The sequence below is a fragment of the Vanellus vanellus genome, assembly GCF_965231255.1.
Source record: "Vanellus vanellus genome assembly, chromosome: 6".
In the NCBI taxonomy this organism is placed as follows: Eukaryota; Metazoa; Chordata; class Aves; order Charadriiformes; family Charadriidae; genus Vanellus; species Vanellus vanellus.
The window spans coordinates 16602324-17135615 of record NC_138911.1 but is presented as its reverse complement, the minus strand read 5'-3'; the positions used below and the strand labels follow the sequence as shown (position 1 = coordinate 17135615).

At 42.8% G+C, this 533292-nt stretch overlaps 7 protein-coding genes across 12 annotated transcripts; 1 reads left to right on the top strand and 6 right to left on the bottom strand.

The window, feature by feature from the left end:
• Nucleotides 1-471: 471 nt before the first annotated feature.
• SLC67A1 (solute carrier family 67 member 1) lies at nt 472-66353 on the top strand (the record flags this gene model as incomplete). Its single annotated transcript, XM_082484964.1, has 10 exons — nt 472-654; nt 5443-5540; nt 8192-8337; nt 9105-9237; nt 40455-40570; nt 41705-41815; nt 47201-47301; nt 57052-57153; nt 60903-61023; nt 66166-66353. The coding sequence occupies exons 1-10, from the start codon at nt 481-483 to the stop codon at nt 66351-66353; spliced, it is 1290 nt and encodes a 429-aa protein (XP_082341090.1). The 5' UTR covers nt 472-480.
• A 1594-nt stretch (nt 66354-67947) lies between these two features.
• Nucleotides 67948-69562, bottom strand: PHLDA2 (pleckstrin homology like domain family A member 2). Its single transcript, XM_082485977.1, has 2 exons — nt 69071-69562; nt 67948-68426 (listed from the first exon to the last, which is right to left on the bottom strand). Exon 1 carries the CDS (start codon nt 69504-69506, stop codon nt 69108-69110), a length of 399 nt encoding a protein of 132 aa, XP_082342103.1. The 5' UTR covers nt 69507-69562; the 3' UTR covers nt 67948-68426; nt 69071-69107.
• An 18177-nt stretch (nt 69563-87739) lies between these two features.
• NAP1L4 (nucleosome assembly protein 1 like 4) lies at nt 87740-117824 on the bottom strand. Of its 6 annotated transcripts, XM_082485248.1 has the most exons (17): nt 117749-117824; nt 115908-115948; nt 113088-113119; nt 111672-111733; nt 110004-110103; nt 108948-109089; nt 108756-108842; nt 107063-107188; nt 106456-106527; nt 102554-102693; nt 100372-100517; nt 98698-98720; nt 97923-98042; nt 97604-97633; nt 96228-96284; nt 95033-95070; nt 87740-89022 (listed from the first exon to the last, which is right to left on the bottom strand). In XM_082485248.1, exons 3-16 carry the CDS (start codon nt 113099-113101, stop codon nt 95065-95067), a joined length of 1125 nt encoding a protein of 374 aa, XP_082341374.1. In that variant the 5' UTR covers nt 113102-113119; nt 115908-115948; nt 117749-117824; the 3' UTR covers nt 87740-89022; nt 95033-95064. The 6 variants fall into 6 exon arrangements, with proteins under 6 accessions (XP_082341374.1, XP_082341371.1, XP_082341375.1 ...); XM_082485245.1 differs by lacking the exon at nt 95033-95070; XM_082485249.1 differs by lacking the exon at nt 95033-95070 and having other exon boundaries at nt 87740-88240.
• A 7792-nt stretch (nt 117825-125616) lies between these two features.
• Nucleotides 125617-162095, bottom strand: CARS1 (cysteinyl-tRNA synthetase 1). Its single transcript, XM_082485243.1, has 23 exons — nt 162054-162095; nt 155870-156115; nt 152899-152990; nt 151983-152071; nt 151581-151677; nt 151018-151116; nt 149877-150026; nt 148571-148711; nt 147703-147791; nt 146441-146562; nt 143948-144060; nt 143247-143375; nt 142899-143028; nt 142494-142597; nt 141379-141476; nt 139771-139960; nt 138625-138693; nt 135726-135807; nt 130447-130527; nt 130002-130069; nt 128568-128627; nt 127223-127306; nt 125617-126107 (listed from the first exon to the last, which is right to left on the bottom strand). The coding sequence occupies exons 1-23, from the start codon at nt 162076-162078 to the stop codon at nt 125973-125975; spliced, it is 2493 nt and encodes an 830-aa protein (XP_082341369.1). The 5' UTR covers nt 162079-162095; the 3' UTR covers nt 125617-125972.
• Nucleotides 162096-162396: 301 nt separating this feature from the next.
• LOC309673476 (uncharacterized protein) lies at nt 162397-170549 on the bottom strand. Its single transcript, XM_082485251.1, has 8 exons — nt 170158-170549; nt 169843-169954; nt 169160-169233; nt 168354-168449; nt 167318-167352; nt 164503-164838; nt 163982-164030; nt 162397-163176 (listed from the first exon to the last, which is right to left on the bottom strand). Exons 2-8 carry the CDS (start codon nt 169947-169949, stop codon nt 162881-162883), a joined length of 993 nt encoding a protein of 330 aa, XP_082341377.1. The 5' UTR covers nt 169950-169954; nt 170158-170549; the 3' UTR covers nt 162397-162880.
• A 3801-nt stretch (nt 170550-174350) lies between these two features.
• OSBPL5 (oxysterol binding protein like 5) lies at nt 174351-325567 on the bottom strand. Its single transcript, XM_082485116.1, has 22 exons — nt 325519-325567; nt 240796-240952; nt 234681-234754; nt 223351-223431; nt 222589-222690; nt 220830-221033; nt 214861-214945; nt 202952-203123; nt 197515-197734; nt 193208-193392; nt 191703-191784; nt 190975-191073; nt 189915-190011; nt 188864-188962; nt 187506-187603; nt 185367-185456; nt 182483-182619; nt 179573-179758; nt 178904-179042; nt 177599-177716; nt 176876-176978; nt 174351-175790 (listed from the first exon to the last, which is right to left on the bottom strand). Exons 2-22 carry the CDS (start codon nt 240929-240931, stop codon nt 175655-175657), a joined length of 2643 nt encoding a protein of 880 aa, XP_082341242.1. The 5' UTR covers nt 240932-240952; nt 325519-325567; the 3' UTR covers nt 174351-175654.
• Nucleotides 325568-379768: 54201 nt separating this feature from the next.
• On the bottom strand, nt 379769-461314 carry PTPRJ (protein tyrosine phosphatase receptor type J; the record flags this gene model as incomplete). Its single annotated transcript, XM_082485004.1, has 23 exons — nt 379769-383005; nt 383725-383860; nt 384358-384518; nt 385260-385379; nt 385790-385924; nt 386074-386147; nt 387001-387091; nt 388197-388284; nt 389231-389272; nt 390335-390422; nt 390992-391110; nt 391253-391463; nt 393825-393953; nt 394208-394495; nt 396249-396515; nt 397423-397689; nt 398870-399136; nt 400418-400684; nt 403563-403829; nt 404390-404653; nt 405990-406157; nt 407186-407204; nt 461240-461314. The coding sequence occupies 23 exons, from the start codon at nt 461312-461314 to the stop codon at nt 382847-382849; spliced, it is 3702 nt and encodes a 1233-aa protein (XP_082341130.1). The 3' UTR covers nt 379769-382846.
• Nucleotides 461315-533292: the final 71978 nt, after the last annotated feature.

Here is a 533292-nt window from a genome sequence, read left to right as displayed (position 1 = left end):
GGAACATCCAGAAATAAAATCAAAGTGTCTTTGAAGAAGATTTAAAACAGTTGTCTCTTCTGAGCCACCAGAGGCAATAAAAGTGAAAGAAATGAAATAGTTAAAAAGTTGAAGAGTTTGTCACGTGCTCTTGTTTGAGGGGATGTCCGCTTTCACTTTGCCTGGACTCTCAAGCTGGTCTTTGTTGTGATGGTCCTTGAAGCAACTAGCCCACCTGGGACAAGACTGAAGAATGAGATGTGTGGTTTGCTGCATGGTTACCTTTGATCCTGCCTGGCAAGTAAGCTGAAGGGGAGGAAAAAACAAAGAAAGAGAGAAAAAATAAATTCCTGTCGTGCTGACTCAACACCTTTCACACTGTAAGCTTTGAACTGTACACACAGCTTCTGCACCTTACCTATGCTCTGCATTCCCAGCTAGAAAGCACCTTCGTGTCATTTTTCAGCCCGTCAGCCTGTAGCAAGTCATTCCACGAGCACTATGAATGCAAAAGCAAGCTCTGAAGGTGAGGAAGAAGCCTTGGGAATGAAGACTGAGACCCTGGGGGAGAGCAGATCCTCAGGAGAGGTCAAGAGGGGCCAAGCGATCCTTGTTGCCTACCTGATTGCAACCCTAGAGCTGACCTTCCTCTTCATGCAGATGGGAGTCGTGCCTGTGAGTATGGGTTGTCCTGCTTCATAGCATGCCTTGCCTTCAGTGCCTGGCTATGTAGTTCACCCGCAAAGTCAGAAGAGAGTTTCTAGCAGGAGAGAGAAAAGCATATTCCTACCTAGCAGGCAGGCTGTGACTGTGTTCAGGGTATGCCCAGGCAGTAAAAGCTGCTTTATTATTTGTACTGCAGTAGCACCTAGAGCCTTTTCCTGGCCTGGTGGCCCTGAGTGAAGCTGATGTAGTCTGTGTTGTTCTTGCTTGCGGTGGGAGAGTGACCCAACAAGCAGGCAGCAGCAATCAGAGGTGTCAGATCAGAGGTGGGTTTTTCTGAGAGCTTAATAAACCAGGCTGTGAGTGGGAATCATTGCTTCACAATTACTGGGCTCTTCTGTCTGGTTTCATAGAAACATTTAGGTTGGGAAAGGCCCTTAAGATCATTGAGTCCAATCATAAACCTGACACTGCCAAGTATACCACTAAACCATATCCCTAAGTGACACATCTACACAGCTTTTAAATACCTCCAGGGATGGTGACTCAACCACTCCCCTGGGCAGCCTGTTCCAGTGCTGGATAACCCTTTGTCCTGGTTCCGGCAAGGATGGGGTTAATTTCCCCAAGGAGCCGGCAGGGGAGGCAAGTATTCCATACCACGTGACCCGTGCCCCGCTATAAAAGGAGCTAGCCGGGGAGAGGGGGTCAGTCGCCACTCGGGCGTGCCGCGATGCGGGTCCGGTCGGTGCGCTTCGCGGCGGTACTGTAATCGCGTTCTTGTATTCCTTTACCGGTGTTACTGTTTTTCTTTTTTCTTCCCTTTGTCTGTTCTGTTAAATTATAATATTTCAACCCACGAGTTTTGCCCTTTTCTGCTGATTTTTCCCACGGCTGTGGGAGTCAAGCGAGCGGCTGCGTGGTTCTCTGTTGCTGGCTGAGGCCAAACCACGACAGTCCTTTTTGGCGCCCAGCGTGGGGCACGAAGGGTTGTAATAACGACAGATCTGACCAGAGCTTGTTAAAACGGATTTCTTATATGTATTTCTCCTATTAGTTAAATAGTCGCTGGTTACAATGTTGCTTCGTTTGTTTACATGGCTGTGTTATGTAAATTCTTATATGCTGTATGTGCTCCCTGTGATGCTGTTTGTTATCTCGGGGAGAGGGATCAGGACTATCGTTTTGCTGTCCTGTGCAATATCAGCTTATGATATGGTAACATCACTATTCAAGTGGCTTTGTTGGGGTTTCTATGCAGTATTGCTGTCTTGTCCATACCTTGGTTACCGTCTCTCTGAAGTTATCAATAATCACACCCAATCTATGGGCGAAACAGGGGGAGGTACTTTCCCCACCTTTTTTGCCTCCTTTTTCTCCTTTGGGCCAGGTATAACACCTCTTGAGAATTTTGAATATCCTTGGGACGCTCAAACCAGCATGTTCCTATTGCTATGTCTCCTGAATGTTTTTCAAGTCTTGTTTAGGGTAAAACAGCTGTTTAAGACTACCACTCAGAAATCTGTCCCAAGGCCAGATAGTCAGGGTGGCATGGGATGTGGGAGAACATGGGCAGGTATCTAGAGAACTTCTCACCTCCAATGGCTTGGGACTTCACCCTTGAACAACTACAGGACCCTGATAAAGTAATAGAATATTTGAAAGGAAAATGCTGTGGCTATTCCAGAGAGGCACAACTTATGGCACTGTGTTGGGCCCTGGCCAGTATCTACCAAACACTGCTCAGTACTATGCAGGACCCTCAGGGGAAAGAGGGGAAAGCCAGACCAGCAGGCACTATGGCTACTCTAACCCCGGTGGCAGGCACTATGGCTACTCTAACCCCTGCGGCAGGCACTGCAGCTGAACCGGACAACCAACCTGTGCCAGTATCAGTTTCTCCTATACAGAAGAAGAAATACACCAAGAAATCAGTTCGCATAGTAAAGGATGATGATGAACCAGGGCCATCAAAGGAACAGGAGGAAGAGACAAAACCAGAGATAATCACCCGATCCCTATCCCTGGGTGAGCTTCGAGATATGCGAAAAGATTTCAGTCGACTTCCTGGTGAGCACATTGTCACCTGGCTGCTCCGATGTTGGGATAACGGGGCCAGTAGCTTGGAATTAGAGGGCAGGGAAGCTAAGCAGCTGGGATCCCTGTCTAGGGAGGCAGGCATTGACAAGGCAATTGGGAAAAAGACACAAGCCCTCAGCCTCTGGAGGCGACTCCTGGCAGGTGTAAGGGAAAGGTATCCTTTCAGTGAAGATATTGTATGTCGTCCAAGCAAGTGGACCACCATGGAAAAAGGTATCCAGTACCTAAGGGAATTAGCTGTACGAGAGATGATTTACTTCGACCCAGATAACGCGCAGTTACCCACAGATCCTGATGAAGTCCAGTGCACAAGGCCCATATGGCGGAAGTTTGTACGGAGCGCACCATCATCATATGCCAACTCCTTGGCAGTGATGGAATGGAGAGGTGAAGAGGGACCAACGGTGGATGAGGTGGTTGGACGACTCCGTCAATATGAAGAAAGCCTATCTTCCCCCCTCGTTTCAGCTGTGGAGAAACTGTCCCAGAAGGTCCAGCAACTTGAAGAGAGTATGTCCTACTCCCCACCTGTACAGGCCAGCATCTCAGCTATTAGGAGCAGGCGTTTCCCTACTCAAGAGAGAGAGTATAGGGGATACACACCATGAGGCACCCTGTGGTTTTACCTGCGTGACCGTGGAGAGGACATGAGGAGGTGGGATGGACAACCTACCTCAACCTTACGGACACGGGTACGTGAGCTGCAAGGAAGAACAATCACAAAAGGGGATCCCTCCGGGAAAAGTGCAGCTCCTGTTTCCAGCAGACAGTTCCCCAGACAGAATGGAAGGCCTGATCTTACCTCTGATCCTCTTGAAGGGACTTCCAAATCATTTTTGCAACAAGTGAGTAACATATATTATGATCAGGATTAGAGGGGCCCTGCCTCCAGCCAGGTGGGGGAAGGGGACAGCTGGGTTTATTGGACTGTGTGGATTCGATGGCCTGGCACATCTGAGCCACAAGAGTATAAGGCTCTGGTGGACACTGGTGCACAATGCACCTTAATACCATCAAATTACAGAGGAGCAGAACCCATTTGTATTTCTGGAGTGACAGGGGGATCCCAAGAGTTGACTGTACTGGAAGCTGAAGTAAGCCTAACTGGAAATGAGTGGCAAAAGCATCCCATTGTGACTGGCCCAGAGGCTTCATGCATCCTTGGCATAGACTATCTCAGGAGAGGATACTTCAAGGACCCAAAAGGATACCGGTGGGCTTTTGGCATAGCTGCCTTGGAGCACAACACCCTTTCAGTAGCGAAATTTTTCCTGATATCCGAACTTAAACCTCCTGTGGTGCAACTTGAGGCTGCTTCTTCTTGTCCCATCACGTTTTGCTTGGGAAAAGAGACCAACCTCCACTACAATCTCCTTTCAGGTAGCTGTAGAGAGCAACAAGGTCTCCCCTCAGCCTCCTTTTCTCCAAACTAAACCCCAGTTCCCTCAGCCGTTCCTCATAAGACTTGTTCTCTAGACCCTTCACCAGCCTTGTTGGTCTTTGGACACACTCCAGCACCTCAATGTCTTTCTTGTAATGAGGGGCCCAAAACTGAATGCAATATTTGAGGTGCAGCCTCACCAGTGCTGAGTACAAGGGGACAATCACTTTCCTAGTCCTGCTGGCCATGCTATTTCTGATACAAGCCAGGGTGCTATTGGCCTTCTTGGCCACCTGCACACACTGCCGGCTTATATTCAGCTGGCTGTCAACCAACAGCTTTTCCACCAGGCAGCATTCCTGCTCTTATGAGCCCCTGGATCTATGATACGCCTGTCCACCCTTGTCTCTGGTAAGCCCATGCCTTCTGGGAGATCTCTCCACTGGTTCTGTGCCTCCAGAGGCAAACTGCTCCCCCCTTCTGGGACTAAACCAACCCACGGTGTGCTGAGCCTGTAGGTTGAGAGTTTATTTATGGGAGATCAGTGTAGTCGATCATTGATCAATTACAGGGTGTTTGGGGACCTGGGTGCAGAGCATGTACCAGGGAAGTGGGCAAGATTGGGGCACCTCCACACCTTCTGAAAGCTGAACTTAGCTGAGAGTTTTAAACAACTCTTAGTAGATGGCATAAAACAAAAACATGAATCAGAAATAACTGTCCCTTGGGCATAAAATTTTTAAATAAATAAAAACAAAACCAAAGGATTATGGCTCTTGAAGATGTGAATTTGTGGGTTTTTTGCAAGCTCGGGTTGTGGGTGTAACATCCAGATTATAAGTAAATGTAGTATTTTGCCCCTGTTATGCTTGCATTGATTCTGGCTTGCTCCATTAAACAACAGCTCCATGTCCCTTCCCACAGTCATCTCCTGGGTGGTGCTTGGGCTGCCCTAGGTGCAGGGTCTGGAGGCAGGAAAGCTACTTAAAATTTTGCTCATCCTCCCCTTAGCAGTAGCTGAATATGTTTGGCTGTGTTGGACTGCAAAGGTAAAGGACAATTCAGATTTGTCACCTGGTGCAAAATTGATGGTTTTGATCACATGCCCCTGACCTTCATTAGCAGAGGTTGTGGGACAGAGACTTTTGGTCTTTATTAAGCAGCCTGTGTCTGACAGATTTCATCTATAGGTATGGAGAACTGAAGGAAGTACTGGTTTGGAACTGTAGTCCTCTCCACACAGACATTAAGCTCTTTATTCAGGAATATAGCATACTTCGTTTCCCCTGATGTGTTGGGTTTTCTTTTCCTTTTTTTAGTACTTGGCAAAGAGCCTAGGTTTGGATTCAGTGGGGTTTGGCTACCTCCAGACAACCTTTGGTGTCCTCCAGCTCGTGGGAGGTCCCATTTTCGGCAGGTAAGTGAGAACAATTCTCATAACCCTTTTCATAGCTGAAAAAGGCCAGACATTTTTATACTTTAATAAAAAATAATTTAGTTCTGGTTCATGGTCCTGTTGAAATGTTTGAAGATTTCATAAATGGGCAAGGGGAAAATTAATACTACAATTAGAAGTACCGCAACATAGAAGCAGCCTTTATACTAACTTAGCTAAGTTTTAATGACACACATTTAAACGTAACAATATACTGGGAACAGGCTTAAACCATCAGAGTCCTCAGAGCTCAAGTCCTAACAGCTTAATCCTCCAAACATTTTATAGCTATGTATAACCTTAGAAATGTTTTGTGACTGGGAAACCTAAAAAAAAGGATATTTATTGATGTTAAGTAGAGCTGTCAATGAAAAGAGTTGAGGGTTGTATTATTTCTACAGCTGAACCTCACTGTATCTACCTGTTTAATACAAAGCTAGACTTTCATGAATCTTTAAGAACTGATGCATCTGTAAGTTCATCTATCAAAACAAGGAAAGAGTAGAAAAGACTCAGGTTTTCTGCCTCTCTACCCCATGGGACACACGCTCCTGTTCCTTATGAAAAAAAACCAACCCTGAGTGGTGGGGGAACTCATTCGCAAAAAGCAGAACAAAATCTGAAAGAGAAGCATAATCCAGTAATAGGAAACTAAAACGACTCTGAGAAAATCTAGCTTTTCTTCTCAGTCCCACTGATGAACAAAGTAATAAATGGATACGGAGCTGGTGTGTGCCTCAGTATCCCTGCACAGGATTTACCATTCTGTTTGGTGTAGACCGTGAGCTCTACAAGATCTTCTGGTACATGGCATGTGGCATGTCAAGAATCTGATCTTTAAAAGCTCTTGGACACTACCATAATAAACATTTTAAAATTAATAACAATAAATTCTCCAATGCAGCTTGGAAGAAAAAGCATTGCTAAGAACAGGGGTGCTGCAAAGGGCCCAATTTGAATGCTTTTTTATATTAATATACAAAACTAGAGTTATTTCTGTTCTGGATCTGATGCCACCTGAAATCTGTTTTTCCTTTGTGCGTGTCATTCACTAATATCCAGAAGAGATGCTGAAGGGAAGGAAAATGGCAAACCAGAATCTATCTGGGTCTGTACTCATTGGTGTAGATGGGACTGAAGGTCTATATTGCCAGATTGAAGCCAAAATTTGCAATGTTGGTTTGAGATAAAAAGGGTTTTCTTAGATGTAAGGCTGCTTTGAAAAGAGAAAGTGGAGGAAGGGGATAAGAGAGAGAAAAATGGGTAGCTTAGGTCAGTTTTCCTTGTTCTTGCTTGATGCTCCTAAACAGCCATGAGGAGATAAACTTAATCATAGTAAAAAAATCAAAAAAAGGTCCTGGACTATATAGGGAGTCATGGTCTTTAGGTTACAAACACCTGATATAAACTTTCCTGGTTTTCATGTAAACAGTGAAGATTTGACCTATATGTCTTCCTCAACACAAAGCCCTTTAATTACTTATGCTTAGCTTTGTTTGTAGGCCCGTCTTGGCATTTTTTTTTTGGGGGGGTTATTTCTTTTGGTGTAAGCACAACTAATTGCTATGCAAAGTAACATTCATCTGCTAACTGTAATATGCAACTTCAATAAAATGAAGGAAGGAGGAATTGGAGTGAAAAACACTAAGGCCTGTTTTATGGTCATCTAAGTCCAAATTGCTCAGGACCTTTTCTGTGGTACTCTCGGACTTTGTCCAACTTAGTGTTTTTTAAGTACCTTGGAGTTGAATGAAATCTGAACCAAAACCTAATCTGGCTGGTTTAGTTTGTTTTTTTTTTTTTCCCTCAAATAGAAGCAAATTTGAGTCACTATTGTGAAGTCTTTATTGAACCTAAATAGAAAACTATCTATTTTCTTTAAGTGATACTGAATGAGAAACGTTGCTTTGAACCTCCTCTGGAAAGAAATTGGTGAAACTGCAACTGCCATTGAACCTGAACTAAAAAATTAGCTAGCCTGATTCCCTGGGCTGAACCAACTCTGGATCGCAAAGTGAAATTTGAGGATGCTATGTGCTCTGAAGTGATAATATTGAATGAGTTACTGAGCTCAGCTACTGTAACTGCCTCTGCCCATGGCTGGTCTTTAGCAGCTCTGAAACCACATTTATTCATTGAAATGCCAGGGGAGGAAACTTAAGCAAGCACATATTATCTTGTGCTTGAAGGGTCTGGAAATGGGCTGGCCAGTGGCAGTTGCTGGCCCATTCTTCTGTCACACCAAAGTGTCTGCGCCTGTGTTCCCAGGTGGGCAGCTGGTGCTTCAGCACTGGTCCTTGTACTCCTCCTCCAGGCAAAGCTTCCATTTGGGGGGGGGGGAGGCTTGTTTTGGTGTTTTTTTTTGGTTTTGCTTTTTGCAAGGCAAAGTTTTTGTGGTGGTGTTAGTCAGCAATGAAGAGTGGTTGTCCAGCACTCAGACCCAATGAGCTGAGCTCCTCTGAATATCTAGTCCTCTTTTGGGAACTGAGTGCTTCTGAGAATCTGATCAGTGCTTCCCATGGCAGATAGATGAGAGCGAGATGGCCACGCAACTCCATCCATCTTGGGTGCATTATGCTTGTAATGACCTGCACAGTTCCACTTCCGACAACCTTGTAACATTTCTGTACCAGGTTTGCAGATCAATTTGGCACCCGAGCAGCCCTAATTCTCTCCTGTGCATCTGGAAGTGCCTTCTTCCTGCTCATGTCCATCTCCACCAGCATCCCCCTCCTCTTCCTCTCCAGGCTGCCAGGAGTGTTCATGCATGGGCTACCAGGTAAGCTCAGTCAGAGCTGAGTGGCTTTCCAAATTGCTTTTATTGCCCGATTCCTCTTTTTTCTCACATTGCTGGAAGTCAACAGACTCAACAGCGTGAAGGAGGGCAGGAGGAACGTTTGATGATCATCGAGGATGAAATGGTGAGAATGTGAAGCTGCAGGTGTATTAGTTATGGAAAGGAGCAGGAAAACAGGGCTAGTAGCCTGTAGTCCCAGGTCCATGCTGCTGTATGATCTTGAGCAAATTGCTTGGATTTCACCATCCAGATGCGGGTGATGAATACTCGTGAGCAGCAGTGCTATCCCAAACTTCTCAGCTGCCTTCTTGCAACCAGGATGTTTTGTAGGAGACCTTTTCCCTTTCTCCTGGTAAAATGAGCATAACGGGATTACCAAAATGCCTTTTGTTACCCACCAAGCTGTTCTGCTTTAGTTGGCCTTTCATAGATGTTTATAATGAAAACCATAACCAACTTTTAGCTACTAGAAGTTCACGTAACTTGTGCGAGAGGACTCATGTTGATAGGGTATTAAGCCTCTTCTTGCCACTTGTGAAGTGGTTTGTTTGACTGGTTTGAGTGTTTTTGTTTCCTACAACCGATGGGCTGAACCAATTCCACTCGGCAGTGTGCACAAGTATTTGCCCTGGGGTTGCAAGGACCATTTTGTGGCAGGCACTGTTCCTGTGGCCTAAAAATTTGTATAGCTGCTGCTCAGACCCTGTGGCAAGCTTCTTTCAGGGGATTTTTTTTTTTTTTCCCTGCAGGTGCTCAGAAGGTTATTACAGACCTGACTGCTCCTTCCCAACGTGCTGATGCTTTGGGGAAGCTGGGTCTTTGCTTTGGAGTAGGTATCATCATCGGCTCTGCACTGGGAGGTGTCCTCTCCACCAAATTCGGGTGAGTGACCCATTTGTTTGGTGTTGGCCTTGTGGGAGCCATTGAGGGAGCTGCTAAGGGGTATTTTGCTTTCCCCCCAGCTTTTGATGATATCTTACTGCTGGTGGCAGTAGAGGATCGTACCAGAACTCAAAATTTTGCTTTCCATACTGCTACAAAGAACTACTCCCACTGTGTTTAAGGAGACCTTGTTGAAAATCTCATCTTCTCTCTACTTAAAGTATTTTAAAAATAAGTTGAAATAAGAAATGGAGACTGTCTTGTGGTTGTCTTCTCTGTGGAGCTGTGTGCTGAAAAGCAGTGCGCACTGCATAGCCTGCTTTTAGGAAACGGTGTTGTACAACTGACAAATGGAAATCTGGAGCAGTGGGAAACTCGTGGGGAAAATTGGTGTGCTTGGGGGATGCTCAATATAGAGCAAGACCTTGGGAAAGGGGAAAGCAAGCTTGGGACAGTGGGGGAAAAGAGTGAGAAGGGCTAGCCCTGTCACAGCAAGGTGCAGCCCATGTCTGCCACTTCCCTTTGCTTGCCACAGCCTGGCACATCGTGGCAGGCTGCCACCTTCTCTTATGTGCTGCAATAAGAAAGAAATGCCTGATTTTACTGAATTTACCTGTCTCTGCTAATTACTAGTAAAGGAGGCTCAAAAGGTGTGTTGTGCCGAAGAGCTTTGCAGGCAGGGAAGTACATGTGGCTGTAATCTTCCTGGAAGATTCGAGGGGGTGGAGGGTGGGGGAACCCAACGTTGTGAACTTTTGAGCATTTATTTTGCTCTGCTTCTTTTATTATGGACACTTGCTTCTGCAGATCCAGGTTAGCATGGAAATAACTTTTTTTCAACCTTTATGAGCATTACAGCTCTTCTACGGCCCAGGATAGAGGCTGAAGATCAATAGGGGAAGCTCTGGTTTTCAGGAACTGGGTTTGTCCTGGAAGGGATCGGTGTCACTGGCAGGTGTCAGTGTCAGCTAGGTGTCCCTGTCAGCCTGCGCTGCCTGCCACTGCCTCTCACCCTCACGGCGACCTCAGGCTGCCTTATCAGCATGGGGCCCACTTCCCCTCATCCATACGCAATGCTATCTCATTAAAAAAAAATCAATTTTCATGAACTTCAGGCAGCTAAAGTCAAATGTCATTGATTTTTTTCGTGACCTTTGTCCTAGCACCATAAGCACTATGCTTATGCACATGGTACTCAGGGTATGTGGTGATACGTCACCCGGGCATTTTGCATAGGGCACACTTGTTTATGATGTGAGGCGTTGCGCATTGCTCTCTGAATCATGTTGTATGTCTGCATGCATTCAGGTGCTGCAGTGACGCTACTTTGCGTTTCAAATCTTTGCAAAGTTTGAGTAGAAGACTTTAAACCTTGCTACCTCAGGGAATAGCCTCTGAAAACTGTTTGCTGCTGTACCTGGGCAGTGTTGGGCTAAATTAATTGCTGCATACACTCTTGGGGGTTTTCTTCCTCTCGCTTGAAACCTGAAAAGGTTTTACTTAATTATTTTGTGGTTGGTGCCTGTTCTGTGTTGGCCAATTGACACAAGGCTGGCCAGGAGGATTAATCTCGTAGTTGTTACGTGGTTGCATAAAATGAAAATTGGGGATGTGCATAATATTAACTAATTTGGGATTTTAAAGTCTTTATAGATGTTGGTGGTTGAGTGGGGTTTCAATAAGTATTATTTTTAATCAAATACAGTGATTTTTATCCCTTCAGTGTCTCAACTATCTGAAAGTAAAGGTTATCTCAGTTCTCAGATTAATCTTTGGTTATGTATCCGTATTTACACATCAACATTCAAGTAGCATTGTTATCTAGCAAAAATTTATGGGGGTTTGCTTGCCAGTGTGTGCATCAGTTATTGGTTTATAGAAAAATCAGCAATGGGAAAGAATCTCCTGTTTCAGTTAATTAGTTAGAGACACTTGAACACGGTCTGGCTGTCAGGGCTGGATGTCAGGGCTTGGTGCAGTCAGACAACAGGGAGCTTCCAGACTTCCCAGGCTGCTGCTTATTTTGAAAGCTGCTCGTCCTTACATTTTTGTGCCTGCAACATAACATTGAGAAAAGTGCGTGTTGCTCGTAATTATGGGAAAGCAAGGGACCTGCAGCTGAAAAACCATGTAGCTTTTGCTTTTCCCGTCGCAGGGGGTTGTTTCCCTTCCGTCCGGTGGAGGGCAGCTTCGACTCGCAGTTCATGCCTGGCTGCCGGAGCATCCCATCGCAGTGGTGTCAGGGCTGCTCTTCGGCCCCGTAGCGGGACTGGGGAATGCAGTCTGGCTGCCGGCAGCAGTTGGTTTTCTCCGTGAGGATCTGTGCATCCCCCTGAAAGGATGGTGGGAATTCCCATTAACAAGGGACAAACCCCAAAGCGCTGGCAGGACCCTTCTGATGTGCAGAGAATTGATTTGATTTTATAAATAGTAGCTCCAGGCTGAAGGACAGCACAGGGAGGCCACCCTGGCCATTTGGTAGCCTCCTTTGCTGCAGCCAAATCCCACCTTCGCTCTGACACCATGCTTAGCTCCTCTGGCAGATTTCTGTGCAAAGATTGAAGGAGCAATCTACTGATTTTTTAGCATTTAGGCTGATATTGGTGGTAAGCAGAAATTCAGCCCTTCAAACAGATGAAGACAACTCTGTGCCATGAAACTGCCTGCAGAGCATCCCCAGCACCTCTGGCTGTGTCTGCAGCACTGACCTGGAGGGAAAGGAGTGGGTGTCGCATTATGGATGTACCCGAGGCTCCTTGGTTCTGTTGTCGTATCCCACAGATTGGCTGTTAATTGTCCCTCCCCGTTTCCCACATTTGTACAGGAAGGCTCCAGCTGTACTTGAAGCTGCGTAATCACTTCCATTTTTTTTTTTCACAGAAGAATGACCCAATCTCCTTCCTTTGAAAACAAGCATTTCTGCCGTGTCATGGAAGAGTAAAGCTGGAGATTTCTGTCCACTCTGCATTCTTTGCTCTCCCTTACCACAAAGCTGGCCCGCGTTCCCAGTCTTTTGTTGACAGCATTATTCATATGTTAGCAGTGGTTTGTATACAAGAGAGGGGGTAGAAATCAGTCTCAGTTCCTCAGCTGATGTCATTTTGGTGTTATTCCACTGTATTGTATTTACCATTGATGTACTTGACCTAAAGAGCTGGCCTGTTGTTGTTTTCATTGTTGGAATAATATTTGTCAACTCTTATTTATTAAGGGAGCCCAGGGAAGTTGAATGGCTTGTTTTGATTTGCATAGGATTTTTTGGATATCAGATCATGACCTCCACTTTTAAGTTGTAGCCACCAGCTCCAGCCCTTTCTCTTCCTCTCTCTAAAGTATTACACTTTCCCCCCATGTTTTCCAAAACTTTGAATGAAGCTGTAGCAAAGGAATTGTGACTTTTAGTGAAACCTGGGCACATTTCATCTGTGGAATGTAGTTTTGCCTTTTGCAATTAAAGGAGCTGCTTGCCAGCTGGCTTCGCCCTAATGAATTTAATTGCTGGAGACCTTGCTCTTAAGATATAGCCCTGTCCACTTACCTTTGTACAAACAGTGTGTACAGCTGTGAAGAACATGCTTTCTATGGGCAGGGTGATGATCAGGCAAATTTATACCACCTGAGGATGAGGTATAAGCCAATTTATTAACACAAGTTGTTGTCATCTTAACCACTTGGAAAGTGTTTTCACGTTTGTATGCTTTTTTTTTTTTTTTTAATTGGTGTTTTCTGGTCATTGATCAGTTGGATCAGGATTGTGGATATAAAATACCTAGCTTGAAAACAACTCCTGTAGTTCAGCCAAGGTCTCCAGATCCTTGGAGACTCTGCAAACTCCATGACAGCTCATTCACAAAAGATCACGAAGAAAAAGAGCTCTGTTTGCTCTCTGCAAATGTTTCCCCCTCCCTGTACGCTTACTGCAAAGCTGTTAGGGGACCACAGGCTGCAGGTGAGCGTGTACCCCTGGAGAGAAGTGATTGGGTACTTGTAGTAGACTTTTGTGGCAGCTCTGTGGGTGAAGGGTGAAAGAAGAAGGTTGGATTAGTCTTCAAAAGTAGAAAGATGAGCCTAGGTAGCTAATTACAGAGATTTCATCCTTTCTTCTGGGACTATGATTAATTGCATTTGGCTTCTTTCTTCTTTCTTTCTAACAAGGACATACAGAAGCTTTGCTGCATGACCCAAGATTTGTTTGCTTTCTATGGACAAGGAGAAGTTTCTTCATTTTAGTGACTCAGCTGTAGGCTTAACTCTCTTGGAGCAATTATTCTTTTGAACTTGGGATTTTCCTGGCCAAACCCATTTAGTTTCTTATTTAATATTATTACAGCAGGCTTTGGGGATAGTTTTTTTTCCCTGGCTGTGCTATTATCCTTCTTCCTCAGGGGGAAAAGAAGGAGCTTGTTTGCCCGGAGTAGGGAATTGCATTTCTTTTCAATAACCCATTTGAACAATGTCCTCTGGCAGGGAATTTCTCATCGCTTTGCAGCAGAGTGGAAAAACTGTGGGTGTTGAAAGGGCTGAAGGTTGGGAGCTGGGAAGGCGGGTGGGAACATGGCAAAGGGTGAGAGGGTTGTGCTCCATTTCGGGACAAAGCAGGGCATTCTGCTGCTGGGAACTGCTCCTGCTCCCTTCCAGTAGAAACTGTGGTACTTCTCTGCCTGGGATGATGTCGATCAGCCAAGCAGCATGGATTGGTGATGCTGGTACAGGCGTTGCTTTGTCCTTTGTATCAAGGGGCTTTGGGGAGAGGGAGGCGGTGTCTGCTTGCCAGAAAGTCATCCATGAGCTGCAGTGTGATCTGCCAGCATCCGTTGAGCTCTGTGGTGCCTCAGGAGAGATTGGGGCCAGGGGAGGGGAATAGTGAGTGGGCTGTTTGTTGAGGAGCTGATGGTTTGGGGAAGGCACAGAAGACCTCAGTTGTGGCGTTCTGTGGAAAATAAATCAAAACAGGATCCAGAGATTCTTTTTCTCTGCGTGACACCAATCTTAGTTTTGGAAGCCATGGTCCCAAATATTGTCTGTAAGGTCTATGTTAACTGGGTCTGGATAGAGGAATCATGCACATCATCCCTCCACAACGTGTTGGTTCAGAGTTCAGGTCTAGGGCACTTTTGTCCTCTCTTCTATTCCCAGCACCGGAGCTTTCTAGTTCTGATGACTTGTTTAACCTATTCTTGAACCTGAGAAATGGCTCAGTGCACTTTGGGTGGAGTTCAGCTAATCTTGGACATGTACAGCAGAGCCAGCTACACCTAAATTTGCTGTTCAGACGCTGTGTGGTTGATGGAGAGGCACAGGCACTTCTACAGCACCATTTACCTCCTCGTGCAGCAGGCATGAAACAGCTCAGGGAACAGTCTACTTCACAAGCTTTCTGCTTGCTTAACACCTGAATCCCAAACCACTAGCTCTGGCCATCAACACGTTGTGCCTGTGGTCACAGTCCAAGAGTTTGATGCTGGGTTGCAAACATGCCGGAAGTCACCAGGATGCAAGTCCTGAGCAGTTTCCTCTATCTGTGCCACCTTCATGTGACAGACAGGTCTGCACTAAGCTCATCCCCAGCCTTTCCTTCCTGCAAACCTCTACCCCACCTACCACTTCTAGGCCACCAATTTTAGATTTGGATCCACAGCTTTCTCCTATTTACCCATTGGAAGATCACACTGACACTGGAAAGGTGCCCTCGTTCCCCCTTTCCAGGCCTGCAGTAAACCTGGCTTTTCCATCCTCTCCCTACAGTCTCTGTTCTGAACTTCCATGGAGGGAGTCATGCTGATGGGTCTGAGAGCTCCCTTTTGGTCCTTCACCCATAGGTGGGGCCCTTTCCCAAGGGAGGAAGAGTGGGGTTCAGGGCAGGAGCCAGCAGCTCATGGGAGGGAGAGCCCATGCTTTGTGGCTGCCCTGAAGGGTGGGGGGTATGGCTGAGGAAGGCTGGGCTTGGGTTGAGCTAACGGGGTGCTGGTTGGCAGCTCCTTCTTCAGCCTTGTCAGGAGCTCCCCATCTTCCTTCAAAACCCTCATTCCGACTTGGCTTTCTGTGGGGATTTGATGGGAGGGCTGCGAGCATGGCTGTGCTGGGTCACAGGGGATGTCTACATGCCACTTCTCCCAACAGCACCCTCCTTCCTCCCAGGCATCTCTCCCCTTCTGGGTTAGCTGCTTCATCTTCTCAGGGAAACCATGATGAAAAGGCAATTAAAAAAAAAAAAAAAAAAAAGGAAGGATAAAGTATCCAGAACTTCCTTGTGTGGCTGGTTTGTGCTGCTTAAACAGAGAGGTGAGGTTTGGGGGCTGCTGGGAATTGACTTGCACCAGAGCCATGGGAAAAGGGAATCCTGGCATGGTTTGCCTGGTGTCCCTCTGTGGGTTGACAGTGGTTACCCCAGCAGATGGACCAGACAGTTAGGAAATATAAGTGGCAAAAAAAAAAAAAAATCTATAGGGGAGCTCAGGAAATTACCCCGCTGCCTTCTCCAGCTTCCATCGCGCCTGTGCAGCGGGGGAGGCTGCCCTGCCTCGCCGCCCCATGCCTGGAGTCAGAAAGTGAGGGGGCGGCGGGTGAGCGAAACCCTGTTTTGCGCGTGTGGTGGCTAGATCGCGATCAAAAGTGTGTGTGTGTGTTTGTGAAGTTACCTCTGCTAAACAATTATGGGTGTTTGAACACCACTCCCCTCGACCGATGCTTTGAAAGCGCTGGGTTTCTGTGCGGTGCCCTGCCTGGTTGGCTGTTAGCTGTGTTCCTGCAAGGTTGTGTTGAGGTGGCGGTTGATTTTTCTTGTCGAGCCTGGTTTAACAGCCCCCAAATAATTGTAAAAAATGAAAGAAAAAAAAAGAACAACCCCCAAAACCTGGAATTTTATGGAAAGGCACCAAGGTATTTTGGGTCTGGCCTCTCTAGCAGAGGTAGCGTTGGAGGGAAGAATGTGACTCGCTGTGCAGGTTGCACAATAAGGCAGTGTCTGCTCATGACTCACTGGAGCTTCATCTACTCTTCCCACTCCTGGAATATTTCACGACTGGGCAGCAAATCCAGCAGTATCACTGGGGACCAAAATCCAGGGAAATAACTGTTTTCTTTGTTAACAGAAAATAGAAAGCACAGAATAGGCTGTGGTTAAGTTCCTGAATTGGGATTTGGGACTTGGCTCTACCACAATTTTCCTGTGATGTAAATCGTCCCATCCCTCTGCGCCCTCATGCATAATGTGGGGCAATGAGATGGTTTTTCCTTCCCTCTCCCAATACATTTACAATAGTGCTATTTAGATTATACAGACTTTGGGATGCAGGCTCTCTCTGTCATGAGGTGTGCTCATGCAAATACCTACTACCTTGGGGGAACGCATCCAGTTTTTCCTGGATGTATCCTCTTCTTCATCCCCTGGTGTCCTAGGCAGGCAGAGTCTTTGTAAGCCCAGCTAGCATCCCATTTTGGGGGCTTCTTTCTGTTTTTTCCAAATTATTTATCAAAAGCAAGTGCCAGCTTTTTGCTGTTTCAGAAAAGCAGCAGAAAGAAATGAGCTCAGCCCAGCCATAGAGCTCAGTGGTGGAGGAGTCCCAGAGGTTGGGGGCTGAAGCAAGAGCTAGCAGAGGGACCGGGAGGGCAACGTGGGGTGGTACAACCTCTCTCCGTTCATGCCTGCACATGTGTGTATGGACAGCTCTCTCCTTTACATCTCCTAATCCTTTAGATCCAAAGGGTCATGCTTATGTTTCATTCTGATCTGCTTCGGTGAACGAACCCAGCCTTGTGGTGAGGTTGGGGCAGGAAGGATGTGGTGCTTGTGTGGGAAGGACTATCAGAGAAGGGAGAGAGGGAAGATCGGGATGAATGGAAATATGTGGATTTGGCATGTGAAGGGTGAACTGGGAGGAGTTAGGGCTTGGGGAGCTGAGGAGTGAAGCTTTGCAGGAGAAAGGCTTAGTGCTTTTAGATGTATTGGGTCATCTGGGGTAGTAAGACTGGGGCATCAAGGGGCCTGGGCTGGAAGGAAGTAGTGTTTCCAAAACGGACCATAATTTGCTACAGGGGAAGAAAGGGACAGCACATCCACTGCTGCGGCTCTCCTGTTTTCCTCCTGCCTGAAATATGGCTGCTGTAAAGGATGCATGGAAAAGCAGCCCTTTTGGAGGAGTTTGGGGTTGGGTATTAAACTCTTCCCGGTGCTTCTCTTGGCCATTGCTGGTGGATTGGTGGGACGAGAAGTAGGCTGCCGGATGGATGGGGAGATGGGGAGTTGTCACTGGGTGCTGGTTCACCATGGCCCTGGGTGAAGGCCAGGCTGCTCGGATGGGGTGCTCAGAGGGAAATAAAAGGGTGTGACCTTTCTGTGAACTATACCAGCTCCCGCGGCTCCACCCAGGGCTTTCGTTTCATTGCAGTCTCTTTATGAAACCCTGCTCTCAGCCGCTCCACCAGCCTTCGAGAGCCAAAGGTATGTGAAGCATCCCGGCCATGAACGCAGCCAGAGGGCAAAGGAGTTTCTGAATGGCCATCTCCAGGCTAACCCCAGCGCTTGCTGGGGCTTGTCTCTCTAACCTGACAAATCATGGGTTATCACAACCCAGGGAGAAGGTGTTTCCAGCACCAGAGATGTTCTTTGCAGTGTTCAGATTGCAAGCTCCCAAACTGCTCGGACCGAGTCCTGTGCTGTGCCAAAGTGGTGCAGCAAATGCCCCCTAAGCACCGCTGGCAAGCGGAGATGCTGATCCAAGGGGTGGGCAATGCTAATGGTGTGTGTGACCTGAGAGACCAGACACCCCGGTGAGGGTCTATTAGCGCACTGGACACAGCGCTGGACGTTGAGCCAGCATTAGGTCTGTGCCATAGCACATGCAGAAGCAGTCCCAGCTTGCCCAGCTGGCATTTGCAGGAGGCAGGGCAATGCGCCCTGTAGGGTTGTGTCCCGTTTTGGGGGGATATGGAGCAGCAGCTTTGGAGGGGTAGCATGTCTTCTTGTAATTAACTACTGCTTGGGAAATGGCTTGGGAGAGACACAGACCCTGTATGTTTATCAGAATAATTTGCTTTGCTTTACCAACACGTAAGGGGCTCTGCTCTGTTCTCCAACTGTCCTCTAAAGCAGAAGTGCAGTGATCAGGCTTTCCAGAAATGACTGGGATTTTCTTTCAGTCTCCCACTTGGGGATGTCTAATATGGATTTTCAGAGGATAGGAATTTAGTACTTTTGCAAATCTGGTACATTTAGGGTAGTTCAGGATCTGAAAACTCTGAATGTTTTTGAGCATCTGAGTTTTTCTTGTTTGCTTGTTATTACAGCAATTATTGCTTCGGTTTTAATTTATTTTTCTCGGTGGAGAGGGAATAAACATCTAATCCTTTGTGGTCTGTATGCAGTATTAACTTTCTCAGTCTTGCTAAATGTTTCTTTATTCCCTGATATTCTAGGCTGAAACTTCTGGACTAATTGCTTCTTTACAAAACTTCACTGAATCCTTTTGAAATCAGCACTATCTTTATTTTTATGGGATTTGGTTCATTTCTCTTTTACTCCAGGGTATGTGATCTGAGACGTATTGAAGTCACTGGAAGTGTTTCCTTTGAGTTTGGTTTTAAATCAAGCCCTGGGTAAAGAAATTTGTAGAGGAAGGAAGGAAACCTCCAGAAACATAAAATAGTCCTGCAGGATATTTCTTTTAAAAAGCCAAATAATTAGAAATCCCCTTGGAAAAGCCATCTGGGGAGCATCTGAGCAATGCTTCCAGGAGGCCAGCGTCTTAAATGCTGTTCTCAGACTTTAAAAAGGGGGGATGAAAGACAGTAGTGGTTATTAAAGCTGAGGATGCTCACGCATCAGATGTTTAAGCTTACTTCCTACAGAAGCTTCGAAAGACTCTTTCCTGATACAAAGCTGTATAACAGATCTGTATTGTGTGAGATGGGTTTCTTCCCCTCCCCTTTCTGACTGTCCAGACACAGTTGGATATGAGACAGATGATGGATCAATTCTGCTGGCTGATGTTTTCCAGCGTAGTCCTGGATGTTTCCCAGTCTTTCAGGAATTATTTTTCATGGCAGAAGGACACCTACTTCTGGATGGACTTACTGATGTTTAGAAAATAAATTTTGAAACTATTTGTTGATGAACTCCCTTAGGGTAATCGGAGGAGCCTGTGGTTTGTGACACCAGGCTCACGCCTCGCGCTACACCCACGCGTGTTCTCATTGCATGCGATTACATGGTCTGGGATGTCTAATTGCCCGATTGTAATCTGTTCACCCTACCAAAAGTTGCATCATTTTGATTTTGCCTGGGTGCTGTGTGGCAAGTACTTTTCAGGCGGAGTCTCTTGGCCCTTGAAGGATTCATAAAGTTTTTCCTGTGCTTTTGTATAAAGCCTGATAGCTATTTTTTTTTTTTTAATTATTTTATTTCTTGGGGATGGACTTTCAGATGTGGCAGGGAAGAATTTTCAATAGCTAGAAAAGTACATGCGTGGTGCAAAGCTGCTCTGAATAGCTGTGGAGCTAAATTGTTCAAAAGGTTTCCAAAACACAAACACTGCCCTAACTATTACAGCATCCAGTGCGAGCAAATCCCATTTGTCCTTCTCCAGCTGCGCCAATTCATCCCATCCTCAGCCTAACAGGACTCAAGGTCAGATGATGCAAAAATGACTGCCAAATGCCTACCAAGAATAATCCAGTTAGGAGATAAGGCCTTGCCTACCTGCAGGTCTGCCCTGAGAGGGGGATGTGGCAGCGAGCTTGGCGCCGGGCAGCGGTGACATCCCGTGAGGGAGAAAGCGCAGGAATGCAAATGTCATGCTGTAACAGGGCAATGAAGCCATCTGATGGCACAGCCGGGCACTCTTTTATTGTGGATGAGGATCTATTTCTGGACGTTGGAAATGAGCCATCCAAAAGTAAATGTTTAGTCAGCCGTGGAAGCTGTCTGAAATGCATGACGTGCCTGTGAAAAGGCGGTTTTATGGGGATGGGGCTGACTTTTCTTTGCCGAATGTGATTCTGCTATAAAGAAAATCTACATTCAAAAGAGACAGTAAGCTGTGGGTGAAGTTTGGTTTTCGGTCCTAGAGAACTGAGCTGTAAGGGAGAAAAGGGAGTCTGACATTTCTGCAAGGACTCGTAAAGGGCATGGGGGGCTTTTCCCACCAGGGAGGTTGTGCCCTTCAAAACAAGCCCTGATTCTCCGGCTTTGGCGCAAAGCTGAGGGTCACTGTCAATATTTGGCTTGCAGGCATGAGTGGAGCCACTTGGGTTTGTGTTGGGACAGGCTTCTTGCTTCAGCCAGGAGCTGCAGCTGTAGCCTGCAAGGGCAGGGAGAAGACAGTGCAGTGAAAAGTAGAGCTTGGTGGTTACAGTGCTGGGGATGCCATGACCACTGGAGCAAATGGGAATGTGCTATCAGACACTGAACGGGCGTCTCCACCTTGAGTCAGTGATCCAGGAGCATGCTGCCGAGCAGCAGTAGCTAGCTCTGGAGTGGGCCAGAGTGGGCCTCCAGGGGGGCACTGAGCGGTGTGGGGCAAGAGGGACGGAGGGCACCAGCCACCGAGCACAATGGCTTGGCCATAAACCCGGTTGAGATTATTCTACTCTCCAGGCTTTGGCTGTTGGAGACCCGCAGCTTAGACTGCGTCATGGTTGGGTCTGGGGCTGGGTTTTAGTTCATTCGGGAGAGGAGCGAGTTACAAACTGTAGATCTGGGTTCAGGTTACAGTTCTGCTCCCCAGGGCTATTCCAGGTGTTCAAATACGAACTTTTGGCCCAGGCCCATCTCTAATTAGGCATATTCTTTAAAAGTATTTTCCTTCCTCGGCTCCTGTGCTCTTGGCTTGTCTCCACTAGCCTTATTTGCTGTGCTAGAGCACAGTTTGCTGGGTATATTAATTGAACTGTTTACACACCTGGTTTCCTGCAAGAATAGACACCTAGCTCCTTCTTTTGAAAAATCTAGCCCAGAGGCTGTAAACAGGAATTGTGCTACGTCTGGAAAAGCTGAACTGCTGCTTATCTGCACTCCCTTGGGCTGTGGGAGCAGCAGCAGCTGCAGACATGGGTCAGTTGAGCATGGAAACCAGCTTGCACACTCTTCCCACCGGTCCTGTCCTCCCACTTGACTCAGGTCCTCCAGCAGCTGAGGAGCCACCTTCTCCACAGGGTTATTCCCTTTTACTGTGATGGTGACAGGAGGGGCTCCACCTGACATTTGGGGCAGCTCAGATGCTTATTTTGCCTTGTGTATGAAAGCTGTGGGTGTCACCCTGGCGCTATGTCCTGTGCAGGACTGCTGATGGGACCTTTCCTCTCTTTTCATGGCTTTACTTTCCAAGGTTAGTTTCTGTCCAAGCTCCCCAAAAGCAGTGGTGGGTTCATCACTCCTTATACTCTCTTAACCATGGCTGAGGGGTGTCTTTCATAACCTGTTGTGTGGCTCAAAGAATGATTGTGGAAAGAAAAGGTTGGTAAGGCTTGTGTGGTGCAGATCACATGAAATGGTCCCTCGTGGTGTCTTTGGTCTTAAAACATATAAACATAAATGAGTGCAATTGCACAACTTTGATATCAAGCCGGAGGAGGAGGAGAAAAGTGATACAAAATAATTTGGCTGATTTTGTCAAGGATTTCTTCTTCTAAGCCAGGTAGTATTGGAAAACCCCACAGAGCTTTCTCAGATGCTAAAACAGACCTTCAGACTCCACTGGGGAGTTCCCCTTCACACCAGCGTGCACTCTGTACTGCCTTAAAATATGCTGATTTTGCAGACATGCTATCAGTTTCTGAATCCCAGTTTGCAGCCATTGTTTTACTGGGTGACATTGAGTTCTACTTTACTGCTTCATTTTTTTGCTGAACATTACTTGAATTTCATCTGGAAGATACCAGCTGACCTCTGTGTAAAGCCATGAGTTGGGAGGGTTGGTGTACTGTGCTGTTGGTGGTCCACAGGCTATGGGGTGTGATGCTGATGTGCTGGGCCTTGGCATCTTTAACTTTCTGTACTTCTTGAGGTTTCTGAAGCACTATAGTGAAGGCCCCTGGAGGAGCTCCCCCAAAGGCAGGCCCTTGGGAAGAGGCATGCAGATGCCTGGGCTGGGAATAGGGAACAGGAAATCAGATGTACCTTAGGGCAAAATTTGCTATCCAAATTCCAGTCCAGCTAGGAACGGAAAGTGCTGCTGTTCCCAAAGCTCTGGGCTGGACTGGAATTACTCCAATAAGCCCCCCAAAGGGGACACAAAGACATCCAGTGGGGAATGAAAGAAGGCGTGATATTAGCTTTCGGGTGCTCGTGCTGTGGGGGAACTCCAGCAACCCTGTCCGGGACCAGCACAGCTCCTGATCACCCAGCAAGCAGTGACTTCGTTGTTGAACTTTATGTTGGCGCTGATTCCTGCTTGGCTGCTGAGTGTTGGTTATATGCCATAAGTGTTACGAGCTGTAAGGGCTGGGAAATCTCGGCTCTGGAAAGAGGCCCGGAAGGACGACGGTGGCAGGTGCTTTCGTCCAGGCTTGCGTCAAAACCCTTTGCGGCAGAAGAGGAGAGGGCTTACGCCATCAGCCTGCTTGCCTTTTCCTCCTGCATTATGGTGCCCCTCTGCCAAAAAAAGAAATTGGGGCTTTTGCTCGTAACCAGTGGGTAGCTGGATCCAGCGTGAAGCGGCATGACCGTTCGTGCTGCGCTCTGCTCCTGCTAATGGTATCAAATCAAGCAGGAAATTATTTTTGGAGCAGTGGAGCATGTTGAAACCCAGCAGAAGGCAGCTGTTTGCGTAACCGGAGTTGTGGGAGAGCTGCCTCTCTTGTTGCCAAGTGCTTGACTTCCTATGCTGGTGAGAAACGGTTTCCCTGCTCCCGGCGCTTGAGCAAATCCCCTTAGGCTTGGGAGGCTGGGCTCGGTCCAGCATCCATCATTCCTGTAGCGCCTGCTTCACAGCTCCAGAAGTCCCTGGACACTTTTCTGTGGGGGTCTGAACTACCTGATTCTGACTCACTGCTTCAGCCCTCTCCTTAAAAACAAAAGACCTGTAAAATAAAAGGGTTTGTCCAGACTTTCAAATGTTTTTGTTACCCCTCAGCAGAGGTCCACATCTGGCAAATGGCCCGTGCTGGAAGTGAAACATTAGTTCTGCCTCAATCTGAACATCCGCAGCATGTTTTCACACCCTGGCTGGGTTTCCAGCCCTGGTTTGGTGCACCAGTGGTACCCACAGTGCTTGGGCTGCCTTCACAAGGATGAGTCCTGGCACACAGCTCCTCTGGCTGTGCTTTAGCAACTCCCAAGTGTCTAACAGAAGCTCGAATTTTTTTTTTTTTTTTTTTTTTTTTTTTTCTTTCCAGGAGGGTTGACTTGGCATGATACTGCTTTTTCACTCTCTGGCAATACCATTTGAAACTTTTCTTTCTGCTCCGTCAGTGTACGCTGATGCCTCCAGCCATATGCTGATGGAGCTCCTATGCAAACGGGTTTGTCTCCCTGGGCTCTGCTTGGTTCTTAGCCCTTTCTTCCAGGGCAGAAATAAATCCCTCCAGTAATACAGCAAAACCTCATGCCCAATAAAATAGCATCATTAATGTGGGTCATAGGATTGCGTTAGCCAGAAAGAATGAGATAAAGCCACGGCTGTAAAGACGGAAATTGGACTGGTGCGCATGAAGCTAAAATTCCTGCCCCCAAAATGCAATGCTTCTGCACAGAAGGGAAGGATCAAGCCAGCATGGAGAGGTTTCGAAAGCTGCCGTGAGGGTATAAAGCCTTTTTTGTTTGCGGACTTATTATGTCATCCCTCGGTCATGCAAATGTCACCCCAGAAGAAAGACTTTTTCACATTACTGCCTTGTTCTGGAAAAGTCCCTCCCTGATTATTCATGACCGCTGATTCCTTCGGCCATGTGCCCCTTTCCAAAGGGCTGTAGGGTGGAAAGAAATTCCCTGACGCAGTGAAAGGCAGGAAAAAAGCCAGTGCACCCAAACTGAGTCAGTCTGAAGGATTTATGGCTTTTCCATTGAGTGATTAAGTTCTCACGCAGCCTGGTTATGGTTAGGAAAGGCGTCTATCCTGTGCTGGGTGGAATTTTGTTACCGTTACATGGATATATGTTGGCAATGAGACCCCAGAGCTGAGGTGATGAGCGGGGCGGTTTCCATACTTTTATAAAATCTTGGTGAAGTAGCTTAAAAATTAATTTTAAAAAAAGCTGTTGTTTCACTTTATAGTAACCTCTCAATGTAAGTGCTTGATGGTTTCTGGGCAGTTTGGTAAGAGATGACGGGGCCTTTTATTTCTGCCTGTCCCATCCATGTCTAGGATTGCAGTTGTCGCGTATTTCATTATCTAGGGCTGCTTAGTATCTCGTGTTTTTTAGTTGCAAATCCAATTATTTTCCCCTTGCCATTTAATTGTTCCCTGTGGCATCGTTATGCCCCACGCCTTCGGTTTTGCTTGATTTGGTTTGGAGGGAGACAGGATGGGGGGGGGTGCACCCTCGGAGGCCTCCCAGGTCCATCCGGAGCATGCTCCATGCCCTGCTTTTTAGCTCTATTTTTTCCTCATCGCGCTAAGCTGACCTTCCGTTGGCCTATGTCTTTTGTGCCCAAATGAGGGGGTTAAAGAAAAGTAGTCAAATCCCCATTTTTGTGGCTGCTCTAACTGGTCCCTTACGCTTTGGCTACTCCAAACCCCTCCTGTGGTCTACAGTGCTTCAGCTCAAATTTCTTGGGACCTGCATTGAGGCATTTCTTAACCCCAAAAGAGAGTCACATTTCCTGACAATAAAATCTGTCCCATAATATGAAGTTAGTACAAGCTATAGAAGCTCACGTTCCTGCTACGCAAAGGAAGGAAGCAGCTGCAGACTTTGAGGAACAGTATACTAAATTCATCTCAGTTTGAAACCACTAAGGTAAGTCCCGTTTCCTCAGATGAATGCCGTAGTTACACATCTGAAGCGGTGCCTCTATTTGCTGATATTTTACCGAAGGGTGGCTGTAGGGAAGGGTTTAATTTCTTTTGTTGCCTTATCTCTGGGAACCACTTCAGTTCCGTTTCGGTGACGTTCCTGCACAGTGTAAGATGAAAAAGGGGTTTTATTGTTTCTTTGAACTGCCTTTTTCTCTGAGGAATGAGGATATAATTGTAACGTAGGAAGGACAAACTGAACATGTTCAGGCTTGTCCTGCCCAATCTTTCCATGTCAGGTTTTTTTTCTTACACCCCACCGCCCCCCCCCGTCCCCCCCACCCGCCTCCTTGCAGCTAGCACTCATGATTGGGATTTTCCAACTGATAAAGTCTTGGCTAGCCTAGGGGTTAATACGCTCTTGGCTAAACAAGCTCTGGACGGCTGGATGTGCGGTTTCTTTTGATGCCAGCCAAGACCAGGGTTTGCCACTTTATTTGTGTTTGCCACCAGAGCATCAATCTCCCACTGTTCGTGTCTGTGGGATGAGTGCAGAGGGAGTCTCAGGCAGATGGCTTTCATATTCCCTCTGGGATAATTTTTTCCACATGTTTAGTAATCTTTCAGTACTCTCTTTTCTTTCTTGGTCATGTTTGGATTTTACGAGAAATAGGTCTGTGGAAGAAATGAAAGGCAAATATTAACCAGACTTAAAGCAACCCAAAAAGAACACCCCTAAAGCCTTCAAATGCTGTGGTGTTTTGCTTTTAGAAAATCTCATTATTAATGTAGTTGAAATACAGGGTTTGTTTGCTATATCTGAAAATACAGTAAGTTATGCTTAGTTTGTGTCATTTAGTAAAGAATTGCCTTTGTCTGAGGCTAGTTTAACCACTAGCCTTAGTCTGAAGCGGGGATTAAAGATGTAGTGTTGGTACTGAATCCGTACCATTTTGTTTCCTCAACTGCTGCTACCCGATGACTTAACTAAAGAGAGATGAATTTCAAGTCCTTTCCTGCTGCTAAACCGTACCTCTGTTCTATGCCTGGGCTCTTTGTACTAGATGCTGCCATTTTGATGGGTTTAGGCAGCCATCGTATCTACACTGCTGATGCTGGGCCTGATCCCATAAACCGTTTTCAGCTCTTACTGACTTTGCATCTTTTCCATGATGCCCCTGGTTGATCTTTTCCAACATCTTTTCCATGATGCCCCCTGTGCAGCTGGGATTGCTAATTCCTTGGGATCCGCCTGGCCTATTTTACTTTGACCCTGTGGTTTTTACTCAGTCCTTCCTCTGACAAGTTTCCACTGACTCAAATTTGTGTTTTAATTGAGTCAGGGCTCCTGAATGCATCCTCAGGGCGAAGCCTGTTGCTGGGGCAGCTGGTTCCTGTGGAGCTGGGCCCACCGACACTGGCATGCGATGGCAAGGCTCCTCTGGAGGAATTCTTGAAACAGTAATAGGGATGTCACACACTTCCAAAATCTACATATGTGTGCTGCTCCCGTCAACAGTGCTGTAATACGCAGTGCTGTGTTATGTTGTCAGGGCGCTGCAAGACGCAGCGAGTTGTGGGTTCCCATTGCCTCGGTGTTGTGGCTGGGGCAGCAAGAAAAGCCTTTGGGGGGGGATCCAGGGAAAAGAAAGAGGAGAAGAAAAGTGTGGTCTGCTAGTCTGAGCACTAAACTTGCATGTGAGAGACTTGGTTTTTAAGGCTTTTTTTTCCACCTTGGTCTTTATGGGACCTTACTGGGGCACTTAGGTTTTCTGTGCTTCATTTCCCTGTAGGTACATACGGGGTGTTTGCACCACCATCGCCCATATGGGGATGTTATGAAGACAAGTTGTGAGATTTGAAGTGTGAGTTTTTCAGCTGCTACTGCTATCAGGTCTGTCTCTGTGTGTAAGAAAAGAAAACTTTATGTAAGGACTATTGCGAGGACTGATGCAGATCCATGTCTGGAGATCCTTATACTCTGGACACCCCAGTATTTCCCTGGCGCTGTACAGATGCACATCCAACAGGCTGGACAGCACTTTGAAGTCCAGGTTTTCATGCTTTTTCCCTGCCAAAAATAAAATTGAAGTGAAACAAAAACACACAGTTCTTTTTCATTGTGCACCGGAAAGAAGAAAAAAAACAAACTGCAACCCACTAGTCACCTCAAAAGTTAATTAACTTCCTCATCAACCAGTTTGTCTGTTAATGTAGACACCGTTGATGCAGCGAAAGCAGCCAGCTTCTGCAAGGCTTCAAGATATCACAAGTACCAGTCTAAAATCATTGTCGCCGCCGGCCACTGAAGGACATGTCCCATTGCTGCCTTGAGTTACCTGGCTGTAACATCTACCCTTGTACAATACAGGGTATTGCACCCTAAGGTGTCCTGCAAAAGAAGTGTGTAGCCTTTGGCTCTTGCGACACCAGATGGCTTGAAAAGTAAATCTTCTAGGTACAGCAAACCCCAAGTGTGCAGCGGGCCGGCGCTTCTCTCATTGGAGCTACAGAAAAGTATAATCAGAGGTTTCCAAACTCCTCTGCAGACAGCTGGCCGCTCACACACTGCTCACCCATCCTTGTTTCCAGTTGCTAATTTGCGATTAAACACAACTAAAAATACAGTAAACACTCCACTCGCAATTTTCCGTGCAAGTCCATCAGGTAGCTTGCAGTTGCAATCATTTGGTGGCGAACGGAGCAGACTCCTGCCGTAAGCGTGCGGCTGGGTGGAGAGGCTGCCCATGAGGCTGCCTAAGATGTGGTTCCCACCAAACGCTGCTGTAAATACCAGTTCAGCATAACGCAGCTGATACTAACTGGCATCCCTGTAGGTGGTCTCAGTAGTGGGGCCAAGATGAAACGTGGTGCGGAGAGTGAACAAAGTACTTTTTCTCCCTAAGGGGAGCGCCTCCAATGGAGAGCAAAGGGGTGGTAGGCAGAGCTCAAAATGCAACTGCTGCCCCAGGTCTGCAGGTAAAGGATGTTCTCTCGTTCAGGGCTTTGGCAATGCTGAAATATGCAAGATGCATAGAAGACCATACATTTGACTGGTGTGAAGTGCATTAAATCTGTTTTCAGTTCGTTGCTCCAAAAAGTACAAGCAACTTCAGTTAATATTGAACATGCTTTTTAACCCAAATAAATTATTTTCTACTATGCTAAACAAAGGAGTTGAAAATATGTTAGTCAGTGCAAAGCTTCTTAGCTGTTCCTTGGCTAGTGTTTGTCCTACGGCATGTGTAGGAGAGAAAACTACTACAATTTGCAAATATGAAACACAGAACATCCTCCTTTCTGAATATATTTAACGTGCAGAAGCCGTTGGCATTACGGGGTGAGGGAAACAAAATGCTTAATTGGGGGAGTTCAGTAAATATAGTAACAGTGATACTACTCCTGGTTTGAGCATACAAAGCCTGCCCAAGCAAGCAAACCGTGCACCTTTAATTAATGGTTTCGCCCATTATTGAAATGGCATGACTCACTCTTCTCGTGCAGATGCCCCCTTCTGGGGTCAAACTCTTCATGAAATCAAATCAGCTGCACCACAGCCCTGGGGCTCTGTCTTTGCTGGAGAAAGGGTTGTTTTCAAGGGGCCTGTTGTGCAACCAAAGAGGTTGGAGCGGGATGCTGGAAAGTCTTCCACCTGATGTGTGAAATATTTCGTGACTTTTTTCAGTAGCGTTCCAACGTTGCTTGCTGTACAAAATGAGCCTTAACGTGTCCTATTTCATTAAAAGGTCTTACTAGACAAAAGGCGCTGGAGCCCTTAATGCAGCACAGCAAGATTTTCCACACCTCGAGGTAGGAGGTGTTGGCTGCCACTACTTGTTCCAAGGCAAGATCTGTCTGTGCCGTACTTCTGGTAGGATGCTGCATTTACAGTTACTTACCTCAAGGTAAAGAAGTAACTTGTTTTGCCAGGGATTACATAGCTTAAAAATGTCACTCACGTGAATGCGGTCCTGGTAAGAGATGAACTTTAAGTGTCAGACTTGGCTAGTCAACTCATTAGCCTTTGGGTGTGGAGGGAGCCCTTCCTTTTGTATGACACGAGGATTGCTCTTGTGGCTCATTGCAGTAGCCTTGCTAGTGCCCTGCTCGCAAAAGGGACTGGCAGAGGAAGAAGCTCGAGTCCTTTGGTGGGCTGATGCTGGGACATCTCCAAGCATTGGCAGTACAGGTATTTGCCTGTGGCATCGGACTGTCTTCCCACGGTCCTGTTGTCTACTTGCCTGCGTCAGAATGGCGAGAAGGCATGCTCGTTGAGGAAAGCCAGAGCATATGGCATCTGTGTCTTTCTTTGGAAGGTGGGAGAGGTCTTGGAAGTAGCAGTCATCGCCTATCTCCTTAGTGCCAGCAAAGGCAGTGGTCCTGGCTTGCCAGAGCTCTCTTCGTGCTTTCTTTCCCAGCCAAATCCTACCCCTTCCCCTCGCAGGAACTACCCGGACCCCACCCCTCATCCTTGGGCAGCAAAATTCAGCTCTGCCCACATGTTGCTTTGAGTAAGCGAGTGCATCACAATCGGTGAGAGGTAACAACTCCAGTCGATGCCAAACTTGTGGATCCTCCAAAGCCACTGCCGTGAGCTGAGACCTGACATGCCAGGAGTGCAGCCCAGGTTACTATAGCAAATCCTCAACAGTTTCCTGCCCAGCTGAGTCTTTTGGAGTCTGAAGCGTTGTAACCTCATAAAAGCTTGAACTCATTCAAAGATTATTTCACACCACCTACAGTACTCTATGAAGTCAGACATGCTGTAACATATGATTAACGATGCGTTCAGTGGTGAGTCATCGGGCAGTCTAGCAAGCGCTGCTCACCTTCTAACCAGTCTGTGTGTGGGAGTCCTTACCCAACGACACACCCAAATGGAGCATTTTAATAATTTACTACATTCTGAGCTTGGAAGAGCAGTTTTTGTTGCTTAATTAAAAAAAAAAAAAAACAAACAAACAAACAAAAAAAACACCTTTGCCACCCGTTATGGTACAAACCTCCACCGTGAAGAATAAGGTGGGGGGAGCCCCAAAAAGCTATTATTACTTCATATGGTTTGAGTATCCAAGAAAAAGACTGGAAAAAATCCACGTTTAAGAGATGGGGGATTGCATCTTTGTGTTACATTAAACAGTCACTTGGAAGATGCACGAATATTTCTTGGACTGAAATGTAGTGTTACCCTTTCCCAACTGAGTGTCCCAAGCACAAAGTGAGACTTGTGGTTATTCTTATTTATTATCTGGAATGTTTAAAGATTGTAGGGAAAAAAAAAAAGCAACATTTTCCAGGGAATGAACAAAAATGAGCCTGTCTGGTTTCTGAGATGATGGTGGGAGACACAGTTTTGATTCCTGCTGCAGAGGAGGAAATTGCACTTGCATCTCAACATGATCTGGCATCCTTTCTCCAATAAAAATTCATAGTAAGAAGCCTAGGGAAGAGCAAGAGTGGGACAAACTCGCATAACACTTCACCAATTACTTTTCCAGCCTCCAACTATTTTCAGCTCAGGGGATTTCCTGACCTGAATGAATATGGTTTGTGACTCTTTAGTACCCTTCAATGGATCATTCTTCCGAGTACTTGTCCAGTCTCTCCTTGTACCTTTCTAAACCTTTTGCTTCCACAACACCAGTAGCAACAAACTCCACCAACCTTCTACATGTTGTGGGAAGAATTAGGCCTTTCTCTGTCTTGAACCAGTCTCTGACAGCTTCCTTTGGCGCTTCCCAGTTCTCGTGCTGGAAAAGACCATGTCAGTCACTTCCTAACCCCCTGCTCCAAACCCCTCACAAACTTGTGGACCTTTATTAGATGTCCCTGGGACATCTCCATCCCAAGGTGAAGGCTGTCAGCCTCCTCAGGCATAAAACCAGTTGCCGTGAATTGTCCTTGTGGCCATCTTCCTAGCCTGTCCCGCTTCTTAGATACCTATTTGAGAGGAGGGGACAGGATTGCGTGCACTATTCAAAGCTTGGTGAACCAGTTTATAAAGTGATGTAATGAGATTCTCTTCTCTGTTCTCTTGCTGTTTCTTTCACGGTAATCCCTAGTGTTTGATTAGCTGAGTACTGAGCCGATGGTTTTGTGGTATAGTCTATGATAGTCCAAAGGTCTCGCTCCTGAGTAATAAGAATAAGTTCAGAAATCATCACTTCAGAGGTGAATTTAAGACTTGTTTTGCCTGCATGCATCACTTTAAATTTAATCTGCCCTGACTTTCAGCTGCCATGGTATTGCGCAATCCCTCAGCCCTGTAAGGGCCATATGCATTTCCCCACTGACTGCTCTTTTCCCCAATAGTCTTTTAGTTGCTTATCCTCAGCAAACTTTCTTACCTCACTGCTGCTCCAGATTGTTCACAGATAGATCGAACAGCGCATGTCCCAGCCTCACCGGTGGGGTGCCTCTGTTGTGAGAAGTGACCGCTTACACCTACTTTCTGATGCCTATCTTGACCTGCCCCAGCTCATCCAGTGTTAGCGTTGCTGGGACCAAAGCCAGATGTTGCAAGCCCCCGTTCGGGGAGTGCAGCTCATACCTGGTCCTTGTCTAGACTCTCCTCCATTTCTAGACATACAGGGTGATATTGTGGAGCGTGAGGCAAGTAACGCTTTAGCCAGCCAGCTGGCTAAATTCTTTTGGGGAGTGCAGCTTATTCCCCCATTTGTTATAAATACATGTAAATGCACAGGTGTTCGGTGCACCGAGGTGCCAGTGGGGCTGTCTACGGTGTGCAACAGGGAAAAGCAATAATCACACATACAAGTGCGAGCTTCGAATTAGCGAAGTGCAGTATTTCGAAATAAGATGTTTTACCAGAGAAGAGCACACGAGAATAAATGATACTCGAAATTAGTGGTGGATTATTGGCAAAGCGTGCAAATCCGCCCACGTCTTATTGAAGCGTAACTGATATGCCTCTTCCGGCAATTAGTCAAGTTCCTCAGAAGAGCTCTGCGTTGGATCAGGCAGCAGGACGGGCTGGCGCAGGCAGGCTGCTCCAGCTGCCTGGGGATTAGCATCCTGCCACAACTATCCCCTTCACGCCCCGGCGGCGGGATCTGCCGTGCTTGAGCTGGGGCTGTGGCAGGGCCCAGTCAGTTTGAGCTGCTTTTCGTTGCTGGGATTTTCTCTGCGGCAGGCGCTCGCGGGGGACAGATAGTTTTGTTGCTGCGGAGCCCCTGTTGGACAGACAGCCTTATCTATTCGCACAGAGCACCGCTTACATAGGGAGCTCTGCCAAAGGAGGGTTTTCTCTGCGGAAGAAGTCCAAGTGTATTCATTTAATGCCTTGCACTGACCTAAAGTGGTTTTTTGCAAGTTTGAGGGTCAAGTCCCACCAGCAACCCTCCTTGTGCCGGTCTGGTGACACACAGAGGAGTGAATGTCTCTTAAGAGAAATTAAGCCACACCTAGCTCAGATGACTTTGGGGATGGCTGTGAACTCCTGGCCTCGTCCCATGCCTGGTGTCCCTAGCACACGGTGGCTCTGCCGTTGCTCTTTGCCCTGCTTTGCCCTGCCTCTTTGCCCCCACTGCCCATCAGTGCCAATCTTCAGCATCCCCCCCCCCCCCAGTTCTAATTGAAACAGGTGATGCAGGATGTCCGTACCCCCCTTCATCTTTTTCTCCTTTCCCACCACCCAAATTTTCCAGATGTGGCTGTCACTAGAAATAAGCAGTTGAATGAGCACTTGTCTGCGGGTGACTCATTCTCGCCCTGTGAGGGGCTCTGCAGAGGGTGCAGACGCGAAGACTCACCACTTCCTTGGACAGCCTGCAATGATGTCAAGTTCACCGGAGCGAAAAAGAGCCTCCTGTTCTCCCTGAAGCAGCAGGAGCCAACTTCTGCTGTTCCTCATCTAAAATGTATGTGGCAAAAAGGACACCCTGGTCATGGTTTCCAGTTGCATCAGGGCAGTGAACTCCCTGCTTTTCCTGCTGATGCATGGGTGGGGATGGATATCCGCTCAGGTTTTACATTCTGTCTCTAGAGAAATCCCAGGCTCCCAGTGAAATAATGGAAAAATTATTTTGGAGTCTCACTGAGGGGCTACAGTGAAATACAGGTGATTTATCCCAGGCGATTTGTCCTACCTCCTGTGAAGTACCTTCTACCTGACCATGAGGAAGCAAGTGCAAAAGGGCATCTTTCTCTGGCACGTGTCCCTTGGAGGCTTTGTTTGTTCCCACTTGGGTTTTAACACTCCTCCAGCTGGCATTAATCTGCGCTCTTTGCTTCTCATACTGTTTTCACATGGGCATTTGCTTGGACAGGAGAAAAGACTCGTGCCATGCTTATTCATGCCTTTGTGTGATGTTTTTTTCTATGAGGACAGGGAGTAGGAGCAGCGTAAAGGAAGATTTGGGGTTCTTTTTGTTTTCCTCTCGAAGGCACGGAAAATGCAATAGGTGGTACTGGCTGCCCTTCATTGGCAGGTCTGCCCCGAAGCCTGCTGAGCAGTGGGCTGTCTGGGTTCATTTGTGTTATTGTGCCGTCTCTTGCCCTGGGCTGTGGAAGCCGGACTATCTCTGTACATTTGCATGAACATCCTAGGAAACGTGTGAAATTTTTTGAGGCTCAATAAGTCTATTTTTGATTGAAGCTTTTGTGGTTTTGTTTCTTTAAGAAGCTTTGGTAAAATTTTGTGCTTGCTTTTTTTATCTTTAGGAGGAATCTCAACAGCGTAGACCAGACCACAATGGGTCAAAGATGACATACATTCAGCAAGCACTGATAAGGCAGTAAAACAAAATTCCTTGAACGAAACCATCACTAATTTATAATAAGTTGTGTACTAAGGTTATGTATCACTAAGTTATCATGAACATGGTGGGCACTACTCACTTTCTTATGGACCCAAAGCTGTTTACTGGAGAGTGTGGTTTGGTGTCATGATTTCATCTGAACTTTTTTTTTCGCCTCAGTTTTTTGCTTTTCTTTTCTTTTTAACTCACCAGCTGTTTTCCACCCATAGCTGCCCCTCTAAGGGTGTGAGTGGATGAGTGGAGAGTGTGGCCGGACTGCAATCAAAGAAATATTTTGAGTGTCCTTTCAGAGCTCTTTAAGGAATTTGGACCAGCTATGAATGCCGGCTTTATGCAGCGCTGTTTTGAAGTGGGAGTGAGTCACTGAAAAACAATTTGCACTCCCTCTATGTTCAACTTTGACTTTATTAAGAAAAAGAGAAAGAAAACAAACTCAATCCCATTCAATGCCGAAATACACATTGATCCTTTAATCCTCAGGGAATCGTTGGGAACTGCTTCCTCCTTGAAAGAATCGCTGTATTGACGCAACATTTAATTGCGCAATTACACACGTGTGTTTTTTTCCTGGGCTTTGCAGAGCAGGGCTCTGCGGATGGAATGCTAATCAGAAAGTGATTGATACCATCTCAGGGGGCACACAGCTTGAATGCAGCCTCCTAGCTGGCATCAACCCCCCTAGGTACCTTCATGGGTCTGTCCCAGCCTTTTCAGGCAGGAAATCAAAGATGGGAATTGCAGCCCAGCAAGGTCGGAGCAAGGACTGGATTTGGGTTGGAGTCCAAAACTGTATCCTGTATTGGTCTGCTGTAGCCTTCTTTGGTGGAAAGCGGGAGGCTCCGGCGCCCATCCCTCCTCGGCACTGCCCTGGGGGCTGTGGCTGGCAGGTACCAGCGGGGACTGTTCAAACGCCCTCATTTGCGAGCTGAAAATATTACCCGCTTGCAAATGGCAGTGGTCAGTGGCCTCTCTCCTGCTCCTGTGCCACTGCCGGACCTCCGCATGGTGCATGCGCCTTTGTGGGATTGAATTTTTCATGGAAGTTTTGCTGAAAGCATTGCTTCAAAGCTACTGGGGAATGCTCTGTACATGTGTTTGTACATATATATGTATGTATATACATCCACACATACTTGTTTGGCCAGGCCCCGCTTTCCAAGAGCTGCATTTGCTGTAAACGTCGCCAGATTTTTCTGATGTTTCACGTGTGCCACCTCTGACTTTGGGGGCGTGCCACACTTAAAGCAGAGCCGTAAAAAATCACTTCCAGGGTTTGGGGAGCCTCCGGGAGCCCTTGCCGTCACCTGTGTTACTGTGTCGTGTCTTTATTCAGAAACCGAACCCCGCTTCTGCTCGTTTGCCTCATACTAATTGACCCTGATGGGAGCAGGTTGTGAAGTAACGTAGAGCACGTCCTCACTTTGCCTCACCAGAGAAGCACGGTGCACATTGGGATCTACAGTTACCTGCAAGTAAATACAGAGGCTGGTTAAGCGTTAGATGGGAAGAAATGCAACCCTCCTCCAGCTGGATTTAATGCTAATATTTTCTTTGAGTTTAATCTGTTTAGCATGACATTATCCTTAACGGTTTCATCATTGGTTCTGCTTTCCCACCAGCATTAAGGATGGAGTTTCCAGACGGGCAATCCTAGCTGTCAGCCACTCGTCCCTTATCCACGGCCACAGGCTACCAAGTGAGCCTTGTACCTGGCCACACCATCAGGTCCATGGTGAGTGTGCCCTGGGCCGGCCATCCCGCTTTTTGGAAACTCTTGAAAACTCTTTTAATGGATGCTTTTAATGCATCCACCATACTTGCCTTACGGCCTCAGGAAAATGAAAAGGAGAGGCTTTCATTATGTCATTAAGCAGCATTTGGCTGATGTTAGGGGCTCCTGGCCTCCAGGTCCCTCTGCTCATGTTTTCTTCTTATTTCTCTGAAAGCTTTAAGTTGGGGCAAGCCGTGGCTGCTTCTGTTGGCAAAAACGAGCAAAAACTAGTCCTCCTCTGAGTTCGGCTGTTTGATCCTTGCAGCCGATTGCTCTGTACCCTCCTGGCAGCAGGACCTTGGGGCATGTCAGCCCCGTGCAGGACAGGGTGATGCATTTTGTTCCTTCCTTTCATGGCAAGGCTGAAAAAAGGTGAAGAAGAGCAGGCAGCCGTGGTCTTAGCTGACAAGCTGAGAGGAGCTTTCCTAGTGGAAAAGCTCAGGGGAGAGCAAAGAAGGCTGCCGGCAAAAGTCAGCAGGGGACTCTCTCTCCTGATGCAAGAGAAGCAAAGGAATTACAAGTAACAAGCTGAAGTACACAGATAATATTACCCAAGTTATTTTGACCATAAAGCCCAGGACGGTAAAGGCTCTTAACCTCTCATTAATCAGTGAGAAGCTGGAAGAGCCTCACAATGATCTCAGCTGCTAAATCTGCTGCACCCTTTTGCTCCCTTTAATTTAATTGTATTAGTCCTACCCACATCCTTTGTTCTTCCGCCCCACTCAGGAAATCTGCTTCTGGTTTTGGCATGGCTCGCTCTGGCTCCACGTGGCTGGTTTGTGGACAGCCAGGAGGGACGAGAGGGAGGGCAGGAAGGGGAAGAGGATGGGAAAAGTTCCCGCGGGAGCAACCTGCTTAATGTGCCTCATTTGTCTTAATAGTGCCACCGCGTCCCTTCCTGGTGAGACTTCCTCCTGATAAGCCAAACAGGCAAAATTGAATGCAGAAGGACTCACACTGATCTCAGCAGAGATGAGATTTCATGCTTAAATCTTAAAAATAAAAAAGATGAGTGCCTGTGAGCCAAGTCTTGTGCAGCAGGAGCTGCCAACCCAGCAATCATTCCTACCCCTGGCCTTCAGCTCCGCTGAGAGGTTGGGGTGTCTCACCTTTAGCTTAGCTGTTCAGGTTTGTACCACTTTTTCCTCATCAGACCACTAAGAAATAAGAGCAACTGTTTAGCCCTGGGTCCTCCGCTTGCTTAGCATGCAGAAAAGGGTCCAGCGAGCACAGCAGAGGGATTATCAGTGCTACCCCCTGGCTGTTTTCTCTGCTGGTGGCAATATTATCTCCCTATCCCTTGCCAAAGCACTGTTCCTTAGTGCTATTGTGGGGTGCAGACCCTCCCCTGCCTCCTTGCGCTGCTTGCTGGACTCCTCCAAACCATCACTGCCTCCTTCCCACCCACCTCCGCAGGGCTGCAGCTCCCCTCCCAGCAGCATCCCAGGGTGTGGGTAGTTTTCCCTGTCGGTGGTGACACAGAGGAGCTCCAGCTGAAGATCCAGCAGCATCATTGCAACTTCACCAGTTTCCCCAGCGTATCCATTGGCCTCCAGTCTCCTGTCGGCATCGTTGCAAGAATACTGTCAGCTCAACCCACAAGTGTTTGTCTTCCCCGCTGCCTGAAATAATGATTCATAACATGCACACTGGTTTTAGCACTCATGTCCCTTTACATGACAGTGTAAATATTTGTGCGTCTTTGTATAGCAGGAAAAGACAATGTGTGCAGTCCCTCACCTACCCAAGTCCCAGAGCAGTCCTCACGGGGGGTTCAGAGGTGATGATGTGTCAGGAAAGCCGCCCTGCACTGCTGCTTTGTAAAACAGTTGCCTTTCACTGTAGGAGCGGGAAGATGCGTCCCACTGATGCCGTGCTGGAGGGGTGGCGTAGGAGGTGTCATCATGCGTACTTCATGGGTTGTAATGGAAACATCAGAAAAAAAGAAATGGAGGTACATCAGAAAAAAAATAATGACCTGCTGTGTCAATATGGCATTTTTATGACCCATGGTTTCACTTCATCTTTCTTAAACGAGTAAATAAGCAAATGCAAGAGGTGGTTTCCTGGACACATATGGGTTATCTCCAACTCCAGAGTTTGTCCCTGCTGAAGGAAGAGATAGCAGAGCAGCTAACCCGAGGGTGTACCTTCGGCACCTTTCCATCAAGGAATGGTAACACTTAATACGTGGAAAAAGATGAAGCACTTACAGAAAGCTGTGGTTAAGAAAAGGGATTTTCAGATGATTTTGAACACTTCAGGCTTGTCTGGGAAACATGATTCTGAGTTCCTTATTTTACTGGATTTCTCTGATTTCAAAATCCAGGCGTACAAAATGCCATGAATCTATTACGGCAAGCCTGGGTTTTCCCGAATATGTAAAATGTCAAGGTTCTCCTCTCCCTTTCACAGCAAATCAATTATCGGTCGTATGCTTGCAGTGATAGTGCACCGTTTGCTTACTAGTTTTATAGGGGGATCCTTCCCTCATTGCTTGCTGTAATTCTTCTCGGATCTGAAGAGTAAAACATATTTACATTGGCATGTGGGATTCTGGAAAACCTCAGGGAAAAAATAGGACTGGAAAGGAAGTTTTTCTGTCCAGTGAAAATTTTTGTGATGTGTTTTTTCCATATCAGAATGAAAGCTTGAAATACAGAAACAAACAAAAAAAAAAACATTAAGCCAGCTGCAGCTACTTGTTTTGATTATTTTATCCTTTCTATTTTGTTAGTAAATTTATTTTATGTTGCAATGCAAAGTAGAAATTCCAGATTTCTTGGATAAAAACTTGGGTCCACAAAGTTGATTTCAGTAGTTTGGGAACTGTTTGGCAGATAATTTTAAATCAGAAAGTGGTGATCTGCTTCACTAAAAATAAAAAATAATGATCCAGTAAATGACTAATTTTGTGGTCTGGGGTAATTAGCAGAACAGCTTGGCAGATGGAAGGCAGCAGGTCTAAATTACTGCACTAAGTCCATTTGCAGGAAGATATTATCTGATTTTGTTGTTATTAATAGTAATTAATGAGAATTAAAATATTCAGCTGGGATTTTTGCCATTGCTATTAGCGGGAATACATGTGTGTATATATATGTATTTGCTCTTTGATGCTTTTCTTGGTTGTTTGCCTCTCAATTCTTCACTGTCTTGCTCTGGGACTTTAATAATACTGCAGAAATTATTCAGACCGCACCTTTGTCTAGTACAGAGGAAACTTGAGGCTTTTACAATTAGTGCTGCTAGTTATTCCATGAAAAACCATGGATGATTCCAGGGTCCGACAAGGAAAGCAGCAGTAAAAAGTCAGGCAATAAGCAGTCCTTTATCAGCAGGCTCAGAGGGCGCATCGGTTGGTGGCTCGCAGCTCGCTTTTGCATCCATGTTTTGCATCACAGGTTGCTGGGGATGCGGGGATGGTGCCATTGCCTCTGAGTCTGCACAGAGGCGCACGGCTCCAAAGCCTTCTGTGGTGAAATCCAGGCACCGCTTTGCTGAAGTCCAAAGTGCTTAAATTTTGATGCCCCCAAAACACCACACCATGTTGATCACTTTGTCTTGTGCCCTCCATGACACCAGCCTTTGGTGGTTCTGCTCGGCATTCCCACCCCAAACCTGTGTCCTGCAGTAGGTTTTGAGCACATGGTTTATGAAACCCTGTGACTAACAGGGTTCCCATGATGGGGGAGACTTTAATGAGATGGTTTAGTGGATCATTGCTCTCACTGTTAAAAACAAAACATGCTTCTCCCTTTGTTTTTGGTTCTCCCTTTGTTTTTGGTTCAACTCTCCTGAGTTTCACTCTTCCATTCCTGGACTTTGCTCTGCCTGTGTTTGGCAGAGTTAAAGCCCTTCAGAGTCTGAAATCTTCCCACATGCCCTTAAAGACTAGGAGGAGTCATTTCCTAATCTTCTCTTTCAAGAGGACAGTGATAATTGAGCATTTACTATTGACTCTATTGACTTTTACGTGGTTTGGGTTTGGGCTTTTTAGATAAATTGTAATTGTTCCTTTTTATCATTGTACAACTACTGTTAATTATTGCTGTTACTGTGTCTACATCTAAGGATGTGGCCCCACTTCTGTTAAAGATTCAATGTTTAGGGCTCTGATGGACAGTTGAAGGGGTGTTCATTTGGTTTTGGGCACTTTTGGAGAAAAGTAGGTGCATCAGTCAAAGTGGTGTTTACTCACCTCCTCAGGAGGTAAATTGTGTTTATTATTTTTAATGGCTCCTTTTCAAGTGGCATTGTATCTCCGGTGGTTTCAGTTCTGGTTGTAGGCTGGGTTGTATTCTACCATCCCTAATCATCTCGAGTACTTTCTTCACTTTCCTTAACTTTATTTAATTTCACTAAGAAATTTCAAAGAGTGAGATGATACTGAGATAATGGAATTGGGGATTAGATGGGGGGATTAGTTGGATCCTAACAAGCAGATGCCGTGCTTTCCATGGGAAGTTTTCTAAGCTCCATTAAACCAAGAGGGCCTCTTTTCCCCTGACACTTACAGATTTAAAAGCATTGTATTATACCCTATTATTAATGCAAATTATAAAATATCTTGATGGTAATAGGCATCTTTTGGTGACATTTCAAACCGTGGTCGTATTCAAAGCCCCCGAGAAAGGATGTGAGCTCTTTAATAGCTTTATGCACCGTGACTTCAAGGGGCTTGTTCCTCATCCAAGTCCCCAAGCCATTGCAGGTCGGAGATATATTTGTTTATGCTATTTATCCACTTACCTTTATTTTCTCTGTTTGCAGCATTTTTGTTCCTATATATGTTGGGCTGGTGGGAAGTCTCATAAATACCATGATAGCAATGGTCTGGATCCCTTTGCAGCCTAGACCAAAGTCAGACCATCATGTGACAGAGAACAGTAAGTATATAGTATTTCTGATAAATAGCACATGAATGAGGACAGGGCATTGACGTGCTGTAAGGACTCTGCTAAAGGACTTGGGGTTGTTGTTATGGTTTGAGAGACCCATAACAATTTATTGTCATTTAGACAATCATTCTATCACCCAATGACCCCTCCCCACCTGGGAAAGGGAAATCAGGAAAAACAAGAAAACCTGAGAGCTGAAGTATAAACACATTTAATAGAATAAGATTAGATAATTAACATTAACAGCACTAAAGAACTGATATTGATCCCGACACCAATACAGAATATGCACAGATTATACTCAGCCAATTATATCAGTAGGCAGCTGTGCACTCCCAGCAGTGGACAGCAAATGTCGGACACTGCGAGCGCTACAGCTTCAGGAGGAAGGGAAGGCCTCAGGTCTCCGGCACCAGGGCACAAAGTTCTCAGGATGGCAGCCATCAAGGGAGAGAGCGAACTTCGCAGCAAACTTTCTAATTTATAATGAGTGTGACGTTGATGGTATGAAATAATCCTGTTGGCCAGCTTGGGTCAAGGGCCCGGGTCTCGCTCCTCCTCATCCCTGCACCTGGCTAGCTCAAAAACACTGAGACCTTGAGACCCACACACCATAGCTGGCTGTAAAGTAAATATTTTGACAAATTCGGACACTGCAGTCTTCTAAAAGTGCAGTTTTCCCAAGCATTAGAAGAGAAATTAGTCCTGTGTCTCTCAAACCAGGACAGTTGTATTTAAGGGAAAAAAAGGTGCCAAGCTTGAAATGCTGACACTTTAATGCCTAAGCTGTGCTTGTGGAAGAATGTTGTTCCCTACCTACAGACCACTCTGCCATGTGCAGCCCAGTGCTTGCCGCACATCTCAGAAATGGTGAATGTAGACCGCTCGCTGGGGGTTAGTTTGGCCCAGCATGGGAGGCAGTCCCGCTGTCTCACAGGGGTCCTCTGCATGCAGACCCAGCACCAGATCCCAAGGTCCTGCTGTCGGCAGAAAGCTGGGTGCTGCAGGGATTCACCTTTTCAGAAAGGTGGTGGTGGACCTGAGCAGGCGGTCTCAGAGTCACTTGCTTCCTGCCTCTAACCTGTATAAATAGAGTATTAATCAGTATGTCGTCTTCTGTAGGCACATCACAGTCTGGCAGCGTGTTTAGCATCAGAGAAATCCTACGCCTGATGAAGTTTCCAGGAGTAATGGAAGTTTTCATGGTCAAGGTCTTTGCTGGACTTCCCATAGGTAAATCTCACCCATTACCTATGATTGCTGATGTATTTAAAATAAGATGACATACACTGTGGAGCAGGCCTGTCTCAAATTACTGAACGCATGTTGCATTTGATCACAGAGCAGCGAGGATTCAGGTCCTAACTCGATGCTGGATGCTTTCAAATGGTCTCAGCTACACAGGGTCAAAAACGTGCGACTTAATGTAAAACAGACTACTTGCCACAGGCTGCTTCTGCAACTTTTGGCAAATCACTTAATCTCTCTACCCCACTCCCCTGGCTGTAAAAGTTTTTTTCCTCTGGTCTGTCATTTCTGTTTAGGTTGTAACCTCTTCAGAGCACAGGGAAATCATTTGTACTCTGCCAGACACACTGGGGTCCTTCCTGATTTTACTTAATGATTTTAAGGGGTATGCGTAACCTAAAAACCTATTGCTGGACAACAGGCTGTGGCTGGTCTCACTGCCAGCTGCATGCAGGGAGCCACAGCATGTTTCTTCCTTTGCACGTTGATGGTGGTGCTTGTTTTCTCTACTTTATATATTCTGCTTGGATTTTTGTGTCATGGTAGGAACCTGCTGCTACCTCAAACCCATCCCAAACCTGCCTGTTTCCCTGCTCCTTTACAGTCAGTTGCTGTCCTGGCATTGTCCATGTCTCCCGATTTGCCTGGTTGTACATATCGTTGGTCACAATTCAATCATCTTTAATTTTGCTTACCCTCTGTCTTCTCCCCGCTTCCCCCACCCGATTGTCTAGAGATTAATCCAGCATGTCAGCCTTGTTAGTGGTGGTGTAAGGAAAGGGTGATGTTCTCTGCCCTTCCACACAGAGAGCCTTCTCGGCTCTTTTCCCAGTCAAACCTAAAAATGCAATTTCTCTCAATTAGAGTTTCAAGAATTGAATTCTCTACACATCAAAACACGTGCACATCACGCATCTAAACAAACTAAGGCAATTCCCCTCCAAATAAGGATCTTAAGAGAGGATTTAAGGCACCTTAGCTTTTACACTTTGCATCTTTTTCTAATTCATCTGTGTCTGGAGAAGCCCTTGAAGTTTAAATAACATGAAACGTAATTTACAAATTAAATTCTAATTTGTAAACTGTAAATTCAGTTTACAAATGAAAGTAGATTTGGCTGTAGAGAGTGGCTGAAATCAGAAGAGTGTGGCATTTCTGGGCTTGGCCAGGTTCATCTGTTATTCCTTGCTAAGGGTCTGGGAAACAAGTCCGACTGGAGCTGTAGAATAATGTGCAGGGAAGTGTAAGGGACTTCTGATTTTCTTTTTTTTCCTTTCTGTGCATAGTTGGCATTGGCTGAGATCAATAATGCCTGTTGGTCCTACCCCCACCACTGGAGACAGGATACAGTCTTGATGGACTGCTGTAATAGTCCACTTTTTAGGTTCTTTTGAAACGAAATTTTTAAAACCATATTTTTTAAAGTGTTTATAAAATGACAGCATGTCACAGAACAAGATAGTCAAGTGATATTTTAAGAGGGTTTTCTTTGCTGATTCTGGCTCATTTCTCAGCTTAAAGTAACATTCATTTCTCTGTTTAAAAATGCCATCCCGAGACCACATCCATATGCGATCTGCACGGTAATTTCCTGTGCACTCTCCTTTTTCCAAAGGCCAGGCAAGATGCCCTTTTTTGTAGTCATTGCTGCTGAAATGCAAATTCCTCCCGTTGCAGAAGACGCTCTTCTTTTCCTGTGCACAGCAAAAACGTGCACCCAACCAAAATAAACATCTCCTGCCCAAAACTGCAAGGGAACTTCTAGGCAGAGAGAATGCAAAGCTGAGATTTAAGGCAGGACATGGGCTGATAAGTCTGTCACTGAAACGGCTGGGAGTATTTCAGTGAGAGTAGGAATAGGTTCACCTGAGGCACTCCTGCTACAAGTATAGCGCTTGTGCTACAGTGGGGAGTGATTAAAATCCTGGTGACTTCTCTTTGCAGGTCTCTCTTCAGGTTGCTGACCGTACGACGGCAGCTGAAAGGGGATTTGGCCATCACCTACTTCTCTGCAGCTCACAGCTGGAGGCTGAGCTCCCCATGAGCTCATTTACCTTTCATCTCCCGGCTGCAACTGCATAATTAATTAGATCACCCAAATTACAGACCTTTCTCTATTTACTTTGTAAACAAGTTTGTGATATACAAAGAAGAAAGTCTTCTGTTCCTTACGGATCTCATTGTTGTCTAAAATTAGCTTGTTTGAGACCGAAAGAGCCTCTCCGAGAGGGCTGTAGGGCTGGGAACCACCTCCCTGCGTTGCATAAAAGCAGAGACATGGGCTCCGTGCCTCTCGCAGGAGCGTAGCTGCCAAAGGATGGACGGGCAGTGAACCACTCCAGCACGGCCAAATTGCATCCTTAACTGACCTGGGAAAAGTGAATCTCATTGCAGTGCGGTAGATAAGAGACAGAAAAGAAAACATGAGGTTAAAAGTGTCAAACATACTTTTTCCTGACCAAAAATCACCAGGGCCTTGAAAACACTGATAAATAGCTGCTTGTATGACTCTTTGGCTGCCTAATCCCTTTGGAAAACCTCATTTTAATGCAGACGCTTTAGAACCTTCATCCCATTTTTAAAGGCACTTTCTGTCATACTTGGAGTAGGATTTTGCCGTGCACCCTGGGGCTCTGCATCCCATTGCATTTGCAATCCAGTGTAGGAGGGCTGAGACAGGCTCCCAGAGGCTGTGCTCGCCTTTTCACACCGGTTCTCAGTTAGGTTTGCTAAGCTGGCCCTGCCAAAGCCACGGGCTGCTTTTAGAAATGTCATGTCTTTTTTTTTTTTTTTTTTTTTTTGAAAACACAGCTTGTAGTCCTGTGTCTCCCCGGTGCTTTTCCTCATCTCTATCACATCTCGCATTTACCTGCCTTTTGCTTCGTAACCCTAGTTACTCATCCCTCTGGTGCCAGGTTTTCTAATGAGTTCAGCCCTTTATTTAACCCCCCCCTACCCCCACCCCAAAACAAGGCAAGGTTTCTGAGGATATTTTTTGCTATTTTCCTTTTTTTTCCCATTGAAAACCCGAGCCTTGCAGTGTGGATTGAGGCTTCTCCAGGCGGCTCCTGCATGGGCTTTTGGTGTCCCCAGAAGAGCCTGGGGACCTGCCACCCAGTGAGCCCTCCCCGGAGGGCATACTTTACTCAGATGGCTGCGTTCAGTTGACCTGCAGCCTACCCAGATGGAACCTGATGAGCTCGTTGTAAGAAATGATTGTTCCAATGAGCATAAAATCCTCTGAGTCCTATCTAGGACTCGCTTTGCAGGTGTTACCAAGAAATGCGTTGCCAGTGGGAGAGACACCCTTAGTTGGTGGAAGAGGTGGGAGCAGGGGGGTCTCCCTTGCCCACACAGCTTTAAGTGACCATGCAGGCACGGGGGGTGACACCCATGTAGAGTCCTTTGCATCTCCAGGGGAGCTGTGCAATGTGCAACGCTAATTAAAGAGCCCAGCCTGTCCCCCTGCTCTGAAAGAAATCAGCTCATTTGGAGGAGAAAGACCCAAGTCTGCCTTAACTTGGTGAGGGACTTCAAAGGGGAGAGGAGCTGTAGAAGCTGGCACGTGGCACCGGGAAGAAGTATCAGGTATGTAGGAAGGTTGAGCCCCTCCTAGGTGGTACCTGCAGTGGGGTAGAAGGATGAAGGGCGAGCGCCCGCTTCGATCTAATCTTCCTGCAAGTGAAACGAAGTGTGGTTTTGCTTTCATTTCTTCACGTGTGCCTTTTATAAACATGTACAACTCTGTTGCCTGGTTTGGATGTTGTGAGTAAATACTGTTATTTGCATGTTACCTTAAGCTGGCTTGAGCTAAGAACAATTTCAAAGTAACTGGGTAACGACGAGGTGCTCTCTGCGGAGGGGTGTGGTGAAGCCATAAATCTTCATGAGCCCCAGCTCCCTGGCACCTTCTCCGAGTATCCAGAGAGTAGCAGAGCAGGGCGCCCTTCCTGTCCCCTATCCCTCTCCCCCAGTGCTGCAGGGCCAGCTGGGGTGCAGGTATCTCCCCATTAAGGGGAGAAGAGGTGTCTCCAGTGAGCGGTGGGGTTCAGGAAGGCTTTGTAGCAGGTCCTGGGGTGGGAGGGTGGTGGTACCTCAAGTCATAGTCTTGGGATGCTTGGAGGAGGGTCCTCGCTGCTGCAGATGCTCCACTGGTAGCAGTGCCGCCGGGCTGCTGGATATGGTGGAGTTGCACTGGTTTGTTAGGGTGCGACTCCTCCACAGTGTTTTAGTCAGCAATTTGGGATCGCTTTCCTCACGCTTCCGGGAAATGCCAGCAAGATCCTTCCCATGCTGTGGGATTAGTGACTCACTTTACCAGGCCACAAGCTGTCTTCTCAGTCCTCACACGTTGCCTCCTGGGCTCTGTTTTCTTCAGGAAAGAGAGGAGTGCAGCTCCCTATTTAACCAGTCTTTGTACCTTGAAGGATCCTACGAGGAAAGGCAGAGCCCCTAAAGGTTGTCTGCTCTCTTCTCCTCTCCGCAGCAGGATCAGTGCTCTCCAACGGGCACGTTGTGGGGATTTTCATGCAGAGAGCGCCCTAATTTCCTACTGTCTTGGTCCATCTGAGTGGTGCAAGATACTAAGGGAGGCAGCAGCCTCCTACCCCATAACACTCTTTGAGAGCAGTGTTTTGTTATAATACTTTTAATTTGATGGCTCTTTGTGTACAATGGGAGCATGTGTACGCGTGTGTAGTTTTGTGTATGTTTGGCGGTGGGGGAAATGCGCACTATTGTATTTTCATGTGAGATTAAGTGAGTGGGCATTTTCCGTTATGCTTTCCAGAAATTACCTTAATTGAAAAGCAGACCCAGCCTGTGCTTGTTCTGTATGTACTTTCCCGACTGCTTTGCATCGACACCACTATCGGTCCAGGAGAGCGAGAGATTTCGTGTGCCACTGACATCACTGCCGAGGCTGCAGTGAAACTGCTGTATTTAGGCTGATGTCAACGGGTTGTTTCCCAGGCAGCATTCCCCATGGTGAAAATCTAATGTCAGGCAAAAGGGGCGAGGAATCCAATCAGATTATTTTTATGGTTACAGTCTTGTCTGAACAAATGTTTTCTCGCTGGTTAGTCTGGCTTGGGTGATGAAAATATTTACCAGTTTATAATAAACAGCTGAATCTACAGCCTACATAGTCACATTATTTTAAAGATGAAAGTAAGGGGGATAGAAAAGTTAACATTTAAAGATTAAATTACTACACTGACTTTGAATAGGATTCTGCTCGTGTTTATATCCAGCCCTGGTAACCCCAGGGAGAGCTACTGACTCATACTGGGGGTGACTGGGAGCAGGGTCTGGGCCACTATACGCAGTGCAAGTATATTGATGTATGCTTTCCATTAAACTTCCCTGTAGGTTTGTTCCTGGTTATGTTTTCCATCATCTCTATGGAGTTCTTTGACTTGGAAGCAGTGGAGTCTGGATACCTGATGTCATATTTTGGTGTCCTTCAAATGGTAAGTGAAGTGCAAGTCCCCATCTTGCTGTACCACTATCTAATTTGCTACCTTTTTGACACATGCTCTCCCAAATTCAGGTGTAATACTGACAGGCAAATCCTAACTCTGCCATGTGGCACTTTAGCAAAATATAGAAGTGACTCCAAGTTTATTCTATTCCTTGGAATGGGAAGAAATCAGAGCAAGGAGTGTCCGGATAGCTTTCTCCCCCTCGTCCCCCCTTGCAGATTTTTAAGCTGCTAGAAGGAGCTAAATTTCTTTGGACTGATACGTTGCCCTGGGTTTTGTAACAAAACTGCCATTGAAGCTAAAGTGCCTCGACTAAGGTTTTCCCTGGTGAAGGTTAGCTGATTTACGTTTAGTTAGTAGCGCCCTGTAAATTTATGTAAGTAGGTGGTCTTACTGGTGTTTTCACAGATACCTTCAGTGTTGAGAAAGGACTCGTTTCTGCTGCATGGAAATGAGCACAGCAAGCCTGCACTTTCAAAAAAAAAAAATTAAAAATAGGCAATGCTACATGATCAGGAGACTTGCAAAATGGGTAAAAGGGAAAAGTCAGCTGAATTAGGCAGTAGCAGGGCCACAAAAATAAGATGCTGTATTATATCAGAATTTTCCTTTTGGAGGAAGAGGCTAATAGTTTTGCAGACAGACCAACAGATGGTTATAAGCAAGCCTCAAGGTAGGAATGCAGATTAAGCAATACCCTGAAGGAGGGTGGTCTTGTTATTAAATCCACCTTCATTTCCTGGGCATTGCCACAGAGTTCCTGTGGGATCTGGAGGAGCTTCTCATCTGGGAAATGGCAGCATTAGTTCCTTCCCTGTGATTTGGATTTGGCTTAGTGTTACCAGTCGCTTGAGCTTGGTCCTGCGCTCACCTGCACCTTGGTAGAGCAGCTGACGAGCATGGCCGTGTATCAGCAAGTGGAGTGTGCAGAGTAAAATGGCCGGAGCTGAGGAGCTGGTGCCTTCGCCATGTCCATTCTGGAAGGGTGGCTTTGGACTAGCTGTCGCTTGGTCCTGTGAGCTCAACATCTGCTACCAGCTGCATGGACATGCATCCAGTCTCATCGGAAAGAAAACCAGTTTGCTGCTGTACAGCATGGAAAGAGCGTGACAAGTTGGGTAATCGGCAGCTGCTTTCCAAAGCATGCTTCTCACCCAAATTCCACTGCTAACAGAGGCTTTCCCTACATTAGTCTTTGTATGCTTCCTCCTGGACCAGGCTCTGAAGGAATCACTCAGGGTTTAGAGGGACCGAGTTGCCCTCTGGTACCTTCTTCCCCCTTTGAATGTTGAGGGACTTCCCAGCAGCCATGCTCTTAACTTAGTCTTCTTATCAGTTGAATCCCTGTTATATATGTCTACACTGAAATCAGATTTGGGGTTGCGGCATGGCTATGACATGCTTGTTTCAAAGCAGCTAATGTGGGCAGCCAGGGCAGGAGTGCCTTTGTGTTGCTAGATGGAGCTTGGACACTGCTATTATGTCTGGGATATCTGTCTGCCTTCACTGCTATTGTTTTCCAGGTTAGTTTGGTTGAAACTACTGTAGATAAGGTTACCTGCGCCGCCATGCCGGTGCACCGTACATATAGATACAACCCTGGAAGATATGGGAATTATAGCATTCACTCTGCTTCCTAACAAATAATCAGATGTCAGTACTATCCAGGGACCTGACCTTTCCCATAGTCACAGGGTTTCGTCCCACAGAGGCCAATCATACCTATTACCATGCTCTAACCCAGCAGTGGCCCACAGGCTCAGGTGCAGCATCTACTTTGCTGGGGAGTCTTTGCCTGAGGACATTTGGTGCAGAAACTGGCTTTGTCAGCCAGGCAGTATTCTTTCATCTATCCGTGCAGTTTCAGTCCATGTTGCTACACATATTCTACAGCGCACAACTCTGGACATCAGAAATACAGGAGGAGTGAAGCAGTCATACGGTAAAGAAACTTCTCCTCTTCATGACGCCGCATTGGGGTTGACTGTCAGAATACCAAAAAGGAAAGGTGGAAAAAATGCATGATTTTTTTAGAAGCCAAGGACACCTAATTCCTGGTGACAGCACAGTCATGTCGCCCAAGAGCTTGCAAAGCACTGCTTTCTGCTTTCTCACTTGTTCTTTCCACTTTATCACCGGGAGTTCCAAGCTCTGCTCTGGTTTACGTAGGACCAGATCCTCAACTGATCCAAATGATACTCTGACCATCTGGCTTTTAAACTATTGTAAAACATTAGAATTTGTGTCTTTACTTTCAAATCGGTCTATGGCTAGAACCACCCAAAGATACCTCTTCCAGATAGTGACTGGGTTAATGTCTTACGGCTGCTTTCTGTTGGGGTTCCTCCAGTAGAAGATGTATGCAGGGGATGCAACGTGTGCTGGCTCTGTCCCACCAAGCCCAAGAGTTTCTTGTGTGCCTTCATCTTGCCTCAGCTGGCATTTCAGATGCATTTGTTTCTGTTGTACAGTGAATTGATACTACTGCAGATATAAATGCAGATTAAGGTGCAAGCAAATTCCACCAGTCTGGATGGGTGAACAGTGATTAATATCTGCTGACTGGCTTCTCCACTTCACTGAGTAAATTATGGCTTTATTCATAAGGAATATAATGTCCCTTTCAATGAATTTCATCAGCCAAGTCCTTAGCTTTGATTCCTCATTCCTTAGTGTGCCTTTCCATAAAATATTGTGGGGCTTTTCCCATTCTCCTGGACTTGCTCTGAGCCCTCCTGTTAGAGGAAACATCCCCCTCCTGTTTGCATCCCTCCCTGAACCTGAAAATGGGTCACCTTTAAGGACTTACATGGATGGGAGCAGATGTCACAGAAATAAAGGGAAAAATAAAAAGAGTAATGTCCTGTTCACTTTAAACCTCCCTGCAGACATTGAACACGGTGCCTGGGTGGCTGCACAGCACGGTTGGTTGATACGCCCAGCACCGTGTCCCAGGGTCTCACCTGCTCCCAGCCCACGTTGCTTGCGCTAAGCAGCTTCAGAGCAGCAAGGCTTAGCTGAGCACTTTACTTACCTCTTCCCCAAAAGTCATGCACCAAGAAAAACATTGCCCGGTTTGCCAATTCCTGCCAACTTTTAGTAGTATCATTGCTTTGTGTTATTGTAGTTCCTATTTTTTTAATGATATCTTCAAAAAGCGAGCATCTTCCTCTAGCACAGAAGGTGATGTTGCAGCCTCCTTTCCCAGCCAGACCAGTAATCCCAGGATGACTCAAATAGCGATGGTCTCTTCCCGCTTTCCTCTCCTGCCCCAAGGATATTACGCTCCAATTGCTTAACCTAATTTTTCAACTTCCCAGCCTCATTTAACCTACTTGGTGAGAAGCAGCCAATGTACCGTAAACATCTCTGTTTCTCACTGTTCCTCCCATTCAAGCCAGCTGCAGAGCACCTAGAGAGGAGATTTGAAGTGGCTTTGTGTCAGTCCACTTAACTTTTAGCAGCCAACTCGAGTACTTTGTCATCAGTATCTCAAACACCTCTTTGCATAGGGACATCAACACAGAAACACTGACCCTGCGAGAGGGGAGGCATTTGTCACCTTTGCAGGCAGAGAACGTTAGTTAGGACGTTAGCAGCCTGGCTAATTCATGCAGCCCTCCCGAGGGATCCCATCCAGAGCTCCCCAGCCTCACCTCGTCATGTTTGGTCCTGTTTTGTCACTTTATGACACTGCAAGCCCCCCTAATATTTGGGGGGAGGAGGGGTGCCCTGTGGCCAGCCCAAGAGGATCCCTGCAATTTGGGAAGGCAGATTCAGGGCTGGGTTTTGAAGCCCAGGAGCCTTGTAGGCTTTCGCTGGCTGCTCCCCAGAGCACCTCTCTTGGTTGTGCCCTTGCTGAGCTTCAGCTTTGTCCACGTGGGAACGGTTCATGGCATTTGCCAGCAGCAAAGTGGCTCAGCTGGTGCTAGAGGTGGGTCTTGTCCTCACGAGCACTGTGCATGGAGCACCAATGACCACTACTTATGGCGCAGGGTGTCCTCGGCACCCTCTTCCCTTTGCCGAGCTGACTGTCCATGGCATGGTCACCCTTCACCCCCACACTGGCAGTACATCTTCTCTCTGCCACTTATACCCCTGCACAGAGGGACACAGGTTGCCTTGCTGCTGCTCCCAGCCTGTCTCATGGAGACCCAAGTGGCCCAAAGTAATACATCTGCTGATGTATTGTTATAAAAGTTCTGATGGGACTACCTGTCCGTGGGTAACGGGGCCTTCCCAGCTTTCCGGATGAAGGAGCAGGCACCAATTTACTGATCATGGTTAGGCAAAGAGCAGAGCATCTCATAGCAGAAGATATTGGAAGTGTGGGGCAGGCTTAAGGGTGGGAGGGGGGTTTGCTTCTGGGTTGGGACCAAGCCAAACAAAGTCAGAGAAGGGTGTGCAGCAATGTTGTAGCACTGGGACAAAGAGCTGTTTGATGAGGAAAAGTCATCATTTAAAAAAATGGAATATGACTGAGGCTGGAGTGGGCAGAGGTCTGATGACGAAGTGAAAGTAGCAAGTTGGGGGTAATTCAAGCAATCCAGGGCTCTGCAGTGATACTTGAAGCACCCTGGTAGTGTGTGGTTGTGCCAGCTTAAGTCCAGGAGGAGGAGTCGAGTAGGAGATAATGAAACGAGGAGAAGGCAGACAGCAGGAGAGGTACCTCTGTGCCGGGTGTCTTGCATTGCAGAGTTTCCCTTGCTCATGATATGTTTGAAGCATCTTTATCTGATCGCCGGTGGATCTCCAGGCAAGAGATGTGAGAACCCGTCAGGGATGCAATCCCTCTGTCCTCTGGGGCTGGACTTCCAGAGTCCTCTCATCTCAGAAGCCATGCAAACAGAAGAATTTCCCTCATACTGCATGCCTGGGAGTGCGAGATGCCATTCAATCTCCCTTCAGAGAATAATTAATTTCATAATAATTTAAAATAATTTAACTTTGCATAATGGGCAGAAGCGGGCCTAGGTTCTGGCTTTTTTTGGAGTTGTGAGCACAATAGCGTGGAGAACTTCCAGGCATAGTATCTGACTTGGAAAATGCCGCCGGAGGATTAGGCAAGTGAAATACATGGAGTACCTGGTTGGTATCTGAAGTCTCATCTGATGCTTAGATTTCAAACCGCGGGAGGGGGTGGGGGAAGCTTTCCTGTAAGAACTTTTTCTCCAAAAAAACCCAAAGCAAAATGCACCAAACAAAAACTCTGGGTGGGACAAAGGGGTAGATATTTATTACCCTGAGGATCAAGAAATCATAAGATGTCTGTTCTATTTACTGTGTTTAAATTCATATTGTTATACAAACTCCACCTCTAGCTGTGCAGCTTCTGGAGGGACAAGTTGGTACGGAGTGATCCTGAAAAGATGAGAGAGATTCCTGGAGGAGAGATTTACATTGCGTATCATCTTATCACCAGTCTGTCCCTCTTGCCTTTTTTTTTTTTTCCTCTTGCACAGCAAAAGAGATGATTAAAGAGCCAGGGATTTAATTACAGCCAGGTATGCCTAGGGGGAAAACCCACTCGGTGAAAGGACCTTGCAACAACAAACAGAAAGTTCTCCAGTTTCCTTGCTTTGAAGGATTTAAGTCTGTGGAGGGAGGGGGGTGCGTTGGAGGGGGAAAGAAACTGATTAGGCTGGAGTTTGCAAAACACAGGGTCCTCTTCCCCCTGTTTGGCAAAGTGCTGCCTTCAGCAGTTTGGTCCTTGCTGTCCTCTCTCCTTCTGGTCCCACCGCCCTCCTGCTCCTCTGCAAGACCTGAACTACTTCTCAAGTGCTTTCTGGCATCGCCATGTCACTAAAACAACTCCCTTTTCCCCCACCCAAGGTTTCGCACCACCTTTAGCCCAGGCAGAAAAGCCTCGTGATTTTTGGTGCCCACCCGTACGTCCCACCCCAGCCAGTGCTGCACTCGCCCTGGGAACTGCCAGCCGGGCACGATTTCAAAGGCAGGAGATATGGGTCCGGCGCGTGGGAGGCTGCCTCTGATGTGAATCATGCTATCTGCACTAGGGATGGGGCCCTGCATCTCCTCTGCTGGGCTGTACCAGCTTATCTGGCCCGCTGCGCCTGCTGCTCCAACCTTCTCGTGTCTTTTCATTACCGGGCCGTTGGGTGAAAGGGAATTTATTTTGTTGCTGGGCTCTGTCAGGCTTTTGATCGGTGCTGATGGAAGAATCTGTAGAAACAGTTTTGTGTCCGCTGAGCACGGAGGACCAGTTGTGTCACTCCTCTAACCTCCACCGATGAGGTTAGCTACTGGCAGGTGCCAGTCTTGCTCAGCAGCAGCTCCACACAGCAAGGCTAGCGCTTCGCCATTCAAAAGTCACCCAAAAATTAGCACCTTAAACCTTCAAAGGGCAACAATCTTTTTTATCTTGCAAGGGATTCCTGAAATTTGTTAATGAGGTTAACAATAAAATGGGCAATTGGCTCTTCTGAGCAAGTGAGAGTTGCTGCCTTCCCAGAAATCTAATACAGCGATAAAGAGTATTCTTCTACGTGATCAGCTGAACTTGTGTAACGAATCCTCAGTTTGGCGGATCCAGCATAACGACAAGGAGAGATTTGGCTGTTCTTATGCATTTATTGGGAGACTTATTTGCCTTTAAAGAAGGAAAGGGGGAAGGAAAAAAAAAAAAAAAGATGAGTTGGGTTATCCTGTGACATGTGTACACAGCCACGGGCAGTGCCTGTTATTTCACTTGCAAACAATTTCCTCTCTCTTTTGTTTATTGATGACAGAAGGCATTCCAGCCAGGTACACTGGCTCTTCCCCGACTTCAAAGGAGGTCAGGTTACAAAGGCAAGCACCATCCAGGCAAAATGAGATGCAGGAGGGGAAGGCCCATCGCAGTCAGTCTCAAGGGGAGGTTTCATGCAAGGGAAAAAACGCAGAACACGCCAGCAGGAATAAAAACAAGGATAAATCCCATCGCTGCCTCTTTGGTGCCACCAGAGCTTGTCCGTGGAAGTGGCGATGGCTAAGTCATCCGGGATGCCCCCGCTACCCCCAGACAATGGCAACACATGTCCAAAACCTTACATAGGAGGGTGCACATGAACCACCTTTCACTTCCTCCTTCCCAAATGTGCCTGTGCAGGCAGCTACCGCTCATGCAAACCAGGGGACTGCGCACCCAGGAAAAATCGCAGGCTGGAAGTCACGCGGTTTCAGGTCTCCATTCAGACTGGAAGTGAGGCCGGAGCTGCTGGTGACTGGAAACGTTATCCAGTGCGTAAATCAAGGCGCTGGTGTTTGATAGCATCCAAAATTAAGATGATGGGTCCTGTCCGGCTCATGGCTGGATCGGCAGCGACCATGCTGGGGAGGGAGTCTGGCAGCCCAGGTAACCAGTGGGGAGGCTGCAGTCTGTATATGCCAAGGATGGGTGCTCATCCCTGAAGGGAAAGCAGGTGACTTGGGCTGACAGTTGCCCTTGGAAAAAGTCCCGTGGCTGAGCTGGTTGATTCAGCCGTGGTGTTGTACCTCGTGCTTGTATTGCCACAGTCTGAGTGATGGCGAAGCCCATGCTGAATGCCAGCCTTGGCACAAGGGCCATTCTGCTGCTCCGCTCACTCTGGGGACAGCCCTGGTGGCCTCTGGTCTGCCTGTCTCCAGGTCCTGCCTGCTCGGAGCCTGGCTTTGCTGCAGTGGCACTTGTTGCTCACACTTAGGTGCTTGTACGTAGTGACAGAGATGTTTTTGGGTATGCCACTCCTGTGGCAATCAGATCAGGCTGTTTTGGGATGTTGCTGATGATATACGCCAATGACTCAAGGAAGGGCAGGGACCGGGCTGCGCCTGCACAGTGTATCCCGATTAAATACGCCATTCAAGTCCGGGCAAATTGAGAAACGTTTCCTTTCCTCCGGTGGCTCAGCAGAGCCGAACTGGGGTTCAGGTGATGCCACCGCTGAGTCAAGCCATGCCCTGCGATGGGGCTCAGCCCCCATCCCGCGTGACTCAGCACAGACCCAGCTGGGGCGAGACAGTGGGAGGGACTGGGAAGTTGCAAAAAGTTAATGACGATTCTTCGTTTTAGGAGCGCTCAGCTTAATGAAGTGTTACTCAGCGGCTCCTCCACCCACCCCCCGAGTAGGAGCTGCCGGGACTGATATCGGCCTCCTCCTGTGTCCGCAGCAGAGCTTTCAGCTGGGGTGACTCAGGTCACTTTGTGCATCGTCCAAGCATCACGCCGCAGCAGGTCCACTGGTGTCCCCGCGACTTCTTGGCGAGTGACACAACCCAGGAGAGACACGGGGGGCCTGTGCCGCCATCACATGGTGGCTGGGCACATGTGAGCTGAGCTCTCAAGTCCTGCCCGAGGGTGGGGGTGTGGACAAAAAGGAGGCAGGAAAAGTGTTTACTGGGAACCAAAATGTCTGCTTGGCACAATGTGTCCTCATGTCAAAAATGGCGTGTGCTTTGAAGCAAAGTGAAAAGTTGAATTTTGATGCTTTCCATTAAGTTGTAGCTTTTTGGAAATACATTCAGTTCGTAGCTATTGTTCTTTATGCCAACTTTATTTTATTTTCACTCTATTGCTATTTACTCTTTGCTTTTTTATTTTATTTTAATAATTAAATTGCTTTTTCTGGACTGCTTGTTGTAGATTAACGTTTCTTTTCTTTTTAATAATTTTCTTATTAATTATACACTCATTTCCTTTCAGTTGAGTTTGAATTTCACCCTTAGGACTAACAAAGCAAGGCTGAGCATGGTGTAGCTTCGTTCTGGGTCCAAGCAGAGCACCAAGGTTTTCTGCAGGCTGGACTGCCATTGAAATGAAGCCATCGTGCCAAATAATGCATTTTGAACTAGGGCTCTTCTTTCAAGTCGGAGGGGTTTTCACTTGGATCAAACAAACCCTTTCAAGGCAGGGAAAACTTGGTAGATTCCTATCTGTCCCTCCCCTGAAATGCAGTTGCTCAGGCTTCATTTTCACAGTGATCTTTTCCGGCCTCTGTCCTCTTATGTCTGCTTGGGCCAGTGTCACCTGAAGTATGGGAGATGCTGAACAGAGAAATAAAAGAGGGAATCTTAGCTCTACAAAGCAATGGACAAGCCAAATAATTCCTGGGGTTTAAGTTTTTCCTGCTCCTCCTTCCCTCCCCCTCCCCCCCAGTTTTTATTTAAAATCTGTAAAACCAGTTCCCCATCCCTCACATGTGTGCGTACTGCTGGGGCTGGGTATTAGCATCTCCGTCATACTTGTTTCCTGTCTAAAAATGATGAACCACCCAATTTGTATATTTATAGTTTAAAATAATGGCAAGAAAAGGTACAGGAAAGGAGGCGTTTTCCTCCTCTGCATACAAATGTACAGTTTTTCTTTGGAAGGACTTGCCAAGAATGAAGACCTTAGTATTCATTGTGTTTCACAAAAACATCATGAGTTAGAAAAATTTGTTTGTATCTGCAAGCATTTTTAGAAAGTTTCAGTCACTGCTGGTGAGTAGGCAGTGATGGTAAACTCAGGCGCGCACTCTGAGTAAAGACTTTTAGCTGACGGGATGGATCTATCTCTAGGATGCAAAATGCTTGAAATAATGGATCATGTCTTCTAGCCATTTACTGTGACAGTGAGGTCCCTTTTTCTCCAAAAAAAACCCCAAGGGAATAACCCATTTGCTGCCTTTCATTTGCTTGAAATGGTGTAGCAGTTCTCTTTTGAGCTTGTTTAAACTGTTATAAATCATGCTTAACAGTGCTCATGTGCTTCTTTCCCAGGTTATCCAGGGTCTGGTTGTTGGAAAACTCACTAAACACTGCACGGAGAGGACCCTGCTCAGGCTCAGCGTCTTTGTCTTCGCTGGCGTGGGCCTAGGCATGGTAAGGCTTGGCATCAAGTCATCCATGGTGCCGTTTAATAACATAGTGACCCGAGGTCCATGAGACCTGACTGCAAGCTCTACCCCTTGAAAAGCGACCGCCAGTTTTTCTGGGTGGTCCCCGGGGGGGGGGGAACCACCTCTCCTGGGCCTCTGTGCAAACAGAGCCGCACTCACAGTAAGCGCCACGCCAAATAACGATAAAAAGCCACGTAATAGCTACAGGGATTAAAAAAAGAAATTAATCTTGCACAAAAAGTCGTTAAGTCCCTCCTGAGTCACTGGATTTGCATAGAAATCCTGCCCTTGGTCTTGTCAGTGACTGCATTTCCTGAACTACCCAGAAAGTAAATGAAGATTATGGGGGGTAAAATCATTGCGGTTGTATGCTTCTGCGAGACAGTGGAGGTTGTGTGCTTTTATTCTGGGGCTTTATTTTTGCCTAATTCCCCCAAGCTGAGAGTATTTGGGGAAGGAGGTAGCAAGGCAATAATTTTGTTCCTTCCTTTTGGGATGAGTGATGTTACCCGTTGCCAGTTGTGTCTGCATGGGCGACAGTTGATGCCAATCTCAACGGTAATTGGAAAATCGAGTTGACGTAGGCAGCTCTGCCGGTAATCGTATTTGCTCAGATAAGCCACACTCAGGGAACCGATAGCTCTGCCAAGGTGATGGGGACGGAGGAGGGGTGCACACTGGCCCCCATCAGCAAGATGGGCCCAAAGGACGATTGAGCTGCGTCAGCCTTTCAACATTCCCTGTAGGGTTTGGCCTTGAGCCTTGCTGCTGGGGCACCAGCACTCTCTCCGGCGTGGGTAGGATGGATGCCTTTCCCACAACCACGCTGCAGCCACAGGGAGGTCAGGGCCAAATTCTGGAAGGTATTGAGGCTCATGGTTCCTAGCTACATGGATGAGATGAGGCATTTATGCACCTTTGCTAATCTGAGGCTAAATCGTGTGTCCGAGATAGGGCTGGGAAGGGAGGACGGATGCAGATGAAGGACTGGCTTTGCAGGTGGAGCGTGGTCCCCCTCTCTGGAATTTTGGGGCTCATGGTGGTGCTGCTAGGTGGTGGGATGCTTGAGAAGGGTCCCTCCCATGCGGTGTCACGTGTTTTTGACTGGCATCCACGTGCCACCTTAGCAAGAGACATCTGCGCAGGGGTTGGTGCTCTTGAGCATGGCCTGGGAAGGGCTTTGAAGGTCTCGCCATTGTTTCTTGTTCATGGGTGGGAGCAATTAGGTGGGACCAAGGTGGACCTGGCCCATCTGGAGCACCCCCAACCAGGTGCAGGGCTGCTGGGACTGGCTCCCTGTGCCAAATCCCGGTCCCATGGGAATCAGGCAGAGGAGCAACATGGAGTGAACAGGTTTTGTGCACTGAGGTCTCGCTGAAGGGGAAGGCTGGAGGGGGCTGAAGGTAGGAGAGAAAACCTCGATGGCAGAGAAGGGACACACGGGGTGGCATGGCTTGCAGTCCCTAATGCCCCAGTGTGGGGAGGCTCACATCGGATGGGAAGGGAAATCATTTTAGAGTTGGCAATTACACCAAGCCCAGAGGGCTGTGGGCATCCTGACAGCACGGGTCTGGGGACAAGGGTCAGCAATGACTTCCCACAAGAACTATTCATAGGCAAACGCAGCTGTGATCCTCTTCACTGGGGATGCCTTATTAAAAAACGCTCTGTTTGAGCGGCTGCCGAGAAAACATCCGTTTCTGGGGTGGCTTTCTGTCTCGGCGGGGATGACTGCCGTCACAGTGGCAGGCCCCAAATGCAGAGATTAAGGCGTGAAGCTTTTAATCCCCCACAGCCGCTGGTGAAGGAGCATCCTGCCCACTGGCCCTGCTGCATCTGGCCTCCACACGAAGCACATCCCCTCCCCAAAGGGTGGAAGTGAGGAGAAAAGCTAGCTGCTAATAAGAGACACACTGAAACCCGTCTTCATATTGCCAGGAGGGGGGCTGAAGTGTTTTTGGAAGGCGGGCACCAGCGGCTGCAGACAGACAGACAGACGGTGCAGCTGGGAAGAGGTTGCAGGATGTTCCCAGCAATCGGCAGCTGGAGAAGGGAAGGGGTGGGCTGAGAGCTCAGCAATAACACCTGGAAAAAGAGAGGAGGGGAGAGCCGGTGTCTGATCTGCAGATGCAAGCCGGGAGCGCGTGGGCAGGGGTGTAGGAGGGCTTGGCGGTTGCGACGGGGAAGTTTTTCCCTTTGTCTGAAGGCACGGCTGTGCCTGGTCCTGCCTCGCTGCCTGCATTTCCCAGGAGTTCGCTTTTTGAGCCTGTCTGCTGAAACTCCTGGTTCTGCCTCGCTCACCTGAAGAACGCCATCAGATCTGCTCAGGTCAAAGAGACTGCTACCTACCCAGTGGCTGAGGAGTAGCAGAGACTGGGCTCTGTCATTTCCAGGTCCCAGGGCAGCTAGGAGCCATTTCCCCTGGTTTTACAGGAGGCACAGACATGGCCCAGCTCTTTTCTGCCCACTTGCTTCAGCCCATGAGGGAATTCATACAAGGCAGGGGAGAGTTAAAGCTGTTTTTCCCTATGAGCTCTGCAAAGTTGTCCTGCAATGACATTTGCCCTAGCAGGGAATTATTCTCCCTCCGTCTGAATGTTTATGTACCAAATACCTGTTCCTCTGTCTTTGTTCTCGGGTTCCTTAATCAAAGTGCCTAGATCTTAACCAAAACGTAGGCAAAGAGCCCCTCCGAGGAGAGAAACCTGGCTGCGTGTGAGTCTAGAGGGGAACTAGGAATAAACCTCAGTATTTCCAAGTCATTAGTGAGCGATGTCTCTGGGCTTCTCCATCTTCTGTAGCCGAGAGGCAGGGACCAGATCTTAGGAGAGAGAACTCCAGAGAATGAAACTTCTGGCTAAACCAGCGACAGAAACGTTTTCCAGCCGCAATAACACACCTTGAGACATGGGTGAGGGCAGGAGACTTGCAAGAAAGGGGGAATTTCCTTTCCATGCCCCAGAGAAATCCATTCATTTGACCAGCAGGTCTTGTGAATGAGCCGAGAGCCGCTGTAGCCCCACGGCTTAGGGAGCTTCACCGCTTTTTGTTTCAGTATTAAACAGCTGGAGGGATGTCTCCGCTAAGAATATGTGCAATAACAAAATCATTACTCTCCCTAATTATGCTCGCTAATGTGCGCTTATGGCCAGAAGACCTATTCCAGATTACTGAATTCGGTGAATTTATTAGCAAGGAAGCAGCAGAACAGGATTAGAAATCCCAAAGGTACGGCGTTACACAATGCACCGCGCTCATTTATTTTGACAAGCTCAGTTTAGTTTTAATTATTTATGATAATGAACTGAAATGCCTTCTCTAGGCTGTTTTGTATAAGTAATGGAGGCTTCCTGAAGTACACCACATGCATCTGCTGTTCAACGTTTCCTCAGGAGTTGGACAAGAGACAGAAGACGGGGGGAAGGGTGCGGGAACGTCACTAATTCCCAGACGCTAAAAATACTCACAGCAGTGCCGGAGAAACGTGCCGCCAGATTGTAGGGTATCGTTTGCTACTTACACTGCATGCTTGGAATAATTCACTGCAGACAAATGGTGGGCTATGAAAGACCCTGCAATGGCCAAAGCTGCACCATCATGTAACAGTTGTGGCTCCCGTAATTTACCTAAGTCATGGGTTTGGCTCGTCATGTTTTTCTAGATTGTTTCTTGCCACAGAGTCACCACCTGTGTTCTCTAATGATCCATGGTCCGTTTTGTCCCGTCCCTTAGGCCCTGATGAGGACTGTGTGGCACTACTGCATCATTGCGGTGCCACTGATGTTCGCCTTCAGCACGCTGGGCACCATCACCGACAGCATTCTCACCAAGGCCGTCCCCTCCTCTGACACTGGTAAGACTTGTAAAAAAAGATCGGACTGGTCTTTTCTCATTTTTGAGTCCATCGGGTGCTTCCCAGCTCACACCACCGCTATTGAGCACTGGGGCACATTCACGGCGAATGCCCAATTGCCCATCAAACATGACTTGGCAGTTGCAGACAATGGATGCCAACAGAGCGGATGAATGGGGACCAGCGGGGCTAATACAGGATGAGCTTGAACAACATTGAGCAAACATCCTGCGACCCACTGCTTCTGATCCTGTGCTGACATCCATAGTGCTGGACACAGTAAGGGAAGCCTCTCCCAAACATTCCTTTCCATGCGAGCCCAAGATACGTTCAAGAGAAAAAAAAAAAGCTGCTTTTCCACCGTGAGGGTGACTGAAGGGGCTGTTCATTCACGCCTTTTAACTTAGGGCATCTCAGGAGGGTATTCTGGATCACTCTTTGGAAACATGTTTGGCCTGATGCAGTAATTGGCCCCCTCTCTACATTTTGGCCATGTTTCAGTCAGAGAGTCTTAAAATATAGAGACTATATTTCTCTATACATGAGGGCTGAGGTGCAGCAGTAGACGCACAAATCTTTATACCTGTGTTTTTTCTTCTGTCGACAAAGGAAATATGCCTACATTATTGTCATGGGAGCCTTGCTGGGTTTGTCCCAGAATGGAGCTGGGTTAACCCAGTTTGGTGTCTTTTACTCAAGCTCTTTCATGGTTTACTCCCCGAGCCATGTTCACCGGGTACCCGAGAGTGTCTCTGCTCTAGCTGAGCCTTTCTGGGATGCCGGCCTGCACCCTTCATCTCCCCTAGCAGCCGTCTCAGCAAATACCTCTGCATAGACCCTACCGAGAAATGGGAGTTATAGTTTGTGCAGCCCATTAGTGAAGTTTATAAAGCACTTTTGAGATGCTTCTGGATGAAGAGCTTTTCTAAATGTCACTTCAGTAGTTTATTTGTAGAGCTGAAGACTATATCTCCTACAAATGCTGGGAGACTGCGATTTCCAAGCGTGATACTTCTACCTGGGAGGACCACTTAGGTCCCGGGGAGGCAAGGACTGGGGATGTCCCAGGCCCTCTGCTCAGATGGGAAGAAAAACTGCTGTTTCATGAGTTGGAGCGATGTTCATGTGAGGAGAGAGAGACAGGGGGAAGGGCACCAAGCGGCTTTGGGATGTACAGCCAAGCTGGAATTCATCCAGGCTCTTCTCAAAGGGGCTTTGTGAGGAAAACTGGAGCATTGCTTGGCTTTTAGAGCCTGAAGGCAGGCTTGGGTCAGAGAGGAAAATGGGTTTTAGTTGCCTCACCCTGTTCCCCACTTGCGTATGTTGTTAGGTCAGCCTGCGCCTCGGTGGGACAGACGGTCTCCGCATGGCAGGCAGGATGGCAGGGCAGGACAGAGGCAGCCTGTGGGGTGGCATGGACAGTCAGGAGGGGGTCACAGGATGTCGGGAGAGCCATGAGCTACCTGGGGTTTTCTTCTGCCTGTCCATCCCAGGCTGACGCCATGCCAAGCGCTACTACAAATTGCAGAGTTATGGCTGGCTCAAAACTGGGCATGCCGAGGAGGGATGCTGCTGGCACGCAGGATTACTCGTGGTGCTGGGGGAAAACTTTGTCTCCACCACTCCTCCCCGACCTTCGCCTTTCAAACCCCACTTCCTCCTTGCAACGTTTGTGAGGGAAGAGCCATCTGGTGGGTTTGTGCTTGTTTTGAATGCACCCGGGCTGGGACCGGGGCGAAGGCAGGAATGCCTGATGCAGCAGAGCTACGTCCCGGCGAGCTGTCTCTCCGCAGCAGCTGCGGCAGTGGCGGCGTGGGTGTCTCGCAGAGAAATGCGGCTATTAAAGTGCCTGCCATCCGTCTCTGGCCGTGGGTGGCACCCCGCAACGGCTGCTCCACCCGTACGGCAGCTAAAAGGCCGCTCCTTCCTATGTGAGCCTGAGACCAGCTCTGCAAAGCGAGCGTTTTTGTGACATGTTAAAAATCCCCACTTTTCTAAAAGAGCATGAAAATACGGCTTTATGAAAAAGCCTCGCTGTTGCTGCGTCAAAAACCTGAGCACTGGCTTGCAACAACTTTTAGGTAGCGCAATGAAATCACACGTTGGGAATTTGCCTTTGGAAACATCACTTTTGAGCCTTGCTGCTGTCTTTTCCTGATGTTTTTGTCAGCCTGGGGGCAGCAGAGCCCATGGAGGTTTTTCTTTGGGCCAGGGAGAGGCTTTCCAAAGAGCTGGAGGTTGGGCTGAGCTCAGGTGTCCATCCGGATGGGGCGTTGCAGGAGGGATAATCTGTCTGCCCTTGCTAGACACTGAGTCACTCGTGCTTGCCTTTTAAATAGGTGTCTCGGAAAGAGAACAGCGGGACATAGGATGGCACCATCCCTTGCACCCATCATCCTGCTTTCAGGACCGAGCCAAGGTCACTTCCTACCGAGGCTGATGAGTTTGCCACTTGCTCTTTGCTTATGGCTGGGGCTTTGCACTGAAGGGAAGAGAGCGGAAATGATTTCATTCGTTTCCCTTTGATTTTTTTTTTTTTTTTCTCCTCTCCTCATCTTCAAAGGCAGGAAGGGAAAATTCCGCCCCACATGCACGTGCTGTTGAGCTGGGGGCGCGAGCTGGTGGGAGGGCAGCTCCGAGCCCAGGGGGACTTGCATCCGCACAAGCACTCCTTGTCAACCCCGGTCCCTCCCCGAGAATGGAGGTCTTGTTTCCGCGCAGAGCCCCCCGCCCTCGGGGGAAGGAGGGAGGGAGCCCAGCAGAGCCCTCCCTGCATAACAGGCCCATATTTCATGATTTTATTTGCACGTCAGAGGCAAAACTTTAGGAGGAGAGATTGCAGCCAGGCAGGGCTCGCCACATTGAAAACCCCCAGCCTTTGCTCGGGCTTTGCTGGTTTGAAGGCGGCCGCTGGCGGCGATGACCTAATCGTTAAATTAGGTCCTGCGATTGCCCCCGTGGGCGCAAGGCTGATCTGGGCCAGCACCATCACCTAAGCGCGGCAACAGGATGTGAGCTGGAAAGGAGGGCGAGCCAGGGCGCTCCGGCACAGCGGAGGGTGGGAGGAGGGATGGAGCCGCCTCGCTTGGGGAGCCGCCAGCACCCAACCCTGAAACCTGCGGGAGGAGGGGAGGGCTGGGGCAGGAGGGGAGGATGGGCACCCAGCCGGGATGGGTCATGCCAGGTATGGGAAAAGGTGGAAAAAAGCTGGGGAAGGAGGAAAAAATGGCAGGGAAGGTTCAGAAAGTGGGATAGCCATGATGAAGAAGGTGAGCACGTGCGTTGGCAGAGCTGAGTAAAGCGACGCAGGAATTCGTCTGCTGACGTGGTGACTTGTCCCAGTTAAAGGTCTTGCCTTGAATGAGATCCATCACATGCGCAGCTTTGAAACAGAGCTAGGGCCATGCTGCAGAGCTGAGATTTACAATGTCCCAAAGCTCGAGGGCGTCTGACACGAGGGATCTAATTTAAGCCCATTAAATAGAAATTATCTTTCTCAGCAACATGTTGGAGAAGTGCAGAGGGAGAGCCTTTTAAGAGGATAGATTTCTGCTCCAGAAAAAAAAGAAAAAAAAAGGAAAGGAAAAAAAGTGCCTCCTCAATCATAAGAGCCAGTTTGACGATTGTACGTAGCAATTAGTTTAATTCAAATACCTAGAGGGGAAAAAATAATTGCAAAACCTGCCCAGAAAGTTTGGTGGTTGTGGGATGGTTCCCATTGGCAAAGGGTCAAGGCAAGGTCCCACCCATCGCCTTTGTGTTCCCATGCGTGGGAGGAGCGCTCGGCAGCGCTTCCCGGGAGATTTCCCTCTCCGCGCGGCTACGCCCTCGGCTCAGGCTCATTGCACAAGTATTTTAAGCATGCTGATAAAAGCCCAGCAGTCGCTGGCCGGCACTACGTGAACACCTGGCTGCCTCTTCTCTCCTGGAGCCGGGGATCATTTCTCTGTGGCTACCCACGTTAGATATCACACTCGGCTCCACATCATCTTACATGCGGGACAGCATCCTCCTCATGCTGGCCCTGTGCGGTGACAATGCCCCAACGCGTGTCTTGGTGGAAAATTGATGCCAACAGCCCAAATAATCTTACTGATATTAAAAAAAAAAAAAATAATAATTGCAAACATCATTTCAGAGCAGGGCACGAGTTTCTTGCATCCACTGCCAGCTTGCCCTTCCTCCCAGTTTTGGGGGATAATGATTTTTCTGGCCAACTGGGTATTTTTTGCTCCCCTGAGAGGTTGCCTCCCTGTATGAAGACTGCAGGGCAAAGAGCACACCAGGTGCGTGGGGGCCATCTTTGCGTCCTGTGGGTCGTCCTGGCTGTCCATCTGCGCGCGGAAAAAAAATGTGCCTTTGCCAAACTGGAGGTGTTTCCCCATCCACCAGGTTCCTGTTAACAATGCAAATGGGAGAGCTGCTGGAGGGGAAACCGACCCAGCCAGGTGAAGGGCTTGCATTTCCATCCAAATTGAAATATCCGTTCTTTTTGCAAGGGGGAGTGGGGGAGTATCTCAAGGCGGGGGGGTAGGGGGGGCAGTCTTTATCTGTGGTTTTATTTATTTATTCTTAAAGACCTAGTTAGTCCTAAGCCTCTCGCTCCTGCTAAGCCCTCGAGAGCTGTTCCTCTGTCCCACACTAGAGACTAAATGGCAATTGCTGCTTGGATCGAATAGGGCCCTTTTGGGTAATTATGATATGGGAAGAATCTGTGTAATTTGCTTGGAAGTCTTGAACTTGACCCTAGAAATTACCTCTCCATCCCAAACGCAACGCATTAGTTACCAGCCCTGCTGAGTGTGATGTTCCGAAGCATCTTCTGGGGCCAAAGGCATCCTTGGAAGGCAGTGGTGAGCACCAGCTTGCTTTTTGGGCAGCATTACGGCCATCCGAACCACTCAGTAAAGAGCCGAGCTGGCTCGTGGTGGAAACTAATCCCCATGCCTCCAGGAGTCCTTAGCCTTAACAAACCCTAATTGGACCTCTATAAATAAATGCAAGAGATTATTTGAAGTGATTTGCTACTACTGCAGGGGAATACCACCAGGGACAAAGGGGATCCTGCATGCTCGTCTCCACTTTCTCATCCCAAGACTTGCCCTCACCCTGATGTCTTCTTGTCTCTGCCATCTCTCCTAGGTACAATGCTCGGGATTTGCGCTTCAGTGCAGCCCTTGACCCGCACCGTGGGCCCCACCATCGGTGGAGTATTATACAAACAATTTGGAGTCTCCTCCTTCGGCTATTTACAGCTAATTGTCAATATAGGTTTGTTTATTTACCTCTTGAAGAGTAAAATCCCACTGAGAGAGATGAAAAACCAATAACTCAGCTGCAAGAAAGTAAGCCCCTTAGTTTTTCTATAGAACTATAGATGTTCTTGAGTGTAATTTTTGATTCCATAAACCTGTGATAAAACTGTTTGAACAATACCTCGCCTTTCATCGATGTTTGCATCTAGACTACGGGACAGATTGGTTTGCAAAAGCCTTGGAGCCGTGCTGGAGCAGCTGGCGGCTGCGGGACCCCGGGAGCTATCAGGTTCCCCCCCCACACCCCGCAGCGGTGGCTGTCATTGCGGGCAATAGCTCCAGTTCCTCAGCTGTTGTCGGGCAGCATTCCTGCTTGGATTCACCAAAGCCAAGGGGATTAGGAGCCAGTGCCTCTACTCTGCTTTGGCCTTTTTGTTCACCCACCCCCCCCACCCCCCCACCCCCCCCCCCCCCCACACACACAATGGTACTGAGGAAAATCGGGGTAAAACACATCTGCTTTTGAGTGTCATTTTGCTGCATTAAATGCACCTCTGGAGTTCTTGTGCTAGAGAGGAATTGAGGCCAAAGGCTCTCAAACGCTGTGGCCAAACGTCGGCTACATCCACAGCTCAATCATGTGCAACCCTGCCCCTGCACGAGCCCGGCGGGCGGCAGCGTAGCTGCCAGCAGCGTGCCAGGAGGATGCGAAGCCCCGATGAAGCATGCTGCAGTGCCAGAGCCTCCCTGCTGCTTCCAGAAACGGGGGCCAACCCTCCTTCCAGGAATTTTTTTTTTTTTCCCCCTGTACTGAGTCTCTCTTGCTCTTACTACAGGCTACTTGGAATTACATACTTTGCAACTTCCTCTAGTACAAAGTCTCCCGCAAGAATTGCATGGATATTGGGAGGGGGAAATTACCCGATTGAAATTACCAGATTTGGAGTGTTAGTAGCGCGTACCTTGCCTGCTAGGCTCAGAGTCCTGGCTGCCAGAGCTGAGTCACACGCTACAGCATTGCTCTCGAGGAAGCCCAGTTCAGTTAGTGATAATTGAGCCTCAAAAGATAAAACTTTTTTTTTTTTTTTAAATATGTAGCTTTTTTTTTTTATAAAACTGTTTTTTTCTCCAAGCTTCTTGGTCCAGGAACTGTTGGAAAAAAAAGACCGTCTCCGTTCTTCCGAGTTATCCTGTCGAAATTTAACTCGACCTAGAGACTGCAGAGGTGGAGGAAGGAGGGAGCGAGGCGTTCAGCTTGCTTTGTTGCGAAGCTGAGGAATCCCATGGAGCGTCAGCACTGTGTTATTCTGAAATCAAGAATCCAGTTTTCTGCCTTAGCACAGCACTAAGCTATGGGGGCCGGGGGAAGGACGTGGGGCGTTAGCAGGCAGCAGCATTTTATTGTTGCAGGGACCTCTTGTTCCTTCTGTAGCCGCCATTACTCAATTATATGGGAAATCACTTCAAAAGCGGCACTTATCCAAGTTGTGGTAGGCTTTTCTATTTCCACCACTGACCAGAATTGGACCTCAACACACTTTCCCTCCCTGCTAGGAAGACGAGGTCAAACGCAAATGAATTATCTGGGCTTTCTCCACCTCCCACTGCCGAGTCCGGGGCACCAAAAAGCAGAGCTTACCCACTCTTTTTAAGCCACTACACCACTGCCCATTCCACAAACGTGCATCAACAAAAGTTACTGCAGCCCAGAGTACAGTAATAAAAAGTGAACATTTCAAGTCATTTATTTGGAATGGACATATTAATGCAAAGGCAATATTAAGACCAGTAACTGTTGAAAGACATTCATCAAAATAAATACAAATATAGATACTACAAATAATTTAAATTGTGTTTAACACCATCAGTCATTGTTGAATCTTCCTGGCGTCTCATAAATAGAAGATAATTGTTCGCAAAGCCATGCCACTCAAAACACGTGGACGCTTCGCTACAAGTCCTTTACGAACGTCTTTGGTTTTTCTTTAGACGCATCTCGGGCAAAGCTCGGGGCTTTTTGCTGAGCAGCCTCAACGGGCTTGGAGAAAACCAAGCTGCTTCCAGCTCTCTTCTTCGCTTTCCTTCATTGGTACCCTGTCCCATTTCAGTCCAAGACACTTGATCTGGTTTATCATCCAGTGGTATGCTCTAAAGGTGGCAAAAGAAAGCAGGTTAGTTAAATGAACATGGCAGCGAGGCAGAAAAAAAAAAGCAGGGTTTTAACGGCAGAGTCAGCTTTCCGCATTTATTTCCGCAAATATCGGATTTTTAGCAAATTCTGGAAGGAAAGCACTGCTGAGTGCCACTTCTTACTTCCACACCTCACCGCCGCAATTCTCAGCGCCACGCATAAGCTCGGCTCCCACCCAGCGTCGCACCAGGAAAGGGGGAGCGAGCCCCGAAACTCCTGTGCCGAAGTGGCCCGGCAGCACGCCCCGGTTTCGGGGTGCGGCTGAGGCACACTGGTGGGGTGGTGGTGGGGCCGGAGAGGCGGCGGCGGTGGGGCCGGGGTGGGGGGGTCCCCCTCCATTAAGAACCAAAAAGGGGGTGAGCAGTGCCAGCGGAGCCCCACCGCCCATCCCCGTCTGATTTCCCAGAGCGGGCAGAGAGGGTGGGGGGGTGTCCCTCCATTAAGAACCAAAAAGGGGGTGAGCAGTGCCAGCGGAGCCCCACCGCCCGTCCCCGTCTGATTTCCCAGAGCGGGCAGAGGGGGTTGGGGGGGAAATGATGAAAAATGTTTAAAAAATTAGAAGGCCATGCCGGAGCGCGTTGGGGGCCGTGGAGGGGCTCACCTGGGGCCTGGGCTGGCCGGGGGCGAGCGGCGGCGGCTCAGGGCGCCCGGGCCATCCGCCGCTCCTGGGCGCCCGCCGCCTGCTCCATCTCCTGCCGGCTCTTGAAGTCCTGGATGGCCCGCTTGTTCTGGAAGTCGATGAGGGCCATGGTGATGGAGGCGTTCCAGCAGCTCTGGTCCGGGCACCGAAAGTCAATCTCCTTGCGGTCCTTGGTGACGATGGTGAAGTAGATGTACTTGCCCGTGCGCTCCACGCAGTCCACCTTGAGGATGGAGCCGAAGCCCAGCTCCTTACCCTTGGCCCGCTTGTGCCCGTCGGGGAAGAGGCTGAGGCTGTCCTTGGTCAGCACCACCAGCTTCTTCTTCCACAGCTGGAAAAGGCTGTCGCTCCGCTTCTCCAGCTCGCCCTCGCGGATCACCTCGGCTTCCATCTTCATCCTCCCTTCCTCGGCGGCTCCGCTGCGGCTGCGGCTGCGGCTCCGGCTCCGGCTCCGGCTCGGGCGGCAATGACCCAGCCTCGCCGTGACGGGAACAATTTATTGCAATGAATCAGCGCCGGGCGCCTTCCGGTGCCTCCCCCGGGGAGCCCGGCCCGCCGCCCCCTCGCCGCCCCGCCTCCCGCCCGCCCCCCCGGGCCGCGCTCCCCGCCCGTCGGCGCTGGGATGCGGGGGGGGGGAGGATGGATGGTTGTCTGCGAGGGAGGGGGGGGTCCCCCGGCAGCAAAGGGGAAGGTGCTGGATGGTGCCCCGCCTGCCTGGGGATGGGGAGGTGGGTGCCCCCCCCCCCCCCCGGGGGCCCCCAATCTCAGCTACCCCCGTGGGTGGGGGGAGAGCGGCCACCCTGTGAGGGGACCCCAATTCTGCTCCCCTCTCGTCCCCCTCCCCCCCGTGGGTTTCTTCTGCCCAGCAGAGGTGAGGATGGAGCCACTGTGACCAGATGCACCCCCCCATCTCGCCCCTCTGAGTATTCCCTCCCACATCTCAGGTCCACTCTGGGCTTCACGGTGCTCCCAAAACCACATCCCTGTGGTCCTGGGCCCAGGCACCTCTGCCACATTGGGTCTACCCTGGCACCATCTCCACCTGGCGCAGAAGGGCCTGAAACTCACCTGTCAGGTCACTGCCATCTCCCACGGGCACCCCACCCATGGGCAACTGGCTTGGACCCTAGCTCCTGGTTGCCCTAAGAGGCTCAGCCGGGACCTGGCCAAGCCCATCAGCCTCACTTGAGGCCCCGCATCCAGTCGGCTCTGCGCCATCACCATCAGCCCTTCCTGCATCCTGTCCTCAGGGCACCTCACCTCTCCAGGTTTGCATTAACACTTCTCCCCCTTACCTTTTCTGTTGTCCCCTGCAATCACATTTTCTTCCCGTTTTCTTCCCCCCAGTCCATTCCCCCCTCCCAGGGAAGGCACCACAGTTCATTATAGCCTGGCCAGAACCCAGCACCACGGGGAAATCAGTAAAGGCTGTGGCGGTTGGAAGTGATATTTAAGAAACACGTGCAAGCCTGCAGTCCTTTCCTCTCGCACACCATTCATTTTGTCACCCTTTTACGGCAGTTGACACAAGGCCCATCCAGCTTCCTACCCGCTGCTGCAGCGAGGGCAGGGCAGCGCTTAATGAGCTTATTCACGCTGTTTCCAAAGCTGTGTTTGCACGGCTACGTCCTTTGTGCAGTGTCACCTTTTGGACTTTGGACCATCTTCCCCTCTATCTTTTTTTCTTGAGCGACCGACATCTCTATAGGTGTTCGCAAGCCAAACCCCAGAGGTGAGTTTACAAAGCGGGGCCCGGTCCTTTGAAGAGCTTGGCGGCGTTCCCGGGGACTTCGGCAGGGTCAGAAGCCCATTCCCAGGAACGAATTACACGTACAGCCAAACCCGTTTCCGCTGCAAATCACTCATCAGCTGGAGTTTAAAGCCGCCCTTTGATAATTCGCGGCAGTGTGCACATCTGTGGGGAGGGCCAGAACAAAGGTGGGGAGGGCCAGAACAAAGGTGGGGAGGGGGGGGCCTGCGCGATGCTCTCGGGGCTGGATGAATGAGCCGGGAACGGTTTGGCTGAGCCTCTCAGGGTGGGGACCGCGCTGAGAAGGTCACGCTGGCCGTCACTGCTTGTGGAGCAGGAGAGTGGCTGCAGACCATGCAGGTGGCTGTGACCTAGGGTGAAGAGCTACGGACTTTTCCCTGAAAACCAACGCTGTATGTCATTTTTTAGGGTGATACGATTTGTTTTGATTGACTAACCATCAGGCTGCACAGCTACATTTTCTGGTCTGCTCTGTAAAACAGCAAGTTCCATCCCAAAAGGCCACATAAGAATAAGGGAGTTGGAGCCAGGCAGGAGCAGAGCTGGGTCTTAAGCAGAAATCATTATGATATTTTTAATTGGGCTCCAAAATACAAGAGGGAATGGTTTTTGCGCACAGGAAATGGGACACCACTTCAAAAAGAGCAAAAAACAAAACAAGGCAGCGATTCAGGAGCATACAAGGAACATCTGGAGGAAGGCTCCCGGTGAGGAAAAGCTGCAGGACTTGGCATGTTTGTGCACACCTTGCTTCAAAAGGTCCGGTAAAAAAAAAAAAATAAAAAAATTCACTTTTAAATGAAACTTGCATCTGCGGATGCGGGGTCAGCAGCCCGCTTTGGTCTCTGCCTTTTCACTTTTGCTTTCATCTGAGTGATTTTTCTTACACATTTAAACATCATTTTGAAAAATTCAAAGCCTCCCCCAGCTGTCACTGCAGTCAGCTTGTCTCAGCACTGGCCAAATTGTAAAACTGCTAGAAAAATAAAAGATTATTAGGGAAAAAATGTGAAAAAATTGCTCGCGGTATAGAAAAAGGTGGCTTCTTGCAGAACAGGGACCCTCATTTCCAATGTCCATTGTAGAAAGGCTCTGCTTTTTAAAGCAGCACAGACTTGTTAAGTGGATAACCCCGTAAAAGGAAAGTCCAGTGCATTAAAACACCATAATTTTAAGTCTCTGGCGTTGTGACCATGCAAAAATTCCATAAAGAAGGTTTTAAAGCCTATTTACTTCTACTGAGACAGAAAGCAAAGGTGATTCCAAGCAGCAAAGTTGAATCATGGGCAATCTTCTGTGGAACACATCTCAGGAAGGAACGGAGAGCTTCAAGGAGCTCAGAGCAATCTGACCTGGGAAACATGTGGCAATTGCCTACAAGGAAATAGCACAGCCCTAATACCTAGTGCATGCCGTGGAAGCTGGTCACTATGGTTACAAGCATTAGAGCACCAGCTTTGCTTGGAAAAAGAAAAAAAATGGGTATATGGCCTTATTTTTTAAATAATAAGGTTTAATATTCGTAGGCGAGGAGCTGAGAGCCGAGTGCTAATTTCATCTCCAGTGCTTGGGGAGAGGGGTAAGAGATGCGGTGCAGCCCTGCGCCATAGCCCGGCACCGAAGCTTGGGACAAGCATGGGACGAGTGTCACGGGGGAGGGTTGAGTACGTGTAGGTGGCAGGTGGCTTTGCTAATTAAGGGCCACGATTCAGCTTTAGCTAATAGAAGCTCTGGGTGACTGCAGTTCAGGTGACTGCTGTTGCCCCCCCGTCCACACCGGGGCTGGTGGCAGGGAGAAACCTGTCGCTGCCTTTAGTTTGGGTTTAGTTCAGTTGGGTTTAGTTGTGCTACCAGTGAGAGCAAGAGAAGAGATTTTTTTCTTGCAACCCACCACGTCACACCTGTGCCTCGGCAGTACGTGAGCCCCCAAATACAACTACCATGGCTGCCATTAAAAAAAGTTGTCAGGCACCAGCCCCTTTTTTACCCCCCAAATACAAGAAATCTGCGGGAATTTGAAAATTTGGGAATCTGAAAATTTAGGAATGTGTCTCTCTTCTTAGAAAGGGGGGAGAAATAACACAGTGGGGAGTGTTAACCAGGGGGAGATGGGAAATGCACCGATACTCATTCACTGGAGCCTCATCCCACGTGGCCATATTCCTCTTCCCGCGCTCACCAGAGGATGCTGGTACCACACTCCGCTCCGCCCCAAAGCAATTTCTATTCTAGTAAGGGCATTTTTAAAAGCCTACGTGGTGATTTGGCGTGAAAGTGTGGCTTCAGCCCTCTCCCAGACAGGGGGAATAGCACTGGGTCTCTGGGGGGGGATGTTTGTACATGCGCATGTGTGTGTCGTGTATAGGGATTTTTTTTTTTTATGGGTGTGGGATGGTGGCAGGGAGAAACCTGTCGCTGCCTTTAGTTTGGGTTTAATTCAGTTGGGTTTAGTTGTGTTACCAGTGAGAGCAAGAGACGGATGGGCTGCCGGCGCCAGCTTTTGCAGGCTGGGTCACTGTCTCTGCCACGGCACGTGTCCCTTAAGTGAGTGTCTCTTCTGGAGTAGGGATTTGATCATCGTTTCAGAGTCTGAGGCGTCATGTACCCTGCTGCTGGCGACATCGGGTTGCCTTAGCTACGTGAGTCACGGTAACACAGCACAGCAGCTACGCAGGCGCTGCCAGGAGGAACCCACGGTCTGAGGTCATGGCTGGGGATGGGGTGGGACCTGCTACCTTTTGTGTGGCATTTAGCAACACCTTTAGCCTGCTGAGGTCTCCGGCTGGCCCCGGCATCGCATCTCCTTCCCAAGAGATGCGGGAGCTCACACTGCAGCTATCAGCCATCGCAGGGCACCAGTGTTCCCACTGCCATCATGGTTTTATTCCCGTTGTCGCTCTGTAATCCCAGAGATGTGCGTCTCCCCTCCGAGGGGTCTGTCCCTGGAGAAGGACCCCTAATTCCACTGGCGTTATGCCGACGTCTCAGCAGCAAAGTGGAGACTCAAGGCCATATAACTTCTTTTATTATAATGACTTAAACATGACATCTGTAGGGAAAAAAGCTGGTTTATAGGGTTGACATTGTAATCCTGCCAGCTGAAGTCGATTAGCAACAGAGAAACATATGCTCTTGCATTGTAAATTGTTGCCCTCCAAGTAGCTGTATCCTCAGGCTATATATATAGGATATATATATAGGATATATATATATCCTCAAGCTAGAGCTTGGTATAGTGACCACCAGGTCTCCTAGGAAACCTGTACTCAAAAACCCCCTAAATAGCCATAATCAAAATGTGTGGGTTGCAGTTGCAGAAAGGTAGTGAGGAGCAGTGGTTTTTTCACGCTTTTCACATTCTTTTTTCCATTTTTTCACATTTTCATACTCCTTAAAATGTTTGTTTGTTTGCTTGTTTTTTATAATTATACTATTCCAGAATATCTCTGGGATGTTTTTGGTTATAGTTCCTTGCTATTCTCAGAATATTTTCCTTCAGAAACGTCCAGGGACAAACTGGCAACTGATGCCATTGGATCCCCCTAAATCCCACTGGTCAAGTGGTGGGTGCCGGTCCCTCTGCAGGCAGGACCTCCTGGAGGGACATGGAGCCCATCAGGGGCAGCTGCCCAAGATAAAGACACCCTATGAGGGGGCTCGATCTCACTTTGGGGGTGTTCAGCTCTTTCCACAAGCAAAGAGGGAGCTCGGGTTACTTCAATCCAAGATGGCCAAGTTCGGGTGAAGAAGCTCTTCTCTTAGGGGCAGCTCACTGGGAAAGGTCTCAGCCAGGGAGACGAAGGCCACCAAGGTTGTTTGTTTAATGATTACAGCAAACGAAAATGCAGCAAAGCTGGAGCTTTTGGGTTAATTTAAACAAAGGCAGCAGCGGAAGCATCTTTGCTCAATCGATGAGAATTTTTTTGGTACTGTACGCAAGCCATGCATTAATCAGCAATATCACGTAGCCCCGCCGGCTCAATTTACTAATATTTATCTGACTAAGAGCCTTTTTTTCCTAAGCAGCTTGAAATGTCTCATCCCCACTGACTCAGTGTGTTACCATTACATGTTGTAAACCGCTGCAGACAGTCATGGAGCAGGCGTGAGGGGCTGGGGAATAAAGATGTCATTTCCAGTAAGCCGGTCCTTGGTTGTGCTCTGAAGGAGACCGCCAAATAAGGGTGGGTATGTGCCAACTCAATCCTTCTTAGGAAGACTTCAGGCACTTAAATTCAATACCAGGATTAGAAGTTGGGGGTGGGGGGTGCCGTTTTGCTCTGTTTCTCCCCAGCAGCCTGGGCATGACCACACGTGTAGTAAGTTCCCTGCTCTTGGACACTGTGTAGGTGTTTAGTTTGGTTACCAAAAAAAAAAGGAAAAAAGAGGCTTGTGTTATCTGGTCTCTTGAGCCTGTTGGTCATGCAGTTCCCTGCTCTGGTCCCCCCACCTAATATATGTACCTTTGAGCCTCTCAGACCAATTTCAAGCCCATATGGCAGAATTTCAACAAGTGGAAAGTTGTTGCAAGGTCTGTGCGTAGCTGGGCAGGGCTTGGCTCCCCGCTCGGAGGTGTGCGGATGCATCCTCACACGGGCAAGGAGGGCTTTGACCCGACAGGTTGGATTTGGTCCGGGACTGCTGTCTAAACACTGGCAGACCTGGGTATAGCCCGCTCTCACAATCACCTTCGTGAAGCAGCTTGCTGAGCATCTTGGGGGGGGATCCACGAGTGCTTTGAGATTTAGGTGAGCGGGGAGGAGAGAGCCCCGTCGCGTGGCTGCCAGGGGACACGTGTGACTCAGTACTTCCCCTTCAATAAAGATTTCTGCCGAGAACATGGGAAGAGCAGTGGCTTGCCAAGTGCTGCCCTGAACTGTGCGGTTATTTACTGGCCTCTTTGAACGCCGTCAACATTTTTTCATGTCTAATGAGCTCAGGAGATGGTTTAGGCTACGGCTCGCTATTTCAAATGATGGCACATTCCCCCTCCAAAACATTCGATTTCCCAAACCAAGTCTGTTGGGATAAATATTTTGGCTATCTTTATTTCGCAGCAGCGGTAATAAATGTCGAGACTTCAGCCCTGACGAACGCTGATGTGCTCTTTACATGTGAAGTCTCCAGTGATTACAGCTCGTGTCATTCAACCTGACATTGCCTGTCTGCTACCAGCCAGCTTTTATTACCCTGGTGTGCTGCAGCAATAACATTTACTGGAGATTACGAAGGGCCAGGCTTTGTAGTAACAAGCTGACACCACTGTTCTGGATAACCTCCCCTTCAAAATCTGCAGAGATCAGTTAAGTGGCTTTTAACCGTCTTTTTCCCATATTTATCTCTGTGTGGAGACTCCGGCAGGTCCAGCGCTGACACGCACATACGAGCGGGATGTCCTGCGTCACGTCTGAGGGCATCGCTGGGCTGCGCTGCCTGGCGTCAGCGTGGCATGTGTCCCGGCTTCCCGTCCCAGCTGTCCTGACAGTGGATGACCGAGCTTCCCGCTCGGCACATCCTCCCGGCCCTGCTTCCTGCTTTCCTCCTTCCTTTTTTTTTTTTTTTTGAACCAACAGCATGTAAACTTTGAGAGTAAACGCTGAAAGGCGTCGCAGGACCACCTAACCACAACATCAGCAAACGAGGGAGTTGGGGGGCAAGATGAGGTCATGCTACTGTCCAGATTTGGGATGTTTCCTGTCTCCAGGCAGCCTGGAGAACCATCACAAACAAACCCCTCCAGCACATCATTCCCAGCAGTGGCCAGGGCCGGGCTGCGGGGGAGAGCTGGAGGTGGAAGAGCATCCTTTTCCTCCTGGGCAGCTGGCATGCACAGCAGCACAGGTGGTAGCCCTAATGTCATGTTTCACATCATCCTTTGGCTGCCAAATTTTCTTTCTGAAGCCAGGACACTGCATTGCGGTAGGTGTGAAGGGAAGCGGGTTTTGGCTCTCCGCCTCCTTGCCAATGTTCCTGCTGCCGTGACCTTTACCGGCTACCATTACCCTGCTGCTCCCCGCTAAACCCGCACCCGCGGCCAGCTCTCTGCCCGTGCGGCCAGCAGAGGCTGACATGTCACGTTGCCTCGCTGGCAGTGCCCGGGAAGGCTGGAGGAAATGGGTGTCTGATACAGTAGATAATAAACCCCAAAATACTCTCCCTGCCTCAGCTTCAAGCCCTTCAATGAAATCCAAAAACCACGAGAGAGAAAAAAAATAACCTTAAACTATGGGTTAAAAAGAAGAAGGGGAATCAGCAATGTGCATTTTTCCAGTTTTGATTGACTTCCCCTAATCTAACCTGTCGCTGATTTATTTCCCCACTCCAGCCACCAAATAAAAGGGTGTGGGGTGAGCTCAACAGCCCCGAGCCGTAGAATTTGGTGTGTATAAACTCCAGGTGCCACCCAATTTGTACCTGTGCTTTGCCTTTCGGGTCATACGGCAGGGGATAGTGGCAGCCCGCTTGCTCCCCGGTACCCAAGTTAATATTTGCTGATGGGGCTAAGATGTAAAGCCAGACTTTCTTTTTTTCCTGTCGGTTACTCAGCCTGTCTCATGTTCAAAAACCCGGCCCCACCTTGGCAAATATTTGCAGTAAGTAGCTCAGGGCATGTCCCAGCCCTGGGTGCTGGGGCCAAGCCCAGCTGTCCCGCTGTAACTGGGATGGGCTGGGGCTGGGGCAGGGACAAGCAGCGAGCATCAGTGATGCCGTTATTCTCCTCCTAATGGTCCCCCAGCTGCTTGGCTGAACCAGCAGGTGGGAAAGGGACATCCTAAGCCATAAAAAGCTGATAATTTGATTTTTTTTTTTCCACTCTGTTAAAGAAACCGCGGTTCGGTTGTAAGGAGAAATGGGTTTGCAGAAACCTCTGTGTGTTCTGTGCAGAGAGCAAAAGCCAGCACTTTTGGAGACGGGCAAGATCCTGGTGGCCCGGTGGCCCGGTGGCCCTGTGCCGGTACTGCTGGAGGCACAAGTGACTGCAGCCTTTACGAGTGGAAAAAAAGATGAAGCGAGAAGTTTGTGATAAAGCAGGGAGGCAGTTAAGGGGAGGAAATGAGGGTGCTCGGCACATAACCTTGGCCGGGCTCTCCTCCCCAGGGACGAGCCAAAAATAAATTTCGCTGGTGCCGGGGCAGCCAGCGCCCAGGTTAAAGTTGCTGCGCGATGAGAGGGGGGAAGCAGCCACGGCACGCACAGGGCATTGGAGAGGGCAGAGATGTATTGCCCAGCCAAAGGCATCCCACTGCTTCACAGGGGGTGGCTTTGTCCCCCCTTCCCGGGGTTGTCCTCGGTAGCCTGGCACCCGCATGTTCCCCTTGGCGTGCCCCCCGTCGGCTCAGCGGGGGCTCCAGCCCGATGCCTGGTGCAGCTGTGGGGGGAAAAGTTATTTTCATTGAGCTGAAAACGCAGGAACCCTCCTAATGCTGCGTAATAGCTTAAAGCACAGAACCCTCCTTACTGTGGGTATAATCGCTGGGTGCTCACTGGGCCAAATGTTGTAAAAGCTTAGATTTTAACCCCAAATTACTGGTTTCCTTTAGAAGAGGGGTCCCTTCTGTGAGCAAAGACAGGTAGCACCGACCGTCATTTACCACCCCAGCTTTTCTGGAGGGGTTGCTACAGCTGGGATAAAATTCTTGTCTCCTAAATCTCTTTATTGGCTGTTGGATAAATATTGAGCCCTGCTGGCCGGTCAGCCTTTGGAGCTGAGAAATAACCTCCAAACGGAGCAAAATGAGTTAAATGCCTTGGCAGGCGGCCGGGATGACTAAGTCATTCTTCCAGCCTTACTGGAGCAGGAGTCAAAGTCACGGAGCCGGACACATTTCCCATAATTGGAAACCCTCGGCCAGAACCACGGGACCGGGGCTGCAGCAAAAGCTGCGGTGGGCTGCGAGCGGCCGGTGGGGCCACGGGAACGACAGCTCTAGAGGGGAGATGGACGTCCGTGAGTGTGCGTGGTTTGCAAACAAGAAACCAATGAACAGAAACAGCAAATCACACATTCAGCCAAAATAGTGGCAAATGAAGCTGGAGTTTCCGACATGGACGCTGCCAGCCCGCTTTCATTGCCAAAGTCCTAAAAGCCTCTTTGGGCTCACACAGGCACCTCTCCATCCTTAGCTTTCGTTAAGAGACCCTGAAGTGCGAAGCTATGTGAGAGCAGGAGGACAAATGTTTGATTTCAGTGAGTCCGCCTCCTTTCTTCCTTCTCCTCCTCCGGCCACCGAGGAGGCATGCTGCAGCACCCACAGTTTGTCCGGCCGTTGCCAGGACCACCCATTCCCTTCCCTTCCAGATAGGACTTATCTGCAGCCACTCCAGCAATGCGTGACAACAGCCAAGCACCCCACGGGGAGCTGTGCAGGTGCTTCACCGCCCATGGCTTATTTAACTGCCCTATCGGCGCCGCTCGGCTCACAGCACCACCAAAACCCATCATCATCATCATCATCATCATCATACGCTGCTGGGAAACGGACTATGGAAGACAAAAACCAGGCGGTCGCTCTCAGCATCCCCTGGGCTGGTTCCCTGGGTGGAAGTCTCCCCATCGCTGGGATTTTTGGCTCCGTCTGCCCTCTGAGCACATTTCTTTGCAGCACACCCAGCCCACAGCCCAGCCTCTCCCGTGGCTGATAAGAGAAGGAGCTTGACCCGTATCTTTGGTGACTCATGGCTGCTCCTCCTTCACTTGCGCGTCAAAGGCCCGTTGCCTTCTCCATGGGAAAGCTCCTAAGTGTTGACCAGGGGCAGGAGGAGTACAACCGCACTTGCACCCAGAAATCCCCTTTAGCCACACGGCCATTCAATCGCTGATCGCCCTGCAGTGCCTCACTCGCTGCTTCTGCTGCTCCTCTCACGGCATAAAGCACAGCTATAATGGTAGTGCTGTGGGACAGTTAGCTTTACCCCTGCTCAGAACCGAATGGCGATGATCATCGGCACGATTATTAATTAAAAATAAAAATCCTTTCCTGTATATGCCACAGGCCATCACCAGGTGACCAAGGTCTTGGGTGGCCAAAGTCATCACATCTTTCCCAATCCCCAAAAGGCATCTCCGGGTGTCCCAGTGCTGCGAGGCAGCTCATCCCCACGCTGCCCCCAGTTTGGGAATGGGGACCCCTGGATACTCTGCCCAGCTGTGTGGTGCTGGAGACTTTTTCCCAGCAGAGAGAAGGGACATCGCCAGAGCACCATAGCCCTGCCGGAGGTGTGGGGTGTTGCGCTGCCACAGAGGTGTGGGATGTGCGATGCCACCACCACGGCCAGCCGTGGGAGTTTTTATATTTCCCCCTGGTTTCTTACAGCTGTGTCTTGTCCTGAAGGTTATTTATTTCTGTGCGCACACACATTGCATATGCGCAGAGAGCGGCACTGAGCACACAGGGTACCAAGGCAGGAGCCCAGGGTCCCCTTGTCAACACCAACCACAGATGACGGCCACACAAGGATGAGGATGAGGATGAGGATGAGGATGAGGATGAGGATGAGGATGAGGATGAGGATGAGGATGAGGATGAGGATGAGGAGGGGGCTGCCCGGAGGGAATGGTGGCTGCTCAGTGCCACTGACACACAGCACCCTGCTCCCCCAGCCTGACATGCAGGAGGGTGGCTTTATTTTCATTCCCCACAAGTGGTTGCTGCAAGTCATCTTGAAGAAGGCCTTAACCTCATGAGAAAGCTGGGAACTGGGACGGGGACGCAGCCGACCCCATGGGAGCAGGACTGCATTTCTCTGGGAGATCGACAGTTTGTGGGTCACTGCAAAAAAGTCCCCCTCCTCGAAGCCGCGCTGTGATTGATGATTGCCGCGGGCGTGGAGGCCCGTGAGCATTTGTCGAGCATCTGGGACCCCCAGGGCAAAGGGAGCAGGAAGGCAGGGAGGAGGTTTGCGTTCTTGGGGGGCTGGCGGGGAGCACGGCGTAGGATCCCAGCCCCGAACCATCCAAGGCAGGAGGCTGCTGGCTCGGCGCTGACTGCTGGACCCGGCCCAGCTCTCGCACGGTGCTCCCATCCGGATGTTTTACAAAAAAAGGTTTTCACTTCTCTTTCGGTTAAAGGCAACCTTGTTCTTCCATCTGGCGCAGGGCTGGGGCGGGCGGGTGGCAGCAGTGGGGTGACTCAGCCCGCCCACGCAGCAGCCTGCCGTCCGGCCCCGGCTACATTCGCAGAGCAGGTGAATCGATCCTTGCACAGAAAGACCTTGGACCTTGCCTCCTTGCCCTGTTGTTTTTTTTTTTTTCTCCCTTTTTATTCCCCCCTCCCCCTCTTCCCTTCCCTGAAACCACACTCCCATGAGCGGCACCGGCTGGGCAGCAACCCCGGCTCCCTGCTTGCCCACGGCTGGGCGATGCGTTGGCCACCCAGCCAGGTTGCCCGTGGCCAGTAGCCCGGTGGTCCCAGGGCCACCTGCCCCTGCCAGCCGCTGCCATGGAGGGCAAGGCCAGCAGCGCCGGCCAGGGCAGAGGAAAGACCAAGGGTGTGGTGCAGCCACAAAGCCGCCAGGTTTTATTCTTAACTATTTTTTTTTATCTCTGGCAGGAGGAAGTCGTAAAGCGATTACGTCTCATTGAAACACAGGGAGGAAGGACATCCCAGTGCACGGGACCGAGTCAGGGCCAAAAAAAGGCGGAGGCATCGTGGGACTAAGCCGGCAGTTCGGCCCCTGCAATTGTCACTCTCCCAAGGGAGATTTCTACCACCAGCCTCCGTTTTTCCCTCCCTGGTCACGTGTTAGGATGGACGGACAAAGTGGTGCCTGCAGGAAAAGCGCACGCACGGGCCGGGTGGGTTAGTCCCACCTTGGCGCTAATTGTGCAGGGTCACAGGGATGGTGTCTCTATCAGAGTACAGCTGCCTACTGCTTGGCATAATAAAATAAAATAAAATAATAAAATAATTACTTTTTTAGCTCCTAATTGTGGCTCTGCTTTCGCTTTCAGACGCCCATCCCGACCCAGCAGCTGCTTCCCCTGCCAACAACCACCCAGTATTTTATCCGGGAGGCATTTCTGGCTGGTGCAGTGTGGGGAGGGCTTGGTTTGGCTTCGGAGGGTTTTTTGGGTTTGGGGGTTTTTTTTAGGCTGTTCGCTGTCCCTTTGATGTGCTGGCTCCAACACCAAAAAAGCCAATTGCAGCTTGCCTGGGGGTGCTGGGGCAGGATCCGAAAGTGCCGGCAGCATGGCCGGGAGGCAGCCAGCTTCAATCTACTCCCACCAGTCACCCCAGAGCCCTCCAAGAAGCCCTGCCAGCCCGGGGGTAGGATGGGGGAGCCCCTCCAAACCCTACTGCACACCATGCCCCGAGATCTCCCGTGGTGCCACCGACACGCTCGAAGGGGGCCGGTCCCCCCCTCCCCTGCACCGCCACCCCCTTTAATTAAAAATTGAAATCATGTAATTGCCTCTTCATTAAAGCCAATTAAAGCCCGGCTGACAAGGGAGGAGGCAGCACATTTTGCAACTTGCCACGGAGATGAGAAAGCGCACACCGCAATTACGGTGTCTGTTTGCTTTGCCTTCACCCAACATCTTCATCAGGGCTGGCTTTGAAATCGGACCCTGGGTGAAACGGCGCTGGCTGGTTCCTCGTGCCCAGCAAACCCCGCATACTGGTCGGGCTGGGTGCTGGGAGAGGCCACTGCGTGCTGCGGTGGGAAAGGGAGGCCAGGCTGCCTCCTCTTCCTCCTCCTCCTCCTCCTCCTCCTCCTCCTCCTTGTCCTCCAGCCCTGCACCCGCAGACAGGGCCAAGTGCAGAGGAGGATGGTGCTCAGGGGGACGAAGGATGGAGAACGAGACTTGAGGCCAGCACTCCCCGTGCCTGGCCAAGGAGCCGCCCCATGCTGGGACCTCACTGGGCTGGAGCTGGGATGGCTACTGCAGCTCTGTCTTTTGGTCTCCATCTCTCAGGGATGCTTCAAAGCCGGTGGTGGCTCTTCGCCAGGATCAGGAGCGCCTACAGGGGCAGTCACCACCCGTGCTTGGTTTCAGTCACTTCACCAACCTCACCCTGCGAGGAGGGGGTGCACATTCAGAGGGCTCCTCTTTTGCTGTCCCTTGCCACAAGAGTAATGAGTTCACAGGGGGTTCAGTCCCAAATGAAACAAGGTATTTGCAGCCTCTTCGGCCTCGCTGGGGAAAGGGACTGAAACCCCTGGTCCCCAGAAGGCACAAGGTGAAGCTGGGGGTGGCGGGAGGGAGGGATCCATCCCCTCTTCTCCTTGGCCAGGAGATCCCGACACAAGCCAAGCCGTCTCCGTGACCGCACGAGTTTCCAGCCAAAGAAGACCTACCAAGTGTACAAGCGCAGAGCCGAATACACGTGCAATGCTGCGGCGTGGCCGCTCGAGATGCCGGCTCAGTGATTTACCGTCTTGCTGCCCTGCTTCGAAACGCCTGAGCAAGCAGCCCTTGCGAACGCTTTGTTGCACACACCGCACTTGCCTGCGTTTTGACCTGAACTGTGCTTATAAAACTTTTTTTTTTTTTTTTTTCTGGGGTATAATAACAGTCCAGCGTTCTTTGTAGGCGATCTGGCTTCAAAGATCTCCTTTTTGATCTTTTCATAGGCTAAGCAACAATTCATCCTATATAAATCTCAGATTGAAAGTACATAATTTGTTTTTCCCTGCTTTTTTGAAGCGGTAAGAGATGAAACGGCTTAGGGGAATGTCAGCAGCAGTTATATCTTAATTGGTTTTTCTCTGCATCAGAACGCCTTGAACTATTCACTTGTGTGCAGGAGCTCTACGTGACCTTTACGGCAAGTGCTTTAACTCCCCTAACAAGTTATATCCCATCGTCGACTTCAGGAGTTTGCTTTGGTAGTGGCTCCAATATTAATTTTGTACCCAACCCTCCTTCTTTTGTGCTATTTCTGTCCAGGCAAATCAAAGAGTTTGAAACGTACCTTGTCAGGAGCGTGAAAAGGAAGAAGGAGTGACTACATAATAGGGTGAAATAAAAAATAGTATAAAAAAGGAGGGGTTAGGTGGGTTTTTTTGCTAAGCGTGACCTTACCACTGTTGGTCAAGTAGACGTTAATGCTAAAACACCGAGACAAGTTCCTCCTTTACCCCTAGAAGGTGGATGAGCATGGACTCAACTACCGCTGGAGTGAGTTTGCTTTGCGAACGGATCAGTTTAACAGCTCACAAGGAATATTTGCACGGCACAAAGATTTGCCTCAGTGCTAGACCCATGGTCCTTTTCCAGCATCATCCACTGCTGTTTGGTGCCTGCCCCAAGCAGGGGCCAATTATTATTTTTTTTAATATATATATATTTTTTCCCCCCCTTTGTGTCATGTTGCATAACGAGTAAATTCCTTTCCCTACCATTTCCCTTCTTTTCAGCCCTTTTCTTAAGCTGGGTATGGGTTACGTTGAACTTGTAGATGCTGGGGGCGAGCGGTGAGGCAGAGGCGAGCCAGTGAGAGGCCACTGCATCGCTGACGACGGCTCCTTTGGGAAAGAAAAAATTTGCTAGGGGGGTTTTTTGTTGGTTTTTCTTTTTTTTTTTTTTTTATTATTTTATTTTTTTTTGCAGCGTGGGACTGTTACCAGGAAGGCTGGCACAAGCCGGGAGGCTGCGCGGAGCCGCGCTGGCAATTGGAGCACGCGCTTGCCGGGTTGTACTCACCTGGTTTGGCATCCCCACACGGTGTCCGGATTCCCACGGTAAAAACCGGAGGGGATAGGCGGCTTGTGCAAGAGGCGAGCGCGCTGCTGGGTGGAGCGTGCGTTTTGGCTTGTGTAATGGCGAGGTGAACAAGCAGAGAGGAAAGCCGGTCTGGAAACAAAAGCTGGCACTTGGCAAACAGCTCAGCCTTGTTCACATGATGCTTTATTAACAGCACACGGGCTTGGATATTATTTTTTTTTTATTATTTTATTTTTTTTGGGGGGGGGGGGTTTGGACGCTTGTCAAACCAGAGCGACTTACGGCGTTTATTGTTTGGGCTTCCTGACCCCAGCCTGCAGGAGGCTGGAGGTATTTAGGGCAGCAATATGAGCATGTGGAATAAAATAGCTCTGCCTGCTATTAGTGTAATGACTGTAAACTGCTTGGGAAAGGCGGATGAAGGTTCTTCCATGTGCAGGTCAGGGCTATGGCGACAGAGCTGTTTGCGCAGTGATTATGATGAAAAACATAAGCAATAAGGGGGAAAAATGTGAGGACTTCAGCTTCAGGGGAAGAGTCCTGAACAGATATTATATTGACACAAAATCAGTGCCTCCCAGACTTTACCCGGGAAATAATATAGATATTTACCCGTGGGAAGAGGCAGAGGATAAAGCAGCATGAATGCAGCACTTTATTTTTTTTATACATTGCCATTTACAACAGGCTATCGAGAGGCGATTTACAGGAGTCCAAAGTAAATATCATGTTTTTCCAAAAACCACACGTTGGTAGACATAAAAAGCCACGGGACCAGGTGAAGTTTAGCGATGGCAAGGCCTTGGGGCACATAACACGTGCTCCAGCAGCAGGAGAAGCAAGTTTCCCACCTAGCTGCATGCTCTTATAGGCTCAACTAGAAAGGATTCTTCTTCTGTTTTCTGGCTGAGCTATAATTGTCTCCAAAAGGGCTCGAGCTAAGACGCTTCAGAAGAAGGCGCAAATTTATGTGCTACCTCGGTGTAATGTCAGGCCGCCAGGGCATGTCTCACAGCTGAAACTCGCCTCCTGAATCGCCCAGCTCGCAAGGAGCGAGCAATTTCCTCGTGCCATAATTGGTCTGACCTCTTCTGAGGCGCTCCTCTCCAGCGTGGGCCCCCTGCGGACTGCGCTGTGCTGAGCTGGCTTCCTCGGCGAGACCTCATTTGCTTCAGGAACTGCCGTCAAGGCAGCGTTTAACCGAGGATGAATTTATTACGAGTCTCCTTTATTTTAAAACAGGAAAAGCCTGTTTAATAAGGAGAGTGGAAACGCGCAGAGACCATTTTAATTTTTCCAGCTACCACAAATCCTAACCAGATAGCAAACCCCAGATAACTGAACTTAGGAGCGAAAGCCTACAGCTCTGGGTTATCCCAAATACCAAGCTCCCATGAAAGCACCGTAACGCTGTGCAAAAGGCTCCTGAGAAACCACAACTCGTCCCCGATTTTCAGTTGGAAGCAGAATATTTGCCATTTGTTCCTGTATCAGATAGGGCAGCGGGGTAGTACCTCCAAGGCTTTTCTTCCTAGACAACCGAGGCGCTGAGAAGCTATTAATCACGCTGCAGCCCGAGTAGGTGACACGCCAAATTAATCTCGCTTGAAGCGCTTCCAGCTGCTTCAACCTTCAGACCCAGAAATGGAGCCTTTTTTTTTTTTGTTCTTCAAATGAGAAGCTACCGCCATGAAGACTGCATCCAAAGAGCGTGTTCCCACAGACTGAACTTCAGTTTCTTTTATCAGGTTGCTGTGATAGTAATCAGGCATGTACGCATAGACTCGCTTTTTTGGTATCACTTCACCATTTTTAGAACTTCCCACCCCAATTTATTTGTCTTAAGGCACAGCCTTCAGAAAACACAAATACTGATTTTTGGATTTTTCATTTTTTTTTCCCAACAGTTAATCACTCTTTTCTCCTTTTTGCACACCCACACTCTCCTGTATTTACCGTCCAGCCTGGCTTTGTCCAGCTGTAACATTCTGACAACAAACACATCAGTTCTTCATACTCTTTTCTGCTGAAGGAATGAGCTGAGCTGTTCAAGTACCTGTTAGCTACTTCTCCTGTAGACAGTCAATAAATAACCATCCAAAAACAGAGAAATCTATGAAATGCTCATCTTTGCCATTATCAGCTAGATCTGTAATGGCCAGAGCCCAGCTGGGTTTTGACAAGATCTGTTTTCTATTAGGCTGTGTCGACTGGCATTAACTCTGCTTTAACGAATCCCAGCTCAGCTTTCCCATCACTTTCCTGAGGATGAACATCTCGCTAGGCAGCTGCTAAGCGGCTTCATTACCCACCCATCTCATTTGTGCTCCTTGAATGCTGGCACATTTGCTCTACACGTTCTGGAATTTCCCGTTTTCTCAAAATTAAAGTTAGCCTTTTGGGATTCATGCACATAAATTACTTCAGTGTGCTAATTTGCAGATGTTTATCTCCTGGTAGCAGCACTCCTGTTTAACCATGTAGTGGAAAGTACTTCTTTAGGATGGGGAAGCTATCATTCAATTTTTGATATAAAAAGAAAAAAGGCTGATCAAACACCTCTAGTTGTTGTGCTTAACATCACTGGCACTGTTGTTAGCCAGTTTGCAAACACCATTCATACTCCTCCCCTTGTCAGACATGCCTTTGCACTGTTCTCTCTGCCTGCCATAGTGGACTATAGTCTGATGACCGGTTACAAACTTTTTTTTTTAAGTAAAAGTGCAGAACCTACCCCTATTCCCATCTTCTTCCCTCACTCCTGCCTTAACAGTGGTGCTACGCATTTTCTGACCACAAGGTATTGATGTGGGGATCTCTTAACATGTCATAAACCAGTCTATGTCGCCCAGCACCTCATTTAATCCATGACCGAATTGCATAGATCACGTGGCATGTTTGATAATGATGTTGCCTCCCCCAAACCTCCAATTCCCATAAAACATTCCAGACAGCTAGAAGTTAAGGAAACTATTCAGCTGCAAATTAAGCAAGTTTGTTCTGATTTACATCAAAGAATTCCGTAATGCAATATTTACAAGGGCTCCTTTTCTTTGGCTTTTGACAAGAGGAAACTAGCAGGATGCTCAGACAAGAGCCGCACAGCTGGCATGCCCCTTGTTGAACAACTCAAGTCAAAGGGACATTCATTTAACCCAGGAAGCATTATGGACCAGACAGGCACCGACGATCATGTTTCACAACTTTAATAGAATATTCTATCTATTCTGTACAAATTGAAAACACCGTATTAAGTTACAAATGTGTCAGGTAAGGCTGGAGCACTCTACATGCCTGGTCACAGTGTTGATACAGCTGCTATTCAACTGCTGCCAGAGGTTGGCAATGGATGTTGAAACTAGAAACGTGTACCTGAAGTGCCACACAACAACAAAAGGTAGTTTTGGAGACTTCAGAGCTTTAAATAAAACAAATTGTGGAATGGAATAATTTCAGTGTTGCAAGTAAGACACCAAAACTTCAGATTTATTGAACTGAATTTTGATAAATTTCAGTGTTCATAGTGAAAGGTCCTTCCATGCTGGACACTAAGCAGTAAGACTACTGGAAATTTTCTGGTTCTTTGGCTGCAACCCACTTCCATCAACAGCAACAGTTTGGCCTTTGCATTTTGATCTTCATCCAGAAGAGTTGTCATTTTGATGCAAGTTTGTTTCTTCTGTCTAGACTACTACATTGAGACCAATTCAAATTATTTGTTTTACAAGTACCCATATTGTATGCAAAAGAGGAAGATTTTCAAGTATATTAAAAACTATTAAAAAGCACTAATTCTGTCAAAGTACTTACAAACATGAATAAATAAATAGTAAGATGAACAACTAAGTCTCAAATATGACACCCCCTTCAATGAAGTAAAATTACTTCAATTCAATTGGTTTTACTGAGATAATAAATATGACATTTAAAGCTGCTCAAGCACTAGTTCGATTTGTAGGTTGCAAGAAACATTAAAAAAAGGGGGGAGGGAACTAGCAAAAAAGTCATATTGCTCTATCTGTTTCAGCTACCATACATGTAATCCATTTACTTCAGCTTCTCAGCACATTGCTATTCCACAATTTTTAAATGTTTAACAAGAAAATGGATAATCCTCGCTTGGTAGTCTGGACTATTCCCCTATGCATAGGGCAAAAGGCTCTAAAGGCCTATTGACATACTTAGCTACAGTGTACCAACGGCTGTAGAGTGTGCTTTATTTAAACCTCTTATTTCCCAAATGCATTGAAGTTGCCACTGTACATGTTAAGCAATAAAGAAAAGTTAGTGAAAATCATGCATTTTAAAACAAATTAATTTTAAGCATTGTTAATAAGATTGTGCTGCAGCGATGGAATATCCTGAACTGCAGGCCAGGTATCCAAATATTTGTTACAAGTTGTTCAAGTATCACTTCCAAGTGGTACTTCCTTATTACTGTTGTTTGCATTCAGCAGGTTGGCTGAAATCTTTCTGTATAAAAGGAAAAAAAAAAACAACCACCACAGTTAAAAATCAAAATGGCATATAAGAAAAACAAATAAAAGACATTGGCTATGCAGTTGTGAATTAGCCAGAGATATCATTAGCATGTACATAAAAAAGCTACATGTAAAGTCAAGCTATATCATAAAAGTCTGAACAGCAGTCACCATATTTATTGGGTGTCCCCCCCCCCACGCCCACCCAGCTGCTTGGTACCCCATATTTTTAATCTGTATTTGCATTCTTTACGCCAGTAGGCTGTACATCCAGTAGGCCAAGGCACAAACAAACAAGAAAGTGAACCACCTTCTACTCTCCCCAACCAGAGGCTCAATTTGACTTTCAGTTTCTATTAAAGCAATTTAACAATAAAATGCCACCTCCTCACTAACTCTGAGGAGGGAGGAAGGCAGGGAAGGCAGGCTGCTTATTCTGCAGCACGTTTTGAGTTTTTCCTTAGAAGCATTGCCCTTTCTGCTAAGGTGATAAAAATGTAATTAATGTGTTGATTTCTTCTAGGTTCTGCATCACCAGCAGGTAACTATTCAGCAGTTTAACACTGGGCAAGAAGTCCACATGTTAATCTGAATATGTAAAAGTAGAAACACTTTCATTAGGTAGTAAAACAACTTCCCCTTTGGCAAAAGGAAGTGTATTTGGGAAGGAGAACAAGTACTCAAACAGCTAAGAACTTGAGGTTTTACACTGCACCTCTTGCTTTTTTGTTGTAAAATAGGATTGTTAGAAAGCAGGAGAATTTATTATCCTGTTTGTTTCTCCCTTTACTGTTCCGAATATGGTTTATTATAATAGCAGTCACAGAAACCTGCCAAATTCTAGTAAAGAAAAATACAGGTATAAAACATGACACCTTGAATGTCACTGACTGCAAAATAAAGTGTTTCTTAGTAACTATCCTAAAGAAGATGTTGCAAAAGAAGCAAACATGCAAGAGTTCATTTATTAGCTTGTGGCCACTTGATGTATAAGACAACTTAAACATTTTGCCTGTGGTGAGAAAGAACAGGTGAAGCTAAGATTCCTTATGATAAATTTTGCCCTTCATAATCTGCACTACAGCCAGCCTGCTTTTCTCTTCCTCACCTAAAATGCTTTAGGGTTAGAGCAGTCATTATCATTCCCACTAGAAGTCTGGATTAAAGTCTCTTCTGCACAGATATGCCAAAGACCCTTCAGACTTCTTCCTTGTGGTTTTCCTCCCCCAGCACATCTGCCTGACTTCTGTTTTACTCTCACATCTGCCTAGGGTTCCAGATAACACTGATGTGAACTAAATTTTCACTGATCTGGGACTAAATACAGCACCAATTCTCTCTTAAAGAGAGGGATATGTTTACACAGAAGACAAAATTAGCATTCTCTCTCAAAAAAACCCCAAAAAATCTGACTGCCACTGGTAATACATTGCATGCTATTCCTTTTTATTTAGAGGCAGGCAAAAAAGGGCAATATTTTTAACATAAAGCTTTCCAAAAAGTATCTATTTTTCTTTTAACTGCTTTGTATTTGAACATGGCCAGAGTAGTGCACAGCATCATTTTCCCCTCCCCTCGTGCATTCTGGCTAAGAGCCATAACCAAGTAGCAAACTCATTATTTAGAACGTACTTAAAAATCTTTCCATCTCACTCCTTCCTTTCTATTCACCTGCTATATTTATATCAGGCACACTTAGGCTGACCACTGCAACCATTTCAGCTAAATTTTAATGATCAACCAAAACCCAACTCAAGAAACTTCATTATCTTTTCTTTATACTTGTCTTTATTTCTGTAAACATGTAAGTCATTACTGCATATATATCTTTATTCCGTAAAAAAAAAAAAAAAAATAAAAAGAGTCACAGACATTACAACATTCCTTCTTAAGGACCTTTCAGTGTTTATTACTGCTCTAAGGTACATAAAAAAAAAACCAAACATTTTTAAGGGGTTCTTGGATATAAGTCAGTTGATGGAGAATCTCAAGAGAAATACTGCTAGTTTGTGCTATTTTTAGCTTACAGTTGAGGGCCTATCTGGCCATATACGTAAAATGATTAAACAGGGCATAAGTAACAAGGCAGTATCTCGGATCCAGATGCCAACATAATCAATTTTCTTCCAGCATTTCAATAGCACAGCACTGCTCTTGTTAAGCAAGTCAGCACGTGAGCTCCATATTGCCTTCAGTTACCAGTCAGCCTCATGTACAGCATCTCGCAGTCTAATCCCGAGATGACAACAGCACAAATAGATGACTGCAATTTTCTTCCAGTTACAGCTGCCTCATAAGGCACATGCACATTGAAACTTATCTTTGGCCTCTAATGGCTCCTGTAAGATCAGGGACCAGACCCCAAGCTGCCAAGTGTGACCGAGATACTACATCTGTACTCCCTCAGGCAAGGCTATTAAGTTTGAGCCTGCTCTTCCCGTGGTGCCCCGATTGTTGGTGCCAACTACTACCAATCCATTTATTTGCCTTAGATAGACCCTGCGCTATTTATCTCCCCATTCTAGCAAGATTACCATTCATGCTGTACTTCCCTAAAATAACTTCCCAAGATACCTTAGAAATGGCGGTAACATTCATCAGCCAGGCAATAAAGACCAAACAGAGACTAACTGGCAAAGACAAGGAGGAATTGCCCCTTATTTAAAAATAAGTTCAGCAGCAAACACATGTACTGAAGTTCACTACCAGTACTACAGAGATAAGTAAGAATTCCTGACGTAATGAGATTGTCTTTAGTAGTCGCGAGCAATGACTAAAACTTATGTAAAAATAAAAGTCCCACAACTTTTCATATCTTTGAAGTATTTCATAATAATTACTTATTTTGTGCAAGGAGCTTCAACTACTCTGGGCCTTTGATTTCAGTTTGAGAGACTGTTTCAATGGAGATATACAAGCTAAGTAAGTGAGACTCCCACCTGTTTTTTCTTTTTGCTAACAAGCATCAATATAAGCTTTTTTGCCACTGCCTCTTATTTATTGCATCACTTGCTCAGAATTAAAAACAACCAAAACTCCTGCTACAATGGGCATGAACATTCTTCTTCTGGCATTTGATTACCCAGGAGAACAATACAAGAAACTCAAGCTAATTAGCTTACATACAGACCACTTGCACAGACATCAGCAATTACATCAACTATACTGCATCAGCTGCTTATAGATATAGAGGACATGCATAAAATTTAAAGCAGGAACTTAACCTAAAAATTGCAGGATCATAGGGCTAAAAGGGAGGAGAAAAGCAGGTCTGAAGTAATATTTCTTTCATTACTTTCATACACACAGCCCACTGCTTCTACCCATCCAATTAATCTGGTGTCCTAGAGGATGGGGGCATAAGTCTAAAGTATCCATGCCATTTATCTTAGCAATTTAATCCTTTCAAACCAGATCTTCACAGAATCACAGAATCACAGAATTATCAGAGTTGGAAGGGACCTCTAGAGATCATCTAGTCCAACTCCCCTGCTAAAGCAGGATTGCCTAGAGCACATTACTCAGGACTGCATCCAGGCGGGTCTTGAAAATCTCCAGGGAAGGGGACTCCACAACCTCCCTGGGCAGCCTGTTCCAGTGCTCTGTCACCCGAACCGTAAAGAACTGTTTCCGTGTATTTGAACGGAACTTCCTGTGTTCTAACTTGTGCCCATTGCCCCTCGTCCTGTCACTTGGAACCAATGAAAAGAGCCTGGCTCCATCCTTCTTCAACCCACCCAAACAACTTTTTTTTTCTGTACCAAACAACTTTTTCACATAAAGTTACTGCTGAGAGAGACACTGAGTTTTTAGGCATCTTTAATGTTTAACCAAATTATGCAGGACACATACCTATGTGATTCAAGGAGCAATCGTGCCTTTACCTCCTTACTTTTACAAAACACTTTTTGGGAAGCTACTACTAAAGTAGTTGTGCAGGCACAGGCAGACCATCAAGATCTCACTGACTCCCAAACAGACTTTGCTGCCAACAGTGGGATCAATGCGGGCAGTAGGCACTAAAGCTGATGTCCTTTCCAGTAGAGAAGGAAGAAAGCCTTTCAATATTTCCAATGTCCTACCATGAAATAGTCCAGTTCGGGGTCCTAAAGCTAAACCTTATCTTTGTTCATTTTCTAATCTATGTTACCAAATGAGAAAAAGATAGGATATCAAATATATAGATGGGAAGTAAACTCAGAGCTAATTGGAGCTAAGCAAGTGGTCTGAATTGCCTCCTCCATAACTGGACAGAATGCCTCAAAGGCTCTGAAAATGAATTTGCTGCTAACGGGACCTTCTACCACTGATATTTAAAAAGACTGACTAAGCACCTTGAAGCACCTGCAGTCTCTCCCCACAGCAGCTTTAGCTCACAATTCAAAACAGCATTCTATATTCCCTCATCAGCTACTTCTCTATTCGAGCTTAGCACCAGTGATGCGAAATGAACGCAGCTAAAGAAACAGGGCATGCAAGCACATAGAAAAAAATATACTAGAGGAAAAAATCTACGTTATCTGTTCTTGTAGCATCTTCTGAAGCTACTTCAAATCATCTGCTCAGTCTTCCAAAGCCACAACTTATATAGAGCATAAGTGCTTTGTGTAAACGATGAAAATGACCTGGTTCTAACTGCAACTCAAATGTACTTAAAACTGACAGAAGTAAGAGGAAAGAAGGAGGAAAAGCTAACAAAGAAGGAAGTGTTGACATTTATGTAGCAAATGTAGTACAACGATAAAGGAGGAGGTAATATGGAAATGACTGAAGAGGAGAAATTGGATTTGAAAGGAAAACAGACCAAAAAATTATTTTTCGTGTACATGAAAAGAAAAACTACTCTAGATACAACAAAAGCAGGGGAGGTACTGAAAGGCAAAGAGGGGCAAGGAACAGGGAGAAACTGGAACAGAAAACAGGATGGACAGAGGAAGAATGGAAAAACAGGATCGGGGTATGAGTTAAAAGACAAAAAACAGAAGTCCAAGTTGACTTGAAAAACTGAAGCCAGTGGCTGACAATTTTTGATTGCAAGAAGGGAAGACAGCTGTGTAACAGACTGCAGCAGGACAACATATAAAGTATTGCGACAACTGGATGTTCTACTACTGTAGGTGAACGAACAGTGCAAATATGTTGATGCAGGGTGGCTGGCTTCTCAAAGCATATCAGATTGGAAATAAAATTAAAAAAAAAAAAACACAGGTCGATTTTGGAGTTTAACAAAGGTGAAGAGCAGCATTATCTATGCAGAGAGGGAATGAGTTAGAAAGACTATAGCTTCTCCTAAGTAACCACAGAAAAAAAAAAAGATACAAGGGGGAAAAGTACAGAGCCTGTTGCAGGCATTGTTCTCTATGAGGCATGGGATGAAAGGTGGAAGATGACTATACAATAGAAAGAACTTTTTTCTTTCCTCCTTTTAAGCCTGTTCAGAATCATGAGAGCTCAAGAAAAGGTCTCTAAGAGTGAGTGACTGCCTTTGTCAGGTAGCATAAATAAGAATAATGTTGTGAAAGACATACTAAGTAAGCTGATGACTTACAAGAGTTCTCAAGAAGAGCAGAGGAGATATTTAAGGAATAATTTGCAAGTACACTAGAAACAGTAAAGAGATGCAACATCAAATCAGAAACAAGGGAAAAATAAACTCTGACGAGTCTCAGCATCTTTTATCGTGTATATATAAAATACAGTTTGACTGCTACAAAGGCAAAGCAGATGTTGTGCCAGGAATGCAGAGAGGTCATTCTGACAAATCTAACTTAACGATATGATTTGAAGGCATTCATCTCTATACACATTTCTTTCCATTTTTTACTAATAAAACCTATACTCTGAAGTCACCATTCCCCCATTTCTTTTCCCCATACAAGGAAAAAAAAAAAAAAAAAAACACAAAACAGAAAACCCTACAAAAAAAAAAAAAACAAACAACCACATTGCATGACTACAAATGGGACTCTTGGAAGTTAGGTATGAATGGAATTCCACCTTACCTAGAAATGTATGAATGATAAACAGACTTAAATTATACCTAAATGGGAAAAAATTGAAAGGAACTGTCAGCATGAATGAAAAGCGAAATGTACAAAATAATACAGGAGGCAACAACTATAACCTTCCAAGATACCTTAAGCTTTTATTCTACAGAATACCAAATCCTTTAAAAGGATATTTGATACTTAGCACAAATATACTTCAACTTGGAACTAACATTTTCTCAGCTGTCCTACTTTTTCCCATCACAGGTACACCACTACATTTTGATCCTGCAGAACAGAGTCAGAATACTCATTTCTGCCACTCTAAACCGGTTTGATCAACCTTTCCACAAGACAGATTTTCTTTAGTATACATTATTTCTCATTAAAGAAAAACAAGCTCAATTCTTGATATGGTGACAAAAAGCATTTACTAGTGATATGATGATGTATATAAAATTCTACCTCACAAGAGTGACAAGTTCAGCTGCTATTAAGACTTTCATCCAAAGATCAAGCAGTTTTACATGCCTTTCACTTCTTCATCTGTGCCTTTATAAAAAATTAAAAGCTGATGTTTTAAGAACTAAATGAACACAAGTCTGTCATCACTGTTTCAGCTTCACTAAATGTAAGCATTAACTTTACCTTGACTGAAGCACTGAAAAATACCTATCAGAAGGAGAACTAACCTGCATTTTAAACCAGATCTTGTAGAGTTTAAAATTCAAAGTTGGGGACTAACTTTTTTTTATTTCTAGCTGAGTACAGACACATGGAACCTAACCTGCATCTATCAGGACAGCCAAAAAGAACAATTCTAAGAAAAAGAAAATAATCAAGCTAGTCAAGACTTGTCAGACTAATTCTAAGTTGAAGTCCAGCCACAGAATATTTGAAGTAAGGCCTTTCTAAAGGAAAAATATATATCATTATTACACAGAGATAACATTAAGGAGTAAAGGCACACAGTTCAGAATTTATCTTTTTCTTGGTGTAGGTTGGAAAACAAAACCTATATATTTTCAATTTATGGAAACATTAACTTTTAAGAGCAATTTGAGTGCTGATGATTAAAACATTGCAGTCAGAAGCTAGGGGGGGTGTTATTTTTTAATGTTTTATTAATCTTTTCACAAACTACTATAGCCTTAGTTACATTGCTCATGATTATAGTCTGCGTTATGACTAAGCACACAAAAATCCTTACCTTAGGATCACTCTCTGCATCTTCCTCTTCTTCTCCCTCCTCTTCCCCCTCCAACTCCTATGACAAAATAGAGATAAACTAACAGAAATTAAAACAGGTTAAAAGTGCAACTTTTTGTAATGGAGAAAAAGCAAAATAGCAGATGATACTATTACTGTGTTCCAGAGTGTTTCAGATGTCAACATTAAAACTACTTGGGCTGACTTAAAAGAATTCAGCATCTTCAAAAATCTTAAAGCAAAGTCTTTAAAAGACGACTTAAAACATAGATTTAAAAGATTCAGTCAGCATGGCTTAAGGCAACCTTCCTACATAAGTTGCTGCAGTCTCCCAGCATTTTAACTTCTACCTGACATACTATTTGGAATTTTACAGTTCTGGTAGTAAGTATATAGGTCTAAATTTGTTCTTTTGTTTTGACCTCCTTCCAAAGAGTCTCTGCTTATTTGGATCACTGTGGACAGGCTACATATTCCTGCACAGGATTTTGCAGTATTTTCACACTGTTGTACACACACCTATATCCAAGTAGTAAAATATGGCACAGGAAACATTAAAAATACAAGTACACTTCTATCAAGATCCAGCTTAAAAAAATAAAAATAAAATGTTTAGTCACTCAACAGCCTAAGACCAGAAGCCTGTATTGCAACTTGCAAAGACAGAAAAGAGACTGCATGCTGAAGGCTGCCAGCTCATATCAGACCACCAGCTTGCTAACTTCTGATGTATTCTACTATGGTGAACTTTATGACAATCAGGTATGTATTTTAAACAGTGGGCAAGAACACCACAGTAAAAGTAGTAAAATAAAAATACAATTATCTGTAAACAATATTAGTTCACTTGAGTGTGGCATCATTTAGTGGTTTTGTGTAAAGTCTTTCACAGTGTGTTTGTACTCATACAAAACTACTAGTATACCAAAAGCTCTGGTCTGTTTACAGAAATTCCGGCCTGAATTAAGCCTTTATCCTGAAGGCCCAGTCTTCAAGCTTATGACAACTAAAAGCTGACACCTGAATTTCACTACTGCTTAAGTAACATATTTAAAAATAAGAATGAAGGTTCTTATCATGTAGCACTCAAGAAAAAAGCTCATCTTTAATTTCTGACTCATGTTAGAAAGCAGCTTTCAAAATACTGGGGGCGGGGGGGAGGATAAATGTTCTTGCAGAAAACTTTTGTGAAGAGGAAAAACAGCCTCAGGTTTTCTAAGTCAGGAATGCCAAACTCTTTTGGGAAAAAGCATCATATACAAGAGCATTTATTAATGTTTTATAGCATAACTATTTTCTGCTCCATATAGGACTATTTCTGGATCTGGAATACAGCAAGTAATTAGTTATCTATAAGAGATACAGTATGCATCTCACCTCCTCTTCACCTTCTTCACCTTCTTCAAACTGAAAAACAAACCCAAGGTTTTATTAGGTCTGATAATATTTGCATAAAATTATCTGCAGTAATAAGTCTAGCATATTCAAACACAGCAACTGAAACTAAGCCCCTTCCAGAACCAAAGATTAACAACTCATAGCAAGTTAAACCATTATTTCCTGTTACTTAGGAACAGGAACCTATTCAGGATTTTTGTTATTCTTATGTAGTTAATACTACACAGTAGTCTAATCAGAAGAGAAGAATGTTTCTATCTACATGGTGACTAAAACAAAATGCTGATAGCATACATACGTTATCATCATCCTCTATAGCTTCCCCAGTGAAATAAAGCACAGCACGAGGGACTATCCTTTCACGGAAGAAGTGTCCAATTTCAAAATCTGCTGCTAAAGTAAACTCTGAATCTTCATCCTGTAAAGGAAGTCAGTTTGATTCTTCTACTAAAAATGTGATGTGCTACAGAGGTGCAAACAAAAATATTCTGAAGTTACAGGTTTGAGAAACATCCCACTGTTATCAACATCAACCTTCAGATTACATGTACTTTCAGTATACTTAACTTTGTAACAATAAAAGAAATATTGCAAGTCTAAATCCAGATTTGCAAAACAGATTTATTTTAAAAGTTTCCTACTTTCTACATGCAGGCTACTGGCCTGCTGAAACACCTTCTATTAAAAAGGCTTATATGGAGTTTGCCGTTATCGACACCTGATGCTAAAGAATTGTTCAGAATGCTTCAAACTGATTTAAAAAAAAAAAAAAAAATCAGATACCAGCCATGCAGTAGTAGACAAAATAATGATCTCTTCCAACAGTGAGTGACCATTATAGGTGTATTAGATCACCAAGACATGTAACGGCAAAATGTCAGTGGATTACTTGGAGAAAAGTCAATGGTATATTTCAGTTTATAAAGATGAGGCTCAGCTTTGGCAAAAGCAAAAATAATGGTATAAATACACAGTACATACTTAATAAAAGAACCCAAATAGTCACAAGAGAGATGTTTAGCAAAAAAGATATGGCAAAGAGCAATTATGCCATTTCAGAAACGTAAACTTACCAACGACTCTCCATCACCAGATACTGCAAAAAGAAAAAATAGTAAATTTAAGTACAGTTTGTATAGTCTAGCCCACCTCCCTATTCAAGACAACAAAATACAGCATAAAGACCTTCTCATACCAGAGAACACTGGGGTTATGAAGTCTTCAGAAGCTAACTATTAAGCTTTTAGAACAATTCAGATTCACCCTAAATTAAACCCGCAGAAATCGCACTTACTACATCACATAAAATTCTTGCAAGTGCACCAAAGCTGCCCTTTTGATGTCAATGATTTTTGCACAGGAAATAACGTTTCCTACAAAGATAGGTTCAGAAGGCATGCAGATCACATTTCTCCCCTCAAAGAACAACACATTTTGTTTCTATATTAATGCTGTAATTGCAGTAACTTTATTTCACTAGAGAACTATAAACTCGCTCCTCTCCCCAAACACAGATGCTACCAAGCAGATTAACATTTTGTCATGAATTTGCAATGCATTGTTGAGAAAAGGCCTGGTACTGTAACCAGTAAGGAACAGGGTGGGTTTTTTTTAGTTTGTTAAAAAAAAAAAAAAAAAAAAAAAAGGGAAACAAAACCAAAAACCAAACACCACAACACCAAAAACACCACCACCACGAAAACACCCAAGCAAAACCAGATTTCCCTCCACTACTCAGGTGTCATGGTACTGTGGCATGGTACTATGATCCTACTTTGAAAGTGGTAATTTGGCTCAGTCTGTTCTCAAGTTGAAAACACAAGCATCAACAGTCAACAGATGTCATAGTGTTATCTTTCTTCTACGGCTACATCCAGAGTACGTCCTTTAAGTATTTAAAGAAACCTGATATAGAACCATCACGAGGCAAACAAATTCTCATTCCCTTCTGGAAGTAGCAACTACTTGTAACAAAAAGTAGGTTTTTTAATTTAAAGGACATTTCTGTACCAAACAAGCTCCAACTTCAGAAATACTTATCACTTGTTTCTTATCCCCATGTACACGGGAATTTGCAGTTGTATTTAGCAGGGACAGGTAGTACACTCATGACTCATGACTGAATCAAAAACTAAGGTCCATCTTGTTCAGTGGATCTCTAAAGTCTACGAAGTAAACTGCTTCTTCCATCCATGTTTGGAAAAAAAAAAGTACAACGGTAGATGTATCAAGAAGAAATAGTGTTTCTGGAATCTATGTAATTTTTTTAAAATATGTGAGTACACATATACCATTAGATAAGTAGGAAAATTAGGAAGGTAAATATGTAGCATTAGGAAACACCAATTAATCACTTAACACAAAGGTTTAAATGAAACCAATATGCTATAACTTGACCAGCACTGAAGAGATCTCTTTCGCATGTTAAAAAAAAAATAAATCTCAAAGTGATGCATGGAGCCATCCTGTGGTGAAACAAGTCAACTTCTTTAGGAGGTTCTAAATTAGACTCTTTCCATACTATGCATCCTGTTTACACAGCACACCTAAAGGCCAAATTCTACAGAATAACATCAGAATGAAATGATCCATTTGGACGGGCTGCAGTTTGCTATCTTCTTCAAGTAAGAAGAAAGTATACAATGCAGCAGCATAAGTAGTTTATAGGTTTAAGCTGTATAAATACAACTACATATAAATAAAACATAACACATTAAGAATCCTAAATTCTTGATTTCCAGGCTTACCCTTTATTGGGCTGAAGAAGTTAAAAAAAGAATCATTAGGTACTTGTTTAGTAATTGTCCGAACTGTGCCTCGACCCTTGTGTTTCTGTTTTTTCTTGATTGTTTTAACTGTAACATTTTTTCCTTTCTTCCAGTCAATAGTACACCTAGAGACGACATGTGGGAAACAGCATTTTAACAACATTTATCAGTGAAAATAAGGAACTGAGCATTAGAGCAACAAACATCAGGACAAAGATGGCTTATCATTCTCTGCAGCTAGTTTTATTCACACTAGCAACTTAATCTACTTGACAAGATGTCAGTTAGACTTATCATAGTGCTAGAGACTGTGTATATGTTGGACATATCAAGTATTACCCTACATGAAAAACTTAAATAGTTTGTCTTCTCAAAGTAATCACTGCCTCCACCCATATTTTAATACCTCTTTGCCCCAACTCCTAGAGTTTTGTAACCGAGGGCATGATTAAGCTATTCCAAAAAAAACTCAACAGTTGAGAATTATTCTTCCAACAGTCAGACCACTAGAAAACAATACGTTATGTCCTCTCACTACAGGTCAAGGCGGTATCTGGTTACCCTAAAAATAAACGCACAAGGAGTATCCAGGGAGGGCACATTTTAGCTGTCCAAAGAACAGTGCTAAGACTGACTTGGCAGTCAAGTACAGCAAGCTAGAAAGAGCTTACTTTTCAGTTTCTTTCTGCTGCTTTGCAAACTGACACTTTTATCTCACTTAAGAGTCTCTCTCCATCCACCTATATTTTTACCCAAAAACCACACACGGCAAAGGATGAGTGGTAAACACAGCTAGCTCTCTTATAATGGAAATAATGGTGTCGCAGTAACACTTAAGCGCCTCAAAGCATCCTCTCCTATACATAAACAGTTGAAGTCAACAGTTTTATAGTTAACCTATATGAAGTCACAGAAGAATGTTTTCCTGCTCCACTTACTCCAGTATCTATAACCTTCACAAGGAAACAGGTACTGAAACCAAAGTTTTGACATAACAGCAATTTTAGTAAGAAATTCCTCCTCTGTAAGACTTAAACAGAAAACATTTTGCTGGTATTAACTGGAGTTTTCTTCAAAACGGACTAGCCTTTTACTTAGGCACAACTTTCACTGAATGTGCAACTAGACATTTTGCCCCACTGCAGGTAAATACTCTATTCAAAAGCTAACATGTAGCATTGAAAGCCAAAAGGGTCTGAGGTTGACAGGGTACCTTCAAGAAAGCCAGTATTTGATATTCCTTAAGTGTTAATAAAGAAAAAACAAAACAATACCACCCCCCCCCCCCAAAATAACACAAAACCAAACCACAACAAAAAAAAAAATAAAAACACAACCCTCCCAGCAAAACCCAAAACCCCATCCTTGAAGGGGAAGGAAAAAAAAAACCCAACCACACACCACACCAAGTAAGCGAACTAAAATAAGGTACAGCAAGATGCTCTGGTGTGGCACTGAACATCAGTTATAGAGCAGAGATCACTAATGGGAAAAGAATGGGTTGGGCTAGACTAGACAGAACCATCTTTTACCCAAAGAAAAAGTCTATGATGGTGCCCAACTCACTAGACTTCCAGAACAGAGATGTGAATTCACCATCCCACAGTCTGTCTCTGAACACATTTTGCCAGAAAGATTGGTGCATTCTCAGTTCATTTGGAAGTACGCAGCCACAACTGCCAGAACCAGACTGCACGACCAGTATGTTCCAGCCTCAAAACAGGCTGAAAGAACAGATCATACATATGACCAATTCCTGCCAGATTCACAAGTACTGCTGGAATAAAAATTGCTGATGGGATGAGCAAGAGTCCAAGAGAGCCTAAGGTTACTTAATCAGACTATGAGGGTGCATGAAATGTAATGACTGAAATGAATTTACCCAATTATCTGGAAGTAAAAGGTTTGTTACCCCAGTAACAATCTATTAAATTTGGAAGGTGTAAGATTTAAAATGCGCACTACATTAAAACGTATCTACACAGCTGTTACTTCTGCATGCTTGAGTTTAAGATCATCATCCCTACAAGCATTCACAGTTTTTAAGTCAGCAAAAGCTTTATTTTATCTTTATTAATCATTGTCACAGTAAGAGAAAACAGCATCTGGAAAATAGGGACTATTACTTCAGAAGATTTTATGAATGTCAAGTTTTACTTACCCCTCACAATCAACTATTTCAGGTCCTTCAAATGAAAAGGGATCCGTCTTGTCTGGCTCTGACTTCATCTTGTATGTTTTCGTCAGGACTGAATTAGAAAAGTAGTCATTGGGCCCGAAGTGGAACTCTAATGAGAAAGACTGGAAGAAAGTTCCATTATAGTTTTATGTTACCACTAATTTTTACCTTTGAAATAGTCCATCAGTAGAATTACCTTATATCAAACTCTGAATACAGGAAAAAAAGGTAAGAAGTTGATTGCAAACGTATCTTTCAAACTACAGCAGAAGCAGGAAATGAAGACTGTTCAATTCTGAACACACAAGAAGGTAGAACAACCTTGGCTAATTTTAACATTCAAATTTAAATCAGGTAATCTACTACATTTCATTCACTTTTACATAGAGAACACCTGTCTTAAAAGCAACCATAGAAATAAGTAATTTTCTCAAAGTCTTGGTTTAATTTTCTGTGGAAGCCTAGTCATCATCCCTGTTTTAACAGGATACAGCCCGAAGCAGGTGTTTCTGCTTATGTTTGAGTTCAGCCCTCCTCTGGCACCTGAAAATTGTTTGCAGAAATCCAGTTTCTTACACAGACAACAAAAGACTCCAGCTATAGAAAACCACAGCATACACAATGCATCAATTTTCAAATCTGTAAAGCTTTCAAAAACCGATTGCCATATACGCCCAATTCACACTCAGGATCAACTATGAACTATTTAAAAGCAAAACAAAATTCAAACTGCCTTGCAACAGGGGAAACAGGTTTTCAGCAGCATTGCTCTAGTTACTTGAAGGATGCAACAGTCTGCTTAGGCAGGTCAGCTGAACAACACAGAAGGGTTGAAAGTCAAAATCCCCTACATCACCAGAGCTACTGCACAGCCACAGCATGCATAAGTTACCTTAAATGTTTTCTTTATTACCCCAGCAATATGCTGTAAGAGCTAGACCTAATGCACATATAAACTAGATCAGATCATTGCCAAAAACACTAGCCTTGCAGACCATGTGTGTTGCATAGCTCATGGACATACTTCCCCAGGCACTCTTCAGACTCAGACCAGAAAACAGTCTGTTATCACTCAAGTCTGTCTCAGCCTCCCCTCTTTTTAAACATCCACCATGTGCAGATAAATAACTCTGGGGACAGCAGTCTCTTCAAAGACATTTATCCCTCACTCATCTCCCAAAGGCCCCTTAGTCTTTCCACACTATCTCCTTTCTATGATCACATGAATCTCCTCGTGAGACAGAAATCTGGAAAGCCAGTGGTCAAGAAGTGATGGGGACTAGTGGCAACAACAGCCTTCCCATTCACATGTTCCCAGTTTCAGGAAATAAAGCCAATAGGAACCAGATGTGTACTGGAGTATCTGTATTGGCTTCACATAGCCTATTTCAGCTTTACTTCCTTTCATTTTAAAGCAATTCAAGAAAGCCAGTATGGTTTGGAGGTTGTTTTCAGCTAAGGCAAGCATCTTTGGCAAACACGCTCAGGGGATAAGTTACAAATTTAGCTTATCCACTACCACTGACTAACCTTCATACCCAAATAATCCCACAAACTGTCACTGGGGTTATAAATACATAGCCAGTTGTATTACTTAACTTGCAGGATCCCAAGGACTAGCAAGACAAAAAGTATCTGCAGAGACTGCATTTCAGAATTTCATTCCATACCTGCTAATTAGGAGACAATAATAAGAGGCTTCAAGTTTCACATACTATTTGAAGAGTTGCAATAAGATTTCCAGTAGTCTTTATTTGGATGTCTTTGCTTTTGATACCAGCTTACCTTTGTAGCATGTATTTCTACATTTCTCCTATAGTATGAGGTGTTCTCATGAAGTTCAAAGAAAAAAAAAGAGAACTTCCTTATTTTAAACTACTTGCTTAAGTCATACCCAGACGTGTCATCCAGGTCTGAATATGCTAGCTAAGGATCCTGATGTCCAAATAGATATACATTACATAAGTAGAAATTATATTTGTACAAACATATGTAAGTTTCTTCATATGACTATAAATAAATAAAAGCAAATAGTAAGGGAATCACTTATGCTTCATGCAGACAAAGTTTATATATACAGGCTATAGCAAACAGAACTTTGTAAGCACCATTACTGTAGCCAGGTAAATCTACTTTTGGAGAACAGTAACTACAGTTAATCGTTTTGGGTCAACGATCAATCAGAAAATTACTATCACATATTTCTTTAAGTGACAAAACCTAATCCCCAACAGAATTAGTGTATTAATTACACACCGCTTATGTGAGCTTTTTACAGTGCTAAGCTACCACTGCTGCAGCAGTTTTCCATAGCCACAAAATTTCCGACAAGATAGTCACACACAACTGGACAACAGGTTTCACTCAATTAGTTAGGAATCCATTCTTTTGTCTCCAAATACAGAAGGGACATGGAATTTGTCAACCTTCCATTACTGGATTTCATGTAGCACTGGAATGGAACCTATTCACAGAAATATGCTGTCAAGAGGTTACGAACAGTGCGAGACAAGATAAATCCACTGGTGTTTTAAGAGCAGTTCTTCATCTTAAGGTACTGTAAAACAAAGTTGAATAAGAACACAAAAATGCTGTAGGCAAACACAACTATTCCCAAATCATCCAAATGCCACTAAATAGATAAGCTTCAAGATTAAAAACCACCAACTTCTTAGAATACTTCACTTAGTGCTTAAACAATTCATTTTCTTCATAAAACTCATATCCCCTCCTTCAGCCCTAGCAATATTTAGGAACTTAATTCCCAATTCTTCTCTGTCCATACTACTTCCCTTGCCTATTATCAGCTCAAACTTTTTCATACTGATAGGAGAAAGACAACAAGGACTAAAAACTTTGCTTCAGCTGTTTTAACTTTTAAAAGGTACTTTGAGGGAGTCCTCCCATCTTTCTTATGTGAATTTTTAATGAAACATTTCTTGCATTTATTTTAGATTTTGTCAGAAGACTACAACTCTATAAGACAAAACAAAAAACACCAAACATAGGGAAAAAGGCACAAGGACAAAGCTTAAAGAAAGGATCCTTCTCCCTGCTTCGCCCTCAAAAGGAGTTCAAGGAATAAGCATAGGCTGCATGAATTAAATAAGCAACAGAACAACTTTTGACAAACAGTTATCTGTCTCTGTACATTAGACTTAAATAGGAAAACAATTTCCCAAAAAAAAGGCAAAGTTGTACGTTAAAAATTACTCATTAGGTACACTTTTAAAAGACCATTTAATATGTTTTTCTATCCTTTTCAATCAACACAGTATCAATGACTACGGGGTTTGATTACATGAAATCACAGAATGGTCAGGGTTGGAAGGGCCCTCTGGAGATCATCTAGTCCACCCTCCCTGCCAGAGCAGGGCCACCTACAGCAGGTTACACAGGACGGCATCCAGGCGAGTTTTGAATGTCTCCAGAGTGGAAGATTCCACAACCTCTCTGGGCAACCTGTTCCAGTAGATTAATATTACTAGTGTCATGTATCTTCCTTTGATGTAACATTCAATATAGTAAGTAGCACCCAGAATTTTTTCCACAATTCATTTTCAGGTGAACCAAAACCAGCCATGTAATTTTCTTACTAAGAGTACCAAATCTGAAATTTGAGAGAGAAAAACTGAAACCTAGACAGAATTGAGCCAGAATTGGAATCTAGAAACTACAGTGATGTCAGAGGTATCCACGCTAAGGACAAAAGAGTAAAGGTCAGGAAAGCTGAATATAAATCTTTAAAAGGCAAAGCGTGAAGATATTAGCCTAGAAAGAAACCCCTCACATATACTGCAGCTGAACAGAATGGAACAAGAGTTTTGAAATGCTGTTCACTTCACTACTACAATCTCTATCAGAAACAACCAGAGAAAACTCACCATAGGCTGTCCGGGTTCAGAAAACTTAACTTTAATATCCTGCAGATGTTTCAAGATTGGTTCATCATATTCCTAAAAAGGAAAAGAAAAAAGAAATTCCTATTCAGCAGGCAACATTCAGAAGAATAAAATTTAAACCTAGCTTGCTTGTTCAACCTGTTCTTAAGAGAGAACCAAACCTTGTAATTATTCAACAATTTCAGCTAGAGTTCAGATTTGAATACAAACTTCTTGATCGTAGTTCCAAATACCCCATGCAAAATTCTCAATCGTTAGGCCTTCAGGAAAAATAATCCTTTATGGACTAAATTAACAAAACTATAGGGGAATAGCTATTGTAATCAGTGCATAAACTTGCATTGTTATGTCTACAAAGGCTGTTACAAGACCATTTCTTAAACAATCCATATAGCGTTTAGCAGTTCGAGTCAGCTGTTCTGCTTGTTCACCACTGGCCTTTCAAGAATCTTCGGAAACAATATTAAGGATTCTGAAGACTCAAAGATTTGGTCTCACAAACATTCCACAAGCACTTGGTATTAATTGGAAAATGTAGCAATTTATTTAACACATGACAGAAGTTATTATTTTCAGAGGAAAAACTTACTTGTACTAATTCACTTAGCATATCTACATTCCTAAAGATAGTAAACCAGAAGTCTGGAATTCCTTTGACATTTGTCTCTTCTCCTTCCGCTTTTTCTTCTATTACCACTACATTTTTCAAGTCTCCCTGTGAAACAAATACAGAAATATTTAAGTTAAATCACGACTTCCTAATATATTTAATAAACAAAGGTAGATGTACAAAACATTTGCCACCTCTGAAGCTGTGTTTAAGGAACATTTAACATTTACACTGTGTTTTTTTCACTAAATGAGGTTAAGAGACACAAAAATTAGTTACACAATTAAACATATATACATTTAATTCATTTACTTTCAACTAATTTGGAATTCTTCTGTACAAAGACTAAGTAGACAGTGACAGACTCACTGACTTGACAAATAGAAATAATAAAAACACATTTCTATCTTTCTACAAATAGAAAAAACAAATGTATTTGGTTTTTTATCTCATTCTTGCAGTTTCATGTGCCATTTACAGTGTTTCATTTAAAAACTTCAAATTTAACTTTGCCCTCTGAAATACTGTTTCAGCTTCTCAATTTTGCAGAATACTTGGTAAAGTTGGTTTTCAAGGTTATTTTTCATTATTACATTGTTTTCAATTATTAATCTTTTGTGATACAAGATCACCTACACATATCTGATGTCAAATGTTATAAAAAAAAGGCGAATGACTAAGTCACTTCTGCATCTCAAAAAAACCCAGGAAATTTAAAGTCTGAATTAGGTGTATTGCACCGTTCCTTTTACACCACTAGGTAGCAGCAAATATTAAGATCTTCCCAAAAGCAGCTGCTTGGGTTATGACTAGCCAAGAATATGAAGCAGCAGTTTACTTGCCATCTAGACCTGTTTCTGATCTTACAGTTGCATGGAACACGGCCCTGTCAACGCTGTATTTACACAAAGCTTAACAAAACTTTCTTGCTTATGCGCAGAGCACTGTGTCATGCTAAATCTCATGAGATCAGTAAAACCAAAGAGAACAATTTGCTTTGTATACAGAAGTGTCCAAAGGAAATTGAATGAAGACCAGCCAAGGAAAAAACAAAGAAAACCTGACAGAATGGCAAATGCAGCATTGTAAGTAGGTCGCCTCTCCAAGAAAAAGAATCAAGCCATGAGCATACCCCTCCAAAAATGATGATAGGGGAGTAAAAGGCAGCCTACAGATCTTAATGTCACTCCTAAATCTAGGTAGCTCCTACTCAATAGGCCAGTAGTAATCCACCACCCAGCATAGATTTTATTAGGTAAACTCCATTGTACGACTAGGTGACATTGGTGTATCTACTAATCTGTATTTATGAAAATGAAAGCTAATTATGTCCCCCAAAATAAAGGAGGCAGGCAGACAAACAGCCAGCCTTCTATTATCTTGGGGTATCCTGTAGCACTGGAATGGAACCCATTATCAGAAAAATACTGTTAACAGGTTACGAACAGTGCAAACAAAGGCAACTTTTCAATTCACTCAAGTTACAAAGTTGAAAAAGGCTAATCTAAAAGTTTAAAAGCTCTCACTAGACATAACAATATATTCATCACAATAACACATTACTGATAAAATCTGTATTTCCAGAAGATGAGTCTTTCAATGGAAAACACTGTACAGGAATGAAATCTGAAAATCTGATTTATCTGTAGTTCACTACCCAAGTTGTACTCACAGCTAGTTTTTCTTCTTCCTCATTTTCACTATGCCATTCTGACTCCGCATCTGTGGGTTCAGCTTCTCCATTAATGAACTCTCTTCTCTGTGTTAGAAAAACCAAGAATGTAACTGAAGATGTAAAACCTACCATGCAAACAGAACTAACTCAGCTAGAAGGATACAAAGACTATATAGGCAGTCTTCCCACCTTATCAAAAAGGGGTTGATAGAGTGCTGCATATTTTCTCTCTAAATCGTGCACTTCTTCATAGAATTTAGCTTCTATATGGGCACATTTCACCTGGAGCTGTTTCAAGGCATCGATTCTTCTTTTCACTGCTTTTGGTAAACTAAAAAATGATTAAAAGTTAGTTGCCTCAGCATTATTTAACTTATCACTGTGAAATAGGCTGCTTATAACTAAATGCAATTTTGCAATAAAAAGTTTATATCAAACATACATATTTCTTCAAAACCTATTTCAAAAAGTTGAAGTAATCCTCTCCTATCCAAGCTGTTCTCAAAAGTGTTATCTTCTGTTCCATTCCCTGGGGCCACCGCCCTCTCTGTGGTTCAAAGATCTGAAATTAATACCTTTGTTTACACCTAAACTTTGAGACTAGAGTCGTGTGAATTCATCTACGAAAAAATAAGAACTGTGCACGCTACAGGGGAAAGTTTTGATTCATGGGTGATACTCAGAAAAGTACATGCTGCCCATCTGTACTTTAAATTATTAAGCATTTATACATAGTCAGGTAAAGAGAGCTTTTTATAGCATTTATAATTTTTTTTAAAAGACGCCTACCAGCTATTCCCAGTAAGGAAATAAGCACAAATATCTACAAATGGCAAAATTTTAAAGTTTAAGTCCACTCTACAGTTAATATAAAACTAAGCTTCTAAGGATCTACAAGTCCTGAACTTTCCACTACATCCTGGACAGCAATCTTATAGAAATAATCAGTCAATGCAGCACACACTCTGACAGAATGAGGGTCACAGAAGAAAACAAAGCAGGGCGAAGGGAGTTATTTCTAACCAAAATAACAGCCAAGGAAAATACTGAACTGAATTTTGTTTGTAATTTCGTGTGAACTAAAACTTCACTCTTCCTTCCAGAAGTAGGCCACTATGAATCACAGTTTAAGTCAAACATCTTTCTTAGTGAATCATTTGTTCCAATTTCCTACATTAATCATACAGTAATAACATTTTATTATGCTTTCGGTCTTTCAAGAATTTTATTATGCCCTGTACTTACGTTTCAATGTAACTTGAAGGAGTAAGTGCCGTGTTGTCAAGACGTTCCTGTAGAGCTGCCAGGACCTGTGGATTTTGCATCACTTGGTCTGCTAGCTTTTCTATAAAGACAGAAACACACTTTTAAAACAAATCTGAATATATTTATAGCGCTTTTGTCATACTGCGTGTCTTATAGCAGTCACAGTAAAAATACTCACTATTTTCCAGATCTCAAATAGCACAACTATAGTTAACTAATGACTTAAGCAAAATTACTTCAGGATCAGACTTTAGAAAGATAAAACTGGATAATGACAGGAAATGCACCTTTCTCTTTACAAATATATCAAGTCTTTGCTTTTAGAAGCAAGCGGTACATTGATGACATAAGCAAATTTCCTGTCTTCTCCTTTATGTAAGAAAGTGCAGAACCGGAGTTTCTCTGTCGTCCCTCTATACTAGCTGTAGCTCATAAGCCACATACAAATTTGCAAGAGAACCACTGCATTATACTTCCAAGACATTTATAAAAGTGTATTCCAGTGAGCCTAGCTCCTGAAAAAAACCTCACAAAAACTGTGTATTCTAGTATTCGACAACAAAGCAGCACAGCACTCTGACGATTTCCTTGAACAGTACTAATTTTTTACATCAAGATATTTTTACAATCTGTAAGGCTCCTCAAGTCATCACAATAGTTCACAGTAGACTATTTTTGCGGGATGTCAGAACTAAAATGCTTCTGGTTAAGAGATAAAAATCCTTACTAAAAACTGCACTGGTGGTCATAGTGGAAACACGTTTTCTTTCAAAATCTTTACATTCCTTCTCGCTGCTCTCCCCTCCAGACATTAAAAATAAAATCAATAACTTGCACAGCACAGGCTACCTTGATGAAGCTCTTGTGTAGGTGGGTTGGTGTGTTGTTTTTCACTTGTTTTTGTTGTTTGTTTTGGGGAGGGGGGCCGATTGTTTTTTCATAATCCAACTTGACTACAAGAATTACTTGATGGCGTCTACCACTTTATATGTGACTTCCAATTGCCTGTGAAAGGCTTTCTTAAAAAATAATTTTTAAAAAGTGAGACCTAAAGAACATTCAGTGACCGTATACGTGAAACATATTTCACTGTAACTTACAATTAGAGCATTCAAGTTAATAGCAATGGAACTGCAGCTTTTCTGCATGCAGAAGTATTAATTTGAAAAGCATTATTCAGCAGTTATCTGCAGACGTTCCAAATTAAGAATAAAAGCCTCAAGCAGACACACTATAAAGATGTATTTTCCTACAAACAAGATAGTAATGAACTAGCATACATATAGGACTGCTCATTTTAATAATTACACTGATAAAGATTACACGTTGTTAAAAGCTAGTCTATACAGGCCTTATTGCAAGTGTCTAGTGTGTTATTTCATGCAATAGTGAGGCACCCTAGTCACAAGATATGCAAAAATATTTTCTCTGTTACAAAAATATAGCCTTTATTTTGCTCTTGGCTACAATAAACAGGAAAACACCAAAAACTGAACAGTTAGCCTAGAAACCATTGCTTTGCTTTCAATAGTGAACCCATCTGTAGTTTTGACTATAAAGGTTTTGTAACTGTAGAAAAAGAACCTTCAATACACAAGGCAATAGGCTTATTCCACCTAATGTCACCTACTGTTACTTATTTCTTACCTTTTTTGTCACTTGCATTTTTAGCGGCCTCCACAGAATCTGAAGCAGTATCTTCTGTTTTACTAGAAGAATTTAAAATGTAACATATTAAAAAAGGCATCACTTTAGAAAAATGTTAACACTTAAGAACAAAAGCATTCTGAATTTTCAGTGTTTACTACAGGACAAGTTTTATAAACAAGTATGCCACTAAAAGACATGTATTTTCTCAAAACTTAAGAGTAAAAGTTTGGGTATGAAACTAGCTCTCCTAAGATGAGTAGGATGCAAAGGAAAGGCAAAAAAACCCCAAAGCCCCCAAACCAAAACAGAACCCCCCAAACCAAAAACCACTGACAGATAAATTAGTCTCATTAAGTGAATGGCTGGCCTTTCATATGTCCTGGGTCACTCTGAACAGGAAAATGTTATTACTCACAAGTGACAATACAAGACACCCTTTTCATCATGCATATTCATCATGCATAATCTCTTGCAGTAAAGTGAATGGCTCCCATAATAACCAATCCAAACTGGAACTTGCTCATAGTTTTTAAACAGTCTGCTAGGTGCTTTCATTTTAGTGACGAAGAAAAACACGAGAAAGGATACAGGTAAGAAAGCAAGATAAATGAGATCAAAGCTCCTTGTTTCAAATTTCTATATGAAGTTGTTTTGACTAATAGTAATAACATTTGCTTGTACTCTAAAAAGAGAAGTCCCTGTCCTCTCCATCTCCCTGCTGCAATGTCTTCTCCCATCACACTTCCCGTGCTAGAGGAAAGAGGGCCCAGAATGAGTCAACAGCTAGCAAGCATTCTCTGTGTTCCCTGCCAGTTTATAGGTCGTGAAATACAGATTGGGTATGGCTGAAATTAACCCTAACTCAGATACAAAAGGAGAAAAGATATCACACATGCAAATGGATATTACTAGTTACTGGATAGACTGGCTTATCCAGCTTACCCTAGTGCACTGCAAGGCCTGAAAGACCAGCATCACATAAGTATTTACGCCACTTCAACACTGTTATTTGTTCAAAAATTGCTATAAGAACTAGAAAATAAAACAGTGCCTTCTGCATGCTTTAATTGTACAGATCAGAGAAACATTGAGGATCAGTGTTCTCTTCAAGTTTTTAGAACATTTAAGTATGAACACTGAAAACTGAATCAAGAGAACAAGTCATGTTAACCCAAGAACAGCATAATTCCACATCCAATACACTACAATCTCAGCTTCTCCTGCACCTAATGAGCGTTTTGCCCTTCTGTAAGGAAACACAGTCTAGTTAGACAAATTATTACCATTCTATTCCTATCTAAGTTTGATAATCCATTCTTCATAGGTTAAAAAAAAATACTTTCCCACAGAAGACCAGATATATAGTCAGCTCTAACAACCTTGATTTAATTTTGAGAAAACAGTCCAACATACCTGTTATCTGCCATCTGTGTGCCTGTATCCACCTGCAAGTTGAAATACAGTGTTTAAAAATACTTTAGTGGTAATTTGCTTACCTCAATAGAAGATGAAGACAGAACAGGTCATTGTTTAAAACCTCAGTATAAATTAACAGCTGCTGGTTTTGCTAAGAAATTCATCATGCATAATCTCTTGCAGTAAAGTGAATGGCTCCCATAATAACCAATCCAAACTGGAACTTGCTCATAGTTTTTAAACAGTCTGCTAGGTGCTTTCATTTAAGCCTTTTTCAACTTTTATTTCTGCTAGGTATTCCAGATGTTAATCAATTTCTACCAGACAATAAGTCATTAGTCTGAATACAAGTGTCACAGTTTCCTAGACTAGCTCTGTATTCTATTAAAACAAAAAGTCAGAGGAAGATAGAAATATATTATTTTCTAATTCCTAGACAGTATCACAGTAAATAATGAATTTTTAATCTCTGCATATACTATATTACTATGTCCTATCTGAAAACAATGAAAGTTCAAATTAATTACAGTAACTTCAGAATGACTTTTTTCTTATGTCACCTAAGCAGAAAAATATGCCTCATTTGTCTGTCTAATCAGGGCTATTTTTGTGAATCGCTGCTTCTGCTGCACTACACCGAACGACGACCAAGAACTGCTGCTAGACAAATAGAAGCAAAACGCTGAAGGCAAGAAAATTATTTATCAAGAGCAGGGTTTTTTTTAACAGCAACTATGAAGGCAGAATCCTCTAACTAAGGATTTGCCTTCAATTTGTTTATCAGGAGTGAGAAAAAGAGGAAACACAGAAGTTAAAGTCTTGATCCTAGCAGTGATTGGAACCAGGTTTAGCCCAGCTACCTCAGCCCCCAAGATCTAAATTAGCTCTCCTGACAAACCAGAGGGAACCACATTGCCTAACTTATTTTGCTGTTACTTCCTTACTGGGCTGAAACAGCCAAGCTTGTACAACTATTTTAGTAAGACAGGTGTGGGGGGGTCCCCCTACTCTAAATGGTTCATCCAAGTAACACAAGCTACACACCATAGAGAAGCATAAGTGATATTTTCCACTATCAAGCTTTCAAAAAAGCGGATGTTAGTCTGCAAGTCAAATTTAGAATTAAAAGTACCTTCCATCATTCATGAGAGTGTTATGGTTTGAGAAACCCATAACAATTTATTGTCATTTAGACAATCATTCTATCATCCGATGATCCCTTCTCACTTGAGAAGGGGAATCAGGGGAAAAAAAACAAGGAAACCCGAGGGTTGAAATATAAACAGATTTAACAGAGTAAGATTAGATAATTAACATTAATAGCACTAAGAACCAATATAGATCCCAATACCAATACAGAATATGCAAAGATTATACTCAGCCAATTCTATCAGTAGGAAGCTGTGCACAGGGGACAGCAAATGTTGGACACTGCGAGTGCTACAGCTTTGGGAGAAATGGAAGGCCTCAGGGGTCCAGCACTGTGGAAAGAAGTTCTTTGGACCATCACCATCAAGGGAGAGAGAGAGAGAGAGCATTTAGCAGCAAACTTTCTAATTTATATTGAATGTGATGTTCACGGTATGGCCAGCTTGGGTCAAGTGCTCAGGTCTTGCTCCTCCTCATCCCTGCACCTGGCAGGCTCGAAAACACCAAGACCTTGAAATCCACACACCATAGCTGGCTATAAAGTAAATATTTTCACAAATTCAGACACTAGAATCTTCTAAACATGCAGTCTCCCCAAGTATTAGGAAAGAAATTAGTCCTGTGTCACTCAAACCAGGACACACAGTCACCAGGTCTGATTTCTCAGATTCTATAAAGGCCACGCAGGCTGATCGTTAGCCCAGCTTCCAGTACACAGCTACCAAAGAACTACCTAAGTGCTAATGACATCTTGAATAGCAGCCAGAGCAGAGGGCCCAGAGATTGCATCCACTCTCCCATCTGGAAAATGCTGATTCCTGCTCTATGCTAGAAAAGTAACACTTTCACAGCTACGTAAATAGAGCTGAAAAGCTTAGTTCATTTACAAAAGTACTAACAGTGTACTTTAGATTATTCCACAGGAAGTAAAGCTGCTTAACATCTACTAAAAAAGCACACAAGCCCACCCTATAGATTAAGTTCAGGAACAAACAAAAGGGGCTTCTTATAGACTAGGTGTATTTCAGCAACCCAAGCATATTTATTTGCAAACACTTATTCTTTCCTTAAGCATAACAAGTGGCAATGCCAACAACCATCTGCTAGCGCAAAACAGAAGAATTTTACTATCTTGCAGCTGAAGAAATAAAGGAGCATACACAAACCTTTCCTTCTACAGCAGACAGAAGGTAGTAAAAAAAAACCAAACAATTAAGAAGGTAAGACATAGCAAATTGACCCAATACCAGAGTTCAGCCAACAAATTATATGATCCTAGTCACTATTAAAGGAAGCAATAGTAAGCAACTAAAAATGCAGACTTGCATTACTTAAAAATTAGGCTCAAAGACTTGTCTCTTCCAACCTAGGACCAGTGAAAGAGCTAATGGAAAAAATCCACTCCACATACAAATTCTTCTGCTCAGTTGTTTGTGCTGTATTTTCTGCAGAGAACTACTTCTCAGCCCTGCTGAGGGAAGACAACATTCTCATTTTGGGAATGAGAATAAAGTTCCCATAACTGTAATAATTTTTAAATAGCAGTTGAATAGCAGTTGTTCTCCACTGGAACAGACATGAATTGGGCATGTTCTGACAAAAGCCATTCACCTAAGTAACAAGAAACAACAACAACAAGGCGGCACCTTCCCTGGTGCAAATACATACTTTAAGTCCTGTTTCGCTCCTCAAAGTCGTTCCTTCGGTAACTAAAAAGTAAAAAGAGGTATATAAATAAATAATTAGGAGAAGCTTTCTTACAAAACAGCTTGTGATTCCCAGCTGCATTACAGCTGTCTTCCAATGACTTAACTACTGCAGAGTTACTAAGAAAACTATTTGATAAAAGCTGGTCAGGGCAGGCAAAGTGAGAGCAAAGTGATTTAAGACAAAGTTTAATGCGCACCTAGTTGAAAAAGTACAGTAGCAAAGCACTGAGCCTTCATATTTATTGCCCTAGTTATTTTCCAAGCAAGTGAGCTCAATTTACAGACAATCAAGACAAGAAAAAGCTATCAGAACTCCAAGAAAAAAATAATGTAAGGTATTGTTATTATCGCTACCACCACCAATAAGAAACCAAATTCATATCTTATTTCTTCCGGACAGTACAGTGTTTTCAAATAACTAATGCAGACATGAAGCTTTGGGGAAAGAGGGGACTACATCAACCACTTGTCCTACAAAGTAGGCTGCTGCAATTTGTCCAGCACAAATGTCACACACCTTTAGTCACTTAAAACAGCAATAAACAGCAAAATCGATGCATACTAAGATAGTAAAAGTTAATTACAAGGAAAAGCAATATGCTGAAGGATGCAACTTTAAAGGAAAAATCTGTACATTTAATGGCAAGACGTATTCATAAATACAAATGTACAGATCGTAAATGTCCTCTGCTAAAACACCTGCTTTGTTGTATAAACCTTTGAAACACAACATGAATACAAAGCAGGAAACTTCTACCCACAAACTGTTACTGTTCTTCGTAACTACAACAAATCAAAAGGGAAAGTTATGACTTCCGTTTTAGAGCTGCTGGGATGCAACCCTGTAGGAAGATACAAACATAATAATCTGACACTTTTTGTAAGAAAAATTAGAAGCAATAATGAAAAAACAGTCAAGAGGAAATAACCTGTTCCACAAGCCCTGAACATTAGCAATATTTAAACTCACCTTGGAAGTTTTCTTGAGGGAACGCTATTTTGCTTAGAAATTACTTCATAAAAAATTTGCCTAGTGGCTCTGGTTTCACCTATGATTTATATATTTGTTTCTCTACCTTTTATTTTGAAGCCTCGTAGGCAGATATTACAGGAACGCAGTCAGACAAATCCGACAAACACTGGTATTGTATGCAGTAAACAGTCGTAGCAGCAGCGAAAATTTTTAATGGGCCCTCATTTGGGAGACAGCGACCTCGAAATGAAAAACTGAGCCCCCAAAACCCCACACCGCGCTGAGGGAACACAAGATCGTGGCGGAGGTCAAACGAAAGAATCGCGCCTGACCTAAGCGGCTAAGGGTTTGACTCAACCCGAGCACCGCGGGGTGAGGGAGACGGAGAAACTGTTCACCACAAACAGCCCTCCCACCCTCTTCCTCCCCCACTTCACCCGGGAGGGCGGGGGAAGGGAGGGCTGCCTGCCAGGCTCCCCAGGGCGGGCGAAAGCGGCCATGCATGTGGCCGGAACCGCTCCGTCCCGGCTCCGCCAGGCTAAGAGCAACGCAGACTACCCCCTTCTCTCGGTCCAAACTTCCCCAGCCAGCCTTAAAATGGTGCCTGACCGGGCCGAGCCGGGCCGGGCCGGGCCCGCCCCTCTCCACCAGGCGGCCCCCGCCGCCACCCAGCTCCACCCCGGAGCAGGCCGTAACGGCCGCCGCACGCACGGCCCCATCGCCGCGCTACGGTCGCAGCGGGCCAGCTCGACCCCTCCGCTAACCCCACCGGCCGCGCGCCGCCCAAAGGCCAGGAGCTCCGCGCTGCGGCCCCACCGCGCCCTCACCTGCCTGCGCCCCCCGTCCCCTCACGCCCGCAGAGGCAGCAGCGCCAGCCTCGATGCTCCTTGCAGGCTCACTCGGGCTGCGCCGCCGCCAAGAAAGCCCCTTCCCATTGGCCGAAGCGCCGGCGCCTCCCTCAGCAAAAACGCCACCGATTGGCCCTGGCAGAGGCACAGCCGCCGCGCCGCACGCGGGCCATGTTGACTATCCGACGGCGCGGCGCTCAGCCAATCATTGAGCGAGCGGGGATTGGGGGGGGGGGGAGGAGAAGGCGCGCTGGGGGATGTGCGCGCGGAGCTGGCGGCGCGCGGGGAGAGCGCGTGATGCGGAGCGGGGGGGTGGTGGGGGGAGGGTAGGCGGCTCGTGCCTGCGTCCTTAAAGCGACAGAGGCTGCACCGGGGGGGGGGCAGCAATATGGCGTCGGGCGCCCAGTGGTCGTTCAGGCGTTGTAGGCCGCAGTCTTGAAACGCGCCGGGAAAGGTGCTCCGCGGGGTGGCAGGGGCAGGACCCGGCTCGGGCGGGTGATCTCCCGCTGTTCCTGCTATGGCGCCCGAGAGTCCCTTAACCACCCACCGCGAGCGATTTGCTAGAGGCCAGGCCTCGGGCGGGGAGCGGGCTGCAGCGGGTGCGTTCCCCAGAGCTGCCAGCTCGGTGCGCCTCGCAGTTTGGAGGAGGAGGTGGAGGTGGAGGTGGAGGTGGAGGTGGAGGTGGAGGTGGAGGTGGAGGTGGAGGCGGAGGCGGAGGCGGAGGCGGAGGCGGGCTGAAGGTGCGGTTGGGATGCCGAGGAGCAATGCATCTGACCGGCGTCTGCCTTGACTTCGGTTTGTCGTTAACATAATCTGTGCAGTGGGCTGGGAAATGCAGTTTGCGAGGCGTCTGCTGGCTGCTAAAATGGGATCCTGCTTTCCAGTTTCTTCAGCAGCAAAGGCGGATGTAGCGGTGCCTGTTTGCTGCTCGGTCAGCTGCCTGCACCATAAGGTTACTGTCTGAGGAGATACATAGAGATGTGTTTGAAAGGTTGCATTTTAGAATCAACATAGAATCATAGAATTGTCAGGGTTGGAAGGGACCTTGAAGATCATCAAGTCCAGCCATCAACCTAACACTGCCAACACCACCACTTAACCATGTCCCTAAGCACCATGTATACCCGTCTTTTAAATACCTCCAGGGATGGTAATTCCTCCACTTCCCTGGGCAGCCTGTTCCAGTGCTTAATAACCCTTCCCGTGAACAAATTTTTCCTAATACCCAATCTAAGCCTCCCCTGGTGCAACTTGAGGCCATTTCCTCAAGTTACTTGGGAGAAGAGACTGACCCCCACCTCACTACAACCGCCTTTCAGATTAGTTGTACAGAGTGATAAGTTCTCCCCTCAGCCTCCTTTTCTTCAGGCTGAACAACCCCAGTTCCCTCAACTGCTCCTCATAAGACCTGTTCTCTAGACCCCTCACCAGCTTTGTTGCCCTTCTCTTATACACACTCCAGCACCTCAATGTCTTTCTTCTAGTGAGGGGCCCAAAACCGAACACAGTATTCAAGGTGGGACCTCACCAGTGCCGAGTACAAGGGGACAATCACTTCGCTAGTCCTGCTTACCTAATTTTAACTAGATTAATAATGTGATCATGCTTTGAAGAATCTCTCTGTGTATCATCTGTGTGGATAAGACTAAATGTTCAAAGTTGAAAGGTAAATCAGAGCTGAGTGTTTTTTATTTAAAAAAAGCGCCCTTTTTGATGCTTCAGATCGAGCACCTTTTGAAAAATGCAAATGTTAGCTTTTCCAGCATTGTTTTAGTCTAGGTATGGACATAATTTCCTCTTCTGTAAAAAACAACCAAAGAAACCCTAATGGCCCAGCTTCTGTTTGTATGGTGATTTGTACGCAGCAGATGCTGTGTAGCATGGTGTTAGCAACAGTGCAATTTCAGCATCTGAAGCCACTTAAGAATTTGAGTAATCTTTCCCTCAGCAGGGAAAACCTCAAACCCTTTATTGTGTCAGTGGATTCCCTTGTTCTAAAAAAGGTTTTCTCTAGGTCTGCAACTTGTCTTGGATTCCACTAATGAACAACTAGGGTTTATCATCACAATCCTTTCACAGGCAAAATTAAAATTTGGAAATGATAAGACCAACATTTTATTAATTAACAACTAATCAATACATTAATTTTGGATTAATTCAGTTATTGTAGGAATTTAAGTGACAGGAACAACTAAGGATTCATTAGTTAAATAGGTACCAATATTGTAATTAAAGAATATGATAATTTTGAATTACATTCAAACAGCTAAGAATGTCAGGAATGTTGTGAAGTCAGTTGCACAAACAAGCAGATTTGGTGGACCAGAGGTCATGCTCAGTGGAAGGTTCTTCCATTTATTTTCTTTGCTTCCAGCTCCCTTTCCCTGTTTCTCCAATGAGCTGGTTAATGGCCTCTTCATACTTCCATGAATTCTTATTTTGAGACAACTTTATTCATGATAGTGGCTACACTTAATTCTCATTCTTCCAAAGAAGAGTATAATGAACTCTGAAAGCTGGACTTATCTGAAGGTATTCCTACTTCACACTCTTGTTCTTGCTTCTGGTTTATAGCTGTCAAGTAGTATTTTAAGCTTTTTCTGTCAATGTCCATTTTGTTAAAAGCTATTTCATTTCCACCCAGAAGATGTTTGGAGTACAAACTCCAAACTTTGTCTCCTACAAAGATGTTGGAGGTTTTGCTAGAGTACGTGCTCTAGCTGCACCTTTCTGCTGTTGCAGGAATACGGTGCAGCCGAGTTCAGGTTATTTGTTGCACTGCTGCATCTTCTGTGGCATGTGTAGAGTTCGTCCCTCTGCACTACTTGCTATCTTGTTAATGCAGTTCTCATAAATGATGCAAACCCTGAATTAAATGAAAATTAGGATGGTCTTGCAAAAGTAGATTTGGTTTTTTCTGGAGCAATTATAATAAAGTCTTGAAACAGGCCAGACTGCTGGAAGTATCTAGCTTTCTTCATCCACTGATGTATATCAAAGTAAACATATATTTAAATTACTTTACATCCTTGGATTTTTAGTGTGCCTCTCCAAAGGCATTAATCTCCCATGATCAATGAGGGATTTTTGCTGACTGTTTTCTAACCTTTTGTAGTACAGTGGCAGACTTAAGGCACGATCTGTGGAGTCATCTTGCTGTCAGGTGCTCCTACCCTGCAGACAGCTGCAAAAAGATATTTGCTGAATCACCCTGGCTTGACTTAAACACCCAGCCTAGCATACAAGAGAGCTTGCAGAACCAAAACTGAGAGAAGGCATTATGGCAGAGCTGCTGAACAGATGAACTAGACACTGGAGAGAACGCTTAGGCTGAGATCTCCAACTGGCATTAAAATGTCTGTGTCTTCTGCCCTTGGGTGGGTATTAATGGAAACTGCTCTCACTTAGTGGGATGCCAGACATTCACAGCCTAATTTGAGAGATAAGACTTAGTTGTCAATGACTTTTTCTGCAGGGGGAGGAAGTACTGTGATCATTGCTAAGTGGAGTCTTGGTACTAAATAGCTAATGTGCTTCTTAATTAATTTGTTCTGTCTCAGGAGACACGTTAAGTACTAAGTATGTGGTACGGTGTCCTGTATAGAAATTGCCCTGTGAAATCAGAGAGAAGTAAAAATTTCTTTCTGTATTTCTGTGGTAGAAATTGTGTAATTAAAGAGGGAGCTAAAGTTGGTCCAACAACTACCATCACCCGAAAATATTAGCTTAAAATGTAGAAAAAGAAGCTAAAGGCATGTACTGTATGCAGCAGAGATTTGCTTATTTGCACATTTAATATGCATCAGTGGTTTCCTGGAACAGCAGACAGCAAATACAAACGTTAGAATAAAGAGGTCAAAGAGATTATCATAAATGTCATTAGGCACTCATTAGTTTGAAGTCTTTGAAAAGATTGGTGGTAACACGACCAGATTGAACAATTCAGTTTTTTCTACCAGTATCTGAAAAAACTGAGTGATGGAGGAACTTGTTCTCTTTAGTGGAGCTGTAGTCACATTTGACGTTAATGTGAATATTCACATTAGAAAGGCTGAAAGGCACACTCTGAGCAAAAGACAGAAACAAAACTCACTGCTGCCAAGTTTGGCCTTCAGCCAAGGGTGCAATTAAAAACAGAAACACCACACTTTTACCTTGCCTTGCCATCTCTGAATACATTCTTTAATAGGTGGGAAATAAAAAGCTTCATGTTGTACAATCCAAAATGAGCTCTGTGTTTCAGAAAATTAAAATATTAAAAAATTCCAAGATTTTGCTATGGGGATTTTCATTTTCATAGTACTTAGAAAATCACATTTCAGACTGGCTTCCCTGAGTATGTGTATGCATACATGCACATTTTAAAATAAAAAAAATATTATTATACTGTGGAGTCTGTCTTCTCCCTTTTCCTTGCTGAGAAAGATGGGTGACTAAGACACTGAATGCAGACCATTGCTGTTGCACTCTCTTCTCCTGGTTGCCAAGTCACTCTCACTAAGCAAGTGCAGTGGAATTCACTTAAGTGCCACCTTGATGGATTGCCAGGGAAGAGGCATTGTGCTGTGCTTTCAGTGATTGCACAGATCAATTGGCACACCTTCACTGAAAAAGTCATCTTAAACTGTGCATCCAAGCCTGGCTGCCTCATTCTTTATTTCCTAGCAAGTCTTCCTTCACCAGGACTTTATGCATACTGTTATTTTTTTGCGAAATTGTGGCTGCAGAAAAAAGTAACTGATCTCTAGAAGCTCTGGAGCTGTTTTTTTTTTTTGTTACAAATTCTAGGGGAGTAAGTATTTTTCTGACTCTCTGCCAAGGTCATTGTTTTTCTTATCCTGCTGCTTTTGGAAAAAAAGGAACTCAAAATATGGGCAAAACTGATTTTATTTGGAGAGAACGCATTGACTTCCTGTTTATGTATGTATCAAGGTAAAATGTTTTAGTAGCTTCTTTACAGGAGGAGTTGCCAATTTGTGTGCTTTTTTTTCTTTTTAATATAAAATACTCAGGCTTGTCAACAAACTCACAATGCTTTATGAAAAAGATATTTTCCTTGCTGACAATGCTGACTTCCAAGGACAGCTGAAACAGATAGGAAGAGAAAATTGTAACTGAAAGACCAGTTCAAGTATAGGAAGAAAAGTTCAAGTACGGGAAGGTTTCGAGGGCTTTATTGCTGGAGGAGTCAAGTGACAAGCTTGCTTGAAGAAGGCAACTTTGAAAATGCATGAACTAGATAGCAAAGCACTATAAAAGCAGAGGAGAATAAGTAGCTGTGTGGAAGAACAATGATCACCCAAGACACAAGGTGAGCCTGAAGAGGAGAGGATTTCAAAGGCTCTGATTCTTATAATGTCTTAACAGAATCCCATTGACTTTAGGAGACTTTTTGATTGTGTTCAAAGAGAATTCAAAGACAGGAATGCTGTTGTGCTGTAGCAGAAGAGAAAGATGACTTCAGCTGCACTGATGTTTTGGATAAGGATTCTTTCACAGAATCACAGAACAGTAGGGGTTGGAAGGGACCTCTAGGGATCATCTAGTCCAATCCGCCTGCTAAGCAGGTTCATCTACAGAAGGTTGCACAGAATCACGTCCAGGTGGGTTTTGAACATCTCCAGAGAAGGAGACTCCACAACGACTTTCACATCATCTTATTTTAAAACAATCAAATTGACAATCAGACAAAACACAGAAATGGCAAGCATGAGCTAAATAATATTGGAGGTAGAATAAGACCTTAATGGGGCAGCAAATACAGCAGACATCCTTATCTGAACTGACTAACTATGAATTTAAAAAAATATTGAGGGAGGAAGTAGCATGTGCATGCGGGAAGCATACAGGAAAAAAATGAAGATAACCTTTGGAGAATGTGAGTCTGAAATGCACCTAAGACCTATGCAAGGAGACTTGTCCCAGAAACAAAATGAAGCATTTGAGAAGGGACAAAGGGCATTTTGTTTAAAATTATTCTACATTGATGCAGTAAACAAACGATGGAATTGAATGAAGTTCTACTAAAAAGGTGTCAGGAAGAGAAAAAACTGGGGGGGAAGCCAGGATGTTTTCATGGAGATGTCAAAGAAACTAGAATCCAGGACAGCAATGGATTAACAGCATCTTCTCCATAGTTATATACTAACCAGCTTTAAGCAGCACTAACTCAGATCACCAACAAGTAATTTCTGTAGTAAGCAAATTTCACTATTTAACATTTAGTAGCAACTTCAGAAGCAGTTCGCATTCAGAAAAGTGAAGCCTATGCTGTGGTTAGAAATGGTTCAGATCTAGGATTGCTAGTGAAGTTTGCAGAACTAGCCCTGGAATCTGTCCAGGACTGCAGGGAGTTTGGAATTGGAGAACCTTATCTGGCTGAGAAGCAGCAGCTTATGACTGCACCCTACGCACATCCTATTCCTTCGTGGATATCCTGAGTGCAGATGTGTCTCGGGGAGCACGCTGGGAAGAAAACGATGAGCTGTTGAAGGGGTTTAGAATCTAGAACGGTGTAAAAATGCAACTGATCCTCTTCTGTTCACAGACCAAAGGATGGAGAAGTTGCCCTTGTGGCTGTGGCTGGCTACTTGAAGTACCACTGAGCAGTTTAAACATGCATTTATAGAATTAATTAGAAATTAGCAGAATAATCAAATACTGAATGCAAAATGAGTTAAATTAGTAATAGCAAGCTAAAGGAAAAGCTCTGTAACCCACATTTCAAAAAGATGGTTGTGGAATAAAGATAGGCTCTATATTCTTCCCATTATACAAAGGTCACATACAACTTGTACTTCACAACAGATTTTATTTTCTGCATACAAGATGCATGTGCTTTACTGACCTTAACATTATGTATGTTTTCAAAGGCAAATACAGACAAACTACAAAAAAAACCTAGTAGACCTTTCTGTTACTCCAAATATGTTCATTCCTTAGAGGAATATAAATATAAAAATATAAAGCAAAGATGTTTTAACTCTTAAGTAAGGAAAGGAACATAGCCTAATCGTTGTATCATGAACCCAAGAGTTGAGAGAACAGAGGTGTCACAGTATGACCTTCTGCAAGTCACCATGAGGCTTAAGAATACTGGATTAATATAGTTCTGCATATTGGACACTTAGCTGTTATATGCAGTTGTGAAGTAGGTGAGATATTTTTTAGGATTTCATGAACTTTAGTTCATTTAGTTGCTACTGCCAGTGAAATGCATTGTTAGACAATAGAGAACTGTCCTTGCAGATATAATGTAACCACACTGCATCAGAAAGATTATTAACTCGGGGTTAAACTGTCATGTTAAAAACATTACTCTTGAATAGCAAGCAATGTATAGCTGTGTTGCCTAATTGCAAACCAATCCACAAACTGTATCTCAGTTAGAAACCTTCTGTTAATTCCCCTTGGCTCTGAACAGTTAATTAGGTGCGGAGTACTTTGGGTAATCAGGTACTTTGGCAGTACTCCTGTTTCCTTGGAGCAATAGCTCCAAGAACACACCACCCTCCACCATTAGCCCTTCATGTCTTTCCCACTGTTTGTTCAATGCAGGTGCATTTACCTTTTACTTACCCACTTGATTGCAACTGCATGTTGAGCAAAGATGATGACCTGTTCCCTTTTGCAACAAAGGGAGGGTTAACTTCTACTATGCAAAGTGTTCTGGGTATACTTATGAGAGTTTTTAACAGCAGCAGCTAGAGTAAGTATCATAGTGGAACTACCCAGTTTTTCCTGCTTATGTAAAGATACTAAAGTCATCTGGAAAATACTGTTCTTACTGTGGGACAAATTACTCGGCTCCCATTTAGTAGTAAGTTTTGCTGACTGTGACATATTCCAGAATGCAAGCTACAGTGGGTCTTAGATAGAGATCAGTATGCAGGACAAATTAACCAAAGCCTGGACAGCTATAATAAACAAGAATCCTTATGTGGATTTGCTGACTGAGCAGCACCTTCCCAAACAGAACTGGCAACCGTTCAACCTGCTACTGTTGTTGTGAAGAAACTTCTTACAGGTTGGCTTTTTTTTAAGAATGGATTTTTATTTACTTTCCAGATGACATTATTAATCCACGTAAACAGGATTTTTACTTTGCACATAATAGAAAGTGTAAACAGATTTGAGCATCAGTATATGCTCACTTCTTCAATGCTGACCCAGCACTCGCCTTCTAAAAAAAGTCCTGTTGTTTTCAATTTGCACTTCCATTCTGAACCATTTGTAGATACTCCTTGTATAGTTTCTCTTGGGTTTCATAAAGTTTCTTTAGCTTCTTAATTTGACCTTTGCTGAGTTCTTTGCCTTCTGTATCATGGGTGGGAAATCCCTGAAATATTAAAAAAAAAGAAGAGGAGAATATTTAAGATAAATTCTTGGACTGCTTTTTCTCCTTAGGGAACAGTGTTTTAATAAGATAAGAGGATAATGTCATAATGACAAGCTGTCAGGATGGGGTGCATCTTGGCTAATTTTAGTTACCTAGAAGTTTGACAACTAACTTTGACTATTTGTATGTGTTCCCTTCCTAGTTAATGAATGGGCAAAGGGTGTATTTATTTTTTGTCCTGTACTAAGTAAGAGAAGCTTAGACAACTAATTTCTAGATGGTTATAGTTAAGAAAATAATGACTAATCCCCTAAACAGATGGTTAAGAGACCACTTTTAATCATACTAGCATATTGAATCCAAGGCTTAAAGCAAAAGCATTAAAAGATTTGTGTTATCGATGGAGAAAGTATGATCAGAGTTTTTATGGACATTCTCCTTGGCTTGCAGGGGTATTTTCCAATATTTACACTCTCCCTTCTTACTTGCCCCCAGGGCCTGAATTTTCGTGGGTGAAGAGGACAAGCAGAAGCAGGACCAATGCCCCAGATCAATTGCTGAAGAAACAGTGCTTTATGTTTTCCAGGTAACACCTTTTATCCTCAAGGGGAGCAATCAAGAGCAAAGTTATCTGTACAGCCCCTTCAGAGATCCTTTGCTGGGAGAGAGTGAAGCAATGGGCAAAACCAAAAAGGAAGCATTGGACCTCTCTGAAAAACACATCTGTCTCCCATCACTTCTAGCAGAGTTGGGGAGTTTGTACTTGCAAGAATATCCCTTGCCTTGCAACAGGGTAATAAGTCTGTGAACACACATCATACATGTTCCTACCCACAATATCCACAGGGAATTTTGCTCTGCCATGAAAGGGGCCAAAGGAGGTCAATGCACAATGAAAATACCCTTGAAATGGTGGCTAACAGTATTGGCTCCCCAATGCAAGGTATGTGCAATAAAATTAATATATTGCCTTTTCTTCCTCTCCTTCCCTTCTCCCGCTACATTAACAGCACTGCCCTACAGGTTTTGGAACAAGATTGGCTATGTACACATACAATTGATTATGTACAACTGGAGAAGGAAAACCAATTCCTATCTGAAGAAAAGTTTCTTACATTTTCATCAAACATGGAATATTTGTCATGTTCCGATTTAAACATTTCATGTGGTGGAATCTTCATTTTTGCCAGTTTTGCTGCCTGTAATACAAAACGTGGATTAACTGCATTAGCATCACAGTTAATTACTGACAACCTGTCATATATGCAAAAGAAAAAGTAGACTATAATTTGCAAATCAAAGAACTTTTAATTCACAATTGTTTATCATGTGAAAAGAAACTTTCAGTGAGGAACAACTCAATAAGTCTTAGCTGTGCTTGTCCAGGGGAAAAAAGATATGTTTTAAATCTGTAGAGAAGCACTTAATAAAATAGATGTATTGCAAGAACTCAAAATAACTTGCTGATGTACTCCAAAAACTACATCTGATTTTTGCTAATTTGGTTCCTTAGTGTTTTAGGTGTAAACACGAAGTGAATAGTTGCTATGAGTAAAGAATATTCAGCAATTAACTCACTGCAAAGGGAACCACCTTTATCAACAGTTTCCTGCTGATAAGCCCAGGTTTCTATGCAGGTCACAGCAGGATCAGGATGCAAGTAATTGCACTGAAAATAAACTGAACTTTCACTTATCTGTAAACAAGCATATCTCAGAACCCTTTCCAAGTAATTTATGTCCAATGCAAGGGAATCACCTTTTTGAAAGAATGCAAAAAGCTGCTTGGAATTTTTGGATGATAAATGCTATTTATCTGGTTTTCTCTCTGTACATGGTGATCTCTAAAAGCGTACTTCCTCTTTTAACCCAGGAGTGCATTTCCTGTACTGGTAGAGTCATCAGCATAGTAAACAATCTTTTCTTCTTATGTGATCATCTCCTCTGGCTGCCGACTTGTCCAAACCTTAAAACCTTTGAGCTATCTCAATTCCAACTGTAGAGAAAAAATGTGTTTTTACAAAACACCACATTTCAGGGTTCAATCACAGGGAACAAGTGGATTCTTAAAGAGAAAAAAACACCTACAACACTGGAAAGGGAAGAAAATAAACGACACAAGCAAAATCTTCTCTAACAGGCATGTAAGACACTACTTTGGCAATTAAGGAAGCAGTACTGTCTATAGACTGAAATAAGTGCTACAAGTTCTTCTAAGAAGCTTTTCAAGCCTTTTGTTGTGTTTTCAAAGATGGCTTCTCTGTAATAGGAGCTGAATATTCAAATCTGAACTGCAAGCCAAAGTCATTCTGAGCAGGAAACTGTAGACAAAAAAATAAATAAATGGAGGCCCAGTTAAGGCCGGGCAGAGAGCCTGTGTTCTAATGTAATCTTTCCTGCACGTGACTATGGCTGTTAACACTTTTAGTTAAAACCAGATTAAAAGGATCTGAACACTTACTTCCTGCTCTTGTTTTTTCCTGGCTGCTTCTTCTTTCTTCCTTTTTTTCTCTTCTTCAATCTATGAAAGGCAATGTTAATGAGTAAAAGGTAACTAATTACTTCATTTGGTTGTTTTCTACAAATCTCAGCCAGCTAGCTCCCCTGGATATCTAACTGCAGACAGAATTGGCAGCATGACCTGCAGCAAAAACACCATGCCTTATAATTAGGATTGTCTGATACTTCCCACTGTATTACTTTGATTTCATTTGCTTTTATTCACAGTTAAACCAGTTTTAACTGTTCAGAATGCATTTTGCATGCAAAGTGTATACATATAAAAGAATACCTACAAAGCCTGCAAAAGCGACAGTCCTGCCATTTCACAGGGAAAAATGCTTTGCAAATTACTTTAAAAAAAGACTGTATTTCGCTGATATTTTAAGCTCTTGCCTCAAACTGTGAGGACATTACAGTTTCTCGAGAAGCAGTTGTATCCCTTGATGTTCCTAGGGAAACAACTATCCAAATTTAGCCAACTTATAAAACTTCAATAAAAATAAAAATCTCATCTTGCACTTGCTTAGGAGAGACCTATCCGTTCTCCAAGGGTTCTGACAGTACTGCCCTGTTTCCAGGGAAAATGTACTCTAGCTAGACGTTCCACCCAGCAGCTACATACAAACTGCCTTCAAATGTCTTTTTGTTGAAAACATCTGGAATTGGCTGAAACTATGTTTTATTTCTCCCTTTTCTGAAAAACATCTATGTGGAAGGAGAAACATTGGAAAGTCTTCCAAACATTTCTAGTTTATCATTTGTTAAAACTGAAGACAGACATATGAAGTGTTACTTTGAGATGTAACAAAGTCAACTATTAATGCTAGGAGGTGACACAGGAGGTTTTCTGTACAGACCTTGTGCATGTGAATTAGAATACACAATCTTTATATGGTAACATGTGAATTCTTGCCCCCACACCCTGAATATCTCACTCATCCATACTACACTAATTAAGATTTAGCCAGTGCATTTTGTTCTCACATATCAGATAAATACAGTCTCTATGGAAAATGTGAGATTCATTTGTACAGAAAAAATAAGTCTGAATTAGCTTCTCATTGGAATTGTTCTTCCAGAGGGATAAGACAGTATGCACGCAATACTCATAATCACTTAATTATATGAAGATCTTAAAAAACAAACAAATAAAAAACCTTAGAGGTATTCATTAGGTCCCATACGAAATTTTCAAGAAGCTATTGTTTCAAAAATTCTTTTCCTGCACACACTTAAATTTTGTATCAATTCTGTTATTATGTATTAATTATGTTATTTGCCTTGTTGCCAGTCTGTTAAGATTTTTCTTACAAGTTATCAAAGAAATGTGAAAGTATCCATAGCTCACACATTACTGTAAATTTTAAAAATACTGAATGCTTAAAATAATAACCTTTTTCTTTTCTTCTCTCTCTTTCAGTAACGTGTCTTTATCCACTAATTTAACCACCGTTGGAAGTCCTAAAGAAGCAAAAATGAGTCGATGAGTTTCCAATGCTTGAATAGTCAAAGGTAAATTTATTTACTCTATGATAACTGTTTTCTTTTTGCAAGCTGAATACAAACACAACTGAGTAACTATTCAAAAGTGTCTAAGAAATCAGGTGCTATACAAAAAGACTGCAATGTACATTTTTATATTTTATACATATATTCCGATATACAGTTCTACAATATATATTCATACATCAGAAATACGATTTGCTATAGCTTTGCAGTCCTTGAGTTTGTTGGATTATTCCAGATTAGTCTTGACAGGCTGTTTTCACACTTCTATTGAAAATAATAAGATTAGAAAAACAGCTACCTACAAAGTTGCACGACATATACTTGGGTACCTTCATGGTCTTCAAATCGAACACCAAGTTCAGGAAGGATGTCATCTCGAAGAGCATCACTCAACTGCAGCACTTCAGTTACTACAAAGCATGAAAAGTACTTTTAGTGAGTTAAGATTTGGTGAAATTATACTTCTATCCTGCTACATAGTTATTTAAATTCAATTAAGAAATTGCCACTCTCTCACACAGGCCAGAGAAAGGTCTTTTGTTTTAAAGTGATAAACCTTTTCAGTTAAGTTCTGCTTTCTTTCAGCTACACAGAGAAGCAGCATGTTTCTTTATATTTCTTCCAAGATACCCTCACTGTTCCTGAAGGGGAACAGAAAGAAAATCCAAGGCAACTCAGAAATGATTCAACAATTCTGCCAGGGTATAGTAGAAGGGTGTATGACTCAGGAAGATCCTAATGGTTGCTGTATGATTTCCAATAAGAAGGGTCAAGAACGATATTTTAGCAAAATCACAAATTAACATATCCTGTGCTACATCTAACAGTGCCTTTGAAGGACTATGATTTTGTTGGTTTGATAACTACACATACGTTTCTCAGAGCAACTGTAATTGAAACATCCTCTGTTTCTACAGATAGTTATCTTTACCACCTACTCTCACCAAGCTGTTTTGTTTGTTTTTTTTTTTTTTTTTTTTTTTTCAAGCAAGCTAGTTGCAGCAGAACAAAGAATTGTGATTTGGCTTTCTGGATGGTGATCAGGACATCATGACTAACATTCTTTTTCTTTTTCTTGCAAACTTACCAAAGAGTTTTTGATGACAGTCAATGGTTAAGAACTGAAGATTTAGCTGAAATAGATGCTATCAGGTCTTAAGAGGAAAATAAATCTTTATACAAGGTATTCACTGGGATAAGAAATTGTCTCAGCCAAGAAGCCACAAAACAGTTAAGAGGAACTCAATGCATCAAGAAGACCCAATATGTTGCTGTTGTGAACTTAATTCAGTGCCATTTTTTATAGACATTCTTGTGTTTAGGAGGAAACGCTTACCAAGTCTGACAAGATAGATACTTGGGTTAGATGATACCATGTGCTTATAATAAACAAGTGTTCTCCCTTTCATGAGCCAGCAATGTGTGATCGCAGCCCAGAAAGCCAACCGTATCCTGGGCTGCATCAGAAGTGTGGCCAGCAGGTCAAAGGAGATGATTCTGCCCCTCTACTCCGCTCTCGTGAGACCCCACGTGGAGTACTGCATCCAGCTCTGGAGTCCCCAACATAAGAAGGACACGGACCTGCTGGAGCGCGTCCAGAGGAGGGCCACGAGGATGATCCAAGGGCTGGAGCACCTTTCCTATGAGAAGAGGCTGAAAGAGTTGCAGCTGTTCAGCCTGAAGAAGAGAAGGCTCCAGGGAGATCTTATTGCGGCCTTCCAGTACCTAAAGGGGGCCTCCAGGATAGCTGGGGAAGGACTTTTTACTAGGGCATGTAGTGATGGGACGAGGGGCAATGGTTTTAAACAGGAAGAGGGCAGGTTTAGATTAAACATTAGGAAGAAATTTTTCCCTTTGAGGGTGGTGAGGCACTGGAACAGGTTGCCCAGAGAAGTTGTTGAGGCCCCATCCCTGGAGGTGTTTAAGGCCAGGCTGGACGTGGCCTTGAGCAACCTGGTCTAGTGGGAGGTATCCCTGCCTATGGCAGGGGGGTTGGAACTCGATGATCTTCAAGGTCCCTTCCAACCTAAACCATTCTATGATTCTATGATTCAGCAACTCTCAGCTGGTTAAACCTAAGAAGTAATAGAGGTCTCAAAGGTAATAATTCTGGCAGTAGAAACTACCATTCAGACACTGTATTAAACACTGCACATAGCAGTAGATACAAGTACAATCCCTGAGCCTTCATCTCTTCCATAATTCTTAGAGCCTCAGAGAGCTGAAGAGTAAACAGAGCACCGACTGTCCTAATATAAAAAGGAACAGTCACCCTATTTCATTGCATGGTAGTGTTCTGTGGTTCTCTCTTTGTATAGGAAATCATTGCAGTTTATAGAACCTTTTTTGCCTGCCATGAAATAAGTCGTTATTTTTCTTGACCCAGAGAAGTTATACACAGTGAACCATGTCCATGTTTGATGCAACTCTAAATAAGCCATTAAGATAAATAAGGGATAAGATTACCTCACTGGCTGTTAACGCTAAAAGGTGTTGACTCTAACCTAGGCAAAGGAATTACATGTATCATATCAAGAACGTATCAGATACACCTACTGCTTATTCAATAAAACAGTGTCTGCTCAGTTATAAATATTTACTTATCTGAAATCATGAATAATTGAAAGTTTAAGAAGAAGAAATCCATCAAGGTAGAGAATAAGGAGAAATGTATAACAAAACATGTATTATTTATGAAGGTACACATCCTCTGATCAATCCTCTGTCATCCAGAGGAGCCAGGACTGTGCTTCTAAGGGCTGAAATATGCCTGTTCTTTGCATGTGTGGTACCTCCAGAGCAAAGATGTTTAGGGTTTGGATAGGGTTGTTTATGGGCTGCCCTAAGACATAAGCCATTATCCTCACTGAGGGCAGTGACCAGGAAATCAGTGGGGATAGTGCCTTGTCACCAGTGCCCATAAACAACCTGGCAGCTCGGCACTCCTTGAGCCTGTGAGTATTTCCCAGACCTCTTTTCACATTTTCTGTGAATTTCAAGCCAAAGGATGCGAAACAGATGTTGTGCTGTTGTGAATGGGAAAACTGGGAGGGGAATGCTGGATGTGAAGACTGGCAGCAAAAGACAAGAGCAGGCATGGTTACAATAATCAAGTTTGTCCCAATTCTGATCAACTCATGATGTATTAGGAAGAGGGCAGAGGGTTTCCAACTATGTCCTAGAAGCAGCTTAGAGCAAGATACCACAAGGCACCAGCACCCATGGCAGGAAATGAAGATGCAGGCAGAGTTCAGTCATGGACATCTTTATCACAGGGTAGTCAATTTAAGCAGATGTCCTGAAGTAAGTAACAAACAACTGAAGAGACTTGCTCCTGTTTAAACATCTGAATAACAATTCGTTGCTAATGAGAATTCTTCCCAAACATCAGGGACTGCACTGGAGCACAGATCTGCTCCACTGTGCATCCTTGCAGAGACAACTATATGGGGTCTTTGCAGTTGGTTGAGTGCTCAAGTAAAACATCAGGATGTGCAATATAGAGACGCTCTGACCAACCAATCACTGATGTCTTTTGCAGAGGTTTTCTGCATTTCTTTCCCTTGTACAGCTAGCACAGTGTTTTCCTTTTTCTGTTTACTATCATTGCTAGATACATTCACAAATTAAGTCGACTCAACTGTAAATGACCAGTGCAGGTCTCCAGTTTGAATAGTAATAAGCTTTTAAAATAGAGAATTTATTTTACTAGTATGTTTCGATGTTAGCCATTCTGGACGATGGTAAAATTTTTGTTGAGTATATAATATACATTTTGATTCTTACCAAAACCCATAGTTTTACAAATGGCTATTCTGTGAAATGTTTTGTAAATATAGATATAGTTTTAAAAGTTATGTGTATATGGATGGTACATTTGTATTAGTCTGCAGGTTTTACATAAGCAGCATACTTTTTATTTAACCTCAAAGAATACTTAAAGCAATACAGACCATGTTAATGAGTATTTAACATCATCCTGCCAGCATTCGGTATGATGGGGAAACTCCCTTCACTTACAACCATGTAGAGGCAATATCCCCAGCCATTAATCAGAACAACTTTTACAGTAATTTAACACTTCCTGCAAGCAGAAATTTAATGGGTACAGGGAAACAAATCAGTAGCATGTCAGTGCTGGCCCTGCCAACCACCACTCAGCTTCCATATATCAAATAGATTAATGAAAGGTGCCTCCCTGCTCAAACTACAGAGTGCTATAACCAGTCCATACCCCAACCACATAGCAACTAGATCCAGCTTTATTCTTACTGCCCAATTTATTTCAGGCAAAAAAATCAGTACCTTCCAAGCAAGAAATTCAAGTGCCAGTAAGCAGTCTAGCGCAAAGTATGTTCTAAAAATGACCTACAAGAAGCCCCATGATATTTAAATCTTACCACTCTTAAGAGTGAGGATCAGTTTAGCTCAACAGTTTAGCTCAACCATCAGAAAAATATTTATATTTCATATAAAATGAGTTTTTACGTTAAATACTGAAAGACCAAAGGTCACATTTTTGGCTGAGGATATACACACAGTCTTCTTGAATTAATTCCAGTTACAGAAAATATTTGCTTTTGGAACTAATTAGCCTATTCCTCAGCATCAATTAGGCCTATAGGAATCTGACAGTAATAGCTGAGTAGTCACATTAACAAATACAGTTTTGTGCTTTTAAGGTAAACATATTAGACCTTAGAAGAACTCAAAACAGTAGCAGAATTGGTGTTCAGATTCTTTGCCAGCTGAATAGGTTATCAACCAGACACTACAAGTAATTTTATACTTCTGTATAATATATGGGTTATTTATATGTTTTATATATAAAATATGCCCTATTTTGCCTTCAAGTACAAATCTCAGTGTAAAAAGGTTTTAAGAAAACAAGTTTCAAATACAGATTGAAGACATGTAAAATTCCACAGGGAACAGCAGAAAATAGTAAGAGGTCCATTAGGAACTAATCAACCAGTAAAATCAAAAGGGCTTAATGGAACAGCCTTTTTAAATCTATATAGTTCTGCCGCCAACACACATAGCATGATCAAAGCTTTTCAGAGGGGGGAAAAAAAGTCGACCAAAACAACTTCTAGCAAACTCCCAGATTAATTCTCCAGAGAGCACTCAATTACCATCAGGGGAGCTACAATTCCAACTATGCTAACAAATAAGAAGGAACATCTCAGGCTATTTAAACACAGACAGTATCATTGCGTAGCAATCTACACTTTTGAGAGAACACAAGCTCCCTGGGGGAGGAGACCATGGGTACTTTCATACCTAGAAAGCAGGGAGTGCCCTAATCTAGAGCAACAACATCTAGTCCTCATCCTTCCAGAACTTTTAGATTCTTTAGGAAATAAAAAGAAAAATAGTTTAGCAGCCTGTAAAACATTCCCAAATTAAAGAGACAGGTAGCAGAGATGCAAATAATCAAACCAATTCTGATTTAAAGGTACCTTACTTTTATTCTCTAAGCAAAGAGAGACTGTATCAGCTGCCCCCCCCCTCCGATTTGATTCATATGACCTCTGAATATCATGTGCAACAATACAGGAAAAAGTATTTTTAAAATACAGGAAAAAGTATTTTTAAAAAGTCTCACCTTTCTTCTCTCTGGCAATTTGTCGCACTCCTTCTCTGAACTCAGAAAGAACTTGTAGGTATGGCATCACTGTAGATTCAATCTGCAGGATAATTATTTCTACAGTTAGCTAATCGTCATTTAGATATAAAACATGTCCTTACCCACTTCATATTTACGTGCTGTTGGATGGAACTTGACCCTCAGGGCAGATCTGTATCAATAAAAATTGTCATTGCTCTATTGATGTCAAAGGATAGATGACAATTTGCATTAGCTGTCAATTTTCCTTTTGTGCAGATAAAATCAGCTTTGAAGTTCTGCCTCTCCCCATTCCTTTTTTGTCTCTTTTCAGTTACACATACATCAGTTCCACAGGGTTATGCTACAGTCCAGCTAACTATAATGTAGTACAGGGATAAAAACAGCACCCAGGTGAATTTGCCCCTTCATGTTCTTTGTAGTCTTACTTAGGTCAAACTCTTTGTCAGAAATAATACCAGGTGAAACTGATGTTAGGACTTGTTTTCATTAGAACACAGATCTGTTCCTCAGATGTTAGCTTATGCTAATTGCATTTATTTCCAATACAGTGCAGTTGTCTGTATTCCTCACACAACTCTTTCCCCCACAAAAACTGGGGAGAGATTGCAGTTGAATTATTTCAGGTGTAAGTAAACGCTGGTCATGAAAGCTCAAAGAAAAAGTCCTGAGAATCCTGCTCTCCATGGTAGTGAATAGCAACAGCAAACAGTTAGTGAACAGCAGTGAACAATTACAAAAACAACTACAGATCAGCACTGTCTGCAAACACTTCTCTAGAATCCCAAGAGGAGAAGCTGGGCACCCAGGGGACTGCTTAAATTAAAATTTCATTACTTTGGAGGGTGGGGGAGAGAGAAAAAAAAAGCACACTTGTTTCCTCTACAGTTTCCACCTCTTTCCCATCTGTTAAATCTGTATGACGAATTTCTCTGCAATTAACAGACAAGATAGTCTGCTATGCTCTGAAAGTGTCCATATGAAAAGAGCTGAAGGGCTCCATTAAAACTTTTCATAAATGTGAATACTATGCAATCAGCTTCACAATTGGAACCTGTGCTGACAAGTTTGGCAGAAAGAACAGAATACAGTGAGTCAGATCTCCACTACCCCCTCTACACTGAAACTAGCTCAACGTGCAAATGAATCGGCGTCACGAAAGCATGCACTATCACTACTTTATCAGACATTTAAAGATGAAAGATTTTTATTTCCAGAATAACTAACCTGACAGCAATGCTTAATTAATTTGGAAAATGCAACTATGGAACCTGAAGTTTTCGTACTTCAAATCTCTTCTATCCACTTTGAAGTGAATTACTGAACCACAGTAATTAAGCTAATTTTTCTTTCAGAGCTTTTGGAAAGGACTATGCCTTTTTTGGAGATAATGACTCCATTGGTTCCTCCATCTCCAATTTAGACAACAGGCCTGATCCACAGCCTTCTGTAATTAATGAGAAATCTTGAATGTTCACCTGGTAATTTTTGCTAGGAAAAATAAGTATATGCATGGAAAATTGAAAGGGTATAATATTTAATGGAACAGCCAAAACATTTATGATATTATGCATCTTTACAATGCTTAAAACCAGTAATGTCTTAGGTGATAAAAACAGAAGTTTCTTCCCTCAAAGAAACCTCTGTATAACAGGTGTTAGCATGGGATTCTTTCTGCAAAAGATTCTTCTAACTCTACTACCCTTGGCAACATTACTTTAAAGGAGTGAAAGGGCTGAGCTTCTTGTTCCAAGCTATTGCCAATTGTTTCATAAAGCATATCTGTTGTAAACACTGCCTGAATGAAGTACTAAATAGAGATTTAGTTTTCATTTTCCCTAAAAAGGTAAGTGTTAAGGTGCTGCCTTTCTTCTGAAATTCAAAATAATTCTGAGCTAAGTTAAAATTCACTGTTGATGGGGTTTGGTATGGAATACTGAACATCTTTCTTATTATCCTTGTTATATCATTACTGGAGATTTCCACAGCACGGTAATACAAGTATTGGCACGGGCAATTATCTGATGAGTGTTCATTCACATTCTTCAACCACAAGCAAGCTTTCCTCTTCTTTTGATGAATAAAAAGTTTAGCTTTTTTGTTACACCACAAATGTTTTAAATTATTCCTCCTAAGGAGGAACAGAAAAACATATGGTCACACCTTTGAATGCAGAAAAATACTTGAAAAACAGCACTGATTTGTCCATGTCATATTTTTCACAGGAACAAAGACAGCAAAGTTGATAGCTTTCATATGGAGTTATTTCTCCTGCCTGCACCATGAAACATTACTGTTATTACAGGGCCCACGAGCACTTTCATCAGTAATCCCCCAAGTATTTCCAGAAAAATTCTGCATCACAGTGGAACTGCTGGGTGACCAAAGCAAAACAGCCTTCAAAAGCCAGATAAAACCTGTGGCTACAAATGAGATCAGAAAAAGAGATTGAAGTCCGGATAAAACTCCAGCTGCCTCCAGGCTGGTTTTTGGTGTACCACAAGGAAGTTTAATCAGTATAATTATATTTTTGAAACTACTTAACATACAAATACTTGTAATGAGTCTTTAGACTGTAGGATGTGCTGTCTGTAGTTAATATGTGGTTTCTTAAACAGACTCATCATTCAGAAGACAAGATAATTCTTTTTCTGGTTGCTATACAATTTGTCTGTCATTAAGTGAAACCTATAAAAAAACCCCAACTCTCATAAACGAAAAATCCTGCTTCCTCAGCCGATTAATTACTTCAAATTCAAATGTTAAAAGCAGAAAGAATGTAAGTCAGCTACACATCAGTAATGTAATCACTTTATCTAACCTAAGCTTTCAAAGGACACAGAGTAATTTTGTATAGTGTACTTTGTCCTTCACTTACATTTATGTTTTGACTATTCCCTCCAACAGGAAAACCAATTGCATCATCACTTTCTATGGCACCAAAAATCTGGTCAAGGGAAAGAAAAAAAGAAAAGATTGTATACATCAAGTCACAGGTATGTGAAAACTAAGCAAAATCACATACACTAGGGTTCTGAAGCCACCAAGTTCTTGTTTCACCCAGAATTCACTGCTCTAATAGGAAGATGTTTTGGTTTTTAATTGATAAAGCATACTAAGCATTGGCTTTCAGATTTAGCTTTAAAGCTGTCTGTTCTAGTTTCAGCTGGAATAGAGTTATATTTTTTTCCTAGTAGCTGCTGTGTTTTGGATTTAGTATGAGAATAATTTGATAACACATATTGTTTTAGTTGTTGCTAAGTAATGTTTATAGTAAGTCAAGGACTTTTTCAGCTTCCCATAGAAACTGAGAGGGACCAAAGACAGGACACGCTAGCGAATGGAATATTCCATACCATAGATGTTATGCTCAGTGTGTAAATGGGGGTGGGCCAGGGGGATAGGAATCTGCGATCACTGCTCAGGATGGGCTGGGCAATCGATCATCGGGTGGCGAGAGCCACTTGTGTTGTATCACTTTATTTCGTATACGACAAACCCACTACAATTCTTTTACCATTATTATTATTATTTTACCGTTGTTATTATTATTACTGTTGTTGTTATTTTCCTCTTCCAGTACTGTTCTATTAAATGGTCTTTATCTCAACCCACTTTTTTTTTTTCCTTTTCTCCCTCTTCTCCCTACCCAACGAGGGGAGGGGGAAGAAGTGGGTGAGTTACTGTGTGGTCCTAGTTGCTGGCTGCAGTTAAACCACGACACTGTCAGATTTGACGTTCTGACTTCATGTTTTCTCTACTGTCTAATTTTCCTTGCATGTATTAAGGACTCTCCACTATTGAACAAAACATTAGCTGAAATTATAATGCAACATAAAGGACTCCAAATTGTTCCTGCTGCACCACACACTGCAGTTGGGGGTTGTTTCTGTTAGGGTGTGTGTGGAAGATCTCATTTCCTACAACATTTAAACCAAGACTGTACAGATCCCTACATACTTGAAAAATACAACAGTTATAATTGCACAGTGCAATAGCAACGTTATGACTTGCTATTACATACCTTTAGCATTTGAGTGAGATAGGAACTGATGTTTTCTAAAAGAAGTCTGTTTGGCATTTGTCTGGAAGATTTCTTTGCAGCAATATAGGAGTTACTCTGACTGACTAAGGACCGCATTTCTTCTAAGACAGAGCGAGTGTCAATATTGTCACACAGTGCTTCATGAATTGCTGCCTTCTTGTCGTAAAAACTAAGAAAAAAAACATTTTTTTAACCATTGATGTCAAAAGTATCTGCAACCTACTCTGCAGGACTTCTATTAGAAGAGTAAGGGGACCTAAAAGTGAGATAATCTTTAGTTGGTCTTAGTTTATATTTGAAGGAAAAACAAATGAACAAGAAAAAGGCATTATCATGACGCTGCGGTTTTGCTGCTATGGACAAAGGCAGGCAGGATAATCTAACTGACAACAACTATTCAAACAAATGACATCTAACACTTTTTCAGCAACTGACCTTTTCATACCAGGTTTTAAAAGCGGTATAAATTGCTTATTTAGTACTTTCTTGTGCTTACTATTATTTTTTTTTTTTACAGTATTGCTCTCCTATCCCTATATACCAGCCAAGTACTCTGTTTGGTATCTTTCCAGTGAGGAACACCAGTTTTGGAAGTTAACTTACCACAAAGTGAAGTGTTACGAAGCTGTTGCAAGCAAATACAAGGAATACATTAATGTAAACCTTTGTAATGTTCACGAATACACATAATAAGTAATACAACTTTTTAAGTACCATTTCTTTATGCAAGGCATACTACTGTTTCAAACAACATACTTTTTCCAGAGAAAAGGGAAAGAGAAGTGGTAAAGAAAGGAGACAAAAACAAATACCCATGAAGTGTACCTTCTGTTCCTCTCACTTCTTTGACCCTTCCCTTTGACCTCTCTATTACTTAATATCTTCCCCCTTTTTTTAAAAAAGTGTTGTCTCTACCAACCTCAAGTTGAAAATGAAATTTTCAGAGGACATCACTAAACAGAAGCATCTGCACTTGGTCCTTCAATACTCAACATCTGTGTCCACAACAGTGAACTGAACTAGGAACAATTTTAGTACTGCAACATAAGATGCTTCTATTTTAAATTTCACTAATAATAGAAGTCCTATAGGAAGCTGTTCATATTACAAACAATACTGTCTCACTCAATAACACATTTTCAAACACGGGCACTCTGATCTTTTGTGCTTTCAGTAAGGTCATTCAACTCTGTCTGTCTCAGTTTGCTCAGTGCATTTTGAAATGTGTAAGACTCTCTTTCCAAGTTGTAACCCCTGTGAAATATCAGTCATTTCTCAGATAGGACAGCATTTCAAATAATGACAAAAATGACAGCTATCTAACAAAAAAGTTCGCTTTCCCATCACAAACACGGTGATGAGGCATGCCAGTGTACTTAACATAATCGAAAGTGAAATTAATAATTTCATCTATACTTCATAAAGCTGTTGCAAGATTAAGTTCACGAGCTTAGGGTACTCAGTGGGAATGCTACAGACATATATATCACTATGTACATAGTAAGTCATTTTGCAAGGAAAAAAAAATTAAACATGTAGCTAGCTACACAATGGCTATTCACAGAGAAGTAGGAATGCTCCACTCACTTTTTGTTGAGCTCTGCTTCCTGATTTTCCCATTTCTGAAACTGGCCTGTCACATCAGTGGGAGCTCGAAGAATATCCTTCACATTTAAAAAGAACTCCTATAAAAGAAGAATATAGCTAAAAATCAGTTTAAATTAGATACAGCCAGTATTTACTATGAAAAGGCATTATTCCTTTATTAGCTGCCTAAAGTTTATGGTTTCAACATTGTTTCAGCAGGATCTACAGAATGTCTGTCAAAACAAGTAAACCCACACATTTTGCATAACTCTGTAAATCACAGTTGGACTGTAATTCAGTTCTACCTTTTGGCTCTGCCACTGCATGATACACTATAGTACTCTAACACCAAGCTGCTCAAATACAACACCATTTTAAAAAAAGTTTACGGAGTTCTTAGGGCAGATTTTTCAGTGTGTTGCTAGCAATGGGAGCTGAAGAATAAAACCAGCTTTATAGTGAGGGCCTATTTTATGTTGGCATCCAGCTTGGTGAAAAGTCATTTTCACTTGTTCTGTGGCCCCAACCAAACATTTTACATAAAAAGCAGAATAGCTCAGCTGGAGAGACCGAGATCAATGATCTCAAAATGTTGTACAGCCTCCTTGTGGGAAACATGGGTTTAAATAACAGCTCAAAACTAAGCAGGAAGAAGAACTGTGTCTGATCCCTCACATATGCCCCCAGGGCATAGAGGCAAATGCTCGATGTATGGGGTGAAGAGACAAGGTAGGAATGATACTCCCTCTTCCCTTTAGCTGTATTTGTGTTATTTGTGTAAAGTCTGATCTGGTAGACATGATATGTGACTGTCTGTTGGACTGAGTCCTATAAGCAAGCTGAACTGAGAAACTTAACGTTGCGTATAACTGCCAAGCTGCTCAGAGATGTCAAAACTTGGAGAGAGCACCCAGCTGCAGAGAAACGTAGCTGTCTCTGGAATTTACATGACTTGAATGTTCAATGGTAGCTAAACAAATACTGTGGCATTGATGAATTCAAAAGGCAAACTCAGTCTGTGGATATGGCCTATATATCCTTGGGTTCTACTCCTTGAAACACATATGACAACACAAAGCTTAGAGAGCTGGAGGAGGAACAGAAAGCTTACTCACATTCATAAACTTCTCATACTGAATAGCTGACTCCATGGTATTATTTGAATAATCCAATGTATCCTTCCAAGAGTGCATGAGGAAAGCCAACCGTAACTGTCGTGCTAGTAGCAGTTTCAAAATAAACAAGGAAAATAATCATAATCTAAAGCATTGTATGGCTAAGAACATAGTTTTTAATCAATACTATCAATACATCTAACAAAAAAGCAAGAATGCTATTATGCATACAGATAATACCGACAAGGAACAGAAGAGCAAGGAAGCTATTCTAAAGTTAGTGAAGACGAAAGACACCTGAAGTTAGCCATTTCTGGAAACTCCATTATGTGCCTGAATAACAAAATTACCACAGTAACTATTCAAAGTACATTATAAGCATTCAAATTCCAAAGTCATTTTTACCCGTATGTTTCTTCAGTGCATCTTTAATGGTAATGAAATTCTTCAAAGATTTGGACATTTTACAGCCAGCAATTGTTAAGTGGCCAGTGTGAAGAAAATACCGAACCCAGTGATCATTTTCAAAGTATGCCTGCAGCAAAAACAAAAAAACCCCAAAGATCCAACACTGTTTACATACATACATACAATGAAGTAGGATAATCTAAGAATAAAGTCCTGAGGACAAAAAGTCATGCTTATACAAAACACACACAAAGTTTTAAAAATTAATTGATGGATTGTATAAGTTGCAGTCAAAGCAAAGCATGCTGCTTTTTCACTGCAGAAACCAAAGGCCAGTTTATTGACCTCAGACTGTGCCAGTTCATTGTCATGGTGGGGGAATCGGAGATCAAACCCTCCTCCATGAATATCCATTGACTCTCCTAGAATGGATCCAGCCATCGCAGAACATTCAATGTGCCAACCTGGACGACCCTGTTAAGAAAAAGACATTACGTGGCTACTAGTTAATTGTTTTCCTCTCCTGCCTATATATCATTCCAGCACTGGAATGCCTATATATCATTCCAGCCCCTAAGCAGTTACACACCTGAGAAAATGAGATAGAGTGTTACAAAGAAAACAAGATTCTCAGTCTCAGCTTCATAAAAGTATACTGTTGGATTTAAAGATCAAACGTGGCATACATATCTGGGATGCTTTGATTATTCTGCTTATTATTCTTTTTAAAATTACATTAATATTTCTGATCACAAGGAAGAGAAGAGGATATAGAAATTGCTGCACATAAAGCCTGTAGATTAACAGAGGACAAATGACCAGTAACAGCCATTGTGAGCCTGCACGCAGAATCCTGTTTAAAAAGTATCAAACGGACAGATTGATACATGTTCCAAATTATTAGATGACTATAGCAACAGAATCTAGTATTGAATACAAGATCCCCTTAATCTACACATTACTAATATGAGGTGAGGCAAAGTATTTGCGTAACGTGCTATTTAATAAGGTGTAGAAGATATAAATCCTGGTTATAAAGTCCTTACCTTTCCCCATGGAGAGTCCCATGAGGGCTCTCCTGGCTTGGAGGATTTCCACAAAGCAAAGTCATTTGGAGAATGCTTCTCACTTAAGCGATCAGCTGAGATGCTCAGGTCACCTTTCAAAAGAGAAAATGTAAATATATACATTTGATTTAAACACTAGCATTATTGAGTTTTGGCCTTGCTGCCTCATTGTACCTCACATCAAGCGAATTAAAAAAAATAAATGAAAAGAAAAACAATCAGCCCTCAAAATTCCTCATAATTAACCTTGATAATCCTTTGGGATTTTGATTAATGTTTGGTTGACAGGAAACCTGAAAGCACGTGTCAGCTACACTGCTTTCTACGTTTTGACATGAGATTCATCTACATTCTCTCTGCAGGCACAATTCCAATATTGCAGTTACATAAAAAGAAATACAGAAACAAAAACCCCTATACTCATAGACAAGTAAGACTGCAGAATCAACTAACTTCAAAGTTAGAAGGATTCAAATTAAGATTGTCTTAATCTGCACACACAACATGATCATAGCACACTTCTTTCCCCCCTAATCTCATGCTGGTAGTTGTTCAACAGCTATGTTTACTGTTTTTTTTACCATCACAGATGTGTTATGCATTATTTGCTTTTAGCTTCTTATGATCATTTAGGTGGTACTCTCATTATAACATCTTTAAAACACAGGGAATTCACTATTTCTGCAGCACTGTCCAAGACTGAAAGTGGTTAACAATACTACCTACCATGTAAGAATCAAAGACAGATTAAAGACAAAATTGTCAAGGTTAAACTTGTCAATTAACCTTGGTGTACAGGTTGACATACCTGCAATCTCAATTGTTTAGAATATCTAACATTATGCACTTTAAATATAAAAGTAGTATGTTTTTATTTACATTAATTGCAACTTTCAAAGCTTAGCATTTATGCTGCCTGTAATAGTCAAAATTACATTATCTGTCAGGGTTATGACCGGCAATCAGCACAAATGAGTCAAAACAGCTATGCTGACAAGCAGTAACTTGATGTTTGCATCCTCTTGGTTAGAGTCCTAGACTCAGCTGGGATAGAGTTAATTTTCTTTATAGTGGCTGCTGTGTTTCAGATTTCATATGAAAGGAATGTCGATAATGCATATTGGTTTAGTTGTTGCCAGGAGATGTTTGAATTATTCAAGGACTTTTTTCAGCTTCCCGTAGAAGCTGAGGGGACCATAGATGGGACAAGCTGGCCAAAGGAATATTCCATACCATAGGCGTCATGCTCAGTATACAAATGGGGGTTGGCCAAGGGGCAGAAATCCATGATCACTGCTCAGGATGGGCTGGGCAAACCAATCATCCAGTGGTGTGAATGACTTGGCTTGTATTACTTTATCTTGTATATTATTTTACCATTATTATTACTGTTATTTCCCTTTTCCTTTATTGTTCTATAAACTGTCTTTATCTCAGCCCACAAGGTTTGGGGTTTTTTTCCCTTTCCCCTCTTCTCCCTCTTCTCCCTACCATTCTCGAGGGAGAGGGGGAGAATTGGGAGAGCAGCTGTCTCAGCTGCTAGCTGGGGTTAAACTGCAACAGTTAGTTACATTCACTCAGCATCAGGTCCTATTCGCAAAAGGACACAACAATTCAAGAAAAGTTACTGCTTACATGGTGGAAATGATACATTCATGTTATTACAAAGATGCTGATTTAAGATAGCACCTTTTATTTCACATAGAAGATTTCAGCTATCAGGGTTTGAATTAAGAAAAAAACATAATCATAAAATCATATAAATTTTAAGCTGCATATCTCAGATATTGCTAGTTTCATCTAGTATAAGTACCCTAATTTCACTTAGTATGAGTGTTATATAAAAACCTTTTAATATTTTTCTAATAGACTTTGTGGATGATTTGCTACTAAAACTGCACAATCTTTGGAGCAGATAACTAATGAGTCTGGTCTATTGAGCATTTGAAGCTACTCCTCTGCTATGGCTTGACTCAAAAAGAATCTATATTTGGACTTAGATCAACACAACAAGGTTTACAAAGTAAAAAGAGTTCTCAGTATGAAAGAGGAACCCAAATATTTGTCATGAAATAACCACAGCCTGATGTGGAGAGCTTTCACCTGGCATGTAGAAGACCCAAGTCTTTGCTCCTCCTACTTTGAACCAGATGAACAGCCAAATAACTGGGCTATAGTCAAACAACTGAGCTATTCACAAATCTGACCAAAAAAAGACACAAACAAACAAACAAAAAACCACAACCCAAAAACATCCTAGAATGAATAACATTTCTTGGTATTTTCCAATTAAAAACTTTCAGGAAGGTACTGTCTCAGGCTACCAAACTTTGGAAAAGAAATGTACTGGTAAAGGAGTGCAGCAGGTAAACCATTCGACTCTAACTTTGATCCAAGCATCAGTGACATCAAGAGATCAACACATCACCAGTTTCTTCAGCAACTTAAGCAAACGTTATTTCCCCTTTTTACCTTCACCCTCTTGAAGAGCTTTTTGATCACCTACAGCTTCAGGAACCAACTTAGCATAGGAGTGTTTTTCACTCGAATCAAACTTCATAGTATCAAAGTATACAGATCCATTGGACACATACCTGAAAAGTTAAAGATCATTATTTAGCTAACTTTCTACCAATACTCAACTGAATTTTATCCCCAAAATTACTGTCTTAAACTTAAGTTCTCTAGTGAAACCACACACAGTATGGTACTGCTCAGTATTTAAAGATGACTTAAGTGAGCCTAAGTTTTAAGGCCTTACCATAAAGACTTCAGACGAATAGTTGAATGTCATAATAAAATTGATCAAAGGGAAAACAACTAACATCTTTTGTTAAGCTCTTAAGAAGTGAGATGCCAGATAACAGTCCCAAGAGATGAAATATCTACAATATTTCTGGTCCCTTTTAATATTTTGCAATGATATAATATGAATCATGTTCGTTTCACAGTACATTTTGTCCTCTTTCCCTTTTCTAATTTTGTCCTGTTACAGCCATAATAAAAACTCTGACACAAAGTTAAGTTTCAGGACCACCAGGAATGCTGATAATTCAGCGCAAACAATTTTGAACTGCACCCCCCCTTATTTCTTTTTTAAGAAAATTTTAAAATGTAGGTTTAAAGGAAGAACATACAAGAGAAATTATGGCAGTCTGAACCACAGGTTTGCTTTTTTCACAATAAAAATACATCCATGTCAAAAAATTGAGGCTATTGACAGAAAGAGAACTCAATTTCAGTCGAGAATCTATCGTGATACTTAGGAACTTCTAGAGCATTGATTTTCACAAATACTAGGTAATGGCAGAAAAAAAGTTCACAATTACTTTTTTATTTAACTTACGTTATTTACAACTGATTTCTAGCCATCTACTGAGGCATCCATTTTTGAAACCCCTTGCTGAAGGCCAAGAGTCAAACACAGTTCAAGTGAATGGGACTTTGACTATTTATTGTAATGAACGAGGATTTCACCCTGGAAGTTTTATAATCTAACTTCTCTCTTTGTAAGACATCATAAGAAGTATAGGATAGCACATTTTCATCAGGTGAGAAATAACAGGTTTTTTGCAAAGGAACCTGAAGTTTCTTTATTTGTTGAAACACTACTTGTGGAAAAGACTACAACTGTGTATGAAAACAGAGAAAGCAGCTCAGAGTTAAGGTTGAAAGCAATCATTCTAGCTCTGATACACTGTAAGCTCACAGCAAAAGCATCCAGTAGCACTTACCCGTAACCATTGTCCACAATCTTTTTCACAAAATCCACAATTTCTGGCACATATTCACTAACCCGTGTTAAAACATCTGGAGGTAAAACCTATAGATAAAATGTAGAATTTTATATAGTGTGTACATATATAAAAAATAAAAAAAATATTTATAAACATGCAAATAGGAACTAAATATATGTATTATACATTGGTTAAAAATTGGCTTAAAAGCCAGTGACAGTAGAATCTAAGACAGCTGTTCTGAAACAATGTGCCGTGGCCATTTTTTCCTCAGCCTTTAAGGTGACACTAACAACAAACTACTGCAGGAGATGTCAGCTCTTCCATTTACTGCACTTCTGACAGAACAGGCAATAAGTCCTGCTGATTTGCAGGTAAATAAATAAACCTTCACTGATCGGAATCATTGCATATGACATGGTAGTTCATCTGTAACAGACAAATCTGTCCTTGATTGTTATCACATAATTTCTTAGTGGCTGAAGACTAATAAGTAGTCAGTCTAAATGCTGAGGTTGGCAGGGCTCTCGTGCAGCTAACAGATTCTATCTCAAACTTCTCAATCACTTTATGATTATAAGCCCATGTTACACCAAGGGGAAGGGATGGAGCATACACATCAAACTTGATCACCAGTGAACTGACTCTGGTAACATGCACAATGGATTTAAGATTGTTGGGATGGAAACGGAACAGGTGCTAATTTAACAGCTACCTATTCACATTAAAGGAAATACTTTATCAAGAAGGTTGAAATATGAGGGGTTTTAAAGCTATTAAGGAGCTAAATTGTATTCTGGGTATTATGAGGCATGGCACATATACTTTTAGAACAGAAAACAGTTTGTTTACTTATTTTACTTACATTGAGTGCTTCCATATCTTTATGAAACTCTCCTTCCCAGAATTTGGGGAGCTTTGAGAATATGGAATTGTCAGTCACCTGACTGCCAAATTTTGTGTCCAACCAGTCAGACAGCAAATCTTTGGCTTCTTCCAACAGTGTCTATAAAACAATACATGTAAGCACAACTGATCAAAGACTTGCCCTGTTTAAACTCTGCAGAAAGATCTTATTCTGAACAGAGAGGTTTGCTTAAGGAAAAAGACACTTGGCTATGAATACAGAGTAATCCGTGCTTCTATAAAATTTTTATTGTATTGCTTTTCATAAATTTGGATGAAATAAACAGAGGAAGAAAGATAAACTGATAAGTGATATCTGTTTTGATATCAATGTGGAATTTAGGCTGTAAACACCGGATGGGACCTGCAGTTATATCACATCATCTGTTCCCCCCATACTACCGGATATTCCTAACAGAAGCCTTACTGTGCACATTGCTAAAAAGTGTTTGAAAGACTAAGTTGAACATCAGCAAGGATAGATTTCAGTCTTATATCAAAAGATGTACTTTTTTTTATTTTAGAATAGGATATAGCCCAGAAGGTGTGATTGCCTAGATTTTAGCTGTGTTTAAAATTGTGTTAGGTCAGTATACAGTTTTATAAAGGCGCCTGATATTAGAATAGCTGGACTTTTTTTAAAAAGATAATTAAGAGAGAGAGTCTTCTCAAGAAGGCAGCACATACCCTATGCTTCCTACACTAATTATTACAAAAAATCTGAAAGCAAGAAAAGATGAAAGCGAAAACCAATTACTAGAAGACAGTAGTTATACTGACCGACTTGGTTACTGGGACAGTACCAAAGCCCAATAAAGACAATAGGACTATTGTCACTAAATGTAATGGTCTTTGGATAAAAATTATCCTGAGCATAATTTTTTGGGATGCATTTTCTTCTCCGATCAGAGACAGAAACACTTGTGTGGAAAACTGCCACCAGTATTGGAATGTCATAAATGCACGTTCAGTAATTTATACTGAAACTAATTCACCAAGACAAAAAAGTGGGTAATTATCACACTGGGAGGAAAAAAAAGAAAAGTAATTGATAAAAACAGCATCCAAAACCTATATAGTTGAATTCAAGGACCAAATTTCCTGTATTGAATGTGAAGTATTAAAATTTGCTCAGGCCCACCATTCCTCTTCTTATGAATAAAAAATTCCATAATGTTTCAGCGAATTACTGCAAGCTAAATATTATTTTTAAAACCCCTAAAAATTATAAGCCAACTATAATTTGAAAAGGAGCTCAGACTGACCTCATGACATCTGTTGATCTCTTCTACGGGGAGTTTTGCTTGCACAGCTTCTTGTAGAGGGTTAAAAGCAGATTTCACTGCGTTTTGAATTCTTTCCAACATTTGCTTTTTATCTGGGTCTGTTGTCTCATTTAATTTAACTGAAAAGAGCTACAATTAAAAAAAAAAATTAGAAAGCAACTTGCAGTACAGTACTGCTATGTTCCATATACAATATATTGTCTTAGCCACGTAGGACCTTGCTAGTGATGAATAATACATTATGCCACATAAAAAGCTTTGATATCAAACTACTGAAACATACTCCTCATCAGAAATAAAAGTGAAGTCAAAAGAATTTAGTTCACATCTGAATTCAGTTTTTCAGAAAGACTTTATAAATTATTACATCATCATTACTGTTGTTTAGTAATTTTCATTTTCTACACAGTTGATCACCTTAATTACACAGTTGATTATCTCAAATCTGAGAAGGAGAAGCTTTAATGTGAAAGACAGAGAGATTAAATGCTATGCTTAGAGAGTATTTCAGGCAATGATCGTTGGGCAGAATTTTCAGGCCTCCAATTCCCAGGCCTGTATTCAATTAATTACACTGATAATCTATTTGTGACCTGTAGTTCTAAAACTGATCAGATAATCACCCTCCCGCCCCTTCTGTCCAGCATACACAATTTATTAAACCCCTAAATCTTTGGAGACTTTCTGCTCTTTTGAAGGCCATCAGTGGTACAAAAGAGAAATCTCACAAGCTTTAAAAGATTATGGACATACCACCATTTAAAAACTATTTTAAAGAGTTATTTTTAAAGTTTGAATTCTAACACACAAATATCCAATTGCTTTTTGAGCTTTTTCCCCAATACCCAAACAACAATATACATGCACTCACAAACAAGTTCTATTGACATAAAAATCAGGCATGCTTTTTACACGGATAGTTCTTGTCTAAAACAATGGAAAATCAAAGTGATGTGCAGTTCCAATATCATTTCTAATTTGTGTGGTACTGGTTTAACAGAATAACCGAAACAAGCAGAAAGCTTAAGGAGGTAGCAAAGTCAGAGGCATTTTTTAGATGTTTTGCTACATTACTGAGTAAGAACTTAAGACATTAGCAGTGATTAAATACCATGCCCACCTCTGAGGCAGTTTTAACATCTTCAAGTAGCTGATCTGGTGCTGATTTGTTCTCTCTATACCGTTCAAAAAGGTAATTTTGTCTTGCTCTCTTGATGATCTACAAAGCAGAAACATGAAAATACTTTTGTGAAGCGACACGTAGTTCTACAAAGTGCAAATAAAATCTATTACATACCAAAGGCATTTCAGAATCCCTGTAAATTTAACAAGCTACAAGAACTATATAGAGTAATACAAATTAAACACACCACACATAGTTAATCAGCTACCTCAACAGAGTTAATTAGGTATCTCAACAACAGGCAAATAAAATAAGTTATCTTTGTTAAATGCTTAGTCTTCATTATTTATAACAACATTCATTTATATACAAGAATACAGGTTTTGCTACCATAGGAATGGTACAAAATTGAGAAAAAACAATACATTTGTGTAAAAAAATGTATGTCTAAGTTAATAAGTATAAGATTTATCTTGGCTTATCAAATGGCAATTACACGTGACTCTCCCAGTTCCATGCTCAAAGTACAGTATTTCAGACTGCAATTTAAAAATCCTTACCTTATCATCAATATCTGTAATATTCATACAATAGAAAATGTCATATTTAAAATAATCCCTCAAGATTCTTCTCAGGATATCAAATGAGATGTATGACCTAAAAACATAAAAGACATAGGGATGTTTTTAGTGAACATCTCAAGTCTATTTCTATTCTATGCAAAAACTACTTTAATCTCAGAGTCAATCATTTTACAGCAGTTTTAATTTTCCCATATCTACTACTAAGTTGTCACACAATGACATAATATTATAACATGCTTTTAATCTTAAATCTCAAGCGTTGAGTATAACAAGACTATCTTCTAGTAACACACTCATCTAAATAAAGTACCTCTTTCTATTAATCTTGCTTCCAGTAGGCACTGTTACTACCCACATCAAAATAAAGAACTGCAGTACCTGGCATGTCCCATGTGAGAAGCATCATAAACTGTTGGACCACAGCAATACCACAAGACCTTTCTTCCGTTCTGAGGCTGAAATATTTCCTTAATTGAAAGGGAAGGTATAGTCATCAGAAGAAATTGAAGACATGATCTCAGGCCAATAAATACCACATTTGGAGATTCGAACGTGAAAACATGGATTATAATTAAAATAGGAATAGCTATTCCACTCCCAGTTTTACTGTAAAAAAAGATCACCACTAGCTTCATCATTTAAGAGAGGCAACAGGACGTGGCTGCTCATGTTATCTGCACTTTTATCAATCAAGATATCAGATTACAAAGATTGGGACTAGGCAGGGCATTATTCAAGCTGTGTTTGTAAAAGGGAAGGGAAGATCAGGCTTTCTTTTTCACTGCAAAAAGTTACAGAGTCTAATCATTCCACACATCTTGGAGACTACATCCCATATAACATTAGTATACTTAATATTTCCTCTCTTTCCCAAAGGACCTTCAAACAAGACCACGAGAAGTTTTACCAGTTTATATTACAATAATATAATTGCCGAGACTTTTTTTTACACAGACAACATCTAAAGAAAGAAACTAATTTAATTCTGTTCACATTGCCTATACTTATGTGTATTACAGTTGAACCCCTTGCTATTTTGCATGATGATAACTTGCAGTTGGGAACTATATATTATGCAATATACACATACATACACACACTTGTAGTATATGTATATTTATTGTGTATCTTGTAAGGCTTGCCCAGCAAACACACATGACTGACACAAGCACATGCTTGTTAACATTCTGCAAAATACAACCCAGAAACAGGGTAAACACTTAAAAACAAAACATTTGATGACTTCTCTACTTGTGTTTCTATGGAAATCTCCACTTTTCTTTCATTTAGTCACCTTATTTCGAGTCAGGCTGTTGTAGAGGCAGAGCCTAGAATGTTTTGTCCCTTCAGGGCGAGACCAGGGAGGCTGCACACGCTTGCCTTTACCTAGGGGAAAAAGTAGTTTAGAGAGAACTGAAAAGACACTTTCCACAAACAGATTTGCAATATAACATTTTCTCCTTATCACATCACTAAGTTATTTAAAAAGAAAAAAAAACCACATATAATTAGACAAAGCAGCTCCAATCCTAAGTAATCCAACTACTTTTCTTAGAACTTCCTACAAAGCCACTAAACCCAAAGTAAATTATTTTGATCTAGTTTATTTTCTACTCTCTGACTTGCCATTCCTATTAACTTTTGATCCAAGTAATAGGAAGGAAGAGGGTATAAAAGTAAGGGCATGCAATTCAGTTAAAGCATTAACAAGAGCTTTGAAATTTAATGAATTATTAATAAAGTGTTGTGGCAGTCCTGGGTTTTCTGCAATGCCACTGATTTTACTGTGACAGCGTACCACAGATCTCATACAGAATTTGCAAAAAATCTCCAGAGATCAGAGTTAATCTCTAAAGCCAATATTGACAGAGTATGTGTACTCAGGGTGAGAGGCAGGGAGATGGAAAAATTTAGAAAAAAACTCAGCTTTTTATCATACATTGTTGCTATGTACACAAGGCATTTTTGAACACACTCATTTACCACAAATATGCTCTAATTCAGCAACAGGCTAAATTTTGCTGTTAAAGAGAGTAGATAAAATCCAGGGTAATATTAGTGACAATATTCTTGCATTTGTTTTCTTTTAAACTTTTAAGAAGCAACATAGTTGTTAAACTCATGTTTTTTTCAAACAAAAGTATGTCACCTGTCAAAGAGCTGCAGTTTGCTATGCACAGGGCTGCTTACAGCTGTAATGATGTTAAACTAATTATCGCATTAACTAGGAATGAAAGCAAACCAGGAAATTAAAAAATACAGCAAGCTTGCCAGCTTAATACACACAGCACTCTCTTAAGGAATTCTCATGGTATGCATTTTAACTGCAATTAAAATATTATAGAAACTTTGTTTTGACAACAGAATTGCCTTTCTGATCCTGTGTCTCAGAGTGCTCTTCATTAACTCTGTTTCCCCTGATATATTCATATCAATATTTTGGCTGAAAACCTTCAAGTAATGTAAACATTCATGGTATAAAAAATTGACCTCTTCCTTATCTTCCTTTTTTGAATAACTGCCTAAATAAAAAAAAAATAATATATTAACTGCAGTACTCGGTCTCACAAATGGACTCCATTTAATCTTCATGTTATGGATCCACAGAAATATGTGTTTATTCTAAACATTTCATTGTATGAGGTACTCCTGAACAGAATACCTCAAGTTCAATAGCAGTCTATCCATAACACAGACCATACACCAAGGTATGGATTTGTTTACTCTTTGATTTACAAAGATTACGCTGGCATGCTTAATTGTGGCTAACATTCCCCTCGGGGAAAGAAGCCTATGTGGGTTAGTCTAATAAAAGATAAATCTGTAAAGCTTTCTTTACTTACAACCACACTAAACATAAGAAAAAACCCAGATACTGCACCCTAAATTTCTCAGCTTGCGAGTTAGGCATCACAGTATATCCACTACATGGACACATGCAAAGTAAAAGGCATACTGTTTAGTCTGTTCAAATGTCTCTGCCAGCTATAGTCTTCCCCCTAGTTGAACTGAAGTTCATTTGCTCCAATCCAACCCTAGAGCTCTCTGATACACACAAAAAAACACTGATAAAATTTCCAAGGTCTAAGAAGCGTGGCAGATTCACATGTCATTTTCATAGTGAACACTGCAGAACACCATTTCAGGACTTCTGATACATATGCACAGATCATGAAGATAACAAGATATAACCCTTCATAAGGAGAGACTTAACATTAAAGATTTCATGGACAGGAAAACAGAAACCTTTTTTCTCATTGCTCCACCCTGATCCACGAAAGTCTGTAGACAAATTGTAGTTAGTGGCATTAAATCTGCTATCAGAGCCAGCAGTACAGCTGAGATCCCTTCGCTGCTGAAAGGAAATCAATAACCAGCACAAACGCATGCAGGCACACACACATACAGAGAATCTACTTGCAGCAGCCTGATTCTAACTGCTAGTCTGCTAGGAATTGAGAACACATGATGAGAGGTTGTGAGAAAATGGCATTGGAGTAATATTAGTCAACAACCATCAGGAAAAATGACAGACATTGTGCATTCATTTGTAGGTACTGCAAGCACTATACAACAGCTCTGTGTTATTAATTATTTCATGACTCCCTGAGCAACATAAAGCAACTCCCTCACTATAAAGCAATTAAATTAGACTAGCTCATTAGAAAACAACTCAGGAGTGTGATGCAGCTCCCAAAAATGCCAGCACCCATGCTTACACAATGACCTAGATTAACCGGTTAGCATTTCCTCAAATCATTGTCAATGCCTAAATTACCAGGGTTAAAAAAGAACCCCAAACATTCTTTTTGAAAATCAGTGTTAATAACAACCATAAGAAGCAGTATTTAGTTTACTTTGTTATGAGTTTGTATATTATACAACAACTATTTAGTTGCCCTTGCAGGAAAAAAGAAGTGGACTGAGCAAATCCTGGTATTTTAAGGAACAAGCCAAAACCCACATATTCTTTTACAATCCAGCGGCTAGCTTTTTAAAGGAAATATAATCGAATTCTGTACACTGACAAATTCTAAAATCAAAGCAAAGCGGAAACAGAGCTTTAACATTCAAATAGGTCAGGATCTATCAGTTACGTAGTACCTGTATGCAAGAAGAATTTCAAGACCTTGAACGCAAGTTGATATGGTAAATTTTAAAGTGTGCAAGACAGTATGAAAGGGAACTTCTAGGAATTCTCAGCAATAAAAAACAAAACAATGTCAGCTAGTCTATAACCTGCCCACCAGTTTCGTATTACTCACTTGTTTGAAGTTTACAAGGCTCATTTTTTTCACTGCTGCCATCATAGATTGCTTCTATGTGTCTGTACCACCGGACAACATGGATATACTGGTCCACAGGTGGCCCCGAAAACTTTCTGAATACCTCCACATCTGCATGTGAAAATGTGAACCCCTGGATATAACTACGAGTGCTCAGGTACTCGTTCAAAGCCTTCACCCTGGCTTCCTCTTCACTAATGCTCAGTATAAAACTGTAGCTGGAAGCTGTAAAGAGAGGCACAGGACATTTGGTCAGCATTAAAAGAAGAAGGAGATTCCATGACCAAAATATATCCTTATACTATACATCTCCCCCTCTAAATTAGCTCTGGTGACTGACAAGAAATTTGAGAAAAAATATATTTAATACAAGCTATGGAATAACTATCTATTTCCTATTAATAGGATTATGTTCATGCTGCGATAAGTTTTTTGAAGACATCTTTACAAAGAGTAATAAGGACAAAAGCACAGGTCCTTTTCATGAAGAAATATTATCTACTTGAAATTGGGAGAAAATTCTTCACACACAGCTAACCAAATAAGTCACTCTTTTCCACGCTGCCAAAACACTTATCCTGCAAATATTTAAATGTGATTAATTTTATACACCGTGGACAGGCTATGAATATGTCTACTGAAGTTGAGCATATCCTTAAACCGTTGCAGGACTGATGCCCACATGCAAGCTCCCAACACGATGCTCAGTTACTCCTACTTGCTCTCACAACTCAAAACTTAAGCTGGTGCTGTATATTTCTGTACTTATCCTATACCACATTCTCTCCTCAGACATGTGAATAATATTTAAAATGAGTAAGATCTACACAAACAAACAGAAAGGATGTTAGATCATGCTCCTCCCTCACAATTTTTTAATTCCATGATTTCTTTGGTATACAGGCAAAGCAGGTTCAATTATGTCTCATCTTTACAAACATGGGGACATGGAGGACGCAGAAGAGGGTTCTGTGACTTGGGGATGCTCAGAGTAACGGCAAGACCTGTGTAAGTCAGTGGGTACGAAGCACTGCGGAGGTTACAGCATCTGGACTAGCACCAACATTAAGTAAACCTAGCATTCATATTTTCCTACAATGATTCAATGTTTGTAACTCCGTTCATGTTCAAAGTACTGTATCAACATTAATCCGATATCCTGCTTAGATAGTCAGCCAAGAAGGTAATTTAAGACATAGTCAAGGTCATAGTGCAATAAAGTGGGAGAGGCAGAATGCGAACACCCGTCCCTGCTCCCAAACCCCGACAGAGACCAGTGCCACAAGTGTTGCTTCTTACGCTAGTATGAAATGTATTCTGCACGAGTAGTTCCCAAAGCGTTGGAGGTGCTCACAGACCAATGCTCTTGGGAAGGAAAGGACGAAAGGAAACGGGGAAGCAATGGCTAGGATAGAATGTGAGGAACTGCAGAATGGAAAAGTTTTTCCAAATATCATCAGTTAAGACTTTGTAAGCAGCTCATTTCCTATATGGAAATATTTCCCATATGGAAAACAATTATTAAAATATTCTATAGAATTCAGGATGACAGGGAAACTGCAGCTAGATACCAATTACTTTTGTGTTTGACTCTTTTGAGTATAAGTGAGATACAGTGGCACACCAGCAGAACTAATAAAAAAGATCAGTGATTAAAAAATAAATAAATAAAAAATTAAAGGTCATGAAAGATTTACAATTCATACACAAAAATGAAGTCAGATTCATGTAAAGTCTCAATCCTTCTCAAGGGCTACCTATGTAATTGTTCAGTGTAAATGAGGAATAACAGGTAAATAATGGTTCATAACTAGACCTTATGGGCTTGCCTTATCCAGCTGAATGGAAGCTTTGACTCACATAGTTAATTTTACTATAAACTTTTCATTTACTGATATTTATCATCACAGAACTTTACCTGTTTATACACATGAAATAGTTGGAAATAGTTATGTTCATTAACTATGGAAACCTAAGACATAAGTCTTCCTTGAATGTGAATTTTGTATCCATGAATCATATGAGGGAGAAGACCAAATAAAAAAAAAAAAGTATTACAGGAATGATCTGTGTAGAAATGAAACTATATCTCAAAGAGAAGATCTTTAAAAACCTATTGCAAGGAAAGCAACACTCAATTTGCAAAGTATTATTAGGGTTATTATGACCATTATTCACACACCAGGCTGCTAATGGGAAACAAGTCAGTGTATCTGAAACAATATAAGTGCTTTCCAACCACATCTGTAAACCAATCTAAAAGAGAAGTTGCACAAACTTACACACAAATACAACAAAGATGACAGAACTCATATAAGCTAATTTTGGTGAGGATAGATGGCAAATACTGCCTGTGAATGTCAGTAACAGCTCAACCCTGATAGCAGAGCAGACAAAATTACTTTGAATAATCTTGGCACACACAATCATACTTGAAATTATAAAGTTTGACGTTATGTCTAGTTGCAAGAGCAACAGCAGACTTGAAAGTGTAATACATCAAAGAAACCAGCTAGCCCAGGGGACCTAACAGGAGGATGTCTTTATGTTGAGACTGAGACTGATCACTGACTCAAATTCAGCCCAAACTTATGTCCCTGACTGCGCACCACAGCAAGTGCAGCACAGCATGAACACACCTGAGCAGCTGCTGACAGGGTTTCTCAGGGCACAGCAGCAGCTGGGCCACAGCAGTCTTGAGCTCCCAGCACACTCACTGTACCAATACGAGTTTCCCACATTGGTTTCACAGGCTGTGCTGAGCTCCAAACTTCCTTTTCAAGACTGATGGCTACTTTTCAAACCATGACAGCTAGCTTAAAGCTGGCACAGGTGTGTTCTACCCTCTGCTGCGGTCACATGCAGAGATACAAGCATATTTGCTGTGTTTGAGAGAGTGCCGAGTGATCAGTGAATTTCTGAAATACCTCTGAGCATCCTATTTCAGCACATACAGGACAAAATCATTCTCACTTCTGGCATTCTCATGACTAGCTCCAAACTGGACTGAACTAACAAAACAAAAGCTCTTCTCCTGAAGCACAGGGTGCTCTCCTGGGAAGAAAGAATGAATATGATAACACTGTCCTTTGGCAGGCAGTATACCAGAGGACCATTTCTTTTCAAGCAAAAGAAATCAGTCAAAACTATCTTTACATAAAAGTCTGGTTTGATTTCATTTATATCACTACTAAAAACAATAGTAAATCTTGGTTTTCTGTGATTTGTATTTTGCACCTTCAGTTCCCCTCCCTCAATGTCTCACAATGCCTTTAATTCATAACACATTCCCACTGAAATATTTCCTGGTACCTCCTTAGTTCTCCATCCCCTCTCCCTATACACTTCAGTATCCCCATCCTCTTGTACAGCTCCAACCTATCTTTGCTCAGTCTGCCAACTGTGTGCAAGAGGCAGCCCACCGTCAAATGTTACTAATATGAATCAATGGATTCAAAAACTATTGAGGGAGAAGGGTCAATGGATGTATATAGGTCTGACCTAGTTTACCCCTGTTGCTTTAGGAAACCAGGCTAAGAAATAGCCCTTCTCCCCAACTGCAATTTTTTTCCCCTCCCAAAACAGAAAAATTACAGTTGCTACAACTCAATGGCATTAGGAAGTGCCTTCTTGACAACAGAAACGCAGGACTATTACAGAGCTGTTGCATAACACTGAATGTTAACTCATGTGAATGGAATGATTTGTAGACATCAAATCATATCACTCAAGGGCAACTCTGTTCAGAAAACGAGCACTGAGCATGAGTATTGGAGAGGTAGCAAAATAATCTTGAAAAATCCTAAGAATGAATGTTAATAATGTAACACTCCCACCGCATTAAAAAAATTGTTTTAAAAAAAATCCACTATAGACATTAATTAATACAGTTCTCATACAATAATTGCTGGTGTATGATCTCTTTGGGTGATATAATTATCACACATTCTTCTCTCCATGCATGGAGTACTTCAGAGACTACTAAAGAACACTGGGAATTTGCCTGCAAGACTGTAGCAACACACAGACTCAAAGGTATAAGATCACTTCTGCATTTTATTTGCACATAAAATACCATTTGAAATTTAATCAACACGTGTAACCCACACAATATCAAATTTTATGGAAAATCTTCACTTTTATTAGCTTGAAAACAAAAACATCTGTTCCTTGAAAGTGTTGTCAGCAAAGTAAATACAGAAAAGCCATAAAGTAGGCAGTAAACTAGCTGACACAAAAACAAGGAGTTACTTTGCTTCAGGGAAAAATGAGGTTTCCTGGGCTTCCCTGAACCTGCTAACCTTGTCAGTCATAATTAGATGACAACTGAAATGTTCTGGGATTTCTGCAGAGGTATTCACTGAGAAGAAATCTTAGACGTTTCTGAATATTTAAAAATGTCATTTCTCTTCCAATTTGGCTTTCACAAATTTAAAACAACTCATAAAAGGTAAGTGTAACATGTCTCATTATTAATACAGCTCCAACTTGGCCATTTATCATTCTGGTTGGCCACTCTGGTAGTTTTGGAAGGAAGTCCAACTATCTGCTCAGCCAAGATGAATTATCCTTTTCCATAAAAATTTCAGAAGAACTGAACCAATGTAGCTATCCCACATATGCAAGACACAGCATACACACAGAGAGACAAAGGACTTTTCAAGACTCACACGTGAGAATCAAGAGGCTTTTAGCAGAGCAGGGATTTTTAAGACGGGAGTATCCCACCAAGGAAAAGCTTGTCAATCCTATTCACTTTAGCCCTGTTAGTTCCACTTCCACTTTTCCTGAACTGAAACTAAATGTAACAACTACAATTTAAGGAAAAAGCAAATAATATTTGCCCAATAATAAACTTAACTAAAAAGTTTCTTAAAGTGTACCTGAACTGAGCCTTTGGTAGGGGTTTTTTCCCCTCTACCTTAACTAATATACTGAAAAGACATCCAAAAAAAGCCAGTCCCAAGACAACAATAAATGTTTCTGGACTCCCTTACAAAGGAACATTACTTGTGATGAACAAAGAGCAAAGTAACTTTCAGTAACAAAGAAAAAGGGGGAAGATCTTTGAATCTACAGATCCTTAACTGGAATGACAGAAATTTCCAACCCCTTGCATACCATAATGGTATTTCATACTTGTATGACTGGAATTCCAAGTTTCCATTTGCTACAGTAGTGCCAAAAATTATAGGACTACCCTAGCCCTCCTTCCATATGGAAGAGCTTAGTATAACCCATCATTAAAATAGAACCACAAAAAATAGTCCAGAAAAGTCAAATAGTTCAGACCTGAGTTCAAGGGAAAATGTACATGACTAGGAAAGACAGTAAGGGAGACAGAGGCAGGCAAAAGAGAACAGATGATGTGGTGATAAATGCACAACTGACTAAGCGGTCTGGCAGGCACCTATCATCTCTTCAAACCCCCCAAGCTGGAGAGCAGCTGTTTCCAGACTTCAGTACCGAGAAGCTCCAAGTTTTTTCCACAAATCACCATGTGCCATCATTAACCTTTACATTAGCAGCAAGGCACAATGTGGATCACCTCCCATGGTCTTGCAAGGCACCACAGGTCCTTGTGAGAGGTGCAATTGGCACCTATAGATCCACGTTTCCCACCACCCCATGCACGTACAGACCCAGGCACATGCCGTGCTTCGAACCCCTTGCTCCCAACGCCCTGAAGCGGCACCAGGAGCTGCTTACGTGTCACCCACCACTGAGGGACACAGGTGACCTCCCCAGGGACGCTCACCCAACAGCGGGTGCGGGGGGGGGGGCTGATTTCACACGTCACCTCTGCCCCAAGCACGTCGTGACGGCTGTGCAGACCTCGCACCTCAGGGGCCTGCGGTGGCGGGATCCCCCCCAACGCACCCAGAGGTGCGTTGGGGGGATCCCGCCACCGCAGGCCCCTGAGGGACGCGCTGAGGAGGCCGCCGGGGCGACGCCCCAACGCCCCCAGCCGCCATTTCCCGCCCCGACGCTTCAGCCGCCGTGACAGGGCGGGTGGGTCGGCGCCCCCCCCCCCTCCCGCCTGACGTCACGCCGCCCACCTGACACCGTGACAGCGGCGGAGCCGTGACGCCAAGCCGTGACAACCCCGAAAGACCCTTCGCCTCGTCTCGCCGGGCCTCCCCGGCGCCGGTCGCCGACTTACCCTGCTCGGCGGCAGCCGCTGCCATCCTGCTACCTCCTCCTCCTCGGCTCGCAAGCTGATGCAACAGCGTGCCCGGAAGCGTCGCCCCGCCCCGCCCACCTCTACGCTATTTCCGACGGGCGCCCCGCGTCACCACGGCAACGGGGGAGTACCGCCCCCCCCCCTTCTCCTCACCCCCGGCCTTCCCGCCAAGCGGGCAGCCATTGGGCGGGCGTCGCGCGCCGGGGCTCTCCTCAGGAGCGGCCGTTCTGCGGCGGGGGTTTACCACAGCCGGGTGGCCCCAAAACGCACCGGGAACGGGCTCCCTTCCCTCAGACAAGAAGGCGCAAGAGTCAACTCCAGCTTCTGGCTCAACCAGGCTTTTATTGCTGTGCTTCAAACATAACAGTTCTGAGCGTACCAGTAAAAACAAACAAACAAACAAACAAAAACAAAACAAAAAAAAACCAAAGCACAATCGTTTCAGAAACCGAAGTGTTGCAAGCTTCTCAAAAACAGCAGCAGTTTCTTCATTCCCACCGCCTGGGCCTGTACAGCACAGTCCTGCCTCACAGGAAGGGAATCACAAGCTGGAGCTCCTCGCTCTCAAGCTGGCATCCGGCGCCCAAGTTGAATATTGCACAACTCAAAAGACTTTAGTGAACGTCACAACCGGAGTCCAGGTTAACACCGACGGTGCTAAATCACTTCCAGCTCCCCGCTGAAGGTGAGGAGGATATCAAGTCCATGCCGTCATTATTACAGGCGGTTTGTCGACATCCTCATTTACAGGAAGTTTGTAGACATATGTATGTACACAGGAACATTTTTGAAGTTCATCGTAAACATTAATCTGTAACTTCTACTTTACTAATAATGTTATTACTTTTTAAAGTGTTCAATATGTTATCATAAGCCCTGTTATCTAGATACCTTAACTCATCCAGTAACTTAATAATAGATTGTTTCTCTCCCAGTGAGTTTTTCCAGGTAAGAAGCATCTGATAAGATTGTTCTTCTATATCATTAGGAAATTCACAAATAATTTTAACAATATCGTTTTCCTGCAGATGAGTTCTCATAAGCCGCTTCCATTTTTTCAGGGGCACTTCCCTTATAAAGGCCAAAAAGCTACCTCTCAGTTCTGAAAGAACAAACACACAACACACATCAGCTTAGGTTCTAAAGTACAATTTTTTTTTTTCATAGCTAATGTACATGTTTTCCCATTGATTTTCAGCCAATACATGCACAGACCAAACAGCAGCAGCAAGGTCAGGTTTGGCAACTAAATAGGTTTCCTACTCAGTGATCTTAGAAGAAGCTAAAGATACCAGTCTACATATCTCAAAAGCAGTCTCTTAAGACAGAGACACTATTCAGTAAAGGTGGTTTTGAGGAAAATTTCATTCACCTACATGTCTTCATTTAAGCTTAGTATAGCTACACAACAGTAGACTTTAACCACTTCACTATGCTACTGGTATAGGTTTGCCACACCAAGAACAGCATGAGCAAAACTCATTGCTTGGTCATCCAGCATATCAACTTGCTGGGTAGTGGCAGGAGCACGGAGATTCAGTGTGGTCTTCCCTGTGAGCGGACGTTTGACAGAAAGAGCTCCTGCTCTGACCTGCACCTCACTCATTAAAGCAGAGTGCCCTGCTGCAATGCAGACTTGTTCAAAGCATATGAAAAATTTTGTACCATTCTTATTAAAAGCATGACTGCATTATACCCCTGTGCAGAAAAGCCATGCTTTAAAGTAGAACAATTCACCACATGGATTACAATTTTTCTCAATCCTGTTTCAGCATATTTTACAATAAACTGAAAGCCATATAGCTCTAAGCAATATTCATTAGCTTCCCTGCACTATTCCTTAAAAAGACTAAAGTCAACAGGTAAAAAAACAAATTCCAAGTACTGCCAATTTATGGAATACATACCTTTTTGAGAGAGATCTTTAACAATTATTCGATACTTTGGTTTTCGTACCTGTAATACAAAGTGGGATTGTTACTCCAACAGATTAGAGCACTTCAGTCATGATTATTCCTGAGCTACTTGATAGCTTGTTTCTACAGCACACACACCAACAAGAGGGAGAGATTTCACAGCACAGCTGAAAGTATTAAGTATAGAAAATCACCTGCTGAAACAGTCATGCTATTAGCTCTGAAGTGAAGTAACAAGGCAACACATTTGCTGCTATTGCAAAAGAATAGCTTCTGTGTAAATATTGAACAGGGAGGTGAGAGAGGCAGAGCAGATTAAAGGAGGGACTGAAGTTTGCTTTCCCAAGATATCACTTCCTATACTTTCTATTACATCTCTAAGGCAAGGCCTCCTCTTCCCTATCATTCTGCCTGAAAACAGCATCTATCATTCACGGAATAGTGAAGAACCCCACTGAAATTACACATGTATCAGAGAAAACACAGTAATAGTTTCACACACATAGACTTACCGTACGATTCGTTGGTATCCTACCGCTTGGTACGTTAGAGGGGGTATTCTGATGAAAAGCAAGATTCTGCCCAGTTTTTGCTGCTAGTGAAGACTCAGTGATCCTCCTGCAGTACCTTTCCATGTGGCGCCTCCAGCCCCTAGGCAGGATGGTGCCCCACTCAGAAAGTGCAATATTGTTTTCCTCTGGTGATGGCTTTTTAACTTCCAAGTTAAGGTTGGTTTGCACTTGGCCCTCTGGGCTCTCACCAGAGTTCTCATCCTCTGGGTTGGTTGCGTTATTTGCAGGTGTCTCCACTTCTGGTAAAATGAGGCTTTCAGTACTGCCCTCAGACTCCTGTAAAGAATAAAAACATATTTTAAGAAGATGTTTCACAGGTGGGCCTTCAAGGACAGCCTAGAGGCAGAAAACAGAATACTTGAAGTCACCAGATATCAGAGAAATAACAGGAGAGCTACTAATTTGGCAGTTACAAACATGCAAAAGTTACAGCCTTTATAGACCTTTAAATGGTTTCAGAGCCTAAACTCTCTACTTCGCTGGGTGTTCTGCTCCCACTGGACAGGGTAAGGCTCACGGGCTACCCCCACAACAAATGCAGGAAACTTTTCCTAATGTTTTCACTGGTGAGTATTACTGCTTGCACCTCTCTGGGTATGGAAGGTATGCACCTGTCCTGAGGCAGGAGAAAATTAAATTGCCTTGCTGCACCTGAGTTGACTTAACAGCAACAGGGGCCTCAAACCTAACATTGTATCAAGGCTGGTGCTCAGAGCTTTTGCAGAGATGGTAATTGCTTATTAACTCCATGTAAGTGCACTAGCTTGGGCTTGTTTTGGCTGGATTAGTTTTTCTGGCATATTCACAAACTAGAATCAGTTGAAAGAAGCCAGTAAATGTTGCATAGCTTTTGAGAAGGGACAAAGAGGCAAGCAAGTGAGTAGGGCTGTGTCATTTTTAGCATTGTCAATACATTAAACAAGCATGTGCCAGGGAGTATAGCTCCAACTCATCAAGAGCAGTAAAAGTAGAAAGCAGACCAGCATCTATCTAGCATATCAGCTAGTGCTAAACCTGGAAAACTTTAGTAATTTTTTTTTTTTTTAAGGTGGGAAATGAGGGTGAGGAGTGACTGTTTTTCCAATAAGACTTGTGTACAGCTCCCCCATGAGCATAAGCCAGTGTGATTTCTGTTTGCACAAGGTCAGTGACCCACGTGTGACTCCACCATGTGACCAACATGCGTAAGCAGGGATACAAGGGGAACCACCCCACACATCACACAGGTAGTTGTACATCATCCTCATTGAATCCACTTTAAGGGTGCAAACAGGTTAAACAAGTTGATTCTGTTTATGCAGAACAGTTCTTAAATAGGTAACTGAGCAATGGAAGGTACACATGAACACTCCAAGCTTGCAAACATTGCAACTCAGGTCTGTGACAGCTCTTACATCAGAGCTTGCATTATTCTACTACCATTTTATTCAAAATAAGGAGATGTATTTGCCTCTTCCTATGCTACAGCATTTTGACCAGATTTTGTGTCACATTTCTTCATCAGCTTCTACGAATGCACAAAGCGCTGCGCATCTGGCCAGGGCGTGGGGGGAGACACAACCCAACAAAAACCCATGGATGATTCACATATTTGAGCCACTTATGGACCTTGAAAAAGAGAAGAGTTTAAGGTAATGTTTTTAACAGACCTTTCAATTCTGTTTCTTCAGTCTTCAAGCATTTGTGACATAATTAAGACACATTTAATTACTTGAAATGTCTAACAGTAAGATTAGACAAGAGCTAAAGCACCCAGTGAGTAGTGTGTGCATCGGGTTGAGGTCAAGAAAGGCAGCAGGGAGAAGAAGGTGCTGTACATGTGCTATGAGATCCATCTCGATGCTTTTCTTAGATGCTCAAGACAAACGTTTGTTTTACAGCTTGGCATTACACATCATTAACTGTACTAGTGAAGACTGAGCTCATTTTTGCTTTGCCATGCTGTTAGCTAGAGAAGCTAAAGATACAGTAGCTAAATACAAGCTAGTCTGTTATTTGTCTTGCAGAATGCTAGACTAGCAATAATATTTTTAGACTGAAACAGTAAGGTTCTGAGATAGTGTTTGACTAGAGGAGGCCAGGGTGAACCTAGCTTTACAGTGGAACACATGCCAGCAGCCAGTCTTAGCTCATTAAACCATTTTCAGGGATTTACTTGTGAACTGGTATGCCCTGAGCCCTGAACCCCTTGCCATACAGGACTATCTAGGGCCAGAAGTTAGACTACCAGATCCTGGTCTATAGCTTGTGACAGGAGCACAAAGGCAGGAAGACTCAGTCACTTTGCTGGATCAAGAGGAGCAAGTCTTACTAAGAAGTAGTGTTGTACTCAAAACGCAAGGAAAGCCAGAACACCACGATGCAGGGAAGTGATAGCTGACATTGCCTGAGGAATACACACATGAAGCAGCAAACTAATTGCATCAAGGCATCACTTGGAGACAGTGTGAAGTGAAAGCTTGCACTTAGCCTAATTTTTTCCACTTTCAAAACATTCTAGCCACAGGCTCTGGAATGTTTCCAAGGGAAGTGCTGGAAAGGCCAACTGCAGAGGACACATGCGACTAAAGAATGCATCAGGCCCTTGCTAACATCTGGCCCTGTACAAATCACAACTTGTTGCGTCACAGGAACACAGGCTACCAGAGGTCTACAGTGAGACAAAAATTGAGAGCTGTGTATCAGGTACAATTAGGCAGTGCACAATTAAGCTGCAGAAAACTGAGATGAAACACTTGATCCACCATATACTTACCAGACCTTTCTCTGCATCTTTATCAGTTGAAGCAGCTGGAAAACAAGATAGATGTCTGAGAAACTTTTAGAAATGGCAGCAACTTAAACATTTCACACAAGATTTGTATGCAGTAGACACATTCTTAACACAAACTAAAGCTCTAATACAAGCCATTTAGTTTCCTTGACCTGTCATACATTTCATGAGTACTACCCCTTAGCTTCCACCAACAGCACCAACATTGTGCCTTCATACAGGGGCTGAGGAGTCCCACTTGGACAGACTTGGGGTACAGACCCCAAGATGCAGTTTGGCTTAAGCCACCCTTTCAACTTCCCCGCCACCAGCTTATGGTTCTTAGCTTTTTTGTGGGCTGTTGCAATACAAAAATAGAAGGCAGAAATTGTCTTTACTGTAATATAATCAGTAAGACATGATTTGAACAAAGTTAACATTCAAAATTCAGAATAATTTTCAACATTATTCTAACTAAACTAGTTGCAAAAACACTTTAATATGCAGTAGTGGAAAGAAAAGTTTCTCAGGAAAACATCTCAATTTCGACTAAGAAAAATAAAATGAATTTGCACAGGACTTATCAACCTAACATTAATGTTAAGAGTCTCAAATGATGAAAGGGCAGCAATTTGTAGAAAAATCTCCACAGCCACACACAGTGAATGAAAGTAGTTAATGATCTAATTAGTTGCTACTTCTTGTCTCATATGTCTGAGCTCACACACAGATTTTTCCCCTCACTCTGCAAACATGATGCAAGTAGATAGGAAAAGTCCTTTTCAAGGACCTTACGCTAATCTTGCTTTGAAGCAAAGGCATCTGTCAGCAAAGGAAGAAAGCTCACAGTTAAAATTTATGCATTTTGTTTACTGAACAAAACTAGTCTCCATTATATAGGAGTTACTTAATTGACTCGCATAGTAAATGAGCGAGAGCTTAAACAGGTCCCCTACAAGGTAACACAAAAACCAGGGATAGCCTTAGTGCATGCTTTGCCTAGTTCTGGAAAGTTTACAGATTATAATCAAGCAGTTACCTTTATTACTCTTCAGCTTTCTAATTATAAAGAACAGCAACAAACCACCAACAACCACCAAAATAATCACACTAATCCAAACAAAAGCTGTGCTTCCTGCAGAGGGAAAAGGAATAGAATTAGTACTGATGCAGCCTGCAAACAAGATAGTCTGAAGTACAAGTCTTCCCCACTGTCCTAGAGAACAACCTAAACTCAGTGCTAGTTCAGTGACTCAGCTAGCTTGCCCTGGAAAAAGGCACTGGAACTATCACCTGACCTGAAAGTGCAAGTACTTGTTTGCACTGCACATCCTTATCCCAAAGGCAGTAAGGGATTCTGTACATAGCTGCAATACAACTTCTACAAGTCTTTCTGAAGAGACATTTAAGAAGAGGGGGAAACAAGCATGCAAAGATGACAGCAAGCTTCAGGTGCTGTAGCCTTGGTAGTATCAGTTCCTTCTTTCTCTAGGTCTGGCAGAAGCTATCTACCAGCAGAAGAGAAAGCTGCTCCATATACAGCTTTTCAGACACAGAAAACATGAAAGAAATCTTTGTATTATCTATAACTTTCAACAGTGACACTGTTGCAACTTTGAAAACCCTGGCAACACATGTAAGCTTGTCACCATCTGAAATTTACAATGGTTTGTCACTCCAAACCCTTCGAGAACTTGTCTCTAGCAAGTAATTCCCAGACCAAAATACAGCAGCTCTTGAATGCTTTACAGTAGTTCAAACCACTGTTTTACAGACTGCTCTGATGTTATTAGCCTGTAACCACAGACCCAACAGACTAAGCCAAGTGGTATTTGTGTACCAGACCTTGATCAGGTAAGCCACATCCTAGGTCCATAGTAGCATTGCAATTCTGCACAATTTCTTTCCCTTCCGGACACCTGAAGTGGATGGCAACAACACAGGGTTGTATCAACATTTCCAGAGCAATATGCAGCTTTGCCCAGGCCCAATTTTTTTCAGGCAGAGCTTAGAGACACTAACAGAACATGCATAAACACATAACTTTGTTAAAGTGCACCTTTAAACACCCCAAGATAAGACTACAAGATTAAATAGAAGCAAAGCAGATAAAGCTCATGTATGTTACCCTTTAAGTAGCAGGGGAAAAAAAAAAAAGAAACAAACCACAGAGTAGATGCATTATTCATGTGCAGTTAGTTTCCTTCAACAGGTGGTTCTACCTCCCAAAATTTTGGACTGGCTGCTACAAAGCTCATTCAAGTGTGTACATGGGGAAGTACTAATCTGAAGACATGAAAAGTGTAAGATTACAGCCATAAGCGACAAGCACAACAATACCAAAATCCATATCTTTCTAGGTCTCTGTCTCCTGTATTTTGACACCTAAAATTTAAATGCATGAATAATGCAATTTGGCTTCAGGGCAATTATTACAGCCTGTCGTGTTAGGTATTATCACAGACTGGGCCACAGCTCTAACAGTCCCTCAAAGGAAAACAGTCGCTTATATTCATTATCAAACTTACATTGTACTACATCTCTGACATATTTCACAGCCCTCAGCAGGGCAGAAATACCCTTGTTTGCATTGGCATTCAGTATCATGCGTCAGAGTACAGGGTCTCAAAGTCATCTGATCTAAAAATAAAAAATAAGTTAAAAAGTAAATATAAAAGTTGTGACTCTACAACTGTGCAAAAATTATACTTAGGCCATAAAGGCAATTTATGTGCAAATTTAATATTGTCAATGACTGGAAATGTGAAAAACCACAGGACTAGGCTTTCCACATTAAAGAAGGGGGAGAAGGGTTAAGGTTTCATTGAAACTGTGCTTGGTACCATCTTTGCACTGTCTGCACGACAAGCATTCTTCCAAGCCGTTCTCATGGGCGGTATAACCCTCTCCTTCAGTGCAAGGGACACATCTTCCCCTCAAGTGTGGAGCACTGCAGTGCTGGGCAACATAAGTACCTGTGGAAGAGGAGAAGCAGCAGCAGTCTCAAGGGATCATTTTACAGGCAGAGGACTATAGCAGGATGTTACAGCACAAAGCCATTTTTGTTAAAAGTTCAACTCTCCCTCACAAGAGAGCGGTGCACCACGTGAACTGAGTGACACAGCAGGCACGTTTGCAGCTTGCCACTCAGACAGGGAGTGGTGGCAAACGAGGCACCCAGCCAGGCCTCTGCTAGGACACACTGGGGACAAGGATGACTCAATGTGGCAGCTTGGAGTCACCTATGTGGCCAACGTCACCTCCTTGGAAGGGGCACAGCAGGCACAGGGAGAATTGCTCATAACAACCCCTCTTCTCCTTTGTCCAATTATCTCTAAATACACCAAAGAGCCCTCCGATACTATCTAAGGGCAGGGTGCTTCTTGGCATGAAGCTTGTTAACTCTGCACACATTGAGCAAGGGGGGGGAGAGCAAAGGCAAACCAAAGTTTTACCTACAGATACAGAAATGTCAGAATTCCCCTAGCCTCGTTCTTTGTGCTAAAGTTTGGGGTTTTTTTCCTTAAAAAAAAAAAAAAAAAACACAAAAAAAAAACCAAAACCCCAACTTTGAACACTTCATCCTCAACAGCGGGCAGAGGTTTCCTGGCTTGCTGCCAAAGGCACCTCTCCTAGTCATCACCTATTGCGCAACAGGCTCTCGCTTCAAAATGGAGTGTCTCAGCAGCACCAAAAAGTCACCACAGCTCCAGCTTGGCTTATGCTTTCAACGGATGCAGTGTAAAAACCAGTAGTGACGCAGTCATCTCCACGGGGGAAAAAAAAAATATGGCTGTTATCAGCTACAACTGCCTGAAGTCTTACCTGCTGGACAAGATACACAGCAGCGACCTTCATGTAAGTATTCTCCCTCCCCACAGTCCTGTGCTCCCGTTCTGGGCATTATGAGCAGTGTAACCTACAGCAGAGAAACAGGTGTTTGAGTGATTCAGGACATGATAACCATCTTGGGGAGATGTTCCTGTAAAGACTTGAAAACACATTCAGAAGTTCATGGGAAGCCACAAAGGAAACCCAAACTAATTTCTGTAAGTGTGCTGCTCACAACGGTAATTACAATCACAAAGCTGGGGTTAGAGCAGCACTATGCAGCAGCTGATGGGTTTTAGGCAACTACGGCCCCAGATTCCCACCTCTATTTTAAACTTCTATTTTCTTTTTACTAATTTACTGCAATTGAACTTGAGAGGCCGATGTTTCTGCCTTGTGCAAGGGATTCCTTTCTCCCTCCTCCCATCTTTTTAACTCAGGAGGGTCAGTGTTAGTCTTCCTCCAGCAAAACGGAGGGAACGCCCCAGAAACCTCATCCAACATTTCTCACTGGCTCTGTAATCTTCATCAGAAGGCAAGCAGTTGAGTCATTAACAAAAATAACTTACTGTAGCCACAGAAGCATTAGATTTTTTTTTTTTTTTAAAGAAACCCGCGGGACGCACAACCCTCGACAAGCCTCCAGCGGAGCGGGGATCAGCCTCTCAGCACCGGCAGGCCGGGCGCTTCGCAAGGAGACCAGCGGGAATCCCACACGCCGCGGGTTTCGGGCTACCGAGGTACTTACAACACACGCGCGCGAGAGAAAGTGCTAAAACAGAGGCAGGAGGAGGGGAAGGGACGGCCGCGGAGCTCCCCGTTGCTAGTTGCCAGCAGCGGCCAGTTTCTAAGCCGAAACCGACAGTCTCCCCTCCCCCCCCCGGCTCCCGCAGCTCCGCTCATTCAATTCTCTCCCCGAGGCACCAAAAGTTTTCCCCATAATCGCATAGTTGAGAAAACCACCAATTTCACAATTAGATAACGTGAGCACTATTAAAGAGCTCACACCTGACTTGTAATTTTCTTTTTTCCGAGGAGAGAAGGAAGGGCTGGGTTTACCCTCACGACAGCTGCGCTTCCTTATCCTTTTTAGGAGAGCTGTATTAACTCAAGATTCCCGAAACTTCAGGCAACACGGAAAAAAAAAAAGTTAAGGGAAATTACTAAAGTGTCTTGAGGAAAAGGAGAATAGAAAAACCCGCAAGGTTACTCCACGCGGGACATGGAGGAAGATTTTCTTCCCCCTTCCCGTCAAAAGGAGGGATTTGTGAGCTGGCTGTGGCCAGATGCCACCCTCCGCTCGCCGCGAGCAGGTAGAGGAGGAGCCCCTGCCCGCAAACAGCGGCCCCGGCCAGAGTTCCCCCCACACCTCGGCCCAGGCCCAGGCCCAGGCCCAGCCCCAGCCCCAGCCCCAGCCCCAGCCCCAGCACCCACCAGCAGCAGCCCCGCCACCGCTCCGGCTCCCATAGCAGCGCCCACCGCAGCACCGCTGCACGCTCCGCTCCTCTCAGCACGTCCTGGGGCGGTGCCACCGCTTTATCCGCCCCTCGGGGGCGGGCCACCACCACCCTCCGCCCCCTGCCGCTTCGGGGCTGCAGAGTCCTCGCAGAGAAGCGGGACAACCGCAGAGTGTGCGCTCCGACAGCACATTGCCCACCCACTGAAGTCAGGGGAACCACGTCGTGAGTTAGGACATTCCCTGGTACCATGCTTTGCACCTATTAGGAGCAGGAAGAGACCATATTAGGAAATGGGCCGATTCGTGTGTCTCCACCCAAAGCTCACGTGTTGCTGAAGGGCTACTCGCTGATCACGAAAAGGAGGGGCAAACGATGGAAAGAGAATTTTTCCAAAAACACACAACCGTGGTGCATACCTGGGTTTTCTAAAGCTCTAAAAGGGTTCTCAGTTTTCTCAGCAGCCATTATTCCTCCTAGAGAAATAACATTTCTGGCCATGATTTTCGTCAAAACCACCTTTCGCCCTCTGTGTGCACATAACTGGCATGTAGGAACATTCACCTCCAAATGTGGAAATAGGATTTAAATTAATGGCACAAGGATTTATAGATTGTTCCTTTTCAGATTATTTTTTAATCCCCTGTGGCAGCAGCAGTAAGTGTTGGAAACTCCTCTGCTGATGCATAGTTTATGTAGGTTAATAGTTTCTTTCATTGAACTGCTCCTCTTGTGGTAACAGCGTTTGTTTCATTTAGCTGCAGTAACAAGTCCCAGTGAAATCCCTGTGGGTGTGTAGTTTGGTAAAATGGAAATGATTCAAAGAATTTCAAGCATTTGCTTTACACCTACTGAAGGCTTCCTGTTGAGTGCTGCTTCTCTTTGGCTCAGGTGGGTTTAGGGATTTTTTTATTTTTCACTTTTTTTAGTAACTATTTCTCAAACCCTGAATACATTTGTACCCAAAAGATGTAAATATCCCTACAGAAGAGAAGAGGCTCCTATCAGTAACTCAAATACGTGGTCCCACAGGGGGATGTGTGTGATGAGGACAGCTGTGCTGACAGGCTGGAGATGTGCTGACTTGCTGAAGGATTCAAAGGGAGCTTTAGGCCAGAAATTAGCAGACGTGTTTGCACAGCATTAGGAGCAAATGCTTTCAAGGTGCATACAGGACTTTGCATTGCCAGGCAGGTATTACTGGCAGCTGGACATTCTTTCACAGGCAGAGGCCAGAGGACCCCCTCTCATGAAGGTTTACGCCGCATGTGGCACGGGTGAGACTTCCTCAGAAAGGAGTGACTAGGATGTCCTCCTTCAAAAAGGCACCCGATCTGGATCACTAATGCTGACATTTTCAAGGGTGATTCCTCAAGGATGAAGAATTGTTAGGTTTTCCGGAGACTTTTGCTAATAACAGTCACTCTCACCCTTTATTATTTGTGGTCTATTTCTTGAATGTCAGCTTCTGGATGCCATCTCTTATCCTGTCTGTTCATGTCAGAGAGTTGTGGTTCTCTCTGTGGAACCATCTATTCTCTATCATCAAGTTACCTCCTTAATATAAAGGTTTTTATAAGTCCAAGACAAGTCACAGTGAAAATCAAGACAAACACTTTTCTTTCTATTTTGAGGAAGTTCCTACAACTAGAAGACACAGAGAATTTGAGCCAGAGTGGTATCAAAATGCTATTGCTGTTCTAACTTATGGCCTATGTCTGAGATTCTTGAAGGTCTTCTCCTGTAGCTTTTCCTCTAAAAAGCATGGCCTAAGAATTGTTTACTTGTAAAGTAATGCTATAAAACACAAAACCAAGTTCAAACACAAATAATTTGTCAGATAGACTGCCACTGAAAGTTGTGTGTTGTTTTATTTCAACATACCAAGCACAAACAGGTTTCCCCAAACTGGGGAATATGACGAGGAATGTACTTAAAAATTTGGAAACATTTACATTGAAAGATAGCCCAGACTGGCACCACCACTAAGTATTTTAAGGCTGTATATATAGCAGTACTTACCACTTGGAACTACTTCAGGCCAGAAAAGAAAGGCTTAGTATTGTCCGCAGTCTACAGAAAATATTGCAAATCTTTAAAAAATGGTGTAAAATAGGAAGACTATTAACAGAGTTGAACAATGCAGTGGCAAAACCCTTCCTCCTTCCTGACCTTTGACAATAAATGTGCCTACAACTGAACACAGGTACACCTATATCACTCCTGTCCTTCTCATCTATTCTGGGGCAGTGGATTCCTCTCTACAATGCTAGTGTGTGATATAAAACAGCCATATAGCAAATAATAACAATAATAAGTGACCAGGTTTTACGAACAGGCATGTCTGACATTACACTCAATGCACCCGGTCCAGGACACCGGTCAGCTCTGTAACCAAACGAGGAGCTTTCACTGCATACTTCCCATTTTCTAAAGAAGAAAGCTCTCGGAAATTGTGCATATTTACAGTTCCCGTCAAATGGAAAATAAAACACATCCTGAGGTCCCATTCTGTGTGTGCTGACAAAAGATATCATGACTTAATGTCCTGGGGGTGGATTTTTTGGACCAAGTGTGCTCCCTCCCATAATTAAAGGCAGCTGGACAGGGTCCGTGGACATCAGTTCTTTACAGCCTCCCAGCTGCACTCCCTCATTTGTAGAGCTGTGACCCAGCCTGGCATGACTTTTCCAAAACGCAAGGGTGTCTACCATTTTAGGGTTACCAATACTGCTGGGTAATTATTAATTGCATCAGAAAATGACAAGACATAGAAAACAAATTGCACAATTAAAGCTACATTTGGCTTTAGCATTAAGGCCCATACAGGTTAAGAGGTCCTTGAAGATGTACATGTAAAAGGCAAAAATGACATAATCTGCAGGAACAAAGTTTTGCAGGTTCCTAGGTCCCTTTTTAACCTCGTTTTTCAACTTTCTTCCACACCTCTGCCGCGTTGGTTCTAAAGTGCTTTGGTGCCTGGCTGGGCTCCTTGCATGAGTGGCCCCTCTCCTGCAGCCAGTAATCGTTATTGCTGCCAAACGTAGTGGTTTTATTTGAAGACATAATTAATGAATAGTTGACATGTAAGAAAGATGCAGAGGAGAAACCAACAGCGAGAGTCCAGGAGGAAGCTTTCAGAAGAGACCTTCCTGTGGAAGGACTTTTTGTTCAGAGCGCTGAGGTTTCTGGAAAAGAAAGCAGTATGTTTATTTGTGTGTTGGAGGGAGGTGTGCATTCACACATGTGCACATACCCGGAGCTTCCACACTTGGAGGGATCCTTGTACTTCAGAAACACCCCCACAGATACAGCACTGTGCCTCGCAGACTTTACCTCCCACCTCTTTTTAACTGAAAGATTATTACTTCTGGCTGCTGGATCAGGCAGAACATGCTGGTTGGCATGAGAAAGGTGTAAGATCATAAACACCAAGAAATCTCTTCATCCAGCACCCACTTACAAACCTACATCCTAACCTTCCCAAGTACAAGAACTTGCCCTGGACACCTCCAAGAGCAACAGAGAAAAGCTAAAGCTGTATCACTGATGGTTTCAGCATCCAGAAAAGGTGGGTTTCATGTGAGATCCCACCCCCCTGAAGCCTCAGGACAGCTGGGTAATGCTCCTCATGCAGAGGGGAATCAGCAGGGCTCCCTGGAGCAGGTGTAGCAGTTAATAACTCCCCTGCCCTCCCCACAGAAGTCTGTGGGGCATAGCCCTTTGCCAGCAGTAGGTTAAACAGGTGTGCTCACTGCTTATCTCAGAGAGCAATTAGCATTTTATACAAAAAGTGGGAATTTAGTGCTTTTCACCCATGAATCCCAGTTTTCAGACCACACACCTGCATCTCTAAAGCAAACTGAGCCAATTCATAACATACTTGATGAGAAGAACCCCCCACACACACACCCACACCCACATACACACACACTTCTTGCCTGGCAGGGACTTATTTATAGACAGGACCTGGCCCAGCCCCTCCCAACTTCTGCAGCTGTTTTGCAGTTGGGAGTGCCAAGAGATGCTTAACATGCTGAGGTGATGCTTTTTGCCCCATAAAGAGAGTCTTAAGAGGAAGAGATTTCTTCAGTGTTTCAAGGAGGGGGTGGCCTTGCCTTTCCTATGTGTTAATAGGTTACCTATTGAAACAGTTATTAACTGCACCCCTGCGGCTGAGGAGGATGCTCTGAAGGCTGCAGTGGAGGAGATAAATGGCACAGGTTATTTTTAGCCAATTAAGATCATTGATTTGATGAGAGAAAATGGTTACCTGTGTATGTCCTGTTGGGCTCTCTGTAGGGATAAGACAGCTGAATGAATTTCCTTGAGGTGATTCATTTCTTTCCCGCACTGAACGCACAGGCTTCCAAACCCTGCAGCAAAGTATTGAAGGACATTATGTTTTGCATTGCCATCTCTGGTGGTGGTGATGAATCACAAACCAGGTTCACTCAGCAAGTGGCTGGCTGTGATCGAATTCTCAGAGTCAGGGAGAACGCTCTCAGGAGGAAACATGGGGAGAAGGAGACAGGGGACAGAATCTTCCACCCTGAAGACCCAGGTGAATAGAACTGGCCTGGGGCCCCTTCTCGGCTCTCAGGAAACAATTATTGCAACATGCTCCCCAGCTGAGGGGAGGGGAATGGAGTGCTCACACCTGCCCCCACGTCTGAAACATTCAAAGTCACCTGCAACAAAGGCTGAGAAACGGGAATGAGAATCTAAGCCTGTTCCCTGTTGACTGGAATGTCAGTATATTTTTTCCAATGTGTTTGCGCCAGGAATTGAGAAGCCCTTGTTGGCATGGACAGTGTAAGGCAGAAAGAGAAGTAGTACGGACAGAGAACAGAAGAGCAGAACATTCTCTGTGTTTGTCTGTGGGCTATGGGCCCATGGTATTAACTGGGCCAGGAAATGTCCCAGGGCTGGCTCAAGGAATACCGTACCAAGGGAAGAACATTAAAGCCTGACCCAGTGATACCCAAATACTTGCCATCGTCATCTGAGAGCTCCTGCACTGACTCCGGCGTTGAACAGCTGCTCTCTGTATTCTGGCTGTGGTTGGACGGCTGATCACTGGTTTTGCGGCGCCTGCAGTCTTTGGCAGACCTCTGGATAAAACAGGGATTAAAAGAGACTCGGTCACTGTCAAATTGAAGACTACTGTGTTTGACTTTAAACGAAATAATTTGGGGTGCTGGGGAATATCTGTGAGATTGTGAAGTTTGATTGCTTTCTCAGCAAGTCCTAGTAGTTGAACTCCTGGCAGCTAGTTAAGGATATCACACACATGCCCCATACAGAAGCATTTCCTCAAATGATAACACCCTTAAGACACCCATCCAAATTATTCTTGTTTTAGCTTTAACTGGCACGTACTAGTGTTGAATTTTACAGTTCTTTTGCTAAGTTGGGTACCTACCAATGAGATACGTAAGAGAAAGGATGAAAAGAAGAAAAATTTAGGATAAAATTTCCCAGGGAAGATTTTTCAGAAAGTGCCTGAATGATTTAAACATCACAGAACTTTTATACCTATTTTCTTGATGCACTTTGGAAAAGTTTCTCCCTACCTCCTGACTGGGTAAACCCAAGACATTGATTCAAACGCTTCTCACCAGAGGGTCTGAAAAGCAGCTATGAACCTCAACTTTCCTATTGTTTAAGAGATGTTCAGATTTGGGGTATTATAAAAGGAAAGTCTACGTTCATAATAAGATGGGTTACGGTTAGGGTTAGGTTCCTCCATGTAATATGAGTTATGTCAAGCTAGTTCAGCAGTTCTACATTTACAAAGCATTTTGTGAATGACATATATTACTCCAAAGATGAATGCAATTAAATGAGAAAGTATCATCCCTGTTTAAGGGAGAGGATGGAGAGAGGTTTCTTGTCTTGTCTAAGAGGCAAAGGCAGATGGCAAAGACCAAAACTGAAGTTGTAGGATCTCAGTTGTGTACTCCAAAACCTTGCTCACACCCTCACTATGGGAAGTTTTCTGCTTTAGAAACACCGAACAGTAAAGCTCAGCTCAGTCACGTGCAAAACCCAGTATAACAGTCACTGTCACTAATACTGTCTGGAAGAAAAATACCAAAACAGACACAATATGTCAACCAAGAATTGTAATTATTTGGAGTTAATGATGGTATAATATTGCAGGTATAGAGTTGTAAGCTATATTTACCCAAACCAAATCTTTCAGCCTATGCTGTGCTTACATGAAAATGCTGCAGAAAAGGGCCGTGTATCTTAACAGTCTTAAAGAATATTACGTTCCCCAGAACAGGCTTTTTACCTTGTGCCTTGTAATTTGATTGTTTATGCATGTTGTTTTGTGGTTTGACATCCTTGTGGATAAGTGTCTTTCCATGGTCTGAAGTATCCCATTCTTCTCAAATTGGGCAATGTCGTTCAAAGGATCCCAAGGTCTTAAACTGTTGAAACCAAAGGAAAAAACATCAGGAAAGCGAGAATCCCACCAGGTGTGTTAAGAGCAATGCACCAATTCCACATGCATCAGGGCAGGCATTCACTCCTGACACTAACAAGAGTTTCTGCAGATGCAATGAGAGGAGTAACAGATACTTCCCTCTACATTCACAGTTCCTAGCGATATATGAGGGGGGTTCAGTCTCCAGGGGCTTCACCCTTCTTGCCAGGGGAGAAAACAGTTGTCAACTCTGTTCGTGCAGCACAGAAAACCTCTGCTAAATGATTCCACACTTGATTACAGCAATAGGGATTTGTACCAATGGCATACCAGATTTTCCATTGCCAAGCCCTCATTTCTAGCTCTTCCCAATTAGTATCAGGAATATGTATTCTAATAATGACATGGAGGTCAGAAAGAGCAAGCCCAGGGCATAGTCTGGGGAATGGCAGGACCCAAATTATAGGTTAGTAATCTTGGGGGGACTGGGGACTCAAGCATGGTCTGTTCATAACCCCCAACCCCACCACTCACTCCTCGTATTTGTAGCGCCATTCGTTAGTTGTGGCATCATGCCGGAAGAGCAGTGGTTTCCATTCTGTGCCATTCTCTTTCCGTTCCCGGGCAGCATTCCTCTGCTCCTCTTCCAGCACAAATTTTTCCTGTGTTGCCTTGTGTTGATCGCCCTTGTTTATTGCACTGGTAACGTGCTGCCAAAGCCTAGAAATAAACAGGGAAGAAAGTGAAATCACGTTAAAACCAACAATGCATTTTGCCAGCTGGAACCTCAGATCAGACACTTTTATGGACTATTGACACTCCAGAGGAATTTTAACAGGATTGCTCAGACTCGGTTTTGGCTTGTAAATTAAAGGAATGTTATAAGAACAGCAACGCTGAATGCTGTATACAATGATCTACTGAAGAACAGGGGAACTTTCCCTTACATAACATTGCCTACAATATTCATGAAAATCTTCAGTGCTTTCTGTGTGAGTTATAAGATAGTTATGCTCAATTCATTGAGGTCAGTGGCCTCTTTGGAAGTGAGTGATGTATAATGGAGAATCTGTTATCTTCCTTGCCCTTTCAATCATTTATGTTTAGAAGCTTTTGTGTTAATGTCTGTCTCTGAAACAAAGGCTTTATATTTGAAGTTTAGAAGCATTGGAAAACAAATTCACGTTCACAGCTTGCAGCTGCACATGCAATGTTGTACTTCTATATAGGATTAGCAACCAGGTCTGTAGGAAGCTGATTCAATCTGCAAGAAATGGGTATGTACTTGTGCTTACAAACTGCAAGCATGAACACAGGCTTTCACTCGCACTTGTTTTCAGCTGCCAAAAGATACGTGATCTGTCATATGATGTCTCACTGAGCTTCTGCCCGGAGGAGAGGATCTGCCTTTTACAAGAGAAAAATCATTACCTTTTTTTTTTCTGTAGCCAAGCTGTGATAGACCTCTCCACAGTTCCTCTAATAAGACCACTCTAATCTTCATTTCAGATTGGAAATACTTCTGAGATTAGCAACTAGCCCTTCCAAAACATTAGCGAGTGGTTTAGCAGTTAGAATAGGGACTGGAGATCTACACTGTTCCAGTATTCCCAGCTCCACAAAACACCAGTCCTCCATTTAGAAGATGAATACATTACTGCATTTAATTTGGAGCTTGCTGTGAAGCTCTTAATTTAAAAGGGATACTGATGGTTTCATTATATTTCTATCACCATACATTAACACAACACTTCCAAAAAAGCAGCCTCTTAGACAATTAACTGAAGGCAGAGGAACACTTTCCTGTCCTTTTTGACACGTCACTCCCATTTTCCTGTGTATGAATCTTTTCTCCCAGAAACAAAGGAAGGAAACTCAATTCAAACTCAAAGTGATGGGGGTGGGGGAGGGAGGAGTGAAAATAACGGCCAGAGAAAATAATGCAGTGGTGTAAGAGTCAGTCCTACGGAATGCAGTGGTGTAAAGAGCGAGTCCTCTAATTCTAAAAACCTCAGAGGGACATGCACAAAATTGCTTGACAAGGGCGAATTACTCCCTCAAGAGCTGCATGTGTCAGACAATGAGACCCTCCATGTTGAGCTGCATAATGGTATGACCTCCAGAGACTCTCCAGTGTTTGTGAAAATACGTGACTTTTAGCACTGCAGGAAAGTCTAAGCAATTCAGGCAGAATATAACCTGGATTAGATGGTTAATTTATTCATGCAACTGTCAGCATAATAAGGAGCTCGGTGGAATGTCTGTTACGGATCTCTAGAATTTTTCCTTTTGCCTCCTCCCACTGGATGCATGTATCATTATTAATCTCTGATGTAGCAAAGGGAGTCAGCTCTGGCAGTACCCTGGTAAACAGAGAAATGGAGATTCTGTGTCCGCAAGATCGAGATTTCTCTTCTTCTTTAAAATAATCTTCTTCAGAAGATTAATAGAGAAATGTGCTGCAGTCTGCTCCGCTCTGTGACAATGGCAACTGCATGACTGCAAGTTACAAATACAGACTTTATTGCCCATAACATCCACTGTGGTCCAAAACAAACTAAATGTTAATGTGTTCTTATTTTTGTGCAATCCTTTTCTTTACTCATAAAAAGGTGAATTTTCTTAGTGTGATGTGATGCAACAACAAAATTAGATGCCCACAGGGAAGTGGTCAATATAATGCAGAGCCAGGCAGCAAACTGCATGTGACTGGCTTGGGATGTTAGCTGGTACTGGCTAACCATATTGGTGAGATGGCAGGACTAGTTGGTTTGAAGCCAGCACTGCGTGATGTTGCTCTAGTTCTTCTTGTTCAAGAACTGGCTCGGGGATGCTCATTGCATCAGGTAGTCATTCCTTCCATTTCCTAAATCCTGTGCCAGGACTATATTTTTAGCTAATCCAGATTACCCTAAAAAAAATGGTGCAGACTTCACTGGAGATCTCAGCTGAGATTGAGGCAGGGTTAAACATCTGTGTAATTACATTCTGTCATACAATCCTGTTATGTGGTTCAAACTACTGCTCTGCTCATGCCAGGTTATTCCACATGGTTCCTGCATCTAGTTTAAGAGCTTGTGGTTGAAACAACTCTTCTTAACAAGACATTCGACCTCAGATTGACATCTTGCCCTTCCATAAAATGTTCCAACAGTTACAGAGACTCTGTTCATGATGTCTGGAGCTCAGGGACAGTTGTTATTTTAGCAGATAAAATGTAGCCTTCACTATTTCTCAGCCCAGCTCCATAGTTATTTCAGAGCTATACTTCATGGAAATACTCCAGAGTTAATAGACTGGAAAAAACAGGTAAACGGCTGGGTAATATGTGCAGGCAAAGCAGGTCACTGCCTCTCCAGGACAGTGCTGAGGAATTGGAGCCTTTGGATGAGAGCTCTGCTTCCAGCAGGGAAGCAGCAGCGAGATGTTCCCAGAGCTCTTTACCTCTCTGACTCAAAGTCTGTCTGTTCCTCAAAGAGCACAATATGGCGCTTCAGTCTCTGTCTTCGTACTTCACTGGTCGGGTTCCAGAACATTTCTGCGTTCCCGTTTTTCAACTCATTTATATGCACTTCCCCATCCTGAGAAGGAAAATTAAGTGAAAAGGTTAATGACAATCAGAAACACAAGGCAGAAAATAATCCTAACAAATGGAAGCTGCTTCCGGATGATGATCAGGCATAGGGCTTGGTTAGAAGGCTTCTTTCCTCCTCTACCCTGTTAAATCTCACTGAAAACTTCCTGAAAGTTTCTAAAATGAATGAGGCGAGGCACTCCCGGAAACACTGGCTGAATTAATCAGAGAAGAATTAGAAAGGGACTTGGTCCCTTTTGTTAGTCTTGTTCCCAGACAAAGGTACCCAGAGAAGCCCTAAGATGCTCTTCTTTCCTCAGTGTTCCTCCCAGGTACCACCCAGCACATACAAACAAGATCCCTAGCTCCTTTTCCAGTCTTTCTTCTATTCCTCAATGCTGAAATACTATCCTCTCTAAAAAGAAGAGCTAAAGCTGAGATACTCTTTCATTTTTTTTTTTTTCTGTTTAGCCAGCTTTTTCTATTATTGCTCCAAAATTTCATTTAGCACTTCAAAATGCCAGGGGTCTTTCATCCTTATTCCTTGCCAATTTAACGAACCTTGGTTGCAGCCCTTCTCTGGCTAGACAATATAGCTGTGTCCCTGCTTAACTAAGCTGCTTCCCAGCCTTGCTCACAGATGCAGCAATACCACAGAGCCAGATGGGGTAGTTTACAGAGCATATAGTAAACAGCACGATGCTGACTGCAAGTAGAATGAATCATATGATTACAGCTGCTGAACAGCATGGGCATTGGTGCCATTCAGCTGGTGCCATGGTATGAGTATCATGCAAACCTTATTTAGGTCATGGCTACTGACTTGGTCTGTCACTGCCTAATTTCTATGCATCCCAGCTGCTGCATTTCTTCCCCGGCCACAGTCCATTGATGCATGTCTCAAAGTCCACTTCCTACATCTTCAGCTGTGAAACTCCTTCAACCCCAAGGGACTCTCATCCTTCCTCAAAGTCTCCTTGGGAGTTCCTCTGTCATGTCCTGAGATGCCAGTTCCAGGACAGATCTCAGGTCCCCGAGAGCCTCCCAGCTATGGATGGGAAGAGGCAGGCATGCATTACCAAACATCATACCTGCACCTCTAAGGAGCATACATACAACCCCTCAGCTGCTGCTTTGATCATGGGGCTGAGAAGCATTGGGATTTGCTTCCCTTCGTTATCCAGGTGGGTTTTCAGGTCCTGAGGCAGAGAATTAGCCTTTCAGTTGAGAGGGTTTCTGTCAGGAAATCAGACGGTGCCAGAGAAAAGCCTGCAGGGCTCAGGAGAGCAGGCCAATACTCTCAGCAGGGAGGAGGAGAACAAACAACATCCCTACTGCTGCACACCAGCTACTCTATTCACAGCGTGCAACTGCAAACAGCGGCTTATGGAGCCACCCTTTCAAAGCCATTTAACTTCTTTTATACATCATTCTAATTTTGTGCACCACAAACAACCAGCACAAAGAACAAGGGAGGAATAAATTATTTTCAGGCTGATAAAACCCAAACACAGAAGGCTGGAAACTGAGCAGCACGCAACCATGTGGCTCAGCGCCCCAGGGGACACCACTCAATTACATGATTTCACGGATGGTGTTTGCAGGACCCAACACAGACAAGGTACTCCACAGTCCAGCACAACCCACAATTGCCAAGGCTCATCCTGCAGGAAAGGGAGCTCAGGATGGAAAAGCTACCCAGGCACAGGGAGCAAATCTCCTTGTATACACCTAGAAAGGGCAAATCCCACAATTTCAAAATGGCCATTAGCATTTTATGTAAGAAGACAGACTGCCTGAGGGGACGAGTCAAATACCAAAGGCTATGCTGTGGCTAGGATCTCACTATAGAACAGGCTTTATCCACACACATTTCACCTGATCTACTTTCAATACCTCCTTTAGGATGAGACAAATCTTGTCTCAGGAGTGACAATTCCTATGGACTGGAAAGAGAGCATAGGTCAATATAATGAAGATGTAGATGCTTAAATGTATCCAAAGTAAATACCTAACCGCCCAGCCCAAAGCCAGGGCTCACTGCTTTTGCCTTGGTTACCGGGAGATCCCAGTCAAAACTCTAGTCTACAGCCTTCACCATGCAACTTTATTCTTGCTGAATTTTGGCTTAAGGATGCCTTTGAGTCATTCACTTGTGGATACTAGGTGTGCAAAGGGGCTAGCTGCTCTGCTGACTGTTCTGAGCTGCCCATACAGGTAGACCCTCACAGAATCTGTCTCTTGGTCCTTCATCTCATGAGCAGAGAAATAACCATCTTCTATCATAAAGGCTTGCTGTGAAAATAATGAATTTAAAACCCCATGAAGTTCTTCCCTGACACTGCCATAGCTGGGGAAGTATTAAACACAAGACAAAAGGAAGCCTCATGATTTTCACAATCACACATAAGACACACTATGTCTCCTGCCATCAGTGTTTGTTCTAAGCCTGGCACCCTAAATACAGAGCCACTGGCTTCAACGGAAATGCACCTCACCAGTCCCAGCTTTGGCCCAAGCTCTGGAAGTGCAAGTGTTACTTGCACTGCAGGTGGATGGGACTACGGAAGTGTAAATGACCTTGAGAGCTATGGTCCGGAAAGCTCCGCTTTCTTGCACTCCCTGGGGATGGCGGGAAGAGGCTCCACAGCCCCCGCTCCAGTGCAGGGAGCCTGCCAGGGACTGCCAGTCCTCCCACGCACCCTGCTGCCACGTGCACTTAAACTGTCAGCAACTTCGATTATCGTTTGTTACCCAGTGTCCATTGAGACTTGCTAACACTTCTTCTCCTGATTTAATCTTCCCAGAGATTTGATTAATGCTTGCGCTGCCACCGAAGAAGGGCTGTCAGGGGAGAATAGAAATAGAAAATATGATCAGTCTAGTGAGAACTGGAAGGGAGCCAAACGCAATGATGCAGCAGGAGGGAAGGAAAGTGCAACCTGCTTGATTTCCACTATTTCTAGAGACAGGCAGAATGAATTCTAACACAGATTTTGCCTGTCTAGCATTGTGCCTTCCTCCTTGTGTTTGCAATACCAGAATCACTGTAGTAGCTGCAGGAAGGGAGATAAGCCTTCAGGTGCATTAACATTCAGCAGTGCAAGGCCTTGCCTTCATTGCAAATACATTTACTGTCAGCTAGACATTGGGATAAGTGTGTGTGAGCAAGTCCTGCCCATTGTCCAGAATCACATTACAGTTTGCAGCCTTATACTTGCAGCCTTGTCCAAAGAAAAGGAACAGCAGTAATCAGCACTTATGCAGTTGGTGACTTTTCCTGCTTATGGGACAGCAACAGCTGTGTGGCACTGCTGATGGCTGTATCTGTGTGAAGTCTCTAGTGTAAAGAAGCTCTCGTCAGCAGCAAACAAAAAAAAAAAAAAGAAAGAAAAAGGGTATTTCCAGATTCAAGGAAAAGATTCTCAGAACAATGGAAAATTCCCCTCACCTCCTGCCTGCCAAACACAGGAAACGGCAGTGATAGAGTGACCAGCTCTTCCATTCATACCACACAACATTTCTTCAGACATTTGAGCAGCTACTTTTGAATAATGTTTGTGCAAAGGAACTTTTTTTTTTAAAAATAACAATATAAAACCAAATTTCCCACAACACCCATGGAAAACCAAATCACAAGTACCTCAAGAATCAATGCATGCAATCCAGCAGAGAATTGGTACATATCCAGATTAATAACAAAGTTATGGGGTCTACCTTTAACTTATCACAATTCTACTAAAAAAGGTGGCTAAGAAATATTCAAAGCAGAGCATGTAATTAAGCCACAGAGACCTTTCTGAGTCATGTTTGGAATAAGCATGTAGTTTTCAAGCCAGAAAAGATGGGTCTGCATTTTAAGCTCTGAAGTGTTCGCGGTGACACTGACTGAAGTCAGGGAAATATTCCATTGGCCTCAACATAGTATGTCAGGCCTATGGGAAGAACAGGCTTTAAAGACAAGTATATGCAAATGTTAAAGAAGTACACGGGGCAAGAGTTCACTTAGTAAGGGCAAATAAAGACAGAAAATTATTACTGCCCCCAGAAAAACACAGTCTGCAAGAGACTCCCCTAAATCCAGTGATCTCTCACATTTATGCTGGCTAAGGCTGCAGCTCTAAAGTCCTGCAAGCTCTCAGTTATCCATCTTTCATTTTATGCCCAGGCAAGAAATTGTTTGTTGGAACAGAAGAGAAAGGGATGCTCCTTAAAAAGCAAGTTAACTGTCCTATAGATCATCACTTTACCTCCCAAATTTTAACACATATAACTACAGGAATGCTCAAAGATGTCTCCATTTTATCTGCATACCATAAATTTGCATCACTCGGCTTTCTAGGGGAGGGAATAGCTACATGAACAAGTCAGTACAAGTGCAGCATGTCAGCGTGATAGCTACCCAAAATTATCTGCCTGAAAATTGACTCTTACCCTACCATTAAGGCAGGGTCCTGTAGCCTTGAGAAACACAAGGTACAGTTCATTGTAATACCTGCAAGGTAAGAGTACGTATGTGATGTCTACTGGAGACTTACACTGAAGATCCACATCCTAACTTGCTTTAAAGCAGTTTGTACACCTCGCTGTATTTTGCAAGCAAAAATAACTGTAGCTTCCTAAACAGAAGCCAAACATTCAGAACAGAGTTTGGCCAGTAGCCAGCTGGCTAGTAGCAAACAAGTCGTGTAAAACTCAGGCTTCCTGGATTCGAATGGAGTTACACTAGGCAAAATTGACTTCAGGATGATGCCTCCTGTCTGGGTAGGCCAGCCCTTGGTGCATGCATACATTGTGGGTACATAAATGACCTGGAGTGTATGGTCAAACCTTGCCTGGAGCACACAGGCAAGCCTGAGACCCATTCAAAATGGGGGCCTCAATATCTCTTACCTTTAGCTTGAATTCCAGTTCTGCCCTGTGGTTAGTTTTCTCACAGTCGATGGTAACTTTCCCTCCAAGCTCCATTGTCATGGTACCGTATAAAAGTCCTGAAAGGGAAAAAAGAGACATAAGAGAGGCCCCAATGGAAGCGATCTGCTTTCTCAACTCAAACTGGCTCTTGCTGACATGCTGTGAAATTCACTACTTGGCTTAAAGTTTTGAAAAAAAAAAGAAACCAAAGTTTCAAGGAAATAGTTCTTTAATATAAGCATGAATAATCCTCCCCTGAGTCCATATTCCCCATTTATTACACCAGCTAGGAAATAGTTTGACTCACAGGTGCTGATAGTGCATCTGTGGTAAGCTGAAAGTGGAAAAGGAAAAATAAAGTTGTGCCCAGCAACTTCATTTATACTAGTGCTTAAACAGACCCAGTTGCTTCTCACAGGTTGGATGGGGCAGAGAGGAGCTGTAATGGGATTCAGCTGAATTTGGGAGACTAGCAGTCATGTACGGGACTCCTTTTTACACACGCTTACCATTTTCTGAAAAGGTCATTTGCAGAAAAAGAAAAATTGACAAAAGAAAGATTTATGCACAGGAATAGTTCACAGAGGGCGTGATTTACAGAAGTTACTGTTTTCAGGCAGCTAGATCCTCCATAAGTATTAATTTGCAGGTCAACATGCCAAAATAAAAAAAAATATTTGAAAAAGAAAATTGAATCAAACTGCTGCTGGAGTGATTTTATCACTGTGCTTGAAATGCCACTGACGCTCAGCTTCCTAAGGAGAAATGCAAAGTTACAGCAGTGAATCAGCAGCCATCCCCTGCCCTCCGTGCACATTCAGCTCAATAGAGCAAAGCCACACGGTAACAGGTATCAGCCTCACTGAGGGAGCTCATGCACTGAGGAATATCATGATTAGAGTAAAAAAGAAATCAGAAGAGAAGTCAGGAATTTCCTTTATCTCAAAAAGCCACAAAATATATTAAACAATTTCAGTGTTAACATTAGAAAAACTTTTTATCCTCAGAAGCCCAGAAATGTGCTCATATTCTTTTCATCTTCACTTTATCTGCAGTGCATATATGCAGTATTTTTTTGTTTCTACAGTGTTAAAACTAATTTAGATGGGCCTAATTCTGTCCTCAGCTCTGCACAGACAAATCAAAAAGACTCCAATGAAGATTACCAGTCTTTCGCTGAGCGCTATTACTCCTGTGTGGAGCAACTGCTCCCTGGAATTACCAGTCCTTGTGGTGCCAGGTATTCAAGATGGAAGAAAGCCAGTGTAAAGTTAGTCAGTAAGATACCATTATATTATTGTTTCTGTTTGCTTCCTATTTGAACAGTCATAACATACCTTTACAGTGGGCGTATGGCATAGTAATTATATAATCTTCCCCCCTGTTTAGAAACATAAGCTTTGCTTTCCCATCCAACAGTGCAGAAAGTGAGTTACCTGGAGTTTAAAAGGACAAATAGATATATATTAAAAAATGCATGTTATACTTGGTCACTCATCCTACTTCAGAAAAACATTTCCATTTAAATGTAGGTCACTAACGAAAGAAGAGATATGAAATGCTAATTATTCAGGGCCCTGCAAATCATTTACTGTTTGGAGGCAGACAGTTCTAATAAACTCTCTGCTGTACAGCTGATATTTGCTCTGGTATTTAGCCCCTGTTGCACAAAGGGCAGTAGATTAAATAAGTCATTAGTGGGATGCAGAAAGCAGTTCCAATGCTTAGAAGTTTTTCAGGTCCTTCTGTTCTCACAGCTTTTCTGACTGTGTATGATTCCAAATAACAAATAAAATTGCCAGAAGGACAGCAATGACTATTTACAAGTGTTTCGGCAAATTAATTTACCAGAGGATACTATTTAAGAGGTGTTTGTCTAAACAAAAAAACTATTTCAATAGCAACACCATTTAAGAGCCTGCAGTTGTGCTGCTGATTTGAGGACATTTTGAAACTCCAGGGTTCAACTCTCAGGAATCTGGGAGCTAGATAAATGGTTACATTTATACAGAGACTTCTGCAAAAGTCAATTGGATGATCGGATAGCTATAAAATGACTCATCTGTGAGCGTCTGCAAAATAATCTGACAACCAGTTGCCCATACATTCTCAGGAAGCTTTGCTTTCTGAAAACCAGATTTTTAAAGCTCTCAATTTTTCTATCCTTTCTTTTTTTTTTTTTTTTTTAACATCAGTGTGATCTCCCACTGAAATGGTGGAAATGGGGAAAACCCAGGAGAGCCAAGACAAGGAATTAGGGTGTCCTGGTGGTACATCTCTTAAGCATTTCTTTTTTCTTAACTCTCAACACACTCCGAAGTGATTGAAAAACAAACCAAACCAAATGCCACAATGTCACCTGGAAGATGCCTAGGCGTAATGCCTTACCATAAAACTTGGACCTAGCTAGAATGCTGCCAGTAATGCAGAATCCGTCCTTCCTATTGCTGACATGAAAAGCTGACACTGGCGGATGATGGGAGACCTAGAAAAAAATAGGCATGAGTCATTTACAGCAGTCTTTACAGGCTAAGGAGAGCAGTGGGTGCATTCACAACCTCACACTGTGTTACACCTGCTCTAGGGAAAGTGCAAGAGGGAGGCCGCAGGACTGAGCAGTCCTCTAAGCCCCATCCGTACCACTAACCTCAATGTAAAAGGAGGAAACATTATATATGAGACCATTATATATGTAAACTTTCTCCCCCACCCCATATTTTCTTGTCCTTGTGCATTTGAGATCACTTTAGGCCAACATGTACACTGCCAGATTTTCAACACAATAAATGACAGCGCAAAACTTTTTGGCAACATCTGAATAACTTCCATAAAATGGATGCAGTGGCTGAAATAAAACAAAACAAAACAAAACTTCTTTGATTAAATAAAAAAGTGTATGTGAAACAGGGAGTCCCTGTACCAAAGTCCATATTGTCCTCAGATCCCTTTATTAACACTATAAACCTCAAACTAAATTTTGTCAGGCCAGTTTACTTGTGAGCTCTGCCCTCTATTTATCCCCAAAGACATGAAGATAAACCCTCAATTTACTCCTCTTAAAAACATTATAGAAAGTTTAGAAATAAAGAAAGGTAGGATTTGGTTATGTGCGTTATGCCCCTTTTGAAAGAGGCAACACAAGCCACATTTTATTAACATTAAGAAAACTAGGGCAGAATCCCATAGAAAAGGTCTTTATTGAAAGAGGCTCATGTTATATATGGGAGACCTGCTTTTATAGTCCTGAGTGCCCACTAAAGCTCATATAATCTCTGTAAATGTAGAAAGGAAAAAGATCACCAGCTAGTTTACCCCATGTCTCTCTCTGGATGTTTACACAAAACTTAAAGTTCCTCTGCTAGGGTGAGATGAGGACCATGTTCCTATGCACAGAGGTACAAGCAGGCTGCTGTTTGCAACACCTGAGCATCCAAATAAAGCAACTTACCTGTTCTGCTATGTAAAATGTGTGACTGTTCGTCTGAGGGTGAAACCAACAGCAGCGAAACGTCTCTCCCAGAATAGGGTTGTATGGCTTTTTTATTCCCTGAAAAACAAAGTAATCAAAACCTGCTACAAATGAAGATTTGCAATCTAACTCTACAGAGATGGCCACAAAACAACATAATAGTTTTCTCCCTGATGTTTTAAACTAAGTCAATCACAAGAATCCAAACTAAAGAACTGGTTACATATATCCTCCTAATCTAATCTTTTATTCTGAGCCATGGATTCATCTGCTATTCTCACCAACTTACTCTTCGATATTGCCTGATCAAAACTTTACAAAATTATCAAACTTTATTATTTCTGCAACCATATGCAGCCGGTGCATACTGATGTGGAAACATGGCACTATGGTACTAATAGGCCTGAAAAGAAAAAGGACAACTGCTTTCAGTGAAGAGAAAAATGTTGCATCTAAGGACTTGTTATTTGTTGATGACTAGTTTTGCTTTCTAACTGTCCAGTGCAAAGGCTCTGAGGTTGATCAACACTATTTTGCACGCAGTATCTACTCTGAAACCAAATGCAACTTCCGTTTTAAAAGTAATGGTCAAAATCTTCTGAACAAGAGAAGAGGTAAAGTGCCAAAGGAAAGGCAATAAAGAAAGACACAACCATAGCAGAAGTTTTCAATGCCCGTTACAACCCCAACTTCATGCATTCTTTTACCTTTGGCTTCTTATAGAAGCCGGACAGATACCACCTCAAAACTTGCTTCATTCGACTGTATGGATCATCTTCAAGGACAGCCCTGCAGGACAGAACACAAAATGCTCTTTATACTGTTCATACATCACATTAATTTCATACCAGTATAATAACATTCATTTCAACAGTATTTCCCCAGTGCTAAAGGGAAGTAACTTCTATGCTACTGCAAGTGAAAAAGGTGTCTGGCAGCAGAAATTACGTTTTTTTAGTAATGTACATCATACAACACAGAGAAATCCTTACAAAGTGGCACCCCTTGCTATGCACTTCTGTAAAAAGCCTATTAAAACTTCTTGATTATATCATGTTTGATTGGACATTCAGGTATGTCAATGTGGGACTGCCACTCACGCTACCATTTAGTTACAACCAACAGTACAGTGAGTCATAAAGCAATACTACTTGTGCCACCAAAATCAAAGACAACTGTATTTTTCTCTCTTCTTCTTTGTTTCCCTCTTCCTTAAAAGATCTTCAAAGCTGATGTGCTACATGGCCTCTTTCAGTACTTTGAAATTTCATACAATAATTTAGGTTGGAAGGGACTTCTCAAGGTCATCTTGTCCAACCCCTCCCCGCTCAAAGATGAAGTGGGAAGTAAAGATAAATGATAGAGTTCCTAATATTTCCAACCATTTAGTCATCAGATTTGAAAATCAACCTGGACAAATTCTTGCAAAATCCATTTAGAAGGATCATCCCTACCGCAAAGAGGTTTATTTAACAAAACCTCTAAACCTCTTGAAGTTTTCTTAGATCTCAGCACTGAGGAGAACCATTTCCTTAACTTCAGATGTTACAAGTACCACAAACAAGGCTTGAAAATACCATGATTCTAATATTACCCAGAGGCAGTGGAATAAACATGAGTAACTAGTGCTGCTATTTGAATATTGTACACACTGGTTTTAAAACACACCAGGCTTATCTCATTGAGAAGGCTGGTCCTATCTGCAAGCGTAACATTTTCTATTTTCTACTCTGCTGCTCCCAGCAGGTCTCGCTCATCAATGATGCTAAGAGATATTTCTTATTTGTTTATCAACCAACAAAATTATATTGCTTTGGGGGGCAGAAGTGCTTGACAATGCTGCTGTTTGCTCTGTCCCCTCTGTACACGAGTACACCAGAAGGTGGCACAGCTCTGTTACGAGATGCTCAAAGGCATGAGCTAAATCCCCATCAGTTCCAGCCAATGCTGGCAAACGTGCATGTGCAAATGATTTGTCTGAAGTTTAACTGTTTTTCTTGCTTCCTTGCCCCTCACTGGCAGCAGCCCATCTTTAGAAGGTCACTGCAGCTGGCGGTTGGCTTGATTTACATTGAATCCAGCATCCTGGGTATTATTTGGGAGTCTTTAAAGCAGACAAGTGCACCCCAGCCAGCACCAAGTTAACACTGTAACGCATTTGCACAAATACAAGAAAAGCACCCACGTTGGGCACGCTCTGCGTGCTGCTTACTGGGAAAGCAGGTCAGCATGGTAGTAGTAATCAGAAAGTTTGTTAAGGAATGAGCGTGGCTCCAGGATGAAGGTGGGCAGCACCACCCGTGACAGGTCCATGCCAGGCCGCAGCTGCTTCAGCAGGATCCACATCAGGCTCTTGTTCTCCTCAGAGACAGTTTCTGTTTGAGATGATTCACCTGTCTATGATGGGAAAAGGGAAGTTCAGGGAAGAAACGGGAAAACCATTTCTTGCAGGTGCATTTACCTGGAAGGTCCAAGCTTACCCAGGCATACCTGGCCCTGGCAGAAGGGTGAATGCTCAGCTACACCACTACAAAGGGACATCAGCTTTGTCTCAGGAGAAGTGAATCCCCAAAGCACTGAAGTGAGTGGTACAGAAAGCTCTGGGCCTCTACTAGAGCTGGCACAAGGCCGGGAGCGCACCTCTGCTGTGTTGCTTCCTGAGCCACTGCCTCCACACACCTCAGGACTGTGATGGACATTAACCAAGGGGAATCAGCACTGCAGTCCCTCAGAAGGTGTGGACACGCCCAAGGCTGTTACAGCATCACTGTGACCTGGTGGAATGTATACAAGAAGCTCCTCTCGGTCCCATTCTCAGTAAATGAGAGACTGTAAGATTACTATTATATGTGTAGAAAAATTTAGGAGATAAACGAGCAATCAACAAAGAATAGAAGCAGTCCTCCAAGTTCAAAATAAGACAAACTGGTAGTGTAGGTAAAGCCCCCACTGCCAGGCAACATGCACAAAAACTAGAGCATCCCCAACACTGTTCAGTGCCCTTTGCAGAAAAAGTGCAGGTAACGGTAAAAAGGCCAGGGATTATGTTGTGGTTTCAGCTATAACTGTGTAGTTCTTCTGCATTCAGTGGGGCTACATGAGGTTTAAACATGGGGGAATGGAGCCACTGGAGAAAGAAAATGAAACTAAATTTTCAATCATTAATGTTATTTTAACGCATCCTAGGCATCATAATTTAACAATGAAAGAGAATACTTAGGCTGTCTACTGGTTTTAGGCAAGAGATTTCTATGAGAAAAAGGACACAGATCCACTTCTGGAATGGCCTTTGATATGGGAGAGGACACGTAGCGTAGCCCAACGGGATTTGCAGATGGTGTAAATCACTAAACACTCATTTTCAGCACCTGAGCATTCCCAGCACCACCTTTCTGGCTCCCAATCAGCCGTTTTACTAGTCATGCAGAAACACACTAAGTCCAGCTTGCACGTTGAGGGAATTTCAGGCTGAGGAACAACAAAGCTCTTTTCATTTCATGGCTTTTCCATTATCATACCGTTCTTCTTGGGACAGTCTGATGCAATATACAGCTTGAACCTCCAAGAAGAAATGGAAACCATTAAAGCGTAATACCACAGCACCAGCTAGGGCTTACAATAGATATGGGTCTGTCAGAACTATCATTATTTATCCAGATTCTCAAGTGTGCATGTATTGGCAATATAAATTAACGCCATGTTGAAATTGCTGTACAAAGTTTTTCTCAGAATGGACCACTGCAGAAGGGATGGATGAAAAGCGAAGGAGAAGAAGGTGCAGGTAGATGAGAACAACTTCAAGTCATTTCTGGTTTGCTTTCTCCTAAAATACATCAACCTCCATAACCCTTTTTATAACTTGTTAAAACTAAAGCCTGGGAAAAAAGGTTTTTTGGTTATCAGCCTACCTACTGAGGAGGTGTCTTTTTTATATTCTAGACCAATTTCTGCAGTCTCAAAGTCCTTCTGACACCCGTGTCTGCCTCCACATTCCTACTGCAAAGAAGGCAAATCTGCAATGTCAGATGCACAAGCATGCACCTTTGAAACGCATACAGATGCACATACATACGTGCATACCTTTCAAATGAGCTTTCAAAGCCAAGCTGAAAATTTAACAGTGATAGTTTGCATGTGTGACCTTTGTTCTGCCAAATCTGAACTGTACACACAGATTGAGGGGCAGAAATTTCAGTTTAAAATGACAGTTGATGTTATTAATTGGCATGTGTTTACCTTGATACATCTCCACCTGCTGCTGATAGCAAGCTACCTCACTGCATACAACCTACTTTTCCTTATGTTACTGTCACCAGTGGGATAAGACTCAACTACCAGTCCTTTCTGTATGTCCCAGGTGACAACAGCCCCATCTCTTGGCCAACAACAGAAATCTAATAAAACACCTAATGGCCAAGGCTACATGGCAGTTCTTTTTGAAAGCCCACTGGATGTTACTTCTGCCTGAGCAGCCACACTGTGGTTAGCCTCATTTTACGCTACACGAAGTGTCACTCCACAGCAGAAATTTAGTCCTTTCCATTTGGTTTGTACTGCATTTTTTTTATTTTAATGTAAATCTGCAGAGAGATCTCTCACTCTTACACACCCACATACACACATCAGTGCTGCCTGTAAGGCTCGTTCAAACACCAAAGTATCAGCCTGAGCTACCAATGATTCTAGGACAAGTTTGTCATGTGGCAAAAATGTCATTTCAGAATAAGCAGCTAATAGAAATTAAGTTTGACTTCATTTTGCTGTTGCTTAGTTGCTCAGCTATATTCAAAATCCCCTGTTTGGACCCAGTTACCATTTGTTGTGTGTCTGGGGTGGGATTTGCAGGGACAGATGCCCAAAAGAGGAGTTGGGTTTCTTTTTCTCTCTGTAGGCAAGAGTTCTGTTTGCAAGCACAATTTCTGCAGCAGGGGCTTGCACCTCATACCTGACATCTGAAATGGCAGCAAACATATGCTACCTGGATTGGTGGCTCCACACCACAAACTGCTGCTCTTGGGGGTGGTTGGGCTGTGGAAAGGAGGAGGCAAAACTGAACTCCTCCTGTGTCTCTGCAAGGTGGTATGGCAGAGACATTCTTTTGTGGTCTCTCATCTATGTTGTCCTGCTATAAGGAGTCTGTGGAGAAATAAGCAGGAGTAATATAATTTGCATGTGGGACACTTAATCATTCTCAATGTTTTAAGTTATCACTCGGTGAAACACAGAGTGTAATTAGGATATATTTAACTATATTTGTTTCCTCATTACTAGTAGCACACTTCCAGGAAAGCATTGAAAGAGGAGCGTAAGAGGCTGGTGATGGGTCTAGAGAACAAGTCTTACAAGGAGTGGCTGAGGGAACTGGAGTTGTTTAGCCTGGAGAAAAGGAGGCTGAGGGGAGACCTCATCACCCTCTACAACTACCTGAAAGGAGGTTGTAGTGAGGTGAGGGTCAGTCTCTTCTCCCAAGTAACAAGTGATAGGATGAGAGGAAATGGCCGCACATTGCACCAGGGGAAGTTTAGATTGGATATTAGGAAAAAATTCTTCACAGAAAGGGTTATCAAGCGCTGGAACAGGCTGCCCAGGGAAGTGGTTGAGTCACCAGCCCTGGAGGTATTTAAAAGATGTGTAGACGTGGTGCTTAGGGACATAGTTTAGTGGTGGACTTGGCAGTGTTAGGTTTATGGTTGGACTCAATGATCTCAAGGGTCTTTTCCAACCTACATGATTCTCTGATTCTTCTATGATTCTAAGAAAGAAACAGCTTCCTAGCAAAGTGGTTTTCTTTGAAGCGCCAACAAGACTTCAGCTTCCTTATTTGGAGCAATAGGCAAGGGAGTGCTCAGAGCCCTCCCGGCACTGGAGCAGAGCTCCTCCGCTGCCTGCCTGTACTGATTCTCACCCAACACACTCAGCTCCCCCAGCTCTCTACCTCTGCCTTCCTCAGAGGTGTCAAAGGGATGTCCAGCTAGCAAAGGCACTTATATGGAACAGATACGCATCCTCCTGCTGTTAAATGACATGAGAAATGGCTTTCCTACAAGAAACTGTCATTTAGGAATCAAGTGGCTCAAATGCTCCATTAGGACACACAAAAAGGATGTTCCATGCATAATGAAAAAAGGAAAGTATCATTTTGTATCATGCAAGGACTGAGCATCCTAATTGGCCAGGATACCTGCCCAGAATAATAATTCCCCCTCCCACTGGCTCCACAAAGCACTGTGCTAATGCTATGCGGCTCTTTAATGCAATAACTGCTTAAAGCAATCGCTGATGCTGGAAACATGCCAAAGCACAGTAGCGGAGCTGCTGTTCATAATGCATAATTATTAGAGCACATGATAATTCAACATAATTTAGCAGAAAGCTGTGCATCGCTTTATCTGTAAAATACTGGAACTCACAAAGCTGGTTCTTAACTGCCATGCATCTAAAATGCTGAATGACAAATACGATGAAGAGAGACATTTTAACAGAAATAGGCAGTGATTAAAATAATGTTTTTTCTTTTACCTCCCCAAATTCCTCATAGATCTGTTCAATATAAGTCGTCCCTTTCCTTCCTGGAGAGACCTCTCCATGGATTTCTGACTGATCGCTCTCGCTTTCATTTGTCTTCCGGCTGTTTTCATGCGCTTCGTTCTCCGACTCTTCTACGTTGTCTCTCTCGGACTTGTCCGAAAAAGCATCGTTTTCCAAATGGTGGTGGTTCTCCAGGGCTGATTCATTCAAACTGCAACACACAGTTCATTACTTGCTTCTTGATTTACGAAGCCAGATTACTTAAGACCTTTTAGATATGGTAAAAATACCCCCTAGGACTCAAATAGGGTGTGCAGCCCAGCAGAGTGTAAGACATTGATTTCCTGAATAGCAGGGTTTTTATCACAGAAACAGTGAGATATTTTCCATCAAAATTCTTCCCTCCAAACTGCACTTTTCAAAATCTGCCACATAGCTCCACTTACCCTTCCTTACGCAGAATTGTTGCTGTCTCTGGATGGGAGTCTACATACCGGAGAGATACAGAGCACACACTAACTACACTGCTGATTAGAGAACTGAAGTGTCAATCAGGAGAGATTTTACCCTTTACAGATGCAAATCAGTGGATTGTAGCATATGGAAAAAATATGACATTATGGGATACATTTTCTTTTCAGTACTACTGTTACTTCATTTCAACAGATTGTGGTCCTAAGTCAGCCCTACACTAGGAAAGACAAATTTAAAAATCAATAGAAGCAAGTATTTTCACACATCCCACCCTATACTCCCCCCAAGCTAACCTGGGAAATGTGCTTCCACCAGATAATGCTGTGTGGAAGAAGCACTGATCGGACAATTACATGTAAGAAGAATACCCAGATTATGACAGCATCCAAGGTAAAGCGTGGAAGGAGTAGCAAGCTTCATGCTCAGTGATCCAGGCTTTACAGAATGAGGAGAAAGCCGATAATTCTCTTTCAAGTAGCCTATAGAATCTCCATTTGAAAAAGCAGATGCAAATCATACGACTGACGGCAAACATAATTAGATGGGCCAGAGGTCAGACACTGAGAAGTATTCACTAAATGCCCATTTTTTCATGTCATATTCAGCATGGGCTTCAGTTTCCCCTATTCATACATGTCTTCACACACACATCACCTCTTTCATGGCCTAGCCTAGCTCTCAGGTGCTGACCTTCACAGCTTGACCTTCCTCTGAAAATTTCTTACTCAAGTCCTCACGCAAAATTGCTCTTGGATAGAACAGTAAGGAAGGATTTCCAGCTATACAAGGAGTTTCAGATGATCTAAATGGGCCATGGATCTTGATGAGTTTTGTTACTTCCTGTATTCCATCTCCATCTCAAAGCAAGATATCACTCCTCAGTACGCATGCATATTCTGCCTTTTCTCAGGCCATTCTAAGCATGTTCCAATTTTGATTATATATTAATGCTGAAAGTTCCCATCCCTTGTTCTCTCTCTCTTTCTTTTTTATTTTTAAAGATAATTAGGCATTGCTAGTGAAAGCCAGATTAAAAAAAAAAACAACAAAAAAACCAACAGAAGACTCAGAACACAGAACCGGCATGAGCTTTTCAAAAGACCTCAACTTCCAACTACACACTGAAACAAGCTCATAATTTTTAACACACCAAGCAAGCCACATTGTGACAGTTACACCCAGAGTCTGGAGAAGCTCAGTTTCTAGAGTTCTTTTGAAAGTGTCATATACAGCTTTCTGTGCCTTTAGAAAATCTTTTTTTTTTTAATTCCATTTGTATATACATGTATGTATGCATATATGTTTATGTGTGTGTATATATAAACTACAAGGTTTTTTAATTTACGGTTTTACTGTAAAATAAGACTAAGATCATAAATCAGTCAATGACCACTATACTCCAGCACTAACAATCTGCTATTAGACATTACATTGTCTTTGTCATTCGAGTGCCAGCATGTTACTTCTGTTTTAGCTAGCATCCAGAAAGTGTAATGACTGATAACCAAATACATTGGAAGCAGGGAGTATATAGCACATGCATGAGTTTAAAATAATAAAAGAGAAAAAAGGTGAGGAGAGAGCTGTCTAGAGAGATTATCCCATGATTCCTCAGCACAGATACTTCCTGGATGATAGGTCTGGGAAGTTATTAGTTGCTGATCATTTGAATACCTAATTTATTTCTTATTTTTTCAATGATCAGCTAATTATGTGTTTTTCTGTGGTTGCTGTGCTCCCTTACCTAGTGAAAGTTTTCTCCACAGGGTAAAAATGCGTGAAAGAACAGTTCCTTATAAGGCTTATGGTTCAAGACTGAGAAGTAGCACTTGTTTCTATTTCACATTTGTAAGAAGAGCAAGTGTTTTTCAGTGTCACCTGCCTCACATTTGGGAAATATTTGAAGTTTCAGTGCAGCAAATGACTCTTTTCTTAGTTTCCTCTGCTCCCCCCCGTTGTTTTTTAAGGATTTCAGATTTAGTCCAAGAGGGTATTAAATTCACATGAAATCCCACTCAACTGTGCACTGATTACCCACCAGCCACAAACAAGGCAAGACTTAACACATCCAGAGCCAAGGAGCCGCTCTGGGGAACCAAAGGGAAAACAGATGCTCCTCATTCTGAGGAACGAATTTGAGATGTTGAAGTGGAGCCAGGCTCTTCTATTCCTCCAAAGAGAATCATCACTGAATACATACAATATGCTAAAAACAAAAGCCACGTCATGAGCTTGAATGAAAATCAATGCAAAAACTTCCCAAGGGCTTCCAATGGGATTTGGACCAGGCTTTAAAAGCTGGGGAGGGACTGACTATGTTGAAAGTCAACACTTGATTTCCACCATGAACACGAATAACTTGGCATTCTTCACAGCAAATTTACTGTTTCAGCATATTGGAGCTGTCTTATACCAGTGCTTTACTCTCTAAGAGCATTCCTGGAAACTTCAGTCAGTGACCAGGACTTTTTTGGGTTTGATACCGCTCTGCTATACAAAGCAAAAAAAAAAATCCCTTCAGCTCTTGTGAAACAAGTAAACCAGCCAGATTATTGGGGTTGCTGGAGATAAGACATGGAAGCCACAAGAAATACAACTTCATATTAAAAAGAAGAATGCCTGGTGCCCAAAAGGCGTCTTGTCTAAAATCACAGATTTACACAGTACTTTAGCCTTTGATTCACTTGCACAGTTCTCTCCCTCTCATTTTTACATGCTACTAAAGACACAGATTTTAAAATCACTGTATAATCTTGACTTCTTTCCCAGCAGGAAAGGGGCAAAGCAGCCAGCAGACAAATGTAACTTTGGCTCAACAGAAGATTCGCCTTTGCCAGCTCCCTTGGGTTTCGTTCTCCCTATAATATCCATCATCTCCCTTTTCTTTTTCTTTTCTTGACAGAGTAGTTTGGCTAATTTGAAGATAGAGTTAAATGTAATTAACTGGCCCCCTAACAACAGCGTGCCGATTTAATTGGTAAGATTCCCTGTAGGGAAGGCATTTAATTAGAATGATTGAATCCCGATGAGGAAGCCACTGTCAGTGGCAAACCAAAACCCCTTTGCTCAGCACATGCACAGTTTTGATTTTGCATTCTCTCTTGTTTAAATATTCTTTATTCCTCCAAGGACAACAGCAAGTCATCCCCCTGTCCCACAGGCATCAAATTCCCGTAGGCTTTAAGCACTGGGGAAAGTCTGGGTACACATTAAAACCAGCAGTAGGACTCAAAAAGGAGACTGTATTGTCCAGACAATCAGATGCTGAACACCCTGCTTGAACCAGACTTAGCTAAAATCTGAGCCTGTCAGGAAAATCTGGTTCCAATTGTGGGTACCCTGTCCTGCTGAAAACTCTGCCACGTGTGCTACTGCTGAGCCCCATAATTCGAGAGGACTTCTAATGTTGAACAACTAAGAGGTGAAACAGAGGCATCATTTAAGCATCATTTATGCATCATAGTTTGAAGATATGCTTTAATACAGTTTTTACTCTATCTTCTGCACTTCCTTACAGTAGCCATGGGTCTGCCTGAATGTTCTCAGTGCCACAGGCTCCATTTTAATATTGGATTTCTGTACACACATCCATAAGCTGACAAACAAGTCCGCTGCATTCCTGGATTCATTATCACAGTGACCACAGTCTTATGAGACTCTCTCTTAGGCATAAAGAAAACAGAAAGTAAAGTACTATGGAAGAAGCCCAAAGACAGTAGAATTATTTGCACGAGTACTAGGGCACATGCCCTGGTAACACATCAGATTTCCTTCTCCCATTGCCCTTCAGTAAAGCTCTTCTTCAAACTCTAGCTAAAAACCCAAACAGCAGAACTGGAGAACACATACTGGGAATACCAGAACCTTTCAGAGCAACAGGCAGACCAAAACGCTGCCAACCCTTTGGTCCCATGGGACCAGAGATACCTCAACACTCTGAAGAGGACTCAGATCCCTGCTGTTACTATAACAGAGCCTAAGAAAAACATTTAAAGGTGAGGCCCCACTATGCAAGGCATCATCTTTGCAGACTGCAAGAATTGCTACTCTAAAAACTGTGTAACCAATAGTGCGTTGCTATGAGCCCTAAGACTCAAATTCGTACCAGCAGAACTAGAAATAGACACTACCTCTCCCAGTCCCCACTCCAAGGGCCAAGTGTCTGTACCAGAGGGATTTTTAAAGCTGCCTATTTAGATATAAGCAACAGATAAGGCCTGGGGGTTTTTAATGCTTGCAGAGCTTTGATGTGAGTTGCTTCAAAATGCTGCGGTAATACTAGGAATATGAATCGAAAGAAGGCTGTGGGGACTTTTTTCCCTTATGTAAAAATTTATCTGATACATCAAGGAAGAAATTGGAAACCACTCAAAACCCCTGTAGAGAGAGAAAGTAATTATAAAACTAAGGATGCAGTGTGTGCACTCTGCTGACTATGACACAGTATTATTAGAAAAGAGAACGCATTATTAAAAAATAGATCAGACTCAGAGTCATATGTGCTAGCCAAGAGACAGACATTATTAGTGATTGTGTCTGTGTAACCACAGGTCTACTCTAGTAGCTAGATTCTGCAGTCTTTACTCAGGCAAGCCATTTTTCACGCCAGCATCTCCAGACAGCATTTTGGTCCAAGCAGGGGACAGAAGAAAATTGTTTATGTACACATGAAAACAGCTGAGGTTCCTCCCAGTCTGCGTGCTCAAGCATTAGTTGACAACAAACCTCAGAGTCACCAAAACTATATATTAGTCTTGGATGCAGCAGAAGAGCATACAGGCTGTTTTTTGAACATATCTAGATATGTTTATTTATGTAAACATATCCCTCGTATATATCCCCTCTCCCCAATCCTTAGTGGACTATGGCTAGATTGTGCTAAAGCTAAACGAATGACTAAGTGTGAGCCACACAACACCTCTCTGTGCATTAAGAAATGATAGTCCCATCTTACTGGAAGAACTCCTGGTCTGAGATAGTGCTCGTGTGCAAGAGGTGGTTGAGCCCTGCATGCGCAGAATCGCTCGAGCAGTTCATTTCTCCATCCTTTCCCTGCTTGGAGGCACTGAGCCGAAAGAGGCTGGAGCAACGCAGGGCAAGTTCCAAAGCATCCAGCCAGCATCGGCCTGTGAAAACAAAAGGAATTATTTAAGCACAGGAGAATAAATAAGACAATTCATGCATTGCTTCTTAAAAGCTTCTTGTGTGGGAGTAAAGCTCATTATAATTCAGGAAGTCACTGTGTACAATAATCTATTTTTCATATATATAATTCTTAGGTTGTCTTGCCAGAAATGGTGTGTTTTAGTGGCTGCATGAGTGATGCATCCACATAGGTAATACAGTGGGAAGCTCACCCCAACTACCCCTTCCCTAACAGCATCTCTTCCTCTGATCTCCCACAACCTGTTCATGTCCCCTTTTGCCTCTTTCTGATTTTGTCTGAGATGCAGGAAATGTGTACAGGTATGGTGCTTTCAAACTAGCTAGCAGCTCATGTCTGCAAGTAATACACCCCCAAAACACATTCAGCATTTGGCCTCCCCATCACACGCTCTACCCAATGGCAGGGAGATCCTGAGGCACAGGTATATGTGTAGGAGAGGCCCCTGCTTGGGTGTGGGATCACTGAACTACAGTCTCAGGGTTCCCATGCAGGGTGTAGTGCTGCAACTACAATCATTCTGAACAAGAGCCAGGATGATCAATACTTGCCAGAGTGATTAAGACTAGAGGGAGTTGCTTGTCTGGCTGTTTGTTTTTCTTCTTTGTCTGTATTTTTTTCCCTTTTATCCATTCCTTCTCCCTGCCCAGTCCATCAGATAATCTGGGTGGAGCATCAGTTTTTCCTATCTTGTCACAAAAGATCTTTACCTGAAGGGTCTACTTTGCACATACCAGAACCTATAAGTATGGCACAGAGACGAGACAAACTGCAGTTATCTTATGCACAGCCTCACTGGATTTTCTTAAGGTCTGTGGAGGTCCCACAGGCAGGCAGCAAATGAAAAGCACAGGAATCCAAACTGACCCTTGGGTTCTTTTGCAATGATCCATACAAGTCTACAAAGCTGTCTGTTAGTGTTAAAGCCTAACCACCACAATGCTGCAGACACTGTATTCTTGGAAGCAGCCAAGCTGTAGTGCAGCCATTAATGAGGCCAGGACACCTGCAAATTGGCTGAACATTCAAGAATTGAGGTATCAAGGGAGTTATCCTCTAATTTCAAGCATGTAAAACAGAGCTCTTCATTACACTCCTCAGAATATATTTTGCAATAATTAGAAGTGTGCTTGAGAGGCAATGAAGAAAACAAAAGGACTCTGCGATAGCAATTGCAAGCGCTACAAACAGGTTTTCTCTGGACCCTGCTCATTCCTAGGCCCCATTTGGGAAATGCTTCCATTACATTCAATTCTATCACACACTTAGCATCAAGCATATGCATAGATCTCACTGGGATCTTGCTGTTCTCTTGAGCAGAATACCCATCAGTTTTGATATGAACAAAATTTGGCTGAATAAGATCAACAAGCATTTTTTTAAAAAATCTATATCATATGTATATAAAAAAAAAGTTCCAAATTTGAGTAGCTTTCAGTGCTTGCTTTGATACAAAGCTGCAACCAGTAAAAGAGAGAAAAAAAAAACCCAAACTTTGTAGAATTGCACTTGAACACTGAGCCACAAACACCACAGAACCCAGTCATTTATTCTAATTTCATCCCATAAGTTCCTTCAGCATCAGCTTATGATTTAATAATAAAATCACACATAATGGTTAATAAAAGATTAGGAAGGTTGAACGCTGTTGGAATTGATGTCACACTATTTTGTATTTAACAAATATTCTTGCATTAAGGCTTTACATGCAGAGATTTATTCCCTTCTTGCCATGTGAAGGTTTTGCATGGATAACCTATTAGAGTTAATGGCTGCACTGAGCACAAATCCACTCCCTCCTACATATTCCCTCTCCCCACACCCATCAAGATGAAACCCTGTTTCAGGCTATTCCATACAAAGGAGCACACTCCTGCTTAGGCTCACCTCCTTTACCTTTCCTCTTTTTTTACCTCTGCTTTTTTTTTTTTCCAGTTCTGCAGAGTGAGGACTGCACGATTTGACATTTGGAAATGCTGCATAAGTCAAGATATTTCTATATTCAATGGTCTTGTAAAATCAGGTGCTTTGATATTTAGCTTGATTTGTAGCAACATGAGCACTTCAGAGCAGTAAGGGAGGTCAGTTCCTCAGCTCCCCACAGCACTCACATAAAGACACTATCTTATGACAGTTATGGCAATGCACTGGCTACGTTTACACTTTCTAATAAGGGTGGCAATGGTGACCCCAAAGTCTCCCTCCTCCATCTCCCCTACTGTGCTCCTGTGGCCCACCCCTCCCTGGGGCTATAGGCAGAGCAGGCCACACTGGCCGCAACCCCACAGGAGCTCTCTTACCCCTCCGCTGCCACCACCACAGGTGTTCACTGGCACTAACATGAGTGTACAGTCTTGGTCAAACCTGTGGGATCCACCACATTACCAGAGGAAATTTCTACATAACATACCTAGGTTTTTTTATCTCTTTAGATAACTCCCTGGAAGGGGTAAAAAGTAAATTGAATCTTTTTTGAAACCTTATTCAAGGAGCCTAACTTAAGAAAAATAATATTAAAATATCATTGTAATATTCCAAGGCAGAGACACAATGCTTTAGGTGAACTTGCTGTGCATTAGCAGTCAGCATTATTTGTGCCCTGCAGAACACAGAAATGGCATCAGTGTACTCCCTTGTTTTTGTTTCTAACAGAAATTGAATTCAACGGATGCACAGCATCCCCAAGCTAAGAAATGGGCCTTCAGCCATCAGGTGGTGCTGTGAATCCAAACAAATATATGCCACAAAACCAGACATAAAATATGGGATTTCTGCTGCAAATGAAAAGGTTACATTCTCTGCAAGTCAACAGTGTGTTAATTGCAGCATAACACCATAAAATTATACCCTCTCAATTTCGGGGATTGCACACAAGATGATAAACCTGTTTCCTTGCTAAAGGCCTACACGAAATGTTTTTACATTTGAGTGATCTTGCTATTGAGTAATATTCTTCTTTATTGTGAAAATAACACAAAAATGCTAGCAATTTGGATTACTTAATTGCTTACCTGACAAGTCTACTCACTCCCTCAGGAACAGCAGAACGGAAAAAAAGTATGTGGTCACATAATTAAAGGCTGTCACCTATGATGATGGTAGTCTGCACGAAGGCTTCATGGTTACCTTAACTCTCCCATTTTCTAATTTTGAGTGGTTGACTCAAGGTGGGGTTTTTTTGTATGCCAGGTAATTAGATCAGAGAAGGATGCAAAATGTGGGTTCCTTCAGAGAGGAATAGCAGCCCAGCATGATGCATATAAAGGAAGCAAAAAAGAGCTGCGAAGGTGTTACAATGGTATTCTTTTAGAAGGTTTGAGGTTTTTAAAGCTGCAATGTAAAACACTGCAACCAATTATCAGTTATAATTTTCCACAAATTGTGGCTTAAAACAAGTATATGTTTAAATTCTAAAGGAAAACCCAAGAGCATATTGACAGCCTATGGCAGAATCTCCCCATAGGCTTTTAAGCTTTTTTCATATCAAATGATATATTACTCTATCCACCGCAATGATTACTTTCGGACAATTTCTGCAGAGATCATGTTGTCTCAAAAACACATTACCTCCTTCTGCTTGCGAGCTGTAAACTAAGTATTTCCTTTCAAATGTTATTTCTGAGCTTTACCCTTTCTTCATTATATTTAGTATTTTGTCACTGACTTCCAGGGGACAGCCCACAGAGTAAGCTCTGGCTCTTACCTGGGCTGCGGAGGTGGAAGGATGAAAGAGGGAGACAGTAAAATAGTCCATCTACACATAACGCTTCCATATATCTCACAAGCCACATAGAAGGGATTACAAAACTCAGAAATCTTTCATCCAAGCTAAGAGAGTTCTCAGTGAGGACAATAACAGGGAGAAATGACACCCCGTGCAGAGAAGATCCCCAACTCTGATGTGCAAAGTTAAGCTGGCTACATCACTCATACTGGCAGCTGGCACAACGAGGACATTTCACACCATCCATCTTTCGGCACCTGAACTGGTCAGGTGGGTGGGTTGCCCAGACACCTTTGGCTCCCTCCAGGAACGATGGGGAAAGAGACTCTTTGACAAGGCTGTTCCTAAAGTGCCAAAGTGGATGTCCTACCAGAGTGCTAACGCTATAGCTTGGGTTCCCGCTCTCTTTTGTAGCAGCCTCTCTCCTGATCATTGGTTTCAATATCCATTTCCTACATCACTTTAGCAAATGATGATCACAGCATTTGGCATGTGACAGATGTCCCAGGAAAGTGGGATGTCAGAGGAATATATCTGCACATCACTCAGCTGTGCTCACTAAAAAAAAAAAAAAAAGATGAAAAAGAGGTGTCTCCCCTGAGTAGGCCTGTAACTTTTTTTCTCTGTTATATGTGTTTACAGTAAAATGACAACAGTCATCAGTGACAATTTGAAAAAGGAAACTCTTTGAAATATCAGTTAAACACAGCTGGGTTCCAAAGTTCCTTCCTTCTTGAAAGGTTTGGGAAAAATAAGCTAATAAAGGATGTGTGTTGCCTTGACTTTGCAAAAACAAAGCCAAACATGCATCCCACATATGTTTTGCAGCTTTCTCCAGGCCTTTTGGCTCAGCAGGCTGGAAAGGCACCTTGTGGTCCTTTGAAATGACTCCTGCAGCACAGCTGTGCAAATGGGAATCACTATAGCTCCTTGCAGGACACTTCCTGGGTCCACAGGGCACTGCTGGCACCATGCGGAAACTTGGAGGCTGAACAGGAGCAGGCATGCACTCGCACCAACTCTTTTTTTCACAGACGAAAAGAACAACTAAAACCAAGTGACAAAACCCATTTCTTCTCCCCCTTGGAAAAAAAACACAAAACAACCAAAGGTTGCTTATGCTGCAAACCTAGGCTCAGTTCAAGGAATAACTTGAGACTGTTCTAGGCTTCAAACAGATCTAAAATTACTACAATATCCCACAGAAAAAAAAAGGCAGTATTGAAAACACTAAGCTATTCAGCTTTGAAATTCTTTACAGTTACCATCATTCACCTAGAACAACTCATAATTTGATGTGCCAAGTCTATCCGCCACATTTTGCAACAGCTGATCACAGAGGAGCCAGCCAATGTTCTCTCAGCACTCACCGATAACACAAATCATTTGCTTGAGATGGAAACACACCGTTGCACACTGAAATCTCAGTCTGGGACTATGCTTTTTTTCTATTGCATTCCTCTAGCTGCAGAACAGCTGGAATGAATCTCTTGCCAACTAAGATTTCAAAAGCCTTACACCTACTAACCATACATTCCCCTAGAGAGGCATCACTAAGGGAATATTATTCTTCTTGAATTATTAGAGTCATCCAGCTTTTGGCCTTGTGCCTCACAGTTACAAGATAGATGCTTTTAAAAATCAACCTGAAGTAGACAGTCACCTGGAAACGATGAACTCTTGCTCAAGTGCACACAAATCATGAATGATGAGGAAGAGGCTGATTTGGTTCAGTCAGTGAACATTAAGGTCAGCATATTCAGCTGACTGCTTATTCTGTTGTACCACATGGGTGCCCACGTGCATTACTTCTTACACTTTGGCTGTCAAGATGCAAGGATGCAATCTCTCAGTTAGCTGCAGGTGCAATTTATGCACCGAGCTAAATGAAGTCTGGTTGCAAATGTCTGGACTTTAAACTGCTGTGAAAGGTCTAAGGAATATGAAGAGCAAACATATAGCTAAGAAGGTAACTTCTATTTTTTCCAGTACTGCCAAGATCCAGTGATATATTTCATTGTGAACTTGGTTTCAAATTGCAATCTTCCTCCCGGTTAGAAACATAGAATCATAGAATTGCTGAGGTTGGAAGGGACCTTTAAGATCATCAAGTCCAACCATTAACCTACCCTGACAAAAACCACTTCTAAACTGTGTCCCTCAGTACCACATCTACCCTTTTTTTAAACACTTCCAGGGGTGGTGAATCTACCACCTCCCTGGGCAGCCTATTCCAATGTTTAATAACCCTTTCAGTGAAAAAATGCTTCCTAACATTCAATCTGAACCTCCCCTGACATAACTTAAACCCATTTCTTCTTGTCCTATCACTTGTCACCGGGGAGAAGAGGTCAGCTGCCACCTCTCTACAACCTCCTTTCAGGTAGTTGTAGAGGGTGATAAGGTCTCCCCTCAGCCTCCTCTTCTCCAGGCTAAACAACCCCAGATCCCTCAGTCGTTCCTCATAAGATTTGTCCTCCAGACCCCTCACCAGCTTTGTAGCCCTTCTCTGGACATGCTCCAACACCTCAATGTCCTTCTTGTAGTGAGGGGCCCAAAACTGAATACAGTACTTGAGGTGGGGCCTCACCAGTGCCGAGTTCAGGGGGATGATCACTTCCCTAGTCCTGCTGGACACACTATTCCTGATACAGGCCAGGATGCTGTTAGCCTTCTTGACCACCTGGGCACACTGCTGGCTCATATTCAGCCGGCTGTTCACCAACACCCCCAGGTCCTTTTCTGCCGGGCAGCTTTTGAGCCACTCCGCCCCAATCCTGTAGTGCTGCATGGGGTTGTTGTGACCCAAGTGCAGGACCCGGCACTTTGCCTTGTTGAACCTCATACCATTGGCCTCAGCCCATCGGTCCAGTCTGTCCAGATCCCTCTGCAGAGCCAACCTACTCCCAAGCAGATCAACACGCCCCCCTAGTTAGTGTCATCTGTGAACTTACTGAGGGTGCATTCGATCCCCTCATCCAGGTCACTGATAAAGATATTAAAGAGAACCAGCACCGAGCCCTGGGGGACAGCACTTGTGACTGGACACCAACTGGATTTAAATCCATTCACCACCACTCCCTGGGCATGGCCATCCAGCCAGTTTTTTACCCAGCGAAGAGTACACCTGTCCAGGCCATGAGCAGCCAGTTTCCTCAGGAGAATGCAGTGGGAAATGGTGTTAAAAGCTTTGAAAAAAATCCAGGTAGATAACATCCACAGCTTTTCCCTCATCCGCTAAGTGGGTCACCTTATCATAGAAGGAGATCAGTTTTGTCAGGCATGACCTGCCTTTCACAAACCCATGCTGACTGGGCCTGATCACCCTATTCTTGTGCATGTGTTGTGCAATGGCACTGAGGATGATCTGTTCCATGACCTTCCTAGGCACCGAGGTCAGACTGACTGGCCTGTACTTCCCTAGATCCTCCTTCCGGCCCTTCTTGTGGATGGGTATCAACCTCCAGTCAGCTGGGACCTCCCCGGTTATCCAGGACTGCTCATAAAAGATGCAAAGTGGCCTAGTGAACACTTCCGCTAGCTCCTTCAGTACCCTTGGGTGGATCCCATCTGGCCCCATAGATTTGTGCACCTCCAGGTGCTGAAGCAGGTCCCTCACCATTTCCCTTTGGATTACAGGGGCTTCATTCTGCTCCCCATCCCTATCTTCTAGTTCAGGGATCTGGGTACTCAGGGAACAACTGGTCCTACTGCTGAAGACTGAGGCAAAGGCGGCACTAAGTACCTCAGCCTTTTCCTCATCCTTGGTCACTATGTTACTGGCCCCATCTACCAGAGGACAGAGATTATCCTTAGTCCTCTTTTTATTGCTAATGTATTTATAGAAACTTTTTTTGTTGCCCTTGACAACAGAAGCCAGGTTTAGTTCTAACTGGGCTTTGGCCCTCCTGATTTTTTCCCTACATAGCTTTGCTACCTCTTTGTAGTCCTCTTGAGTGGCCTGCCCTCCCTTCAACGGTTCATTGCTTCTGTGCGTGACCCTTACTTCAATAATCTTATTTCCTCCCCAGATGAGAGCATCAATTTTGGGGGAAGGGCTAGCTGCCTAGGAAGGAAACAACAACACTGTAAGCCAGACCATCAAGATTTCCACACAACTCCACCCACATCAGGCAATGGAGACTACCCAAAGCACGCCTGAAGGAGAGGACAGACATAAGGAACAAAATGTAAGTGTGGTTCTACTGTTAAACCTTTAACCCTTGGTAATCTGCTGCTTTGAATTGCCCTAGTAACACCTTTGGTGGCAGTGCCCATGGCAAGGCGGAGGTCTGCAATATGAGATTTAAGCAGGTGACTCAAAATGGTTAGGAGGTCTGGGGCACTGGTTTGAAGATCTCAGGGGCAGCCCCAGAATGGTCCAGGCAGGAAGCTCAGGACAGGATTAAACTACCAATTCTATGCCACTCATCAGCATAAATCTGAAATGCATGCACAGTCACTGGTTTGGAAAAAGCAATTTTCTTTTCTGAAACTGGTAAGACAGAAAGACCCTGTGTTTATAGAGGTGGAGCCCTGTAGGCTGACATGACCTTCCAGATGTCTTTAAAACACATCACAGACTGCTGCTGCGGTCTGTGAATGTGAAATTTACTGTAGCTTGGCGGTGGTTCTGCAGGCTATCCAGAAGTCAGGGCCATAATCCTACCAACAGTCTGTCACAGATGGTACAGCAGAGGGGAAAAAAAAGGTATTCTGAAATGCTGAGAGAAAAAGTAGGCCATGTAGCTGCTGATGATGATATAGTTTCCTGGATAGCAGAACTGTACATCTAACATATGCTGCAACTCAATATTCTTCAACAAGTCAGAGGCCTCCATGAATTGCTGTTAAATTTGCCAAATGCTCTGTGGTTCATTTTCACTACTAACATGGGAGACTGCATTAAGAAGAACATGGTCAGGACACCTCCTCAGACATGCTGTAGATTCACACAATATTGCATCTACGGAGGATACGCGAACATACTACAAATATAAACTAACATTATGCAAGAGAACAGATTCCACCTGCCCCATTTGTGTCAGCTAGCTTAGCTCATTTTACCTAAATCTCCTGTCTCTCTTGACCATAACTGCATCCTCTATGTTTGTTCAGTGCATTAAAGAACTGAAACGAACTCAGGTACACCCTCTTGGAGATACCTCTTTACAACAGGTAAAGCTATTTAACAGTCTACAACCATTTCAGTGGTGTCTTCTGGGCTTCAAATCAAATTGTATTAATTGCAAAGTACAAGCCTTAATTTGCTGCAGTTTATACCAATTTCTTTAACGTAACAGTTTCTATTCCTTGTGTCCTTGTCTCCTTATGTTTTACACCACCTACTGATGTTAATACCATTTCTAAGTCACTCACCTCCGGGTGTGACACCCACATGTTTGGCCATTTGTCAGCACGTCTACGCTGCTCAATGGAACAGATACCCCCAAACAGTCCCCATGAAGGCTAACTAACAAACAAGCACATAGCAGTCACCATACGAGGACAGCTCTTGTATTTGGTAAGGAGGCGAGCCTGAGTGTATGAGCTGTTCTTCCCTCTTGTCTGCAGATTCACATCCTTCCCTTCCTGCACAAGGCCACTTCTCACAGCTCACTGACCTCAGCTGTAGAGTCAAATACTCTCATTCAGCTGAAAATTACACCATTTTTCATGCTAGTATTTCTGGTGCAATACTATATCAATTTTTTTTTGTGAAGTCCACTGCTAAGTGGACAGATCCCAAAGCTTCACTTCATGTCCGCTGTCACGGTCACCTCCTCAGACTCTCAGGATCTACCAGGCTTAATGTGTTCACATTTATGATATTTGATTGAGAGGTATCGCAGTTCCTCCTCCTTCTCTTCATCACATTAGCTTTCCATCTAACCTTAAGACCCTACTGTAGAGAAGCAGCAAAGTAAAGAAAAATCATACTAAATCCTAAACTAACTCTACTTTGATCTGCCTGGCCTCTGCACACTTCCCAAGAATCTTAGCCAATATCTTGGCTTTAAAAATATGTTCCAGTGACTCACTATTTTAAGCTCTTATGATACCAGAGACATGTAATAATTCACTGGGCAGAAAGCTTCCCACAGGCATTTAAATATCGAAAATTCTCATGTGCCAGATATGGTCTCTTTTGTGCTTTTTCAGCATGTGGTGTATGACCCAGACAGAGAGATCACAGCTAGAAAGGTCTTACCTCTTGGGAGCTATTGCTAGCTTGGGAGCCTTTATGGGTAAGGCTAGTTAGAACAAATCTAAAGCTATTCTACTCCACATAACTGGCCTATGGCAGTCGTCGTAAAAAGAAAGAGTAGAAGTTCAGCCACAGGTCTCTGCCAGGCAGGCTCTAAGGTTTAATCATTAGGTTTCCACCAGAATGAAAGTTTTCATTTGGAAGATAGCTGAAATGCCAGAAAAAAAAAGGTACTTTATAAGACAGCAATTTGTCTTGAACACATACAATGACCACATTGGTCCCTTTGCGCATTTTCTAATTAAGTTGATGGAAAGACAAATTACATGGATCTCTAAGGAAATAATAATTTAGAAAAGCTGGATTGACAGACAGTTGTTGAAGCTATTTGGTTGCCTAAGAACTCTGTGGGACTGTTCCACATGTCTATTCTGAGGTCTATCTGTATAACCAAGCTTTGAAATGCCTGTAATTTAGCAGCTCTACCCCAAAAATGCTTTTTTTCCCCAAGAGACTATTGTATCAATCTATCCCTTTCTAGACAGGTGATGTTTGGATCCGGTTTGGAATCCTGTACTCCTTTACACAAATAAGATGTAATGTTCCGTAAGCTACAAAAGCATAATATTCAAAGAAATAGATGTGCTTCTATAGCTCTATACAAGTTCCACTTATTTTCATATAATTTCACTACATTGACATTGGCAAGCAGCTTTCAGTGTCAAGATGGTATCCCTCACTATGAACAGCCCTCTTTGCACAGTAGTAGGAAGAACAGCATGCCAAGCCTGTAATGAAAGAAGGTTTCCTCCTATTCTAAGTACCATGTCAAAAGTGCATTTGGCATTATCCCATTTCCAGCCTTTAGGAATATGTAAAACTTAATCACTGGATCAGAAGGACACTGCTTTCGAAGCCCACTGTGCTCCATAAAAAATTCTTCTGTCCTTAAAGTTACTCTTGACAAGACCCAAAGGAGCACATCGGCTACATGAGCACCCTTGGTGGGGTATGTGAAAAATATCCACAAAATGAACAGCCTGGGTTAATTTGCTATGGCAAAAAATTCTACAGTAGTCTGAAGGTCAAATGGAATGAAAACATGGTTTTAATCTTCTTATTTACTTATAAATCACTGATATTTTAGGTCTGCTAAAGTAATTTATAGAGATTTTCACATCGCAAGCTGGCATGCCTGTTCTATATTGACCTAAATTTACCTTCCATAATTTTGTGAATTCCCAGAATGTTATTTTACATGTGGAGTCACCAGCATTAGGGCCTGCTATACTGTAAACCATGGTACAGCGAGCTTACAGGAGAATTCTGGTGGTTCCAAGCCACCTATCAACAGTTCAATATAACTATGTCATTTCCCTCCAACAGATCCCTACCTAGTTTAAGACGTAGGCAGATAACCAACTAAAGTCTCCGCTGAACTGAGGAAATAGTTAAGCACCCTCTCACCCCAATTTTGGGATCAACTCTTTTCATCCTTTAGTATATACTGACTTAGTGTTTTTTCCCCAGCTGCAAGCCTAGGTCCTTCTTCCACACACATGGCCAGAAAGGTGGCTGTTCAGTGAGGAATATGAAACGTGCCTGTAGTCTGCTTGACCTATTCTGACCATTGCTAATGAACCCATCTCAGGCTGGGTGAGCTGCCATTTTTTCCTTTACATACCAATTTTTTTTTTGCATCAACCTGTTTTCTTAACTAGCACAGAGTATGCAATCTGGAGAAAGCAAACGAAGACCAAAACTTACCATCCGACTCGGAGGCTGCTCTGAAAATCAAGTAGCTGCTGGGAAGAGGCTGAGTGATTGAACCAACATTTTCTCCCTTTGGGCCCTGGAAATGCACACAGACAAAAGAAGACGTAAGGTGCAGAAGATGCAACGGACTGTTCAATGTCTTTCTACCCTTCCTGGGCAGTGTGTATGTTTGTGATAGGAAAGAAGGAAGGAGCAGATGGAGTAATTTAGAGAGACTCATTAGTAATGCTGCAGCTCCAAAGCAGTAATGAGCTCTGATGTAAATGGGACTTGGTCTAACCTATGCTCAGCCCAAAACTTACTCTGTTTATTCAGATCCTCAGGAATGGAAGAATCTCATTGCTGTCACTTGGGACAAAAACAGTCAAATATTTGCTATTAGTCATCTTTGTGCAACACCTGAATGGACTGCTCCATGCAATGCACGTCTGTCTGCTTGTAGCCTGACACACTAGCAGAGAAACACCCTTTATGTGTCACCATAAAAGTGGCAGAGCTCACACCTTGTGCTGTGAAGGCCTCTAGCAGAGAGGCAATGGCAGCTTTTCTGGAAGGAAACAAAGGAGAAACTCCATCCTGCAAACCTGTCTGGGAAAGGAGGAGACAGGCAAAACCACAGGCTGAGGACCAAAGGTCTCCCAGCATGGGCACATGCTGCTGGGTTGCAGCCCTTCACCTCTACATCCAGACCCTTTGAGAACCTTTATGCCGTGATGCCTGGCGTGCTGGCGACTTCAGGCTTTAACAAAACCAGGCTTTGCTTGTTTAGGTTGCCTTTAGTTTAGGAGCTGTGGCAAAAAAAGTGTCTTGTAAGTATCCTGCCACAATCCCTTCGGCATGACCCTCCAGAAATGATTCCCAGGAAGGCAGAGTCCATCTTGGATTAGGCACTTCTTTAAGCAGAACCCCAGGCTCTGACCTTGATCTCCTCCCTGTTTTCTCCTCTCTTGAGCTCCAGAAGCTGCTAAGAAAAAGCAGTTTCTGTACCTGGTGAGCACAGCTTCACACATTCCATGGTATGGACTTTATCCCATGACCTGGCTGAAATAAACGGGAGTCCCTCTCTTGCATTTCCAAATTTTCTCAGCCTCCTCTAGTTCCTTCTCTTCCTTACTTCACAACAAACAACATGAAAGCAGATCCTTTTTCAATTCTGCAGACATCATGTCAGAAATAAATGCAGAGCAGAAAACATCACCAATACTCTCAAGACCACTATGCCAACTGCAGGGTGGAACAAACATTTTTTTCCAGGATGCTCAAACACAGATTTCCTTGAGTTTTTAGAGAATACACACAACGCTGAAAATCGGTAGGGAAATTTTTGCAGTTTAACCATGACTCTCCTCTCTTACATGGGCCTTTATAGTATCTCATCTTGTCCCTTGAAAGAAGGACTTCCCCCTAGCATTAGTCTGTAAGCAGGGAAACTGTGATGACTGCTGAAAACTGCTCCTATATACAAGTGTCTGGTAGTTAAATGGTGGTTTTAACTGGATTTTTGTGAATTCCACTCAGAAAGGCAAAATTTGGAAAAAATGAAGAGTGCAAGCATAGGACAAACATTAAATTATATCTATATATACTCCATGAAGATGCAGTGCTGAGAAGACAACAGGCTCCAGTTTAGCTTCTCGTCTCTACATCTGTGGGGTTCTGCTGCTGCCAGGAGGAACTGGGATCCTTATTACTTGCTTCTTTCTCCCCTCTCCTCGCCCACAAGAGGTTCACAAGATCAAGACTGTTTAAAGGCTTAATAGGCAGGACTGGCAAAGTTGGGATTTGATTAGCAATCCAGGGCAGAGCAGCTCAAGACATTACTAGTGACATTAATGCAATCAAGCATCATTCCCAATGGCATTTTTCCTTTCAGTAGCTTGCAGCTGAGCAGGGCATTGGAGAATTGTTGATAACAGCATTACTTGTGTTTTCAGTGCAGAGGTTGCTATTTGCCCCTTTGGAGAAAAAACCTTACAACCAAACAGTACAGATCCAGAGAACTGAAACTAAAAAAAAAAAAAAAGGGGGGGGGGGGGGGAGAAGGAAAGGAGGAGATAACACAAGTTTTTAACAGACACTTAGGCATGTGGATAAACACAAGGAGCAGCCAAGTCACTCTGTCAAGGAAATGTATTCAACAGTAAGGCATGCTTATACATGGAGGGGCCTGTTTCCCACAGAAAGAAGAGGAGAAGAAGAAAGGAGAGGAGGCCATAAAAATAAAATCAACATCTCCACAGAGTAGATGAGGTTCTGTATCTGCACAGCAGGGATAATGATGCTTTCTGCCTTTTAGCATCATGCCTGTTTAGAGTCTAAGACCTCGAAGACAATGACCATCTCTCACTAAAAGTGAATGTTATCCCTGCAACACAAGGACCTGGAGCTCAGCTGCAGCCTCTAGACAGTACAACTATGAATGGATCATCTTCAGATCATTCCTGTCTTTACATTTGATTTAAGACTCAAAAGGCAATACCAAACCGGGGCTGATTAGGCTTTAAAAAATGGAGTGGACTCACACTGTTTTAGATAGTGTGACAAACACCTAGTCTTGGAAAGTCATAAAACAAAGCTTAAAAAAAGAGAAAAAAATCCCTTTTGTAAACAGTACTGTGGGTAACTGTAAGGATGAAGATGAAATTAACTGTGCTGTATTATAGAGCAGAACAAACAATTGTAAAAGAGCAGCACAAGCCCATTACTAGAACATCTTTCTTTAAAGGAATGACTCAAAGCTCTTAAAATCAACAAAATTAAAATCATATATATTCCCAGGTTCAGTGGGTCTGATCCCACCTCATTTAGCACTGTAAACACATGCCAGAACAAGCTGTAGTCAATAAAAGCCTTCCCACACCACACTGTTCACTTCTGAGCAAGCTCAAAGGGAAATACGAACTATTCCAGGACATTTACTTGGGACAGCTGGGCAAACCTTGCCAGCAGAGCGCCCTACGCTCCTTCTGTGAAGCAAGAGGACAAACACTCACACCCTCACACTAATTACTAGGTTGGCATTCCCTGCTCTCCTGCAGTCATCCCAGCAAAAAGTCTATTCCCTGAAGCAGTGTGGGACCACATTGCCTTCACATCATGGACAAAGTGCCTCTGCGGCAGTATTTGCAGCATGTGGGGGAAGCCTTTATCACCGCTGCTTGCAATACTGACTGATTTTGAGACCTTGGTGGTTTTGGCCTTGGGTTTACAAAGGCCTGGGTAGAGCAAAAAGGTAAAAGGTCTAATCCATTTGCACTGTGATGGAGTTTCAGGCTAAAACACTTAAAAAAGCCAGGGAAGCAGTGTAGAACAAAGGACTGCCTCCTCTCGGGTATATACTACTAAGATAGCTCTAGAAACCAGAGTGCTTTACAGAAAAACCAGTTCCCTGCTGCGTATGTTTAGCTTTCCACTATACACAATGGTCTTACATCTTACCTACCTATCATTTGAAAGGCATCCCAAAATTTCATCTGGCTCTAACTGAACTTAAAATGACTGCACATCACATTTAATTGGCTAGCACAACTATAAATGTCTAGGGCACTGCTTGAACCAGACATTTGTTTCAGGGCTGAACCCTGCAGTTACATCCACACATCTGCTGAGCAGCCAGGCCAAGATGTACAAAGGTGTTCATTAATTACCCTAAGTTAGCTGGAAGTCCACTATGTGAGTCAAAACTCGACCATCAACCTTAGTCTGGAAAATCCTTGAAAATTTCATGAGCTATTTTAGCCAAAAGTGAAAGTTGTTTAGCCAGATCTTATTTCTGTCATGATGGACAGTAACTTGGGCTTTTTGCTTAAGCTCAGGCTAATCTACATTTCATGAGAAATAGGCTTTCTTTGCACAGTTATACATCACCAATTTAGATCAGTCAATTCTGCTCCAGTTGCTTTAAAAGAAGGCCATGAAATGACATAAAATGAAACAGTATTTTTAGCAGTTTCAGCCTTAAACTGTTGTCAGAGTGCAGACAGCTTCTCTGACATCAAGCAGTTCACTGGTGGATTTCTTCTTGACGTGTATTTTGGTGTTCACCTTGTGGCTGAAAGCATCTATCACACATAACAATCCAGGCTAAACTCAGGTTTCAGGAAATATCCTACCATGCAGCTCAAATGTAGCTTTCTAAGTATCTGTCTCAAATTTGAGTATTAATTTGACCTTAAAACTAAAATCTCTTGGGAATTCCTCTAGTAAACAAATGTTTTCAGAGATATATTCCCTTCATATTTAATATACTAATTCCTATTTCTGTCATATATTTTCTCAAGAGACACAAGAATTAGAAAAACATACACACATGCAAATACATATAGACATTGATAAAAACTCCTCTTCTTTTGTATGATTCATTCAAAGGGAAGGGCATTCTGGCATAACACTTCAGATCTGTCAGCAGCACTACTTTTCAGTACCTGACTGTGTTTTTGATTTTACTTCTTCACTAGCTCTCCTGACTGTGCTTTTCAGAACAATTCAGTTGACCTGTCAAGTCACAAGGAATTTTTTTGTTGATGGACAGCAAATGATCGACAACCTTCTTGGGTGCATGGTCTGAATTAAAAAAGCATCAAAACTCAAAACTGAGTAAGAAGCAAGATAGCAGTGAAACCTTCAGGACTTAAAGCAAAAGCAATGCATCTAGGCACAGATCTAGGCTACTGTCAGAAAACAGCAGCTCTTACCCCTGGTTGTTGAGGTTAATTTTAATTCTCTCCTCCTACCTTATTAAAAATTGCAAGACTTTTTATAGTGATTGTATAGCTGTGTTTAAAACTGTTCAATTAACTACAGGGATGAGCAGGAGTGAGGCTGCTTGATCTGCTCCCACAGGGCTTCCCCTCCATTTTGTTAGAACTTCTGATGCCAATGACAAATGCCTTCATTGCTCTCACATGAGTCTTCCCAAGGAGATTTACTCTGCTGAACACCTTTGCAGCAAGGCAGTAGCTTGTAATGCTTTGCTTACACTGGTGATGTCTCCTAGAGAATTTATGTCTGCAGTAACTCTGCTGAGTCACTGTTTTAATGGGGAAACAAGAGTTCAAGACCATTTAAGCTTTGTCTTCAGAGTATCCAACAGATGTTGTTCTCAGTGCCTCTCAGGAGGTACTGGGGTCTTTCTCTTTCCTCATAGGCATTAGAATTTTTTTTCTCTTTTTGCCTATTCTTAAAGGAAAGAAGAAAAAGAAATGCAGCTCTTGAAAATTTCCAGGGAGTTATTTCAAGAAGTGTGAGAAACTATTAATCATTTGTGTTGCAGGGAGATCCAGGGGTCACTGCAGGACCTACTGCGTGTACAGGAAGAGACTGTCTTAGCCTGTGAGTAACAACAGACTGAAGAAGAATTCAAAGTGAAGGGAGAGAAAACCTTTCTATTTCCATTTCAAAGAACAGAAAATTAAGGCAACCTATGCAGTGTCACACTTTTGTGCAACAGTCTCTTGAGCAGACCACCGAGTTCCAAGTCCATCGCAAACAAACCCAAACCTCAGAGGCATTAGAAAAAAGAAGTCAAATGATTGATCTGTTTTGTTGTCACTATGCCAGCCCTCTTCCAGTATTGTGCAAAGCATTTGGTGCTTTGTGTGTCCTTGTTTTGGGGAAGTCAGTTGACTGGGTCTATTCCTCACCTCTTTTTAAAGATGTAGGCCACGGCTTGATATAGCTTCTAGGTATCTTTTTTGCTGCATTAACATATTTCCCCTTTCCTCAGTTTATGCATGCATCTATACACCAAGAATGACACATTTGTAATAATCACAATGCGCCACGTTCCTTTGATGTAATACCATGACCAAGCTTCGGTGTCTTTAATCTTTTTATGCACTCAATTTACCATCACTAACAGCAACTGAATAACTGAAAATCTAGATAACATCAATGCTAGGTGATACTAGTGCTGAGACACTAGTCCAAGAAGAGGTTGTTCAACTCATCAGGCTTGTTACCTTTACAGCCCAGATGGATTGATCCAAAGGATGAAAAAGTTTAAAACAGAAACCATCCTTTTTGGAGGGTCTCTCGATCAGCTCACAAGAATGGAGCAAGATTGTCCCGACCCACTGTCCGATCTTTGGCGTCTTATAAATCAGCAGCACTCCTGGTTTCAGAACACACCACAGCTTGGTCCAACTCTTCAAAGTCCCACGAATCTGGAGGGAAGCAGGGAGAGAACAGAAAGCTGAATTTACTTTGCTTCTTCAAAGAAAACCAGTATTTAAACAGTATTTCCAGTATGTGTTTCTCCTAAGGCCACACTACGATACACTTCCTTAGGAAGATACACTGCATTATCTGAACAGTCTAGGGATCTCATAGCCAAATTTACAAGGCCTGGGATTTTGCTATCAGAATCCAGTCTTCATATTTTAGTGCTGGCGTAGTGTTAGCAGCTTACTTAATTTTTTAGGCAACCAGCACTGCTGGCCCATGTGAGAGTGATTTGTTAATAATCATGGAGGACACGCCAATTAGAACATTGCATAGAAAAATGTTATTGCTAGTCTAATTCCTCTTATAAGTCATTTTAATAGTGTTCTGCAGAACAGAACTATGAAAGGGTTTTGTCAAACACCCCAATTTTAAAAGCACCTTCTCCAGCTGGTTTACTTCTCTGTCAAGCTCAATGCATGCTCCCTCTTGTATAGAAGACATTAAATCTGATAGCATATATTAAAGATAACAGCTTTAAGAATAGGGAAGTTTCTCAGAAAGGTTAGATTTTGTCTCAGGTCTTCTTGATGTCAATGTACATAGGCCCTCATTTTTTGCTGAACCAGAAATTTCAAGCCACAGCAAACATACAACAGGTATTTTGTATTTAAAACAAAACCTCAATATTTATCTATCATCAACACTAAACATTATAGAAACTTTTTTGTTGCCAATGTAATTTCTTGAATAAACCATACCCATCTCATTTTTCTGGCCTCTAATACTGATCATAGAACAATGTTGGAGGTTTTTCACTCTGGTCAAATGCAATTGTATCGTTTCATGAAATCCCTAAGTTGTTTTTTTTTTTTTAAAGAGCTATGTGTTCGGCAATGTTTGGAAATTAAGTTTTGCCATTATAAAAGGGCAACCAATTCACTATTAGTCAAGAAGACTAAATGGCCTCAAATAAGGAGAAAACCAGCAGTGAAAGGTAACACCTCTCAATGTCAATCCAAATTTATTTTGCCACATACAAAGTTTCAAGACTTCAATGAGAAGCTGTCACTAGCTGAGTCTTTGCACAAGGAGAAATTACAGTTGTCATCAGGTCCAATATGTTTCATTCTGTGCTGTGACAACATAAAATCCAACTGTCAACAGAACAAGCTGTATCTGCACATTTCCAGGCTGTTATTCTGTCTATTCCCTCTTCAGTACAGAAACACATCTATGGGAAGAGGCCAGCAGACTCTTTCAGAGAGGAAGAAAGAAAGAAACATCATCGCTTCCTTTTGTACTATGCACTTTTTGAGACCTCGTCGCTACTTAAGGACATGGACTAGATGGATTGAGTTAGGTTAAAATGGAAAGTAAATATTCCCCATAACTCCACTTTTATAGCAGCTATTTAAGTACGGCTTTACAGCAACTTCAACTCAAAATTATTTGGTCTTGCTTCACTCAAAAAAGTGCTAGTCCATAAGTCTTAGACACATCAGGTACTTCTCACTTATTTTTTCCTACAGCCTCGGAATGGTTTGTAAGAAATACCTTCAGCCAGTCTGCTGTGATCACTACACTGGGATCCTTCAGAGCACTGAAGAGTTGTTTAGTAGCCCTTTTCTTCTCCTGTCTGTAATTTTTTTTTTGTACCTGGTTCAGAACAGAGAAAATACAGCAGCTGTAATCATGGCCTCTTTTGTGGAGGAAAGAACACAATGCATTAAGGACAGCTATGTATAGCACAGCTAGAACACGACCCAGCACAGGTTCCCCAGAAATGAGCACTAGAAAGAGCAAAAGCATAATGAGATAACAGGCATTTTCTTTACTCCTGAAGTCCCACCAAACATAATGTAATTTGGTTTTTCTTTGGGGGGAATGGAAAGAGACTGAATACCCATTCCTCCTCAAATTAAAGAGATTAAATCTAATTTCATCCAAACCAAATTATTTATACTTTTGGTTTGGTAGACAAACAAGTGTTCAAGCAATAATTTATTCAGATTGCCTAGACATACTCCTCCTAACAAGACCAATGACGGATTACAATCCTCTTGAGGTGCCTAATGGCTCTGGAACTTATGAACAGAGTGAAATAATTACACTGATTTGTTCTGTTTGCAGTACATAATCTAATCCTGTATATAAAGCTTGTAAATGCCCTTGGCCTACAATGACTCCTAGAAGAGCTGGAGGCTTCTCCAGGTCTTGGGAAATGACTCAGAGTAGCTCCCAATGGTTTGTTTGGAAGGTACTACTTGTTTTGTAAAAGAAAGTCAGCTGATGCTGACTTGGCTGCTTTGCACGTACCTTCAGTGTTTCCTTCTTCATGAATTTGGCTGTGGGAGACACACACTCTTTGTCAGACCCATTGCAAAGCTTATATTCGATCTAAAAAAAGAGGGAGAGAGAAAACAAGAATGTGTTAACATGAAGATGTTCAAGTGATGTTTTAATGAAGGGTCGTTTATATCTTCCAGAAATCCATGAAAGAGCTGATTGCAGACTTCAGCAGCAGAATACTAAGAAAGCACAGAAAATGTGTATTTGCAGTGCACTCCAAACTTCCTTTTTATACTCATAGTTATTTAAAAAATTCCCCAACAAATTTCCTTCGTATTTCTCCCATGCAGATATTAATCTTTGTAAAATAAAAACAAAACAGAAAAAAAAACCCTACTCTTATTCCTGACTTCAAAAACTGCTCATCCCTTTTCAGATCTGAAAGCATTTCAATTACTGGAATAAAAATTATGGGGAAGCTGGTATAGATCTTTCACAACCAGACTCGATATTGGCAGTGACTGTTGCCCTAACTGAAATGTCCAGAAACATGAGTGGGCAAGAAATGACTTAATCATGTTACAGATAATACAGGAAATCATCATCATCTTGGCCTTGCGAAGCAAGGCACAAAATATACAGTCACTTCAAATCATGTTTGATAGTGTCAGTGCTGTTTAAATTCATTTTCAGAGGCTGCAGACTGATCTCATGATTGTGCTGATGGCCTGAAAAAATGCTTTATTTTTGTTAGATGTGGTCACAATATTACTGTTCCCAAAATAATGTATGCTTGGAGAGTATAGCTCTCTGGAGCCCAGCTCATGATGAGGACTCCTACTTCGATAGGTACTGCCAGCAAATTATCCCAAACCTGAGGAAGGTTAGTGGCATAAGAATTATGGTACAGTCTATAAACTCTGCTACTTTTTATGTGACCTTGGGGAAGTTACTTTCTCTCTCTGTACCACTTTTCCTTCCAACCTTTCATGTGTCTGATGCATTCAGACTGTGATCTTTTGGGGTCAGGCACTGTCTCTCCTACTTATGCATGACAGTTTTATAAAAAAGCTCAGCCCTTGGCCACCGTGATTTAATGGGTATGACACAAAAATGAGCTGTACTATGAAAAAAATCTATCAAATATAGTTCCCATTTATACATTCGCTGCTATGATGTGAAACAAACCCACTGGCCTCTCAGACTCTCTCACCTGTATGTCATGATCTGATGTAATCATTTTACAGTGACTTCAGTTTTGAGAGACACGGACCCGCTTTCTTTTTCCCTCCCAGCAACACAGAAACCTCTCTGGTTACTACAGCCACAAACCATGCTAAACATTAGTGTGAGCAGGAAAATATTTAATAACAGCCAGATCGGTCCTTTCCACACGACTTAGATAAAAACATGCAAATGCATGACCAGACCACAGCAAACAGGACATCAACAATGCTTTGGAGACTGTGACAGGAGCCAAAAAGGGAGATAAGGGTGCATGCTCAACTGAGCAAAACTCATTCTGGATGATGCAGGATTTGAAATTAGGGTCAGAAGGTGCAATTTGCAACAGAGCCAGGGTCACTGTAGAACCTATTACTTGTTCTCACTTACCCTTACAGTAGTCTTTCACTAAAACCAAAAGTACACTTGACACTTAAGAATAATTAGAGAAATGAAAACTCTGCGATGGCACATAAAGACCAGTGAAGCCCCTGATCTGACTTTCCAGTTTACAAGTCAACTTGGCATTGGATCCACTCAATGAAAATGCCAGCTCTGGACTCCTGCAAACTATTCAATATTTGCCATTTTTGTTTTGATAGAAAGTTAAACCTGTCTCCTTTACCTGCAATGCAGTCTCTGATGCATATTTTGTATTTCTGCACATGGGACTTCCCTGTAAAAACATAGGATTTACAGTGGGGTCTGCTGCACAGATATAACATCTGAGCAGAGAATTTTGCCCACAGGGTCTTTGTCACTTTTCAAAGGGCAGTGGTAGACATTTGGGAGATATGCTATAAGCTTTTCTTTATGAGGAAACATTTCTAAGTGCTTAAATGTCTCTGAGCAAGAATCCTTCGTAATTATTAGGAGATTATGCTTTCATGATTCAAGACGCGTGTCCTCTGAAACTGGTCAGAAGAATTCTCCCCCTTTCTCCCAGTTAGCAGGGAGAATGTCCTGTCCTTGAGATACAATTATGAGCCAACTGTTTACTGGTAATTTCACTCCCTCCAGCCCAAGAGATCAGATGCAGAGAGAAACACTGCGTACTATTCCTCATTAACCAGTGCAAGAAGCAGAAAAAGCACAGATGTCCCCAAGATTCTAGGAAATCCTGCTCAGGTGTCTGCAAAGCATCAGGATATAATGAATGCTTATTGCTTAACTAATTAAAACAAACTACAGTCACTTCTTGTCTAGACAATTACATTTTAGTACTTATATAAAGAATAAAATCTTGGCCCCTAAGCTGACTTGGCTCGAGGAAATTTACTTGAAGATGAATACGGAAAGGCTTCCAACAACTGCCGCAAAGCATGCAAACCTGAGCCCTAAACCTGCTGCTCTTGGGGAACCGTTAACACAGAGGCACTTTCACTGCTTTACAATCCACACCTGCCTCCTCCCAGAGTCTCTCTGGGTCATGCTAAAAATAGAATTAAAGAACCATAAGACTTCAAACCTGGGACGTTTACACAGAGAGACATTGATTCTGCCTCTTCAGGAGAGCTGACTCATAGCTTCGTGACCAGGGACACCGCATGCCCGAGGCCAGCCAATACTGCTACGCATGTTATAAAGCCGTAGCCCACAACAGTGTATGACAGGATAATCTCCCCTTACACCACCATAGCTTTTAGAAGCTCAATAGAATCACAGAATCACAGAATGGTTTAGGTTAGAAAGGACCTTAAAGATCATCCCCTGTACTCAGCACTGGTGAGGCCACACCTCGAGTATTGTGTCCAGTTTTGGGCACCTCAATACGAGAAAGGTATTGAGGTGCTGGAGCGAGTGCAGAGGAGGGCAACAAAGCTGGTGAAGGGCCTACCAGACAAATCATATGAAGAGCGGTTGAAGGAGCTGGGACTGTTTAGTTTGAGGAGGAGGCGGCTGAGGGGAGACCTCATCACTCTCTACAACTATTTGAAAGGACGCTGTAGAGAGGTTGGTGCTGGTCTCTTCTCACAGGTAATTAATGACAGAACAAGAGGGAATGGCTTCAAGCTCCAACAGGGTAGGTTTAGACTGAACATTAGGAAAGAATTTTTGACAGAAAGAGTGGTCGGGCATTGGAATAGACTGCCCAGGGAGGTGGTTGAGTCACCATCCCTGGATGTGTTCAAGAGACGTTTAGATGTGGTGTTGGGGGATATGGTGTAGGGGAGAACTTTGTAGAGTAGGGTAGATGGTTGGACTCGATGATACCAAGGGTGTCTTCCAACCTAGACAATTCTATGATTCTATGATCATCTCGTTCCACCCCCCCTACCATGGGCAGGAACGCCTTCCACTACATCAGGTTGCTCAAAGCCCCATCCAACCTGGCCTTGAACACTTCCAGGGATGGGCAATCCACAACTTCCCTGGGCAACCCATTCCAGTGCCTCAGCACCCTCATAGTGAAAAAATTCTTCCTAATATCTCTTCTAAATATCCCTTCTTCCAGTCTGAAGCCATTACCCCTATCACTACATGCCCTTGTAAAGGTCCCTCTCCAGCTTTCTTGTAGGTCCCCTTCAGATACTGGAAGGCTGCTATAAGGTCTCCCCAGAGTCTTCTCTTCTCTAGGCTGAAAAACCCCAACTCTCTCAGCCTGTCTTCATAGCAGAGGTCCCCCAGCCCTCCGATCATCTTCATGGCCCTCCTCTGGACCCACTCCAACAGGTCCACGTCCTTCTTATGTTGAGGGCTCCAGAGATGGACACAATACTCTAGGTGGGGTGTCACAAGAGTGGAGTAGAGGGGCAGAATCACCTCCCTCGACCTGCTGGCCACGCTTCTTTTGATGCAACCCAGGATATAGTTGGCTGCCTGGGCTGCGAGCGCACATTGCCGGGTCATATTGAGCAAAACTTATCTGAAATCATTACAAACCAGTCTTTCAATTGGTCAAAGCAGCTCGATGGAGACTGCTGCAGTGGGCTTCTGAACCACTGTGCTGCTTCTTTCAGGCACTGCCTCCCCCATGTCTGAGCTATGTCCAGACATGCTGAATTTGCTTACCTTGCCTGTAAAGGGAAACACGCCCACAGGGATGGTGTACACTAAGACAGGCTTAATGGATGAGAAAGAAGCAGTAGCATAAGTCCCTCACTGCCTGTGTAAGACTTTCTAGGCATGGGAAAACAAATATCTATGTTGCCATGTCCCAAAAACTGTGATGTACCAGCTGTGTGATGCATAATGCAGCTCCCCAAGGTGGTTGTAAAATGACCAAGCTTTATGAAGAGAGAGAAAATTTTACTAAAACCAAGCCATGGACAAGTTTTCAGATGTGCCTGACCTGGGCCTTCTGTTTTCAGAAACTTGACGCTGTACCCCAGTTACTTTTTTAATGAGGCAAACTGATTGCTTCTCCCTGCCAACTTTGCTTCTTTTTATGCTGACGAAGATGCACCATCACAGATCCTAGATAGCAGTTTGCTTGCAGATGATCATCAGGTGTACAGAGTGAAAAGCATTGCATTTCTGGGTTTAAAGTTCCTGCCTTTTCACAGGAAAGGTGGGATCTAAGGTCCCAGGACTGCATACCGTAGTCCCCCATGCTGCTGATAGCAACATACAGTTCCTCCAGGTTTAACCTGCTAAGTGACTAGAAGTAATATGATTTCATATGTTTACACAAATCTGTTTTAATAGTTTCGATTGTACCTCACAGCATATATAAGATTCAGTAAATGTGTGCCATCAGCTCTAAAGATCCCTAAGATACAGCAGGGCATTACATTGCTAAGGCAGATCAAGAGCATTTAATGATGTCCTTCTATCGCCCTGCCTTTCTCAGCCTGGCAGAAAACTAAGAGAAGGCATTTGTCATCACAGCAAATCTTTCAAGGACACTGGGATAATGCTTGTGCAGGATATCAGAATCTGGCCCCCTCCCTCTGCACCAACATGTGAACAATATTAACCAGAGATGAGACTTTGTACAATGGGAGGGAATTGGTGTCCTTTTTAAAATCGAAAAACCCAGTGGAATATTCTGATAAGAAAGCAAGGTATGTTTTCCATATACTGGTTCTCATAATTGTAAGGAGTAAACACTGTTAATCTGCCAAAAACTTTTATCAGGACACAGAGCAGCACTTGCAGGGGTAGGAAACTGTTGTCCCTCTTTTGTTCTCTAACCACATCTGTGCTTTCCAGGACTGAGTGATGACCTTGCCAGCTGATGATGGGCTGTACTGTACTCAGAGATATACTTTTTATCCCAGTTAAGTTTCTATTCCCTTTCATCTCCGTCATGTAGCTCTGGAGAACACCTGCTGATTGTTAGCAGTTATCACAATACCCTTACACCTCTGCTAGGCTTTGTAAGAGAGCATACAGTCCTCACAATAGTGCTATTCTGATCCAGTGTCTTTTTGGTGACTTCATTTCCAAGAGGAAACAAATCATTTCACAGACAAACAGTCTGTGAACAACTCTGGTGTGGGGGATGCCAGCCCATCAGCATGCTGTGCCTTGGATAACAGCAAGAGGAATATCCTGTTGTTTAACACAAGCAATTCTTGATGCACAGGACAAACACAAAAAAATTGTAATGAGAGACAAATACGCAGAATTATTCCAAATCAGAAACATTTAAATAAAACCATTCTCAGGCTGTGGTCTGCGTGCTAACAGCAGTGACAGCTTACAAGTCGTTCTTTTTTCTTCTTTGCATCCAAGTAAGAGAAAGACGAAATCAGATGGGAATTTGAAGGCAGAACAAAAGTAGCTGGGGTCATAAGTTATGTCTCACAAAAGCAAAAATAGTCATCACATGGGAGATGCATCCTTGCTCACATGTAATTTCTCCAGTATCTTTTCCACATATAAACGCTACATAGCTGTATCACTGCAGAAATAAAAGAAATAAAACGAAAGTTCCCAAAGTGGAAAAAAAAATCATAAATATTATGGAAAAGCTGGGTTTAACATTAGAAGTGAATAGCTTCTTGTTACTGATGTGAATATTCACAGATTGCTCAACTGCATTTAAACAACTTTGTTTTCAATTTGCTATAAGCAGTCCTTTCTAAAAACTTTTTCATTTTGTTGTGAATTAACAGCTCATCCAAAGCACAGTTGAGTCAGTGAAGCAATTCTTACTGACAAACAAGCTTAGCATTAGGAAAGATTACCTTCAATTAATATGCTGCTTTACAGTAAATTGAATAATCTACACCTAAAACTTATTACTTGCAAAAAAATAAAAAATCCTTCTTATTTCAACAATGTTACAAAGACACAGCAACTGTGTTTACAACACTGAAACAGCACAATGAGTAGCCCAAACTAAAAAGCCTGTACAAATAGCTGACATGACAGCAATATCTGGGGAAAATTATTGCTGAAATTCAGCTATCCAAGCAACTCCAAATATCATTATACTACTGTTTAGTGGAATGCTTTGCTCCATTGCGTCATATTATAGTAATTAAAGAAAAAGTCACAGACCTCTTGGGATTTCTATTTGATCATTTAAGTGTGCTTTTCATGGGAAGAACGTTCTGCAAGTTTAGAATATTGAAAGAACATTTTAGGTGAGATGGGAAGTTGCACACTGAGAAAGATGCTGTTTCACATGACTGATACAACTGTAGTGCTCAGCAGAAACCTGAAGCAAAGCTTTGCTTTCACTTCTAGCTATAAGCACAGCTTTTGTTCCTAGGCTGAGTTTAAACAAATGAAGAAAGTGAGCAATGAAAAACAATTGGACTTTCAGCTTAAAATATGCTTTGTTAAATTGTTCAATAAATCATTTCAATTTTAGCACCTCTATTTACCTTCATCTCTCCTATCAGAAACACTAGAGTAAGGAATTACGATCACCAGCGACCCAAGGTGACACAAGCTGTGGCTTACCCAAAGTTATAAACTTTGAGACTTCATTTCTGTAAGCCAACAGTTACTGCAGTCTACATTGCCCTCTGTGAAGCACGTGAGATTTTCAGGGCTTTTATGCACCTACACAAGTTAGGGATGCTCCAATGTTTCCTGTCTCACAGTGCAAAACAACCCCCCTCTTCTATGCGATTTTCCCAGGACACTCCAGGCTACATCTCTGCTCACTCGAAATCAGCTGCGAAGCCCTCTGTGGACAACAGTTATTGCCCTAAATGGCTGCACAAGGAATTGAAGAAGCAAGGTGTAGCTGAGCCAGGACACAGGAACTGACTCTTCTTGACAGAGAAAACTAACTCAAAAATAATTACATCCACAACATCAACAGCATATAGTAAGGTAATAGAAAGTCAGCAAGCGTCCAGTTAGGCATAACACCACCTGGAAGGACCAAATTTTCCTATAAAGCTGTGCTTAGCACACACAGGGGATATTTCGCTCCTGAGCCTCTCCAAGGTGATTCCTGCAACTTCTGGATCTCTCTGACAACTAATTCCCCAGTTTGTTGGCTAATAGAAAAGAGAGGGAAAGGTACCCTTGTAGGTTGCCAGAGCTGTGAATGATCTTTAATGATAGTCCCAAATGTGACCACGGCTGGAATTAACTCAGAGGTTAAGAGCACGATTCATGGATCTAGAAGAATGAGCTTGAGACAGCATGGGAGTTGTAGCTTAAATCTCAAGTGATCAGTATGATTTGTTTCAAACTACTTTGCAGCTAAAATAAATTTCTACCGGCTACTTAGATTCATATTTCAGATTACAAATCACACAATAAAGACTTGAACAATTCAGGCATGTGGAAAAACTCATTCACGATGAACAAACCAATCTAAGCTTCGCGCTCCCATATGTCATAAAACTGTGCACGCAACAGCCACGCTCCTACAACGTGATAATTTTAGACCTCATTGTAGCATTAGTGGGGGACTGAAAAGAGTGAAATACCACTGAGTGCCAGCTGCAAGATTTTTCTGACTATCCCTTAAAATACACTTCAATTCTTTGTGGGCTCTGCACACGTATCAAGAGACCCCAGCTGCTTCTCCAGCCAGTAGAATAAATAGGTAAGCATAGGAAGGGAAGAAAGAGAAAATGCAACACTGCATACTGCAATAAAAGGTGCCTTAAAGGATGCTAACCGTGCTGAATGAAGCACAAAATGAAAGCAGGGTATCTCCAGTCACTGTCAGGCAGTACAGTGCTAACTACACTACATGGCTGCAGAAATGAGCTTGAGGCTTAGATACTTTCCACCCCCCTCTATAAGCACTGGTCCCAGAAAACAAGGCTGAAGGGCTCTAAAAAAGAGAGAAATTAATATGAGAAACAATCTGAAATAAATAAGCTATTTTTTTTCCCTTGAAAAAGGAGATGAAAGAGACTCCATTTAAAAAAGGAAACAGGAGAAAATATGCTGCAGGAAAGTTAGCAATATAATACGTAGCTGAACTGTGCCTTAAATTTGTTTTAATGAAATTTGGGGTGAAATCAGAAATATATAATGCTAAGGACTGCACAAACACATTGAAATCAAATGTTCCAGCATCAAATATTTTACTGTCTGTACAGATAGTACAATCAGGATGTGTTCACACCTCAGACGTAGACTAGCAGTTCATCTACGAGCACAGGGGAGTGGGGCTGCAGTTAAATGGCTTCACAGCTCACAAGTTCACAGATGTCTTGGTGTCTGCTAACCTGGAAAACATGCAGCCTGCCCCATCATGAAGTGTGGATATGGCCTGAGTGAACAAAACGTAGAACCATTTCCACCTCACTGATGAAGATGTGAAACAAAAACGCAATTCATCTGCCTGGGGAAATGCAGGGACTCCAAGTCAGAGCTGGGAATTCAAGGTCCCCTAAGACCCAGTCCAGGGATTGAATCACTCGACTGGCTTTCCTTTCCTTCTCATTACTGGGTGAATAGAGTCAATGTGGTGTGGTACATCAAAATAGCGCTGCTGAAGGAACACGGATTTCCAACAAGGTTTGTTATATCCACTGTGCCAAAAGAAGGGTAAATATTCAGAGTATTCATGGCATGGATCTGTTACCTAGAACATTTACTTTTGAATCCATTAATTAAACCTGCACACCCTACAGTTTGGTTTCTAAAAATTATTTCCCCCCTGCTATCAGGAATATAAACATGACCCAATTAGCACACACTCTTTCCTTTGGTTCAAGTAGGTGGAATCGCTACTTATTTTTAAACTGGAATACTGTGACAGGTCCCTACTTAGAGTTCTGGACACGGGACAGTAAGGTTTCATTTTATAGCCTTAGAGCTAAGTGGACGTGAAAAATGAAGGATTAAGCAAACTGACTACCAGAGAAGAACAAGGTAGTGTACAACACAGCAAGGCAAAACAGAGTGAAATGAGAATGACAGGCACTACAGCACAGGTCCAGTGAGGCGGAAATTTCTGAATCAAACATTGTGTACCTAAGCAGAACATTCAGGCAGGAAAGAAAACCTTAGCTCTGGCCCATTCAGTACCCAAAGCAATTGCCTGCAACACTGCAAGTGAGTAGGCAAGCTGAAGTTTGGTGTTTTGGGGGTCTTCATATCTATTTTTAGTCCATTGGTGTTTCAGAGCAATTTTGACTACCATAAAACCAAAGTCTTGAGTTGGTGTAAGCAAAGCTCATGTCCAGGTTCAGACCCCCATTTGTTTGGAATCACAAATCTGATGCAGTTGTTTTGTGCTGTATGTTTTCTCTTATCTCTCCTTAACAACTGCTCTTGACACTGTCAAGTACAGACCCACCAACACCTCCCAGGTGCACACAAAACACGGCAGAAATCTAGGTGGGCACCCAAATCTTCCAAGGGTGCTTCTCCTTTCAAAAACACGCCCGTAGGAGACTAAATAGCAAGGCAGGCCCTGAGGCTAAGAAAACACAGCTGAACCATGCTCTCACCCAGATACCCCTCATAAATACATTCCTACTCTTGTGCTCATCCTGCATCTCAGAAATCAAAGTCCCCTTTGGGCAGCATTTCAGTGCTCTGAATTGTCCTGTCCACAAAAAGTCCTTCTTCTTTACATTCCTGAGTCATTGGGAATTTAACACCACTCCTTGTAAGGCGTGCAAAACATGTGGCTTTAAAACAAAGCCCTGGACACAGTTACCTGGTCCTTGGGCTTCTCCACTGCTAGGACAAGTGGGATGCTGGGTTTCTATAAGGAAGCTGCCTGAAAAAGCAAAACCAAGGTCGGTTTGCAGCTTGCCAGATTCCAGCAATAGCAGCAGACATGTACACGAGCCCTTGTCGCATACTCCCAAAGCTCCTCTCATCACCATCTCCCTGTGCTGACCTCTGCCAGGGCACCCTGGCAGAACAACCTGCAAGCTCCAGGCAAGCACAGCCAGATGTATTTGAAGATGCAGAGCCTATTTTCATATATTATATGAAATCACTTGTCTGAAGTGGCTTCCTTCGTGTTATATTTTCATTTCAGCTGGTGTCATTTGCATTTTATAGCTTCATAGTTGGATACATTTAGTTAAAAAATTATTAACAGGTCTTGCTTCTATTTCTAGTTACCCTCCAGAAACATGTTAGGGAGCTGCAGGCAAAAAAACCCATACATGAACCTCAAAAGCCAGATCTAATTTATAAAGTTGATTCCATCTCTTCAGGAAACCAAACCCAGGCACTCAGTAACTCTAGATGTAGAGCCAGGTTTTGAACCCTCAGATCCAGAGTCTGTAGATCCATTTCTACCTCTCTACAACACTGTGTTCAGGCGATGTTGGACAGTTTGCATTCCTCTCCTGTTACACCAATTCCCAGAGCTCTCTCCCAGGATCTTGACCCACAGTTTCAGATGCTATGCACTACACTAAATATTACAGCCTTCTCTTCCAACACAATTAAGGTTTATGATTGCCTCGCTGATCAGGAACAGCAGGAGACACCTCTGCTGACAAAATCAACCTTTCAACCATAACTATTCATATACAATTACACTGCCAAATGAGGCTCAAATAAACAGGGTTCTTCTGCAGTAGGTGCTATCAAGTCAGAGGAAAGTGTGGACTTCTCTGTCATCCCAACCATTCAAAAACACTCATTTTCTTTCTCTCAGAACATGTACACCCAGTTCCTGCAGGAACAGAGGGAGAGGCTTTCTCAATGGCTTTAAAAAAAAAGAGAGTAGGAATGATTAACAAAAGCCTGAGGAGAAATGAAAGCAGGACTAGGGATGGATCCCACAGTACCTTACTAATGGAGTTTGGAGTCTGTGGTGTCTCATCCTTCAGTGCTGTCGGGCTGTTTCCTTCCACATCTTGTCCTGCAACAAATAAATGTGATTCAGAACCAGAGAAATTCTGTGCAAAACCATGGCTACTTATGGCCTTAGAAGGGCTACTGCTACCAGCAAGCAAGAGAAGCTGTTGTGAGTAGGAGCAGGCACACCAGGATCACAGAGAGGGATCTTGCAGAGCTTGAAATAATCTGGATCCACATGTTTGGGCACTGCTTAAGCTAGGTCTCAAAACATCATGGTAAACCAACACAATGGTTGCAAAGTCCAGCAGAATGAAGGCTGGAAAAAAAACAGAAATAAGGTTGCTTATGCATCCTTAATCAGCTCCCTTCTGTGTCTGCATTATGATGCAGTCTTTAATTACATTACCACAGTCTGTTCTTTTCTTACATACCCCATGCCTCATTCAATGCAAATAATAAATGGAATTCAGTTAATAAGCAGTTATTCAATACATTATGCTCCTTGGTCAGTATCTGGCAACTATACACCGATGCACTTGATAGCATGCTTTGTTTGACAAATAATAACCATGATAATAAAACGTTACAGAAGACAGAGCAGCATCTAGACATAATTAGTAAAACAAAATTAAAAAACCCTGCAGAAGGTCAATGTCTTCTGACCAAGTTATTTGTTAAAATAAGAAACATTTTCAATTAACAAGTAGTATTTATGAACACTATGACATTTTCCAATCATCATAGATATATTTCCACTACCCAAGTACACTAAACTTGCCGTACATTATACCCATTATATCCTAGTCTGTGTGTGTGTAGCCCTAGTCCAAGCAATAAAATGTCATGATAAATTCTGTTCTGTTTGCCAACTGTAATCATGTCCTTACGGTAAAAGAAAGCACAGAGCTTCTATTAAAAAAAAAAAAAGCCAAAAAATAGCATCTGATGAGACTAGCTTTTTAGTGCCAAGACAGTCATTGTTATCCAATTGCAATGTAGCTGTCTTCTCCAAATTGTTAGCAATAAGAGCTTCAGAACACTGGACGCAGTAAAGAACCACTGAGACAGTGAAAAATAATCCGTTTGTAGCATGCTGTGAACATGGGAACTGTTAAAAATGTTTTTAAACATTGTGTGGGCCAGTCTTGGAAATACCACCCAAGCCAAAACCAGTAAGGGAAAATCCCGATTCTCCTGAAGTCAGCAGATGTTGTCACAGATGTGCCAGAAGCCATAATGTCTCCTGGAGTTTTCAGAGCAGCCATTTAAGAAGCCAAGCACCGTTAGAAAAGTCAGCCACATAAACTTACTAAAAAACACATATCCTCATGGCTATCTTCTGCACTTCCATCATGGGACATGTGAGAGAATAAGTGTGTCCCATTACAACCAGAACTGCAACTGTGCTACAGGGTTTCACTGGTAAAGAGACAGGATGAAAACCATACCCTTTTAACAGGCATCAACAGGCAGTCTGGTGTATCCAACTCTTAAATTTAAGAAAAGGCTTTGTGGGACAACTGTTCCTAGGTCTTCAACTTTCTACAAGGTGACTAAGGGTGGTGGGGGCTTCAGACGTGTTTCTCATCCTGTGGCATAGTCCTGCGCTGTGCCACATGCATGCAGCCACACTGACGCAGAAAGCAAACACTTCCAAGCCTGGGAGAAGAGGGACTGCACATGCATTGCTCACGTGGGGAACTGAAGCAGAGGAAGGACCTACTCAGTCACATAGGAAGGTGGTGCAACAACAGGGAGCCTATATCTTAACCTAGTTTCTTCAACAACGGGGAGCCTATATCTTAACCTAGTTTCTTAACTGTCACTCCTCCACTTGAAACACTGAGCCCCAGATAACGTATTTGGAAGCGTAATGTCTGCAGGCAAGAGAAAATCCCAAGCGGTCAGGTATTTGCCAGTTGCCCTGTGTTACCATGACAAGTGGGATGGCCATAAGCACTGCAGTGCATGGATTAGGACCCGTATCTCCGTACTTTTTCTTCCTCTGATGGCGCTTTCCTCTCTATAGCCCCCACTCTCCCCAACCGAGACAGAGGAGGTTGGAATAAACTCACAAAGCCATGTAGCTGCTGCAGTTGTTTCCCATGCAGAGTTTTTTCTCTGCATGTATGGGAAAGTAACATATGGTCTAAAAGTTCAAGTAAAGTTAATGGGAATCAGCTGCTGCCTGCTCCAAGGGAACCTGTCTATAAGCATAACAGAATTCACATCCATTATTATGTCTCATTTCTTAAAGAAAGCTTAACTCCAAGCTGGTATCCATACAAAAATCCTGGACCTGAGAGATTTCTGCCTTCTCTCAGTAATACAGCTAAAAGGGTTTGCACCTGAATAATGAGATTTTTGGTGCTCCTGACGTTATGGACCATCCTGCTCACAGGGTATTATGAAAAATGGGAACATGCAACTGTCCACTCTTAACATATCATTCACAAGGATTCATAAGATATGTTTATGGAGCAGCATATACTGGTTTCTTACACCAAACACGTTAAGCCTATTGGCATTTGTGAGGGAAAGGCTGTTTTTTGGAGTAGCTTTGCTGTCTGTCTCAAGCAGACTTGCTGCAGCCATGTGGAGGGTGAGAGCCAGCCCTTGTCTGGAAAGCAAACTTCATTGAAACCATGTGCAAGTCTCTCAAACACCCGCACAAATAGTTAAGCACATAGAAAGCCCAAAAGCGAGAGTCCCACCCAGAGCACAACAGACATAGCCGCCTTGAGAAAATAAATAGGAAACCACAGAAGAACATAAAAGGAGCTAAATATTAACTGGCTATAGAAGCTGAAGTTCTTATCTCCCTGATCAAGAAAACATAATGCCCACAACAGAAATAGAACTGCATCTCTCCCAACCTGAAGTGCTGGCTGCTAGCAGGGCATGCAAAGAAGTGTCCTCCACAAAGCAGACCAGAAGTTTTGCACCAAATAGTGAAAAGTATTTTGGGAAGGGAACCAATGGTGCTTATGGAAATACCCTTCACCACATCATGAAGAAAACTGCCAACACTCCAGCCTTGCGGTTACAGAGCTGAATTACTGATACTTTCTTTTATCCTGTTACTGTCACGCATAGGAAAAACAAATATTTAGTTCCTTTCCAGAAAAGTAACCATTCCTTTTCTTTGGTTTTCTGCTGGGCATCAATCCTACAGGTGCATTTGCCTTTCCCCCTTATAAAGAATGATATAGCAGGCACAACTTATCAATGGCAACAGGAAGAAAAATAACTGGATTATTGAGGAATTAATCATTACCTCCACCCAGCATGAACTACAAGAGGAAATACACTCTCTGATGTGTGGCAAAAGCATTGTGAATAAAACCCATTACTGCTGCAAATATCAGCCACATGGCTTGATAGGTACACCAGGCTTAAATTTAATTCCATGTATCTATCACAGTAAAATTCCCATATTCATGGAAGTGCATCTCTGAGGATGCAGACAGGCTAATCTAAATTTTTACTTAAAGCCACTGTGTGATCTCACAGCATAGTGAAAAAGAGAGATTCTCCAAAAGTTCTTTTAGCTACTCTCCCAATAAACTTCCCACCTTCTGAAAGAGAAAAGAGAGAAAGATTCTCTCCCTTTACTGCTACATGAAAGAAAGACACAGACAAGAAACATGAAGTCATGTCTCTCTAGTTTGTCAACTTTCTATAAAGAGAAAATGTCTTCCTCAAATTTCTTTTAGTTACCATAATAATTACCATTTTTGTATGCAACCAAGAGTCAAAAAGTCCAAAGTGTTATTTCAGATAGTGCCCTCTGCATTTCCCATATGTTTCCTTTAAAAAAAAAATCCGCTCACTGAACTGAATCTCCATAGCATATCTTGCCTGAGGTGTTAAGTCTGTCACTCTGTTCTCACTGAATTATTTAACTTGCACACCTTCATTGTTGGAGGGCTAATCCTAGGTGTTGGTGCTGTAAGACCTGCAGCTCCAGCCACCTCTCAACCCACCAAATTCCTGGCAGGAGACCACTGGGGTTTGCTACCCTCATAAAGAAAATCTGCTGGCGTCAGGCAGCAAAACATGGACCACTGGAAAAGTCTCAAGAACTGAAAGTTCATGTAAAACAACAGAGGAAAATGGGTGACAGAGAAATATTGGATGCAGCTTATAGATGTAGACCTGTGGCTTATCTACGGTGATAGCAGCATCCTTCAAAGGGATGGGAGAAGGAGGGAAGAAGCACATGAGGCTCAGAGGAAAACGAGACAGAAGCAGCAGCAAAGGAGTGAAAGGGGAGCCCGCCACAGGAAACAGCAACTGAATGTGAAGAATGACAGCTACTTCTTAGGGAAAACGTGAGGAAAACAAAGAGACGAAGCAGCTCTGTGGGGACCAGGAAAAAAAGGAAAGGAGTAAAAAACTGTAAGGTTAGACAAAACCCCAGACTCTCTGCAAGAAATCCCCTGACTGAAGCAGTAACTTCTGTTTGTTTAAAAGGGATATTCTCTCCTTTACAAACTCTGTGGCCTATGCTCTCTCCCTTTGCATTACAGAGGGTGACCACCCTTGCTGACGCCAGTGCTGGAGGTTACTTGGGAGCACTATGCCGCAGAACAAAAGTTCCAGCGTGGCTCAAGGCACTTGTTCTGCTGAGCTGCCATCAGGGATCGAAGAGAAACAAGGTGATAGGGGATGCTGAGGAAGAGACAAACTCTTCCACCTACATGCCCCATGCTGAAACCCTCAAATTTCCTTGGTTTCTGAAAGATTACAGCACTGAAATACCTCTGTGAGGAAGTCAGTAACCTTTTTAGCACTGAAAATGCTGTTAAGAACTGAAGAACGGGCAAACCCTAAGCTACGGCTCTCCATCTCCCCAAAGCAAGGGGAAGTGACTACAGCCTGAAAAATCAGCCCTTCAGCTCCCAAGGATAGCAGAAGTGAAACAGCTATTTACTCACCACCCACTTGTACAGACTGTACTTATGGACAGCTAGCTGTTCAGAAGTCCCTACAAGTTTAAAATACATGAGATTTTAGCTGTCCCGTTTTAAGCTATTTTCAATTTGATTACCAAAAGGTTGTTGAAGATCTCAGTGACCTCAGTGACAGCCAGGATTAGTCAGCACTGATGAAAATAGGGTCCCCATTGCCTTGAAATAGACACCCACAAGTAGATATACCTGCAAAATCAGAGGCCATTGCAACCTTTGCACTTAAAGTCAATTAGCTCAGGAAACTGAGACCCAGTTTTGCTCTACATCTGCGAAGCCCAGTCTGTCGGGTGTTACATCTATATGAACACTGAAGCCTTTTGACAGATGCTATGTTCTTTCTCTAGATACCAGTGTTTTGAGAGCTCAAGAAGGTGCTGTGAGGTTTGATTATTTCGCACTGACATGGTAGCTGCAAATGACAGATCTACAAACTTGTGACTGTTCCCTGAAGCACTTGTTTACAGACTGGAACGGAAGCATTGTTTGCAGACTGCAATCAGGGAAAGACTTGAACGTTTATTGTGAGCAAAAAATTCTGAAACAATAAAATAAGCTCTATTTCCTTCAAAAAGGGTGCTAGGAAATTCAAAGCAAAAAAGATGTAAAGAGAATGCTTAAAGCCAATCTGCCATTCACTGCAACCTGTCAAGATTCCTGGTACTTGTAGTGCTTGGAGGTATTTACAGAACATTAACCACAGAAAATCTGCTCTTGTAATATTTATCCTGGGCTCTAAATCTGAACAGGGAAACCTGCCATTAAACGTCTGCAAATGGGGCCAGTAAATCTTAAATGAGTCCAATACTTAGGGTGAAACACAAAAGTGCCTCAAAGTAGAAGAGCCTGAAAATATTACTCAGTTTCGAAACGTGAGGCCATGCAGTGTTCAAATGGTTACAAACCCCAACTCTGATGCCCTCCATTCTCACTTAACGTGGCAATGAAAGACAACAGCATCATGAAAGCAGCGCTGTCCAGGATCCAGTAATACCTGTGTCACAACAGCTTCTCTCTCTCTTTCACATTAACTTGTTTCTCTTTGTTTCCTGGCAGCCTGCTAAAATATCTACTTGCAGTGAAGCACCTGAGACATACTACTTTCTGCACTGACACACCAGAAACCAACCTGGGCTGAGAGGGTAGATGTCATTGTCGGCCCCGAAGAACAGATTGCGTGTCAGCTTGCGAGGATCAACCTTCTGAGGGGTGGACGAGGCCGGACAAAGGGAGAACCTGCGACGAAGAAAGTTCTCCTCCTTCATGGCATGAGCTGTGGGGGTTTTCTGAAAAGGAAAGAGAGAAATAACAGTTCATTTCAAGACACAGGAAATCAAAGTTTCACACCCAGATGACTCCGCTGCTTCAAAGCTGCATAATCCTATGTAGTGCGCCAGATCTTTTTATAGAGTGCCAGAAGGCTATGCAGAAAAAAAAAAAAGAAAGTTATATTAGTTTGAAGCTACAATTACTGATGTGCTGACTCTCAGTATTTGCTAACTGCAGGGAAGCAGGACACTGCTCCTTGGCGAATCCAGGCAGTATAACACCCTCCTACCTACAAGGATGTATCTAGGATAATAGCTACTTACTGGGTCTATCCAGTGCACAGTGGCTAAAATTCACTACTGTTTTTTTTTTTTTAAGGTTTTGGAGTCTCTTTCAAAAATGTAATGCCATTGGTGTCAGCAGAGTTACACCACCTCTGCAAAAATCAACATTTCATCTGAGCTGTATGGAGGAAGACCAGCTGCTCTGGCTGCAGAGAGCAGCAAGCGGAGATAACGCCACTGTCACTCCTGCCCTTGTTTCCAATTACAGCACATATAAAAAATTTTGGTTTTCTTTAAAATGGCATTTAGATCAGCTTTGCAGTTTTATCAATACGATAAACCTTGCTGCTCTGTGAGGGTAAAGGACAGCATTTGTCTCCCCCAAAACCTCCCTGCATCCCCGTACAAGAGCCTGATGGTACTGTGCTCTTTACTACCACTTGGCTAACACATTAGACTATCCTGGCTGGAATTAAAGGTTTCTTTTATACCCATCCAACAAGCAGCTCTTTCTTACCCATTACAAACCGATATTATGACTGTCTCCTTCCTGAGTTACAAGCTTTATTCTCTCCCCACGTGCAGCCAGAGGCAGGGCTGTTGCTAGCAGTAAGAAGCATTAACCCAGCCTTTGAGGGGGCATTACAGGCCACGAGGTCTGCTGCTTCTACAGCGGACAGTTACTGAAGTAAGAAAAACCCTTTATCATAGAATCATAGAATTGCCTAGGTTGGAAGGGACATGAAGAACATGAAGTCCAACCATCAACCTAACACTGCCAAAACCACCACTTAAACCATGTCCCTAAGCACCATGTCTACCCGTCTTTTAAATATCTCCAGGGACGGTGACTCCAACATTTCCCTGGGCAGCCTGTTCCAATGTTTGAGAACACTTTTGGAGAAGAATTTTTTTCTAATATCTAATCTAAACCTCCCATGGTGTAAATTAAAGCCATTTCGTCTTGGCCTATCGCTTGTTACTAGCGAGAAGACATCAATCCCCACCCTAAACCTCCCATGGTGTAAATTAAGGCCATTTCGTCTTGGCCTATCGCTTGTTACTAGTGAGAAGACATTGACCCCCACCTCTTTGCAACCTCCTTTCAGGTAGTTGTAGAGAACAGTAAGGTGTCCCCTCAGCCTCCTTTTCTCCAGGCTAAACAGCTCCAGTTCCCTCAGCTGCTCCTCATAAGACTTGTTCTCCAGACCCCCCATCACCTTCATTGCCCTTCTCTGGACACGCTCCAGCACCTCAATGTCTTTCTTGTAATGAGGAGCCCAAAACTGAACACAGTACTTGAGGTGGGTACTTTAGGATGGTACACATTTCCTGAAAAGAGCCTCCAAGTTTTCTCATCTCGTTCAGGCTACTGGGAAAGCAAAGGGGTAAAAAGTTGCCTAGAGTCACAGTGCAGTTCGGGAGGGCAAGACCAGCATGCATGTAAGGTGACCTGTGTGGCACTAGGTGGAAAATAGACTAAGGGCTAGAACATCCTGCCCTGCCCTTCTTGCTCTCAGTACCACCCCGGTGTGGTGCTGGCCCAAATACCCCAATTTAACAGGGAACAATCAGTGGCCTCTTGAAGCTTAGCCTTCACAGCTGAGACACTGCACAGGGGAATGCCACAAACGTGTCCCAGTGTGAGAAGCTCCCCTCCTCCGTTTTATCTGAGTTCTATCCCTCCACCTGCCCAGCTAATCCCTGTAGAAGACAGTCTCAATGCTTCAGGTTTTGCTTTTTTTTTTTTTTTAATTTATTTACACAGCAGGCTGCATCAAGTTTATAAATTAGCTCTGATTTACAAGGCGAGAGAAGTCTCCTTCCCGCAAGAGACAGCCTCAGTGCTCGAGTGCTTAATTTGAACTAAAGCAGCCTGGACTCCAACAATGAGCATGGGTTACCAAAACTACTTTGAGCAGCAGGCCTTTCTGAACTCAGCTCACCGTGCTAGGATGGGTGAGCCATCAGATGTGAGGCTCTGTAAAATCCAAAATGGGGCTAATGGATGGCAGCTGGAGCTAGCCTGACAATGGGACTCCCCCAGGCCACACAACTGCAATTTGAAGGGGATGCATGTCCACTGCTGGGCCCACATCATCCACAGAGGATGAATTAAGGACTGTGCAATGCTTTGAGGACACAACATTCCCTAAAAGCCCTACATGTTATCATGTCACCCCCCTGTGAAGTGACTGTAAGACACGACAGATTCAGCAGCAGCATTTCACCATAACCACTTCACACATCTCTCAGTGAAAGGCTTTGTATTTGAACACCACGCAAGGCTGTGTTTCAGGCTGATGATACGTAATGACAGCCACATGAAATGAAGTAGCCACAGCACTTTCCACTCCCTGCTGCCCTACCTCCTGTCAATTCAACTGCCCAGCAAAACCGCCCTGCAAACATACGTCCAGGCTCAAAAAGTACCCAGGTTTCCATTGCAGCCAACCTGCATCTCTGAAGCAGCAGCTAACTTAGTTACTTAACATTTGGCAATGGAAATAACCCTTTTTTTTTTTTTTTGCATAGATACTCTTGATTGCATACAGCTGGGTGGGGAGAAGATGCAAAATTAAAGCTAACTTTTAAAAAAAGAGAGGATAAAAATGCAGCTAGTTACGTGTCTGAAACCAAAATATTTAAAAATAATCCAGGTCTAAATAGCTGGGTTTGGAATGCTAACACTGAGCTATTTTCTGCCCTTGTTCCCAGAAAGGCTGTCTCAACTCTCTGCCTCTGGAACTGCTCGTAAGTGGCTTGGAGGAAAAGCACATCTGTGGGACGCTCTCCCCAAAAACCAGTGATCCAGTGAAGCCAAGAGGATTGTGCAGGAAGGCATTCAGAAACCCCAGGTCCACCCAGTGGAAAGCAGGCTGGGGAACAAGTTACAGGCATAAAACGTCCAGCCAGCCAGCTCTTTTGCCCTGCTCTCGTGGTGGAGACTCTTCTTGACAGGGTAACAAAAAGGCTGCATTCAGCATCATTTTGTCTCAGCAGTACCACAAGTCACATCAGTGGAGAACTGCCAGCCAGCTCACACTGATGTTGATGCCAAAACTCCTCCAGACACTGGAGCAAGAGCAGGCTGTATACCAGGTGAGACATACCAAAACACAATTTCTTTCAACTGCTGCTATATTGAGTACACGGATATACCGATGCTCTAATGTTTCCCTCACCTATTTCACACTATTCAACCACGGGATAATTGACAGAATTATTGTGTTGATGCTCTCTCATTCTCCAACTTATTTAAGCCACGGTCTTGATGGCAAGAAATCTAGATGCCTTGTTCAACTGGGAACCGCCACTGGGCAATAACAAAGGAACAGACTTTTCTCAAGTCCATAATTTGCTCTGACCTTTCTCTAACACATCTCAATACAAACTTGTGGCAGCAGCTCATGTCTTTTTGACCACAGTGATCAATTTGAGCAAATTCCTCTTAACTGGATCCTTTCTGGCAGAAGACCTCCAGTGGCCGAAGCTCCCCAAGAAGCAGCAGTGGTGATGTGTCTGTCTGTCAGATACATACACACAACCATGCAACACACCATGTCACCAACATCCCGGCCTGTTTTTCAAAGATGTGTCTAACATTGCATTGTTCCCGCTCATGGGCACAGATCCTTCCTACAACTGACCCTCATACACACAGGCTCTTATGCCACCCACATTTTCATGGGCTTTACTCCAACTAGAAGCTGACAGCAGCAGCAGAGTTCAATGCACTATATGGTCTGCATGCATTTCACCTTGCTTTTCCTTTATTTTGGGTAAAAGAGAAGAATTGTTGGCCTGCAGTTCATTCCCTGAGATTCCACCATCTTAGATTAGCATGACATTTTTTCAGAGAAAGGCTTAGACGGACAGACTCAGCCTACACGGTTTTACCTCGTTATGCAGTGCAAAGTGCAGTACGGAATCACAGAAGAGGACTTTTTTTTGTATTTGGGGGGTTTTTATACATCAGACACTTTTTTCCTTGGTGGCAAAAAACATAGTTCATGCTATAAAGATTCTATAATACACCTGAAATATTTGGCTTGGTTTCTAAAAGATACCTCTGTGTGTGTCTGCATCTGTATCTATCCTGTTTTATCCTCCCTCCCTCCCATTGCCTTTTGTACCATTGGCAAAAGTCAAAGAAATCTGACAGGCGTTGGAAAACTCAAAAATATTAGCTTCTTAAAAGTTACATGAAAAACAACAGAGGGAAACTGTATCATTGTCCTCCGAAAGAAGGGCTGTACTATGAACCCAGTTATTACCAAATCTCAGCGAATCCAACATAAGCCACAAATCCATAAGAAAATGAGGCTTCATTAGCTCACTTACTCAGAGAACTACTTGTTATATCTGTCCATAAGGGTCTGCTGCCTTCGAATTACATAAAGCTCATGAGAGTTGTAGGGGATGCTGAACAGTAGATGCCAGGGGCAATTTTCCAAAGGGATGTAACAGGAAGGTGGGAGGTGTGTTCAGTGTTTTTCAGACACCTAAATAATACAGCCTCTGCCTAGAATAAGCTGTGCAAGACAGGAGGGTGTGAAGGGCTCCACGAATACAGCCTTGTACTAAATCAACTCTTATACTATTAATGTGTGATTATCCAGAAAACATATAAAAATTCACTGGTGATGAAGTATCTGATAAGAAATAAGCAACCATAGAAAATACACTTCTAGACATAAGTGCTTTTGAGCCTCAAATCTTGCATGGCTGATTTGAGGACAACATTGTTGTTCTGAAACCCAGATCTACATCTAAATTTTGGAGGTTGCTTCAGGATATGGCAGATGCTTCATGGAAACCAGTTCTGCAGGGGGTCAGGGAATAGAGAGAAGGTAAAAATCAAAATTGGGCCAGAATTGCAGAAGGCCAAAATTTGCCATTATGTTACCAAACCACCTAGATAATACGAGGCAACAAATTTCACTGCTCCTGCGTTCCCTCCAAATCTGGCAGATGAGATGGAGAATTGTCTAAGAAAGACATCATCCCTTGATTTGAAGACATCAGCTGATGTAGAATCCATAAACCATCTCAGGAAGCTAACCTCACTGCGAAAAATCTTCACTCTAGCTCTTGCGTGAATTTATCTGGCTGTTAGTCTTGGTAGATTAAAGCACCCTGAAGTTTGCAGCTCAGGTCATTTCTGGCCTTCTATTCTGTGCTCTTAATCATAAAAATGAAGGAAAGTTAATACAGAGAGTATTGACAGAGCCACTAAACACAGTATTTTTCAGGATTGCCCCTATTGCGTTGACAGCTCTCTAAGCAGTAATGGGCTGTTAAATGGGGGCTGTTCGCCAGAGCTTAAATAGGAATAAATAATTCAGCAGCAAGAAATAAACTTCTTGCTAACCCTGTCTTTGAGAGCACTTTATCTTTTAAAAATGAAAAATATAGCAGATGAAAAGTCTGCGTCAAACCCCCATGAAACACAGGACAATGAAAGCGGTGAACTTAATAGGGTGCAAGTGCCTAATGGGACTTTCACTCCCAGGTGGCTTCAGGAACAGCCAAAAAAAGAGTAATGGGGCAAGAATAAGAGTTATTTTATCAGCAAGCCTTGTGGCTGCCATTAAAGCAAAGGGGAACTGCCAGCACTCTCCTCTTCTGGCACCGGACCCATTTTGGGTGAAGGCAGCGACTAATACTTTTACAGATGATTAGTGTTGGTGCAGAGATGCCTTTCACACAGCTGCTCTGCATTTTGAGTCTTTTGTGCTTGCTGGGAAGATAGTGGCAGCTTTCAGAATCAGGCCCGAGGATTTTGGGGATGGAATTTTCCTGGCTCCATCTTCAAATTTTCTAAGTTCCTGAGGTATAATTACCACACAGCTAAACACTGTGCAGACATTATGCTGCCCTTACCCTCTGCAAACTGGTGGGTAGGTTGGTTTGCTTACTCTCATTTCCAGCATTTTAAAATAGATTGGAAATATGCACATCTCTATAAATAGTTAATTAGGGGTTTCATATAGTCAAGAAGGCTGTGCTAGTTGGGGGGGGCTCTTAATTTATTCAAGGCTTGTTTCAAACAACCTTTTCTTTTTCTGGTCACTAAATATTTCACAGAAATCAAATTAAACCATATTTTATATTCACAGCAGTCATTCACTCCAGAATCCGCATCAATAAGGAAAATTAAATCTAAAGGTACTGACATTTCCTGATTCAATTAACCCTGAGGAGGTAAAAATTTCATGAATGAAAAGAGAAGGCAAATTGTTAGCAGATACATTTCTAGCGATTACAGTCCTAATTATTCACAAGGAAAAACAGCAGCACAGATCCTCAACAAGGGTAAATTATTAGTTCAGTGGTGCACTGGTGATTTACAACAGCTGAAGAACTACAATCAATTCAGAAAGTCTGCAGAAATCTGTTTCTGGAAGCTATTCCTAAAATATCTATTTATAAGATAGGTAATTGGACAACCAACCCCCTACTAACAGTTAAATAAAACCCGATACAGTGAAAAGTGCCTGTGCAGGCAATCTTTTTCTCTACCTAATCCATGTTTTTTGGTTACGGATATGGCAAAACACACACATTACACCTGACACTGAATGTGTTAGGCTGTCAATGCTGTTAGCTGGAATCTGAAGAAATAAAGCTTCACAGTAAGTGTCAGCTATTCCCCAGAATTATTGGGGTCCGCTATTTCTCTGTGGTGCTGGCAAGGGCACCTTTCCTCACCAGCGGTGACCACAGACCTTCTAGACCATATGTTGTTCTACTGGATCCCAAACCAGCTCCAGCAGCTTGACGGAGCCCTCCCCCCGCCAACTCTTTCAATCTTTCATGCGTTCCAGATGAATACATTGAAATGCTGGTACAGGAGGAGTGCTCCAGTTTTAAGGACTGCCATACCCTCTGCTGCATGCTGTATCGCTCAGCTTGACCATCAGTCCAGGCTGGAAAATAAAATAGCACAGGTGGCTAAAGACACCCATCTGCAACAAAGGAACCAAGTTATGGAAAGCTGAAGCTACAGACAGCTTTAGGATTGCATGCAACAGGAAGGATTTCTCAGCTTCTCCAGCAAACTCAGGAGTGCGGCTAGTTCACCCCTACAACCTAACTCGAAGCTCACATGCCCTGCAGAGTCCTTAAAGCTGCCTCTCTCGTGCTGTTCTTGTGGAAGATGCCTACCACAGCCAACCCCTAGCAATCTGCTCTTACTCTCCCTGAGAACATACAACCTCTTTCCGTCACCTTCTGCTTCTCTGCCTGCCTTTTCCTGCACTGGGCAGTGAAAATTATGTAGCAATCAGAAGACAAAACTATTTCCACCCGTAATTCTCTGTAAGATGGTTTGATTAATGTTTCCTTTGTATACACCAGAACATTTGCAGCTTTAGGCACACCAACAGCACTTACACGCATAATCTTCTCACAACTAATCTCTCTCCACAGTAAGCATTATGTACAAAGACCACAAACAGAACAACTACAGGCAAAACCAGGCACTGAATGCCTACACTGAGAAAAAAACATCCCAGATAATTTGTTTTGGGGATACCTATTTAACTCAGGACTAGGAAATTTGAAGGTGGGGTCACAACGGGCAAAACATTTCTATTTGACGTGTAGGAAAACCTCATCTTCAGAATCACCTCTGGTTTGGATAAACATCTCCTGTGAGCAAACACCAGCCCATCACTAAAGCCCTGTTGTGTTTGGGAAAGGGATCACTGCAACCTTATGGCTTAGAAATGGGCATTGCAGCAGGTATTAAATACACAATCCTCACATGGTTTTTCGTCTTGAAACACTTGCAATTTACTCTGTAAATATTATGCTAGAGATTTCTTTGGACTGAGAATATCGAGTGGGTCATTGAAATGAATACTTAATGATTTTTACATCCACCTTCTCTGCCCTTTAAACTGTAATTTGATTGTTATGCAGAAGGCTATTAATTTAACAAAGCATATTAAATTTCCCACTAGCACTGAGGGGCTTCTCCTGACTTAGCAATTTCACTGGTCTTTCCCCTTGCTAACCATATAGAACACACCTCACTTGGTGTAATTACAACTAGTACATTGGCATTAATTATTTCCTTAGTAATGGCAGGTGCTTGCAGAACTGAAGGTTTTACCTATACTACCAGAAGGATGAGAAAGTCCCCAGCACTCAGTGACAGACAGGAGCAAGCACCTTTCCTGCAGACCTTTATCTTAGTCCCTCACTTCGTTTTTAGTAAATCATACTTTGCATAATCTCCTTTAGGCCCCAGTTTCTGAAGGCATCTCTACTGAATAAAGCTCATGCAAAGGTATTTTCTTGAAGCACCAATCTATGCAGGAAGGTAAGGTGCTTTCTTTGAATCCTCTTCAGCCCTTTAATCCCGTGTTCTAATATGTTCAACTGAAGACCACCAAAAGGTAAACCACAGCTGTTAAGCATACATCAAGCACGTGAATGCTTACCCATCTCAATGAATTTTTACTTAAAGTTTACCATTATTTGTTACTGATATCTCTAGTTGGCATTCTTTTAAGCAGGAAAACAAAGTCAAAATGCAGATTAGCAAAGACTCCCCACCAAACCACAATGTACAACCAAGCACGTGTGCAACATACAGGAAGAAACATGCCATCACAGGTCACAATTGATCTGCTGATGCAGTTTTCATAACACACTAGCCAAGCAATTACAGTAAGGATCCACTTTGAAACAAACTCAGGAACCCAAATTTTGCCTCTAAATTTCTGTTTATCTAGAAATATTTATATACTTATTTAAGTTTTCTATAGATGACACAAGGATTCACACGGCTATCACAGCTGCTTCTTGGCAGTGAACTCAAGAGGTTGTTGGACATGTATTTACATCAAAATTAAGGTATAAGAGCAACTCCAGCACACATACATAAATTACCTTTGAGCTAGCTTGTGGGAGTAGGGCTAACAGCATGGCCACAGTAGTGCGGCACGCAAGGCAGGCTAGAAACTGTATCTGAGAAATCAGGCAAGAACCACGTGTCCAGATCATTCCGAAATCCGTGCTGATGTCTGCTACTGAGAGAGCTTGTTAAGTCTTCAGGTAAGCAGACACAAGCCACTGTCACACCTCACTTGCAATACAGACAACCCTTGAATCCCTGCTGCTTGCACTGGAAGTATGGGCACAGCTCCTGGCCAGCCCAAAGCAGTTTGGCAGCTCATGCCTGAGCCAAAAGGCAACGCTCCCTTTGACTTCCATGTGTGCGAGGCTCAGGCAGAGACACAGTATGAGGTTAGGCACTAAAAACAGTGTTAAAAGTTTTGTGCTAGTTAAGGAAATAAGCATTCAGTTATGAATATCAATATAAATAGTATTAAGTACAAAGAAGATTGGACATATGACTCCACTTCAAGAATAGATTTGAAGTCCTCTGCATCCTTTATATTGCTGCTATTAATATTGATAGATCATCCACCAGTGACAGCTTTGTTTGAGGCATGCTGTGAACACGTCTCCAAGACTGAGCATTTCTGGGACCAAGTCTCTGAAGTCCCATGAACAGTATTAATGAGTTGCATAATTGTAAACCACGTCCACCTTTGACACATTGAGCTTTCCAGTAATTATCCATGACTCAGCATACACGCTACTCGTGGAACGGATATCCCACAGCTCCTCGTGCCCTGAAGGTTTTATGCATGCTAATTGTTAGTAATACCCTCTGCTGACCTCCCATACAATCCTTTAAACCGTAGCTGACTACCCAAGAGAACAGCTTTTCAATAACTCAGTTTTTCTAGTGGTACCTTAGGGGCTAGAGACCCCAGGCTGCGATAAGGGTCACCCTGATGGAGTTACCGTGACCGGTGTTGGGAAGAGGGAGCCTGGCCCCTTGGCACCTGCTGTCCCCACTGCCTGCAGGAGGGCTCCGATGAGCACGGCCCTTTGCAGACAGTGACAGGATTTGGGATAAGCCCAGGGTGGTGAGGGAAATATGGTATCAGGTACACGGAAACATAACTGAGAAATTCACCTAGTTGCTTTAGCTGAAGCGCTCAGAGATTTAAAGCCATGACAAGAAGACATTACTTTGGACAGGCGTGCGGATACATCATTCGCAAGCAAGCCACATCTTCAAGGTCAATTCTTGCCTTGATATTTTTCTTTAAAAAGAACATATCAAAAAGCATCATTACAGCCTCATACTGCTATCTAAATCACATAATGAGATCATATTCCCTTTTAATGGAAGGATTCTACTTCAAGCTTTAATGACATTTAAAAAAAACCCAGACTACTGCAAGCCTCACTGATGGCTTTCTATGATATCCACCTCTGCCTTTATATAATTAAATCCAGAAAAGATTGTGCCTTGGGGCTACACTCTCACCACACAGTTATGAGGAAATACCAAGCTAATTTTAAGACCTGCTTTCGTGCCTGATAGTGTCCTCCTGACATTATTCCCTTGTTTGTGAAATATTGCCCCCTTGTAACAAAGTAAAACAAAATCAGACTTATATATCAAGTCCTGTTGCACCATTTTCAGACTCAGGCTCTAAAGGGAACTTCACCATGGCAGTAAGGCAAGGTTAATGGCAGGAAAGGATGTTTACAAGTCAACTTCGAGAGAAAACAAGGGCTGTTCAATTTCACACAGATTTCCCAGAATCAGTTCCAGATTATTTATGTCATGAGCATCCACCCTCCCAAACACATGCTTACAAAGAATGAAATGGACAATCCTAAAAGCCAACAGTTTCAGATTAGAAGTATTTTTCTACCTTGACCTCCTGTATAAACATAAACTCTATATTTCCACCCCAATGTTTCTGACAGCAAGCCTGCTAAATTATAGCCGACTTGGCTCATCTGCTTCTGAAGAACAGCTAAGCGATGGAGAAATGACCACATCCCATGGCACGGTGCTCCGATCACGCTGAATTTTCCACTCCTCTACTTGTCAGTTTCAAATAGGTTCTGTTAACCTCAGGGACCTTCACAAGGAGGGCTGAATAAACAAGAGCAAATAAATTTTAAGGAAGTGCATCTATTTTTTAAAAGATCCTGATATACCCCTGTTTAGCTTTTCAGACTTTTGGGTGCTGTACTATACCAAGATCTGCTGTACAGTGGTTTAAATTTAGCATCCACCTATACTTCCTCTGATACAGCTGCTCTCCCTGAAATTCTACAGAAAATTAATATACTGTTTATTTTTACAAAAACTTCACCGATTCTCAGAAACGAGAGCATCAAGCTCTTCCTTCAACAATAGTTAAAAGATGGCACTGGAGTTATTTCAGTCCTAGATTTTTAATTAAAAATCTCTGTGGGAGGGAGGAAACTAGTCAACCCACAAAGAGCATTTAGGGTGGAATTTATGCTGTGCTAAATGAGCCCAAAGGACTCAAACCGTGCACAGGCTGATGCAGCACGCACAATGAAACCCACTCTCAGCCTCATTTCTCAAGCTGAAAACCTTTCTGCGCCTACCGCAGTCCTTCTTTCTCTCCCAGTTTATCCATGACTTATCCAGTGAAAACAAGCAGACAGGACAAACTCTTTGCACTGGCGCTTTCCTTTGATTCAGCTTTAGGCGCGAAGGTGAATGAACACAAACACATCATACAAAATTAACCACGCATTTTTCTTTGCTGATCTCCTCCTACCTGTTCAAATAATATTATCCCAATATTTTTGCTGGTGACTACTCTGGTACTTGTACAACTGTCCCACTCCCAGATGCAGCTGTGTGCGCGCCGGGCATAAGCCAGACAGAAACTCTTTGTGTGAGTTATCAGCCACAAGCTAAAGCCCTGGAGAATCCCAGCAAGAAAGCAGTTATGACAGAGCGTGCATTTTGCCTCTGAATTCATTTCAATGTAAAAGGAAGGTCCCTAAGTGACTTAAATGTGCTTTGTAGTGATTGCAAGCTTCCTTTTAAGAGCATCTAATACATTTCAATGGTAATTAGTTGGCAACACCTGATACCAAAGACCTGAGTCACCTTTCCCTCATACTGCTTTTATACTGAAATAGTACCGATGGTGGCGGTGCAATTCCTCCTTGCTGATGCCAGCACAAGCCAAAGCAGGATCCAGTTCCTGATCTCGCGGGCAGCAAACCTCACAATACACTCTTGATAAAAGACAACAAATCCGAAAGCTGTGGAATTCAGAAAGACTCCGCCTCTCATCACTTTAAAGCTAACCTATACTGCCACCGGCTCTTTTTTTGTCACTGAACGGAAAGATCCAAGCAAAAAAACCCAAACTGAAACTAAACAGTACTGCTCCGCTAAAAACTCTCCTTGCTACAAGCACTGAAAACTGGAAATACAAGGGGGGGTCAAAAACACCCCTGCCTGGACAGCTGGGCGTTCCCAGCTGGGGAGGGTAAGGAAAGCACTAACCATGCAGCACACCACCAACACAAGGATGTCTACACCAGCTCTGGCATTGCCACGAGGGAGGCAGGAGAGCGCAAAGGAGACTATGGAGAACAAGGGGCACCTGCAGACTCCCGTCTATAGAATTTACGCATCACACTGACCTTCAACAGCTCCATGTCCAAAGTGTAAAGGAGGCTTTAAACAAACAAACAAAAATCCCTGCCTTCCACACATGAGCTGAGTGAGGCCTGGCACAGAAGGAAGATCTGGTCCTCAGCGTCCAGACTGGCCCTGGCTGAAAGGAAGCCAAACACAATGCAGCCGATTCACGGCATTTTCTTTATCGCAGAGCTAAGAGCAGCCAGACAATGCTTTCCAATACAGACCACAGCAATTTATCACAGGGAGACAGGAGTTAGCAGGAAACATTCCCATTATCTCTGCTTCGAAAAGGAAGTGGTGAGGAGAATGGCTAAAAGGTGACAGACAGATTTTATGAGGCTGGACTTCAGCCCCGCTCAGGGCTGACCAGCTCATCTTTTCCACACCGGAAAAAAAGTGATAGGCTTCAGCTGTGTGGGTCTTACAAAACAGGAGTTAGTGCTGCCGCACGATGACTTTTCAAAGAGAAATAAACCACAATAAATTAAAATATTTCAATAGCAACTGTGCTGCACCAGATCGCCAGGCTGTGTAAATTGCAGAAGTTTTGTGGGTGAGGCTGACTTACCCTGCAAGCGCAGGGCTGGGCATCCAGCAGGTAGAAGGGAGGCAATCTCAGATGAGGAGGCAACCTCCTTACTGCAATGCCGTAAGGAGGCGGCAGAGGAGAACGAGACCCTGTGATGCTTTCTGGCAACTACTTGGTCTGTATTACAAAAGCAGGCTTCAAAGTGTTTGCTGCCTACAAGCTCCAAACACAGACGAGTTTATAAACACAAGAGCCCAGATGGAAAAGATTTGAAAGGTTTGGGAGGGTAACAAGGAAAGGAATAAACAAATATCTCTGAAATGAAGTAAGGAAGCACTTAAAATGGCAGAAGGCTAGATGGTCTGTACAGACTTTGTCGTGCCTCTGAAAGGTACAAAACCTTTAACATCCCATGGCTGTGCACACATACCAAACTCCCCTACAGGGCGTAAACACAGACTGCTATTACCAGCTGCCAGTAATAAGTACTATTGCCCAACCATTAGCAATCGGTTGGCACAGTAACCAAAAGTGCTAGGAGCTGTACAAACGTGTAACAAATAATTGCCCCTTTCTCAAAAAGCAGATTGGGTTTCTAACGGTCTCAAGCAGCACTTGGACCCAAATATATTTGCTAAAGAGCAAGAGACCACACCAGCTAATGTCTGAGTGAAGCAGATAAAACTAAAGAGCGTAACATTTTAATGTCTTCCCCTTGATCAGGTCAGCTCATTCAGTGTCTTTCCCAGCAAAACTAATCTTCCGCTGCAGTCATCTCTTCATCTTTAGGGAAATGTATAAACACGGATATTAATGACTTCTGTCCTGTGCAGCTCACAACGCATCACCGCTGACATCAGTGATGCAATTGCCGTAAGGACGATGGGGTGTTTTATAATGAACAATTTCATATCTGGTTAAAAGTGAGGGTGATGAGACAATAAAAAGGAGCTTTTCAAAACTGCTCACCAATGGATTCTGCAGACTCCTGTGGGAGCATGGCTGAGCTGAGACTGCTTCTGTCTGTCGACCTCACGTAAACTGTCCTGATTGCAAGCCTCACTGCCAAGAACTGCAGGCAAGGACCTGTCTGATGGCTCTGCCTCTCCCTCCAAGGCTGCCAATGTTGCTGGACTCTTCAAGGAGAAAGATCAGCTGTTGACAGCCTGTGGCTCCCACCCGATGCAAACAGAGCAGGCATGAGTCAGCCCAGGGAGAGAAGTAATATAAACCAGCAAAAGGACCGTCACAGATCACTTTCCTCCTAGAAAGAAGCAGCAAAGACCAGGGCAAGCTGGATGCTAGGCTGGGTTACAACCCAACTGCAGATTTATCCAAGGTCAGCTGCTTGCTCTCGACAAACACACCAATTTTACCGACTGCTGCCTGCCTGTGCTACCCCGAAAGCTCCAGCACCACCCAGCTGCAGCCCCCGTCGGCGGTCAAGAGCCCCAGCCCGCTCAGGAGAGTGATCTCAGGCCACCAGCGACAGAGTCACAGGAGTCAATGAGCTCGGGGAAAAAACAGCAAAGTTTTCCTCCTGCTCTGCAAAACAAGCTACTTGCAGTTCGGAAAGCTGTTTCCAAAGCCATGCTCAGTCTGGAGGTAACGAAGCCAAGAAACGCAGCACTGAAATGGCACTCACAATAAGCAAAGGTGGGAATTAAATGAGACAGAGGTGACACTAACTCACAGGAGGAAACTATTAGTTTCTGCAAACACTTATTTCCCTCAACAGCCCGGCAAGGTAACTGTGCCAACAAGCAGCACAATAAAGCTCATTCCTCCCAGCAAAGCTTTGCAGTCCCCTAACGACACTACCTTCTCCTCACTGACTCCTTCACCTCATGATCACCTGCCTTAAAATAACCTCCTATCTTGCAGAAGAAAAGGGTCATATCGGTTGATTTACTCTGTGGTAGAAGAAAACCTAGAAGTTTTAGTTAGGCCCCATGTTTCCAGACACCTGTCAGTCATGTGCAATTAAGATAGTTCCTCTCCAGAAGACCTTAGCCTGGTGGTGGCACTGCCTTCCCCCAATTACGCTGAATAGCAAGTGTTTCCCATAAAAAATGTATTTCTCCTTTGCCTGCAAACACCAAGAGTCTTTCCTAGATGGTTCTTGCTACAAAGCACATAACAATCATCCAGATTAGCAGCAGTACTGGGAAAAAATTTATCAATAAACCATGATATTTGGGACTGTAGTATCCGATTGGAATGTTTTAAAGTCTCTCTCTGTACCTGCTGCCCTGCCCTGCCAGTGGCTGGGGTAGATGACCACAGATAGAAATGCCAAGTATTTCACAGCTACCAGGCACTCACTTTTCACTGACACAAGTAGCTTTTCAGGACCCAGATTTTCAACGTTGCTAGAACACCTCTGTATTTCCCTGCCAGCTCAAAGGCACTTCCAAGTAAGCATTACTGGAATTTGCATCTCTGCCACGGCCCTCTTACATTTCCAATATGCTGCAAACAGAAACAAAGGTCAGCAACCAGTCTGAAAGTGAATAAAGTCTTACGTACTTTATTTAAAAATAAACTACAGCCACGACTCACGAGTCACAGTCATGACTTTATAACCAGTAGCCTGACCAGTTTAGTTTCTTAATTGTGAATACACAACGACAGTAACACTAAGTCTTTCCACTGTACCTCCAGTCACAAAGACAAGATTATAAAAACACGGCATATTCAACACTGCCTTGTCAAGGAGTTATTGGGCAGTCTGCAGACCAAGACTTGTTCTATACATAATTTTGTACCAGTTCACCCATGTTAAATTACAAGTATATTTCTGCCAGTACAACGAAATTGTGGATGTAGTCAGAGCCAAATAAAAACGCTCTATACTGGAACAGCTTGTTCTCCTTTCCCACAGGGGAACAAGCTACGCTGGTATAAGCATGTTCATGCTGGCATACCTGAATTTGCACTAGGGGAGGGTTAGATCAATGTTACAGAACAGTAGTTAAAAGTAGTGCAACTTGTTTACGTAGGTAAAACCTAATTTTGTAGAGGATTTACTCCTGATCTTGAAATCGCTACTAAAACTCCTAATTATACAAGCAATCTAGACACAGAGCAGAATTGGGCTGATCAGGGTTTTAGCTGAATAAAATACACCACAAATCAATACAGACCGCTGAATAGTAATAGTAACAACATAGGGGGGAGGCACACTTAAATGTGGACTCTCACTAATAAAGCCTGTTACATCTAGGGGACTCCATCCCTTTAGGTAGGTGAGAAGTTACCCAAGCTGTTTAGCAGCAAAAGGCAGTAAAATGGCCAACCTCGTTATATCAGACCAAATTCCTGAAAATGTCAACAGATGAAGCAAATCACAGGATGTCACTGCCACAGCTGCTTCTAGCAGAATTCAAGCCTCAAGGGAGCTGAATGCCTGTGTTTTTGAGCAGATAGGCAGAAATGCAAATAGGGTGTTTAGGTACTTTTAAATCCATTATAGACAGTTTCTGCCAGTCAACAGTTCCCAAAGTATAAGGCTACAAATGTTCAAAGAGCCCACTACACGTGCATGAGACTGAGTCCAGCCTCAGAGGCAGGGGAACAGAAACAAAGAAAGAAGGGGAGACCAAAAGGAGGGGAATGAGAGATGAGGGGAGAAGAGAAGGGCAGGTTAAAAAAAGAAGAGACTGAAAGGAGTAAAGAAAAAGCCTACAGGAGGGGAGATTTTAAAGAGCTACAGGAAAGTAGGAAGGCTGGGATCAGTCTCGGGGAAGAAGGAGGAAAGGTCACTCACCACGCTGCTCGCCGTCTCAGGTGGCAATCACTCTCCTCTCCCATGTGGCACCTGCATTCAGAGCCACCGTCCCTACCCTGATCCTCACCGCCTGCCTACATGCACAGAGGCTTTCTGGTCCCCTCCTGGATTCTATACTCCTCCAAGCTGCAGATCAGCACAGAACCCAGAGGAGACACCCGCACGCAAAGCCTCTGCTCCAGGGGCACATGGCAATGAAACACACCTCCCACACGCTGCCAGCATGCTGTCTACGATCCCAGCTCTTGCTCGGAAAACCAGAGCGACTCTAACCACGGCGACTGTGGAAGAAAATCCTGAAAAGAAGAGCAGGGTGATTCAACCCAGCAATATGTTCGAAGAAAGACTGAAACAATAGCCCTGATGGGTGTGATCGCCACTGTTTGTCAGGGGAAGTTTAAACTGCAATACCCATCGACAATTATTTAATTGCCAGCACTGTTAACAGTTTCATTCCTGATCAAAGCAGCTGCACAGCACTAAGAAAATTAGAGCCAGTTGCAGCCACTTATTAGAGTGCACACGCAATATTTAATCTGCAGCTCTGTGACAGACTCTATTCCTGTCACACATAATCTCTCGCACTATTTCTGTTTCTTTTTAGTGGCTTCTTGGCACACAGAATCACTGTGTAATCAGAAGAAAAAAAAATTCACTCTTTCTGTAATTAATCTGTAAGCAATAAAGTAAATCCTGCAACACTGGGCTGGTGGTGGTGGAAATCACCCAGTGCGTTCTGCACAGGGTTCATATATACCCGAGTTTGACAAAGATTTCTCAGCTGATGCAGCTGAGCACAGTAAAAGCATCATTTCCTAAGCTGCACAGAACCTAAACCTGCCATGCGGAGGCAGGTTTGCCAAGCACAGGCGCAGACATTAGGCATGCTAGAGCACTATTACTGCTTTAACTATAAAAATAGTTCAGTAGATGTTGCTAGTTACAGTATCCCGTAGCGATTGTACACCTATTTCAGCAGGCAAGCACGCCTAATTATAGCCCTGCCTCTTCCTGCATCATTCTGCATCTGGAAAATATCCAAATGTTTTTCCTTCATGGGTTTTCCCAATATTGCTAAATTAAATGATAAGCTCAAAACACACACCTCAGCCAAAGCTTGCTCCCAAGGCCATTCGTGTTGCTGCTGTTCTCTGCAGCATGTGCTCTTCCCTGGCCCTCGTGCTCTCACAGCGAAGGAAGAGTTTTGCAAATAACATCTATATCTGTCGGGTGTCACCAGCTGCAGTGTATCAGCCTGTGTCTTTCCGTATACACTTTTAGAGTGACTTGTCTGGGTTTGTGTCAGATCAGATTCCTCCAAGACATCTGGCATGATGTGACTGAAAACAATACGAACTAAAAAGCTTTGGAAGAACTCCCACTTGTTACACTGATTCCTCATGAATAACTGATATTCAAAATGATGGAAAATTAAGATGTCAGTGATAATAGTAACAATAAGAAGCTAACATTTCCAAGGCATTTTACACCTTCAAAGTACTGTGCAAACAAGGATTAAAAACATATACATAAACACCACCTTCTACACTTTACAGTCCATAGTTTGCTGAAGCCACAGCATCTGCTGAGACATGAAGATCTTTTATTAGATGAGAAATTTCAGCTATCAGAGATGCTGTCGCTGTGGGAAACTGTTGAAATCGTCGTGGGAGGCAATGCTCATGTGTCAGGCAGCGCGAACACCGCCAGGATCCTAATGCCGCTGCTTCGATAGGAAGCAATACACCACGGTGGGACTCCGTGCAAGGAGCAATGCCGAAGCCAGGGGTCCGCATCTCCTCTCCCATGAAGGGCTGGGAGAACCAGGGTACCCAGAGACACTGCCTACGCGTCTTGGGGTAACCAAGCAGGGGAGTGACTATACAGGGTGCACGCTGTGCACCGAAAAGAGTCCAGCCTTATTTAAGAGGGCAGAGAAATCCTGCAATAAATTCTGGCAGTATACCACACAAAGAGTGGAAAGTAACTTTTTTTTATTGCAAGTACCAGGGTTGGTTTGGGCAGGGGGCACAGCAAATCCACCCAGAGGGTTTGGGGTCTGAGAGGCAGTGTTCAGACAAGAGTGTTTCTCTCACTTTCTGACAGTTATTAAAGGAACCCTCTGTGGTTGAGTATGAGCTGAAATGAAAAACTGGGATGACTTTGAAGAGAAAGAAAGCAACTGGCACTGCAAGGGTTCTGAGGTCTCCATTGGGACGAGGTGATACAGGTGAGCTCCTGGCTGGGACAGACACCATGAGGCCATGCTAGTTGTGAAGGCACAGGGGATTCTCAAGGGCACCTAAGACAAGGACCTGCTGGGAATAGTTTTGTCCAGGAAAAAGATTTTATGGTCTCTGCAGGTCCCTTCCAGCCCTACATTTCCTTTGGTTCGTATTTCCCCCATTTTCATTGCCCAGCGTTGCAAAGATAAGTCAGTCTTTCAGCACTTGCTCGCACTCTGGCATTTGCAGCAACGCCAGCAAATCCAACAGTGCCTCTGAGAGAGGGTGAGGAATTTTTGAACGGGTAGATGTGGAGGCAGCTCTAAGCATCCCCTTCTCTGTATTAAACCACTAAATGTCACAGCAACCTGGAGGTTCCCCACAAATAGTTTTGGACTGCGATCTGCCCTTGGCAGCCATGAGAGTCACTGACTCCACGTAGGGCGTGACAATCTGGAGAGGGGAACTGCTGCTGCACCGTGAGCAATGCCACATCTACCTCTGCCATCGCAGCCACACCAAGAGAAAATTCTCAAATTTCTTCCCAGAAGGAAGCTATCATACCTCCCTTCTAAGGTGTCCTGCCTCTTCCTTGCACAGCCTAGTTCAGGATTAGTGCTATAACTAAACTCATTTCTGCAAACTGGTATGGGGTTGCTTTCTTGCTAGCTCGTACCGCTTGGCTGGACTCGGGTTAGCGGTCACTTGCTTGGGGTCAGTGCAGACAGGATCAGTCTTAACACTTCTTGATCTTAAAGAGATTTGCTTGAAAGTTGTTTTCCATGTGCTGCTAATCACATTCCCACTGTTTCTTTCTTTGTTTGTGCTCCATTTCTGCCAAGCAACAGCTTCCTTCCTGTGCTTGGAAAAGCACGTCTGGGTCCCCAAGCTTATACCAGGTGATTTTCTTTACAAGTTTGGCTAGACTGTTTGCCTTCCTAAAAAGCAGGCAAAACATCTTGATCATCAACAAAACAACCAAAACAAACAAGCAACAGTCAAAATGCCCACTATTAAACGCTGTTAGAAGAAGGGAAAGCAGCACATGCAGCTTTGTGTTGCTAAACTAACAATGTAAAAACAGATCTTGGAGCAGACTCCTACACTTAAAATCCCTCCAAATTCTGACGCTTACCACAAATCAATGGCCTGATCAATTTACAACTAGAAAAAAACTGAGCTGGCACCTAGATTATGCAAGTAGGTTCAGCTCCCACACAGCAGCTCATGGTCCAGTAGTGAAGCTGTTTTCAAAGACACTACTAATTGGGAAGAGCTTGTTAACCGGTGTAGGAAAATCTCAGCAGGGTCCCGCCTCAAAGTCTACACTGGCTCTTTTCCTCTGGGCATGACTTACTCGGCCAAAGACAATGCCTAAGTAACATAAAACACCGCTTCTTCCTATGACTGAAAGAGCAAAGGCCCAAAGGCATCTCCCTTTGTGTCTTCTGATTTCCTGGAAAAAAAGGCACACCTTTTTCCTTCAAATCCCTCTGAATCATGGAGTGGAGCAAACAGGCAGCCCTTAACCCTCTTCTGGCCAGACAGCATGACGCAGGCATTGCATAGGGGACAGTCCCTACATCCCTGCTCAGCCCTCCACCCTCAGGAGCCTTTGGCCATCCCAATGCCAGCCCAGTGCAGAGATGCCATGTGGTCTTCTCCAGCGGCTCTGGCAAGGAGGGCACAACTGAGCCTACCGGGCCTTCTCCTGATTGTACAGTCTCCACAATGTATTTCTAGCTCTAAAAAAAAACCAAAACCAAAGCAAACAAACAAACCAGAAACAGCTTATTTTTCTTTTTCATTTTAGACCTGGAATCCTTTTGAAATATCATTGAGGTGAAAGAGATTGGGGCTTTGCATTTTTCTGTGGTCACAGAGTGCAAACACATACATATTGACACAAAAGAAACATGCCGGGCTTTATAGTGCTGCTTTTCCATTAAGCAAGATGAAGAGGAAACAGAGGAAGAATTACTTTCTGGTGTACACCTGGCCATGCTTTCTCACTGCTTCCAGACTCCCCATTAACTGCACATTTTCACAACTGCACGTTTTGGAATGACACAGGCCAGCTCTTGGTTTCTAGTAAGGAGCAGACTAAACCATTTTATATCCAGAATTTTGATAAAGAAAAAGCTTTTGGTTCTAAATTGCTGTTCTCAAACATTCTTACAATATCTTTCATGCTGCACCTTCTCATGCTATTTTCAAACTAAAACTCTTTTTTTTTTTTTAAAAATATAATTAATTCATCTGTTTTCTTAAACTGCTCCCAAGATGTTCTGTAAACAGGGCCAAGTCTTAACCACGTCCCTATCATGTCATAAAAAAAAAAACAAAACCAAAAAAAGGTGTAGAAACTAACATTTCAGTTTTCCAGAAAATACTTCTTTTACTGCTATGGTTTAAGACAATTCTACAGGTTGTGCTAGTGGCTTTACTGATAGAGCAGCCAAACCAATCTCCTGCTATTTCCCCAATTCCATACGCTCATCTCAAGCCTCTCCTATATTGAAAGTGGCTGCCACAGTTTTTAATTGTCATTCAGATACATTGAGACAACTATAGGTATAAAACAGAGACCATAGAAATGCAAATAAAGTTCTGACCAGAACTTCAGCAGTAACAGCATTTAACACAAGAAGTATCATTTATCCCAATTCTCTCATTTAGTCCTAATTCTCTCAGTTGTGTGTGATAACAGCCTGCTTCTGTGGCTTCACTAAAGTCACCTCTGATTTACACCGGTGACAAGGAAATCAGCGTGCAGACGTGGCAGCACAGTCCCACGTTGCCAGGTGCTCCTGACTGCCCCAAGCCCTGGCTGGAAGAAGGAGCTCCTCTGAGAAGGGTCTGCACTCTTGCACAGAAACCCTCACAGTTTTGCTTTTGAGGAAGCCCTGGGTCAGAGGGAGCAGGCTGGAGATACGCCAAGCCTCCTTTATTATGCTACTTTATTATGCTAACAGTCCTATATGCTAAAGAGCGTCTTTTGCCTAAATATCACCCTTTTCTGTCTGCAGATTAATAAGGCCACAGGAATGGATTATTGACAGTACTGAGGCATGCCTGCTGCTTTATGCAAAGTACAGCTTTGATGGGATGCTGCTTCTCACCAGCAATGCTGCTGCTGTCATCAGTTTAGCTCAGGTAAAAAAGTAACCTTTCTAAATCACAGCACCCTTGTTCTTTAGGCATAATAGAATTAGCAACAGCACGGATGCCATAACCAGGTCTGAAAAGGTGACTGTGGGCTTTTCTGTGAATGCAGTTCCCTGAAAGAATATAAATTCAGAACTTGGCTGGTTTGTAGTATTAACGTCTTTTATACAACACAGGAACTTCCCTGCCACCACCACTATCAACGTATATGATGCTTTGCTATGTCGCAACAGAGCTGACTTTCAGAAGAGCCATATCTTCCTGCCTTCACAGGGGCTCCACTGTACCTAACCAGTAAAATACTGTAGTAACAGTGTAGAAAAGTGAGAAAATGCAAGGCGTTAGGCACTAGCAGCAATGAAAGGATCAGATTAGAGAGATTCACAGGCAAACACTTAAAGATGTCTTTTTTAAAAAAAAATAGAGTGAAAGAATTACAGCCAGTATTTCTTGCAGTTCAAAGAATCTAGGACCCTAGGAGTCAGAGAGATGTGCAAGGAAAGCTAGCCAGAAAAGCATCCGTAAATAAAAGCTATTAGAAAATAACAGAGAAGCCTCAAATGGCAGCGATAGGGGAGAACTAAGAGTAGCAAGAATACGCTCACCACCCATCCCTGTTGGCAAATTACTCTTCTCAGGATGTTTCTGCCTAACAGGCTAATCTTGGACATACCTTTTTTTACATTCTCTGTGCCTGTTTCTGGGAACACACCTATGAGAAATAAGCCTGCTAGAACGTATGGGTAAGTCTGGGTCTTTGAGCCCTGGTTTAGGAGAAAATGTAAACCTTGTTCCAAATATGTGATTAGGTCCCATGGTCCAGGAAGAAGCAAGAAGATAGCTCATGTCTGTTTATAAATCTTGCCACATCTTGTGGCTGCTTCCAAACTCTCCATTAACAACTTGGTGACTGTCCAGTAACAGGAGGTTTTCCAGGGCTAGGACACTGAGGAAATACCGCTGTGTGAAACATGCGCTATTGTGATGATATTCCCAAATAATACTATACAGTCAAGAAAGGATTTGTGCTTGCCACCCAGTTAGCCTGAATCACCACCATGCTGCCAATAAATGACAGTGCTTTGGTGTTGGAGGGTTGTTCTTCTTCCTCAGTTTAATAAACAAAAGCTGGAAGGAGAAGTCTTTTTCTTGAAGGCACACTGAAAATCTGCAGAGCAGAAAAAAGAACACAAGAGAGTTTGTCTTTGAAAAGTAAGACACCACAGAACTGTGAACTAGGATGCAGTTTCATGCCCTCAAAAAACAGCAAAGCTCTTTAGCCAAGCTGGAAGGTATTACGAGTCCAACAATGCACCCTGCAAGGACTCACACACACACAGCCCAGTCTCGAGGAATTACAGCAGCAGGGTTAATTCGCAGTGAGCAGGACTATGCTGCCAGAGCAACACTGCCCTACAAAGTACATTCTGAAGATCACATTCGGGGCAAATAGGGGAAAAGTAGATGGGCAAATGTCCAGCTACCCAACTGCTACCCAACTGCCAGCAGGGAAGAGACAAGGAGGACTGGGAGCCCCAAGAGCTGCTGGGTTGAGAACTGGAGGAAAACAGCCATGGCTGGGCAAGTTCAGCAAGCCATGGGCAAAAGGATCACTAAACCAGGCAAACCAGGTGCAGAGGCTACTGGGATCCATTTCAGAACCCACTGCTCCCCAGTGCAGAGTGAAGGCAGGATAAGGGTGCTGCCCACCCACCCAAATGCCCTCCTCTGCTCCCAGCAGCTATAGAGCAGTACAGGAGGTTTAGATTGAAAAACTCCATCTGCTGAAAGATGTGTGCGCTGCTACAGGGCAAAGTAAGCATTCTAAACACACTGAGCTATCGTCATTATGTGCAATCCCGAATCATTTGTTGTAACTTCAGTTAGTAAAACAGGTAGGAAAAAGATCACCCCTTAGTTTCATACATACTGTGAGAAAAAGCCAGCAAAGGGGACAAAGAAATTGTTTTTCCTTGTTGCCTGTCATGCAAGAACTGAACTCCAACTGACTTCTGCAATTAAGAAGGGAGAATGAAAAAGTGCTGTTTGTTAAATTGTGACCTTGCCGTCTCAGCAGTGTCAGCCTGCTTTCATGAAAGAGCACGTCTCTCCACCTTTGGAAAGGTTTTGTTACAAATCTGATCGCTATTTGCAAAAATCATAACTACATCCATAGCTTTGGTCCATTTTCCAATTCAGACAGTGCTTGGTGCCAACACATTTTGTTCTAAGTACTTCTTTATAGTAGCATACCACAGAGGACTTCTGATAAGAAACAGGGCCACTGAGGATGAAACAGCACAGAAAAAAAGGCCTTTCTTGGTAAGATTTATTCAGATTTAACAAATTCCAGCAAGAGACAAATGCATCCATACCTTCAGAAGCTCAGCTTTCAAATGTTCAAAAGCTTGTGGTTTTGTATCAGAGAACTTGGCAGACTGAAGTAATTTTGATGCCTCCTAACATGACAATAAAACATGACAATAAAAAACGCATACTCTAGACTACACCAGTAACGTGTTCAATGGTCAGTTTTTTCAGCAGAGCCAGTGCTGACTATTTGAATGTATTGGGCACTTAAATTCAACTGCCCATTAGGCTTAATTTGCATTAACTGTAACTGCTTAAAGATGAGTTTATTGTCCGGAGCTACATAAGGATATGGTGTTTCATTAAACTAGGAAGGAAGGAACACCCATAAAAAAATAAACAACCTTATTTCTTCCAGCACTCTTGTTTTCATTATGGCCTTTTACACAGTCAACATTGTGTATTGTAGCTTAAAATGAATGGGACTGCATATGCAATGACCAATGTGTCAGCTTCTTTTGAATCCAGCTATAGGCAATGATATAGGAAGTAACATCCAGTTAGACAATGAAACATAGCAAATAGCTTAGCAAGATACCAAAACCCTGTCACAAGTGAGAATACTATAGATAAGAGGCTCCTGAATGATGACACTAGGGCAGTCCAACCTTAGAAGTAGCAGACTAGCAGAGCCATCTGGAGCCATAAAGATAAAGGGAACGGCTATCCAAGGCTGTGAGGAGTAACCATCTGATGAGAACTGGTCTCGCGGCTCGGAGCTCAGCCAGATCAGTGTTTTTGAGCTAAAGGTTAAAATTACACTGTGAGGAAGACCATGATCCTTCCTCCAGAAGACCCTGGCCCACGACCACCAGATGGCAATGCGCATGCGGCAAAAAGGAGGAGACTTATGGTAATGAGTTCCCAGAAATAATTACCATAGTTGTGCCTATTCCCAGCCTACACTAATGAATATGTATGCTTTTGTATCATAAACGAACACTTGCTTCACGATACGGTGTGCAAGTTTGGAGGAGCGATCCCCCTTGCACCTGGCGCTGCAATAAACAAACCTGCTTTATAACTCTCCATGAGTTGTAGACTTTGTTTCCACATGTCAACCTGGTTACCCAGATGGGACCCTCTCTGTCCGGCTGCTGGACCTGCTGAGGACGGGACTCCTCTGGGCGCCCCCAAGAGTTCTTGGGGAGACTTCCCTACTCATTCAGATTACTGTGGCGATAGACAAGGACCATCATCAGTGGACCAGGTATGTTTGGGTAAGGGGATACCTGTAAGTCGTGAGGAGACGTCCTATGTGAGGTAAAGAGCCCGAGTGCTCGCCCGTGGGTGGTGGGGTTTGAGTCCTCTAAGGTAGTAGCAGGGTGAAGGGCACCCTGTGGAATCTCCTCAGGATGGTGGGTGGACACAATTATTGCCATCTGTTGTAAAAATCCGGTGCCATGTATTATGTGTTAATTTATTGGTTGGTGCGGACCTGTGGCAAACAGTTAACGGTTAACAATTTACGCTACATTTGAGTTTGGCTATTGTTCTATTGGAATATTTTGTAGTGTGACTGAGGAGTGTAACGGGCCCTTTTGTGTGACCCAGTGAGCGTTTGAGCAAGTGAGACGCAGCCTGGCTGCAGAGCGAGTGTGGAGTTCTGATCGGTTCCATGTTCTCCGAGAGGAGCAGCTGGAGACCAACTAAGCCCATGACAGACTTTGAAACAGTGTTACTCAAACCAAGTATTAACCCTTGGTGCCCCATACACGGACCTTGGGATTTTTCATGCAATCCAATCTGTGGTTTTGAGTGCTTTAATTGTGAACAGGAGGTTTGGGTGCAATTTGGCAGTGATTTCTGGTGTACACAGTATCAAGGAATTGGTCTGACTGGGATAGGATTGAACATTCAGGTGAACTTAAGTGGATAGTCTGTGGGGAATTTAGAAAATATGGAGAATCAGTAAGATTTGTGTGGTGAAGGGATGTAAGACAGAGTAGTAGTGTGGCCCCTCAGCATAAAGCCCACATTAGTGCCTGCCCACTTCGTCATCGCTGTTGCCCGTTTGTTCGCGCTAAGTGCTCAAATTGTTGTAAGTACATTATTTCTTTTAACGGAAGGCAGGAGTTTTGTCTCAGCAGCTGTCTCGAATTCAGGTGTAGTCACTGTAGGGCGAGTACGCCTTTGCACTCTCTGTCTTGGGTAAGGTATTATTGTCGATTTAATCACGCTGTATTTCTTAACTAGCAAGGAAGGCAGACAGCGAAAGTTTTGCAGGGTGCGACTAGGAAGGTAAACACCAAACAAATACTATGGGAGGAAAACAAAGTGGTGGAATAGTTAAAAAGAGCCCTTTAGGCTGTATTTTGATTCATTGGAAGGATACTGGAGGACCACCCGGTGGGAGTGAGGACAGGAATACTCTAATAAAGTCATGTAATCAGTGGTGGCCGTTGTATAAATTAGACAAGGGGGAGAAATGGCCCTTTATTGGAACACTGAATTATAATACTTTATTGCAATTGATGTTGTTTTTGAGAAGAGAAGGGAAGTGGGATGAGGTCTCATATGCGGACATGTTCTTTACGCTCCGAAATAGAATCATAGAATTGTCTAGGTTGGAAGAGACCCTTGGGATCATCGAGTCCAACCATCTACCCTACTCTACAAAGTTCTCCTCTACACCATATCCCCCAACACCACATCTAAACGTCTCTTAAACACATCCAGGGATGGTGACTCAACCACCTCCCTGGGCAGTCTATTCCAATGCCCGACCACTCTTTCTGTCAAAAATTCTTTCCTAATGTTCAGTCTAAACCTACCCTGTTGGAGCTTGAAGCCATTCCCGCTTGTTCTGTCATTAATTACCTGTGAGAAGAGACCAGCACCAACCTCTCTACAGCGTCCTTTCAAATAGTTGTAGAGAGTGATGAGGTCTCCCCTCAGCCTCCTCCTCCTCAAACTAAACAGTCCCAGCTCCTTCAACCGCTCTTCATATGATTTGTTTGCTAGGCCCTTCACCAGTTTTGTTGCCCTCCTCTGCACTCGCTCCAGCACCTCGATATCTTTCTCGTATTGAGGTGCCCAAAACTGGACACAATACTCAAGGTGTGGCCTCACCAGTGCTGAGTACAGGGGCACAATCACCTCCCTACTTCTGCTGGCCACACTATTTCTAATACAAGCCGGGATGCCGTTGGCTTTCTTGGCCACCTGGTCACACTGCTGGCTCATATTCAGCCGCTTGTCAATTAGAGCCCCCAGGTCTCTTTCTGCCAGGCAGCTTTCCAGCCACACCTCCCCAAGCCTGTAGCGCTGCATGGGGTTATTGTGGCCCAAGTGCAGAACCTGGCACTTGCCCTTGTTGAAACTCATACCATTGATGTTGGCCCAGTGATCCAATCTATCTAAGTCTCTCTGTAGAGCTTCCCTGTCCTCCTGGGAATCAACACTCCTGCTTAACTTGGTGTCATCTGCAAACTTGCTGATGATACACCCTATGTCCTTATCAAGATCATCAATAAAGACGTTGAACAGAAATGGTCCCAACACTGAGCCCTGAGGCACACCACTTGTGACCGGCCGCCAGCTGGATTTAAATCACCCTGAGTACCAAACAGACCGTGGATTGATGATCCCACAGGATCCAATGGTGCTGGCTTTAGAGAAGGAGAATAAGAAAGAAAGAAAAGGAAAGTTGAAGAAGTGTTGTTCGGCATGCAGCATAGGGCAGAGATGTACTCAGCTAGGGAAAATAAGAGGTCCCGGAGGAAAAGATCTGCCAGAATATTACGAACCACCAGTAGAGACACCACGAGGTGACAATAAAGACTCTGACACAGAGACACACACCCCCGATAGCCCGGTATCTTCTCGCACTCGAAAGAGAAAAGAGCAAGTAGCACTGCAAGCACCCCTACGGGAAGCAGTAGAGCCACAAGGAGAACCTGTCTTGATAAAGGTTCCCTTTTCCTCGTTCGATTTCGAAACCTGGAAAAATGTAGCAAAGGGTTACCAGAGTGACTCTGTAGGTGTGACTAAACATTTTCAGTTTCTAATAAAACAACATAATCCTGACTGGAGTGACATTCAGTTGTTATTGGACCACATGACAGAAACTGAAAAACAGCTAATTCTAAAGACAGCCCAAGATTTAGCTAGTGATCAGCTAAAGGATACAGGGGATGATATAAAAGATCATTTCCCTTTGCAGGATCCACATTGGGACCCTAACAGAGGAGCTCATATGAAATTATTAAACGCATACAGAGATTGGGTGGTAAAAGGAATGGAATGGGCCATTCCTAAAACGATCAACTGGTCAGCTTTGTATGCTGTAAGACAAGGTCCAAAGGAAACCCCGTCGGAATTTCTAGACAAATTACGAAACACCATGAGAAGACATACCCCCGTAGATCCAGGATCTGAGATAGGGATTCAGCAGTTAGTTTCTTTATTCCTTGGACAGTCCGCAAATGATATCTGAAGGAAGCTGCAAAAGTTGAAGCTGACAGACAGTAGAAATTTGGAGACTTTACTAGATGAAGCATGGAGAGTGTTTAGTAATAGGGAGGAAGAAGATCGAAGAAAAGATAAGTGGGCACTAGTAGCAGCGCTACAAGAGAGTGGAGGGTTTAGAAACACAGGACTTAGGAGGCCTTTGGGGAAAGACTGATGTGCACGGTGTAAGCAGAAAGGGCATTGGAAAAATGAATGCCCAAAAAGACTGAGAGAGAGAAGCAGAATTCAGGCCCACGTCAAGGGGGACTGACGGGGACCTAAGGAATCTACCCGAGTGGATCCACTGGTTGTATTAGAGCTAGGAAAACAGCAACAGGGCATGGAATTTCTAGTCGACACTAGAGCAATGTTTTCGGTTTTAAATCAAACTTTGGCACCTGTACATGATGACTTTGTAACAGTAAGGGGAGCTACTGGCCAGAAAAGGCGTACTTTTTAAAACCTCTGGAATTCAAATTAGGGAAACAACTGGGGATACACAAATTCTTATAAATTCGCCAAGGCCCTTATTAGGTCGAGACCTATTAGAACAATTGGAGGCAGAAACAAGATTTGAAAAAGGGAAAGTAGAACACCAAGTGGGAAATGGCCAGCTAATTGAAATTTTGAGCCTGGCCCTCATAAATACTCCTGTCAGCTCGGGAGTATCTGAAGAATTCCAGAACCAAGTATATCCAGGAATGTGGGCCTTGGAGATACCAGGGAAAGCGAAAAATGCCTCTCCAATAATAGTCAAACTCAAACAAGGGGTGCAGCCTCTAAGGATTAAACAATATCCCCTCAGAATGGAGGATAGGGAAGGAATTCGACCAATAATCGACCAGTTCATCAAGTATGGGCTATTAGCAGAGTGTGAATCGGAATATTACACTTCCATTTTACCGGTCAAGAAGCAGGATGGTAGTTATCGAATAGTACAGGATCTTAGAGCTATTAATAAAATTGTTGAAGACTTGTACCCTGTCATGGCAAACCCATACACATTATTGACCAAGTTAGTACCTGGATTGGCTTGGTTTACCGTAATGGACCTAAAAGACACCACCTTTTGCCTACAATTGAGCCCAGAGAGCCAGTTGCTGTTTGCATTTGAATGGGAAAACCCAGACTCTGGGAGAAAAACACAACTAACATGAACTGTGTTACCACAGGGGTTTAAGAACAGCCCCACTCTTTTAAGAACCAACTGGCCAAAGATTTGGAATGATGGGAGAGACCACCTGGAATTGGAGTACTATTACGATATGTAGATGATCAATTGGTAGCCACTGAAATGAAAGAACTGTGTATAGTATGGACCATCAGTCTGCTAAATTTCCTTGGACTTAATGGTTATTGAGTCTCGCCACAGAAAGCCCATACAGCTCAGTGGCAAGTAGTTTACCTTGGATATGAGATAACTGCAAGCCAACGGACCCTGGGGGCAGCAAGGAAGGAGGCTACTTGTCAGACCCCTTGACTGCAAACAGCCAAAGAACTCCGCACGTTATTAGGAATAACAGGATGGTGTCACCTATGACTATATAACTATGGATTCTTAGTGAAGCCGCTTTATGAACTGTTGAAATCTAGCCCAGAAGACCTCATCTGGAATGAGGAAGCAGATAAAGTGTTTCATCAGCTAAAGAAAAAACTGATGGATGCCCCTGCTTTGGGGTTACCAGACACTACTAAGCCCTTCTAGCTGTTCTCTCATGAGAAGCAGGGAATAGCCTTAGGAATCCTAGCCCAAAACCTGGGACCATACCAGAGGGCAGTGGAGTACTTCTCTAAACAACTTGACGAAGTAAGTAAGGGTTGGCCTAGCTGCCTGAGGGCGGTAGCAGCGGTGGTGTTGAACGTTCAAGCAGCACATAAGTTTATACTAGGCCAAAAGATTACAGTACTGGTATCTCATACTGTATCAGCGGTTTTAGAGGTGAAGGGAGGACACTGGCTCTCACCACAAAGGTTCCTCAAATATCAAGCTGTCTTAGTGGAGCAGGATGATGTCGAAATATTAGTTACTAACATTGTCAATCCAGCATCTTTTCTTAGTGGAACTACAGGAGAACCGGTGTCACATGACTGCTTAGAGACGATTGAAGCAGTCTGTTCCAGCCGACCTGACCTAAAAGAGGAGCCACTAGAAGACACTGAAGATTCCTAGTACATGAATGGAAGCAGCTTCTTCTGACACGGCATCTGTAAGGCAGGATATGCGGTAACCACTGCAGATCAGGTAATAGAGTCCAAAGCCCTTGCCCCGAACACCTCGGCACAAAGAGCAGAGATAATAGCTTTAACTTGAGCACTGGAGTTAGCCAAAGGCAAGAAAATTAACATCTGGACAGACTCCAAATATGCTTTTGGGGAAGTCCATGCTCACGAAGCCGTATGGAAGGAGAGAGGACTCCTATCTACCCAAGCGAAATATATAAAACAAGCTGGAGAGATTCTTAAGCTTTTGAAAGCAGTGCAACTGCCTGAAAAGATGCCTATGATGCACTGTAAAGCTCATCAAAAAGGAAACACGGCTCAGGAATTGGGCAACACCATGGCAGACCGCGAGGCCAAAAGAGTGGCTGAGAAAAGTGATTTAGAGGTACAGTCTTTGGTCCCAGATGGTAAAGTACAAATTGATTGTGAACCCAAGTATTCTAAAGAGGATCAAAAACTAATTGAAGATCTAGGGGGAAAGATAGAAGAAGGTAGATGGGCAAAAACTCGACAAGATAAAATAATAATACCATTTGCATTGTTATAGGTTGTAGTTATGGCAGAGCGTAGAAAATCCCATTGGGGAACAGAAGCCCTGTATAAGTATCTGAGCCAGCTGATATTCGCCCGAAACCTGTATACCACTGTTAAGCTAGTAACACAGCAGTGTGAGGTTTGTTTGCAGAATAATCCCAAAACAGGACCTAAAGCCCATCTTGAGCAAACAGGGAAAGGAAATTATCCAGGGCAACAGTGGCAAATTGATTTCTCAGAACTCCCAAGAAAAGGGGGGCTTCAATAGCTGTTGGTCTTGACAGATACCTTTTCAGGGTGGCCAGAAGCATTCCCTTGCAGAACTACTAAAGCTAGGGAGGTAACCAAGGTACTATTACAAGAAATAATACCGAGATTTGGGGGTCCTGCAGTAGTCTCATCAGATCAGGGGTCACACTTCATTGCAAAGGTTGTTCAACAAGTTAGTAAACTTCTGGGAATAGATTGGCAGCTACATACGCCATATAATCCTCAATCGAGTGGTCAAGTAGAGAAGATGAACCACCTAACTAAACTACAAATTGTAAAATTAGGGCAGGAGGCCGGTTTGTCTTGGCCTCAATTGTTGCCTCTAGCACTTCTGAGAATTAGAACTAAGCCCAGAACCAAGGAAGGCCTAAGTTCTTTTGAAATAGTGTATGGAAGACCCTACATGTTACAGGCTGGAACATCAACTCAAATGGGCAATGAGATATTAACTGATTATATAATAAGCTTCCAAAAACAGCTTCAGGAAATAGAGAGACTGGGTTTAGGAACCAGAGCCCAAAATCTTGATGGGCCTGTGCACAGTATTGAACCCGGAGATTATGTATATGTTAGACCTCTTTCAGACTCACCTTTGGAACCAAAGTGGGAAGGCCCATTCCAAGTATCGCTGACCTCTCATACGGCAGTCAAGATTAAAGAACAAACATCATGGATACATCACACTAGAGTGAAGAAGGCCCCTAAACCACGACAGGAATCAGCATCTACTGGACTGCTGAAACTCTGAATGTGGCGAAAAGATGGACAATATCAGTTGTTGGTATTTTAAGGTTTTCTTTAAATGGAGGAGAAGCATGGAAGCAAAATCTGTTTGTACGCTTAACCACAAACGTCTCTCGAGCTGCTAATTTGTCATACTGTTGGGTGTGTACAAGCCTTCCTTGGGAGAGCTCAGGGCTACCCATGGTAGGAGTAGTCTCTGAACTTTGGAAAAAGCTTACCTCATTGCTACCCAATCTTATATGGTTTAAGCAGCTCTTTATTGCATGTATTATGCTTATTGTGTTAGGATTATTGATTTGTTGCATGTTGCAATGTTTCATGAGGATGTGTAAACACACCGGAAGTACCTATGAAGATTGGAAGAAACATAAATTAAGGCAGAAAGTGGTAAATATTTTGCCAAAACCCTTAAAGGGAAAGGCATCGTATAGCAAAAGAATTTGCAAAGGTAAAAGAAAAGGGGGGACTTGATATGGGAATTAACATCCAATTAGACATTGCAACATAGCAAATAGCTTAGCAAGATACCAAAACCCTGTCACAAGTGAGAATACTATAGATAAGAGGCTCCTGAATGATGACACTAGGGCAGTCCAACCTTAGAAGTAGCAGACTAGCAGAGCCATCTGAAGCCATAAAAATAAAGGGAACGGCTATCCAAGGCCTTATTGGCTGTGAGGAGTAGCCATCTGATGAGAACTGGTCTCGCGGCTCGGAGCTCAGCCAGATCAGTGTTTTTGAGCTAAAGGTTAAAATTACACTGTGAGGAAGACTATGAGCCTTCCTCCAGAAGACCCTGGCCCACGACCACCAGATGGCAATGTGCATGCGGCAAAAAGGAGGAGACTTATGGTAATGAGTTCCCAGAAATAATTACCATAGTTGTGCCTATTCCCAGCCTACACTAATGAATATGTATGCTTTTGTATCATAAACGAACACTTGCTTCACGATACGGTGTGCAAGTTTGGAGGAGCGATCCCCCTTGCACCTGGCGCTGCAATAAACAAACCTGCTTTATAACTCTCCATGAGTTGTAGACTTTGTTTCCACGCATCAGCAACCAGGGTCAGAAACAACGCGTTCTGCTCCCTGTTCACAAACCCTTTTGCCATAAAGCTTTCAGATCTACAAGGTTTTGCTTTTAAAACAGCTCCCAAAAAGAAAAAGATATTATAGGAATGGTAAGAAAGCCAATATCAGAGCCAGATGCAGTGAGAAGAGTCAAAAACCTCAGTAAAGGTCACTTTGAATACCATCATCTCCGCTGGTAAAGAACATACCAGACATGTGGAGCCAGATCTACAGCTGGTGAACTGACTTTGATGCAAGTGAAGCTATTTACACAATGTCTTTTTATGTTTAGCAAAGAGCAGGATCTGTTCGAGAGGACAACCGTGAGGCTCCAGGCTGTCTTTGAAGAGCTAACATACCATTTCATGCTACAGATAGCTGGGTATATCATGTGCTTCATTGGCTTCTGGCTTTAAAGTGTGCTCCCGTGGTTAAGCAGAACAGCTGCACAGCAAGGAGGGAATGATTTGCAACCCCAGAGAACCACCAGTGCCTGCTCTCCAGCCAGGACAGTGTTGTACGTGCTGGAGGCTCAGGAGTACGACATGTGGCAGCTAACTCTGACAGAGTAAAGACAGTTGGGTTTGAACCCTATGATTTAGAAAATAGCCTTTCCCTCGAAAAGGTGGATGCCCGAAGGCAGGACCTCCAGCCCCAAGTCTGCTCTCTGCATCAAAGGGCACGTTTCTAAATCTAAAGTAAGAGTGCTCCGAAGAAGCGTTTCAGATAGAACATGCCACTTTTAAAATGGCAATGTAACAAGTTTGCCAAAGGAATTTTTCTCTGAAACCACACCTGTTATAGTCTCTTCTGCCAAGAAAATTCTTTTGTGCAGCTGTGCCATCAGTGATTCAGAGATTCCCTGGTGCTGAGTCCCCAGACTTGTCCTATAGGTGGCCCAGTGGCAGCATGGGCAAGAAGGGCAAATGAGCTCAATAGGGCAGGGAACCAGGACTGACACTTACATCTGAGCCAGGCTGGCTTTTGGAGTACTTTTTCTTGTACTAAACAGAGTGAATACATCAGTGAATGCAAAAACAGACAGTGAGCTCTGATCCCATAGCTGGAACATGGCAGTGGTGGGAGAGCAACAAAAACGCTCTTTCTCTGCAGCTTCCTGCATTGATCAGAAGGTGACCACAACAAGGGGAAGACAAGACCCGTGTAGTCCTCGTGCCTGCTGCTCCTGCTCTGGCATTTTAAGACTTTTCCAAGTAGACTGATTTCACAGACTGCTATTATTCAGTTTAGGGTCTGACAACAGAAGAAATAATGTAAACAAAGTGCTTCCCTGTGTGGACAGGCAAGAAGGTGGCTAACCTGGGACCTGCTGGTGGAAATCAATCAAGAAATAAAACAAGCTAAGTGTACATTTAATCACTTGAAATTTGTCTTCGAATCTTGAGTTCACAGCTGGTGAAGCCCAGGTCAGGATTTCCAGGGATGCTAAATGGGCCTGGGATAGCTAAACATGGCCTGGGAGGGCCATATCCACATTACAAGCTCAGGACCAGAGCATGACCATCGTGGCTTTGCAGGACCGTGGCATTGAGGTGGTGCCTGGGGAAAGCCAGACCTGCAAAATGCACAAGTGAAGACGGCTGAAACTCGTTCAGTGCCGTCTGTGCCAAATCCACCCAGATCTGCAGGCAGGACCAATCGGGCTCACACCATCACACTCCTCACAGTCAAGGCCTTCATCTCCCACCTGAGCACGCTGGGCGACAGCTCACAGTGACAGTACAACTGAGGTCTTACAATGTGGATAAAGGTAAACAGAAATTAGGCAGAGGCTGGTTTTTGCTTAGATCTCTATTTGATAACATCCACCGTACTCTAATAGTTCAGTGACAGAAGGATCCAACACATTCTCTCCCCAGTTGCACACACAATACATACATGCATATACACACACACCCTAATACATATCTATGTATACACACATGTATGGATTCAACACAATACTCATATCCTCACAGCAAGGCAGAAGATCTGTCTACAACATTACACTGCAGTGATGGTATCTTAACTGATTGCTATTTCAAGACACTGACACTGGAAAAGATTTATAATCCTATCACTGTGCCTGCCCATGCAATTAGTCTATCTTTGTGCCAAATGATATTAGTGGATAATGAATGGAAAATTTATATTAAAAAAATCATTTACAGAGGAGGAAAGAAAAAGATGATCTCCTTTGTTATAGGTAATGTATCACACAGAAAGCTCAAAATTGAGGAAGTTTAGTGCTATAGTGCCATGCACAAAAAGCATCAGAAAATTCCAATTACTGCGTCTTGACTCTTTTGTATCAAAATTTTCTGCTTATAAACAAAAAGGATCCCTGCAATTTAATCAGCAAGGTAATAGTACAGATTAACTTATGGTGTGTGAAGAGCCATAGTTAAGCTTATGAATAGGAGGAGCACTCCAATGAACTTACTCAGCATGACAGAGGATTTGACCACAAACTTTTGACAGCTCCATGTTGCGCTGCACAGGCTATAAATGAAGTATTTTTGCATTCATTTCATAGGAATTATGTTACAAAAATTAAATGTATCAGAACTGTGAAAAGCACTAGGTGTTCATTCTCCCTAAAGAGAACAATAGCTAAATTTCTGCTGGCTCAAACAGCAGGTTGCTGTTAATACCACATTCCTTGTCCGAGAGCACCTCCAGTCACTCAGCTGGCAAAAGCTCCTCTTTGATCCTGGGCCACCAGTGAGCTACAGCAAGGTATTAAAGAGCAGTATCTGGTCTTAAATGAAATCATTGCTAGGATTTTCATGATGAGAAAAGGGCTTCCCTCAACTCACCTCACAGTCCTTACATGACATTCACACTAAAGAGAGCTCTGGCTTCAGAAAAACACATTTTCTTGGCATCTCATCAACTCTGTGCACTGAGTTGACTTTTACCAAAACAGAAGAAAATTTCCTCGATCAGACCACTCAGCTCAACCAAACACTGCAGGAGCTAAAAAATCCAAGCATCTTCATCAAAGCAAATAAAACGTTAATTATAAATGGAGCTTCTTCCAAAGAGCAATATATCAGGTATCAGAGAGCCAGACTGGCAAGTGCCATTTACTCAATCCTTCATCGAATGCATGGTAGGTACAGCCTTTCAGAAAAGGCAGAAAAGAGTGTCAGGATGTATACACCAATATTTTCAAAAAGCATCAAGGTTCAGATCCTGCCCTGGTGAACCATAAAATCCACCCAGGTTTCTTTTCCAGGACACTCTGAGTCCATGAGCTTAGGCTACGAGCAGAGCAGTGGTTCCTAAACTGCCACAACTGGACACTGCTCCACTGAAATTACAATTCATTTAAAGAAGGGAGTCCTTTTTACAAATGTTCCCTGAATAAATAAGGTGATCCCATTGGAAATATTCTAGTGTAAGAGAAATCTTTAATAGGGACCAACGTCTGATGAGCTCCCACACACTGAATAATGCTGTACTCCACAAATAGCCTGACTGATCTGAATGGGTGGTTATGGTGAGTAAGGGACTACTCACGGTGAGCAAAGGTGATAAAAAAAACTGTTTCTTTCCGGTTATCACAAAGAGGTGGACTTCTACTACTGCATATATGAGACTAATGGCGTGTAGGAAACTGACTCATGTTTTAGATGCATCTTATCTTTAGAAAGACAGTTACACCAAAAATAGGGAAAAGTGGAGTTTTACCTTGTATACAATGTGGATTCAGTGTTTTTAGGCAAGTAGGGAATGCAATTCCTGTGTCCTCTGCTTTACACAATTTAAATGACAGATAGACACACACAGGTAGGTTGAACATGTGACAGCCTGCCACAAGTGCTTGCTGATGAACATACTGAGTCAGTAAGTTTCAAATATCTAAAATGAGCATTGGGCATAGTAATAACCCATCCTGGAGCCGATACTTCCTGCTGTCTTCACACCAGACAACAGTCCAGGTCTTGCCGAGAGCAGCCACTTACCCGTTCCCCTAGAGAGGGACTTAAAGTGGTCTGAGAGCAGAATAATTATCCTGTGTAAATGCCCACAACAGCTTTTACAGGACACCAAAGTGATTAACGCCATCACTTTGCAGAAAAGTAATGGTTTCACACATTTTGTCCTAAATGTGTCTATTACTATGCAGTACAAAAGTAAAGATTTGAATGGAATGAACTCCTGCAACGCTCCCCAGATTTCTTACCAGCATGATAGTACTGATGTTTCCAGAAATAAGGTGGTCAAAAATGAAACCAAACCCTTTAACTTTCTAATACACTGAAAAAAAAAAATAAAATCTCCCACTTCTGCTTCTCCCACAGCATCATTCTGAGCACTTCAGCTTTGTTTGCTCCAGAACATTTTAAGTAGGAAGGGTCAGCTGGTGTACTCGGCGCTGACGCCGAACATCCAGATAACCATACACATGCAGCACCTTCCCATACAGATCTGATGGTCTTGTGGATGTAACAAAGGATTGGAAGTTAAAAATAAAAAGCCAAACCCCACAACTTCTGTATTACTGTTTTCTAGTCCATGTTTAACTGTACAAACATGTAGGGCGGAGACTTTCACTCTTCCTGTTGGGCAATGCATGAACGCATTGGGTTACTGATCTCATGACAAGTCTTGATGTACTGTCAGACTTGTTCACAAGGGGCATTATTCCAAAAAGGACAACCCTGTGCAGATGCCTTTAATTTGGAAGAACATCTTTTCTGAAGATGCGTTCACCACGTAAATGACCAGCCATATAATGATTCCTTGCAATCATTTTCCAAATGTGGTAGGCTTTCCAAGCAAAGACAAGCTAAGGGTGTGCCAGCAGCTCAGCTCTTTATTTCCCAGCTTTCTTCCTCCTGCCTGAAACTGTCAGATGCCACATAACACAAGGCATTACCAACAGCCCTTCCTTTATACTCACCCTACTCCTTGGCAATAAACCACATCCCCAGCTCTTCAGCTGCTCTGTTCACAAATAAAAGTATAAACCTCAGACTGAAAAGAGAAAAAAACCTTGAACTGGAAAAAGAGTGGAAACTATTAGCAGGTGGAATAGAGTGGACTCAGGATGCATCTTACACCTGGAGAAACAGCATTAACAAGAAGATGGATGGAAAACAAGCAGCAGCCCAAATCCTGAAGGCTATCATGTGTCTCTCTTCATGGATATAAAGTTTGTAAAATTAATAGATCAATCAAGCTGAAGGCATAATACGCTCCAATCTGCAGCTGTAAACTCAATCTCACAGGTGCCAGATATCCCACCTTAAATACCAGTCTAATTACCTTTCCCCATTGCTTTCCATCACAACACACAGAATGGACTCTAATGGGCATGCTGCCTGGAGGGTTGTTCCACTAAAGCAGCAACAAGCTTTTCACAGCTGGAGTATGGGAAGGGGCATGAATCACATCAGCATTTTTCAAAGGGATCACTTAGGCAGAAGTTCTCAATTTGCAGTCACTCAGTAAAAGGGAAACATATAAAACTTTAATTGGGCTAGCAGCAGACTTGGGGACAGATAACAAGATTTGGAAAAAAACCTCTTTGATGTCTTATGGTGTAATTAACCATAATATAACAACATACAAGTAAAGAGAGGAAGATAAGGAAAGGCAGACCTCCTACAGAAACTCAGTACCTGGAGATACTGCCATCTATCTTGCCTATATGAAATGCTGCATGACTACACCTTAGGGGGGTTCTAGCAAAGACACAGCACTTCAAGAGGGCATATAACAATGATTTTATTCAACTTAGACTATTCTCCAAGTCTTTTCTTCACTCCTGGTTTTACACCAATGAGTAACTTCATTTCTATGACCATTCCTCATAGATAGACATACATCTACACCTGAATCTAACACATTATTTATGTATACAGGTCTCTGCACATATTAAGTTCTCTTTTTTTCACTTCACTCCTGCAGGAATAAAATTAAATAATAGAAAAGAATCCTATTCAGACTGTGTCTAAGAGAAACGGGGGAGTCCCCTCAGCCTGTCCTTCAAACTATAACTCCCTTAAATTAAAAAAAAAAATAAATAACAAAAAGAAGAGCCTCAAGAACTTCTCTGCTTAACAGACCTGTTCATGCCAGTGAAATTACTCAAGTGTGCAAACATTTGCAAAACAGGGACCTGTCACTAAGTTCCCACACACATCTGATTACAAAGCATAAGGCAATGAGTGTGTCTATTTGACAGCTCTCACACACACATAACAGCACATCCAGGGGCATTTGAATGTGTGAGGGCTGAAATAAGCACAGCTGTATTCAGACTCTGCTATGTGCACGTTCCCGTTCAGACTGTGCAGGACTCAAATCTCTGCCACCTGGAACAGCATTGCCAATGTGTAAAGAGTAAGAATGTTGCTGCACTACTGGGGATGTAGCTCTTATTTAAAACTCACATCTCTGGAAGAAGTTTCCACAGACAGTTCCAGGTGCCTGTGTCCTTGCTGAAGGCCATGTAAACTTTTACAGACAAGTTTTCTGTATTGCTCAAATTTCTAAACACAAAAATGGGAAAAAGCATCATCTGATCACTTCAAAAAACCCCAAATAATCAAGCACTTATTTTATGATGTTTTCTCCAATTCAAAAATTATTTGTGTAAGCAAGCATCTGAAAAGCTGAAAGAGGAGCTTTTTGGTTCTAATCACTGCAGCAACACTTTAATGCTGGAGAAAAACCTTTATTGGAATCTGTCATATCTTTGTAAGGAAATGGACTTAATCATGTAAAAGGCCTTCTTAGATTTTTCAACTCTTTTAGCATATGCTCCCAATTATAGCACTGGCATTTTGATAACAGCCAGATATTCAAGCTCTTAGTTTCATAAACAAGCATCTTGTCAGCTTGGAACTACACAGAGAAAAAAACCAAAACCATACCCTGCACTATGCTATTTTTAAGACAAGCAAATCAGAACCCACCACTTCTTCACGAGGGGAACTTCTCCAATTTCATAAGACACCATGATTGACCAGAGGGAAACACCTCTTACAGTTAAGCATGATGTTACTTTCTGTGATTTTTAACAGACTTTGGCAAACACGAATTGTACCTTTAACATACATTATGGCCTTTAAAATGAGTGAGCAAAAAAATATGCAAATATTAGGCAAAGTAGCAATTTTTCATAAACAGGTGTTAGACAGGTATTTATTCAAAAATACCCCAAACTAGCCCCAAATGCAACAACTCTGAACATGCAGCAAAGTGTGAGCTTTCAGCTGAAAAGGCTGGCATTTCAGAAAATAAGCGATATTCCCCCAGCCTTGCTTCCCATAGAATGACTAAGCTAAATAAACAGTATCTGCGTGTTGTAGATGTGAAAAATCACTGCAAAAGGCACTGCTGTTTTATACATGATGGCTGACCCAGGACAAGGAAAAGTTTAGGCATCTGTCTTCCATGTACTGCCTGAGACAGAGGATCCTGGCAAGATGAAAGGTGTTAAGAGGAAAAGGGCAGCTGAAATGAAAGTTAATTTACTTCTTCATAATGTGGTTGGGGCTCCCCCTCCTCCCCTTGCAAGCAGTTATGATTGCTGTAAAGCAGAAAAAGCCCTAAAAATTAAATGGTGATATATCTGAGGACAGTGACCAACAAAGAGCAATGCCAGTTTGGACAGGACCAGCCAAGATAAGTTTCCTTGGACTTCTCTACCGTTCAAACCACTTTTCTAGGGCAGCAGCACACAGTGACACCTAGCCAAGCAGCTCAGTCCAGAACACAAGTTGGCTGACCATGCATACTAATTTCATAAGTAGGTACCGCACAGGTACTTTGTAAAGTAACAGCTCAGGTCTTATACTCTTTGGTACCTTGAGTCAGGCCTAAGGACATTTACCCAACAAAGGAGAACATTAGATTGCCTTTGTGTTTCAAATGACCAAGAAAACTTCTGCTGGGACTACTGCAAGCAATGTTATTTGCTAAAAAAAAAATAAAAAATAAAAAAAATAAAATAAATAAACCAAAAGCAAACAGTATCAACTGACCTGGTGACTAGGAATGGTTTTGTTGCCACACAGCTAGGAAAATTAGTTTGTGAACTGACAAAAACAAGAGGGAAATCTATAACACCAGTAGTCAGCAGCACTATGAGGTACATACTACATTCCAAAATAGCGGTACTATGTTCAAACTCCCAATATACTTCAAATACAAGTTTCAGTCCAAGAATTCTACACTTCCATCACAACCACCGTTATGAGGATAGTCCCTGGCTATGGACCTCTCCAGATGATTAACTGATTTTATGAACCAGTTATCTTCAGCAATCTGACACGGCTCTTCAGATGTATTTGGCTGCAAGATGTGATTGTTCCCTCCCTACTGTAACCCTTCAAGTCTCCTGACTATATTTTGTTTTATGTCGTGTTAACCTTCTGCTGCCTAGGTTATATCGGGTCCAGTCTATGACATGAGACTCCCTGTGGCAAGAGCTCTGTCTGCATCTCAGGTACAGACTGTAATTTCTCTGCAGGACAGTCACCAGTAAAAGTTATGACACCGATTACTGCGCAGTCATACTCGCACAAGCATTAGAAAACCTTGGCTTGTAGAAGCCTTCAAAATGCCTGCTACTTCAGACAACTTGTTTTCTGTATTTTCCCATTAGCAACATATGAAAATGATTAAATAGACCCCTTTTGCTGCCCTGCTTGCTTCGTGACTGCAAGCATTTTCTTTCCGGTTGATGATGTGGCTTTTTGATTTGCTTTGGATGAAGTGCAAGAGGAAGGAGTCATTCACTCAGAATAGCAGAAGATTTTGTTCACATGACTCATGCTGAACTGAAGGCAACTTCATTTTGGTCCTGCATCATGACCAACTCTCCACTTGCTAACAGCAATGACTAGGCAGCATTCTGGGATTGCTGTTTTCTACATGTTCATTCAGCATCTCCTGCAAAAAAAGTCTAATGTTGTAAGCCCATCAGCTTTGCTGCAATAGAAAGGTAAAGTATTAAGAGAACACATCAGCAATCTCACAGAGTCCATTCCTAAGGCCCATAACAAGGGGACAGTAAAACCAGTGATCTCCCCAGAGGTATGAAAATTATATTTGACAATTTTCACCAGCCTGAAATCGTTTGCATCTAATAATAAGTGCACATTCTCCTAGCCCTAAGGCAGTGGTCCCAACTCCAACCCTTCCTCCTGCCCCCTCTGACACACAACTCTTTCAAAGACATGCAAATATGAAATAAGCTGATTGAAGTATATTGCATCTCTTCCCTTTTCTCAGCTATAAACATATAAATACATATATGTATGTATATGTATACACACATATATAGAAGAGGATGGGAAGAGAAATACCAGCATATGCTCAAAAAGGTATTTTGTCCCACAGCAGCTATTTGTTTTCAAGGTAGCTATGAGTACACATCCTCAGGATGTGTGACTATCAGCTTTAGTGAGCCAGATCTTCAGCTCACATCATTTGGAGCAGCTCAAAATGCCTGGCCCCTACAGAACTGCCCTCCATCAACACCAGTTGAGCAGTTTTAAGTACCTTATAGAAACCCACAGAGACACATGTCAAATAATGTTCAACTGCAGTTTGGTCTGTCTCTTACGTCTCCCACTGAATTTCTAATTCCAGTGGAATTAGGCTGAACTCAATCATCCAAGGACCTGATCTACCTACATACATTCCCAGAGGTGGCTTATGTTCCAGATAAGCAGAACTGACAATAAAAAACCTGATTTGCTGACTACTTGGCACTTATTTTGACAGGTTTTGTCCATTAAATCCAGGAACAGTGGGCAATGTAAATGCATTTGAGTAGGTGTTTTTGCAATGGCCGTGTCAATTAACAGACCTTTATACAATACCACATCTGTAGCACTGTATAGCATCTCAGCCTCTTAATTTGTAAATGATTTATGCTCTCATTCTGCAAAGACTGATAGTCTCAGTGCAGGACACCTGCATGAAGAGTACCCTCAAAAGGAGCAGGAATATATGCATGCACTGTTCAACAAATGCAGAGATGCTCAAAGTAGCAGGACTCTAAAACTGGCAAAAAAAATCTAAAGCACGTCACCTTCACCAGTTTGGCAGAAGCCAAAGCCATGCTGCAACCACCAAAAGACAGCTGCCTATTAGGCTGCGACCAGAAATATCTTCTGCTAAAGCTTGAAATACACTGTTTATATTTATCTTTGGCTGAAATTCATCTTCTCTCCCATAGCTCACACTGTATTTCAATGTATACAGAAAGATGTTTGTCTCAGCTAAGATCACATCAGCATAAATTTTGAGACAAGCTATTTACACAAAAAGGAGACCTTTTAGTGTTCTCCTGGTTACAACTATTTAGAAAGAATGAAAAGGTTTTGGTGGTCAAATTTAAATTAATATTTCCTAAAAGCAGCTCAGAATCTCAGAAAGCTGAACATTTTTGAAGGTCTTTTCCTCTTTGTGAAAGTGATTAAAGATCTAATATCCCTGCTTCTGCCAGTTGTAGTTCATCTAATGCAGATCACTGGGACTGGTTTAAAGAGATTTGGTGTTGTTCTTTTTATTAATGTGTTATTTATAAAACTGTACTTAGGACTGGATCAGCATTTCCATGCTAAGGACTAATTTTCTGGAATGTGGAACATGTTTTCACCTCGTGCAAATAACATTCTACCCTGGCTGAAACTTGGCATAGAGATTTCCAGTACCAAAGGACACTTTTTATCCTGTTTGTGTTCAAAAGAGAAGAGAAACTAATTTTTTGCTTCTGATTTGCTCGGTTCATTTTCAAATCTTCATTTTTGTTACTACAATAAGGACATGTTTTGATGGAAGAACTCTCTCATCTGTTTTCCTCATAAATCACAGTAGGGACCATATTCAACAAGCTATTTACATTCCGTATTTTAGCATTGATTTCATTAGAATGGGTCTGTATTGTACGGGCTTTCCCATTTATTTCACTAAGAATTAAGAATTTAAATAGTCTGTTGTATCTGGCCCAAAGTATCTGCTCCATGATCTCTTTCTCAAATCACAGCCAGAAAAGTATTCTCCCAGCTCTTAGTTTTTCTCCTTTCCTATTCCTGGTTACTGAATTTAATTCAGAAACAAAACTTAAGCCCACAACTCAACTTGGATGCCTCTGTGAAGAGAGGAAAAGAGAGATCTACGTTAACAGTGTTTTACAGACTTGACAAACACATTTGGAGATTCTTCTCCTGGGATCTGTCCGTGTAAGACAATGAATTAATTTGCAACACATTATCTCATTATTCACAGGAGAGGAATGGGACTTACTGGCAAGATCCCAAGTCATTACCTGTTTTGTGTCTGGATTGACCAACAGACATCTGTTATAAAAGCAAAGTTGGTCTTTGCATGAAGGTTTTTTTTTTTAATAAAAAATAATTAAAAAAAAAAAATCAGCATTCTGAAAACAAAACTCCTTGCTGGCATGTGAAAGGGACTTTCAGCCAGAAAAATAATACAACAGGAAATGCATAAAGAAAATATACGACTGGGGGATTATCAGCAGAATAGAAGGAGAGCATGGGTGTCGGACAAAAGCCATGCCTGTGACATGAAAAATGTTGCTGATAGAAGCAATAAGGGAATAGTTTGGCTACAATTACTGTCATGATTTGTGCTGCTGTCATAGTCTGCAGAGGCCACAGAGTGCCCAGCTCGTCTGCCAACATTGTCCTGAAGAGACAGCAGTGAGACAATTTTTCCTGCGCGCTCTGATTTAAGAGGTGAGATGATGCCTGGTTCATTACACTGCAACGAATTCTTAATATGGAGCCCTGAAACCACTCTCCACCCCCAGCAGTACAGATTATAGGTGTTACTATGGGCTTCTCCTTCAAAGGGATAGGGTCTGGGTAAGACTCCCAGGAGAGAGAACATTTGTCAAGACCAAGATGAGAAGTAGAGCCCCGTACCCTGGGGTGCAGGGCATGCGAGAAGTCTGCAGGAGAGCAGCTCTGCGTCCCAGAACTCCATACTGCTTCACAGCAAGCCCAGATTTCACAGTTCTCATTGAGATCCTTGGCCATGACTCCGCTTTGTGAAGCAACAAGAGCTTGCAGGACAGAGACTCTATTTAAATATTCAAAACCCCATAAGCATCCTATTCCAGATGACCAAGATTGTTTGGAGCTTCTACGCTGAAATGCAGCTCCTGTTTCCTGTAGAAGTACTTCCTAAAGAGAAATTTCTCCTGCCTTGAAGTAAGACCAACATGCTGAGGACAAAGGACACACGTGTAAAGAATGCTGTTGAAATAGATGCCACCATCTTCTGCAAGCAGATCAGGTAGCAACATGAGAAAAGAAACAACATCCTATTGCACAGCACTAAGCAAGAGCAATCTGCTCAGAATATCTACTTGGTTGGCTAATATTTTCTGTGTTCCTGCTGGAAATGTCACAAGACAAGAGGGGAAGCATCACAGAAGATTAGAAACTATGCAGTTCCAGACACTAAGGCATTTTCCATGTACAGGAAGACTAGAATAATTATGAGGTTGTATTTGTTCTTCAGCATGACTCCCCATGATTGCCAAAACACTCCTTCATGCTCACAGAACTGCCAAGACACAGCACTACATACTCATGAGTCAAACCATAAAACTCATGAGGTTAACTAAAAAACACACCCCAACAAACACAACAAACCCATGAGATTTTAAAATATAATAATTTTTCTGTTCTTTTATTCCCTTCCTGTTTTTCAAGTAGGAGATGCAAGATATTCAAGAAGTTTCAGCGCTGGTTGCATTTCTGGGCAATCCCTTAGTTCCCAGAATTGAGTCTAAAGGAAAGCATCAGCTACCCCAGGCTTAACATGACAGGAAAAGGAAAGCCACAACTTCGCAAGACACCCATCCAAGACAAGAGCGTGAGGTTCTGTGATTCCGTTGGTTCTTGGTCTGTTTAAATCAGCTGGAATTGTACTGTGGATTGTAAGGGAAGGCCCCATGCACACAAACACCCAAGTCAGGGAAAGCCCCAGCAGATACCACTTTGGATTTTCTCCATTCCTTGTCAAAACAAAATAAAGCCAACTAAAGAAAAATAATCAAGTTTTACAGTGGTATATCTGAGAACGTAACATTAACACAGGAGCTGTGCCTTGTCTTAATCAGGGGCACTAACTGTGCCCTGACTTTGAAGAATATCCTTGGGGCAGCTTAAGAAGTGGTTTTAGGCTGAGATGCTGGATTTTTACTGCAGCTACTAATGCATATTTCCTTCTGCTGTTTCTTTTATGGGTCCAGTACCTCCAGGAAAGAAACAGGAGCAGGGAGTAATACCTTTTACAACTGCAGTAGCAAGATTGTCCAGAGCTCATCCATCAACATCCAGAAGATACAGCTCAGGAAATGCTTGGGAAGATGACTGGACTGTGTAAGAGAAGACACCAATCATTACTTTAACCAGCCCAGAGGAGTTCAAAGGGTCAGAAGTGATTAATTTTTGCGCATATCCTCATTTAATAGCATGTTCAAGGGCTCATTTTAGAGCCATCTAAACTGCAATTCCAAACTATATGCACAATGATTTGCAGCAATTACTGAACTTCTGTGAAAGAGAGGCTGGGCTGGAAGTTTGCCTCTAAATATCATATTTCAAAGCGGCTAGGATGATCTGGAATGCTGGTAAGTAAATGCCTACGGTGGAAGGTTTCAGCCAGTGAGATTTAGGAGCACACTTATGAAAGCTGGCCTTAGTCTCAAAATATACACACCTTGGTCCCTTCTTTATGACTCAGCAATCATCTCCTGCAGATGATGGCTCAGAAAAGCCTGCTGGCCCCTGGTCTGAACTGCCCCATAGCAGCAATCCTCCCTCCTATTCAACTGACTGCAGAGATAGTAAGAGCGGGTCTGGTGCATCCTCCCTGGCTTTTGGCCATCCACTGGAGCCCTCATCCAAAGCATCCCAAGGCAGGACTGTGAACCCAGGACACAGGCTTTACCCCTGGGATGCAGGCTTCATCACACAACAGCACAGCTTTGACAGTGAGCTGCTTCCAAAAGCAGTAATGTTTGCTCCTCACTGGGAGTGAAGGCAGCTCCAAGCTCCTGCATCTTCACTGAGAGGCACAGTGAGCTGATTCAGGGAGTTTAGCAATCCCAAAATAAATAGATGTTTTTGTAGGACCTGTTTTTATGTGCACGGGTGGCAGTTCAGAAAAAGTGATGAGAGCAAATAGCCATGTAAAGGGAGGTCAATGGAGAGGCAGCTGGCCCTTGCATCAGCTGAGTGTGATATGAACCTACCCACCAAGTATTGGTGCTATTTGGCATCTCTCCACAACAGATGGGATGGATGTATAATAGACAGTTTTATTTTTTTGCCTGTAACAACTCTATCTCTACCACTCATCCATCAGTGCAATACACCAATGTCTCCTCCTTTAGATACGGAGAAGACAGAACCTACAGGTGCCTCACCTTACAGACACACACAATGGTTAGGGCTTTCAATAATCAGTTTTAAATAAACTGCAAATTTGAAAGACAAACAGACCTCGTACTTGTCTCAATACAGCCAACATTCTTTCCTAGTTATTTAGGAGTGTCAGTAATATTCCTCAGTTTGAGGAAAAAAGAATGGGCCGTTTTTATTAAGTCAGTGATGAAAAGCACCTAGCAACTCAGACATCCAAGTGGAGACAATGTAAGAGATCCTAATTTCAAATAGCTCAGTAGCCACATTTTGCAAACCAGGATCTTCTCCAGCACTTCAAGTGGCATATCAAAGATTTAAGATAACCTGAAATCAGGACTGATATTTGAAAAATCTTGACCAGTCCCCACCTGTGAATCATTTTCAGCTCATGCCCAGAAATCAATTTGCACATTGGATTTCCCGGGAGAATATACTTCACTCAGCGAAAGAAAGCTACGTATTTGGAGTCTGGATTTCAAAACAGTGTTCTTGATGTAGCTGTAATCAAACTGAAGAGAAGACACTGAAGGCTTGGATATGAGAAGAACAATCATGACTCTGCATTTAGACCTGATGAAAAGGAAACAGGGAAACGGGGAAATAAATCTTGGGACCAATAGTTCAAAACAAAATGTCCTTAGCTGAAAATAAATAGAAGTCATTGTCTGAGATGTCTAAGGACAGATGAAAGTTTTATTTCACTTAACAGAAGAATACAGTAGTGGCAGTGGACAAGGGAAGACCAACTGATGTCATCTACTTGGATTTGTGCAAAGCATTTGACACTGTCCCACACGATATCCTGGTCTCTAAATTGAAGAGACATGGATTCAACAAAAGGACCGCTCGGTGGATAAAGAACTGGCTGCACAGTCGCACTCAAAGAGTTGCAGTCAATGGCTTGATGTCCAAGTGGAGACCAGTGACGAGGGACGTTCTTCCGGGGTCAGTTCTGGGACCTGTACTGTTCAACATCTTTGTCGGCAACATGGACAGTGGGGTCAAATGCACCCTCAGCAAGTTTGCCAATGATGCCAAGCTCTTTGGTGAGATAGACACACTGGAGGGGAGGGGTGCCATCCAGAGGGACCTGGACAGGCTGGAGAGGTGGGCCCAAGCCAACCTCATGCAGTTCAACAAGGCCAGGTGCAAGGTCCTACATCTGGGTTGGGGCAATCCCAAGCACAAATACAGGCTGGGCGGGGCATGGCTGGAGAGCAGTCCTGAGGAGAAGGACCTGCGGGTGCTGATTGATGAGAAGCTCAACATGAGCCCGCAGTGTGTGATCACAGCCCAGAAGGCCAACCGTATCCTGGGCTGCATCAGAAGGAGTGTGGCCAGCAGGTCAAAGGAGGTGATTCTGCCCCTCTACTCCACTCTCATGAGACCCCACGTGGAGTACTGCGTCCAGCTCCGGAGTCCCCAACATAAGAACATGGACCTGCTGGAGCATGTCCAGAGGAGAGCCACGAGGATGATCCGAGGGCTAGAGCCCCTCTCCTATGAGGAGAGGCTGAAAGAGTTGGGGCTGTTCAGCCTGGAGAAGAGAAGGCTCCGGGGAGATCTTATTGCGGCCTTCCAGTACCTAAAGGGGGCCTACAGGAGAGCTGGGGAAGGACTTTTTACTAGGGCATGTAGTGATAGGACGAGGGGGAATGGTTTTAAACTGGAAGAGGGCAGGTTCAGTTTAAACATTAGGAAGAAGTTTTTCACTTTGAGGGTGGTAAGGCACTGGAACAGGTTGCCCAGAGAGGTTGTGGAGGCCCCATCCCTGGAGGTGTTTAAGGCCAGGCTGGACGTGGCCTTGGGCAACCTGGTCTAGTGAGAGGTGTCCCTGTGTATGGCAGGGGGGTTGGAACTCAATGATCTTCAAGGTCCTTGCCAACTGAAACCATTCTATGATTCTATGAAGAATACAGTCTCAAAAAATGCCTCTGAATTAAAATCTAAAAGAATTAGCACAGTACAAGAATAACATAATAGAATGTCTAACTTTGAGAAACAAAACACAAAAAACCCTACCACATACGTGCTAGCATAGAAGGATCCAGAGAAGCATCTTTCTCTGAAGTATTCATTGCAGTGTTTCAGAAAATACATAAATTCAATTTATACCACCTTTCTAGGGCAGCAGTTCAGCAAAATTTTCAAGTGCCTGCTTAAATATTCCAGTTCAGCAAAACACAAGTATCTAAGTACACGAAGCATCAGTAGGGTATAGGCTAATGTAACCTATATAGCCTAAACTGTACATCAGGGGTTTGCAGAGCAGGACTGCTTGCTTGAATCAAGATGTAAAACTGTCATCAACAATAGCCTTCAGCATGTAAAAGCCTTTAAGTTACCTGAGGTCTTTGGTATCATTATTATTAGGCACCTCTTCCAGCCTTGATAACTCAGATGTCTGCATCTAACTCCACATCTGCTCATCTGAACAAAACCAGCCTGGTTTTCAAAGGTCTGAGTAGCCACAGATTTTACCAACTCCAGCAGCTATCACAAGAGTCAGCACTTCTGAAAGCCAACAGCTTTTATACAAGTGCCTGAAGGACATCTCGGCTCTGAACATCCTAAATTTCTTTTTTCCTATTGAAGAGTTCAGAGGCTGGGGTTATATAATAAACACATTCATAAAATAATAAGCTGTTGGTATTGTACTATTTATTTTACTGTGAAAACTTGCCATTTCATTTCAAATTTAAAGGGATTCAGTATATTTCTTCAAGTCTGTGTTCCTAGGGACATATGAACATTAATCATATCAGCTTTTAAGAAAATATAGGCTTCTAGCTCTCACAATAACAAAAACATGAAAAGAGAAGACATTTATAAAAGAGCCTGGCAACAAACTAAGAGTTGATTGTCAAAACAGCTCAGGTACTGAGGAAGCCTAGAGCATGCTTTTTCAGTAGAGTTGGCAGTTCAGTATTTACTATTCTGCTTGGACTTGCAAAAAACAACTGAAATGTTGCAATTTGAAATCAGAATAGAGACAAAAAAAAAAATTCCCTGTGTGCCAAAGTGTCATTTACCTGTCTGCTAATTGCCTGATTTGGATACCATCTTGAAGACTCCATGTTACAACAGATGAGATGGAAACAAATTTAGTTCCATACAAAACTCACTGGCTTCAGCTACTTCTAGAAATTGAGAGCACTAGGTTAGCATTTGCATTTCTGCATACCTCCAGGGGATGAAAACAAGCTGATAAGATTATAATGGCACAGAGAAATCAATGTGAAAAGCCATAAACTGTCCCCACAGTGCCAACGTGAGCCGAGAGCCTGCCTGCTCAAAGTTCAATCCCATCATAATCAAAAGATAGATGGTCTTATCAGATGGAACTGGGTAAACACAGGAGAGAAATAAGTCATACCTAGATGAGCTGACTTGAATGCAGAAACAGCAGCACTGAATTTCTTTAAATGTGACTGTTTAGATTTAGAGCAATGGAGTGACTTTTATGAACATTTTAAGTACTACATATTTGTATTAAAGTATTCTTTGTCTTACCAGAAGAAAGCTATGGGGTGCAATTCTCATTTACAGCAGTAACTGCTTTCCACTGACCTGTCAGTTAACAGGGACATAAATGCAATTTTCCAAATTTGAAGATCCTTTTGCCTTGCCAGTGTGACAAAAAACATCCCAAGTACAAGATGTTTGGGTTTTTTTTCTCTTTTTAAAAGAAAATTGAAATGATGTTAAAAGAAAATGTGACAAATAGGAGAATGAAACATAGCTAGTCTCTTGATATTCTTTATAGCAGGAATTCATCTAAAAACTGTTCCAAGTAACAAAAACCATACCCATTAAAACCTACATAGATCTAATCGCAAGAGAAACACTAACAGAAACTGGGGAGATTCTCTTAATGGAACGTTTTCAGGATCTATCTAAAATTTCAATGATCACAGCTGCTATAAGAGGGACCCCTGCATTTCCAGCCTCTTGGAGTTCCTGCAATGTCAGCGACCGTGTGGATAAAACTGATTTACCTCATGTAATCTGGATTTCAAGAAGAGTTGTGACAAAGATCTTCAAGTAAAGCTCTTGAAAGATAAAAGCTGCAGAATAAGAAGGGAAGTCCTTACACAGAAAAACAATTGTTTAGAAGTTAGTAAACATAGGATAGGAGTAACTGTTCAGTTCCCAGTGAAAAGAGATCATCAGCAAAGTTTCATTAGGAGCCCACCCTGGAGTAGGGAAGACAACATTATAAATCCTCAGTTAATCAACACATTGAATACTACATGAAGTTCTAGTCCTCTCACCTCAGACAAGATAAATTAGAGCTGAAATATGCTCATGGAAAGACAGCAAGAAAGATCAAAGGTACTGTAGTGTATAAGTAATTACTGAATAATCTGGGACTCATTAGGCTGGGAAACACCCAATTTAGGGTGACAAAACATCCTAAAGGGTAAAAGGATGATGGGCATCAGCATGGGTAACAACTGTTTACCATCTTTTCCAAGGCAGGATCCATGAAGTGAAACTAACAGCATCTCTGTTCTTCACACAAGTAGGATCACCCTGTGAAAGGACACTGTGGGTGCAAGAAGTTTATATAAGCTCAGGAGGACACCTAATCAGGAAACTGAGTTTTGTTGTTAAACAAAACACTGGATCTGGAAACTGCTCTCTGGGTTTCTCTACTCAATCAGGGCTTTAAATTTGATTGCCTTGCAGCTGGGCAGGTGAAGCAGTTCAGGGGCTACTGCAACACATAGACCATGCTAATAATGTCTCCTGTAGCAAAGTAAAAGGAGCCCCACAGTGATGCTTCTACATAACAATGCATTCATTTTTACCTTCAATTTAGATCTCTTCCTCACATCTATGAATACAGAGTCAGGACCTACGAAGACATCCAAGCTGAAATCTTTCCATATGTTGCATTAGGGAACTGGCTGATGTTCATTCTGCAGTCACTACCTATAAGATGAGCAAACAGCACAACAGAACAGCAGCTGTTGCAGAATTATTGCTCATCTCCTGGTTTATCCCATTTCCACTACAAGGAAATCACAGCTTTGTCCAGTGTAATCTGAAAGCTGCAATAGGCACTTGCCATAAAAGCTGGTCACATTTCCCCAGCTTCATTGCAGATTCCTTGCTGGTATGGAAGCAGAAAGCTCATTAAACACAACTTGTAGGTCTAAGAGTTAACTTACAGGACAATGGGAAAAGTCTGCTTTACTTAGTCGAGAAGGTGGCTGCACTTAATTGCTTCTTTCATCAAAGATCTGCTCCTTTGTGAAGAATGGTAGAGAATTGCTTATCATTATTACCAATTTGCTGAGACACTTAAAACATCAATCTCCTTACACAGAAAGCATTTGCTGAAATTATCACTATTTAGGCTGTCTGATGAGCTTTTGCTCCTCTTTGCAATTTGGAAATAGGCCACCCCATTAAGAGATTCCTAGACAGGTTTAAGCAGGAAGGTATCAGTGTGTCCCTGCTAGTAATAACAGTATCGTGACATAAGTACCAGTGAGCCTGCTGAAAGGCAGTCGCAGAAGCATCTATAGGCTCCCAGTGCACCAGGGCTTGTGCAAAATTAAATTCCAGCCACTGAAATTAAAATCGGGACTGGTTGTTAGCTTAATGAATGGCTGAGGTCTTACAGAATAGTTTCAGTTTTAATGAACTGAGGATAAAACCACCAGCAAAGTAGGCATTTGACTCTAAAACAGAAAAAAGATGGTTCTCTGGTCCCTGCTGAAGTAGGCTGAGAAAGGAGCTAATGGCCTAAATATGACACATTTAGGTCCAGATTGATGCAATCGTATGCCAGCTACTCCTGCAAAGAATTACCCTTGAGAGATAGCTGGAGACCAGTAACAGCCCCATACCCTTCACACCTCACTGAAGAGCCTGAAGCTTAGGGGGAGAACTCTGGGCCTCTGTTCCTTTACCTGACCTCCCCCAATTTCCCCCTCAAGCACAGCAGTTGCAGATAAAGACAAACAAGCCACACGCCCAGCTCCTTTTCACAACTGTATCCTCAACAGCAACCATTTCAGCACAAGAAGCAAGAGCACAGAGCAACTGCTATCAAACACAAGGATGAGATTCTTCACAAAGGGCAGGTCAGGAGTCCTATCTGCCATTTATCACCACACTGAAATGCCTCAGAGTCCTAAAAGCAGCTTTAACTTCTTCCCGTGTCCCACTCACTGATGTTAAGGCCGTTAGCGGGAACATCATGATACAAAACCAAGAAATCACAGAATCACAGAATCACAGAATTATCAGAGTTGGAAGGGACCTCTAGAGATCATCTAGTCCAACTCTCCTGCTAAAGCAGGATTGCCAAGAGCACATTACTCAGGACTGCATCCAGGCGGGTCTTGAAAATCTCCAGGGAAGGGGACTCCACAACCTCCCTGGGCAGCCTGTTCCAGTGCTCTGTCACCCTCACCGTAAAGAACTGTTTCCGTGTATTTGAACGGAACTTCCTGTGTTCTAACTTGTGCCCATTGCCCCTCGTCCTGTCACTTGGAACCAATGAAAAGAGCCTGGCTCCATCCTCCTTCAACCCACCCTTTAGATACTTGTATGCCATAATAAGGTCTCCAATGATGAAGGCACGGGAGGTAATGGTCCAGGTGGCTATTCTCCCAAATGCTGACTAAGCATTCTTCAGCACCCTGAAATCATTACCATGTTGTTCCTGTGGCAGCAGCTCATTTTACAGCAGTTTAATTCCACCCAAGACTTATATGCAACGTTGGAAATCATTCATGTAGCTACTACTATCTTCCTCCCACAGATCTGCAGCATGTGAGGCAAGATTCAAAGCTTATTTCATTATTTTCTGGCTAAACTTGTGCATTTCAAGAAGCCACATAAAGAACTGTCACAAGACCTGGACCAGGTCCAATGTAGACATGTCCAAAACCTGAGGAGTACTTTGGAAGGAGAGGAAAAGTGGGTGCAGCATGCCTTTGGCAGCTGTGGCACAGCGTCTACTTCCATGGCACAGCCCTTACACAACCCGGCAGGCTGCCAGATTCAAATCCCTTTGATGAAAAAAGTGAAGGAGGCTTGAGTATTAAATAAAGCAACCGATGATAATGCAATACTTTTGCTTACACAAATATTAGCTAACTAAAAATCCAAGAGAAATACAGTAACCAGACACACCTACAAGTAGACTCCCGGAGTTATACATTTACTGTTGCTGTATTACCAAAGAACAAAGGCAAAGTTAAGTAACAGCAAGCTTGCAGGCTACCTTTTAAAATGTGCTTCTAGTCAAGTGTGGAGGAGCTCCGAATTCCTTAACAGTTTAGATGTTAAACCTGAAGACACAAAGGACTTCAAGTAATAAGTACTTAACTGCCAGCCAATTTTAAAATAAGATAACACACATATAAGCCGACATTTGTCTTGCAATTAGCTATATGGCACATTAATTTTCTCACCAGCCTGTTCATTTTCAGCCCCTTCCTTCTTGCTTCTCAACTCCATCCAAACAAGCCAGAAATAGCTCTCAGATTCATAAAATGCCCCAGCTCCTATCTCTAATCATTCTGCAGTTCAAAGCAGTTTAACAGCTACGTAATATAGCCCTCCTGGCTACAGTCCCTACAAAGGTACACACTAATTCAGTTTGCATTAGGGAAATTATCTCTGCTCCACCCCTTTATGCCATCTTCTGCTCAGGAAACATCTTCCTCTGCCAGGCTGGAATAAAAAACTCACTGCACCAGCATTTCAGTAGGAAGATGAAGAGATGCATCAGGAGACCAGTACATAAATTAAGCAAGGAAACAGGCCTGGGTGGGATGAACTGAGTCTTGAGAAGTAAAAGTAACTCTAGTCCTACATCACGCCTGGCTGGAGGCTTCTGCTCACAGCTTCTCCCTGGGACCGCTGTCACCTAGTGCCATCACCATGGCAAGTAATGAAAGCATAAAAGAAAAACAGTCAAGTGCCCAGCACGGCTGGATCCAGGGATGCTATGCAGTCTCATGCACAGCCAATAAGCCTCTGTTATTAGCTATTCTGAGTAGCTACCCTAAAAAATGCCTTCTGTAGACCTTCTGTTCTGTTTAAATGCAGAGACACCTAAATTTGGATCTGTCTGCTAAGCCTGGCACATCTCTGAAATTAAGCTCACCAGCAGCAGCAACAGAGAGCTAAGTGTGGGAGCCAGCAGAAAAACAGAAGTGCAGGCTGCACAGTTCCAAGGTGGAAGAGATGTTTGCCTCCTTGCTGGCAGAAGAAATACACTGTTTTTCCAAAAAAAAAAAAAAAAGGAAAAAAAAACAAAACAAGACAGCAAACAAAACAAACCTGACCCTGCAAGCTTTAGGTACCCTCCTATTGAAGCTGATTATGCAAAAGCTTTTTTTTTCCAACTACGCCACCAGACTTGGGTAGACAAATCCCACTGGTACAGGCAGGCTTGCTGAGAAGGCATTTAAAGCCTCCATGCCCACAGGAAGGGAAAGTCCCAGACTTTGTGCTTGCTGGGACGCATTCAACTTTCACTTTGTGGTACTCTTGAAAAAAGTCGCAAACTTGCTGCTACTGCTTTTCTTGCCCACCGAATGCAGTCAGCAGATTTGGGCTCCTTCAGCTTCTCCACAACCCTCTAAGTGGGAGGGCACCAAAGGGTAGAAGAAAATATTCATCCCCTTCAATCTGCTGGCAGTAGTCCTCTCAGTGCAGCCCAGAATGCAGTTTGCCTTGTTCACAACGTCAGCTCATCTTCAACATTGTGTCCGCAGTGACCCTTTGGTCCTTCTTGGTAGGCTGCACGTCAGCCAGCCATTTCCCAGCCCATCTAATGCTATCGTCCAGTTCACTGTATGACAAATACTCCAATTTATCCAAAAACTATATCAATTTAATCACTTTAAGGTCGGTGATGCTGCCTCATGTAATACAATTGTAGCAGACTTAGGCCAAGTGGGAGTAACATGAGCCACGCCAACTGCTTTGCAGAAGTGGTCAGAAGTCGCAGAAGCTTGCAGGATCTAGACCAAGGCAAGGACTTACTAGAGGCTCAGGCGAGGTTTTAATTCAAAGGAGTATACATTTGACTAAAGTTTGCCACGCAAACTTCTTACCTGGGATTTCCTAATTTCTGTTTAAAGAAACCTCATGTGCCCACTGACAGGTGAAGTTGGCTGTAGGCCTGCAAATAGTAGCAAAAAACATTCTGCACTGAAAAAGCACTGCATATATTTCACAGAGGCAACAAAATAAATACACTTTGATAATTGCTGTTTTGCTGGGTAAAACAACATTTTCTAGCCATTATAATGTTTTTTGTTTTTTTTTTTCAGGCACAAACCTTTGCCATTTCAAAACAAGACAGCCAGTGTTCACTGACCATTGCCTATTATATTGCATGCGAAGGCTTTCCTTCGGCCTTGTTCTGTCCCTTCTTGATACCACATGGTAAGCCCAAACATTCCTAGGACAGTGAATAACCCATCTTTCATAAACTAGGTCTGTGTAATATCTAGCACAATGGAGCTTTGATGCCAGATCAGAAGCTCTAGGTATTACTATACAAGTAAATAATAATATTCAACCAGGATAACAACAGAAGCCTAGATAAGCAAGTCCTAGCAAATAGTTGCAGCAGGCAATTGCTTGGCAGAAAAACAAGCACACAAAAATGAAAAGTAAAACCAAAAGGATTAGACTGAAATTGCAGACTTCCTCTTGAATATTCTATTAGAACTGACAAAAGACTCAAAACTCTCTGAAAAGAGTCTCTTTGTAAATCATATTTCCTAATATCGCCTTCTAATAGCTGATTAAGCCCTCCAGCCCAACAAGCCATGGCAGACCGCTATCTGATCTCTGCTCATACAGATATTCAGACTGTTCTCTTGGGTACGTAGGCTGTTTCACCGGCTAAACCAGAGCCTAAATCACAGAAAATAACTGAGCACCACATTCCCCGACACTTGGCTTTTCACTCATATTTGTATAAAACCACACAGGACAGCAAAATATTTTCATAGGTAGGAGGCATTTAACTATTGCAGAACAAGGCCAGAAAACCACCACCCAGCCAACCTTGCTGCTGAGCAGCATTGATAAATCAATGAGCCAGACTTCCCCCAAACAGCAACCAGGAAAATGCTGATTTTTGACAGCGTTTCTGAATTACAGCACTTCCTCCCACATTCATGCATGAATCCAGTCATTCCTACATCATCTCCAAATAATACAGGCAAGTTATTAAATGCATTAATAACTTTCAGATATTTGCCTACAATTGGGTGATGCCCAAGCCCCCCTGACTTCAGCAGGGGTTTTGCTTTCAATTCAGTGAGAAGAGCTGAGTGGTTTAGTAAGGCTTTGGAGCTACGGACTCCTCTTTGGCCAATATAAAGAAGGCAGATAGGACAATCTGCCATTCCAGCCATATTTCTTTCTGAATAATTTTGTAGCTTTAATCGTATTTTTTGGGACAAAGCCATCTGATCTTGTCGTCTTCATCTGTAGTAGGAGTTCTGCTACTGATTTTCAGGGAAGGAATCTCAGCATCTCATTTCATATACCCAGAAGTTCACATTAAATAGCTAAATCTACAGGAGATTACCTGAAGCCGCTACCCAGCAAAAGCCTCTGGCAATGATTCTGAAGTCCCTGAGCAGAAAGGGTCCTTTCCATGTTCATCAAGGACAACCCTGATACAGCATCAAGCTAAAGTTACTCCTTTACTAAGATGCTTCACCCAAGAAGAGGATGATCTTAAACCAGGTGACCTCACTTACCTGCTGCTTTACTTCTGCTGAGAAGTTATCAATCAGATGCTTTTTTTAAGTACCATACATGAAGTGCTTGCTTATCTGGAAACGCTGTTTCCTGGAAAGCAGTCCCACCTGGGTCTCAGGCTCTCAGGGTGCAAACCCTCATATTCCCACAGTCTAATAAGGAACACTTTTTGATTCCTCCTATCACCTCTCCAAAGCCCTCACTTTCCTTACACTTCAACATCAAGGGTACACCATGATGTGACACTAATCTGCATGCACGGCAACGTCTATCAGTTGGGCCTCTCTTGCAGCCACTACCAAAGGAAAATCAAACAGGATTCTTCCTTCCAATTAACTCTGCTGCTGAATTGGCTAGAGGAGCTGATACTGAGCAGCACAACACTTCCCCACCACTAGAGAATAGATCAACACAAATGGCAGGGCTTGACTATGCGATTTACTGACACCAGCAAACACTTGTTCACATAAAAGGGCCCCCAGTTTCAGGGAAATCACTTCTGCAAATACATGCACTTTGGTATGAGTGAACAGTGCAACAGGAAGACTCCAAAAGCAAGGAACAAATTCAAATCACTAAGTTCACACCTGTGGTACCGCATGTTTTGATGCACAGAGCCTTTCTCCTCCTCCCATCTCCTAATGTACATTTTACCCCCAATCTTAAAGAGCTGCCAAAGTCAGCTCTGAGGAAGACACAGTGACCTGACTGCTACTCTCACAAATGGAAAGAAACTCAGCTTTAATTCTGCCAGTGGCTGCTCCAATGAGAAAAGGCAAAACCAAACCTGATCCAATTTCTTAGAGCAGCCCAGTAAGACACAGCAGCCTGTTAGCTAGCAGGCAAAGTGTTTAACAAAACTAAGAGTAGCAAGAGAGGTCTGGAACCATATGGACAGCTTAGAATTCATATGCTCACTGGCACCTATCAACTATGATCAAAGGTGTATCTTAAAACTCACCATAGCAACACCATGATCCAACCACTCACTGCCTATTTCTGAGAACAGAGGAGGAAAAGAAATAAAGAAGCTAAGTCACTACTAAATGCATTTAAACATTTCTGCTCCTCAAAGCACATCTCATTTAACAGAGCTGGTGGAGATATGACGGAGGGATGTGGGGAAGAACACTCAGAAATTTGCCAGCTTGTGTTTCTATTTTGGATCCATCTTGAGATTGGATTGAGCTGCAAAAGAAGGGGAAGATGACAGAGGCAAGGCTAAGGCAGCAATGCTATCTCACGCTTCCTACTAGCTTGCAATTGTAGGGATGTCAGACCTTTCAGCTCATATAGCTGACAGGCTCAGCAGTGCAGCTTTCAGATTTCCGAGGTCCCCATTAATCATTTCCCCCAGAGTTCCATGGCAGACAGCTTCATATTTCATGACCTTAGGGGAGAGGGAATTCAATTTTTATGATATATCTTCATGTGAGACCTTTCCCCATTGACACAACAATATACACCTTGGCAGCTCACCGATAAACCCTACCACCGCAACAGATTCATCTCAGCCTTGAGAAGCAGATTGGGTTAGCTGAGGGATGTACCTCCGGACTCACAGGCTCCTAGAGGTAGTGTGTAGACTTGGTATCGACCTCAAGTCACTAGTGTGTCTGGGGAAAGGGCTGGCAGCTTCACTTTATTTTGTTTAAACTCATACAGCTGCTAAAAAGCTAAAACAGCATTTTGTTTCCATCCCCAAAGCTTAGGAGAGGCTGTGTTTATTGCCAGTGCCTGGATAAGAGCCACCACGCCAGGTTAGGGTTGCATGATGGTCTCTGCTCAGCACCACTCATATCACTCAGAGGGCTTAAAACCTGGTGTTGTCAGAAACACAAAAGGGGAGAGTAGCCTTTGTTCCACAGTAGTTACAGTTTGGAGATTGTGCCCGTGGAGGGGAACAGAGAAAATGAAATGCAGGCACATAACAAAAAAGCTTCCTTTTATAACGCAGATTGAGGAAAAGTAGATTTACTTTCCAGCAAGTCCAAGAGATAGGTACAGAACAAAGGAGGGTGAATTCACAAAGCTAAAGGAGCCCCATCCCTCACCTACCTTGGAGCTGTTTGTAGATATGCTGGCAAAATTCAGATTCTGATTTTCTACATTTTAATTCTCAAGAGTAAGCCAAGGTCTCCAAGAATCCTGATGCCAATTCAGACACCTGAATAATATGTGGAAGTATTTATTACCAAGCCAGACTGCCTGAGACACAGGCCGTGTTCATATTCCAAAGCTGGCACCAAAGATGGGGAAAAAAATCAACACCACTTTCAGCCTTTAGCAACAAAGGTATTGCTTTCTAGCGCCTATTTGTACTTGACATGAAATCAACTTTGGGATCCATGTTTAAAATGGTTTCTAACAGTGTCTGACTGAGTAGCAACAGCCAGACTGTAGAAAATAGCTTTGTTTCTTAATTCAATTTGTGCCTCGCAGAGGATGGGGCATTTAGCCAGATGGAGCAAAGCCTGCAGTACATTTTCCTGGGAGTCGTGCAAGGCTAAGTCAACAAGCAACAACTTAGGCTACACCAGCCTGTTCCAGCCCAGCAGGAACAACTTTCTACTTGCTAACTGCCAAAATTAAAAAAAAAGTAAATTAAAACTATTTACAAGAAGAAAGGGCATATTAAAGAAAAAAAAAGGATCAGAGTGGTTCCTCACGGCAACCTATTTACTCGCAATATTGTTTGCATAATACACAGAGTGCTGAAGAGGGGTTCCATCATTACCCTTCAGGAATTCAGTGACAAGCCTTGCCACTTCATTAATTGTAAATCTCGTCATGCAGATTCAGCTACATGCTCTCGGGTTATCAGTCTGTGTTCCTGGTTGTCCCAGTGAAATTTAAAACAGGTTCACCCAACATTATGAAAACAAGGAAACACAAGCCACCGGTAAAACATAACCTTTTCAGATGACAGCTGCGAGCTGGTTCTGGTCCATATGACATTTTACACCAGTAAGGACTTTATCAGCAGAGAGCTGCAGCACAAAAAGATGATTTGAGGATTGAGGTCAGCTGGAGCTGTTCCACTAACACCTATGCACCTCACTGGAACCAAAAGGACCTTATCCCATAGGTCCTGTGAGATATGGGACACTAACAACCTTCCCCATGTCTTGGAGGGCTGATTGTGCACCTTCTGTGTAACCAGAAAGGGCAATAGCCTCAGAGCAGAGAGAGAAGCACTTGCAGAGGGTGCAAAAGAAAGCCCTGGGATGGGATGATGACCCACTGAGCTCTTGCCTTCTTTTCAGAGTCTATTAAAGGTTTTAGGAGTGTTGCTCCGGACTGACTCAAAGTCTGGCATGGTTAGATGTTTAAAACTTCCTGGCTTTAGAAAGGTATGAGCAAATGGTTCACTTGTCAAACAATTCCCTGTCAAGGTCAAGCAGAAAACACAATATAAATGCTAAGGCACCGACACTGAAACAGCAATTGCACACTGGCTGCTGGTACTCTTCCCCCAAAACAGAAGTCTAACTGGTTACTATTTTCTCTTTTGGGCTGGTAGGGGATTTTTGCTCACACCTTAGAACATCTTGACCCTCTCCTACAGGCCAATCATCAGAGCAGACTTTCCAGCCCCAGAGCTGAATTAGGCAATGCTTTGCATAGGCACCAGTGATGTGACAGTGCTGGGACAGGGGGAGGAGTATCAGGACTGGGCTCCCAAATGTAAATTCTTAGGGGTAAAGCACTGGGTTTTCATATGTCCCAGAAAGTGTGAGCCTAATTTCACTGGCAGAGCCTCTGACACTATGTTAGGATGCATAAGAAAAAGAGTATGGTATGAATAGCTTGATCTAATTCAACTCTGATCAAGGTAATGAGACTCTTAGACTTTTCAAGCTTAACACAGCCAATCAACTACAACCTATATTAACATGGGAGGGTGGGGGAAAATCCTCTTTTCTTCCCCTAAAGTTATGCTTGGATGTGAGGCTTTTACTTATCCTCCCAGAAATACACTCTTTCCTTCACATGTCTCATCCTGGAAACAAGAGGTGCTGGGTTTCCTTCAACTTACTGGAAACAGATGCTGGCATATGAAAAGGGAACTCACATGACATTTCTGAGAAGGGCATTGCAAACTTGCTCAGAAAAAGCTACTCTTATGTGCCCTTAAGTGCTGGATAGCCTGCCATTAACAGTGACACATCCACTTTCCTCTGCCACTTGCTCAAAGTTACACAGAGTAGTTCAGAGAGTCGCCCTGCCTCCCAGTAAAGGGAGAAGAAGGTATTTTCATATCTTTTCATACCTTAAAAAAAAAAGTGGAGGGTGGAGGTGGTTGGATTTGTACACCTCCTTCCATGGAAGGAACTTGTGCACATGAAGCTAACCCAGGAGAGTAGAAGAATGGTAAGTTAAGAACAAAATCAAAAAAACTAAACTTTCATCAACCCAGCCTTTCTTACCTGAAATTAATTGATACAGGAAAGATTCCAAATCTAAAAGGAAAAAAAAAGCTATTTAGAGATTAAGTTTACAAATGAAAGTCTGCTCTTCATGTACTTTGCTGCCAAGATTAATTTTCAGTATCCTGTGTCTCCTCTGCAATATGTTAGTAATAGTTACACTGAAACAGCACAAGAGTACTGTCTCCTCTAAGTTTAGGTGTTAGCTACGACAAAAAGCACAAATATTAGACTTCATTTTTGAGAAGGTTAAAAGCCCTCCAGTTTGCCCTGGAGCACAGAAGCCCCATGAGACCGAAATTGAGCTCTGACATTTGTTGGTCAGAACTCAACAACATTAGCGACCACATTAAAAATGTGTCCTACTCTGCTAGGGCCAAACTTAGGAACTATATGAAAAGCCACAATACTTTAACCCTATTAATCTTCCACCACACTTGTGAAAGGTCCTCAGACAACTTGTCTCCTCCAGGCTCCCACCCAGCACATGGGCTTTAACAATGACTTTAACACCACACTGATTTCGCCAAGACTGCTGATGGGCTGATGTCTCTCACAAACATGAAGATCCAAAACTTGTGAACTGTAATTACCGAGACGGCAGATGAATCCAGATCAGGGAATCAAATTACAGGACAGGTTTTACTCCAAACTATCTCTTCTGGCTATCACAAGCAGTTGGACCACAACTTAGTTTCATCTGAAGGTAATCCAGTTTGCATACTCCAGGACTGCTCCACAACATGGAATAGAGCACAGAAGTGGAGACTACTCCACAAGCAAAGACTGTATCTGCAAAGCACAATCTTCATCTGAACAAAAATGCTACCGGCAACACCCTGAATCCCCTCCCACTGCACTATGCACAGCACAGCCCTCAACCTCAAAACCAGACTACACCTTAAGTATGTAGTACACGTTGGTACGTGCTATAATTCTGGTGGTACAAGCACGCGTGTAAAAATAGAGACTTGGTTTTTCTTTCCTTTCTGAGACCTGTCATTCACACATGGACCACATGTCATCTAATCAAGACTCTCAAAATCACCACAGCTGAGATCTTCAGAGGCATCACAGCTCCCTCTTGCTAACACTGCGTATCACATTTTCCACATAGTATCCATACATGCCTGATTCATGCAGGTAAGCTGGTGGGAGAGAACTCACTCTCACAATCCAGCCATTGAAAATGAAAATGTGACAGCCTGAGCCACAACTCAAGCCAGTAAAATGTGGGATTTAGGTTTTGGGCTTCAGACATAACTGTTCAGTAGTGGCTCTCCTAGACCTTACATACACAGCATTGCAGTGGGCAAAGAGGGGAACACATCCTAACACTGTACCAGGAGTCCCAAGAGCTACCTCTTGGTTGCCTGCCTGAACCACAACTCAACTGTGCCTGCACATCTTCGGTCAGCAAGCAACTAGGAAGGAGCCTTTTTCCTAGCTGAGCTTCTCAGTGTGAACTGCCCAGAGTCTTTTCCAATTATACTGTATGACACAAAGCAAAAAAGAAAAAAAAAGAAAAAATAAGAAATTCCATGTATCATGCATGGAAAAAGAAGACAAAAGCCTATTTTGGGTGACAAAGGCCTGACATTTCAAAGTGATGGATCTATGGTCTTTGTAAGGAGCCAGCCTTGCAATTTGCAGCCCACATTACAGCGCTCTGAAGTTATTCACGCCAATTTGCCAATGCCAGTATTGTGTTTGCATGCTTGGCACTTCTGGACTATTCCAGTATTTCCCCCAGAGCTGACTGGACACATTCTTCACCATGCTAAGAAGGGGGTGACCCATCGCCTCAGGCTGGGGGAAAATACAGATAATTGCTTTTGAGAAACACAACCACCATATTTCTGGCTCGTGGGGGAACAGCTTGACCCCGCTCTCCCACCCAGCAGACCACAGCAGCTATACTAGTTCAATGTAGCTGCACACTGCCTGGTATTTATAAGGAATTTGACATTTACGTTCCGATTTAGTAAACCATAAAGCTCAATCTGTTCAAGAACCTGCTTTACTTGATTTGCATTGCCCTTCTGCCTAGTTGGCTTTGGTGCATGCCACCCAGCACTGGTGCTTCTCACAGTGTGAGTTCTCATGTTCATAGCAGCAAAGGGAGCCCCGAGATTCATCCCCAAAACTACCCAGGCTCATCCCCTCTCAGGGATGCTCACACAGCTTTCTCAGAGCAATGGCAGCTTTTCTGTTCATAAACAGTTTAAAAAACAACCAAACCTCAAAACCTTAACAACAGTCCTATCTTCCAAAAATATAACTTTAATAGACTTTGTCCCCCTTAGATTCATTCTACATTTATGCAATTACAGAGTATGTCTGTACTTGCAGCTCCCCAGCACTGGCAGATCCCCGTGCAAGTGAGACACTCTGCAAAAGCCTGGTTTCAATTACATTATTTCCACTTGAAAAATCCTACTGTTTGACAGCACTATTTTGCCCCTTACCAAATACAGCCCTTCAGGTTTCCAGTGCATTTACTACAGGGCCTCAGTGACAGAAGGGGGTATCATCCTGAACACAGAAGAAAAAAAAGCCCCAGATTGAGAGACAAATAAAAATTACTTACGGATAGGTTAGAAAGGAGTCAAGTGGTGGTGACTTTCCCTGGATGGATCAGCAATAAGGAAAGAAACTGCTGGGAGTCATTTCCCACAACAAATTAACTTGGAGGGACTAATTTATCAGGCTGCACTGGAGAGCGCAGTGAACAGAAGAGGAGAGGAGAAGCCGGCAGCGAGAGCACCCACGCTGCAAAGGGCGGGTGACCCTGGGGCTGGTAGAGGCACCCGCTGGCGGGTCTGCCTGGAACACAGCAATCCTGTTTTGCAAAGGAATTCGGGGCCTCACTGTTTGTTTTCACACTGCAGTAGAAGTACTGATGGTGCTGAGCTCCAGCAACACTTCATATTTGAAGGACCAATCTATGGAACTTGTTCTCGGCAATGAACAAAACCTTAATGCTCAGAGGTAACTATCTTTAAAGCCATCGATTCCCTTCTATACACACGATTTGCAGCAGAGGCAAATGTAAACTGTATGATGGCATTTTATATACTGAAGTCGTGTTCCTTCAAGCACTCCAATGCAAGTGGATAATGAAGTTAATGAGATTCCACATCCAGGACCTTACACACTCATCTGTATAGGCAAGTGAACACATAGAAATCTCTGCATGAAAACAGTACTATTTATACAAAATGACTATATTAAAGAAAAAAAAGCTATATACGGAAAGCACTGTATTTATACTCTGCTGTGGGTATTAAAATACACAGTACTGGTACATACTAAAATGGGTGTGATTACATACATAATGAGGCCAACATAAGGAGATAAAGGGGCACCTCCTTGGTTAACGTAACAGACCACATCCTACAAACTGCAGTCTATCATGGAACTGATAGCATTTTTCAGAGACTGAAATGAAATGTCAGTTTCTGGATAGCCGATATAATATATCGGCCAATAAGGGGGCAGGGGAGCTGGGGGACATGGACAGACACATATAACCCAAATATGAAGTGAACTAAAAGGGATTTCACAGATATTGAACAAAATGTCTACGAGATGGTGCCTGGTTAGATAGAAGGCAGAGACAGAGAGGAAAATGACCTTGTTCTGCACAATAGAGTGATTCATATAGATGAACCAGATACCCCAAATTACCACCTACTAGGAGAACCGTACTGCAAATGTAGCTCAACCTCCAACATATCAAGTGCTGACTCAATCCCATTTGCAAAATGAGAAGACACGGACAAAGTAATGTCATCCACCTTTCTGAACATGACCATTTTCCACCTGGTAAAAATGTAGCAGCATACTGAGCAGGAGCTCCAGGTGGTATAAATCAATACAGCTCTGTTGTCATCACAGAGGGCAAAGGATAATGTATTTTTGCAGTAGTTGCTCGACCACAAAATCAAGTGCATACATTGCTTGATGTCCTCTGGCAGCCGGTGTGCGTATACACACACGTGGGCATACCCACACTAAGACAAGTTTCACAAACCCACCGTGTTGCACCCCTGTGTTGCTGAACATTTCATATGAGGGGTCTTAGCTCTACTCTGCCATGGCCCTTTTGAGGCATCAATGCAAGAAGATTATATGGATGACAGAGTTGGAAAAGCTGTGCTTCAATTTATGCAATAAAGATGTTTTCTTCTAAGGAGCTTTAATCTGCAAGACTGTAACTTTCACTCTCCAAATAGAGCTCAAATTCCTGACCTTGGCACAGCATCACAGAGGACTTGTTTTCACTCACATGGATTAACTGTCACTGAACAACTCATCCAAGATAATTGGCACAACCACTCCTCTTCTTCAAAGCTAGCATTTCCTTACCTATTTTCCCTTCTTCCTTCAATGAGTACATAACATACAATAGTGAGCACATAACAGTAACTTTAATTACCACCACATCAACTGGCAAGAGTGTTATCCTGAATAAAGTCTGCCAATTACATTAAGTGAACGAAAGCACGACACAGCGCTGTATAAAAGACATCTGCAAGTGCACTGCTCCAAGCACCAGACGCAGTTATGCGCATCGCTACATACTCTCCCTGCCTCCTGAGAAAGGAGATGCAGCAGCCCAGGAGGACCGCCTGACACAGACGGCTACCATGCTTCTAGACTACAAGTAAGTGTGCTGGTACTGATCACATCCTGTGTACAAACCTATATCCATGCTCTTATCTGCATGTATCTACAGTCTACATACCAACAGAGAGGCCTATGACCCATCCATAGTATTATCTTGGAGTTAAGCCTGTTATATTTTATTCTTCTACAGAGTAAATGGCTTCCTCTGGCACTAAAGATACTATTCATAAACTTGAAAGGTTCTGGGAGCATAAAAGAGGATACTAAAGAGATGTTGGGTCTATTTTGTGTTTTAACTAGGGCTGCTATGATTTGCCATTTTGTAGTCAATTTCAAAGTTTTGGGGTTTTTCCCCTTTAAACCTCAGGGGATTGCTAAGCAAAAAAAAAAAGTTTGTTTGTTAGTAAAAGCTGAAAAGCACCTTTTCTGGTTGGAGAGAAAAGCTTGGAACATAAAATAGAATTTAAAAAATTTAACAGTAAAGAAGACTCTTTAACCCCCCTCCTTCAAGTGTGAAGCTCAGTTTAAAAACAGACAATTTCTACCAACATCAGGATCTCCAAGATCGACAATATTTTCCTGGATATGTAATATTATCCCTAACAAATGGATGAGCCAAGTACTTTTTGAGAAGCACTGCCCCGGCTATTTTGACTATACCTGCATACTAGAGCTGTAACTGTGAACATCTAGTCATACGCAATCTGTCTCTCCAGCCTTAAACTGGTCTCTGTCTCATTTAAATTTGGAAAAAGAACGACTAGAAGCTCTGAAGTCAGGCAGTTTTGCCCACTGTCCACGAGCAATTTCCAGAGGGCTGCAGTTCAATGCCCCACCTAACTGCAAACACAGGCTTTCCCCTCTCCCTCCAGCTGCTCACTCCCTCCTCTTGCCTTACATCCAGCAACCATATGGCCTCCAGGGATGTTCCTTAGTTTATGTGACAGAAAGGAGGTAGGCTGCTAGCTTTCCCTCGCATCAGCTCAAGTAGACATTGGATTTTATACGTGGGATACAGTGGGCTTGCACAACCAGGCGTGCAGAGGAGCCCAATTACCGCGGCTTAGAGGGAACACAAAATTACCTCCAGGAGAGTTAGGGGCCCAGTGCCCACACCCTTTCAAGGGAGTTACACAGCTCAGGAAGCCTCCCTTGGTAAATCCCAGCCTAGATCAATTAAAAAGCAAGCAGATGACAGAAACAAGTTAAATGCTGCTATTGTAAAGCACCTTCTTAATTTTGAGCACACCTCTGAAGCACATACCTGCAATTAAAACACCAGCCTTTGTAAGCACAGCACAAGAGCCTGTCTCTGCCCTCGCAGCTAGCTGCAACTGCTCTCACTTCTGGAGAGCTCTTCAGCAGCCACGCTCATCCACATCGATGCTCCAGCTCTCCATCAAGCTTATTATTATCCTCCACCACTGGCTTCTGGGACTTCTTTGAGCAGCATCTTGCTCTGATCAAATCTAAGGACTCTGGGACACTACCAAATCTCAACAGTAGCGTGACGTGCCAATCATCTTGTTTCAGATGAACTGAGGCAACCATAAGAGGAAGGGAAGGAGCTGGGGTAAATGAGTCATCCCACAACGAAATCTTCCCTGACTTCTTCCACCAAAGACAAAGTGGTAACATGGCCTTATCAGGGCCCACAATCATTCAGGTGCTAACTTGATCTGTAGCGATTTCTGTTCCTACACCAGCTGTTCAAGTCTGCTGGGCAACTTGATTGGCAATTTTATATAGTGAATGGGCCATTTCAACCACAATATATTACTAGCTTCTCACAAATACTCGTCTCTGCTTGGGGAAGGAACGTTCTTACATCAAACACCTTGGTGCCTTCTCTGCTGGCCACATGCTGCAATTATCTGGATGGCACGCAGGCAGACTTATTTTCCCCAGCAGCAACAATCAAAAAAGGCAAGCATATAAATTATAGCAGTCTTGAGGCTGCCTTCATTTACCCTGCAAGGAACAGGACCTTTTTGTGTGTCTAGTGCTATTTGGTTTTGGAAAAATAAATAAATAAATAAGGCATTGTATCACTGCTCCCAGCTTTCCTTGCCCCCAAAAGGGACAGTGCTGAATACATACCCAGCCAGGGCTCCCCAGCACGCAAACCTTTTCAGCACAAGGTACCCAAGCTCTGCATGCCCTGGGAAAGACAGGGGAATGTTTTCTGCCCCGATTTTACACACATTTTGCATAACTTTATACTTCTAGAGCAGCTGTTGTCTTGCATACTGGAAAATTCATACACACCTAGTAAAGGGCATGTCCTGCTTGCACCTACAAACATGGCAGGTCCTTGACATTCTACAGGTCCATTTCATCACACTGTCAGTCCATGAAATGTGCACGGTTCACAGAAAATAAGATCACAATGAAAGCCCAAGTTTGTATGAAGATAATGCCTTTACGTATTTAAGCCATGCATACAACCCATGGGCTTGATTTACTTCTTGTTTCCACTGTTTGTTTTGTGTCCCCTCCTGCCCACGATGATTTCACTGGGATTTAGTTCTGGGCCTAAAACGGATATATAGAATCAAGAAATCCATTTCAAGCTGAGGAGAGGTTGGAAACAATTTATCACTTTCTTTGAACCTATTAGGCCACCTCTCTTGGGAATGACTGCACCAAAGCAAAGAAAGTAACACGTGTTCACCTGAGTGGAGTGTCTGAAACAAGAGGAAGACAGCCCTGGAAAAAAAGCAAAGGCTCTACTGCAAGTCTAATTAAACCTTGATTTAACTGGGGCTGCAATTTTTAATCTGGATTTTATTACTACTAATAAAGAGAGCTGCTAAAGCATTCCTTATGTTTCCTTAACATAATTTTATCCAGCAGTCCCTGGAATGTATTCAACGTCAATTGGTATCTTTCACCTGGGACAGACAGATGTCTCTCCAGCATTGGCAGCTTCTAGCACTGACACAACACATCAACTCACATAAAAGAAGAATCACCATTAGCTAAAAATATCTGAATGAAAACAAGAGTGTTTCAAATACCATGGTACTACCCTGCCCTCCTTTCCTTGGGTATGTCTTTCTTTTCTGTGACCATTGAGATAGCCTCTGATATTTGCATAACTGCCTGATTTATTATTAGTTTTTATATAGAAGTGGAAAACATATCCTTGAATTATGTTTATGAAGAAAATGCAACCTTGATAAATGTTTTTTTGTTAACAAGCCATCCAAAGTCTACAAAGAACTAGTGAAAAGATCAAGAAAAGGCCCAGTATATCAGCTGTGAACGAAAACAGTGGCAGGCCATGACATACTTTTTTCCCCACTTTCCAGAAGCTGTCATTAAGTCCAATTTTAAGCTGGGGTGGAGACAAGCCGCAGAAATTCCCAGGATGAGATAACACTAGTATCTGATTAATGAGAAATGTAACATCAATCAGACAGACTTATAAGAAAGATATCACTGTCTTGTATACACACGCGCGCCAGCATTACACAATGTGTTTGCCCCAGAGCATCCTGCCCACCAGCTCCCTTCCTGTTTAGCTCACACCTTCCTGAAATCAGGACCATTTCTCCAGTCTCATTCAAAGCTTCCACCTTTATCTCACAGCCTGGCTAAACAACGAATTTAGGAGCCTAAATGACTGTATTTGTTGAGATATGTACTTCAGAGAGCGGGAGGACCAGCTCACAAACCCAAACAGAGCGCCGCATGCTTTCACAAGGGAAACCTGCATCCCTGCTTACAGTAGAAATGATCTTAGAGAGGAAAGAATGACCTGGAGATGCAAGTCATCTTAAGAAAAAGATACTTCAAAGGTAAAGCTAAAGATTTTTGTACTGGTGTGCTAAATATAAACCCTTAGGGATTTTCTAATAAGTCTGTTTAGGTACCCTGCACACATTTGCTGGGTGAAGAGCAACATGTTTGTTTGGTAGAAAGCAAGTACAGAAATACACTGCATTATTCTGCACAAGCACGATAAGCTTTAGAAACATTTAAATATAAAAGGCTAGAAAAGTAGGCATGAATGTGACTCCCCATTATCCCTTGGGATGGCAGGAAACTGGGAATACTCCTTCAGCCCTCACACAGCCAGTGGCTCACTCCAGCTCCAGCACGCTTCAGCATTTTATAATGCAGCAGCCACTGCCAGGGCCAATATATGCAGAATCCCAACAAATACAATGCTCCGTAAAAAAGTAAAAGACACTGAGTTGCCCAGGAGTGCTTTGGCTAAAGTAATTCAAAGGGCAAAACAGCACTTTTTGAAATAAATCCATTTCAAGTGGATCTGGCTTGTTTCTTACACCAATTAATAGCACTACAGAACTCTTGGGCAGCTAAATACCCAGCTTCTGCCCACTGGGCCTACATGTAATGACACTGTAAAGTGCTAAAAAAATCTGACTCACTTAGCCAGAGACTATACATGCTATTTTCCTAATACAGACCGTTTAACACTCCCTTTTTTACAGTATTTACATTCAAATTAATTTTGAGGGTGGTTCAGCAGTAAGAACTGCAGCACACAATTCCTGTGTCCACCGTAGCTGTACAATTGTTATAATTCAGCTTTCTAGGCATGCATTCTTATATATCTGCAGAGATGCTTCAAGGAGGGGTAGCAGCAAACGCCCCATTACAAGAGAAACAAGCCATTACTCCGCTGCAAGACACTTTTGTTCGTTTCCTTTAACAAAAATACACCAGCTGTGCTGCCTCTTTGTGCAAAATAATAAACTACACTAATTCACAGCACTAATACTCATCAATCCGCCACAAGTGCCTGCTGCCCCCACAAACCGTAACCCTGCAAGGAGCCAGCACGTTTCCCTTCAAGCTCCCACACGCCCACCCAAGCTCCCGATCGTGGTCGGTGTTGCAGCATCTCCAACTTGACTGCCGACGTTCATCCGCTGCCCAACCACTACTGCTATATTTAAGCCACAGCCTTGCCTCCAACAGTATGATTTCTGTATCTGTAAGGGCTGTTTGGGGTTAGAAGAAAAACAGTACTGCAGTTTTAAACTGAGGCATCTCAGAGACAATAGAGGAATTTGGAGGCAAAGAAAAAAAAAGGATGCAGTTCACTGAATTACCGTACTTTCAACATAATAGAGAACTCTTAATAGGTAACATGCAAAACCATTGCTAAAAATTAGGAATATACACCATCTCGTGAACTTGAGAGCAGAGAGATGACTCTAGCAGCCTTTTAAATCAGTTTAATGCCTCATTTTCTGAGTATCAACTGCCAATCGTTTCTTTCTGCTACTGTATTCAGTGTTTTTATTGCATCTTCCCTACACACTGCTTCAGGAAAGGACAAATCACTGGAACAGGGGTCAGGGGCATACAAACGATGCTTGGGAAAGCTGCTCTAACTTTTATTTTTATATATTCGTACCAGCTGGCAACTCATCTTTGACAAAGCTGTAGATGGCTGAAATTTCATTGCAAGGAAACCATGCTCTGTTTAGTAATAAGAACAATCAAATGCCATGATTTGTAGGAAGTAACTTTTTTCCTTGACCTTTTTATTACTGGCAAAATGTCAGTACATTATTAAAGTGCAGAGAGTACAATATGATAACTAACCTTGTGTTGCCACGTACCAGACCAAAACGCCCCCTCCTCTCTGTCCAGACATGTACCTTAGTTTTCCAAAACAGCTCTGATTTATAAAGAATTATAGATAACCAAGACAGTCTGAATGCCAAGTGCAATACCACGGGTGAACAGGGTTAGCTCAATTCCTGGAAGCATAAACAAGGTGGGGAAGTAACAAAAAAAGCTAGAATGCAGCTTTACTTCTGTATGTAGCAGCTGCAAGATCACTGATGGCGTAACACATGCAATCTTCATCTTTTACCTGAAATACAGCACCATGAAAAACTCTAAAAGACCCAGCAAAAAAACACAAGGCTGTCTCTGGGTCTTAAATCAACTGCAATGAGAGATTTAAGGTGTTCAACCTACTTAACTAATCAAAGACACTTAAAGCATCACCTGATCATAGACTGAAATTACTTAGAGGGAAAAGATGTCAGAAAGCCGGAAAAATGAAGCTAGGAAAAAAGGCAGATTAGAGAGAAAGTACACATATTTTATTGTAAAGATAATTACCTTTTGCACACATTGCTGAATATCACAAAAGAACCACCAACAGAAATTATAATGGACTGCATGCCTAAAATACATGCTGTAATTCAATCAGAAGCTACTAGCCATGAGGTAAGAATCCCAGGCTAAAATCCTGTGGCTTGCAGATGCAAAGTCAAATGAGATCAACAGGACTGCTACTTCTGGCTTTAAAATCCAGAATACAAAGAAAAACTGAATTGCCCAAAAAGCAAATGCCAGCCTTCCTACTTGAGCCCACCTACTCACCAGATAAGCACCTTACAAGATCACCATGCTGAGTGCTGTGGAGTCTTTCTCCAGGCTGCCCAAGTGCTGTACCTTGCTGCGCTGCAACACGGGCAGCCTGTAACAAGCAGCTTGTGTTGCTTGTTAAACATTTCTAGCCCCAACACACTGCATTTATTCTCCATTTAATTCTTCTAAGGTCCATTTCCAAATCAGCCTCAAGAAAAATATTGTTTTACCGATTTCTGTAAAACAAACCTTTTTTATTATTTCACATGCTGTTTCATTTTCTGGTAGTCAAAACTAAATGGTACAGATATTTACAGTACTGGGAGTCTCATCTGTAGCTCATCTAAGATAGACTCACTGAGCCATGGGCTTAGAGCGCAGTAGGATTGCCCATTAAAAATACTACGGTATAATCCAAGGCTTCCTGTGGGCACGATCTATGCACTACTTAACTCACCATTTAATGTTGACACCAAATGAAAGTAAAGAGCATGATGAAAAAGTGGCAGTGAAAAAACAGATGGGCCTGAAGATTTCCCGCTAGCTTTATCCAGAGAGTAACAGGCATACTCTGGCTGGGACAGGGCAGGCAGACAAGGCCAAATAACTCCGAGAAGAAATCAGACCCTCTCCCTACCCTTATAACAGAATCTTGTAGGCCAGCAGCACAGGAAAATAAATAAAAAACCAATCCCCAAACTTACTTCCTGTTCACCGTTTTTCCAGTGCAGACAGAGACACAGGGGTACAAGCAATCTCCCCACAGCTACACGAGACGTGATGGAAGCAGAAGCTAACACTGATCTTCTGAATCCAAAGCCCAATGCCCTAACCACAAAATTATCCTACTTTCATTGCCTCAACCTTTCTGAATCCAGAAGTACCAAATTATTGGGGGGGGGGGGGGGGGGGAGGGAAGGGAGAAGGGAAGGGGAGGGAAGGGAAGGGGAGGGAAGAAAACAGAACATTTATCAGGAATATTTCTAACCCACCTAGAAGTAGACACTGTTTACGTTGACATAAGTCTCCCATACTGCAGTCCAAGGAATTTGGAAAGAGTATGAACTTTTAGTGCTCAAAATACTCACTTTCTGAAGTTAAATGGGGCTGACAGAGACCCACATTAAATCAAGCAAAAAGCCTGGAATGCTCAAGAGATTAAATAATTCACGCACTGCCTTTCCCCAGGGGTTCACATCCAGCCCAGATCGCAAGTGTCAAGTACAATCACATGTACTCTTGATAGACTTTGAGAGGTAGGAGAATGGCCTGAGTACAATTCCCAGAAGACAAATGCTTGTATGGGACAAGTCCCTGTGGAGGAGCTTGGCAGCAGTCCTAGCAGGACAGCAAGAGAAACCAGTGGAGGGAATACTGCAGGGAAGTGACACCTTGGACCCCAGGGTACAAACGTGAATAAATGAGGGGACACGTTTTGGTTTCCCCTTGACAGTTTCAACTTCTGAAGACTCAGTGAAACCCTGTCCCAAATAAATCACTTCTATCCACATGGAGAGACTGGGTGCGCTTACAGCAACTCCACATTAAAAGCATAAAGATGCCATTCTCATTTGCACTAAACATGCCAAAACAAAGAGCTGGTGTTTTAACATAGGATACACAACTCCGAACACCTTGTGATTTGCTCAGGTACTCAAACAAGGGAGTCAGAGGGACGCAACCATCCGCAAAAGCCGCCCACAGCTCCAGCAGTGGAAAAGCAGCAGAGGCAGGTGCTGGTGGATGATGGGGCGAGCTGGTGCGCACCCACTCAACCAGCCCAGCGACCTGAGCTGTTGTAACTTGCTACAAGCAGAAAACAGCAGCAAACTACACTTTACTCTGCAGCGTGGGTGAAGCACGGAGGGAGCAGAGCCTCCGGGGAGCCATGCTACAATCCAGTGCCTTCAGAGCCGACTCCTGCAATAGCATTTTCCATGCAGTGCCCCTGCTTACGTAGCTCCAGGCTTCGCTTGAAGGTGGAATCTGCTCCTTCACTCCATTTCCACAGTCATTTTCACTTGGGAGTGCCTGCTGTTTCCTTTCAAAAACTGCTGTGGCCCTGAGGTACAAAGGGCAGAAAGCTCTTCTAGCAAAACCTTGGAGCCAGCAATAGAGAGGGAAAACTAAATTAAGGACTACATTGATGCAGATTTTCATTCTGTCTGGAGCAAAACTTAAATCGCTTCTTTCTTCTCCCATCGTGGCTATGGTAATAATGCACAACTATTCATTATCATCATCTTAACTAAAAAGGCCCCTTTCAATTTAGCACTTAATATAATTATGGGAAATTAAATAGCGTCTAGAAAAAAGTCTTACTTTTTCAGAGCTATTATCTTACTTCTATGAAACTCTATCAGTTAAAACTGAATCTAGCTATTAAATAATAAGGGTTTGTATCTATTGACTGAGCAGAAAAGAGAGCTGTTCAGCTGAAAATTGTTCAAATTCTATTTCCAAATTCAATACCACATCTCCAAGGGAAAACAGGAGAATCTCATTAATGATAGCACAACGTCCCTTTCGCATTGCGGAGACAGCACTTGAGCACCAAGTCTCTATTCACTTTCATTCACCTCAACGAAGTTTCCTTTTTTTAATATGAGGATAAATTTGCATTCTACAAAATAAGAAGGCAAATTATTGCCTTTGTGTCCTTTCAGCAAAAGTTCTCTCCAGCTAGCAATGTATTGTTAATGTGATTTCTCCGAGACACACATGAGATAAAAAGCACTTGGCTGCTCTGAAGTCAACGGGAAAATACACAGACTTCAAGAGGGTCAGGATGTCAAACACAACACAGGTGATCAAACTACAAAGGCCAGGAGGAAATCAGGTAAGAAGCCATCTGCATTTACATGTCATCTAATAAACATATGGTGATAAGTGTTAAGACCTTGGAAGATCCAGTTCTGCAAACAATGACTCTCACAAACAAGTCCCTATTTAGGGCAATCCCATCACAGTCAAAGTGTTTTCATTTGTGAGGTCAAAGTGCATTTCATACCTATTCACATCTGTACCATGGAAGGATGTGAAAATCCAAAACACAGAACTTTCCCAGAAGGTCAGTCCGTTTAAAGCAATTCATTTCTACACTGCTACTCAGCAAAAATAAAATAAAATAAAAAAATAGACAAAGCATCTACAAGAGGTATCCAAGAGACGCTCTTGATAAACAGTCATTCTGTGTTCTCATAAATAAATCAAACACTGGCTTGGTAATACTAGAACTGATATTAGTAACATTATTTTTAACACAATATAAGCGTACCAGCCATCAGGAATAAAGTATTAAGCAGGAAATACCTTTATTATATTGTTGTTCAACAATTGGGAGAACGTTAGCAATAATTAGCAGTGGAGGCTAGAACTGCTCTCTGCTAACTGTGCATCTTGTGGATGACAGTAAGGCTTATATTAACACAATGATGTCAGTTGATGACAGCTTTATAGCAGAGAACAGCATATTGTGCATTTCTGGGAAAAGGAATCTTTAGCACTGTGGGGATTATTGTGGTTAAATTGCTTCTGAGTCACCATCAGTTGTTGCTCAATGTTTCTCACTTGGTCCCTGCCTACCTTTTATTTCCTCATGAGGATGCACCTGTTCAGAGAAGAGAATAAAACTGGCACTGTTGTACCCGCTCTTGTAACTAATTTAGAAGAGTTATTCAGTATCTTGCTTACACAATGGGATTATTTTTATTTACTTTACAGAACAGCCCAGCAGAAGCCAAGGCCACATTGCACTAAATATTGTGTGAACTTACAATAAAAGATAGACCTTGACACCAAAGAACACATAATCCAAGCAGACATAAAAGAAGATGAAAAAGGCATGGGATGCTGATGTTAACACACCCTGGCCACATACCTTCTCAGGGTGCTCAGGAATTGGAGACCCTACACCCCACTTCTCAGATACGCTCCTGGCTAGGGGAGCCTCCCAGCTTCTCAGCACACCCCACCCTCTTGGAAAAGAAAGCTTTCAGCACCTACGCTGAGGGTTTCCACAAGCCAGAACTTGAATACCAGCTTGGAAAAAATTAGGTTAGATGCCTGACAGTCTGGGCTTGGTTTACACACCCTCCAGGCCTGTCCACAGCTAGAGCTCCCCAAGCCTACTGCAATGCATAGATGTATGAATAAATGAGTGCAGGTATGCTAATGTGCCTCCCATGACCTGGAGTCCAGAGAGAAATTCAGATGGTATACAGCAGAGTGATTACAGGCAACAAAGCCTGGGTGGATCAGTTAAAACAATATGGGTACTGGTTTGCATTCACTGAACCTGAATTTAAAAAAAATAAATAAAATAATCCATTTATGTCCATTCTTATCAAATTACATCTCCTCTTCAGTGAGGGATATTACAAAGGCAGAGCAAGACGAGGTTGGGCCAAATTAACAGATGTTAAAATGGAAAGAAGAAAATCTATTTTAAGCCAAACTCAAAAATACAAAGACTGTGTATTTCATGCCTAACACACCTGTGTCCCGCTCTAGATTGACAATAACAGAGAGCTCCATGGAAGGCAGCTTAAATTACTGCCTTGCCCACTAGTGCTGTAATTTGTATGGTGCATTCAGTGTTCACAGAAAGCCTTCATAATCCAAGCAAGGATTTACAACTTTATGGAAAAAAAAAAACAAACAACATTGCTCAGACCTGAACTGTCTTTGACACACATATGAAAGAAAAGGTCATGAAATGATCTGCAAATCCAGATTTTTTGCCTTAGTAAGGTAAGGGAAAAAAAACTATTCACTATATCAGCAACAGCATTGCGCAAGGTTCTTTTCAAAGCAACACAGCAAGAAAAGGCAGAAAGATTCATCTTATAAAATGGAAATCTCATCTATTTGCATCCATGCCAGGAGCTTACCGGAATAACCCCCCCAGCCCAGCATTAATTCCAGTGGCAATTTCACATTCAGCTTCCAGGGATTTTACAGATGAGCCTACAGCAGCTGCCTGAGTGAACTGTGCAATGTTTGATATAGCATCAAAAAGCCTCGGTGACCTCCTACTACTAGATAAAAGTGATTCTCTCCTGATGTTGAAAGTTATATCAAAAAGAAAAAAGGCAAAAGATTAAAGAAAAAAAAAAAAAACAACTAAATTGATCTTTTCATTCTGCCAAAATTACCCTCAGTGAGTAAGAGTTACCCATACCACGCAATACAGCAGAGTTCCCTTCCTCTCCTCACTGGGATGTGGCAATTGTTTGCTGTGAGGAGAGAATTCCCTGTCATTGTAATCTGAGAAAAGAGCAAAACAATTGAACAGAGCAGTGCTAGCATAGGCTTTGCACTCTAAACTAGCATCAAACAACACAGGTAACAAAAGCCAAACCGTCTGCAGCACTGGAGGTGGGAAGGAACAACAACACACGAACAATTGTCTAGAACAAACTGCATTAGCATGGAAATTAAAGTGCCTTTTAGAGAAATCTTATGTTTTTGCAGTGAGAAAAGTGAAGGAGAGCTAGCAGGACACTGCTTTTGTGCTGAAGCGCTAGGCTGGGATGCAGAAGGACCAAGTTCACATTCAAGCTTTCCACTTAACACAGAGCGAGACATTTCATCACTCAATGCCTCTCTTCTGCATCTTACATAGATAAGCAGCGCGTCTGCTTTTATCTTAGCCTCTGCTGATCAATTCAGACAGCATACCCTTCAGGACTCTACTACAGTAGCATCGCATTTTGGGAATACACACAAAATAGCTATTACATTATTCCTTGGGGGTACAATTTCACATTGATTGATTCACTGACAGATTAGACAGGATGAAGCAGGCAGACTCAGTGTTGGTCGTTCCCCCTGCCTCCCCAAGGATAACTGCACATGTCCCAGTTTATTAAGGACGTGTGTATTTCTCTTTTGCCTTTAGTTGGTTAATTTTACACTGATACTATAATCATGCAAATGGTAACCGGGTTGCCAAAACATCCAAATTCACAGTCCTATAGCCAATTCCCAAGAAGTCAAAGCTTGGCTTGGATTTTAACAAACACATACAAGAACTATTATCAAGAAGGCTGCCAGCATGATAAGGTTATTGATATTGGCCGATAGCACAGACCTCAGTGACACATTTCAAGAAGGAAGCCTAGGTATACACCTAGCTGTTTATTAAACAAGGAGGAGAAAAGAGCCTTTTCAGTCTAGAGTTTGATTTACACATCTATAAAGTCTTCAATACAAAAGGAGTGTAAAGGAAATAATGGCACAACTTCAGCTGTAGCTCTACAAACACAACACAAAACTATCTTAGACTAAAGAACAAAGGATAAGCCCATGTTTTTTATTGAGGTTGCAAGGACAAAGAAACAAAAAAAACCCCAAAAAACAACAAAACCCACACAAGTGGCTAGACTATTCTAACCTAAAAAAAAAAAAATAATCCATTTTTCACATCACTCTCCTTTTATGATGGGAAGAAACCACTTAAGTGTAGCTCTTACTAGCTTGCTGTTAGCTGCTTCCAATTCTGCAGAATATTCCCCATTAATCCCTTCATCTTTTCATATTACACAGGTACATATACAGTACCTAGAGCCTGATGCAAGCACGACGCCCCTACACCTAGAAACAATATTCCAATAATTCAGAAACGTGGAAATGATTGAAGTAGTCTTGGCTTTTGAATCCTTAGTGATAAAATACTCTTGGTCAGCGGGCATTATTATGGAAAGTTTTTGCTATTCCCTGGCTCACCTGATCTCACATTCCAAGCTTGGGAGAGAACATCCACAAATTAATTTTGCTCCCACCACCTGCAGAGTAGCAACCGACAGAAGCATTTCAACAAGGAGTCTCAGAGGTGCTACTAATTAAAGGCTGCCTTGAAATATACAATATGCTAAAATGGGCATGTCCAATTAGTATCACAGCAGAAGCACGTGGGTAAATTTTGCAGGCAGAAAAACTCCTGAAGAGTAACCCATCACTGGGGGGGGAGACGTGAAGAAGACAGGCAGGTACAATGGAAAGATGAGATTGCAAAACCAGAGCGGCATGTAGACAGGTGTGAGGAGAACCACTTGGGATGAAGTCATCTTCAGTTCATCCTCTGGAGCAATAAAGCAGCAGGTGAGAAGGTCTGGGCAGGATAGTGCTGCACAGAGACTCCGCAGCTGCTTGTCAAAAGGGTGGTTTTCAGGATGGTTGTCTCCTTCCTCCTTCATTGCATGGCCAGAAAGAGCCACTGTGGTGGGGAGGGGCTGGGATGAGGGCAGAACCTGCAACTAAATGCACCACAACCACACTGCTCCATAAGGAGGGCTGTGAGCTCCACACACAGCAGCACCTAGGAGGAGTTTGCTCAGTCTCAGAAGCTTGGTGCTCTGGAAAGCACAGCAGAAACGCCAGCAATGACAGTCAGGAGCCTGCACGAGGAGTAAGCAAGCCCAGCCCCACACCGAGACAGGCCGGCATAGCAGGTCATTGTCATTTTTGCCCAAATTCAGATGTATTTGGCATTTGGATGGACTGTTCCCACTCCCTGAGCTGCTGCTTATGTTTCCTTTACCTTAGTAACCACAGCAGGCATGCACAAACACCTACAATGTGCTGCCAGAGACATCTCATGTTGAAGAGCGGAGGCGTGAGGAGCAGCATTTCTGGCTGAGAAAACACTGTGCTATTAATGCTCCAAAGGCAGGGAGGTCAGGAAAAAGAAACACTAAATGCAGCCTTTCCCCCCAAATAAAACAGGAGATCAAATAGCACAAATCCGTGCAGTTGCAAGAGGGAGGTCTGTGCTCCATGGCTCAGAAGCAGCAGGACCCTGCTGACGCACTTCAGGGCAGTCTCATTTTTGCCTCTTAAGATTGTCAGTGTTGCCAGTGGCAAAGATCTTTTAGGGCTGGATCAGGTGCTTATGATTGCCTCCAGCAGCTAACAGGTCCCTTGGATGTGAAGTGAGTCTAGCCCAATTCAGATCAGCTTAACTAAAATTTTTATGGTCTATGAACATAATATGAATTAGTCGAGTCTGAGTTTTGCTCTGAACACAGCATGCTGACTTCGAACACTGCTCATTACAGATTATAGGAATGGCCTTTCCCTAGAGATATCTCAGATTCCAGACTGCAGTATCGTATCAGACGGAGCCATTTTTCCCCCCAAGAAAGCACCTTGCTAAATACCTAACCTAATGGAAACTGAACCACCTGTACTGTACAAGCCTCCCTCCCACTCACCTGATGAATCAGTGTTACAATAAAGCACATGGAAATTAAATTAAGTACCATGAAAAGATTACAGCAGTAAATCTGCCTTTCAGTTACATTCAAGTAGCACCATGATTAAATCATTCCTTAGGTTCACATTGTCCACATCAGACCAAAACAGGCTGTGGGCAGGACTAAGGCCTGCATTTTTTCCCTTGAATCAGAGTGTTGCCTTCCCTACCTGGATCAATAGTGGTACAAAGAAAACACTGGCACTGAACCAGACTCTTTTGATGCCCCCACACCTTTTTGGCCCAGCTCAGCCCGCACCCTCCTCGCCAAGCTGGGGTGAGCATACTCTCAGGGTCACCTACCATCTCACCATGAGCTGCCCTGCAGAGAACATCCATTCTCCACTTTCAGCAAGAAAACTTAACACGCGCAGAGGGGAAGCTGCCGCAGAGGGTGACTTTGCTCCTTCCCTCCCCACTCACAACTCTTTGGAAACTTGCTGCCAAGGAGGAAAGTTGGCAGTTGGGGACACATCCAATGCAGCAGCTGCTCTCTGCTCTACAGACATTGCTGAATACTATTATCTTGTGCATCGGTGCAAAGAGAGGGAAGGAATATTTTGACAACAAAGATACCGCTGCAGCTGGATGAAGTGTGGAGGTGACTATGCAGCTTAAAGAAGTTTCCTCCTCACATGTTAAACAATTGTTTCACACTACAACATTCTAGGTTTGCATAGCACTCAAAAAACATGGTTTCTGATCCAGCACACAGTTGCATGTGCTTATATATTTATTTCTCCAGGAACCCTACCGCACTCCACTTAGTACAAGCTAAAAGCATCACCAAACTCAGGTCTACCAGGTTTTTTAGATAGCAATGCAAATGGTCTCCAGAGTGATATCTGTATGAATGCCTCTAGGAAAAGTAATGAATATTCTCACTTACACGTAGCCAATTAGTATCAGTGCAGACAGTCTAACTATTTCCTCACCATCCTGGAAGTGGTACATTAAAAATAGGTTCCACCGACCAGATAAACCCACACGTTTAGAGAAACGATGTCACCTTGGCAGCCTGCAATGCCTCACGCCACGCTGGCCACACACCGGCCATCCAGCCCTGCCGTGATGCCAGTGGGTGTGGGAGGAGCACGCCACAGCTCCCACTATCAAACCCCAAACCGCAACAGGCACACGCAGAAATGGCAAAACACCCTTGCTACACGCAACCTGGGCACAAAGCATGGGCAGAGGCAGCAGGGTTACCTCCCCGGAGCTGCCAATGATCAGACTCTTGACTGAAATCACTCTGCTCATAAAACGACTCTGTGGTACCACATTATGCTTAAAAATAAGCAGTCTGGCTGCGCGGGGGGCATGGAGACGGGCTGGCTTTGGGGGCAGAATGGATTTATTGGGGTAATTGGAGGGGGGTGTATTCGCTTTTAGAGAGTATTTTGGGGAGGGTGGCTTTTGGGGCTATTGGGGGGGGGTGGGAAGTGGCTTTTTGCGGGTAAAGGGCTCGGAGACAGCCGACCCCACAGGCTGGAGAAGGGGGAGCCCGGCGCGTTCTTACCTGGTCGGGGCGGCTGAGCCCTCCGCGCGGCGCCGCCTTCAGCACGCCGCGCCCCGCCGCCGCCGCCGCGCCGCCCGCATCGCCGCCGCCAGGACACGCGTGGGATGCGTTTGAGGGGACACGCGTGGGCCCCGCGGAGCCTCTCCACCCCGAGGCGCGGAAAGCGCGGAGCGGCGGGCCGCGGCCGGACAGCTGCTCGGGGGAGGCGGCGGCAGGAAATACCAAAAGACTGATCCAACCACGCTAGGGAGGGAGGGAAGAGAGAGGGGGGAAATAGAGGAAAAAATAGAAGGGGGAGAGGAGGGGAAAAAAAATAAAAAAAAAGAGGGAGGAAAAAAAAGAAAGGAAACGTGCAAAATCCGGGCGGGATCGGCGCGGCGCGGAGCGGGCACGGTGTTCGGCTCCCCGCGCCGCCGCCGGGGCCCGCGGGAGCGCCCCCGGGACTGCCCCAGCCTTTCCCCGCCAGCCCGGCTGGAGCTCGGCTCGGTCGGGTTTGTTATTCCTTCCCCTCCCCCGGAGTTTGTTTCTTTCTTCTCCCTGACACCGGGAGAGGCTGAAGCCAAGGAAGAGTAAATGAAGCAACTAAAACCCCACCCCAAACGCTTAAACAAAAATCACGCACGCAGCCCCCCCAAGCAAGCAACTAGCCATCCTGGGGGTTCACTGACGCCATGTGCAAGGTAAGGGGGAAAAGTCAACCTGAGGAAATCTCCACGCTGAAGCCCTCCAGTTGCAGGGGCACTTTGTCTCAGCATCCAGCCATACGCCTCCTCCGACGCCGTGACTCAAAAGGCGTCCATCCAATATGCAGCCCTGACACGCAGCCGGGCACGCTCCCAGCTTCGCCTGTGCATCCAGAGCGAAAAATCAATCCCATGGCAAACACAGACCCCTAAGCTCTTCCAGACGAGGAGGACAGTCCAATCATCGCGTCCCTGGCCACAGCCTGCCTACCCCTGGGGGGGAGGCATGATTTTACAGGCAGTACAATATCTAGTAAAATATCACAAGCGAAAAATGACCCAGCCACACACATTTAACCACTGCTTCTCTCTCCCCTCCACCCTGCGGGTCCCGTGGTTCAGTGCTGGACCAAGAGCAGGAAGCCAAGCAAGATTTCACATCTCCTTCACCATGGGAAGAGGCAATGCCAAAAGTCCACCCAGACTGGGAGCAGCAGAGTTAAAAGGCACCCAAACTTTCTGAAGCCAAAAATCACATGAGGGGATAACATGACCAACATGCGTGTCTGACTTTTCACTGCCAGATCTGAGTCACCCACATCCAGCTGAGCCCTTGGTGCAAAGAACAGTGTGGAGCTCAGACTTGTTCTTCTGAAACCAGAAGTGTTAAACCAGATGCCTGTAGTGCTCTGCCACCCCACCCTTCACAGAAAAAGCTAGATCCTTTTTGTCTGCAGTGCGTGCAGCCTCTAAACCTAAAGACCCACCAGCTCTGATGTTCCTCATGGTACCCAGGAAGCCAGCTTCCAACTCTAAACAGCAACAGCTCATTAATTGAAAAGGTCTCTCATATCTAATAAAAAAATCCTGAATTCACACAAAGTTGCAAGCTCGACTTGGACCTAGACACAATTCATCCTTCCTCCAGCAGACTACAGCCCATCTACAGACTACAAGGCTTCACCCCGCATCACTTATATCCACATACCTAACAACAGATGTAGCTGATTTTGTCCTAGCGAGCATGGTGGGACATAGAGCAATATGCAGTATAGGTAGCTAGGAGTACAGCATAGTACTGGAGGGAAAATTCACCATCTATTTTTGCTCTTTCCTAGAAGTTCTAGTGCAAAGCAGGGCTATAAACAGATCATAAACTAGACTACAGACAGATCACAATCTAAACTGCCCCTGCTATTCAAGAGTCACCATAGCCCTTCTCTACCTATTAAAGAAGGCCCTGAAGCACTTGTGTAGACAGGTGATCATTAGATTCACCTGTATTTGTAGTGATTTCTGCCATCATCTGTAAGGTGTGGAGAGTTACCATGATTCCAGCTGCCTTCAAGTCAGTTGGGATTTTGATTTAATCCTCACCAAAATTTTACCCTGAGGGCAAGCCTGTCCTGTGCAGTGGGGCAGGGTGCTGGATGGAGATGCCAGAACAAGCGTGAGCCAAGGCCTCTCGTCACCCTGGCTCAGAGCACTGCCAGGTAGAGCTGCTGTGTTGGAAACAGGAGCAGCTTATCCCAGCTCATATTGCCTCTCCCTCTCCTTGCTGCCTCCTGCCTTGTCTGCTCCAGGCCACACCAAGCTCCTCTCTGTGCCTCCCACTCCTTTCACCCTTCTGCTTTTAGGGTTGGCTCCCTCAAACGCAGCCAGCATCTCACCTGGTCCAAATGGCTTTTTCACTAAACTGTGGGCTTGACATTGATCCTGCTGTCTGCATCCAGGTTGGCTTGGTCCAGCCATGGCAGCAGAAGTGGCTCCTTGGCTATTTTGATACAGAGATCTAGGGTTTCTAGCATCCCTACACAAATCACAGTGGAACTTGGAGTCCACTTCCCACTTCTGTTTTAAAATTTTTTAAACACTTTTAAAAGGGTTTTGGCTAAAGCTTTCCACTAAAGGATTTCTTCTCAGGCAATCATTCTATGATTATTAATATTTTGTCTGTTTGATAAAAAAATGAGCATCCAAAAACATTCCTGCCAAAACAGTTAGAGACCCTGATAAAGAATATTATTTTACATTTTCCTATGTGCTCTAGGACAGTGCATGTGACAGTTAGTGATGTGGATACACGGAACAAAAGGCTTGCCAGTTAAACTGTCAATATTTTGTAAGTAAAACTGGACCATCAGAGAAAATTGACATCAGACTGATGCTTTGCATCATGTAGCCATGGCATTTCTGATGTGGTCCAAGGAGCCAAGAAATTGGATTTGCTGTGTCTTCAGACCTTACACCAGATGGGTCTTCTGACTCTGAGTTGGACAAGAAAAGCGACATCCATCACTCCCCTGCCTGTCTGTCACAGACAGGACCTGGACCCATTCTCCCCCTTATAAATCCCCTACAGAAAAGTGGGGAAATTGAACCATGCAAACACTAATATTTTCAAAGACTATTTTCCACAGCCCTCTAGTGTCTGTTCTGTTAACAGGCATTCAGAAGACAACACATCTACTCGGACTCTGCTGGTTACGATTATCTTGCCTGCGTCATCTGCAGTTCGTGCAGATACACCTGAGCTGCCCATAAAACCCTAACGGGGTAACTGTGGAGTACAGAGCTCATGACCCAACCCTGCATGTGGGGTGGGGTTTGCTGTGTGCACCAGCTTTTGTGCTAACACCACCTGAGCTTCCTAGCTTAAAATGAATTCACCAGCGTCCCCCAGATATGAGATATCCCTTTGACAAAAGCTCTCTGACAGATGTACCTAGCAGTTAGGGCTGAGGTCCCTTCTGGCTTCAATTCTCGTTTTTGAGAAACCAGCCTTCCTTTTAGGGGGTAGGCAGCTGTGATACTTTCTTTGGGCATTTGCCAGTGTTTGCACCACTTACCTTTCTCACCACAGCAATAGAACTCTGTCCTAAGAGGGCTTGTAAACTCGTGTGAACTCTATCATAAGCAAGGGTAACAAAACCAGCAAAGCACAATAAACTGTAATTGTAGTGCTGGGAGAGTGAAATCATTGATTCAGTTGTGTTACTCCAGTCCTTACAATCCAGTAATGCAACTCAGAGAGCCTAATAGAGCACTTAACAATATCTAACATCTTTTTATGACAACCATAGGAGATGTGCAATAATGCAGTATCAGTGCTGTTTAAAAATTGTGATAAAGGGAGACAGGGAGAGGAGCTGCAGCAACAGACAGATCACTCAGTTCTTTCAGGTTAGCAGCCTGCCGTTTACTCTAGGAAATTATTCCAACCTTTTCCCCCACATCTTCCTCTGAATCCTTCACCTTTTGCTAACTGCTGAGTTTCTCCTCCCCCCAACAGAGATCAGACCCCACCTACGTGAAATGCAAATACATACTCATTTTGCAGTGTTCACAAGACTTGCATTTTATGCTTTCCCGTATCTCACAACATATCTACAAGCTCACATTTATGACTCGAAAGGTTATTAAATACCATAAAAGCCATCAGATATATTTATTGGCCTCTATCAAAATGGAAATTGAGAGGAACAATCATATTCTTATCATTATAATTAGTACAATGTCTCTACAGCCATAACCACATTAATCAGACATCGTATGAATGGTTGTTGGCATTGCGAGATACTTGCCCTTAAGCTCATGCCACATAGCAAGACAAGAAGCAGGAAGCTTTAAAACACATGACTTAAAAAAGAAGTTATTAAAAACAGGTCTTTATCTTAGCCATAAGCTTCAACGTAGCTGTATACAATTAATGATAAGAAAAAGATCACTTTTGCCCGCATGCATTTTCCAGTGCAAAGTTCCTTAGCCAAAATATTTCATGCCATAGCTGGATAGAGCAGGAGTTTCATGTTAACAAATAGCAGTCTGTCTGCTTAGAGCTCTGAAAAAGTCCACAGCTAAACATGTTTGCTGGTTTTACATTTTGAAAAAAAGAGCTGCTGCTAAACCAGGTTCCTAATTACAAGTTTGCTAGAATGGGTCTCTGAGGATGTTCGTTAGAAAAAACCACAAACATCTCCCTGGGAGCCACTGGAGATTGGAGTCCTCTTGTGGCAAAAGGTAGAGGAAAATTTTCAGCACCTGATGACTGCTGAAGTTTAGGGCTCTACACAGGAGGCTGCACGGTGAGTAACAGATACAGGGAGTATCAGCTTTGTAAACAGGTTCACGTCACATTGCAAAGCTTAAAAACAGCAGCATGAAGACTTCACCGCTGGCAGTGGGCAAGCATCAAAAGGAGCAGAATGCCACCGTGTTCTGATACTGCAGACTGCGCTTCTGTTTACTTTAGCAGCTCCTGTCTGTTAGTGTGTGTTCCCTGCTGAGATGATGTTTCTGGCTGGTTTTTTTTTTCCTCCGTTAGCAGAGGTAATTTTTCCCAAGTATTTTGCTAGCAAGAACTTTTCTCCTGGCTAATATATTCACCGTACAGTAACGCAGGCAACCTCCTGATCTCCTTCTTGTCAATCTGCTGATGAGATGGGTACATAACCCAATTCTAAGATCTTGTTTGGATCCTGTTGCTCTGTATTTCATCTCCTTTTCTGCTGTGTTGTTTTCTACCTGCAGTACTCCCTGTGGACTGCCTCGAGTGCAGCTTAGGAGACATTTTGTGTGAATGATGGATATTGGCCATGTTAGCACCGTGCTCCCTGCGTAATCTGAGGGTCTTTCTTTACCCACATGCTATGTCCACATTTGGGCTTTGGGTTACAGCAAAGAAGTTATCTGGCTAGGAATTTCACCCAGTGGCCTAAGGCTCCAAAGGACTCATGAGCCACTCACAGCTCTGATGGTCCTGTAAAAGAGAGTTTGCACTTTCAGAAAAGAGTCTCCATCAATAAGTTGCAGCAGAGGCTTCAGAAACAGTTTTTAAAACCTGCCACTGACAAGATAAAAGATCACAGATGTTCTTACCTGCTTCATTTTCTCTATAGGACCTGTCATATGCTTGATGGTGCCCTGCTTTCTACAACTTAACCCCAAGGGTGTTTTTCAGGAATCTAAACACAGTGTCATTTCAACTGTTTCTACCCAGACCTCATCCCAGAGAGGTCTCTTGTGATCTCAGGTATCTTATATTAAACATGACTTCTTGGCCAGATCTCCCCTTCCCTACCCTGCACCCTTGCTAACATAACCTTCCACCTCGAGGGGGCTCACCCTCAGGAGTTCTAGATAAAGGTCTGTGCTGGCAGGTAAGATTGTTCTTCCACACACCTTGGTCTTGCTATGGCTGGAGTCAAATGAGGATTAGTTGTGACTACCTGAGGTCTTCATTTCTTATTGCTCATCTGAAGGCTGTTCACATCAAACACCATGAACCTATTTTATTTTCCTCTAAGTGGCTGAGACAGAAAATAAAGCTGAATGCTGCCATGATGGCTTTGGTGTGAAAAAATAGATCAAAGAGTTTGGTCGCCATCGATTTGCTCCTGCATGCCTGGCTAGTAACGAACTGCAAGTCTCCTCTCAGAGGGAAGCCCAAAATGCTGAGCTGATCTGGTGAGCACGGTTCCTTCTGCAGCTAGCAGCAGGCTGGAAAGCGGCCGAGATATCCAGGATCTGACAAATTGTCCAGTGAAATCTGGGCGAGATTTCAAAACCCTTGATAAGACATGACATGAAACCAATTTGCTATTCAAAAACATTCCAATAGCCCTTGCTCTTGGTCATATTTCAAGCTAATTACAAAGCAAGCTAGCTGTTGCAAAGCCTTGAAGGATAAAACTAAACCATACACGTATATGTAAATATATGCATACATGCATATGAATATATATGTAAATGAACTTCTTGCGTGGCTTGGTAAGATTGGAACATCCAAGTCAGTACGGATAGCTGACTTGGTTCTGAATGATCACAGATTTCCTCAACAGCTAATGGAAAATGTCCATATGAAGTCAAACTTTGTAAATGGCCAGGTTTTTTTAGTTTATTTTTCTTCCTGCCCCAGATAAACTTTGAAACAGATGCAAGCAAGTTTAATCTGTCTGGACTGAGTGCTGTTGTCATACAGGAAACATTACAGTGAGAAGAAACATAAACACGTCTCCCTATAAAGGATTTGATTATCAGTCTCATAGATACAGACACACAGATCTTTGTATAGGCTAGTACCAATCTCTCTACACATATCTATTTATTTATTGACTGATTGATACTCTGTCCATAGACAGATCTGGATCTGGGCAGACAGAAAGTCACATCTTAGTTCTGCATTGTTCATTACTTCATCCTCTCCAGAGAGAGGCATTTTAACTTACAGATGACTGAATCTAGTTCCTGACACCCAACATACGCTATTGATCTGGAAGTCAGGCCAAAGAGTCACAAACCTGATCTATTAGTAGCTTTGTAATAAAACTATATTATATTCCCGAGCTTGCAGCTGCTTTCAAACATTACAGGATGTGTTTGTTCTCATCCTTGACCCCTTTTGTTTTGCCTGACTCTTGACTCACTCTTGCAGCCAGCTCATCTCTGATAAATTATGGCACCTCTTACAGCTTCTTTCTTGCTCTGCTCTCTGAAATCCATCTTCTGCCTCCATCTGTGACCAAGCAAAAAAGTCCCCTTGACTGTTTCAATTCATTTTAAGGATTCTTTGTTATTGCCGATGCCTCCCATGAACAGGACACCTGCACTTGCCACAGGGGCTTGAAGGACATCGGGAAGAGAACGTACAATAATATTTTCTGCTACTGCTGAAGGGCAGCTGGCTTATTGGTTTGTCTGCACAGAGGGATGCCAGTATTTTTGTCCTCCTTTTGCTTCAAACAGGGAGACCTGTCCAGTGTTCCTGTCAAAAGTTGCAATTGCAGAAGTAAAACACAGAAGAGTGAGCCCGGAAGAAAAAAATCTGTTTCCCCAGAACAGATCTAACAGTATGAAAGATCATGCTCTGATTTAAAGCCCAAAAGGGCAACATACAAAGGTTTGTCCCAGAGCAAAACGTCCATCTCTTTTATGCCACAGAGGACCTGATTTGATCCCAGAGTCACTGATTAGATCTGTTCTATTGAAGTCCAAACACAAATGCAGTCTCACAGAGGATGGCTTGATTTAGCTACCATTTGAGTCTTGAAATAGTGGAAAAATAGCTTGGGAAGTATTATTAATGTCTCAGCTGTTTTCAGTCTTGATGAACTTCATTGTTCCACTGCCATTTATTATGTCTCCTGATCCCCTCATAGAGTGAAATCAGGCTTGCTGTGGTGTGTGGCTTTCTCATGCTATTGCTATATTAGCAAGCAGGGTGAAGAAATTGGTAGTGAGGATGCAACATTCACACTATTTGCATTTCAGAGAGCTGGCTTTGGACTAACTTTAGTCTGATCCCATCAAGTCAGCATCTGTCAGCAGCTACAGTGAATTACGTATGCTCCTAGGGTACATCTCCCCATGCTGTTCACTGAAAGGGAATTCAGGTGCATGTACTCCAAGACTGCTCTGACTACAAATCAAAGAGAAGTAAATAAAGATGATCTGGAGATTTACCTCAAAACCATATTGCTGGTCTGTCTGAAGAAAAAAAAAGGGTGATGCATCTGAGATATGAGCAGACTGCTGACTGAAGAAAGAGATACTGGTGAAAAAAAAATACTGCTGAATGCAAAGAGACAGATTTTAGGATACCATGTCACCGTATCTGCTGACTCTTAATAGCTCCTTAGGTTTGTACAAGCCCTGGAGCACATTGCTTAGCCCTTCTATCATGCATTCCCTCAATTACTACTTGGATGTGAGGGTCAGGATACTGGTCCCCACTTCACACCTAGGGGGGGATGGCTGAGCAGCAAGTGGGGCAGCTAACCTGCATGGGTCACCGCTGGAAGCAGAATCCACAGCTGCAGCACTGCAGCCCCATATTCCCCCCAGGACTCCACTGAGTGCAAGTCTCACAATGGGGCCGAAGACTGCTTTATTCAATCAGCCACTGTAAATGGTGGTTTTATGCTACTGTTTTGAAGATGAACCATGTTAAATGCAGCAGCCATCTACTTTGAACTCCCATGGTAAAGATACAGGGATTAAAAGTAAGACCAACTTCTAAGAACAGCTGTCTTTTTAAAAAAGGCAGTCAGTGAAAAACATACCATAGTTTTGAACAACAAATGCTTCCTGTAGTTACATAGACCAAGAAATTGTAATAAATATACAAACATATGAAATGTGTTAGGTTAAAGTGTTATTACTTGTATTTCTATTTGTATGACTACAGGACTAGAGGAATAATGTTGATCAGGCATATTTGAATTAAATTTGCATTCAAGACCATCAATGATCTCTTGCTACACAGAACAGGAGACCCTCTGGGATTCTATGACATGCAGTTATTCCTTGTCCTGCTTCCCATTAGACGCTTGGGTACAAAGGAGAGAGTAGAAAAGAGTAGAATAAAATACTCTCTTTAGCTGATCTCAGGGGGAGACAAATAATTGCATTTGAATATGGACAACTAACTATGTAGTCGTCTGCAAAAATACCTTAAGTAACCCTTTGCAAAAGAGGTTTTTTTAAGCAGAGCAGAATCCAAATGAAGCTTCCTGGGTATGGGGTCATATTAAAACCTTAAAATTCAGCCTATTTCCATCAGAGTCGTGCCAAGCATCTCAGCCAACTTGTGGTTCTGCAGCAAAACTCTGTGCTCCTCAGAACTCTGTCAAACTTTCCAGTGAAACCAGATGAAACTCAGCATTTCTGGACTCAGTCAGAAAGCTCATAGGAGGCCTGTATCAGCAGCAGGCTGGATACAAGGCTCTGCTGGTTAAAGTCAGAGTGAAGTCCAGCATGTAGATTGGTTTTGAAAAATTCCACTTGCCAGTGGTGGGAAACTCAGGCAGCAAAACCATAACGGACTAGATCTGTAATGGAGCAATGCCATTTGATGTCAGCTGGGGGTTTGGACATCATTATGTATTCTTTTTCTTTACCTGAGAAAATTACTCTGAGGTTGGGTCACTGGATTATGTCAAATGGGCTGGTAAATGTTAGGGATATTCGAGCTAAACTGTTTTCTTTTCTTCTGTCAAATATATATCTTAGAAACCTGTTTATACATGTACATGCAGTTTCTCCTTGAACAGATGTTACTTTTCACAAAATTACAGGCTATCATCTGTGATGAATACTAAATAGTTTTAAAAAGCCTATTCTACGAGCTGGTACACAGCATAGAGCCCAAAGGAAAGAAAGGAGGGTCTGGTGAGGAAAATAACATCCTCATTAGACCAGGTCCCAGTTCTGGCCTCTGCTGCTGAATTTCTTGGTGCAAATCTTTTACCTGCTCCCAGTTCTTCATCTGCAGGATGGAGCCTTTCCCACAGACTTTGTTTACTTATATCTTAAACTCTTAACATCAGTGGATCTCTTACCTACCATGTCTAGAACTGCAATTACTCCTATTCTGATATAAATAACAATATTTTGTTTCAGTTCAGTATTGCACTTTATCACTTTATCACTCTCTTTTTTTTAACAGAAAGAAAAGCTTGCTTGGTATGGGAGTAGAATGCTTGGTAGAGGGAGGCTGGGGGTGGAAAGGTAGGAGAGTGCTGTCTGAGGAGGGAGCAGACTCTCAATTCTCACCCAAAGCACAGGTAAATGGCATCAGCTCCAGAAAACACAAAGGATTCGATGTCTGGCAGTTCCTTGGCAGACTCTCAGTTCACTTGTAAAAGGAAATTCTGTTCTGTTAAAATGGGAAGGGACCTTTCTAAACACACAGTGAATATAAATAGAAACCTGTGAGCTTGTCTACGCAGGTTTTTTTCCCCTGGTTATACTTGTCTAATTAAATGGCTTGTATTAGACCAGGGCGGACATTCTAATTTTAGGTGAAGACTGGATTTTGTTGGGATAGCTTAAAGAATTCATATAGCAATATAAAGTAAAAAAGGAAGGCCTTGATTTTAGACACAAAGTGTCCTCCTGGGAACTACTGCTGGTTTAATTACAGAGGCTGAAACTCTCTCCTTTTCCCTTTCTATTATAACTATCCCATGTTGAAAAGCTAAGTTTGAAGAGAGACTGAACTGATTGCTCTGCTGCATGATATTCGCCTTCACTTGAACAGATGCCAACTCAGCTGACAAGTATTGTAACTGTAATGTCAGTAAACATTAACTATTTCACTTCTCAACAAAGCACACAAGGAAATCAAAGGACCAAAGGACGTGGGCCTGCAGAAACACTTCCCCGAATACGGAGCTTGATGAATACAGAGCTTGGCTGCTGGCGTGCATAAGACAAATATATTTAAGTCTACCTACAGTGAAACTGCAAGGAAGTTGGGGGGAAAGCACCAAATGAACTTATTTTTCTAGAAGAGGTTAGAGGTAGGCTCAGCTTTCAAATTCTAGACAAATAATACTCTTGTTAACACGGTTCTCTCTTGTTCCCAGAAAGACAGCCTTCTTAGCCTCTGGAAACAGGGCACATCCAGTGTCCCCCCAGAGGTGTAACACTGACTTGATAGGTGGGCAAGGGTTGTTGGGGTGTTTTTAATGAGCTTCACCCACTTTCTCCAGGGACTTCTGGACCTTGAGATGTCGAGAACAATTTATCTCAAACTATGAAAGGGGGAGGAGTGATAAAGGAAACAGGGACAGGTTGTCTGCTGAATTCACAGTATCACAGTATCACAGTATGCTAGGGATTGGAAGGGACCTCAAAAGATCATCTAGTCCAATCCCCCTGTCGGAGCAGGAACACCTAGACGAGGTTGCACAGGAAGGTGTCCAGGCGAGTTTTGAATGTCTCCAGAGAAGGAGACTCCACAACCTCCCTGGGCAGCCTGTTCATTGCACTGCACAGAAATTATGCCTTGACGAACTCAGTTAACTGTCCGTTGATGAAAGAAAAGGTTTTAAAATGACAGAAGTAGGTAGTATTGACTGCTCTGGATGAATTATATTCTGTGATTTTGGAGAAATTCTGTGAGAAGCCTTCTCTGAGGGTTTCAGAGAATAATCACTGCCAGTTTTCTGAACATCTTGTGACGTAAGAAGCAAAGCTAGAAATCACCTCTGCAAAAGGGCATACACACAAAACATATACCACCAGCTAGGTCTGAATATCCGTCCTCCACCTCGAGCTTTCCAGAGCCACCACAACATCCAACAGGTTCTCCAGTTCAGAGAGGGTACCTGGTACACATAAAACCTCACAAAATGGAGCAAATTCAGCTCATCATGCTGTAAAATTTCCTGTCAGAGAAAGTACACATGGCCAGCCACGAGCCCAACTGACCACCCAAAGTGAGGGTCTTAACTGCAAAAATTTGCTTACAGGAGTAAATCTTATGGCCCTTAATAAACCTCTTTGAAGAAACAGGATGGCTCTCTGCAGTAGTTATTTGGCTGACATCACATAAACACTGATATACTGACTACACATTCCTTCCAACAGCGCTGCTTTTTGAGACTCCTATTTCTGGCTAGGAAGGCAAATCTTTACCAGACAAAAGGAGAAAGTGTGGTGGAAGGGCAAACTAGGGATGAAGTCCACTAAAAAAGATGTAAATGTACAATAGCAAGTGAATTTGGAGAGAAAATTAAGCAGTTTCATGGTATCTCATGCCTATTGCTCCCACAAAGGCAGGGCTGGTGGTTGTTCTTTAAGTGACTTAAAAATTAAGAGCCCAGCTACAATGAGGCATGCCAGTAAAAAATCAACACAGTTCCTCACCAAATCTTGCCAAGATCTGTGAAAATCTATAAACTCTGGATGGAAAAGGCCTATTAAGTCAGCCCATTGTGTCTTGGTCCAAGATTATTCCTAGCCCTTGCTATATTTTCTTCACCCCACCAGGAGTGCCTGGCCGCAGCTACCCATTTGCAGCACAAGGCTGCAATGGCTCAGGGCTGGGGATAGCGACCAGGGCACAGAAATCCTGGAAAAAGAAGCTTTTTGATAACCACAACGAAATTGAACTAAATAGATGCACTGTTTTGGAGTTTGTTGTTTTTTAAATTTCTTTTAAAATAAACAGAACAAAGTTTTATTGTGTCTTGAAAACAAACTGAAAGGAGGAGAACTTCTGTCAGATACTATGACTGGCTTCTCATGCAAGCTGCACTGGCAACCCCAGCTATAGCATGGTGAAGCTCTCCCTCTGGTCACATCCCAAAAGCCATTTTCTCTGAGATCATTCAGAATCAAATGTGCATTTAACTCTTCTTTCCATTTCACACTCCGTTTCAAGTGATTAATGCTTGTGTTCTAGATGGATGAAAGCTGAAACAGATGTTATCCACTCACAATGCCATTCTGATAACCCTGAGCTAAAGGCTGAAATCCTTAGCAGATTAGTGGCTGAAATAAAAAATGAATAAATGAAGTGGGGAATATGGGTGAACAAACTCTTATAGGTTTTATTTCTGTGGATAACAATGCACAGAGGCTATGTAATCTCTGTGCTAATCTGCCAGAGGAAAGATTAAATGGCAAAATTCCAGCGCTAAAACCTGCAGCTCTCCGCTGCTGGACTGCCTCAGTGTGACCACATATCTTTTTAGCAGAATGTCACTGTGTAGACTCTATTATGTTGTTGAAAATGGGTTTTTCCAACTTACTTTCTTTTTATTGAAGCAACAATAACAGTTTTTCTTACACATTCCTATGAGTTTATGCTATTTCTGCCATTAAATATACTTGCAGCTGCTGTATGATTCAACCAGTGCTGAGGAGGTTAAGAAAAGTATTTCAATTTTCACTTAAAAGAAATTTTGAGTGGCTTTTATAAAATAAGAAGTCACGCTTTTTAGAGAATCATAGAATCTATATTCCTTCCTTCAGACCATGGAAGTCCTTTGGAGTAATAAACCTGGCATAGCTCTGTCAGTCAGGGAAAAACTTTGAGTGTTCCTCTTTTGTTCCTTACCTCAGAGAGCTAACAACATGTCAAAAAGCTTTGGTGTATTAAACTATAGGCAAAATAAACTGACTATTGGAAATTGAGAGAAAAGGATGAGATCTGCAGCATCAGTACGCTGAAGAGCAGAGAACTGGCTAAGTATGTACCAGCTATATAGTTGAACATATCAACTAAACCTCTTTTTTTTTTTTTTTTCTTTTCTTTTAAGACCCTCCAATTACTCTCTTTAAAGCACAGGAATGGCAACATGGATGCAATAATCTAGTCCATTATCCTGCCTCAGACAGTAGCAGATGTTTCTGGGGAAGGAAATAACAACCTGCAGTAGGCTGGTGTAGGATAATCTTACCCCCACATCAGATCACAGCCTGGTCTTCAGTAGTTAAGAGACCAGCTTTAACGCAGGGTATTTAATAGCCTTTTGAGAGGGTTTTCTACTCTGGTTACATTAATGATGAATTTCTTTCCAATACCCATCACGGAGGCAGGTACCCTAAATGTCTTTTCTTTATATATCAGATCAAGTCTCATTAGACACTTAAAATCGGAGAAAAGACTATTAATACAGTAACTCAAACTACTTTTTTCCAAATGGAGAGAGAGACACCCAGATTGCCTTGTGTAATTGTTGTTCTTGGTTGAATTCATGCTGCAAACTCCTTGAGGCCTCTTACATCATTGCCAAATCTGTGCTAGTCCTGTGTCTATCGATAATGCATAATAAATCGCAGCAAAGCAATCAGACAGAAAGTCCCACCTCTTCCTCCCCTCCTTAAGAATAGGCCTAAAGACCTAGACAAAAAAGCACAATGGTTGCGCTTCATAATGTAATGTTGACACAACAGGTATGAAGTGAGGAGCAAGAAGGTAAACGTATTCCTTTAAAGGTAAGTTATAAAAAAGCAGTTCCAAACTCATGAACCTCTTCCCACCACCTCCCAAGAATCATTTAGCTTTGTTACAGACCATAAGATGACTTAGCTGAGAAATAACATAGCATTGTAAATTTCAGGGTATTCATCCTCTAATGCAAAAATCTCCAGATCTTCAGTCCCCGGGTAGCCACAGGGATCTCTGGCTCCAAATTGCTTTTAACCTTCTCCAGGCTCCACTTCATGAGGCCGAAGCTAAGACCCCAGTTAAGACTATTACTAAACCTGCACCTTTCCTGGCTCTTCAGTGACACCTTCTGGGACAAAAATAGACCAAGCCAATCTTAGGTTTTCTGCAGCTGTTTTTGTCTACGTGTAGGAGTCAAGTGAGATATCAGATATTTGGAAGCTAGTTCCCAAGAAATGGTGAGCACACAAGAAATGCTACCCTAGTACACTGCATCTGCCTGTATGCAGCACCCTGAAAAGCGCGATCTCTCTGGATACTGGGCAGGAGATGAGTCCCAGATGGCTACGAATCTATAAGCTTTCGCTTCTTCCAACACGTATTTTGATTTCCTGAAATTGCTAACTAGCGGGGGGGAAGTCTAAAAGTCTCACCTAAAGAGCTAGATCCTCCCTGTAACAGCAATAAAGAGGAAGGTGGAACTTTATATTAAAATATTTTATTCTTAGTGAGAGTGATCTCATCTTTGCTTGAGGTGAAGTTTTAGATGCAGTTGTGGTGTGACCCCAGGGCACAACACTTGCATTTCACTGTGGCAGAAGCACTGTAAAGGGCTGGACTGTAATTCCCACTCCCATGCAACCCCAGTCGCTGAGCACAGGGACGAACAGGGAGGTTCCCCCAACTGCAGGGGGAAAGACACCTCTTTATTCACTCTCAGGGACATGCTGGGAAGACAAGCAGGCTGTGCTAGGCAGGGTATTAATTCATGGAATAGGCTGGAGCTTAGCCGAGAAAGAGAGCACATTTTAGCAAAGCGGTCTGATCTTAAGCACTCAAGTATGGACAACCCCAGACTTCGGTGCTACTGTGCAAATTTACAACTACTCAGAACAGTAGAAACAACTGATTTTCCTATGTGCATACTCCATCTGAAATAAATTTACCTTTGATCACACTGTGCTCCACCAATGATCTATCTGGTACTTTTTGGCATTTTAAGTCTGCCTGTCCTTGGCCTGTTTATTAATCTACAACTTTCTAATGTCAAAACAGGCACCTGGGGCAACAGTTCTTCATGTCTTGTACAGCTACTGTTTTGCAAAGAGAACATACAGTGGGTGAAAAAAATGATTTAAAATCTGTGATACTCTTCAAGTTTGACACAGAGCATGCTTTCGTCTGACCTGAACAAAAGGTGAGCCAGGATAAGTGCATCCTCTCTACCCAGTGCAGCTGGCAGTACTGCAACGCTGACATAGATACTGCACTCCATGCCCAAAGGCAGAGGGCTAGCAATTACATCAGCGTGACCTGCTCTAGTGTGTTGACAAGTTAAGCTACTCTGCGTAACACTTTCTGTAAGCTGGCCCAATGCTAACTGCTTTCATCTGTGCACGTTTTCCTGAAAGGGTAGGGATTCCTTGCAAAGGAGGGTGTATCTAGCATGACACATTGGAGCCTGGAGAATTTACTTGTTATAAATGGGGAGTGCTGCACCGACAAGAGCTACAGACAAAGTTGGCAGTATGCAATATAAACAATGTGATTTCTAATCAAAGCAGAAAGCTGTCACTCACAACATTTCCTCTGGACTGGTGCATTAATGATCCATGTCCATCTGTTGGAGGGATTCTAACGTAACCCATGAATCATGCATAGCTTAAAAAGAAAAGAGGACAGAGAAAAGCTGCGTTATTGGTTCCCTTCATTTCTTCTCAACCGCAACCAAAGGCTGAGCTCTTTGCTTAGGTTTTAAGAGCTGCTAAGTACACTGCCAGAAAGTTGAAAATAAAGGAGAGAATTCGCTGTGTGTCTGTGATCCCCCTGTGGCTCCGCAGCAGAGCAGTACAGATCTCCATGTGCTTCTTTCCTGGACATCTGAAGATCTGAGTGTCTAGTCCCAAAGGGTAGGGTTGTATGTGTGTGTTCACCACTGCATAAGTAAATTGTTTCAATTGGCATCAAATAGTGCTTGGGTTCTAAGTAGATGAGTTCTTGCTAAATAGACGGGGCCAGGTCTGGGAGTTGTCCTCTTGTTCTGGTTTTTGGTTTGGACGCTGTAGAAAACATAGGCCCTCAAAACTTCCCTGCTTCCCTTTCAAACTAGAGTATTATCTCCCTCCTATAAATCCCTTAATACATATTCTGGGCACAAGCCTGATTTTTTTTTCTTAGGCAAGATTATATATTGGAAGCCACAGAGAGCTTTTCCTGAGTATTGGGTTCTTTCAGTATATCACAGCGTACGTGCACATCTGAAGACAGTTTGCTGTCACCCATTTTTTCAGAGTTAAAAGACAAATACCGCATAAATTGTAAACCTCTGTGACAATAAGAACGCTCAGCAAGACCGTTTTCTACTTTAAAGAGACAGAATCTTCTGCTTATTCTTCCCGCATGATATTGAGGCAGCCTGACCCAAACTGAGGCCCCAACATGTTTCTATACAGATGCAGAATGAAAGCAGCTTGTGCGAGGCTTCCAAGGCAAAAACACTAAGATTCACATTTGACCTCTTTAAAAATTGGTCTCAGCTGTCCTCAAGAACTTTGGACGTTTTCTTTTTAGAGCTCTTTTACTAGCAACCTTTGCCATAGACCGCATCCTGCCTCATCCCCCTGGAAGCACTGGTTCATCACAAGCTGCACAGTTGCGAGTTAGTGCTCCAGAGCTCCCAACCCACCATGCTCCAACCTCAGAGCCTCTTGTCATGTGCTTTGGTGTCTCCACCCTCAAAACCAGGTTATGCCTCCTTTTTGCAAATGACTTAGAAGGGATCCCCTTACTGCTGTCCAGTATACCTGTGCAGGAAGTAAGCGCGCATCTGTCTCCAGGTGTGAATGTACTAAAGGTGTTGCAGCCTCTCCCCTGTGCACATTGCACAGGCTGCTCGGGATGCAATGTGCTGCTCTGCCCCACTTGCAGGGATGCATCAGCCTTGGGGAGACAAAAGGTGTGACCAGACGGAGCCAACTGAGCTGCCTACACTCCGGGCCCAGTGAAGTGTGTGCTACTGGTGCACATCATTTGGCTCTCAACACATATTCTGGTGTGCTCACATTTTAGGCACTCTTTGCACAGATATTAACAACTAGTTCAAGGGCATGGCAACAAAGGACCAAGACTTAGGGTAGAAGTACAACCACACTCAGCATGACATATCAAGCAGTGTGCCAGAAGGCCTGTTACAGATTTATACTGTTTGGGTTAATATTTGCCATTGACTATCACTGCTCAACAGGGAAGGCACTGTGTTTTTAATAAACTTCAAGATAAGAAGTGGATGTCCTGATCGCAGCAGTCCCGTGACTTCTGGGCAAAGGTTATCTTTGTTTTCTCCACAATTGAAGATTGTGATGGGTTGTAAGCTGACCTGGCATGGGGAAAGACTTCCCTTATCTTACACTAAGGCACTATTTACTAGCCTGGAGTAGCCACAAAGTCAGATAAATCCTTAGCAAAGCACCATGCCTGCAACTGAACAGAAAAATTGTTCTCTGGGCTTTGTTCAGGTGCTCTACTGCAAGTGCCAGCAAGAGGGCCTCTTCCCACTAACAGTAACGGTGACTGCAGAACAGCAATCCTAGAAAGAGAGTGACAGGCGGGAACAGGCTAGAAGTACCATCTAACTTTACGCTAATTAGCCACAACTAAGCAGATTTCCCATTGTGCCCATACTGGGCCAGGCCCTGTGCTTTGGAAAACATCGGCACAGTGGAAAACAGCCAAAGCGTTCCAATACTAGTGTGCTGTGAGAGCCCAAAGGCTTTGGCCTCCCCTCGTTACACCACATCTTTGGAGCAGAGGAGGTGGCTGCACTCACAGAGGAGTAAGCAGAGAGTTCACTGAGCTCAGGCAGGCTCAGGTATATCCTGCAGAGGCTGTGTAACAGCAGTAAGTGCCCCATCATCACTAATTATGAGGCTGAAGAAACCCAAGGATTTAAAGCTTAACAGTCTCTGCAGATATCAATGTTTCCAAAAGATACAATAAAAAAAGAAAAGCTAAATAAAAGTTTTAGCAGCAAAACTGCTTTAACACCTACTGTAGGTCTAGTGCTAAGGAAAGATGGAAAGCATATGGATTAGATTTATTGGCATGAATCTGGGGACATCAGCATAACTGCAGAAATCACTATCATCAAGTCTTCGGAAATCCAAAAAAAGATAGTCTTTTAGTAGAGAGAAATGAGGAAAAGAGGAGGAGATAGGAAATGGTATCTCAAAAGAAATAGATACCTGTCTTATTTCATACGTATTTTGGGGCTCATTTGCATAAATCAGTGGAAAAGTGATCTTCAGCAGCATATTTAAGTACATAATTAGCTTTAAGTACAAACTTCATCCTGATTGATATCAATGTATGTTTAATCACATTGCTGCATTTTTGCCTAAATCAAAAGCCTAATAAGGCTCTTAAAACTATACTAGTATAAAAGATATGTAAGGTCAAAATCAGATACTTGAGGGTGGAAGGTAAATTGCTACTGCCAATGAGCTGTTAGAACAAATGGTGTTATCTTTTACCAAGAAATTACATTGTGCTGTTATGACAAAGAGAATTTGTCTTTTCAGCTATTTCCGACTCTGACTCCCATCAGCTGATAATGACTCTGCAGGAGTCAGAGGCCCAAAATACAGTCAAATTCTTGGGACCAAAGCTAAAATGCAGCAAACTTTGTGCATAACAATAAAAGATACTTAATGAATGACATGAACATTTATAGCAGCTTTCCAGAAAGCTGGAAAAGGACTTTTTACCAGGGCATGTAGTGATAGGACGAGGGGTAGTGGCTTCAGACTGGAAGAGGGTAGATTTAGAATAGGTATTAGGAAGAAATTTTTCACTGTGAGGTTGGTGAGACACTGGAACAAGTTGCCCAGGGAAGTTGTGGAGGCCCCATCCCTGAAGGTGTTCACGGCCAGGTTGGATGGGGCTTTGAGCAACCTGGTCTATTGGAAGGTGTCCCTGCGCGTGGCAGGGGGGTTGGAACTTGATGATCTTGAAGGTCCCTTCCAACCTAAACCATTCGATGATTCTATGATTCCACAGATAATGCAGCAGCTGCTAATTGCTAAGAGTTATGTAGGCTGACCAGGTATTCTCAGATCATATTACTGTAAAACATCAGAATGGATGTTGCATGTCTAAATCATAAATACTGCAACTCAGGAAAATAATTCAACATGTGTTTCACTCTTATTGAAGTGGAGCTGAGATTAGACAACACCCCGTTATGAGGCAGGTTATGCCTTGACATTTCTCATTTCAGTGAAGAATAACATACCAACTTCTGGAACTCACAAGAACTGGAGCAACATCTAAGAAATGCACATTAAAAAAAAAAAAAAACCAAAAAGACAATTTCACTACTTTTATCTACTACAAAAAAACAGCGCACTAATTCATACCAACGTCACGGATAGCAGAATAGATAATCATTTAATATTTAGATTGCCCTGTATATCAAGCACATAAAAAGATCCACAACTTGTTTCAGAGCTAGTTTCTAATGGGGTGCTTACAGAATCAGCATGCCAGAAAGTTTCTCGGCAACCCAGTGTTACGTATCTTCACCTTGTTTTCCCTTTGTCATTCTCAGTCAAGACAGTCAACTTCCAATTTTGCAAAACAGAAAATCCTCTTCAAATTTTCCACAGGAAAAAAAAAAAACACACAACAAAACCCTCCCCATATTCACGATCTGCCCCTTTTTAAAAGCCAAATAAAAATACCCTTTCCCTTGGCGCCGTTCAGGGTGCAAGGCAGGCTAATATAAGCATCTCAGGCCTAATTATTTTAAAAGTCATGCCAGCTTCACACATCCGTCTGATGCCACACTGGCTGAAGATCCATGTTGACCACAGGTTTTCCAAATCCCGTTGCATGCCCTTCCACGTCTCCCTGCCTGTGAAACCCATGCTCTGGGAGGAACCTCCTTTTTGTTCTCTGTACTAGACTGAACACCATGAAGCTGCTTGGTGTTAATTACGCCAGCACAAATGCACAGACAAGACCTCCCAGAGCAGCAAGCCGCTATTCCCCACTGTTGTGTACGTGTGCGGCAGGCATCCACAGCAGGGCCTAGGACCAAAGTCCTAGGAAGCATGTGAGGAAAACAACCATGTGAGATCAAGAAAAAGACAAGTGAGGAGGAGATGTGGGTAGAAGAAGCCAGCATTAGGTGGGTGAGGAGGAGGCACACACCTTAGTAAGCCTGGGTGGTGTGCACAAGGAGGTAATAATGGAAAACAGAATTGTTAACAATTAACAGAAACAAGATAGTGATTAGCCCATGGCATTTGTCATTATGCCTTGATGAAACTTAGCATGTGTAACTATCTTGGTTAATGGGAGTCACCGGTAATGTATTTATGCACTAAACCACTGCAAACCACCAATATAGGAAAATGTCCTTTACTTTTGTCACACCCTTCATTCTAGAGAAGTAAAATCATGGTAGGTATGGCATTGCACTGAGACTTGAAGAGTGCAGATGGAAAGCCTGCCTCTTCCCAGGAGCTGTAACCTTTCACGTAATAAAATCTTTGAAATAATCACTCAATACCTACAAATTCAGGGTCTTGGACAGGCTTCAGCACTACTTGATCTCCAGCTAGCTAGAATAAATCTATATCTCAGGAACATCAGTGATTTGCCCTCATTTATTCTACCTCCCTTTCTTGCATGGGACAAGGGCTTATGGCTCAAGCTAATATGTTACAGTGCAATTCTCAATAAATTGGGCACATGTGCAAACACTCAGGCACCTCATTTATCCACCTGTAAAAAATTAGTTTGGCACTTCTGGTTCAGCACAGGCACATGTGGAGCTGTTGAAGCTGAAAGGCTGCAATAAATGTTAAAGAAAACTGCCTGCAGGCAGCTGGCCTGTCTCCCCGTCCCAAGAGGGGAAAAAAATGCTGTGCTTAACCTTTTCTGGATCCTGTATAGTCTAGTACAAAGCTCCACAGAGAAACAGAATAAAAAAGAAAAAAACAAGAGACAAGCCACCAGAAACACTCTAGAAATGCCAAGCACAAAGTCTGGGCAAAGCTTTGCTCCCTGAAGCCTGCAATACCCTAGAGGACATTTTTACTAGGAAGGTACTCTGGGGGCTATCGCTTACCCTGAGCTCTGTGCTCGCTTAGCAAAGTGGAAGAAAAAGTCCATCCCTTGGCTACCAGCCAGGATGGGGTCTGCTCAGACGCTGGAAATAAAAGAGAACAATGCTTTCTGTTTAAGATGCTGCCTTCTACCTGGTAAATTGTGTGACTTTCTTATCTTTATTAGACATTTCTCTTGGGCATCACGCTTGCCATGGTCACCATTACAGCTCACATTAAGCCAGCTTCTTCATAGTGACTTTGGCTGTCTCACGTTTAGATATATCATGCCCAACTTCCAGAAAATTTTGGAGGTGAGATTAAAAAAAAACAACAATAAACAGGGAAGGTGATACTTTTGCACATTAATGCTCCTGACTTTTCTTGGAGGCATATCTTCTGGCAATGTCCTATGCAGTGAAACACAGTCCTGCACAGAGAACCCACACCTGGAATCATTCAGAGTCGGGGCCCTGTTGGGAAGGCTTAAAGGGAGGGTTTAGGAGATTTGTAAGCTTTGTGCCAGCCTTAGGACTGAGATAAATGTCTTCCCAGAATACAGAGTGCTCTCATTCTCCTTATGGCCCTTTTCTTCCTGAAAGGGCTTTTTAGAGAGGAAACATTATTTCAGCCCCAAAGAGACTGATGAGTAAAAATAAAAGCTAATGTAACTAAACTTCAGAATCACTAAAGAAAGATAAATGAGAACCCAGTGCTACCAACGATACAATTAGATGGTTGTCACAGGGGACTGTTAACAATAGATGCTTTTCAAGAATAAATCCTTAGGCTTTCAAGATATATATCTTTTCAATCACCAGCTCCTTTAAGAGGCTTCAAGATAAATGAATGCAAAGTGAATTAATGGAGAACATAATCTAGTAACTTAACATTCCTGATATTGGTTCCATTTCATTAGCTGGTAAGCACTTTGTACTCCCTCAGAGAGATTTTCCTCCTTCCTCAGGTATCTGATTATAAGAATAAAAATAACCTTAAAGAATCTTCCCCTTGGAGCCTACCTCTAGATACATTTCCATGTTGGTTTTTTTTTTTTTTTCTTAGTCAGGATTAAGTAGAATTTTTAGTACTGAGAAGGTGATGTGAATAGTTTTTCTGCAGGCTTGAAGCATTTGATTTACCTTTTAGAAACACTATTAAACCTGTGCTGCAGTCCTCAAGTTCTTCAGAAGGTATGGCAGAGAAAGCCAATAGATGTTTCAGGACAGTATTTACTGTGCCCAAATTAGAAATGGGTGTGTGCACATAAGTATTTGTCTTTAGGGGTTGATTTCCAGTTTGTGGAAGTTGTTCCAGGACGAAGCTTGAGCCTTTCTGAGTCGTGTTGGCCATATCATGAGGGCTACAAGAGTACTGAGGCAGGGAGCTGCATTTTAGCCAGAAGATGGCAAATTTGTCTTGCAGTACAACATATACCAGCAACACAGCTTTTCTGCCAACCCAGCTGAAAAATAGGATATGCTAGCATCATTCACCACCGCTATAAGACTTCTCTGGCACTCAGGGTACACAGTGCAGAACAGGCTCGCCATCTTTACACAGCACAACACTGTATCATGCAGATATAGCCTTAGCTTTCACCAAAATCATAACAGGTCTCCCATGCAGAGCAGATGAATAAACAAGCAAGTTGACTGAACAACAACATGTCCCTGACCAGAGAAAATTACTCAGTTCTACATGTAACCTAAAGTTAATAAGGAAGATTTCCTTTCCTGTTCAAAAAGATTTAAGGTATATTGAGATAAAACTTTTTTTTTTCTCTTCCTTGAATTATTTGCAAAATCAACACAAATTTGCAAAGTGTTTTGCTGATTTTTAATTTGGGTTTTTTGCTGAACAAGGTTCACCCACTTCTAGCCCTGACTAGAATGGAAATGATAGAATAACTACAGGAAATTGCTTCTGCTGCTCTCCACAGCAAGTGGTTTAAATGCATAGAGATTAGCACATTGTTCAGAAATGGAAATCATCCAAGAAATGAAGGAAGTACAATATGCCGTAAAAGACTAAATCTGCTCCAATATTTTCAAAAGGGCATGCAAGACTTGAGTTGCATGACTCCCGCTAGCACCAGGGAGAGTCACAACTCTGCAGTATGGGTCTTTGAGACAAACATGTCTGAGATGTGATTTCACTAAGCTTCAAACCAGCACTGCCTTGCAAGAGCTTACAGACCTCTGGGAGTATAGATGAGAAAGCAGACAAACAAAAACAAGGAGAAAAACATCTGAGTAACATAGGCAATGTATAAGAGAAAGGTAAACAGAAATAACTCCTATTTGCATTCATTGCCTAGAAAATTGGCCACAATCAAGGTGATCAAGGTGAAGGCTTTTAAAGAATGAATAATCTGAGGTCTTTTAAATTAAATTCACTGCTAGTATGAACTGCAACTATATATACACACATTTTGACATTGAAAGACTGATTAAGTTGAACCCTTTTTATAAGTACCTAAGCATGTATGGTAAAGAATAAACATTTAGAGTGAACTACAGGCAACTGTAGCCATCTAGTCAATGGTATCATCACCCCAGTCAGTGCACAGTGACCCAGATCTTCACAGTGTAGTTAATCCTATTTTAAAAACAGCATCACTGGTGGGTACAATGATTTGTTCTCTGGAAATGCTTACTCTCCACTGACTATTTGGAGATTCCTGCTAAACAGGAGTCTAACTAAAGTCAAATAAAAAAGTCTCTCAGCTAGTCTGAAAAGGTAAAATAACTCCTGTAGAGTTACAATTTGCTTGGAAGGCTCTTCTGACATGGCATTTTAAATTTATTTTTATTGAAATGAAGATCATTTGATTGTTGCCTTCAATGGGAGAACATTCACATTGCCAAAAATTTTGAGAATGTTATGTTCATTATATTCAAGGTTAAAATAAATTATTTTTAAGGGAGTGCTATCAGAAAGACAACTGGGTTTCCTCCAGTGATTTAATTTTTTGTGCAACAAACCACGCTAAATGATGCCATTATATGCTGGATCTTAAGGCTTTTATGCAGACAGTTCATCAGATTTCACATCTCCATGAGAAAATCTTGGTTAACTGAAGGGGTTTAAAGCCAGTTCTCAAAAGGGGAGCACTCAGAAACTAGTTTGTCTTTTTTCAATAGCGAGAAACTAGACATTACTGTCTGGTACCTTGCTGCACAGAATGACAGCCAGCTGAGAAGGAGCCAGGTGTATGACCTGACTTTGTATTTCACTAGAAAGTCACCCTCCTTATGCCAAAGGCTTCTTCACCATCCTAAAAAACAATCACAGACAGGAGATAAAGCTGGCTTGTCCTGTAACATGCTGAATAAAAGCTAAAGAAATTAACTCTTCCCCCACTGTTGACCCACAGATACAGCAAAATTCAGTTTCTAACACATTAATCTGAAAAGAGATGAGGACTGCCCAGGTAGTCCTGAAGGGGATCATGGTAGAGTTTTTCCCTTTTCCCCATCCTACCTGCTCCAGGACCTTCCCCCACAGCTGGCTCTTCAATCCTGACCAAGGAAAGGCACTGAGAACAATCACTGATAAAACCTCTTTGGCAGGGACTTCTCTTTTGTGATTAGCCAGTATCTCAGCTGCAATCTCAGGATTGCTACGAATTGGGACCAGTCATCCTTGTGTTCCCTCCCTAGACTCTGCACAGGGCCAGTGAGCACACACTGTCACGCTAGGGTTGAGATTGCAGTCTACAGAAATGAAGTTTGTAAATTATGACACTGCCAAATATCATCTAATAAAAATGTTTCTAGTGTGAGGCCAGAGAAGAGTGTTGCAAGTTTAAAAGACAAGGCTAAGGGTACATTGTTTTTCAAAGCAGAGGGAATATGAAGTGAAAAGAAGCTAAAAATCAAGCTGCAAAAATATTAGTGCCTCTGGGCATGTTCAGAAACAACTAAATAGTGGATTGTCTTTTGTTTGATAGAAGTCCTCTATTGCCCAAATTAAAAACAACCAAACTCCATTTATCTGAATTTACTTCACTATATTGCTGGCTTTATCTATGTCTGGCATAAATCCTGAAGTCATTGGAAATCATTTCAGTAGAATAATTCATGTTTATAGCACTTAGCAATTCAGTTCAGTGAGTTTATAAGAGTTTTTGCAAAGACCTTACAGTAGACTTAAATTTGCATATTTGGACCTTTACCGGGACCAATATCAGAGCACAACAGAGTGGTGTGTTCCCTCTATGGACACACCAGGAAACCACATGGCAAAAAATTAGCGTGTGAGAGCTGATGTTTGACGTTCTTAGGCCAGCAGCCAACCTGGCAAGCATAGCACCTGCAAAGCTCAGGCAGAAAAGTTTTAAACTATACTTTAGCAGCCGCAAAGGCTTTTGTAATCCTATCCTCCAGAAATCGGTAACCTATTTCTTCTCAGCTTCTGGCAGAGCACACACTCCTCTTGCTAATAAAGCAAAGCATCTCCAAGGAATTCACAACCACTGGGAAAAGTCTAAAGCAAAGTAGTAATTTAATTTGCAGAGCTCCTGATAAAGGTATTTTACTTGGGATACAACTGACCCCTCTTCCACAAGACAGTCACTAACAACACAACACAGTTAACCATGAAGAAAGTGTTTATAAACTTCCTTGACTACAAATACAGCAGAGCCAAGGCCATGCAGAAGGGTGCTCCCGACTTGCAGCACCTTGCCCAGTCCCAAAGTTCCTTTGGCCCTCCTGCTCGTTTTGCAGGGTGTGCTAGTGCCACAGGCAGCCCCATTTCCAGTGTCAGTCCCCTCCAAAGTGGAGCCTGGTCCCAAACCCACATCTGCTGAACCAACTGGGGAAGCAGCAGCTGGGCACACCAGAGGGCCAGAAATCCCATATACAACTCTGAGCAGCCCTGGCAGGCTACCTCCTTGAAATCCCTAGTAACTTACACATAGATATATCCTAGCAAAATACATCCTATCGTCTTTAAAAATAATTGTTTCTGCTGATTGCCACAGCTGGGAGCAAGGAGCAGGTATATGGAAAAGAAGCACAAGACCTAATGGGGCCTGAAACATGGTGAAACCTTTTACAGAGAAGCTCCTCCAGTCTATTCAGTGGATTTTGGCACCATATTCAAAGTCCCCTAGTTTGCATAAATCCTGATCTTACTAAAATTCATGGTTGGTCGTGCTGAATTCTGCTACTATTAAGGAGACTTTTTTTTTTTTTCACATTGGGACCTCAGCTCTTCAGCAGTTCTGGACTCTGAGACTTCACTCCAGCTTTCCATACTTAATTATACAAGGAGATTATGAAATACTTGGAAAAATGTTAGTTGTTTTATGCCAGAATAAATGAAGGTCACATTAATTAGCTATGAAGAACTAACATGTTCTTAAATGCACTTGCGTGTTAGAAGAAGGATCCAGACATAAAAGTAGACATGTTTCAAGAGAAAATTAATAATATACTTCTAACATTCATTATAACTCTCTAAGTTATGTATAGAGTCATTTTTATAAGGCCAGAAAAGATCACTGTGATCATAGCTGGCTTCTTGTTTGGAACAAGGCAGAAGATGTCACTGAACTCACTCATATATATGTATTTTATATTTTAAAGAACACACATCATCTTGATTTAGCAATTTAAGTGGTGAAGAGTCCACAACAAGCAAGTTGTTCCAGTGATTGATTACCCTCTTTCATGTAAAAATCATGTTTATCTGCTCATCCTCCACTCCCAGTGCTGACTGCCAGACAGCAGAACCTCTGACATGCTGTCATCTCTGATAAGAGGTCCCCGCAGCAGGATGGACTGCTAGGCAGCGACAGCCGGGGTAAGTCAAGTGCAAACAGCAGCACAGCCTCCAGATACCGCTCCCCACCTAACTGAATTAGTCGTGTTGCCAGGCAGGCTAAATTAACCCAGATTTGGGGCTGAGCTAAGGCAGTTATGATGCTCCTGGTACCCAGAAAAAGCCAGGGGGAAGCAGTTCGGGTGTCCCTATGCAGTGTCCTCTCATGCCGCTGATATCCGCAGACTGCAGTCTGACATGGGAAAGGATCTTCTCCTGGTGCATCGGCCAGAGGCAAGATGGACAGCTCGCAAGCCACCCACCAGTGTCCTTCCCAAACTGCAGTCTTGCTGAGAAGATTCCAAAAACCAGCTGCACCTGACTTCCCTCCCTGTGCTTCAGCTTGCCTGGTTCAAATGCCTCAGGAGACTCCTTCCTCCCCCTCCTCTTACATTCATAGCACAGACATGGCCACATAAAAACACATAGAGTTTGCTTCCTGCGCTCATATCCAACCAAGCCAGACAGCCCTGACCCAGCAACCATCTTCTGTTTCGTGCTGCCTCTGACCCACGTGTCATCTGCTGCCAGTGTCGTCAGTGCTTTTCCTGCTTCCTTCCAGGTCACTGCCCTGGCTCTAAAAGCACATTCCCTCCACCTCCAAAACCTCAACACAGTCTGATTTAAAACAGCCACTGTTAGCATCTGCTGCTGGCAGCCTGACCCTCAGCTGACAGCAAAGTGGGCAAATCCTTCCCCCTCCCAATTCCTGCCACACACACGTGTTTGCAGTAACAACAAAAGCCCAGATACCTTCCCCATCACCATTCGACAATGTTATAGCAGCCACTGGAAAAAGCCTTTTCCTCCGTGTTTGTGCTGCTCACCCAATGTCTGCTCTCTACCCATCCTCGCTGCTGCCCAAATAGACTCCTATAATGAAAGCAAATCAACTTCAGTTAGTCACTGGAAGAGTAAAAGAAGAGACAGATTTGGTTAGGTCAGTCTGATTGCTGCCCTCAATCTGCTTAGAGTCATCAAAACTCCTAATGAAGTTTAGTTCACATCTATTTAGATTATAATAGCAGGTGTGTTTCCAACTAAGCATTTTTAGAGGAATATTTCTCTGCAGAGCCTTTCAAGGGAAGAAACCCTTGACATTTCATTGCTCGTGAGGGTCTGAACAGCCACTGCACAACTCTTTTGTGTTGAACCTGGCTTATCCTTGTGCACGTAAAACCAGCCAGCCTCTCTCCAGAGGGGTGCCATTTCCCTCTCCACCCCAGAGATTTTGGGGATAGGGTCCGGCTGACACAGGCTGGGCCAAAGTCAGTATATGGGACTCTCCCTGAAGATGCAAATACCTGTTTTCATTCATTTCAGCTCTGGCAACTCACAGATAGATCTTATTCTGCATCCAGCCATGGCCAGGCCAGAAATGCCTTTTCCAGAGGAAGCTGATTAACTTGGCAAACTGCATCCTGCTGCACTGTGAGGGGCAGAGGGAAAAGTAAATCTCTGGCTGGCAGAGCAAGGAGTATCAAAGCAAAAAGCTGCAATGTACCTTGCCAGTGATTTTTTGATGGGGTGACCCAGGGCCAAGTTGGACAGGCTTGCCTCTGCCTTCCACTGCAGGTTGGGCAGCCCGTCACACCTCAAGATTGTTAATATATTCTCAGCAATTGGCCCTTCATCAGACTTTCCTCCTCATTTTCTTGGGGCAGTGCTCTAATGTCTAACCAGCAATGCTTCCTTTCCCAGCTGGAAATGGCTACTAAGATATATAGAGCTACTCTTGAAGATTTGCTATGTATGCTTAGGGAAATGAGGAAAAAAATACAGGGTTTTTACATATATTGTCAGAGAGAATAACATATATTGTCAGAGAGAATATATCTTTTATTTCTTATGGGGACACAAAAGACAGCCCATGTTTAATGCCACATCATTGCCATTATGAAGCCCTATTTTATTCTCCTGTTATTTTGTGCAAGGAAATTGGTTAAAGTTTCCAATTGCCTGATTTTCTGCTGTAGGAAAATGATAACTTCTCCGCAAGCACCATGTATATACTTACAGCTGAATGAAGCTTGAATGCCACTTGTCTGTCTTTGTAAGTGATTAACGAATGTTACTGCTATCTGCCCGTGGGGCTGGTTACCTGCTGGGTGGTGAACTTGGATGGCTTTGGCAGCACACCTCTGAATGCTGCCAAGCAAAATTCTGCCCCAAAGTCTGAGGTTGTTTTTTTCAAAGGTTTAGCTATTGGTCTTATTTTGGGTGTCTTCCTGGAAGGACAGCCTACCTTAGAGGTAACAGGTCAGACTGATCTTAAAGATGCTCTTAAGGGTTTCTTTCCTTTTAAGTGAAGAGGCCCTGCAAATGACTTATTAAATTGGCGTCACTTTAACAGATGTTTTTTGCAGTAGAATTTGGGGATTTCAGTTTCCCATGTGGGGTTTTGCATTTCTGTTTTGTGCTTAAGGAGGAGGAGAGAGAGGTTGAAAAAAAAACATTTATTTGAAGATTCATGAACAGGATAAAGTAGCATCCTACTATTGAAGCAATGGAACCAAGCAATTTTTAATGGCATTTGACTTCATCTCATATATCTACTTCATCTCAATAATCATCTCTGACTTCATCTCAATAATCTACTACACAGTGATATTTTCTCAAAAAAAAAAAAAAACCAAAACAAGACATTTCATTTAAAAAAAAAAAACCTTTTCTTAGTTTTTCCTGAATTTATTTTACTCTTTCTGGTAGCCAAATAAACTCATTTCAATAAAACAGTAATATTTCAAGTCTCAGCTCTTAAGAAAATCCAGTTTGGGGAAAAAATAATTTATGTTTTTTGAGAAGTTTCCATTTGTTAAAAAGTCAATTCTGCCCTAAGAAAGTTGCCAACCTATCTTATATTTGAACAGAGGAATTGCTATATTACAAACAGACTATGTTTGTTTTTCTGGCCACACTGAAGATGTATGCAAATTTGCTTTCTTGAAGATAAATGTAAGATACACAAAAGGCACCATGCTCCTTTCCTGGTTAGCTACCATAGCCACATCCACGTATCTTTCTCTCTAAAGACTGCAGACAAGCTGTCCTGCCAGCAAAAGTAATGAAGTCAGAAACACTCTGTGCATTGGTGCACCACCTCCTGATCTCCCCACAGACCCCTAATAGGTCTTGTGTTTCCATATATATATCTCTCCTCCAGTGTATCCCCTTACCCCTTTCTATATCCACCAACCCTCAGTGGCTCTGGGGGATCGTGAACACTTGGTGAGTCCAAACATACTCATGCCAATCAACACATGCAACCTCCCTATCCTTCCCCTCAGTGCAGACAGTTGTCATAACTTGTTTGCCTTTGAGAGCTGTACCTCAGCTGAATTTTGCTGAAAAATTACTGCTACACAGACAACAGAATCACAGAATGGTTGAGGTTGGAAGGGACCTCTGGAGGTCATCCATAGCCCCACTCTGTACCCTGCCGTGGTCCTACAAGCAGCTGGAAGGTCCTCTGTGGACAAAGGAAGCTTCACACCATCCACCTTCTCTGGACCTCTTCATGATCCCACAAGCAGCTGGAGGGTCCCTGCAGCCATGGACACAGGGAGCTCCACACCACCCACCTTCTTCTGTGTGAAACTTAACTCAAAATAAATTTTCTGATTCATGAACCCATTGGCTGATTTGTGCTGTATTTTTTGGGAAACCTTTTGGGGCTTTTCCTTTTGCATAAGGATTGCATAAGCACAGGAAACTGCTAAAAAAAAAAAAAAGCAAAGCATATTAAGTGTCATATCTAAGATTAGAGTCTGCAGGCAGGGATATGTAAACCAAATGTGTGCTATAAAGGAAACAGCAGGTCCTTCAGCAGTGTGAATGAACCCAACTGGCTCCTTGCGAGCTCGTGAGAATCTCTTTAATATCCAGACTTCAAATGTCTGCTAGGCTCTCTAGGATGCAAGAATGAACAAACCTTAGGTTTAGCATCAGGAAAGAGAGACCCTGAGCACAGCAGAAAAGTTTAAGGACTCGCTTTGATTTATAGGCACTGTCACACCCTATAATAATTAATTTCATTAACAGGGCTGAGATCAGTGTCTCCTTAGCAAAAAAGTAGCAGGAAAACCCTCAAGTGAAACAGCAGAAAATGCTCTTTGCAACACCTTGACTGAAAAATATATTGCTACCATGCTGGCAGGACTGCTAATGTCACCAGAACAGCCAAACCACTTGTTACGCTAGCAAAATGAGTTTTCTTACAAGACAAGAAAATGCAATGCACTGTGAAGTTGCGTGTGAGGACCTGTGCTTTTAAGGATAAGGAACATACTGCATGGCAGCCAGCTGACCTACATTTACAGCTGAAGACGTAAAGCTGACCCACAGGGAGTTGTTTCTAACCTATAAACACAGAAGGAGTGCTAGTGAAATGGACCGTGTCTTTTAAAATGATAAAATGAGCAGGAGCAGCAGCATGGGGACAGGCTTTTCCTGCTGCCAGACTTAAGAAGCAAACCAGTTCAATATAGCATGATGAGCCGCTGCTGGCAGAGAAACACATCTCAGAGTAACTCCTACCTCCTCAATATGCTGTGCTGCAGGGAGGAAAGCATACTCTTGGTATGTGGAGGCAAACCAAGTGAGCAGTAAGTGAGATGGCAGCATGGGCTGAGCTGGACAAACCAGGTCCTGGGGCCCCGTTGCAGGCAGTAAGGCTGTGGCAGAGCCAGGGCTGCTGTGCTTTCACTGCCACCAAGCCTGTGGCATCAAAACTCACACAAGCAGCAACACCCAGCCGCAAACACAGCTCGCCACGTGAGCATGGATAACCTTCAGAAAAACAAAGGGAAAAACAGTGCATTGTAGGGTTGTAGTCCATAAAGAAAGGAGAGCAGGAGACACAGGCAAAACCTTCCCCAGGCACATTGGTGATAATTGCATCAGTTAAGGAGAGAATCACACACATTTGGGCCAGATTTTTAACCCCCACCAAACAAAGTAGCTCTGTTGAGATCAGCGCAGTGCTGCTTCACACTGTATGAGGATCTCCCTGTTGGCATAAATCAGCCTTTAGAAAAACAGGCTCCCAGTTAATTTGCTGAGACCTGCCCCAAATACATTGGCTTTTCTTGAACAGAGCCTTCCCTGTCCCTCTGTGGAGCTGCATGGTCATATGACAGCTAAAGAGCACATGAGCTCTTTTTCCACTGCTACAGTGGAAAATGAAAGATGTAAAAAAAAAATTGGAAGTTACTACAAAACGAAATTGCATATCCTAAACCTGCCTATTAAAGACAACCCGTAAGTGTTAATTAAGCCACCTTGCCTATAGTTAAATTACATCACATTTCATCCCTGGCAAGCATGAGTGACAGCTCTATATGAGAACGGGAATTTTATGAGACAAAACCAGAGCAAGGAAAATAGCTCAGCTGGGCTCAGTAGATGTACGCAAACAACCACAGTAGGAAACAATCATTAATAAATCCTGGATAGAAAGACATCTCCCAGATTACTCAGTGTTACTTCCTTTCTCATTTTATTTTTCAGAGATCTAACCATCTTTTTTCAAAACTTCACGCAGACAATACTTTTTCTGGGACCAGCTGGTGCGTTTCTGCAGCGTTCGGGGAAAGCCTGAAACGCAGCCATTGCACCAATGCAAAAGCCTATATTGCAGATGCAATAACCTCCTACAGTTTAACTGCAGTGTGAAGTAGGGACTAACCGCCAGGACAGAGCCACGTGGCTTACCTGAGACTCGGAGCTTGTGTTGGTGCAAGTTGCTGCAGTGGGTGTCTATATATATCACAAACTTGACTGGGTCAAGTTTCTTACCTTTGCTGTCATGCAGAAATCACCATCCATATAGCGTCTTCATGGCATTGTGTGATACTCTGGTGAAAAGTGTGATGTCCATATATTGGAGCTGATGTATCACATAAACTTGAAAACAAATCAGTCATGTTTTCACGTATCATATCTTTGTCCTTCCACCTAGACAGAGCCTTGTACAACAAAAGGGCAGTAAGAAGTTGACCAAATGTTTCCTTTTTTATATTAAACTTTGATGTCCACCATATTAAATAAGGGCAAGAGGAATGAGGTTTGGTTTGCAGCCCAGGCAGGACATTTAATATAAAAACCTGCTGTGATAGAACTGCTTGAGGAAATTCCTATTTCTGGCATGGATTCTGGAAGAAGGAAAAATAATTCAAGCACTCACTCTTCCTTTCCTGAGACAAGTGCATTTCCCCCCCATGCTTAGTTTCAAATGTAATAATTTATATTACAAAGGTTGAGGCATTTATCCATTAGTGTCCCTGACAATCTTATCAGTTCAGCAAACTCAAATTTTACTCCTCACAGATAACACTTCAGCAAGTTCATGATCAGCAATGCTTTGTGGACAAAGCTAGGCACTTTTTACTTCTAGTAAATAAAGAAATTCCTATTCATTCAAGGAATATAGACTAGAAAAACATCTCAAAGGTGATTACAGGATTCAGCTCCATAAGCCTCTATCTAAACTGCTTTTAAAAGTTAGAAAGTCAGTGGCTTTAAAGCTACTTTTGACACCTCTAAACATTTTACGCCAACCTTGAGCTACAGCAATTTACAAGAACCTGAGGAGATGACATATAATTCCACACAGTCCAAAACAGCCTGTCAGACATCATTTTTGTTAGCTGCCATCTCCTCTAAGAACAGAGGTAGTGACCAGCATATATGGCACATGGCAAATTACATGTTCCCTAAAACCTGTACCGGTCATCGGATTTATGAAACATTGCAGAACTCTCTAAAGGGAAACCAAAATAACAAGTATATAATCCCTCTGTAGTCTAGCCTGAAAATTGTAGGCACATAACATCAGATAGAACATCTTCCTCAAAAGTGCTTCCTAAAAAGTCAGCTGAAAGGAGAAATCATCTATGTTGGGGAAGTATTTTATTTATTAGCACTAGAGTATTGGCTGAAAGTTGAAAAACTCCTTGTTTTCACACTGTTTTAAGTGTCTTATATTCAAATTCCATGAAGCAGTAACTCATATGATTACACAATCTTTTAGGTTTTTTCCCCCCACTTAAGTTACATATGTGGAGACCAATTTTTTCAACTTTGTGCCTTGTACTAATGCTCCATGTGAGAGCTTATTTTAGCCTAGATTCCCACAAATTCCCATATTTTAATGATTTCTTCATCAAAGGAGCAATGCCCATCTGGACACACTTAGCCAGCCACATTTCATCACACATACGAAATGATGCATGGTACGGAAATCCACCATCTGCCTTGGGTTTTAAGCTATCATGTTGTACCCATCATTTGCAAAAGGTTAAGGGGACACAAATCTTTGCTTGCTTGGAGCAATGGGTGAGCCTGTGCAGTTTGGTCATTTGCTGCTGTCGGGCCAGAAGTTCAAACTATTTGGGGGGGGGGGGGGGGCTGACAGTGTTGCAGCAGGTTATGGGTCGTCATAGGTTGCTATCTTACCGACAAAGCTTTCACAAAGCAAGACCAATAGGCTTTCCCCCCCCCCTCTCTGCTTCCTTCCTGCATCTCCTTGACCCCAGAAGGATCACATGAAAACTGTGAGGGAGGAAACCTCTTGTGTTCAGGGAAACAGAAGCGTACATACACGCATTCTTTGTAAATACAGAAGATTTCATTAAAGATATTAGTTGCTTATAACCAGTATCATTTTCTGGTAGAAACACCCCAGGAAGGTCCCAAACGCTGGCTGCCCACTCAGATCAAAGTGGCTACAAGAGCTATACTGTAAGGGAGGACATGAGCCGCTCTGGAAAGATCCTATCACCCATCCATCTGTTGTGACAGTGGGTGTAGAAAACAGGGAGACTAGCTGTTGCCTAGCTCCTGTTTTCTCCCTGACGGCAATGCTCTGAAGATAATAATGAGCAAACTTCAGCAAGCTTTGCTTTCCGAGATGGTATTTCCATGGAGATATTCCTGAATGTCTCCAGCTGGTGTCCTGGCTATGGATTTCAGTTTTATTTCTAAAAGGTATGATAAATACTGTGATTAAAAGCAAATAGATTGTCTTTATTCTGAGGTGTGCAGGGGGTGGAGGTGGGGTGGGGTGGGGTTGGTTTTTGTGATGCATATTTCTTGCACCCAAGAAATTCTAATTTTGCTTTGCTTTGCTTTCTAAATAAAGCCCCCTTCTCTGGTTAGTTTTATCTGTCACTGCATGTCAGGCATCCTGGAATCCGGATTGTGCACCATGGAAAAAACATCCTCACACATTTTGTGAAAGAATGAAATTTTCTGTTGGGGAGAATAAACTTCCTGGTTTTACCGAGTTTGTTTTGGAACATGAGGAAGTTGCTGGCCATGCTGCTGAGGTGTGTGCAACATGCACCAAGCCTTCAGACTGGAAAACTCTGAGCTACCTAACATACATTCTCCTTGTAGTGTCCACTTTCTTAATCAAGGCAATCTTCTGTTCAGAAAGCCCAGATTAAATCTTATGTTTTGTATTCCCTGAAAATAAGTGCCTTACTGTTGCAGAAGCTGCAGACCATGTGATCAAAGGATGCCATATGGGCTATTTATTAACAATGAAAAATGAATGCACCATTTGTCAGGCTGTAATTAAAACTGAAGAATGATATTCCAGTTTTCATTCCCATTGTTGATCGGGCTATTTGTATCGCAGAGCATAAACAGTTTCTTGCCTTATTACTCCTAGCATGAATTCACAGCACATCAGTTTTACAAATGGATGGTGGTAGTAAATATTTCATATTATGGCTCAATAATATGCTGATATATATATGTAAGTACATTGCCTACCAGCTTCCTACTTACATACACGTTAATGGGATTATGTTTATATAATACATATACAGAAATACAAATTCAGGTCCAAACTAACACAAAAACAACCAAGATAAAAATAAAATCACTGCAGTCAGTTTACGTGTCATTCTGAATTTCAAGTGCTTTAAAATACTACCGTAATTTGCAAGTCCATATTCTAAACTAACATACTGTAAAAGCATTGCACAAAAGCTATTTTAAACTGTCAAAATACAATTCAATGTATTTCCACTTTCTTCACTCACATCTTAATTTAAAAACAAAACATTTCCAATGAAATGCTTTTTTAAAAGTCTGAGAATCATAGTTTTGTCCATTTCTACAGAATTGCCAAATATAACCATTAACAAAGATCACAAGCTTTATGATATTTTTAGTTGCCTCCTCTTCTGAAATTTTTCTATTTTTCTCCATTTTCCCCCCTCAAGGCAGAAAGACTAGAGATTATCTTTTATCTACTCCAAGAAAAATGAGATTTCAGGATCCTGGCACATTTGCAAGGCTGAGGGAGGCAACTGGGGTGCAGAGTACCACACCAGACGACTGACAGCAGAACGGAAAAAATCTGCCATGCTGGTTTGAGGCTGGCTACATTTGTGGCCTTTGTACTCCTATGAGCTGTGGGGCAGGTCAAGAAAGGGTGACACATCCAATGTGACCTGTTCTCCTCCCCTGCCCTGCCATAGGGCCCTGAGCCACCCTCTCTTCCTAGGGACTCCTCATAGAGGCCATCGACACAGTGTAGGCACAAGGAACACTCCTTGGGTATCCATTCCACAGGTGTCCAAAGTGAGGCCACCTCTCCCTTTGGCTTGTCAGTGACAGAAGTCATCAGCATTTTAACTGTTGTGGCACTTAGAGTGATTGCGAATGCTCAAAAAATAAATGAGCAGCTTATATTTAGCTCTTGCACAATTGTTGTCTTGCAGAAACACACCAGCAGCATAGCAGTAACAGTTTCAAAGAGCCTTTTGGAGAATCAAGAGGACCATGCATTTACCCCCAAGTAAGTAGAATCCTTCTTAGTGGTAAAGCTCTGTTTCTACCACGTGTTGCTTTCAAACACTTTTCATTTAAACCTAAAATTAGCGGTATTCACATCTTCAGATACAGTTTCCTCCCCTTTTCCTTCCTTTTTAGTATTACAACTACAACAGCCACAGATTGCAACTTCACCGATGTCTGACATTAATACAAAAACCTTTTCCAGGAGGGTGAACAGGTACTGAGCTGGTAAGTCAATACTGTGTTTTCCACATATATTAAATCTTAACCTGAAAGAAGCCCTAACTGAAATTCCACAACAAAACCCCAGGAAATCACAAACACATCTATAAAACTAGATAATTCTGTTCTGCAGATACTGCCTTGCATTCTATATAATGGCAGTGCCTGTGATTTCTGGAAACGATGTTTGAAACCCAATGAGTATAAATGTCAACTTCCCGTGGCTCCCTTAGAAGCATCAGCCAGCAAGAACAGGAGCAGGAGTAGTGCAGAAACACAGACACAAGCAAGAAAGTAGTTTAGACTATTTACAGGACCAACTAAATGAATGTTTAGAAGACACAGCACCTAAGTTTGTCAATGCTACCAGGCACAATTGCACCAAAGTCATACTAAAACACGTGTGATGCATCAGTTCTCATTAAGGTAAGGCCCTATTTCACTCTTGAAACCACAGCTGGTAACAGGGCTACACGACTTCGTATACTGCCATTCTACTTGTCATGGGAGCCAGTTCAACAAGGTTATTTCCTCCTGCAGCTGAAACAGAGCTAGGAATTGCACCAAGTGAGGCCTTCCCTCCTCCCCACTTGGACATAATGAGGAAACCCTTCCTTACCACTACAGCTGCAAATCAATACGCATGTCTCTCCTCCACCTCCAAAACTTGGCACTCCTACTCCAACCTCTTCCCATAGTTCTCAAAACATAACACCAACCACCACCGTTTGGAAAAGCAGATGTGGTACAGGTGATTTTAAGAGGCTATAGCCAGCACCATACCATCCATTTCTGGCTCCTTAAGGAACCCATTGCATCCCAGGTCAGTATGGTATTGCAGAGCTATAACAGACAAGGCAAATCATGAAGCTGCTCGGGTTCCCCTTTGGCCCTCACAAAGAAGAACAAAGAAAAGCATCGCTGCCGTCAACACAGTTGTGCTCAGCACAGCCCAAGAGTATGGAAAGTTCTAGCTGAGGAAGTGTCTGGGGACTGTATATACCTTTACTCATTTTTAATGTAATACTTTGTCTTAGCCCTGAGGATGCTATATTGTCCCCGCACTATGCTCAGTGGAGATGTGTTTGCAGAAAACACTGTCTCCCCCACCCCTCCTAACAAAGAACGACAAAACATTAGGGAGGGGTATTTTGAACAAGTACAGTGATAAAAAGGTTGTTTGCCAAAGCTGTCAAGAAGTCACAGTTTCCAACTCCACTCTGGCTAGTAGGGGCGCTGCAGGCTGTCAGAGTGAAGCTTAAAATATTTGGTATCACTTTTGAAGCAGCAGGTATGCTGTGCTCTCAGGATTACCTGCATCTTTAAATATTATAGAGCTGCTGCAGTCTAAAACGTTGCATGTTTTCAATCTGTTCTGGTGCTGTGGGTCACCTATCAATTCCTTAGGTAGCAATAGTTTTGGAGGCTCCTCCAGAAATGTTCATCTGGAGAGCTGTTTGCAACTGTTGTAGGTGCAATGCAGTATCCCGCCACTTTGAGCACCACACACTTTGGGGGCTACATTAAAAACGTTCTCCTTCTTAGCTCTGCCCTATTTTTGCTCTTTTGCAAAGCACAACTTGCAAACCAATCCATAGCATCAAACTTCACAGAAGTTACCCTTATGAAAGAAAGGGCAGGATTTTTAGAAGACTGAAGCAAATATTAGCAAGCAGCTCTGTTGAATTTCCAGCAGCAAAAGAATAAAGCTGAAGAAAACGCTTTGAGATCAACATCTTGCAGCTGTATTTTGTTCTCTCATGGCAAAAAGCTTAAATCAATGTCTAGCAGCACAGGAAATCATCAGAGGAGGAGACAAATGCAGTGTTTCAACTTCGATCATTGCAACAGTTAATTGAGCATTTTGTGACAGCAAGCAATTTACCAAGTACATTTTCACATAATTAAGCAGCAAACGAGACGCAGTCCACAGGAGCTGCACATTTAATTGTGTCAGCAATTATATTATAAAGCACTTTACGCATATATATGTGTGTATATGGACCTATCTTTATATACTTACTGTGCAGCAAGGCATGGGTGTTACGTTGGTCTCGAAACAATTGCTTTACAGCCTCAGGCAGAGCAACCTTCCTCTCACTCTCATCTCGGGCAAGTCAGTGTTTCTGGAAGGTGGCCAGGCAAGATCAGATTCATCAGCCAATAAAATTGTCTAAAGCTGCCGTTCCACAGGAGACCGTTCCTCCGGCTGCAGACTCAGGAGCAGCCAATAAAGAAGAAAATCAGCATCAGAGTGCGGGCGAGCATTTTGCCCCACACTAAGGGTCTGCTCTCCAAAAATCCAGCTTCCCCCTGCCTTTGCTGCTGTACACAGTCATCCTGCACGAAAAACAACTTGCACTTGACTTGCCTGGCTAAAATAGATGCACAGCTATTCTGAACACTGCCAAGGGTAAAGAAATCAGTCAAGCAGGTGCCTCATGAGCTGGGAAGCAATATAGCGACATCCGGAGCCTTGAATTCATGCTGCTAGCAGGGGTACCACATCAGACCTAGCTTTGTATGGAGCGGTGGGAATTACTGCTCAAACCACCTAGCATTCACTTGAGGACAGAGATGTTGCTCGTGGTGGGCAATGTGGAGACCATTGAAATCTTACCTCCATTTTATCTTCCCGAGCTGGACCTGCTGCAGTGGCTGCATGAAGCCACCCTGTCCTCAGACCCATGTGTTTGTCCTGGACTTCATTGCCATCTGGAAGAGCCCTTGATTTCACCCTGCCTGATTTCATCATCAGCAGCAAAATATCCCAGCGTGCAACAGAACTTTGCAGATGTGGCAGTCAGAGCTGGCTGATATCTGGGGACATCTGGGGAACCTTAGGTCTTGCCTTTACTAGGAAAAACAAAAAAGGTCAGTCTTAGTATGTGTTGGCTAACCTACAGTAAATCCTAAAGATGACAAGGCATTTGTTGTAGTTATGCATGTTAGTAGGTCAGGAAAGGCCTTAGGAGGTCTTTACTTCTAAAATTAACACTAGGAAGAAGACCAGGCCTATATGTCACTAGTCTGAAAATGTGTATTTTGACAGTAGATGACCCATTTTGCTATGAAATTCTAATAGAGAAAAAGCACAGTGGTCTCTGCACATTGTTTTTCTCCCTTTTACCTCTTCTAACTTCTTTGAGGTAAAAAAATTGGATTTTTTGCCACAGAAGTTTGGCACCAAGGTGCTTCATCTGCAAAGCTGACTCGCCACCCGATCCCAGGGCAGTCCATGCCAAGGCACGCATTTCCAACAACATTTATTTCAGTCTCCTGACACAAGCGAAAAGCAAATGTCATCCATTCTTCACCATTAACATTGTATACATGTATTAGAAGACAAAGTTGTCCCTAGTGCAGACAACCCCTTGGAAAGTTAAGACTTTGCAAAAAGCTACACCATGTCTTGAAATGCGAGGGGGTTCTTAATGAAAAAGCAAATGGTAAGGAAAAAAGAGTTATATCAGAATAGGGTCAGCAAGATTGTCATTAGTAATAACCACTTTTCCCTTTCATGTGCCATAGCCTTTAATCTCCTGGTTTGATATGGATGTATTTTCACTTGTTTATGCGAGACAGTGCTACTTCTGCTCTCTTTACTACGCTGATACTACAGCCATTTGGGGCACCACAAGCCAAAGATGTTACTCCCAGAGCTCTGAAAGCTGTGTTATGCTGGGGTAGCCGGAAAAGAAGCTCCTAAAAAGCTACAGTATGCTAAAATCAGGCAGCACAGAAGCACAGCCTAACTGAATTCAACAGCCTGGACTTTGTGCTCTGATCTTGGATAGCTACATGTGCAAGCATTTATGATCCAGATTTTCCTTTGATGTAAGCTGGCATAGACTCACGCTAATTCACACAGGCTTTTCTTCTGGCTGGGGATCTTCTGCTATCTTTGGAAAACGTGGGGTTTCGTTTGAAGCCATATTGCCCATTCAATGGCAGTGCTGGGCAGGGAGCACGCGCCACCCTGAAGGTAATTACATGCTGGGTGCTTCCTCAAAGCTGGGGGACTTGGTGCCGTGGAAAGAGGCTTGTTGAGTAGTAGTTTAGGAAAACAGTGCCTTGGCTGCAAAGAGGAGCAGGATACATACTTACTGGAAGCAGCCGTCTTATGGAAACTAAGGGAAACACGACAAGCAAGTGAGGAACTCCCATATCTTTGGGAGTAGTAGACCACAAAGCCAGCAGCAGGCCAGGGCCCGCACCAGTAGCATATGAAAGAGGGGGACAACAAGCAGATTACCACAGCAGCCTGCCTCCAGGAACTTCTTAATTTTCATACAGCTGCCAAAAGAAAACTCAGTCAGATGGGCAGCTGTGCTGGTATCCCATCCCACTGGCAAGCATTCAAGGGTTGATTTATTCTGCAGGTTGTGCACATTGTGCTAGAAACACAGTAAATACATACATCTTCTCCTCCTGCATATTTGGAGTGTGGTCAAACTGCACAGAGAGCTGCTAATGCAGGATTTGGTTTATCATTCATCATGAACTTTAGTTTCAGTGTTTAAACGCAGTAATGGAGAACATTTTATAAGATGCTTTCTACACGTTTTTGAGGTGGTTTGGGCTCTAATTAATTTGGAACAGGGCAGAGAGTTCAGAAATTTTCCTTTTCTCTCTCACATCCCTGTGTCCCACTTTACTTTTAAAGTGGTAAGGCCCATGTAGATCAAGGCACTAGGAGGAGAAGGGAGAGAAAGAAAAAAATCTAACTGAATTAGAAACGGCTGACAGGGCATTTCATCATCACAATCATGTGCTCAAAGCTTTTCAGAAACCATAACATGAGTGGCCATGCAAATCAGTGAGTCATTGCAACAGCTGAAGGGGAAAAACCCTACCAAAAAAAAAAAAAAAAAGAAAAGAAAAAAGTAGAACTCTGCTCACTGACAAGTTTCCATAGCACGCTTGTGCTTTGCCTGGCCATAGCACATTTTTATTCTCTTTAGTGCATTTATCCTCAGGATGGCTTTGTGAAGTAGGGCGTTACTTCTGGGAAAGTTTTATTACTTTCTTACTGTTGGGAGAGACCAGCAGCATGCAGGAAGCCTATGACAGTTCAAGGAACGGAATATGGCTAAGCCTGTTAAAACTGCGTTGGGCTTCTCTGTAACACAAGATCAAAAGCTGCTTCCCTCTTCCCCATCCCTTCCAGCACCTCAATATGCAGCTGCATCAGTGTGTCATCAGCAACTGGGTTGTACAGTCTTAGCCTTTTAACAGCAGTCTCCCGGTTTTGCATATTTTATAGACTCTGTATTTGCCTGTTTGTTTTTTTTTAATATATTGATTTATATCTATATAGATGACCTCAATGTTTAAAGAGAGCATACTGATTTTTGGGGCACAGCTGTTTTATACTCAACCCTTCACACCTACTTTGTGCAGAAATGATAGTGGGATAGCGTCACTTTCCATAGTTTTACCCTTTCTAGCAAGCAATGATGAAAGACCATATATAGGAAAAAATAGTATAACAATCAGAAGAACTCAGACTGTTTTTTCCCTCACGTCATGTCTAAGCAGTCCCTGTTTGAGGGTACTGTTCTCTCACCTCCAGAAACATGGAGAAATCCAAGTGCAATCCTAGCCAAAGAACTATAATACGCACCAGAAGGCATGTATCAGTCCTAGAGTAGAAAAATGCAGCTTGCAGAGATTAACAGAAAATTATTTCCCTCTGTGTTATTTATACCTGTGAGAAGTAAGATATTCTCTCTCGGAGCAGGGAGGTCAGCAAGCATGACATCCAGTGGTCCTTGCTTTAAGTAGGAAGGCTGCTTTGGAGCGGGCAGAGCTTGGAAGGAGAAACAAGACCAAAGGAGTGGTGTTTCAGTAAGGTCTCGTGTGAAGGGTGCGGGAGTGGTAGGAAAGGCTCAGAGCTCAGGTCCTGGGGGCTTCACACAGTCCTAGTCCATGTGCAGCCCATGATGAGCAAAAGGGATGAAGCCAGCTCTGTCAAAGCTGGGGGCTTTGTGTGTCAGAGTAGCTGTACCAGTTATCTGTAATAAACACCTTCTGTGTATGGTGTTCTGTGATCTATCATGACAAATACCTAGCTTATCCATAAACACAGGAAAGGAGACCTTAAGTGACTCACGGGGGGGGGGGGGGAGTCATGTTGCTCAGAACTCACTTTGATTCAGATGAAGCAACTTTGCAAGTCTATTAATGCAGTTTTTGGCCTTTAGTGTTATTTACAGGAAAATTTAATTCAAACAGACCTGCCAGGTTTGTTTAAAAAAAAAGGAAGGGACCGTGTTTTTATTTACTCACACACCCTTAAATCTGTTTGACGCTGCAGTATAGAGTCGATGCCCTCTGGCTGGCAGCCTCATTACCATCTCTAATGAATGTAATGTCTTAAAATATAAATAATTTATGTTGTAACAGTGAATACAGTTTGGAAGGCAGGAGACATTTGGGAAAACCGGGATCAGAAAAGGCTAAAGTGAGTCAACATGGGCCTCTTGGTTTCCATGGAATTACAAGCATTACCATACCCACCTTAACTGCAATCAAACTATGGTCCAAACGACCAGGACGACTCTCAGCATGGCAAATATTGCATCAGATTATCAAATAGGAAAGTCTAGTACTGAGCAGGGAGGGAGATCTCCCAGGCAGGGAGCGTGCTAGGCTGGGACCCAGCAAGAGCCAAATTTATTTTCCAGCTCAGTTGCTGATTTCTGTCCCACCCTAGGCAGGACCCCTAACTGTGAGGGGGGGAAATCGGTATAAATAAATGAAAAATTTTAGCAAACAGCTGTTCTGGCATAAATACCTTGTCACATCCCATTTTATGCTTGTTGAAACAAACTTTACCCGTGCTTCCTCTGCTGCACTTGGACTAATTTATCGTACATTATGTATGTTGCTCCGTCTCAGTGTTTAATTATTCATGAATCCCTCCACCCTCACCCCCTTTCCCCTTCCACTTGCACGAGGATCAATCAGCACAATTCATCAACTCCATCGCCACAAGCTCTCAAGGGTGTGAGCCTGCAGCCGGGCCTGGCTTCAAGCATTGCTGATTTCTACCAGAGAAACCAAAATCCTGCATTTTTCCTGTCCAGTTTGGTTCAGGCCTCAGGGAGGCGTAGGAGCACTGTTAGACCAGGAGGCTGATGCATGGAAATGTCCGCCTCCCTGTGGGCTGCCCAAAAACCCTCCTGCCCCTCGGGCAGGTGCTGTGGGCTGGGGATAGCCTGGTGTACCCCCAAAAATTGTGGTGCAGCCACCAACATGTGCCCCAGAAACCCCAATGTGAAGTCTGAAACAACTTCCCCTCAGCCCCCAAAATGGCCAGGAGCCCTGAGGAGCTGCCTGAGTGTCCCCCTCCCGCCCGCCCCAGGGCAATGGTGGGCCCTGAGCGCACCCTCACCTGGGATGGGACTCTCTGTTCCTCTCAGGGACATTTTCACTTCATTTCTATTTGGAGGGAAAATTCTGAAGAAGGGAGACCTTGTGCCGGGTGACACAAGGGCCGGGACCCACCTCAGGGCTGTGCCTATCCTGTCTGGAGCAGTGGAGGGAGCGGGGTGGATTGGACGCGGTGGCCGGGTTGGATGAGGAGCCTGGCCCTGATGGCGGTGTGGTGGCCAGGAGGAGGTACCATGCCAGGCGTCGGTGCCCAGGTGCTGGCAGCCAGGGAGAACTGCAGGGCAGCCACTGTGAGGAGCGGCTGGGGGCTGCCCCGTGATGGACGCAGCCAGTTCCAGCCAGTTCCTCAGTGGCTCTACCACAGGGCACCCTCTAGCCTGTCAGCGGAGCTGGTGGCGCCTCTGGGAAAGTGTTCCCCAGAGAGGGGCACAAGGCCGCACAGGCAGCGAGGGGTGAGGGGGAAAGTGTGAGGAACAGCCCTGCCTGCAGCCAGGCTGGAGGGAGCTTGGGCCGCCGGAGCTGGGATCCCTCACCACCGCCACCCCCAGAAGGTGTGAGGGGGAGTGAGGGCAGAGAGGGACTGTCATGGCTGGCTGCAGCCCCGCTCACCATCGCCCTGCGCCTCCCCGGGCAGAGGAGCTGGGAATGAAGAAGCAAAGACAAGCCTGAGGAAAAGGGGGTGTGTGTGTTTTAATTCGTCTTTGTTTTTTGCTATCCAAACCTATCTTAATCGGCAATACGTTCATTTTCCCCAAGCTGAGTCCATTTTGCCCATGATGGTAAATGGTAGGCAGTCTCCCTGCCTTTATTTCAGCCCATGAGCTTTTTTATCTTATTTTTTCCCCTATCCTATTGGGGAGGCAGGGTGAGAGAGCAGTTGGGGTGGGGGTCTCCAGCCAGCCGAGGGCAACCCACTGCATATTATTATTTATCAAACTACATGCCTTGCACTTCTTTTCTCTCCTGTTAGCTTTATGATCATCTCCTTACAGCTATCTCTTCTTTAGATTTGCTGTACATGTTTCTGTGGGCAACACGGTCAATTTCCCTGTGTGTTTTGCTCTCTCCAGGGCACTGGGGTTTCTTCCACATCTCTATGCCTCAAGGTATGTTCCCTCAGGGTGGAAGGTACATCTTTGCGCCCACAGTAGTACCACCTCTGTGTTTAGTCCACTGTTTTCAGGGCACTCTTATACATCAAGCACGGTAGCTTTTTCTGTGAGCTAGTGTCTTAAAAGCTGTTCTTAACTGCCAGTGCCATGGGAGTCTTGCAGGAAACCTTCGATGCTCACCTGGTCCTTCCAAGTCAGCTCCCCAGAGTGCAAGTCCATAAGGCGCAGCCAAACTGAGGAAAAGTAAGAAATTATTACTGGCTTCTGTAATTTAAGTACCAGATACTATTGCTTGCATTTTATTCCAGCCCCCATTTCCAAACAGCCACAAATATATTTCTGTTAAAAACCCACCTTTCTCCTCCTTTTAGTAACAGTGATGTGCTGCAGTGTACAAGAGGTATAAATCCGTTGTAACCACTGTTTTGTGGCCCAGCTTCCTCACCTGCATTGTCCTGCAACTTCAGTTAGCGGAGAACGCCTCAGTCAGCATCACTGGTGAATGCATCAAGTATAATGTGCTTTTTTTAACTTTTAAGGCTTCCCCTCCAGCTTGCATAACATCACACAGCTGATCTCTTCATTTCCTACATGCAAAAAGTGAGCTCTTTGTTCCGAAACCACACAGCTTTCATCTGCTGCCAAAGGGGAATCCATGTGGGTGCCGTGACTTCCGCCCTTTGAAATGAGCCCTCCCCACAGCCGTTCACAGGCAGCAGGCCTGCGGCCGCCTTCAGGATGCCTGCCTGCTGTCAGTTTACCAGCGGAGCAGGGAGGGTTGGAGACAGCAGGCATACTCAGGCTGCTCACAAACCCTTCCTTGAAACGAAAGCAGTCAGCTTCCAGGCCAGAAGGATTTGCCCAGGTGTAGCAAGATCCTATTCACCACCGTGTTTTCGGTTAGCTTTCTGCCTTTGCTGTGATGTTACTTAGAAGTAGTTGGCATTTCAGTTAACTGTATGAGTTATTTTGGGTTTTCCCATACCTTGCAGCCCTATTTTATCTCATGGTTCCCTGGGCTGTGGCTCTGCTCGGTGTAGTGGGCCCTGGGCTGATCTTGGGGACCAGCCCATGCCAGGGAGACAGAGCACTGCCAGCTCCTTTGCAAGGCTGGCAAGGCACCACAGTGAAACGCTGCTCTGTCCACTGCGACTTCTTGGGCTGGCCCCTCAGCTGCTTTTCATAGCAAGAACCAGATCAAAAAGCCAGGCGCGTCCTCAGATGACTGATTTACCCTGAACGTCTCTTCCCCCACCCACAGTCTTTAGCACCGGCAAGTCCCCCCAGCCTGGCCACCCTCACGCCTGCAGTCTGTAACTTTGTGGAGCTCCGACCCTCACCTTATGTTTCAGTTTCATCGTTGAGGTTATTTATTGCTGTAATTAGTCAATTGATTCCCCCATATGCGAATACTGAGCCATCCTGAGACTGTCACTTCAAAGGACTTTTGTCAGATTTGTCACCAATAATTAAACCGTCTCCACCCAAGCAGACTGCGCTTTTGATCAAGGATATGCAGTTTGCTCCTGACTGTGGGCCAAGGAAAGCCATGATTTGATCACAGCACTGGCAGATGTCCTAGTGAGCAGGGGAAGCTCTCTTTGTTATGCTTAGCAGCTCCTGCTTTTCAATCATGGGAAATCATAATTTGACTATTAGCATGTAAGAGTTTTCCTTACATGCCAGAAAAGTTAAAAGGCCACTGTCAGCTTGGAGCATGATGCCTTCCCTGTGGAGGCTGATGAGAGACTCCATGCTAATCTCACCCTTCTGTTTGCCTGCTGGTTTCTGGTACAGTCCCAGGTTATTAAGATATTATATCAGTTGCAATGGAATTATTTAACTATGTGTGCTTTAGTTTTTTTCATCTTTGTTGCGTGAAACAAGAAGAGGCACTGCCGCCTCACTTCTGCAAACATTTGCAGCATACACCTGCAGTGACCCATGCAGGTTTTCCCCACCACAGCCCCTCAGTTCCGGCCCAGCAAAGAACATGTTCTGCTTCCCCCAGCTCATGGGAAAGCAATTCAGCCCCACAACGCAGCTGCTGGCGAAGATGTCAATTCATTTTGCCAGTCCTTTTTGTAATATTTCATAAGTGATTGTGTGTCTTTGTTAACGATACCAACATTCATTGTCCAGACTTTGAATTGCCCACAAACCCCTCTATTCCCACTCCACCCATTTTGTTGAAAGGAACTACTTGTGAACATTTTGCAAAACTGCCTTCAAATTTCTTCTAAAAATTTTGTATCTAAGAAGTCCAGAAAATAGTAGACAATTGTAAATGCTGCTTATTAGGGTGACCATGGTCATCACACTGCTGTCTTGTGCCTCACTCAGCTGCTGGTTATATTTATCTCCTGCCTCTGCTCACCTCATTGATTGCAAACTCCCATCAGGAGATGGTCCTTCCCTCCTCAGAAGCTCTGTCCTCAGCCCAGAAAGCAACCAGCTTGACTCCCCCCAGAGCCACCCTGCCTTTTCCAAAATAAACTAAATAGCAAAGTCCTTGAAAGTTGAAATGTTAACTGAGTGAAAGACCAATCCCAGAAAAAATTGCAGTGACGTGTTTTCTCTGAGTGCAGAGAGAGCAGCCTCTGCAGACTGTGGTGCTGGCGATTGTGTTTTCACATAGATTCTGGCTCTACCTAGTAAAAGCACTTACAACATATTGATCGCTTTATGTAAAAAATTGCGACTACAATCACATTTCATCTGGAACCAACTGGCCATATTCTATAGAATAGTACTTCCACATACTTCTAACATCATTTAAAGCTGGTGACTTTGAGAGACCCTTAAGGCCCTGGTTTGCTAATAACATTTTGCCTTCCTCAGACCGACTTGTAAAATTTCAGCCCACCCAGCCATGCACACTTACACCGCATTGGAATAATTTAGCTAGAGGCAAAAAAATTTTAAAAAGCTATCAGTGATATGGAAAGTTGAGTACCTAAAACACACAATGGATGGCTCAGTGCAATGCTCTTCAGGAAAGAGCATATACTTTCCACAGCCGCTTAGAATAAGGCCCTAACTCAAATCTGTAAATCAGGTAAGAGAATACTGTGGAAAAAATACATGCTTTATCTGTACTGACTTATTTCAATACCAAAATCTACATATTGGAGAGCTATCAGTGTTATGGTAACTTGCCTTCAGGTCCAGATAGCTCAGGTTACCAGCTGCAGAAAGTTTAAAGGGCTATTACAGATTGACATCCATATATATTTAGATTCCCTATTCTCTGTCCCACCATTTTCTAACTGGATGCTTAATTTTGTTCAAAAAAAAAGTAAGCTCGGTTTGCCACAGCCCTGTACAAGCTCTTTGCTCTAGGCACACCTCTGTTCCGTCTCTCGCCTGACGTGCAAGGGTCAGGGGGCAGGGATAAGGTCATGTTCCACACGTGACTGAAATTGGTGCTTTCTTTGGATTTCTCAGTACTTCAGTCCCCTTGACAACAAAACACATTTTAGAGAAACAAAAATGGAATATACTCTTAAATCCTGATTGAAACAGTCAATGTTCATCTTTGGTTTAAATTGCTTTAAAAAAATGTCCAAATGGGGAAAAAAGAAAATGGAATGAAATTCCCAAGAAAGATTTTTTTTCAGGTAGTGTGGAACTGTTCAAATCTTTGTTTGGTTGCATTTTTTTTAAAGGTAATGCTTTCCAAAACCCTAAAAAGCTCATTTTCAAAATACCAAGTAGCAACATCAGGCATCTTAACAGAAATAACACAACTGGTACTAACTTGCAAGCAGCGAGCTTGACTAATGAAAATGTTGATGCTCACTGCAGCTAACACTATGAAATCTATTTTCCTGGCATCTCAGTCACGTTTTAGGAGATCATCCTGCAGAGGAAAAAGAATTCAATAGCTTTAGACATGGCTTATTATTGAATTACAGTGGTTTTAAAGGTTGGATCGATCCTTATTGTTCAGAAGTTTTTCTCCGTATTTTGGTAACCGCCCTACAAATAGCCTCCAGAGCTCAGCTTTGCTCCAGCACGTGCCAACCTGGCCTGTCACTGTTGGCGCTGGGAGCGTTGCTCAGGCCGGGAGCAGCAGCCTTTCAGCCTGGCCAGACCCTGCTCAGAGCAGATCTTCCACAGCACTGGTGCTGACTGATATACAAGCATGGCAATTTTGGATGTGAAGTGTTAGTTCTAGTTTTGATTTATTCCTCATTCAAAGGCGGGAGGGTTTGTAAGCAGCTGGGTAGTTGTAGATACATCTTCCAGTACACTTAGAGCACTTGCTGAAGCTCCCTCACACAGCCATCTCCATTATAGCTGTGCTTGTAAAAATATATCTATCGCTAGAGCTTTGCATTGAAATCTCACTGTATTTCAGGCTGGAGATGGAGAAAGCCAAAGTAACTCAGCAGATGTTTCCGGATGCTTTAAAAGGTGCATTTAAACCCTCCCTAAGGACCTATGTAAAAAAAGGCACAGAAGAGTCACGGTTAGTGTTACACACACACACATAAACAGGTCCATTAACTGAAATAGCCTTTTAACTGTTAATCATATTGAGTAGTATGAGCAAGCACATCATTGTTTGCTGTCTTTATTGATGTATCTGCACTGTGTTCAGCAATCCTATAAATCCGTTATTGCTGGGAACAGCTGCAGAGCAGACTGGTAAGCTGAGAAATAAGCACACAGCCAACAATGCTGAATAACCAGCTCCAGGCTGGTCCAAGCCAGAGCCCTTACACCTTGGACGATGCACACCATCGGAAAATGCATAGGTATCAGCAGGACTCAAGTGTAAGAGCACTTCCCAAGGGAGCAAAGGATTACTTGGCATTGTCAGGCTATTGCTGAACTTAAGAGTTTCTGAAAAAAAAGTCATCTTGATCACGTCTACAGCAGCCTACAGATGAGCACGAGGTACCTAGCCTCTGAGGAGCAGGCAGACAGCCTTACACAGGCACCGTGTTCCTGGAGGGGACGTTAGTCAGGGCTAGAGGGGACAGCCTTTGCACCTACAGTGTGAGGAGAAGGAAGGGGAAACAGCACATGGGGTGGAGGGAGGTTATCAGAATCTGGGAAGGAAGAGAAAAAGCGAGCAGCCTGGCAGGAACAGTTTTCCCAGGAAAGAACAGTGGTATCATGTGCCATCTGGAGGCTTAAAGCAGAAATGAACAGGCTGTATTTCCTTAGTGGAGAGACAGCAGCCACCTTTTAGGTAGATACAATACCTTAATCGGAACTGACATTAGATCAACCTTTATCACAGAGACTGTTTTCTTTCTGATAGTACATTCCCAACACTGGAAGCACCACAGCACAAAACTGCCAGATAAAAAAAAAAAAAAAGAAAAAAAAAAAAGAGAAAGTCCAGAAATCTCTTAGGATACATGTCTTCTTGCCCATCCTGCCCTGCATGGAAACAAGGGCAGAGACACTGCTTGGTGTGTGGAGAGCACTCTGGCCCTAGTGCACTGCGCGCACAGCTCTTGTGTCCCTAGTGATCTTCTTGTAAGCACTATTAGTATACTAGGGTTGTCCATGAAACACTAGCATTAAGTCCAGAACATCGTTCCAAAGAATCTGGCTTTTCCTGGCTCACTTGGAAAGTTGAAACATGTTGAAGGGACTCGCTTTGGATCAAACCAGACCACCTTTTCTCAGTGAGAGAAGCTAATTTGCTAGCTTTGCTCTGACTGTCAGGAAATGATGTCTTTTAATTTAAAATGAAATAAACCCAGGAAAAAGCAACTTGGATCAATAAATGGGGTTCTGCTAAGTAACAGGGATAAAAAAGAACAGCCCTGGATCCTGAATCTTTTTCTGCAGGTCTAAGAAATAGTCTGAGAGGTGTTCCCAGCTTCTCCCCCTTGTGAGATACACAAACAGCTCCTCCTGGTGCTTCCAAGTCTGGCTTTCTGCTTTGTTTACCTCCTCCTTCCTTGAAGGCAGGAGGCCAGCATGGGCAAAGAGTTTGCCCAACCAGAGAGGAGGGAGAACGGAATGAAGCACAACACTGTCTGGTACCAACTCCACAAACACTTCTGCAAAGCGCTGAAAATGAAACGATTTAAAGCCAGAGGTTTCAACAACACAAGGTCATGTGTGAAGAGCTGAAAGGGACTCCCTGAAGCAGTGTCATAATAACTGGAAAAAGGAAGTAGAGTAACTTCTCTGGTGGGTATGAGAAGTGGGAGAACACTGTACCTACCTACCTCAAAAGCAAGTACACTATTGATCTTTGCTTGCCCTTCATTCTGCCCCTGGGCAAAAGTGATTGCATCTGCATTTTTTTTAATTAGTTTTTACTCAGATCACCCAGGAGCTGTTAAGATCTAGCAACTTTGCAGTCCCTAAGAGGCTTTTTCTTTTTGCTTGAGAAAAGCAGAATGTGCAAAGTTTTCCAGGTGGTTTTTCCTTCCAGGCTCCCATTTCTGATCCTCTTCCACAATAACATCCACATCTGTTCATCTCCAACCTCCGCTCACTGTCTGATAACACCCAGCCAGGAAGTGCATGCAAGAGCAGCAGTATTTCTGACTACATCCCATTTGTCAAGCAAAGAACAGGACAGAAACGTTACTTCCTCTCCTCTCTGACCTCCACCTTTTCAGTCTCAAAGGAAGTAAAACTAGTAAGTGACAAGATCAGGTACAGAATGCAATTTCCAGATACATGGGTTCAACTCCACCCACCTGAACAGACTAACACTCCAATGATAACCAGAATAGTTGGCTTTACTGAAGTTCTAGTATTTCAAACAAACCTATGTGATTTAAGGAAAAAACAAAAACAAAAACAAAAGTGAGGAATTTTGCTGTCCAAAAGTCTCCCTGAGGCTGATTGTCCCTGGCAGTGGTGGTCACCTGCTGCAGGCCCTGCACTAGGAGGTTCATTGTCACAGCTTCTCTTCTGCAGCACAAGTCTCATCAAGAGCACTCAGACAACCATCATGTGGCTGGCACATGCTCCCACTGGAAGATGACAACACAATCACGCTGTGCTCTTCCCCTCTCATAGAATCGTAGAATCATAGGGTTGGAAGGGACCTCTGGAGATCATCTAGTCCAACCCCCCTGCCAGAGCAGGGACACCTTAGAGCAGGTTGCAGAGGAACGCATCCAGGCGGGTTTTGAATGTCTCCAGAGATGGAGACTCCACCACCTCCCTGGGCAGCCTGTTCCAGTGCTCTACCACCCTCAAGGTAAAGAAGTTCCTCCTCATGTTTAGGTGGAACTTCCTATACTCAAGTTTGTGCCCGTTACCTCTTGTCCTGTCACTGGGCACCACCGAAAAGAGCCTGGCCCCATCCTCCTGGCACCCATCCTTTAAGTATTTATAAGCATGGATCAGGTCCTCCCTCAACCGTCTTTTTTCCAGACTAAAGAGACCCAATTCCCTCAGTCTTTCTTCATAAGAGAGGTGTTCCAGTCCCCTAATCATCTTGGTAGCCCTCTCACCATACAGTCGTTTGAGAAAATGCAGCAGAGTTACCACAGAGGATCACAAGATTCTACAGTAAGTGCCAGCATCCTGTGAGGAACTGGAGAGGCACTAAGTTCCAGTATCACCCTCCAGGCATGTGATCCTTCTTAGGAGTGACTCAGATGGCAACCAGGAATGAAAACTAAGAATTTTAGAAGAAATGGACTTAAATGAGGTAATTTTATATGCACCTACAGTGAGGCAATCTGTAATTAAGAAGCCAGCTATAACATTACATAGATATTTCTGTACTCCCTTCTATCATCTTCCCCTGACAACAGAACATCCCCTTCAAAGGATCAAGAAGTCCTCCCTCTCATTTTTCTGGAAGTAAATCAGTTCTGGAAATGCTGGTCCTCCCCCAAACCTATTTCAGTGAGTGGAAATCTTTTGATTCACCTCAGATGAAGGTATTGTTCCTTAAACTGGTACCAAGCTCTTCATTTAGAGAAACCACCAACTGCCAGGACACGTAAGCATCAGGCCCTGGTCCTGCCAGGCAAGTCTCAATGACAGATGAACATCCTCGCTGGGAGCCCTAGTGACCGTAATACACATCTGACTCAAGTGCCACCCTAGAGGATGGGAGCTCACTTTCCTTATCCATTCTAAAGCCCTTCTAAATGAAATGGGTATTTTGGCAAAAAGATTTTATTCAAAAGGAACTGAAAAGAAAACTCCAAGAAAGGAAAAAAGACAGAAAGTGCTCTAGGATGATGCTTTTTAATTGTTATTTTTATATCTTTAAAAACAAATCAAACCATTAAAAACATTATAGACGTGCTGAAATTTCCTGTACAACAAATATCAAAACAATAAAATTTGTACATCATTTCAAGATATTCAACAGTCACTTATTTGAAACACATCAATTTTTCCCTTCTTAAGCAGGCCCCAAATAGGAAAAAGAGTAGAACAGAAATGCAGATGTAATTGCCACACAGTGGAGCTTTCAGCCCGAGAAGTGAATAGCTTTAGTTAAGCAACAAGAAAAAAAAAATGACCAAAGAGACTGATCTTGGCAATTGTAACACAGAGAACATCAGAAGGCAGGGAAAGTTATTTGCAGGAATTCAAGTCATCCTGACCAAGACAGATCCACAAGGTAGTAGAGCGTTACCTGTAATCCTCCTCCTGCAGAGATATCCTGTGAGGCAAGTCCTATGTATTCACGTTGACACAATGGCCAACTTCATGCTTACATTTTAAGCCTGACCAACTTTTCCCACCTATACCTGGGATCGGCAGGTCATTTACTTCAAACTTGAGTCTCTTCTCACAACAAGTCGGTTTTGGGCAAACACATGCGTACAGTTGTATTAAAAATGGATGCTCATTAGATGATGACACAAGTGAGAATTTGGTGCCTGCTTCCAACATCAAAACAATGGGACAGATATGTTTGTTTTCTATATATGAGTATCTGGGCAGTGGGTAGGCAGAAACACATACCATTCTAGCTGGTTTTCTGATCTTCTGCTGCAGTATAACTCAAACACATGACCTAGTGTAGAACATTAATCTCCCTCTCGTCTGTACTATACAAAATAAGGGCCTTCTGAAGCAAGAGAGCATTCGCCACCCTAAGGCAGCAAGTTCTTGGGAGACCCAGAATAATGAATACTGGCTCTGTGCTCTGCACAGATGTGCCGTAATTAAAAGACTAAGAAAAAAATAGCATGACTGTGAGGGGCAGGCTTTCCTCCCTCCCAGTTCCTTTGGAATGGTTCTGTTTGGTCCAAGTGGTTTATCTTTGTTTATCATCTGACAGCAGCTTAGGAAGAATGCCGGGTGAGATATCCACTATGTGGACTGCCAGTTTGGACAGAGTTGGGCAGGATCATTAACGTGGCAGGTTTTTTTTTTATTATTATTTTTATTTTAAGGTATTTCAGAGAAAGAGAGAAAAAAATATATTCAAGAATGCACAAGTGGCTGCTATGAAAAAAAAAGAAACAAGCTGCAGTGCACTGAGGTTTGTCCTCCAGTTTTGCTCACACAGCACACCACAATTTCACACCAGGTTGTAAAAAATTCTTCTGGATATCTGTAGAGTTACAGTTGTGCACCAGGAATTCTTGTTTTCCTTCAGCTGACAGTGGATTCTGAGAGGTTGCCAGGTTCCATTGTAATGCCACATAATACTCCTAGTATTATGTAGCTTTTTCTGACAACTCTGCTAAAACAAACAAAACCCCAAACAAACAACAACAACAAAAGCAGCAGAATTCCAGGGACTCTGGTTATTAAACCTTCATAAGATTTTCACCACTTTATAGCTATTCTATAGCATTATTCATAAACTTCATATTCCTCTGCAATGCAACCAGTGCAATAACCTGAAGACCAAAAAATATACCCCCTTTCCCCCCCAGCTACTTAAGAAGTCCTTCATTGGTAATGCCTTCATAAGTCTAACAGTTATGTACCAGCAAAATAAATCCAATCTAATCCCTGACTTGTAAAATCAGCAACTAGGGGTTTTCGGCTTGTTTGTTCTGTTTTTAAAAGGACCAGTTAAAACAGCAGCAGCAGTATATTGCAAATAATTATAAAACAATTATATTAGATCAATGAGATGCAGGCAGGTAAGATGTGTCTCAGTTTTGAATGGCTAAAACAACCGAGAAATTGGTCTTTACAGCAGAATTTTGTGCAATTTGTTTTGACAGAAACAGTAAACCCAGTCAATCTGTTTGGGAGTGCTTGGACACTTGGAACCTTAGTTCAACATTTTCACAGATTTATATATTTGAGGAAAAACAACAACAATGATAAAAAGACACCAACCTGAGTAAAACTCTATTAGAATAGAGCGATCATTATTCAGTAAATCATATATTGCACCTTTAAATAAATCATTATAAATTGTATAAAAACAGGAATATCAGCCAGGAACAGGGAGGAGCTATTCTGTCCTTCATACACACCCACACACACCCCCGCACACATATTCACATACTCACTTGCTCAGGTTTTTTTACTACAGTTAAAGCTTGGAGCGACAGACCACACTCCTTTTCCTCTAGCAGAGGCACCGAAACATTGAGGCAGGGGATATTTGTGGTGAAATGCAAAAACAAAGCTCACCTCCAAACTTCTGGAGAGTCCTGCCAACAGTGCAACTACAGTTAAGTTTGACATAAGCCTTACTTAAAAATCTGTGTTCTCTTAAGAGTTTCAGTACAAAAATAGAATCTCTGCTGTTTTTTTTTTCTAGAGTAGCAACTAGAAAAGGCACAATTTCCAAGTATAAATGTCCATTTGAAGGAGCTGTTTGTACTCCTTTTTTAAATAAAAAAGAACACAGAAAAAAAAAAAAAAAAACAGAGGCACATATCTATTAGCTAAGTAACCAGATACAGTAGATAAAATATGTTCCTGAAACTTACAATTAAATATATTAAAACAGCCCACAAGCCTGGTATCTGTAAATGAAATCATATAAAATTGTAATAAAAAAGCTTGTGTTATTATTTTAATTTTTAAATTCTAGTTCACTGTTCATACTGTAAATGCTATTTCACCTATCAGCACTGTTAAATTCCCAAGAAAAAGCAGGATTCCTCTGTTAACTTTAGTTTCGCTTGTTTGCTTTTTTTTTTTTTTAATATGAATCTGTGGCTCCTGCCAGCCTTGTGTTTTTCCTCCTGTAGATCACATCTTCAAATGAGGACAGAACTGGAGAAACCAGACATAAGACACTGCACACAATCCTGGAAAACACGAGTAGAACATCTCCCTTTCCTACGCGCAGGTAACACCTCCTGGAGACACTGCTTTCCTTCCAGACTATGCGTGGTAGCCATTGACCTTCCCAAAGCCTGGCCCAGGGGTGAAATTTTCATAGATTGCCATTGCTGTCATGTTTTGGTAAATCAGATCAGTTTTCTTGTCTTTCTGGGATCTAATAATATCCAAAACACACTGGTTTAGGAAGACATACTGGTCCTGATAGGAGAAAAAGAAAAAGGAGGGTAAAATATTTCTAGAAAATACCTGATTTTGGAAGTAATTCTGCTCCTGAATATAGGTTTTGTGTTTTGGATGTACTGCTCTGAACATTATTACAGACTATTTTTTAGAAGTTGTACATATAGTTCATAGAAAATAGGGCTGGAAAGGACCTCATAATGTCATCTCATCAACCTCTCATAAAAAGCTATGATCAAATTTACTGTTGTGCCTAACATCCTCTTACAAGACTTTAATTATAGATATTTTACAGCCTTTTCCAAATCATCTTGAGTTAATCCACACACCTTTTTGGATCACAGTGATAATTTCAGGAGAAACACCTGTGTTCCTGCAGAACACAAAAGATACACATGGAGACCATTTGACTCAACATAATTCTGGCTCACAGCTATAAAGATAAAACTCACATGGATAAAACCAGCTGCAAAAGAAACTTTTTCAGGATTTGATTCTTTCCAGCTGCAAACGCCAGTCCCACAAAGTACTCTGTAAAGAGATTACTATGGCCCCTGGCTGCAACTACTGTTGTGGGAAGAGATGAGGCAGGAAGGAGGGAAGTTAAATAAAGAGCAATTTCAGATTGCTCCTTAATATCTCATCTTCCTCTAATACTGAGCTACATCTTGAATCCACCTTTCCTAGATTGCTACGCACATTTGAAAAGCATGCTGCTGGATGAAAGACAGCCTTACCTCAGTCTGCACCATTAAAGGTCGGTGCATGCGAAGATCATATACCACTCCATATACATCTACAGTACTCTCCATTTCAATCTGCTGAATCAGGCGGTCAATGGCAATGAACGTCCCTGTCCTTCCAACACCAGCACTGCAATGACATGGGGAAGCTAGTTACTGCTTTCTCTCAACCACCTGCTCACTGGTGGCCTGATGAAAAGCCGATGCAGCTGGTAAGATGCCTTCTGTTATTTCAGTGGCACAGATATTACAAGTCTCTGCAGTCCAGAGGGGTGGTTCTTATTATCACCAAAGAAGGAGGGAGGGACATGCTTCTGGGCTTCCCAGCCTTGCACTTGCAAAAGATTACATGTAAAAGCACTTGAAAAGGCAACTTTTTCAGCTAAGTTTTCCAGGCTAGGAGATAGATGCTCTATTCTAATCAAATTTTTTATCACGTACTTTGCTACCTACATAGCATTTCTACGTTTCTGAAGCATGGAGCAAAGGTTTTAATTCAGCACGGTGAATAGCCCATGTCCTTAAGCAAGGAGATTTAATTTTTTTTTTTTTAATCATATTGAAAAAGAATTGTTCTTAAAACAAGCCACAGGATAAAAGTGTCTAACACAAAGACATTCTTCCTACCTGCAGTGCACCAGAGTAGGAGAGTCGATTGGATTTTGACTGCTGTACTCATGCACAAGGTGCCTAAAGTTGATTAGAAGGTCTGTTGTCTCTGGCACCCCATGATCTGGCCAGGAGGTGAAATGGAACTGGCGCACTGTGTGGCTCTCTGGTGTGTTGGACTAGAGGAATACACATTAAAAAGAAGAAATCATACAGGCTTCAGAGGAGCAACACTATGGCTTCCTGCCATATGTACTGGGCGAAACTCAGCTTCATTAAAGATCCCTGTTACGAACTGTGCAGTAATTTGATCAAGGATATTTTGGTTTCCCTCTTCCTTCTGCTCTGGTAGAGAATACTTTGAAATAATTTCCTTTACTTTTCACTTTACTCCAAGATCACCTCTGCTGCATTAGATTTGCTGACAAAGATTGGGCTAATTGTTCAGTCTAGCAGAAATTACAAGTACCTGTATAAGCACCAGTTTTGGTGTAAGTCTCAGAGAAACATGAGCTGCAGGATCACTGATGGGGCAATCGGTAATGCCCATTAGCAGGCTGGATTTTGCCGGCAGATCCCTTTCTGCCACAGGGAGGGTCTTACTGACAACTCCGTTCCTACCTCTGGATATGTTACTAAAACACTGTTGTGGGAAGCCAGGGCACATAAACAAATGCATATACATAAATGGTGTGAAAGATTTTAAATCAGACTTTTGCCAGAAAGCAGACCATTTAAAGCCTCAAATGAAAATAAACCACTCTCATCCTTTTCCCTCAGATAACTGTGAATTCAATTACATTTTAGTGAAATTATTATATTCTGTCACTCCACTGCTGCTTGACATGTGAAGTCACAGTGCTATGATAAACTACTTCTACAGATATTTGTACACAACTAACAGCTGAGGGGGTACTCACCTTTTCTACAGTGAAGTCCCTTATTGTCCATTCTGGAAGGACAATCTCTGAGACCATTGTCACAATAATGTCACCATAGCTCTTGGATTGTTTGTCTGGCCAGTATTGCTCACATTTTGTCTAAGAAGAGAGTTACAAGGTTAGCCACACTGCACACAGCAACAAAGCAATTGACTGTTAGTTTTAGATAACACTCCACCTGAAGAACGGCTAGAAAGCATGTCACCCTTCCCAATGGCCTATCTCAAGACAGGAGAAGCTCTACCAAAATCATTATTTAGGAAGAACCACCCACCCTTAAAGACAGCAATTCCACAACCTTCCTGAGACAATCTATTCTGGTAGTCAGCAGACATAAAAATAGGAAAAAGCTATAAAAAAATTTGGCTTATTTAGTTTAGAAAACAGTCTTCCAGTAAGTGAACAGTTGTCAAAAGAAAGTGGTCAGTCTCCAACCTGCTAGAATAACAACAAATTCAGAAGAGATCCAACCACCTCCAAGAGACAGTTCAGTTTTAATAAAAACATACCCGGGCTTGTTCAACACATTTTGTTAACATAACAATAGAGTAGATATTCTTTTCCCAAATCATGTGCCAGAAGTCTTCTATAGTGTTGGGTAAAGGACCCTGTGCAGCAATAAAGGCCTTCTTCGAGTTATAGCCCTAAGAAGAAGGAAAACCAATATAAATATATATACACAGATGCTTGCATCAATGAGACATTAAAAGCTGATTTTAAACATCATTATGATGTTAAGCCTACAACATAAAAATGCATATTATATTTAATTTCAACTAATGAAGCAGCTTACAGGCATATAGCTTGCATTAATATAATCCTCAGTTGCAGAGCTTTGATCTGAAAGTTTAACACGAGAAATATCATCTGCAGAAAGAAAAAAGGAAAAGAAAATTATGAATCTTAGAACTAGAACCTTTCAGCAAAATGCTGCTTATCTAATGCATGGTTTCTAAACAAAAGGTATTATAGAACAACATGCATTTTAAGAATAAGAATATAACTTTAGGAATGATAAACAGCAGTAGTTTAACATTTTTATAATGAAAGCTTTCTGAAAAATGAGTGGCCAGGATAAGAATTCAGAATACTCAATGCAGATTTTTTTTTTTAGAACATGGTTTAGTTTTGCATATTTATATATTTTTAATCCAACACAAAATTCACTATAAAATAGATAAAATAGATAATTTGCCTCCTGCTGCTATTGCAGCTGATGTTTTTCCTCCACGGCATCCCTAAGTAGCCTTCACTGTACACCTTCCAATTTCTTCTTACACTCTGCTGTCACGCAGACAGCCTGGAAGGGCTTCGGCTCTTGGACTGCAAAGCTGGACAGCAGTGTCTTAATATTTCTCATAGCTCTGCACATCTGTCTGTCTGTAGTCAACCGTTAGCCTCTTGGGTTTTTTTCAGTCTGGACTGCAAGTTTCCCATAAATGGAAAACTAAAATTATTTAATTATGGGAAAGTTCTTTAAGGAGCCTTCTTGAGGGAAAGTTTGGGAACTTTAGGGAACATTCTTGAGGGAAAGCTCTTTAGGTTTGCTTATACAGTGATTTTGGGAAAGCAGCAGCCCAAGTTAATTCATTTGGAAATTGACGACATTAATCCCTCTTTGAAACTTCTGGGTAATATTAAAGCCAGATTAGCCAAACCCAAGGTTTTTCACCTAAAAACTCAACCAGGAGAAGATGCAAAACTGAAGGGAGTAACTCACATGGTAAGACGTTGTTGTATCTATTTTTTCCCCTGTTCTCAGCAAGTTCAGCAGCAAATTTGGGCTGATGAACACCAGCAGACTTGAGTTCCTACAATAAAAGGACTCATGAGCACGTGGTCCTGGTTTGGAAGTCATATAGAAATACATGACTGAAACAGAGAAATACTCCAAACACTGTTGGCTTCTGCTGTAAAAGTAGGCACGTTAAACTGGGATAAATGACAATAAAAATCATCTTTTTACAGAGTGGGAGGGTGACAGTGGCAAACCGGCTAGAAAAGGGATTAATACAGAATGTAGGAATAAGTAGCATGTTTAAAACCTAGAGATGGGCTTTAAAAGCCCAGAAACCGTTTTGCAGAAATACATGACACTGACATCAACTGCACACTCATTCTGACCCCAAGGCTTAGCATAAGCTTTGCAGACGTTTCGGGGAGAAAGGGAGCAAGTACATGATGAAAGGACCGAAGGAAGCAAAATCTGAGAGGAAGGAAAGGCAGAGCACCAGCCTGCAAAGTACAATAAAAGGGACAGAATTTGATCTGGAAAGAAAAAAGTAAATTAATAGGTTCAAGGAGACAAAAAAAAAATAATTAGATTCTTTAACAGCAGACATGACAACACAGAATCCTTACCGATACTTGATTCCTGTCTTTTGTACATTATAACAATTGAGCTTTAGCACATTTCATAGAGAAACAGTTATGGTCACTAAGGAAATCATAACTGCTGTTTCTCTGAGTGGTCCTTCCAGCTATTCACAGGCATCATTTGCAAATCACACCTATGCATTCAAGGAGTCAGTGATATAAGCAAGAGACCTGTCTTGTTGTGTAAAAAACCAAAAATGATAAAAAAAACAAAGTGCAGAGAAGTTAAATAGCTTTCCCTGGGCTAACTCTGTAGTGCAACTAGGACAATGACTCTGGAGATCCTGGCTCTGGTGAGAGCTCCAAGCTGTAGACCACACTATAAGCTCACAGGTAGAGATAATGGTTCAGGATGTGAAGTATTTATCACACACTTCAACTAAATTTGTAGACAAATCGGGGAAAGGAAGGCCATACATGCGGCTTAATAATCTCTATAATAAAGGTCCCTGCAGTAAGCCTCGCATACACTCCATAGGAAACCTAATTTGCCTTTCCAAAGATGTTTGTCATGAAGCTGTCTCAACCGAGGGCACATACCTCATACTCTTCAGCAAAACCACAGTTGGAGTCAGCATGCTGCTTCTTAAAGTAGGCCTCAAAGTTCTCCACCTTAATCATTTTTGATCTACAATAAGAAAAGCCATGTATTGGTAACTGGTATGAGGTAAATACACCATGAATTCAGTTAATGTGTTAGAAAGTGTGCTTTACTTACTTCTTGACTCTTCAGGGGAGGGTGAGGGGAAGAAAAAAAAGGTTGATTAGACACATGCAGCTGTATTTTTCACTATGTGAATCTAAGAATGAAAGCATGACTGTTAGTAGCAGCCACAAAACTGTGCACTTAAGGGGGACAGGATATCAAGCATAACATTTAACTGATTTGTTAAACCAAGGAGAGAATAGAACATCCTTCAGGAGAATAATATCACAGAAGGTGTCAGGTCAGCCACTTCTGTACTGCCATCAGACTGGCCCCATTCCCTGATGGATTTTATTTCAGCTATCAAAGTCTATACAGGTGGGATTTCATGGGATACTCCGGCCATGCCTTTCCATCAGCACAAAAAGTGGTGCAAGAACCAATAATGTGATTCAATTGCACTGCCTGTGACTTCAAATATGTTGTGGTTACCCTCCCATGGCCAGCTTTTACAATCTCAACGTTATCCAAATTAATGGCACAGCACAAAGTAGTCATAAAGCAAAGGAAAATTCAGGCCACAGTGCAGAATTTTGCCTATGTGCACTTTATCAACAATTTGGATTGTTTCCTCAATGTGCATGGCAGCCTGTGTTTCACTCAAACATCCCATTTTTCAAAACTACGCGGAGCATTTGTGTGTCTAAGTGATTCACAAAGTAAACACTCAAATCCCTATGGCAGTTCTAGAAGTCTCGATCAATATGATTATTTTTAGTCTGCAGGCTGGAGTCTTTAAATTCCATGAGGAATTAATACTGCATAACTCTATATAAAACTGTATAGAAAACAAGTATCAGGGTTCAGAGTAAGATTTGCAAATATCACTTGAGCTCAGAAAACAATGTGTGAAAGGAGATGGACTTACTTAATTGGAGAAAAGGACACTTCAGTATTTCTTTTGTCTTTCCTGTAAAGCGAAAGAAAACAAGAGTTTCACAGTAGAATTTAACAGAACACATATGAGATTTCTGACGACAACTATTTCCTGTGCCTGTTCAGAATAATTTCTTTTAAAGCATCTCATTCTGTGCAAAAAACCCTCCTGGGGAAAACCTTACACCTGCAGTAAGAATAACTTCATCCTTCATTCAGTGACATTGTGCAATAGGAACGTTTCTTTCTGTTGGAACGAGAGTACAATGCCTCAACACACGCATGTAGTTTGGTGGAAGAACTACATCTGAGGGATCTGCATTGCTAGCTAACATCATGGAAGAATTGCTACTAATCCCAGAATCCCTACAGTAAGTGTTGAACAGTGATGTGTCAGTGGTACTGAAAGCAGTAGTTGAATGAAAATAAGTATTCCTAGTTTTAAAGGAAGCTCTTCTCATTACCGTCCACAGCTATTGGACACGCTTGTAAAAATAGCAGCAGTTAATCAAAGAAACTAAGAAAGCTGAACTAAGGGCCCTACAGCTAACTCTTTAGAAAGCATGTACTACCTAATCAGAAGCAGGAAAAAGCCTGTGTGGATTCTAAGTCCCAGATTATTTGGAAAAGATTGGAAACAGAGACCAGGCTCAAACCCTAGACAACTCATCAGCTTCTGGAAACTCCAGAATGGAAGTTTCATGTGACAGGCCATCAAGCAATTAAAAACCGTGAATAATGGATAAGTAAAAATAATACCATCTAAATTGCAATTACATACATCTTTTAGCACAATAATTTGTGATGTTTGTTCACTTCTGACAGAATTACTTCAGGAGCATGCATGAATTCTGAAAAGCTAAACAAAATAAATCTTAACTCATTAGTTTCTAACTATGGGGTTGAACAAAGTCATTTAACTAGTTTGATACATCAACTGTAATCTGTAACACACAAAAAGATTTTTAATAGAATGTATTTTAAGGATTCAGGACAGCAGTATATAAAACAGAGAGAGGCCCTTTTATGCGAAAGATACAGAAGTGAAATACTGGTGTTCCTCATCACAACAAATACAATAATGAACACACATTACCTTCTCCTTCTCCAGAATATGAAAGCCCCTATAGCGACTAGAGCCAATGTAGCTAAAATGCACCCAATAACAGCTCCAGCGATAACACCTGATCGAGAGAGAACAAGTATTACTCATTACTGATTTGCCTCTTTAGTAATGATCTAACTCAATCAACATGCTACAAGAGAACCTCACAAGTGACAGAGCATGCTCTGCTCCGCTAAACAACTTTACTGTGTCCTTTGGCAGTACCAGTACTGATAGCTCATTAAGGATAATAAACCAAGAATGATAAACTAACAAAAAATTAGGATCAAAGAACCAGTATTTGCATTCCAATACAGCCATTTCTAATTTACCAGAACATCAGCTGTTTTTTGCTACTTGTTTATGTACCAAAGTCTCAGTGCTCCATCTAATCCCTTTCAGCATGCCATGAGTAGTACAGCTTTTGGTTACTTCCACAGTGGGAGTCATACATGGAAAAAAGAGGTCACCTGTGGAACTAGCAAAGTATGAATTTACAGAGCAGTGTCACTGCAAAACTAGAAAGAAACAGTCCATCACAGAGAAACCAATGGGTGTTTTGCTATTGTGAAACTTGCCATAATTAAGGAACCTCCACACACCGTGTACATGCCAAGCCACCAATCCTATATTTGACATTAACTATACCTGGATCCTGGGGTAGCAAAACTGCCTCAGAACAGGGTGAAAACGACACATAACTATCTTCCCCCTCAATGATGCTGGCCATAGTAAAGGTTATATTAGTGAAACCTGCAACACTTGCCCTGTTGATAAGGGAGAAGAAAAAAACACAGGTACATTACATGGTTTTAACAGCCTTAAGCAAGATCTGCAATCTTTTCATTAGAGGATCTTTCAGATTTCAACTGCAGCAAAATTAACAAAACAGTGGTTTGAGATAAATACCTGTATGAATGAAGTGGAATCAACGGTCCATTTTCGTAGCCATACATTGTGTTTCCCTCGCCTACATTAACGATGTTTGTACCATTCTGAGAATGGAAAGAAGGTGATTTTGCCTGCTCTAGATCTATGACATATGTTACATAGGTGAATGTAATCTTCTTCTTGAAATCTTTGTACGTGTTTTTCAATTTAGACTTCAAAGAATTACAACCTGCAGGAAAACAAAACAAGGATATAAGTGGTATACATCATCCACTGATTTTGTATCAATTGGCATAGTGGCTGAGATGGCAATGCAGAGTGTCACATTAACCACAGTTGTCATTACTCCATAAACACTGCCTGAAATGAAAGGCTGAGTACAACAAACTACCTCAGAATATGTAGAGAGTAAAATGCAACCAGCACAGAAAAAGTCAATTGGTATTTGATAACATTGTGCTACCCAAACAGCATCAAGCTTCAATCAGAGTGACACTGAAATCATCCTGGCCTATACTTCTTTGCTGTGTCTTACAAGAAGTCTCACACATAAACCTAAGAGATGGAAGAGTTAATTTCTGCCTCCTCTTGACAAAGACAAGCATTGGACAAAACAGTGATCAGAACAGCTTCTCTTTCAGAAGGCTAAGAAGAACGGGCTACCGCAGTCAATGACCAACAGGCCACCATCTGCAGAACAGCATCACCTTACAGTGTCTGTTGTTAGAAGACGAACCCTAGAGACTTGGGGCAGATTATACAGTTGAGGCATAGATGACCTAAGAGGTAATAAACAAGCTCAAATTACGAGTTGTCCAACAACTCAAGAGCAAGCAAGCTGATGTAAATATTCAAAGTGTTGCGGGAGGAAGAAGAATCTTACTCATTTGACTGAAGTTTGCATACGTTGCTCTCTACTGACTGCTTTTACAAAGCTAAAAGCTCCTTCTAAAAGCAGATGTAGTATTGAATTCACCTTTAAAAATGAGAAGCCTTGCAGGAGTTCTGAAAGGTAGAAAAGCTCTAGTACGTTTTCTGCAGTTATGTACACAAGGTTTGATCTGCCACCAGCAGCAAAGCTCTAAACTGTAACTGTGCAGGAACAGGGTGCAAGACAGCTCTTCTAAAGCACTGGTTACGCTGAAAGCAGCTGAGGTTGCACTTAACTCAGTTATCTAGAAATGGGTGTTCAATACTATCCAATAATGTCCTGACTGGTCCCTAGTTTCCATTCCAAAAGGATGTACATCCCAGGTTATCTCTGCAGCTCCTTGTGGATGTCTTGGATATCAGCCTAGGACATCTCAAACAGCCTTAGACACCATTGCTTATGCAATTGAATAAAGTTCCCTCTGTCTATCCTAAAGGTAATGACGTCTGTTCTAAGACAGAAACACACCTCAAGCATATTAATGCTATTTCCAGAACATAAAGCTGAAGTGATGCTTGGCCATAAGGATGGTCTTCCACTGCTATCAAAGCACTCAGACTATATTATAAATACAGGCAATCTTCCTTATTTCTCTCGGTCACATTTTGAAAGTCCTCTTTCTTGAATAACTTGCAATCAAAACCACATAGAAGAACACACTGAACCTCAGCAAGACTAAACAGGATTGGCTGAAGGTACAAGCAGAGCTGTTGGCTGTGTGCAAGAGATCAACATTCAAATCAGCAACTCTAGGGCAGCTGAGTATGCATGTGAAAAACTGGAATTTTCTGCACTGATGTACTCTTTTTATATATATATGGGCATTTCTTGGATATATATTGTACGGAAAACCACAGAAGAGAGATCTACAGTCAAACTGCTGCAAAATGAATTTCCAGTGTTAAGACAAAGGATAAGCATGAATGTCAAATCCCACTTGGGGGAAACCATCTCCATCAGTGGCAGAAATGAAAAGAAGTTCAACTAGAACTCACACTGCAAACGTAAGTTCCTTAATTTTACGATCTATCACTACACATTCACCAATTAAAGACATTTCTCTGTTTTCATGCTTTAAAGAGGTAAGTTTGATAGACTGCCCTCCATCTTTCCCTGGTGTTCAACCTCTAATAACATGTAATGCTGACAACGCTATTCAAGCCTTCCACCTGCACTCCATCTCTCTCAGTTAATAGTCTTTTAAGTAAAATCAGAAGCAGGTCTTTTTTTTTTTTTTTTTTTTTTTTCCTGTAAGATCTTACTGTAGATATCTTCCAGCTGAAGAAGGGAGGGGAAAAGAGGGAAAAGCATCCCACGTTCCAAAGCTGCTTATATTAGCAGCTCTGGAAATTATTCGAGGGGAGAGGGATGGTGGAAAAAATGATACAATCTTGAGGCAGGAATCACTGGCAAATCAAGATGGCAACAGCACAGTGGCAATACATGAAACATATACAAGGATAAGTGAAAATGGTGGCTTTCTGAAAACAAGGGGTGACTTCAAGCAAACAAGGTATTTGCCTCATGATTTTTGAAAGGTGATTGAAAATACCGAGTCAGCTTTTTCTCTATTCATTTAACACCTATTCAGAGTTTAAAACATAATGCTGCCTGATAAATTGTTTCACACAGCTACAAGATAATATCATAATATCTTACCGTGTTCTGTTGTGATCATTACTGCATAGGCTTTTAATGGTCCATTCACTGACTCAAAATCAGAGAATTCAACAGACAACGACCTGTGACTCACTGCCTTGACTAAAGGAGCTTTGCTTGGAGGTGGGTCTATAAACAGAAATATTTTTTAGTACCTTAATGACTGATAAAAAAAATTCTCTAAACAAGAAAGTGCTGTAATACTGATGCTGCTCATATAATGCATATTTATTGTGTGTCACATTAGACTTGGCATGAATGTAGTGTTTTATTCATAATCTGTAGGCTGATAAGGTATTGCGTATCAAGTTTGGTATTCTGCAATCATGAAGTTAATATTTTGTTCATATCAACGCCTTTCATACTCAAGTCTTAATGCTTACCAGTAATGCTTGTGTTACACATTTTCTGTACTGGAAGGCTTTCAGAACTATTTGCAAGAGTTACTATTGTAACATTATAGGTGCTGAAATAATCTAAAGACGCTGTTGTGGTGTTTTCCTCTGAGCCTTCTTTCACGCAGGATGGAGCCCATTGTTCTTCTTCCCATGTACCATTACGTATTATAATTTTGAAGCCAGAATTGTTACCAGAAGGACATTCCCACTTCAGCATTAGGAAAGGCTTTTTGGCCACTGGTTCACACTGAAATGAATTCACTGAGACAGGGGCTAAAAAAAAAAAATAAAATAAAGAAACCAAATAATCAAACATTGTAGTAAATAGAAAAAACTGTCTATTTGTAAATTCTGTGTATAAACATTTGATAAACATTTGTAAGACTTCAGTATTCCTTTCCACTTTTAAAAAAACGAAGCTACTGCCTACAAGGACTTGCTACCCTATGAGGAAGAAAAGTATTGAACACACTCCACACACAGACCTCTTCTGCAGTAACCACTCTGCAGACAGGTTTACTGAGAAAATCTGAGTATCTGTCAAGGTCAGCAAAGTTTTCAAAATACTGTTCAACCATTGGACATACCACTCTAAGAACATTTTTAGAGTAGTATGTAGATTGACACTAACTCCCTGTATAATTATGTAAAACTCTCAGTGGCCAACAAATAAGAAAACGAATGTAAGCTCCGTGCATTAAGAGCACAGCAATAGCCATCCTCAAGAGCAACTACAACAGGTCAGTTTATGTGAGTCTTATAGGACGCAATATAAAAATTGCAACCTTAAGAGCAGATACAAAAAGATATTGAAAAAGTTAATGTAGCAGTAACACTGAGAAGTCCCTCTAAACTAAACATCTTATAAAACTTCAAGACCAAAACTCTTATAACTTCTACAATTGTAACACACAGCAAATACATTTCCTCTCTTGATAAAGAAGTATTTGGTATTTCCAAATATAGGGGTAAAAGACTCACGGATTAAATTATTTTGTTATGAAAAAGGGGTATTATGTTAAGAAACTAAGGAGAAGCAGAATTGTGTACCAGAAGAAACAGATTTATTTAAAGATAGTGACCGAGACTTTTATCTACTGCATTTTATAAATATTTCTTTTCCTTCAGTAACACTGTCAGCTACTCCTACAAATACAGTGAAATTATAGAAGGTTCCAGGGTTGACATCTGTAATAACAGCTCTGGTGACAATGGATGTCTGGTTTCTAGAGGAGGAACCATGACTTTGGATCTCTATCCTGTAGGTATAGTTAAAAGTATCATCTGCGGTCCATGTGAAAAATCAGAGACTAGTATACTCTGCCCGGATATGGAAAATGGAACTAGGCTCTGTGAAAGTCAAGACAAGACTCCATCAACATTCACGAATATTTGCTGACAAATACAGACAGAAAAAGTACAGGCACGGCCACGCTTCCATGGTTTGGACAGAGCAGCACTTTCACAGTACCAGACACTCTCTTAACGGGTACATCCTGGGGCACTGCTGGAAACCTGACTGAGGAGCTCTGGGACAGATTCCCTACACCTCAGGTAAAACAGGACAAAATGAAGGAAAGGACACAGCAGAACATATTCACAACAAGGGGGAAAAAATGACCACAATGCCTAGCATGAAGAACACAGGACCACCTCAACCCTCTCCTCTTTGCCGACAAGCTGAGCAGAGCAGTGCGGCTGAGAGCCACACAGCACAGTGATGCCCGCAGCCCATCTGCAGCCATGGGCCCCTCCAATGGGGGAAGTCCCCCAGGCACGCAATGTACTCTGTGTGGGAGCCTTTCAAAATAAGGATCCGAGGACCTCATCCACAAAGTAGAGAAGGCAACAAAACCTCCCACAGCACCTCCTTCCACACATTAACATTGCTGACTGCAGGTAGGCCATGTGCAGCACTTCTGCTTGAAACAATATTGTATTTCAACCCTCAGGCAGGTAGGCAGAGCCCTGTGCTGCACAGCAAAATGCACCCCACCAGAAACAGCTGCAAGAAACTGTGACTTACTTGTATACAGGCATATGGTCACCCCTGCTCCTTCCGTCTGACTGTCATTCACTGCTGCAAATACTGTGAAATTATACATCGTCCCAGGGATTAACCCAGTAATTTCGACTTCAGTGACATTGGACATCGCGTTCCAAACAGAGGTACCATTTGCAACCTCTATCCTGTACGTGTAGGAGTTGGAAGCAGTGTCGACCACTGACCATGTTAAGTTGATAGAAGTGACACCAATGTATTTCGCCTTGAGACCATGGACTGGGCTGGGCTCTGTGAAAGGCGAGACAACAATCTGTCAACCTGCAAGAACACCTGCTCACAAACATGGACAGAAGAAACACAGGCACACCACTCCTTCACTCTCTTCACATCACTCATCTTTCAGAGTGTGGGAGCACCCCAACAACACCACCAGATGCTTCTGGACGCTTTTTCATCAGTGGCTGAGTAACAGAAAAATAAGAAAGTGGCAGCTCAAGTGGGATTCAACTTCCTTTCACATTCAAAAACAATAGCACAGGTCAACACGGTGCCAGCACTCCCAGAGTTTTGCTTGGGAATACAAAGGTGGGCAGGAAACATACAAGGTTGCAGCAGAAGGTGGGGGAAGGAGATGGTGGTGTATCTGTTCACAGGAAAAGGTAAGGAACATAAAATATCACTAGAAGAAGAACAGAGTTGATGATGCAGCCAACTTGCTCCTTTGCCACCCTTCATGCCCTGAGCTAGCACTGGCTAAAGCTCACTCTCCTGATGCAGCCCAATGACAGCCACAGGCCCCTAAAGCACAAAAATTCCCTGGACACAAACACACTCTCTGTGTGGGAGCCCTTTAAAACAAGGGTCTGAGGCCACATCCTCCAAGAATTGAAGGCAGCAAAACTGCCCACACAAATCCCAGGCCAGGGAGGCAAGTTCTCAGGAAGGGTTCCTTCATTGCATCACAGGACTTGGTGACCACCTTCAATAACCACTGGTTTTGAGGGGTTTTGTTTTACTTTGTTTTTAAAAAGAATGCTATGTCACTTCCATGCAAACATCTGACTACAGGCAGGCAAAATACTGTTGCAGGCAGAGGTGCTTTGCTAAATTACAACCCTCAGGCAGGCAGGCAGAGCCCTGTGCTGCACAGCAAAATGTACCCCACCAGAAACAGCTGCAAGAAACTGTGACTTACTTGTATACAGGCATATGGACACCCCTGCTCCTTCCGTCTGACTGTCATTCACTGCTGCAAATACTGTGAAATTATACATCGTCCCAGGGATTAACCCAGTAATTTCGACTTCAATGACATTGGATGTCACGTTCCAAACAGAGGTACCATTTGCAACCTCTATCCTGTATGTGTAGGAGTTGGAAGCAGTGTCGACCACTGACCATGTTAAGTTGATAGAAGTGACACCAATGTATTTCGCCTTGAGACCATGGACTGGGCTGGGCTCTGTGAAAGGCAAGACAACAATCTGTCAACCTGCAAGAACACCTGCTCACAAACATGGACAGAAGAAACACAGGCACACCACTCCTTCACTCTCTTCACATTCAGAGTGCAGGAGCACTGTAACATCACGACTGCTTTTGCATCAGTGGCTGGGTAACAGAAAAATAAGAAAGAGGCAGCTCAGGTGGGATTCTTCTTCCTTTCACATTCAAAAGCAATAGCACAGGTCATCATGGTGCCAGCACTCCCAGGGTTTACTCTGGCAATCCAGAGAGGTGGGCAGGAAGGAGAAAAGAGTAGAAGGGAAAGATGGTGGTGCATCTCTGTACAGCAGAAGGTAAGGAACATCAAATATCCCTAGAAGAGGAACAGAGGTGATGACCCAAGCAGCCTGCTCCTTCTCCAACCCTCATGCCCTGAACTCACTCCCATGGCAGAGAGACCATCTCCAAAACCCCTCTCTCCAGTACCCTATTCTCTGTGCATCTTCAAAACAGGGCGATTAGCCATTACAGCCAGGCAGCACAGGAGACACTTTCAGGAATCAACTGGAAAGGTAGGAGCACACATACAGGTACATTTCAGGATAACACAAATGGCAGGAACAGGCATCTGTTTCCTTTCAAATACACCCCATGGAATGACCAGGCTGGGCTACAGCCTTGCAGGCCAGCTCCAAGATGGTCCCTCCAATACCACACATCAAGACTTTTGATACTCAACACAGCAACGTGCTGGATGGCCAAAGCAGTTCTCCTGAACTAACATTGCCTAAATCTCACTCTCCTGCTGCAGCGTGATGGCACCTATGGGTGCCCAAATCACAAAAGTTCCCCTGGTGCAATATGGTCTGTGTGAGACCCCCTTAAAATAAAGGTAAGAGACCCCCATACTCTAGGAAATGAAACCAATCCCCTTTACTAAATTTAGAAGATGCAGGTTTTCAGGGAAAAATCTCTTCTCTGCGTTGTCAGCCTTGGGGACTAACTTCACCAAGAGCTTTCTATGAGGGCAATGCTGCTTCTGTACTTTAACATCCCATGCTTCACAGATTGGCCATCTCCAGGTCTAGGACCAAAATATCACCTCTGCCTGCAACAGCACTAAATTACAACCCTCAGGCAGGTAGGCAGAGCCCTGTGCTGCCCACCAGAAAGGGCTGCAAGAAACTGTGACTTACTTGTATACAGGCATATGGACACCCCTGCTCCTTCCGTCTGACTGTCATTCACTGCTGCAAATACTGTGAAATTATACATCGTCCCAGGGATTAACCCAGTAATTTCAACTTCAGTGACATTGGATGTCACGTTCCAAACAGAGGTACCATTTGCAACCTCTATCCTGTACGTGTAGGAGTTGGAAGCAGCGTCGAACACTGACCATGTTAAGTTGATAGAAGTCACACCGATATATTTGGCCTTGAGACCATGGACTGGGCTGGGCTCTGTGAAAGGCAAGACAACAATCTGTCAAGACAGACAAAGAAAGGAAGAAAGAAAAGCCAGAGCCACATTTCCCTATTACACACAGAATGAGCATTATTTATAGCCAAGCAGAACTTCTATGATATCAATGTCCAGTTTCAGACATTCATGCTGTGGCATCTCTGGAAAGGCCACAGTTCTCAGGGACATTCTCTTTATTTCATTTCACATACTAAAATTATTTGTTTCCACAGTGGTTTTCCAGACAGAGAAACAGATGGAAATCAGGAAAGGAAGCAAAGTGCAGGGCAATCTTGATCTGCTAACTCAAATTTGTGCCCACAAGACCTAATCTGATCCCTTCGGCCCAGCCTCTCCCCAACATCAGTAGAAATGGGCTCCTTGAGCAGGTCCAACAGCTGACCCACCCTGGGGTGCTGTGTCTGCAAGCCTGACTCAGCATCTACACTAGGCAGACAAGACTCACCTCAGGCAGCTTGGACAAGCTCATCTACTCAGTAGCAGCTCCAGGACACACTGCTTTTAATTGCTGTAAAGATGTTGTTTGTTCCCTTTCCACTCCTGAGCTAGAGATTTTCAAGACCTGCCTGGATGCAGTCCTGAGTAATGTGCTCTAGGCAATCCTGCTTTAGCAGGGGAGTTGGACTAGATGATCTCTAGAGGTCCCTTCCCACTCTGAAAATTCCGTGATTCCGTGAGCTTGACTCAAAGAAAAGATCTCTTCCCATCTGGCCTTCTGATCTGGGAAAAAGGTGCCATGGCGCAAAACTGATAAAAATGGCACCACACTCGGCAATGTGGCTCTAGGCACTGTCACAGCCCAAAAGAAGCCCCAGGCCAGGAACTCTGCAAAGAACTCAAAAACTCAAAATCTTCAAGAAGAAAAAGCCTCCATGATCCTGGCTACCACATCCCTGCACAACATGTCCTTTGGTATAACCTGTGATCACCTGCTCCCAGAAGCATTTTAGGGGGCCCATTCAGCCCTTAAGTCTAGAAAAAGTCATGCTGTTGTAGCAGCTGCATCTCTACATAGACTTGAGTAGCCAAGCTGGTGAAATAATTGCTTTACAGGTAATGCATGAAAACATACAGACACATACAATCTTAGTCCTTTTCCCTTTTACCAAAGACTGCTTGGCATTCACGCTCACAGGCACCTGGAGCAAAGCAACATTACAATGAGAAATAGTACAAAGTTGAAAACCCAAGATAAAGAAGCAGAGCAATTTGGTACAAAGCTCATGTTTACTTGCAATTGAGAGGTACCATTTCCTTACCTGTATACAGGCATATGGACACCCCTGCTCCTTCCGTCTGACTGTCATTCACTGCTGCAAATACTGTGAAATTATACATCGTCCCAGGGATTAACCCAGTAATTTCGACTTCAATGACATTGGACGTCACGTTCCAAACAGAGGTACCATTTGCAACCTCTATCCTGTACGTGTAGGAGTTGGAAGCAGTGTCGACCACTGACCATGTTAAGTTGATAGAAGTCACACCAATATATTTCGCCTTGAGACCATCGACTGGGCTGGGCTCTGTGAAAGGTGAGACAACAATCTGTCAACCTGCAAGAACACCTGCTCCTCACAAACATGGACAGAAGAAACACAGGCACACCACTCCTTCACATCATTCATTGTTCAGAGTGCGGGAGCAAACCAACGACATCACCAGAAGCTCCTGGAGGCTTTTGCATCACTGGGCAGCTAAGAGAGAACTGAAGAAAAGTATTCTGAGGGGAATTCATCTCCTTTTGACATTCCAAAGGAGAAGCACAGGTCACCACCGTGCCAGTGCTCCCAGGGCTTCCCTTGGTAATCTAGAGAGGTGGGCAGGTAAGAGCAGAGAAGAGGAGCAGAATTTCAGATGGAAGGGACCTACAATGATCATCTAGTCCAACTGCCTAACCACCTCAAGGCTGACCAAATATTAAAGCATATCATTGAGGGCAGTGTCCAAATGCTTCAAACACTGACAGGCTTGGGGCATCAACTCCCTCTCTAGGGAGCCTGTTCCAGTGTTTGACCACCCTCTTGGTAAATAAATGCTTCCTAATGTCCAGTCTAAACCTCCCCTGGTGCAGCTTTTAACCACTCCCACATGTCCTGGCGCTGGATCCCAGGGAGAAGAGTTCAGCACTTGCCTCTCCACATTCCCTCCTCAGGAACCTGTAGAGAGCAATGAGCTCACCCTTCCGACTCCTATTCTCCAGACTAGACAAACCCAGAGTCCTTAGCTGTTCCTCATAGGACACTCCTTCCAGCCCTTTTACCAGCTTTGTTGCCCTCCTCTGGACACATTCCAGGACCTTCACATCCTTTTTAAATTGTGGGGCCCAGAACTGCACACAGTGCTCAAGGTGAGGCTGCACTAATGCTGAATACAGTGGGATAATCTCCTCTTTTGACTGGCTGATTATACTGTGTTTGATGCATCCCAGGATGCAGTTTGCCCTCTTGGCTGCCAGAGCACACTGCTCACTCATACTGAGCTTGCTGTCAACCAGGACTCCCAGATCCCTTTCTGCAGGGCTGATCTTCAGCCACTCCTCTCTCCAGGTGTAGAATGCAGCATTTGGAATTCTTAAATTTCATGCCATTAATCATTGCCCAATGGTCCAATCTACCTAGATCCCCCCCCCCAAGGCCTCTCATCCCTCAAAAGACTCAACAGCACCTCCCAGTTTGGTATCATCGGCAAACTTGCTAATGGTGCATTCAACTTCTGCATCCAGACCATTGATAAATATATTCAACAGCCTGGCCCTAGAATTGAGCCCTGAGGAGCACCACTGGTGACAGATTGTCAGCCAGATGTAGCCCCATTCACTACAACCCTTTGAGCCTTGCCCTTCAGCCAGTTCTTCACTCAGTGCACTGTAAACCCGCTCATCCCACAGCTGGACAACTTGTCCAGAAGGACGCTGTGAGGGACAGTATCAAAAGCCTCACTAAAATCCAGAAAAACCACATCCACCACCTTCCCTTCATCCACTAGGCTAGTGACCCTACCATAGAAGGACATAGCTTTAGTAAAACAAGACCTTCCCTTTGTGAACCCATGTTGACTGTGCCTGACGATTGCATTACTCTTTAAATACCTTTCAACAGTACCCAGTATGATCTTCTCCATGATTTTTCCACGAACTGAGGTTGGTCTAACAGGTCTGTAGTTTCCTGGGTCTTCCCTCACGCCCTTCTTGTAAATTGGAATAACACTGGCTAGCTTCCAGTCTGCAGGGGCCTCCCCAGACTCTCAAGACCTTTGGGAGATGATCAAGAGGGATCCTGCTATAACATCTGATAGCTCCTTCAGTACTCTGGGATGAATCCAATCAAGCCCCATGGACTCATGAACATTCAGCTGATACAGCTGGTCCCTTACAATTTCAGTGTCCACAAATGGAAAGTCACTGCTCCCACACTCGTGGTCCTCCGAGTCATAGACCTGGGCAGCCCAAGGTCTATCCATATTATTAAAGACTGAGGCAAAAAAAACATTTAATGCCTCCACTTCTTCTTCACCCCTATTAGTCAGTTGACCATCTTCAAGAAGTATTGGTCCAATGTTTACTTTAGACCTCTTCTTGCTATTAACGTACTTAAAAATGCCTTTCTTGTTATTCGAAACAACACTGGCCAGTTTCAACTCTAACGGAGCTTTGGTCTTGCATGTTTTCTCCCCGTATATACAAACCATGGCTCAGTACTCTTCCTGCAAAGCCTGACCCCAGTTCCAGTGATCATACAATTTCTTTTTCCTCTTGAGCTCCACGAGGCTTTGCCTGTTCAGCCAAGCTGGTCTTCTGTCTCGCTTGCTTGACTTTCGACACGGCGGAATTGCCTGCTCCTGTGCTTCTAAAAGGTGGTTCTTAAAAATTGACCAGCACTCGTGGAACGCTAAGCACTCAAAAGCAGATTCTCAAGGTAGTCTGCTAAGTACAGCTTAAAGTTTACTCTCTTGAAGTCCAGGGTAGCAACTCTGCTGTCTTTTTTTCTTATTACACTGAAAATTTTGAACTCAACCATTTCATGATCACTGTGGCCAAGACAGCCACATCTCCCACAGGTCCTTCTCTATTCACAAATGGCAAGTCTATAAGGGCATCTTTCCTAGTTGGCCTACTGAGTGCTTGTTACAAGAAGTTATCACTCATATGAAGAGATACGAGAAGCTGAGAAATAGAGGGGAAGGAAGATGAGTTTTGTTTGGCCGGTTTTGCTTTGCTTTTTTTAAAGCAGGGATATCTCTTTTCCACACATTAAGACCCCATGCTTAGTAGACAGCCCAGATTAAGCTCCAGGAATAAAACATCATGTCTAGACACAACAGTTTTATATTTCAGTCCTCAGGCAGGTAGGCAGAGGCCTGTGCTGCCCACCAGAAAGAGGGCTGCAAGAAACTGTGACTTACTTGTATACAGGCATATGGACACCCCTGCTCCTTCCGTCTGACTGTCATTCACTGCTGCAAATACTGTGAAATTATACATCGTCCCAGGGATTAACCCAGTCATTTCGACTTCAATGACATTGGACGTCACGTTCCAAACAGAGGTACCATTTGCAACCTCTATCCTGTACGTGTAGGAGTTGGAAGCAGCGTCGAACACTGACCATGTTAAGTTGATAGAAGTCACACCGATATATTTTGCCTTGAGACCATGGACTGGGCTGGGCTCTGTGAAAGGCGAGACAACAATCTGTCAACCTGCAAGAACACCTGCTCACAAACATGGACAGAAGAAACACAGGCACACCACTCCTTCACTCTCTTCACATCACTCATCATTCAGAGTGTGGGAGCACCCCAACAACATCACCAGACGCTCCTGGAGGCTTTTGCATCACTGGGCAGCTAAGAGAGAACTGAAGAAAAGTCATTCTGAGGGGGATTCTTCTCCCTTTGACACTCCAAAGCAGAAGCACAGGTCACCACCATGCCAGCGCTCCCAGGGCTTCCCTTGGTAATCTAGAGAGGTGGGCAGGAAAGATATGAGGATGGAGGGGAAAGTGGGGAAGGAAGATAATTAAAAACAAACCAAAAACATCAGGGCTATATTTCTGCTGCACACTAACATTCTGTCCTGTCCATATAGCCCAGATCAGGCTCCTGGACTAAAATATCATGTGTATACACAATAGTATTGAACTACAAACCTCACATAGGTAGGCAGAGCCTTGAGCTGCACAGTAAAATACAGCCCACCAGAAATAAGGCTGCAAGAAAGTGTGACTTACTTGTATATAGGCATATAGATACTCCTCCTTCCGTCTGACTGTCATTCACTGCTGCATATACTGTGAAATTATACATCGTCCCAGGGATTAACCCAGTAATTTCAACTTCAGTGACATCGGACGTCACGTTCCAAACAGAGGTACTATTTGCAACCTTTATCCTGTACGTGTAGGAGTTGGAAGCAGCGTCGAACACTGACCACGTTAAGTTGATAGAAGTCACACTAATATATTTTGCCTTGAGATCATGAACTGGGCTGGGGACTGTGAAAGGCAATAAAAACAAACAAAAAAATTCTTTTAACTTGCAAGAATATTTGCTGACAAACACACAAAGCACTCTTCCTCACCCTACCAAAACAACAGATCTCTGTAAAACAGTAATTAGCCTGGGAAAATCATGGAATCATAGAATGGTTTAGGTTGGAAGGGGCCTTGAAGATCATCGAGTTCCAACCCTCCTGCCATAGGCAGGGACATCTTCCACTACATCAGGTTGCTCAATGCCCCATCCAGCCTGGCCTTGAACACCTTCAGGGGTGGGGCCTCCACAACTTCCCTGGGTAACTTGTTCCAGTGCGTTACCACCCTCATAGTGAAAATTTTTTCCCCAATACGTATTCTAAATCTCTCTTCTTCCAGTTTGAAGCCATTACCCCTTTGTCCTATCACTATGTGCCGTTGTATAAAGTCCTTCTCCAGCTTTCTTGTAGGTCCCCTTCAGATATGAGAAGGCTGCTATAAGGTCTCCCTGGAGCCTTCTCTTCTCCAGGATGAACAACCCCAACTCTCTCAGCCTGTCTTCAGAGGAGAGGTGCTCCAGCCCTCTGATCATCTTCGTGGCTCTCCTCTGGACCCACTCCAACAGGTCCATGTCCTACTTATGTTGGGGGCTCCAGAGCTGGATGCAGTACTCCAGGTGGGGTCTCACTAGAGTGGAGTAGATGGGCAGAACCACCTCCCATCAAGCCATTCTTATATGTTGCAAGGCATGCTTGCTACCTCGGTAATCTTCTCTTCCTCTAATTCCTCGAGTTTCACGTCATCTCAAGGAGTAAAATTGTCTAGGTGCAGCAGTGATTACTGTCCTGCCTCAGCTGTCAACTTCATGCAGGGTGCTGAGAAATACTGGAACATACAACCTGCTGTTATTTTTTCCTAAGCTGGTTATCTCAAAGAGGAGAACTTTTCTATATGCAAGACTCACACAGCTCTCCTCTAGATACATGATACCCTCTATACTAGGTAGAGTACTTCAGCTGTACTCTCATACGTATGTATGTCAAATCTGTATGTCACAGTATGTTTAAACTGTTGCAGCTGTAACCTAAAAAGCCCTAATAAGCAGGGAACAGAGGCCAAGTCTAACAGTGATATAACTACCTCAAGGCCACGCAACAATCAGTGTTAAATTGCATTCACAGTCAGCTGTACAGGTATATTTCTTTGGCCCATTCTCTATTCCAGTATAGCAGTTGGATCCACACCCCCACATGCTCTTTGCACTCTGGACTACAGTTCGGGAGTAAAATGCTAATGCAGTACAAAAGCACAAAACACCCTGAAGATTCACATCCCAGTCACATTCCAAACCACTTACGTGTTACATTGTTACGATCACTTTTTGCGCTGTCGTATAGTGACACATCCATGGATGATCCTCCACCTCCATAGGTTTCGTTCCCACTTGTAGAGTTTACTGATAAATTATCATTACTACTGGTTCCTGTTTCCACAGTTACATTTTTTGAACTGCAATTCTCAGTGCCTGAAAGAAAGAATATAAAGCAGTAAGTATCTTTACAAAACGTCTGTGTTTCCTCTTTGTGAAAATATAGTCATTTATAAATATCACACACAGACCTGCAGTCACTTCTGGTTTCCCAGTTTGTTCTCCTACAGAAATTTCATTGCACATTTTCTCATTTGAGCACTTTTAACTTCTGTCAGATGACTTGATTTAGATTAAGAGATTGCCACATGATTTTTGGTCATTCACTGACTTTGCTCATGGTTTGGATGAAAGCTACCATGATCGATATTTTTCAGATCATTTTTGTTTAAAAAGAACTGAACAAACCCACAGACACATTCTGCGTGTGTATTTTTGTCAGGCATTACCAGAAGCTAAACTTCTTTACTTAACCTGGCATAGCAATTTTGTCTCTTCCCCTCAGCGTATGAGCAAAAAAGTTCTCATATTCACACAGTGTGTTCCCACAAGTAAGGAAGAGAAATGGTATATTTACAGAAAACAACTTTAGGTTGGTACAGTGCAGCCTGAAGTGCAGAGAGAGTTGATTCAGGGCCTAAAATTTAAAGGCTAAATCACGCAAGTCTGATGTTCAACATTAAGGTAGAACTCATCTGCAAGTACTTGTCATTTTGGCACGTACAGCACTATACTGACTCCAGAAAATCCTTAAAGTATCACTCTGTGTGTCTTTTTTTGTTTTGGCGTTTGTTTGTTTTGTATTGCCTTTAAGTATATTTCTCAATCTTCCTAAGCACATTGTATCTGTAACTGATTTTACCAGAACTCTTTACAAACGGAAAAGCAAAGGGATTAAAGCGCACATTTATATCTTCAAATATCCTTAAACACATTGCAGGAATTAAAGTCACTGAAATAAGCAAGTTTACATTTTTGAATGCTATTTCTAAAAAAAAAAAAACAAACCTTCCTGAAAAGAATTTTTAAATACTTAGCTGATATTGTTCAATCTTTCTTAAAGAAATTAAGTTAATGAGTGTTATATCAAAAAAATTATAATTGAGTAACAGAATGATACTTACAGGCAATTGTACATCTGACCTGGAAAACAAACAAACAAACAAATAGAAGTTATAACTTTAAAATTACTGGAAGCTCAAATAAAATCAGAACTGGTTTAATTAACACATGGAGGAGAAATCAGTTAAAAAAAATAAAATAAAAAAATCAGTTGTTTCAATCCAGACTTTTCAACCTGCAAAAGAGGTACCTAAATATCTATTGACATAAAAATGACACCAAAAGTATCCCAAACTATTAGAGGAAAAAAAGAAACATGCTGATAAAATGTTAGTTACCACTTTTTTTTTTTAAACCAACCAGTTTATTTTGTCACAAAACCAGCTTGCATAACATAGGTCTATACTGATTATTTCGCACATATAAATTTAAAAGCAAAACCTACAAGATCTTAGTTGAAAGACATTTTAGTTAGTACCTTTGACACGATCCCACAAAAAGCAGTAGACACAAATTAGATATTTTTTATTAATTTTTCCTATCATCCTATTGCTGTACAAATTTTATTATTACTTCTAACAGAAGAATATTTTGCATTTTCTGAAACAAATTCAGCATAGCCAAAGTTCAAAACACTTAGTATATATTCTGAAATCTAGTTTAGACATGTGTACATATCCATTAAGTATCAGCAATTGACATTTAACTGCAACCTTAAAGTACTCTGCTAGTAATATTGACAAGCACACCAGAATTTTGCTTTGAAAATGTTTTTTTAGTCTTTCAACTTCATGCTTTTACTTCCGAATAAGCCATTCCCCTTCCTGTTAGCGTGCCAACTGGCCTGTAAATTGTTTTCTTCATCTCCCTCCAGGTGGCAGCACAAAATGCTCCTAAAAGAGAAATAAAAGCTCCAGACTGAGGTCTACAGACGCTTGAGAGGAAAACTGATTTCCTGAGACTCCACAGCCAGCTGACTCCAACCGCCTGCAGCAGCCACTTTTGTCAGGTAACAAACTGATTACTTCAGCAACTGTATCAGGGATTAAATACAACTATTCACCTTGTAAAGCTATACATGACAAGGCAAAAGCAAGTATGCAGAGACACGTGTCCCAGGGACTGGCAGGTCTCCACCATGGTGCTTGGGATCCACAAGTCACTCTGCCATGTGCCAGGGAGGCATGCAGGCATGGGAGGTTTCTGCCTGTGCACTTCTGGGTCTGTTTTTGGCATCACAGTGGGTGCAGGCAGAGGCAGTTTCCAGCTCTTCCACCTGCAGAAGGGCTAGTCCTTTCAGTGGACCTTACACTGTATTGCTCCGAGAAAATCCAGCTAAGCTTTATGCCGGATGGGGCCCTACCCACACAAAGCATCAAGCCTGCTGATTGCAGAGGTTGACACATTTATCTAAAGCACTTGAAATTGTCTCATTTTTTATTTTCCACCCTGTTTCCTTAGACAGTTTCTTAGCTGTTTCTACAATTCCATGAGCTAACTCAAAAAAAAAGCAGCTATGTCACAAAAACCCAATGCAAAGCTTGAATCCCAAATCACTCGTCCCCAGCTCTCACGTTGCTGGTGCCACAAGTACCTCCATCAGCAGTAGCTCCCCACATCACAGTCATGGGCCCAAGCAGACACACCCTCAAAAAGTAGTCAGAGGATACCATTAAATCATCTTGTTCTCCATATGACAGACTACAAAAAAGCACCCTCCACAAAGATGTGTCAGGTCAGTTGACTAGAAGCAACACTAGAAGCAACCCCTCCAGCTTTACAATAAGGAGAAATGCAGCAGAAGCAAGCTTCAAGTGGGGAGACGACCTTCCAGCTCCCGTGACGGTCTTTGTGCCACAGCAAGAAGAGTTTGGGCACACTTTCTAGGCAAAAGAGCACTGGTAAGCATCAAAGAGCTAATGCCTGGTCTTCTCTAGCACAGTCCTACTGACAACTCAGCACGCAAAGGACATTATGTGGGACACTGAAGTCCTTTGTACAAGAGTGAGACTCCTCCTCAACCTTTCTGAAGATTTGAGAGCCCAGCCAAACTGCAAGGCTGTTAGGAAGTGCGCAAACATTCATCTGCACTCAGGTCAAGAGTCCACAAAGAAGTGGCCAAGGAAGAAGAGACTACAAAGGAAAAAGCCACTCTTAAGGCAGGAAAACACTACTGTGCAGCATTCACAGCAAAAGTGCTGAGCGCTATGTGGAAACAGCTGCTGAATGATGAGCAAGAGGTGAGATTCCTTGAAAAGCAGGGCAATCTACAAAGATGCTATGTTTAATAAGAAAGGGAAATTGCAAAAAAGAAGAACAAAACCAACAAGACACCACAGGACTGAGTAAGTCACAGTGATTTCTGCAGTCCTATTGACAAAACAGCAAAAGCCTGACACCATTCACAACCTGTCCTTCGGTTACTTTCTGCTCTGTAAAACTGCCTGAAGATGACAAAGTCTCTTGTCTCCTTCTCCCCAGATTTTGAGTTCAAGGGCACAGCATCCTTCCTGAGCAACAGGAACAACAGAGACATCATATGAATGAGAAACAGGTATGCCACGACCAAGTTGCCTGTACCCCTGCTTCTCACCTCCCCATTTCTTCCATGCCAACTCAAACAAGAAGCACGTTGATTCCTGTTTTACCCCCAGCTACAGCCATCTGAACTAAAGGCAAATTATTACCAAGCAGCTAAAAACTTGGTTGCTAGTGATGGTCAAACAACAAAAGGAAAGTTATGCTAAAACTTCTGTCACATGATGAATGAACAGCTTCCCATCATTTTACTTGCTTTTGTTTATCACACACTTGGGCAATACCCCCTCACAATACTCCTCTGACTTTCCAGAACCCTATGTGCAAACCAAATTCAAAAAAGCATATCCCGTCAGCAGCAGGCAGGACTCCTTCTGAAACCCAAAACCACGCAAAACAAATGATCCCATTTCAAAGCGTCAGCTTCCCTGACTCAGTCATTCCATGCTGTATTTTTCAATACAAGCCACGAACTGTACTGTACTCCAGCCTTATGTTATTGCTTAATGAGATGCTATTTATACAAAACATTTGTTTATCTGTTCAGAGGATATTTGCGCTGAACACCTGATTCTCTTTGTGTTTGCATCTAATAAATCAGAAGCCTTGCCATCTCGTCTTTTCTTTTCAATTACATGAATCCATATTATTCATATACAGAGTTGGGTGCTTTTTTTAACCAAAAAAATGGAACTTGGGGTAGGGGTGGAACATTCCTCCCCAAGAAAATAAAACAGCAAAATGCTAAACACTGAACATTTCAATTGAACAACAGGAGAAATGTGTATACACAAACTCATCACTGTCATCAGGAAATGAATCTTTTCATGTGTCACACAGCCATGCTTAGAGCCCGATCAAAGACTGTATATTCCAGAGGAGCTGAATAATTCATCTGCACTCGTGCAAGGTCTGTCCTGCACTCCTTATGTGTGCAGTTTATTACTGACCAGGGGTTGGTGGTGTGTAAGATATGCAGGATTCAGCTCCATCCTCCTCAGGTATACAGTGAATCTCTTAATTGAAGAACTATTATTATTATTAGTCTCACAGGTAATCTTATCAAGGAAGAAATAAGATGTGCTGCAGGAAAACATCTTCAAACATACTATGTGACTGAGAAGCTCAAGTTCCACTGATATTTGATAAGACTAAGATTAAGACTAAGGTATTTTCAGGAGCAGGACTTAAAATGTACCTGCTGTACACAGGAATCAGGCGAGCCACAAGAGCCAGTCAGCAGCAAGAAATACAGTAGTGCCTCCCCTTCTGCTGGCCACAAGACTTTAGATCAGCTTGGCTCTGCTGCCAAACTGTACCCTACAACGAAGTTAGCGTTCCTGCACCAGGCGGAAAACCCTTGTCGACAGCAGCCCACCTGCCGGGGGTGCTCCAGTTTCCAAAATAAACAATGTGGTTTGGCTCATGTAAATACAAGGTTAAGAAGCTGGCTCAACAGTCAAAGTGAGCAAACCAAAAAATCCTAACCAAAAAACCCCCTTAGCCACAAATCCTTTCTGAGAATACTACTTGAGGCAGCTGCTTACTATTTCTTGTGTGTTCACCAGTGTGTGCCTTATGACTCAGATGCAAAAAGCCAGGAAATTAATCACACACCTGTCAAAGCTAACAATCTTTCACATGCATACCTTCAGCTCTTCTCTTCTCCACCCACCCATCCTCTCAGGTTTGAAGGAGCTCCACAAAAACACCACCAGGCTATCACAGTAGTCTCCAAATTCTTTCTCAACACCCTTTCACAAAAGCAACAGCATAATTAAAGATCACTGCCCCAGTAACCCTGGTCTTGCTTCCTTGTTCCCCCCATCCTCCCCCCCCATGCCCACCTACCATTAGTTGTCCCACTTCCATAATTATGGGCTTTAGGGCAAGCCATGATACTGCAACCATCATGATGGTTTTTAGACTCCAGACTTTGCTTTGTTGACATTATCAGTCATCACTGCTCAGATGACAAACATTAACCAGCAAAGACGCAGTAACTCAGCCACTCTGTCACTTCTGATATTTCATACTTGGCATAGGTTTAGCCAGAAAGCATTCCCACAGAAAGGTTTTATTTAAGGTCACACAAAATAAGTGAAAATTAAACCCTGAAATGCCACTGGGAAGTCCCACAACAATGGAAGTGGGATTGCCCAGGTACTGCATCCACAGACTCATATAGCTTTCAAATACTTGCTATTTTTCTAGGATTTGTAAGGCATTGAATGCTACTCCAGCTGGGGACATCTTCCCACTTCACTGGGAGTGTAAAGTGTAAATCAGCAGAGTGACACCTCCCTGCAGGAGACAACAGTCTCAGAGACAGGATGGGGTTTGGAAAGATGTAATGTTTCTGTCTCTTGCAACCCATCTCAGGGATATTTCACCTCATTCATTTCCACATTATGTCCAAATTAATGAAGTTTGTAGGCTTACAGCACCAAGCAAGAAAAACGAGATCACCTGAGCTGGGGCATAAAACTATGTACCTAAACCTGTATGAACCTAGTTCAAGTAACATGCCTTACTTCAGCAATTTCTGGGTTTGGGGGTGAAAAAATGTCTTACTGGAAAATGACCTAAAATGTACTTGTATAATATTTTGCCAATTTTCTGATTTCTTTCTAAAATGTTGCAAGTCTTCAATTGCAAAGCATTTCTCTGCATTTAAGCAGCCAACTTCCTAGCACAAATCATTATACCATTATAATATTGTAAAATGCATAGAAATTCACATGCAATTAAAAATATGCCAAGCCAAGAAAAGCAAGTGTTTTCCCTGTGCTTATTGTATGACAAGGAAAAAGACAATGTGTGCTGTAGATTCGCTCCAAGCTACACTTACAGTTCAGTTATCAATTTCATAGCATTTGTGAATACTCAGCCTTCCTGTATCAGGTCCTTATGACTTGAAGGAAGAAATAGTCAACTGGAAGCTAAGTCAGAAGTTCACATTTAATTATGTTACGTAGTTTCATTTAAGATGGATTACTTTCTGGATTTGGTGCTGGCGTTCGGGATTTTTTTTCCCTTTTCCAGTGTATATTTACTCTGCTAAATTAATTTTAACTGTAACCCACAACAGGTTTTTTGATGCAAATTAACTCTAGATGATCTCAATAATATGACACACTCACTTCCAATGAAAAACTGAAAATATGCTGTGGCAAGTGTCAGCTGCACATGTTCTCCCTCTGGTATCTTAGGCAGGCACTCACGGCCCATCCACAAAACACCATTTCACAGAATGTCTGGTTTAAGTGGGTTTATCCTGGGGGAAAAAAGCTCTAATTTTAGAAGCAGTGCACCAAGTTTTTGCAACATATTTGGAATCTTCTCTTCTTTTAAACTTAAATGAGCAGCTCTGCCAATGAGACTGCACGGGACCAGATGGAGATCCAGAACCCAGAAGAAAGAAACATGAGCTGATGTTTGTTATTAACTGGGTAGGGCTGGACCCTCTTATGACACCATGTTGTATTAGGAAGCTATGCAAAACCCTAATGTGGTCGACAGCCATACACAACTGGGCACAGGCTATTTTAAGCTATTATGCAGTTATGAGAAAGAGGAAAGACTATTTCAACTTTGCATGTATTTATATTTTACCCCTGACATTTCCAAATCCTGTCTTCCCTGAAGCAAGCTTTTCTCCAAAGAGGGACCAAATTTCATTTTTTCCACTGGCTTTTATGAAAACACATGAGGAGATTCTGGTTTGTGCAGCACCTCTAGTGAACTAAAAATGTTGGGGAAGACAAAGCCTTGAAGGAAAGCCAAGATGAGACACTGAATGAAAATCTGTGGTAAAATATACTGGAGAGAAAGTTCTTTCTTCCTCTCTTGATTTTTCTCCAAGTTTTACCTGTATCTTCTTCTTAGATGGCTAGCCTAGGAGCAATGAGTTTTCTGGGCAACATATCCAAAATAAAGAGAAAAATATAGAATGGATCTCATCTGAACTGTACCTGTTAGATCTGTTTCCCCTTCCTCAGTTCTACCTTAAAGAAAAGATTTCCTGGGTAAGTTTTCCTGTGGTTTGGTATGAGGAAGTGATTCATCTACCTGTTCATGTGTAAAGCAAACAAGCAACAGAAATACCTAATACTAAGCAGCACAGATTTGGGTAGGAAATGGTCTGACAACAGGCCCAGACGCCAAACACAACCGCATCGAAACTGATAGCTCTCTCACCACTGACCCTAGGAGGTGCTAGAGACTTCTTTCTAATGGCTTCCAGATCAAACATCAGTTTAAAATCCTTCCACGCAACCAAGTAGTTCTCTGTTTCCCCCAAACCTGCAGGTTCTGATGAACTATAGGCAGCAGGTGCTGCAAACCATCTCACAGTTCAGTAGCATCCCTCCAAGCATCCTGCAATCTTCCAACTGAGAAAAAAACAACAAAACTTCATCCCGGAGAAAAGCTGAGAAGTTTCAACAAGTTTAAATTATTCGCATAACCCAGTGAGTCCTACTTGTAATGTCTCTTCAGAAACAATCCCGCTGAAGGAGTTTACAAAGAGAACAGCGTGCTTCTTTGACAATGGCAATGAGTAATATTTAAAACAACTACTTACTAAAACCCAAATTGTTATCCTACTTGAGCTTCACATCATCACAACACTGGTGGAACTGCAGCTGGGTATGCAATGAGCAATGCCTGCATCGAAAAACCTCCTCTTTTAATAAGAATTTTCAGTTAACGCTGCCAGTCATTTTCTTTCAAAACTAAGAAAGCATCCACCTTTATTTTATGTGAACAAGGAGCATTCCTGCATGCAGCTTAACAGCACTATTTTTTCACTCTGAGTCATTACTCAGGCACACCCTGGAAGAAGGAGGATACAATGAAAAAAAGAAGAACAAAAAAAAAAAAAGAGAAAAAAAAGAAAGGCTCCTGTGGCACTGACACAATGCTAACTGTCCTCAAATCAGCAGGGCTTGCCACCCAGGCAACATGGAAAATGTACACCAGAGCCAGCAGCCGCCTGGCCTTTGCAGCAGTCAGGAAAATGAGGGGCATTTCCTGACAGGGCCCTATTTCAGATCTGCTTAGCTGAGAGCAACTGAGACTCTCAAGTTTGTCTCTCATCACAAGCAGATTTCACTTTCCTGAGGCGGACACGTTAGCCTCTACACAGTCTTCGCTCAGGAAAATGTTAAGATACTTTACAAGGCAAACATTGAGCTGGAGTTGGTTTGAGAGTTTTCCAAGTAAAACTAGCTGTAAAATGATTTTAAAACGGATAAAAAAGCTCCCATACAACACCAAGACAGATGATTTATAATGAAAATAAAGACCGAAGTTTTGATCTATGACACCCTATCTGGGGGCAGGAGAACCATGGCCTTTGAAAGCCTTCAGCTTGCTCACACAAAATTGTCTTCCTAGACAGAAAATCCTTTCCTAGACAGAAAATCTTTTTTTTTTTTTTTTGTGGCAGTTCTGATGCTGGTGCATGCAGGGCTTGTTGTTTCCTGCCTTACTTCTATACTTTTCTTAGGATAGTTTATCTTTTTGCCCTTACCAGGGTCCTGAAAACTTCCTAATTTAAAAAGCAATGAGGTGTGCAGCTGGGAGAAACCAGCCTGTGATCACTGCCCTACACGGAGACCTCTCAGGCTAACCTTCATCTCCTCCTTCACGCTCTGTTACTGTTTATTACCATTTATTTATGCTCCTTCAGCACGTTCCATTCTAACTACATGTAAAATGTTCCACTAGAATCCAAATAAATTATCTGCATGGCACTGCCCTTGCCCCATAGCTGGGTAAATCTACCCAAAGGAAGGCAGGCAAGCAATCCTTCCTCACCATCCTTAAACAGCAGCTCTGGTTTAGTAATGAAGCCTTGAAACCACTAGAGGCCCCAATAAAACCAACAAACTTCAGCCTGAGTGACTAACAGCAGTGAAGTATGCCTAAATTCCCATAAAAGTTGACATAATCTGGAAAGTACAAGGCAAAGGATGACCACACTAGACCGTAAAGTTTGGATGTAGATGTAAACGCTAGGTCAGATATGGTCGTGGGAGCTAATGACACCACGCTAAGCTGGCTAAGGCAGACTCAGTGCATCTTCAAGCGTCACAAACCTGTCACGAGGGAAGTAATTTTATACCGTAAATTACTGCCCGGACCTTAGAATTTCTTCGCAGAGCTTATTTACTACATCCCACATCTTCAGCTGCACTGTTTTGTATTGAATCTACATTTTTTGATGGGCCCTAAAAGCAAAGTAGCATTTGATCAACTTCTTCAAAACAAATGCAAGCTGCCTCATAGCAAAAATGTGGCGCTAAACCTTTTCCAACTGTAAAATCAGTCAGAGATCTGGCTAATCTACAAGCATCAAATTATTATCACAAATGCAAATAATTTGATTAAACAATGTTTTCCCATACGCTGTTTTCACATGCAGCAACACGGGGCTGGGGGGACACCCCTGAGGTTTGCCTGCAACTGTCAGCCTATTTAATCCTTTAATGAATTTAAACTGTAGCAAAAGACAAATGGACTGCAAGCGTTCAAAACATGTAGTAGTACTCCTGGGAGGGAACAAAAGATCTCATTGTACAGCTCCAGTAAGTTCATCTAGGGCTCTGGTAGAGTCTCTCTCTTTCTCCTCTTTGAACAGAAGCTGAATAGAAACAGGAATGAGAATTGGCTCTGCCATCATCCCAGACTCGCCTCTATGAATACATCGAGGCTGCATGAGAAGTTATTCACTGACAACAACATGGGCTCTCTCTCTCACTTACCAGTCAATAGACATGTCTATTAAAGGTCAACTTCATGGCCATCTGGGAGGACCAGTTATGGTGGAAAAAGGCTGGGTGATGCAGGGTCAGAACTGGAGATCAAACTGACACTGCAGCCTGACCAGCTGCAAACTTTTTATTCTAGAAAAGTAATATCCATGGCTTCTTTCTCCTTCCAAGATACACGAAGTAGTTCCTGCTGATCTGTATGTTTGGCTTAGCTCTGATACAGATCAAACAGCTACCAGCTCATTTCAAACTTTCATATTTAAGAAGAAGATACGTTTACGTTATTTATTATGAGTCTAGAAACATGTTCATTTCAAATAAATTACATACTGTATCACTGTGCAGTGTTTGCTTAGCCTTGTGTACTACTTGAAAAAAAGAAACAGAGGAAGCTTTTAAAACTAAGAATCAATTTTTACAACATTTTGGTCATCGTTTGTTTAGAGCAATAATACCACTGATACGGCTTCCCACAGCCTTTGCTATTTCCATACAATTACAGATTTTCTGCCACCTATATCACCATAATACAAAAACGTGCCTCTTTCCATTGCATGGTCTTAACAGACAAATCCAAAGTTTTCATAAAAGATTACTGAAAATAACCTTAAAAAAATGCAATTAGGTGAACGACAAACTTTCCTTAAATTTACCCAATGTCATCCAAACTGGTTGTATTACCACTAAATGAATAGCTACTACCAGCAAGTTTAATGATGAAGCACAATCATTTAAATCATAAGTTCACCTTCCACTTGATGACGGTTCTTGCAAATTTAAAACTCACAAGATTTTGAAAAGAAAATTTCTATAGAAGTTATGTTTCTGAAGGCACTTGTATATATATTTTATACAGGCAGCCTTCTGTTTAACAGATTTCCTTGGCAAAAGATTTTAAAAACACTTTGAAGATTTATTAGAAATAGTGGTGCACTATTGAGAATAATTTTGTGACACAGACCTCCACAACATTTGACATGGTTACCCATTGGGAAAACCAGAAAGGGGCAGCAACAATTGCAGTACCATCCTCCAAGTACTTTAGGCAGAGTCTGTAGTAGCAACTATTGCCACAACTGTGGCCAAAAAAAAGTGAGATATTAAAAAGAACTAATACTAGTCAGGCACCAACACTGCAGAAGAGATTGGGGGTATGTCACATCATCAGTATTGCTCTTTTTCCTATTTATGTTATTAACCCATTTAGTCAAATTATTTTTTTAAAAGCATACTCGGGACAGTTAGAAATTCAAGTCTAGAGATGTCCCCCAGATATCCTCAAAGTATTTTAGACAAGCCTCTCTTAATACTTATATACAAAATGGCAGGATGAAAGAAGAGTAGCCAGTACTAGAGTCAATTGCAACTCCTCATCCTCCTGCTTCATTTTTGTTGTATCTTCAACACCTTCAATTAATTATTCTTTGACTGAAAGTCAGAAGAATAGATTTGATTTTATTTCACCCAGATTATATGTTCAATGTCTTTGAAACATTAGATGTATTCTCTTTTGCTCCTATGTCCTCAACAAAGACGGAAACTGAAAAATATCACTACTTCTCTAGAAGCTTTCTAACCTTGAGTTAAACTGTAGAAACAGTTTCCCAGCACCACTACAAAATGCCTTGGAAGCCTAGAAGGACAAGAACTTTATGATTTATATACATACAGGTTTATATGGATTTTTGCATGTTAAAGATAAAACAATGTCTACAATAAACAGCAGCAAAGCATTTCCAACCAGGAGAATAACAAATGGTAGTAAAACAATTCCATCTCAGACACATTTCTTTCTGGTTTGACATTTACTGTTTGATTTTTTATACTTTGCAGTAGCTAAAGTATTACGTCTCTATCATTTTCAGGGAGGAAACAAGGACATACACAAAGCCAGCTGGAGCACTATCACTGCTATTATTTATTTGCTTTTAAAAAAAAGTATAATACAGGTAAGGCTATGAAAAATAATGCTCAAATATTGCATTAAAACATGCCTAGGCCACAAATGGGATTTTGATTGATCTGTTAAAAATATAATTCTAAACTTTCTCATCTGCATGCTTAAGGCTGACAAGTACCAAAGCTTTGAATAGAAAACCCACATAAATGCGTCTGTACATTTGGAGCAGGAGCTATGGAGAACAGTAGATGAGAAGCCCTTCAGCTCACTGTGATGCATTTCACCATGCACACATGAGGCAAAGCCTCATCTTCCCACTCAAATACTAAACCCACATTAAACTCGCATTAAGACAAAGATGAAACTAAGTCCTCCGTGTCTGCATCATATTTTATGTGCATGTCACAGAATGCTAAGTCATTTACTGTATTTGCTCATGTAATAGCCAGATTTCCCCCAGATCAGGGGGATAACATACATATCTGTAACTATCTATAACCTGCTGCTTGCCAACAGCAAAGCCTGTAATGCAGCAATATAAAACAGGAGTTATGCAAGCCTTAAGCACTCTGCACCACGCCACGGGGTGGGATCTTCCTAGGCCTTTAAAGTTTAGCACATTAAAAAAGTATGTGAGAAGTCAGAGTGCTGAGTCAGAAGTCAAACCCTTTTATCAGATGACAGAAATAATTGAACTTTGCTACCTGCCGTATGCCTGTTCACCTGCATGAAATGTGCAGGTAGGGGAGAAAGATAACAGTGAAGAGAAAGTCAGTTGCATTCCAGCTGCTAAAACCTCTTTATCTCGTACCTTTTAATTGTGGTTGTGCAGATTTCTACACCACCTTCCCTGAACTGTCCCCTTAGTGGTCTCGTGCTCTTTTCCCAAATTCCAGTAAGGGTTAAACCAAGAGTGATTCACAAGCTGGATTCCTTTGCACCTCTTGCCTCCAACAGAGATAGTCAAAATGTCACAGAGTTATATAATACTGACAGAAATGTGACTACCTGAAAAACAGGTTTGAATAAAGAATGTAAAACTTTTATAAGTATGATTACATACCAGAACAGAGTAGTGCATCCTTCACAGGCTACGGCAGCCTCTCACCATCTCTAGGAGATACTGTTTTATCACTGCTTATGGCAACTACATTACAACAGTTCAACTGCAGAAAGCAAACTAACAAGAAAAAGCACTTTGGACCAATTTGCCTTATCGGCAAGAGGTGCCAACAGGGTTTGATCCCTCGCTTGCATGGCAGAACCTCCATCCTGTGTTTCAGCATCAGTGAGGAGACATCTTGCAGACACTAACTGAGAAGGGTTTTATCAAGATGAAAGATTCAGCTAAGACGACACATACAAAAGAGACTGAAGACATACCAAGCGAAGTTGAACTAAAGACGACTGTTCACTGCACCCAGACTGCCCAGTGCAAAGCTGAAAGACTTTTCAAATGACTGAGAAACACATTAGCTAGAAAACACTAGTGCAGACAAGGCCCTAGTTTAGAAAGATGCCTGATCCATCACCTGACTCAAGCTATGAAAATGGACGTGTACCCATAGACTTTTTTCTGTCAAGGGAATACCACGTAGTGGAACACATGAATCTCCAGATGACAAAAGGCATGAAGACAGATGTCTAGACAACCCCTAAGGGCTGAACATCTTTATAAAGACATTTGCTCCTTTTCTTTTCTGGTGATATATCCTGTCTGCATGACTCATAACGTTTTAAAATCCACTCTTATAACACCTTCTCCCCTGCACCATACAGCAGGTTTTATGTCTATGCTTCTTCCAACAGCAATTGCATGTTGTGAAGGCTGCGTTCAGAGCCCATTTTAAATCCAGACTTTAAGATTTAGAGCCTAGCCCCTGCTCTGTCTCTCAAAGATACTTACCAAAGCACATTCCTTACAAGTAAGCCAAACAAACAGAAAAGTGTTTGGATAACTAAGGGGTTTCCTTCTTCTTTTAAAACAGAGAAGAGACCAGCAAGTGCCCCTGCACTGTTACTCAGTAGGTTCAGACACAGGCCAAAAAGACGAGCCCTGATCATAGATGACATTGTTGCATGTAAGAGGGAAGACATAGCATCACCCATTTCTCGAGATCATGGCTTAAAAAAACCCAAACACACACACCCCAAAACCCAACCATCAACTAGAATGTCTTATCAGGGGATAGCTCTAAAATCAGGAATATGTTTATAGAAAACATTTCAAGATTAAAGTATTCTATAAGAAATAGGTAGGTAGGGTTTTGTAGGTGCCAAAAAAAAAAAAGTTTTTGCAATGCATGTACTTCAAAAAACTACGTTTAATTATGGACTGTGAGAACATAAAGTTACCTACTTTAATTCAAACACTACTACTCTGGAGACAGGAATCCAACACCAGCAGAAACAATCCAATCACAGAAGGAACCAAACACAACAGAACTACCTTTTTGCTGGCAGAAGTAGATGGCATGGTCAGTCATTAAGCCCATGGATAATCCCACACTGAAAGTCACAAGTACTACAATACAAGGCAGTAATTAAATGGGAAAGTTTCTGGTACCATTTTCCACGTTTTTGATCCAACATCTACCACTGAATATTTCCCAGCCAATTTCTCAAAAATTGAAGCTAGATGATATGACTTATCAGCATTTAATCTTCATATTTAAATGAAAGAAAATGAATTGCACATGTGGTGGTGTTAACTCTCACTTAAAGCATTTATATTGCAGGTTTACTGAAACTGTCTCATCTGATTAACATCCTTTGTGCCCTACATTCAAACTACCCACACTGGAGACTGTAGAGCAAAACAACTGAAAGGGATAGTATTTTTTTTCTATTCTTTATCTTGATTTAACCTGAATTTCATCCCAAAAGATATTGCCAGTTTTCCTAATATCTCTCTTATCCCATTTCAACATATGCTGTATGAAGATCCCCCCACCCTCAAATATTAGGACAGTAACATTTTAAGCTCTTACATTGTTCTTTTACGTACCTTTCCCCATGTTATATTAACACCTCATGTATCTATCAAGCCTTTGCACCTATAATATGCAGCCTATGGGATTTCTTTCATTAATTTCATAAGTAAAAATTTTATTGCAATTCCATCAACAGAACACATCAGAGTGTATTTATAGCCATCATCAGAAAAGCTGGGTGTAAATGGTGGCTCAGTCACCCCAGAAACACGGTGCCTGCACAGCTACGCAACCCAAAATAGACGGAAACACCACCTCTCAACTGAGCTGATCTTCTGCAGAAACAACCTTTCCAATAAAGCACCAGAGCTTCCTACTTTCTTTCAAACACTGAACAGACGCCCGAGAACAGCTTTGAATAAGGATGAGTTTAAAATGACTAATCGTTTCCCCTATTATTACAGAGAGTTTATGTTGCCTCTTAGATATCTTATTTGTGTTACCATGTGAGCTGGTTCTTTTACTGCAGTACCACAGCTTTTGGTACAAAACTCTCTTTTTAAAGCTACAGGCTTTAAAAACAAAACAAAACCAAATGTCCTTACTTGTGGAGGGAGTCAGGTTTGCTTATCGGCTGAACTGGATCCACACTGCTCACGATAAGCCTGAAGACCGTATAACAATAAAGAAATAGGCCTAGCAGATGTTAATACTGCTGTTTCTGGCTGAAACTTTTTTTATTCTCCTTGCTGAATCATTTATTCATTAAAAAACAGTTTCAAGGAAGACTAAACTATTCATGAATTTGGGCTGAACTTACAGAATGGTTCACTCCAGGACAACCCACTCCGACTTGCATTGAAACCAATGCAGGAGATCAAAATGAACTATTTTGATCACGACAAAAACGTTCAGATGCTGGGTGCGGGGAATAAAAGCCAAGGCAACAAAGAGCTACATTCAGCCGTAATACGGTGAAAGTAGTTCCCAATAGCCAAATGGTTACAGCACTCAGCTGGCACACAGTAGATTCAGGTTGAAATCTCCCCACTGCCTAGTCAACAGACTAATCCTTCTTTATGCAGGTTTACGTTTCAGACAGGCATACTGAGCTGGCTGCAGGGCCACCCACTTGCTGGCCCATGGAGGCAATAAGAAAGCGCAGAGTGGGGCCACAGATCCCTCTCCATGAGGCAACAGCGTGGTTTAGACCTGTTGTCCACCATGTGCCCGGTTATCCCTAATTACCACCAAGCAATAAACACATTCCTGCTGCAAGGGAGATCTAAGGTCAAGCCCCAAAGAAGAAAAAGGGCTTCAAAAGACACACAAGGATGCGCTGCTGGGGAAAAACATGGGCTGCTCTCCTCTCCCACTGCCTTCCCCTGATCTCCTTCCTCTGTGGTTCTTGGTTTTAAAACACAAACCACACAGGCATGAAGCCCAAGCTAAACCACTCAAACATGATGTCAGACAAAACAGTCAAATTAACTTGAAAGTAGTCAAATTGGGGGTTTCTGTGTTTCTCTAAGACTTCCCCTCCACTTCCCCTTCCCAATACTTGAATTGCTGCAATTTTTTCCCCTTGAAAAATTCTGGGGGAGAAAAAAAAGAAAAAAAGGGTAGTTATTTTCCCATATCTATACCATCAAATGTGAAAATTTTTATTCTAAGATGTAGATTTCTGTTTTTCTTTTTGTATAACAAAATATCTGGCCATTGCAGAACTGCGTGCACTTAAAAGAGGGCGAGCCTGGGACACATTCACATTTTATTAGTACCTAGAGGCCAACAGCCCCGGGAGCAGAAAATACTGTAAAAACAATAAATAAATGTTAAAAAGAAGCACTGGGGAAAGGCATATGTTTGCACGCCGGGGTGGGGAGGCAGCAGAGTACAAACGGCTGGCATAAATTGTTCTTTTTCCTTTTTGTTTAGCTTTCTGCATAATCCTACTGAATAGCAGTAATTTCGGGAACAGTGTTAAGTTCCTCTATCAGAGGCCACTTGGTACATTCCCCTCATTCAAAAGCAGTTGGAGTACAATGGTAAGAATGTTATTCATTATTTCCTATTACTTAGGGTGGGACTAAATGCTACTCAACACGACTGTGTATCAGATAGAGACATCTATAATACGTTCACTGAAATTAATATCCCAAGGAGGGAGGGTTCTGAACCACTTAATGCTGGTTTTGTTTATAGGCAGAAATAGTAAGAACTTAGACCCCAAAGACATCTAATTAATCAAAGTTATGGGCAGGACAACACTATGAAGTGACAGCAGCGAGATCATGACGCAGTGCTCTGATTAACACCAGTAACGGTGAGTCAATGCATGCACAGCAAAGCAGGATTCTCGAGCCTGGGGTATTTTGGGAATCTGTATTCTAATACATGCTCTAATTGCAGCATTCCCAGCGCTCAGCATTAGGCTCAAACAGCTACTTTTATTATGTTATCTTTACTGGAGAGAAAATACTGTGTTGCAGGTGTAGTTTCTTACCTAGAAAGTGGCCATTCATACACAAAACTACTCTTTCAGTAGCTACGGAGCTTTCATGATGCATTACACCCAATTATGTACCAGCAGGGGTGCTGTTAGTGATCACTCAAGAGATTGGATGTTTTCAGCTCTATGGCTTCAGACACAAACTTGCAATCAGCTGAAAACTCTGCCTTATTTGCCCAAGCTTGCCAGTCTCTTGTCTCTTGCATCTTTATCATTGATCTCTAAATTTACATCCCCCGATGACAATGAAAAGTAAATAGATAAATATAAAAAAGGGGCCAGCCGCTAAGGTCAAGCTGAGTTTTATGACGGCTTCTGTCAACTGCTTTTCCCACCCACTGCTCTGACACCTGGCAATGCTGGCAGGACCCCCAGCACCATTTCCCAGTCCTGAGCGGGTGCATCAGCAGCCGCTTTGCACAAGAGACCAGGCAGAAGCAGAGGAAAGTCTCCACCCTGTGGCACAGCTTTTTCAATCACCAGTCAGCGTCAAGATTTCTAAAAACAAGATCGAGACAATGAAAGATCTCAGTGATATGATGGGAGCCAAAATTGCCTGGGTTTCTTTTTGTGTGTGCACGCAAATGAATCAAAGGTTCCTGTCTGATAATGTCTTCCAGTACACAACTCCCAGCCAGTGGCACATGCCAGGCTGGGGTGGAGAACTGCAGACATTCACGGCTCTAACTGGAAAGACACTCAGTGCTTGTCAGGATCAGAGTCTTAGTTCCCAAATTCCACTCTAGTAACAGCTACTGCAGAAATGGGGTTGGGAGGGATGGGGGGAGGGCAGATTATTGATGTATAAAAAATGTTTGTATGATTTAATAAAAATAATCAGTATTTGAGTTATCTTTTGTGCTACTGATTCTGGATTAATGTTCTGCCCAAGCAGCAAACCTCTGGTTTTTTGCCGGCACTAGGATCTCCATTCCTCCATACACAAAAAAGAGCTGCTTTAAAATAATAGGGGAAGAAAAAGAAAAGATGACTTTTAACATTTTTTTCCACACACACACCCCCCCAGCAAGAGCAAGGCTTTAAATATATAAATAGCCTGGCAAGTGTGTAGTATAAACCACACCCCATCTCAGGGCCACTGTCTTAAAGGAAACTATTAATATTTAAAAAACAAGGGATGTGGAGAACACAATAAGGCTTGCACTTGACATATTTCTGTATCTACTTTTGAAGGATACCAAGTAGCTCTCATGAAAATGCCGTAGCAGGTGCTTTCCCCTGCCCCCATTTTATTTTTCATGGACAGAGACTTCAGCAGCTCTCCCAGCCCCGCTTGTACTTGATTCCTCCTGAAGCCATGACAGCTTATAATCAAGAAGAGTGGCTAACAGGACATACATCCTGGGGTTTGGGGGAGAGAAGGTTCTCTCCAGAAAAACCCATATGGAGTTTTAGGATGTTAAGGGAGGAAGATGCACAGGGCACATCTTTTTGCATGACCAAGGTCTCATCCCACTGCAGAGGGGTTCACTCCAACCCAAGAGGGATGTGGCTGCCCCAGCCTCCAGCTTGCTCAAAGTTTCCAGAGCAATCGTGCCAGCAGGAGCCACAGTCTCCCCTCCTGCAAGTGGACACTTGACACCCAGAAGGTACCACATTTCCAAATAAAAAAGAAAGCAATTTTCCAGGCAACGCACACTATTTCTGAGGCACTCATTGTTATTATAGTTAAAGGAAGTTGCTGAGAAGTAAGATCTCAGGAAGCTGAGAAGAGGAACCAGAGCTTTGTGGGACTAACAAGAATCAGAAAAATTGTAATAAGGTTGCTTATAAAGAAAAAGAAAAATATCCCTTAAGGGCAGGATTAAACATTGCACTTCAGTTATAAAGACAAGCGCTACGTTCAGGGGAGATGGGGAACTAATACGGAATTTCTCTCCACAGCTGAATTTTAAATTCCTTTGTTCTGCCAGAGCTGGACACATCGGCCTTTCACCAGCACTCTTCCGTCTTGCTGCACAGTTTAAGTGAATGCCAGCCTCCATGCCCCCCATAAAAGCACTCAGCATTTTGCTATGCATTGGGTGAATAACAGGAAAATAGAACAGGACTCCCCCCAAGAAGCCAAGACTTCACTAGCTCTGCTGAAGCTGGAAACTACAACCTCAGCCTGTGCTGTTCTCTGTCTACTGAAAGCCTTTGAAGTAAGTTCTTTGAAGTTGGCCAGAAGCGGCTCTGAACTGGAGAGAGAGATGAACAGGGTGGCTGGGGGGCTGGCTGGGGGGCTTTGATTCCCACACAGTCGAGTCCAAGTCAGACTTGGATTTAGCAGGTAAATGTGTATTTTTTAAAAGTCACCGCTCCTTTTACAGGTAAAAGGAGACTTAAATCCTAACTTACATTCACAAGATGACCAGTGGGCCGAACTGCTGCAAGTTTCAACAAGCATAATGAGATATGGAGCATACACACAGTTCAGTCTCTCTCACTACTGCAAACACCATCCATTGAAAAAACACATCTATGATAAGACTGGACCAGGCACCAAAGCTGTTCACTAGGCACATTTCTGCAGAAATGACTGAAAATTCCCCCAAACCCAAACTCCCTGCAACATTTCTGCTACAAAAGGGACAAAAGGAGCACTTAATGCAGGTTTGATTTTCTCAGGGACAAGTAAGAGTGGGAGCCATTTGAAACCAGCCTTTTCCAGAATCTGTCTGCAAAGGACATCTCTCATCCCCATTTTCAGTATGTAACCTAGTATCACACAGCCTGTAGTTTTAAGGGTTACAACTTTGGAGAGAAGAACTAAGAAGTCTGGCTTAAACTAACAGCCTGCCTGAAAACAACTCTGATCCACTGGGCCCCAAGTATATGTTATCCGTCTGAGCAAGGGGCAAAGGAACACAATAATAATAATAAAAAAAAGCTCAAAGTATTACATATTAGAAACATTTCATCCTCTTTATGATGGCTGAGAACCAAGTGAACAGAGGCAGGAACTGCATTGCTGAACACATGCAGGCAGGCAGTTTTTTTGCAAACTGATGGGAATTAGTGAAGTTTCTGCTGCACTGAGTCAAGGAATCAGGCACAGCAGGCAGCCAGGCTTTGGCCAACAGAGTTATGAAAGTGTTAGACATGTTTTGCTTCTTTTAAAAAAAAAAAATAATTTTTTAAATAGTTCAAATGAAAACAGTTGCATGTAGAAGACTGCACCATGAACAAAGTGCCTGAAATTTTGGGACACTGGGTTTAGTCATTCTTAACTATTGTTTCTGTTTTTCCTTTCCCAAAAGCTGTATATTCTTTAATACAGCTCATTTCTCTCATAATTTAGGGCTTATTGTACAAGTGTTTTCCATTCAGTCCTTGACCAGCTGCACATTGCAACCAAGAGGACAGATCAAGATTGTCTTTCACCGTTAAGGTTCTCTTGCTGTGTTTTATAACCATTACTCACAGGCCTTTTTACAAGCCAGTATTTTTAATAATTATGGTAAGGAAAAGGAACCTGTCAACACTATTTCCTCTTTATTTGCTCTGCTAATTTTGTGGCTTTCCGCAGCAGTCTAAATCAAATAATTTTCAATTTTGAAATCCAAAAAAGTTTTGTTTTTTTTTTTCCTTTAATGTCTGCCATTTAAGACATTAAGCTTTAGAGTACACATACTAGTCAAAACACAACATCAGAGCAACAAAGCAGCAAAGTCCTATACTGAAAGGAAAACATTTCCCTGTGATAAAAATGATGGTGTATTTATTGTACAGCCCTGAGGGTAAACTTCTTGTAAGGCTGCTCCAAACAGTGCAACAGGTTTCTACCTTATTGAGTCTTGGCGATTTATACATTAAATTTGCAGAGTTTGCAAGACAAGTTGCCAGTGTTACTCTATGCAACCTCACTGGTTTTTGTTTTGGTTTGGTTTGGGTTTTTTTTTGTTTTTTTTTTAATTAATTACTTAAGATCTGCAATTTGAAATCACTTAACAGTTCCACTAAGCTGCTTTTAGGAACCCTTCTTCTCATCTACTTGCCTACAGAAGTATGACTTGCGAGAAATTACATATAGAAATATTACAGTTATATTGCAGGAAGAAGAGATTATTCAAAATAAGCACAGCGGCATACGAGTTATGTAAAAATATTTTTAACTGCCCTGCTGACCATGGCCAGATACTGAAGCCATAGGGATCTTTATGCAAAGTAACTTCAGTTAACATCACATTAAAACCACCTCGTACTATTTTAACAGCTTTCAGTTTCAACAGTGTTTAACCAGATAAAGCATGGATCTTAGCACTGAGGTCTCTAAGACAGCCTCCAGACGTAAGAATTCATTTTCCATAAGGACACCACAACATATGAATGAAAAGACTTTGAACTAGATCCTGAGCTAAGCCCTCTCAAGTCACTTTCTCTATGCTTGTGTACTTAGCATGTCATCAACACAATGAGCCAATAAATTGCTGCCCCTTCCTTCCATGCTTTGTTTTTAAAGGCTTCATTGTATTTTATTTCAGTTTATTTAAGCAAGATTTCTGTTGCTGCTGGTACAGAAATGGGCAAATCTTGTTATCTTTGCAAGTATTAAAAAAGCCTCTGAAAATACATCCATGTATATTAACTGCTCTGACTTTACAATTTAACAACTTAAAACGTCTTTGTTGGCTCTAATCAGCAACCACAAATCAATAAACCTTTAAACCTTGACAAGTTATGGAAATTAATGACATCAAGAGCAGCACTTTTTACACTTCCAGTTTTTTCGTGACGATCTCCAAGATCTGAGATAAAGACAGGCAAAACATCAGTTGTAAAATTATTACTAAGCTTGCAGCACTTTCCTGAACATGCAACCTTCAGGAAAACCTTCACAATGAAGAAAAAAATTTCATGTTAATGAAAAAGTTGAAGGCTAATCACTGCATGTTGTGGGGACTTCCTGCAAACCTGCAGACACCATATTTAAAGAATGGATCTGACAGTAGCTCCCAAACATTTTTTCGGATCAGCTGCTCAGGTTTTGCTGCATACATGAAGGTCACCAAGAACTGTTTTGACAGACTTTCTCCTATTGCATATGCTTTCTGAATCACCCCAGACATTCGAAATAAAGACATGTGACTTATTTTCCCAACCAACTGCTTACAAGGATTATTGCTTTCATGGGTCATTAGACACGTTCCTGCCCTTTTTCATTGTTTCTGCTGCAGAGTGGGGATGGTAGTTCAGCTCTTCCAAAATAGTTTCGAATTTAAGAGGAGCAATGACAGAGAAGGAAGAAAAAAAGTGTGCGTGTGGGGAACACCATAGTTTTAGCACAAGAATTCACAAAATACACGGAGGAATGCCAAACCATCTCTTTCTTCCCAAAGCGCCATAAGGCAACAGCAAACAAGAGGAGGAGTTGAGTTTGATAAGGAAAGAGCTGCAGCAGAGCTGGGAACTGTGTTTGCTGTTTGCTTCCCTGGTTTTGGGTAAACATCCAAACGTTTGTATGACTAACTGATCCTCATCGTTAGATTTGTGTGTAAACTTCCCTATATCAAAACATTTCGTCTGCATATATTTAGAAGAGAGGGTTTTGCTGCCTTTTTTTTTAATATTTTCTTTTATAAGCATAACAGAAGTGGGGCACAGATTACTTTTATTCTCTGATTACTTTTTTTCAGGTGGAAATTCATAAATAAAACATGGTAAACAATACCTCAAATAGATCAAAATAGGTAACCTACATGCAACTACATACAAAAAGGCTTGCTTATATTATGAACAACTGTAAGTAGTACTTCTCTGCATCAGCTCGGTGTGAATGCTTTGGCTGGCCACTTAGAGCTGGAAGAGATGGCAAGCGGCAATGGGAGAAAAGAACTGTTAGCTTTGTTCTTCCCATTCCAACCTGTGACTATTATTTTGGTCCTTTTGATTATTATTTTGGTCCCTTTTAAAGGACAAAGTGCATTTTGAGGTCTGCTCTGTGTGAATGGACCAAGCACCTCTCTCTGGAGGAGAGTACAGGCAAGGGGCAAGCTTGCCTCCCGTTCCTGATTACACATAACCCTCCTACAACCGCTGTCATCGCAGACAGCGTGGTGCTCCATCAGGCAGGTCCAAGTTCCTGCCTACCCACATGGTACCCCTTGCAAATCTCCGCTTTGCTCCCTTGTCAGTCTGTTTCAGGTGCAGGATGTGGGTAAGCTGAGAAGAGGCAAGTTTCACTGTGGAAGTTTGAAATGTTAAGGAGCACAGCTACCAACCTAGACCCTGACAGGCAAGACAGGTAAAATCTTAAATCACCAGGCCAAATTTTGTCCAAGAACCTTTCAAATCCTTAGGAGAATCCCTTCTGCCTGGCCCCTCTGACCAACGTAGCCCAATCACCAGTCCCAGCTCAGGAGCCACCTGCAACAACAGCCTGGGAGAGGAAACTACACCACAAAATGAGCCCTAGGTTCCCCTCGCCTAATATCCCTCCTTAACCATCTCCCACCAAACTAAGACCCAAAAGCCAAGATGGGTTCTTCTACTGCTTTCGTTCAAAAAGTTACTAACGTCGTGTTGCAAATGGATGCTATTCCCACAAAGAAAAATTCAAGGGTACAAAAATCACATTGAATAAAGTTTACAATATTTCTATCTATTTTCACATCATCATTTTCACAGAGCCCATGTTCATAGGTACAGATAAACACAAAAGAAAGGTGGAGTGGACCCATATGGACATAACATTTACAAGTGAAAACATCTGGCAACAGAAGCTTAAGACTGTCAGAGCTGAAAAGAGGACTTCAGCCTGCTTCATAGCTTTTACTAACTGGTAAAAACAGGCTTTAAACTCTGTCTCCTAACTAGAAATAATTCCTTGCCAGCAGGATTACAAGAAAAATCTAAAAATCACCTTTTTTGTTAAAAAGCATAGGAAATGTCTCAGGCAACACAAATACTAAGCCTCAAAAAACCCAAAATGTGTTTGGGAAAACAGATAAGGGCCTTTGGGTAAAATAAACAACAAAGAAACAAAAATTAATTCCCTAATGTAAACTGGAGGAGGAAGAAAAAAGATTGTGCCAGTAGATTCCCATGTTCTGACCTCGGTGTGAACTCTAAGTAACCAGTCTGCAATTTCTAACAGCAACAAGAATGGAAAGTGCATAGGAAGATACTGAAGGATCCCAGACCTTCCGACTTTTGGTAAGCAGTCAAGGCACAAGTGAACTGAAGAAAAACATGCACTGCACAAAGTTGCAACACTTTGTTGCAAATCACCAAAATACTTCATCGCAAGTATTATAGTTGGAACAATGCAAGTCAGACTTTTACATGCCTTAGAGCCCATGGCCCGATTCCTTCTTCAAAGGTTTCTCCACAAAATCGGTCTCTTGGGGTTTAGCTAAATGATCAGGTCAAGGAAAAAAGTTTGATTTAAAAGTGCCAAGTACTGGAGAATCTATCACATCCCCATGTTAATGATTCCACATCTTAATCAGTTTTAGCATAATCACCTGTACCTACCCTGAAAGAAAAAGATGTTACAAGACAAATATTCAAGCTATTTTAATGTACTTGAATGTGTGGATTTTTTCCAGCTCATGCTGAAATAAATAACAAAGGCCATCCATACACCCTGAATGTATCAGAAAAATTACATAAGACCTTTAGCAAAGTAGGTGTTTTCTCCTCACGCAGTGTTAACAAGGAATAGCTCTACTCAAGTCAGTGGGGACAAGCTGGTGTTAAAAGTGGCATAAATACTGGAATAAGGTAAAAGTTAAGCTTACAACATCCAGATTACACTACATATTTTTATTAAAAAAGGGTTATTTCTAAACAACAATCATTGAATGGTTTGGGTTGGAAAGGACCTTCAAGATCAACCCCCCCTTGCCATGGGCAGGGACACCTTCCACTAGACCAGGTTGCTCAAAGCCCCATCCAGCCTGGCCTTGAACACCTCCAGGGGTGGGGCATCCACAACTTCCCTGGGCAACCTGTTCCAGTGCCTCACAACCCTCATGTCCAGAAATGTACCCTGTTATGGCAAAAGGACCTTGACCTGTGTGACTTTTAAAGAAGTCACTTGCCCTGCTCAGGGCCTTCAACTGGATCACATAGGCAAAAGAAAGAAAAGTAAGGCAGGTAGAGAATAAGTCAATTGTAGAAGTGATGCTTTTGAGGTTCCTGGTCAGTAAAGAACATGCCTTTGTTTTGTAGGCAACTGGTAGAGCTTTCACCAGACAGAAAGATAGGCAAATTACTCTGTTTACTTCCTTTACCTCATTGCAATATTTGTCACCTCTGTAAAGTCTGTTGTTCGTGGAAGGTGAACATTTTTCTGCCTCAGTTGCCATTGAGACGGATAAGCTCTAGATCGTTTCCTTTATGTTTGCAAGAGGGTGAGGCTTTATGAAACAGCTGAACCAATCTAATGTCCATCTACTTCCCTGCTGTCATCCAGTGACGTGAGCTGCTCCCTTTCACTCTGCTGGCCCATGTCTGACCTCACGTTGGGCTGGGTGAGATAGCTAAACTGGCAGAAAGCTATTCCCATTATTCTGGCAGAGAAGTATCTGCCAAATTAGCTCCTTAAACAAATTCACTGTGCAGTCAGGCGAGTGACCGTGCCTCAATAAGGGCAGGACGAGGACAGGAGGCATGGCTTGCCCCTTTCTGCAACAACCAAAGTTGGGTAGGGTCAGCTACACTCTGTAATAATACTAGTAAAAGTTATATTAATAATATTTTAGTTTCTTATGCAGTGTTATATCACCCATCTCTGTAAACCTAGAATCAAATGCCAATTTCAGAGCTAAATGCCTGAACCACTTCAATAGAAGAAATCAAAGCCCAGCGTGATGGTAATGACAACATGCTGATGATCAATGAGTTTCAGACTTCAGATTTTTCTTTACAGGTGCGAAGACTAGAAGCTCTTTCAACATAAAAATTAGTTTTCCTTTTTAAAATAATTTCTTCATCTGTTTTTTGGAGAAAAATAGAAGTAACATGGGGGCAATACTGTATACCTCTAGCAGAAGCAAGTATTTCCTATCAGCCAAAACAAAATGAACTTACCAGCTTTTTCTGGAGAGTTGTCTGCTACTAGCCATGTGATATCGAGAAAGCATTAGTACATGTTTGTGCCTTGTTGAACCTGAGATAAATGGCAAAGATTAATTTCTTAGAAAGGAAACCATATTCTGGGCTGCAGAAGAAGCAGCGTGGCCAGCAGGTAGAGGGAGGGGATTCTGCCCTTTTGCTCACCTTTGGTGAGACCCCACCTGGAGTCTCCAACATAAGAAGGACATGAACCTGTTGGGGTGAGTCCAGAGGAGGGCCACAAAGATGACCAGAGGGCTGGAGCACCTCTCCTATGAAGACAGGCTGAGACAGTTGGGATAGTTCAGCCTGGAGAAGAGAAGGCTCCGGGGAGACCTTATAGCAGCCTTTCAGTACCTAAAGGGGGCCTACAGGAGAGCTGGAGAGGGACTGTCAGGGAGTGCAGTGACAGGAGGAGGGGCAATGGTTTTAAACTGAAAGGGGGTAGATTTAGATTAGATATTAGGAAGAATTTCTTTACTGTGAGGGTGGTGAGGCACTGGAACAGGTTGCCCAGAGAGGTTGTGGATGCCCCATCCCCGGAAGTGTTCAAGGCCAGGCTGGACAGGGCTTTGAGCAACCTGGTCTAGTGGGAGGTGTCCCTGGCAATGGCAGGGGGGTTGGAACTGGATGATCTTTAAGGTCCCTTCCAACCTAAACCATTCTATGATTCTACAAGCACATGCTTTTAGAAAGACTGTTTTCAAAAGTACTCACTATTACAGGTACACTAGTTTATTGTTGTCATTACTGAGATGCACAAGGCACTTGCGGAGTGATTTCACCAACAGTGAAATGAATGAACCAGTTGGGAACCACATGATGCAAAATATTTCATTGGATAACCTGCACTACTCCTTAGTAGAGCTTAGTACAGTTTTTATTCACAACAGAAAAGGTACCACGTGTTCTTCAATAGCTTTAAATACCGTACAAATGAACTGCTATGAAATACTTGTTTTTAAATAAACTGTCCTCCTTCCTCTGCACAATAATATTAGCAGGGAAGACAAATACAGCAGCTAGAAATAGCAGAACTTGAAGAAAGCAGGAGGAAATTTAGCGCCCTTTATTTTGCCTCGTCATGCAAATTGCATATATCTGCACTGCAGTAACACCTAGAAACAGCAACCGGGGCACTGTTCTGCTGAGAACCATGCTCACATCTGGCAAAAACCACTCCTGCCCATTGTCCTTCCAACCTAACTACAGTAATATTGTAAGGTCTTTCAGGTAGTTGGCTTTTGCAAAGGATTTCCCCCAGAAGAAAACATTAATTCTATTTCCCACAACACATTTTTGAAAGATGCATCTACAGTATGCGTCAGACATAAATACTTCATGGTCCAGCAAAGGCTCAGCAAGAACTTCGCCTTTTGTGGTGCCCATTTAGGGTGCAAAACGTAGGAATGACAAAGTGAGATAATTTAGCTTTCCCTGTTTTAGAAGTCATTTCCAAACGGCTGCTTTTTTGGTAAGGAGACTCAAGAAAGTTACTAAGATTCAACAGACCAAGCTTAAGAATCAAAGAAACTCAGCTTTGCAAAAAGAGAAAATTAAGTCATATGCAGAAATGCAAAGCTAGCAGCACCAAAAAAAATCTCATTTCCTTTGGCATAGAAAGGGAACAGGCAAATGAGATGTCAGAAGAGCTAAGTGGTCACAGGCTGCAATTCCACTTCCCATCACTAACAACCAAAAGACATAAGGGTTCGTTTCACTAGACAACCAGACCTTCAGTCTTTCATTAGAATGGGAGGAAATTTCAGCCGGGGCAGGTGGTGATGCTGAAAATAAAATATAAATTCTAAGAGGAAGGACACAGTAAATGACTAAAGCCCTTCTGAGACAAATGAGGGAGTCAGAAAAAGAGGGCGGGAGAAATAATGACCCTGGCACTCTTCACAGCTTTGTGAGCCATTTTATGTAATTGAGCTGTATACAGCCGGTCAAAAATGCATAACATGCCTTCTTAAGTGAGATATTGAGAATACTTTCCCTATCGTTTTAATGAAGTGAATAAAAAAATACAAAGTCATACAAGAAAAAGAGAAGCAGCATGTAAACCATGATGTTCAAAACAACTGCAATGGCAGAACCAGTATTAAGTGTGCTTCTTGCATCTAATAAAACCTTATTATGTATAATCAGAGAATATATTCAAGCAACGCAAAATGCCACATATACTTTTAAAGATTAGACAGAAAGCTCAGTGCAAAACAATACACTACCTTGTACACTGAGCCTTTCTGATGAGTAGTAGAAGAAAAGCAGAATTTCTGTTCTGTACATGCCAAAAAATCATACTACTGTAATCTTTTTTCCAGCATATTCTTAATTTTTTTCTATTGATAGACGGAAAATACAAGTTAACCCTCCATTCACTGAACTCAGCATAAACAGAATTTTAGCTTAAAAGTTGAACTACTAATTAGATATTTTTTTCTCAATGCAGAGCTCAGTGCACACATGCAGCCCCGGTGAAGTAAAGGAGGAGGAGAGGTAAGAGACACTAACCCCACCATTAGCACAGGTGAGGGGATAGAAAAGGACAGGGCAGTGCCTAAGTTCACAGCACAGAATTCTGATTTCAGCCAAGTGGCTTCTCGCTGTCATTTACATCAGGGTTGTCTGCCATGAGGTCAGCTGGGTTGTCCTTGGAAGTAAGTGTAAGGCGACACCTGGAGAGGCTGCAGAATCAGGAGAAGAATGAAGCACACAAAACAAAGCTTCCAAATTCAGAATAACCTTGTTTCTGTATGCTTGGTACATTGAGAGCTTCTCTGTGGCTCACGCGGTGTATTCTCATTGCAATCCCTGGTGATTAATTCGTATCAGAGAATACTGCATGACAGGTGCTACTTTCAAAGACTAAGGGGCAGCAGTTGGTTATTTGGGGGGAAAGGTGGTGGCTATTGAGAACTTCTTTTGTTTAATAAATAATAGTCCCTCCCCATCCACCCCATAACTAAAAAGTCAAGGAAGAAAAGCAAACACTGAGTAAGGTTACTGTTTTCCGATTTGCCTGTGCTTCTTCTAGTTACTCATTAACTTTCACACGTATTAACCAAACAATAAAAGAGACAGAAACTGGGTTGTTTCCCCTCCCCACCAAGAAGCAAATGAAATAAACAGTTGGTTTAGAACGAAAATTGCTCGGGAGAGATGCGTCTTTCCATGGACAACAGCAGTATAGCCCAACCTAGATGAAAATTCAATGATGGATCATTACTATCGCCATGGGGCCACAGAGACAGCAAACACACAGGCCCTGAGCCAAATTTCATCTGAAAATTCCCATTATGTAAGGTAGCCAGATACAACACAAGTGATGCCCAGAAAAAAAAAAAAACTAAAAAAAATGAGACACCTCTCACCATCCATTCTAAGAACTTCATATCCAAAGTTCCTGCCATGTCTGCTTAAGAAGCTGCATTACAAAAAAAAAAAAAATCCCAACCCAAACAAAAAACTCAACGCACACCACAAAAGACCAATTAGCTGTAAATTCAAGCACCTGACCTATGAAAGTATTCTTGTCTGTTTGTAATGCAACCCGCTACATCCAAAGAAAGACCTTAAAAGCAGGTTTAACTGAGACTATGCCAGTGCACAGACTTTGACATTAGATAGATTTTGACTTCAGCAGCTCTCAGGATTTAGATTTTGCCCTAGGCAGTACGTGAGGCTCTAATGACAGCTCAGAGGAGACTCCATGAGCAGTCCTACAGGTAAGAAGCCAGCTAATGGAGAAGAGCAGGACTGTGATGAGCTCCTGACATCAGGGAGCAAAGGAATAGGTGCTCCTCCTTCACGAGGACAACAAGCCAGTACAGGGTCAGCACCCACCTGAGAAAGATGCCAGCATCGCCACCGTCCAACACAATCGGCATCCCTACAAACTGCAATCAAGCAGTGCCACAGCAGGTGCTAGAGGACCTCTCCCCAGTAAAGGGCTTGCTTTCTATTAGCAATGAAAGATGAACAAAACCAATACCGTGAAGCACAAAACCCCCTGTTGTGACCCCTAAAATGATGCACAGTCTACAAAAAACAAACTAAAATGGACAGAGCAATGGACCTTTCACTCCCCTTTAATTCAATTCTCTTTAAGTCAGTGCACTGTTATTACCCTAGCAATGAGACTGTAACACTGAAGTTTTTCAGCTTGATGGTAAAATCATGTAGTGTCCATCCATCTCCAATAATAGCAATATTGAGACAATGAACTCTTTTGAGGCATCTAATAAGGCAGATAGTCATTTGCATAGTACATTTTCTGTGACTCTCTGTAATACAACATCTCAAAGACTCAATTCAGACTATTCTCCTTTCCCACAGACATTTTAAAAAAAGGATTCTTTTACTAGAAAAAGAAACAATGACCCCTCCCCATAATAGGAGAAAGCAAAAGATAGGATTTTCCTGCCTATGATGGGTGCACACTTTTGTGTGTGTGTATTTTTATTTGGTTGGGCTTTTCTTTTTTTTTCCCTAAACTTCACGTGCTTTTCATCTCCATTGTGGATTGAATGCTCAGAAGTATATTTCTGCTTTTGTTCTAACAGGCTTCTGAGCAGGAAGCACTCTGGGATCCCCACCCACCAGTACAGGCAAATTTCAACTTTAATTCCTGTGCCACAGTCTTTTCCTTTATCTCTCCACGTATTCCTCTCCTACATGACTCAATTATTATTTGCTGGACATACCATGTTTCTGTAGATGGGCTAGCCTGCATATGAGTCCCCAATTTGAGAATGAGCTCTGCAATGTAGTACTTGGGTAAAATTGTCAAATCACTTCCTCTCCAACAGATGGTAATGGCCTTGAAGACAACATACATGCATATAGTGTATGCAGTGCCTCAAAGTTCAGCTCAAATAACATCTCCAAGTACTGCCGCACAGAAGTAGTAATGATTACGTCCTTCCTCTTCATAATCCTTCTCCTTTCTCCTCTTTCAGAAAAGAACCCTGGACTTTGTCAGTGTTTATTCAGCACAAAGAAGCACACAGATTATTCCTGGAGGTAACTAAGCTACCTCTACCTATACAGGAAGGACACACACTTAAAATACCGCTTCAGTATATTAAAACGGCTCCTGTCTTCTGTCCCTCAGCATCATCACATGCAAGCTCCAGGAGATTTTGCTAAATCCTCCATCCCATTTCCCCTGCCAGAGCCTACAAAAGGAACAGTGGGAGGGAACACATATCCATAAGTCATCACCCCAACTCCCAGCCTGTGATGGGAACATTAATCCACCTTCGGCTGTGAACACAAGCCCTCTGCAGCCACCCCTGGCCAGGGTGCAATGGAGACAGCCACTGAGTTACCAGGAAGCCCTCGGCTGCTCCCCTGCCACATCCCACAAAACCAGTAGTGCCACACACTTTTCAAATGGGCCAGGCACGAGAGTTTCCTTGCAGAAAACTGAGCCGTAGAACTGTTTTTAGGTTAACCTTGGGCAACTCAGTGTCATACCCCTGTGAAAATGAAACTAGATGGCATTTTTGGCAAGTCAGAGAAGGTCAGCGGAAAGGGAGAAAAAGTTGCCACACAACAGCCCAGTGAAGAACAGGGTTGCACTCTTTGTCCAAGTTTCTGATTTTATCAGATTATGCCACAGTGTCAACATTGTTTATGGCCCTATTTTGTGTCTGTGAATCACCCACTCCCAGAGACTCTTCCTCCACCCCAGTTTATAAATAGCACCACATACAGAACAGAGTTTGTGAAGCAAAGGAGACTTGCTGAAACAAAATAATGTATATCGAGCTAATGAAAATCTTTCAAAAGCCTTTCTCATTTATTTATAGAGCTGGCTAGACAGGCAGATTCTCACATTTTGTAAACCCTGTAGGTCACTATCTCCATTGCTCATTCACAAACAATTCTGCTAATAAAAAAAGAAAAATCCCTCTGGTTACAACTGAACTTACTCCCCGGCACACTGCTTCTTGGCACATGCCTTTTGAAAAGAAAGATTTTAAAATAGGCAATATTATGTATTTTTCCTATTTGAAAGCAACATAGGCCTAGACCATGATAAGATAACAGGACATTATTTACATATCTGGAGACATTCAGACTTTACAAGCAACCTCTTGCAGCTCTATCAGTACAAGATAAGCCATTTTCTACCATGTCATAGCAGAATGTGACTTAAATATCCATAGATTGTATTTTCATAGGAAAATACATTCTTGATTGCAAGTGTAAAACCCATCAAGGGTTTTTTAATTCCCTCTTTTCTCCAGGAATCTTTTGCTTGCAATGGGAAGTTCAAAGTGCTATCATCCAGATAACAAAGTGGACAAAGAGATATGTGACCAAAAACTTGAAAAACAGTTTCCTGGAGCCCAAATGCACATGACACCTTGTTGAACCAACACATAACCAGCTGTAGCCCCTGGGACCCAAACAAGCAGAGCCTGGGTATTAGAGAAACCCAAATTCCCCAGCAGATGGGCTGGATGGCAAGCAAGCTACTAGATTCCACTTTGGCAAGGGAAACCTTCAGCACTGGTGCTGAACCCCAGGCAACTCATCCCATCTTTCCATCCCCACATTCATATTTGCAATGCATCAACTTGACACCAGAGAAGGATATGGACCGGATACACGCTGGCCTAGCAAGGGACTGCAGAGCTCATAAATGCCCACGTCAAACCCACACTTGCAAATATACGCCACTACAATGTCCCCACCAGTTCCCCAGCCACATCAACACAAGTGATGCTGGGGCTAGAAGCAGCCCTTGATTTTTCCACCAGTCACAGAGATGTGGGTACACAAAATGCCTGTGAAAAGACATCCTGCCCAGATTGATTTAACAGAAACAGAGGGCCACCAAAATAACACTGGCATGTTCTCTTGATAAAATCCCTTGCAAATGCCTAAGGTGAAAGCATTCAAGTACTTCTCTATTCAATTCACCATTTTTTTTCCCTGCAATTAATCACATGGTTATTTGTCAAGCTAATGGCCCCTTAATCAGTCGTAGAAGTTAAAACCTGCTACAACAAGGCTCCTCTTTAAACACAAAGGATGAGTAAAACAATGCACTCAAATGCATATTTCAGGAACAGTTAAATGTATTAATATTGTGGTTCTTTTTTTGTTATTCTGTAGACTCAACAAAAATCAACTGTTTATAATCTTAATAAAAAAGGAAAATACCAGTGCCTGGAAAATATCACAGTAAGTCTGGACAGCATTTAAGCCAAGTACATGTCTTTTTTTTTTTTATTCTCCTACTGCTTATCTCAACACACAGTTCCTTTTCCTTTAGCCTCTTTCAAACAATACTTGATACTAAACAAATAAAACTAAACACTAAAATAAATTATTTCTCACTAAAGGCTCATTTCTTCTCTTCTGTTCTACATTCACAAATATATATAAGTGTGTGTATACACAGTCACATAGATATATATACACACACATATATACTTGAACTGGCTTATGCTAATAAAAGTATCCTATTATCTTATAGTTATACAAAAGCTGACTAGTATTAAACATGACTTTCCGGCAGAAAGAGAAAACAAGAGAAAGGTCCTCTTGCAATTAGATAGTAGCACTGAAATTCAGAAACCCCGAGCTGTGTGTCATCAGCTCACTGCATTACTTCAGACCCTCATGCCTTGTTCTCCTCATTAATGAACAGAAGCTTTCCCGGGGGGCTAAATACATTGATCTTCATTATCACTCTGAAATACTGACCAAAGGACTTACAGAAGTAATATTTAACCTACCATAATCTCTTTTCATATAAAGAATGTGTTTGTAATCACAATCTTTGGTAACATGTCTGATCAACACTGAGGGAATTATGAGATCATAAAATAGGACCATGACATGATAACAACAATGGGAATCTCCCACGTAAGTTCTCACTTACGCACACAAAGGGGAAACAACTTGAAATCAGGGAGGAAAAGAAATTTAATTAGAGCTGACTGAAAAGCGAGGCATATGGTTCACAGGAATTTTTGCTTTCAGTTAAAACACCCTCCTCCTCCTAGGCAAACTAAATACAAATTAAAACAAACTATTCTCTGACGTGTATATGCAAAATGAAGACAAGCGTGACAGAAAATTTGTGTGGAAGCTGTACCATTGTCGTGGTTTAGGCCAACCATACCATGTGCAATTACAATCCAAGTTCTGCAAGAAACACTATTTTGTCACTACACTACACAAGCATTTATTCCTCCCTATCATCGCTGCATGTAACTATCTGTTTTCCCCACATTACTGAAACCCATTCCACCCACATACCTAAAATTTCACTTAAGGTGTGGGCAGACAAGGAAGACATAAAGAACAGGACTGAATTTTAGAAAGAGACTTTTTAAAAGAGAAATTATACTCTGAAGCTTCATATTGATAAAAATGCTAAAATATGAAAACAGCCATGTTTCTAAAATAATATATAACAGGGAACAGTGTAAAAGATGGGACCATTAGGGAAGGCTTTGCAATCAAAATGACTGACAAATTGAAATTATGAAGATACAGAGAAGACTTACGAAAACCGGACACATTTGATTTAGAAACTAGAAGATTGCTATGAGAAAGACTGTCCACGCTTGCAGTGATAAAACTCAAAGATTTTACAGAATGGGTGGAGCTTTCACCTACTGTAAGTTATCAAAGGATTATTTGGCCCAGAGAAAGGCGAATTTAGGGAGGAAAGGTTGTGACACCAGGCTGTGGCACAGCTCTGCTGGGGCAGCCCCTCTCAGGTGCACTCAAAGATTTCACCAAAGCATCACCACAGTGACTGCTGTAACTGAGGATGCCCACGCGCACCGAGTAACCAAAACCACAGAGCTTGGCTGGGGATGAATGCTTGCAGCAAGACAAGAGGGAGAAGTAGGAAGAACAGTTTTTGTATGAAAGGAAGGAACCAAAGCTCTGAAAAATCAAGGCCAACTAGTTAAATGAGAAGTCTGAATGGTAATAGCACAGGGTGTAATGTGACATTGCCCAGGGTTTCCTAAGAGAAGAGCCCTTTTTATTTGCTCATAACTTACCCCAAGTACTTCAATTTGGAGGGAAATTTTTAAGACTACATGCCAGCACCTGGCTAAATATATTTAATTATGAAATGTTGCAGCCAAAATGCTTCAAAACATTGAGAAAATGAGAATGAGGGAAAACATGTTGCTGTACCATTACTGAACACCCCAGTGACCTTTTTTCCTTCTTATGGTCTGGTAAGAAATGGACTTCCCCCAACCCCTTCAGTCCTCCCTTCACTAAGGTAGCCTTTGCTATCACTGGGAAAAACTTACATATATCAGAAACACTTGGGGTATCAAAATAAAAAGTCCTAGTGGCCTACCGGAGCCTTTGCAGAAGTGGAGCAGAGGGGAATAAATACAGCATTCAGCTATTTAGAGACTAACTAAGCTAAATCAAGCACTGAAAGGTGGTCTGTAAGCAACCCTAACCATCCTACACATGGAAGGAGAGGAAGACTTGGGAAGAGGAAGGACGGGGGGAAATGAGATGAAATAACCAGAAGATACACGTAAGGAAGGTGTGTGGGAAGGCAGGGAAGGGGGAGCAGGGAGCTGAGCAGGATAGCACATCAGGAGGTGGAGGCTTTACCAGGCAGGGGTGCACTGCCATGGTACCTGAGTATGGCAAGCCCTGCAATGAATGACACCCAGGCTCAGCCTTAGGGTTAGGATCACCAGCCATGTCTGTAGTAATGAGGTAGGTCCAAGCTGAAGCCAGCAAGTTGATCCTATGGGACAGGACCCAGGTCAGCAGGGCACCCAGTGGGTCACCTTACCAGGCACTGCTCAGCTGCAACATGCCCACAACCCAGTTGGGCAGGCTCTCCCCTCAGCTTGAAAGCTGCTCCAAAATCAAAGCAGGGGAACACACTTCTTGGCAAGGCTGTATGGGGGAGCTGCACAAGGACATCTTCCATCCTAATCACAAAATGCATCTGTGCAAGTTGAAGCTTCTCCAACAGCTCCCTCTGATGAGGCGGCTGGCACTAAGCAAAAGCAGCTAAACATGGCGAGGGGGAGAAGTGTGTGTGCTCGGGGCCCTGCCTCCATCTTTCAGAAGGGGGCAGATTAAAGTCAAATGGGCAGCTTTAATTCCAACACTTCCTAGCTTTTCAGAGACGGACTTTGCAGCTGCAGAAACGTTCCCTAAATACAGACTGTGTGTTTGTACATGTGCATGCTTAAAATAACACACATTCCAGCATTTCAGAACAGAGACTGACTTCCTATGTGTTTTCACAACAAGCAAGGTAACCCCACTCTTAGCCAGCAAGCTTTGAGCAATACCCTGAAGTATATCTATAAGCAAACAGTAATACCTATCACATCCTCCCCTCAACAGCAGTAACTGTAGAGACTGGAGACTTTGCTACTGTGTGGTGCAGCACATGAATCAGACAGGCTCGCTCCTCCTTCAGCTCTCAGATGATTGTGGTTTGGACCATCAGCAGATGCCAATTATCATCACCTCACTGTAAGCAGCATAGAGCTGGTAACCTCGTGTACCAAGAGCCTGCAAGTTCAACACTAGCTGTCTAGAAACGCCTTCTATCACTTTTAAGCAGTATCCAAATTACAGGGGATAGTGTCATATTATCACAGCTGTCAAATGTGCAAAGGTCTGTGGGTGAGCGGGTGAATTTTACCTTTCTCTCATTTCAGGAAGGGATGTGTCATCCCAACAGGATCTAATTAAAAAGAAGGAGGCGGACTGGTCAGTTTTATTTCAGAGAGGAATACAGTTCAGCTCTGTGTAATGAAACAGCACATACTTGGGCACTGCCTCAACAGTTGATATGCGCTGTTAAGTTACGTAGGCTGCAGCAGTCTTGCTCCTCATGTACACTCTGTGTTTACTCATTATCCTCCCCCAACAAACTACTTCCTTTTCTTTAGAAACTCGTCTTCGCTTTTAGTTTCATAAAGATGGATATGAGCAAAGAGTGCTTACCCTCCAAACTCAATTAGCCTCTCATATGCTTGCTTTACCATGTCCTCCTCAGCTGTAACCCACACACGGTTCTCATTTAGCTCCCTTCATTGCATTTGAGCAGGGATAGGAACATCTTAAATTAGAGTCCTCCAAACACCACCCAATACATACAAACCACGGACTGCCCACAAGACCAGACACTAAACTATGGGACATCCAGAAACAAACTGTGGGTTTTCTTCCTCAGCAAAAAGAATCATTTGCTGTGCAATCAAAGGCAACAACCAGGTTTGTTTCAGTTATGTACAACACACAGAGTTTGGAGCTTGAACAGCCTGATGGTAGCCATTTACAAAGCAGACATTTTACTAGCATAATGATTTTTGCACCATTTCAATATAACGGGGGTTATCTTTAGCCCTGATTTCTCAACAGGATCTGCACAGCCATGTACTATCCCTTCACAGGGTCGGAAGTACAGCTTGCTCTCTAGCATCCCCAATCCTTCTCGCTGCCCCCACTTGCTCAGAGTAGCTATTTCACAACTCAGACTTGCTCCATGACACGCTGAGCATCCAGGATGAAATTCGCTGTCCCACTAAATGCCTGCCAAGGTTTTGTACTGCCTCAATCACACTCCTACCCCCTTTTCCCGAGCACTCAAGTGGTTTACCACAGGCTGCCCTCTGTCTAGAGGTGAATGCCTATCTCGCAGCACAAGAAACCCTTCCCCATCTGTGCCTGATGTAAGGAATGCCTTTCCTATCTACAAACCCGCCAAGAATTAACCAATTCACTTGGAGAAGAAAGAGACAAGACCCCACAACCCAGCTCTTGTCTGATTTGTAACCCATTCATGACCAAAAACGAATACTCTATTCACAAAATACAGGAAATTGTGTGAGGGAAGTTTTTTTTTCCCCTCCAGCTCTCATTTTTGACAGTATGTGAGCAGAAGTGAATTCTGATGGAGACTGGTGTGGTGGAGCACTATATTGACTTCTTACATGCACCTGGTGACTGAGAAAGATTTCTTTTTCGAAGTCATTGCTACAGGTCCTAACTCCATCAAGATTCCTTAGTAATAGCCATGTACAAATGCACAACGTCCCATGGCATTTACAAGCTTCAGGTCATAAAACACAACTGGTGCAACAAGGGGGAGGAGAGGATGAAGAGAAAATACATGGGACGGCAGGTAAGCAGCAGCTGTGTCCTCAGACAAATCTTGACAGTAGAACCTACTGCAAATCCCCAAACTTCTCAGTCATTAACTTAATCTTCAAAACTCTAGCAGGATTTCAGAAGTCCTACAGACTCCCTGGACAATGGAAAAGCAAACGTCTGACTTCAGGACAGCAAAAAGTAAGAGGCCTTTGCTCAAAAGGGAAACTGATGTTTGGCAGTATCTCATCTCCTGTCTTTTCCACAGGTTTCTATAGGAGGAGAAAAAATGTTCAGCTGACCAGTTTTCACTGCAAATCTCAGATTAACATAGCTGGAATGGACTTTGATGCAATCTGAAGACAGTAGTGACAAATACTGCATGTAGCAATGACTCTGAATAAACATCTGCACATGAGAGATCTGTTTCCTTCTTCAGCTCCCCCTTTTAAAAAAAAAAAAAAAATATTGTTCAGAAGAAAGCAAAAGCAAAAGCAACTAAGGTAGCCAGTTCCCAGGAACAGAAAGGCAGGGAACTCGCACCACCTGCAGCAACTGGTCTTTGGCAGAGTTGGGCATTGCACCTTAATATTCTTCTTATCTTGAAGAGAAGCTGGAAAATAAATAAAAAGTAGCAACTGTGCCAGTTGTCGTAAATAGCCTTAAACTTCGGCATAGGAAGAATCACTGCACACACTGCTTACAAGCCACACCATAAATGCACTGCATAGAATTTTGCACTTAAGCACAACCTATGGGGAAAAGCGAAGGTTACCAGAAATGACCTTCTGTCTGGCAACAGCGCAGCAAGCATGCAATGGGTTTGCTAGGATACAGCAGGGGCTACTCCGTGAATCACCCAGAACTGCTGCTGGAGGAACATCAGTCCCTTCCTGCAAGTCAAAAACCAAAACAGTGCAAGTGAATGAAAAGGATAATTTTTTTTTTTTTTTGTAGGCTGCTCAAACTTTCAGAACTATTTTATTTGCACTTCTTAGATGAAGTCCTAACCAACTGCACCATAAAGAGAACTAGGCTCCATTATCAGGAGATAGCTGGGGTGGAAAAGAGGGAAAAGTACGTTCTGCAGTAAATAATTAGCAGCTCTGGCCCTCTCCTCACTCCTTCTTGCAGCGTTATGCTTCTCACACTGAGCCAGGAAATAGTTGAACAGATACATTTAAAAGCATGAAGACTGAGTCAGAACACAATAGTTAAATACCAGTTAAACCACATACCGTAGGTCTGTCTTGTAGTAGTGGGAAATGAGTACTGCTTAAGGCTGTTCCAGATATTGCATCCACCTGCAAATATTTGCTGCTGGCTAGAGCTCAGCACATATACTCTCACTAGCAGTGTCAGTACTTTGCAAAATACTGCAGACAAGAAAGAAAAAGAAAGTTTGCTTAATACAGAGTACAATAAACTAATTATATGCTTTAATCATTAAAAGCATATAATGCCTGGTTGGGGGGATTTTTTAATTTTATTTTTTTTTAAAAAGCAGGTTATATGATTATAAAGTTAGTTAAGGATATAGCTGCTTTTTCAAGCATTTTATGCTTTCAATTTCATGAATATAGAGAGCTAATTATTAGCTTCTTTAATGTGGATCTTTTACTATGACTGTATAGCGTATGAGAAATTACAATGTCACAGAGGAATTGGGCACACACAATAAAAGCGTAGAAGCAATTACACTTTCATTACATAGTCTCAAATCCACATTAAAAAAATACCTTGTGTTAAGACATTTATATTTATGAACGACTACCTTTCAGCAATAATGAAAAATCACTACAGCTGGAGAAAGAGATGACAAGAAGATAAAAATGCACTGACATGGTGCTGGAGGACATTAGCCAATAAAGTCTTATCTTATGAAGAAACAGCTAAACACTTTACAACAATATTCCATCTGTAACTGTTAAGCTGGAAACGATGCCTGTTTCCAAACATATAAAAGAATTTTTTTTTTTTTATTTGCTTCTGTTAGCTGGCTAGCTTTATTTCCAAGTATCTCCTAGAAATTTTAACATCTCCAAATGCAAGTCCTTCTAAGTTACAAATGAAAGTTTTCTTTCCTTTAATAGGGACAAAAGAGAGTATTGTTGAGATTTATTATATACATACAATTCCCTGCATTGTTATGGATATTAAAGGACAAAGGGCCAACAGATCTAATTCCAGATCTTACAGCCTTGTCCTTTCCCATAATTAGGTCTTAAAATGGGATTTCAGTTAACACATTCACAATACCAATATCTACCAATGCTTTGCATGTACTTAAGAGATAGTTTCAATTATTTTAACGTGGATGGAGCAATACATTTAATTTCTCATTGATCATTCAGGTGAACACATTCAACTTAATAGTACCAATAAAGTGCATTTCTTCAGTTGGTTACAAGAGTCTCAAAACTAGTACAAGGTTCGTTAGAAAGAATAACTGGCTAGTCTATTAGTCACTTAAAAAAAAAGGCAAACCAAACTTTCACAAAAATGTTCCTCTTTTTTTCTTCCATCTCAGAAATATTTCCAGAAATAGGACTTTGAATTGCAGAGAGATATTGAAAAAAGAAAACAAAAGTATTTTCATTCTGCAGATGTCAACACTGCCCCTTCATCTCATGTGAGAGTATGTCAGTCTGCTTTCTTCAGCTGTCAGATACGATATCTACTGGAAACTCTAAGTTTAAAGTACCAGGCCTCTGTGGCGTTCACAGTATGCCAGCTAAAAGGCCAGATCCTGACCTCAAAGCTGGGCTGCTTATTTCTCCCTGGTGCCCAGCTACACGGAACTAGACCCTAGAGGTGAATTCCCCTCAAAGAATTATGCAAACTGAACCAAAGATAATGAACTTCCCCAATGAAAGTGCTTTCTTTTTTGCAGTTTTGTTGAAGATACACATTTACAAAGACTATGGGAAGGAAACTGTGGCTACACTTCTTGTATTTCCCCTTTATATAAAAATAAAAAAAAGTATAAATCCATAGAAGGTGGTTAACTGAGGTCTTTGGTGGTTTCAGGCACTGCCTACTTTGCAACACTGGAATTACACCAGAACAAGTACATTTTTATTGGTATTGAACTCCAAGCCTAGTATTAGAAGAAGTGGCCGACCCTGAAAGGAGACTGAAATAACACTAGGGATTAGAAAACACAGTTCATGTAGCAGGAAAGCCATGAGCTGTCAAGTCCCCAGATCCAAATTTGGTTATAAATGTGTGATTATATGTGCAGCCTCAAGAAGACATTAGAATTCCCATATCTGCTTTCACTAGAGAAAAAATAATTAAAGAAAACAAAATTTAATTACTTAAAAGGACCCTACCAACTTAACATCATTCATTTCACCCTTAGTTTGAGACAGGTGTAAGTATACAAAGTTCCTGCAGAATCAGAGAAAACAACTGATGATTACAAAAGGAGGAAAACCCTAAACTCCCTTATTAACATAATACAGTTTTGCATATGTAAATTTGATGCCAGCCACAGGCACCCATTTTTTCCCTTCACAGTAGTTTTCATAACAAGTCACATTTTGATGTTTAAAATGTACGCTGAAACTATGGCATGCCTAATATTTAAAAAAAAAAAACCACTGGCAAGGCTGAGTCAATCTCTTTTGATGGTTCCACACTGCTACTTTCTGCTAGGCTGAAACTACTAACATGCATTTCTTTCACCTGCCCAGAGGGTAATGATGGAAGCCCTTCTCTTTCTCAACCAAAGCTACACAGATATCACAGAATGGTCCGGGTTGGAAGGGACCTCTGGAGACCATCTAGTCCAACTCCCCTACCAGAGCAGGATCACCTACAGCAGGTTGCACAGGACAGCGTCCAGGCGGGTTTTGAATGTCTCCAGAGTGGGAGACTCCACCACCTCTCTGGGCAGCCTGTTCCAATGCTCTGCCACCCTCAAAGTAAAGAACTACTTCCTCATGTTAAGATGGAACTTCCTATGCTCAAGTTTGTGCCCGTTACCTCTTGTCCTATCACTGGGCACCACTGAAAAAAGACTGTTCCCACCTACGTGGCACCCTCCCTTTAAGTATTTATAAGTGTTAGTAAGATCCCCCCTCAGTCTTCTTTACTCTAGACTAAAAAGACCCAAGTCCGTCAGACTTTCCTCATAAGAGAGATGCTCCAATCTCCTAATCATCTCTGTAGCCCTCTGCTGGACCCTCTCCAGCACTTCCCTGTACTTCTTGAACTGGGGAGCAACTGAACACAATACTATACTCCAGATATGGCCTCACCAGGGCACAGTAAAGGGGAGGGGGGGAGGAGAATGACTTCCCTTGACCTGCTGGCCACATTCTTCTTGATGCACCCCAGGATGCCATTGGCCTTCTTGGCCACCAGGGCACATTGCTGGCTCATGGTCATCCTGTTGTCCACCAGGACTCCCGGGTCCATTTCCACAGAGCTGCTCTCTAGGAGGTCAGCCTCCAACCTGTACTGATGCATGAGGTTATTCCTCCCCAGGTGAAGTACCCTACACTTGCCCTTGTTGAATTTCATAAGGTTCCTCTCCACTCAACTCTCCAGCCTGTCCAGGTCACGCTGTATGGAGGCACAGCCTTCCAGTGTGTCAGCCACTCTTCCCAGTTTTGTGTCATCAGCAAACATTAGGAGGAGCTACCCCCTGTGTGTCCAGTGCTGCAATAAAGAATGCCTGCTTAATAATCACCAAGACTACTGAGTCTTGATTTCAGTTTTTCATGGCATCATTTTGGCACCCCAGATGGGACCGGCTCTGCTCAGCTGCAGGACCTGCTGAGAACAAGACTCCCTAGGGTACCCCTGGGATTTCCTGGAGGGACTCCTCACCTCAATCGGGTCACTGCAGGAGCAGACAAGGACCATCTAGCAAGGTATTCTTTAAGCTTTCGGTATAAAGGTAAAATGCGTTCTAGTCTAAGGGACCAGTCAATAGGGGGTTCCCATAAGTCGTAGGAGACGTTTTACGCAGGGCGACATATACCAGTCCACTAATGCCTGAGGGTATACATTTGGTATTGGTACAACACTTGCATTAAGTGTTTGTACTTCTGGTTATGTGCATGCTTGCTGTGAGTAGTGTACTCTGGTATGTAGTACGCTGGTACAGGCCCGGTGGTAAGCTTCGTACTTCTGTAATAACATACTCTGTGGCGGTATTGATCTATTGGTATTGAACTCGGAGATACTCATAAGGAATTGTTTACTAAAAATTGATTTGGTACTTATGTGTGTATGGACTGAGTCACAACTTGTGTGTGAATGAAATAAGTGACTGAGACAGTATAGCTGAGAAGCGAGTGCAGAGTTCGGATCCACGGTTCAGTTATCCCATGAGGGGTGCGGCCAGAGACGAACAAAGCCAGTGTAGGGTCTCAGGACCCTTATAATCTTGTTGTTAACTCTGTTATTAACCAGTATTTTGTTATGTACATATTAATGTACACTTTCACAACAGACAGCATGTTTAAGAGGACAGCAGAGTGGAGGTGTTTTGGAAAAAGTCTGTTGTGGTAATACTATCAGTTTGTTTGTTTGAAGCCTAATAGTTCTGTGTTCGTGTTGCTGTAAAATAGCTGTGAGCAGTGGCCAAAGTGCATTTGAATGTGTCCTCCTGAAAGGTGTTTGTTGCGTCATGATAATTCGTGTAACCCTATTTTTGTGTTCGGGAACTGTGGGTAACTTTGGTTGGGACTTTAGTTGTCCTAAGTGTCATGTGTGGACAAATTGGGATAAGAAACAAAGGGTTGCTTATACAGTATATGTATTTTGCGGATTAGAAAATCAAATCAGGAATCAGTAAAATGGGAGGACAACAAAGTGGTGGCATTTTTTTTTTTTTTTAAATAAAAGCCCCCTAGGATGTATTTTAGCACATTGGAAAGATATAGGGGGACTGCCAGGTGGGAATGTGAACAGGAAAACATTAATCAAATACCGTAATCAGTGGTGGCCCTTGTACAAACTAGAAGATGGTGAAAAATGGCCCTTTAATGGATCTCTGAATTGTAGTACTATCTTGCAGTTAATGTTGGTTTTGGGGAAAGAAGGAAAGTGGGACGAAGTTATGTATGCAGATATGCTTTTTACCTTGCAAAAATCCCAGAACAGCAAAGGGATTGTGGTATAGATATAAGAAAGAAGTTACAGAGATTAAAAGAACTGGATACGAGAGACTTAGAGAAGTTTCTTGAGGAGGCATGGAGAGTTTTTAGGAATGGGGAGGATGCAGATAGAGGAAAATTGACGAAAGTGACAGCAATAGCTACGGTGGCAGCCTCAGAACAGAGAGGAATGGTAAATAGAGGAGGATTTAGAGTATGAGGAAAGGAAAGGCCCTTTGGAAAGAGAGGAGGCGGGTTAGGAAGGAATCAATGTGCAATTTGCTGAGGAATAGGGCATTGGAAAAACAAATGCCCAAAGATAAACAAAAATCTGCAGTCCCTGATAGCTGAAGCAGAGGCCGATTGACAGGGACCTGGGGCATCCACCCTAGTGGATCCACCGGTTAAAACAGAGCTAGGGAGACAAGAGAAAGAAATAGAATTCTTAGTAGATACAGGAGTCTCCTTCTCTGTTGTGAATCAAGAACTGATACCTATAAATAAAGATTTTTGTGAATGTAATAGGAGCCACTGGCCAACAGGAAAAGGAATTATTTTTGAAGCCACTCAAATTTAAATTGGGAAAACAGATTGGAATACACCAATTCCTATATCTACCAAAATAACCCAGGCCATTATTGGGTCGGGATTTATTGGAACAATTGGAAGCAGAAATAACCTTTAAACAGAGAACCATGGAACTAAAGGTAAAAGAAAACCAATTAACTGAAAGTTTAAGTGTATTAAGTAATATACCCTGGAAAGTCTGCTGCACTAGTACCTGAAATTGAAGAAATTATCAATCAGGTATATCCAGGAATATGGGCTGCTGGGACCTCAGGGAGGGAGAAGAATATCATTCCCATAGTAGTACAAGATTTAAGGGGAGTAAATAAAATCATTGAAGATTTACACCCTGTGGTGGCCAATCCTTATACTTTACTTACTAAACTGTGAAATAATCAAGTGTGGTTTACAGTAATAGATTTAAAACACGCATTTTCCTGTTTGCCTTTAGCCAAAGAAAGTAAAAAATTATTTGCATTTGAATGGGAAAGCCCTACCACTGGTAGGAAAACTCAGCTCATCTGGACAGCATTACCCCAAGGTTTTCAGAATAGTCCTACAATCTTTGGGAATCAATTAGCACGAGAATTTGAAACATGAGACCCTCCCTCCAGAGATGGAACCCTTTTACAGTATGTGGATGACTTGTTAATAGAAACTGAAACAAAACCTGACTGTATTCAATGGACTATTAGTTTGTTGACAGAAAGCTCAGATGGTGTAACAACAGGTAACCTACCTTGGATATGAACTGTCTGGAGGACAAAGAGAATTAGGAACGGAACGAAAAGAAGCCATCTGCAAAGCCCCCCTCCCTCAGACGGTAAAAGAACTCAGGACCTTTTTGGGAATGACAGGTTGGTGTCAATTATGGAATGACAGTAAAACTTTTGTATGAACTTTTAAGAAACAATCCCACTCAATTGACCTGGTCCAAAGAAGCTCAAAATGCATTTGAAATGCTTAAAAAGGAACTAATGAAGGCGCCAGCCTTGGGCCTACCTGATGTTACTAAACCCTTCTGGCTGTTTTCCCATGAAAAACAAGGTATAGCTCTGGGAGTCCTAGCTCAATAGCTAGGACCCAGCAAAAGAGCTGTGGCCTATTTTTCTAAACAGCTTGATGAAGTGAGCAAAGGATGGCCAGGATGCCTACGAACTGTGGCAGCTGTGGTCTTGAACATTCAGGAAGCCCACAAATTTACCCTGGGCCAAAAGATCACAGTGCTAGTTTCACAGGCAGTATCAGCCATACTTGAACTAATGTTACAAACCCAGCTTCCTCCCTCAGTGAGGTGACATCTGAACCACTGACACATGATTGCGTGGAGACCATAGAGACTGTGTACTCCAGTAGGCCAGATATGAAAGAAGAATCCTGGAAGATGCACGGGACTCCTGGTTCACAGAGGGAAACAGCTTTGTCCAACAGGGTAACCAAAAAGCCGGATACGCGGTGACAACAGCAAATAAGGTAATTCAATCCCAGTCCTTACCTGCTGGAACATCAGCTCAAAAGACTGAAATTATCACCTTGACTAGGGCCTTACAATTGGCAAAAGGGAAGAAAGTAAATATATGGACAGATTCCAAGTATGTCTTTGGGGTTGTCCACGCTCACGGAACCATTTGGAAGGAATGAGGATTGCTGACTGCACAAGGGAAACAAATCAAACGTGCAGAAGAAATACTTTGCCTATTAGAGGCAATTCAACTGCCAACCAAAGTTGCTGTCATGCACTGCCGAGAACATCTGAAGGGTAACACTGACCAGGAAAAAGGTAACCAATTGGCTGATTATGAGGCTAAACAGACAACAGAAAGAACGCAAAAGATTTTAACATTAATTCCAGATAACAGAGGTAAGGGTTTAAACGAGCAGAAAAATCTCCAGAGCCAATAAAGAATTAATAGGAAAGTTAGGAGGGCAGATTCCCTCCAAAGGGTGGGCCTACTTGAGTGATGGCAGAATTATAATTCCTGCCAAACAGATACGGGGAATTGTCAAAGAAAAACATAATAAAACACACTGTGGAGCAGACTCCCTGTATAAATTTTTAAATCAGAAATTAGTAAGGAAAAATATATATACTACAATCCGACAGGTGACTCAGTAATGTGAAGTATGTTTGAAAAACAATCCTAATACTGGCAAATCAATTTTTCTGAACTTCCAAGAAAAGGGGGGTACAGATACTTATTGGTACTTACAAATACCTTTTCCACATGGCCAGAGTCATTTCCATGTAGAACAAAGCAAAAGAAGTAACTAAAGTACTATTAAACGAAATAATACCTCTATTTGGGGTACTCATGGTCATTTCATCAGAGGTACTCATTTTTGTGTAGAAGTAGTGCAACTGGTCAGCAAATTACTAGGGATTGATTTGCAATTACACACACCCTACAGGCCACAAGCCAGTGGGAAAGTGAAGAAAATAAAACAACAAATAGCCAAAATGCATCAAGAAGCAAACCTATATTGGTATCAGGCACTACTTACTGCAATACTTTGGATACATGTGAAACCCAGGGCCAAGGAAAATTTGAGCCCTTTTGAAAATTCTTATTTACAGAAATACATCACCTCTTTGGGAAAACAATTGGAGAAAATTAATAAAAATGCAGAACTTTTCAGGTGATCCACTGGAAGAGAAGTGGAATAGACCTTATCAGGTGTAGCTGACCACTTTTACTGCAATCAAAATCAAGGAACAACCAGCCTGGATTTACTATTCCTGAGTGAAGAAAGCTCCTGATAAGCAGCGAACTTGTGAACCTCTGGGACCTTTGAAATTAAAATTACAGAGACATTAATATGGGAATGAATACACAAATAAGCATTCTAATTGCAGTATCTCAGGCATTGTTGCTGCCCAGAATAAAAGTGTTTACTATCAAGTAATTCAAACACTAGTCAATGCCTCTAGGGCAAAAGATTGCTGGATTCACACAGCATTACCTAGAAGTCCCAAACTGCCCCTATATGGGGTAGCCAGTACAAATTGGACTAAAATTACATTTTGGAATTTTAATCATTCCTGTAGATATGGCCAGGAGAACGATATTTCCAAAGGACCACAATTTGACTTAATGTTTTAAAAAAACAAAACAAAACCAAAACCTTTATTTTGTCAAAGAGATCTGCAAGATGAAAATGGATCTGTAGATGTAGGATATAGAAAGGTAACAGGAATAGGATGTAGTTGGGACTATGCAAAAACCATCACTATGATTCCCCCAATGACCAGGGACAGGCTGGGCTGGTTTGCACAAGTAACCCTCTTTAGGGAGCACTCCCATTCAGGCTATGTTCAACCCAAATCCTTCCAAGCTGGCAGATGAAAAACTATCAAAATATTGCCAAAAGGAAGTAAAGAATTAATCCAAGAATGCACCTAATCACAGAGCCAGCTGTGTTTTAGATACAAATTATAAAATCCTAACAAGGAAAAGCTCCCAGGCACTTAAGTCCCTCCTCTCACCTGGGCTGTGACAGAAGAGGGCTCCAGCACCTTTAGGCACAGACAAGACCCACTTGCAGAGCCAGGACCAGATGTCACCCTCACCCTTTCTGAAACACCCACAGCCTACAACACGGATATGCTAAGAGACTGCATCTGCTTACCAGGCTACAACGGAGAGATTGTAATCTACAGTAAAGCTCCGGACCTGATGTTCAAGTCTTTACTTGATGACTTTGTAGTCTCAGAAGCAGAATTTTCTTATCTTTAATGGGGGAAATACAGGTGAAGTTCACACAAACTAGTCCTTATACTCAATCCCTCGCCCATATGGTGCACAAGAAAACACTACTACAGTATGTAGATGGCATTCTCCTGCACACCACAATCAACCAAAAAACCATTAAGTCTTTCCAATAAACAAAACACCTAACCCAACATTTAAAAAAACCCCACATTCTAAAGCCTAAAGTAGAACCCCAGATGCAGGACACAACAAAAACTTTGCATAGATTAGCAAATTACCAATGACATACTAGATATTTCTTTTACTTGTTTAGTTTGGCTAAAACTGTACAAAACGATAAGAAAAGTCAGAAGCATACCAAACAAATGGGAGGTACATGAAGAATATGAAAAGGAAACCAAGAACAAGCAGATGTGCAGCACTGGAGAGAAAGGGATTTCTAGACATTGCCTAGGAGACCTTAAAGGTAATCCTTCCAGTGGTCCCTTCTCCCCCTGCAAAGTAGGACTCATGTCAAACACAGGCCTTTGCTCTCTTCCCTGTACACACCAAGTGGGTTTGGTGCACCACGTAAAGCCAAGATCAGTTACCAGGTCTGGTACCACAGCAGACTCCACCATCACTCCGTCCTGTTTCTAGCTGTACGTGCAATTTCCTCTATTCTGTTAAAAAAATCTGTACAGTTAAAAGCACAGTTTCCTTTTCTCCCATTATACTTCTACAGGTGGAGAAAGAGGATTTCATATGTGGCCTAAGGTGTCTCAGATAAATCACAGAGGGAAAAGAGTGATGGTTGGACTGTGTGGTTTCCAATACCAAGGGACTCCTCCGATTTCCTGGTGATGGTAAGAAAATAACCTTAACTACATTCAGTGATGTGCCAAATACCAACAACGTTTACAGAAAGATAAGGACATTACTCTGTGTTGCCCTGCCTATTCCACAGAATACCCATGAATGGCACAGAAGGTAACTAAATGAGGCCCTAAATTCATCAATCCAGCTCTGGTTGGACCACATGTATGTGTCCATTCTTTGCTGGATTACAGAAATACCTTTCCCACTTAATCTTGGATTTTCTCCTGGAATTTTGGATTAATAGCCCCAGGAGGCCTGTTTATGTGCAGATACATTTGGGAACAGCTGGAAAGCACTTAGAGAAAAGCCTTGGTGCAGCCTTCCAGAGCAGTGCATCTGTTTTGTTCTTCTCTTTCTGCACATGCCTGATCACTCTTTCCCCCCACACACATTGCTTTCTAACATTTCATATTAGCACATGCTCACCTACACTTAGTTGTCTTTTTCCCCCCACAATTAAAGTCCTCCCCTGCACAGTCATCTCCTGCTGAAAATTAATTTCCTACTGATGGCTCCATTTAAGGCAAGGTTCTATTTCACTCTCCTCTTCCTATACAGCAGTAGGCCCTCTCTGCTAGAGAAAATTCAACAAGCTTCTCTTACTATTCCAGTGACCTTCTATGATGTTCAAGGTACTATTTGCATTCAAATTTTGGAGTTTAACCAAAAGCATTCACATCAGGCTAACAAAGAGATGTGCAGCTTCTGACTGTTTTAATAGCTTTTCTCTCCTTTGCTCGTATCAGGGATCTTCTTTCAAGCAAGCAAGCAAAAAACCCAAATAAACAACATGAGACAGGCTTCATACCTACAAACATCAAATTCCTAGTTCCCAACCACTCTCTAACGTTGTTGAAATGCTCACTCTATAATACACTGTAATTCTAGTAGGAAATGTATAAATTAAAATTATATGGATTATGCCCTACACAATAAGCAACCAAAGATTTTAAAACAGTAGCAATTTCTCTCTCTCATATTTAGAAACTCCAACCAAAAAAATTTACATGCCATGAAAATCCTCAACAAAGACTTGCATGTAGCTCACATAATTGAGGAAGTACTAATAATAGCATGGCTGTTTGCACAGACAACATTTCCACTGTGGGCCTGAATTCTGATCTCAAACGTGCAGAAGAAGATATTTTGTTGTGTTTTGCTGGCTGGAGACTAAAATCAAAGTACTGGAAACCATCCGAGTGTGCTGCAATGTGCAGTCAGCCTATGCAGCTAAGGAAGCACCATGCGCATCCATGCCACATTGAAAACAAAGCATCTATTGAGTACTGCAGAAGGTGTTCGTGTTGTGTGTTCTTGTAATGAACATAAAGAAGCATGTGAAATTAACCTGTGTTGCAGTTTTAAACAAAAATGAAAGCCTTTGCATTTCAGTATCAACTGTCAGTCACCACAGAAAAATAACTTGTCCTGACAGATGAGAACTATATTTCTAAGCTCCTCTGACACAAGCAAACTCAGTTCACAGCCACAGCTTCCCTCTCTGGTCTACACTGCGTAAGTCCAGGCCTGCTCTGGTCTCAACATCAGTGATGACCATAGGTGTGTTTCTAAAGGTGGTCAATGGTTCTACCCTGGAAGTGTATGTACAGAAGCAGTAAGGGAGCCTCACATTTCTCAAGCTTAGAGCTTTTAAAAAAGAATAAACTGAGCTACCTGTAGACCTATATCCCAAAGTATTTTTGTTAAATGGCACTTATTTTTAACTTTTTTTTTCTTTTATGTGCTGAAGATTACCTAGAATAGTTTTGCAAACTAAAATTTGAGTACAATACAAGAGAAGAATCAACAAGGATGATTAACAATGACCAATATATAGCAGAAATTAACTGACATTCAACACACACACAGAGCAAGCCCATATTTTAGATATGATGGTGCTTAATTTTAACTTCTCGGTTGGAAATTCAAATCACTAATTAAGTCATAAACCTATATAATCAACTCACGCAGTATCACTAGGAACTCTGTACATGGAATAAAGTGTAAGAACAAGCTGTTAGGTCCACATAAAAGGCATTTATAACTCTAAGCACCAAAACAAGCACACAAACACTGGAGCTTAAAAGTCCATTGCTCTTGAGTAGATGTTATATTGTCATGTCACTAATATGATCGTTTTCAAGTCACTACCTCCCACAAAAAAACATACAGCAAGGTTTGTTTTTTAACAACTCCAACCTTGCCCGCTATGTTGTAATTCATTAAAAATAAGGAAGATGCTTATTCTTGAGTAAAAGACGCCACAGAAAGATCATATGCCTGTCACACCACCCAGGAGCTGCCATGACACAGCCGTTCCACAGCTCGGGATGCTTCCCAGCCCTTGCGTGTGTTTGAGCTGACAATGCTGTCTGTGTTAGGAGCACTGTCCCCTTACCGACCCCACAGCCATCTGAAAGGCAACACGGAGACCAGATCCAGCAGAGAGCCACTTCCACCCGACTCGCTGCCTTTCCTCTCATGGGCTGGCAGGGAGACTGTAGACAAGGGGCAATAGTTCTTACTGGCAACACACAAAGTCCATCTTATGCCATGTGCCTGACAGTCTTGCCAGTTCTTACACCAGCTAAATACCTTACCATATAGTCCCAAGCCATGTCCCCGTACCTGTACACATGCCACACCATGAACGACACTGGCCAACTCTGATATCTGCCTTAACCTGTGCAAAGAACCCACCACAAAGAGTAAAATTGTTTCCTATCAGAGATCATCCTGATTTTTAGAGGGCAAGATCGTATGAACACTACTTGGAACAGGCAACAAGACTTTTGTGCTTAGAGCAAGCATTCCCTCCAACCAATGTTTTATTCTGCATCCTTAATGCTGGCATTAATGGGTTATACAAATATATATAAACATTATCCTCCCTACCTAAGTGGCAACATTGAAATTTAGTGATTTCAAATGAGTGGACAATTTGCAGAATCGCACCATCAGTGAGGACTCAGTTTACATCCTATTCTTTTAAGGACAAAGCTTCTAAGAGGCCTTTCCCCCCACCTCTCTTTGTAGATCAAGCAAGTGCTCCTAATGTTCAAAACTCTGCAAGGTGCTGACCAGCACCACTTAAGAGGTCTGGTGAATGGAGACTTCCTCACACCAGCTTTCACATTCACAGGTACGCCTGAAGTCACAACTGACACTGTCTGAAAATTTGGAAGTCTACAGTTTTTGACCATGACATGATGAGCTCAGGAACTCCCACCTAAAATGAGCCACACCAAAATCTGCAGATCTGACCTGTGTCCTGTAGCACATTGATGGGAGCTCTGATACTATCGGGGGTAACAGGACCTACCCGAGAGTCCCACAGGGAGTCAGTGGGGTGTGCAGCTGGTCCCCAAGATGATGAACGTATAAATGTAACTACATGTAATTGAGGAGACGATCCAATTTTTTTATTATTATTTATTATACTAGACACCAATTAAGAGCCAGAATTAAGAGGAAAATCACAAGATTTCATACCCTGCTTGAGAAGAAAAACTACAAACGATAGAGGTTATAGCTGGCAGATCCTCACACAAAGGCTCCTCTGCTTCAAGGAAGAGAAGTCAATACAAGCCACACACGTACACAAGGCTCCTGTTGCCTGGGTGAGCCTACAAGGCTATACCCAAGGTCAATCCAGGTCTGCCCTGAGCTTTTCCAAAATGCTGGAGTACTTTGATTCATGAGTCAGTTTTAGCTCTTATTCAAAAGAGATTTTTAAACCTAGTTTGATACAACAGCAGAGATGGAACAACAAAACACTGCAAGGTACCCCAAACTGAATGAGACACAAAAGGAGGAGGAAGTAAGAGTTTACAATAGCTATTAGGTGTAATCGCAAGCTGATGCCAATGTAGGACAAGGAAACAACAGTTAAAAATCTAAAGTGTAGTTCTGCTCTGCAGCTCTCAGGGTGGGACTGAAACATAGGCCAGGCCTATCTGTCACCACAGATTACTGAGCACCTTGGTCTATACCAACACATGTTCATGCTTCTGTAGCAGAGACTGTTGAGGCAGAGAGGCCAAGCAGGTACGCCTGGAAGCAAAAGTTCAGCAAGCCCCAAAACATTACAGTTCACAGCAGTCATGAAGCTTTCCTATGGGAACACTAGGAAACAATCAGCTGACAGAAGCACGGGGTGAAAGTCTATGCCAGCATGCGATGAGTATGTCACCTGGCAAAGGATTTTGATTTACATTACTGAAAGGTGTTCTTGGAACAACATCCTGCAACACACTTGGGCACAGCGGGAGCCTTGAAACACAAGTGCGCTGGCAAAGGCCTCCTGTTGACCTGCAGCCCCACACTGCCAAGTCTTCTCTCTCCAGAACACGGCAGGATTTTCCCGTGCAAACTCCGTACCACTCCTGAAGGCTGTAACCCAGTGGATGATGTGCACGACCAGCACAGCCGATGGGCAAACAACATATTACTAATTAACCAGCAGCGACACGACAAGGGCAGGCTACAATACTCAGTGGGGAGACAGGAGCCATCCCTCCTCTACCTAAGACAGCTTTTAGCGAGGTAAACAATCGGGTCAGCCTCATGCCCCGAAAGAAGCCACGTAACAGTACCACAGGGTCGTACCCCCGCCACATCCCAGCCGCTACCGGCCGGCGGTCGATCCCCAGGCTGCGACCGGGCGGGGCTCAGACGACCCCCGAAGAGCAGGCGGAGAGCGCCGGGGGAGGCCGAAGCCCCGGGGATCCCGCTGGCAGCTCGCCCCAGGTGAGCACCGCCTCCGCCGGGCCACGCCGCGGCCCCCCTCAGCCTCCCCTTGCTTTCCCCGGGCGGCATCGGGACAAAGCCCGAACCCCAGCCGCACACCTGCCCGGCCTCCCGCACGCCTCCCCGCGGAGCGGAGGGCGCCGCTGCCACCAGGGCAGCTCCCGGCGCGGGCAGGTGCGGCGACCGGCGGCCACGACGGAATCCCCCCCCCCACCGCCACCGCCTCCCGCGCGCTGCTCCGTCCCCCGCGCCGCGGTCTCACCTCGGCCGGCAGCAGCAACAGCGGCGGCAGCAGCAGGCAGGGCAGGGGTAGGGGCAGCAGCAGCAGCCGCCTCATGGTGACGGAGAGCGCTCCCCGCTGCGCGCACGGCCGCTCAGCCCGACGCCGCCTCCCCCGGAGACATGGCCGGGCTGCGCGCCCCGCACCGCCCGGCGTCCCACCCCTTCGCCGCCCTCACAGGCGGCGGCGCCGCCTCACCCTCCCGCCGCTCCCTCTAGCGCTCCCTCCCTGGAAAGGCGGGTGGAAGCCCTGCGCGGGGCGGAGTGAGGGGGCGAGCGGGACAGCCGGCCGCAGGAGGGCCGGCCCGGTCACCACTCTGCGCCGCGGCTCATCCCCGCCGGCCCCTCGCCCAGGGATTAAATGGCCGTCTTGCGGCGGGCGGGGGGGCTGCGGCTGGCGCTTCCCTGCCTTTACCCCTCCCTCCCGGCATCTGACTTCTCCCCACCCCGCCGCCGGGCCGGGCGAGGAAGTGGCTCCCTCCGAAAGTTTCCCGGCTGCTGTGCACACCCCCGGAGGAAGCGGCGCCGCAGGGTGCGCCCTGCCGCCCGCCCCGGCCTTGGGACAGTGCTGGGGGGCGGGCGATGTGCAGAAAGGTCGGTGGTAAAAAGGAGATAACCCCCGGCCTCGGGAGCCTCTACCGCCTTCCCCTCCACCGGCCGCGGGCCCACATGGCCCCTCGGGGCCCCGGCCGGGTGTAAGGAGCTGCTGAGGCCGGAGGAGGGGCTGGTGGGTTTGCCGCAGTGATCGGCTCCCCTTCTTGCACCACTCATCACCCCCAGCCAGGGCCCCCTCTTCCCCCAGAAGTCCTGTCCCTCTCCAGGCACTGGTTGGGACGTGTTTTATCCATGTCATCAAAAAGGACATGACATCATCAAACGCAATCCCTCTTATAACCTTAACTTACTTCCCAGGCTTAATGCACTGTTTCACATTTCATTCAAGATGACTTGGGTAAAGAAAGAGGAGAGACAGGGTCAGTTTACATAGCATATATTTAATTATGGAAACACTGGCAGTCTTCGTGTTCTCAAAAGTTTTGAACTCACATGTTTGTAATTTCCCTGTCTTTCCTGAGCCCTCAAAACATATGCATAGCATTATGGAAGCAACTATTTCCACAGGAGTTCCTGGGAAGACTCACAAGAGTATGGGTATGTGCATACCTCACTGTTTGGGAGGCTGAGACTTACAGCTGGAGCTAGATAAACAGTGTGGAGACATCCCTTCACATCATTAAATTTGTAGGAAATACATAATTAGTTCAGAAAAGCACGTTAAAATTGTTAGGGTGCATCCAAATAAGGAAATAAATACTATACAAAAACAAACAATAAAACCACATTTTCTACCCTTTCCATTCAGTGCAAAGCACCTGAGAATTGCTTTCCAGCTGAAGATTCCTCCTGGTAAACCACAAACCTACCAGAATTCTCACCAACTTCAGTGAAGTTATACTGAGATAACTTTTGCAGATCAAACCCTACCACTTGGAAATTACAGCTCTGACTTAAAAAAAATAATTCCTTGTTGCAGCTCCCTGTGCCTGGGCAGAGCCCCAGTGGGTCTAAGTTGCCAAACTGAAGTTCCTGGCCAGTCCGGGTTTCACCAGCATCTAAAATGCAATGAACCACCTTCATAGTGTCAGATCAGGGCTACACTGCACAGCTGCACTTGAGCAATCATACTTGGCCATCCTTAGCTCCAACTCAGTAAGAACAGCATAGCTTTTTTTAATTGCATGCCTTTCCAGTACGACAACTTAGTAACTAATCCAGTTACCTCTGAAATTCAGTGGGAATCTCTCCACTGATTTAAGCAGTAATGGCAGCCAGCCCTGAGGGAGGAAATAAATAAAAAAAATGCACTGAGACAGCAAGAAGTGGGATTCTGACCTATTCAAATTTGTAACTATCTTCAAGTTGATGTTGCCATCCCCAGACTCTACATGTCCCTAGACTCTCAAGTTCACTCGTTCCTCTTCTCTTAATAGGCCACATATCCCAACTTAGAAGCAAAGGGGCATTGTATTTCTTAGGCTATGTTAATTCCTTGCTCCACAGAGCAACTGGGCAGCTACATCACTATTACAGGAAGCTAATCTGGTGGGGAAGCCAATAGCTGGTGGGGCTTTTCACATACAATCTACATGGAATTTGTGATTAATTATTTTCTCATGCCACATTTGTGGCTGAATCTTCTCAACTACTTGTATGTCAAGTACCTGAACCAGGAGGGCTATGAAGTTCTGGGAGACAGTCTCATTTCTGGAGCATCCAAAAGAGTAGAGGAGTGTATTAAATTCGCTAGTAGAGATATCTAAGCAGAGTATTTCTAGGACTGTAGTATAAAATTACCTTAATGCATATCTTTAATTATAACCATAACTAGGGCCAGTCATCAGCAAGATTTCTGACGTTGTAGGTTAAACTGGCACAAAGAGAGCATAGGAGGTTTGTTACTGTTTTAGGGTACATCTCTGATTGTTACCAGACCTCAAGGAAAGAATTAAGTCCTTTCCAGAGGCATTTCTTCCGTGCGGGAAGTACACAATCAGGGACATAGCTCTTCCTGCACTGAAGAAGTGAGTTACCAAGATTCATAGACATTTGAATAGGCTCAGATATGCTGAAGATGACGGCCACAAAAAGAAAAAAAAAACAAGCACCAAGAAACATGGGGCACTAAAAGTGTAATTATTTTGTAATGTAAAACAGAAGTGTGATTTCTATTTGATCATTGAAAAAGTAAAACTGGTAGCAATTACTTTTTTTTTTGTATGTACAAATGCTGATGAAATGTTTGTCTCCCCCAGATTGTTTAAAATTCTGGGATGAATGTTGCAAAAAAGCTTTCCTGATTAGATTTTGAGAGCTCTGTGGAGAAAGAATGACACGTGTACCTGATTGCTTCCTTGGATCAATGCCTCTGCTCTTTATAGCATGCTCTGGTTGACTGCTAGCCCTGCAGACCTCAGGCAAGAGCTGGATGGCAAAGAGCTGTGATTCATGCCACAATCAGAGACTTCACATGCTGAAAATGGAAAAGAGAAATTAAAAGCCAAATTTTTTAAAGTCTTCCAGGTGTTAATTGCTCAGCAGCAATAACCATCACAACACAAGTAATTTCCCAGGAATTAGAGGCTCAAGGTTGCATTTCAGGCCACAGGCTCTTCACAGCTTGTTACTAATCTGCTGGAAATTCTCTGGATTACAACTGCTGTCACCTAATTGTTTCTATAGGTAAGTTTTGTTTATTCTACAGGCTTCTATTAATGCTATATGTGTGACAGGATTGTAAAACTGGGTAGGTGTTGCTCCTGGGCTAAGGCTTCTACTATACTTTCATCTGGAATTTAATTTGTGCATCTGAGTCATAAAACCTCTTCAAAAGGAAGCGCCAAAAAGAAGTGTTTCCTCATCCTTATAATCAAGTTTTTGAACAGGAGACGTAAGTTTGAAAGTCGCCTTGGGCACTTGCACGCAAATCCAGGAAGAATGTGCAGGCATATTACTTATGGGTGCTCTAGTTTATACAGTAAGGTATACTACTAATGCTCTGGGCAAAGCGAAAGGGGAGACTGCAAAAGTAGAGCGACCCAAAGCTGTCCAATTTGGAGCAGTTACCCTGGCTGATATTTGTCTTTCACTGAAACTGGCAATTAAATATGTTAAAAAAAACCCCAAAACAATAAAATCGGTATGGCTATATTTAACTGCATACCACAGCCAGCCTTGATCACAATAGTGTATTCTCATTAGTTATTCACAGTTTCATTCATCAGCTCAGTGTGCAGTGTCAGCCAAAAGAGGCATCAAATTGTTGAGCATCATCAGGAAGGGTGTTGAGAACAATGCAGTGAGCATCATTTTGCCAACGAGTGAAAACCAGGTGCACCCACATCCTGACTAATGTGTGCCACACTGCTCTCAGCATTGCAAGAAGGACATAATGGACTGAGGGAAGGTACCAAGAAGGGTAGCTAAAACCATGTGGATTCACGGTGCAGCTGTCTTACCAGGGGAGACTTAAAAAGCCGAGACTTTTCAATTAAGAGAGGAGATGGCTATCTGGAAATAAGATGAATGAAAAACTTGTTCACTAAATCCCACCTAGAACTAGGGATCACTAACACTAATAAGAGATTGGTTTAAGAAATAAAATAAAATGTTTTCTTACATAGCAGGCAATGAATTTGTGGAATATGTAGTCACAGCAGGTTTTAAAGACAAACAGTATAAGCAGTTCCAAAAAGAGGGTAGATAAATTCACGGACAACATGTCCATAAACAGGGAAAAGGCAGAGATGAGCCTACAATGTCCCTAATCAATGATTCCAGATGCTGGGAATGGACGTCAGATAGCAGTCAAGTTTGTTTGCTCTTCCTAAACGGAATCTCCTAATGTCACTGCTGGAGACAGGATACTGGGTTAGATGGATTCATCACTGGTCTGACCAGGTAGGGCATTTCTTAGCTGCCTTCAGTAGCAGTGTCCAAAACAGAGCCTCATTGTACAACATACTGTATAAGCACATAGCAAGAAACAAGTCTGCCAGCATCAGCTTGCTATTTCAGTAAGCAAGACAGGTAAAATTGCAAGGAAAGTATATTTTTCTATTGATATTCATAAGAGAGGAAGCACTCTGGGTTATGAGTTCAGACTGAGGTCTAAAAAGTGCTGTGTGTTTTTGCAAGTCCTCAGATTCAGACTAGATGGGGCCTATGTGAGTCACACAGAATGACAAATGGACTTCTGTCCTGTCCATCATTGCTCAGTGCCCCGAAGCTATGTAAGCCCAAAGCATTCTTTCTGGTTGACATTGCTCTGGTTCTTATTTACACCACTTCTTCTGACCCCAAAAGGGTCCTTCGAGCTTCCATGTACCACTGAACTCTGAGATGAGTCTCCTGGGAACAACTCACAAAGCAGGACTACAGTTCCTTTTACATTGCAACAGAGGAATAAGAGAATAAACTAAATTGTACATGAACATAATGTACAGTGTTGTCCCAGGAACAAATGCAGTTCTACTACTTTGAAAATAACCTTGAAATTAAAAAGATTGACTAAAGGTCTTCATAGTAGAAGGGGTGTCAATCTGCAGGGAGAAATTGAAGAATTTACAGCAAACACTACACTAGTCTCAGCAGCACCTTTGGTAAAAAGCAGAAAGTGGCTAAATACTGCATCTGGGGATAGTTCTACCATTAGAAGTGATGCAGAAAGGTTTCAGATGTTGGATGTGGCCCTAACCTGGCTTCTGCTGGTGCAAGCACTCCACAGCCTGTAACTGCAGGAGCTACTGGCTGGGGACTGCTAACGAGTAAAACAGTGGGGTTTTTTTATTATTTCTCTCATGTTCCTTACAAGGAATTAAAGGTATACTGAGCTGCTGGAAGAGCCATCTTTCAGATGGAGGGTAAAACACGAGCAGGCAGGATATTCAAAGACAACGTATCATTTTTTTACAACAAGAGGAAAGTTAAATTGACTTTTGGTTAAGCCAGGTTTGAGATGGTTTTATTTTGACTAAGGGGGAGGAGAAAGACAGTTTTTATTGTTGCGGTGGGGACTAGCAAAGAGAACAAACTGAAAACAAGCTTTTGTGGGCTTTCTACCCAACTTTCAACAAGACTTCAAAGTGTGATAACTGAAAACTACTTTTGGAGGTGGGTAACACTTTCAGTCAATCTATTATGCTCATTTAGTGGCCAGTTTCCTCTGTGTGGGAAGGCAGGTAGGCGGGAGAATATCTTTTACATAATAATTGAAGGGAAAATATGCATTAAAACCCGACAGACTAACACACTCCAAAGCATCTGCAGCGCCTGAGCTACTTCCAACACAACAGAACATTTTTGTAAGTGACTCAAGTTCAAACAGACACAAGCCTGTTAAACAGGTCATCTTCTCCACAGCAACAAATGGACTCTGTTTCCATGGGGGTAGGAAAGAGGTCATGGTCTTATAGCTTGTCTCACAAATGCAAGGTCCCATGTAATCACTAGGAGTAATGTCATGGATTGCAAAGGGATCTAGCACAATAAATACACATCAGTTTTACTTAGACCTGCAGAAAGGGCAGGAGGAAAGAGATGCTCATATAGGCAGTCTCTACAGGGATTATCAAAGGGCACAGCCATAGCTCAGCTGCCCCACACAGTAGAAAGAGGTCTGAGGTGGCATATAGAACAAGAGGAAGCAGTGACTGGCAGGATTATGGGAAATACCAGAAGAAGCTGGCAGCCTGTGTAGCTAGCAGAAAGATTTCTACTTCTCCACCTGCCAATTTTTTTTTGTTCTTGTCTCCCTGCTCACTAAAGAAATGCATAGATGTTTTTCAGCGTACAAAACTTCAGTGCAATCACTTTCAATTACTATTTAAGTCCCCCAAATATAATCACCATATAATCCAAACAGAATAACAGCAAGCTAATTGCTAAACTTATACTACAAAACAATACAATAGCTGGGTCTTCTCTAGTGAAAGAGGGAAATCACCTGTTCAGTGTAAACTAGCAGGTGTGTATATGACCAGGGACCTCTGTCAAGGGCAGTAGAAAAGGAAGTGGCTGGACAGTTTATGCTGTCCAGAAGTCCCATCTGCCGTGATCTCCTGCAATACATCCTGCTGCCTTCAAGAACTGAAACCTTAAGAAACTTGTCAGCAAAACCAGGTTCTGTGACACCGCTTGCAAAACCACTGATACTTTAACAGCACCAAGATTTCCGCATCAGAGGATTGTCACCTCTAGAGTCACAGATGACTGCTCAAATCCCAAAGTGACAGATGTTCATTAAAGAAGGGACAAATTAAAAGGTTAAAAATTAAACACGTTGAAATCTTTGACAAAATGAATGAGTCTCCTTTTCCCTTTCTTCTGACAGTACAAATCGGGGGGTAGGCAGAATTTGAATGCTGGGCTTTTATAATGTCTTTTGCTTACCCTCCGATTTGTACTGTCAGAAGAACAGGAAAAAAGGATGCAAGATTGCACATCTTCCAAGTGTGATGCATATCAACTATATCAGAAAAGGACCATTTATGGACATCCTAGAAGAGTAATTAGAGTCTTTAGCATCATTTAACTCTTGCTCCATTGTAGACATTGCCCCTAAAAGTGATGTAGACACATCTTCTTGTACCCATTTCACACATGGTACTGAAGCATGGACTATTTTCATAGCAATCTACATTTGGCAATGCTGTAATAAAGTGGGAGAAGCAGTTATTTGAGCAATAAAACTACTGTCTGGAGCACAACTGGCTTGTTTTACATATAACCAGTATTCTCCTGCACAAATACCTGCTTTAAGTTAAATATCTCTTGCTTTTTACAAAGGTATGCAAAAAATGTCAGGAACCAAAGATGAAAAAAGCAAGGAAAAGGTGAGACTGAATGCCTGGAGCATTGGTATCCAGCACCAAGAGACCAAGATCAGCAAGGTATCCTCAGACTCCTCTTGGTGGATATCAGGTCCTGCTTACTGTGCTCAAACCATTGTGAATTTGGATGGTTTCAAGCATCTTGGGCAGTAACACCTAGCAGTTGTGCTTGAAAAGCAAGATGGCAAGAAGGCTAGGAAGACATCTGCCTGGGAAGAAAACAAAAGCTGAGATCAAAAAATGATCAGTTCACATCCCACCTAGCATGGCTGAACTCCCTGGCTCTGAATTTGCATCCCTGCACTTGGTATTCTAATGCCTGGTGATGCGCTCTGATCTTTGTTCATTTACTTGTCCTGTCTGACTGGAAATGATGTTTTGGCAACAACCTGCTATTTACTGTGGCACCACAGCACTAACCATCCTTTATGACATGCTGAGGCTTAGCTGGCCAAATTCTTATGCTGGCCTTTCAACTCTCAATGAGAGCTGAGTGCCTAGCTTGCTTACATCCATTTCAAAAATCCCACATTCTGTTTTTCAATAACTTTTTTTTCAATATCTATTTTTAAAACCTCCCTGCTATCTACCACTTGAACAGTCAGTGCTGTACAGCTTCCTGATGCTGCTGGTAAAAGCTCTTACGCTCACTAAACTCTAGTAAGTGAAATAATAAGATACAAACCAAAAAATGGAGTATTGCTATTACTGTTTCCCCATGTTCTAATACTATGCACTTGCATAAGAACAAAAATGATACAGCAGCAGATTGCTCTTTGGATTAATAGTTTCTGTGTGCAATGCTTCCAGCTGCAATTCCTCAGTTGAACAACAGGCTATTCTGAACAGTACTTCTGCTCCCCAAGAAAATGAGGGTCCAAAAGGCAAGGAAGCCACATCAACAACTAACAATAAACCCTGCAGGAGGTGTAGATCCTTCTGAAAACTGATGGATTAGATTCAACCTGCTTCAACAGATACTTACTGGCAATAGTCCAAGTTAATTTTACAGCTGACAGCTTAAAAAGGCTGGGTAGAATAATATGTTCTCTTAAAATGGAAAACTTCCATATTCCTAAAGATCCTGAACTTCCCAAAGTGCATCTACACAGATATATGCTGTTGCAGCAGCTTTGCAGGATATGAAAACAAGCAATCATTTGTTATTTTCCATACTTATCCTCCTTGCTAATTGCTGCAGAGCAGGGTAACTCCAAAGCAAGCTAGTACAGAAGGGCAATGGCTATACAGACTATATTTTCTGGCAGAGATGACATGAGTTTGTTCTCTCTTTTAGCCCCCATGAGTGACTGGCTAAGGAGCTGTACCTGTCACCTATGTTGCTAGTTGAGAGATTAAACATGTAACTCCTTTCAAGTATATTCTATACATGATTCTACAGCAGTACAGTTACTCGAATTAACTGTATCACTGTAAAAACACTCCTTTTTGGCAAGAAATGCCAAAACAGTGGCCAGGGAGACAGGAAACGGGAAGAGAATAGGGTGAGGGGGAAGCAGATATCAAGAGTATGGCAGAAAATTACTGCCTTATTTCTCCACAAAACTCATACCTCCAGGTGGTACCAAAGCAAGGAAATAAGGAAAGATTTGAAGCAGCTGATGAGGAACAAGTCAAACTGTCCAGAACCTCAATATGAAAGCAGCAAGTCAAAAGCACAGAAACACTGAAACTAGGGTGTTTTTCTTCTTGTTGAAGGAGTATTGCTGCTGCTGCACTATCAGCCTAAGCAGAGGTAGGACTCAATCTGTGGTTGCAAGCACTGCACAAGTGGCCTTTAACACATGGGTTTTCTGTCAGACTGTGCTGTCATCTTCTACAAACCAGACAGTACTGAGGCTTTCTACTAGGACTAAGCTCTTCACTCTCAGTTGCTCGCTTCTTTACTCTAATGTACTCTAATAGGGATATTTAACAACTGATACAAGGGAAAAATCATTGTCATAAGACCATCCTTGCCTGGGGCCCAGGCAAGTGTGTGTCTTGTAGTTTCAGGGTGGCATGTCCTTTTGAGAGATTTCTGATCCCTGCAGCTCAGGAAAGTGGGAGATAATAGAGAATGTGCTTGAGCTTCTTAGTAATTATCAGAGGGAATCATAATGGAGCATTTGCACAATTAATTTGTTTCCTATATCCAGCATACTTAATTAATCTAGGGAATAAAACTGATTATGTTTCTCTTCTAGGAAGCATATTCTTTCTGCACCAGAACTCAATCTTGCCCTTACTACATGGTTTAGTGAGATAAATATGGTTGGGTTTTTTTAATGATTGGTCCCAGCATCAATCTTACTTAGTCTATTAGTCAGTTCTGATTCTACAGGAAGTAGGTATCTCCAGGATGCAGCAATTCTTTGTCTAAAGGGAAAAGATTCAAAATTGAAGTTAAACCCATGAATATGTTGATCTCGGTAACCAAGAGATTCTGATTAATTATCAAAATTTCTTTTTGCTGCTCTCCTTCTGAAGAGGTCCTCGGGCTTTAGCTTGTCCAGGTCTTGAGAGACATGAGGATTAATGTTGATTGCTGTCTACATGCTCCTTAAAAGTTCTGGTTTCCTAAACAAGCCTTATACTTAAGAGAGATCAATTAGATTTTTCTTTACAGGATTTAAGATAGGAAGGTAAACAATCTGCTTAGTTTGGTGCAGTAATTCCTCCCTTTCTTGTAGGAACTGACCTTTCTGGTATGTCTTACTTGATTTTGGGACACTGTATACAAGCATGGGCTGAGGTAGAGGTTGAGGTTTGCTGACAACAGCAAGCTGTGTTGAGCGGTCAACATGCTGTAGGGAGGACTCACAGCTTTTCTTTAAAATGAAATATGATTGGATCCCTCCTGATTGCAGGAGTAAGCCTGGAAATATGATCCAAGAGCTCCCTAAAGAATCATAACACAGAAGGCAGTGTTGGGGAAAGTGGGGGCAAGAACACATGATTTTCAAGTTCATCTCACAATCTCTGAACACCTGGCAGAGCCAGAATGAAAGTCTGCCTTTGAGGAGCTTTTGACACTTTAGAGGCCAGAGACCACATTCAGTCCTTTGTCATCTTTACCTTGGATTGCAAATAGACATTCAAGATGCATAAGGTAAAGAAAGAGCGCCTTGAATTTCTATGTTCCTGCCACTGCTAAAGTCTTTCAGCATCTGAATCTCTGACCCTAAAGGTCTGGCCTGGCTAGACAGTGCTGTTTGGACAAGGAAAGTCTGCTCAGGTGCTTTTAATCATTAAGAAAGTAGTTTTCCAGAAATAGCATGCTGGCTGTTTGCCAGATCTATTTCTTCCAACAGGAAAAGCTAAATGTAAACATCCAGCACTTCATAACGGACCACAGAAATCTCCCTCCAACTGGAGCAGGACTCTGGAAAGACACTGCTATCCTCTCATCTCTTTTACAAAACCCTGGCCTAGCTTATAAGCAGAATTATCCCACATACCTTAGCAGATTGGTATAGGGAGATTCTGAGATATGTTTCACACTGCAGGAGACTGCAGTGCTGAAGAATCTCCTGATTCTTGATGCAGAAGTATTCCTTATAGGCTTGTAAGAGTAGAGCAAACAAGGAGCTGCTGCCATGCAAGCACTTATAAAGCTCCTGGGTACTGCCAAAAGAGACTGGTTCTACCCAGTTGCCTAAAAGTGGTAAAATTGGGCCCACCTGAAACTGATTGAGAAGGAAGGCTGGTGGATATATATATATGTCTGTTCTCTTCTATTCCTTTCTACAGCATTTATTTCTTCTCAAAACCTACTAATATGACTACTGTCACATTTGTCTGAACATCAGAAGAACTTCTTTTTAGTTACACGGCAGTGTGCTTACTGATGACAGAGTTATCTCATGTGTTGTAACATCTCCCAGGCTCCACAGACAACTCTTTAGGGAGTATTTCATCTTCCTTGACCTGTACCTGGGGATGTCTTACAGGAGGCCTCAGGTGCAAATCCAATAGCAAAAAAAAAAAGCATCCCCTAATAACTCTAAGCATGAGACGCATGGGGAGGCAAGAAAGCATGTTTTCTGGGTTCTGCCACACTGGCAGGAAGAAAATGAGACGCAGAATGTAATAGTGAATAAAAAGAATTTCAGTCTTTGCAGTAACTGCCAGGCAGCTCATGGCTCCAATTCTCCCTTTGCAGCCTTGTTCCCCACTGGCACAGCATCTGCGCTCAGTCTTTCAGCATTGAAAGTTCCCTATTTCTGGAACCTGTAGCCAAACTACATGACAGGAGATACATTCTTATTAGTGCTTGTGTTTCTAGTTTGGCAATTTTTGGAAGACATCCAGAGGACATGTTAAAGGACTGTAGGTTGAAATAAGGAAATGGCATGGTTTGATTGCTCAGATGTTACTACTTTACTCTTAATTCCAGCAATGCATAGAGATTACCAGGAGCAAAGTTCCTTTATTGGTAAGTGCTATACAAATCTGTAGGATAACATTTGCAATAAAGAGGTGATGGATAAAATAGGAGACTCAGAGTAAGGAAGTTTTTTACAGATGGCACAGTAAGTGATTAAGTAGCTTGCCCAAGGTTGCAGAAAAAAATTGTGTGAGAGCCAGAAACTGAGACTATGTCTGCTGAGTGATAAAACATGAGTTTACTAATCTGAATTTTTCCTACTCTTTAAATACCAAGGAGCTCGGCTGTCATATAATACTGCTTAAATATAACTGAACTCAGTAAACAGAGAGTGGTTTCATTAGCTTAAAGAAAAGAAGAACTTTATCTTACAGAGGGTGGAAAATAACTTACTTGCAAGAAAGGCAGCAGCCTAGTCTTCTGGGTCAGTGCTGGGCAGTGTCACCATTGTGCTTAGTTCCAAAAGGGAGATGACTCATTAGTGTTGACACTGTCGTGCTGCTGTTGGTCTCTCTTGCACATCTGACTTCCTTGCTTTGAGCAATTTTTACAACTGTACCCATCCTCCACAGTTCTTCAGCTCATTCAAAGTTTCCATAGCCAAACTCATAGGTCTGGAGGGAGCTATATGAAAATATTGCTTATCTGCTACAGGTACAGCTAGTTGCCAAGGGAGGCTTGCAGCTAAATGGTGAATTCCTTGCAATTTACAGCAAAGAGAGGAGGGAAGAGGGTGTCAGGAGGGAATTGCATTGCAGACTTCTGCAGACTGAACCACGAATTTCTCCTCTGGAGACCAGTTGTGAAAAAATAAAGGATCATCTTGCTTCCTCTTCACAGGAGGTCAGGCAAGGCAGAGACCTGGCATCAGCTCCAGCCAGCTGAAATTAGCAAGAATTAGCAAGAAATTCAGTGTCCAAAAAGTAACCTTTATAAATTTTAGGACCCTTGTATGGCACCAAAATAATGTAAAGGAATGCTTCCCAGGAGCACTGTGGAAACATCAGCACTGTCCCATTACACAGTCCTTCATGTCTGCCTACAAGGCAAACAAATAGCTAATTCAGTCACTAAAAGGGATTTGATGCTTCCTGTAGTAGCTCTGGGAATTGAAGAGGTGGTATGACACAGGATGGTAAAGAAAGAAACAAAGCTGGGGCAGAGGGTCCCACTGTGTAGGAAAAAGCCTCCAGTTGGCAGGTGTTTGACTGTTTGCCCTGACTGTCAACCTCTGGTCTGGCAGAGTACTCACAGCTATTTAACTTGCAGCATTTAAGCAGTGTGTTGAAGCAATGTGGCTGCATCTGGCCTTGGAGTGTAACACGCAAACTAAATGCTCTACTACAGTGCTGTCTTGAATTACTTCCCCAAAAATGCAAGAATGAGCCTCTCTGACATTGCCTAGACTAGATTTTTGCTAAAAATTTCCCACCAGTCCACCTCAGCTCTGATGGAGAGATAGCAGCAATGTGGAATCTTGAGCAAAACAGACTTTCAACTTGAATGTCAAAGGTCTGAGTCCATGAGGAAGGATTTTTAGAAGGCCTAAACACATTAGGAACTCAGCATTGATTTTGCACGTTCTAGAAAGAAAATCTGTACCTCAGAATTCATACATGTTTCCAGAAAACTAATTTGACTTTCAAATTAGCACCTGCTCTCCATCTCCAATGGGATTTGCACACATCCAGAATTTATGAAAAAGCAATATATTCCTCTGTAGGAGGCTAAACCTAAACATTTATTAACATAACTTTAGACATTCACATTTGTAAAATGTTGACCTTCCTCTAAAATATTGTTTTACTAACTATTTTTTCTCATTATCTGAAAGTTTTACATGTAGTGCTTTCTAACTATACTAATTGGTTGGGTATAATAATGAAGACTATGTTAAAACAAACCTAGACAAAAAATTATTGAAAATTTGGGTTTGGTTTGGTGGTTCCTGCAGTTTGTCTTTTCATAAAATGGCCTCTTTTGCCTGGGAAAAAAAAATTAAATGCTCTTAGTTTTTGAATGTTGTCCAATGAAAATTTCTGAACATTTTTTTTTCCATTTGAGAACAGAAACATGTCTGCTCCATGCTCCCCTGCCCACAGCTGTTAAAAGATATGTAAAAGCACAGAAAAAAGCCCAACCCAAAACATTAGTTATTAAACTTCCCCCTTCCTCTTATTTTGCAATAACAGTTCAGAAGCATGCAGTTAACTTTTCATCATGAAAACTATTCTCATCTAAGTTGCTAATACACCCATAGAACTGATAAGCTAAGAATATTTCCTGAATCTTTTTTTTTTTAATTTCCACTTAGTATATATTTCCATGCCAAGCAGACGTGTGTTCTCTACCCACTCTGAAATTCATATCCAAAGGCACACTGCCTGCAGAAAGGCAGACTTTAGGAGGCTTTTTTTCTTGTCTATTTTTTCCTATCTCATGCTTTTCCTGGTTATGGAAAGTTGTTCAAGACTCTGATCACTCAGAGTGCTCTGAAAGAACTTTTATTAGTAACAACCAAAGCTAATAGGCGAAGGCAGCACATAAGAGGTTTCTTCTTTTAACATCAGGATCCCTAAACAAAGGGATTTATTGATCTTCTAAACTCTAATGCTGAGCACTCAGCTTTCTATATTTTGCCTACAAAAGCTGCTCTAACTTTCCGTCAGGAAAATTATGCCAGGCTGACTTTATAAAGCACTCTGAAAAAGGTCGGAGCTCTTATGAAAACTGGAAATTCCATGGCTATTCTTAATACTCTTATAAATATTAATATTCTATGATTAATATTCTGTTAAGAATATTCTGTATTATCTTCCTCTGTGAGGTTTATTGAAGTAGTGTTAAGCAGATCTTTACTACATAAGCACACTTTGGTAGTGGCATGTAGAAAACTTTGAGCACCCGACACCCATACCACTTGTCACAGGACTCCAAGAGGACCTCAGTGAGTCGTAGCTCTCTTTCTGCCTGAGGGGCAACTCTGCTGCTCTTCAGTCTCATGCACATTGCTAGTGTTGGCCTTGCTTGTGTAAACCGTCCACCTGTTGAATCTCTGCATTTAAGCACCAAGCCAGCTAGCTTTGCTAGCCCAAGCACCATGTTTTGCCACACTAGTGCTGTGTTGCTTGGGTCTTGAGAAGTTCGGTAGGACTGGCCACACTGGAACTCAGCCGGGTGAATGGTGACTGCTCTGCTACTGTGGCAGATGCTCGTGTTATGGAGGAAGTGAGACCTGATAGATGATGTCAAATCTCCCGTTAACCCACTGTCTTGTAAATGACAGTGGCCAATAGCAGAAGTCTATGGAATAAAAGGACAAGAGAATAACAGCATGCTAAGCATGTAGTAATGCTTTCCCAGGGTATTATCTCCGGCAGGTTTTCTCCAGCATCCAACAATCTGAAACTCAGAACTCTGGGATGTAAAGATACAGGAATTTTTAGCGCATCTATGTGGTTAGACCCTGACATTGATGCTTTTTGTGGGAAAGAACACAATTCATCAAGAATCAAAATACAGATGTTTCTTTCTTCAAAAGTTAATTCAGACTTATAAACACCAGAATAGTTTGATGGAAGCCTGGAGAATTTTATGGGAAAAGAAATTAAAAAGCAAGAAAGAGGGAACTTCCCAGCTTGCCCTGGTCTCATATTCCGTTGTCTGCACCCCACCCATTTGACTCTGTTGAGCTAAATTGGTATCAGTGATATGGTAAACTGCAAACTAGGTGAGGTTATGCCAGTGGTACTACAGTTTTAGATAAATCACTTTCAGAGGAGCAAGAGGAAGGACTAGGAAGACCTTTGTAATGTGCACAAGTAAATCAGTGCTTTTATGGCCTGGTGACTGGAAGCCCTACACATGTTTCAGTTGATAAGGCAATCACAAGGCTTTCATTCTCATCTGAATAAGAATATTTAATCTTTGCAGCTAAGTCCCATGTGCTAAATTAAATTTCCTGCCAGCTCAGCAAACAGTTTTGATACTTTGAACTGCATTGTACATGTTTCCCTTTCATCACAGGATGCATTCTGCCTCAGCATCAACAGCCAAGAGGAGAAATACCACTTAAGCCAGGGAGCTACATCTGCTTCAGCACAAGTATCCATATACTGCAGTCGGTGAGCTGTGGTATTCAGAACCACGATCAAACAGCAGGCAGCTGGGGTGGGATTCAGATGACCAGGCAGAGGTACCTGCAGTGGGGTATGTCTGAACTAGTCACTGCAGGCTCCTTTAACTGTCCACGAAGATAAAAGGCTACTTGGTTGGCACAGTGCACCTCATCTGATGCATGCAGTTGGGCAGACAGCATCCTAAAAGTGCATCTTTCTCTGTGCTGATTTTTAAGGCTGTACAGAGAATTAGCTCAGATGTAGACAGCCACATTGCAAATCTCAGGAAGGAAGAATCGACTTTCAGTTCCCTCCCAGTTCTAGGCTAATAAAAGTCTTTGCCACAGTAGTTTTGGGGAGGCTTCTCTATTCCCCCTGCTGCAACTCACTTATCTTTGAGTGTGTTTCAAAATGCTTCATACTTATAGGCTAAATTTTGCATCTTCTTTCAAGAGTTGCCTAAAAACCTAAAGCAGAGGAATTTTGTCTTATTTTTCTTTCAATGCAAGAGATGGAAGAGGGGGAGCAACTGATGGCATTATTGAAAGAGCAGAGTTTTTTTCACATCATAAATTCTCAACAAGTTTAAAACATTGCATCTTGGTAAAGTTCACCAAATACTTGTGCTGATTTTGTAAACAAAGTTTTAACTGTTTTAAATCTTTGTTAAAGTTCCCTTATTTACATTTTTGCTAAATAAGAGTGGATGACAGTTGTGATTAAGAAGATTTTACAGAAACAAAAGTTCTATGGATGCTACAGTACAAAGCGAAAGCTAGACTGGGGAAACAATGCACAGTGAAAAAGAAATTGTCAGGGGTCAGAAATTCAGCTGTCCTTTGGTCAGCTCTATTCACAGCTCAGTCTCTTCCCAACTCTTCTTGCATCATCTGGAGTTCATAGCATTTTCAAGATTTGCTGGCACGTGTTCAGAAGTATAGGGGGTTTAGCAATTAAAATCAACTCAGAAATACACTTCTCTTTGTTATACCAGTGAAATGTCACAGGAAGACGAGTTTGACCTACAAACCTCAATTTCTCAGTATCCCAAACTCTAGCCTTACTTGATCAGAGTAACTGAACATGCCTGAGGAAGAAAAGCTTTATTTGCTATAAGAAGGAATTAAATGTGTATAAACAGCAACTAGATTTTGGCAGACTATCCTCCTTCCTAATCCCTCACTATTTCCCCAATTACTACACAGCCTAATCATTCTACATAAGTTGTTTTTATTAACACTACAAGAGGCCATCTGTCTACAAATACCCAGTCAAATAATAGAAACCAACACAAGAAAAATCATATTCAGCTACTGACAGATCTAAAAGATTTGTGTGCAGAATAAATACTTACTTTTTAGGCCCTTCAATAACATTCTGGGAGTTTTCCAAGCATTTATCATTTCAAGGTGGCAGGGAATTGTAACAATTATTTCTCCACCCATTTCAAGAATTTTTACTTTCAGTCACCAAAGATGATGTAACACAAGGCCTTTCCAATCTGCATCACCCTGTTATCACACCCCCAAAATACTGTGCATGCTGTGAATGTTACAAGCTTACAGAAAACCTAACAGCACATTCTGATCCCAAAAATTCTGCCTCTCTTAGAGGTGTCTCATCTGAAAGATCAGAGTTCCTCTACAAAACTATTGCTGTAGCAATGGGCGGGTCCTCGGGATTGGTCCCCTGAATCAGTTTAGATGGATTGATGGATGGGGTTTAGTAACCTAAACTAAAATACTTGGATTAGTTGAACAGTTTCTGTTGAGAACTATTTTAGATTTGTTTATAAACACACCAATTTGCATAGAAGCTTCCTTTAAAAGCTTGAGTTTGAAATCAGCATTGTTTTTCGTTCCTGTTGAAAAGGAGGGAGAAGAGGAAGAAAAATGGGGAGGCTGCAAAGAACTAACCTGCTGGCCAGCACTAGCAAATATAGCAACTTGCATCACATTGTGCTATTATTTTCCCTATCCAAAGTTTCCATGGGGACAGAAGAGATTGAAAAGGTTAACTAGGAGTTGCAATACATCTCTGAGCAATGAACATAACAAAATGTGTGCAAGTGTAGAAGAGGATGGTTTCCCTTCCTGTTCAATAATCTAAGAAAAGATAGTGATCTGGTAGTGTGTAGCTGTTTTGCGGCTACTCCTCAGCTTCCATGTTTCACCACTGCTCATCCAGATGTCTGAGAGAGAGGAATACCCACTTACCCTATGAAAGAAATACCCTGGTAGTCACAGTGCCTCCCAGGGGAGGCTGTTGCTGCTCTGTACACAGAGAGCTGTACAGCTGTGCACTTCCCTCTTTGCCATATGTAGGCTAGAGCCCCCAGCCTGTTAGCAGAGCAGTTACTTGTGTCTGGCCCTGATTCTGGGAGGAAAAAATTCAGAAATGTTGCAGGCACGTATGATTGCTTTGTTACATTGATTTTCACTGACTTGCCTCAGAACTGCATTTGCCTCAGTGGCCATAATGATTCTAACCTGTAATTGTAGGTTTTAAATTAAGTGTCAAAATATATTAAAATCAGCTGATCACAATGAAAACAAATTTAAATATGATGAAGAAAGATCAGAAGAGTTTTATGGAAATGGACTAGATTGCCTCTTGAATTATTATCTTTGCTTGAATACACAGATACTTTAAATAAAACCCTATCTTTCTTAGAAAATCTTGCCTTCAAAATATATCCTGGGATTTCTGGTTCTTAAGAGAATGAAATATAGAGGAGGGATATCTTTTCATAACTACCGTATGCTGTAGAGTTACAATATACTGAGAACAATGACCACTAACTAAAAAGGTACACATACAGCAGGTTTGTATAAAAAAAATACATAAATGTTTGCAATATGGTCCGAAATACTATCATTACTGCTTAGGGAAGTAAAACATTTCACCAGGGATAACTACAGCAGCCAAAAAAAAAAAAAGAAAGAGGGAAAGAGGGAGAGGAAAAAAACCCACTCTGCATCTCCTCATGGTCCCTGGGGTATCTATCCAGACCAGATGTTAGGAGGGAAGGATGTGCTTGTACAGCCTGCTGCACAACAAATGACACAAGGACTATGCTTCTTGCAATAGGGTAAGTAAAGAGGTGTCAGAAATGCTGAGGAACTCATCATGGAAGGCAATGAGGAGGAAGAAACTCCTGTGCTTAGTTGTAGGTCTCACCTTCAGAAGATGGGGGGCCAGTTCCTGGCTGTGATGTTTGGTAAATCAACTAATCTGTTTCTGTGCCTCGGCCACCCATATGATGGCTTAAGCCAAACAGCAATTTTATATCATTCCGAGCCATGTTAAAAAAAGCAATCATTAATTTTAAAATCAAATAGTCACACTAATAGATATTAGTTATATGTTGCTATACAATAATATAGTTGTTATAAACTACTAGTTATTATTTGTGTCTGCTTTGCAGATAAAACAGTGCATTTGGAAAGCAGTTCTTCAACTACGAAAACTACACTAATAAAATGTATTCCCCTTCCTGCATAAACTATATAGTTATAAGGCACTTACCACCCACGTAACTGTGGCCACATTCAGTAGGAGTTGTTTCTTTTTTTACTAGCTCAGTAGAGTGAATGCTGTATGACTTCAGAGTGCAGAGAGGGACCAGCAATAAAAATGCTCTTTGGCTGTTAAAGCCACACACCATTTTGCTGGGCCTGAGAAAAGGATGGACAAGTAGCAGGGGAGTCAATGTCAGGAAATAATAATAACACTAATACTTCACTAATTACTCTTTTCCTCTGCATTCGATCAAAAGTGAGATTAGGACTGCAGTTAACCAAAAAATAAACCCCAACAATTTATGTTAAGAATAAGAGGATACATCTGTTTCCTGCCTTAGCCAGATCTGCTCACCCTTGTCATCAGAATAGCTGCACTGAGACGCGAAGTTCTGAAGATTAAAGCTGAGGGTCACTATTTTTACCCAGAAGAGCTCAAGAATATGCGTAAGAGTAGTTCATTATGTCATCTCTGCCTGTGACAATGCACAAGTATTGCCAAACAGGGAACCTCCTAATTGTAAAAAGCTCATCTGAGTGAATGCAAGTGACAGATTAAGGAAATATCTGGCCCAAAAGAGTTCTTTACTCCATTTCTGGAAGTCAAAAAGACAAGCTTACGATGGATTTAACTAAGCACAGCACTGACATTTGGCTTTAGCAGGACTTTGCCGGTATGTCCAACGTTGTCTCACTTCCTACAGTGGAAAGTTCTTTCTGTAATTTAGGTCTGGGAAAGAGATATTTTTAAAATGGACTCCTTCATTTAATTTTTCTTTTACATGCCTCCAGTTTTGGCCTGTTGGCAGGATTTTTTAAAAGATGAAATTTGCTACAAAAACTATCAGAGTGGGAATACCTAGTCACACTGACAACTTACTACCATCTGTTCACTGGTTACTCATGAGTGGTTGGAGTCCCCTTTGTGCTAAGCACTGCATGTATGCATAGCAAATGAGAAAGTGCCTGCCCCAAACAGCTCAGAATAGACAGACCTAAGATTTGCCCAAGACTGCAAGATGCACATGGCAGAGCTGGGAAATGAGCCCAAATTCTCTCATTTCAAATCCAATTCTGATTCATCTTTCTTTCTGAAATGGATTGGAAATTGTCCTATGTCTGTAGGGAAAAAAGGTTCATATCACTGACTAATACGCAGAGGGTTTTAGCAGTCTGTGGCTAAAACACAGGAGGATGTACTGATGCTGTGAATGGAAAGACTAAATTATTATTTAAGCTGAATGAAGGTGGAGGCTCTGCTACAGCCTGCACTGTTCAGAGTGACAGCAGCAGAAGTAATCACTTCATTTCACATAGACGTCTCTCTCTCTGAAGCCTCCTATCCTAGAGGAAATAAGCTTGGGTTTTGCCATACTTTTTCTCCCTTCCCTAATATAAACCCCAACTTATTGTCATTCTAGCAACCTTCTACCTTCAAAATGCCTGAGCCAGGTTTCCACAAATCTGGGATTTACAAAACAAAAATACCCCTGGAACCCTTTTTAGTTGTCTTGTTTGTCTTTTTTTTGTCCAGTATCTCAGGACCTGGTTGGGTGGTGGGGAAATCTGAGCAGGGAGGGAGAAAGGGAGAAAAGATATCTGCTCAAATAAACAGCCTGTTCCTGCTCCTCACTGGTCCCTTGCCCAAACAACCTGCTAATATCACAGAATCTATGTTGTAGATTTTCATGACACCTTGAACTGTTAACCTACAGAGCCTGGTGTTACTGCACTCCTAACTCAGGCATGGAACAAATCCCGGTCCAACTATATGCTGGGATTACTGGTATATTGGACCCTCAGAGGCAGAGAGGTGCAGAAGGCTCGGAGAAGTAATGCGCAGGAATTGCTCGTATTGGTGCAGCAATTCCTTCTGCAGTGGGCAAACAGCAAGAGCTGTCGTGTGCTCAAGGAGACAGGTCTGTGTTTGTCCTACTGACCTGCACACAGGTCTGTTTCTCAAAGTCCCTTCATACAGGAAGATAGAGGAGGTCAAAGCTACTACTGCAGGCCAGGAGCTCTGGTGATGATCATGCAGCTGCTTTATGCTATGTCAGCAATAACGTTTTATCACCACCAATTCCTGACCCCAGGAGGTCTTCACACAAAGCTCTTTTACCCTAGCTTTGGAAGCAATTAGGATTTGGACCAAAAGGCACTTAATTATAATGTAAATGAAGAACTATGGAAAGTGATGCCTAGGTTTTTGATAGCGTGATTCACAGTGGTTACTTTTGTCTTTTCAATGAAGGTGATGTAATTAAGGAAAGCACAGTCAGATCGAGTTTGCCTTGCAGAAGGAGGCAGAACTACAGTGACTGAAGCACAGAACAGGAGTGATGGAAAATCAGCACTCCTCCACAGTTCATGCAATGAAGCACTCACAGTGTCAGCTTTGAACTATTCTGCAGTGTATTTTGAATAACACATTACTTATATGCCTGCAATAAAACATAGGAATTTTAACACAACATTGATTTGTCTTTGTAAGGTGTTAACTCATAAATCCTCTTAATCAAACAAATGCATCCAGGCTGAAGATAAAGGTTGGGTTTAGGATATCTTTTTTTAAAGTCACCACTGCCAAATTTCAACTGTAAGGGAAGGTGTTATATGTGCAGTTTCTAATGTTACTGCTCAGCCTGCAATGAGATTATGGTATTGTTAAATTGAAGGAATTCCTGTTCCGTGGTGTTGGTTTTGGCTGATCCAGTATTGTGGGTTAACTTCATATGATGTATTTTCTTTAGAACAAATTTCCTTCAATTCATGCGCAGAGATTCGAGCTGCTCTGCTAAGAGTTTGTGACATTTTTTTGGAAGTGGTTATGAACACGCCAATGAAAAGTTAACAGATTGTCAGGAACACTCCCTTGGGAATGACGTTTCTAATTCTTCTTTATTCCTTATCTTTTGTTTATCCTCTTTTCCCTTTCAAGACTGTATCTTTCCAGCCTGGCAAAAGTGTTGTGTGGAGCTGTCTACTTATGACACAATCCTAGAGAGCTGCGGAAGAACCCAGACCAGGCAAGAACAATCTAATTATCTGTTAGAATGGAGGCCCTGAGCAACAGAGATTCAAAAGCAAACCTGCAGTTAGTGCTTACTGTAGAGTCTGTTCCTGGCTCTCTCACAGACTCCTTGGATAACCATTGCCGAATCGGGTATTTCAGACCCAGCCATAAAGATAAACATCAACAAATTATCAGTGGTGCAATTGGTGCAGAACAACAAGCAGGTCACCTGTGTGACAAAACCAGGTGTGTTCCTATGCTTCATAAAGGACAGAAGCAGCCAACACACACAGTAAAACTGGAATGAGCTCTCTGACAGAGTCATCTGGATCATGACAAGAGTATGCCATTAAGTATTTAGTCAGTGGGAAGAGGCATGTGATTGTCGGTAACATAGCTAAGTCATCAATCTTGGTAATTACAGATAAGAAAATGGTATACTCAGCCAAGCAGTGGAGAAAGATGGATTAAAATAATATGGTGTCAGTAAGAACAGGTAGGGACAAATTCTTTTGCTTTCAAGCAAAAGAATGCTTGCTATTTTTTTTTTCTTCTGAATTGCTTTATACTTTATAGAAACAAACCATTTTGAAAAATTCTAATTGGCTCACTTAATAAAAATGCCTGTCCAAGCCTCTTCAAATCCATTGACAGAGGGAGAGAGGACTATTAAGAAGAAAAAAAGAATGGAAACAGCCAATGAATGCCCCTTGTCATATAGCCCTGTTCAAACATACACTTTCCTTAACAAGTGCGGTAAACTGCAGCTTTGAATTGGATACGGAAAGAAATATCCCCCCAGAAAAGTTAGATTTAGCTCCGCCGTGAAAGCTGCTCTCTTTAATGTGCCAACAACAGGAATCTAAGGCTCCACATTCCCCTTTTATATGTTTAACCTTTGACAAAAAGGTTAAACACTTTCCTCACAACTGACTCACATCAGGAAACGCAAGAACTATACTCTCCAGATGAAGCCTGGCTAGCTGCAAAATGTAATGTCAGCAGCTGAAGTGTAGTAAAACAAGGATTCCTTGTGCAGTTCCCAGTACTGCTACAGGGTAAGGAAGTGGGTCAGTAAGAGGGTCTTTTCCAGGCAGGAGAGAGCTGAAATGGTGACAGGAACAATAAGGAAGTTCGGGGCGGGGGGGAGAATTGGCTCCAATTTCAAACATCTCACTGAGATCTATTTTAAATGCGTTGATGTATTAAAATCCCCCTAGCAACATAGCAGGAAAATTTACAAAACATTAAATGAAATATCTATGAAAGCCTTCCGTGTTTTCCATTCTTTGCCTTACAGATATTTTAGGGCCAGATTCTCATCTGGTGTCAATATGCCTAATTCCTTTCACTTGGCTGATGAATGCAAGCTCAGGTTTGGCTGGATGTGTTTATTCATTGGAAGACTGGTGGCCAAACTCCTGAACCATAGCAGCTCCAAAAAAAGTCAATCAAATCTGCAAGTGCTTAGTACTTTTGAAATTCAGGTCTGGGGACCAGATCGTGCCACTGATTCTTAGTGCCCTAACTGGCTAGAGATGTACTCCAGGTTAAGCACAGGCCCTGTGAGGTGGGACAGAGTTTTTCTTGGAGTGCTGAGGAACGAAGGCTGCAGGAAACGAGGAAGTGCTGAACACTGACCTCTACCCAGGATAAAGCATAAAGAAATAATCAGAGGCGAGTCCAAGGGTGACTCCCCTCCTCAGCTTAGTATTTGGAGGGGACCACCTATGCAGGTAAGCATGCGTCTGCAGGACCCAGCATAGGAAGACCCAGGAGTGCAGTTCCTCTACCTGGAGAATGTTGGGGAATGGGAAGAGAAGAGAAATCGCTATGAACATGGCAATCAGCATCTGGAAGTAAGGTCTGCCTGCATCTGTGGACAGAACATGGCTGGTATGACAGCCACGCAACAGAGATCCTGAAAAGGTCTTGGTGGGGGTAGACGGTGCTAGTCCCCTTCCCCATGGCATACTCTGGGAGGGAAAGGGGAATGTAGGATGTGAAGAGCCAAGAGCTGTTTTCAGGAGCAGATCCTCTCCAAGGTGACCCCTAAGCACTGAACTTGTCATCTGCCACAACTTAATCCCTCCACTCCAACCCCCACTGCTCTGATCAGCCTTCCTTCTACATTTTGATTTGATTCATTCTTTGTCAGGAGAAAGCCCGCTAGAAAAAGTTAAAGGGCTCTAGTACTTCTTGTTCTCCCAGGCTTCCTAGCTGCCCAACCTTTCCATGCTGCTAGCAACCAACCCCCCCCGCCATTGTCCTGCTCATCCGTCTCATGTCATCATATAGCTTCATGCTACCCATGCTTTTGGTGGTGGCAGCAGGAAGCAAGACACAGGGGAACGCTTCTCTTGCCTGAAGCATGCATTTTAGGGTAGAAGGGTGAGAGATGGCACCTCCATTTGGCCCAGGACACAAAAGCTCTTGAAAACCACAGCACAGTGTATGGAGCTTAGGAAATGGTTGTGGCCAAGTTCCCGGTTCCCTTCTGCACAGTAAGGCAGTTGTGAAACTCTATAGCACAGCACAGCATGGGATAGTGTCCGGGTGTTTTCCAAAAGTACTCCCTTCAAGACAATGTGCAGAGAGGATGTGAGGAAGAGGCCATTCCAGGACTCTCTTGAGTCAGAGGGAACAGAGCTGCTTGCACAGCAACGCAGACCCCTTCAGCCAAGTTGGTGTGGATGCAAGCTTCACAGCTTATTAGGGCACAGAAATGGAGTTTTCTCTGTATTGAGCCTACAGGGAGGTGATCCTAAAGCATGAAATCAAATTATAAAATAAAATCAGATATGTAGGTGTGATCTGTCCAGTATACCTAGAGAGTGACAATGCTCTACTACCTGCTGTCCTGAAGGTCTAGCTCCTGCTTACTTCATTATAAGTGCAGTATAGCAAAAGGTAAATCCTGGAACCTTGTGGGACTTCTCCCAAGATCAACAACAAATTTACTTAAGGGAAACAGAATCTGGCTCTTAATTAGTGATTCAACCCCCCTCCAACACCAAAGCAAAATAATAATAAAAAAGAACTCTTCTGCATTTGAAGAGTATTCAAAAATCAGGAATTTTCTTGGACACTGGGATAAAGAGGGTGAAGACTTACTGCCAATGCGCTGATCTGCAGCACATGTTGTACTGCACAGTGCTAACAGAGGAAGCAGCCACCACCTCAGTGTCCCCCAGGAGATCAACCACTGCAGTAAAGTACTGGGTTATACTGGGTTTACAAATAGCAGGGAGGACTGTGGCAACCAGCACATTCCAAAATAATCAGACACCGAGACTCCAGCATTTTGGTATCAACCGTGCCCATCCCGCCCCTCACAAGAAACCTTTCAAGCCCAATACTTTAGATCAAACCTACAGCATTTGCTACAGAAATCGTCATAGTAACACTGGATTTTCTGCGCCTTGGTATATGATGCTAGCAGGCACCAGGTGGCGATGTAATTACAAGATTAGCAGTGATACCACAAAATCACATAGTAGCAGATGTGTTAAAATTATTATCTAGACATTTTCATATATCATTATTGATTTAAAATGAAAATTCTACCACTCTCTAGCAACTGCCTGACCTGACATGAAATGACTTTCTGATCCTCTGTAACAGGATAGACTTGACCTTTAAAAGACTAAAAGGAAGGTTACCTTAGTGTGGGATAATTGACAGCTTTCATCAGGAGTTTTTGAGACAGATTCTGGGTGGGTTTGCTCATATTTGTGTGTGTGCGTGTGCATGTGTGTTTCAGAGTAGGAATGACTTGGGATTGGGCAGAATGAACTCCTGCCCTGCTCATGAAAATGGCAGACACTGTGCATCACTGTACTTTGCAATGATTCTCCACTGGGGAAGAAAGGGAAAAAAAGAGTGGGTTAGAACAGGCATGTAAGGGCTGACTCAGTGAACAAATGTTCACTTAGTGGAACAAACAGAAGAAAGTAATAAGACAGTAACGAACACCTCGGCTTGCTGACCAGAATAGGTGGCACCAAGTGCTCAGACCTGTAGCACTAACAGGCTCTCCAATTCAGGATTAGGAGCAAACAGACCTCAGGCCTGTTTCTCCTCTCATCAGGAGTAGCACATTCAAGTCAGCAGAGCTATTCTGACATACATTCCCATATCTGGATGCCAGATGGGAAATAAGTAACACATTTTTAAGAGTGAGAGTGACTAACCATTGGAACAGACTAGCAGGGGAGGCAGCAGATTCTTCATCTTCTGAGCCCAAACTGGATGCCTGCTTTGTGAAGGCTGTGTTTTAGTGAGACACACAAAGCTCGCTGCAAGGACAGCAGACTCTGGTCTGTGATTAGAGAACATACTATTCAATCTGGCTTTTAGTTTTATTAATCTACAACAATCAGAGCAAATGAAGGGAGAATTGGCCCCTGCATTATTGTTTCTCAAGTGAGTGCATGAACCAAGCTTCTGGTGTAAATACTTGCAATGCAGGATTCAAAGTTCTTTTTTTTTTGTAGCTCATCTGCTGGTATAATCACATCATTTGAAATTCACATTAGCTCATCTAAACTGATAATAATACAAGTGAATTAATTTCCTTTTTACAATGAGTACCTTTGCCCTGCATTGTGATTTTGGATAACCATGATCAAGCCTAATTTACAGGCAAAAATCTGTGACCCCAACACTTTGGTTTTACTATTGCACTTCTGCTGGTTAATCCCACTTAAGATTCCAGCCAACTTGCAAGAGATGGACACAAATCATTCAGGTAGAATCTGCCTCTCTCTGCAATAAAGTATGACCTTGGAAGTTCAAAGTAAATAATAGTCATATCAAAGATACATTTGCACATAATCTCTTCCAGATGGCAAAGCCTGTGAGCTAGTTTAAAATGATTTCTCATCAAAAAGACATAAATTTCTCTCCAAACAACTAATATAGTTTGTAAATGTTTGTCTATGTGTCCTCAGACACATACATTTACCTCTAATGAACTGTGGTACAAGATTATTCAATAAAGATGGATCTATGCTACTGTAACTGGCGACTGGCAAAACTGATTGGGAGAACTTAATCAGCTGAGTTTTGTAACAAGTTCTAGATGCAGCTTTTGATAAATGGGCTAGATTGTGCCTACGCTTTCATTCCTTTTAAGCAACAATGAACATGCCACCAGCCATAAAGTTTTGTACAGGTCCAATTAATTCTGATAGTCTAGTACATGGAAAAGCTAAGATATAATATCTTTAAATGGTGACATTTCATTCTTGGTGTTTCATTATTATTCATTCAGTATTCATTGCAATGCATCTCATCTTGATTAACGCAGTAGATATTCATGTGGATCTCCCTTTACTTCAATTAAAACTGTGTTATAATTCAAGATTGGCGTAACTAATTGAAATAATGCTTCCTTTTTCAATCACATACTCAACATGTTACAGAAGTATATAACAGTCTTTTTGTCTGGTCATTAGTAAGCTGCATAAAAAGAATAGACCAGAACTCCATTTCTTGAGATAAAGAAGATGAAGAGCTTATTTTCTTCTGCCATTTAAGTATGTAGATGGCTATGAATAAGTTGTGAATTTCCTGTACACATATGTGCCCACCTCCATCTCCAAGCACCACTCCACAAAAAAAAAAAAAGGAACTATCCTGTTCAGAAAACAGTGGTCCAGAACAGTCCAAAGACATCTCACTGGACTGTATGCAAGAGAACACAGCGAACTAGCTCTTTGTGGCTGTCCATTAACAAGCTCCATTTTCAGTCACTGTGCCATTCTACTCTCTGTGTAAAACCACCGAAACTATTTGGGATCTCTGCTGCCTTCCACCTGCAGAGTTCAGCATAAAAGACAACTTCTTTGTTGCTCCCAGGAAGAAAAGCCTGAATCCCAAAAGGGCTGACTGCAGTGGAGCAGGCCAAAAAGCTCCCCACTGCCACCAACAGGACCCAGCCTGTCAGTACTGGTGTTCAGGTAAAGCTGACTCTTTCCAAAACCTCAGCTTTGGGTCCCAAGGTATTAGTGCTTTTTCAAATTTTGAGATCACACATAAATCTACATAATAGATGTCTTTCAGGGATTAAGTAATGTGTCACAGTCAATATGGTTGAACGAGCCTATTTTTTTGGTCCCTATTTTACATAGTGCTGCAGAAAATGGACTCTTAAATGTTCTCTTAATTTCTAATCCTGCCTGCACATTTGCAGTCTCTTGGGTGGTTGCCCTTTTCTTAAACTGTGTTTTGTTTTGCGTAACCATAAACCCAATCTAAGCACTTCCTCACAGGACTCCTCTAGTTTTTCATCTCCTTTTCATGGAACAGGATTTTAAAACATTGTTTCAAACCCTGCACTGAACCAAAGTTAAATGGTAAATTCCCTGGGGCAGACAGATCCTTGTTCTCCTTTCAGACAGTGGTGCACTTTGTAAAGCACAAACAACAGCCAGCTATTTCAGTAGAGCTCAGCTTAAGCTGTGTTTTCCTGGAAAAATATATTACCAAGCAGTAACAAACACAGCTGTCTGGTTTTTGTTTTGGGGCAGGTGGTAGCAGATCTGAAATGAATTCAATCTTCAAGATTCAAATCCTGAATGAACACAGATAATATGAAAATCTGCCACTTGGGGAATTATAGTATATGTTCATTTTTCACTGCCTCTCTTTTAGGGACAAATTCTATGCCCTATTACACCAACATAAACCTATAGCAACAGCACTGACGTTGGTGGGCTTGCACTGAAATATACCCTTGTATATCAAATTAGGGTATGGCCCTCCATCCACAGGTGAAAGGCATGATATGAAAAATGCCGATTACTTATTAACAGTGGAGTGCCTGCAGTGTCATTACCAGCTGAGCTAATATGTTTTTTCAAATTTTTTGAGGATCATTTACTAACAAAGCTTTTAAATATATTTTAAGCTGTGAGTTTAAAAAATGGAAATCCCAAAGAAAGCATGCATTGTTTTTTAAGTATTTATCTTCACTACTCTGAGAAATTTATTCAAAACCTAAAAGAAAAGCACTGCCCTGCTTTGTATCCCCCCAGATGCACTACTGTGGGCTAGCTGACTGCGTGATCTCATGGAAAAACCACTGGCCTGAGGATCCCAGCAGTCAGACCCTACTGCCCCCCCCTGCCATGACCTGCCTCACTCCTAACCTCAGTCTCTGATCTCTCCATCCTGCTCCCTGTGCCTTACTTAAGCTTCAAGATGGGAAAGTACCACTGTTTGGGCAGTCTCAAAAATAAGTCTCGAGTAGGGATCGAACAAAGCCTATGTCAAAACAGTTTCCTGGGACTGATGAGTGTACATTTTCTGAGCACAGTCTGTTTGGCCAGGGCTTGCCTCCAGGAGCCATGGCCAAGCTCTAACTATGCTGGCAAAGGCCCTTGCAGACACTTCTCATACAATGACTAAAGGAGTTTCTCTGAAAGCATTGCTACATCGGGGTGGCTTCCTCCCCTCCTTCCCACGCCTCCAGCTAGTAACTACTCTAGCCAAATGCTGTAGTACAAACCTGACCTAAATCTATCTGTTTCTTCCCATGAACACAACAGCAATCAGGTACATCTTTTTTCCCATTGATGTAACAGAGATCAGTTGTGCTCTGAGCCCTAAGCAGGGATCTGATTACAGGAGGCAATAGACCCCCAGTACCACCAAGCAGAGGTATGTGTGGTGGGACAGTGGCACAACTAATGCACAGCCACCCTCTCCAGTGCAGCTGCAGCTGCTCTACTTGGGACTCAAACGTGAAATCTCTGGGGTGTTGCTATAGAACATCCAAATTGAGTTGTTAATTAAAGGGGATGCTTTATGCTCCAAAAACCTCACCTCAACAAGCAAACCCATCTCCTTGTTCTCCATTCCCCTCCCACCTTGCCCTTTCTTCATACCTTTGGCTCCTTAAGTGAAGTTAGCACCTAAGTCATCCTCCAGGAGGATGTAAGGGGGTCATTTTCCTTCTGTACTGTTTTTTGGTTTGGTTTTGGTTTGTTTTTTTTTTGGAACTGCCCTTCCCATTTTGCAGACAAGTTCCCAGCTCCAAGAGAACAGTGCATGCCTGCTGTGGGTGTTATGTGAACGGAAATTATGTGGTTTGGATTTTTACGCGAGAATTCCAGGAGAAGGTGAAATGTTGCAAGTAACCTCCATAAATCATTTTAAACAAAGCTGAGGAAATGCCATAATGATTTAGCTGGCAATATCTAAAAAGAAGTTCACACTGTTCTCTGACTCCTGGTAAGTAAATATGTTTGCTTAAGATGTAATTGAAAAAGTACTGTGTTACCATTTACATTTTCCATTTTGTATCTCCTGTCCAGGCACAGCTCACTACTGGCAGCTCTTAATTTGTACTGTGCAGTATTTCATCATCCAAACAACAGTCCCTCTGGGGCTACAAAAAAATGGCTGGAGGGAGATAGGTACCAACCAGAAAACGGCTGGAGAAGGCTGGAGTGAAAGGCTGGTGACATCTATAGAGCTGCCGGGTTACTGCAGTTTCCTTTGCCCTTCCCTTTCATCACTGATGCAAATCCGAAATCAGTGATGAGTATTTGTCAGGAAGAAGACATACTCTCTACTGTAAAATACCAGTTTTAGTAAACAAGTTTAAGGAAACAAAGTTAATATTAAGCACTGTCTTTACCAACCAGAGATGTGGTTTTAGGACAGCTGCAGGTGTCTTGTTGCCACCAACCTTTGACAACCAAAGTCATGCTGGAATGAGCTATGGAAAGAATAAGAACAAAATTTGGAGCACAATATTAAAATCTGGGAGTTTGTGACCATTCCCCTTACCAATTTTCCACTAGGGTTAAAGATAGACTAGTGGATGAGCTGTTTTGAGAGCACATGCAGTTATAAAATTCTCTCTTGCCTCATTGCTTTTATATGAAGAAAACAGTTATCTACAGTCAAATCTACTTATTTGCTTGTCTATTGGCTAAGTTTTATACCTTTGAATAAAAACTCATCTGTCTTCATAAACACGTAAATCTTACTTATTTAGTATATGAAATCAATACTAGGACATCCCACATTAATTCCAAGGTGTTAGAAATCACTTATTTACCTACTTACTACTATTCTATTTTTATTGCTTAGCTGCCCTTGGAGGGCTGGGGTTCAAATACATCTATTTAGCGAGAAATGGCCTCAGTCTGATGCTCTGATACAAGACAAAGTCAGAGAGAACAAATATTATCATCCTTTTTTTTTTTTTATGAGTAGGAACTGAGGCACATGGTAATTTGCTCATACACTCCAAAACTCTGTGTCAGAGCTGGAATTTTAATTTAGATCTCTTGAGTCTCTGCAGTGCCATTTCTAATGTCTCAGTGAAAGCAGACTTGAATTTCTGTCACATTTCTGAAGGCAGTGGGCCTCAGACAGGCCTCCTTCAGCTTCCATACATGACTGCAATGCCTCAGAGAGTTGCTCTGAGTGACAGGAGGTACTTTCTCTCCCTGCTGGCAAGATAAGTGTGTTTATTATTTTCTCAACCTGCATTTTGGAAGGTTAGTTATGCAGGCTTAGAAGTTCACGTGTGAGTCTTCTGTGCCAGTCCTCAGAGTCACGGTCCCTGCTGCTGAATATTTGCAATGATCTTTTGATCCACAGCTTTGAAGAGAGATCTATCAGAGAAGAGGGGGAACTGCCACAGCTGTCTTTTCTATAAGTATTTATTTATGCTTATAAAGCCAGATGGGAAAGGTGCCCATCCTGTGCCCTAGGCACTCTTGATGATTATTTAAAAGCATAGCATAACAGAAAGATGAAACCAGTAGACATACACAGCAGCAACCTTTGCTTAGAGCCTACATAAAAGTGAGAGAGTAATATGAGAGAAGAAGAATATCCAGACCTCCAGGATGAAAAACAAACAAACAAACAAACAAACAAAAAACAAAACAACAACAAAAAAACCCAACCCCACACACTAAGAAACAGCCATGTTTCCAAAAGCCCTAGAATTTGCCAACTCCTAATTTGGGACTGAATCTTAAAAGATTGGGAATTCTGCACAGAGATGAGGTAAAAGGACCCAGGTCAAGCAGCATGACCATCCCAAAGCAGGTCCCTGGAACATCCAGAATGTGGTTTACATATGCAAATAAAAAAAAGCTAGCAGTAATTTTTCTTGACCACTTAACAGCTTCTCAGAAATTCTGACCTGGAAAGCTCAAGCAATTTGCACATGATTGGTCACGAGTATTGACAACTCCATATAAAAATCCCTCTCTGGCTCCTCGCTCTCGCTCATGCTCTTAAAGGTACCAGGGATACGATATAGCAACTTCATAGTCCCTGTTCTGATACAGTATGATAGCATTCAAACACAGGATGCAATCATTTAATGTCACTCTGCAGGAAAAAAAACCAAACCAACAAACAATACACCACAAAAAAAACATTGACAAATGTCTTTCCCCCCTCCCTCTCCTTCTGAGGCTTTTCCAAGCATTCAGTGCTATTCACCAGAGGTGGTTGTTTCTCCCAGAAGGTTACAGCTGTCTTAAGAGAGTATTCCTGAAGTACCTTAAGTAGCTTTCAGAGGAAGCTGTGACATTTAGATGCAGGCAGAACAAACCAGGAGGTTTAGAACACCCCACTGGCAAGGTAGCTGAGAGCTGGGCATGCTCAGAGTGCCTCGGGACACAGAATTACAGTCCTCCTCAGACAGGAGGCAAGAATTGAGAACCCATTTTCAAATACATCCCAGTGAAATCCCAGCCACTACAGTTGCAATTCTTTTCCTTCCTGCAGCTGAGTTGGCAGCCAAAGACTAAATAAACCCTGTACTGCAAGAAAATATGCTATTATTTTCTTGAAGAATTACATCCTAGTCCATATTGCCTTTAAATGTTAATTTTCTAGGAGATCTAGGTTGGTTTCTGTAGGTTCTGTGTATTCTAAGCAAGCTTTTTGAAATGTCTCTGCATTTGACATGTTGTAAAATACTGGGACAGCATAAAGGTTCACCAAATTTACTCTTATTAGACCTATATAAACATCCCTCGAGTGATGACCAACTCTTCTTAGGAAGATGGGGACAGTTTGCTAAAGTCACTGATATAGGTTTTGAAAGGCATTCTGCTGCTAAGAACATAGACTAGCTTCAGGCATCATGAACCACTTACACTGTGGGTCTGTACCAGAGCCTGTGACAGAATTGGAGGCTTCTAGAATTGTATATGTTAACCATTCTTTCCCTCACAAGGCACAACCATTTTACCATATCCATGTTTCCGAACTCATATGAGCGCTGTTTGTTCATATTTTGTGCTCTTACATTTGTTCTGCCACGTGTTCTATCGGATTCCACCCTGACATCACTAGCATTTACATGAACATGGTGGATGAACAGATTGCTTCAGCCTTCCGATGCCATGATACCTGGCTTTTGCTCCTTCTCACCAATAAACTTCAGGGTGTTGAGCCAAACCAGAATGCTTCCAAGTCACATCAATGTTAATTTGCATGTGCATCTGCTGCTGTGGTGCCTTATGTGAACTGCAGTACGGCTGCCTTGCGCTGCATTTCTCCTCGGTCCCAGCTATCTGAGATCTCCAGTTGATATTGAATGGACACAAGGTAGGGTAACTAACACAGTATGCCCTGGGACTCACCTGACTCTAAGCAATTTAGAAAAAGCCAGTGGGTTGGCATGACAATCCCAAATGATTTAGGAGACAAGTCAAACTGAATTCAAATCAAAATGTTCCTTTTCTGTTCAGGAAATGTAATACAAGCAATTCACTTTGCGACTACAGAAATATCTGAGGCCTCCATTTCCTAACCAGCATTTATTGCCACTTTTCAACCCACAGAAAGGAAAGCATATCAATATTATCATGTTTGGCCCAATTCCTCATAAACATAAATTTTCAAATACCAGAATTTCACGTGGGACAAAATGCTTACATTTATTTGCTCTTTTACTGCAGAGAGTGGGAAAGAATCCTAAGCACAAATATATAAACCTCCAGATTATTTCTGCTTTCAGATAGAAAGATTGAGGCACAAAAATTCTGAACTCTGACTGATCCAAGGACAAAAAAAAACCCAAACAGTAAATCACCCAAATTACTCTTAGGAGTCAGGAATTCTGACTCTTTGTCCACTGCTGTAATGATTAAATGATGATGCCAGTCATGATAAAAACTATATAACAGGAGAAGGTGGGCGTTAGAACACCTGTAATTGGCAACAACTAGGCTAATCATATATAGTCTGTGTAATCTGAACACTTAAAAAAATACTTTTTCCAACCCACACAGGAAAACTGTATCACTCCATACTCCTACGATGCATTGTACTACATCTATTCTTGTTAAAACTGTATCAACAGTTTGTGTAACACTCTTACTAACACCTTCTTAAGTTAGAAATAGGAAGTGAGTAATAACGCAAGCAGGAGCATCTCTTGTGTTACTTTTGTGTATGCATGCAATATACTAGTGATATGTGTCACTGCTCTGAATCAACAAGAGACACTAGATTTCTTGATTCCTGGGTTGCATTAAATTGAAGCTGAAGGTCACCCTTTTGTTGCTCTCCTGCTCTCGGGGACATTGCATCAATAATAGAAACAGGACTTCCATGTTGTAAAAGAGTTAATGTCCAGACAATTGACATGTAAATGAATGGATTAAAATGCTGTAAATTTAACAAGCTATATGGATCTCAAATAGAAATTACTTTGAAGTATGGATCTATTAATTCCTCACTATTGCTTAGTAAGTCTCCCACCATCGCATTGCAATGAAAACTGGGAAGGGAGCTTTTAGTTGATATTTTAGCAAATAAACAAAAACTTACTCTTAACTCTTTTGTTTCCCAGTTGTTGAACTGTTCCAATAGCTACTTGAATTCAAACAGCTCTAGCCAGTCACATGAAGAACATGTAAAGATGAAAATCAAGCTTTAGGCCTTCTAAGATTTTGTTCACTATGGATATAAGCAGACAGAACTTGCATCAGCTTCAAAAAGAATTGCCCTGACTTATGCCATGGACAAAAGTGACCTTAGAGCACATTTGTTTTATATACTAAGTCAAATATATGCAGGTACAAGCTCAGGGTAGCACCTTTGAAGTTAGGGCCTGGGGGCAAGAGGTTAAGGAGGCTGTAAGACAGGCTTTGTCCACAACCATACCATCTTAATAAATTAAAAAAGTTCAAAGTAAAGTAAGCTCTGAAGAATCAAGAAAGAAACTCCAGTACTTAATAGTTTTGACCCATCATTTAGTTTTAGAAGGGATTTTCCTATTCTTTCTGCTAGGATTGCTGATATATTTGAATCTTCAATGACACTAGCACACAAAATAGTACTGCAGTCTCATCACACAGTGCCCTACCTTCACCCTCCAGACTAGGAATGAGACAAAGTCTCCAGGCTGTGAGGACTTTTTCTTCCCTCATATACCATCCACTCCACAGGGAATTGATCTTGCTGGAAGCTGAAATCTCCTCATCCAGGACTGTGGCACAATGACCGCAGTGGAGCTCTTGCTTCCTCAGATGTTGTGCTTCACCACAGCCCTCCACCTTTCCTTCATCTGTGACACCCTGGCATCCACAGGTAGCCACTGCCTGAAAAGGTATGGAAGCTCTGGAACTTCACTGAAAAGATCTCTAGTCCCTTCACCACCTTGTTGCTAGAGCTGAGAGGCCAAATGGCTCTCTCGGATGGTCCAGAGCATGACCTAAGCTCTGAAGAGAAGGAATTGTGAAGAGGTAAAAGCAATAGAATCTGTAAAGGTTCAGTCAGAGTAGGATCAATCTGGATCATTCAGAACACAACGCAAACATACTGCAATACCTAAGAAGTACTGTCACCTTGTCCTTTTGGTACTGTTTTAAATCACATATATTTAGATTCAGGATACTGAATTCCCACCATTTACTGTTGACTACCTCATATACCTCCTCTTGCTTCTGCTATTACACCTCACCTGGACTAGAGGATCCATGGGTAAACGCTTCTGTTTGTTACAGCTGTGAAACCCTACTGAAGTTAACAGGATTGAAAGCATTCAATTTAAAGAAGAGTTAGCCCAACTTATACTAATACAATGACAGCCATATCTGACGTTGTATTTTTCTGTCCTACTTCAGTTTTGGTCTCATATTTCACTGCAGCCAAGCACTCCAAACCCAAGATAATGTCAGGGAAAAAAAAAACAAAAACAAAACAACACTAAACACTTAAAATAATGAACTGTGGTTCTTTTTGTTCTCCTTCTGCGTTTTGGTCCCTGAAGACTCAGATCAGAAGAAAAAATTTATTCTTACTTTGAAAGTTTGGATTCTTATAATGTAGCTATGGTTTAGTCAGCATCAAATGCTGCCAGACCCGCAGTGAAATGTTGCAGTTTCTTGACACTATCTTTGAACTCTGTTATATCACAAGTACTGACTCAAGGAAATGCCTCTCTCCTGGTCAGTTCCTGTAAGGCAACAACCTGCGGATTCCTCTCACATCAACAGCTAATCAATGCCACACTTTTCTGAGGTAAAGCTTCATCGCTATTCCACAGATAAAAGAATGATACGTTGAGTGATTAAGACTCAAGGTCATTCACCGTCTCCATGCTCCAGATGCAAATTTCGGCAATCTCCTACCTCCAGGCTGAGTTGTTATCTGGGCAGGTGCTATTTTCCCGCTGTCTTCTTTACCTGACAACCTGATTTATGTAGCAGAAAAAAATAGGTAGTCAAGCTTAAAGAATGACAGAGGGGTTTCCAGTCAGGTCCCCTGTCTGTGGCCCTCTCTGGTAAAGCCTGAGAGCACACTGAGTCATTAAGCACCCTTTGCTATTTGTCTAAATCCCCATAGGGATTTGGTGGCACTACAGAGAAGTCAAGCTACATCTCCAGAGACAGAGTCTGCTAGATCTGCAGCTTGTCCCTTTGACAACTCCAGTCCAAGAGAGACTTTTCTCAACAAGTAATATCTAAGAGGTACAGTGCTGAAATGAATCTCTCCCTTTTCTCCTGCAGTACCAAGCTACAAGGTGGGCATTAACAAGCCAGGTAAAACCAAAACATTTTTTAACAGCCCACTTCCAGGCTCCATTTCCCTGACAAAGTAGAACTTTGTAATAAGCCCTAATGACCACTACTCACAGTTCTCAAGCTTGTTTATTGCTTTGTTCTGCTGACATTATTTTATATAAGAAATAGATGGAAAGATGAAATGTGCCTATTACCATTCAGGACCAATAGTCCACTTTGCTCTGAATACTGCCTCTGTATCTGGCTTATACTGAATTCCTAATAAGAGGATCTGAAAGAAAGAAAGTGGGTAAAATCCACCTTCTTACCCTCTTCAATGCCATGCCTTTAGCCACTCCTGTTAGAAAACTCGTTACCTGACCCCACCCAGTCATGCACTGGCATCATGAAACGTGAAGACCAGTAACTGTCAGAACTGTATAGCTTGGAGTAAGTGCACTTGCTTTCTTCTAGTAGTACCCGTTTACTTCTTACATCCTCCTCTGAAGGCCTGTGACAGTCCACCCCCTGCTTGATTTTGAGAAGATACAGCAACAGGGTAGAGATATATATCACTATATATAGTGATATAACAGTTGGCCACAGGTAGGTAATTTTTTTTTCTTAAGATGAAGCTCACCCTCCAGTTTAAGTTTGGATGACCTTTCAGTTGCTGAATTCTATGCTTGAGTGCCATATGGAGCCTATATCAGTCACTCCTACTGTGAGTATCATATATATCAACTTGTGTGCATTACCCAAGCACTGAATAATGGCAATTGCTTATTACTTTCTCCAATGGTTATTACAGCAAATTAAAATTCTATGTTTCTTGCCGTATATAAACTTTAACAGCATTCACATTTTGCACATAGAGAGGTACTAAATTACAGAGAGTACTGTTAAGCAATAAGACTTTTCAAAGACAGTTACTCCCAACTGGTTAGTTCTAGTAAAAGAGGTTCAAATCAAGTATTCTTTAAATCTTATATTTACACTTGCTATATTTTTTTTCCAACCAAAAGTAAGTCAGACTATATTGCAGTTATTTGTGCAGAAACAGTTTGCATAATGACAAAAACAGGCTAAGAATTAAAGATACATGTATGCATTAAAAAGACTGATGACATGAACAATGGGTTCCTGCACACATTCTGTAAATAGCATTCCAGAAAAACTATTAGTTTCATCTATTGCAAAAGGAGTATCTTCACAATAAAAATGCTAAAGTTGCAGTAGAAAACTGTCACCTGACATAGGCTATTGCTATTCAGTTGCTTTTTTTTATTGTCATTCTTCATTATTAATATTTTTCAAATGGGGAAAACTTCATTCATAACCTCCCATACATCAGAACCTGGAGTAACTTTTGAACACTGCCTGGTGAACTAGGCTTTGTCACAACAGGCGGAAAGAAAGGGCGCTGCTGCTGCTGGCAGTTCACTAATGCTACGTGACAACGAGACTAGGAATGAATACCAACTAGAAGAATTCAAAGAAAAAGCTTGAAAACAGCTTCAGGTGCCAGACAAAGCAGTCTTGCAAAGCATATGCCAACTTCTGATGACTACATACAATATGCAGGTCCTTGGTTTCTTAATCAAGTTATTTTCAGCAAAGGGATATAGATCTTGTCTTTATGTTACCTGTCATGACACGTGAGTTAAAATCCTCAGCTGATTATACGCCCTGAAACCTAATTAAACCAGAGACACCGATATACTCAAGGCATTTTTTACAACATGAAGATACTATTGCAATCAAAAAAGTTATTTTCTGTGGTGGCAATCTCTTAGAAATACGATATACAACTTAACTGTGCTCAGGGTATTGATCATAAGACCCTAATCAGTTTGACTCCTCTGGTTTAGTATTTTGGCTTGCCATGTGGTAATCCCTTGGAGCCACCATTATTCATACACATCATACACATGTCTCTGTACAGCCATAATTGCTGGCAAATCCTTGCAATGAATGAACTTCAGTAGCAAAGGATATTTATTTATCCCAGACACATGGAAAGCTTAAGAAGTATCACTGAAATGATTCTTTTCTGAATGAGTTATCTGAAATCCCACGTTTTCAAATATTTCAGACCTTGGTAGGACTATTCCAAGTCAGAAGAGACTTTCTATGAAACATTTTTCTATGGGACTCCTGGACCAAATGTACATGCGGTCTCTTGCTACCGGAGCTTGCATTTCTGTTCCCAAGGATGATTTTTTACATTAATTTTCTTCAATCTGGAGCAAGAGGACTATTAAATCAGAGAGATAAACAGCTAAAAATCTTTAGCCATACCCAGCTATGTAGATGTCAGCTATCTCAAATCTCAATCAATTCTGCTTTGCAGCAATGCTTGCTGTGAAATGCTTGTTTACTAATATTTGCACGACTACAACAGATGTAAAAAATCAGCTAGGCTACAGTGAACATTAAGAAAGGGCAGCTGATTGCTTAATCTAGAGAGAGAGAGAGAATTTGTAAGAAACACCTCTAGCTGTTTGCTGGCATGGAAATTTTTATAGTCAAGAGGCAAGATTCTCTATAGTGACAGCCTTTCCTTTCAGATTTATGCTTTTGCCCCCATTCATTCCCCCTGAAATCACAGCAGATGAAGCTAGACTATGGATTTTTACGTATAGGGAGATCTGGCTGATGGCTGCTGTTGTTTTTGCCAAAACTTTTGTGATTTGACTATTTGTACATAAAATATGCAATAACAAGAATGCAGAAAGCATGCAGAGCCAGTGTTTTAAATGCTAGAAGTGGACACAAGGGCTCCTGCAGAGATCAAATGAATCTAGGGATAACTGGGGTACTTTAATGCTTTGAGAAGCTTGACATATATTAAAGGGCAACGTTTTAGAGTCAACTACATACATCTCATTGATTTCTTTATGGTTACGTTACCACAGCAGCCATCAGTCCTTTTTCTTGTTGGCTAATACAACAAATTTTCATGGGCTATGGGTACATATGTATGACTTAGCATACTTCTCAATGGATTGCATTTCTGTTTGCAAAAAAAGATGTCTTTTAGCACCTAAAATCCAGCCGGTGCATTTTTATGCTTTTGTAAGAGTCTTGCCTGCTTTGTTATGATCGAGCCTTTTTGAGTTGCTGTAGAAAACTACAGTCCTGGCCTCAGGAATTTACTATCCTTTTTAAAAAAATATACTCAATCAGTGATAAGAAGCATCAGGGGAAAATTGAGGAAGAGCAATACAGGTGGTAAGATCAAGAAATTACAGAAGCTAACAAAATTACTTTGATTTTAGAATTTTCCCATCAAATCTTAACACCTAATATTTTGTTACTTTTTTTGTTTACCATTTCAAAATCAGCCCTGCACCAACCAAGCAATCCTGAACTCACACAAGTTCCAAATGTGAATTTCAAATTTTAAGTGCACTGCATTTGTGGATTCTGTCTTGAACTATGCCGGCTGAATATGAGCCAGCATTGTGCCCAGGTGGCCAAGAAGGCCAGTAGCATACTGGCCTGTATCAGGAATAGTGTGGTGAGCAGGACTAGGGCAGTGATCATCCCCCTGTACTCGGCACTGGTAAGGCCCCACCTCGAGTACTCTGTTCTGTTTTGGGCCCCTCACTACAAGAAAGACATAGAGGTGCTGAAGCGTGTTCAGAGAAGTGCAACAAAGCTGGTGAGGGGTCTGGAAAACAAGTCTTACAAGGAGCAGCTGAGGGAACTAGGGTTGTTTAGCCTGGAGAAAAGGAGGCTCAGGGGAGACCTTATCACTCTCTACAACTACCTGAAAGGAGGTTGTAGTGAGGTGGGAGTCGAAGTCTTCTCCCAAGTAACAAGTGATAGAACAAGATGAAATGGCCCCAAGTTACGCCAGGGTAGGTTTAGGATGGATATTAGGAAAAATTTCTTCACAGAAAGGGTTGTTAAGCACTGGAACAGGCTGCCCAGGGAAGTGGTGGGGTCGCCATCCCTGGAGGTATTTAAAAGACGGGTAGACATGGTGCTTAGGGACACAGTTTAGTGGTGGTTTTGGCAGCGTTAGGTTGATGGTTGGACTTGATGATCTTCAAGGTCCCTTCCAACCTAGACAATTCTATGATTCTATCTCCCAGGACCTGATACTTTCAATGTGCAGAATGCCCACCAATTTCCTTAAGTGGTCTTAAGTTGAGCAGTTACTAATACCAAATGTCCCACAAACTCCAGCTCTTTTGAAAATATATGCATCGCCTATTTTATTTTTGTTCCTTCTCATATTCATACATACAATGTCCAAAGCTCTTCCACTTCTCATATTATCAGACCATTTTCAAAAGTGTACATTCTCGTAGTATCAGAGCACAAGTTCCCTCCTTCAGCAAAGGTATCTTTCATGCTGTAGCAGTAGAGGTCTGCAGGCATGATCCCCTAAGAGCACACTGCTATCAGCACACTTTTTGTCCTCAAACAAAGAATAGCAAACTGCCATTCTGATTTCCTCTGAGCCATATGCTTCGGCATCTTGAAAGCATCCAAGCCAATACTTCTTTTGCTTTTCATGAACCTCTTCAGTGAGAAAACCTCACAGTCCCAATCTTAAACTTTTGGATTTTTTATTTCTGACTTTTGCGCAAACTGAGGTTTTTACCTCAAGCAAAAATTATGCTTCTAAAGTTTTGAATATGATCATGTTAGCCTTCTGCAGTGTGTGTTTATCAAAATAGCTTCTGGTGACACAAGCTGAGGGAGGGGAAACCCCAGGACATGCACCATATGGTGACAGGGACAGCAGCAGAAAAAGCAAATACTAATTAAAACAGTTCTTTATGGTTTCAAAATGGCTTTTCCATGAAGATTTAACAACTGCTGGTTAATCCTTCCTTATGACTACTTAATTCTGAATAAACACATCTCTTTCTCAACTTTGGGAAAAGTTTTTTTTTCCTCCTTCTGCCTTTTTTAACATTTGAAATATAAGGAATATTATAGTAACCATGGTATCCTGATGACATAATGGTTACCATGAGAACAAAGCTGAAATAGTGTCATCAGAGCCCCTTCTCTCTGCTGTGTGCTGAGTTTTATATTTAATAAAGATGGCCAAACTGCTGCCACCCAGCATGGCCAATTCTATCCTGCTTCACTTGGGTTTCAAAGCTTCTAAAAGCAAAGCTGCCCTGCGCTGCTGCATTCCACCTTAGCACAGTTAGTTTTGCTTCAGGGCAGCAGTGCCACCAGCTTATAAGATAAGTCTGCATAGCAGCCAGGTAGGAGGATAACCGTGTTGTAGCAGATTCCCCTAAGACAGTGGCATTTGTCATGTCCCTAGGACATACTCCAGTATAGCCTTTGGCCATGTGTAAAATGGCTGTTCTTGGTCTTTGCTTGCCAGACAAACCAGATTTTAAATCATGTCTACGTAACTGTGTGAGAAGATTTCTTTGCTAACCTATGCAGTGTCTCTCAATGCATGATTATCTGTGCTCCAGTCCTGCAATAACCTCTGCCCATAGAGTGCTTTGTACCCACAAAGGGATCCACTGGCTTCAGGGGGTACTAGCTAAGTGCAGAGATGCATCACACCCAGCCCAGTATAGGACAAGAGTACTGAAGCAGGCATAAAGACTCAAGACAACACTGTGACTCAAGTCACACATGATTTGTCTTTATAAGTGCTCCTGAGTGCTGGCAATTCAGAAATTAATTCAGATTCTCCGTTACCATCAGTCTGACTGCTGTAAACACCAAGTGCTACCCACCCCTGGGGCCAGCACATCCCATTGCTACATGGCAAACAGGCACTGCCAAAACACTGTACCCAAAGAGTAGCTCCAGCTTCAGATAAGCAAAAGCTATTCCCAGCTAGTTTCCTCAGAGAAGCTCCTCTTTCTTTTATTGCAAGAACCACTGGACATGACTCACTGCATATTGTTTGTTCATTTTGCTATATATATTTCCCAAATGCTATTTTAAGTTGCATTTCTCCCTTATGCTCCTACCAAGTTTACTGCATGAAAACAACTCTCTAATTTTAATTTCATATTTAATCAAAACAAATGTGGTGTCGCTCTTTTCACTTCAATAAAGCTATCTTGATTTACATCATGCATACAGACATAAGAAAAGTGGTCAGAGGGGAAGACATGGAGGGTACTTCAAAACAAAGGGCCCAACTTAGCAGGCAGCATTTAATACAAAACTCTCTGTGTTCTGCTCTCTGTGTTAACAAAATGTTTCCACACCAACCCAAGTCAGTTCCTGCAGATGGTTCACATACATTTCCTTCCTCCTCTAACCAGAATCCACTGCATAAGCTCTTCCTAAAACTTCTGGCCACTTTGCAGCAGTGCACTCCAGCTCCTAACCATCTCAGGAACCCCTCTACTAGACTCTCTCCAGTTTGTTAATCTTTCTTTTGTATAGGGAGACTCAGAACTTCAGGCGCAGCCTCACAAGCACCTCACAATACGGAGAAATCAAATCCCTCAACCGCTGCCTATGCTTTTGCTAATATAACCTGGTATGCAGTTTGCCTTCGTTGCTGCAAGGGCACACTGCTGATTTGGGTTCAACTTGTGATACTCTGGGACTCCCACAACCTTTCCTGCAAAGCTGCTCTCTGGCCAGATGGTCCCCAGCTTGTACTGTCACATAGGATTACTCCATCAATACAAAAAGTACAGTACAAAAATACAAGACTTTGCACAAAACTACACATTTGCCTCAGAACACCATGAAGTCTCTGTCAGTCCATTCCTCAACTTCTTGACATCCCTCTGAATTGCAGCCCCAATTTGGTTTCATCTGTGAAATGAGGGTATAGTCTGTCTCCTCATGTAGGTCATTGACAATGATGTTAAACAGCAACAGCCCCAGAGAAACACCACTAATAACCACTCACCAGATAAATTTTGAATTGTTGACCATTACCCTTCAAGCCAATTTTTCACCCACCTTGCAGCTCACCTATCATTCCATACCTCCCCAATTGTCTACAAGGACGCTATAGGAGACTAAATCAAAAGCCTTGCTAATATCAAGGTAGACAACATCTACTGCTTTCCTCTTGTTCTCTGAACTAAACTTTTCATCATGCAAGACAATAGACTGGTCAGGTATAGGTTGCCTTTGGTAAGCCCATTCTGGATACTCCCAATCACCATCTTCTCTTTCACCTGCCTAGAAATTGCATGCAGACAAATCTCGTTCATAACCTCCCCAGGGACTGAGGTGAGACCAACCAGCCTGCAGTAACACAAATACTCCTCCTTGCCCTTTTTGAAGATGGGCATCGCATTTGCCTTTCTCCAGTCACCAGGGTCCTCCCCCAGTTGCCACAACCTTTCAAAGACAAGAGAGAGCAGCTTTGTACTGACATAAACTACTCTTTTAGCACCGTTAGATGCATCCTGTCTGGTCTCACGGACATTTATTTATAGATATTTTTATATGAAAAGTAAACTTGTAAAAAATACAACAGACATGATAGGGCATAGCTCAAAGTCAGAATAAACATAATTATATATGCAATAGTTCCGTATTTTTGGAATAACCTGTTGTAGAAAAAAATAACCTACTAATCCTCGACTACTGACGGACCTTTGAGAAAAGGGTACTTGGACAGAATAAGTCCATCTCCGCCACTTCTTTCTTGCCATACCTCAGGACAGGAAAGAGATGAGGTGATATGACCTGATTTTGAGGCCAAATGTAAGTTCACTCTAATATAGTTTGGAAAAGGCCTAAAGAAATGTGAATATGTTCATTTTGTATGACCTTACATACCTGATGCAGAACTACTGAGCTAGGCTGGAAATGTTTCTCCCATCAGTGTCCAATGGACTTCATAAGCTCTCTCTGCCATCTCTGGGTAGCCTTCTCGCTCTTTTATTCCACCATCTCTGCATGAGATCTGTCCTGTTCAAAAGAAAACATAGGCTGAAGTAACCAAGAGAGGGAAAAGAAATATAAAAGCCTGCCAAGTCCCACTGGACTCTTCCCCACCAGAGGAAAGTTTAATCCTTTCCTTACACTGTGAAGTCGGGGGAAAAAAAATAAAGGATGCGGCCCATATGTATCAACATGGCCAGATAAAGGCAGCAGGTTTGCCTGATTTGAAAGAACTGAGCCATTTGGGAGCGAGGCCCAGAGCTGTTGCATTATTTATTAACTGCTACTGTCCCCCAAGACAATGCAAGTTCACTGGGGACTGTGACGTTTTATCTGCTGTTGTCAACAGCACCCTCCTTCCCTTTTTAAAAGGAACAACTAAGTGGCAACAAGAAGTGTGTGAGAGCTACATCTGAACAGCTTATTGTTCTTCTAAGGGCATCACCTTGGGGTTTGGAGAGGGATTTTGCTGCAGAAAGCTGCTCCTACTCTCAGCCACAGATCCTCAAAAAATCCATGAAGATTATTCACAATGGTGTCTGTGATTCCACAAGGCTTCCTCTTATGTCTAAGGAGAACTGGCCTGGTGTTAAATCATGATTGCTAGTGCAGGTCAGCTGTTTTGCTACAGATGAAACACAGGGAGAAGAAACCACCTCACCAGTGCATCTCAGGTAACATTTTGACTTCACTGTGTCTGTCTTGTCATAAAATTAAAACCTTCACTGACTTTTTACTTCCAGAAGGTGGGCTTGCATTTATGAACCTGAGGTTTAAAAAAAAATATGGGTCTATATCAAAGATAGTCCCAGAGAGCAGTCCCAACCCACATCCCTCATCCACTAACAGGAATTCCCCTGAAAGAAGCATGTTACGAGGGCCTGACTGCTCTCTGCTGCAAGCAGTTGGAAGGTCAAAAGGGAAATAAGAAACAAAGTCATTTAGAAACCAGCTGGACTAGATTTTTTAATGACTTCCTGAACTGGACATATAGCATTAACAAGAACACAAATACGGCAATGTACCAACATCAAATGTTAAAAAGTCCCAGTTATTCCTACCTTAACCTTACATAGGTTCTTTTACCTGCTCCAGCAGCTGCCTCAGACCCAGCTTAATATAAGTGGTTCACTCTCAGCAAGATCAAACTTTAACCCAAATTTCAGCTATAGCCTCTGCTCCACAACCATATCAATGGATGCCCCAAAATGATTTAGGCGGTACCTTCTGAACACTACTTCAAACCTGGCTCATCAGCTGTGCTTCACTCGAAGTTCAATCCTGATCCCAGCCATAATCCTAAATCAGCAACTTCTGCCTGCCTAGCAGAAGGCAGCTGCCAGAGTCAACACTGAAGTCCCTAGCAAAGCTGGCAATAAACCCAGCTGAGTGGTCACTGAATCTCTAACCTTCACCCTCAGCATCATGTCTGATGTTAACCTCACCCCAGTCTCACACTTAAACCCTTCTTAATTGTGGTAGGGTAGTGATTTCTGCCTTCCCCAGCAATGGCTTCCTCTCACTGCTCTCCACAGACTCAAGCCAGGCCCTAATCCTGCGAGACCCTAACTGGCAGGGTGACAAACACCAGAACAAACCCTAATGCCAGATTGCAACCACCCAAACTTCAAGCTCATCATGGCTCAGCCATATACGCAACCCTAAATGTTGGCCCCTTTTCTTCTGACATAATTTTAACAGAGAGTAGCTGGTTGACTGATTCCAACATGTTCTCTGCAGCGAGCAGTTGGCAGAGTACAGGGTACCCAAATTTTGCTACTCAAAATCAGGGCAGATTTGGGCTGGTTTTCAGTAACAAAATGCAGAGAACCACATGCAGCAGCACATGTGGTTTTATTGTCATACCTCCTGCACTTTGGTACACCCAGAAAGCAAAATGATTTCTCAGAGTAAAGCAGAGAAGCCCCGTTGCCTCTCAACTATTTACTACTGCTGGCCCCATCTCTCTGCAAAGCTACTGAGCACCCCACAGCAACAAGCAGCCAATGGCTGGTATGGTAGCTGGCAGCATTCGGGACCGAGGAGAGCTAATTCCCTGGTCCGCTGCAGTCTTCCTGACCTCTAAAAGGAGTTTCCACCAAAGGCTCATTCCAGGTTTTCATGCCACTGACTTCTGGAAAGGAAGAGGATACTGAGCTAGCCCAGTAGTAGCTGATGAGTCCAGTTTTGCCTCTTACATCAAACTCTGACTCACCCTGCACTGATACCAACTCGCAATTCTCTCTTAATTGGGAAAATCACTAGGATAGTACTCACTGCCAGAATTCTGGGTCATAAAGTCATTCTCTGACTCAGAAGAAGGTTTACAACAGCTGTGGCAGTGATATGTACTGTAGGTGAGTCATGTTGAACTATTAGCACGAACATAAGAACCTTATAAAACAAATACATAAAGAATTGCACTGACCCACCTAAATTATAATTGTTCATTCGTTATTCTATAGCAAAGGACTTGACAATGTTTTATTGTGCACTCAATTTTCAGGAATGAAACATTTAAAAAATAAAGTTACTAAGACACATCATATGAATTCCAAGCAGCTTTTTTAATTCAGAGGCTAAAATTTTAGCTGATATAAATTTTCTGGCAGGCATTACATTTGTGGAGGCATACTGATTTAAAACAGCTCAGAATCTGATTCTAGATTCATGGGACAAGAACCCATGCTTATTGATTATGTAACTGCAAATGCAGATATCTCAAGTGCAGCATGCAATGTATCTTACACGATACAACAAAATATTCCATGCATATTCAGAAGGGGAAAATGCTCCATTCGATTTAAATTGCAGGAGAGATTTAGATAGATAAATACTACTGGGTTTTCCAAACGAGGATTCCAATAAATAAAATTAAGAAAATATATAAAATATTAAGTAACTTGGAGGAATTACTCCTGACCTTTGGGGAATGGATACTGAGGTAATTTCACTAATTTAGTAGGCCCCCATTACCTGAACACTTAATCCTTTGACTCTCCAGTAAGTTAGGCTAATAAAACTAATGTCACAAGTCAAACCCAATGATATTCATGCCAAAGCACTGGAAAACTTCTGGTCTCCAGCAACAGCTTGTGAAGTATGTTTTTAACAAGTTACTACCTTTTTAGGGGCAACTGATCTGAGGAACAAAAGCATTACAAGACTACCCCACAGGACCAAGTTGTGACTCGAAAAACCAAGTAGGCTAGAAGCAATTTTTGAGATCCTTTCCTTCCTCCTATTACTTCTGGACAAGAGTCCTAGTGCAGGTATTAGGTGCTGGGGTTTTGTCACTATAAAATGGGTTGCCTTTGATGGAGCGAAGTAGGTTTACGGGAGATGAGGAATCAGCCAAGTTGCCTACATCTAAGGCCACGGTCATGGCTCTGGTTTGAGACAGCATCAACCTTCCACCTTCAGCCCCAAGGTTTTTCACCCAAACGAGCTGACGAGAGGCACGCTCTTCATCCACTTCAGTGAAAAGTCAACCACGCTCGCTAAAGCACTTGCATTAAGCCACAGGGACCCACGTGTTCTAGCCAGCGTTCGATGGGGCCCGGGAATCTGGGGGCTGAATCGCCAGAACGAACCCCTGAGGAGGGGCAGCTGCGTCTTAAAATGGCCTCTCGCCTCCCTCTGAGAAGAGGGGCTGAAAGGGGGTGTGGGGTGTGCTTTAGGCAGTCTGCGGCCGCCGGCACCCCCCTCCCCCGATTCAGGACCTGGCAGCCCACAGAAGGGGCTGAGGGCACGGCCGCCCCGCCGCGGAGCTGCCCCACGGCACGCCGTCCTACCCACCTGGGTCTACAGGCGGAGCCCCGCCGCCCCCCGGGGCCCTCACTGCGGCAGCGGCAGCTCCGGCTCTGCCGGGGGCTGGGGCCGGCTTCTCTCTGGCCGCCGCCGGGCGCTCCCGCTCGCTGCCTGGCTGTTTCATTCATGCTTTCTCCTTCGCCATCTCCCTCTCCGACTGGAGGGGAAACGGGAGCGCGCGTGGGCGGCCGCTGGAAGGCTCCCTGTCAGTCAAGCGGCCGAGCTGAAAAGAAGGCGAGCGAGGGAGAAGGCGGGAGAACAGCTTTCCCGGGGGAGGGGGCGGCTGTTGTCGCTGCCAGCCTCGCAGCCCTTCCCGGGGGGCATCTGCAGAGACGGGGTTGGAGGGGGGGGGAAGAAGGGAGCGGTTTTGCACCACAGACCCTTCCCGCCTCAGGACGAAGCAAGGGGGGGCGGCTCCTCTCCTGCCCCCTCGTCACCTGTCCCCCCTCCGCGCACACCCACTCAGCGGCGACGGGGACTGGGGGGGTGGGGTGGTGGCGGCGGCCACTCTGTCTGGCGAGAGCGCCGAGCGGAGGGGTCTGCGCCACCGGCGGAGAGGAAGGCAGGGCGCTGTGGCGGTCTGCGTGTACGTGTTTGCCGGTGGCTGCGGGGGCGGTGCGCCGGCGGAGGGGGACCGCCTGCCCCCGCCGCTGGCCGGAGGGCGAGCCCGGTCTGTGTCAATGGCCGAGGGGTACGTGGGGATCCCCCTCAGCTCTCCCCGAAGGTGGGGAACTTCTTGAGGCTGAGGGGCGCTTCGTAGTCCCGGCACCAGCCGCGCCACTGCGGAGAGGAAGGGGTGTGAGGGGGTTCTGGGGAGAGATGTGGGGCAAGTTGTAACGGTTTTAACGGTCGTAACGGTTTCGGGCGGAGTGGGGGGGCGGGCTGGGCCGGGCCGGCTGGCGCGCGCGCCCCGCTGCGGGCTGAGGCGGGCAGGGCGCTCGGTAGTGGGGAGGGGAGGGGTGCGGGCGGCTGCCGGCGGCGGGAGCAGGGAGGGGGCCGGTGCAGCGCGCTGCAGGGCTGGGGGGCTCGGCGGGGGAGAGGCGCAGCGTGTGAGGGCGCGCTGCCCCCCGCCGCGCTGCGCTTGGCCGCGCCGCAGCGGGCGGCTCTGCCTTTGTGCTCCCTCCGCACCTGAGTGCGGGGTGGGGAGGGACGGCGCAGGTGGGGGCGGGCGCGCGGTAGGCAGCGGCGGCGGATCCGCGGAGCCAGGGAGGGGAGGTAAGGCTGTGCCGTGCTGCGGCGGCCGCTCCCGGAGCCGCTGGGGGCGGCTGCACACGGGGGGCTGCGCCTTCGGCCGGTGGCGGGCAGGGCAGGTCCCTTGCTTGGCTTTTCCTGCAGCCGCTTCCCATCTCGTCCTGCTGCACAGGGAGAGATGCAACAGCAGCAGCCCAGCCTCCCGGGGAAGGACAGGACTCGGAGGTGGGCAAGCCGCATCAGCCCGGCCGATGCGCGGAAGGGGCTGGGGAGGGGGGAGCAGCCGGCGGTGCGTACCCGCTCCCGCGGTCTCCGGCGCCGCTGCCCGCGAACCTGCGAGGAGCGCCGAGGGCGACCGGCAGCCCCGCTCCTCCGGCGCCGCTGACAGCCCCCAGGCGCCCGCTCCCTTCCCTGCCCTCCGCCAGCCGCTCGCAGGGCCCGGGGCGTGGTGGCGGCATGCACAAGGTTGGGTGCTCGCAAATACGAATTTTCCCTGTTTTCCCCCGCCAAGATAACGCGAAGCAGGCGCCGCTGTATTCGCTTAGCGGGTCTCGCTTGGGAAGGACTTGGAGGATTTTGGGGGAGGCTGGTTTCCAACCGGTACGGCCGGTAGTTAACTACTGACTGCAGTTAAAATTTTAGCAGCAGCAACAGCTTTGCGATGCTTTCCGGGAATATTGCTGCCTTTGAGCTGATGTGACAGGCAGCCCGTGTGGTACGCCGCCACTCTCTACTAGATGGCAGTGCTGAGAGCAGGATAGTTGGCGTTATAGGTAATAAAGTGTTGGGAAGCTAGAGACTTAGGTGCAGCTGGATTTTGGTGGAGTTACGGGTGGAACAGAAGAGAGGATTCACATGTGCCCTGTGAGCTTTTTTGCAATTACGAGGGTTTCTTCAAGCTTTACACGCAGTTATCTTGTTATGCAGTTACGTTTTAGTGAGACTGTGATTCTTACATTATATTTGGAGAAGACAAACAAATTTAGTATGATAAGCCTTTGTATTACAGCGTTATTTACAAAGTTGATGAGGTTCGGATCCACCTCCACTGCCTGCCACCTGAATGGCAAAGGTTTACAGCTGAGGATCAGATTCTGTGCTTGTATTAGAGCAATAAATTACTGATTCAAAAGAAATGTGACTGCACTGCCCTCTTTTTTTTTTTTTTTTATTTCAAGTGTTGTATATACTGAGGAAGCAATTTCGTTTGATCACAGTCTTTTGTTAAGCAGTTTGAGATAACTTTTGTTGTATAAATTATACAGTTAAGGGATCAAGTTCAAATCTTGGCTAGACCCAGAGCTCACACTAATTTCAGCAGAAGTTGTGTGGTACATGACAGAGTGCCGAGTTTTACTGTGCAGAATATCTGAAGTAAAAAAACCTCCTTGCTTGCCCTACACTTGGTTTTTGAATTTGTTCCTTTGGAGTAGCACAATGTAGTGCTTTTGCCAATGTTTTCATTGATGTATTTGAATTAGGGTTGAATATTTGAAGCTGAGAATTGTTCAGGGACTCAGTGTGTGCCCATTGAAAGAAAATTTAGCTTGTTGACTTGAATGGGAATAAAATGGACAACAGAACTCTTACTTTGCATATAATAAGTCCAAATGTTTTCAGTAGGTACGTACAGGAAGGTAAGCGCATCATGGTCGCTTGTATGATTCGTTTTGTTGTAATTGAATAGGCATTATTCTTTGTAGTATTTTGTTGGTGGCGGGTTTTGATTGGTTGTTTTTAACTTCTCATTTAACATTATTGTCGTGGTTTAAGGGCTAAGCTTTAAAATGTTGTCACCCCACTGCAGAGAGAGTTCCCAACTGGATGACACGCATGTAAAACTAGAACAAGAGCCTTTAAATAGCAAGACCATCAATTTAGTAACAATTTAGTGTGATGAATGGTAGAATACACAACAATAGTGAAAATCTGAATGATTATAGCATGCATCTTTTGATACTAATATTGATAAAGTACAAAGCAGCATAGCAAATAAACGCATTCAGCTTTTAGGTACCCAAACTGGTTTGAAATGGAAGAGCTGTTTTCTGTTACGCAGTTTATGCTTTAAAAAAAAACGGGAGGGGGGAAGTTATTTACAAGCAGTTATTTTGTTTTTTGGATCCAAAATTCTGTTTTGTAGCATGATGCTTTCCAGTATCTGCTTTCTTAGTATCTGGAAAGGCAGATGTTGCTGCAGCAGGAGCAATTACACTGATTTGCAGCCTGTGAGGAAAAAAAAAAAAAAAATTCTGTTCTGACTTTCTGCCTCTGCCTAACAACATCAGTCATTTAGCTCTATTTTGCACTTGCCGACAGAACAGATGAGATGGGGAAGTTAAGTGTGTTCAACACAGGGAGTGAAGTTAATGTCCGAATTAGGTAATTTCTGTTTCTAGAATAAAATGAGTAAATTTGCCTAACATACTACGTTAAAGAATTGCTGTGCTTGGCTCTACCTCACAATTGTCCACAAACAAATTCTTGCCAAAAGTCAGGGACTTTTCCTAGGTTTTATTGGTGGTTAGTTGCTTAACCATATCACTCTGTCCTGTGGAATGTTGAATCAAAAGGCAGAAGAGGCAGTGGAGACTAGAGCCCTGTAGGCTTTTGTAGAAGAAGCTTTCTGAATTGTAGCTTTTTAAAAGGTGCATGGCAGATAAAATCACCGAGAATTTTGCTATCAAAGTTTGCTTCTTATCCTATGTAAACCACAGCAAAGTGTGACTGATGGCACCCAAGATTCAGCCTATGATAGGGAATGGGTTCTTGGTTTAAGCTGAGGCTTTAAAGAGTTTATTTTTAGTTTTCAGGTACAAAGTGTTTCTACTTTAGAGCATATTTGAGACTCCCAGCAAACAAAACCATGCAAGTGAAAGTTAGTAACTGAAGAGCCGATTTGTACTAAAGCATCTTCAGCAGAATAAGGCCAGAAGAGATGCAGAGTACGTGTATGCTATATGTATGTGTGCTACCGCATAGTGAGCGAGCCATGATATTCAAGAAAGGCAAGGGTCTTTAACGTCTCTGGAAGGTGACAGGATTTTTTATCTCACTGTGGTGCTCAGGCACAGTAATTCTTTTTTGGCTTTTTTCAGACTCTTCCCTTAACAGTACAGAACCAACTTGACCTGTGATTTTGGGCAACGTTTAAAGAGCTAGTATGGTAATAATTTTCATGTTAAAGTTCAGATTCGAGCTCCTGTGTTGTAACACTCCTGATTTGTGACCAGCTAGAATTACAGTAAGTGGTCCTTTATGTTCTTTGTTTGTGCCTTTTCTCCACTTAGCCCTTCCTTGCTTACTGACCTGCTGCATGTAACCTGACTCCTAACCTGTTTGGGGCAGGAGCAGCCTTTCATAACTTGTCTCAGTGGGGCTCAAATCCCTGTTCACAGTTCTAAGAGGCTAGTGTAGTAGAAGGTAACAGTCTGACCCTGGATTAAGGTCAAGGGCAGCTGCCCAGAATATGTAGTATTTTTAAGAGGTGGACCTCTAGTATAAAAAAAAATAAATCATGTTTTCTTTGTGATTCTATAGCATAACTAGTTTCATTCTGTTTCATTCAGCTAGATAGTGCAACCTTGTGCATTTTTACAGCAATTCTGACATGTGGATACAACTGCATGTGTTAACAGGAACTCATTTTTGACACAAACTCACCCTTCAGGTATAAGCAACTGGCTTAAGTTACAGGGAGATTGTGATCTCCCTTATATATCATCAGATAAATACCTTCAGACTAATCTTGTCAATTACTGCAGTATAATAAAGCCATTTAGACCAGCTTTTCTAAAAGAATTGAATATGGGATGCTGGGCTCAAATAGCAATGAGTGCTAGAAAGAGTGACAACTGCATCTAATATCTTTTACATGCATGAATTTGTTTAGGATGATACCTGTCTTCATAATCCTGTGTGTGCAAATTTGGTACTTCTGGATGTGGCAGAGGTTCAAACAGACTTTGGATGCTTCAATGAAAAGTTACTAATAGTTGCAGTGTGCAGAGCCTGCTCACTAGTTTTGCCCACTGTTGTGTACACAGCTAACATGTCACTATCCAAACTGATGTCTATATGCCTACGCCGCTTCATCGAACTGCATAAGCTATGACACTGCTAGTCTTGATTACACTGCTTTTTTAAGTCATTCAAATGTTGTAATTCATACATCACTAGAATTGTTCTACTGCTCGTTTGTCCACAGATCATGTTTCTTTAAAAGTGCTGATGAGCACCCAGGACTCTGAAGACAGCAGTTTTGTGCAAGATAAGAATGTTCCTTAAAGAAGCTGATGGCGGATAGAATTGCAGAGTTCCTGGCAGACACTGACAGCACAAGATGGCACCGTAGTCTAGTCTGAAATCGTAAGTCTTAAGGAAGACTAGATGTCCTTGACTTTACAAGAAGTTATTGCCCTGGAGAAACTTAATAATAGGCTAGAGTCTGCTTTCAGGACCTGTGTAGATGCATGTTTCTGTTCAGTTACACTAATATGACTATGGAGCAACAAGGTTTTCTCCACATGTGAGTATGAATTGAATCCTTCTACATTAGAGGAAGTAATTTTATTTACCCTGGTGAACCTGAGATTGACACCCATCATTTCTGAACTACTATGTTTCTAGCACTTCTAAGAAATCTAGGAAATGGATTGTGTAAGCTTTACAGCATGACTAAAACTACTGGTTCCAAAGGAGTCTTCATTTCAAAAACTGTGTGTTCCAAAGATGATTCATTTGCAGAGGCTGGTTGGAACCTGCAGTTGGCAAAGGTCATGAAAACATTGTTGTCACAAAATATGCAAAATATTTCACATGATGTCCATACTCTTGCAAAGTCTTTTTTTTATCACTGAGGCTTTTTGCAATATAGAGTCCTGTCATTAGGGAACGGGTTACAGGTCAAGAGGTTAGGACACTGACACTGCATATTGTGCCTGAAATACATTACACAGTTGTAACTCCAGTATTAAATACAAAAATAACACTATATTCGGCAGATATAAGATTGATAACTGCTCCCGGGGAAAAAAAAAATATCAGTATTAGCGGATATTTTAGTGGACAAGTCCACTTAGGTTTTTCCATTTGAACAAGTGAAAGAATCTTATCTCTGGCTTCTATTTCCTTTCACCTTCATTACACAGTTCTTGTAAGAAACAGTAATGCAGAAAGCAATCTTGCAAAGTACGTTTCTATTTATAAGTAGGCAGTGATCAAATCCTGTCATTCGTTCCTATGTGACCCTGAGAGATGCAGGGGATGGATGTATTTCATTGGGAAATTGAAGGGTAATTTACATATGGAAATTTGATAACATTAGTGTACCAAGCTTATTTTCAACACGTGCATACCTCTTACAGAAGCAGAAATGTATATGTCTAAATATTCAAAATGGCTCTTCTGGTAGGTACCCCTGTGTAGATAGACTCTTAGATATAAACTGCTGTTGCAGAAGTTGGTGAAATCACATCTAAACCTAAAGGAGAATAAAACAACAAAAGGAGCCAAATAACAATGCAAATAGAAGTGTAACAAAAGCACAAAGATCCTCAAAGTACACATGCTTTGGTAAAGATACGTATTTTCATCGGTAAACCCAATATGAAACGTTAAGGTTAAATGCCCTCTTAGGTATCAACTCCCTTGCTTGTTATGTATCTGTATAGTGAGCAGAATACTTTCTATTTAGAATAATGCTTTCTATTTACAGTTGTAGCTGTTTATTCCGGTCATGATGCGTCTTGTATTACTAATGCAGCAGAGTAGTGACTCTGACATTTGTTGCTTCTTGAAAGACATGTTCACCGAAATCAGGGTTATACCTAGAAAACGCAGTCTCCCTAGATCCTGCGAGTTCTCTGTGTGTCTGGAGATGTATACCCTTTACTCAAATGGAAGGGGTACAGGTAAAGATAACTTGCATTATGTGTCATTATGAGTTAGATATTGAAAATTGGTGTAAGAATAGAACTAATCTCTAAACTTAAGTCAGTAAAGTATAAAATAGTTTGAAATAAATGGCAAAGGAGCAGACATGGGACAGTGGGGGCTGTTGATCCATGCAAAGTAACAAACAAGGTGCACTTGAAGGAAATTGTCCTTAAAAAAAAAAAGTAAATTATTTGTACGCATTTTGGTAAAGATAAGTATTTTAGATTTTCTTTGTAATATACGAGTTGTAGGTTTTTCATGTCAAGCTCCTAAGTATTTCACAGTGGAGTATTTGCACTGTGGGACCATATCAGCCTATGAAATCATTGCAAATGGGAGTCAAAAAATGTATTACAACAAATTCAGTGTTGGCCAGTGTGTTAAAACATATTCTAAAATTGTGACTGAACTTAGATTTAAATTGAAAATCTTTTAGAAAATAATGTTTTAATTGAGGAGAAATAATTCGGAATGTCTTGATTACCTTCAGTTTTTTCATCTAGACTTCCTTGTGGATCATTTTTTTTCATAACCTCTCTATATTGCTTCTGACTTTCTTAGACTCAGAAACTTGAAACCTTCACATCCTTAAAGGCTTAATCAAAGCTTACAGGACCATTTATATTTAATATTAAGTTTGCATACCTTCTTTTATTGTTGAAATTACAGCATACTACTTCTGTTACCATTTAATGTATGGTTTAATTCTCTGCTGATTTCACCTCTTAGTAAGAGCGGCTTAGATTAATTTAGATGATGAATTCATTTGGATGAATGTATACGTCACTTGTATCTCATTTTTTTTCCCCAATTCCACACCCAAGAAAGTAGTGATCCTTGTGGTTTCTACCCTTAGAGACAAACATTTCCTTTTTCCTTGCAGATAGTTGCTACTCCCCTTCAGTGGCAGAAGATACTCTGTTTGTAACATCAGTGATATCATGAGCTTCTAATGGTATCTTAGAGTTTGTTAGGAAATACAAATGCTGGCATTTTGTAAAGATGCAGAGAGCTTTTTCAGATATCATTGAATAACCAAACTACTGAAAAACACTCAGAATTTTGCATGGTAAGGGTATTTGTTCTGAACCGTATCTCTTGGGTGATATAAATAATAACTATCTTCATAATAGATGCCTTGCAGTCTATAAAAGCAGGTCATTCCAATTACTACATTCCTTCTCTTCCTGCTGTTTCAATGGCAGGAGATTTTTAGCAACCAACAGCATCACAGACTTTTTTTAGTTGGACGTGAATACTTTATGGATGTGAGATAATGGGAGGGCTCCATTGGAGTATAACAAGCTTTGGATCCTTTTGGAAGGCAGGATTCAAAAAGTTGAGGTGGGCTAAACCAACAGTAACTAACTTTTTTTTAGAGAGGTGGCAGAAAGATACTAACCTAATTTCAGTTTTAAAGAAGTGTTGTTTTTTGTAGCCCCATTCCTGCCTCCCACTAGATTGCCAGGATCACAGCTTTACTCCATGTATGTAGAATGACTGTTGTAAGTGAAAGGTAAGGGGATGGAAGGGGAGGAGTTGAAAAGTTTCTTCTTTGGTTGAGAAAAGTACAGGGGAGCAGAACAGTCCATTGAACCTGCTCACTGTTCCCAGCTGGTCTTTGAAAATTGGGTTGTCACAAGCAGTCCATGGGTTGTAGGTTGGCAGTTGTCATGTGCAGCTGTGGTGACAACACGCAAGCACCAGAAGTGTTTCCACACAGCTACTCTGGAGACCTGTTCTTACAGTTCTGCTCAAAAGGCAGGCAGATTGATCGCCCTGAATGCATTCCCTGTGTTTCTCAATCAGTAATGAAATTTTGCATCTCATACAGGTGTCTTGGACTTGACCAAAATTTGGCCTTTTAAAATACAGGTATATATTCCCATGAAATAATAAGGAAGGCAGACTGTTGCAGGCCTGTTAATGTCAGTGAGAATCCTTATGGGCTTGAGGTTTCATTTTTCTCCACTCTTGCAAGATTTGAGTCATACTGTTTAGGTCAGGACACTTAGAAGCAAGCTAAGCATCTTGATTCAGCCTCTCTAAGAGAGTACTTGCTTTGCCAAAGATGTTATTTGAAGCACTCCCTTGGGTATATGATAGCACTTTTGAATTTACTGTCAGTTCACTGAATTACACTTGCCTGTTTGTTTGTTGGGTTTTTTTTTTTTTTTTTGGGGGGGGGGGGGGGGAGAGGGTTGTTTGTTTTTAATACAGGTAAATAAAATATGCTTAATATTTTTTTTTCTAGCATTGTCCAGAGAGCGGGAAGAATTTTCCCAAGAAATCCATTTTATTCATCAGGCAGTACAATTTTTTCTGATGGTTCTGCAGAGCCTGTTTTACTTTTAGGAACAGAGACTTGCTGCTTCCTTCCTGTACCTTGACTTATTGAGTATGACTAGATTTGTTTATTTTCTTTTCCAGAACATCTTCCATTTGGTACTCCAACAGCATCTGTTCCCTCATTTTCAGTCTCAGTAACAGTGCGTATTACCAGCCTGGGGCTTGTCTGTAGCTGTCTCCTTTAGGAGCAGAGCCTCCCTTGCCAGTACAGATCACTGCCACCATTCCATTACACTGACTGAAGCATTTGCTCCTTAAGTTTGAGAATAGCAAGCCAGAGAGGTGGAATAATTTAACTAATTGGCTTGTTTCAGTCCTCTTCTAAACATGGAAATCAGAGCCTGCAAACATTCATAAGATGAAAAATTGGCACAGACCTGATCATTTCTGTGAAACTACAGATGTGACTACTTTGTTATGAAACTGCTGGGAGCTTTATGAATTATTGTAACAAATCCTGTGACTAAAATGCTTGTAATGGCTACTTTATTCTGCTGGTGATTGCTTCTCCACTTCAAAGCCCATTTAGAATGGCCACTTAATTAAAATAGTTAACATTTTCTTTTAAATTAGAGGGGGGACTTCTTGCATACTTACATGATGCTTAACTTGCACTGAATACATGATGACTTGAGTGCCCAAATGCTATCTATATTTTAGCCTGTTATTTATTGTCTTAAACTATGTTTTCAGACCTTTAAGTGCTCTGTTTGTGGTAAGTTACTGCAAGCATGTGTAACATTCTCCTTGCTGTATACATTTTATAACATCACTAGTTTCTTATTTATGTATTTTTTCCCTGAAGTAGGCACTGCCATTTGTTCTTAACTTTTATCTTTTGAGCTTTAAGCATCATGTACAACAGTGTATGTCCTGAATTTTTTAGGAAAAAACATTGTTTCTGTTCCTTTGAATTTCGTATGCACTCTCTGGCACCTTAAGCCCTCAAACTCATCCTTGGAAACATTGTAGATCTTGCTTCTGAATATAGTTTTGGGCTATTTGCTGCAGTTCTGCGTGTTGCCAGTGGGCAGGAAATCGCAAATGGAGACAGTGCTCTGAAGTTTTGTAGTGACACTAGATAATGAGAGAACCAGCAATTAAGCAACAGTATGTTTTATCTGCAGTGTATTCTGTGCAGCTCAGAACATCAGCTTTCAGTCTGTTATACTTGAGTGGATTAGATTACATTATATTAGCTTGCATTAGATTAAATTGAAAACTGTTGCTTTGTTAGTCCTGGGCATGACTTTAATGTTACATTTGTTTTTTTACCACAAAAATTTTGCCGTTGGTAAGATACTGATTCAGGCATGGTGCTGGTTCCTGTATTTGGACAGAGGAACTGTTACCTGGGTACCCAGGATTTAGAAGGATTCTTTTCTGCGTGGAAAGCTTGCTTAAAAGCCAGGTCCTGCTAACACTGTCTCTGGCTTTACTGTGTTCTGTCACAGCCTACTGGCATTTATCTGGTGGCCTGGGATTTGTAAAGCTGCGCCTATGAGATTGCTGATTGCACTGGGAAGAGAAGGCAGCCCAAAGCTAGCTGGAATAATGCTTGCTGTTGTTTGGGAATTTGCTTTACTAAGGCATCTTGCTTACTTCCTTGATTGCTGATACTGAACAGAAGTAGAAATTGAGAGCAGATCTCAGCTGATTTACTGTCATTGAACACGGATGTTTATTCCAGTTTGGAATATAGAGTTTTTTATCTGTGTCTACAAGCTTTTCTTCCTTCATTTTTTCAGCCAATAGTAATCTCTGCTGCTCTGTGCATGGCTCTCATCCTTTCCGTCTCTGTCTATCACCTCTTCAGCCCAAGTGTCATCTCCTCTAGCTATGTATTCTCTCTCTTCTCTCACAAAGAACTGAGTAACCTGCCCAGAAAGGCTTCAAACCAAGGAAGTGCAAACTGCCCTCTTTTGTCCACTACATCCTCTCAGATTAGCAGCCTCTGTTTGATGTTATCCAAGTATGAAAGAAGCAGCTTTTCCCTGGAAGCCTACATTCATAATGTTTGAAGACTGCAGCATGCAGCAGGTTGCCTGTAAATTCAGTGAACAGCTTAGCTGGGAGAAGTCTGTTTAGCCTAAAATTAGTGGCAACTGAGTGCTTCAGGAGAAACAAGTAGCTGAGGCAAAAAAAAAAAAGATATGAGCAATGACAAGAAGGAAGTTCCAAACCTCTGGAGAGCTAATTACCTGTGTCAGCAAAAGCAAATCAAAGGGGTTCAATATGCTATGACCTGAAGATGAACACACTCTGGATAATTAAAGATGATATATGAGTAGCTAGAACTAGGGAGATTACATAGAAATTACTGCATGCAGCTGTTTCAAATATTTTTGTAGGTTTGTGGTTTTTTTCCCCTAATATTTACCAGTATTGCTTGAATAGAGTGGCTGATGTGCCATCTAACATGAATTTGGGGGGGAATCTATTTTTATGGCTTTTGAATTGAGGAAATACTGTGAGGTGGGTTAGGTTATTATATTGCTGTTCTGTGGTTTCTTTAGTCTTTTTGTTACAATGTCTTGAGTGTTTGTCCTTAAGCAAGGTATTCAGTGCATTTGGAAAGGGATAAGGATTTCCAAGTTTTGAGAGGTAATGACAACTTTTCACATGCTGATAACAGTCTTCTAGACCCTTAAATACCAATAACAGCAGTGGTAACTTGTAGATCTTATTTAGATTAGGACAAAAAGCTTTCTGAGGAGTGTTTGTGGTTAACTTTGCTTTTGTGACATTCAGTATCCTTGGGATCAGGTTTATTACAGGCTATTAGCCTGGAATGTTATTTGGTGATAATGGACTGGCTGTTGAGATTTCCCTGTCAGTAACAGGACGGACATACACACACGCATGATGACATGTTTGTAAGGGACTTTATCATGGGCTGAAATGAGCTGATGGCCACCCCTACCGTATACACAAAAGAATCATTTGCTTCTAGTTTTTGTTCCTCTTTTGCAAATGATTGCTGTGGACATCATGTGCTCTGATTCTGAGAACACAGCGGGTATTTGAGAATATCATCTTCAAATCAGTAGTGGTCCTGGAAAATGCCACATTAATCCATCCAGCTGTTTCTAGGCCATTTCCTGAAATGATGAACTGAAGTATTGCATTGGAGCCAGGCTCTTTTCAATGGTTCCCAGTGACAGGACGAGGGGTAATGGGCTCAAGTTAGAACACAGGAAGTTCCGTTCAAATACATGGAAACACTTCTTTACGGTGAGCACTGGAACAGGCTGCCCAGGGAGGTTGAGTGCCCTTTGGAGATTTTCAAGACCCGCCTGGGTCTTGAGTAATCCTGATGCAGTCCTGAGTAATGTGCTCTAGGCAATCCTGCTTTAGCAGGGGAGTTGGACTAGATGATCTCTAGAGGTCCCTTCCAACTCTGAAAATTCCGTGATCTACCTGCTTGTGGTTACCACCCTTCTTCTTCACTTGCTGCACAATTTTAGGAACTGATGCTTCATAAGTTACTAGAGCTGCAGGTGAGCAGAAGTCTGAGATCCTGTGAACATGTCAGGCTAGATAAAGCCTTGCTTGCTGGTCATAGTGATTTGCATGATATTGGCTCTTTGTCCTAGAGAAGTGGTTTTTTTTATGTTGTTCAAGACCTGGTCTCAGACCTTAGATCAGTGCATGTTTTAAATCTGCTGTGCTAATCTCTTGTTGCGTCATTTTGGACCTGTTAATTGATGATAATTCTGAGTGCTTAACCCATTTTGTTTGAGGATCTCTAAACCTTTTTCTGGCAGACTATTTCTCAGTAACGCTGGTTGATGTGGAGAGTGTTTTTGGGGAAGCAAAGGGATTGGAAGGCAAAATAAGCTGTTTCTCTTCTGCATCTTTTGTGTGCAGTGATGCCATGAAAAGCAAGGGCTGGGAAGGGTGAGAGAGTGATTGTTCCTATCCCTCTCTGCACCCACCAGACATTCACATTTCAGGAATATGATACAGAAGCAGAACCCCATCTGCTGATGTTCTCCTTTGCATGAGATAGTTTCTTAAAGAAGGGGCCTTATGTAAATGACTTTGCTGACCTGTGTTTCTGTGTATACGCCATATCATGTCTGTGGGTGTGTTGTTAACTGCTGCACAGAAAGGAAGAGCGAGAAATCAAGTCAGTGCTAGAGCTGGAGAAACTAAGCAGTCCCTTTAGTTGCATGCAGGTCATTATTTCCAAGCAAGGTTTAGCATCCTCACAAAACTTGGACTAAGGTAACTTAAGAAGTTACCCCAAAATTAAGCTTAATTCCTCTTCATGTTGAACTTGATGGCATAAATCCCCCAGATGGTGGAAGGAACAGGATCGGAATACATGGTGATAGCTTGCAGGTTGTGAAATTTCAAGGCCTGTCCACACAAGCATAGGTATTTTTTCTGTCTGAACAGATCCTGGTACTATGTTGGGTGGCAAAAGCTGCTATTCTGTTTGACTTAAAGTAGTGTCTAGGGAGAGGAAAGCAGTATTGGCAGCAGCTGTCTTTGAGCATTATGTCTGTATACTCCCTAGAGAAGGCATAAATTTTTCAGGCTTTGGCAGCAATAGCTTAAATGGATACAGTAGTGATGCACTGATGGCTTGAGGTGCTGCGTTCGTCCTTTTGGGATAAGTTCTGCTCCCTTCAGTGATGTGTAGCACCCCAAGATCAATGGGGCAATTTAACCTGAGAAGGCAGCTATTTAGCAAACCGGAAGGTGCCATTTGGTACAATGGCAGAAACAAGAAATCTGTTCTGTTTCTACAGCATTGTCTGCTCTCTGATCTAATCCTTCTTAGTATCGACTTACCATGCTAATAAACTTAGCCTGTTTACAGAAAGGGAGGAATTGTGCAGGAAGGTCAGGCTTACCATGGTTTTTGCTGGGGAGACAACAGTGTATGAAAGGCAAGGTTTTGAGTTACACTGATTTCTAATCAGTAATTGCTAGTCAGGATGAGTGTCTTGACTGTTGACTTACAGGATCTTAATGTGAATGGATAAGCTTTTCAAACCTGGATACGTTAAGGGTGGCCATATTTCATGAAGTTGTATATATGGCCCTTTTGTGGCTTGTAGTTTCCAAATACTTAATACAATTAAATAGTTAAGACAAGACTGTCTTAATGTGGGAAGTCTTAAATCAGACAGGGTGGAAAGCTCCTGAGTCCTGACTTAGGACCTGAGTTATTATACCCAGCTTCCTCTCTAAGAAAAGTCTTAATAAACTGCCACTGCCTTTTGAGCTACAGCACTGGACTCTAGAAGAAATATACTTTTTTTCCATGGGTAGGTGCTTTGAAAAGGTAGTAATCAATGCTGAGCCGACAGAGCCCAAGCAGGGGAGGCTGTGGCATGGCCCTGGGGCCCTGATAACATTTTGCTGCCACCTGGACATACAGCCACAATGCCTGGTGCAGTAGAAAAGAGGGATCCTCCCATGCCCCACTGCCAGGGTTCACAAGTGGGACAGACCTGGCTGCAGCCAAGGCCTGAGGCACTCTGAAGGCTGTTCTTGGGCACATGGGCACCTCTGTGAAGGTAACAGAAATATTGAAGGGTACAAAGTGGGGTATCACAGGATATTTAGGGGCACCAGTACTGGGACCTCAGGACAATGAAGTATGGAAGCAGTCAGCAAATGGGCCTCCATTTGGTACTGAAACCACTTACTGGCTTTACTTTGATCTTACCATCCTTGCTTTTTATCTTACTGGCCTTGCTTTAGTACTGACACCATTTACTGCAGATTTGGATGGTCATGAAGTGCCTCTGTCTGCTCTCTTAACACAGTCTAATGCTGCTTCCCCTCCTCGCTACTGCAATCTGTTTCCAAGAATTAGAAGTCAGAGGCATGGACTCTGCTCCAGCTGATGGGATTGGAAGCTGTAGGAGCTCCAAATTTGATACTATATATTTTCTAATCAAAGAAACAATGCCAAGATACTTTGAAATACACCACACATAAACATCAAGGGGAGAGTAATGCTCCATCTAATGCAACGTACATTCTGTGCATAAAGCTCTTGTATATACTGTATATTTCATCATGTTTGGAAGTTTATAGTGCTTATCTTCCTGGTCCTGGACTGTAGACATCATCAGCCCTGTGACAGAAGCAGGATCAAGCTCTCTAAACCAAGAATAACAGAGCAAGTACAGGTGGACTGTGTTCCAGACCCAAAAAACAGCAACATGCTTTAATGCCTATTGATATAAGTGAGTATTTAGACACTGGTAATCCCTCATTCTTTGGGGGTATGCTAACTACACGTACATAACACTGACATTATACTCAAGAGCATTTACCACCTCAAGGATTCGGCCTTAAGTGCCTGCTGAAATGTTCTCTGCTTTGGAACTTGAAATGGTTCCAAGCTGCCTTTTTTTGCATTTGTTTCGTTTGGTATTTTCAAATTAAAACATGAAATCCAATCTAGTGATACTAACACTTCTCCCCACCTTCCTCCCAGAGTCTGTCTTCCTGGACTGGAACCCTGTATATCATGTTTCAGTAAGTTTCAGCATTGTTTTGCTAACTATAATTAGGGATTTATAATGTAAATGCTGACATATCCTTAACTAGCCTATTGCAAATGTGACACTATTAATTAAGGACTCTCTAGGGTGCAGTATGCTTTTTGGTGGATTAGCTTCCTTGAAATTTAATGGCAGTTTGCCAATTGGCATCCAGTTTTGGTTTTAGTCTATCTCTTGCTACTATACAAAGCAATTTTGGTTCTGATAATGTGAGAGATTCTGTTTTACTTTGTTTTACTTTCATCTCTCTTAAAAAAAACCCTCTGTTTCACCCTTTTGCTGTACTTTAGGCAGGAGGATGGGTCAGCTGGGAAGATCCTGGAGAAATGGTACAAAGACAGATTGCTTTGTGTCCAGTTAGTCTTCTAGAAATGAAGCAGGATATTCCTATCCAGCCCTCAGTAACCAGTTGAATTCCTATCTCACTTGTTGGTGAAGCTCAGTTAAGTTCAGAAAAGGCACCTGAGATTTGTGTGTAATTATAGCTTTATATCTGCCCAGTAACTTTATAGAGGTTGAGATAAGCATTATAGGGTGCTGTGGGATTTACTTAGTTTTTTGGTACATCTGGAGGCTAGATTATTTTGCTTCATCTCAGAAAAATGTTGAAATGTTTTTATTTGTGGGATGCTGCAATACTCTGTACTACTTGCAGGTTATCGACATAACATCACTGTGCAATAACTTTCTAAACTTCATGTGTGTACGTATTCATTCTGGAATAGCTATTCTTAAAGTACTTATCCTACTATACTGTGACATAAGTTGTATGTATAGACAAGTTCTTAAAAGTTTAATAATTTTGAGGAGGTCTAATTATAAGAACCAAACTGGCCTATGTGGAAGAAATTCTTTTGTGTGGAATTGGTTAGCTAAAATGTCATCTCTTATAAAGATCAGCATTTATTTAGCTATTATATACTGCTTTTCAAAGGGTATTGCCCTAAAAATAACCATTTTGTTTTCACATTGCTGGTTGCCAAATACTTTCCAGCCACTTCATTTCAATATTTAAGTGAGAACTAACCTTTCTATCTTTCTTATAAAAACCTGGCTCTTTATATTTTCTTTTTTTTTTTTTTTTTATTGAGAGAGAGAAAATGAGTTAGTGGGTCCTTTAAAATGCTTTACTCTAAAACAACTGTCCCTTTTCAGTCAATTTCCTAGATTCAAAATATTCCCCCTCAGTCTAGCATTAAGCATGAAAATAACTTATTTTTTGAGATTTTAGAATACTACTAAAGACAAAAGCTTATTTAGTGATGACAAACATTCTTCTGTGTATTTTACTGTGGGTTGACTGACTTGTGGATGTAATTGACTTACACTGTTTGAACTCAACAAAGGCAGGGAACGATGAAAATGTTGGCTACCCTTGGTCATGCCATATGCTTTACTAGTATGATGCTTGCTCATAAGCTGATCAGGCTGTTTTGATGGAGACTTAATGCTGAGAGATCATGAATCCACACCAATATTTAATGGCAAAACAGTCTTCAGAGGCTGTCTTTCTGCACATGAGAGCAGAAAAAAAAATATTCCAAAATGAAATAGAGCTCTATAGTATCCTTATGAATGCATGAAGACTGTGCTCTGAGCTTGCTGGATCATTTTGAGTAACCCTATCAACCCCATTTATGGCATGAAACAAAGAAATAGCAAGCAAATTCTGGGCTCCTTCAAATATCCAGTTCCTGCAAAGGATACAACTAGGTGAGGCAGTTAGGATCTGCAGTGGAAACATAATTGACAGCGAAATGGGTGTAGGAATGCATCCAATTTTTCCAAAGTTAGGCTGGTATGGGGAGATTTCTAGTTTGCTTTAAAAAAATCCCCATGTTAATGAGTTTGATGCAAGTTCTTAATGTGAACTTAAACCCTCTAGCAAAAGTGACTCTAAGTGTCTCTCCATAATGTTTCCACAAACTATTTGACAACATCTCTGGACATATGTTTTCAGAATTACAGCACTCCTATTTGTATGTGGTCTGTGATCTGTTTCTGCTTTTTTACATATGACCTGTACTTTGGCTCACCCAGAAACATACAAATATTTCCTTACCCGAATCAGTTTAGTATTTCATAAGCAATGCTGTACTACTTGGATTGAGATTCATGTTGGTGGAAAGGGGCATTATATCATTTTAATCCAGTGGTTAGCTTAAAGGGTAAAGGAAGGGGGAAGACATGGCTTTGCAGAGGTGAGGATGCAGAGCTGAGTAGGGTTGGTAGAAGGGTGAAGGACTGTGTGGCAGGACGATAACTCCTTTTTCATGTCAAATTTCTTTGATGCAGCTGCAGTGTATATCACATGGGGCAGTGCTAATGGCCAGAAGGTGTTTACCCCCTCTTTACCCTCTTAGAAAGATGACCTTTAAAGACTTGTGTGGATTTTTGTAGGGTTGTGAGACTGGTCTCAAAACTATGTGCTCTGTGGAGCTGGTATTCTTAATATTCCTAAGAGTCCTAGGGAGAAGAATGTGGTAATGGTGCTTGCCGTTGTGCTTCATGAAAGCCTGTGAGAGGGGATTATCCTCACTGCCTGAAGACTGAGAGCTGAGGAGGATATTATGACCGCTTGTAGGGGCTGGCTCTGTAGCAGGGTGTTTGTCTGTTATGTGGGAGGCTTAGGTTTCATCAGAGTGGAGTATTTAATTTCCCCATTTCACTGAGGTTAGGTTTTTACAGAAATGTAACTTTGTGTCCCTTGCAGAATCCGCAGGAGAGCAGAGCTGACTTGTATTGAGACAGATCTCCCACACAGCTGTGAAAACAAGTGCACAAATTCAGAGTAGCTGGGTGTAAATCTGCAGTAACTGTCATGGAGATTGATGTTGTCTCTAGGAGTTAATCTAGATTTACGTCAGGGTAACTGTGACCAGAATCTCTCAGGATTCATCTTTGCTAGACTTTAGTAGCTCACTAAATTAATTGCTAATTAACTTGAGATGGTTGATTATTGTGGATGCTTCCCACATATTTCTTCTGTCTTACCGTCACATAATTTAAAGACAGAGCTCCACTAGATCAGACCAGATCTTACCTATTCTGAAGTCCTGCTTGTCAAAAGCTGTTCCCTTCAGCTAGATACTAACACACTGAACACAGTCAGTGGACATTACACCAAAGCACTACAGTCGTCAGGAATCCAAGCGTGTGTGCATCTGCGGCAAAACCAGCAGAGATATGGTAGCCTAAGGCACTTAAAATAAGGAAGGGGTTAGAAGAGGTCCTACAAGGCAGTCCCAGACCACCCTTAAAGGCTGGCCTTGCCAGTTTCTGCAGTGGAGCGTGGCAGTGTGAGTCTTCTCGTTGACATGAATAGTCAGTATTAAGTGGGTTCACCACCAAGATACCTAAGAAACAGCGTGAGCTGCCTCCCCTCAAAGTACTTCCCTTGTGTGTCAGAAAGCAATTGAATCGGTGCTTTGTTAATGCTTTCAAAGCAGGTTGTAACATGAAGTATCTCATGATAAAATACTAATATGCAGCACCCAGGGCCATTAGGAGGGGAAATGTCCAGAGTCACTTCTTCAAAGTCTGACAACATTGAGTCAGCTGGAAATTCTGCCTTCCTCCCCTCCCTTCCCCTTCAGATTTCATTCTCAACATTACATTAAAAAGGTACACCTTTCTTGTGTGTGTTTTGTATGTTTTAAATGAAATTGGGATGCCAGAAGGATGTTATCCCTGTGATCCTGCTGTAGTCTGTGCAAGGAGGTCTTATGAATGCCTTACGTGAAAACTAAGTTCAGGTTCTGCTCCAGCTTCCTCCAGAACGGAAGCAGAGAAGGACAGTTAAAGCAAGCCAACTGAGAACCTCTAATGCCCTTGAAGACAGTAAAAGGATCTGTGTTGGGGTTGAAAGCAAAACTAAATTGGGCTTCTATTCAGTAAAAGGTCCTTATTCTTAAAATAAACATTTTGTTAGGTCCCACCAAAAAATGTGTCTAAGCAGCATTAATCTAAAATGGCACCCTTGTCTTTACGGATTTGCTTAACAACCTTCCAGTCCTTGGGCTTCACTTTGAACTAGTCTTCGTGTCTCCTAACAGCTTGTAGTTTGAATTGGGAAGACCTGGTCATGCTGAGTGATGAACATGCAATGAAGATGTAAGAGTACAATAAACTGGTGATCATCTCTCTTGCCTGCATAAGAAAGTAAAGGCATTGTGCCAAGCAAATATGCGCATTAGATGACTAACAGAGCTCCCACACTGTCAGTGTAGGCAGGGAATATGCAGTGCAGCCACATATGTGTCTCAGAACCATACTGAGTGCTTTTTATTCTTAATGTTTGGTTTTGTTTTTAAATAGGAGTTCAGATCCTTGAGCAGGATGTTTATCTCTTTGCACAGAAAACAATATTGGTCATAGTTTTTAATATACAATCAAGTTTTTAAAACCAGCAGCTGATACATCTATTGCAAGTGACATCAGAATATCAAGTAATTGCTATAAATGTTCACTAGGGTAGCCCTGCATATCATATGTAATTGTCTGAGTTTACCTTTTTTTTAATGTCTGGAAAAACTCTTTTTTTTTTCCAGTGGGAATGTTGTTGGAAAGCTTTGTATTTAATTTCCCTAATTGAGGTTTGATCTTTCTTTGATAAAATTCATGTGAGGTTTTGACAAAAAATAGTATGCTGTAACAAAGGAGTTGAATTCCATTTGAGACTTGCTTAGAAATAGGTTTAAAATATATGTGCAGCTACGACTGAGCTGAACATCTAGGGAAGTTCTGTAAATCCCTGTGAGCAGAGCGCAGTTCAACTTTGCATTTAATCTAGTAGTGAGCTTCCACTGAAGATGGTCCCCTTTTCACTCCTCCAATGATGACTAATCCACCCCCCAAATTAATTAGTTTTCCATCAATTCTGCAAGCTGAAGCAGGAGCCTTGTTGCTACATAGATAGGTAAGATAGATGGATATAATGCAATAGAGGAGCGTGAACAGGTGAAACAAACCCATCTCTGCAGCAGTGTAAGGTTGGATCATCTTAAATGCAATATGAAGCTAACCTTAAGTGTTGGCTGTTTGGATGGTAGTCACATGTAAATTGCCCAAGAAATATTAAGGACCCACTGAGCTAAGAACTGTGCAAACACAGGCAGTTTCTTGAGCTGAATCTTAAAAAACGGAGACACTGGAAACCGAAGACAAAATCCCAAACCAAGTTACAGTTCTGTGGCCTGACAACCAGATGGTCAAATATTCAGTGGACAGACCTCAGCTGTTTCTGGAGCTAAAATCTTTTGAAGTTTATCATGCTTTTTTCACTGGCTTATCTCGTAAGCATACAGTATTTCAGAAAGCGAAATTCCAGCGTACAGGTAGAGAGAGGCAGAAGTCTTCAGACTCTTTCCTGGATTGTCTTTCACTGACTGGCAGAAACTGTCAGAATCCTTTGAGCACTGAGTAACTTTCTATCCAATGACAAACTAATTTTTAAGAGTTCAGGAAGCAACAAAGCTGTATTTCCCTTGCAGAATGATTTAATAGCCTGTGTAATATGGTTTAGTCTGTATTTCCTCTATTTTAAGCACTTGTTTCTTCTTTCTTGATCTCTGTGAAAGTTGGCATCTAGATCCCTCATCCCAGTTACTTTGTATTTACCAGCAATAATTGCTATTATGTGGGCTAGCAGTTACAAAGCGTTGTATAGAATGACTGGGGTGAGAGTCCACAGATAGTTTGCATTATATAAATTGTGCTTTCCACTCAGCTGATTAATTACACTTGGTTTTCAGATCCCAAGACAGAAACCACTTATGTACACACTTTATTTTAATATCATGTCTCTGTCCCAGGAGACTTGGCCCTGTCCTCAGGTTTGTCCGTTCTCAAGATAGAGAAAAGGGAATATAAGGACAAAAGGTTGGAGAGAGCATGGCTCTGTGTAGTCCATTTTTCAGGCAAATACTCTTGTCTGACTTGGGGTTGTAGATGAATTGAGGGAACATCTTACAACATGACATCACTACATATTGCATGAATGATGTGTTCTTTGGAATAGATTCTACGTCTTTCCCAGAACAGGGGAAAAGTGAACAGTAACAAGAAACCATTTTATTGTTTTGTGTTCCACCCTCTGGATTTGTGTTACCGTTCTGTGATGACGCTCCTGCACATTAACCTGCTTTGCTCTGTCAGTGCTAGAGTATATATCCAGATAATTGTGTGCACAATTTTTGCTTGTGTCTAGGCAGACTATGCCAGTATTTTCAGCAAAAATTAACCCAGTAGCTTAAAAACATGGGGTTTTGCTCATACAGAGCACAAGACACAAGTCACTCTCACTTCCATCAAGTAGTCTGAATGTGCTCCTGAGTTCTTCCTACCAACAGTTTTGCAACTGCTTATCAGTCCTCTGTGATGCATCCTCTAGAGGTTTCACACGGAGCAAAATGAAGCGCTGAAATCTTAACTGGGAGCATGATTTTGCTGGTACTTATGCACATGAATAAGTGCTCCTGTGACTAGTTTTAGTTGCTCATGTCAGTATAAGGAAGGACACACAAGAGTTTTAAAAGCAAGGTTATGCAGATGTATTGCCTTTTTTGTTTAAGGTGACTAGCTTTCTTTAAAACTACTCTGCCTTCAAGGTTTTCCTCATAGTCATGGGCACATGGCAGCATATTTCTTCTATATCAGTGTAAAATAGGTGTAAAATGGTACCAAATGTAAATACTGTTTTCACATCAGTTTTGCATTGATAATAACTGCAAGATGTAAGGCAATTGAGAATAAGGTTGTGTTCATTTTCAGAGACAGGAGAGGTTCCTAACTGTCCTTGCTTTAGTGATATTTTCTTTTGATCATTCACGTGCTATTGGAGATGGAAAGATGGGGCATGTTAGGCAATAGATAAGCTTATTTCCTTCAACAGTTTAAAATTACACTTGTTCCTAAGTTACATGGTGG

Excerpts from the sequence above, each read along its gene's own strand:
- PHLDA2 (XM_082485977.1), bottom strand. The coding sequence starts at position 69,506 with ATGAAGATGGAAGCCGAGGTGATCCGCGAGGGCGAGCTGGAGAAGCGG.
- NAP1L4 (XM_082485245.1), bottom strand. Across the intron at positions 100,518-102,553 it reads GAAATAGTTGATTGTGAGGG|GTGTACTATTGACTGGAAGA; the intron begins GTAAGTAAAACT and ends TGTCGTCTCTAG. Across the intron at positions 98,043-98,697 it reads CTGGTGATGGAGAGTCGTTG|GATGAAGATTCAGAGTTTAC; the intron begins GTAAGTTTACGT and ends CTTCCTTTACAG.
- CARS1 (XM_082485243.1), bottom strand. The coding sequence starts at position 162,078 with ATGGCAGCGGCTGCCGCCGAGCAGG. Across the intron at positions 151,678-151,982 it reads TCTCACATGGGACATGCCAG|GTCATACATCTCATTTGATA; the intron begins GTACTGCAGTTC and ends TTATGTTTTTAG. Across the intron at positions 139,961-141,378 it reads GAAGCAGAGCTCAACAAAAA|TTTTTACGACAAGAAGGCAG; the intron begins GTGAGTGGAGCA and ends TTTTTTTCTTAG.
- LOC309673476 (XM_082485251.1), bottom strand. The coding sequence starts at position 169,949 with ATGACTTTGAGACCCTGTACTCTGACGCATGATACTGAATGCCAATGC. Across the intron at positions 169,234-169,842 it reads TGTCAGAGATGTAGTACAAT|GTGTCCGGAAGGGAAAGAAA; the intron begins GTAAGTTTGATA and ends CATCCACTTCAG. Across the intron at positions 163,177-163,981 it reads TAAAGATCTCTCTCAAAAAG|AACTGAGAGGTAGCTTTTTG; the intron begins GTATGTATTCCA and ends TTGTTCTTTCAG.
- OSBPL5 (XM_082485116.1), bottom strand. The coding sequence starts at position 240,931 with ATGAAGGAGGAGAACTTTCTTCGTCGCAGGTTCTCCCTTTGTCCGGCC. Across the intron at positions 197,735-202,951 it reads TCAGACCAGGAGTTCTTCCA|TTTGAATGAATCAGCCCTGG; the intron begins GTAAGATGGGAC and ends TGTGTGTTGCAG. Across the intron at positions 188,963-189,914 it reads AGCTAGGTCCAAGTTTTATG|GTAACTCACTTTCTGCACTG; the intron begins GTAAGGCATTAC and ends TTTAAACTCCAG.